Source organism: Rhamphochromis longiceps, linkage group LG9 (genome assembly GCF_057381845.1).
Source record: "Rhamphochromis longiceps isolate RC_006_pf linkage group LG9, R_longiceps_female_GT1.1, whole genome shotgun sequence".
Classification (NCBI taxonomy): Eukaryota; Metazoa; Chordata; class Actinopteri; order Cichliformes; family Cichlidae; genus Rhamphochromis; species Rhamphochromis longiceps.
In genome coordinates, this window is record NC_140565.1 from 26704965 (window position 1) to 27281680 (window position 576716).

A 576716-nucleotide genomic window follows, 5' to 3' on the forward strand; every position below is an offset into this window, starting at 1 on the left:
CTCCAATTTGCTGGTTGAGATCAATGAGCTCAATCAATTGTTTTTGCAGGATTTTCTCTCTGCCGACAGTCTGTTTGATGAACACATGCTGGAGCAGGTCTTGCACATTCGGTCTCAGCTCAAAGTCCTTAATCAGACATCTGTGAGGTGGGAGAACGAGCATGAGGCAGAAAGAGGAGTGCAGTGCATTTCTCAGATTCATATTCAAAGCAGCGGGTTATCTGTGTAAATATTTATTATTCACACAGGAAGGATAAACACTAGAAGCCACACTCACTTGCAGATGAAGTCATTAAACTCATCTGACCAGAGCTCCGGCTGGTGGAGAGTAGGCGGCGGGTTTCTGTTACGGGAAGAAATGGAAAAGATAAATGGAAAGATAAGATGAGATAGGATTTAAGCGGGCAGGGCGGAGAACAGAAGGCTGGGACGATTCGTCACTGAGGGCATCCAGGGGTGTTTCTCTGGTGGCAAAAAGTGGTAGCTTTCAGCCATCAGAGCAGTGCAGCTGGAAACTTGTGTATAGACTCAAACCTCTTAAATACTTTACCCTGAAAACATACACACATTGTTGTGGGGTTAAACTTAACAAGGCCTCACAGCAGAAAAACAACTCGGTTAATTGGATTCCCTGTTCGGCTTTAAGTACCTCTTTACGAGAGGGTTCCAGGTACTCGGCAGCGAAGTCACTGCTGCCTGTTAATGCATGGAGGCCTTTCGCACGTTGGCTCTGACAGCAAATAATTGGTTTAATGAGAGGACATTCGTCTCCTTTTTATCACACAACACAACCAATATAGACAGGAAATGCATCAGGCCTTTATTTTCAGGCTGTTCAGCTAATACTGTGATCATTAAAGTGTTTTTCTTATCCGAAAGACAAAGAGAGCCCTGCAGAGATAACTTGGGGTAGTTGCATTGGGTTACCTGAATAATAAAGCTGCTTTTTAAAGCACTATAAAGGCTGCAAGGACTTGGACTGTTTTAAATATAATTTCTTGTTTGTACCCCAGTTCGCTAAAGCAATTTGTTCAGTTTCGCCTGCCAAAAGTTCACTTAGTAAAGTATTGGAGGCAAGTTTAAATCCTCTCTGTTACACATAATGAAAATGAAAGCTTAGCTATTAACACCTGAGCACAATTATAATAGCACTTTAAATCTTTTATCCGCTCCAGAGACCGAAGCTTTGAGCACAGATTTGGCTTCCATACATATACTGTTGTCTTAGTCCTTCTCTGCAGTCCTCATTTTCTCTTCTTATTTAAATTCAAGGTTCAAGGTTCAAGGTGACGAATAAAGAACCTTGAACCTTGAAATATAAGGCAATGAGGAAACAACATAAAAGACTACTGGACTTGTTCCTCTGTATGTTTACTCTTTATCTTTTTGGATTCAGCTCCATATGTTGAAATATGATACAATGTATCCATTGCACACTCCTTTCAGTGTAGACCTATGTTTTTTCATAATCCATGATACATTGGCAAAATATAACAATCATGTTGAAAATAACGGTAATCCATCAGTACGTAATGAAAGTAATCTGGTCCGTAGGAGGACTTAAAGTTAGATAAATACAACCACATATGAAGAGCAACACATGACATATTACACTATTTACACAAAAGTGAAATCAAAATGCAGAAACATTGTGTGTGCTAAGTACAGCCTTCCATAGGAATAAATAGGAAACGTATCAGCCAGGTGCTGCTTATCAAATGCACTTAGTTAAATGATCATCAGCAAGTCTGATCTTCTCTATGAAAGCAGAAGATTTGTTAGTTTGCAGGTCTGGAGGATTCAGGTCTGTGTTAACACAATACCAAGGAGGAAAGAAACAAGTACTTCTGCGCATCAATTCAACACAGTTGCCAACCTTCCTAAATGGGAACAACCTTCCTAGAACAATGTTCTTGGACAGACAGGACCAATGTGGAGATGTTTCACAGCTCCACATTTGGCAAAACACAAACACAGCATAACTGTCAAGCACGGTGGTGGAGGGGTGATGGGCTGATTTGCACCTTGCAGCCGTTGAGTCAACCATGTATACCAACTGCTTTGTTTACCAAAGCAATCTAGAGTTAAAATTTGCGTCTTCTTAAGTGTGTTGGCTGCAGAGCTGAGCGAACATTCTCCATTTCTGGTTTGTGTTTGGTTTGCGAGAGTTTTTAGACAAGTAAGCGCCTTCCATACAAACCACAGGGAGCTGCAGGAACCGTAGTAAACACAAGGAGGTTTTTGATGCAGTGCCAGCTTTGCAATCCATTTCACTCAGCAACAGCCAGCAATCTTCAAGAAACAACTTGCCAACCAGCAGGTTTTATGCAATTTCCTTCACAACTGTTGGTTGCATCACATCCAATATGGCAGACAATTCTCAAGAAACGTCAATAGAGAAACGGCATGGGCTTGTATGGCATCACTGCATATAAAATACATTATAGTATTATATGTTTGCATGCATTGTGTCAAGCTCTTGTGTGCCTCAATTAGTAGGTAAAACTGTACTAATAAAAATAACCATACTAGTTATTGATAGAAAAATCAGGATTATAACAATCATAATAAAAATGAGGAATGGCTTCGGTGGTCTGCTGTTTGGGGGGTAGGGCAAATGTGTACTAAATAAGAGAGAGTGGATGAACTAATGCCCTCAGCGTGGCTTTTTCCAAGACTGCTTGACAAATGAAGCCAGAGTAGTGAGCGGAGGGAAGTGAGGAGTGTGAAGAGGGAGCCCGGAGCTCTGGCTGCAGCAGTCACATAGATTGTGAGAAAGCTGTGTGATGGCTCCGTTGGAGCACGACCCCCAGAGCAAACACACAGGACAGCCGTGACACAGCAGCAGTCTGTGTGTGTAGGCGTGTGCGTGTTTCAGGGCAGTGATGGACAAAGAGCTGTGCTGTGATGGTTAAATGCTCTCACACTGAAATCAGGTGAAGATAAACAATTAGAAAATCAGCTTCAGCTCACAGTAGAAACAAAGAGAAAGAGGGGCTGTGCCCGCAGCCTCCTCCCAGCAGGATCATTGGGATGAGTGCCAGGGAGGGAGTATGTAATGGATAAAGCCCTGCAAGCAGAAAAAAGCCATTTGAACTAAAAAGACTGTACTTAGTGTGGTGACAGTCTGTATAGAGGCACAAATCACTATGTTGGAAGTAGGAGAGGACTTTTCTTTATTGCAGTGCAAGCGCTATACATTATGCTATCTTTACAAGCCGAGGAGTCAGATAATGAAAACATGCCCAGTCTTGTGAGATGGTCCGTATCAGGGTAGTGAAGAAAATATCATCTTATTCTACTTCTGCCTGGGGTGAGCTGTATCTTAAGGCAAAGGCTATTTGCATGCATGGTTCCAGCTTTAAAAATGGAAGCAGAGTGGTTATAATCTTGTAGTTTCTGATTAAATTTTATCTTTATTTTCTTTCAGAATGTATTTGACGGTTTTCGTTTAGTTAGTTTAGTTTTTATGACTATTTTAGGTTCTAAAACCTACAGAATATAATATTCATAAACTCATATTGAGTACTATCTATGTATTTACTGATATAGACTGAAAGCTTAATACTGTTCATGCCTGTATTCGCATTTTCAATGAGCTGTGTTTTCTCAGCCCATAAACTGTAATTAAAAAGTCATAAAAAGTGTTTCAGAGGACAAAACAAGAAAAGAAAAGAAAAGATGCACAACAGGGTCAAATTAAAAGGGTAGTCATTATTTTATCACTCTGACAAAGTCAGTAACCAGCTCTATCAAATCCAGGGATGGCAAAACAGCATAATAATAGCTTTAATCTGTAATAGCACCTTTCAAGATATCAAAAATGTAAAAGCACATTACATAAACAAAATGCGAACACAGTACAAATAAAATTAAGTAAATTATTTATATGAGAACTTAATCATGTGCAGGAAAGCTGTCATTAGGCTTGAAGCAGAGTCCAGTTTGATAAAACATAAAATATGTCTTATTGAGAATCAATCTAATTTTTGAAGAGAGCACAACATGTTTTTGGTTTATTTGCAACCTTCAGCTTAGATTTGTCATAAGAACCAAATCATTTAAATTCATTCAGCACAGCAGAATATGATGCAATTATGGCAGGTTTACCTGGGTATTTTAAAAAGGGCTCTCATTGGGTGAAGGTCAGAGAGCGGTGGGTCTCCATCTCCTAGCTCTATAGCTGTGATGCCCAGGGACCAGACATCACAACGGGCGTCGTAGGTGGAGTCCAACTGCTGCTCACATGCTATTACCTGCAGGGATGATGAAATAAAGAACATATAACAGGTGGTCTAATGTCTGATTACAGATATCACGAGTAAAGCAATTAAATCAGGGTCTGCTTCCTTCTTTGAAAGTCAGTATTTAAGTTTTTTTTTATTTCTTCTTGTGCTTCTACACAAACAAATGTGAAAGAATATAAAATGTCATTAAAAAGTTGTGCACTAACAACAAAGGAACTAAACAAACTGCAGCAGCTCAGCCAAAACAACTTCGTCATTATCATTGGCTGTGAGCAGAACACGCACGCACGCACGCACGCACGCACGCACGCACGCACGCACGCACGCACGCACGCACACACACACACACACACAGAGTCCATCATCACTGTCCTGCGGGCAGTATGGCACTCAATCAGCAGTATGAATCATTCAAGATTCATATTGTTATTACCACACACTCACATATAATACACACATTTAACAGTAATCAGTAATTTGTTTTTCTAGTTCTGAACAGGCAGAGTCTAATGCATGCAAACCAGACAAATCATTACCAGATAACCAATAAGACACACACTCCACAAAACCCCAAGACTTTCATTATTCCGTCATGTTGCTGGCAAACACACTTAATGAAAACTAAAAGAAATCAATGTTAAATCTGTCCTCAAGGAGACTAATTTGCAAAGACATGACAAACTGACTTTTAAACAGCAAAATTATTTCCAACCAACACACAAATATAGACACATAATGCGGCCAAAATCACAACTCGACAGCGACAACCAAACACAATTATTCTGGAAAAGAAAGCTCATCTACATAACATGTGTATAACACAGTGCGGAAAAGATGCAGCTCACCTCCAAGTCAAACCTACATAAGCAAATCCTCTTTAGAAGTAGACTTTATATAAAGCCAGCGCTGTATATTGTCCCCAAAGTGTATATTTAGAAAGAAGAAACCTCCGCTCTGTCAAGTGCTTCTTGTCTACTCAGTCCACTCAGGTAAATGCCCTTTCTTAGACCTTTGTGAATAAATGTCTTAAACAAATAAGATTAAAATCCTTGAGCCTTAACGACACCACGTCATGCAGCACCCTGCATTTGCACGGCATGCAAACTTCATGTAAAAGCTATTTTGATTTAACAAGTGAACATGCAAGTTGATCTGGGGTGATCATGTATGCTGAGTATAAGTTTACCCATCTCATCCCCACGAATTCCGCTAATGACTCATCTAATCTTGATCAGTGTTGAGGTTAAGCGTGCAAATGGGTGGTTAACAGATTACTCTACTTGTTGAGGGTTTCCAAAAGTGTTTGCTTCAAGTTCAATGAAAAATAAATGAATGGTGTCTGACTGAGAGGCTAAAAGTGCATCTCCTAACATTCAGGTTATCTCTGTTTTCTGCTATGCCGTTGCTCCACTAGGGGTTGCCGAGCCTTTTTCATGATGAATCAATTCACTGCACAGTCCAAACGTCATCTGAAGTTTGTTTTCCAACATTACGCTGTTGGAAAACAGCGTAATGTTGGTTTTGCTCTGCAGTGTGTTTTGTTTGTTGTCCCTGTTTCATTCTAAGATCCATTTAAATGTCTTACTCCTTAAAAACCTACTGGGGTGGCTGGCAGTTGCTCAGTAAAATTGGTTGCTATATTTGGTAAACTGAGACCTCCTTGTGATTGCTTTGGTCGTTAGCAGATTGTCGTGGTTGCCTGTGGTTTGCATGCTAAGTTCTGACTTGTCTGCAAACACTTGCCAACTATTTGCTGAGCAGTAGTGAAACAGCAAAGACTGCAGCACAAACTGAAAATGGAGACAGTTTTGCACATTATGAAATGTGTTAAATCGTACTGATCCATTAAAGGAACTAAGCTTGAATTTCATGACAGCAGTGGATTGTTTCAGGAGCCGATTCCCCGTATGGTGAAGTCTTGACAGGAATGTCATTCTCACTGAAGCCTTTGGAAGTATGATGGGGTGTTTTGCATCTATAAAAGACTTATGGACAGCCTGGCTGCTTGTTAATAATGCAGAGACACACTGTGTTCCCTTATCTGGAGAGCCAATTCGGAGGGGGAGTATGAAAGTCAAAATATACAGGATACAAGACCAAATATGCTGGAACATGTGTGTTCACCTGCTCTCCTTGATATTAAGGGATGTTTAGAGCCTGACAAGTATAGGAATTTCAGGACCAATAATATTCCAGTATGTCAGCTGATTCCTACTGTTATTTTAGACACATGATTTTCTGACTGCGTGTTAGTAGTATCTCTAGTTATTTATTATTTATTACTCAGATCAGCAGGTTGTTGCTTTTCTGGTGCTCCAACCATGGTGCCATCAGGGAAGTTCCAAAGTGGCCTCTGTTGAATAAACTGTGCAGCATCAACATTCATAACATGGTAATGAGCACCTCTTCTTCGCTTTTAAAAATTTCATTAAGTTATGAATTATCTAAAAAGAATTACAATATTTTCTCAGTCAACTTAAAAGAAAAAATTAGATTATTTATTCTGAATTTTGACTTTTTACATTATTGAAAAACATTATTTTTTTATTCCATGCAAGTGACAACACTTGAGGCAGTTTAATGGACTTCACACTGATCCCTCTGGAGGCACAGAAGGTGTTTTTTTCAAATACGCAGTAGCACATCCTCAAGACCTGTAAACAGACTTTGATGTGCAAACTCTCACCTACCACCACTGAACTTCTAACTTGCAATATAAAGGAAGCACAGCTTCCAACGCTGTCAATAAACATTGACAGTAGTGGCCACAGATAACAGCATACAAAAACTGCAAAAACCCTAATGCATTACTGAAGCAAGAAAAACACTATCATATAGAAACAGCCTTTCAGTCAGTGTCAGAGAGTCGTTAAGAACCCCGAGCTGAGAGCCCAGCTCACAGCACAAAGTCACATTAACCTGCTATAAAAAGAATAAGGTTCAAACACATACGACTGGTATAAAACGCTCAATTTTTGTTGCAGCCACTTCTCTACACAAGCTATACATACTGTCAGTGCACTCAGCCATGATTATACAAGAGATGAACGATGGAGGCTGCCCATTTCACTTTTTCCATGCACATTGTATTTGACAGTGTTATCTCTTTGATGATTATTAACTGTGGTCCACTGGGATCTGCTCCAGGCTAATGTAGCAGAAAGAGACGAGGCTGCGGGAGCATTTATAGGCCACTTTTACCGTACCTCGGGAGCCATCCAGAAGGGGGTTCCCACTGAGGTGTTCCTCCTCAGACGGGTATTTGTCAGCTGGGCTGAAACGCCTGCAGGGTAGAAAACAAGACTCAGTGGAGACAATTCAAAATATCTCAATAACATGTTTTTATTTCTACAAAGATCACACTGGCAGGTAAAAGTGATGCTCTGTGAAAAGGGAAACAGTGCACAGTAAACAGCAGGACATGGCTCAAATGATAGAGAGCCCAACGGCTCTTGAAGCGTGCACTGATAGAGCTGTCGCTATAGTGACGAAGGAAATAAACAATACACACGCATAAACATCTGCAGTGCTTTTTTTCTTTATCCAAATGATAGACTGCCATGAATTACAAATTCTTATTTGACTGCAAGCGATTTTGGCATTTCAAGAACAACATTTGAATACAATTCAACTGTGAGCACGATCTGGTGGCCGGAGACGTGTCACCTCCTCCCAGAACAAGACGCATCTGAGTGATTTATTGTCTGATGCTAGAGAGGCCCGAGTCACATTACAGCAGTCAAGTCAGAGGCAGATACGTTCAGCAGAAATGGGACTGCAGAGAGAAAAAGAGGACACGTGTGTCATTACGTGTGTGTGTGCTGTGTTAATGTGCCTGACAAGGAACATGCTGACCCACAATCGTGACTTCGGTCCAGTCCAGACAAATCAGTGTTACGCTACACTGTGATGTATCCCAGGGCGGGCTCTGCTGAAGCAGCCGGCCAGATCAAGAGCAGCGACCGGGACAAAAGCAAAGCCTCGAGACAAAAGCGGCAACCCACAAACAAAAGGTGATGTAGTGATGCACGACATGCTGCTGCAGAACCGCGTCTCTGTCTTCTACTTCATAGTTTTACATGAAGAATATGAGGCGCACAGATTCTGCAAAATGTGTTTTAGCAGCCAGACGTGCAACATAAAAGCTTTTAAGAAATGAAAGGGCAATTTGAGGAAATGTACCAACAAAACATCCAGATGGTGAACTGCATAAAAATCTGTTTAAAACATCAAAAGTGTGCAGACAGGCACAATCTCTAAGTAACAGAACAAAGCCATTTACACCACATGAATGTATTTCCAACCATGTCAGCAAATTTAGACATGGTGATGATTCTGCGCATCCATTTAAATGCTGTCACTGTTGGAGCTTGGGGGTTAAATCCAGGGGTGGAGAGAAATGCCGGGATGAGCAGTGTAAAGGAAAATGGTTCTGTGGCAAACATCAAAAGGGATTATAATCATGTGCAGGGCGGGGAGGTGTAGGCATAAGGCGAACATACACACAGGGACAGTCACATCGTGTCGTAAAACCACAAACACACTAACATCACACCACATTAGTGAGGACAAACTCAGAGTTTTACAGGGATTCATCCTTATACACAAACTTGTATGTGTTTGTTATGATATATAAGGCGTGTGAGGAATATCAGCGCGTGAAAGTACAGGTACACAAAGAGCCCCCTATTAAAGCTCTCTCAACCCCTCTGTTTCCACTACATTAGCCCGGAGTGCAGCCTGGTGGGCCACACACTTAATAATCATCACAGAGATAATGCCGTCAATTAGAATATTCATGAGAGACCGATGAACGAGCAGCTCTCCTCATTCTTCTGCTGCTCTTTTTTGGGTCCGTCTTTTTTTTGCTGTTCTGTTTCTCCGCCGGTGATGAGTCACTGCGGGGGCTTTATCTCTTCAGCTGCTCAGTGTAGCATGTGCCCCTCCACACGAAAAACCATTAATCCCAGCGTGACGCAGTACCCGTGGAAGCTCGAGTCGGACCCCCCCCCAACCCCGCCATTTTCGTCACTCTGCGAGTTTGTTTCTCCTCCTTCGTGACGTCACAGACCTCATTCAAATCTCAGCTGTCAGCAGCGTACAAGCTGGCAAGCGGGACGTCACAAAAGAAGTTGGAGCTACTTTTATAAATGAGATTCAACCCAGGTGCCTGCATACTCTTCGAATCCAGCCTGTTGTCATTGCACTAAAACATTTCACAGTGACCTTGCAGCTTGTTGTAATTGAAATGGAAACTAATCAAATAATCCTGTTTTTAATTATCCGAAGAACAGAAGAAATAAATGAAAATGCTTTTTTAAGGTCTTTTTGCAAAAACTGCCTGACCTCAGTTCATGTTGGTAAGAATGGGAGACAAAGATGGCGATGCACCTGCTCCAATACTCTACGTTACTTGAAATGGCATGAGCATGCAAAACAGGAAATAATTCCAAAAGCAATTATTTCTGCATGGCCATGAACAGAAACTGTTGCGCTTTTTCATGACAGTCAGCATGAATTCCTGACTATTTTCACAGGAAGTCTGTTTTGTGTTTGCAGCACGTACGATTGAAATCAAGAAACCAGAGTATTTTTTATGTATTTTAACCCAAGCCACAAAGATTTTTCTCATCTTGACCACATAGTGTTTAATGCTCAACGCTATGAAAGTAATAAAATATTAAAAAAATAATACAAAGAATGTGTGATGTTTATGATGTTAACTTAAACCTCTAGTGTGTTCAGCAAAATGAGTCACTCCACCAGCAACCCCTCCACTCTCGAAATATACACATTCTTTTCCTTTTCAAAAGTGAAAAATATTCTTTTTGAGTACATGGGCATGAATCAATACATATGGCATCATATTGGACCAGACAAATGAAAACATCCTGTTCAAAAGCACAAATCAGTAGATTACAGGCTGTACTGGAGTATGTATGGAGTATATATATGTATAAAGTGCAAAACTGTGATGAGGCCAGAAGAAACTAACCACAGCACACACAACGTGTTACCAAGAACGTGTCAAGTCAACAAAGGTTAGCAATGAAAAGCCTAACCCAGAGTGAAGATCAAGCAGCGACAAAGCAAGAAGTGTGATTTACAGGAGAGCTTGTAGTGGAGGAGCTTGTAGCAGATGTGTGAACCAGTAAACAAAGACTTTTCACCACAAACCACATTCACCGTTCACACACACATTCATGTGGCTCTTGATTCTGGGACTTTAAGCCCTTACTTACTACCACACACACAATTCAGCATGTAGATTAGAGGACCAGGAGACTGACAGCTGTCTTTAAAATTGATAGACAAAATTAGGAATACAGTGGTGTCCCTAGTTACAACTTTAAAAGTAAATGGACCTTTTAATTTAGACTAATCTAGTGGACTAAAATTAACAACATTTGTTTTTGTGGTCTTATTTATTTTCCATACAAATCCTATGAATCTCTGTGCTGGCAGCACTCAAACCTAACAATTCCTGTAATGCATACAGCTTGTTTTACTTGAATGTGCTGCCTATGATGTGAACACTTCATAGAATAATAAGAGAAAACTTGAAAGCAGACAGTTTTTTTAATCTGGCAAAAATATAAAAACTTAAAAACTATAAAAATGAATTATTATTTATGGTGCAAGGGGGGCAAAGTTTAATTATTGGGTAAACCCTGCTATTTACAGTGACTCTGACTTCCAACTAAGCTTTTCATTTTTTAGTTTTGTGGTTTTGAATACATATGTTAAAAGGGAGTTTTTGCTTGCCACTGTCACCAAGTGCTTGCTCAAACAGGATCGTCTGATTGTTGCCGTTTTCTCTGTATTATTGTAGGATCTTTACCTTACAATATGAAGCAGCTTGAGGTGCACAAAAATAAAACTGAATTGAATTGAAAGTTACAGGACAAATGACCGATTTGATCTGCTAGGGAATTAAAATAGATAAGACCTCAACCAGTGGGAACCATCCAGTAGATGTCGAGAGATTTCTGTCAGGAAAATCTGTGGCTCTTCTTCCTTTAAACCCACACTTCAATATAAACTTTATTTCCTCTTATAATACAGCTTCTTCTAACATCTTCCCTAAACTGATCCACATGCATTACTTCTAACCAGCAACCACAAATATGGTGCGAACAGATAACAGTCATGCACAGCGGCAAATATTTATTCATAGAAGATAAGCTGATCAGCGGTGCCACTGCTTTCTTATACCTTAAAGTGAATGCAGCAACAATTTACTGATGATAATGTGTCCCAACATTAAACATAATTACTTCCTGTGAGAGTTACATGAGCTTAGCACTAAACACGGTGAATTGAAACTGGCTCTCTGGTCTAACCAACAATGTTTGTATGTAATAAATTATTTTCAGAGATACGATATCCTTCCTATCTTGGACATTCATTACAGGCTGAGCCAGAGAAACATCAAACACTTGATAAGATGTTCTTATTGTAAATAAGCAAGAGATGATATATCGCAGAAATAATGGCTGGATGCTGTTGGAGATGCCAGGATTGCAATAACCTGATTAATAGCTTCAGACAATTTGTGTGATATCGTCTGTGAGTGTTTATAGCATTTTAATTTAAATCAGAGTGAGGCAAAAGTTGCATAGACAGATACCATCTAGAACTGATTCTTTGCTAAGTTGTCTTTCATGTGTAGACACAACACTGGTTCATCGCTTGAGTTAGGTGCTTTTTTATGCTTGAATGGTTCATAGGTCGGGCTTAAGTGGCTTAACACACAAAACAAAAACAAAAAAAATCCTCTGAAAATGGTCAAAGAAAATCTTTGAAAGACCTTCAGAGAGAGATGGGAGAACTATTTGTCAAGTACAGAATTAGAAGAAGGCCTTACTCCTTGGAAGCAAAATATAAAGACATGAGGGGTGACTCAAGACTTTTGCACAAGACTGAAACATTTTGTTTCACTTTAAAACTGAAACCAATAACAGGTTACTTTTTCTAGTCTATGAATACTCCAGCATTTCACAGTGTTGAAGATGTGACAGCTGATTTTCAGTGTACAGCAGCAAAAACTAAGAAAGCAACATGTGTGGTCTCGGCCAAACCACCAGATCATACAGAATAATTTGAGAAATTACAAACTCATGGAGGATTGTTTGGTTCTTCTTTCAGCATAAATACTTTTAAATGAATCACACTAAACACAATTAATAAATTATGTAGAAAGAGGTATTTAATGTTTGTTTTTTTAGCTAAATAAAGCAGTTTTCAGATGCAATAATAAGAGCCACTAGTACTGATGCCATAGTTTTGACCGATTACGAGGGATGTTTTTCTGCCATTCCGTTCAGAATATGTTGTATTTGTAACTGTTTTTAGTTTTTAAAGCAAATATGTTCTGTATGCACAAATAAAACACACAGCACACAGCTGTTAAAAAAATCCAAGAATACCAGATCCTAGGATTCATCTCTTATCACCAGAAGCATTATCACATTTCTGTTTAATTATATGAATACTTATGTGATGCTTCCGGGTGCAGAGTTTGGACATCTCGATCTACTTCATCAGTAAACATCAAACAAACAAACAGGTGCTGAGAATCTCCATGACAGCAGCGCGAGGAGGAAGAAGCTGCTCTGGCTCAGTATTAGCTACTTCCCATTCAAGTATCAAGTGATTCCATTAATACCTCCCCACCCTCTAGTTCTTCTTGTGTAAAAGCAGTGCACTTTGTGCTTCATTGTTAGGAGAGGGCTTTTAAGAGAAGCCCACAATTAGCAGGAGTAAATGCAAACCTACGCACAAATGGAGAGGGGGATTTTATTTGTAATGAAAACAGGCAGCTGGGGGTTTTTGGGGGAGGGTGAGTCATCTCCGGAAAACCATCAGAATCAATTTGCCTATCCCGATCCTTGAGCCCAGGAACTACAGCGAGCCTCATTTGGTTAAGAAATTGCAGTGGGAGCAGCAGCAATGTTTGCAGCTGTTTGTGGCACAGTGGAAAAGTATAACCATCCACCACGTTGTTGGATTGTGTAAATGTAGTCCAGCCTCTCAGGGAAACTAATTGTTGTCACAGTTTATTTGTAAGACAGCTGAAGGTAATTGATTTCGTTAAATAGAGCTATAACATGTTCTTTGCTGATTAGAGGACAGGGATGCCAAAAATTTTTAAAAAGGCAAAAAGAGGCACATACCAAAGTCCACGAGCTTGATCCCTCCCTGCGTCGTCAATAGGATGTTGTTGCCTTTGACGTCACGGTGGATGGTCTTGTTGATGTGCAGGTGTTGGAGGCCCTGCGAAACAAAGAGGTTAACAGCTTCTTTTATCCTGATGAGCACCTGCCTGTAAAATCACCCCGTTTACTCTGGGGTACATCATAGTCACCCCCCTCCAATGCTTACCATGAGGGACTCGTGCAAGATGTAGGCAATAATGGATTCATCCATTCGGTCTCCTCTCTTCAGCATGCCCTTGGCCAGATCTGTCACAGAGCCACCATTGCAGAGCTGCAGTGGGGGGTGGGGGTGGTCCACAAAGGAAAGAGGACAATGAGCAAAAACTCACCATGAGTCAGCACACACTCTGCTTATACAATGTGTCAAACTCTGGGAAAGATATGCCGAATTTTCATGTGGAAACAGCACGGGGTGAAGCGTTTTGATCATAAGATTTCACAGCGAGAAAACAGGGGGATGATGCTGGAAGTAATTCTATCAATCTTTAGAGGCTTATCTTTCTCAGGCAGCTTAGCGGGAGAGAATGTACATTTTGTATGCAGGGTTTAATCTATGCGGTGATGACTAAGCGGGCTCAAATAAAGCAAATAATCGTATGCATTCAGACAAAGCCAAGATTTATATTAGAAATTATACACCGTTTATGGGACATTCCTCACTGCGGCAGAACACCTCCTCCCCCGAAAAATAGACTTTTGTGTTTGTAGGTGTTTCCTTGCAGCATACAGCATCTTGATATGGACTTCACCGTCAATAGCAATCCCTCCCGGAAAATTACAGAAAATTACCCAGTAGGTTGCCTTGGCAACAACAATAACCCTTAATTTGGGTCTTTCTTTGGGAGATGCCAGAAGTGCATAAAAAATAAAAAGCTCTAAGATGTCAATCAGCGACGCTGGGGGTTGGAAGTGGACTGAAATGGCGTCTCTTTGCATACGAACCCTGTTTGTAAACACAGACGCTGTTACTCTCTATGGTAAAAGATATCATCTACACATGCATCATTCAACTTTTTATGAGCAATTTTCCATCTTCACTCTTAACTGCATGCATAAAAAACATCCTTGACATTTTCTGGTAGACAGGAAATTTCCATTATAGCTTTTTGTAGTGATCTCTTGCTCTTTTATAACTACACTGATTTCCCTAACTTGTAATTTAAAAGCAAATCAGCCTATAAAATCAGCCTGTTTAAAATGTGTAACACGTGCGAGAAAATGTTAAGACTACCATTCACAATTAATACAACAAAAATAGTTTTTAACACACATTTCAAATGGTAGGTTACTGCAAGTGGAAGCACACAATGAGGCTTACAGTGTAATATTTATTTTCTCAGGGAAAGGGATGTTTACCCACTGTGTTGTGTAATTTGGGGTAAAGAAATAGCTCCTTATTAGATGGAAAATAATGATGCTACCTTGCAGTGTCATTACCTGCAGTCCTAAGAAAAAAGGTACAGCATAGCTCAACAATAGCACCACAACAAAAAGAGTAAAGTAAACATCTAAGGGCCCAAATAGCCAAACAATGAGTGATCTCTTTATAATTCAACCTACAGGGCTTTAAAAAAATGTTGTGCTGACAACAGCAAGCTACAAAGTCATTCCTTTATTTAAAGATCTCAGTGAATACTAACTAAATGTAGTTAATTCGTGGGTCACAAGTACCTAGCATTGCAATTACTGATTTTATTGATTTATTTAGTCTATAAACTAACTGGAAGACAAAGATCTCATCTTCAAAATGCTTTTTAAAAATCCATCCAACAGTCTAAAACATAATAAATATAGATGAGACGCTATTGGTATTCACATAAAATTGATATAAGCAGCAAATCATGGCATTTGGGAAGCTGGAAGTAATAAAAATTGGTCCATTTTCCAAAGCAGTAATTTTCTAGAGCTTGGTACAGAACTGAAGATGTAGAAAAAGCTACTGATTTGCTGGCTGATCAACGTTCCTCTTGCTTACGGCTACAAACTGTAGTTGGTGGCCAAAAGAGTGAGATCACAAGGAGTAGGTAATTTGTAGAGCTGCTTTAAAGGATCGAGTTGGAATCTGACTATGGCAGCTCCTTGGTGAGGTGTTTTGGGCTGGAGATGGTGACTCGTGCGAGGGAGGTCTGGACATTCCTGCTTAGACTGCTGCCCCTGTGACCCAGACCAGATAAGCAGCAGATAATAGACTGATGGGTGGCATTTTAGCATTAACAGCTTTTTAAAATTGAGCTAGTTATTATCTTGTCCCAGAAAGTTCAATTTGTTCATCTGCAGGGGAAAAGTTTATCTAAGACTGAAATATGAGCAATGAAATGTTTCTCCTAGAGAGAGCACTGCGTCCAGATGAAAAGAAGCAACTTTCTGCAATTATTATTATCTTATACTGTACTGTAATCTTGCATTATACCTCAACAAGACAACGGTAAAAGGCCCCGGTGGTACCGGCGGAACAAGAGCCACTAAAGTCAAAGTTACTTCTTTGTGTATCTTGCATTTCCATATCTCTTTGAAACACTTTGTCTTTCTTTCCTTGTGCATTTCAGGAATTATATATCACTGCAAATACATTTTATTTCTCATTAGTAGTTTTGTGTCATGTTCATTTGACTTTGTATGTTAACCTCAAATTGAAATGCTGGCCCAAGGTTGGAATGGTAACTATAATCTGTAATCCTTCTACGACACTGAAGGTGAAGCAATTCTTTGACCTTGACGGTGCACTGGCATAAGTTTTCAATGATGTGCCTGTTGTCTGTTTTCTATCTGCCTATCAATCTGCCTATTCATCAGGAGCCCGGAGGACTGTTGCAGGATGGATGGCATGTATCTCAGCTGCCACATAGGAAGCTTAATCACGTCTCCTCTCGGCTATCAGACGTGCAGACAAACTGCAGTTAAGCAGAGAATACCGCAGAGGTTTTCACAGACAGCACAGCACTCTGACAATGAGCGGGGCCTGACGTCAGTCCACATCATTGCTGCCATATCACCTGTCATCATTAAATTACACGAGGCAGACAAAGGAATCCATATTAATGAGAGGTCCGATGTCCCGGATTTAGGTGAGCTAAACGTTAGTGCTCTTACCTTAGCCACAGCGGCCACATCAACAAGTGATCCTGGACATGAACATTAATTATTAGAGATGTGGTGAAGACCTAAATCTCTGCAGAAAGGAAACGACATTGGGAATGTCATAGATGATTGAATTTAATTGTTTAACTGCTTAAATCACATTTACTAACCGTTCTATGAGCTTTAGCACAGATATTCAAACACCTCAAGATTACGGTTTCTTTTCAGAGGCAGAAATTTTAACACTGACAGGAAAACTTAGCCTTTAATGTCAATCATGGATCTTAATTTTAATCTATGACCTCTTTGGTGCTCGTTGATTCCGGTTTCATTTTGTAATCCCATGTTGTCATGCAAACTGGTCAGCTTTACTTTACTTTTGCACTTGCTGAGCATTATCTCTCATGCATGAACTGGGCTGCTTTGAACCATGGCTTTTGCCATCTTCCAGTTAATCTTTGACGTTGTTTAAGCTTTCAGCCTAGAGCCCAGTGTTCATGCCCAATTAGAGGCTATGTTTTCACACTCTTATTAGTTTTCACTTGCTTTTTATCTTTACTCTTATTCAGTCATTATGTTTAGGCATCACAAATAATTGGCAAGGTTTAAAGTACCACAAAATCCTTGGTACGGTTAATGCAACAAAAACTGTTTGTTGAACTCTTGTTGTACTCACTTTTCAAGCACTTTTTTCTTGTGTTATAAATGAAGTACATCCCTTTCCTTTAGCATTTCCACTCCCTAAAAGTTCAGTACAAGATGATTGAAAGAGAGCCTTTTGTCAATCAGGAAGTAAAAAGAAGGAAGTAAAACTCTCACGCTTCAGCAGCTAAATCTGGTTAGCTATGAGACCAGTTAGTAACCCAGTGTACTGTATTCCCAGGACACCGTTTCTACATTTGCAAAACCCCAGCAGCTTTGAAAAAAACCCATAGTATTTGACACACCGAGATCAGGAATGGGTTACTTGGTCAGTTTTTGTGGATGGCTTCTCATCTGCTCCTTTGCCTTATTGAGAAAAACCATGTTGACATGTTGCTCACTATTGAAGAATGTACCAGCAATGGGCTTCAAAATTATTTTTCTTTCTGACACTCATAAAAATCATGAGTCGTTTTTACAGTTAGAGACGATTCAATGGAGTTTGATCTTTCCTTGTTACACATTTCACAGATTTGGAAGAGGAACGCACTGCATGAAAAGATTTGTTAAGATTTGCGCTCTGTCTTGCTCATCATGTCAAAGAATAAACAAAGGAACACACTGAATATTGAGTGGTCTAGTCTCCATTACAAATGAGGTCAGGTGCTTGTTTAGTCATGTAAATGCAAGTTTTGCATCAAAGACGAGCAAAGAAGTAGATAAAAGAAAGGTAAAGATGAAACAAACTAAACACAGGTGCTCGCTTTAGCCATCTTTCATTAACAGTGTGATTGCATAAAAGTTTAAATTTACATTGTATTTTTTTAATTACCTCATTTATGGATGGATATACCGAGTTGCAAAAGGCTCGAAGAAACATGTTCCCTGTGTGTGTGTGTGTGTTTGTACTTGTTTAAATATCTTTGTGAGGACCAAGAACTGTCATTATACTTGTGGGGACCACCAATAAATATGAGGACCAAATGCCAGTCCTTGTGAATTTGAAGGCATGTTTTGAGGCTCAAAATGTTGTTTTGAGTTTAGGGTTACAATTAGGTTATAGTTCAGTTTAAGGTTAAGCATTCATTTCTGGGGGGTTAGTGTTCATGTTAGTGAAATCGAGGCATTGTATCTATTCAATGTCCTCATTAAGATCTGAAAACAAACGTGTGTGCGGCATGCTGGACCATCTCCAGAGAAGAGCACTCCCATTGTTACCGTGGCCTTATCGTTTACACTGAGCATAATAGCCGAGGTGTCCACTTTCTGGCACCGTTTATCGAAAGGTCTGATAGAGGGAAACTATTTCAAAACATCATTGTCAATTAACGAGTGCAAAGGTCAAGAGGATGAGCTTGGAGAGAGAAAATGGGTTGAAAAATCCAGGACAAATTGTTGACTTTGACAGGGTGTCCAAGTAGAATGAAGCGAGGAAAGCAAAAAAGGGACAAGCAAAAAATTTTTCATGTGTTTTCAAGCACTGATTCAGTGACTAGGGAATTTGTGAACTGATTAAGGCTCACATCCTAACACATGTCCTAAAATGTGTAGGTTAGATTAGTTGGTGATTGTAAACTAACCATAGGTGTAGAGTTCAGAGTGTGTGATTTTCTGTCGCTCTGGGATAGACTAGCGACATGCCCAGGATGAGCCCTGATTAAGTTTCTCCTGAACCTTCGAGTCAAGTCCTCGTGCGATCCAGTTTTTGTGTTTTGTGCCACGCTGAAAGGGAAAGCTGTATAGGCTTACTAATGAGAAGCTTCGAGAGATTTATCTCTCTTTTCCACTTATCATTTATCTTTCCCCAGACAACAATGCTAATTATTGTTTTCTTCATGTGCAGACTCTTTATGCAATTTTGGTCCTGACAAAGAATCTTCATAAGCCAATTTCTCCTACCACTGCTGCTTGCTTTTGCTGTTCATTTCCTCCGTGATAGAAAATGATGGTGTAAAGGTTTGCGCTTCAATAGATTGAGTTATCTTTTTCTGCTTCTTCTCTGAGCTGCTCACTTTAGCGGCCGGGGTTTAATTTAATTAATCTGCACACATAGATGAATGACGAATGACATTTTTTTAGCAATCCCAATTTTTTTTTAAAAAGCACATCCCCAGAGTGATGCAATTTTGATTTAAAACTCCAACATTTTTTATTTTAGCTCGATAGAAGATGGTGAACATTTAAAACAAATGACCTTTTAAAGTCTCACAAATGACATGCACATCTAAATTAGCTCCTTATTTCCAGTCAGAGAATAAAAGTCGCTCTAGCGTCACTTTCTTTGAAGTATTTTCAAGCTCTCTGGTAGCAATATTAGGCCTTTATACATGAAAGCATGCTCATCTCTGCCCACATCTGCTGTGATAAAGGAGAACACTACAGAGGCAAAGCCAAAAGCTCGTAGACCCCAATGAAGGGCTAACAAAGTAGCGGATGCAATTTGTATGAATTCTGCTCATAATGAGCGGTCTGCTGTCAATGCAGGGCAGAGAAAGGCTCCTCTCAGCAGAGCTAAAGGATGGAAAATTACAGTTTAGAAAGGAGGGCTAGTAACCATGGTGAATGACCACCTCACTCCCTGCTTTCCTGTCTTTTTTACTGCTAAAACCCCATGTGCATCTACTTCAGAGCACAAAAACACACACGCACAACACAGCCACTTATTAAACTGTCAGGCAGTGATTTCAGCCTCAGGATTAGCCACCAGATTTGGACTGCTGGTTGCAGATTTGCAAGGGAAATTTTGAGTGGATATGTAACCATGGGGAATAAACAAAGATCACAGCAGATTTATAGTTTTACTCATAGGAATTAAGCCCTGGTAGATAATTTCACTGAACACTCACATGAAACTATCTTAAAAAAACAATAGCACTTTCTTTGTTTTCCTTCAAAAGGATGGTGCTGTCAGCATCTTGATATCTGAGAGAAGTAAATGCAGGGTCCTCTGCAAAGGTCAGGAGAAAGGAGATTGATGAAAGGGGAAGGAAACTCAAGATGGAGAGGTGAAAACTATCTATTGGGCTAGCATAACAGTGCTGCTGTTGATGTGAAGCCCACTGAGCTTGGATTACAGAAATATGGACACTTTGTTCTAGCACTGCTGTACCTGACAAAGGAAAAATGTTCAGTGTGAAACAATAATCTCCTAACAGTGGAAAAAAAGGTAGCGTAATAGAAGAACAGGATGAGTATCTTAAATGGAAATCCTGTCGGTCTTCATTTAGCTTTTGTATTTTTTTTTTTTTTTTTAGCCTTAAGACTTTGTTTGGATGTTTAGGAAGGGAAACTGGTTGTAGATGGCCTGGGGAAATGGGGCTTTTGGTTAAAGGTTAGCATAATTTTTTGTTGGGTAAACAGTGGTACTAAGAGGTTCATTTATCTATGCCACAAGCTTGTACGTGGTTTTGTTTCAAGCTAAGTATCAACATCAACTCTTTCAGCACATTTAGATCTAAACCTTTTAAAAAATCTTTTCACAGAAATGACCCAGGGGAGCTTTTGTTTGTTAGGCAAATGTATAAAATACCACAGCATGGAGCCACTGAGATATCCAACATCAGTAAAAAAAAATATAAGCATGAAAAAGAGATTGAAAATCATTCTTTATATTCAACATCAGGCTCGATTTAAATAATGCTTTCTTAACTTCGTAAAAAGTAAAAGGTAACAAATAAACAGATACACCAATAATATCACTAACTAGGACTAGAAATTATTAGTAAGATGATAAGCAACAACAGCACAAAAATACATAAAGATTTTAAAATTGCATTTATGTTATTTACTAAATTTATCTACACTGGTCTCATATCATCTCATGTGAAGTGTGAATGTCACAGGCTGCTGCATACTGCTGTTATTTAGAGCCTAGCTGGCCTATTTTGTCCTACTCTCAGTCTGAGTGCACCTCCTTTTACTCCTCCTCACACAAAAACACTTAAATAATATTAATGGAGTTGGTGACAACATGTTCTTGTCATAGTTAAGTCTGAGAGTGACGTCAATATAGCTGTTCAGTCATCTCAGCTAATTTAATCACAGCATGCTGTTGAAATAAAATCCCGAGTTGCTGCTAATACACAGTGTAGTGAATACTGAATACTGAAGTGAATCGATTGGCCTGTTGTCACCAATATCCAGTCTAGTATCCAATCCAAATGTGAAATAGGTACGCCTAGGGATGGGTATCGTTTAGGTTTTATCCAATACCAGTCCCAAACCGATACTTTTGAAACGGTGCCGGTGCTTAAACGGTGCTCGAACCGGTGCTCGAACCGGTGCTTAAAGAATGAAGAACACAAACTTTGTCCAAAAACCTCTCATGTTTAGCTGTTTTTTTTTGTAAAAAGATAACAATGTTAGCCTTTTCTGCAGCTATAGGGGATTTATGATATCACTCTTGGCTGGAAGCAGTGCTTAAACAATGGAAAAAAACCCACAAACTTTGTCCAAAAACTTCTCATGTTTAACTGTTTTCCACTTTTTCTTTGGTCATTTTAGCCTTTTTGGCCAGGGTGAAGGGAGCATCTGCCATCAAACAAGAAGACAGCCGCATGTAACTACAACGGTGTTTGCTAGTTCACCTTACATGCATTAATTTAATAACGTGGTTAGCCTACTCAACGTAAATTACACACGAACAACGAAAAGAAGTCCAGAAGTCCAGACGCTTTTCTTTGCAAGCTCCTTTGACTACGATGACCTGGATGACTGAGAACCTTCACAGACATACACGAACAACATTAAGCTACTCACGCAGAGAAGAACGGCTGCTGCTGCCATCATGATCATCATCATTTCTGCTACACTGGCAGGGCTAGGGGCCAGGACTCTCCTCTTCGGGTTTTTGGGGGATGTTGCTAACTCCGGGACCGATAACAGGCACCACACCCGCAGTAGATGTGCTCCATGTGAGGTCTCGCAGCAAGCTATCAAATACAGCGCATTTCTCGGCTTTTAAAAAACCGCTATGCGTCGCCAGGTGTTTCATCAGAGTCGAGGTGTTACCTCCTTTGCACAGTATCACCTTAAAGCACTTGTTGCAGGCTGCTGAGTTTGCATCTTTTGCTGTGAAGTACAGCCAGACTTTTGACTTAATCACCGGAGGACTACTTCAGCCAGCTCTGAAGGCTTCTCCTCGCCTATCCGCAAGTCTCCTCCCAGTGACATAAATTGTCAAAGTCATACAGAAAACAGTGGTTTACCAATGGCAGCAAGAAATGCTCTCTGGGGCTCATGCATGTGTATTTAAGGGATATTTCAGAAAAAAAGTGATTAATTAACCAGCAGACCAACATTTCCATCCCTTGAGACAAATTACATTATAGTCCATTCGCCAGAAACACCACACACACACACACACACACACACACACACACACACACACACACACACACACACACACAAAGAAACACATCAACCACCCTTTTGGACGATGGCTGTTTCATTTCTTATCAAACCTCCTTGAGATTGCTGACAGTGTTTTCCAGACATCTCCAGGTTTGTACTGCTCTCTATCAAAGCAGGAACACAAATTACATGGTCCGACTGCCAAAAGGCAAAGAAAACCAATATCTGACACAGTGTTCGACCCCACAAACACTTTCTCTCCTCTGAGGTTGACCTCCATTACATGTTTGTCTGGAGCTTGACATTTCTAAAGGGCTACAGCAGAAAATGAAAAAAGGAGAAAGATGGAGAACGGGGGGAGCTGACAGGAAGGATTTTTGAGGAGTACTGAAAGCAGCAGCAGTAGCAAGGTCTCCTTGAACCTTCATGAAAATATCACGGCTACATGTGGCTTTTCTCGTGCATCAGCAGGTGCAAACAAGGAAAGGCTAATTCAAAAAAGGCAATTTCAGTGTGTTGTATCTTCAGTTCTACAACAGAAATCAACTACAACAAGGAACATTTCAACCTGTGCTCCAACTTTATACAGAGGGTGTATAAACTAATACATGAAGACAGCTCCTGTTAACAGAAATCCCTGCTGTGCTGCTCTCAGCAGGGCGCTCACAACACGCAATCTAACCTCCCCCCCTCCTGGTACTAACTGGCCTGCGACCAAATCCCCCAGGTGCTCTATAAGTAAACTCCTAGACTGCCCATTGTGGCTAAAACTGTTACATAATCCCTGACCGCTGTACATACCTGGCAAGACTTCCTGTTTGTAGTATAATAAGGCTTTTGCACCTACAGTATATGCTCTCTAAGATCCAAGTCAAATCTGCCTGTGACAAAAACACAGCCAATGTTGTGCTCTTACCTCTAGTACGAGCCACAGCTGATCCCCACATTTGATGTCCTTCTTGTAATACATCCCGTAAAACTTGACCACATTGGCATGGTCAGAAAGAGCTTTGAGGATGTTGTATTCAGCTTCAATTTCCTCATCGATATCCTGAAACACAAGAGCAAACATCAGCTAAGTGTGTACGACACACACATTTTAACACCTACAATCTCATCTTTAGCTATTTTTTTTACCAGCCATATTTTATCTTTGAATGTTTAATGCCAAATAACAGAGTAATAGAGGTAATACTAATTACTACCTGGACTACTGTCTAGGCATGAGTTAAATAATATTAATACCATTTTCATACTGGTAGAAAAATTTGAAATTATGAACTGGAGAGGGTTACTTCACATAAGATAAAAGCTATTACTTTTTTAATAATCCCAATGTTGGGGAATTTTTTTGTTACAGAAGCTAAAAATAAGACCAAACACACCCAATTAATAGCCTGAATAATTTTAGCTTAATAAAATAAAATACAATCTTACTTTAAAGTAAAAAGTAATTTGTAAAAAGAACAAAAATTGTATATTAAAATAATTTTATGTTTAAATACAAATATTAAGAAATGACAAGAAATACATAAGAGTAAAATATCTAAAATTCAAAAAGCAAAAACCGAATTCAAATGAATTTAGTACAATAAATATATCAAATATCAGCTGACATGTAAGTGGCTCAGTAACAGTCACGCTCATTAATAACTAGTGTATGAAAGTGTTACATAATGTATACTTTTATCACTGTTTTTTACTTCAAAAACAACAAGCCATGTTGTTTTTGAAGTGATCTATAAATAAAGTTGGATTGGATTGGCTGATTGACAAGTTGTTACATTTACAAAGTTATTTATTGCTTGTTACAGTGTTTATGCTAAGCAGAGCTAACCATCCACTGGATCCTGCTTCTCGGTCCTCTTAGTTTAACTCTAACCAAGAAAATAACAATATAAAGATCAGCTGAATGGATACTTTGTTATTATTGCTTACATTTTTTCTTTCATTTATTTACCTTCTAGACTTTGTGGAGAAAACTGTAATTTATTTGCTTTCTCTCTCAACTTTTTCTATTCCTACACCAGTAGTGATGAGGAGGATACTCTCAACTATCTTCATTCAAGAGAACAGTGACAGAGTTGTGGTGATATCACAGATACACAGCCAATGCAATGTCCATAAACCAGACTTTGAGAATGATTCATTTCTTTGTCCTGTGATTTCTAAGACATGTATCTGCAGCTCCTCATTTAACTGCTTTGCAACCTTTTTAAATATCAAGAACGTCATCGGTTGCCTGATTTGATCAAAGAAAAACAGAGCGACCGACCTTCGGACACTATGCAAAGTCTCCACCATTTATTCTGCAATTTAATGTGGGCGAAAGGACATATCCAGGACATGTTAAATACAGCAGTCATCGTATACTCTTCTTCTGAATGTTGCACGGTTATTAAAGCCTAAAGACCGGGAACTTTTAGCATATAATGCAAATCGTGCTGGTGGACATTTAATCTTGTACAGTATTTAGTACTATATCACAAGTGATAAACAGTAGCAGTACTACAATAAATAGTACTGAGCAGAATCCTATTGTAGTTGGTGGCATCGGAAGTCTGACACCCCTCGTACAGAGTCCTGAAACCAGATTTTTGATTTCAAACATATGGTTTGGGGGTCAAAATGGGCACAGCAAAGACTCTAATTCCAATGGATGGTTTTGGAAAATGTGAAGGAGGGCATAATTTTTTAGACTTCCTGCGTTCATACTAAACCAAAGTAATTACATTTTTTTTCATGTTTTGTCTGTAAAAAACAAAAACAAAAAAAGTTTTATAACTACAACAAAGACAGGGCAACAAACTACTTAACACTTTGTTGAAATTGCACCTTTGATATATGAAGATTTCTTAGGGACTAAATGTGCAGTTAAACTTTTTTTTACACTGACAGAAATGGGAATTTCAAAGATCCAGGCCACTTAAGATCAAAGTGGCTATATGTGGCCCACAATGTAAAATGACTTTGCTTTATACATTTAATGTAGCTTAAGGTAGAAAGCAAAAGTACAGAAAATTACTGGACTACAAATCGCTTTTCATCAAAAAAAGTAAAAAGAAAAAGATAAAGCTTGAAACTAAACATAACATACAGTATTTAAAAAAATCTGTACTGCATCTTCTATATGTGAACGAAATGAGTGCAGTGATTAAGATTATGGTAATGATGCGCTTTGCGTTTCTTAATAATTAGAAACAAATCCCCTCCCAAATTAATGAGACTTGAAGAGTGTGTTTAATAGAAGAACCCTGCTGCTCATTAAATGCCTCTAAATAAACCATGCACTATAACGTAGACTCAAAATAGACAACACAATCGATGAAGAACGGTAACAAACAGACTACTCAAATATGGTAATGCTCAGAAATGTAACACATCTGAAGTAATCTTCTGTAAATGGTAAATCTAGTAATTATAAAAAATGTTGACTCTATAGGACAGATCAGTCCCACAATGTCAAGTTTAACATCATGTTTCCCTGCAGCATGACAAAGTCTTCTTCTCATTAGGCCGTTTCTTTTTTTTCTTCTCCTTCTTCACACACTTCTGCTGTAATGCCAAATTTGTGTTTTGGCTCTGTGCTAAAGCACCCCACAAGCAACGCAAGTCCAAAATGATCAGAGTGCTAAACTGATATCATCAGAGGCAATTTGCTGAGATAATTTGCTGATGGTTGTAGATGGGAAGAATAGTTACAAGAATCTCGCTTGAGGTGTTTCCAACCTGCTTGGCTTTATTCTCTTCACAGGCTGAGAACAAAGCAGAGCAGAGTGATGTTTATCTTACCGAGGGCAGAGCTAATAAGTCAGACTACACTGACGATTTGATTTTTTGTGCTTGCAAAGCCAGAGGTTTTTCACATCATAAAGGTTTTTCTTTCTTTGTGAGATGGTGGGGCCTTTACTGTTTACTTCTCAGTAAGTTTTCTACCCAGCTATTTAGATTTCCTTTTAAATACCAGCTGGTATACATAGCCTATGGGCACGCTTCAGATGAAATGTAAAGAAAAATCATAACTTTTAACCTTGGAAGATCATGTGCACTCCCTGTTCCAGATATAAATCTCTAAAAAAAAAAAGGTAAAAGGTAAAAAATAATGAAACATATAAAATACACATTTTCAGTTTAAAAAGATGAAATTTGATCACATTTAAGGTGTCATACAACAGGGAAAACTACACTAACAATCAACTAAAACTAAAGTAAAGATGCAGGAAAGTAAAAACACCCAGAAATCGATGATGTAAATTAAACACTTGCCATGTCACAAGACATAAACGTGTACTTCTTGTGCCATCACTAAAAGCAAAACAATATGTATAGATATATATACCAATCAGGCATTAACATGACATTATGCTTAAAATTGTGTTGGTCCCCCTTTTGCTGTAGTTGGGGCCTCACTTGTTTAACCAGCACAATCCACAGATGGTCGATTGTTGGCATCTTGTTGGCGCTTTTGGTGGCAAACAAGCCTCAGCATGGGCACGGTGACTGGTCTATAGCCCCATAAGCAACAAACTATAATGCACTGTGTATTCTGACACCTTTCTATCACAACCAGCATTGCATTTTTACCGATTTGAGCTACTCTCATCTGCTCATCTGTTGGATCAGACCCAATGGTCAGCCTTTGCTCCCTGTGTACATCAATGAGCTTTGACTGTCCATGACACTGTTGCTGGTTCATCTGTAGCTGGTCAGTGAGTCATCAGAGCTTTGGTAATTTTTACACACTGTGCACTTGGCACTGATCAGTTTCGCTCTATAAGTTCTTGGTCTGACATTTTGTGGCTGAATCACTGTGTTTTCTAAATGTCAAATGTGAAATATGTGGAATATTTAGGAGGGAAAAATTTCACAAATGCACCTGTTGCAATGGCGACATCCGTTGCAGTGCCATACTGAAATTCAGTGAACTCTATAGAATGACCTATTCTAAGCGCTGGATTCCCTGAAAACACCTGAATTCAAAGATTAAGTGATATGATCCAGTACTTACAGAAACAAATTACAAAAACATATTACAATTCCAGATTGTAGCCGTTACTTTCTTTGTTTCAGTCATAAAAAATATTGAAGAAGTCTTAAAGCTCTTTCACAATGTACTTACTATGTAACAAACTCAACTTACATGGATCGGATCCAGTATCTTCACAGCTGCTTTACTTCCATCTATTTTATTAAGCACCTTATAGACTTTTCCATAGGTCCCTTTACCAATTGTCTCGATGATTTCCCAGGTGTCGGTCGGATCTGGAAAGTTGTCAAAGACAATCGATTTCCCTGATCGTGGAAACATCTTTAGGAGATATCTCCTGCAGAATGGGAAAAACACATGTACATGTGGGTCAGTGATAGAGAAGGGGCAGGCGGTAAGTTGGGGGGGGGGACATTGTGCTGTGTGTGACCTATATTATACACCAGTTAGTGCAGCTATACTGTTATTAATCCATGTCTGAACTGAGTAAACACATTAGTAAAGAGCTCAGATGAAGGGGATTTAAAGCTATTGTGCAAGTACATAATGTACAGTAGATCTTTTCCTTCAGATTCTAAATTCAACACCTGAAGCTTAATCAGATGAGTGTTCAAAGTTCACGGTTTGTTTGGGAATTAAACTGGAAGTGTTTTACTTGAGGATAATCCGGGGATGCAATATAGATGGGGGGTTAAATTGGGTCTTTAGGGGATTTAACGCCCATCTATATCTGCAGTAAATATTACATCTAGAGGAAATAACTTTGATTTTCAGCAGATTGATGCTTTATAACATAACAATGCATAAAAATAAAGGCAACAACTGTGCTTGCCTTCATTAAGACTCTTCAGTGTCCTGTTACAGATAAATGGGATGTCTTAGCTTTAAGTCACAGCTTTTCTGTAAACACTCAGAGGGGTGTGCTTCCTGCTTTCAGGTCCAATAAGACACATTCCCAATTTTTAAGGCTGATATCATTCAGCACCAAATTGATCAAGATATTCAGCAAGATACATCCAAAATGGCAAGGTGATAATATGTACATATATTTTAAAAAGCAAACAGCTATTAGTAAATAAACCCATATGTTGTCTTTGCATGGAAATATGCAGAAGAAAGTTCAGGTTCTGCAGATCAATCAGATAATTACATGAAATGCAATTACAGCCAAATCTCAAGAGAGTCTTTCGTGTATCCTTCAAAGGTGTCTGTCTGTCATCACAGATTTGTTCCCATAACTCAAAGAACCACATCCACAAAGCTAAAGCAAAGACAAAAGCACAACTCTCTAAATCAAACTTACATTATTCTCCGAAATCAATGCAGCACATTTTTTGGGGGAAAACAAAGCAATTAATCCATTTCTGTGCAAAAGGTTAGCAGTGGCAGGCCAGCCTGGCCCGGCAGTGAGTACCACAAACAGAGGAGGAGCTAACGAAAGCTAATCTCACTAGCAATTCCCCTGCTGCAGGGCTGCCATTGGAAACTAGCTCTGAGAGATTGGAGATACAGTGGGATTAGCAGGAATTAGTCTCTGTTGCAGCATGAGCCTTTCCCCATATAGATGCCCATTCACACACAAAAGAAAACTAGCTCGAGTGGAAGTGCACAGTGATGCAAAAAGCCTTCTTCTTCTTTTTATTATCATTTTTCACTTTATTTTGCGGTGAGAGAAGACTGCCACCCAGGGTGCCATCTTATACTCAGCTCCTGCAGTTATTTTATCTGAACTAGTTAAGATGATTTAAATTGTACAGATTCCTGCACACAGCAAGATAAAACTGGCAGACAGGCACATTATTTTGCAGAGATATCATCAGCCATTGCCCATGCAGAGCAATTAGACTCCTATACATGTATCCTTGTGTAGGTAATTGCACTTGTAATGTACATTGCCCAAGTAATCCACAGACATCCTCAATAATACATCATTGCCTGTGTGTGTCAACATGCTGCGACACATGAGAGGGGAGGGCGAAACCTAAGGACTCACAGTGGACACCTCCAACAGGATCACAAGCTGCAAGGAAGTAACCCTTTAGAGGAGGCAGTGTGCGTGAGTTTGTGACTGCATGCATGTGGTTATTTAAGCTTGTGTGCCCCAGAGTACTGGCTGCCTGTCACTTTTCATTAGCTGTTAAAGGTTGTGGCATTAACCATAGTCTGTGTGCACAAATAATGAAATGCAGATGTGTAACTGAGCATGTATTTACTGCTTTGCTATTATTTGATAGAAATAATACAGTTTTGTTGCTGTTGTTTTGTGTCTTGTTTATGTGAAAATTAAATATAAATGTGTGGGGTTTTTTTAAGTCAAGTGAAGGCACACTCCTTGATCTGAGTGGCGTCTGATCAGGACGTCTGGCCACTTGAGGCTACTCTGTAACCCTGATGAATAGGTTAACGTTTCAGCTTAACCTTGGCACATGAAGTTTGCCCGTCTACAAGCTGAGATAATCTGCCTCACTGGGCTCATCAAAGTCAAAAAACGCAGCGCTCCCACTCAGACAACATGAGCTTGGTAAAAGAATTCTGTGAAGCAAGTGGCTACGACTGGAAAGACACAGAAAAAGATCCTCATAATATCAAGTCAAATAAGCCCATGTGAATAGACGAAACTTGAAAGCATAGCCACAGAATTTATTAGAAATAATATAAAAGTACAAACAATAAGGCATGTCAAATCTTGCAAACAGTTCATCGACAGCTGTAGCAGCTTAACTTCTCCACATAGTAAACATAAGTTACACTTTACAATCTTTACAGACTTAAATGTTGCCAAATTATTACAAGTGAACTAACTTTACTGACCTTTGATGGCTTGCAGTGAAAAGGCACAAAGCGAACAGAGACACATGGATGGTAAGGATAAAGCATAGATTGCACTTTCACATATGCACGCGTACACACACATGGTATCCATACAGCCTGCACTGGGCTACTACTGAGCCACTCCCAAAGTTTGCAAATAAGAAATCCAAATGAAGCAGCCTTGACGTGTTTATGTTTGCAGTCAAAGCTGAAAACATGTTTAGGTAAGTCAAGAAGCTGGATCAGCCAGTATAAAAAGTTAGTATCATACTTACTCTTTCCTAAGTGCATTAACATGCTTGGGTATCAGTTGTGGATGGCAGCAGCAGCAGCAACAGACCAGAGCAGGATGTTGTTCCTGTGTGCCCCAGCCACCTCTGCTATGTATTATACATCAAGAATAAGGAACACTCGCAAAGTTATTATCCCCAAGTAATTGGTTTTAGTAATTATCTTAGGCATGAGGACATCCAGTAGCCAGCAGCCGATCAATTGATAGTGTCATAAATTAACCTGCAGAAGACAAGCTAACAACGGGCGAGTATACGGACGACAACAAGGAGCGAGTCAGGTGAAACAGGCCATGGCTGCTCTGGTGCTCCTCTCAGCATCATTCAGCAGTGTCCCATTACACGGGTGCTGCTGGGCAAAGAGTCCCAGCAGTGCCAGCAGAGCTCGGCTGAGAGTTCAGTTCAAAGGGCTCGAGTGATGTTATCTGAAACCTGCTTCACATAAAGTTTATTTAATGCAGTCATTTTATATCAGTAAATCCAACTCTTTCTCGTTTTTGACGCGTAGAATGAAGTCAGAGAGTCAAATATTGTAAGGATGAACAAAACCTGAGAAAGAGATTATATTTATTTTCACTGCATGTGAGCGCCCTGTTTGCACAGACTGTAAAAAAAAAAGACTAACGTGACATCATCTATTGATTAGCCCTATTATGAAAAACTGACCTTGATGTTTTCAGCGTTGCCGTCTTCGTGTTTTGAAAGCGAGGTGTGAGAAACCAAGGCACCACACCTCATTAGATATTCTGGATGATCTTCCTTCTTGACTCTAATAATGACCATAATTTACCAAATGAACGTAATGGTTTATTTAATATGACATTGAAATAGTGACTGAGTCTGTAAAGCCATCAGGGAAGCGTTTTCAGAGGTCTCGGAATGAGGGAAAGACTGACTCAGCTGAGCTGGGGCTAGTAGTTGCTACAAAATCTGTGCCATGACCAGTATGAATCATTGATACAAGGCAGTACAGAGCCATGCTTTCATGTACTTTGACCCAAATTTTAACCCTACAGTCTATATGTGGCAGCAGAAATCAAGACCCATCAGAGCAGGGAAGATTTTTCCAGTCTTCAGTTGTCTAATTCTGGCAAGCCCCTGTGATTGCAGCCTCAGTTTTCTGTTGTCAGGTGACAGGAGTGGCTGTTCTGCTGCTTCAAGATTTCATGTGCTGTTTGTTCAGAGATGCACTTTGGTAAACGTTAGTTATTCGAGTTACCCTTGGCACTTTTCCTCTGATGTCTGGCATCAACAAACCATTTTAACCCAAAGAACTGCCAGTCCATTAACGAGCAGCTGAACAAAAATACCTAATATAGTGGCCATGACTTTTAGAACTATATGACAGTCTTCTTAGAAAGTTGCATCCATTACACACTAATAGCCTCTTAAGATGTAAAGCTGCAGACATGATGGCTGAAGAAACTCTCATCACTCTTTAGCTTAAGAGTGACTCTTTAAAAGCTTCACAACACAGGGAAAAGCCAGTAAAAAACAAATCTATAACGACCTGTTTGTCTTCTTAATTTTGACAAAACCGGTCTCTATCAGTGCTCATGATGTGTGAAGCGAGCTATCATTTGCCTTTCAGTCATCTCGTTTGTTTACATTAATAGTACATTTGATTTGTCAGTGCACCAAACACTTAAAAACAATTAACAGTCCAGAGGAGAGAAGTGAGACTTCATGCAGCATAGTTTCCTTTGTAAATTATTGATTCTGCCAAAACTGTCAGAAAGTAATTGTTGTAGCAGTGAAGCTGATAATTTATCAAACACACTAACAGATGGCACAGCGATTATTTTCTCCTGAACACGCAGAGGCATGTCTTCATCGTGTCGTGCAGTCGAGTCAGGAAGGATATTACACGTGTTTGGCTGATTGATCATAACCAATTCACCACTTTAATTGGAAGATTCTGGGTACTGTACAGCTGATTTGACACAGTCAGTCAAAGATCACACAGACTTGCATTAGCAATCACTTGTATACAGACAAACGCTTTCAGTATGACAGTTTCTTACAATAAAAGTCTGGATTTTCTTCTGTTTAACATGACACATGCTCTGTGTAGCTCCACATATGCTTCGATTCTTTCATTTCTGAAATGAATAAGGCTTTATGCTCTCCACAGATACTGTAATTCATAAACCATCAGGCAAGCTGTGACCATTAGGGTCACTGTTATTTCCGTTCAGTAAAGGAAAACAACCCACTCTGCAAGATGACATGTAATAGGCAGTTAACTGATTTAGGTAACCTCACGCTTAAGCTGAAATATTCATGCAGCTTCTCAGGTATTATCTCACAGGAACACATGCATAAAGGCTCTTTAATGTTGTACTTTTGTCTTTTCTCTTTGCACAGGCAGTTACTTTATTGTTTGCATTTATTGACTCTTTTTTTAGGGAGTAAATTTGTGACTTGGGGAACTGTAAGCAATTACTCCTAGATAAACAGCATTATGAATAATGGAGGCATTTCCCTGATAACTAACACACACACAAAGGCTGAAATTATACTCTGATTATAGAAAAGTCCGGAGAAAGTTTGGTAGGATGGACTGGAAAAGACATAACAAGGAAACGGCAATTTCCAAGGAGAAAGAAAAATAAGACACCGTCCAAAAAACTAATTTCAAATGGCTCCAGTCTCATTTGAAAACCCCCCCCAAAAAAACAACAGTAGGTCCAGTGCTTTGACCATGTCACAAAGCCTCATCAATCATTTGGCTTTGCGGCGCCTGCTTTTTGGCCAATAATAAATCTGGCGAGCAGTGATGTCTCTGTCTATTACCGGCACTTTATGAATCCTAGTTCTGTCTTCAGCACCAGTACCCCCCACCGATGACCCACACTGTCCGGCCTTGGGAGGAGGGGGAAAGTGGGGGTGGGGTGGCTGAATAATCAACGTGCTGACTTAAAGTGTGGGTCCTTCAAGCACAACCTCCGGGCTTGGGCAACTGCAGTGCACCAACCTCATTTCCTGCTCTGCTGCTTCACAAATGGCTCCTGGAAGCTGAACCAAAACCAAGGATGGAGATGCACTGATGGCAATAATAGCCTCGTGATTAGAGCGGGCAAAGGTCCAGTACAGTGTGCAGACTCTCCCTGTGCTCCAGTCCTCACTATTTCACCAGTTTAGCACCAGAAACATACAAAGGAAAACAACTCAGGGATGATTTTCATTTACTGCTTGTCCTTGTGATTTTTATACAACTTGGTCATTTTGCCCATTTCCTCTGATATTAGCTAATTGACAGCACTGTTTTATGTTCACCAGGTACAAGGTAAAATATTTCAGCAACTATTATCTGTATTGTCATGAAGCTAAAGCACAAACTGTCACAAAATACCAACATTTACTGTCACAATCATCTGACTTTGATTAGTTCCCACAGCAATCAAAAACTATTCACTTACCAAAACGCAGAGCGCAGGATGTTTTGTGGATATGACATTTTCACTCATGGTTACTGGGCAATGGATCAAAAAATGGCAATGCTCTGACTATTAAGTTGATATTTTTGAATGTGTTGCTAAAAAATGCAACAACTCTTCTTCTGCTTTGTCTTCTGCTTCGTGGAGGCAAAGCTGCCTTCTTCACCAGTAAAATGAGCACATTACTATTAACACTGGTCTAACAAACCTGTTTATCTCACACTCTACCTTCATGTGTGAACAAGACATAAACTCCTCTGGCAATCCAAAAGGATACTGGCCTTAGAATTGGAGATTTGACTCTCAACCTGGCTGCTTCACTTTCAGATGTAAACACCTTGGCGAAGATTACCATCTGATTCGTCACTGTGTGCCAAAAGCACACACTGAAGTGCCGTTTTGAGATTCCTAAAGTTGACATCCTAGCGGCACCTTGAGATCCTGCATGCAGGGATAGAAACAGAGTCCACCACACACTGAAAATATAATGGACCAACACAGCTCTCACTTTGGTTACATAATAACCTAATGGCTGGAAGTACCACACCATTACCTTGCACTCACATATGAGCACATACAGGTTTCCCTGGGACACAAGGTTATAGGACTTCTTCAAGGGAATGAGAAACAGTCTGGACTTATTTAGCCTTAGGTTGCTTCTATAGAGGGCTTCACAGTGTGTTTCTCATTCACCCATTCACAATCTTACAAACGAATAAAACTCTGTAGTGTCAGTGGCTTAATGATGACCCCCCTCCCATGAAGCCTAACGAGCATTGGTCCTCTTGAATCTAAGGCTTGACATTTGAGAAAACAAACATACAGAGAACTGAAAACTAGAAGTATGAGATTGTTCTTTGATTTAAACAATTTTTTCCCACATTGAAACATTCACATCACTCTTACAAAATTATATGTCCAACACACACACAAGTAGGTTGTGTAACAACTTACTCCAAAGTACACCGGTTTAACAAAAATCCCTCCTTGCCAAATACCACATATGAAATATTGGACGAGAACCCACGTGCCCACAGTGAAATGTGTTACGTGTTACATAAGCGGTTAATAGGCTTAATTTCCTGACAGGTAACCTACATACTGCTCTGCTGCACTCTGAGTCGCTAGTCTCTACACCGTGAAGCATCATCCTTTCGCACTGATGCTGCGCTGACGAGATAGCTCGACACACGTAAGATGGCTGCATGATGGCTGAATAATCCTTTCTGCATACAGTATGGAACTGTGCATCCGTCTAGTTTGATCCGACACTGATTTTTTTCAGTCAGTTTAGGTCCTGCATGTTTTGTAAAAGCAGAAATATTACCTTAATTTTCCAACAAAAAGAAAAAAAAATCTCTGGAACACAGTTTAAGAAACAGAGAGTCTTACCTGAAATGAAAGAGGCTGCTTTCAGACATGTCTTCAGTCCTTTACAGGCAGATCATTTGTGAAATGTGTTGGGATTCAGAGTAGTGCAAGGGTTGAGAACAATTATGTTGTTGAAAATGAAGTGCCACTTGCAAGCAAGTCATTCAGCTTTGTCTGCTCTAGCCCACTCATTAAACTCTGGAATATTACAGATATCACTGCATTGTGATTTATTCATTTATTTTGGTGTTATGCAGAAATAATGAATATTGTGCAGTATATGAAAGCATAGTAGTGATTGGATAATCACAATAAACACTTAAAAGTTTGGTTAGAGCAAGTTTTCTTTAACATTACACAACTTTAGTGACTTTGACGTCACATTACAAAGAAAACTGAAGCATAAATGTTCATAAAGATTGGGCTCAATTTCTCCCTTTTATGCCTTTTCTAGAGCATGCTGCTTTAAAAGCAGCCATAAACATTTGTGTGGCCTCAAACCTCTGCTCATGATATGTTGGCCTGAAGGACAAGCAAGAATTCATTAGGTTTGATTGACTGATTGATAAAGATATTGATAAGTCCCATCTGACACTTTGTATGTGGAATGTAGGAATCGATACCGCTCTCATGATATTGGTAGCCATGAGTGTTGCACCACCATCGTGTCTTAGTGTTTTATTGCTTTATCCTTCAAGCTTCTATTCCGAAGCCACAGAAATGTAAATGTTTATGTAAATATCTTGAATTTCCTGTCTATTCGTTGACCTACATAAGCCCAATGTCTCCGTCCACCTATTTTGTGCACTGCTGCTAAAGTAATTAGTAGAAACAGTGTCACAGTGTCCCATTCTCCCTTCATTCGCTGTACTAATCACATGGACATACTTGAAAATGCTGAGTGGAATAATGGTAGGACACAATCAAGGGAAATCAGAGATCACTTCAAGGAGATTTAAGGAGTGACGCTCTGATTGTTGATGCCGCTGTCATGCAGATCAGTGGATGGCTGGCTGGGTCTGCAGCACCCGAGTCGACTCAGTCTGTGAAGACTGATTGAATAAGGCTACTGATGAGGCTATTGTGACCGTGGGTACGTGGTGTGAATGCATGACAGGCTCATGGCTGGCGTCAATGACTGGCCGCCATTGTGGCAAACCACTGGGCTGTGACTTACCCAGCTGTGGTGCACACATATCATGAAGCACTGAAATGAGTATTGGGATTGTGCAGTTGATAGAAAGATCATTAGGCAATCATTACTACAATATACATGCATGCTGCTCAATTTGGTCAGCCTTTGTTCAGCTGACCTGACAACCTTGCTCATTATAACATTAATGTGCATAGTCTGGGACACTTTTACTGCTGGGAGTCACATGAAATTAGACAATCTCTAATTGCAAATTGGTTTCTTTTGCTATCATGCAGGCAAGCACACCATGAAAACTGGGGAACTGCAGCACAACCTCAACATATATAGCTAATCTAAGTATCTCATGAGCTTCGTGAATGGATTTATTGAAGGCTGTAGGATGTGAATTGGATGAATGACAGTCTATTTATAGCTGCCTTTGATATTCAGACATTTAATTTTCATTTTGATCTCCTTAATCGGACACAGTATTTCTTTGAGACATTAGCACCCTTTGCAACTCTACAAATGCTAATTCGAGCTATTCACAGAAAGCTAATAATTATGTTGAATTATTAGTTTTCTATAAATATGCATAAGACTTTTACCACAGTGTGTATACTGGAAGGGTTTGATAGATATCAAATACTTGGTTCGGTGCTTTGAGTCAAATGCTAAACTTCAGCATGCTAACATGGTAATTTATCTAATTTATGCTAAGTCATGTTGTTTACCATCTTAGCCTTCTGTCACACATGCTTAGAGACTGTTCTAAAACCCACTGGTGCCTACTTATGCTAGGGAAAATGGTCATTCTCCAACCAGTTAATGGTTAGTTTCTGGCAGTTGAGGCTCTTCGTGTTGTACCAAAAACATGCTTGCGATTGCCTTGGTTGCTAGCAGACTTCTCTGGTCAGTGCTAGATTGCATGAAAGATGCCAGCTTGTGTGCAAACACTGGCCAACTACTTACTAATTAGTAATGAAACTGTGACACAAAAAGAGGCCATTGCATCTTTTAAAATGTGTAGATTTCAGCAGTAAGACACATCATTGACCTTGAAGGTGATTGGTCACTGTTTCGAAGATGTGTTGGCTAGTGTTTAAACGCTAGTCTGGATCTTTCAAACAAACTTACAGGCAATTATGGCAATCTGTTAGCAACCATAATAACCAAAATGTTTTGGTACAGTGCTTTGTGACTGATTTCACTAAACAAAAGCATAAACTTTGTGTGTGGACCTTTAAAGTTTGTAGTTGAGTCATTTATGATATATGGAAATACATTTATGCCTCTTTGACAATACAAGTGTTAAATATATTATTTTCAACTTCTAATGACTAAATTTAAGAATATCTCTAATAAATAAAACTAAGGGTATATGTATGGAAACACAGCCATTAAAAAGTATTCCTATATTGAATATAATGTGGTCATAAATTACTTCAATTCTCCCCTTTTTGTTTCACCATGGTTTTCAAGGTGAAACAAAAAGGGGAGAATATATTAAAGGGTTAAAGGCTGACTTCATGATAGCACTAAATAAATAAAAAAATCAAATAAATATAAATCAAGTCAAATAAACCAATAAGTTAAATGCAAGAAAAACACTGCCATCCCCAGAGGCATGGTTAAAAAGTTTGTGGCCCAGGAATCTCAGTAAGTGCATTAAATAAAGTACACACTGTGAACAATAAACAGCTTTTGACCACGCTGTTTGCCCACTCCACTGTCATCCCACATTAGAAAAACCAGAAGGGGTTCATGACCCTGTGCTGAACAGTCCCAGCCATGACTCACCATCAAAACAGAGTTTGTCCTGTTCACCGGTAGAGAGGAGTTGCATAACTTGGCAATGCAAATGCCCCGCTTTGCGCTTCAGTATTCATATCTATCTATCAACAATTCTGTCTGTGATTTTGGGAGTTTTTGTTATAGCATCCCTTTAAGCCGTGGTAAAAGTTGACTTGACTTATATAAAGGATGACATCCAGAGAAAAAAAGTTCTGATTTTACTTATAGCTACACTCCCATATTACCTGTTACAAATGCCTAACATTAAAAGGCTTAAAAATATACCCATATGGCCTGGTTCTCCATCCAACTGCATATTGGAGCTTCATTAGAAGCTATGAAATTCAAGTATTTTAGTACTGAGATCTGGTGACTGTGCCTGAGGCCATTTTAGTGACATGTTCAGGAAACCACTTTGACATTACCGGGCTTTTCACATGAAGTGCTGTCCTGCTCATCAGAAGATGGCTACACTTTGGACATAAAGGGATGGACATGGTCAGCAAATGCTGCCATCTTTACTAGACTTGTATAGTCCCAAACAAATATGGGTACATATACAAGTCTTCTCAAGATATGATCTCACACATATGAAAAAAACTATAACAGCAACTGATAGCAAGAATGCCAGTTGTCCTTAAAACCTTTCATTATCTGCAGATATATTTATTTATTTATTATCCTGTGAATCTATAAAGGCACGTATAAGGGAACATGCAATGTGTGAAAACAGACAGACTGGAAAACCCATCACTGTGAAATTAACATGTGTTATCAGAACAAAGGTCAAGTTGAAGGAAAGATCTGCTGCTGCTAATTTGATAAAAATCCCTCCTCCATGAAAAATTGCAAACACTCATCCTATGAGAGAAATACCAGAGATGCTGTATGTTACACATCATCACGTCTTTCTTTCATTGCCTTTTCTGACTGGCTTTCTACTGTCATCATGAAAGACACTCGCATTTGCCTCGCGGCTAAACCTCACATCTGTCTGTGTTTCCAGATAATACGACAGCTCTGATCAGCGGTTAATGGCCAGCGGCATTTTAGTCATTTCACTCCTCCGCTTTCTTCGTTTTCTTTTAAAATAATCTACGCATTTTTTTCCTTATCATTAAACCCCAAAAGACCCAGAGGACCTGCAAATGAATCACTCATGCTGAAATACATCTGGGGACAAACAGCCACCGCTGAGATGATGCTGATTCGTGTGGCGTTTGGATGAAATCCAAGCTCGTCTCTGAAACATATTGTGATGCATTCACTGTCTAAGTTGTTTGTCTGCATGTACCCAGTCCCCTTCAAATGATTTTTTTTCTCTTTTTTGGCCCAAAGATGTCTGCTTTGCCCTGCGTCACTGCACGAATAACCAACAGGATTTAAGGGTGGGGTTGGGGTTCCTTCAAGCTGTCATTTTGCGTGTTCTTCTACGTCACAAGCATCACCTCTTAACACCAGTTTCTATGGAGAAGAGGGTAAAAAATAGTCTTTTCTGGGGTTTTTTCTTTTTACTTTTGTGGGAGAATGCAGATTAACAAAATGTCCACTGTTTGTGCAACTGCTATCACAAAAATGTGCACAGTTGGTCAGATATTAAAAGAACCTACAGCATATAACCATTCATCATTTTTTTCACCCCTCTATCTGTCTGAGGACACCTAAGGGGTACAAACTAAAAAAAAAAACATGGAGTTGCTCTGACCCTGAAAATAGAGGTCACACAAGCTTTATATATTCCATTCAGTACAAAGAGGCAGAGCCATGGGGGCCTGCCACACAGGAACAGTTCATTTTAAATGTCCTGCAAACACCGACATATATCATGGATGTTCCGCATATGTTGTGACTGAATACTGCCATCCTGTTTCTTCAGGAAATAAACGAGCTTGAGGCAACATCATGACTATGTCAGCGTGATGTCCTCGCAGTACCATCCCTTCAGCACCCACTGGCTACATCGAAGGGGCTGTCTTTGCCCAAAATGCATTCAGAAAGGGGAAGATGAGGTTTTGCTTTATAAGGCCAAGCCTGCTGGATACCCTCAGAATACATTATGCCCCCCTCTGCGCTTTTAAGCTTGCGAGACTATTATCCAGCAGCTCCCAGTAAGTTCTTATCAGTGGCAGCCAGATGGAGAGCGCACCAGCAATACCTCAAGACTTGTTGATCGAGCAGTGCTGCCAGAAAGGCCGTCATTGTGGAGCGGTTCTGTGGTTTGAGATTAGCATCTTGGCTTTGTTTCCCCCTCTACATTTTATAATTGCTAAGAGAGGTCTCGTTAATGATTGTTCATTGGTTGGATTGATTTGTCAGCATGGACAGCTTGAAGGAGAAGAAAACTCTGGCGTTGCATTTTTTATGGTGTCCTTTTTAAAGCATTGGTCCACGTTGTCTTGTCCACACCTCCACATATTTGGCTTAATAATGGGATGTCACACATGTCCTAATAGCCTATCAAATGTAATCTAATCAACTGCAGTATGAGAAGATGTTCACCGAAGGGCTGTCTGCATGATAGGTTTGGCCACACAGACACCAGTACACACTGTCCTCTAGTGCTTCTTACCACTAGTGGCAACTCATCCACGAGATGTCCTGCAGTAAAGAAAGATTAGACATAAAAGCAGGCAGAGCAGAAATATGCCGAGTTAAAATCTGGAGATAAAAATATGATTGCATGTTGACATAAACTGATGCTGACTGCTCCACCGGCAAAACCATGTCACTGCAGAGAAAAGCACAAGAATAGGCATCCACCAGTGCGCAGTCTCTGGTCTCTACCGAAGGGGTAAATACCCACAATGCACTACTTGATGCTTTTGTACTGAGTCCGCGTCACAATGGTGCTCTGACCCACTTTTTCAGCAGCCGGCAAGTTATTTTAGGATTTCATTAGCGGGAACATCAAGGGCAAATGAAAGGTGAAGAATCTCGTACCCGCAGTCAAATGAACTATCATGTTCTTTTTTCAATGGAATTGGTTTGAGCGTCTGTCCTGTTTTTATTGTGCAGCCTGGCTGGCAAAAGAATTGCAACCACATTTCAACCAGGTTTAAATGCAGGACCAAGTAACTTTGATGACAAGCGACGAGTTGTCAGTTATGGTTACATGTCCTCAGGGAGAACGTGTCACCCCTCCTCCTCAAAAGCACCAGACACCACCTGGAGACAAACTGAGTAAATAAACACATTATAAATAAAATCGTAAACTTAAATAACAGATTGTAGTCTGTTTTTTTCTATCAAGAAAAATAGTTCTGATCTAAAAAGGCATAACGATTTTCTTTTCTTTTTTACTCTTTTAGGAAATTTGCTGTCATGTTGAATCTTTTCAACTGCTCAACTCCTCATTAATGCAAATATCTAACTAGCCAATCATGCGGCAGCATCTTGGTGCATAGAGGCATGCAGACATGGTCGAGACAGTCTCCTGACATTTAAACCAAGCAACAAAATGAGGAAGAAAGTGCTTCGAGGTGAGAAGAAGGCAACAGTAACCACACATTACAACTGAGGTATGCAGAAGAGCCTCTCTTCTGGTTTCATAACAGATGAAACATTGAAGCAGATGGGCTACAGTTACAGAAGACCACACTAAGTGTCACTCCTGTCCATTTCTGCTGCACAAGCAACATAAAAGCACAGATCCTTCTCGTCTTATCGGTTGGGTCATGGGGTTGGTGATGTGATTGGTACAATTTCGGCTCCTTAGTACCAACTCAAAGCATAGTTTCAGGGTTTTCTAGAACATGGCAATGAGTTCACTGTACTCAAACAATCCAAGCGAAGAACCAAATTGTAAGAATGGCACCTCATGTTCTTACAACAGAGTGGATTATAAAAACATAACAGGGTCTCAATGGCAAAGGTTAAAAGTGATGCAAACACAGAAAACTAGTCTTTACATGCAAGACCCATGAACTGGGTGTTATGCACACGCTGTTACTCATTTTCATTAGATTATCATAGCACATCATTTAAAATCTGTTGAGACCTTCAAACAATAGGCCCGGCACAATACGTTACTCAACATCTCACAATAATCTCAGTAATTATGATACTGATATTAAACTCGCTGTTTTCAAACCCTATTTTCACCAGTCTGAGTGCTTTAGCTCCATTACAAGCCTCGTAATCCTTTATATAACATGTCTGAGGCATTTATTATGCAGCAGGTCTGAAACACCCCACCATTACAACAACAAAACATAACCCCGGCCCATTTGAACTCGCCAGTTCAAACACATTTTACTTGCACCATTAAGACTGTGATTGGTGGTTATTACAAGCTACTCTCTGTCAGAACGTCCAGATGCTCTTTTTGTCAAGGTCAGGATTATTGGAGGTGGACAGGGGAGGAGGCGGGGGTTTAAATTTGTACCCATCAGGCACTTGGAGCCTCCGCAGTGACGTGGCACCTGCAACCAGAAAAAGGCACAAAATGGAGTCCCAGCTGGCCTCACATGAGTGTGAGTCAAAGAGCCGGGGGAGGAATGGAGAATGCTTCAGGCTCGATTAGTCCCACATCGTATTTCCATCTTCTGCTCTGAGCTCTGTCACCCCGAGTCATTAGCACCAAATTCACAGTTGCCATTCTACAGCATTAGCTGCTGCACGATGTGGCCTGTTTTTTTTGGGGGGGGGGGGGGGGGTTTGAAACGTGCTGATCAACCTTGGAGGCAAAAAAGATATAGTCATCTACCTCAACAACATCGTGCACCTTACTCGCTCTCTGCAGAAAAGCTGCCTTTACACCTCATCTCAGTGATGAGAGAGAGCAGAAGTGACATTGGCATGCCTCAGGAGGTGGGAAGAGAAGAGTGCTGGCAGGAGATACACCCACCCTTTTCCACCTTATGCGTCTGAGCAGACCAGCATGCACCTGTCCCTTCTGGCTGTACACAGCCTGAGAGAAACTTCAGGTCGCTTGCGATTGCCTCCACTGCCATGAAATATCCCTATGCTGTCCAACCTTTGAATCGGGATAAAAAGACATAAAGAAAAGGATAAAAAGAGATGGAAGGAGCAACACATAATTGGAAATGACTGAATCTGTGCATAACAGAAGAGGGAGTATGCTGGGAGGGAGGAGGGATGTGAACGATAAGCAGATAGCGGGCGTGAGAATGGGAGTGACAGTGACAGAGTCCAATGCAAAGATAAACAGCCTGGGTGCAGCCCCTGTAATGGCTTTGCACAAGTAATTTGTCACTCCATGTGAAAAGCAAACAGCAGGAAAGGCAATGGCAACACTTTGCACTGACACTTAAGATTGGCCAAGGATGTCTCACCCATCTGTGTACAAAACTGGCTCGGCCTATTCCTCAAGAGCGAGAAAACACCTTGAAAACGTCCAGCCGCATTTCAGTTGACGAGATTATGTCAGGTTCATTATTTTAACTGGGTTTAAATAATTGTTGCTCCCTGGCTGAAGAAATACAGATTTAATAGGAGTCATAGCTTCTTGGTACAAACGTCTTTAGACATGAACAGAAACATAACTTAAGTGAAATCTGTAGTGTTTTAATTCCTTCTTTAAAGGCAGCTTTTATATCACTTGCAGTATATGAAACTCTACATAATGAAACATATTTTTTACATCTTTAAAAGGCTTGAAAATGGAAATTGACCAGCCACCATTTTGAAGTAAATGACAAGCGACATAAGCTGTAAACATAATTTAGCATGTGAGCACTGCCATCTTGTGGCCGTTTCCAATACTACATGCATAAGGAAAAAATATTTGCATCAATAAAAAGCAGGTGCCGACATTTTTCATTATAAATGAGAATATTAAAAACATTCCTGAGCCATTGAGGCATCAGCATAAAGAAATAGGGAACAAAACAATGCTGTGCAAGTCATTCAAATCCAGCAGTTCATTTTGAAACAAACAAACAAAGAACAGAATTTTGTGAAGGCATTGTGCACCATCTCAATATATTATCACACCAACCATTAACCTATTAAAATGCTCTCTGCAGGACCACCCAGCTGCGGCAGGTGAGAATGCAACAACCTTGACCTTTTCCCTGAGATGGGCAGAAGCTCGCCGTTGGCTTTCATCTGGTCTATTTTCCTGGACAGGTCGGCGTCGCTGTCAATGACCAAAGTGCACCTTTGGGCGTAGCTCACCAGAGTCTCTTCCCCTTGGCGAAAATTGCCAACCAAGGAGACCATGTCTTTACCCGCCAGGTGGAGCTCGGCAATTGATGCCGTGTTGGCGATGGTGTTCCGGTCAATTCCGAGATGGCGGAACGCTTCGCTCATGCTTTTCTTCTTGATGAAAGCGGACAGGACTTGTTTGTAGCGGTGAATGACGTACTGGACTCCGGTGGCTTGTGGAAATAGATGACAGGTTATGAAATATATGAGTTGCTGTTGCTTTTTATTAGTTTTAGTAACAATCTCAACTCTCACTGGACACACATACAAATAATTCATGCATATAGTTTCAGCCTTCCAATTTTAATTGAAAGATTTTATTTTGAAAACAGGGAAATCGTCTAACTCACTGTAACATTTGTTTATTTATTCCTATAATTTTTAGCATTGCTTTTAGGATTCACTAAGCCTTCAGCTGCTAATATCCACAAACAAATCTTAATTCTGTTACTGATGCACTGATACCACCTTTGGGTACTTAACTATCCTTTGTAATAGTATATGACGTTGAAAATGTCACCTGCATCAGTTTGAGTGAAGAATTAATTTTCTGTTAATGTCCTTTTTAGTAAGTCATACACCTACAGTAAGACTGCAGCTGATAGGTGGGAAAACACATCAAACTTGTGTTTTTTAACAGCAGCTAATTATCTGCAGTGTTGTCTTTATGAAAGTGTGGTTATTATGCAGAACCTGCTGACTGCTTTTCATTTGCCTGCTCAACCAACCAGTTACTGCTGCCTTAAAATGGTGATGCTGGAACAAGGCTTAGGCCTGATTCAGACCTAAGTGAATCTTTCTAGAGTCTACAATGTTGCCTATTTAAGTGCCGATGACTGTGCTGGCATTTATGCTTGTGTGCTATATTACGTGTTAATTACCAAGTGATCATTTCACTGTGTTTTATATGTGGCGACAGATGACAGAAACATGTAAAATACTAGGACTTTTTTCCCCTCCTGGGTCCCTGCGCTTTGTCGTGGTCCGTTTTTTGGGGGGGGAGCAAATACATCTATCCCTCAAGTTTTTGCCACTTCTTTGTACATTCCCTCACATTCTGATAGCTTCAGCAGCCTCCCTCCAGGAACCTGCTGACATTTACGAGTCCTTATATTGATGCTATGATTATTAATCCTTAGTTTCAGACAATGATTGTTATTCTGCCACTGAGAAATTCAAAAACTGTGCACAAAAAAAAAAAAAGAGCTGGAAATGCATAAAAGCAATCGATGGTACAGGACGGGCCAATCACAGAAGTCACCGACTGCATCAACCTGATGTGTTGTTACATTTCAAGGGCGGTGCAATTCAGGTTAAGTTGTGAGTTACGGCGTATGGTCTTACAGCAGTTTGTAGTTATGACGTAGCTACAAGTAGATTTCCCACTGAAGCATAAATCCCCAGTTACAAGAATACATATAGCTCATGAGTGAAGCATAGGACCAATGAGTACTGATTATACTGATGCATCGCTAAATTCTAGTCAAACTCAACACAAGACTGAATTATTACCCCTTTTCCTGCTGTAGTCCCTCCCTTTCTTTGATCTTTTCTTATCCTTATGGTGTTTCTTGCGTCTGTGTTCACTAGATGCTGCAGACACTTCCGATGAGTCGGATGCCTCAGAGCCGCTGTCGCTGCTGGTGGAGGAACTAGAAGAAGCTCTTTCTCTCTTTCGAGATTTATTTTCTGAATGCTGCACTCTGCTCAGCTTGGGAGCTGAAAAAAGACAAAAAAAAGCGTATAAGAGACAGTATGATAAATAACTTTGTGTGCACGATAATATTATACAGTATATGCTGTATACCTTAGTAGCGTTATAGTAACATCAAAGTTGACCTGGGCAGTTCAACCTACCAAAACATACTATCGATCTAACAGCTAGCTGGCTAGCTGTTAGATCGATAGCCAATTGATGCCAATTGTTACTAGCATCATTCACAGCTAGTAACAATTGGCGCAAAGCAACATTGGAGCAACCGGTGGTTCAGGGGGCTGGGAAGCTCATCTTGTAACCGGAAGGTTACCGGTTCGATCTGCCGATCTGTCTTGGTCGTTGTATCCTTGGGCAAGACACTTCACCTACCGCCTACTGGTGTTGGCCAGAGGGGCCGATGGCGCGATATGGCAGCCTCGCTTCTGTCAGTCTGCCCCAGGGTAGCTGTGGCTACAACTGTAGCTGCCTCCACCAGTGTGTGAATGTGAGAGTGAACGAATACTGGAACTGTAAAGCGCTTTAAGGGTCTCGAAAAGCACTATATAAATGCAATCCATTATTATTATAACATTATTCAGCATAATATAGCAATACAGGATCAACTTAAATAAAATCATTTATTTAATTAAAAACAACAGTTTATTTAAGATGCTTTATACAGTAAAGATACTTCAGTATTATAGAGAAAACCTCAAGAATCATCTGATCCTCATACGAGCAGCAGGTGATGATGGCTAATGATGGAACCACAGGGGAACAGCTAAGAGGCAGTGGGGCAAAATATCTGCATCTTTTATGTTTTTTAAATGTAGTTCTTCAAGTAAAATAACTATAGACCATATAGAGGCAAGTGAAAGTTTTAGACTAGTTCTCATAAAAAAAGGCCTGTAGTACAGTAAAGAAACAGTATACTTCACTTCAGTTACTGACTTTCAGTCACAGGACTGGGGGCAGCAAACGCTGGCATGGAGCGGTTACTTGTGAGGTTTTCAATCTGGCTTCTCAGGAACTTGCGGTCTTGCATCAAATCCTCCACCTGCCTCTCGAGAGCAGCGATGCGTTCTTGTTTGCTCTCCAGCATGCACTGCAGCTTGGTGATGGTCAGCAGCACCCTCGGGGGAAGACCCTCTACTTGGGAAGCAGCTAGAAAAGACAAGACAGCCACACAAAAGAGGATTACAAGCACACAAGTTAAACTTCTATCATTTTTCTATCAGTTTTTGTCTGTAGAAAGGATGGTGTACTTTTCAGGCAGTCGTTTCAGTATTTGTTCAGGATGAGAAGATAAAATCAAACAAATTATTATCTATTTTCTTAACTATCAACATGTTTACATCACTGCTAAGCCAGAGGCTGATGCTGGCTCAGCTTAAAGGACCATAACCATAAAAAGTAAACTACATGAAGCAGCAAATACTGTCAGAGCTTCCCATACCAGACATGGCACTGCTGGGTGTGTTGTCCTGAACAGCATCTGCTGATGCTCCCGTTTGAAAATTCTCCCACTTAATGATACGAAGGTCGTCTTGCTCCTGCTTTAGCCAGGCAGGAGAGCTGAGGCGCTCTTTGGTCCTCACGGAGCTGGAGTCGATTTCTACACAGGGCGAATAACATGACGGCTCCTGATGCCAAACAGATGACATCTCTTCAAACCTGGAAAAGGACAAGAAGGGGGTATCATAAGCCAAAAAGGTCAAAGGCTAAAGGACAGAATGATGTAAGAGTTCCTATATGGATGACACCCCAGAGAGAACAGGTTTTTCACCAATCAGAAGATTGGCGGTATAAATGACACCTCACCTGTACAAGTGCCCATTGGGAAGACAATGAATCTCAAAAATCACTCCTGATGCATTTATCAGTGAGTGTGATAGATTAAGTGCTTAAGCCTCAGTCACACAGTCCTTTAGACCAGGTAGCATCCCCCTGGCAACCACCAGTGATAAGGGAAAGGTAAGGTAGCACTTTAATTTGGTTTTTTTAAGGCAAACATTCGCAGTGTAAAGTTTGTGTTGCACGTTTTAGGGTTGCATTATCCCATGGTGAGTCGTTGCTGAGTATCTTCATTTTCCATGCAAACTATGGGTAATTTGCTAGTGACCAAAGAAAGGAGGTTTTTGGTGCAGCAGCCTCTTTTGACCAATTTCATGTAGCAACAGCCAGAAACCTCCAGCAACCACACACCAAGCAATAGGGGAACACTAGCCTGTAGGCCTGCTGAGGCCTTTAGTACTGGTGATGACTCCAGTACTAAACCTAAAACAACTTTTACTGTGTCACAGAAATTTCAGTCTTACATTAATGCAGGAGCATAGGGGTAATGCAATATCTGGAGAAACATTGATTAAAACAACAAAGCAACTGAGGAGTTTTTTCAAAGTTGCAACAGTACTGCTCAGGAGAAGACTGAAGTGCTTCTAGGGAACCAGAATCAAGTTACAAAGGCGTTTTGATGTCACTGTAAAAAGGGCTTCAACTTCTGGAAAAAACAATGTAATGTCAGGGACTCATGTGTAGCCACAGAAGGTGCCTCGTCACATGCACTTCTTTACAAAATGTCGACACATTTTAAATAATATTTACTGGTTTTGAGAGTACTATTCAGCAAATGTAGTACTTCCTGTGCTGTTCAACGGGGCCATGCTCAAATGTTAACTAGTCATTACTACAGAAAGAAACCAGGATTCTTTGATTACCAACAATCTTGAGTTTGACTCTGCAAAATCATCTGCAAATTTCTGTTCATGGAGATTTACAGGATGCCACTGGCAGTGATTTTTCTCAGGACTGCAGCTGTATTTTTTTGGTTTAATTAATGGATATGTGGACTTCCTTATGTTACTCATGTTAAATGTGACCACAGTTTAAAATGAAGAGGTTGGCCTATGTGCAAGTAATCCCTGTGAGCCAAGGTTCAGCCTCAGGTTCCAGACAGCTCTCGACACTCAGGTTTTCATTGTTGGTTTTACATGATGTCAGCAAGAGATGATACAAAGTGAGAACAATTCTGTACATTCGGTAAAAAGTTAAGACAGTGAAGCATCATGAGGTTTTTGGACTGCCTGATGCATAACACAGTTTTAAGAATGGATCATTTAGTATTTCTTTATTGTTCAGAAAAAACAAGCAAATGTGATTTATAACCATGAATAAAGTCAGCCACCCTCTGTTCCAGCACAAAGCTACAGGTTCAAACCAAAGGATTACTCACATGTGGTGGCTTGCATTGTTACAATGTTTACCATCAACAGCTCTCTGCAAGTAAACCTGCACCAAAGCTGTATCCATGGCAACTTGATATGATCTTGTAATTAAGCGATGTGTATCTTGTAATTAAGAGATGAAGATCTTGCAATTATGAGATATTTTTAAAAGATGCAGATCTTCTAATTATGAGATGGTACGTTAAAATTACGAGCTACAGAAGTCATAATTACGAGATAACATCACCAGTTCGTGCAACGTGCTACTGAGCAAATGAAGGCTTGATGTAAAACTGAAACATGACTCAAAGCGCTTTAGTACCTGAACAATGCTCACGCAGTATGACGGCCCTCTACGGCCTCATTTAATGCATGGCTGGCTGCATCAAGAGCTGTCACTCAAAATTAACATAACAAAGGCGATATTACTATCACGCTGTAGGTCATGCACAGCAGGCTTTAGTCCATACGTAGGTCTGAGGCATATAGTTTTAGCTGCAGTCAGGTTTACTCTGAGAAGAAAATAGATTTTATCTTCTAGATTCACTTGTAAAGAAAAGAACATTTTCCAAATTGTATATAAGGATGCACCCAGTTTTAGAAGTGTTGATGACTGAATTTGTCATCTGGATGAAGGACTGAAACAACTATTATTTATTAATTAGCAATGCTTAAAATAGCTTGAAACAAACTAATAAGCAAATATGACTTTTGTATATTAAATAATGAAAGAAAATCTGTTTATGCATTATGTTCATTAAAGAAAAGATGAACAGGATATTTTATTCTTCAATTATGATCTCTGTCATTCATAATTCTAATTTACTCACTCATAATTACAAGGAAAGGTCATCAGATGCTTGATTAGAAGTTTAATTATTATTATTTAATTTACCTCTATTTTAACATAACATTATACAGGATACCTGAAGAAGTTAGCAGGGTTTTTTCCATGTAGAATGACTCATGTGGCCTCTCATGGAAAACAGCCACATAATAGTTTCTGTTTCCCATCATCGTCATCATAACAGATCCAGAGGTTGACAGTGAGTCTAAAACATAGAGGTGCAAAGTTTTCCTCTGTGAGCTGACTGTTACCAAACATGGGAATGGTCACACACGGACTTTGTATAGTGAGAGTCATAGTTTAACATACTAACCTGAACGTATATGGCCACAATTATTGGATAAAGACTATTAAACAAAGATAGATAGAGATGTGGCAGATTTTTCAAGAAAAACAAACGTGTTTGCATACACTGCATAAAAAGCAAACAAAGAAACAACACAATAAAGTGTATAAGAAGAAGAAGTCACCACAACCAGTATGGATCTACATATTTGAGCTGGCCGAATATCTTAACTTCTACACTATTGAATCATTCACTACCAGAAACCAACAACAGTTTCTAAAGGGTAAAATTAATTTTGAGTAGAACTGACTTCAGCTTTTTGGTTCAACCCAAATAATCCCTGTTTGTCATGTGGCCCCTTGGGAAAATTACTGCCCACCCCTGGTGTAACATCACAAAAACATCTATGCTAGTGTGGGCCACAGTCCTCTGGTGGGATATGAGGGTACTGCAGGTAGGCCACATATCTATTTTCTTCTACATATCCAGTACATGTCATGTCAGTAGGTGTCATGGAGAACTGGGACCTATCCCAGCTGTAATAGTGCGAGAGGCAGGCTTCACCCTAGACAGGCAGTTGATCCACTGCAGGGGCCACAGTCATTTACAATAAATAAACTTTTTATTTGGTTTTCTGAAATTCAATCAAATCAAATCAAATTTTTATGAAATGTTTCTACTGTTCTTCTAAAGAACTTTTGATGAAGGTTTTCTAATTTTATTTACTGGGTGGCCGAAGATGTTCACATTTCAAACTATGTTCAGACATCGATGTTCAGACACCTTTCATGGATCAGTGAAGGGTGCTTGCTACTTTTTCTGCTCCTGAATGAAACACTAAACAGCACTATGAGATCTTCAATCCAAATTATGAGATAATCTCTTCTGTGCTAAAACACTGAAACAAAAACACTTAGTTAAAAGCACATGTATCATTAGTTATTGTTTTAATCAGTAGTTACTATGAATATCCACAGTGTGTCTTTTGTCCTGTGTCCCTCCTGTTAACCCCCATTGGTTGCAGTAGATGTCTGCCCCTCCCTGAGCCCTGCCAGAGGTTTCTTCCTGTTAAAAGGCAGTTTTTCTTTCCCCCTGTAACCAAGTGCTTGCCCACAGGGGGACTTTGACTGTTGTGGTTTAATTTAACCCTAATATTGTGGCATTTACCTTAAAGTGGCTTGAGGCAACTGTTTTTGTGATTTGGTACTATATCAATCAAATTGAACTGAATAGGTATAAACTGCAAAACGTTTATATGACGTTTATCACGTCTGAAACACAGTAATAATGTATGAGGAATAGCGAGGAATAGCAACTTCTGAGTATCTATACATCAGAATAATGCACTAAGTGCATTAATGGAACCACTAAGGTATTTTTATCCTCTATAACTGACGTCACATTGATCAGAAATTGAGTGCAGTTAAATAAGTAAGTGACCCGAGTGTTAGCTTTTCATGACATCAGTGGGTTTGTGGGCCTTTGGTAAATGATTGATGATTAATGATTGAAAAAGATAAAAAACTAAACTAAAAATAATCTGTCTGCTTTACTGCTGCAGTGAGCATTGCTTTTACCTTTGTGCAAAGGCCTCGTCATTTATTAATCAAGAACCATGAGTTCATAACATATCACACATTACTACACTCAATAGGAGATCATGAACAAAGCACAAGTTAAGCATTGATTGATTATGTCCTAATTTCTGCTTCACTACAGTGTTATGCTGTTTTTCTAATTTTTTATCACTCATTAGCATGAAATGTACTTTGTTAGTCAGGAGAGGTTTCTGAATCAGACACACCTTTGCTGGGAAGATGTGGAAAGGAAACTCCAGGTGGAAAATATTTCTGAGTAATGCAACAACGCTCCATCTAAAGTGATGTATGTTTTAAGCTAAATTCTAGTGTTTACTGTCACAAACTTCTGGTAGCAGTTTCAAATGCGGCTCAGCCTCCTCACATGCATAAAACAAACAGCTGCTTCTGCAGGTAAAGAAAGCTTTGTTTACCATTTCTACTGTGGCACTTACAGTGGGATCAAATATCAGAGGCTGCCTGCAACACATGAAGACGCACACCCTGTATTTACAAGACTTTGAAGGGTGAGCTTGGCTCTGTGTTGAAACGATAAAAACTCTTAAAGGTAGGAGGAAGAGTGGGTGACAAGCTATAAAAGAGATGTAAGTAACATGACTTGTGAGTTTAGACACTTTTCTCTTTACATAATGAATTTTATGCCACCAAATGAACTCAAAATTGGTTTCTATCAATCAAACTTTTTGTCTGAAAGTAGCAAAGTGTAGCATGTACAATTATGCACTGAAAACCAAAATGATCTAATGTCTTTTTAATCTCTCTAATGGTTTAAGATGGTAGTGAGACTTGCTATGATGTATGGTTTGGAAACAGTGGCACACAAAAAAAAAAGAGCTGGAGGTGACGTAGCTGAAGATTTTCAAGGCTAACATTTTTACTGGGAATAACCAGAATGGACACGTCTAAAAATGAGCGCTGCAGAAGGACGGCTCTGCTGAATGTTTTGGAGACACAGTTGGAGAGGCAAGGCTGAGATGGTTTGGACATGTGCTGAGGAGAGATAGTGGATATATTGGACAAACAATGTTGAATAATAAACTGTTTGGTAGAGGGATGAGAGGAAGACTACAGAGAAGATTCATGGATGTAGTGAAGGAGGACATACAGGTGGTTGGTGTGACAGAGGAGGATGCTAGGGATAGAGTGCCATGGAGGCAGATGGAGTTGAACTTAAAAAAATGTAGATACATACAATTTTCTGTTAGAAATATGAAGCTTTATTTGCTGGAAGTTGGGCCAAAACTGAAGCAGAATTTCTCATCATATCTTAAACCAGTGAGGCCAAAACATTTCCCATAATGCAACTGAGCAGCACCTTTCAATTTCAGTTGTAGCACATTAATTCTGTTTAAACACTGTATAAAAGTCAACCAAAAAAGAAAAAACAAAACAAAATAATGAAATCACAACACACTGACTAAATGCTAAGCAAAAATAGTTCATCATACGTCTCCATAAATTCCTGCACCAGCAGACGCCAATCGTGAGAGACTGGACAAATGTCAGTGGTTAACGTTTGTAAGAAAAATCCCTTTTAATGAATGCAATATATGTATATATTATTTTAATCGTCGAAGGCTGGGCCAAAAAATGAAGCAGCTATGTCAAACCTCCATTGCCCAGAATGCAACCAAACTGTATGTTTTGTATTAAAACATCTTGAAGCATGCTCAATCATCCAGGTAAGTAAATCTCCAAAAGTTGATTCTGTTCATCTGAGACTGAAGAAGTCACTGGATGAGTGACGAAACGTTTCTCCCACTGAAAACGCTACGTCCAGATGAACAGAATCAATATTTGAAGATGCATTTTTTGTAGTTGTAATCAAAGTCCTCATTGTATAATTTCTCTCTTGCAACTTTTGTGGAAATACTAAAGTTTTGTGATGTTTGTGGCAATTTCTTCTAACCTCTTGGCCAGATCTCTCTGGAAAGAGATTCAGTCTCATCTCAATGAGACTTTAGTATATGTAAAATTAGCACAAAATTAACACAGAATCACAACATCATGATAAAAAACTAATGACACATCTGCATTAACTCCTGCATTAACTCACGATGATTCAGAATACTGGCCTTGTATTTACTAGGTATCTGATCTATACCAGTTATCGATCGATAATTTGCAGTATTGCACAGTATTAGTGTAAGATGTAATGGCTGCAGCCACAAGATAAGTGGTGCATTTAGGTGCTCAATTCCTTAATGCAGTATATCAAAATGACAGTAGTTTATCTGCTTGTGTAAACTGGAGGAAGTGGACATCACTGCTTAACTTGGTGTTTCCATGGAGATGTTGACTAACTCTTTAACAAGCTGAAGCACCAAAACACAAGTAAGTGAGTAAGTGCTGCAGTGATTAATCTGAGTCCAAAAAACACATTAATATCCGTGAGGTGATCCTAAGCTACTAAGAGAAAAACATGGGGCTCAATGCAGAAGGAAGACCAATGTTATTTTTTTTAACCTCTATGTTAATTACAGAAGCATAAATGTGTTCGGCAACAGTTTTAAATAAGGATATTTAGCATGACAGAAGTTACAAACCTTATAAAACACACAAAGGTGCAACGTTTAGAAGACTACACAGGGCTAAACATGTCTCCTTGCAGTGGGTTTAATTAGCTCCTACCAAGATGGATGCTAATGACTGTAATTACCAGCAAAAAAAGGGGAAAGGGGAGCAAGCAACAAAGCCGGTGAAACACGCGGGACAACGTACCTTTAAGAGAGTCCAGTGGATAAAAGTGGAGGTGATAATGTCGTCCTGTTTGTCCTGCTGTCAGCTGAAAATTCACCTGGAGTAAATCACTTGGTTGGAGGGAAATATAAACAGAGACGGGTGAGAAAATGAGGGAGTACTGTAACGTGCGTGTCTGGCAGAGGGGCGGGGCCATGGAGCTGCCTTCAGGTGCTCCACAGAAAGTCAAGCTTCTCGTAACTGTAACTTTGATTTCAAAACTGTGGCGCTGTCGTTTCAGAGGTATAGCCAATGTAACTGGTTGCAAAGTTCTTGAAGTAACAGCAAATCATTAGTAGAGCTCCATGATTATAAAAAGCAATTTCTGGATGTAACAGTTGGAGTGCGAATGTTCTATATATCCAATATGTACCTTTTGCTGATGAGTTGTACACCGGATGCCCTGACTTGTGTCACCAGCTGGAAACAAACCAGACCTTTTACTTACCAAGCAAATGTGTGTTTTCTCGCCGGCTGGATTACAATGTATTAAATGCATTGTTGGACGTTGTTAATAATTAAATAACAATGGTGTTATATTACTGGAACAAAGATTGAAATGGTGACTGAATCAAATTTCTTACTAGCAGATCATAAGCTCTCTTGAAAATATAAGATATGGTGAATCAAATCTCTAAAAGCATTTTCTTTTTTGAATCTTGCTTTATCTCAGTTATTGTTCTGAGCTATGGGATAAAGCATATGACCTTAATTTGAAAACCTTAAAAAAATTATAGAAAGAACAACTAGGATAATAGCCGAGATGGGTTCAGGAGATCCCACCAACAAATTGTTTCTGAGTTTGTAAAACTTTAAGATGTGATTGACTTGTGATCAAAATTTGATTAATCATGTTCAAAGCAGTGGCCATTTGAGGCTAGCTCCAAAAGCATATTGATTGTGATATCCAGAGCTAAAAAGTCGAACTTTAAATAATTAAAAATAATCTTTGGATAGTTTCTCCCTTTCAAAAGGTCTTCACATAGTTCTTGCAAAGCTTTGATGTGTGTCTGGGCTCATTATTCATCTCCATGATGATGCAACAATGACACAACAATCATGGCTGCATTCACTGTTGCAAATGTTGTCTGTTGCAAATGCCAATCACCCATGATCTTCTTTCCCCCAGAAATGACTGCAAATGTGTTTCTAAATCTTTAAACTTTCTAATAATACTATGGAAAATAGTTTTTAAACTCTTTCACACCATCACCAGAGTAGGTACTTTAAGTTCAGAACTAGAATAGGAAATAATATTTATTCATGTTTGACATTATTTCTTGTGCGTCTTTGCTGATTTTATGAAGGCCAAGTTAGGATAACCACATGTTTTAAGAGTTATTTTTTGTTTTGTTTTTCAAATGTGTATTTCTTTTCTTTTCCTTTTTCCACAGAGAGAATTTTCTCTGGCTAGTGTTGTATGGTTCTGATCACCCCAAATTTATGTTCCAGTGTGAGTCAAAGAGTAGGTACTTGTCTGTGTCTGGGGTTTCTGGTAAATTTCATTACTGAGGCTTCCATCTTCCTCAGTGCACACAACAATAGTAACCTATTTTCTTTGGTTTTTATTTGTTTTTATCCACAGAGTTAATGTGTTTGTTAAGTTACAACAAATATTCTTACAATCTCAAAGATATTTTGAGGTTAATAAAAGAAAGCTCAACACTTACCTCCCAACTTGGTTAACTGTGTCCTTTACATGTGAACATTTCCCATTTTGATTTCCTAAATTAAATTACATTTACGTGCTGTTACCATATTTCCCACTGTCCTTGAAAGCAGCAAAGGGGTGGTGACAAACTTGAAGGTGGGGTCTCCTTTCACGGAACATAAAATGATAGTAAGCCTTTTCCCATTCAGTGTAACATGTTCAGTGTTCATGTTCCAGGCCATTTGGATTACTGAGGTATGAATAAAGTCAGACATGATGACATTAAAGGAAACTTTATTAGCAGTAAGACTAAAATTCTTTGGCTATATAGAAGCTAATAAGCAGGCTGATGCTGTGACTATCTCATGTGCTGTAAGTCATTTGAGTATCTTTTTGCAATATGTTTATAATAGTGGTCACTCATAAGAATAAATCTCAGCTGCCATTAACGGACACACAAGTGACACAGACATCAGATTCTCCACATGTTAAAAATCAACCTGAACATCACGATCAGATTTCTTTTCACACACCCTCTGGTCTATTCTAAGCAGTATGCTAAATAATGCTCCGTATTAAACACTCTTCTTTGTTAGTCATAAAATATATTAAAAAAAAATACATGTATAACAAGGAGAGGTGTATTTGGATTTGTCAATTCCTTTTTTTTTGCAACTAAATATATATCAATATATAATTTATTTCAATGAGAAACTGATAAAATATATAACCGCTGCTGTGAGAACAGTTCAGATTCAAGTCCACTGCATTGCATAGCCTTCATAATGCCAGCTAATACTCCTTCAACTCGAAATTTCACATTTCTTCATTTAAAAGCACAAAGCCATGCTGACTGATTGCATTAGTTATAACAGGCACAGTTTGGGGCACGGAGGGTGAAAAAGGTCAAAGAAGTATTTGATCTAAAGAAGCATAATACTTACATGAAAGTCTTAATAGATTAGTGAATGCAAGAGAATCAGGTAGCAAAGTAAATACAGGTCTTATGTTTTTAACGTCATTATCTTATCAAGTCTTAAGCCACCTGATCACACCACGCTCGATCTAATTGATTCAGTGTGACTACAGCTGGCTCCTGTTTGTGTTGTAGAAATCTTGGTGCTTTATACTGGCCACTATATAAATGCTGGTTAATTAAAGATTAAAAATTGACTAAGAAATGGGCAGTAATTGTGAGACACAGCTTCACTCACTGATAAGTTCTAAGTAAGAGAATCAAGGTCAGCGTCTGTGAAGGAGGTAAAATAGAGAGCCAACCACATTAACAGTAAGTCAGTTTGGACAAGACACGAGCCAAGTTAATTATTTAATCGCCCCACTACCCTCCTGCTCCGGTCACAATATCATACAGAGAGACCGAGTAAAGTTAGTTTGTTAACCAGACAACCCGCGTCCTTCCTGCCTGCCTCTCTGGCTTTCAGTGGCAGATAGCGAGAAGGAGGCGCTTAAAGTCACCGCTGCACTCGTCCCTCAGGGCGTCCTTAAGGGACACATCATACTTCTCCAGGTACATGTCCTTGATGGTCTCCAAATCATACTGTTGAAAAAAAGAGAACCACAAAATTAAATTAGCCTTTATGTCGAGCCTGCCAGAAGTCAACTCATGGGAATTTACCAAATATAATATGATGGAAATAATCAGTTTCAACTTGACCCTCTAACAAATGTGGAGAAGACAAACTCATGTTTAAAGTTTCACTCACACAGGCCTAGAGACAGGCCAGCGATTCCCTAGAAACCTCTGGTCACTAGGGAAAAATGTGTATTCCCCAACTGGTTGATTAGCAGTCACTATAAGTTACTGGGTGAAAGTGGTCGCAAAGACGGTGTGGCATCGACAACCTGGAGTTACTGGGAGTACTGCCCAGTATCACCAGATAACATCTGGGAGTTAATTCTGAAGTGGTGCTTCTATGCAAATTGCTGATAACTGTGGTGACCAAAGCAATCACATAGAAGTTTTAGTTGCAGCAACATATACCTGTTTTTGCAACCAGTTTTTACAAAGCTAGAGCCACCAGTCTTCTGCAACCACTTGCCAACCACTTTGGGAATACACATTTTTCTCTAGCAACCAGTGGTTACCATGAGGTTACTGACTTTAAATCTCTGTGAGTAGGGCTTATACATCAGTTTCACAGTGACTGTCAGAAACCTAAAGCAACTACTCATAATTTATCTAGAATACAAATTTTTCCATAGTGACAAAAGGTTGCCAGGCAGTTGCCAACTGGTCTCTAACCTACGTGACTGGGGCCTAAATCATTTACATTTTCTGGAGTAGATTTCTGATCCACATTCTGCACTTGTTTGAATTCTTTTTGATTAGCATTTAAAAATGTCTTGTATACTATACGTTTGTATCTTAACATAAACCAGGGGACAGGATTTACCAGAGTTTGCCTGAAGATGGCAGTGAACAGTCTTATAAGTGACTTTAAAGTGTAAGAACATGCATACTGTAAAAAAAGATGTAATAATCAGTGAGCTGTTTAGTAATCGCAGCATGTTGTGAATGTTTTTAATCATCTTTTATCGTGTATTTTAGCTTGACAGTCTTTGGCCCCTTCTTATAAACAAGGTCATGCATCATTAGCGGAATTACCTCGGAGCGACACACAATAATGCGAATCAGGGTGTCCTCATCAGTGCCTGCTCCTTTCATCGCTTTGTTCACACGTCTCGCAAAGTAAAGCTGGGGATTCTTGGCAACTCTTACTGTGAGGAGGAGGAAAGGGTTTCATTAAATTCCACAGCAGATTATGAACCATATGTTCCTGCAGCAACAATTTATTATTCTTCAATATGCTTATTAAACACGAAACTTTTATTTGCATAGCACAATAGGAGTTTACCCAACGTACTTTCCTGTCATCTAGTATACAAAAAACTAGCAGTTTGCCATGTGATTTTGATGCTACCACTGCTTCTCTAATCTTCTAATCAAATTAAATCAAATCTAGAATCATAGATTTTAATATGGACAGCTTTCTAATTCATACTAACCGAGAGCAGTGTAGCATTTTTTCAGTGTCCCTCCAGTCTCGTTCTCAATGGCATCGAGGATTTCTGTTCCAGAGAGCTGTTGAGATAGTATAACTAGCTGAGTTAAGCACTGTAAATGTCTTACAGAGTAACCTTTCACTTTCCATATACAAATATTTCTTATGTAGTGATTTAGGTGTCAGGAAACAGTGATGTGATATGTGCAAGCAGATATGCAATATCACTGCAGCAGTGGGCACAAATACCAACCTGCTCATATATCTTAAAGGTGGCCTGGAGCTGCAGGTAATTTCTGGTGGCCAGGATGTAGGTGAAAGTGGATTCGTCTGTCCCAAAACGGCTTTCACCAGCCTGCATCAGTTCAGCGAATATTAATGTTTTTCAGGGTCAATAAATCTGCCACGATGCCATTATGAATAATTTAAAAATGAAACTGTACCTCAAACAGGGCAATAGCATCTTGTTCAGCCAAATTCTCATCCACCTCATAACTCTCATCTCTGTTGCCCTGGAAGAAGACAATTAAGAGGACTTTGGTCCTTACTGAGGTCTATTTATCTGACTCACGCAACTTTATCTGGGCTCCGTTTTACTCGTGAGAGGCTGTCTGGATGTTGGCCAGTGTGTGTGTGTGTGTTCACATGGCATGGTTTGGCGAAGGGAGAGTGAGCTCGATTTCAGTCCAGGGACAGATGGGAGGAATTTAGTTACACGAGTAGAGTAGAAACTCAGGGCCACTTACCTGCAAAAGAGCTGTGAGAAGGTTTCTAACATCCCCGCTCGTATCTCCCTCGATATCGGCTTCAAGATCACGCTCGTGCACTGCAAGAGTGACACCGAGAAAAGTCACAAAGCATGAGGACCACCAGATATTCTTTTACCATACGATACAAGTGTGTTGGTGTTTTCTGGATAGTATTTTATGTTAGTATATTCCTAGATTTCATCCACCATTTTAGCCATTTCCTGCAACCATTCACCTATTCTCATTTCCTTGCTGTGCATAAAAGTGTACAGCAACAATCAGAAAACTAGTTAATAGTCTAAAGTGAAGTAGTGCAGTTAGCTGCTTAGTTAGCTTCACAAGTAATATTGGAAGCAGAGCACATGACTCAAGTAAATATTTTCACATACTTGGTCATAGTCCTGGTTAAATGGGGCAGCACTCTAAACTATTAGGATTGGGCACTGGAATGATGGCATCTTTCTAACAAGCTATTATTTATTCTTTATAGCTGAGGTGACCAACAGACCAATTACTAGACAAATCTAGTGGTCTTTCTAGATTTGTCTGACCATTTCTATTTTACTCTGTGCAACATTTGTCACAGTTATATTAACCTGCACAGCCTTTTTCCTTTGTGTTTACACTCAATGTATGGAAACAGGAAGAGAACTTATTTAAAGATTTTGCAACCAGCCTTTTTATTTTTGAATACAAACCTTCTTTTACTTGAAGTGAGAAAATAAGATTTTATTATTATTTTATTATAATTAATAAATTAATAATAAAAATTGTTGAACTACTGTTGAATTGCTGTTTGTGTTTTATTTATCTCTTATGCTATTCGTTATTGGCCCGTAAAGCATCAATAAAACATTTGATAACTATAACATGGTGCTTGACTACTATATGGAAGCTTGCTATTACATTTAATAATTTTCTCATTATACGTTTATTAGCAGTGTGCCCTGCATATGCTATTGTGCTAGCTTTATGCTGTCCCAAGTAAAACAACAATACCTAGCAAAGTCAGCAAAGTCATCGCTCAGGTCTATAAAATGTAAGCTTTAGCTATCAGTGTGCTAACATAGCATATTAGCTAGTTCACCCGAAGAATAAGGACAAAGCATGCTAATAATCTGTTCAGCTAACCAGCATATCCACAGGCTGATTAAAAGCCATCAAACACATCAACCAAAGAATCTTCTAGTCATTCTAAATCCTAATAAAACAAACTCTTAAATAATCATACGCACTCTGTAGAAAATTACAACGACAAACTTGAATGATGATGTAATTCCTTCCATGCATAATTATAAAAAGAAAACTAAACAGAGGTTACTCTGTTCAAAACTCATAAGATTTCAGTGCCTATAACCACAGAGGATATAGCCAGCTATAGTGGTAAGTATAATCAACTCTCAGCGCCAGCACAATAATGAAAGGGAAGTGGAAACAGGATGGGCCTTGACTAAACAAAATGTGACATAGCACTAGAGACAAAAATAATAAGCTACTGTATGAGGTGTAGGTTGATGACTCACACTTAGTAATTTCATCAAACGGAGAAGAGATTTAAAAACTGCTAAGTTGCTTATTGTACTAACCCTGAAAGTAGCATTCCTTGAACATGGCAATGTCCTGTTAAAAAAAAAAAGTAGGAAGTTAGACATTTCCTCTGAAATTGAATTGCAATATGATTGTCAATATAAATATATATTTTGCTAGTTACAGCATTTGTAGCGGTGCAGAGGAGCTCCACCAAGACATCTTCATCAGTGCCCGGACCTTTCATTGCCTTCCTGAGCTCCTTCACAGCATAGATAACCGGCGGATCCAGCATGGCAAGGACAGCCTTCTCAAAGTTCCCTGACAGCTCTTTCTTCAACACATCCAGCAATTCCTATCCCAGACAGACATGCTGATTTTAGCAGAAACATAAAAAAAATGTTTCTTACACATTTGAAATGAGAAACATGTCAAATGGCACTCACGTCATCATATTTTTCAAAATAGGCCTGTTTAATTTCCTGACGCTGAGCTGAACTCCGGTTTGCCAGGATGTCAATAATAGCCTGCTCATCAGTTCCTGAAAAGAAGTCACAACAGATCAGATGCAGAGAAATCAGATGCATCCTTTCAAAGTTTAAAGAGACTAGTTTAATTAAATAATGTACCGTTTTCATCATATTCACAACCTACCTAACCCCTTGCAGGCTTTGCGAATGGCCTTGATGTCAGCAACAACATCAAAATCTTCATAGGGAAAAACTGTGGGCTGAGAAAACAAAAATAATAATGTTACATGCAGTAACTGTTATGGACACACACTGATTACAGCTAATCACTGTTTATGCAAGGATTTCTGATCGCAAGCAAGAGCAGCTGGCAGCTGGGGGAAGGGATGGTGCTCCTCGTTGAGGAATTCAGCAACTGAACTCTTTAAACAAACTTGGTGGAGGCCACATGAATGAAAGCAGTCAGTGAAGTGCAATCGAGGGACCAAAAGCAAGCTGAGAGGGGTTTCACAGAGAGAGAGAGAGAGAGAGAGAGAGAGAGAGAGAGAGAGAGAGAGAGAGAGAGAGAGAGAACAGTCTCCCATAGCAAAGATACATTAGACTACATATATGGGCATGAATATTATGGTATTTTCATATATACAGGTTCATACAACACCCCTAAAATAACATATGCGATATTTTAGGGGTGAGGGGAAACATTGATACAGCCGAGTATCTTAATATTTTGTATGGCGATAGGAACGCCAAATATCGATATGTTATTAAACAAATTCAAATACTGGACACACTTCGCTCGACAGGACAGCAACCTTCCTGCATCTACAAAAAACCTCTGCCTGATGGGAGGCAACCTTTCTGCAGTCACAATCTGCCTGGGACAGACGTAGAAAGATTGTCGTAGGCCTGTATTACTCTCTAATCTAAAATTGCAGACAATGCCAACATGTTGCCATCAGTCTGAATGAGTCTTTGTCAATAAGCCCAACTCAAGGGTCTGATCTCAGCTGGCTCCCAGCCATACTTGCCCACCTTGAGACCTCAGAATTAGGGAGACATTCAAAAGGGGGGGGGGGGGGGGGGGGGGGGGGGGGGGATACATATACATATATTTACAAAAAAAACCTTTAATTTTGCAGTGTTTATTTATCGGATAAAATAAGTTAAATGTCACCGTTATTATTGTCCGGCGGAACTGGCCTTCGCGGTCTAAGTGGGCCGGGTACTCCGAAAGCCAGGTAGACTGGAAGTGAGCAACTGTGAAATTGGAGGGTCTAACCTTCTTCTGTTTGACGTTTATTCAGCTGTGTGGAAACCCTCCCGAGGGATTAATAAAGTTTTATTTAATCTAATCTAATCTAATAACTTTAAACTCAGCCAAACCGATTTACTCACGAAAAAATAAGACACTGAAAAAAGCCAAACAATAACATGTTTACGTTATCTAAGTGACTTATATGTCATGTTTAATGTGCCGGGAGATTGCTGTTCTCGTCAGCTCAGATATTTGAAGTTTACACAGCTACATTCTCGCCTGAAAATATGTTAAAAGTTTATTTTGCGACCCAGAAAAAGTAATAAGAGTAATATAAAAACTAAGTAGCTGCAGTAGTAGTAGCCATTGTTGGAAACTGGAATTGACTGGGCCAGTGTGGGATATGGTTTTTCAATTTTGTTGTCCGGGTGGAAAATCGAGAGAAATTCGGGAGAATGATGGCTCCGGGAGATTTTTGGGAGGGGCATTGAAATTCAGGATTCTCCCGGAAAAATCTGGAGGGTTGGCATGTATGCTCCCAGCTGGTTTTATTCTGGTTATATTTCTATAGAACACAAAGGTTTCTGAGCACAAAGGTAACAAATGTGAATTTCTGTCTGTGTAGACAACATCAGATATGGGATTTTTGATGATTTATGACATTTCATTGGTGTATTGTCAAAAAAATTTAATAACTGGCTTGACACCCTTTAATTGCAGACTGATCGCAGACTGACTCCATCCTATGGCAGCATTTGTGGCAGGTTTTACTGATAGGGGCTGGCATGTTTTTGGGGGTTTTTTTTGTCCATTTCTAAGCAAAAAAAAATAACTTAAGTGAGATAACTGTATACTGGATAAAACAGATACTGACAAAGTTTAACTTTGAGGACCCCTTCCTGTGCCCCCTTCCCTTGTTTAGTTTCAGCTGATCTCCTGACTGATCCTCATTTCAAATTTAACACCACGGGTGCTCAAGCTTTCAGCTGTGCCGCACCTTGTTTCTGAACCCATTATCGCTGCACTTTTGTCAGCTTGAGTCTTTGACAGAGTTCAAATCTCAGCTCAAAACTCATCTGTTTTCATTTTCACATCAGTGATAATCCATCCTGATTTTTGTGTTGTAAGGTGACCTTGAGTGTTTTGAAAGGCACAAACAAAAATATTAATTATTATTAATAATAATAATAATTTGCAATTAAATCACATTATAATTGCAATGAGTTTTACAATACTCAGCAAATCTTAAAATGTGAAGTCAAGATCTTCAAAATCAACTGAAATTTCCAGCCCCATAAATGGACGAGCCAAATAGCTTCTGGGAAATTTTTTTTTATGGTCAGACGAGACAAAGACTGACTTATTTTGGTTACAATGACAAGAGGAGTAAAGATGAGACTTTCAAACCTTAGACCACTGTACCAGCTGTCATGCATGGTGGTGGTAGCATCATGCGCTGGGGCTGTTTTGCTGCCAGTGGTGCTGCTACATTGCACAAAGTGGATGGAATAATAAAGGTGGAGAGTTTTGAATTCTTCAGCTTCACCTCAAATCAACTTTTAACAAAATATCAGGCGGAGTCTATGGATGTATTAGAGCCTGTATACTTACATATAAAATAAATAAATATGAAATAAATCTCCTTTGCAAGTATCCTTATAACTGGACCTTATTCTACCTATTCTTCTTTCTGCATTTTAATCAGTCCAGTTATTTTTCTTTTCCCAGTTAAAATATATCAATAGCATTTTTAAAGGAACTTTGCCAAAAACTTCTCACAGAAATTTTCTTTCTGCCTTAAAATGTTTGACATATTATAGGTTCACAAGTTATTCACAACAATGTGCCAAGCCATATTACCTATAGCAGTATATAAGGAAGCATCTGAAAGACATCTCCTGGACTATTCTGCTCTGCCCTTCTATAATATTAAATATGACTAATATTGAAAAGTCCCTGATTTCCAGATGAGATTTTAAAGTCGAGGTCTTTTGCAGTGGATAGAATATGTTTTCACTGAGATAAGCCTTTGTGGATTCAGAAAATATATTGTACTTGTTTTTTTGTTAGTTTTTTTTTTTACATTTCAGGCTGGAAAATGCAGCCAGGAAGTGGTTAGTATGGTTAGTACGTTTCCAGTGGTCGAGTGTTGACAAAAACAATTCATCTCACGCTCTTCTCTCTACATCCAGCGCTGAATCATTAAAAGTATAGCTGTAGTATTTGCTCACTCAAATAAAAAGAGTAGTGTCAACCATTTGTACTGATTAATAACATGGTGATAGGACAGGATCCACAGCCTCCCGTGAAATCCTTTCATTGCGCACAGTCGAACTCATTAAAGAAAAAAAGAACTAGTGTAACGGGACCGTGATGAAATTCCGCAAAGGAGGGGCCCTTTCCTTTGCGTAAACCCCGATACGGCGTCTCCCAGACGGTGTCATTTGCAGCGTTTACACCGCTTGAACCTTAAAGAAACAGCGCTAACTGAGAATCTATATTCACAGCTCTTTATCTCGTCAGTGTAGTCGCAATAATAGAGGTTCCGTATGATGAAATGGGTTGTGCGTAAAGCCTTAAAAGTGGAGGGCGGCTCGCATTATACGGACTAAAATGATGCAAATAAAACATGTTTTAAACTCCTACAAAGACATAATCCAGCCGTCATTCCTGGCGGTGGTCGAACCGAAAGTATGGCTCATACAGACTTAAACCAGCGAAGCCAAGAGATTTTTTTTTAAAAATCTAGCCTTTAATCAGTGTTTTTCTCAGAGAGATTAGGAGGAGAATGACGCCTACTTGACAGTTGCCCATTTTCGTGGAGATGATCCGTCAGCAGCGGCTGATCTCTTGTTGAACTGGCAGCCTTTGGGTGGGTTTGGGGGATATTTGACCTCTTCTGACCAAACTGCGACTCAGCTGCACATACTGGAATGTGACGTCACCGCGTAGCACAGCGTGGCCCGGTTACGTGCGCAGTTAACGTCCACAGCCCTTCCCCCGGTTTCTGTCTGACTTAATCATGCTTACTGTAAAGATCCACTCCAGAAATGTTGCGTTATATAAGAACATATTAGTAATTCTTCCGATTAAATAGTTTAATTAGCCAATATACAAATATTTTTAATAGTCGGTATGAAGATATGGTGCACAAACGAGGATTTTATTACACAGCAACCAGGAGCGTGTACTGAAGAGAGGCATAGGGCACCAACCCCCCCCCCAATATTGATTATATGGTCATTATTTATAGTGAAGTTACTCTTCCTGCTCACTTCATGATTAGCTCCTGATCATTTACCATTATCAAAAATATTTAAAAAAATTAGTATGAATATACTTTTTTCTCTTAATGCCCCTTCAAGTTGGGGACAGTGTGCATCTTAAACACATTTATAGTACTTGGTCATATACAAATGCATAACAAACACCAATTAGGAGTGTCATTAAATCAGAAGTTAACTTTACAATTATAATGGTCTAACGTAGCCCAGAAGTCAAAGCCATCCCACCAAAGTCGAGTTAATTAATAACTCAAATCAGGAAAATGCATTGTTTTTTTTTTTCCCTTTTCCTCTTCCTATGTGATACCAGAATTACAACAAAAATAATGAAAATCTGTGTGGATCACAAAGAAGAAATATTGTTTAGTTATATAAAAACAACATCGCATTTGAACATTTTGTACTTTTTGCAGATCCACTGTCCTATATGCATACCATACATTGATATGAATGGATACATTAGATGAGAACATTTTGAGAATCCATGTTGTCCCATATAGGAGGCAGCGAGGTGATTTAGATAATATATGGATTCCCTGTGGCCCTCCTGTACAATAATACAGACCCCCCCAGAAAAGATCGTCATGGATCAGTCCACTCCCTTTACAAGACTTTGTAGTAGATATAATAAATCATTGGGTAATGATTATTAGATCGCCATCAGTAACTCAGATACTAACCACACCTGGTGTGACTGCTTCTGATCAGTACAAATTAGTCAGACTTAATAAGGCATTCTACCAGATCCCAAAGGTGCTCAATTAGATTGAGATCTGGTGACTGTGGATGTCACTTAAGTGCAGTGAACTCATTGTCATGTTCAAGAAACCAGGTGGAGATGATCTTTGTTTTGTGACATGGTTCATTATCCTACTGGAAGCAGCCATCAAAAGATGGGTGGTCATAAAGGGATGGACACAGTCATCAACAACACTCAGGAGTCAGGTGGGGTGTAGTGTTTAAAGATTCTTAATTGATACTACGGGGCCCATAGTGTTGCAAGAAAACACCCCCACATCACCCATAGCCTGAGCTGTTGATACAAGGCAGGATGGATCCATGCTGCGTACACCAAATTCTGACCCTTCTGAACAATGCAGCAAAGATCAAGACTCATTAGACCAGGCGATGTTTTTCAAATCTTCTGCTGTCTAATTCTCTTGTCTGTATGAATCATTTCCTTTGTTTCCTGTTCTTGGCTGGCCAGAACCAACCCAGAATGATTTAGGTGTGATTTAACCATTTTTAATGTCTTTGACCAAAATGAATCTCATTTAATTGAATCATTCAGAAATATTTTCCTACATATATTTTAATGTTATTTTTAACTTGTTCACACATCGTGTTTTTCCCACAAAGAAGTAAAGAGACACGAAATTAAACACTTTATTCATTTATTATAGTTATTGTACCCCTTTTCTTTAATTTAACAAGCGTTTATATAATTAATAAACCAGAGTCAGAAAGATGATCTGTTAAATCGTTAAAGAATTTAGTTTCTTACAGTATAATTACCAACCTTACCAGCCTGTGCTCCAACAGTGAGTATTTTACTGTCCCTTAAAACTGTCACTGCATCATAATTACTCACCCACTGAATGATAGCGCTGCCGCTGCCCTCCATAATACACGGTTAAATGCCTGATATCGTCACACTTACAAAGCCATATAATCAGAGGGAATGAGTCACCTCTCTTTGATATATCATTAAATGCTGATTTCCTGAAACATCAATCAGGGAAAGTTAAACTTATTTCGGCTGATTACTCACACAGTTTAATGTGAGACACTATAATAAGCAAATTAGCAACACATTCTAAAAAATGTGAGTCATTTTCAGCGACAACAATCACTAGCCAGATTAAGTTTCATCAGTAGTGATTCTCACTGGCCTGTGTAGGATGTCGTAATGACACACATTGTAAGCTCACATGAATTTGCTGAAACCAATTAAATAACAGTTGTCCACACTGTAATTTCTCATTCATAAAAGTTTCTGCAGCTTCGGTTCTCACTTTTGCAGCTCACTTAGTAAACAAGGTCTTGTGCAATTATGCTTGTGCTGATGCAATTCAAAATTCCTCCTAACATCAGAGCTGTAGACCTGGACTAAACTTAGATTAAATATAAATAAATAAGACATATACTCACAGGATGGTTGGTGAAGTTAGGAGGGCTGAGAGAGTCCCACACAGAGTGGTCCTGCTCAACCTGACCTGTCCCTCTGATGTACACATTTCTAATGCTGGCATGTGCTCAGTGAATACCTCAGGCAGCAGAAACCCAAGAAGAGGAGCAAGAGGAAGAACCATCATGGAAGGACAGGCCCTTGCACGGTATGTACCACCAGCAAATAGAGGAAGTGGCTGACATCCAGAAATCCTACCAGTGGCTGGACAAAGCTGGACTGAAAGACAGCACAGAGGCACTAATCATGGCAGCACAGGAACAAGCTTGGAGCACAAGATCCATAGAGGCTGGAGTCTATCACACCAGGCAAGACCCCAGGTGCAGGCTGTGTAAAGATGCCCCTGAGACAATCCAGCACATAACAGCAGGGTGCAAAATACTAGCTGGCAGAGCATACATGGAACGCCATAACCAAGTGGTCGGCATAGTATACACAAACATCTGTACCTGGAGCGCACGTTGTGGTGACCCCCAAGCTAGGTGAGTGGCTCCAGCAGATCCCAGGAACAACATCCGAGATCTCTGTCCAGAAGAGTGCAGTCCTAGGAACAGTTAAGATACTGCGCAGGAGCCTCAAGCTCCCAGGCCTCGGGTGGAGGACCCGATCTTGAAGAACAGACCGCCTGCAGGGATGAGAGGGGATTTTTTTAATGCTGTCTTGTCTGGGAATACCTTGGAATCCCCCAGAAGGAACTGTAAAATGTGGCTGGGGAGAACAACATCTGGAATACTCTGCTTAGTCTGCTGCCTCCACGACCTGACTGTGTTTCAAGCTTCACTACTGGCAATTTTTCCTTGGTGAAAAGCCAAAGTATCTTTAATGGATGCCAACTTTTTTTTTTTTACTGAAGGAGAAACCCTGGAGTGTTTAAATCTGCTCCAAAGCATTAAGCAATCTACTGCTACAGAATCACTGCCTCAGTTTAAACATGAAGGGAAGCCACAGCAGCCTCATTCATGGTATAGATCCCAAATAAATGAGATGTAAACTGTTTGTGGGCCAAAATGGTAATAGGTTGCTATGGTTACTTTCAGGCATCATAATGATTGTCTTTTGACTTTCTAAATTGATTGAAGTGGGGTTTTTTTGAATACTCTAAAATACTCTATTTCACTGAAAAACAATGACAACAATGTCAAATTGACCCCTTTACTAACTGACCTTTACTTGTCCCATGTAAACACAAACTGATCTATAAATACAGTCTGATTATTTATGGCAAATATTTTTAGTAATACTCATCTGGCTGTTTGCTTTTCTTATGCTTTCAAAGAATTAAGAGATCTTAAGTTCAGATATTGAGACCAAAAGTTTTGCAATAACTTTAAACCTCTTTGAGGATTTGAAACACAATTTGTTGACTCACCAGTTAAGATGAACAAGTTCAATATGCTCAATATGCATTGACTTTTTTCTGCCAGGACAAGGTGTGATTGCGGTATGCAATGAGGAGCGCAACACTGTTGCAGGCACCTGTTTATTTGGCAGCAGCTGCAAACTGAAAGCTTGCTTTTGTTTTTGTAAATTGTTCAAAATGTCTCTGTTTGTGTTGTCTTAATTTATTGTTTTCCTTGCGAGAGTTCGCTGCTGAAACAGTCCAAATTTCTGAAGGACTACAAAACTTAGACGTGTCTGGGGGAGGGTGGAAGGGTCCTGGGCTTTATTTCACAGGCGGAGGAAAGGGATCCTGCTGAAGCCTCTAACACAGATCTGGGGGAGGAAACAAAGGCGACATTCAAGAGGATCCAGGCTGTAATGTCATGCTGGCACAGCACCCAGACTCCCGTTATGACCTCAAACACATCTTGTTTGGAGTCTGAGCAGCTCCGACTGTTAATAATCACAGACAGAGGGCTGCGTTTCATCTGCTCTGACACTAAAGACCTGCCTGGAAAAGGAGGCCAAAATATTTGTGTTTAAAAAAAGAAAACTACAGGAGAAAAATAGTCTTAGCACATCTTCATGGATTTGTTTGTTTCAATATTTTAACAAATTCATCAATTCAAGATTTTACTTCAGTTTTGGCTTCTTATCTGAGCAGATATTTTTCAGCCCTCTTTGAATTCTTTTAGTTCAGAGTGATCATGAGGCTTTCTGAGCACACTAGGCTTTTGTTTGCACAGAACAATGCTAATAAACAGTGCATTGTTTACCTGCTCTTGTGGTAAAATTCTAGCATTGTAGTGGCTTGTGGTCATTCTTGCTGTACCCAGGTGGTAGTTTGGGGCACCACACAAAGTGCTGCGTGGTCTCATTGTGTGGCAAATAAGAGCTGTGAAAACTTTGCATGCAATCTCGCTCAAATAGTTTAACTATTTGGCTGTTGAGGTTGTTGTTGTTGTTTTTACCAAAAAGAAGTATGAGGATGCATTAAAAGTATAAGTGATGCAATAAAGTACAAATGTTCTTCTTGGACTGAAGTAACTAACTTTTTAATCATCAGTGAGGTTTCAGCTTTTCACCATTTCTTTGTGTTGTCTCCTCTTCTCTACCTGCTTATTGATGTCTTTCTAGTACCAATTTTTGCTCTGCTATGGACACATTTAAAATAAGTATCTAGAGAAATGTTATGAAGATGATGTAGATGAGATGAAGTTTAACCTCTCTGCTGATACTGGATGCCTTAAAGTTCATTGTGGACTCTTTGGTGCTACTGGTGTCCTGCAGAAGATCTGACAGCGACACCTTTCCCTGGAAGAAACTCGTTGCTCTGCATAAACCTGTCGTGACATTCCTTAAAGTGGATCAACACCACCACCTAGTGGTCACAGTACTAAGCAGAGGTGGGACCAAGTCATTGTTTTGCAAGTCTCAAGTAAGTCTTAAGTCTTTATCCTCAAGTCTCAAGTCAAGTCTCAAGTAATGTCAGGCAAGTCAGAGTCGAGTCTCAAGTCACTGGTGTAAAAGTCCGAGTCAAGTCACAAGTCTGAAACTTTGAATTTCAAGTCCTTTCGAGTCTTTAAAAAAAACAAAACGAAAAAATAATGTTGCAGTTATGCTAAATGTAAATATTAGACCATGTAATTTTAAAATCTGTGTTTTTCTCAACACATGACAAAATAGTGAACTTAGAAAATATACACAAATTGTGAAATTGCACCTCTTTAAAATGCAGCTCAATTAAACCTAGCTCCAAGAATAATTTTCACCGACAGTTCTGAGATAAGCTGCATGTTATTCTTGGATGCGCTTGTAGGACCAGCTTTAAAATCGCATGACAAAAATATCATACACATTAAAAAAAACTGTATCACCAACGTAGCCTGGACAACATTTGCTAGTTAGATGAAGTCAGCTATCTCATCTTAGCATATTTATATGCATATTTATAATCATACGGTTCTTGGAGTGAGTGCATACACTCATGAAGTTTAGTAACTTCAGGTCACTGCAACAAGCCCAGGTACAGTTTACCGACGGATGGGTACAGGACCTTGAAATGCACCGTGTAGAACGAAAGACCATCGTACGTATCATAAGTTTACCAGTCTCACAAATCGTCGTCATAAATACACATTCCTTAACCGTTTATTAATAGGACCTTTGAGCTCAACGGTAATTAATTAGTAGTGGAAATAATTTCTGGTACCCATCACAGAAATGTAGCAGTGACAATAATATTGTATGCTGTAATCGTACTGGGCAATTAGTGATACAAAAAACCTGTTTTATCCTGTGAATAAAAGTATATGTTTTTGTCAATGTACCATAATAACAGAAGCGAAACGCAATATTGTGTCAGGACAATTCACTATTTATGCACAATAAACAAAGGAGCATAGCGCGACCATTTCTGTTCAGCGCCAGACTTGCTTGTAACCTATATCACCAATTATGTTATGAAAATGACATATTAACTACTAAAAAACACTGACCTTCGTGTAAATGCTTGGAGCAGACTAACCTGTGAGCTGGAGTGTTCTGGGACGTTATATTTGATCTTTGAATGGCTGCAATCCAGGCCATCCGTCGCGTCTTTGTTACTTCGGAAACATGGCTAGAACAATTTCTCTTCAACGACGTAATCCGATAACAACCGATCTCTTTACCCGTCGGCTTCCCGTGGCTGTCATGCGACCGGCTATTGCAGTTAATAATACAACAGCTTCTTGACATTTTTGTGTTTCTTTTTATCGCTGTATAACTGATTTTAATTGAAAGCCTGCGTGCGCTAGTACCGCTTGCCACGAGTTCCCAGAATCCTTTGCGGTTCTACCCGTGAATGACGTCACATTTTCAATCTCTATATAATATGCATGTTAAATTTTATATTTGGGGTAAAATATCAAGTCTTTTCAAGTAAACCGGTTCAAGTCCAATTCAAGTCCCAAGTCATTGGTGTAAAAGTCCAAGTCAAGTCACAAGTCTTAGAACATTTTTTCAAGTCAAGTCTAAAGTCATAAAATTAATGACTCGAGTCTGACTCGAGTCCAAGTCATGTGACTCGAGTCCACACCTCTGGTACTAAGTACAGTTGAAATGTGATTTCCGACTTTTCTCCTTAGTGCTTTCCCTCAGTTTTCAGATGTAATGTGTAGAAAGAGCATTTTTCTTTTTTGATTTGTTTTCAATGCAAATGTTTTAGGACACTGGGCCAAAGTGCCAAAGAGAAAATGTCTAGTGTCAGCAAAAACTACTCGTATATGACGTTAAAATGATTAAATTCCACAAGGTATTACATGCAGAAATATTCCATCGAATTGTCAAAATCTGTAAAGCCCACTGACTCTGCCAGCAGTCCTGTGAAAAACTAAGCCCTTCCTTACAACTTCCATAGGAATTAAGAGGGTAAGTAGCAGCCAGGTGCTGCTAACTATATGCACGTGATTAACTGATCATCAGCAAGTGCAAGCACTTCTTTAAAAGCAAAGGTTTTGGCAGTTTCCTGGTCTGGAGCAGTCAGGTGTGTGTTAACACAATGCCACAATCTTACCAGCAGTTGATGACCCTGCAAATTCACTCCAAAGTCTGACCTAAGAGCTACATTTCTACAGGCCTCAGTTAGCACGTTCAATGTTTAAGTTGATGACAATACAATTAGAAAAAGTTGGACCTGGGCTACAAGTAGTACCAAAGTATTCCAGAGTTAAATGTGACATCATTTATCTGATAGCTAAAAGGTCGGCTGAAATTGGATCAGGTAACAAGGTGAAGGTCCCAAGCACAGAAGCAAAAAAAGACACGCAGCAAGGCATTGCAATGTCCCCGTCAAAGTCCAGACCTCAACCTTATTGAAATGCTGCCACAGGAACTCACATGAATGTCCACAATCTCAACGAACTGAAGCAATGTCATATAGAAGAGTGAGCTAAAATTCAACAATAACAAAGCAACAGACTGATAATGTCAGACAAAAACTATTAATTCAATTCATTTGTGCTCCTTTAAGCAGTTCTTTAAGTTACTGATGCATGAACTATCCCAAATAACTGCCATTTCCATTTCAGTCTGCACCAGATTTAGGGGGGTTTAGTTATTTATTGTTTTGAAACTGAATCTGTATATTCTGTATTTGTTCCGTTGGGAACAGCGCTCCGGTTCTGAGGCTGGGAAAAAGTCATTATTGTTGGTCTTCATATAACATTTGTTGTAAATAAAATTGATGTGAAATAGTACTATGTTTATCCTTTACAGGAACTAAAAATATGCCCCTAATCTGACACATAAGCTGTGAAACTTATTGCAAGTGCTGCTTGAAATGAAGCAGTTCCTTTAGATGTTGTTTCTCAAAGTTACAGTTCCTTCCAGGGTGAGTAATGGCAACAGGGCTGGGGGATAAAAGAGATAGGGTTGAAGCAGTTTATGTTATAGGCTGTGATCTGAACGTGAAGGTGTTTGCAAGCATCTACTCTTGTGAATGCATGACAACTAGAGCTGAAAGAATTTGCTGTCAGCTTTCACAAAAAATCTCTTATGTGTATATAGACAACTTGTTTTAGCTTCTTTTTCTTTACTTTTCTCATGCTAATGGGCATAAATATAAGGAAATATAAGATGCAAACATGCCACATTCATTCACAGTTTCCAGACTTGTCAAATAAAACTTTACAATAAACAAAACAAACAACAGAAACAACTATAAATAGTAACTTGATAAATACAAGAACAACGAGTCTGCTCCTTTATTGCCACTGCTAAGCTATGCCAATATTTAGTATCTTTACTGGTAGCACAGTTTGTCCAAATGTAGGGAACCCATAAGACACTGGTGGCACTGGTATCAATCTCCCTGTCAGTTTTGTGTTTAATTAATTTAAACGTAGTTTGTCAAGTCCATGTAAAAGCTCTAAAACCACATGGCTGCACTTTAAATGATCATAACCCAAAATATTGTGTTTCTCATTATAAAATGAGAATGACTTGCTACTCAAAAAATTTAAAATAGTTCTCTTTGAAGGTGATCCTACTGAATTGGTGTTTCTTCTGTTAATGACCAGGCAGTGAAAAACAAATAACTATCCATCCACCCGCTTATCCTTTTCAGGACTGCGGGGGGCGCTGGAGCCTATCCCAGCTGTCATAGGGCGAGAGGCGGGGTACACCCTGGACAAGTTGCCCGCCTGTCGCAGGGCTAACACATAGAGACACAGACAACCATTCGTACTCACATTCACTCCCGACATTTTGGTTTAAATTATTGTCATTTTGTATAACAGTGTTTGGGTGGCACTGGGATGTTCTGCCCTGGCTCCACCCATGCATAGGTCAATTACCCAGGCTTGTCCTCTCACACCTGTGCTTCCGGGATGTTTTCCATCAAGGAAGCACATTTAGGAGCTAGTGTGGCAATAGATCTCTGCCTGACCATACTATCCTCATGCGAGTAATTTTCTTGCCTTCTGTCTGCATGTTATCCTTGAGTAACCTATGTCTTTGTTCTCTAGCTTCGACCTGCACTCCAGTCTGAAAAGACCTGTTTGGCTTGGGAGGCCCGCACCTCAGAACATTAACGAAGCAGTGTGGGATCATACTGACAGAGAACAAAACAAAAGGTGCCAACATCCATAAAAGAGCTTTGAATGTGCTTCAAGAAGTCTGGAGAACTATTACTTAATACTGCTTAAAGAAATACCAAGAAAGCTTTCCTAAGAGAGTTCAGACTATGTTGAAGAACAAAGGAGATCATACCAATATTGACTTGTTAGGTTGTTAGAAGAAACTCTGTTTTTACCTTATATACTGTATTTCTATGAGTTTTCAAATACTTCACTAAATTGTTGCACCTATTTCTAGAAGAAATCTATAAAAAAGAAGAGTAGCTTAAGACAATGTTACTGCACATTACAGCACAAAGGAGATCATTAATACAAAGTACAAATAAAAGGGGCCCAAATAAGGAGCCTTGGAGGATTCCTGCAGAACATTTAAGGTAAGGAGGCTTGAGATTGCTAGTACATATACATTGCTTCCTATGGGCCAAATCTGATTTACATCACATTCTTCATGAAAATTGAAAAGTATTGTTGCATCACTCGAAATCACTTCTCTTCACATTTAAACCAAACAGGTAGTTAATGATGAGGGACAGTTGTTGGCGGTTTAATGGGAAAATATTGACCGTAAGACAATACCACTCAAAACCTCGTAAAGGCCCATTTCAGCTGGTTTACTTCAAATGTGAATCAATTGGTGGAAACGCACTCAATGGCACAAACCAGCAAGAAACTTTGCCAGTATACTCATACTGACCCCAATTGCTCATACTTTTCTTTTTATGACCTGAACAGTGTTTACAATTTACACAAATGAATACTAAAAAGCAATAATATTGAGATATTTGGTGTTTGGCACTGATCATTTCCTTCTGTTTTTGTCTATGACCTTTACCAGTGAGTAAATACAACATTACACCTGAACTGTGGACTGCCAGTTACACATCATATCACATGTCTCTTTCTCCATTCTTGTTAAAGTCACGATATCTGAACTTTTATCGGTTTTAAATGCACAATCTGAATCTAAATTCCTCTACCCTGAAGCACACATCATTTCGTGCTCCAACTTCTGCAAGGGACTCGATTTTACTCCCAGATAATAAATCAATAAACCTGTTTTGTAACCCAGACTGTCTCCTCCGCTGACGGGGGAAAAAGCCTTTTGTGAGAGCTGGAGTTATCCATTTAGCTCCCACTGTAGCAAAGCCCACTCAAAATAAGTTGTACTATCAGGCTGACTCACATCGCCTTTCAGGCCGTGACTGCAAATGTGCTCTTTGTCTCCTCGTGCAGAATTCCCCTAGGCTTCCCGTGAGTGGAGGTGTGCAGTGTGGAGTGGCTGTATTGTCATGGAGGCAGTGATTAAGTAGTCTCAGCCTGATTATGTAACTAATTCAGTACTACAGTAGTGTGGATTAAATCCCCTGACTGCTCTCATTTAGTCTGAAACATCTTTTGATTAAACACAGAGGAAATACAGCAGAAATAATAATTAAATGCTTCTGACTTTATTTTCTTTTCCTTGTTTTATTCATTGTTGATCCACAGCTGTAGCAGCAGCTATGTTAACTCTGTTTTTGTTGTTATGTGGGTCTTACAGAGCTTTAGAGCATCACAAGACCTGCCTTTATATGTGCAACAATGGCTACTGAACATTTTGTATTTCTACAGTCATATGGACTGTGGCTACAAGAGCCTCCACACCATTGGTAAGACTTTATGTAACTTTATCCAAAAGTAGCTGAAGAGATTGAGGTAAGCAGCAGTTTGTGGTATACATAGAGAAAAGCAATCACATAGCAATCACACAGCTTTTGAAAACCATGTTTTTAACTCCAACACATCTTGTGCCTCATAATCACACACAATTTTAATACCTTAAATCACGTCTCAAACTCAAGCCTTGAGGGCCAAATTTTTCCCTTTTCAGATTTCAGCCTGGCCTTTAGGTTCTCAATTAATTTTTGCCCATCCTGCTGTGGCTGTGGTTGAATTAAGGGAGGGAGTCCTCTCCACTGCAGCTGCAAGCTAACAAGCTAGCTAACATGAAATGGATCCAAAAAGAAAAGGTGATGGTTAAAGCCTCGATTATACTTTCCACATATGCAAGGTCGACTAAGGTCCGTGCAGATGTCCTCATACCTGCCTGGTTTTTCTGACCACGTGGACTTGCTTGCAGACAACTTACATTGCATGTCATTGGTACAATAACTAACGAGCTACGCGTGTGTCCTAGGTGACAGACTTCCAGGTGCCTTTAAAGAAATATAACAGGACCGGCGAGATGTCTGTGTCCATGTCATCAATGCAATATATCAAGGTCTAACGCCAGATTTCTTCAAGACAGAGCTTTAAACAAGGCCTAAGTATCTGCTTGCAATAATGTTTTGTGAAGATAATTATTTTAAAAGAGCTGGGAATTGAATCAATGTGTAGGGAAAGGAAGCTTTAGAAAGTGGCTAAACTATAAAAAGGTATGAAGTTACCACTGAATGTCCTGTTTGGAGTCGAATTTCAAAGTGATGAAGGCAAATTTCATCATAGGAGAGGAAATGATATGATGAGAGAGGGGGAACAGAAAAACTACCAAGCTCACTTGCAGTTTTTATGAATTTATTTGAGTGATTGTGAATTCTACATTATTTATGTAAAAAGGGCCCTCTAAAATGGGTCTGCTGCTCATGGTGACACATGAAGATACTGCAATCCTGAACATGTCTTTTATCCCATCAATAGTAGGAAATAAAAAATAGCGCAGTGGTTGTCAGGTACACCTGTTAATGGAAAATCAGCCTTGATGAGCAAATCATAAGGAGGTCAAAAGATATCAAAGAATGGTAAACTCACTGGCTCTTCTAAGCTCCTGGAGCACTCAAAGCACTTCATTCATACAAGCACCTTTTTTTTCTCTATGTTCAAGTGCTGTTTTCTATCCAACATCCACACTCCGATGAACAGAGGTGAGTATCTTGCCCAAGGACACTTTGGCATGTAGACTGAAGCAGGCAGGGGTCAAATCACCAACCATCTGATTAGTAGATGCCCTGCTCTACCTCCTGAGCCACAGCCAGGAATCATTTTAGGCTCATGTGATGATCCGAGTTGTGATAAAAGGTTTGACATTTTCAGATTTCCAAGTTTACTACGGCAGTCTTAAGTTAAAGGATCGCTGGTGACAGCTGTAATTGTGACAAATTTAGGTGCAAGGTTAATTTGGTGTCCAGGACTCTGTGTTCCCTGCTAATCAATGGAGGAGTCTTAATCACGTAAATTTGCCTGTGTAGTCAAAGAAAGGTTTAGTGGGAAGCATCTGCTGATGGAGAAGTCGCCTCAGGCACCATAGCATTCTGGTTCACAACTGGTTGAGGTCAAGGATATTCACACCAAACGGTGGTCTTATCTCACTACCTCAGGGTTCACATAATAGGTCAAATATCACACTTGTTTTGGTGATTTCTGACAGTGGTGCCAGCAGCTGTAATCCTGCATTCACTGTGCTTACTTTTAAGAGTTTGTAACTATTGGCCTGCATTCTTTACTCGTTCTTTAAAGTGTTTGATATTCATTTTGGCTAGCGTTAATCTTGTTAAAATGACATTAACGCCATAACCGCATTAACGTGGCAAATCTCCGTTAGCGAGTTAGCACGGCGTCAGCGTTAGCGCGGTTAGCTCTATCTAACGGAGATTTGGTGCGTTAATGCAGTTATGGCGTTAATGTCATTTTAACGAGATTAACGCTGACAGCGCTAGTTATGATACAAATACATTTGAAGGCTGATGATTGAGGTTGACGTCACTTTATCACGTAACCTATGTGGTGCCTAATTATATTTCATTTTGTTTTTTGGGGGGTTTATTTAGTGTCTTAGCAACATTTTACAAAAAATACTATGAATTGCACTTTTTAAAATGATGATTTAATTTACTGAAGAAAAAAAAAATCTATCCGGCCCTGTGTGAAAAAATATTTTATGATGGCGTTGCACCAGCAAAGTAAAAGCAACTTTTGAAAAGGAAAAATAAGGGGAATAAATCTCTTTGTCTTGACCACTGTGGGCGGTGGTGGTAAAGCTACGTTTTGTTATATGTGCGTTTTTCTTTGTCTTACTATAGCCAATCATTGCAGAATGGCGCACATAGTCACATATTTCCTGCACGCATGAGTAAGAGTGAGTGACTAACAGTGTGTGAATGAGCTCACATTGGTCCCTGAGAGAGGCCGCCTCGTTCCCATCAATCAGTTGCCTGCATTCTACCTGGAGGCAGAAAACAGTGAAGACAAAGCACACTTACCTTCTGGAAATTGCTGTAATTGAGTGATTAAGACTGATGACGTCAAATGAAAGCCTGAATGAGCGCTCATTCACAAACAAACGGTATGTGGGTGACTCACCAGCATCCTGGCCTTGGGCTTTGTGCATGGCATCTGCATTCGTGCGGTAGCAGCTCCTGGTGAAAGACAGCGCCATGATTTAGAGTCAAACAGGCAGCGTTTGCACCTTTTCTACAATCAGAACAGAATATTGGATGAGTGGACCCGTGTTTGTCCTTTCCACACCAAGGGCATGTTTCTGTTGCCTACACTTGTGCATAAACCATGCCGGCGTTGTGATCGCTGCCATCATCGTACTCATAATCACTGTGGGGATGAGCCGTGTAATAATAAAAAACAATTTTACTGAGATGATTATCACGTAGATCTTTAACTCCATTACTGTACATCACTTACATCCAGGGTTCACTGTCATACAAACACAGGAAGAAGACTTATGTTTTTATCCCTGCTGTCCACTCACCCCTCTGCCTGCTGGACTCTGTTTAACGTGCAGATTTCCCCTGCCCTTTATAAATCAGATCACAACATCGCATCAACTTACAACTTAATATGATCACTACTCTGGAATCAGATAACAGTATACTTAAGGGACAAAGGCAAATGTAATTTTATTAATATTTTATAATTCCTGCTAACAGAGATTTTTTTCCATAGAATTCAATAATTTCTTTTAAAAAAATGCCACAAAATCTTTTGTTTCTCTGCCAGATTTAAGAAGTTAAAGCTTAACATACTGCAATGTACTATAAATGGTTAAGATACATATTAACTCTATATGATGGAAAATTTCTTTGTTACAGCAATGAAAAATGTATTTAAACATAACCCATTACAAACTATGTTAAATAAGAAGAATAGTATATAGTTAATAAAATAAACCCATAACAATATGAGTGCTTTTAGTGGAGATAGCATCTGAATTTCAGGAGCAGGACCGCTCCTCCTTCACGCCCCCTCCGGCCTCAGGCTATAAAAACCCTCCTTCTCCAATACCTGCTGTTCTCATTTTCATGCCCCACCCTGCCCACCCTTTTTCTTTCCACTCTTCTCCTGTCCTCTCCTCTCTTCCTTTCCTCTCTTCCTTTCTCGTTAGTACATGGGGGGCCCTTCAAGGCCTTCCCCAAACCGCAGCACTTTTCACACTCCTCATCACTCATCGTTACCAAAGATGTGGTCCCTGCTAGTGAAATCAGATTTTTTGATAACTTTATTTGACAAATCAAGATGTTTGTGTGGACATATACTTTAACAATAGTTAGCTAGCTAACTAAAATTATTATCACACATTTATGCAAAGGTAGGACTTATCTTTTTTTTTTTTTAATAAAAGTTAACTTTTTTCCTTGAGTATTTTTTTTTTTTTTTTTTACCCTGTTCATAAAGTCCATTCATTTGTCTGTGTTCCCTGTTCAGCTATGGTTTCTTACTTCCTATTTTATTTTGCTACTTACCTGTCTATACTAATGATTGTCACTGTACTGCAGGGGTGTCAAACTCCAGGCCTCGAGGGCCGGTGTCCTGCAGGTTTGAGAGCTCACCCTGGGTCACCACACCTGAATCAAATGATTAGTTCATTACCAGGCCTCTGGAGAACTTCAAGACATGTTGAATAGGTGATTTAGCCATTTAAATCAGCTGTGATGGATCAACAACACATCTAAAACCTGCAGGACACCGGCCCTCGAGGCCTGGAGTTCGACACCTGTGTTGTACTGCCTGTATTGGCTTGTGCTGTGTTTGATTTGACTTCCCCTTCTCACATAATCTGATTAAAAGCTCAAACTAATCATGTGATCAGTTTAATCTGTACTCAGGTGTTTCTACTTTCCTCATTACCTTGTCTGTCTTTTCAAGCGTCTGGTACCCCAGGTGCTGACAATCACGCATCTGGCCTGATTGATGCTTGATTAACAGCACCTGTGAGCATGGCCTTTGCTACAGCAGTTGTTGTGTGCTCCTGGCATGCCACATTTGACTTATGTGGTTTGGGGACTTAGCACAGGGCAACTTCAAGCTGGTGTGCTGCAAATTCAAGTTGCAGCATTTTTTGGACCTATACTGGAGTCCTAGTATATAGAAGTAGTACAGTATAGATATTTATTTGTGCCTTTGAAGCTCAGGAACAGTTCAAACTGTTCTATGAATTTTGTTTCATAGAACATGGACGTCAGTTCACCTAAATATATATATTTTTTATTGTTCTGCCTTGAGACTGCCACATTTGGGCCTTTCTGGTACAAGTATAACAGTCCATACCTTTCCTATACCAGTAAGACAGCGGTTAATGAGGTTTGTTTGCCAAAGAGCTTTACGGGTTAAGATTATACCGGCAACGTGATTTGTGGCCAAACTGGCCACTCATGAACCAAAATACCTGGCTTCAGAGAAGAGTGCCCGGTTGTTTCAGGTGAAATTAAATACATCCAATCAACAAACAGAGTGAAAAGTGGGCAATGAATAACACACACATGAGCACACACACACGTAGGCCTACAGGACTCCAGCATAAAAATACAAACACTGTGTTCGCAGCTGGAGTGTGTCTGTCCAAATAACAGGAGCAAGAAGGGGAATTTCTCAGAGAAACAGCCTCCTCAGGGCTGAAGGCCTTCCCTAATTGGGAGAGAGGTGTCATCGACCCCCAGCAGTTAATCATGGCACTGTGAGGAGAGAACTGCAGACAAGGAGGACTCATCGTTTCTCCCCCCCCTGCAAGACATCGTGAGTGCTTGCACAGTGTGCTGGGGAAACTCTCAGCTCCTTGTTACGTCTGCCAGGACGATAGCTTACACAGGTTCAAATAATTGTCTCGAGTATGTGGGATAATTACTGTAAAGCTATTTTCTGCTGGGCCATGTCTCTCTACTATCACTCAACTTGGATAAGCAGATATAATTTGGCTGATAAATGTCTAATAAACTCTAGATGTTGGGGAGGACTCCAGAGATTGACAGCATCTTGGGTTTCAGTAATAATAGCATTGATTGGCAATGTTTCTATTTATACTGTATATCATCCTGAACCAAAGCCATTATGTTACATTAGTCATCCGATTTCAGAGATGAGCCAGAACTGGTCTCATCCTGTCAGCTGGGGGAGATAAATCTCCTATTAGCCCTCTGGGTTTATGATAATTTTGTACAATCAATCATAGTGTATGAATAGGTGTCAAATAGAGACTCATCTAACTGGAATAATAAAAGGCTGTATTCATACAGAGTGTCTATTTGTTTTCCCCTGAAATGTGTGCTTATGAGTTGTTCGCTTATACTTTTTTAAAAATTTTTTAAATCAGGGCAGCAAATCTTTCATTGGTTATTAGTGTGTAAAATTAGTACCTGGCCTTATAAGTGTTCTTGGAGTGCGACTGGACGTTTTAGACTCCTCTCTCCTGTCATTTTTTTCTCTCTTAGACTGGTGACTGGTAGCAACGTGTCACAACAAAAGAGGAAAATGTGACACGTAATTTGTGCTTTGCTAGCATGGTCGCAGTAGAGGTAATGAGATGAGAAAGGGTTTTAACTGATTGTGGTGAGATGGGGCAATTTGGAAGCTATTCTGACGAGTGAACAGATATACTGAGCTGGGACTTTCTGCTCTCAGGATTATCTGCAACTGAATTCATCTAGAAAGCAATCGTTCTCTGCTAGGGTGAATTGAGATGCTCAGCCAGCCATAAAACACACAAATAAAGATACAAACTTTGCTTAATTCACTGTAAATATGTCCAGCATGAGGTGATCTGGAGCTACACAGCTTTATGAAATTGATCACTTATTGCAAAATACTGTATAACTTGTTTTTATGGTGTAATTATAGAGTCATTATTCTTGGCATGCATGACAGACTACATGCCTGCTACCAGTCAGTCAGTGCTTAATGGCTTTATATTCAGAAAAAGGTGGCAGGCACTGTAAAAACAAAAACAAACAAACAAACAGTGTTTGCAGCAATTAAAATCCACTCCCTGTATATAAAAGATGTAAACATTTATGGGCCTGAGAGAGATAATCCCATACAGCTTATGACAAAATTTAATCCGAAGTGATTGATGGCCCTAATCACGACCTTTTGACCTCCCCCCCCTCCCCCCCGGAAGTGTGTAATGAGCGTGACGAATCGCATCCGGAGAAGGGGGGTGGGAAACCCCCCGCGTGTCGAATTGCATCCTGAGAAGGGAGGGGGGAAACCTCCGGAAGAGCGCCATCTGTTGTTGGGAAAAAAAGTTTTTAGTGGGAGGGACTGCAGCGGGGGAGGAGAATAAAAAGCAGAGAGGAGGAGTCCGTCACAATTTCTAAGTCACAGACACACAAGATGGAATCTTTCATTCTGCAGCCCAGCAGCGTTCCTGTGTCCGATGAGATCTGCTCTCCCAAAGAAGAAGGCTTTGAATATGACATATTCAAATACAGCATATTTACTATGGAAGGCCTCGATCCGGACCTTATGACCCTACCGGAAATACTCCGGAAGTGTCTAGTTATTTTCAGACCTGATGCGTCATGTTCCCTAAGCACAGCGGTGATGCAGCAGATGATTCTGTGATGTATAGAGAGACAGAGCGGATGTAATTTTACTTTCTTAAGCTGCACCAGCGTTTGTAATGGAAATAAAGAGTGACTTCCTGTAGAGATTTCAATAGTATTTTATTTTCCTATAATACAGACGCTGTAAAAAACCTTTAAGATACACCATAGCTTGTGATGAAAAGAAGAACTTTCTATCCGCTTGTAACCTACAGGCTGTCTATGTGTAAAAAACGAATAACTATCCCTTACTGAATACTACTTTTCCTTTTGAGAGACTGAAAAACAAACCATAATTGCAGCGACAGGCGATCTTGTTTCACACACACACACACACACACACACACACACACACACACACACACACACACACACACACACACACACACACACACACACACACACCGCGGGTCAAGGAGGAGTTTTTTTCTTCAATACTTTAACAATAAGTTTTCTCAATAGATAGAAAATGATGACGCTGAGGAGTCAACATCCGATATTATCATTGCTTGTAACCCGGTAAATAATTTCGTACATCTCCCCATAAAACAAGTCTTAGTGGAAAAAAGCTCATATTCGAATAAGTTTATTAAAGCACCCCCCTCTGTGGGGAAAGAGTCAACCATGAGGCGAGTTTTGTCAACAGCAAGAACAAGGTCAGACAACTGTTGCCCATTTGGTAAAACAAATACCCATCTCAAAGTCATATTTTACCGTTGCAGAATGTGGAAAACAGACGGCGTTCGCAAGAAGGCAATCAAAAAAAAAACCAACCCTCTCTAACTATTGGTATTGTCAAGAGAAAGATGCGAAAACCAGATGCTTCGCTAGACTAGGATAAAATGAGAGAAGAAACGGGAGGGGAGTCGATATCTGCTCAGCCCCTACTGTGACAGTTCTACCAATCGCGAGGAAGAATCCGTGAATATTATGTCAGCATTCCGTTCAAACAACGCCGCCGATCACACACACACACACACACACACACACACACACACACACACACACACACACACACACACACACACACACACACACACACCGCGGGTCAAGGAGGAGTGAGACGGCAGGATAGTTTTTTTCTTCATTACTTTTACAATGGGATTTCTCAATAGATAGAAAATGATGACGCTGAGGAGTCAACATCCGATATTATCATTGCTTGTAACCCGGTAAATAATTTCGTACATCTCCCCATAAAACAAGTCTTAGTGGAAAAAAGCTCATATTCGAATAAGTTTATTCCCCTCTGTGGGAAAGAGTTTTTTTCTCAGAGTCAACCATGAGGCGAGTTTTGTCAACAGCAAGAACAACTGTTGCCCATAAAGTAAAACAAATATCCGCCTCTAAGTCGTATTTTACCGTTGCAGAATGTGGAAAACAGACAGCCCTCACAGGAGGCACCATAGTTAAAATATTTAAATTTCAACTAAATTTGTAGTAATGATCGGATTTCCTCACTTATCTACACCACACTCCTTGTCCTTGATTTCTTATCGTTTCTTATCGTTCCTCTGTCCCTTAATAGAAACCACATATATAGAAACTATCCTCCCTTTCAGTTGTCTTTTGCACTTCCATATCGCAAAGCAGTTACTGTAGGTTATTTTCTGCTTATGCATTAATGTAATTAATTAACTTATTTATCCTTAAGTAAGGTAATGACTTGAGTTCTAATGCTTTTTGTCTCTTGCGTTAGCTGTCAATGTGGGATTTTTTTCCCCTTTTGTCCAGTTAAAGCTGCCTTTCATTCTTCAACACAGCTTAAACTCTAATAGGTAAGCTTTCTTGTAATTTCTTAGTTCTGCAGGCTTCTTGAAAGACATCCGAGACTCTTCTTTGGATGCTGGCTGCCTTTTGTTTTGTTTTCTGTCAAGATGATCCCACACTGCTTCGATTATCTTGAGGTTCGAACCCTGGAGAGATCAATCCATGACTGATGCGTTGTTTCATCCAGGCATACTTTGACTACATTGGCAGTATGTTTGCGATCATTGTCGTACTGAAAAATGAAGTTGAAGCCAATCAGACACTACGTGGTATTACATGGTCGATCAAAATCTGGTGGAACTTTTCTACATTCATAATTTGATTAATTTGGATAAGAGCTCCAACAACACTGGCTGAAATCCAGCCTCAAAGCACGGTAGAGTATCCACGCTGTGTTAAAGACGGCTATAGACATTCACTGTTGTATCTCTCTTCGGACCTCTTCCATGCATATTTCAAATTTGGATTCATTACTCCATAAGACATATTACAGCTGATTTCTTTTTCCAGTCAATTTCTTGTGTAATTTGGCACACCTCAGCCTTATTTTTCTCTGTTCTCCTTCCTTAAGAATGGCTTATTAACAGCCACCCTTCCAACTCAGATAACTTTTGATGAGGTTTCATGAAATGTTTACAGCACTTGAGTTACTCGCCACGGCCATCCTAAATGCTAAAAACACTAAACTTTAATTCTAAATTACGTAATTAACGTTAACCAGAAAAAACAAGCCAAAGTCGAAATGTTGCTGAGCTGACCTGTGGTATGCTATGTCTTCTAAAGCACGTATAATGTAAACAGAACTGGTCTTTGCACAGAAGCCTGTGGAGCTTCATAATTAACCTCAGTGTGTGAAGAGGACTCTCCATTTAATAATAGCTGTAATAAAATGTTATGGCCGACGGTGTTAAACGCTGCACTTGGGTCTAGCAGGGAAGATTTCAACTTTTCAATATGAATGAAGGCTGAAAACTGATTAGATTAATGTCTGATGATCTTTTCTGTGCTTCTTCAAGTTTGTAACACCAAACATATTAAAGGATGATGTAAGGCTCACAGGAAGAGTTTAATTAGACACACATTTACTATTTTCTTTATACTCTTTCTTTCTTGACATGTTTAATATGATTACTATCAGAGGAGAAAATGAACCTTGTGTAGTCTAAAAACTTTTTTATTTAATCAAACTGTAATGTTGTTGAACTCTGACGGACGTGTCTTTTAATCTTGTCAACAAATCCTTAATCATCTAAATCTGCCATTTATCATCTTGTAAAATGTTCCCTCTGCTTCTGTTGCACATCTCCCCCCGGACACTCTCTGCTTCACCAGCCCTGTGCAGGTGGTCCAACCCCTGCCTGCCTCCTTAAACTGGGGTGTTTAAATCTCTTTACCTCTGTTGTGAACTTCACACAAAGTTTGTGGTAACAAAATCAAACTGACGAGGATCTCGTTTGAAAAACACACACACTCACGAGACAAAATAAAAACAGACTGCTCAAAGCAAAAGCAGAGCCCTCACAGCTGGTAGTACAAACACAGTGACAACATGCGTATTAGATACCCTCAGTGCCAAAAGCATAAATATGAAAAAATGTGATCACCAAGAATATCCTAAAAATGGCATTGAGGTGGGTGTTACAGTAAAGAAAAAAAAAAAGTAGCCAAATTTTCATCGGAAAATGTTGAATTTTAGTAAAAACAATGCTCTGTAGTTTGATACTGTCGTTACAGACAAAGCAGATGTTTAAAGCCTTTGGACGCACATTTGAAATGCACTCATTCTCCTTATCAGCTGGAAACATTAAAGCCGTAAAATGACTTTTTCAAACGGATAAAAACTATTGAACAGCAGCAATGTTGAGCCTGTTCCAAAATTTGAATGTACATGTGTTGAAGGTGCGGGTCTTGTTGAATTATTAAACATACTTTCTTTAATTTTTCGAGCCACAAAAACAACAACTTTTAATTTTCTTCTGCTTGAGTCTCGGCCTCGGGTAGCTCTACTTATCATTGCTCAGTCAGTCGTCTGTTTGTGCTACTTTTTTTCAAGGAGCAGTGGATTATTGGTAAGGGTGACTTTATGTGTTTAGCTACTTAAGTGGAAGTACTGTGGAAAGTTTTACCTTACATACATAGATCTACCAGTACAGCTTCTGAGGTAACTGTTTACAAAATGTTATAATCTATTCAAAGGTTCTTTGCAATTTTACATTGATAAACATTATCCTTAACACATTTGGCCCACATAAAGTACTATGGCCATCACACTGTCATTTAGAATTGTTTAAATAACTCGTGTCTTAAGTCCTTCCATCAAACAGAAAATTAAAAAAAAAAAAAAAACATGGTTCACTTTTATATCACAAAATGTTAGAAATATAAGCCGTTCATAACAACCTGAAAGGTTGGGAGTTTAAAATGCAAACCGATGGAAGCAGAAGTAGAAGACTATAATGTCTCAGAGCACACGGTGTCTATTAATGTGTAGACATGTATAAATAAGAGCTTAATAAAGATGCTTAATTTCTTAAGAAATAAACAGGTGGAGTGATCTTTATCAAAAGTGGATGTTGCATCTGTGGCTAAACCACTGTACCCAAAAAAACTTTAAAAATCTACTGTGTGTGAGGCTGTGTAAGTAAAGCTTGCCCTTCACACCTGCGTGTAATAAACCATTTGTTGGGGGTTGTGGATTTGGCACCTCAGCATTGTGAAAGTGGGGAAACATGTTTCTGGCTGTGCATAAGATTCCTCCTTACAACTTAGAATCTCAGTTCTAAATGAAATTCAGATGTTTTTTTAAGTATGGCTAATGTATTAATTGACTTCTAAGGCACACACACACACACACACACACACACACACACACACACACACACACACACACACACACACACACACACACACACACACACACACACACAAGAACAACACAGAGAAGAAGAAGAGGGGGTCGTTTTACTACACATCATAAAAACGCAATCATTCATCTTCCAACTGTATCTTTCTGTTCTGGCTTTAGAGTCATAGGTTGTTTACTGAGCCGTACTTTGGGAGTCATACTGTTGTGATACTGAGGAGAAAAGGGTAAGGTTTGATAGACTAAACCCTTACACACATAACTTGAAAAACCTAAAGAGTGTGTGAGACTGCTAGCTGTGTTGTTCAGCATTAAACTCATCTACAAATGTGTTAGTAAAGAGCGACTTGTACTTCTGTCCCATTAAGCAACGGTTTAACAAATTTCACTGCAAACTATAAAAGGAATCTGGATTTAAATAGAACATAGTAGTGATGGATTAAGTGCAGGAAACACTAGTATAAGGTGTCTATTGAACAAATCTCCTTCAGCGTTCAAAATGACCAAAGTGAGGCCTACAGGCGTTTCTCTCAGTTGGTTGTGTTCAGGGAAAAAGCAGCTAAATACACTGAGATTGCTCCCCATTGTTAGTGAGTTAACTCTGGATATCTGTAGGTTTTGTCAAACTTGGAGTGAACAAAAGCAGAAAAACAGTAAAAGATGCAGACAGTGAAAGTCTGGTTTATTTCATGAACACAATGAAACATTTTACAGTCCACAGAGCAAAGTAGCATACATGATAAATAGATACACATAACATGAGAAGTAAAACTCGTCGTCTTACCACATGTTATATTCTGTAAACTTAAAATAACCACAGAAATTAGAGTTTAGTGTTTTAAAGTCATTATTAAAAACATGAGTCAACATTACTGAAGTGACGCTTTAACGATGCGTCTTATCACCGTGTTTATGATGATAAAACATGTCCTCTCGTTAGTAGATGTCAGCGCTGTCACTTGTCATGAAAATGTCCAGAGCCAGGGTTCCTCTTTAATCACCATTGATCATTAATAGGGTCACAAAAGATTTGTCACATTATCCCCATAAACAAAATTGCTTTTATAGAAATCATTGTGATACAAATATTTAGATTCTTGATTCACAATGTGCACGAACTCAAAATCTTTAGAGGTTCATATTTATAAAGTATCGCAAATAATACATTTATACCATTGTATGAGCTACACTTCTTGTAAAAACTGATTGAAAAAAGCTCCTGTCGTGACCTTCCTTCTGTGAGGACACACACACACACACACACACAGAGAGAGAGAGAGAGAGGGGGAAGATCATTAGGATTGGAGGCGTTTTTGGATTTTCACTTATTGTTGGCTTTACAGTCACATAAAATTCATTCCAATTTTTTTGCCTTTGCTTCAATTAAGGTGTTTCTTTAAATCTACAGCAGCTTCCTTTTCAAAAAGTTTACTGACATAGTAAGGAAGTAGCTAGGGAACTCAGTAAGTATGAGCAACAACAGCTTAGGGACTGTTTCTACAATAAAGAGGAATTCATCATCATCTGCAGTTCATCAAAAAAAAAAAAAGTGCCATTAAAAACAATTCAGCAGATCCTCAAAGTATGGATACAATCTGTTTTCAGCTGTAGAGGTACGCTTCATGTACTTATCAACATGCAGTTTAGAGGCTTGCATTAGAGTGCTTTGGTACTTGGGCCTCTTTTATTTAGCACGGTTATACCATTGTGTATTTAGCTATATAAATATGCTCAAGAGTCTATTGTATGTTTGTCATGCAATTAAAAATTCAAAAATATAATTTTTAAATCAGTAACTTTGCAAATTTAGCGCGGACCCTCACCCCTCCCTCCGGCTCCCACGGCCCCGCTGTCACCGTAAGACTCATACTCTTCCCCCACGTATGCTGCTATTTCCCCGCGCCCCAATAATTCTTGTCCTTTTTCTGTTGCAGCCTCCCACAGTCCCGTTTTCGGCGTTCCTGCGCGACTCATCTCCCGGTCCCTTGGTTTCTCGAGTTTCACGCGTGTTTTCCTTCTACCCTCCCGGGACACCTTCAGTTAAAATAAAGTTTATTTTCTCGTACTCCTGTGTGTGTGTTGGCTCTGCTTCTGGGTCCAGCTTGTGCGCTGAACTTTGGTTCATGACACTAATAGTTTTAAATAGAGCACCACAAACAACAGGTATTCCTTTAGAAATAAACTTTTCTTGTGTTACTTCTAAAAACTACAGATTCTTAACTCTGCAACAGTTAGACAGAGTTGGTTACAGTTAGGCCCTCAACAGTCAGCAAAACAAGTCATAAAACAATAAAAGAGGCTGCCTTATCAAGAGCATCCCAGCACTGTAGTTCCATTACAATCAGTTTCCTTTATTTTATCTTATCATGTCAGAGGCCAACTGAAACCAAGTCCACCTATATAAAAACACCCCATCAGACACACAGTAGTTTCCTCAGCACTTCACAACTGCCGCAAGGTATAGCGTTTTAACTTTTTTTTTCCGGATCCCAGACACAGCGGTGTGAGGTAGTTAGCACACAGTTTGGACGTGTAGAAAACATTGCTTGTTTGGAACACATCAGCAGAGAGGTAGAGTTCATAGCTGTTCATAAGAGTTTAATTTAATCAAACCTCATTTTACGGATCTAAGTGGCTCCTCATTCCGAAAATTCAGATATTTAAATAAAATGGTGAATTGGCTAGTGATGAGGAGCCACTTAGATCCGTAAAATGAGGTTTGATTAAATTAAACTCTTATGAACAGCTATGAACTCTACCTCTCTGCTGATGTGTTCCAAACAAGCAATGTTTTCTACACGTCCAAACTGTGTGCTAACTACCTCACACCGCTGTGTCTGGGATCCGGAAAAAAAAAGTTAAAACGCTATACCTTGCGGCAGTTGTGAAGTGCTGAGGAAACTACTGTGTGTCTGATGGGGTGTTTTTATATAGGTGGACTTGGTTTCAGTTGGCCTCTGACATGATAAGATAAAATAAAGGAAACTGATTGTAATGGAACTACAGTGCTGGGATGCTCTTGATAAGGCAGCCTCTTTTATTGTTTTATGACTTGTTTTGCTGACTGTTGAGGGCCTAACTGTAACCAACTCTGTCTAACTGTTGCAGAGTTAAGAATCTGTAGTTTTTAGAAGTAACACAAGAAAAGTTTATTTCTAAAGGAATACCTGTTGTTTGTGGTGCTCTATTTAAAACTATTAGTGTCATGAACCAAAGTTCAGCGCACAAGCTGGACCCAGAAGCAGAGCCAACACACACACAGGAGTACGAGAAAATAAACTTTATTTTAACTGAAGGTGTCCCGGGAGGGTAGAAGGAAAACACGCGTGAAACTCGAGAAACCAAGGGACCGGGAGATGAGTCGCGCAGGAACGCCGAAAACGGGACTGTGGGAGGCTGCAACAGAAAAAGGACAAGAATTATTGGGGCGCGGGGAAATAGCAGCATACGTGGGGGAAGAGTATGAGTCTTACGGTGACAGCGGGGCCGTGGGAGCCGGAGGGAGGGGTGAGGGTCCGCGCTAAATTTGCAAAGTTACTGATTTAAAAATTATATTTTTGAATTTTTAATTGCATGACAAACATACAATAGACTCTTGAGCATATTTATATAGCTAAATACACAATGGTATAACCGTGCTAAATAAAAGAGGCCCAAGTACCAAAGCACTCTAATGCAAGCCTCTAAACTGCATGTTGATAAGTACATGAAGCGTACCTCTACAGCTGAAAACAGATTGTATCCATACTTTGAGGATCTGCTGAATTGTTTTTAATGGCACTTTTTTTTTTTTTGATGAACTGCAGATGATGATGAATTCCTCTTTATTGTAGAAACAGTCCCTAAGCTGTTGTTGCTCATACTTACTGAGTTCCCTAGCTACTTCCTTACTATGTCAGTAAACTTTTTGAAAAGGAAGCTGCTGTAGATTTAAAGAAACACCTTAATTGAAGCAAAGGCAAAAAAATTGGAATGAATTTTATGTGACTGTAAAGCCAACAATAAGTGAAAATCCAAAAACGCCTCCAATCCTAATGATCTTCCCCCTCTCTCTCTCTCTCTCTGTGTGTGTGTGTGTGTGTGTGTCCTCACAGAAGGAAGGTCACGACAGGAGCTTTTTTCAATCAGTTTTTACAAGAAGTGTAGCTCATACAATGGTATAAATGTATTATTTGCGATACTTTATAAATATGAACCTCTAAAGATTTTGAGTTCGTGCACATTGTGAATCAAGAATCTAAATATTTGTATCACAATGATTTCTATAAAAGCATTTTGTTTATGGGGATAATGTGACAAATCTTTTGTGACCCTATTAATGATCAATGGTGATTAAAGAGGAACCCTGGCTCTGGACATTTTCATGACAAGTGACAGCGCTGACATCTACTAACGAGAGGACATGTTTTATCATCATAAACACGGTGATAAGACGCATCGTTAAAGCGTCACTTCAGTAATGTTGACTCATGTTTTTAATAATGACTTTAAAACACTAAACTCTAATTTCTGTGGTTATTTTAAGTTTACAGAATATAACATGTGGTAAGACGACGAGTTTTACTTCTCATGTTATGTGTATCTATTTATCATGTATGCTACTTTGCTCTGTGGACTGTAAAATGTTTCATTGTGTTCATGAAATAAACCAGACTTTCACTGTCTGCATCTTTTACTGTTTTTCTGCTTTTGTTCACTCCAAGTTTGACAAAACCTACAGATATCCAGAGTTAACTCACTAACAATGGGGAGCAATCTCAGTGTATTTAGCTGCTTTTTCCCTGAACACAACCAACCGAGAGAAACGCCTGTAGGCCTCACTTTGGTCATTTTGAACGCTGAAGGAGATTTGTTCAATAGACACCTTATACTAGTGTTTCCTGCACTTAATCCATCACTACTATGTTCTATTTAAATCCAGATTCCTTTTATAGTTTGCAGTGAAATTTGTTAAACCGTTGCTTAATGGGACAGAAGTACAAGTCGCTCTTTACTAACACATTTGTAGATGAGTTTAATGCTGAACAACACAGCTAGCAGTCTCACACACTCTTTAGGTTTTTCAAGTTATGTGTGTAAGGGTTTAGTCTATCAAACCTTACCCTTTTCTCCTCAGTATCACAACAGTATGACTCCCAAAGTACGGCTCAGTAAACAACCTATGACTCTAAAGCCAGAACAGAAAGATACAGTTGGAAGATGAATGATTGCGTTTTTATGATGTGTAGTAAAACGACCCCCTCTTCTTCTTCTCTGTGTTGTTCGTGTGTGTGTGTGTGTGTGTGTGTGTGTGTGTGTGTGTGTGTGTGTGTGTGTGTGTGTGTGTGCCTTAGAAGTCAATTAATACATTAGCCATACTTAAAAAAACATCTGAATTTCATTTAGAACTGAGATTCTAAGTTGTAAGGAGGAATCTTATGCACAGCCAGAAACATGTTTCCCCACTTTCACAATGCTGAGGTGCCAAATCCACAACCCCCAACAAATGGTTTATTACACGCAGGTGTGAAGGGCAAGCTTTACTTACACAGCCTCACACACAGTAGATTTTTAAAGTTTTTTTGGGTACAGTGGTTTAGCCACAGATGCAACATCCACTTTTGATAAAGATCACTCCACCTGTTTATTTCTTAAGAAATTAAGCATCTTTATTAAGCTCTTATTTATACATGTCTACACATTAATAGACACCGTGTGCTCTGAGACATTATAGTCTTCTACTTCTGCTTCCATCGGTTTGCATTTTAAACTCCCAACCTTTCAGGTTGTTATGAACGGCTTATATTTCTAACATTTTGTGATATAAAAGTGAACCATGTTTTTTTTTTTTTTTTAATTTTCTGTTTGATGGAAGGACTTAAGACACGAGTTATTTAAACAATTCTAAATGACAGTGTGATGGCCATAGTACTTTATGTGGGCCAAATGTGTTAAGGATAATGTTTATCAATGTAAAATTGCAAAGAACCTTTGAATAGATTATAACATTTTGTAAACAGTTACCTCAGAAGCTGTACTGGTAGATCTATGTATGTAAGGTAAAACTTTCCACAGTACTTCCACTTAAGTAGCTAAACACATAAAGTCACCCTTACCAATAATCCACTGCTCCTTGAAAAAAAGTAGCACAAACAGACGACTGACTGAGCAATGATAAGTAGAGCTACCCGAGGCCGAGACTCAAGCAGAAGAAAATTAAAAGTTGTTGTTTTTGTGGCTCGAAAAATTAAAGAAAGTATGTTTAATAATTCAACAAGACCCGCACCTTCAACACATGTACATTCAAATTTTGGAACAGGCTCAACATTGCTGCTGTTCAATAGTTTTTATCCGTTTGAAAAAGTCATTTTACGGCTTTAATGTTTCCAGCTGATAAGGAGAATGAGTGCATTTCAAATGTGCGTCCAAAGGCTTTAAACATCTGCTTTGTCTGTAACGACAGTATCAAACTACAGAGCATTGTTTTTACTAAAATTCAACATTTTCTGATGAAAATTTGGCTACTTTTTTTTTTTCTTTACTGTAACACCCACCTCAATGCCATTTTTAGGATATTCTTGGTGATCACATTTTTTCATATTTATGCTTTTGGCACTGAGGGTATCTAATACGCATGTTGTCACTGTGTTTGTACTACCAGCTGTGAGGGCTCTGCTTTTGCTTTGAGCAGTCTGTTTTTATTTTGTCTCGTGAGTGTGTGTGTTTTTCAAACGAGATCCTCGTCAGTTTGATTTTGTTACCACAAACTTTGTGTGAAGTTCACAACAGAGGTAAAGAGATTTAAACACCCCAGTTTAAGGAGGCAGGCAGGGGTTGGACCACCTGCACAGGGCTGGTGAAGCAGAGAGTGTCCGGGGGGAGATGTGCAACAGAAGCAGAGGGAACATTTTACAAGATGATAAATGGCAGATTTAGATGATTAAGGATTTGTTGACAAGATTAAAAGACACGTCCGTCAGAGTTCAACAACATTACAGTTTGATTAAATAAAAAAGTTTTTAGACTACACAAGGTTCATTTTCTCCTCTGATAGTAATCATATTAAACATGTCAAGAAAGAAAGAGTATAAAGAAAATAGTAAATGTGTGTCTAATTAAACTCTTCCTGTGAGCCTTACATCATCCTTTAATATGTTTGGTGTTACAAACTTGAAGAAGCACAGAAAAGATCATCAGACATTAATCTAATCAGTTTTCAGCCTTCATTCATATTGAAAAGTTGAAATCTTCCCTGCTAGACCCAAGTGCAGCGTTTAACACCGTCGGCCATAACATTTTATTACAGCTATTATTAAATGGAGAGTCCTCTTCACACACTGAGGTTAATTATGAAGCTCCACAGGCTTCTGTGCAAAGACCAGTTCTGTTTACATTATACGTGCTTTAGAAGACATAGCATACCACAGGTCAGCTCAGCAACATTTCGACTTTGGCTTGTTTTTTCTGGTTAACGTTAATTACGTAATTTAGAATTAAAGTTTAGTGTTTTTAGCATTTAGGATGGCCGTGGCGAGTAACTCAAGTGCTGTAAACATTTCATGAAACCTCATCAAAAGTTATCTGAGTTGGAAGGGTGGCTGTTAATAAGCCATTCTTAAGGAAGGAGAACAGAGAAAAATAAGGCTGAGGTGTGCCAAATTACACAAGAAATTGACTGGAAAAAGAAATCAGCTGTAATATGTCTTATGGAGTAATGAATCCAAATTTGAAATATGCATGGAAGAGGTCCGAAGAGAGATACAACAGTGAATGTCTATAGCCGTCTTTAACACAGCGTGGATACTCTACCGTGCTTTGAGGCTGGATTTCAGCCAGTGTTGTTGGAGCTCTTATCCAAATTAATCAAATTATGAATGTAGAAAAGTTCCACCAGATTTTGATCGACCATGTAATACCACGTAGTGTCTGATTGGCTTCAACTTCATTTTTCAGTACGACAATGATCGCAAACATACTGCCAATGTAGTCAAAGTATGCCTGGATGAAACAACGCATCAGTCATGGATTGATCTCTCCAGGGTTCGAACCTCAAGATAATCGAAGCAGTGTGGGATCATCTTGACAGAAAACAAAACAAAAGGCAGCCAGCATCCAAAGAAGAGTCTCGGATGTCTTTCAAGAAGCCTGCAGAACTAAGAAATTACAAGAAAGCTTACCTATTAGAGTTTAAGCTGTGTTGAAGAATGAAAGGCAGCTTTAACTGGACAAAAGGGGAAAAAAATCCCACATTGACAGCTAACTCAAGAGACAAAAAGCATTAGAACTCAAGTCATTACCTTACTTAAGGATAAATAAGTTAATTAATTACATTAATGCATAAGCAGAAAATAACCTACAGTAACTGCTTTGCGATATGGAAGTGCAAAAGACAACTGAAAGGGAGGATAGTTTCTATATATGTGGTTTCTATTAAGGGACAGAGGAACGATAAGAAACGATAAGAAATCAAGGACAAGGAGTGTGGTGTAGATAAGTGAGGAAATCCGATCATTACTACAAATTTAGTTGAAATTTAAATATTTTAACTATGGTGCCTCCTGTGAGGGCTGTCTGTTTTCCACATTCTGCAACGGTAAAATACGACTTAGAGGCGGATATTTGTTTTACTTTATGGGCAACAGTTGTTCTTGCTGTTGACAAAACTCGCCTCATGGTTGACTCTGAGAAAAAAACTCTTTCCCACAGAGGGGAATAAACTTATTCGAATATGAGCTTTTTTCCACTAAGACTTGTTTTATGGGGAGATGTACGAAATTATTTACCGGGTTACAAGCAATGATAATATCGGATGTTGACTCCTCAGCGTCATCATTTTCTATCTATTGAGAAATCCCATTGTAAAAGTAATGAAGAAAAAAACTATTCTGCCGTCTCACTCCTCCTTGACCCGCGGTGTGTGTGTGTGTGTGTGTGTGTGTGTGTGTGTGTGTGTGTGTGTGTGTGTGTGTGTGTGTGTGTGTGTGTGTGTGTGTGTGTGTGTGTGATCGGCGGCGTTGTTTGAACGGAATGCTGACATAATATTCACGGATTCTTCCTCGCGATTGGTAGAACTGTCACAGTAGGGGCTGAGCAGATATCGACTCCCCTCCCGTTTCTTCTCTCATTTTATCCTAGTCTAGCGAAGCATCTGTTTTTCGCATCTTTCTCTTGACAATACCAATAGTTAGAGAGGGTTGTTTTTTTTTTTGATTGCCTTCTTGCGAACGCCGTCTGTTTTCCACATTCTGCAACGGTAAAATATGACTTTGAGATGGGTATTTGTTTTACCAAATGGGCAACAGTTGTCTGACCTTGTTCTTGCTGTTGACAAAACTCGCCTCATGGTTGACTCTTTCCCCACAGAGGGGGGTGCTTTAATAAACTTATTCGAATATGAGCTTTTTTCCACTAAGACTTGTTTTATGGGGAGATGTACGAAATTATTTACCGGGTTACAAGCAATGATAATATCGGATGTTGACTCCTCAGCGTCATCATTTTCTATCTATTGAGAAAACTTATTGTTAAAGTATTGAAGAAAAAAACTCCTCCTTGACCCGCGGTGTGTGTGTGTGTGTGTGTGTGTGTGTGTGTGTGTGTGTGTGTGTGAAACAAGATCGCCTGTCGCTGCAATTATGGTTTGTTTTTCAGTCTCTCAAAAGGAAAAGTAGTATTCAGTAAGGGATAGTTATTCGTTTTTTACACATAGACAGCCTGTAGGTTACAAGCGGATAGAAAGTTCTTCTTTTCATCACAAGCTATGGTGTATCTTAAAGGTTTTTTACAGCGTCTGTATTATAGGAAAATAAAATACTATTGAAATCTCTACAGGAAGTCACTCTTTATTTCCATTACAAACGCCGGTGCAGCTTAAGAAAGTAAAATTACATCCGCTCTGTCTCTCTATACATCACAGAATCATCTGCTGCATCACCGCTGTGCTTAGGGAACATGACGCATCAGGTCTGAAAATGACTAGACACTTCCGGAGTATTTCCGGTAGGGTCATAAGGTCCGGATCGAGGCCTTCCATAGTAAATATGCTGTATTTGAATATGTCATATTCAAAGCCTTCTTCTTTGGGAGAGCAGATCTCATCGGACACAGGAACGCTGCTGGGCTGCAGAATGAAAGATTCCATCTTGTGTGTCTGTGACTTAGAAATTGTGACGGACTCCTCCTCTCTGCTTTTTATTCTCCTCCCCCGCTGCAGTCCCTCCCACTAAAAACTTTTTTTCCCAACAACAGATGGCGCTCTTCCGGAGGTTTCCCCCCTTCTCAGGATGCAATTCGACACGCGGGGGGTTTCCCACCCCCCTTCTCCGGATGCGATTCGTCACGCTCATTACACACTTCCGGGGGGGAGGGGGGGAGGTCAAAAGGTCGTGATTAGGGCCATCAATCACTTCGGATTAAATTTTGTCATAAACTGTATGGGATTATCTCTCTGGCCTGAAAGGTGAAGCGAATGTGAAAGTTAGACCTGCATTCCTTCTAGTGGCCAGCAGAGGTGTGTCTCATCTGGTTGCATATGAAAGTGTGATTGCTTTGATGACTACTGGAAAAGATCCATTTCCTCACTTGATTTATAAACTCAGGTTTTATGCCTGTCATATTTTATGCCTCTCTAATATTATTTTATGTTTATTTTGTAAATGAGGGTCATTATTGGAAAATAATAGATGATAAATCAGAGTTTACTGTAGGAAAGGAGTAGACAATTCATTTTTCCAAGGTATCCCATTAAAAAACTGGTAGGTTTAAAATTAACTTGAACAGTCCCAGTTTTTCCATGTGGCCCTTTGGGGAAATCAATCCCCCAAACCCCTGCTTTGGGTCATGGCTAACTCGTGATTGATCATTTGCTATTGCATGGCAGTGTGGTGTCTTTTTATTTTAATTTCTCTGTTCTAATATCAGATATTTACTCTGTCACAATCTGCACTGGCACATTTTCAGCCCTAACAACCTACATGTAGGGAGTATTATGATGTAGTAGATTGCCTGTCAGTAGCAATCCCAGGCCAGCCTCTGTAATTTGTATCTACAATGGCAATTTTTAGTCTGGTTTGCCTCCGCTGACTGCCTACCTGTTGCCTATCATGCCTACTGAATGAATAAAGTCTGCTTTTATCCTTCACCTCCCCGTCTGCTGAGCCCACTTAGTAAAGAATTATTTTGCAAAGTGTCCAACCCACAGTCTGACATCCCTCCTCCACCTCCTTGTTGGTATTTGTGTGGTTGGTTTGATTCTCTGGCTCAGGAGAGAACAAGCAGATTAGAAGATATCACGAGCTGCTCAGACCTCTGGCTTCTGTATTTTCTAACCTTTCCATGTCTCTCTTCTGCCTTTCAGGCACCTATAAGTTGATTTCAGGTGACGTGCGTCCGCTCAGCCACTCACTGTATTCATTATTGACCTTAATGACTGATCTAACCCCTTAACATTCACCCTTCTTTTTATCCAAAAAGACTAAAAGCTTGGCGGCTTTTTGTTTGTTGGACTCTCACAGTAAAAATAATGTGCATCGGTGATTCAAAAAGTAACTTGTGTGGTCCTCAACACAGAAAATCTATAAAACTACAGAAATGGGCTCTAGTTAGCTGTGGTTGTGGTATCTTTAAAAATGTTTGCACCATTTAAATGTTATAGTCTTGTGTACCAAAATCATTGGATTTTAAATCTGCTGATACTTTTCAAAACATAGCCACAGAATTTTCAATTACTGTAAATTTAAGGGTCACTTTGAATAAATTTTAGGTTCAATTTATCATTTTAGTTCAGTACTGATTAATATGTGACTCCTTTATTTGTCATTTACTTCAGGTTGGTGAATCCTATAAAAAAAAAAAAAACCAAAGGACAACTTTGTGTCCACAGACGAATGGGGAAACACACAGAGAAACACAGGAACACGAACACTGGTACAAATACTGAGGGAAGACCGCATTTTTCATACATAATAATATAGAGGTTTTGGTAGATTTAGTTTGACACTATTAAAAACACATGGCCTTTTTGGCTCAGTATAAATGCAAACACGGAGTATTTCTCCATAAGTTTAACACATCATGCCAGGAATGAAACATGACAGAACTTAACTGATGAAGGAAATGAAAGAATCTGGTTACAGGACACAGTGTTACCCTCAAATCCAAAGCCTAAGAATTGTGTCACTGGTTTTATAATCATAAGCTATTTCGATGAGTGTAAAATAAAGCATTTTCAGAGGTACTGCCAACCTGCTCAGACATAATCTTTAAGAAAAGGTTTTACAAAAAAAAAAAAAAAAAAGCTCTGTGTGCCAAATAAATGAACAATAAAAGAAAAATCAAACCTTAAGAGTGCATCAGGGATCTGCGAGAGTTAAAAGGTCCTTTTCGGGTACATGTTTTGGGATGTATGCAGATGACATCAGTCCTCCAGAGATGTGTCATCATGTGTAAAGAGCTGATCTGTGAGCGTAATAGAGCAGAGTTACATTAGCTTCAAGGTTTTAATGCTCTTTGTTTCCACTTGTTTGCCTCAGCAGCAGTCACATCAGGGCATTTTTTTAAAATAACTGAATGACCCATTCATTACATACACAAGTAATTCAATCGTGATTGTGCACCTGAATGCTGAATTGTCTGTTAAAGCGTCGATTATTTCCCAGTCCTCCTCCCTCTGGGTGTGGAGGTGGTAGTAGTGGTGTTGGCGGCAGCAGCAGAGGAGCGTAACAGGAACGCTCTGTGAGTCATGAGTGCTTACATGAACCAGGGCCTCCTCCAGTGATGAAACCACCATTGAAGCTTGTAACGCTGTGTGGGAGTCCAGACCAGAGGACAGAGGCTTGTGGGTGTGTACTACTGGCTGGGGTCTCCAGCTTATCAAACATCCAGCTGACTGCTGAAATAAATCAGACTCCACGTTAAATAAAACAAAACCAAAGTGTCAGAAAATCCAAAAAGCTCAGAGGTACATTTACCCACTGAAACTCAATAACAAGATTCAAATCCTATCTCAATTCAAAGGTCACTGACCACTCTTGTTAAGGACATTAATGGGGGGCTTTTTTTCTCACTGTTGGTCCCACATTTGTATTCTTGGAGTTTATAGAGAAGCAATGCAAGATTTATGGCTGTAAATAATCTTTATTTATCTTATACTGGGTCTTGTTGCCGCCCTTAGTTCCTCTCCCTTAAGCCATCTTTATCCTAATTGGGTGCTCCACACAAACAGACGGTTTAAACAGCATGTGCTCACAGGATATCATCATACATACATGTCCAACAGTAAAAAATGATTTAGAGCTGTATGAAGTATTATGGAGCGGTATTTCACTCATCTGCCTTCACACAGATGAACTCGAGTATCCTAATTTAGCCCTTAATCCACAGGGTTTAATTTCATGTTGGCCCACACTCAGAAGCTATAACAGCCTCAACTCTTCTAGGAAGGCTTTTTTACAAGATTTAGAAGTGTGCTCATAGGAATTTTTAACCATTTTTCCAGAAGTGCACTTGTGAGGTCAGACACTGATGTTGGATGAGGAGGCCTGGCTCGCAATTCCCACCCTGATTCATTCCAAAGGTGTTCTGTTGGGTTGAGGTCAGGTCTTTGTGCAGGCCAGTCAAGTTCTTCTAGACCCAACTCACAAATCCATTTCCATGTCCTGCTTTATGTACTGATCCACTCTACTCATCCCCAAACTGTTCCCACAAAGTTGGGAAACATGAAATTATCTAAGATTTCTTGGTATGCTGAAGCATTAACAGTTCCTTTCACTTGAACTGAGGAGCCAAGCCCAACGCCTGAACCCACACCATAATCCGGCACCACAGTACCACGCTGGAATTCACTGGGCCCCTGAGACCAACCCATTCTGCCACAAATAATTGTAGAAGCAGTCTGCATGCCTAGACTCTTGTTTGTTTGTTTTTTAAACCTGTGGCAATGGAAGTGATTGGAACACCTGGATTTGATGATTTGGATAGGTGAGTCAATACTTTTGGCAATACAGTGTATGTTGTCCTGATTATTTGAAACAGAACAGTATATACATGACAGAAAATACCATATGATAATAGGTCCACTTGGGGTTACCACAATGGAGCACCTTTCTCCATTTCACCCTATACCTAGTATCCTCCTCTGTCACACCAACCCTCCTAATGTCCTCCTTCACTACATCCACAAATCTTCTTCTTTTCCTTCTTTCTGGCACTTCCATATTCAACATCCTTCATCCAATAGATCCACTATCCTTCCTTGCACAAACCACCTCAAGCTTGCCTCTTTAACTTTGTCACAAAACTGCCCAACCTGAGCTGTCCCTCTGATCTACTCATTCCCAATTCTGTCCACTGTGGTCATAAATGCTTTAAAATTTTGTTAGGACAGGGAGAACACAGGAGGGTCTTGCCCACGTTCAGGCGCAGGCACCCCTTGTTGAGCCAACCACTCAGACTTTGTGCATTTAAATGACAAAATATATCCTTTATCCTTCACATCTGAATATTGTCTCATTTCTGAAAGCAGTTTGTCTGGGCAGCAGTGAGACAAAGTCATTAATTTACCAGTGAAAAATAAATGGTGAAGTCAAACTCTCCTCTTAAATTGTGTCTGTACTACATGAAGTTCAGTGTCGTTTCAAACTTTTTAATAGGTAACAGTTTGTGTGATTTTATACAGGAATAATGATCACAAAGTCAAGCTCCAAGTCTGGTTTGAGCTTAGACAGGTTTAAAGTCGACAAACTCTTAACTGGACTTACATTGTCACAAACTGAAAGCAGGGACTCAAGCGCGGAGCAGGTTGATGTATCAGAACACGATTTATTTACACACCAGTGCAATACTATATACAGTGACGGGAAAAGTCCAGGGTTCCAGGGGATTAGGGGAAGGCTCTCTCTTTTCTCTCTCACGCTCGCTCACGTCCTCACATCCGACTCACACATGTCCGTACCGCGGGGAGGTCACAGGTCCGGGAAGATAAACTGGAATAGGGAAGGGAGAAATCACTCACAAATCACGAAGGTAGGGCGTAAAGGTATAAGACCAAAAGAAAGACTAACGTCAGTAGCTCAATCATCCAGCGATGAGAGGATCTGTGACCCAGCCTCAAATAGTAGATCGGTAATCAGCTGATCGCCAACAGCTGTGTGAGCCAAGGGTGGGAGCCAGCTGTGAGCTCCGCTCAGGCAGAGAGGTAGGGGAGAGAGAGAAAAAGCGAAAACACAAGTGTAGCCTTGTGAGGCCGGCTGGGCAGGCACAGGGACCATGACATACATTTTTTTAGATTTCAGAATATATAAAAGTTTTAAATTAACCTCCTAGGACCTGGTGTCCACATATGTGGACATCACATTTTGGGTTATTTAGACCAAAATACTCAATTTTGCTCAATTTTGCCTGATATCCATTTACGAGGACATTATACTATCAAAATATTAAACGAATATCCTCATATGTGCCTCTTATTTTTCATAAAATCAAAAATAAGGTAAAAAAAAATATCTGGTAATTCTTTGTTTTTACATTTATCGGGCCCCAATATGCCCAAATATCAAAGAGAAATGAAAAATGCATGCCGTGGAAGAGTTTGGGTCTTAGGAGGTTAATCCAAAATGACGTCCTTCTGTGGTCATGAGCTACAGTAGAGAAAAACCAGATGCTTGCAGCTGTAATTATGTTGTACACATTTTGTGTTTCCACACGCATCTCCCACATTGCTCTCCCCCCACGCATGCACCCCCCTCTTTGTGAGTCATGAGTGCACCACAAGACACGATATGTCCTCAGTGTCTTTCCCCCTCCCACTACCCACCACCCCCACCCTCCCTCCGACCCTCCCTCAGCTGTTCCTGCGTCTGAAAGATGGATGAGTCAGCAGCAGAGTATACTTTGGCTTGTGCCAAGCCATCATCTTCCGCTCATCTCCCGTCTCGCCTCCTCTCAGCCGCCGTCCATCTCTACACGCATGCCCCTGCCACGAAAGGCTGTGATTCATGTGCTGTTCACTGTCTATACATAACAGACAACTTAGCAAAGAACCAGTTTTAAGTTATGTTTTCAGATGCTTTGTTAAAGAAATTATAAAAAAAATAATACATTATAATCTTCTTGTGACAAGCTGCTAGTAACAGAGTCTATGAAAAATGCCAAAGGTAACAGTTTGGCAGGCATTAAATAGTATTGTTGCAATGACATCAGCAATGTGATTCCCAAAGAACTATTAGCTTTAAAACTCGTGTCCTTAAAATATTTGAGGAAACTGAAAATAAGTGGCAACAGGTCCTATAGAGGGACAAATCCAAATGTGAGAATTGAATTGGTTCATGCTGTTCTGAGGCACTGTGCAGGGCAACTAGGAAGTGTGTTCCGGACTCTATTTCAACACTCAATTGACAGTCACACCGTCCCCCAGCTGTGGAAACACTCGACAGTCATCCCCATCTCCAAAAGAAACAACCCAAAGTCTCTGAATGATCTTCGTCCTGTGGCCCTCACCTCCCTGGTGATGAAGGCCATGGAGAAGATCATAAAACAGCACATTGTAAGAACAACTGACCCCCTGATGGACCCATTCCAGTTTGCTTACCGTGCACGCAGAGGTGTCGATGATGCAAAAATCTTCATCTTGGACCCCATCCACAAACATCTGGAGCTCCCTGACTCCTCCGACAGACTTCTGTTTGCTGATTTCTCATCAGCGTTCAACACTCTGCAGCCTCATATCCTGGCCACTAAGCTTTCCACCCAATTTCACCGGAATGATCAGCTAATACTGTGGATATTGGACTTTTTGACCAACAGGACTCAGAAAGTTCGGGTGAACAACTCTCTTTCTGGTCTCCGTTCCATCTCCACTGGCTCCCCCCAGGGCTGTGGGCTCTCCCCCCTGCTTTTCATCCTCTCCACTGATGACTGCAGATCCACACAGCCCAACTGTCAGCTGGTTCAATATGCTCACAACACAGTTCTCCTGTCACTGCTGTCAGGCCCCTCACAACACCATGGGCCCGCTCTGCAGGAGTTTGTAGAGTGGTGTGACAGCTCCAAACTTGAACTGAACGTGAGCAAAACCAAAGAGATGGTGGTGACCTTCTCCAGTAGGCAGAGGGATCTGGCTGCTTCAGTCACCACCACCATCCACGGGAAGCCAGTGGAGGTAGTTGAGGAGTACAAATACCTGGGAACCATCTTTCACAACCTCCTGAAATTCTCTGCCAACACAGAGGAGATTCTCAGGAGGTGCCACCAATGGCTATACCTCCTTAGGAAACTCAACTCCTTTGGAGTCAGCACACCCATCAAGACGACTTTTTACTATGCCTTCCTGGAAAGCATCATGACCTTCTCCATCACCTGCTGGCTCCACTCCCTCAGCGTTCAGAACAGGAACAGACTGCAGCACACTGCATCAGTGTGCTCTAAAATCATTGGCCTGCCTGTCAGAGCCCAAAGACAGGTAGCCAAAATCATCAATGACCATTTCAATGGCTCCCCTCTGGGCGACTCCTCCGCTGCATTTCCTGCAGGACTGAGAGGAGGAGAGCCACCTTTGTCCCCAAAGCCACTCTGCTTTTTAACTCCAGCCGATAAGACCATCTCCCACACCAGAAACATAAACTACTCTACACTCTTTTTATACTACCGACACTTTATTCACTTTTAGTCACTGTTATATGTTAATTGCCCCTTGGGGATAAATAAAGTATTTCTGATTCTGATTCAGGAAGAAGTCAGGAGAGAGGGTAATGAGGGAAATGGAAACACCTAGGGAGACACAGCTGACACAAATGAACATGACGCCACCCGGGAAGTAAAACAAAACACCTTGAATGCAAGAGTTTCAAAATAAAACAGGAAACATGGAGAGACGTAGACATGATAACACAAGCTTGACAACATGAAACACAAAGACAAGAAATACATGACAGACTAACACAGGCAACAGGAAAAGACTCACAAACACAGAGACATAGGTGCAACATAACCTAGACTAAAACTCAACTAAACTCTAACTAATAATAACACAAGAACCTGTTATCACAACTTAATATAATTCCAATGAAACACGAGGAATCAAAAATACAAAATAAACTCAAAATGCTGGGTCACACACTCAGCCCCTGACAATAGCTTTCTACTGTTGCTAACAATAAGAATAAACAAACAGGAAAGAAAGAAAATATGAGTACCTGAAACCACGATGAAAAAAATATAATAACACTGTAGGTAAAAGTGTTAAAAAAAGAATCTAGGTACAGAAAAGCTCATTATCTCAACATGTGCATTCAATATTTTTTATGTTATCCTCGGATGACTCAAACTGCTTTCTAACCATAATTAATATTAAATGGAGCATCAAGTTCCATTTATCCAGTATCAGCACATCACAGGTTATTTATCATAATTAGTTCTTTTCTGCTCTAATGTTTCTCAATTTTAGTTCCCTGTAGCAGCCTGTATTGATCTTGTATTTATTAGAAAGGCTCTGCAAATGCTCTTTAAAGAGCAGTCAATGCTTAGCCTTTTGCACTGATATCTGACTGCATCTCGTCTTATGGGATGTTCAAAACTGTTGTAGTCTAGAGTCAGCCCTCATTTCTTCCATATTTTGCTTCCATACAGCCAGAGTTCTCCATCCTTTGTGAACATAAAAGTTTCTATGCACATTGGCTTTCTCTCACTTTTAGTCCAGTGCTTGCAACGGATCATTTCAGAGGATTTTTGTTTTGTTTACTAAGCCACTTAACCTTGACCTATGAATCATTCAAGCATAATAAATGCACCGAACTAAAGAGATGAACCTGTGTCGTGTCTACACATAACAGTCAACTTAGCAAATAACTTTTAATGGTATCTTAAGGCACTTTGTTACCAGCAGCCTGTCACAAAGACACATGATTTAGTCCCATTTCTTCAGTCGAATCTATGAAAAATGCCTAAGATAACACAACTGGAAAGGCAGTATTTTTGCACGAGGTGATAAAGAGTTACTAGCTGAAAACCTTGTGCATTTTTGCATGGTGCACAGCATATCCCTAAAAACTGTAAAATAAATAAATAAATAAGTAAATTGGACAGTTTAGTTTAGGACAAAAGAAGAAGTGGGAGGCCTAAAAAATATCTACAGCAGACCTGAAAGTATCAGAAAGTCATGTCCTTAAGAAATCCACTAAAGACCTCAAAGGGCCTGATTGTTGCATCTGGCCTTTCAGCTGATCCATCTGCTGTTTACTGAAGACTCATCAGAAATAGTCTCAGTAGTAGGTTGGCCCAAGAGTTAAGAAGCCATTCTTAAGGAAGAAAAGCTCGAGATATATAAAATTACAAAAGAACTGGACTGAAAATATTATGTTGTTATGGATCTTATTGTGAGATTTTCGGTTCAGATCATTGTCAGTGTGCACAAAGGAAGTCAGGAGAGACGTATCATCGGTAACCATGAGTGTGTACATCCTATAAAACATGGTGGAGACTCTGTCCTGGTTTGGGGCTGTATTTTAATAAGTGGTGTTGGGGGATTTTGTCAAAACTGAATTTTAAACACACCAAAGCACTGCCAAATTTTTTGATTCCCCATGTAATATCATCTGGAAAGCATTTAACTGCAATGGCTTCATTTTCCTGCAAGACAATGATCCCAAACACACTGCCATTGCAGTAAAAGCAGACCTTGGTGGACAAAACAGACAATAGAACACTATTAGTCATTGACTGACCTCCCCAGAGGCCAGACCTCAAAATTAAAGCAGTATAGGATCATCTTGACAGAGAACAGAACAGAAGGCAGAGGACATCCAAGAACCATTCCTGAAGACTCATTACAATTGTACATAATCTGTTTAGCCTTATATACTGTATTTGCATGTGCATGTGCATATACACACTTGATATTTCATTGAATGCTATGATTTTATGTTGCTTTAAACTAGTGCTGTCAAAATTATCGCGTTAATTGTTAAGATCAACGCGAAATGTTTAATGCATTAAAAAAATTTAACGCTGATTTTGTTTTTTTATTAATTTCCTGTAATCTAAGACCTTTAAATTCATGAGCACCTCTGGAGGAGGGGGCAACAGTGTGCTATGCTGGCGTTTGGCCTGACAGAAATGATTAGAAGAAGAAGAAGAAGTGACACCATGCTACTATCTAGCTAACACTAGCTAACACACGCAAGCATGGACGAGGGCGGACTTTTGGGTGGAAAGTTTCTCTTTAAGAAGTTGCCTGATGGCTTGTTGGACAAAACGAGAGTAAGATGCACAATTTGCAACGCTGAATTCAAGTACCACAGAAGCAGTTCATCACTGGCGTATCACCTGAGAGCAAAACACCCAACTGAATCCACCTCTACGGGACCTCGCCAGTCTACGCTTCAGGAGTATGGTGCTTGTGGACGAATAACAAAAAATGTGAGAGAAAAGGTAACCAATTCCTTGGTTGTTTGGATAGCTAAAAACTGCCGACCAGTTAGCATAGTAGAAGATGATGGACTGAGAGAAGTCATTCGTGCTGCATCAGGAGATGAGTGTTACAATCTGCCCTCGAGAGGAACCATTGTGTCGAGACTGCACACTTTGTATGGGGACCAGAGGGCTCAGCAGTCCAGCAAGCTTGTGCAAGTAAGGAATGTCGCTCTCACCGGAGACCACTGGACTTCGGTGAACAACGATAATTACTTAAAATATAAAGAATAAAAAAATGTAATTGGAGCCAGGCTATTAATAAAGTAATTGAGATTAATCGCAATTAATAACAGAAAATTGTGAGATTAGTTAGTTAATTTTTTTTAATCTATTGACAGCACTACTTTAAACAGTATTAACAGAGCAGGTTTTCCCTTTGGCTTGGGTATGAAATAATTTCACCTTGGCGGATAATTATCTCAGAATAGGAAAATAACAGCACTCAGTTTTTCTTCAGGGGTCTGGAGTCAGCATTTGATATAATCTTCTGTGTCCTGCTTCGTGTAGAGAATGTCCATTGATCTTCATCCAAAAAGACCACAATGAGCCATAAAAGCATTTCAGGGCAGTCGCCAAGAAGCACATACTCTAAAGTGGTTATGATGCACAAGGTCGTTAAATGCTGGACTTTCTCCAACTGTATGTCTGCACAAAGAATAAGCAAATCAATCTGAGACAGGCATGATTATAAGCAGAAATGCATCACGGGACTGTCTTCCTGTAGGATCTGAAGCATTGTAGTGGAAACAGAGGAGAACGCACAGTTAATTTTCATATAAATATTTATTGCAGAGGAGGTATCTTTTATGTACATGCTATCACAATATAACACAATATAAATCTACCAAATATTCCCATATATTGATGCTATAAGCTTGTCATAGAGCAATAGTTATAACAAGCACAATACAGTGGGTTAGAGACAGTATCACTCACTATACAACTTGTAACAGTCCATAAAAGATCAATTTTTTCTTTTCTTTATTTATTTTTTTGTTCTATCAAGGGCAGTGAAACATCGGTCCTACTAATTTCTTGAATTCATGCAGAAGCCACAAGAGCAAGATTTACGACGTTACAGCGTTGAGTAGTAGTAGTAGTAGCGATAGTAGTAGTTGTATTTGCCTTTGTGTGACTTTGTTTGGTCACAAGAAATAGAAGTCAGGTTTAAATGAAAGCAGCTAACCAACAAAAATGCACCATGGTAGAGACGACCCAATTGGAGGACAAAGAAGCTACGGGACACGGCGTGGTACAAGAACAATGGTCTTGGATTTTCACACCCGAGTAAATGGCTGAGGTTCAAATACTCACAGACTCATTGATGAATTCCAGAGAGACGGACAGTAACAAACACTTGGTTATGTATCACACTGTTTAATACGCATACAGCTATGGACTGGCAGAACTGAGAATTCCTGCAGCAAGCACGCTATTGTAAATTAAAAAAGTAGACTCAAAGTTACATAAAACAGTGACTTCATTTAGTGCTGGGATGTTGCACTGTCATTTTTTGGGATTTAGTTTTAAAATCAACATAAATGACACCATAAAAATTCCTTCTGTTGTTAAAAATGCTAACATATTGCTTGTTTTTGGTTCTTTTTCTTTTTGGGATTAAATTCAACCAAAATCATGGAGCCTCTATTCGCTCCATTTCACTTTGAAATATGAAAACAAACACATCTTTCCATTTTGAAATAACTTTCCTACAGTGACAGTAAAAGAGGCAGCAGGTTATTCTTCTCCCGAGTTCAGTGAAAATGGCAGTGACTCCAAAGTTAGGTTTAAATAAAGAAGGGGCTTTTCAAATGTCGCTGTACTCATGCAATAAAATCCTGACTCAGATGATAGATGACGCTTAACATCTGGTTCATAAAGATCACAAGGATCCATCAAAGGATTGCAATCAATCAGTGCTCTCTGACACCTCCCACAGGCTGGAGGTGGAGGTAATTCTCAGAAAATGATATCAGTTGCTGGATTGTTTTCATTTGAGTTGTGCCAAAGAAATTTAGTAATTCAAGAAAACTCACCGATGGGTACTGGCCTGAATCATAGTCATTACCAACCCCTAATGGGTTCTGAGGAAATTGACATGCACACAGACAATTACAATCAGTAATTCTCACAAGATACCACAATGCACTGTGGATGCTTTACTGACACACAACTGCAAATATAAATGCGGGTATTTTTTTCACTTTGATAGTTTATGGTGACTATTTAGACATTTTGATACAAAACACGGCACATCTCAAAACCTTTAAAAGATTTAGTCAGATTATTATTTGATAACTACCATGCTAAGTTTAATTATGAACTTATTAGGTTGATAAACAAATGGGGGTTCAGTCTGATTTGTATTTAAGTTGAAATGACGCCTAATATGGAGATGCAAAGAAAAACTGCAGCAGTGCTTAACCTTTAAATATAAAAGGTCACACTATTGTCAGTATTTCACATCATTCAATGACAGTTCCTTTATCCAGTTAATAAAAACTTGGATTTTATTTTGGAAGTTATGGCCACTGTTTCTATCATTTAGATAGGATCATACTTGATGAACCTTCATTCATCCCTGTCTGTGTCCAGAGTTTCCTACATTGCAGATTTCAGACTTGATGCTTAATCTGCACTAGACCATAAACTTTGAAACACTATATAAGTAAATAAAAGATGGATGTGAACAACATGACATCACTGATGAAGAGTTGAGTTTGGCATTTCGGCTGCTGTTGGGATTTCTTCTATTTTTTGGAGCCAGAAAGAACCACATGTGGAAGTGAGGATGAAGGTATAAGTCATCAACTTACCTTAACTAACCCAACCTGGTACTAGCGAGCAAAGTCCTGGAAATATTCTTCAGAGACTTTGGTTCATAGTGGCATGATCACACAGTTGCTGTAGATCCATAATGTGAATCTCACCACTGGAAGGTGCGCTATTGGATTAAGGTTTGGTGGAGGCCATTTGAGTACAGTGAACTTAACGTAATGTTCAAGAAACCATTTGAGATGATTTGAGGTTTGCGTTAGCCTACGGGGAGCAGCTATCGGACAATGGGTACGCTGTGATCATAAAAGGATCAGCAACAATACTGGGGTAGGCTGTGGCATTTAAACGGTGATGAATTTGTATTAGAGGCCTACATCCCCCAAGCTATTACAACACCACCAGCATCACCCTGAACCACTGATACAGAGTTGAACCATGCTTTTGTGTTGTTAACTCCAGCTTCTAACTCTACCATGCAAATGTTGGAGCAAAAATTGAGGCTTCTTAGACCAGAGGGAATATTTTTCCAGTCTTCTATTGTCCAGTTCTGGTGAGTCAATGTGAAATAGGCTCAGTTTCTTGTTCTTAGCTGACAGAAATAGCATCTAGGACAGGCTTCTCCAGCTATAGGTCATCGGCTTCAAGGTTAAGAGATGCTCTTCTGCATACGTTGCTTGTAACAAGTGGTTATAAGTATTTTTCTTTCTTTCCTATCAATTCCAAGTAGTTTGGCCATTCTCCTCCGACTTCTCACATCAAAAATGTCATTTTTGCCCAGAGAACTGCCATTCACCGGATATTTTTCTCTGTTTTTGGACCATTCTCTGTAAACTCTAGAGTGGGAATGTGAGAAAATATAAACAAATCAGCAGTTTCTGAAATATTCATCCCAGCTCATCTGACAACCACAATCATACTACGTTCAGTCACTTAAATCACAGATTTTTCCCATTCTAAACTTCCCTATTAGCAGGTCTTTTTGACCATGACCATGTGACTGACTAAGTCAAGATTTGCGCTAATGAACAGTGAACAGTTGAGTGTAAACAAAAACATACCAGCACTCACACTCATTACAACTGTTGTACAGACCTCTTGCATAGACTCTTAGTACATTGAAATGCATCATAATCTATAATATTTGTCAGATCACTCGCACACTGTAAAGTTGGGCATTTTCAATATTCTCAAGGAATTGACTGACTTAAACATAGTGGGCTCAAGTGCAGTGTAGCACACAAGTGTAGCTAACAAAGTCATCTATCGCTGCAAGATCCAGAAAAAGTAGCTATGTCTATGAAAAACGAGGTCCCAGAGGCACAGCAGCATTTCAGGCAGCTCATTTCTTTAACTAAAGGTTACTTTCTGTTGCTACAGCATGGATCTCCACATTTTCGATATTTATGCTAACTGCCCTTGCTGACATGACCCAAAAGCGATTAGTGTCTCCTTCATTTTCAAACAGGGTGTCTTTTGCTTTTAGGCCATTACATTAGACTATAATCTACAGATGCATAGCATGTTAATTTGTTTAATTTTGATGGATGATTATCCAGACTAAGTAATAACTTCCAGACAGTTTTAGCTAAGCCAGAAGTCTCCTTAAAAACCTGTGGGACTATCTGGCAAATTTTAGTGGCCACAACTACTAGACAGAACCCAAGTTTTAATTACCCAGAATGCTTCTGTTATTGTGTAAGAGAAGTTGCTTTCCTTTTTTTTACGTTGAGGCAGTAGGATGGTAAACACAAAGGCAAGAACAGATCTTCTGCAAATTTTTCTGCATCTCATTTGTCCTTTAAATATTGCATCCTCAGGCACACACTTACTCACATTTGGTGCAAGACGAAGATCCAAGCTGGATTCATACACAAAGCTGGTGCAAATAACTTTTCCTTCACTACTTTTGACATATGTGAACATATCTGACACATTCATGTTAACGCTGCTCTCAAATATCACCCTTTAGCTTTTGAAACTATAAAACAGGGTCTCAAAAAAGTGAACTGAAAACAACATTATAGATTTGCCAACACATTAACTGTTTTAGTAGACAAACCGGTAGGCTTCATCTACTCTAGATACCTGGCTGTGCATGCTGTTTATATAATTCACCATCACAAAATGCTGAAGAAGAAGACACTCGCTTCTCTTCAGACTGATACAAGACAATGCTAGTTAGATAGGCACATACAGTACATCTCCGCAGACTTGGAAGCATTTTAATCTGCTGAGAACTACAATTAAATAGATCTAAACAAAAAACAAACAAACAAAACATGTCTGAGTTTGGTCAGTGTGTTATATCGTGTGTGATATCATGCCATGTGGTTGAAAATAAGAAGACAAAATGTACAAGTTGGACATAACCTGTCCTCAGTTCTTAATTTGTAAAATTGGCTAAAGTGCTATAGACTGATTTCTTTCCTACGCCAAGGACAAAAACTAATAAATTAACTTTAGAGCTTCAAGACCTGCATCCCTCTTTGCAACTGTTCACTTGTTCTTTGGCTTTCACTTTCCCTGTTATGCAATTCAACCTTAATTTTATACTTTCTTGTTTATACACATCAATATTTGTCTCTACAGTCTCGTCCAAGAACTAATCATAGCAAAAAAAAAGTAAGAACAGCTGACATGGTGAACATGGATGTTTAACATTGCTTATGAAGTGAAAAGACTGAATTAAAAGTTGCATAATTAGTCTACAATTTCTCTTCAGGAGTGCCCTGTAATAATCTGGAATGCTCATCATGACTTTTTTTTTTGTAGATTTCACTTTTTTCCAAAATAGATAAAACAGGAACAAAACCTTGGAAAGGAAGGCAACTTGTGGATCAACTTTGCTTCCAAGTCACCGTACTAATAGTAAAAGGTGATATTTAACGATTTCAAAGTGGAAAAAAAGTATACATCAATAATTATAATATATCAGTGGTCCATTAAGGTTGAGTGTCATGCTTTCTTGCTCGACGTACTATCCTCAAAGTCCCAGGGACAAACATCTGCCTTTTTAGCAGCACCTACAGGCCCCCCTTTAGGAGTTGGTTTGCTCTGTTTCACTGCAGAAGAACTTTTGTCTGTATCCGTTTTTTCCTCAAAATCCCACGGACAGACTTCCGCCTGCTTTTCTTTGGCTGCTCCAACATTAGCGCTTTTCCTTTTTTCTACCAGCAGCATTTCCTGGTGACTCTCTACATCCCACGGGCAGACCTCGGCCATTTTTTGCTGGCCGACATGTTTCTCTGAAGATTTACTCTTGTCCTTCACCTTTGTTCTGCTTTTCTCATCATCAGTGTCTTTTGATTTTTCTTGGTCAACTGTTCTTGTGAAAGGGGGCCCTTTCTTTTTAGAAGGGGACTCCTTGGTTTTGGGTGCTTGTGAGGGGCTGGGTATCCTCTCTGAATTTGGAGCAGCTGCACTGTTGTCGAATTCCCATGGACAGACGTCGACTTTTGATATTAGTGGCTGGAGTGATCCTTTAGGTGGATCTCTCACATCCATTGGAGAGGTTCCCTTTTTCTGCTTTGTCACGTCTGGTGAGTGAGCTGACTCTGTTGGTTTTTTCAGCTCTTCGAAGTCCCAGGGACAAACATCTGCCCGATGTGTTCTGGAGCTTTCAACTGAAGAGGGAGGCTGCTGGGCTTTAGACTGAGACATCGATTGCTTCGATGGTTCCGCTTGACTGGCTTGAATCTCACCTCTGTCTTCCCATGGGCACACCTCTGCTCGAATAGCCGATGACCTCTGAATCTCCTTTGGGTGCCTGCCACTGGATGGAGAATGATCAGAACCTTTCTGCTTCTGAGACTTGGCTCCTTTCGTGCTACCTCCATGAACAGTTGTGGTTTCCTTTGGTGCAATAGATACATGCTTTTGAACCTTATTTTCAGATGGAGTTGGGAGATCTTCCACCTCCCAGGGGCATACTTCTGAGAGATCATAGAGGTCTTTTCCCTTAATGGGGTCGGAGCAGATTGTCGGTTGGCTGCCACTAACTGGCTGTTTCATGATTATGCCTTTTGTGGTGCTTTGTTTGTACTCGACTGACTGGCTGATAATCATCTTGGGTTGGCATTCATTTTCTGGCTCTACATTTGCCTTTGTGTCTTTGCTCTTTGGCTGACTCTTCTTATTGCTTTCCTCTGTACCCTGGGTCTTTCCAGTCAAGCCCAAAGTCTTCTCTTTGGCACTAGCAATGACACTGAGGGACTTCTGCAGCATGGAGGCTCTAGGATGAATTGGTTTCTTGTCTGCAGAGAGATTATGGGCGCTTGCTGACTTGCATACCAAGGGAACTGATTCTGTAGATTCACTGGGGGCGTTTATGTTCTCACTGGATGTCTTCTTGACCAGCTTCTTGCCCATAAGTGTATCCAGGAGGGACCCTTCAGCTGTGTTCTCATCAATCTTATCATTTACAGTGCTGCTGGAGTCCTCATTCTGGTCCCGGACGTGATCATAGCTACTGTGTGACTTCTTCAGGGAGAACACCTTGTTCTTCAGTGTCTCTTCCTTCGCTGGTTTTGCTGGGTGAGTCGTATCCAAGGGGGTTTTCTTCAGCATGGAGATGCTGTTACGATTGCTGCCATGCTCTCCCGCCTCCTTCTCTTCACGGCTGCACTGGCGATGCACAGACTCGGGAATCTCTGTGATGCGCCTCATCAGCGAGCGACCTAACCCTTTCTTAGAGCTTCGCTTTTTCTGGAGATGAGGGTTGTTTGCTAGCATCTTCTTCCTTTTGTAAATCTCCAACTGGGAGTACAGTTTCTTCAGCTCTTCCTACACATCAATGATAAGACAGATACAAAGTTATAAGTCTTTTTTTAAAGACATTAACCTGGCTAAATAAAGAAAACAAACAAACAAAGGTCGCGCTCAAACACTGCTACAGAAAAGCACACAATCTGCTGCACAGAAAGCATGCAGTACTACCTAATGACACATGACTACAAACAGTTTTTAAATAATGCATTACAGAGTATCACATGCTGAAAAAAAGCAAAGACGGGACAGTTTAGGACAGCATCAAATAAGAAAACGGAGTGTCTTTTAGTGTTAGGTCTGAAACAGCCTCTAAGCTCAGATCCTGAATCAGTTGGATTTCAATCTGCATTTCCCTCCGTGACAGTGAATGCTCTCAAACACCGGATGTCACCATAAAACCCCCTCTTCTACATTATAGGCTTAAGGTACCCAAATATTTTGGTAGAGAGACTTCTTCAGCTCTAACAGACAAACGGATATCTCTGCTCACGTTGGCACGTTTTTCCCAAAGGCTGTCGCAAGACCTTATGCCACAGCCATTAATAGAATTGAGATGGCCCATTTCGTCTGGTGTCTGCAATAAAAAACTGCCATGGCTCAGTATTTTTGGAGGATTCAAAAGGTGCACAATGGAAATGTAAAAGTTGGTGGAAACACCCCTCACCCTGATGTCCTCAGGGTCCAGGCTGTGCTCGCTCCATGCTGACGTTATGCTGCTGTTGAGGTACGATCCAGAGCGACCCATGTCCAACTCGTCCTCATAGGCCTCAGACGCGATATCATCTCTCATGTGGGTGCCAGCAAACAGGAACTGATGGAGGGCGGTAAAATTGGTCAACACTGATTGTTTCCATTACATTTCTTAAGCAAGGAAAAGCAAACAATGCAGAAATCACAATATACATATATAGCTTACTTACTTAACCTAACATTATTTAAGAAGATGGAAACAGTTCTTTAGTGCATTACTATGTATTTACGTGTCTATATAGCAAATATAAAACATTATATTTTACTGATGAAAATAAAGACCACCATGAAAGATAATTAATAAAATAAAAAGTAAGAATAAAAACAACAATAATAACAATATCTTAAATTGGAAATGCCTAAATCCTGGACAGCATCGAATACCAAAGGAGCTAAATTACAAGTAAAGCAGCATGTAAGCACAGGCTACATATGAAAGGTGAAGCCAATGGAGAAGTGCTTTAAATCTGGGCCAGTGGGGGCAAGTTGAATGGCCAAGTTAAGGCAATTTACTCATATACAGTAGAACATTTAAATGAAACTTAAGTGCTGCACAGATTCTTCTTCTTCTTTCCTTCCCTTAGGGGTGTCCACAGGGAATTGTGGACCCTATTTCTAGTGTCCTCCTCTATCACATCACCCCTCTGCATTTCCTGACTGCCAGATCCATGTTCACCATCCAATAATCCACTATTTCTCCTCTGCACAAACCTCTAACTTTGTCTCCAAACTGCTCAACTTGAGCTGTCTGTCTGATGTAGTCATTTCTAATTATGTCCCAATGAAAGTCTCAACATCTCCAGCTCTGCCTCCTGTTTTTGTCAGTGCCAATGTCAATGCCATGAAACATACATCATAGCATTCTCACTACTGTTTTGTAAACCTTCCCTGTCACTCTTGCTGCTGCTATCCCTCAGACATAAATCACCCCCAACACTTTTTGGAGCTTAAACTTGAATTAATAAGAACTTTAAGGCTAACTGACCTAGGGAGCATGACATCTAAAACTGGAAATAAGCCCAACAGATACTCAGAGTGCTTACTGCTGATTTGTTCTATGAGTACACACTATTTTAGGCCCCAGTCACATAAGTCAAGAGACCAGTCAGCGACTCCATAGCAACCTTTGGAAAAATGCATATACCCCAGCTGGTTGCCGAGTGGTTGCTGCACCAAAAACCTTGCGATTTCATTGGTCGCTAGCAGTTTGCCAAAATTGACCACAGTTTGCATGCAAGACACTGACTCATCTATGGCAATCTGTTAGCGACCAAAGCAATCACAAGCAGGTTTTTATTACAACACAAAGTAAAAAGTAAAATAACCTCCAGTAACTACTCACTACCTGGTTGGTGAATATACTTTTTCACCCTAGCGACTTTTTTAGGGCAACCTCATAGACTAAATCTATACAAGTTGCTACACTGTGAGCATGGAGGGGTGCTTGTGATTCAGAGCTTCTGAAACTGAGGTCTCACAGTGATGGTTCACAAACTACAATTATTATTGTAGGGTCTTTACTTTGCAATATAAAGCGTCATGAGGCGACTGTTGTTGGGATTTGACGTTATATAAATAAACTTAAATTCAATTAGATACTACACCCATCTTTTCCATACATTTGTGAATGTATTGCATACATTGAAATGGTTACCTTAGGAATGAGTAGAAGACCCAGGGTGACAGTGACAGTTAGGTGAGTGTGGGTGAAGAACAGGAGCAGCATCCAGTCTGGATGCAGCTCAGGAGCGAGAGTGAACCTGTAAAAATAAAGACAGACATCCAGATGTGAAGCTGATGTTAGTCAATTTCATTGACTGCCGATAGGATTTCAGTTTCTTATATTCTGATATCTATAAAGCTGTTCAGCATCACTATTCAACCTGCTAAATCTCATCACATAAACCAGGAAAGTATTTGGACACAAAGACACGTCTTTATTATAGTTCATCAACTTTAAAGTGTTCATTCACTAACTGAAGTGAAACCTGCATCAAAGCTCTTGGATACAGATGGATGTGGGAGAGAAAGCTACCACCAGTGCAGCAGATTTAGCAGCAGTGTCTGTCTAGTCGTCAAATGCACTCCTGCAGTGTTCTACTTGGGTGATCCTCGTGCCAGCAAGGACACAATATTTTCCTCATCCGCTCAATTGGATTCACAATAAAAAGGAGTGACCTTCATCTGGTCAAAAGATTCAGTCTATGTGTACATCAGACGGGAACACACTAGGCTAGCTGTGCTGCAGCAGTTGGAGGAAAATAAGATAATTACCATCTGAAACAACAGTGGTGAGAGGAGTAGCTCCAGCCTGTTATTTAGAACGAACTAACAGGCTTTCAGCACAGTGAGACCTCGTGTGCACTAAGGATATGAAGGCATGTCTTGTTAGATGCTAATTCCACCACTGGAGAGCCTCTAACAAGCAAATGTCATGTAGCAGGCTCATTACGCTGCTGAGGTTGGCAAATGGCTAATTAACAAACAGTTACTGTGGTAATAGCTGTGAGGCATGAATGAAGGCAAATGTCCAGCATATGAAATGTCTCGAAGCTTTGAAGTCTTCTCTCCTTCGTGTTTTGTGATGAGTTTGTGTGCAGATGAGGATTTAATAACTCTGGCATGCTGTTTCCTCTCAGCCAGCAGCATTTCACTGAGCGATCTCCACCACTCCTACGACTCCAGCGGTTTCATTCCAGCATCCCATTTACCTGGACCTGGCTTATACCTGAAGATGACCACAGCCAACACGGAAGCCTGAGCTTTAACTGGTCACTATGGGATCAAATAGCAGGTTCTTCATGCAACATAAATGGATGGCGGTTGCCTTTAACTAGCCCCGGTGCACACTGGAGCCCCAGGTGGCAACCAGACGGAATTAACCCACCACACCAGGCAGTTCTCCAGTTTATTAAGGACCTCATCTGGCCATTTTCTGCAGAGGAAAGCCTCACAACAATGCTCGAGAGGCTCGTTAAAAGAACTGGCCAAGCAATCACAAGAGCCAGATGTTCAAAAAGACATCAGAACACTTAAAAACTCGCATTTCTTCCAGTAAACTATCGATCATGCACAATTTATTGGTAATGAACGATAATAAAGCTACCAATAGTTCAAGTAATTGATGCTGTCTTAGAAAAAAAAAATCACCCTGACATGGTTCATTAGTGAATAATGTGATGTAGCTGAGCTCTCAATTAGGGCGGCTCGAGCTAGGAGCGGCTGTGGCAGTGTCAGCTGAAACATCTCATTTATTAAAACTGCACATTGCAGCTACTTGACGTGTAGACTGGAGGGAGAGGGCTGATTTCACTATGATCAAAATTAACTACGAGCTGAACAGAACAGTTGAGCTAGCGTACACGGAAATCAGGCGATCTACTGGAGGATATAAACATCAAAATGACAACCTGAAGACAGACTATGATATTAAATATGGAGCCAGTACGTACTGGGAATTTTGCAAATTTAAGTGACAACATTTGCATGCTGAACACAATGTATCTATTAGTAACTATGCTTAGAGCGCTATGTGGGTGGATTCGAGCCTTACTGTTATTCCAGTGTTAAGGTTCTGATTTTTGTGTTTGTTAAACTTGGACTTTGCTTTTGTTTCCTTTATTATTCCATTTACGTGTGCACACAGAAAGGTCCTGAGCTGGATTTGAACCCAACACCTTTTAGCTGTGAGGCAAAAGTGACACAGACTGCCATCCAAATAAAACAGACAAAACAAACAAAAAAACCCACTTCTTTATCTTAAATATCTTAAATAAAAGTGTCTCTTTTTCTTTTAACTGATCCTGTCAGTTATGTTACTGTCAGTTATCATCAGTGTTAGTCATAAAATAAAAGTTGGAGCGTATTTCAAGACAGAGGATTATTACCCAAAGAATCTCTAAATTCAGTATTGTATGGGGTATAACAGAATATAATTTGTGATGCTCAAAGTGTTTTGGTAAAAATTCTAGACAAATTTATTACATAAATAAATAGAAAATCAGTTTAAAAAGTTTTCAGTTTGGATATAGCATTATAACAGATGATGTAAGCTGTAGGCTTCTTACAGTATAGCACAGGTGGGGGAGTTTACTGCAAAAAACTGTCTGTGATGAGTCAGAAAACACAGCCTGACTGTGCAAACAGCACAGGTGTACCTGCGTATCTGCTGATACTTAAATGTCCACCTTTAACAAGTCTCACTGGACCCCAGAGTAGAGCCTTCCCAGTTTCATTTCAAGACAAGCTTATGCTTCTTCCTGCTCCTTTTTGAACATGAACGTTATTTGGAGTTGTGGTTGCTCGTTTTCCTTTTGTTTTGCTTTGTTCATTTGTCTCTTTTAATTCTATTTTGTTGTACTTTTTCAACATGTTCAAAATAAAGATTCAATCAATCAATCAAGACACCTCACAGATTTTTCTATCACACCACTGTATTCTTGGTTTGCATTTTGGGTTATTTTTGTTAAATAAATTGATTTTGCTCGGTTTCAGCCCTCTTCTCTTCAACTCTCTGTAGCTTTAAATTATTTGAGCTGCTGCTGCCCATTTCCAGAAGAGGGCAGTACCTTTCCTGCCATTACCACAAACAACCTGAACCAAAAATGCAGCAGAATAATTAAATTCTGTGCCGTAACCTCAAAGTGTCTGAGAAGAGCTGCTGGTTTATACCAGGTCTGTACATATGTACCAAGAATCTGAACAGACTGACTACTTTACACAAAGCAAAAATGTTCTTATGCAGTACTGATAACATATAAGAAATTTCTAGCTGATTAAACAACCTTTCCCTCACTAGTCTGCACCACAAATACCAGCTGGTTGAGTAAATAATTACTATTTTACTCATGTGCAATAGTTAACTGTTCTCAGATGCTACACAGCAGTATGTGATTTAGAAAATGAACAGTTGTATGCAGGCTGTGAGAGAACAAGCTAGTGTATAATCACTGGAGTAATGTGCCATGAAGTACAGCACAGGCGCGTGGATGCTAACCTGCAAAGAAAGGAACACTTGGCAAACTAATCTGACATCATGAGTATGATGATTTGCAGTACAAAGTGCCGCACTGTTGAGTGACATTTAAAATATGATTTGATTATTAAAGAATGTAATTAACAGTTTCAAGTGGTTTCTAAATATAAGCACTGTTTACACAGCCAATTTTTATCCTCATCCATTAGATTAGGCTACATGTTTAATGTCTTTCGTACTATTGCTGGTCTGCTGGCTACCAAATGCAAAGCAAACTTTCCCCCTGAGCTAAGGGTGGTCCACACACGGAGCGATGTGGTGATTAGAGAACATAAAATGCCAAAGATGTTCAGCAACTTCAAGCGATAATAGGAGAAGTGAGTGGGCATGAGCAAATGCAGCAAATACCAACAATGGCGACCCCCACATATGTTGATCGACATATGAGGGGGTGGCAAATAAATTAGAAGGTTACCTAGGCAACTGAGGGCTGAATTGTCCAAAAGCAACCAACCATTGAATGACCAACAGGATGAGGAGGCATGTAACTGATAGCTGGAAAATTTGCCATTTTGCACACCTTCAAGGCTTCATCTATTTTTCCCGTCTCTGCATAAAAGTGAGCTGTGGAGCTCCGTTTCTAATTGTCATCATGGGTTTTTGCTTTGCAACATGATGCAAATTTGAGTTGAAAATTTTTAACCTGCGCAAATGCGGCTTCGCCTCTGTTTGCATTGCCCAGTGTGAATTTGCATCAAATCACCTCATGGGATTGAAAACATGTTCGCAGTTTGAAGGTTTTCAGACTTTCTGATTTCTGTCATGTCATTTCCTTAAGATTCATTCTAGCTTACTCGATGTGCTATAACCAAGAGACTATGTTGGCAGTTCACTGACCTTATAAACAAACTATTTATCTCATATAACTTTTACTAATTTTCTGGTACGATGCAATAATACGATAGAATATATCTGCATTTTTTTTTAAATTCAACAAAAAAAACCTCATGGTGCCAAATCACTAGGAGGAGGAGCTCTTACCTGATGATGTAGAATATAGCTGACAGCACAAGCTCATTATGAACAGCGATGGCCATGTAGCGAGGCTCGTGGAAGGCCGACGGCACAGTCCTCACGGCGTAACACAGATAGACCGCCCACAGCAGGAAGAGGAACTCGGCTGGGAAGCGAAAAAACAAAAAACAAGCTGTAAACACAGCGAATGCTCTGGCCAAGAAATCATTTCAATGCGGCACACGCTCCTTACATGGGCACCAACCAACCAGCCACTTCACACTCCAGCGCACACATGGAGCTGCCACAGATGGTTGTAAAACACACGTATACAGGAAAGTGGCCTGCTCGACAGACTCATTTGCAACAGCTGTGGTTGTATTCTCAGGGCATTAAATGAGTCCCCGTGCACCTCCGCGGCAGCCTCACATAAGGTTTCCAAGGTATCCAGCTCCGCAACTGTAAACACGCCAGGTTGCTGCCTGTGAGGGCAAGTGAATCATGTTTCCTTACAATAGGAACAACAATCACTGCAAAGTGACTCATTACTGTAAACGCCTCCCTGTCTGTTGGACTTCTTTTTTTAAATAATTAGATCTCAAACTTTTATTTTTGTAAGTAAAACTATTTACTCGAGACAACAATAGAAATAAATTTGTTTTCTCCGTTCCTTGAAATAAAATAGCGAGTGAGAGCAACGAGGGAAATCTAACTCTTTTTTAATGGTCTATTCAGAGCATTTGTAAATTATTTATCAGTAGTTCCAGCATATTAATCCTTCAAAATGGGCAGATTTGTTCATTTTTTTGTACTTGATTTTTTTTTTTTTACAGCGTTAAACAAAAAATGTTTCTGGTACGTTACCAACTAAAAGACTTCACTCACAAGTTTAGCTACCTCAAAGCCTTTTCTTTCTTTTTTTTAACCATATATTCTGTTATAGAATATAACTTCTATAGAATAACTTTCTTTTTTTGTAATCTATCATGAACCTCCATACAGTTTAGAGTGGGCTTTGTGAAACCAATTATACAGAGGATTTGCAGACAAAGAACTGCTAACCCAATGACATTAACTCATCCCTGTGTATGAACACTTCTAGTGAAACTGGGACCATTTTCCTTCAAAATAAAAGCTGCACCTTTTAAACTTCTACTTTGATGGGGAGCCTTCTCCATTTCCAGTTTGCGTTGCACTTTTGCTAACTACAATCACTTGGGTAGTAGTTAGCAAGTATTTGCAGCCAAGCTGTTCGTCGCAAATTACAGGTGACCAAGGCAACCTACTAGCAACCAAAGCAATCATAATGAGCTTCTTAGTGCAGCATATCATATTCAATATGTTGAATAACGTGCACGCATGATATCACATGAAGAAAAAGAAATCTCTCTAGGTTGTATGGTGCAATATTTTTAAAAAATACTTACTACTCACTACTCATGTACTAATTTCTATAGTGTTTCTGTGTTCTATGATATTTAACCTTGCCATGGGTGTCACAAGAAACTAACTCACACCAGCATGTGATTTACAAGAGAGGCTGTGTGAGGGATGAGGAAGAGGAGTGTGCAAAAGAAGTGTGTTCTCTTACCATGACTGCTGATAACTGCTTTTTTACTGTTTTCATGTTTATAAAGTTAGACTGCACAAGATTAATACAAGAATCTCAGTGTGCCTGTACTGTCCTCTACCTCTGCACATGCGAGCACATGATAACAACTACTGAAAGTGCAGTTTTGCTGCATGCTTGGGTCTTAACAATTCGTCTTTATTCGATAGGAGTTCATTTTTTATGGGATTGTTTCTGCGCAGAAACACAGCAGAGCAGAAAATACTACAATTATATCTCTTGCTGCGAGCAAATGCAGGTGTGGATTTCTAAATCTGAAAGATTTATTGCATCTCTGTGGGTGTAAATTATAAGCTGCATTCAGGTGGCATCAGAGTTGCCCCGCACTTCCATATTGCCAACCTATTTTTACCTCCTAATAAACAGAATGAAAATGTGTCCTCAGTATACAGTAGCGCAGCATGGCGGCCCGGCTGGGGGTCCATCTGTTTTCCCAGAACTCTAAAACGACCACAGCGCTCTCTCATGAAGCCTGAGTCAGCAGACATACACCAGCATGCAGACTTGCTCAAAGTGAGATGCTGCTCTCAAAGCATCTTTGATTTCTCATCTGTCTTCATCTGCTGCTGGTTGCCCTTCCCCTCCTGTGTACAACACAGGAAAGCATCCAAAAGCGTAGCACCAGTAGAGAGGATTAATGTCTTCTTTTGGGAAACATTTCCAAATGTACATGGAAGGGAGTTGTCTTAATCATCCAGCTTCACCCCATCACTCATTCTTCCCTCATCTCACTTTCAACTCCCATCGCTATCATGCCTAACAAATCACTTCTTAATTTCACGTGTCCATCAAGTAACCCACGTTTCCTCACCACACTTACCCACATGCAGAGTGCAGCACACTTAAATCTACTCACAGCGCCTTGCAGAGGCAGAGGGCAGTAACGGTACTTACCAACAGCCATCATATAGTCCCAGCGATCCAGGAGGCACATGCTGAACTGCAGCCCATTGGGCGTGTAGCCCACCTCGATGAGAGCCAACTTCCTGTCCGGGTTCTGACAGACAGCAGATGTCCAAGCTACCAGGAACCAGCAGACGATGAGCAGAATGATGCCCAGCAGACGTAGCACTCGCCAGCTGGTCATATAGGGGATCCTCTGGGCTGTACGGGACAGGAACACCTTCAGCACCCTGTGGAGGGAGAAGCTCACATTGAGACTGTTTCACAAAGTTTCATGTAAGCCTGTCGTCATTTCAAGTAAACAGAGTATCCATGAGAGGGAAATACCTCTACACTCAGTGTGCCTTGAGTGTATTTATCTTTTTATTTCCCATATCTGCTAGAATTTGAAACCTTCTACATGCAAAAGCTTTAAGCAAAAAATACATCACAGCTGCTTTACACACTGGTTTATTAGTCTATGGCAATATTAGTATCGGAAAAATATTGCTTCCACAATATGACATAAATACTTAACAGAAAACTAGTATTTCAATTTTCATAGACTCTTATTAAGCTTTATCCCAAAGTCAAGAGTGCTGCGGCCCACTTAAAAACCAGAAAATCCCAAGGGGCCCACTCATTCTTAAATCTTCACTTTAATCAAAATGCAAGAGAAAGTGATGTATTTCCTTGAAAAGTTTCATTCCAAAAAACATAAACAACGCAGGCTGTTAAGGCTATAAATTGTTGATGCTACTTGGGTGTATGCAAAGTGTTTAGGTCAGTGTGTGACCCATCTTCCTCCTTGGACACGAACTTCACTCACCTGTGCCAATAGCAGTCACTGAACTGAAACTCTCTGCTGTGCTATTGCAGCCTTTCAAAGGATTTTTATTGTGTGCTGCTGTGTCCAAACAAACATGCTGAAAACGCCGACGTCAACTCTGTGATCAAAAGTGGGCCTGGCAAAAAATTAACCGTGATGGTGGATGCTGATGTAAAATATTAGTCTAGTCATGCTGTCTCTTGCGAAATGAGAAGTATACGTCATATTACTTTTTTTATATGGATGAATTTACCTTTATTAGCACCATTTCCTGTGAACTGGCTCCAACATGCTCAGAATCGATGATTTTCTCGACCATATTAGTTCATGAAATTTAACCAAAACAGTTTATCTGCCTTAAACTTACTAAACATAACAAAAAGAGCTGAGTAGGGTTGAGCGATAGGACGAATATATCAACTATCGACGATAGGCTAAGGCCATTGGTGATCGTTTTTACAAGGTCGATTTATTTATTTATTTGCCCATGAGTAAGTTTGCTAATAATGATGGAGCTAATAGAAGCAGTCAACAGAAAAAAAAATAATAGCACTGTTTTAACAGCACCCTTTTTCATCTGCGAGCAAATGCACGCTCCTAAATTCTGTGCCCAAATGCGTGTTGATGGAGCTGCAGAAGTTGGTGATAGCCTTGCATACTCAGCCGCATGGTGGACACGTACACGCTTATGCAAGTTAGTCGTGTTTGAGTACTTTGTTCACACTATACGTCTGCACAAGCGGCACACCGCTTTGGTTACATCCTTAGGTTTACCTCTTTCATCCCAAATTGGCAACTTTATACTTTTTTTAGTGCTGTCAGCATAATCACGACTAACGCGATTAACAATTAACCCATCTGGAGCACAGACGGAGTCAAAGTCCCTGAAATGTCTCTGTCAACGCATTTCAGGCAGTTTGTCCAAAGTTTGTTCATTCTGCACTCCAGATGGTTTAAGCGCGTTAAAATTTTTAATCGTGATGACCACATTAACACTGACATCCCTAATTCTTTGGGGAAATTAGTTCATCCATGTTTGGCCTTCTGTGTTGTAAACAGCAAATCAGTCCGTGCATGATTACATTGCTCCGCCCATCAAAAAGTCTGCGCATACGCGAATATATCGTCGATCGACGATTATTGGACTGACGACTGTCGGTTGGAAATTTTTTACATATCACCCAACCCTAGAGCTGAGTGATCAGAAAAGAAAAAAACAAAGCAAACTTATTGTTTGTCACCTCACTAAATGGGTGAAATTTTACACTATTTATTAAAAAATGCTAATATGTTGCAAACTTATTTAAGGGCTTTGGTTTAAAAGAAAGTGTGCCTTGAGGTATGATTAAATGACATGTCAAGACTTTTTCCTGACTTCCTGCAAAGCAGCGCAGCAGAAAAAAACTGCTAGCCATCACATTTGCAGCACTTATTCCACCTGCCAAATCCACAGACTGTGGAACATGAGTTAAACTCTGCTCAAACACATCACCGGCATAGCTATTCTTAGGCTCTGCCCTTCACGCACATTGATGAAGTGTCCACTGCTCTCTCCACTAATGAGCCCCCCATCAAAAATTGATCTGTGCAATATGTTAACTTGCACCTCTAAGGGTGAACTGGGCCCCGGCTCGTGTTAGCCACATCCTCTTAATCAGTATCTCCATTAGCGCATTTTGACAGATTCACCTGACAAAAAAAGGCCCACAAATGAAGAATTTCATCACTGTCACTTTAAATACAGTGGACCACCCTGTCTCATTAACAGCTATTCACAGCTGGAGAACTCCCCCCCAACACCACTCCACTGCATCCTCTGGCGATGCTTTCTGTCCCTGAGTTCTGTTTTTGTCTTTTTCTCAGCAACTGTCATTCAGGACTTTGTTAAATATGGAGCTCATTTGGGGCCAATGCGCTCCGTGTTTTCTTAATTACTTTACCACTTAATGAGGCAGTATAGCCTGGTGATGAAGTAGCTGAAAAACACGCTGCCTTGACACATCACAGGACTCTTTATCAAAGGATTAAGAGGTCAGGTGTAATATAATCTGATAAGTGCTTCCAGGGATGGATAACAGTGTCGAACTGTGGGTGAAGTACCTGTACAACTTAAGAGTCAGCATCCCGTAGACGGTAGCGAAACCCAGCAGTCGAACCCAACGCAGAAGGATGCAACGGAAAACACTGGGCTGAAAGTAGAGAATCCCAACCTGGAAGAGGACAGAAGAAGCATTAAACAACAAAGGTCGTGAAAAGAAACTGAAAAATAAATAAATAAATAAATAAAAGAGCCACCCAACTGTGAGTGTTTTTTCTATCTAAATGATAATGGGCCCTCTTTCCCTGGGAAATTACATTTAAATTCGTGGGAAGCTGCTGCCTCATTGTGCTCTCAGTGGATGTCTCTATAAACAGTAAAGTAATCTTATTTAAATGTTGGTTTTCTCCAACTGTTCTCCTTTGGTGTCGCACAAGTGAATGAGTGGGTTTATGCAGTTTAGTTTACTGTACATCCTATCGCACATTAAGTCCCTCTATAATCAGTTACTTGCTTTGTTTCACCACAGAATCTACTCAGGAAGCTATTTTGCTTGTGTTCTCTAAACCTTTTCTACTTCCTCTGCCACCTTTCATCCATCAAAGGGAATTTAAAATACAGCAAAAGTGACCATCAGTGTGTATCGCCGATGCTGCAGATGAACTCAGTGTGTTTTGGGGCTGTGAACTTTTTTTTTTTTATAGTGGTTTTTGTCAGCAGATGGTGTTTCCAGGGATGTCATGAATGTGTTGACATAAAAGATCAAATGCTGCTTGAATTCTAGGACCTTTTTGCTCATGTCGGCCAAAAAAAAAAAAGAGCACCAAATTTTTATTTTTTCTCATATGCTACAAAGAGCAGCTCCATCTGCTGATGAAGATCATGTGCTATGATCAAAAGGTCTGGGCATCAGTTGAGCGCATACACTTGGACTTACTTCTAGGACTCTCAAGGATCAAAAGTTTTGACCGTACTAAAATTACTATGGCTAAACAGCTGCTGAGCTTGCTTCTCAATAATGAAAAAGTAACATTTGTTGAGCACTTTTCCAGTCTGATTGAGCACTAAAAAGTACCTAACAGATACAATATGTACAACAGCTGCAGAAACAACAAAAGGTTTGCTCCACTAAAAGGTATAAGATAGCTTTCTTAGAACAATACTTTAAAAAGCTTGTTGGTGTACGGCAAAACTATGTGCCAATGATCAGGTTCCCTTGATGGAAAAATAACTAAATAAATAAAAACTTCAGAAGGTTTATGGTCCAGGTATGTTGATATACAACCTATTCAAGAAGGGGCAGTGTCAAACAGAACAATAAGTGGACACGACCACCAAAAATGAAATCCAGAGGAAATGATGTGCTCACAGTTGCTATGAGACAGTAAAGCATAGTAACTAACTAAACGAATATATAACAAAGATATAAAATATAACAAAATAACTACAAATAGCTGAAATTATAAATATTCTAGTATTATTAAATATGCACGCAGTGTTACTGTATATGCATATCGTAAAATTAAATATGCATACTTGACTTACCATATTGTCAGCACCCTGTGAAGCCCAGTAAGTAAAGGAGCTTAAGCTCACGGTTACATCCAGTAACTACTATTTTATTATTATTTTCACTGTATATTTTTCCCTTTGACACATTTTAAGGGTATGACCACTCATTTGTAATTATCTTACAAGCTTTATTAACAACCATAACAAGAACAATGTTGACACTGCATATCAAGGCTGAAAATTCCCTCCACATTGTACATGGATTGACCCCAACCATAACCTTTTGAGAAATGTCACTAAAAGATTAAAAAAAATCAAACCAAACCAAACACATAACACAAAGGAACCAAGCTAATAAATTAATAATGCTAATAATTTAATAACTCAATAGAAGATTACTTAAAACACTGATTATATTTGAATCTTGTGATTTGCCAGACATCGTTTTATGAGCAAGATAAAGCAGTGTGTGTGTGTGTTATATGTGCATTCAGCGCTCTATCTCATTTATAAATAATTATTTCAGCTTGGCCAACCTTTGGTAAAAGTTTGAGCTAAACTTTGACCAGGCTGGAATTGGTTGTCACTACTTTTTAGTGTAATTTTTAATTTTCAAGTGAAAAACAAAATGAGGGCCGGTATGAATATCACAGTGTTGTTGGTGATTTGATGAATTTAATGTCTAGCTCTTCCAGTCTGGCAGAATGAAACTCATCCAGGAATAGTCTCCCAATCTTTAGGGATTTAAATCCGCATTCCTCTCTTTAGTGCATTGTTTGAACTCCAACAACAGTGACTCAGCTCAGATAATCTTTGAAAGAAACCTTCTGTTAACAGGATAACATCATAATGAGTGACTGACGCTTACCGCTTCGCTCCTAAAATGCCTCACACACATCGTCAGGGTTCAGCCAGTGCTTTGATATTGTTGCGAGCATACAAGTAAACAACCCTTACACTACAATGATTGCATAATAGAGCAATTAGGAATGAAAAACAACTGACATGTTCTGCACATAGTGTCTCAGATATAACACTCAATGAATAAATGTCTAAGAAAGAAACAGGTAGAGAAATTTCTAATAATTAGCATTATTTTCTCCAATAATTATAACTATAGTACAATTAATAGTAGTACTACTGATGCTGCCACTATTACGGGAGGTGAAACCATTTTGGTAGAGTCATTTTCATGAGAAATTTACCTTTTATACATCAAAGAGAAAATCCATGAACTGAATTAGTCATAACAGTAAAGTGCAGTGAAAGCTTGCCCTTGAGACACAGAGCGCATCCTCCTATGTTACATCTTCACGAGTAGATTCTTCTACAAGGACCTGAGCATGCTAAACAGTGCCCATCCATGCTGGTAAAAAAACGCTGATGGTCTTCCAAAGACATAAAAAGAGCCAGAACAAACAGAGAGAAAAAAGAAACAAACATCTGAGGCGACGTAATTATCTGTCCGTTGCAGATGTGCAGAGATTTCCCCTGCGGGATTGTTAATGTTAATCGGATTAGCTGAGGCATTAATACGTTCCCTCAGGCAGCGGCGAAGACGCAGGCATGTGGATATTTTTGCTCACTAGGTTCGAGTCAGTTAAGGGACACAGAGGACCCCACGGGAGGAACGGTGGCCCACATCTTCATCTGCTCACAGAGTCTGGAAGACCAACTGGAGAAACTTCTGATTCAAACAAAGCATGAACAGTTTGACTCGATTTTGCAAAAGGAACGTTGTGCTGAGGAAATAAAGACTTAAAGAGTGCTGAGCTGTTCATTTTCAATACATACAAGGTGCTTAATACTATATCTACTGTCAATATGTTTTTTAAAAGCCTTTTTTTTTAACAGGTGGGATTAACATAAATATCTAAACGATGTGTGACTGCTCCTCAATGCGTTACCTTTTTCACAAAATAAAGAGCAGAGGAACAGGAGCTGATAAAAAGATAGCCAGGCTGCCGCCGAGCAACTTGCTGACGCACGTTTGGCTCCACGGGGACAGGAGAGGGCACAGGAACAGGAGTAAAAATGCACAATGGGAAAACACAGCTCAGGACTCCCTTTTAGATAAACTACCAAATAGCATCTGAATCTCCATCACGTGCCAGTTTTAAGACTGGTGTTGTTTGTGATGAGACGGAAACGGGGAGGTGTTATCCGCCACATTCTTCCCTTGAGGGCTGGCTTTAAATGATCTGAATAAGCTGTCATAAAAAAACTTTTTTTACACATTTAGCAGTCTGAGCTTCTCTTTTAATGGTGCGATCTCACCTCTGGTTATTTTAATGGCTCACAACAAGAAACAAAAAGTGATGGATATGTACAAACATTTAAGACATCCTTTTCATCCTTCTCTCCTGCAGTCGTGAATTGGATAATGGATGGATGGTGTGTCGTGTTCATCTTACTACAGTTCGAATGACAGATGATGAAGACATTAAAAGGTAATACCAAATCATTTTGATGATCGCTGCTGATACAAACATGGTGGAGAGGTCTAGTTCAATGACTTCAATGACTTCTGGCTTCATCGTACTTCCTTTGACTAACTTTCAAAGTGGTCACACCCATTACTAAAGTATCTTTTTGGATGATTTATCCAATTAAAAATAAGAAAACAAACAAAAAAACTACTGGTAGTGGTTGATGCTGTTTAATGCTGTCTAGCTCAACATTTTGAGGACTTCCTTTTGGAGCCACCCTCATGTGGCCATTTAAGGAACTGCACTTTTTGATGCTTCTCACTTGGCTTCATTTTTCAGCCTCAGAGGTGGTCACTTGTCCACACGTGTCTTCAAAAATTCTCAGACCAAAAGGCAAAAATAAGTCGCTATTGTCAGACATTACCATGACCCTCAGGTTTCATGATGATCTGCAGAAATTACACAATCAATTTATGCTGGCACAGTACTTCCCATCAGTAAGGTTTCTGGGAAGTTACTGGCCCCGATCCTCAGACAGGTTTCTCTTAATGTTAGTGGGTATAAAGAGTAAGATCAGTTTCTGCCCTCCTTCTCTTTTGAAACCTTCCATTAATAATCGATGTTAAGTGCTGGGAATACTGGATTCAGCGTTGTGGGGAGGGGAAGGAAAAGGATCAAATGTTATTGGTGAATATGTGTGTGTGTGTATGGTGTATATGCATGCAAGTGAGGTACAGTATACCTATCTAATGGACATCAATATCAAGGAGACAATTATGAACTAATATCAAGCTTCTATCTCAGCCCCATTTGCCTTGTCGTTTGCTTACAACATAGCAAAGGCTTCAGCTGAGCTGAGCAGTCCACTTTCCAGTTTTACTTTTTTCATTTCTTGAATCTCATCCTATTGCTATTTGAGATTTTAAAAAGTGCTAGTTCTTCTGTCAGTTTGCATGCAACAGATTTTGCAACTAGTAGTGAAGACATTTAGATAACGTAGTTTTTGTTTTGCTTTGCTTTCAGGCAGGTAGGTGAATATGTCCCAGCTGGATAAACGCCTAGATCAAGGGTCAGCAACCTTTCACACCCAAAGAGCCATTTGGACCCGGTTTCCACGCAAACGAAAACACTGGGAGCCGCAAATACTTTTTGACATCTAAAATGAAGATAACACTGTATATATTGTTTTTTACCTTTATGCTTTTTGTGAACAACTAAGGTGTGTTGCTTATGAAATCCATGAAGTGCTACAAAGAAAGTTACATTTTATTTATGTAATTAACACATTTTGAACTCTTAAAGAAATATAACCAAAGGAAAGACACCCAGCTGAACTAAAATGATCCATGTAGCAAACAAAAACTGTTGTGAGCCGCCACCCTTATATTGCCTTTGGGCTTTTGGAGCCTTGACCTGACTTTTAAAAAATAATTGGAAAAAAGCACTATGCTGCTAAAAGATGAAAAATAGATATTTGCAAAATTCTGCCTAAATATGTATTTTACCTGGTTAATGTGTGTGGTGGGGCGTGGTCTACAGAGCCGCTGCAGGGGAGGCGGACGCACCTGAGCGGCACCCGCAATCACGCCTCGCCGCCTTAACGTCTGTGCTATCTATGCTGTTGTTGGTGTGTGTCGGGCTGTGAGCTGCAAAGCTACAGCCGGCTGTATGCGTACAGCAACTGTGTGTGAAAAGGGGTCAATAAAGAGATTCTGAAAAGCGTGTTCATGGAAACATCGTCGGGTCTGCCGTGATATGTTTACAATGGGACTTCTGCTCCTGAACCTCTGTGCACAGCGTCTGCAAATCGGGGCTTTTATCTTTACGCAGGACTGTAAGCTGTCATCTGTGAGGCGTGAGCGGTGTTTGTTTTTAACATAGTTCACGGTGGAGAATAGCTGCTGACATAATGTGGATCCGAAGGTCCATAATTGGCCTACCTGGGGTTGAAAGTCTCGATAAATGCACGGCGGGTACACCGGCTTCCGCAAGTGTGATGCTTATTTTGAGCGATGAAAAAATAATAGAATATATTTGTATTTTTATATTTCAATATCACAATAATCTTCCAATTTAGAACTACAAGTTAAAAAAGAGAACTAACATAAATAAAATACACTTCAGCTAAATACTTCTAATTTATTTTCCCAAACCACACGGAGCCGCACTATAAGGACTAAAGAGCCGCATGCCACAGGTTGCCGACCCCTGGCCTAGATGATGAAGTTTTATCTGCTGGCCTGGTCTCCAGGCTCTGCAGACACCTGACTTATCACAACCTGGTTCTGCACCTGCTCTCTAAAACAAAGTCTTATCATGTGGAAGCTACAACACAACACAAAGTGTTATACAGACATATACCTGAGATGAGCTTTCATATGCAAATATAAATATTTGAAGTTGTAAAAATGCACAACTGAATATTTTTAAGAGTTCTGGAATCTTCTATGTCACTGAATTTTGACTTAAATTACAAAAATCTAAAATAATTTGCTGCTACCTTTTTTAAACAACAAATATTCTTGTTATGTGTTATTATCCTGTTAACCAATTAATAATAACTAGGAGCAGTTGGATATTATGGGACATACACATATGCTTGCTTACTAGTTTGGTCACATAAGTAGTATGTAAAAAAAAACAATAACAAAAAAACAAAAAAAACAAAAACAATGGTAGTGTCAACAGCTAATGCACTGAGCTGCTGCCACTGGAATGGCTGATTGAATAGTTGAATTACTGAGCAGTTCAACAGGTTTACTTTTCTGTGCATTTTGTACCAGTGGGTCAAGCATCTCTTTGACATTTTCCTTTTCAGATGAGCCACAGTACTAGCTACATATCCAGCATTGCACTAAGTGAGGATGTACAACTATTAACAAAATAATCAACTTCTGTCGGAGTAAAGTTTAAGTAGCTGATTCCCACTCTGCTGGTACATGACATGAAAGAAAACAACCATGGAGGAATCGCTTCCATAGTTCAGTTATAGCATTTCCAGAAACAAAGGCATCTACTGTATTGAAATTTATTTGCTAGTGTTTTGTAATATAAAACATTGTAAATCTGAATGTTATTAAAATACTCAGACAAAAGAGAGTTTTTAGGGATTAATGTTAAATGTTAAGTTTCTATGCTATATGTCAGGACAAGTTATTGCAATTTTATTGCAGTGTTGAGGCTGTCATATTCTTCATAAAGATGAGTGTTAATATTACCCAGAATAATTACTTAATCTAAACTGAACAAGTAAATCAGATTTTAAAAAAAAAAGTCTGAGAAGTTGAAAAGTCTTACCTACACGGTATTTTTGAAAACACAGCTTTTTCTATCCGTTTGGGCCTTTTGTCCACACGTAAACGGCGTTTTGGATTACTGAAAATGGAGATTTTTAAAAACTCCTGCCAGGGTGGAGATTTTCGAAAAACTCAGTTTATGCGTTTACACGTGGACGAGGAAAACTGAGATTTAGTCACGCAACGTCAAAGCTGTGCGCCTTTTTTGACGCTGTCCTTCGTCACGTTATTGTTTACCTGAGATGAATTTCTACAATGGCGGATATAGACAAAATACTGTTGCTGATAATCTTAGAGATCTTAGAGATATTTTTTCAGAAATGGGATTTGGGATTTTTTTTTAAACGAAAAGGGAAAAAATCTCAGTTTTCCAAAATACCTGTGTATGTTTGGACGTAGCCTTAGTAAGGGCAAGGCAGATGATTCACAACAACTACTAAAACAGTTTTTTGAGTTTTTCACTTACGGTGGACGAGGTTATGGGTCTGCTTTTGAAATAAATTGGAAGAGAGCAACCTTATGGTCAATGCACTGTGTTTATTTGGATTACCTTTTGGTGCAGTTGAGGATATCTATATTTTATTCTTTCTTTTCCACTTAAATGTTGATGGTATGACATTTAGCACATTTCTCCTAAAAGCCAATTTAGAAAATTATAATGATTAAATAGAAAAATGATAAGAACTGACAATAGAAACAGGCATGGGACGAAATATATCGTTAGCTTCATAGCATAAGTGCCTAAGTCATTTTTTGGTCAAATTGAGATTTTTGCCTAACTTTACTCCCCTACCACTGCTGCATCATCCTGTCCGTCTGCCTATGTCATTGGCCAAAAATGACTTAGGCAATTATGCTATCAAGCTAACGATATGATATATTATTATATATTATATCTATGTTGAACTAAGAAGATCTATGTTGAACAGTAAGGAGCAACGGGAGACTGAAAGTGCAGACAAACATGACACAAGCAAGATTCACTCACTCACCCACTTAGTGATTCAATCAACACTCAGTCACTTAATTTGCGGTTATCTCTCATTCCTAATCATCTCTCATTTCAGCACCCACCAGCTGGCTTCCACACTGAGATTCACTGGGTTGGTTACCCACCAGAAAGTGTCGCTGTTGATAGGACTGTGACGCAAGCCGGCCAGCTGTGGTGTGAGCATCAGCTTTCCAGGGAGCTATTGTGATGTTGGCTACTTTAACATTCTTTGAAGTTTTGTTATGTGTCACCGTTTAAAAGCTGCAGATAGTCTGTGTGATATTTGTTCTTCAATAAAATCCAAAGAATTTAACAAAGGATTTGAACTCACGTGTGAGGTTAACTTTTGCAAAAGGGGCTATAATTTGGGGTTAAACGGGAAGAATGTCTTGTTATTTTGAGTAGAAAAAACGCAATAGGAGAAAATGAATCTGCAGGTTAGAAACTACTTGAGAAGTCTTGTTAAAATGAGACAAAAACAACATTATTATGTAATATGTCATTACTACCATTTGTACAGGTTACTGTACAATAGGTTTTGTGGTACTCGGGTTTTGCTTTTGGATATTTAGACCTTAATGTGACCTTAACTGAAGAAGTCAGTTTTATCCTGTAAATGTAAACAGAACCTGTCATAGCAAACTTTTAACACAAACTTTAGCACTTTTCATTCCCCGAAGGCTTCATGTAAGAATGGCTGTACACCCACAACAAAAATATGACACCCAAACTAGATGCGCCACAGAGTGTAACAAAAATCATTTAGTGCTAGGACGCTTTGGATAATTAGCTCTCGCTGCAGGGCAAAAAAGAGATATTCAGCAAATAACACTTAAAAAAGGGAGTGGGTGGATTCTTTTATCAGACTAATGCAGTTAGAAGAAGCACTCCGAGAAGCAGCAGTGTGTAATTAAGTTGTTATGTGCAGACAATAAAAATGCAAATGCATAGGTGCAGGGTGTTTGGTGCAAAAGGTGAAAGCTTTAGGGATAGATCCACCTTCTTGTGAAGGTCAGGATGCCACAGGATATTGATCGCAGGGGACGACAGACCTCTCCCTTTGTGCCATTAAATCAGTATACTGCTTTCACTAAAGAGCAGAGAGCAAAAATTAACTGTGGTCTGTTTTCTTATGTTTTTAAAATCCTCTGTCTTCACAAAATAATGGCTGCTTAAATGCAGAGACAAAATTATTAGTGAGCTGAGTTCTTATGAAGCATTTAGAGGAAGTTTTCAGGTTATAGGGCAATGAGCTAAAAGACACTAAGGTGCTCTGTACCTCACAGTAACTCACACAGTCAACCAACTAAATGATCACCATTTTTCCTGAATGAATGTCTTTTGTCCTTTCTTCCTCCCTTCACCCCCAACTGCTCACGGCAGATGGCCGCCCCTCCTTGAGCCTGGTTCTGCCAGTGGTTTCTTCCTGTTTAAAGGAAGTTTTTCCTTCCCACTGTCGCTAAAGCGCTTGCTCATAAGGGGCCATCTGATTGTTGGCGTTTTCTCTGTAGTATTGTAGAGAGGTGCTTTATATTACATTACAATATAAAGCACCTTGAGGCAACTGAAGCTGCCCAAAAAAGTGATATAACTCAAAATTTTGAGTTAGTATCTCATTAGTTATAACTGTAAGTCAAAATTTCAACATACTAACCTGACATTTTCACTTACAGATGGAAAAAACTATTAAATTCCAGTAGTGGAAAAAAGCTTCCATATGTGCTGGGCTCAGACCGCACAATATTCTGTCTGTTACTGTTATGGTCTGTGGCACTCGTGGGCTTTGTTGAGGGTTGTTTCACGTTTAAGTGCTCCTAGTTTGTGTTTCATATTCTTAAACTCTAGATTTCTAATTGTTATTATTAAGCTGAGTGGGTCCTTACTTCAGTTCTAGTTTAGTATTTATGGAGTGTGCTATTTAAATTTAGTTTTTGTTGTGTTTTCCTGTTAATTCCTGTTTGTCATTTAACCTGTGATAGACTGGTGACCTCTTTATGGTGCTCCACAGTCTGCATACGAACCTGAATTGGATGAGCATTTAAGAAAAAGGATGAATGGATAGACATTTTGCCCGAGTGAGACCTGTGAGGACTACGACTAAAGCAGATATATAACTTGTCGTTCTCCATAGTTATTACATTAAATAAAATTCAGATATTTGTATTAGAGCTATGGCTCCATTCCCAGACCTCCTGTCTCTCCAGGAAATACCTCAGCACAAACTTGAGCAGATATCAATCACAACAGACGCCATCGGATGCAGAATGAAATATGCGCTGGGAACATGGTATGTTGCAAACCAGCTTGCAGAGCACAGCAACTTTGCATAGCTGAAGCAGGTTAATTAAAACACTATACATGACTGTGTGTAAAGGTATCAAGAGATAAGAGCCAACCCATCAGCTGATGTTAATCTCACATGAAGATTAACCTCCTAAAACCCAAACTCTTCCACGGCATGCATTTTTAATTTCTCTTTGATAAATGGGCCGATTGGGACCTGATGAATGTAATTTTTGTTTCCACATATGAGGATATTTGTTTAAAATTTCGATAGAACAGTAGCAGTATAATGTCCTCGTAAGTGGATATCAGGCCCTTGTAGAGTAACATTGAGTATTTTGGTCTAAATAACCCAAAATGTGATGTGGACGCCAGGTCCTAAGAGGTTAATGTTAGTTTTTGAGCAGTTTTACTGTAGTCACAGCAGTGTTTGCTGAATCATTGTTAGATAGCTTCATACTGTAAAGGTCTTACTATTTATTAACAGATTTTAAAAAATAGCCTGCAACAAACTTTGCGTAATACAAAATTACAGTTTGAATTATTTTCAGGGTTGCCAGCGATGACGGGTATAAGAGCAACATCATCCTAATGGAGCACTTACCGAAATGAAAGTGCAGAAATACAACATCATATATTAGTCATCTGTCAATTATGGAGTATAAACACATCACAATTTAGGTTCAAAAACGACTAACACCAAGCGCTAAAAAGATTAGCCAGTTCCAGTCAAAAGAACAGACAGTGCCGAATTTCAGCCTTTTGTTATCACAGTTTCTTTGGAAACTGCTACCAGCTAAAAGGGAGAAAAATGACTTTCAGCCATTTAGTGTGTCTGTCTCCATCTGAGTAGAGAATGGGATTGTGCAGCCTCGGGAATCATTCTGTCACAACAAAGCTCTCACGCTACTTTTAATGTTTTGACATGAAATGGTGACAGCCATGCGGTCCGCCCATGCCCCACTTTGTCCGGTCATCATCTCCTGCTCATTCCCCGACCCTTCTATTTCTAATCTACGAAACACCTTCAGTATGAGAGAGTGGGAGGGAGCTGCGGTGGGAGGTGGAAGCAGAAGAGAGGTGGAGTGTTGTAATAGCAATGGATCCATTTTTATATGAAAGCTGACACTGCCACATGGGAAGGGCAGCTTTCTGGAGGGAGGTAATGGTTTCTTCTCCTCCCGCCGCTCCCTGAGGTGGGCTGAGTGTAAATTACATCCAGCTCAGCCTCTGCTCAGTCAAGACTGGAGCTGACTTGCACCCACCTCCCACATTCCCTTCCCTTCTCATCACCAGTTACAACCTCAGAGAGAGATATTCCCATCTTGCTAGGACACAATGAGACATATCAGAGGAAATAGCCTGCCTGCATGTCATACAACTCTCTTTTTTTCCCCTCTCTCTCATAGTTCTTGTCTCTCTGCTCAAGCAAGTAGGAGCACTTGAGCTACAGCAACGCATCCTCAGCTTAGTCTCTGTATGCTCTGGGAGACTCTGGATTTTTCAGAAGGAGGAAAGGAAGTAGAGTATGAAGGGAAGGCTGCACATGCACAAAACAACTCTCCAGATCCACTCAAGTCAGATTGAAAGTGTCAGAGCAGCTTGGATGGCAGGCAGAGCAGAGAAAGGCAGACTAACGGGTGGCAGACTGTGTTTCATGGCCTGTCAGGTCAGGATCCATTATCCTCTGGCCATACTGTTTCTCATTAGCCCCCTGATGCGCTGTGAAGGCATGGCTTCGTCCTGCCATGCATGGCAAAACCCCTAAGTTGGAATGAGGCAGCACCTTGGCCCTCCTTGGCACAAAGACAATGCCGAGATTGGACAGGTGGAAAGACAGGGATGGGGAAAAGGGAGTAATACCCAAAAGACCAGTGGTGGAAAACATGGGGACTCTATAGATTCTCTACTTTGCCCCCAACCAAACGACTGAGCAGAAGGTAGAGGACTATAATCTCTTCTATTATGGTTAAACACATTTTTCTTTTTCTTTTTTCTTTTAATATTTATTTAGTCAAGAAGTGAAACTCTTGAGACACTCTTTTACAACTGGATTGTGAAAAGCGTTTGGAACTTTCACAGTGAGGATTTGGCAGATTTTTTTTAAGTAACACCCCAGTCACATAGGTCAGGAGACCAGTCAGCAACCACAAGTTGTTGAAAAAAAAAGTGTTTTCCCTACAACGGCTTGACAAGTTGTTGTTGACTGTCACTAGATGAAATTGGTTGCAAGAAGGTATACAGTGCTACACCAAAAACCCTTCTTGGATTTGATTGGTTCTCTAGCAGATCGCTAAAGTTGTCTATAGTTTGCATTCGAGATGCCAACTTGTCTGCAAATACTAACTGAGTAGTATTGAAACTGAAAAGTGCAGAAGTGCAGTGCAAACACTAAACAAAGACCCTTTGTCTTTGCTAAAGTAAATGTTGCACCTTTTGAAATATGTTGGTTGCAGAGATAAGGCACAACTTTCATTCTGAAGATATACATTCTCAACCAGCATGGCAGTTTCACTCCTGCTAGTTAGTGAAACTTGTAGTTTTAGTTTGGTAGTGTTTGCAGATAAGTCATCCCCTTCCTGTTCCAACATGACTGTCAGTGCACAAAGCCAGGTCCATAAAGACCTATATGAGCGACTTTGGTGTGGAACAACTCGTCTGGCCTGCACCTGAAGAACACTTTTGGGATGAACTAGAATGGAGACTGCGAGGCAGGCCTTCTCGTCAAACATCAGTCTCTGGCCTCACAAATATACTTTTAGGATAAGTCCAAAATTGCCATAAACCCACTCGTAAACCTTGTGGAAAGCCTTCCTGGAAGAGTTGAAGCTGTTATAGCTGCAAAGATGGGCTGACATCATATTAACTCCTATAGATTAAGAATTGGATGTACTTATGGACTTTTGGCAATATAAATAAATATGAAATACTGGTGGGCAGTAAAATTAAAGTAAAGTGGTAAACACAGAATAGAAAACAACAGAAACTCATCAGCTGCCTGGTTATTTAGAAGGGAAAAAAAGAGGAAAATCTAATTAAGACATGATCTCTGGGAAGTGAACTGACCAAAATCAAAAATAGTAAATTTGATATTATCGCTTTATTACCACTTTTACATATGTGTTAACATTTATGAATGCATGAGCAGCAGCGCAGGGGGTGTGGGAGGAAGAGAGCAACAACGAGGGCTGTCTCTGGGGCAGACTGCAGTGGAGTGCACACAAGAAGGGCTGGGAAGCCTCATATGATGCATTTACATGGATGTTACTGGTTATCTGCAGTGCTTTGTTATTTTTTTCCACCAATGGGTGACTTGGGTTTCCTTGCATTGAGTGGGTAAAGGAATCAAGGATGTGATTTCTGCAGGGGAAACCTTATTTTTGGCAAAGGTGATTTCTAATGTGTGTGCATATGCATGTGCATTTTTTCCATAACTGACTACAGAGATGTGGAAGAATTAAAGGAAGTAGATTTAATTCAACCCAAGTAAATAACCTGAATTTGATCATGAAGATATGTTTGTTTCTTTGAATCAGTAGTAGCTATTATATGAGCTTTAGTGTCCCTTGGCCTTAATTTTTCACATCTATAGAGCTCAGTAGGGATTGCCCACTTTTTCAGCATCCCCAGTCCTAAAAGTAAATTTCCCATGAATTCGATCATAGGAAAATAACGGGCCAAAAATAATGTCTAAAATCTCCAAAACTGTTAATTTGACGTCCTTTAAGTTATTAGGTAATTAAACATACTACAAACATAAGCCAGGAAAAGAGTAGGCAAGTACTGAATATTTGACATCACAAGTACTGAGGTGCATTGCTAAGAGCAACAGAAGCTAGAAGGTAGATAGAAAATAACAACAAGTGAAAGAACATCAACACGGATTAAAGTGACACACAGAAAACATGAGTAAATGGAGCACAAGTGAGGCAAATGTGGAAGAGTCTCTCTCTTCTGGAAGCTGTAGAAAACTAAAATAAGTAAAGTCATGTTCAGTAAAGCAGCTTTCTGTATTTCCATGTCTATCTCCCTTACAAGTCAAGTTTCCTATCTGAATGTGTTCCTGGCTCCACCTGAAAGGAAAACGCGCCGATCCAAACAGTCACTTTGCTCCAATCGAAGCCTCACCAACAGCGTCAATAAGAAGCCACAAAGACGCAAACTGGCAAGCTCATCCAAGGATCACATTGTGATTCACAAATGCGTGTCCATCTCTCCATCTCCGCAGCCAGACAGAAATAGTCAGTTTTGGCACTGCCATAGTTTTGCCTCTTTCCCTCTGCACTGTCTGTCCCTCCCTCCTCCCCTTTCATCTCAAAGCAGGAGGGAGTGGGGGGGAAAACTGAAGTTATTGCATGTGACACACCCAGGAGAGAAAAAAGGGGGGGAAAATCGCATTACTTCACAAAGCTGAATGCCACAGGAGCAGAAAGAGATGTAGCTCTCCTGCTGCTTAATAACAGTGGAAATATTTAAAATAGGAGCAGCGGCAGCAACGGTGGAATATTTCTGAATCTATATTTAGATTGGGAGTGATGTGCCTCGCCCTCGCAGCCATGGCTCATGTGGGATTCACAGGGGAGACATGGAAATGCATCAGGGTGGAGATCAATCTAGCATGCTGCAGAGTAAAATGCAGAAAGATGTCTTTCCCCTTGCACGAACACACACACACAATCGGGCCAATATATCATATATTATCAAAACAAGTTCTGTCGTGTTCAGGCTGATGGCGGACGATCAAACTGAATCCTCCTGCATTTATTCCACAAGAACATTTCAAAGTATTGTAATCTCTAAATGAGGTAGGATTTACAGAGTGAGCTACAAAGTCAAATTCCTTTGTACAGCCTCTTTACAAGCCATCTATTTTTAGCTTCCGCTGCCATCACTACTCCAGCTGGATGCAAGAATATCATCTGCTATTCATTCATTCACTAACCAATAACCTGACTCCCGGGCTTGCTTTCACTCGCAGATTTCAAACATTATTACTTTCCAGGATCTTGTCACAGCAAATTGCATTGATTATTCGGCTCTACATCAGTTGGCTTTAATTACATTTACTTTGCATTGCTTCGCTAAGCATATATCTCCACGTGATTGCGACTAAATTACAATTAGCCAATGCCCCGTGCTCCTGGGAGAAAGACATAATGGTGGTTTCATGTAAATCAATGGCATGTGGGTGTTCATCTGCAAAAAATAATGAGGTACTGCAGAAGCTGGCTGAACAGTGTCACTGATAAACCTGAATTGATTTTCACTGGTATAGATTGCATAACACTGTTAGACATAATTTTTTTGGTAAGTAAAATAAAGAAAGAGCCTTAATCTGTCGCACAGCTTACAGCTTCAGTGGATATTTTACATGGGTGGAATTACATTTATTCTTATTTAGCACTATTCAAAACTTATACCACAAGTGACAATCCAATATGTTTCTTATTTTCTACTTCAATTTCTCCCTGAATTATAAGAAATCCATTTCCAAAGCCCATTAACACACTGAAGAAGCTTTAAATCTTAAAATAGGATCATTATGTTTATTTATATCCCTTAGTTGCTGTCACATTGATACCCTTTTACAGTCTAAGTTGTTCATTTTAAAAATGGACACCATTTCAAACAATCAGGTCAAGAGAATTCCAGTGAGCCAAAAACGTCTAAAATCAACGTGCTTAAAATATGCAACGGGGGTTAGAGACCATCTCAATCTGACTCTGAGTCCTAAAACTAAAAACCCCTCCAATCAAAAACCAATAAAAGCCACAATTTCAACACAGTGTTTATGTCTGTGTTTGTGGGTGACACATATTTCTTAAATAAATCATACAAAATATACTTTGTAACAGAATCAGTTGTCTCTCCACTGAGCTTCTAATTACTTGGAAATACTCAAATGTTTGAAAAAAGCAAAACCATACCAGGTACACACACTGAAAATCAAAAAATCAGACAATGTCCAAAAAAGCCCTTTAAAGGCCTCTGGAAAGCCTGAAAAATTACTGCTCTAGACTACTTTAAAAATGAAGAAAAAAAAAGTGACTCCTTGGAAACAAAACATAAAGAAGAGAAGACTTTTGGACAGTACTGTAGGTATGGGCGAATCAGTATTGACACCAGCATTGGTAATCCAATTGGACTGAGGGGACCAACATTGTTATTTCAGCTTAGACATATCTGAAGTGAACATCTGAAGCCTCAGTAAACTACCAGCATAAAACAGTTTTCAGCCAGCTGCACGTTCTGGAGTGTCAGACCAGATCATGGAATACCAGCAGCTGCAGTCCGAGACTGTGGAGTTAGATCCTGCCACAGTAGAAAACTGATGAGTTCACCAGTGCTAAAATACAAGTGTGGGGATTGCCCAATTGTATATTGATCCCATCAGTGTCTCAAATGGAAGTAAATCTATATCTAATAATAACATAATAATAATATATATTTAAATACTTGCTGTCTAGTAATATATTTAGGAAGCCGGCCCAAATAAATGTTAAATATGTATATACTAAATTTTACTTATTTAGTTGTTTTTTTCCGTCAGTGATACAGCTAAACAATTTAATTCATATTCATGAATATGACCATGTATCTGTTCGGTTTGTATCTGTGAATTTTTATGTTATATTCATTCACTGATGCAGGTATATATTATAATATATAAATGAACATATTTCAGCTGTTTACTTATCATTCTTTTGATTGGGCGCACAGTGCAGTGTTTTGTTTTTTTTTTTACTTTATCAAAATCAGTGAGGTCGCATGAGGAAAAATATCAAGCCACCCTTGCTCTAAATGGTCAGTTTTGTTTTATTTTATTCCTATATCGCTCTGGGATTAGCTCATTTCCTTATATGGGCATTTCTGAGACGTGAAGGCGTGGCTTAGTTTTGTTTGGAGAAGCCAGGCGAGGGGCTGCCAATTAGAAGATACTTTCAGGAGGTGAGGATTAAAGAGACAGGAGCCTGGTTTTGTTCAGACAGAGAATGAACTGCAGGACTGTATATACTAAAGATACAACAAATTTTAATGTTAATTGTTAACTGTTAATTATGCAATGACGCTGCAGCAGATTCCAAGATTAGAAATATGGAGGTGGAGAAGAACACAGTAGGTCTTCTTTGAAAGTATCTACTCAATTATTTGATTCCTTGTGTCTTTAAAGCAAAGCGATTAAATGTATGTGTGAAGCAAAGAAAAAAGAAAGAAAGAATTGATCTCTAGATTGATGGATTAATAGATCAATGAATCGGTTAAAGGGAGAGTGCAGCAGGGGTTGGGTGTGGCTGACGTAGCAGAAGCTCAAGTACTAAATAATGAATTTAAAAATAAAAATAAATCTTGAATTCAAGACACTATTAATGATAAGTTTAGTTCAGAACTAAAGAAACTGGATCAAATGATGGTAGTTTGTGTTAAGAATAAATATAAATAATAAAGTCTTAAAAAGGTTACAGTAAAAATAAATTCTGTGTGCTGGTTTTAAATTAACACAATGCGTATGAAGCAGCGTGAGTGGCTGGTCAACAGATGGTAGTGTTGACAGGCTGCTGGGTTCATTGGCCAGCTCTGTGTACAGTTAGCAGGGGGTCACCAACAAGCCCTGGGATGTTAGTCTCTGCCAGTCCCATTTTATCACATACACACTTCGGCTGTGAAATCCCTGCTTATCACAGCTCCATTCAGCTGCCACCAAAAAAGCACCTGAACAGTATGATTTATGAACTGGGGTTTGCACTGTCTGACAAGGCAAACAATCCCACTTTGTGCCGCTGCTGCAGATATGAAACTTTGTTCTCAGATATGTGATTTTGCTTTAGATGAATGAGCGACGGTGTGAAGTGAAGGTCGAGCTGAATGCCAGCCTTCAGTCAAGGAGAACATTTTTATTTTCAGCTCAAAGGAGCATGGCATGTAGATTATCAGCTAACACTTCAAAAAATGATTGCATGAAGAGATCCAAGGCTGCACGGCGACACATGCACAAGCTCACAAGAGTCTCAGGCTTACTGGAAAGTAGAGAAGCAGAGCCCCGCACAGGATGGCCTCCAGCAGGACAAGACCTGATGCTCTGATACTCTGTGGAAACACAAACACACAACAATTATTAAACTTCTGATTTATCGACCATTTAATATATAAGAAATCTGAGCACAAAATAGGAATAATATGTTTAGCCAACTGGTATCAAAGACATTCACAAGCTCAAGTTGTTCATCTTTTACTAGTACAGGGTGGTGGGACTAGTGGTGTTGTTGTAGCCCCAGGGAGATCAGTCAACACATCAAGCTATGATTATTTAACTTGAAATCTGTATAAAGCAGAGATGCAGAGAACCACAACAGCAGCCAAGTCCTGATTCTTTCAGTACCTGTGCCAAATACTCTCAGTCTGGTGACGAGAAAATATAGCAATAGCAAAATCAACTTGTAGCAGTGGACAGAGCAATATTAAACCATTAAACCAACCATTAAAGGATAAGGCAGCTCAGGAGAGACTGTGCTGGTGGAAAATTGTCGTTGGCCGATCCTCCAGGAAGGACCAAAGCCTTAACTAACTATTACTGAGGTTTTATTGGGGCCTTTTCACTGAAGAAAAATCCACCAAACAACCACATTTCAAAGCCATGCAATGGCCATAACACCAAAACAGTGATGTCAAAGAGACTCAAATGCTACATAAAGAGCAATTGTAGTGATGGGTGGTTTGTCACTATGACCAACTTCAATTACATTACAAACAGATTGCAGAAGAAAGTTTTTCAGTTTTTAATATAAAAACATAAATGGACAGCTTTAATTGTGATGTGTGTGTACCGTAAACAGAAATAAACCAAATAACATGTACAGAACTGCCCACTTTTTAAAAGATATAACAGAAACAGGGTATCATTTAGGCGATTCTGTAAGCCAAAAAGTTTTTATTCACATTAAAAATGTATCACACAGCATGTCAAAATACTCAAGGCTGATTTAAAGAGGATGGAGGTTTGTTCCTTGTTACTTGAAAGAGGAGAAGAGCAAAGCAAAAGCTCCTCCCTTAAGCACTTTTTATAGAAGCATCCACCATTTGCAGGCGCTTTGTGTGCACCTCTTGTGTAAGATATTTAGCAACATATCGTCCTCTAATTGACAAGGCGCTTGAGGGGGGCTTTCAGAGAGCAGAGGACAGCTGTGCCACCCATTTAAAGATACATGCAAAAGAAAGCAAAAGGGCTCTCTTGGTGCACCAGATAAACTTATTTAATTAAATTGCATGAATGTAATTGAAAAGTCTGCAAAGAACTTTGAAACAAAATCTTAAACTTAGTTTAATGACATTAATTGGAATTATATAAGTAGCCTTTAAATTATGACAAAGCCCTGGAGTACCTGAAACATCCATCTGCTTTAATAATGGGGATGATCCTTTGATGAACTCTAGCCGTTGTAATGGCAGAGTCCTCGGGTGTGGAAGACAGAGCAGCTAGAAGTTCCTTTGTCAGGAATGTGGAGCATCTTCAGGCTAAACCTCAGATGTTTGATGCTCAATTCAAAGCTAGTAATTAAGACACTTAACTGACAGAAACAACGGGAGCAATGGGAGGCTGAAAAGTTCAGAGATTTAATTAGGTAGATGTTAAACTAAAGAAAAAATGTTTGAAATATTAACCATACAAAATCAAGTTTTGTGTCTTGACATGAATATATATTTATTTTTTTGTTCCAAAACACGAGACATTGTACGGTGTATTCAGGTAACACTGAACAGTGGGAGCAGTCGCAGTTTTCCCCATATGGTATCTCACTTTTTCTTATCCTGGAAAAGTACACAATACACACCCCGTCTCCTTCTGCTTTTTGTGGGAGTTTTTTCTTCCCACTGTCGCAGAAGGGTTACTTGATTGGGTTGTCTGGCTGTTGAGGTTTTCTCTCTAACATTGTAGGGTCTCACACCTGAGTTGGCTCCTGTAGTGAAATGAAACTGAATCTCCTGTTTGTCTGCTACGGTTTGCAGATCCCAGCAAGTGTAGCATCCTGAGTGTGTGTTGAGGTAGTTCTGTGTTTTGAGTCGCAAAGCTTTTGAATATTAGTATTAATATATAAAACACTCTGTTTCTAATGCATGTTTCATTTTCCGGCATATTAGAGCAGTGATGCTCAGACACCATCAACAAATTGAGTTGCTAGACTGATGAGGAATCTGTGTCATCAAAGTGCTGCTTAGTAAATGACTAAAATATAGTCTTGCTGATAACTAACAAATGTAACTCAATGCCCTCCACAGCATTCTGACGCTAGTCTAATTCTGGTACTTGAAAACTCCAGGACTGATTCCTGGAGGATCGATCTCTGTCTCTCTTCCACAGCATGTCTTTTATCCTGTCGTCCTTCTCTCACCCCAACTGGTCGCGGCAGTTGGCCGACCCTCGCTGATCCTGGTTCTGCCGGTGGTTTCTTCCTGTTACAAGGGAGTTTTTCCTCCCCACTGTCGCCAAAGTGCTTGCCCATAGGGAGTCATATGATTGTTGAGTTTTCTCTGTATGCATTATTGTAGGGTCTACCTTACAACATGAAGCGCCTTGAGGCGACTGTTGTTGTGATTTGGCGCTGGATAAATAAAATTGAATTGAATTGAGTTGAAAAGCCAAATCCCACTTTTAAAAAAATAGTTACGTAGATCCAAGAAACAAAAGAATCACCAAAGAGATGCTACGAATTAGACTGAATTTGTAATTCGTGTAAGTAGTATGTACTACTTCATGTACGGAAAGTATAGACTTAGAGAGGGTTAGAGTCAGAGGTTACGGTTACATCACAATAACATGAAAAAATGAATGAGCTCTTTTGATCAACCACAAAATTTGTATAGGTATCCTCACCCAGGCAAAAAAAAAAGGACAACCGTTGTATTTGAACCCAAACCACAATCTTTTTCTAAACTTAACAGAATAGTTTTTTAAGCCTTTAAGTCCATTTAAAATCTCAAACCTGACTAAGTCTCTAAATTCCTCCACTACCAGCACATCCAGCCTGTTTTCTTTTTTTTTCACTTTTTAGATAGAAATTGAGATCTAGAAAGGCGATACAGTAGATACAATGAGATGAAACTAGGAGGAGGATGATCCACTGTGGCGACCCCTAAAGGGAGCAGCTGAAAGTAGGTATGGGGCTTGTCAAATGAAAAAGCTCATTCAGGCAAAGAAAAACCAGACAAACACAAAAACAAAAATAAACGTGACTAATTCGCAAACTCATGCCATGCTCGAATAAGAAACGAGTAAAATACAGTATTCTCCACGTTTGCTGATCATTCACTTTCTGTGACTGATTATAGGACCCCACCGTACCACAGGCAGCACTCTTGCATGAGCTAAATCTCAATCTTTACTTTGCATCACATCTTACATTCATACTCTTCTTTTTAAAGGTGCATGGTCTCAAGGTCATGTAAATAATGTAAAACTTAGTGAAGTTACTAAATTAAGCAGGGGATTTCAACCAGGTGTCATCATTCAAATATACATATAAACCACGCATCATAAGTAAAAGATTAAACAGATTGAATGGTGAGTGGTCTGATGTATGAATCAAAGTAAATGTGCTTTTGTGTTTGCAAACTTTGGTCGTGATCCAAGGTGGTGATTTTGACTTGATCTGAAGTGTTCGATTCATTTGAAATCATTTCAAAGCTTTATTGTGACCACCCACATTTGGAACTACTGTTTATTAGTTCGAGCGGGCTTTGATGACCATATGGCCTATAAAACATCAAACATGTTGATGTGATGTTGCAATTGTGAATTAAATTAGTGTAGATCTCTCTTATCCACTGTTGAGTCACAAAACTTTAGCTCTTCATGGCATTAATGACTACATTCTTGGTTTAAAACACATAAATATGATTATATTAAAGAAGAAGATGCCCTTTAATACCAATTCAAGATGACGTATCTGGAAAATCATTGTTTTATTATAACACCTACCTTATTCCTACGAAAGTGGTATATAAGGACCATGCTAATGAAGACGATCAGCATGCAGAGGCACTGGAAAGAGACCACAGCCATGCGAAGAGCGCCATCCTCTTGTACCACACAGGGGGTGTCATCTTTACAGTAGGCACAACCCTGCTGGCAAGGCAGGCAGTCACTGGAAGATCCCTCCTCTGTGTTGGGACTGCTATCTGCAGGTTTTCCCTTCCTCCCCATTCCTGTCAAAGAAAACATTGAAAAGAAGAAGTCCCAAAATCTTAAATACTCAAAGAAACAAACACTAAATAAAAACTCTCACAGGCTGATTTCATATTTTTTGTGTGTTCCAGGACAATTATAGCTACATTTTTAATAATAATAAAAAATAAATAAACGGCCCGAAATACTGACACAATAACCCCGCCAACAATTTTCTGCAACTGAAGTTCATTTAGGCTAAAGTAGCACATAAATTAGTGCATTTAATAAAAATTAAAAATACTAAAAAATATCTGAATTCAAGAGCACAATGCGCTGAATAAATACATTTCTGAAATATTAAATGCAATTCCAACAGCTAAAAGTCACGGATAAATATTTAATGGATAAAATGACAAATAAGTTTAGCTTATTCAGTTGGCTAACAATAGAAATGAATTATGAAATATAATGAAGTAAACGTTGTACTCTTAGTTTATAAAGCAAAACAAAAGAAAGATCAACAGTTGAAAAATGCTAGAATTAATGGTGGGACTGATAAGTTGTTAACTTAAAATAAATGAGCTAGATGATAAACTGTCGTGTGAAAAAGAAAGTACGCACTCAAGTTTTAAGTTTTTACGTATCAGGACATAAAAAGAGATCATCTGGTCCTTAAGAGGTTCAAAAACTGGTTAAATATAACCTCAGATAAACAACAGGGCAACATATTACACAATGTTACAGAATATTTAACAAAAAAATGAATGTGTGAAAAAACTATGTACACCCTTCCTCCATCCATAGGAATCAAGAGGGTAAATAGCATTTCTGCTAATCAGATGCAGATCATCGTAAACAAGTCTGAGCAGCTCTATAAAAGTAAAGAAGGCCATCATTGTACACTAAGAAAGATTATTCACAAGTGAAAAACATTCAAGACAGTTGCCATCTCTTACCAGGAGTGGACATTCAAGAAAATTCACCCCTAGATCAGACTGTGCAATGCTCAGAGAAACTCCAAAAACCCAAGAACTACAAAGCTTTGTCCAAATTTGTTCATGCAACATGACAATGATGAGCAAATCCACAACAGAACAGCTGGAAAAGAAATCAAGGTAATGCCATGGCCTTAAGAGAGCTGTGCATAAACAAATGCCTTTAATAGAAATTATTTAATAGAAAACACATAACAAATAGAATACCCATACGCTATAAAATAAATCAGAATATAAAAAAGTACATTTATTAATATGGTAACACAATCTGACAGAGTTAGTTAGCTAGAAACAGAACTAGAAAATCAGTTTGCCAGTTGGTTGAAATTTTTTGCTAAAGTTGAATGAATGAATTTGAAACAATAATCAATAGTGTAGTTAAAATATTGGTTGAATGGTTTGATCGCTTTGTTATAGGTAAATATAAAGATAAAAGACTGTAACATCTACTTTCACTGAATTAGGTTTTACACAACTACCCTTGACCTGTAAATCTTTTTGATTTGTATATGTGTTTTTTTTTTTTTGTTTTTTTACTCAATAATTTGACATTCGACATCATATTTTGAAGAAGATAGGAACAGATGGTACAGCAACTGTCATTTAAATTTTCCTTGTTATTGAATTTTCCTCCAGATCTGTCCAGATGAAGTGCGTCAGTGGCAGAGTGAATCCCGACTGTATATATACTCTTCTTCGTCTCTGACCTTACAAGAAGCCATCGACACTGTGTCAACAAAAGGGAGATGGATCTCTGTGTGTGAACATGGAAAGTCAACACTGCTCAACCCTGTTCAGTCACAGGCATATCATACAAGGCTGATGACTTCAGCTCCCTAATAAAAACACACACAAAGACTTTTTTTTAAAAACTTTTTTGGTTTATCCTACCAGGACCAGAGAAGCTGTGAAATGTTTTTGAATGAAGCGTAGTATAAACTAACTATAACCACTTCAAAAGTAGCTGTTTTTTATTTGCTCAAATACATTGGTCACATTGGGAAGTAGCAAAAACTTACGCAAACTTAAGAAAAAAACTCTCTCTCAGGGTAAAGTAAGGTAAAAAAAACAAAAAACTAAACAAACCCAGGGGGACAACAAGGAGGAAGTGGACTTGTTATTGGCTTGTATAGAAATCCCCTGAGAGATGCCCATGTGGTTGGATAGATAACACATTTTGGACTTATAGAGCTTTTATAGAGGCTTTATTGGAAGCAGGCATTGTCTCAGAGATTTGCAGGGATTTTGCCTTTAAAAAGAAACTGGCCTATTTTTCAAAGCTATGACTCGGCACATCATTGATCCCTTCAAAAGGAGTACTTATCTCGGTAGCATTGAGTCATTTCCTTTAGCTCATTCTCAGTGGTTTGTTGCTGCTACGTTTGAGTGACAGTCAAAGGAAACGCAGCTACAGTAACCTCTCTCCCATATTTATATGCAAGATACACAATGTAAGATCACTGTGAGAGAAAGGGAAGAGAGTTGCACAGGCTTCCTCTGCAGGAGTGTCAGTGATGTCCCTTTGTGGATTAACAGGCTTGTTATTGGCCCCATGGTGGGCCAAACTGCAGCACAACGCCTCGCTAACAGGCTTGCTTTTCCTCTCTATTGCTGGGTTAACAAAGATGCACACACACTGAGCTTTCATGCAGATTTGAACACTTGCACATGCAAGTTTGTGTGCCTTCGCAGCACAGCAAACAACACAAATTGGCTAAATCAGACAGAACATATATTTAGCTCTCTGTGCACGAAGTGTGACGTTTTAGAGTAAAAAATGGATGCAATAAGATGGTGGAAAAATCTGAGTGAAGGAAGGTAAGGGGGAGGGAAATGGATGAGAATGGGGGTAAAATTGAAACAGACGCACGAGAACACGCTGTATGAGGTTTGAGTGGGATGAGGCAGGAGGGAAAGTGGATTGAAATGAAAGTATGGCACAGAAAGTGATGGAGGGCAGGTGAAAACCACTGGGGTTCTGTGTCTGCAAAAGCCTTTTTTAATTAACTCACAGCAGACAGAATAAACTGGAGAAAGTCGCTACCATTAAAAAGATATTTCCCTTCTCGAACCAGATTAGCCTCCCCAGGTACTGGGGCTACTTCAATTTTCAGACAGGGCGGATACGGTTATCGCAAATAGCTGACGGTCTTCGTCATAAAGTGCAGCTTTTAGCAGAGTCAGAATTAATAAAATGAACTTATTGTTAATTCATCTGCTCTATTTTAGTGAGAGAAAAAAGGATGATTATGTGGAAACATTTTAAAATTTCCAAACATTTGCTGCCCAACTGCTTGAAAAATCTGATGCTAAATAATAATTTTTACTTTTGTGTCTCCTGTGCTTTTTACTTCCTGTTCCGCTAATTACCCGCTCTCACCTGCCTCTCATTGTGCAATCAGTCCTGTGTGTCTACATATAATCCTCCCTTCACCTTCATCAAGACGTCAGTTTTCCCCCCATGTTTTACTGGTTCTTAGTGTCTGGATACGCCCTGTTTAGTCCAGTGACTGCAGTGGACATTGTTTTTTTCAGATTTTTGCCAATTAAGGCACTTCTTTTTCATTGTTATTCCACCAAACTCTACATTCTGCACTCAGCTCTTCTCTTCACCTCAGTCCAGGACAAAGGTTTTAACTGTGGACGTTGCAAATCAAAAAGTACGATAAACACAACTTACCAATCCTTCAGTTTACTCACATTTGTCAGATCTTTCAGCCACGTTTCATGGACTGCTGTGGCGTTTAGTCAGTAAGAAAATTTCCAGACAATTTCCAGAAAATATTAAATGCCATCAAACATTTTGATATGCACAGAAGTAACTAATATATTTAACAAAGGTGAATTAAAGCCAGGGTATAATTGGGCACATACTGGCTATAATGTACGCACTTCCACCTGTGATTTCCCTGCTTTAAGTCGTAGGGTTGTTCATTGTTAGCATGTTTAGCAACACTTAAACGCAGCCACATGAATAAAGTCTGCATACAAAGGAACAATCATCTTACAGTGACTGATTTGCCATTACTTACTTGTAAAACCATTGACAGCTACTCTGTTGGGATGATAGAAACCTTTCCTGCAGTGGCACTTGTACTTGTCCAAGACAAATCCGTGACCACGGATCGGCAAACACTGAGAAGAGAAGACCAGAGACAAAAATGAGTGCAGTTTAAGCTAGAATAAGTTTTACAATCAACAGCGTTTAATCGCGACATCTTGTAATGCAGACACAGACGTGAAAACTATTAAAATATGTCAATACCAAAGCAAAAAGTAAAGCCCGCAAACCACATTCAGCAAACAGACTGAGATCAAGTGCCTTGCGGGAGGGACACGGGTCTAATTATTTAAGTTGTGAGATTCCTCTTTCTGTCTAACTGTGCCTCCTCGTCTCTCCATATTAAATTAGTAAAGCCTCTTCCATTTGATTGAACGTGTGATAGGAAGTAGACTGAGAAGAGCAGAGAAAAACACGAGGGGCGTCAGGGGGCACCCTTGGCAGACTTTGTGTGCTGTTTGCCAAATTACAAGACATAATTAATAGCTAAATTAAGAACAGACTTATTTGCCTGATTAGAGAATCGCCATTAATTCTATTTCTTGTGGGAATGAGATTTCATCATCTCCCCAGTACAAACACATTTTCCCCTCTCATTCTTGCTCTCCTTCAAAAACTCCTTTACTGTTTTTTTTATTTTTTTCTCCACACAACGTGAACATGTTTTTCTAAACCAAGACGATAATGACTTATGAATCCAAAGAAACGACAAGAGGCCCAGAATAGCAACGGTACTTTAGCTGACACTTGACACGCTATGAAGTGTTTGTGACCTGACTGAGAGATCTAGAGGAAAGGCCGGTGGCAACGTCAAAATGAAGCACCAGTCACTGTGATGCTCTTCACAGCGGACTGGACTCGGCATGTCTTGAGAGGCTGCTATTTCTGACTGTCTCTCAAGGTCCTTGGTGAGGGCTGAATGCATTTTTCAGTCCGAGAGTGTGCGCTCCTCAGTCGAAGCCTTGAGAGGCCAGCCAGGACTCAAAAGCCCAAGGTAATTACCAGGTTACTATTCAGTGGACAACTTCCTCAAGTAAATTCCACTGAAGAGGCCAAAGTATATGAAGTGACTCTTCACTAATCTGTCGAAGACGACTTGTCGTTTTAGTGGTGAGACCCTAGAAAGACCCTCAATCTGACACCCGTGAATCTGATTTTCCTCACCACTGTACTCAAACACTATATAATACCCACACGGCTCGTAACGAAGTAGATGCTTATTTCAAGACATACCCTCTATGTCACGTATCTGTCAAGTATTGGCGGAGAGACAACCCAAATGCAGGTAAAAATCATTAGAGAGCATGTCTTTATCAGCTAGAAAAACACACGGTCCGAAAGAGAAAACAAAACAGAATCACTGGGTGCTGTCTAGTATTTATAAAATGTCCTCCCACTTCCTTTACCCAAATCCATTTACCTGGAAAATGTCAAGAAATGTATAAAGTTATATGCACATAGCATTATATTTTAGTATATTATAGTATATTTATATTTTAGAATCCTTAACAACATGGCGACAAATCTCATCTGTGTTGCAGCATCAACAGAAAATGCACACCCTGCGTGATCTCACTTTGTTGTTTGAGCCAGGCCATATAAACAAGAACCACCAGTGAAAAACGTCAATTTATCCCAACAGCTGGAATTTTAAAGGAAAAGGAAGACGTGCTTGGATGAGGAAATCAATTAAAGGCAATCCCAAAGACTAAAAATACAATGACAACCTGAATCTTCAAAGATGACAACAATCTGTTTTGATAAGAAGCAGAGTTATTCACAGGAGCCTAATGTTCATAGTTCAGCTGTGGGCTTAACATAGCGACTTGTTGAAGGTTTATTATGGCTGCCAAACAGTTAGGAACCTTTCTGGGCACATTTGACTGTTTGAAACAAAAATGAAACATAAGCAAAAGCAGACAATCAGAAAGGAGGGAAAAGAACAAAAGCAGGAAATAAAAGAGCTGAGGAACCAAACCTTCAAAGTAAAACAGGAAGTAACCAAAAGATAACTAATTAACCACAAGGCATCACGACAGATAAAGGGGAACGCAGAAAGTAGAAAATAACACTAGAGACAACCGAACACTAACAGAACTGCTGACATTTTGTTATATATTTTATGCTATTAGTGTCACATGCTTTGAATATATTCCCCCATCATGCTTTTTTAAGCGCTCTTCCACCAGTCATGTTCATGGGGAATAAAAATGCCCAGAGTTTTTCTTTAAAATAAGTTTTACAGTAGCTTCTGTTAATTTTTGTTTATGCACAGACTGTGTATTGAAGGGTGTAGCCACAGTGATATGATTCACTGGTTTGTGAAGCTCCATCTGGAAGCCTTAAACTAAGTATTAAACACTCTGTTTTGAAAACAGACATATGAAGCTAGAGCTGACTGTCAAACTACAGTTTGACACTGCATGCTCATACCGTAGCAACTTCTCATTCAGAAAGTAGCCATGCCCGAAAGCATTCCCTGCTGCTGTCATCTGGTTCTCTCTGAAGAGCAACGTTAGTTACCCAATAAACATCATGTTATATTTAGTAAGATTTGAAACTAGTGACCACAAAGAAAATAGACCAAATGTTCATTAGCAAAGTGTTTAGTGTGGCTATAGAAAACGTGACCATCAGTCTTTATGTAGCCAGAGGAGTTGCCCCCAGCTGGTCAGCTACAATAGAGGTGCGACTCCTTAGCCATCCTTTATTTACAGTCTGTGGGTTTGTTGTTATACTGTTGACTAAAGGATATTTTAAACCTCACTAGAAATAAATTATTTTATAGTGAAAGGCAGGTATATTTTGTAAAATTTAGTTACAGTGAAGATCACACAGAATTATCACCCAACCTGCACAGCATTTTAGCATCTTTAGCTCAGTGTGGTTGTTTAGTGAGAAGTTCTAGAGGTCCATCTGTGCAGCTCCAAAGAGTGTATGAACAGAGTTAGTGACTTGTTGTGTTTCACGTAAAGAGTGCTGCAGGAGCTTATGAATCAGTTTTGGAGTTAAGTACATCAGGTCTGACTCAGAGAAGTGACTCCAAATAGTAAATGGTAAATGAGTAATTATCTTAATATGCCACTCCATTATCTTACAAACTTGTTAACTTGTAATAACATATGCAAACAAGAGCACAGATACTCTAGAGAACAATGAGGGAGAAGAATATAGTTCATTATTATAAAAGTCTTACAGATGCAGAATTTGATTACTTTCTTTTGTAAAACTGCATTTTACTGATACCTTGTTTTGTACTTAATAAAATCGAGGCTTATGCAGCTTATGGACCTGATTTTTCTTTGCTTATTATTGGCTTGAAATGACAGCCAGAGGTAACTGCAAACTGCCAAGTCACTCAAAACCAGAGACTCAGATTGGACATTGATGAGTAAAATGAATGAGCGCATAAATAAGGTGCTTAGGAAGCTGTTTGGATTTCACTGGATAGTTTTAGCTCCGCACTGTCTAGAGACCAAAAAAATCACAGAATTGAATCTGTAAAGCAGATGATTCGCCATATTGGCAAGTTGTCCATCTTTCATCTGAATCCACCTGCTCTTGCTTTAAATGAGGACTGTGGAACAACAAAAAGTCTGGTAACTGATTTCCCCACTGATTCTCCAAAAGTCACTACCTCAGGACAGGTTCATCGTGCTACAGCTACTGCCTGCCACTGTTAATATTCCCACCTGATGGAGACACTAGGAGAAACTGTCAGAGACAGGTGTGTGTGTGTGTGTGTGTGTGTGTGTGTGTGTGTGTGTGTGTGTGTGTGTGTGTGTGTGTGTGTGTGTGTGTGTGTGTGTGTGTGTGTGTGTGCCAGCATGCATATTTTTAGTGTGTGTGACAGGGGGAGCCAGGAATAGCCCTGGCAGTACATCCCATTCCTGCCTGCTGTGGTGACTGATGCAGGGGCTCAGATGTGGAGTTTGTTGAAGGGAGAAGCAGTCCACCTCTGAGCTACCTGCCATCAATCACATGTGATCTCAGGCAGAAGACTGGTACATTTCAAAGGACTGTAAAATGCAAAGCCACAAGAAATCTTTCATCTTAAAAAAACAAGATAATGTTCTTAGAAAATTAGTCATAAAACAGTAATTGTATCTTTTACATTGTTTTATGAACCATATTGACAATAGGTACAACTGTTCCTCTGCTCGTTAATCCAAATATCTAATCAGCCAATAGCACGGCAGCAAGTCAGTGCAATTAGGCATGTAGACATAGTTAGGATGTCTTACTGAATGTCAAACTGAGCATCAGGATGCAGCAGAAAGGTAATTTAAATGACTTTTAAACAGCATTTCAGAAACTGCTTATTTGCCGGGATTTTCCAACACAACCAACTTCAGGGTTTAAAGAGAAAATATCCAGTGAGCAGCAGGTCTCTGAGCTAAAATGTGTTATCAGTCAAGGTCAGAGTAGAATAGCTAGACTTCATCAAGCTGAAATAACCACTCGTTGCAAACCAAGGTTTGCAGAAGAGCATCTCTGAATACATAACCCATTTAAAGCTGAAGCAGATGGACCACAAGCAGCAGAAGACCACACTGGGTGTCACTCTCTGCACAACCTAAGCCCAAAACTGGACTCTCTGATGAGCTGATGACCATGCCACACATGTCACACTGTACTCAAATGGCCTTCACGGTCACCAGATCTGAATCCAGTAGAGGATTTTTGGGATGTGGTGGAACAGGAGATTCGCATTATCACGTGCAGCCAAAAAATCTGCAGCTACTGTGTGAAGCTTTGATCTCAATATTGACCTAAATCTCTGAGGAATGTTTCCAGCACCTTGTTGAATCTATCCAATGAAGAATCAAGACTGGAGGGGTTCAATCTGGTACCAGCAAAGCAGCTGTGCAGCAAGATGCAGTAAACACTTTAGGTTTGCAAATAATGATGAATATTGTAAAATATTAACATGGGGCTATAATTCTTTCCCTTATATACACTGTTACAATGGTGGACGCTCACATAGAGTAAAGTCATCCTTATGAGTAAAACTGAAAATGAGTGAAAATGAACACATCTTTCAAAATGTTTTATGGAGATGTGCACAATTCTAAGTTACCAAGAATATGACTTTTAGCAAGAAACAATTACCTGAGCCTATCACTGACAGAATATTGTCTAAGATCAACGCAGTATATTTGAAATTTAAGTCTTGGAACAATTAGTCAAATTGAAGATCATCTAGTTAAAATACCAAGCATTATGTACATGCATCTCATCAAATGTGTTTGAAATGTTTTCGAGTTTCAAGGGTTTTTTTGTGATGTAGAACGTTTTATGATGTAACTGACTAAACAACTGATTGCTGGAGGAAAGTATTTGCAGATAAATCAATAAAAGGAGGCTTTCAAATATAAATATATCACTGCCATTGTCTATTCTGCATTCTGTTATGTAGGCTAAATCTTCTCTGCTTATAAAACAACACAGTGTTATGGTATTTCAAAGGAAGCACACACAGGCAGTGACCTACTTCTATATGCATGACATCTTCTATTAATTATGGTCCAGGCAGGGAAGCTGCAGGAACCCTATTGCAATTGTTCTGATTTTTCTTCTGTTGCTTCTTCTCATTTTAATTTATATTTCCCTGCTAAACGCAGAGCTTCAGACCAGGAAGCACGAAATATAAAGACAGTATTGCAAATTCCAGCCATGTAAATAATCAAATTTCTATTTCTGAAATTATCCCAGAATAAGATGTAAGTAAATAGATTTATTCTTTACGACAGTCGCGTGTATAAGAGACATGCAGCGCTTGTATTGTAGTGAGTGCCTCAGACACTCCAGGTTTATTCATCAGCGTTGCTCATTGTTGTTTACCTCCCAGCTGTGGCAGCTGTCAGTCACGCACACTCTGACACGCTAATTGTCATGGTGACTTGGTGCCTTTGTGTTAGAGTGCACTGTGCTCTCAGACCAACATGGCCTGCCTTCAACAGGTACGTACACACAACTGGCGGCATGCTTCACATCCACACTCAGACTCCCTATCTCTGCGCTGCCTCTAACAGACCACATTTTAATCATTAATGTCTGATTTTTTTGTGATAATTTTAATTCAAATTTGACCTGAAAAAGCACCAAACAGAAATCCATTTAAGCTCAGCTCAAGCTTTATTTAACTTGAATAATATACCTTGGAATATTACTCTTGACTTGGACACAGAGAATTTGTGGTTTGTTTCTTATTAAGGACTATTTTCAATAGTTTGGATAAACAGCATCGCTTCTGATTTCTTATGTGGCTTTATGTGGGATGATGTTTTAGACAAAAGAACGCCTCCAGCAGTTTCTGTCCTTTCCTGTTTCAGCACGACAATAATGCTCTCATGCAATAAATAAATAAATAAATAAGATTTTGTGTCAGAACCTCTGTCCTGATACGTCCTTATCAACCGACACCCAGCCTCTCTAATGCTTTTGTGACTCATGGGATCAAATTCCTGCAGCCAGGATCCAAAAATGTGGAGGAGAGCCCAAAACCGGAGGAACCAGAAAAGCAGAGGTTTACGCACTGGTGGATGTTTCCGTGGTAACTTAGTGTATTAAAATCAATAGAATCTAAGCGTCTGCTCTGTGGTAGGGGTCTTTTGTCAAAGATAGTTACAGTTTATTTCTAAAATTTATCTTTTTGCCGCCATGTTTCAGATTCATAGCAGTGCACAGCTGCACCTGAATCCATGTTGATCTTTTTTTAATGACCCTGAAAGGCCTCACATTGTATCTCACCTTTGACCTGTGCATTAACAGTGAATAGAGAGCATTATTGAACTCGAGACTAATTCATTTGGGCAAAGCAGGGTCAGATAACAACACCACTTCAATTGTATTCATTTCAGATCAGGCCACTTCAGGTTTTAAAATGGTTTTTACAAGTAAGTTATTATCATTATTGTGGCTATTACTGTCAGTGGATTTATAACATTAGAACCATCATTTTCCATACCCATGGCCTCTATTTGGCATAAACAAATCCTTATGGTCCAAAACCTTTTTAAATTATTGGCACAAAAAAAGAAATCATACAGTATCGTTTGTTGATACTAGATTTTTCTTTGGTAACACAATTTTTCTGACTTATTTACATTTCTGCAATACCAAAATCAATCAACATAATTTTATTTCAGGGTTTTGAGTTGCTCTAGGATGTTTGGACGTGTGTTGATGATTAGTTGTTTAGTCTGTTTGGTTTCTCTCTTTTTGTTGCTCAAAGTAATCTTGTATTTTGACCACCAGTCAGTGTTCACAGAGTCTGAATAATTGTAAGATCATAGAGTGGTGGTCCTGAGACCAGGAGGATGTCAAGAATCTGCAGATCCATCTCTTGCATTTAAGGTTATACTAAAAGAAGCTTTAAGCTTTTACTCTTCTACTGTTCGTTTTTTGTTTTATCTTTGGGTTACTTTGAGTTTGTTATCATGTCTGTGTTTAGTTCTCTGAGTATCCCCCCTTGAATACTCATTGATGCTACAGCATCTCCCTGTTGAAGTTATGGTAAATGACAAATGGACTGGTTCTTATATAGCGCTTTTCTACTCATCTGAGCACTCAAAGCGCTTTACACAATTTGTGCATTCACCCATTCACACCCATTCGCACAAGCACATTTTTCTAAGTGCTTTATAGCTAACATTCATACACATTCATACAATTTGGGGTTAGTATCTTGCCCAAGGATATTTGGCATGCAGACTAGAGGAAGCCAGGAATCGAACCACCAACCTTCCGATGATCGGAAGGCTGGTGAGCTACAGCCACCACTTATGGTTGTTATTCATTTCCTGCTTTATTCTGTTAAGTAGTTCACTCTTTTATCTTGTTTTTGGCTTTACTTCCTGTTAGTTGATTGTCTTTATTATATTCAGCTGTGCCTTGTTCACCACTTCCCTAATCAGCCCTCTGTGTATATACAGTCCAGTCTTCTGTGTGGTGTTTGTTAAGTTCTCTGCTTTGTCTTCATGTTTTCATTGTTCCTTGTATTCTTTGAACTGTGGTTAGCTGACACTTTTCATTATCGCTTAATAATGACGTTTGGTTGATTTTTATTCTGTAAAGTTGCATTTTTAACACTGTCACACAGTGTGGACTTCATTGACGGTGACAAACGTTAGAGCACTTACATCGTCTGCACATCCAAATCTTGACAAATCCATTGTAAACTTGTTTTTTTTTTACTATTTAGTAGGTACCAAATAAGAAGAGGATAGGTCTGAGAAGAGATAGGGTTAGCTGTAACTATTAAGTAACTAGAGTAATTATAACAGTATAATATTGTGTACACTTTCAACATCTATTTTGTCCAGGCAAAGTCTTCCTCCCTCACCTCTGTACGGCATAAAGCATGAAAGTAAAAAAAGCAAAAAACAAATCTAAAATCAAGTTTATCTTCTCTAATTGATGCAGAGGCCAGGAGTCTTCTACCTGAATGGGAAACCAGAACTACCTTAATTTTGTTAGCTAATTAGAGCCTGCCAAGGACTCTTCCTCATTTTGAAATAGCCCACGCTCTTCCAGTCCAGCATAGCACCTAATCAAGCACTAATTAGCCTCTGTAGATATTTGTAATGATCCTGCAGTTCAGCAAAAACCCAGAGGAAAATTTTTTTATCCAATCATTGCACACTGAACTATAGAATGCACAGAAAGCAGGTTAGGCGGAGAAGGACGAGGAGGAGGGCAATTTATCCTGTTTGCATGTGTGTGCAGAGCAGGCAGTAAATTATCAGCTCGAGATGTGTATGCAGGCACGAGGGAAATTAGACGATGCATGTTTGTTTTTATTTTGAAGGAAGTTGTACGCGGTGTGCTGAACACTCAGGCATCCTGTTGCATTTCTCACCCTTCAGTGAGAGCTCTGAAAAAAAATGCATGCAAGTGACTTCCCATCCAGTCTCTTGTGTGGGTCGCTTCCCACTTGCTCTTTAAACCTTCTGTTTGCATGGGGCAGCTAGTTAGAAGAAAGTTGGCTTGAAGGGGTCTAAGGAGGTTGGACTTCTTTGAGTTTCGTGAAGACATTTCTCATCTGAGAAGCTTCTTCAGTTCTAAAGGTTTGAAAAAAAGTCATGGGTTATTTTTGGCTTATGTGATGAAGCACATAATCAATAGTGGGTCAACAACCCTTTTAAGGGACAGCCCTAAGTAGGGTTTAATACCTGGGACTCGCCACCATTTGGCTTTAGAGCTGAAACTCTTGGATGAGAGGAGAAACCTTGTCATGAAACTTAAAGAAGTCCAGTCGCTTTCTTTCCAAGCTCCTTAGATTACCATAACCTGGATGACTGAGAACCTGCACAAACATTTTGGCATCAAGAGAGGAGAAAGCTATATGAGATGGCTTGTTTTCAAGCAGCAGATGAAGTGAAGAGCAGCAACGTGGCCCATTTTAAGATAAATAAGGATTATTTTGATCGCTAAAGATCATGCAAAGTTACTTATAGAGCTAGAAATGAGCATAAACAGTCCACTTTAATGATGAGAAGATAAATTAAATTAGAGTAGCAAGAATATAGTTCACAGATTTTGTAGCTGTCTATTTTTTGTGAGAGAGAATAACACAGAGGTCAAAAGAAGAGAGTGTCTGACGTCAATTTTTATTTTTGCTTCGGGCTAGTATTGTACTTTTTTCTTCTTCTTCTTCTTTTTTAGCTTTTAGGGCAAAGATGGGGCAATGCATCTTGGCACTGGTTATGGCTATGAAATTTAAGGCTTGTGCAGACTCACCAGCAAACACAGAGGCAGTGACACTGCAGACTGCTGGATGACTGTGGCTCCCTGCTCAGAGGGACAGCTAGACAGGCAGCCAGGCCTTTAAACGAGGTCAACTAGCAGGAGTTTAACCGGAGCGGAGCTGCACTGACAGCAAGGCCTCGCTTTGGGTACAGTCCAAAGACCAAAGCCTAAACACCAGCAAGATAAACAGTCTGGCCTACGGGGAGCTTAACACTGCCATCAGAATGAGACGAGTAAACACATAGAGCTTCTTAGTGCACACAACAGACACTGCATGGATATTGCTTTCATAATCACATTTGCAGCTTATGTATGTGTCAAAACAAACTAGCCAGGCAAATTTATCCACACTGTACAATGCAAGTGATTCTTGCAACTTGCAGCAGACCGTCCACCACACGAACACACACATAAGCACTGAAAAAAGAACTGTAAGCATCGTCAGTGGGCACAGGGACAGAGGTCATGAATGCCTGGGATGTCTGCTGCTTTTGTTCATTGATATATTTCAGAGGCTGTTCTGTACCTGCCTTAGCTTGTTAGCTGAGCATCTCTAGTTCATCAGGCCTTCATTTGAACTATTATAATTGAGTGAAATGTAATTTTTCTGTGTTGTGATTTTTCCGATATTCTCTTAATACAAGGCTGACAGGCAGCAACTGAAGGAATGTGAATAAAAGCAGTGAGAATCCTCAGGCACCCTTTGGCAGACCTAGATGAGGAATTACATTTCATCGATATATTAGGATCTTTCAGGAGTAAAAGACGTGGGTGAAAAGAAGCCTGCTGCCAAGTCATTGTCACTGCTACTACCTTATCTTTTTGCCCGTGCACCCTCACTGTTCTTTTCCCAATTTTTTTGTTTGTAGCCACACAGCTGCACTCATTTTACATCCAATCTCATGGGTCCCTAGACAAATGTTTTACCTTTACTTTCAACCCATCTCTTATCCTCTCTGGGCCGACTGTTTGCTTTCTGCGTCAGCTGACGCCGTGCTGCTACGGCTGGGTAGAGCGGATGCAAGACTTTGCCCGGGGGCAAATGTATTCAACCCTTCAAAGTGTTTCCACGTAAATTCAGAGTTCCAGGATTATTCACATAGCCAATTAGTGCGACAGCATTTAAAGAGGCCTGCACTGCTGGGGGCAGGGAGCCACAGTTAACACCAGAAGTATCTTGTGATCTCTCCTCACTGTGCATTATGGCCAACAGCTCTCTACCTTGATGTTGTCATCTTGAACACCACTGAAGCGAAAACACTGTGGCCCACAGAGCATCTTATTTGTGTCCAGTGGGGAGATTAATTTTGTTCATCAGCGGTTTTATTTATCCTGAGTTAACAGGATATCAGAAAAACAAACAGAATCCTCAATATTGAGGATATGGGTTATTTTTAATGTTGCATGCTTTTCCAAACTGAATACTGAAAACAGAAACTTCACCATTTAAAATTTGCAGTTTAAAAAAAAAAGAGGAAAAACTACATATGGGGAAAAACTTTACTTTCCCTCCACATATATGTGGGGAAAAAAGTAGATTTTCCCCCCATAAACGATATTATTTCTTAAAATAAACTGTATATGTATGTAAACAGACAGTAGAAATTACAGTATTACTATATAAATATTGTAAAAATAGAGAATCGCTACATACACACTATAGAAATGACATTATTGCTCTCTGTGTAGATTCTCAGTCAACTAAATCATGGTCATTCAAGGAATGTGAATGTTAACGTTAGATATAATACTGTATGCTTTTTATTGTGTTGTCCTCTAAAACAAATAAAAAAAACTTGAATAAATTACAATATAGTCACTAAAATTTTTACAGTAAAGAAATTGCAGCCTTGCTTCAAGTATTTTAATGTAAAAATGTGTGTTTTTCAATATATAGTGTAATATATATTTTTTAAAAAGTGCTTCCAGAAGGAGCTTTGTAAATATCTGAGGAATTATGAATCATTTGAGTGAGTCTGTTTGTTCTGAGACCCAGTACTCATGTTTGTGACTATATTAGTTATGTTAGATCCTTCTGTTAAAGTTTATGTAGCAAAGGAATTCTTTTTACAGAATATGGGTGCTAACCTTATGCCCACCCTCCAACAGTCTTTTGCTTGGCCTATACCCTTCAACTTTGCCAGTATGGGTGATCCTACCTGGTATAACTCTAAGGATCACTGATGCAAGCTCCTTGACCAAAACAAGGTGGTGACCTAACAGGGGTTAGGAGGAAGGGCCTTCAACATCTTGGAGGCACATGATACTGTGTAGTGAAAGAGTTCTTGGAAACCAAAGGAGAAAACATCCACGCAAATACTTCTTGAGGTGAATAGTTAGGAAGAACAGTTGAGCAGTTATCCAATTCAGGGTCCCAGGTTAGAGCCTACCCCAACAAACCCAAACATGCATGTCTTTGGTTTGTGGTAGGGAGACGGAGTACTTGGAGAAAACCTATAGACACACAAGCACAGGGAGAATAAGGAAATCACAGAAACTGAAAAGTCCTATAACTGAACAGTTATATCAGTGGCTTGTTTCTACCCCCTGAAAAGCAGCATATACATGTTCCTAAAACAGTCTGGATTCGGTGGCACACCAACCCCTAAACGTCAGGCAGGAGTTTGAGTCATAGTTTTAGGTTTTGCTGTTTGGGTATTTGGGAGAAAATTGTAATTTGGCTTGAAATGCCCTTTATACAACATTAAGCATGTATTTAAAATCTAAAGTCTATGTTACCCATTTTGACAACAGTGCACAATTTACATTGCACTTTTTCAATGTGACAATAGGTCAGTACAATTTCAAATACAGCTATCAGTCTCATGAAACTACTTTTCCAGCACAAAACTATGTAACACTCCATCTGCAGAGCTGCAGATGGATCTAAATCGCTGTTCATCCTTAAGAAACTCCTTAATCTTTCTTTTAACAGTGGAAAGAGAGTTGAATTATCTTTTACCTTTTAAAGTTCTTCCTCCTTACAATGATGCATACCTCACCAGCACAAAAGGATTTCCAGACTTCCTTTCTATCTTATCAACTCTGAAGCATAATCACAGCTTTTGCTGAGATCACTGTAGATAATTATCAATTACCCTGTAAATCGCGTCCAACATACTCTTTCAACAGCAACAACAAGAAAGGAATGTAATTAATTAAAACTTGCTCCTCTTCACCGAGAATGCACAGGTTGAAAGGACCATGGCCCGGTGTGACACCATTCCTGACATGTGCGTCTTGAGGGAATCTCTGCCCCACAACGATGCCGAGTCTCTAACACCAGGGGAATTCCCAAGGTGCTAAAACAACTGCTTTTTTTTTTTTAATCTTACAATACACGGGAGGCCTGCAGATGAAGAGGGAAGCGTTTTTGCTGAATGAGTGCAGAGGGAACACTTGGATGGGAAAGCTGTCAGAGAAACAAGCAGATAAATGTTGCTCAGCTAATGTGGATCACGTTCCCACAGGGGACTCTGGGATTTTCCTGAGTGTACGCCATGTCGAGTGAAATATGAAGATCCAGTGGAGAAAAAAAGGACATGTTTGGATGTAACTCAAAAGTAGGCCATGTAAAGCGCCTTTACTGACCACAAAAATACACCAATTCTTTGCACAGCATTAAATATCCATGTCTTTATATATTTTTGGAGTGTCAAAAAAATGGATAAATGGAATATTTGGATATATTACCAGTTATGACCAGCAATAATGTACTTAACCCGCCAAAAAACACTTAAAGTACATGTTTTTTTCTGTGCTCCCAAGCCCCTTGTCAGGCTTAAATGAGCAACAAAACTATTAAATTACACAAATTGAATATAAACTAAGATTTAATTGCATGTTTAATTGCTCTCAGTGTTGGGCTGAACAGGCATTTTAGCAGGAGAAAAGTAGCAACACTAGTTTTTCAATTACGGTGAATTTTAGGGAGAAAAAAATGGCAATTTTGCATATTCGAATGATTGCAAGCACAAAAGACAAGTCATTATGGGACAGAATGAGGTCTAAAACATTTGCATGCAAATACAACTCAAATCAATCTTATTTGTGACACACTGACTAATGAATGTCAGTGTTTTAAAATGAGCCCCATCAGTTTAACCCGTCATATGTCATTTTTAAACGTTAAATGAATAGATGAGCCAAATTAAGGGACTGTATCTCATGTTTTCAAGTAAACTCTCCCAGTAGATTTGCATGTTCTTTTGCATCCACTGCCATGCAAATAAAGGGCACGTTATCATAGCTGCCAGTACAATATGCAGCCTTTTTCTTGCCTGATCTTGGTAAGTTATAGTCCGGCTGCAAGGAAAGATTGCTAGCCAATGAGATGTAAATCAGGGAAACAATGCGTGACATGGATGGCTTGTGTTGTACTGTTGGGGCCAATCAGCTGTTTTCCTTTCAAGCTTGTTGGGACTGCAGGATGTGTTTGCATTAATCGTAATGTTAGGATAGAAATCTGTTCATGCTGAAGAGAACAAATATAGTATGCTTGTAAAACCACTGCAGGGCCAAAAACCTTCCGAGTCTAATGGCCCATTTATGCTCGCCACATCAGTCGCTTCACACGCAAACAGTGATGTCGCCACAGTTATGTACCATTTTTACCAGCACTAGCTGCACTATTCTCGTAAATGATAGGTTTCACCGCCTAAACAAAAACTCCACATCAGCGTTGGTATTACTAAAAAACAGAACCAGAAGCAAGTACAAGGTTTGTTTTTTTTTTTTTAGAAAGCTTAGTCTTTGAAACTCTTGCAACATCTTCCTCTGTATAATCTATGAATCATCTTTGATTGTGTACTGAGATCATTAAAATCGCAGGAAAAACCAACACTGTCTTAAACGTGTGTCATCAATACACACGAGGTTGCAAAAAAAGTGCAACTTGTGCCAGCGATGTGATCCGGCACTATTTGCAAGAATGATGAGCACAAATGGGACAATTGTTCTCCCTCCAAAGTCTTGACAACAAGGACACAGAAAATTATCATTCAAACGGACAAAACTCAAAAACTACTTTTAAACTTTCCTATTAAGGTTAAGGTTAGGGTGATGACTCAGGGTGTTTTCATCCCTGCTCTGTTTAGTCCATCTGAATCAGACTCTGGTCTGTTTTCCTCTTCCTTGGAACCAGACACAAGCCTCCTCCTCAAAAAACTCCAGTACAGTTTGTTTATGGTGAGAATGTGATTGGGCATCGATCCAAACCAACTATCAGTTGCAAGTGGGAACCACTGGTGTATTGTAGCCATGACGTTAAATATTTATTTTGGGCTATACTAGGAAAAAAATGTTGTGGAAGAAACCAATTAAATCTGGTCTTTGCATGGTTAATTATTCATTGTTGGACTAAAACATGTTGGTTAGTTTTTAATTTATATTGTGGTAAGTTTGGGAGATTGAGAGAGACAACGCGGTCATAGTGGATGAGCCCCCAGGAAATAAATGGAAGCCACTGTAATGTCCTAATGTGAGGACAACATATGTGTAGGACAGGGGGAGGGACAGAAGGTGAGATAAGACGGAGCAGCAGTTGTTTAACACTGATGCCGTTATTAATTCAGCAGTGCTGGGTGCACGGCGGAGGAATCAGCATGTGATTGAGATGATAACAGGCTGGGCCAGGACAACCTTGTGATCCAAGGTCAAGATGAAACAGTGATTCAACAGACAGAGCACAAATAACCATTTCAGCTTTTCAACAGCAGACAGAGCACCACAGTGAGGCAAAAATAAACCGCACATGCTGCTGAGTGCATAAAACGCCATGAAACGTCACCCTGAAACGTCACCCTGAAACGTCACCGAGGCAGCGGTTTGGTTTTCTGAGTGCTTTCATGGATGTGCTATGTATGTTTTGAACAGGATGGTTGATGCAGCGCGTCCAAATGGAAAGCTTTTTTATTTATTTATTTATTTGATATAATAAAAAGTTTTGTTGAAAATCCTGTTCCATTTAAATTTCTTGTCAAAACAAGCACATACAGCAACTTGAATTTCTACTTCAGTGTCTGGAGTGAGATATCTTTAACAAAAAAAGTTAAGATAGGAAAAAGCAGAGTTAGCCTTTTAAAATTTAGTTTAGTTTATTTCCTTTTTTCTCATATAAAAAAAATAAATGTAATTAAGTAATATATACTTCACAGCTTTAATTTTAAATTAAAAATAATGAAACTCAGATACAAAAATATTATAATACACCAATATAAAGTTTGAGTTGCTGTCATTACCTTTGCCAAGGAGGTTATGTTTTTGGTAGTGTTTGCATGTCATGCTCAAGAACTAAATAAATTCTGGTAAAACCTTGTAGTGGTGTAGAGCAGAGTCATGGTAACAATCCAATACAATTTGGCTTACATCCACCGCAGTCTTCAAGATGAACTTGGTGACTTATTGCTTGAAAATTGACAAAAACCCTTGTAGACTGGATGACCCTTGAAAGTATGGTGTGTATTGTTAACATATAGAAAATACCATATAAAGATTTTCAATATCATGTCACATTTGACCTCTGACCTCTCCTTCAAGGTTGATAGATTGATCTGAAAGTCAGAGTGCTATATAGAACTATTTATAATGTTAATAATAATGTTTAAATACATTTTACAAAACAATAAAATAAATACTTCATTATAAAAGTAAATCAGGTGTGCTGAAATCTGTTTCAACAAAGCAAATAACAAAACTCTGCATTTTATATTTTAGTCGAAACAAGTGCAAATTTAACCTCCTAAGACCAGAACTCTTTGATGGCTATTTGGGCTGATTGGGACCTGATGAATGTAAAAACAAAGAATAACCAGATTTTTTTTTTTTTACCTAATGTTTGTTTCTGAGAAAAATGAGAGCCACATATGAGGACATGCATTTTAAATTTTGTTAGAACAGTGGCAGTATAATGTCCTCGTAAATGGATATCAGGCCCTCGTAGAGCAAAATTAGGTATTTGGTCTAGACATCCCAAAACGTGATGTCCACAAATGTGGATGCCAGGTCCTAGGAGGTTAAAATGCATTTAAAAAGAACAACAACAACAAACAAATATGTACAAAATGCAATACTATTCCTTTAAAATGAAATACTGCCCAGAGACTGAAAGGCCTTGGTGGAGGTTTATGCCCTTGGAGTGCTTTTTGTGGAGTTTTTGTGTGTGTTTGTATTTTAGGTTTTTCTTCTTTCTTTTTTTTACTATTTCCAGTTAATAAAACTGAGTGAGAGGTTACTCATCTTACTCAGCATCCCTCAAAAAGAAACGGCACAGAACAGAGTCAGGGTTTCTTGTTACGGCGGGTGGCGTAATCATTCAGGTAATGTGTCACTGGCTTTCACAGGCTACGATCCCCCTGGGCCCCACCACTTGTTCCCAGCAATAAGCTAATTGATTGAAACATTCATCATCATCCACAGCCACATTCTCTTATGAAAGCTGACCCCAGGGCAGCAAAGTCCTAGACTTTTGGAGAACATTGAAACGCACTAATGGAAGTGCCATTAGTGAGAGATGAGAGGAGGAGAGACGAGAACCCCAACAAGAGTGTGTACACTTTTTCCACAGGAAATGAAGGTAAGATTGGGGTTGATCATCCGTGGGCTTCGCGCTCGTCTCTGTTCATTCGTGTAGTTTCATCGTGATTGGTTTAAGTCAGACCTGCATCTCTAATCAAAGGAACTGCAGTGTTTGCTCCTAGCTAAATAAATGCAGTCTATAATAAATTGATTGCTATACTACTTTTTGACAGCAGTACAGTGACAAGCCTGCTCCTGCAAACTGATGGTGATGTATGTGTAATGCCTAGCATATAATCTTCTGCATAGAAAACCCTGAGCTCATTGGCAATATAGGGAAACATCACTTGTGCTATTTTCCTGCACCAGTAAATGCATCATTGCACGTGATTAAAATATCACCGATCAATGATAAATAAATACAAAGATGTATTTTTATGATAAATAAAATGAAATATTAAAATATTAATACTTCATTATTTCGAATACTGTTTCCTTTCCTCTTTTATGTCTATATTTCGCATTATGGTTTTAAGTGCTTGAGTACTGATATTTCCTGAGGCAATGTGTGTATAGTAATGTACTGTACGGTGCAAAAGCCATCCATCCTTCTTTAGTTGGCACTATTACAAAATGCCCAAGATAGCATAGCTTGAAAAGGCATAGTGCAGCATATTTGCACCAATGAGGTGATTTCCAAAAGGCTATTAGCACTGAACCTGGTATAGTTCAGCATGGTGTGCAATGTGTCTTTAAAAATTTTGAGGAAATTGGCCAAAAGAGATGACAAAATAAGAAGTGGCAGGCTTAAAAAAAAATTCTGTCTACAGCAGAAGAACGGTATCTGAAAGTCATGACTTAACCCTTTAAGACCTACCATAGAACCAAGTCCGCCAGAGCTTATATTATATTTTTGGTAAATGGCCTGTATTTATATAGCGCTTTACTAGTCCCTAAGGACCCCAAAGCGCTTTACATATCCAGTCATCCACCCATTCACGCACACATTCACACACTGGTGATGGCAAGCTACATTGTAGCCACAGCCACCCTGGGGCGCACTGACAGAGGCGAGGCTGCCGGACACTGGCGCCACCGGGCCCTCTGACCACCACCAGTAGGCAACGGGTGAAGTGTCTTGCCCAAGGACACAACGACCGAGACTGTCCAAGCCGGGGCTCGAACCGGCAACCTTCCGATTACAAGGCGAACTCCCAACTCTTGAGCCACGATCGCCACGAACGATTTACATGCTGTAGTGCCATTTTTGGGACCATTTCAAGTTGCTATACATCAATACAACCGTTATAGCCCAAACTTAAATAATATGTATGCATTAAGTGCATAATAACTACATAAATTGCAAAAAAGTGCAATAAACTACAAACAAATTGAAAATTGTTTTTGTGGGGGTTTTTTTACATATATTTCTAGTTAGAGAAATTTAAGAGGTTTATCCCTCAAAACTGTAAATACAAAAAAGTTGCACAAAATAGTTTCCCACCACAGGAAATTCATTTTGATTGTCTTCATAGTTTTATTTTGAGATACACCAATTTTTATATACTGCAGGAAAAACGAAGAAAAAATATTATAATGCAAATTTACAAAAAAACAGCATGTGCATCAAAATAAACTATTTCCAGCAGTGCAATTTTAGTCCTAAGCATCCCTGAAACTATTCAGGAAAGCATAAAGTCAAACATGACTTTAAAAAACACCAGCATAGGCTTATAAGGCCCCGAAGGTAAACTACATTTTCTGCGAAAATGACGTCACTCCCGGTTTCGGGCAAGTAATGGCAGACATAGTTCGCTCTGACGTCTGTTCCAACGTAGGAAGTGTTATGAACAGCTGATCGGATCGGCAAAGCGTGTTTCTGGAATATAACCGAATAAGAAACCGTGACCTAGGGCAAGCTGATGGCATAACATGTAAGTACAACTCCTCTGGTTTCATATGCAAAAAAATTATTGTGCTAGCTTACGTGGTTGCAGTTCTATAGGGATTTAAAAATAGTTACGCAAAACGGAGCGTGCCCACTCCGACCGGTTTTAAAGGGTTAACAGACCTGACAAAGGACCTGAGAGATGCATCTGACCTTTTTAGTTGATCCATTTAACCTAAATGAGATTATCCTAATGGAAGAGTAGCTGTCAAGAAGCCATTCTTATGGAAGGGAAACGGGAATAATGGTCGAACCCAAAACTGGATTGAAAATCAGCAGCAAGGGGTCTTTTTCTAGGAAAATACAGAGAAGGTGTGACTTCAGCCTTTTTCACAATCTCTATGTAGGAATCCTGTGTATTAACAGGTTGAGCAGGTTGCTATTTTGTGAGTCTTTCATATCACTCAGTTGCTTCCCCAGAGATTATGTCATACACAGTTCAACTTCAGCTTGCACAGCAGCTGGTGACATCTTGATATTCATTTGTCAAATAATATTTTTTCCAACAAAATGGTATTGTTTAATGATTTCACACACAGTTTAGAAATCTGTAAGAAATGGTGAAATGAAAATGAAGTTGTCCCGTTGGGCAGGCCAGTGCGTTTGTGGCATGGACCCAAAAGCAGACACGGAAGAGACAAAAACTAAGGTGTAACAAAACGTGAGCTGTTTATTTGGCCAAAAAACGTGAATACAAATCAATGCAGAGCAAACCGGGACGAAAACTAAAACTAAAACCTAGACTGGGAAAAACCAAACTATGACAACTATGACAATAAGACATGATCATGATTCTGAGCAGGTAAATATGAGAAACTATGAGACAAACATGAACATAACCTAAACAGAATCATGAGATTCCTGAAGACATGACATGAAGAAACGAAAACAGACACACCAACACTGAACAGAGGAAGACAGAGGACTTAAATACACAGAAGGGCAATGAGGGAAGTGGAAACACCTGGGGAGACACAGCTGACACAAATGAGCAAGATGCCACGGGGGAAGCAAAACTAAACACACTGAACATGTAAACACAATACTTTCAAAATAAAACAGGAAGCATGGAGACACATGAACTGGGATGCAAGTTGCAAGCCTGACACAAGAGACAGAGAGAGGGAAAGGGACACAGAGGAGAGAGACACAGGGGGAACCTATATAGACAAGGAGATAACACATGACAAACAGAAAAAGACTCATAAACAAGGAGACATAGGTGAAACACAAACAAGACTAAACACAACAAAACTAATAATAACAATACAAGAACTTAACATATTTCAAATATAACATAAGAAATCAAAAATACAAACTAAAGAATCAAAGACAAATATTGACAGATTTTAAGACAGCATTGCCCTCAAATAACCACAGGCTTTGGATGCTGTTGGGGTTGTTGTATTTTTCCTGTCAATAATCTGAGCTTCATTGTGCTTTGCCTTAGTGTGCGCGCCTGTTGGATCAGTCATCCATGTCATCTGCCTCCATCTGAGTTTGGGCTGCCTGTACGCTCGGCTGGACAAACAGCAGCTTGAGAGGAAAGAGAGGCCTGGAAATCCGGCAGGGCGGCTGGAAGCGACTGCATTTTATCAAATTCAGTTGCTGGAATGGTGCCACTTAAGCAGCTCCTAAGATGCAAATGAAAAACAGCGGATGCGCGACGCATGGAAGTTGTAGTTGTTATGCAAATAATGATGGCGAGATGCATGCATAAAGGACACTAAGTAGTAGTGACGGGTTTGCTGTAAATGCTGCTATAAAGAGCATCTGAGGGTGGAAAAGAAATGTGAATGCTGCACATAAATAAACAACCCCAACACCATCATAACAAAGTGCTTTGTTTCCAATAAAACAAAGAAAGTACGCCTTACATGGATCTTAAAATGGTCCCAAAGAAACCCATTACACATCAAATTGCTGCACATAAAGAGGGAATACCTATACAGCTTAAAAAACAGTCAATAAAACTAAATGAATGCCTATTTGCAAATACAGGGGAACCCTTTTAGTGTTTTTTACAGCATTACCACACAAAAAATCCTAAAACACTTGATTACACTTCAGTCATGCTTTCTATGCCTCCTCTATCAGCCCCAAATTGCCTGTTCATGCACTTTAAGACCAGAAAGAGGCTCTAACAGACACAAAGATTTTGCTTTTTAGTTTCTTGCAAAACATATGAATTACAACCCCTGCATTCCACATCAAAGACTAATAATGTGGTGGCTGCAGCTGCTCTTGCTCTTGGTCAGCGTACGTCCACATATACAGTTGCTCTCCCTGTCCACATAGTTTATCTAGCAGGCATGACAATAATGAGCACCTCCGCACGATAAAGCTGTCAAGCAACACAGGACACATCCTGTAGTGTGCCACAACCACAACAGCTTTCATCATTCGGCTCTGAGCAAGCACGCTCCTGACATGCTCCCGCGGTGTGAGCACACATTATTCCGCAAACCCGGCTAAAATCCATGCCATTAACCAAGCATTTCTCTCCTCGCAGTCACCCGACACAGAGGCACTATGTCAAATGTCTCTGCCATTGACTGTCCACAGAGAGGTGCAAGTGCTCAGACAAAGAGAGTGATTAATTATTCAAAGAGGCTCACTGCAATCCATTACATCACATGCATTATGAAGCAGCCTGATCTACGGCACCTCTTCAAAATCTATCAGTCTTAAGGATGAGGCTGAAACGCACAGGACACTACCTGCTAGGTAGACAGCAGGACAGGTAAATAAAGGGCTGCAATTAACAGCAGGAATAAAAATGTAATGACCTGCACATAACATGGCATTATTAATTATTTAATTAGTGAAACTTTAAATCTTTACTTTTGCACTTTTATTTTCATACTTTTCTCATTTTAAACTGGTCATCCACTAGGTTATTGAACCATTTTTACCAGCAATAACCTAAGTTTAAATAGGTAATCAATGTTCTGTTGCATGACCCACTTTCAGCTGTTGGACGGATGGTCTCATATTTAACTCCAGAATAAGTGCCCAGTTCACATGTCTGCAAAACCAGCCCATCCCTCCACCACCACGCTTGACTAGCATAAGATGTTTGGTTTTCTCTAAACACGACGTTGTGCTTTTATAAACGTGCTCACACTGATGCAGAGCTAATCAAGCTAACTTGAAGAACGTGGTGAAATTAGAAACTAAAGATCAAAAAGTTGTCCAAAACAAGCCAAGTAATATGACTATCTGACCCAAAACCTAACTTCAGTGTTTAATGATAATAGTTTTCAAAATGGTGAATGTGAATGTCTGACATTCTCTTAAAAATAACAGTACTGAGAATTTTATCATCTTTTCCAAGTAGGCCTTGAGACAAGACGTTTTTCATTTTAAAAATGACCAGAGCTACTCTGCCAATGCTGAACATGAGTATAACCCTCCGTCTCAATTCCAGGCACCTATACTTAGAGTTAAATATATTTTTTGACCCTGGACGGAAACCCTCAAGATTTGAACCAATAGGGTCTGTGTACTTTATCAGTTGGCTAATGACTACAAAATGACTTGGCTCATCTCTGTCTACCTAGTTTCACGCAAAGCTGTGCATTCAGTGTCAGACAAACACATCATATTTCATGACAACGCAACCTTGACAGAGGTAATAGCTGAGACGAGCTGCAGCTGCCTTTGACAAAGCTTCATGTGTGACAAAAACATAAATCTTCCCTGCAGCCTTGGCACGCTGTGGGATATATTCGCATAGATAAACATCAAGTGATGCTTTGTATCCACTGTACACTTCAGTTTAGTGGTTATATTGTTAGCAGTATCATTTAAGGTGAATCGGATCCCCACATTTGTCACAAGACATACAGATTTACTGGTTTTCCATTTGGAGCCTTGTGTAGATGTGACACAGTAGGTGTGGATTACAGTTCAGTTTAACTGAGCAAATCAATCTAGCCCCTATGCTTGGCACACTCACCTCCATAGTGGTCAGGTTGCATCGATGGGTTCCAGCAAACCAGCCATCAGTGGAGCACTGGTCGATATCAACATCCTGTAGATTAATGTCCACTCGAACCACTCCCCTGCAAGATGGAAGGACATTAAAAGAGATCTATTAGGGTCATTTCTACCTCCATGTTTTTATTCTTGGACTCAACTAGAGCTTTACATGATTTTCTAACATTTCGCGATTTGATTGTTATGGTGAACAGCTGTGGAATTGAAGCACTTTGAAATTGTATCATTCTTTCTTAAGCATATTGTATATCAGAAAAGTTGAGTGTGGAGGTTTGAATGCAAAACAAGGCCATTAGTTCAGGCAGAAAAAGTTCACGACATAAATGTGAAAACCAACACACATGAAAAAAGATCAAGTGCAAAAAAGGAAGCACAACAGACGCTTCCCTGTGACGACGGGACTATTTATACACACAGGTTTGATTGGACAGTAGAACACACGTGGTATAACTAACAAAGGACATGACAGAAAACTCAATCTTCAAATAAATCAGAAAGTAACAGAAAGAAAACAAAGAATCACTGAGGGAACTACTAAAAGAAACAATGAAATGAACCAAAACACAGGATGTAAAACTGAAACTTGGCATTACAAAAAAACACAAGAAACAACAGGAAGCAAATACTCAAAAATGGACACAAAAAATAAAGCTTGTAATCTGCTAGAATAAAGAAATCAAAACAAGAACCGAAACATTCAACAAACACAAAAATCAAAACTTGAAACATTTGGAACAACAATAAAACCTCAAGTCTAAACTCAATTATATTTGCAAGGAAATCAAAACCCGAAAACAACAAAAAGACCACGGAGTAAACAAAGTGTAGTAAAGCCAACTAAAACCCGCTGTTGAAGAAAGTCATTTACCCTTTTGTTGATTTATTGATTGAGTGATTGATTGATTTGTGTCAGACGGGATTTTTTTGGATGGTTTTCTAAATAGAAGCTTTTCAAATTAAAAGAGTTGAACTGAGGAAGGTAGATAAAGCAAGTACATTATGAGCTGTATGTTATTGTCTGATCTACAAATTTCACTTAAAAGTACAGTAAAGTTACACCAGCGGTCCCCGACCTTTTTAGCGCCACGGACCAGTTTATGTTTGACAATATTTTCATGGACCGGCTTTTAAGGTGTTGCGGATAGATGCAACAAAATAAAACCAGTACCGGTACCAAAAAAAAGGAAGATTTATTCATAACACATGGGAAAAGACCCAGGGAAACTGAGTTAACGATAAGGATTCTAAAGAATAACGCTAAAAAACGATAAAAACCCTGAAAACCATAAATTTCACACGCGAGGATTAACTCTCGCGGCCACTGAGCCGGTACCGGTCCGTGGCCCGTGGGTTGGGGACCGCTGAGTTACACTACCTTAAAATCCTCAACATGTAATTGCACAAACCTGTACTTGGAATCTTAACTGAAATTTTAATAGGTTCTAACATGTTATAAAGCAAAAACAGACATTTGTCTGCCTCATGTCTCATCTCTTCTTCCTAAGAAAGAAATCAGTCTGACAGAGATGCAATTAGCCGTGCACTACATCACAACGAGACACTCTGCAAGAGGCTGGACTCTTTGTTCCGTTTCGACCAGCTGAGCCAGGCAGGACCTTCTAATGGAGCTGTTGAGGATTTAGACTTACTTAGCTTTCTGAAGCTCTGTGAAGAGAAGGTCACTGTATGTGATTTTGAAGGTCAGCCCCTTTGATTCTGACAAATCTTTTCACTGGTGTGGCATATGTCCCTTTCACAAGTGCAGCTCACAGGACAAGCCAACAGACAGTTACATAATGCTGTATACTATATGCGTAACTATACAAGGAAAAAAAACTAAACAAGCTTGACAAAATACTTCAAATCCACAAGAAACTCTAAACTGTCTCTCAGCGACCTCAGCCCACTTACAGGCTTTCTCTCTTGGTAGACTTAAAAATGGAGCACAGCCCAAGGCAAGTGTTGTTAGAAAATCTATACCGACTTTAAACTTTATGGAAGACATGCTCTGGAGAGTTATAGCTCAGTAGGACGAGTGTCATGACACCAAGATAATGTGCACATATGAAAAAAGGTATTTCTCTGATCCAGCATTCAGAGCCTTCAAGTTTCTCACACACAACATTTTACATAAATGCCAGCCGACACAAGAGGAAAAAAACCCGAGTGTTGCCGTGTAGCTTTCGAACAAAATCACCAAATATACACTTTGTTATTTGATCAGGATGAATATAAACACAAACCCTGCTCTGAAGTGAGCGGGCGAATCAGCGCTGTTATCTATTTAATCAGGCAAAACCTGCAGCTGCTTCCCTGCAAATAAATCAGCGGCCGACTTTGCACTGACCTTTAACTCCTTTGATGCCCGTTTGAACACTGACATTCACACTGGGTTTATTTTGTTATAGGATTAACAGGAAACTTTGGTCTCCCAGTTTCCAGGATTTGTGTTTTGCGTTTAAAGGAAAATTAGATTTTAACCCTCCTGCCATCCTTTAAAAAACTCACACCCATCACCCTAGGGACCATTCTCAGCCACACCATAAAAAGACCATATATCCATATTTTATTCCACTTTAAATTAGCCAACCTTGTAAAACTACTTCTCCCTGAAATATTCATGTAAAGTTTTAATTATATTTTCGTTGTTTTAACCCTTCAAATCCCAGTGTTATTACATGAGCACCCTGTGTTATAAGCCCCAAAAACCAAAAAACGAAACTAAATATTTCCACAAAAAACCAGTTGAAGTAATATGTGATTGTCATTATAAGTAGGCCTTTAGATGGACCAAAGATTGGCACCAACATACATTTTGACCTGCCATTATTTTTTTTGCATTTTTTTTGCAATTTAAAAATTAAAACTTCAAGGCCCTGAGTCTTCATTGACATCCAAGAAAAGAAGAAAAAATAAAATCATATGATGATAATTTGGGGTTGAAAAATAGCATTTATAATGGAAGTCAATGGGCAGAAAATGGTCCCCAGGGTGATGGGTGTGGGGATTTCTGCTGCTCAGCCATTTTAGGCTGATTTAAGGAATTCACACTGGAATATTAACATTGACAGGTAAAAACTATCCTGTGGCAAGTTTGGTTATATTCCACTGAACACAGTGGAAATGGCAGCCATTTAACACATAGCAGTGGCACAAAAAGGTCCCAAGAAGGCAGGAGGGTTAAACTATTGACCCTGACCCTGAACTAGTATGGATATACATCATATACCACCGCATTAATCACCTAAGTCTAAGTTCTCATTGTCATCGAAATACTAACCCTAACCCGTAATCTGACCTTAGGCAATTAAAATATGTAATTTGTATCTTTTTTATACTGACACAACATCATATACAACATTTTTTTTTCCAAAAAAGTCTGTTTTGCCTTTCTCCTGAAACGATGGGATGGTTTGATCAATTGCTCGAATGATGTAGAAAAGTGCTACAAAAGTGTCAAAGTGGTTTCTTTGTCATGGTCCTGCGGCCATGACTCAGTGACTTTGTGTTTGTGTTCTTTATTGTTATTACTTTCATTATTATTCGTGGCTGTTTTGGGATGGTTTGTGTTTTGGGATTTTAGATACTGGGTTCTGGGTTTGTGCTCCCTCTATTGGTCCCTGGTGTTAGTGTTCCCCTGTCTCGTCAGGTTAATCAAGTCCAGCTGTGTCCCCCACCTGTGTGTGATTTCCCAGTGTCTCTCTGTGTACTTATAGTGTGTGTTTTCCTCTGTTCCTCGTCGCGTCGTCTGTGTTCATACTCTGTGAAATCCCCTGCGTGCTCTCCCTGCTGTTCTCCCTTCATGTTCAGGTTTGCTACTCCTTGGTGTAGTTTCTCCCAGTTTAGTTCATCCTTAGTTCTGTTTTGCCATCTCCACTTTATGTTTGGTATTGTTAATAAATCGCCCTCACGTCTAAATAAGTACTGCATTTGAGTCCTCCTTTCCACTCCTCACACGGCCACTGACCCGAACCGTGACAGTACGACGCGACCACAAGATGGACCCAGCAGCGCTTAATCCGTCTAAGGAGCTACGGGAGAATCTCATCGATGCCACACAGGAGCTCATCGACCTGTGGCTGGAAAACCCGGGTGGCAAGTCCCAGCGCGCTATAGAGAGGCGGCTACAGCGTCTTGTGACCGGTCTCCCATGGCTTCTAGGCTCGCTTTGTCCGTGGGAGCGGGAGTTTCTCCTTTTGGATCTTGGACTTCACCCCCCGTCTGCATTCACTTTCGAACAGCCCGATACGGTGAGTGAGCGGGACGCTTTGGCTTCCCCAGATTCCGGGACTTTGTTTTCTGGGGCTATTCAGAGCGGGATGGGAGACAGTATGGGTTGCTTACCTACCTTCGTGGTAACAGATCCTTCCCAAGTGGGCGTCTACAAACCCTCTGCAAAACTGACGGACTGTGTCTCTGCCGCTCCTTCTGAGCCAGGACTTTATCGCCATTCTCCGGCTCAGTTCTGTGTCCAGCCACAAGCTTCCCAGTCTGTAGCTCAACCGTTAGCCTCGCTAAGGGCACAATTACCTGTTCTGCCGCCGCTCCGGTTAGCCACTCAGCCATCACCACCGCTAGCATCGCTACAACCCATAGTTCAGTTAATGGCTGTCACAATTTTCACACTGTTTTTCCACCGCTGTTTCTGAGCAGGGAGAAGAAATGTTTCACAACGGACCTGTTCCTCAAAAGCTGGCAACATTAGTGACCGTTACTCGCTCCGGGGCTTCCCCAGAGGCTGGGTTACAGCCCTCAGCTTACTCTGGACCCCTGGAGGCCGAGATGCCAGCTGTGAACTGCACCGGGCTGTCACTGCCTGAGCAGGGTCAGTGCTCTGCGCAGCTGCGGCCCTCCTTATGTGTGCCAGAGGCCCATGTGCCTACTGGTTTTGTTTCATGTGTGCCAGAGGCCCATGTGCCTACTGGTCTTGTTTCATGTGTGCCAGAGGCCCCTGTGCCTACTGGTTTTGTTTCACGTGTGCCAGAGGCCCGCGAGCCTGCTGGTTTTGTTTTTTGTGTGCCAGGGGCCCCGGTGCCCACTGGTTCTGTGGCTGTTTTCGCTGGGGGGCCCGAGGAGCCCGTCCAGCCTCCTGTTTCGCCGGCTGGGGGGCCCGAGGAGCCCGTCCGGCCTCCTGTGTCACCGGCTGGGGGGCCCGAGGAGCCCGTCCAGCCTCATGCCACGTCGGCTGGGGGGCCCGAGGAGCCCGTCCAGCCTCATGCCACGTCGGCTGGGGGGCCCGAGGAGCCCGTCCAGCCTCATGCCACGTCGGTTGGGGGGCCCGAGGAGCCTCACACGGCCACTGACCCGAACCGTGACATTCTTAATGCAAGCCTCATTTGTCTATTAATACACATTCATGCTCAAGTCTCTTTTTTATGCCAAACCACTTTTAGTATTTAGTATATTGCCTAAACAGGGTCCCGTTATACCGGCGGGCCATTATTATAACATTATACTACGGGCTTTGTACACTAAAGGTGACATCATCACACCATGAACTCCAGCTTTACTTTACCTACAGCAAAACGTCAGAGGTTACAAAAATTGAGTGGTGCACAATCAGCCAAAACTTGGCTCATTTGCAAGATCAAGAACATCCACATTAGAGGAGCCAATGTTCAACCACTAACTTTCTGATTAGTAAATGCCTCAATCTTCCTCCTGAGCCACAGTCAAGCCCAGAGTTCATCAGAGAATTAAGACAACTTCCATCCATCCATCCATCTTCATCCGCTTTATCCGAGGCCGGGTCGCGGGGGCAGCAGCCTAAGCAAAGAGGCCCAGACCTCCCTCTCCCCAGCCACCTCCTCCAGCTTATCCGGGGGAACACCAAGGCGTTCCCAGGCCAGCCGAGAGATATAATCTCTCCAGCGTGTCCTGGGTCTGCCCCGGGGCCTCCTCCCGGTGGGACATGCCTGGAACACCTCACCCAGGAGGCGCCCAGAGGGCATCCTTGTCAGATGGCCGAACCACCTCAGCTGGCTCCTTTCGATGTGGAGCAGCAGCGGCTCTACTCTGCGCCCCTCCCGGATGGCCGAACTTCTCACCCTATCTCTAAGGGAGAGGCCAGCCACCCTTCGGAGGAAGCTGATTTCTGCCGCTTGTATCCGCGATCTCGTTCTTTCGGTCACTACCCACAGCTCGTGGCCATAGGTGAGGGTAGGGACGTAGATTGACCGGTAAATTGAGAGCTTCGCTTTTACACTCGGCTCCCTCTGCACCACGACGGACCAGTGCAGCGTCTGCATTCCTGCAGCTGCAGCCCCAATCCGTCTGTCGATCTCCGGCTCCCTTCTCCCATCACTCGCGAACAAGACCCCGAGATACTTGAACTCCTCCACTTGGGGCAGGAACTCATCCCCGACCGGAGTGGGCACTCCACCCTTTTCCGGCTGAGAACCATGGCCTCAGATTTGGAGGTGCTGATCCTCATTCCCGCTGCTTCACACTCGGCTGCGAACCGTTCCAGTGCGAGCTGGAGGCCATCACCCGATGAAGCCAACAGAACCACATCATCCGCAAAAATCAGAGATGAGATTCTGAGGCCACCAAAGCGAAAGCCCTCCGCCACTTGGCTGCGCCTAGAAATCCTGTCCATAAAAATTATGAACAGAACCGGAGACAAAGGGCAGCCCTGGCGGAGCCCATCACCCACCAGGAATGGGAACGAGTCCGACTTATTGCCAGCAATGCGAACCAAGCTCTTACAGCGGTTGTATAGGGATCGAATGGCCCGTAGCAATGGGCCAGACACCCCATACTCCCGCAACACCTCCCACAGGACACCCCGAGGGACACGGTCGAATGCCTTCTCCAAGTCCACAAAACACATGTAGACTGGTTGGGCAAACTCCCATGCACCCTCAAGTATCCTCGAGAGGATAAAGAGGTGGTCCAGTGTTCCGCGACCAGGACAAAAACCGCATTGTTCCTCCTGTATCCGAGGTTCAACTAGTGGACGAACTCTCCTTTCCAGCACCCTGGCATAGACTTTCCCAGGGAGGCTGAGGAGTGTGATCCCCCTGTAGTTGGAACACACCCTCCGGTCCCCCTTCTTAAAGATGGGGACCACCACCCCGGTCTGCCAGTCCACAGGTACTGCCCCTGATCTCCACGCAACATTGCAGAGGCGTGTCAACCAGGACAGCCCTACAACGTCCAGAGCCTTCAGGAACTCGGGGCGGACCTCATCAACACCAGGGGCTCTGCCACCAAGGAGTTGTTTAACTGCCTCAGTGACCTCGCTCCCGGAAATTGGCGGGTCATTCCCCTCATCCCCAGACTCTGCTTCCTCCTCGGAAGACGTGTCAATGGGATTAAGGAGGTCCTCGAAGTATTCCTTCCACCGCCTGACAATTTTCTCAGTCGACGTCAGCAGCGCTCCGCCAGCACTATACACAGTGCAGGTAGAGCACCGCTTTCCCCTCCTGAGACGCCTGACGGTTTGCCAGAATCTCTTCGAGGCAGTCCGAAAGTCTTTTTCCATGGCCTCTCCGAACTCCTCCCACACCCGAGTTTTTGCTTCAGCCACTGCCCGAGCTGCATTCCGCTTGGCCTGTCGATACCTGTCGGCTGCCTCCGGAGTCCCACAGGCTAACCAAGCCCGATAGGACTCCTTCTTCAGCCTGGTGGCTCCCTTCACCTCTGGTGTCCACCATTTGGTTCGGGGATTACCACCACAGCAGGCGCCAACCACCTTGCGGCCGCAGCTCAATGCAGCAGCTTCGGCAATGGAGACGCTGAACATGGTCCATTCGGACTCAATGTCCCCAGTCTCCCTCGGAATGCTGTTGAAGCTCTGCCGGAGGTGTGCGTTGAAGATCTCGCGGACTGGGGCCTCTGCTAGACGTTCCCAGCACACCCTCACTACGCGTTTAGGTGCACCAGGTCTGTCCAGCGTCCTCCCCCGCCACCTGATCCAACTCACCACCAGGTGGTGATCAGTTGACAGCTCAGCCCCTCTCTTTACCCGAGTGTCCAGAACATATGGTCGCAGGTCTGGTGATGCGATTACAAAATCGATCATCGACCTATGGCCTAGAGCGTCCTGGTGCCACGTGCACTTATGGACACTCTTATGTTCGAACAGGGTGTTCGTTATGGCCAAACTGTGATTAGCACAGAAGTCCAATAACAAAGCACCGCTCGGGTTCAGATCAGGGAGGCCGTTCCTCCCAATCACGCCCCTCCGGGTCTCGCTGTCGTTACCCACGTGAGCATTGAAGTCTCCCAGCAGGACAACAGAGGGACAATTAAGACAACTTGCCTAATAGAAATCCCCCTAATTCTGCCAAAATAACTATGACACCATCAATGAAATCACCAACAACACTTCTGAATTTCTTCTGTAGTATCAGGCACCTAACCTTCACAGTAGATGTTTTTAAGCCCTGAAAGTTGTATGGTGTGGTGGTCTGAGAAGTTAACCTCTTCAAATCTTTGTCATGGTCCTCTAACCATTCCTGAAGAATATTTGAAGTGCGGCAGTACGCCTCTTCCATCAGGAAAATGCACGCAGTCTGCGTCAATGCTTAAGGAGTTAATATTAGTCAGTAAAATCTACATAAACGTTGGGAACCAAGCTTAGCCAGATGAATTGTGACAACCGTAGTTTCCGCCATTGCGTCTTTGTTTTGATATATATTGTGCATGCATAAAAACACATAACAACAAATTATATCTGATTTCATATAAACACTGATTTATTTATCATTTGCTGTAGAGTGCACATGTAGTTCATTTTTGTATCTTTAACATTTTAAAATGTCATTATCTTATTTTACAAGCTTATTTCTGATGTGTATCAGCGCAACACCAATGCTGTGTCTGGTTCCACTTGGTAAATGGACTGGTTCTTATATAGGGGTTTTCTACTCTACAAACCTTATCCAATCCTATCCATATTCACCCATTCATACAAGCACTGTTTTCTACGGTGTTGTTTTTTCTTCTTCTATCTAACATGCAGACTGGAGCAGCTCGGGGTCGAGCCACAAACCTTTCAGTTAGTGTATGACCTGCTCTACCTCCTAAGCTATAATCACTTTATAGCAAAGATACCCCACAAGACCTTTTGGGTATGCTCTAAACCTCAGCTGTCTACACGTCAGAATTTGGCTTTAAATTTTAACTGGCAGGAGCTATGCTAGCAAAGCTATTCACCTCATCTATTTTAGTGTTGTGGCTGATTGGTGATTCATGACTGAGATCTGTTTCAGGGTGTAGATGATGAAAGTTTCAGCTGATCATTGGCTATTAAGGCTTTAATTAGTGCCCAATGATTTGTTAATGCATTTCGCCCCTGGTGCCACTTTGTTAAAGTGTCATGGTCTGGAGAACACTGTTATCTGCAGCCTGTTTTTAAATGAACAACCCTCTTCACATCTTATTCAACTTGTTTTTGTAATTTAACGTTAATAATAAGGCATTTTGACTGATGACAAACCTGTATGTAAAAGAGTTGTTGATTAGATATTTGGTACGATTCTGTGGTTTCCATCATATCATACAGTAGAGTTGCACCAACCACTAATGATCAGAATCAGAATACTTGAATAATCCTTAAGGAAAATATGTGGGTTACAGTTGCTCCAACACAGTAAGAGTAACAGACTAAACTAATTAAATAATACGATATATTATAAAGGTTACAGATCTCTATGTAGTTTAGATTGATGACTAATGTAAAATTAGTTATGGCTTCATACATTAGCAACCTAGTCCTAGATGGCAGTTAGCATACTCTGTGCTCACATGAGCTGGAACTCATACAAACACCTTGTCCCATACTGCTCAGTTTTGAGACCAGGCAAAAGTGTGGTTTCCATAGTAACACCTTGGTTGAACCATGTCTTGCTGTAACTAAACAATACACAAAACAGCAGGTGGCAGAAGATGCCGTCAATGTTGACATATCACTTTTTGGGGAGAATAAAAGACAGAGTTCATGGTTTATGTAATTTAACAAAAAGACAAAAAACTAATGACAGAAAGCAATAAAAAAAAACTGCACCTGTGACAAACTGAAAGTGGGAGAAGCAGCAGGTACCAAAGGAAAGGCAAAATTTACTGATCCATAAGCGTTAAAAAAAACTGTGGATATTTCTGAATGTCATAGCAGAAGAAAAGACAGGCAGAACTAGCAGCTTTATCACAGGACTGTAACCGGCTTACAGTCTTATTATTTCCATCTGTGTGTTTAAACTGTCCACCTGTTCACCATATAGTGCCCTATATCATGCCCACACCATTTTATAGTGGTGCTCAAAATCTCATCTGTAAACTTCCACTGTAGTGCACTACAAAATCATCACACGTACCACGCAGGTTCTATTATGCTTTTGTGTGCAGATGCAGTTCTTATCATTTTTATTTAAATGCTGTGGGGAGATAAGTTTCAATTGCACTGTGCAATCATTCAGACATAGCAATCCTGAGTTATCCCTGGCCCCAAGTATGATGCAGATGTTCTGCTATTGTTTTGGTGACAGATATCTGGAGCAAATGTATCATCAGCTGTCTGCACTTGTTCCCTAGTTAGTCCAAACGCCATATGAGTGAAAAACTGGACAATTCAAACAGAGCCAGGCAATTCTTAATTTTTGGTTGGCTGACTTTGAGTGGATAGAAACCCAGTATGTACAACATTAGCTACCCTTCAGTTCCCCCTTTCTCATGTTAAATCTCTTCCTCATGTATGACCTTTGCTTGTTTCTGGACTTTTGTAAGTCCCTGGCTGGAAATAGTCGCTTCACTGACTTCTTCACTGTGAGAGCGCTGCCCGTTTTGGATGAAAGATTCCCATTGTGTCCCAGTTTCCTGCATCTGAGTCCTCGAACACAAGAGTTCTTCAGCACACACACACACACACACACACACACACACACACACACACACACACACACACACACTTATTTGAAACAATACAACATGAAATGAAAAAAAAAATCAAAGAAATATCAAAAATAAACAGGAGGGAATATTACTACACATTAATAAAACCATCCTTAGAACATGGTATCTAATATTGTATCACAACAACCAAATCTTTTTTAGCCTAATATTGAGAAATGAACTTACTATGCTAAATAAGAAATTAACTATCCCTCCCTCCATTTTCTTCCACTAAACAGATTCAGGGTACTCGGGGACAGAAGGTCACCCCACCTGTCATAAAGTAAGACAGGTGCATATCCTTGTAGTTAGTGGGGTAAGCTAAACTAAGTCAAACTAAAGTCCATCATGTAGATAAATCAAATTTATTTAGGGAATTATCTATTTGTTATCTATTTATTTGGCCACGTAAACTGTCATTGGTAAACATGACAAGTGATAATGCCAAGGCCATCTTCGAGCCTTGATGGTTTCATTTAATGCCAGGATTCCAAACAAATCAAATTACCGCAACTGACACACAGTATGAAACATTGTGGAGGCTCAGCAGGCCTACAGCAGTCTTTGTCCATCTGGTAATCCATGCCCTACATGCCCCCCTGGAAACACTTTGCTAGACCCTCATGAACTGGAAAAATAAAAATAATCTTAATTCTAACCAATATAGAAATTATCTATTAGATTACATTAGTCTTGACACAGCCTCTGCCACCACATTAGATCAATTGCTCTGGGCCCCTTTTATCAGCTCCATCACCTAGTGGGGGTGGGGGGTCATAGTTTGGTCCCGCCTTCACTGTTGTGATTGGTGAGGGGGTAGGGACAGGCTTAGGGCGTCGGGGGGTTCCCCGGAGGCATCTTCCTTGGGGGGCTCAACCCGGGGTAGCGGTCACGTCCGGTTGAGGGCTCTGTTGGCTCTCAGGTGACTGTTTCCTCGCGGCTGCGTGCAGCGGGGCTAGGGGAGGGTCTGTGCTGACGGACGTGGGTTACTGACCTGGCAACCTGGCTGCCCCTGGGTGGGTCCGGGATGGGCGTGAGGTTTTGGGGGCGCTCCGTCTCTGGGCTGGGGCCCGGGCCGGGCCTCGGGGGCTCGGGTCCTGGTTGGTGTGTTGCCGGGGTTGTGGGCGGGTGGGTGCATGGGGGCCCGGCCCTGGAGCAGGGTGCCGCCGGTGCATCGAGCCGCCTGGGGGGCTCTTCAACTGGTGGGGGGGATGGTCACATCTTGCAGGAGCTTTCTTCTCTCAGGAACTCTCTGCAGGAGGGGGAGATACAGGAGAGGTGGAGGAAGATCTCAGCCTGGGCGTTTACCGTCTTATGTAGTCTGGAAGATGTGTGGTTGGTGGGGTGGGTGCAGTTTTCTCTGTGGTGGGGTTGGGTGGACTGTCCAGGGCTCTGTGGAGCCGGGGGGCATTACTGCACTGGGCCCCGGTCTGATGGGCCTGGGCCCCCCTTCCCTGGCGGGTCGCGGAGGGTGGGAGTGCCTACTGGGGTCAGCGGGGGAGCTGGCCCCAGGGAGGGGTTACCTGCCCCTCCCTTCCTTCCCTCCCCATCTCCAGCTGCCTCCCTCTTCCCGCTCCTCCACAACCACCCACACATGCAGGGCCTTGGAATGGGGGTATGTCACCAGGGTGCAGAGGAGGCTACCCCCCCCCCCCCCCCCCTGTCCCCTTCTGGCTGCCTCTGCCTCAATTTTATCCCACAACTTAGACATTCACATTATTCACACTCTCATTACACATACATATAGGATCTTGGGGGTGGGCACAATCACGGAGTCCAAATCACCATCAGGGTGTATACCTCACCCCTGACGTCGTTGCCCACCTCTCAATTTTAAATACACTTAGTCATTGAGGGTTAGCAGGAGGGACTATGCGCTTACCTGCTGCTCCTTGGCAGGTAGCTCCATGCCCTCCTGGGTTTTAATTGCACCTTAGAACACATATGCATCAACACTACAATGAGCGGGTGGAGGGAGGTTTGGAGTCTTCTCCCACCCCCATTCTCTGCGGCCTGCTGGAGCGGGAGGGCTAGTAGGAGGAGTTGGCCGTCCGACTGCGGTCTGGGGTGTGGGGCCTCCCTGCTGCTGCGGAGTCGGGGTGGTCTGCCTCTCCCCACCGCAGGGAAAAGGGTAACACCACCTGGGTCTGGGTGCAATTCCCCCCTCCAGGGGCAAGGGTACCTAGACCCGGTTTGTAGAGTACGCTTGGGGAGTGTGATTGTGTGTACAGCGTCTCTTTATGTCTGTCTCCACGTTGGTTGAGTGTGGAGTGAGTGCATATGAGAGCATGAGGGTGGGAATGGATGTTTGTGTCTGTGTGTGCCTGTATGTCTGTGTCTATATGTCAGGTTGGGTATCAGACGCCACCTCTCTGGGGACACCTCAGGCCCTCCAAGGTTTGGAGGCCTATCTCCACCCACCACCACTTCCCCTGCCGGTGGCGGACTCCCTCAGGTGTCGGTGTGTTGGTGGTTCTTTGTGTCTGGGGGTGGGCGTCCGGGTGCACACCGGCTCACTCCTTGGCGGCCGCCTGTCGGGGCCTGGGGCCTGGGGCTCGCTCGGGCCCCTTTGGAGGTGGGGTGCCCCCGGCCTCTCGGCCTAGGGCTCGGTCACTCAGGCGCAGCTGGGGGCCGGCGGAGCTCACGGGCGCGTCACTGCAACTCCCCCTGACTTCTGCTCCGCGGCTGCTGGGCGAGCCCTCATCTGGGACTCTCCTCAGCTCTTACTGGGACAGTGGCGCGGCTGCCCCTCTGTTGGTCTTCCATGGTCTCTTGTGTTCTGGGGGCCTCTGGATGTCTGGAGTTTTGATCTCCTCCATACCCGCTTCACACCCTGGAGGACGGGGCTGTGGCCCCCCCCACACTCCCTAGCAGATCATTACATGGAGAAACCTTTGGAATGCAAGCATGCTGATCCACACAGGTATGCACACATGGGTATTCACAGACGCGGACTAAAGCTTTCTTGGCTGCTGCCTCAAAGCACACTGTGCGCTGTCTATCTTGCGTGCTGCACAATATCGTTTATTACTTAGTAAATACTGATATCTATGACTAGCTAGTTTATTGTGATGGTGCTTTGTTTTCTCTATTATTATGTTGCTCTTTGTTGTTTGCTGTCTCCTCTGTTTGTTTTTGTTTGTTTGTTTTTTTTTTTTTTTTTTTCTCCATACAGGTGACCCAGGAGTTTTTTTTTTTCTCTCTCTTCCCCCCCCTTCTCACCGTCTCTTCTCCCCTTTGGTTTTCTTTCTTTCTCTCCCCCTCTCTCTCTCATTCATTCCCCCTGTCCTATTTATTAAAAAAAAAAAAAAAAAAAAAAAATGACAAAGGATGAACTGAAGCTCTGCCATCACGTAATGTCGCATACTGCTGTTTCTGATGTCATTTAAAAAAAAAAAAAAAAAAAAAGCATAGTAAGTAAAAGCTCCAGGGTCAAAACAAGCAGCTAAAACTTGGGGATGTGTTGCACTGGTGTTTCCCTGTGCATGAATAGACTAGTTGTTTGTCCCAAAAAAACAAAATAAAAAAATATATTCATGTTATCAAAATAGCAATAAAAAATAATAATGTACACGCATACACAAATACTGCTGCTCTGGCATGTTCTCCAGGTGTATAAGAGGCGGTTTACTATTCCCGGTTCCCAGTGGACACCAGGTGAGTGCAATGCTCTCTTTGCCTGTACCTCTGTTATTAATAACTGCTGCTCTGGTCCTGCCTTGGGGCAAACTGACCTCGCTGCTTTCTCCTGCACTGCTGGTTGTTTCGTGTGAGAAATTACATGCAATTCTCTGTTATATAATAAGGATTGGAAATGTCGCACTGAAACACAGCAGACGCACAAGAATACGCCGATTTGTTAGTGATGGAGGAGTCATGAAACCGTTAGTTTCAGTGGCAACTGAAGTAATAACATTTGCTTAGGTTTTGCATTTGAAAAGTGAGTCTGCACAAAGAGGAAAATAGTCTGCAGTCGGCTTCTCTTTTTTTCCCCTTCTGCTCCCAACTCCCCAGGCAACCTTTAGCTTCCCAGTCAAAGAGGACATATGGTGTATAAAATGGCTTTTGGGGGGAAAAAAGAAAGAAGAAAATGTTGGAAACGGTGGTGTTGACTGGGTATGTGCCGCACAAAGACTGGGTCGTAATTGAGAGCAGCAGCGAGGAGCATGTGGCAGAGCCATCATGGTGGCCATCAAGGCCCTCGGGCATAAAGACAGGATTATCACAGAGAGCAAGAGATAGAGGTGCCCAAGGAAACAGAGTGCTTTCTCCTTTCATCCTCCATTCTTTGTGGGTCTAAAGGCCAGGCCAGCAAAGAGAGGAGCATCCCACCAGCAGGAGTCTTTCTGACTGACTCTTTCTGAGCTAATGTTAGCTGCACAAACATTAAGAAGCTGACTGTAGATATATCTGCATAATAGCTTATATTCACAAAAGGATATTCATCAAAAGATGCTTGCTTTGAAGGCCTGCTTGTGTCCTCTTTGTTACAAGTCAGTCTTAGATGTATTCATCAGTGAACACTGAATTTCATACGCTTTGAGCTATAGGTCTCAAAGCAGAAAATAGACTCTGAAACTGATTAGCCTGTTTAGTCACAGGACAGGATGCTGCAATATATAACAACTTTAGCTAGTTTAGGGCCTTACACAGACCTAAAACAAACCTACTTTAAAAAAATGTTTAGTTATGTTAAAACAATGGGAAATTGATAGACTACCAAATGTGAAATGTTACTTATACTTAACAGCTGTCTGGTGTAAGTGTTCATTGCATATAAGCACTGCGATACCTAAAATCACAGGTGTCGAACTCCAGGCCTCGAGGGCCGGTGTCCTGCAGGTTTTAGATGTAACCTTGATACAACACAGCTGATTTAAATGACTAAATTACCTCCTCAACATGTCTTGAAGTTCTCAAGAGTCCTGGTAATGAACTAATCATTTGATTCAGGTGTGCTGACCCAGGGTGAGATCCAAAAACTGCAGGACACCCGCCCTCGAGGCCTGGAGTTCGACACCCCTGCTTAAGTCTTCAGTTTACAGTTACAGCTAATTTCTCAGTTTCCAACATCCTCTTATTTTTTCACTCCTATTCTTTCAAATACTAAAATTTCTTTGTTTGAACATTTTTAACTGCTAGCTAACATTTTTTAACTAAGTGTGTAAAGAACAGTGTTGGGACTAACGCGTTATTAAGTAACGCGTTACAGTAACTACGTTATTATTGTGGTAACGAGCACGGTAACTAGTTATTATGCCAAAATCAGGAACGCGTTAGTCGTTACTGGGATTTAGATAGGGTCGTTACTCGTTACTTCGTGTGGTGGCTATCGCGGAGCTTCCACAGATTCAGTAACATTAGCAAGTGGTGGAGGCCAGCAGGTGGATGAAGGAAAAGGGACGCAGAAGGAAAAGAGACCCGAGGCGGCCACCGGTCCAAGTGTGAACTGAACTTCAGGTAAGAAGTTATGACCTGCAGTCTCTCTGGGTCAGATATGAACCAAGTTTAGGTGGAGTTTATTTTCGTTATTCTGACTTTTTCCGTACTGCGTGCTAGCTAGCATGACGGAGTTTCTATACAGCTGGGTGGTGCTATGAAGTTAATGATGTTGAACTTTATTTTGTTCATAAGTTATTAGAGTTGCCAACCGTCCCGCCTGGTATTCAGAGAAAATATTACGTGTTTCTTATTGAGGTGAAAAGGAACAGTTTGTCCCGTAAATCAGCTACAATGAAAAAGACACAAAGCTGGAGTTTTCCTGTGTCTTTGCTGCACAGCTGCCTCTTCTTCTTTCATTCTCTCCCTCCCTCTCCCGTTTCTACTTCAATCATGAAACTGATCAATGATCAGCTGATCGGCTCTCTTGTTTGTTTATCGCTCACTTTGCGCCAGAAAGAGGAAACCAGCGGATGTCACGCTAAACAACAGCAGCACTTTTAAGCTTGATCAGCTGTTGTTAGAATTTATTTAATATTAATTTCTAGTATCAGCTGATGTTTGCTGGAGCCACAGCTGTAAAGCTGCTGGTCATGATATGGTTTGGTTATCTGGTGAGAGGGAAACATGAAGATGAAACCAGGAGATGTCCTTACTGGATCATCAGAGCTGAACAGGTGATGGAGAAACAGGTTTACCTTTTAGGTGACATGAATGAGTTGAAGGGAAGTTATGAACTGTTTCTGAGAGACAAATAACCCCAGGATCCTTTTTTAGGTAGCTGACAGCTGGTAACTGTGCAGGGGCGGGTCTAGCAAAGTGTTTCCAGGGGGGCATGTAGGGCATTAACAGGGAATGGGGGGCACAAAGAAATACTTTTCTTTCTTATTCTTATTTAAAATGTCTAGCTTTTAAAAAATAATTATCTGAATCTTACAACAAACAATTGATAGATTGATGCATATATACCATCAAAACAGTGTACATCACTGTCACAACAGTGTTTATTTTCATTCAAAGGCTTTATGATTTTTCCTATAATGGTGGGCCAGTCTCTAGTCAAAATGCCCGGGCCAATTTTCTGTCCCAGTCCAGCCCTGTATGCAGCTCATCTGCAGTCTGGTGTTGCCTACATCTTCCTATTCAGAAGGCAGAATTTCTGAGTTCTGAGTACAATCGAAAGCACCACGACTGCAGTTTTTGTGTTGGATGTAAAAGGCGCACATGACTCTGTGACGTAGGCTAGAATCATGGCAGCAGTCAATGACGGTCCAGGCGTGGAATTTCTCTCGTGGAAATATGAACATTATCTTTTCCTTTCTATTGGTAGGTGGCACAGTGCACTTGTGGCAAGTAAGCAAGCTAGAAGACTGGCAAAGTTATGAAAGAAACACATTAACAAGAGAATTCTGAGTAAAACCAAAGTTACTTTCCCTAGTAACTAGTTACTTTGAAAGTAACGAGTAACTTGAAGTAACTGAGTTACTTTTGAGAGAAGTAACTAGTAATGTAACTAAGTTACTTTTTTAAAGTAACTTACCCAACACTGGTAAAGAATAAAAAAAACATATTTAATATATTTAAGTCTCTTCTTTTCATTGTGCAGGGTTAAAATTTCAAATGTTTACTACAAGCTCCTCCACAATCAGAAGCTGAGCAATTACATTTGGCACATGGGTATGATGTCATCACGTTGCCTATCAACCACTTACTAAAATGCTAAAATGACCCATTAAGCTGTGTACACACTAGAAACGATTTCCTTATCACACGCTGCTTTGAAGTTGATGGTGCCATTCCAGGCTGTGGTTGCCTATGTGATCCTCTCACATTTGTTCTACCAAGTAATATGTCAATGAACATTATTGTTCTCTCGCACTGGCATTTGCTTCAGTTACTCACCTTAAAGTTGTGAAAAGTTTATCTTAGGTACTGCCCACTTCTCATCATCAGCAGTTATTTGCCCGTAGTGAGTTGAAGTTGCAGAACGTTATTCACTTTCTATTCACGTTCTAGAAGATCTCATTTACGCTCTTCGCTGCCTAATGCCTCTGTAGAGAGGCTTATCCATGATTTGATAGCTTAGCACAGCTAACTGTTGCCAAAAAATTCAAGGTCAAACTCAAGACACAAGAATTGGGGTTCCAATATCTACCCTTCTCATGGTAAATACAAGCCAATTGGAAGGTACCATAAATTCATAAAGCACCTTGTTTCAGATGTGTAGACACTATCCCTTCACTATTTAGATCACTAGCTAAGAAGCTAAGAGCTTCTTAGCTAAGAAGCTAGTGATCAATAGTTTAAAAGTTTACTGATTGTTTTAAAACTGCTTTATAGACAGTTATCTGGACAGTTATTGTACAGTTGCAAGGTTTATTGATAAAGCACTGGTAATGGTTAATAAATACTGTACATCACATCTATACGCATTGTCGGATGCTTGTTATGACATTATGAACAATGCTGGGCATCCTCTGCACATGGCCATTAACAACCAGAAGAGTCTGTTCAGTGACAGGTCGCTTCTCCCCAAGACAAGAACTAACAGACTTAAAAACTCCTTTGTCCCACACACCATCAAACTGTTTAACTCCTCTCTGGAGGGGAGAGGGAGGGGAAACAGGAGGACAAAGGAGGGGGGAACAACTAAACTGTAGTGCCTCTTCACCTCACTGTACAATACCTTGTGCAATACTTTTTGTAAATAGTCAATGGTGCAATAGACCTCAATACTTGAAATGTGCAATTCACTTGTATTTTTATTTTTATTACTATTTATTATATTTATCCCCTTCGTATATTTTATTTATATTTGTCTCTGTATTTATATATGTGTGTGTATGTGTGTGTGTGTGTGTATATATATATATATAATATTCTGTAACTCTGAACTTCTGTCGGTGCTGTGCTTTTTGGAAATCGAATTTCCCAGAGGAACCCACCCGAGGGATTAATAAAGTTCTATCTTATCTTATCTTATGAAGCTGAAACTGGTTCTTGTAAATTAAGTGATATTTAACCTCCCAGTTCCCTAGCAAAAAAAATAAAAAAAATCAGTGTTTGATTATTCTGTGGAGGTTAAAGTCCAATGACTTAATCAGTGGGCATGCTGTACACTGCCTTCTGCATGCTCTATCCACGTGGCACCCTCACCTAATGTAGGTAAATATTTTGAGTATTTTTACAAAACACATCTTGAGCAGACCTGTGCTACATGTAACAAAGTGCAACTTTGAACGATGGAAGTATTCACATACTGTCTGGAACTGAAGCAAAACATTCCCTTAAACCAAAGTTAATGCAAAAGAGATGAAAACACAAAAGCTTAAAAGTCATCCTTTAGCAGTGTAGCCAAAGGAGTTGCAAGCCTGCATGAACTTGCATGCACATATCTCCTACTCCGGGTCTCGACAAGAACACGGTGCTGTCCTTTTAGGAGGGCACAATTTGTGCATTATGCCGTGGAACCATCACAATGCAGGAACCCGTGCAGCTTTCTCAAGGAAAAATGTCCCTTACGTGATGGAAATGCATTAAGCTAACAGGACACGTAGAAAATGTGAGTCGAGCCGCCGGGCACGATGCTGCTTGTCTACCATTATTTCAGTGCAACCTGGGTTATTTTATTGAGTCCTGTCTCTGGTCATCAAAAAAGACACAGCGCCTGCGGGGAAGTGGCTGTGACAGAAAGTGAATAAAGACTGCTTCTTCTTCAGAGTGCTGGCACTTTCTCTTATAGTCGGTACGCTCGTGTCATTAAAGGAAAAGTTCACCCCAAAATCCAATTTCTGTGTATTTTTTTCTCCCTCTGGCTTGTAGCGCTGTTTATCCATCTAGATTGTTTTGGTGTGAGTTCCCAGTTTTGGAAATATATTTGCTGTAGAGATGTCTACCTTCTCTTGAATATAATGGAAGTAAATGACTCTTGCCTTGTGGTGCTCAAAGCAACAACAACAAAATACAGCTGCAGCGTCTCTTTCCATAAATCACGACCGGATACTTTATAAATATATTGCAGGCTGAATATAGGAACTATTTTTTCTAGTGTCCACATTCACCTTTTTTTAACTAACCAAGTCATAATTTTTGGAAAGAGACATTGCTGCTGAGTTTTTCTAAATGTATTGTTGGTTAATCGACTACCACCAATGCCATGTAATTCTCCTATATCTCCATAACTGTGCAAATCACACCAAAGCAATCTAGATTCATAACCAATGCAGGAATAGTTTGATGAATTTTGCAGTGGACTGCCCCTTTAAAACCCTTCTTCCAATGAACAAACCAAAGTAAGACGGAGGTATGTTAGCGATTATGAATAAATGATGATAAATGATCATAAAGCATTTGAGCTACAGAACAGATTTACTGAATGAACTACTCAGTTCTGGGTACCTTTCTTTTCTATGTAAAAATATGTACCAAATTGTACAAACATGAACATTTTCCTGACAGACAAGATGAAACTGGAGCGATTCTTCCATGGCAATATTGGAGAGATACACCAAAGGACCAGCTGCAGCACTTCTGTGTATTACATATCACCTATCCTAAAGCTGAATTTCCTTCTATTTGTCGTCTTCGCTGAGGGTTATGTTGTCATTGTAATTGTCATGTTTATTATAAGTTATCTTCTGTAATATCTTCCTGTATTTTTGTCAATTTATGGAATCTAACAACAGTCCAAATCTTTATAAATTCTCCAAACGCAGCACAGCACTCAGTCCTTACTCTGTTAGACCAGGTCATTAAAGATAACCTTACATAGTTATTAGCAAAAAACAAATCCTACCAAACAGCACTCTTTAATACCTGAGTAGCTCGATTTTCCTTAATGTTGACATTTACTGGCTGAAGGCTTTGACAGGCCACCTTACTGAGCAGCGGAGTCCCACTGACGTCAGCAGTAAGAGAAGCAGCGCCTCGGGGATATTTAACCCCTGCTTCCTCCAGGTCGCACTCAATGGAAAATCTACAAGGTCGGACTCGTTTTTGCTCATCAGGTTTAAAAGCTTCCTTCTGTGTGTACAGTTTAGTTTTCTCCTTGCTGGTATGCTTAGCTGAAAATCTAATTTACCTCTTGGATGCACTTTTTTTTTTACTCCTACCACCTTTCATCTCAGTTTAGCATCAAACATTATTGCATTTAGCCTCGGGAATTGTGGGATTTTCTTCCTATTTGTTTCTGGATGGAGTCCATGGAAGCAGATGCTGCTGGCTCCTCCTGGAGCTCCAGGCCTCCCACTCTGTTACATGCTGGGTATCACAAAGCACTCGGGCTGTCCAGACAGAGCTGCATTAATAGTAAAATGAGAGGCAAAGCAAAAACGTAGAGGATCCTGCACATAGTTAGAACTTATTTGGCCTTTTTGAGAGATAAGCTGAAAATGCATACTTTTCACCATTTAGTTTTGCTTTTAAGCTTCATTTAATCTTGCTTATTCCTGCTGCTGCCGGTGAAACTGCCTGAGCTCCAGCCTCAAAGCAATTAAGGTCTGTGTTGTGAAAGGTGAGCTTGAAGTAATGCGCCTGCCTCACTTTCCTTCCCTTACTTTCTTTTGTTTGTTCTAACACTTTTTTCTTTATTTGTGCCTCTGCTGTCATGAGTTTCTATCTGAAGTTAGAGTGATCTGCCAATTAGGACTACAAAGTGTCATCCTGAAGAATGTCTGAACCTCCACCAATGGCATTCACACGCTCACACACACAGATACACACTGCACACTTGGAAACAGCCAATCCTCTCTGTGCGGGCTAAGCTGTCTCCCCTGTGCCTTGAGCGCAGCTGAAGAGACAGACTGGAAAGGAAAGAGACGAAGTGCGAGAGGTGCGATTTCTTGCATCTTCGCAGAAACAACAGGTCGATCTATCGCAAACGAACGTCCGCACACGTCTGCTTCGACAAGTCACATAAGTTGTTTAGCACCTGCACGTTCAACAAGCAAAAGGGGCGACGTGGGGGGGGGGGGGGGTAGTCTCGGTTTGTGTTAATTTCCATATGCCAGAGCCACGAAAAAGTCCAAACGAGTCACCTTGCTGCTTGCAACATCATCACCCTAAAGAGGAAGTGACTGAGGCTGGAAATAAAGACAGCCCGTGCAGGGTTGTTGTTCTACATCTTTCATTATTAATTCATTGTTGTATTGATTGTGTATTCATCTGGAGGGGAAGCGGAGGAGAACTGATGTCTGAGGCAGCTATATTAGCCAGCACTTCCCTTCCTCTCCTGTTTCTTATCTGGCAGGCTGCTGAGGCGCTGGGAGGATGCAGGGTGAGCCGCCTGCTACTCTGATACAAGCGTCAGAGGAAAGATACAAACCTGGAAAAAGGGCACGACAATGTGGAAAAAAAGAAGAGCTTGACCAGAGATGGGCAGTAACGCGTTCATCTCGCGTTACTTGTAACCCGATTGCTTTTTTGAGTAACGAGTAAAGTAAGGGATTACTATTGCAAAGAGGGTAATTAGATTACTGTTACTTTCCCGTAAGCACGCTGCGTTACTGCGTTACTAAAACCGTGATTTTCTTGCGAGAGTGTCTCATGATAATGACGTAAGCGAGTGTGACATCGTGGCAACAGCTGTGTGCAGATCAACAATGGATAATATATGGAGTGCGGGAGAGAGTATGAGCGTGCAGCGTTTAAAGCGTGGAAGTACTGACCTTACTTTGAGTTTGATTCTGTAAAAAGTGACAAAAACATTGGCGTCCGTTGTTCACTGCGTGGGAAGAAAACCCCTAAACTTCCGAGCAAGCACCGAGTAATGTGAAATTCACAGAGAAACTCGCAGATTCTTCAACTGACCAGGGTAAACCTCCGCCTACCCCACTCCTGCTGTACAGGTGAAAATAGAGCAAAAGGACCGCTAGTCTTTGATTTTATTTATTTTCTTCTGTGTTTTACTTGCATTTATTTGAAAGACTGAGTGTAAACACAAAAAAATATTTTATTTTTTGTGCTGGAATGTGCAGAAAATAGGTTTAAATGTTAAACTAATTTCTTCCAGTCAGTGAATGTTGCATATAATTAAATTTTTGCTTGATGCATAAAGTTAAAAGATTAAAACTAATAAAACAAGTTTTAAAAAAAGACTTTTCCATTTGATTACATTTTGTATGATGGATTATGCAGAAAAAGTAGAATTGGGCTGAAAGATCTATTTATCACCTATTCATGTTGTAAATCGTGTTTTTAAAAAGTAACTAAGTAACTAAGTAATTAATTACTTTTGAAAATAAGTAATCAGTAAAGTAACGGGATTACTTTTTGGGGAAGTAATCAGTAATTAGTTGCTGATTACTTTTTTCAAGTAACTTGACCAACACTGAGCTTGACTGTGCAAAATATGTATTTCAAAGCCAAGTGGTACACATGAACCAAGCTGACTGTCAAGTTTTTCAAGACCATGCCAGTGATTAATGAGAACAGCATGTCCTTTCTTAACAATTTTAATTTCTTTCTAACATTTGGGTCAACAGGAGAGAGAGAAGGAAACCAGACAGAAAGGGTAGTGAGAGGTTCAAAAGTTCTACTGCAATATTTCTCCTAGGACTATTCATCTCATCTCCATGTGTCCTGTTATATTTCAGGTTGAATCAGCACACATTTGATGCAATCTTTGAGATCCTCTCATGGCAAAAAGATGAGATTTGGTGAGTATTGACTTCATTAGTAATGGGGTAGTTCAACACTTTTACACAGTGTATACAAAGCCACTGCAAGAAGCCAATGAACCGGACTAATCATAAAGGTTGAAACCACTAGCCTGGGTCTGCAAAATTCATCTGAACCTCACTGAATGCAGCTGAAAGTACACAATTGATTAAAACTGCTTATGTGGCTTGATTTAATATGGCTTGGTATCAATCAGAAAAGCAACATGCATTTTTGAGAGAAGACTATTCTCATGTCTGTGAAGGTTCTCAGTCATCCAGGTCATCGTAGTCAAAGGAGCTTGCAAAGAAAAGCGTCTGGACTTCTTTAAGTTACTTGAAGACGTTTCACCTCTCATCCGAGAAGCTTCTCGGATGAGAGGTGAATATTCTCACATATTTATGTTCAGAGCAGGAGAGGAGAGATGAAAGAACAACAGATCTTATGCAAATGTTAAGGACTAATACTATTCCTCCCACTTCATCCTGCTTGGTAGCTCAGATCGCAACCTGATTTACCTAACCCTCTACTGTGTCCCTCTAGTCAAGAAGCAGCCTCTGACCCCACGGATGGTGAGTATATGGTCATAGGATGCTTTTGTGGCCCTGCCAGGCCGCTCTGAGGGGAATGGTTGGCCAGTCCTCTGTGAGTCGTAGTGAGAGGACATTGATGGGAGCGTAAAATTGATCAGTCTACATAAATTTCTGCACCGACTCCATAATTCCAAAGGAACAACAACAAATCATGTGTAACAAAGGACATCAAAGCACTCCTTAAAAAGAAAACGAGGACCTTCAGAGCTGGCAGTATGGAGGAGAGAGAAGCTTAAAGTATCCTAAAGAAATCCATCAAGAAGGCATGGACAACTACAGGAGAAAACTGGAGTGGAAAATCCAGCAGACCAACATGAGGGCAGTCTGGAGTGGCATGAAGTCCATCATTGGTTTAAGACCAACAAACAGCGCTGCAGTTGAAAACTGTGGAATTAACCAATAGACTAAATCCGTTCTTTAATAGCACAAACCTATGTGCTTTAACTTTGGAATATTTAAAGCTCCTTAGTTTTTCTTATTTTTACTCTTTTTTTTTAGGGAGACTTTACTTTTTAATTGAATATTTATATTTAACTTATATTAATGTCTGAAACAAGTCTGATACCTCAGTGGAAAATAAGGACACAAAAACTAAAAAGCAGCCTAAGGAGGCCACTTTTGGACTGCAACTGACTGTAGCAATGGGGTTTTGTAAAAAATAAATAAATAACAATAATAATTAAAATAATAAAAAGAAATACGATATACTGTTCACTTTCAGTCTCTTTAGCATTAAGTGGTTCTTCGCTGTTTTGCTAGCTGCACTGAAATGGGAAAATCCAGCTACTGGCCATAATTTTAGGGTTTTTAGAGCATTTTCTAAATGAGGACTGTGTGGGGGAGAGCCTGTTTGAGTCTGGTGCACCAGACAGACAAGCTGAAGTCCGACACTCTGATTTTTAATCATCAGTTAGGGTGTAGTTAACAAATGGCGTGTAAATTAGCCTTTATACATGTAGTGTTTCATGTCTACTTTAAGAGTATGAGGAGATATTTAGAAGATTTTAATGCTCCAAGAACCAAGAAAAGCACTAAAATGTAAAAATTCTGATTGGTAAAACACTTAACTGTAAATTATGGTATAGATTGTACTCTCCTGTTTCTTTACTGTTCTTTACAGACAGCTTTTCAGGGATTTCACACAATACAAATACCTATACATCGCCTGCAGTGGGTTATGGAGAAGGCTTCAGCTGAACTGGTTTAATAAAAATGTCTGTAACTCAGATCCTTTGGGGACAAAAAATCTCCAAACAAAAAGTCTGGTTTCACTAATAAACTAGAGTTGGTGTGTCAGACAGGTTTGACTTCAGGTTGCTTTAGTGGGAGTCTGAGCTTTGCTGTGAAGCTGCTCTGAGAGGATTTAGTGTGGGATAACACCAGGTAGCTGATAGCCTATTACAGTATAATCACTGAAGGTTTTTGCTCATTTGCAATCCGTGCCAGCCTGTGAGCAACTAGAGTGTATCAATGAAAGATTCATTGAAGGCAGTACAAACACAACTAGTGATCTGGATTAAATATTCATTGAGGAGATGTTAGTCGGGATCCTATGGAGCTTTAACACTTGACTCTTTCAGTGCATGTCACTATTGCTGGAATAAAACATGGCTCATTATAGCATCGAGCTGCAGCCGAGGAGGTTTTATGGTTTGGAGAAATTCAACCAAATATCCTCATCTGCTGCTGCTGCTGAGCTTGTTTTTCTTACGGAACTCATTGCAGATTTAACAGCCTCCTCTCTTGAAGAAGGTAAAAGAAAGGGCACAAGGCATTTCCTGAGTGCATCCCCTGTGAGTTTGAAAAATGAATTAGGGCCTGCAGCCAGAGGTTTCCACCGCTGTTACATCCAGTAACACCCTGGGTTATTTTTAGCATCCCGCCGTCTTGTCAGACTGGAGGAGAGAAGAAACCCCCCCCCCCCCCCCCCCCACCCTCATGTAACAAGAGGAGGCTAGTGGGAAGCTGTAAGGCAGGTATGATCACCTTATAAAGCTTTATCCAGGTTTGGAGATGTAGTGGAGGGTAAGCTCACCTGAGCACACCTTTAGGTTGACAAAAAAAGTCATTGTTACATAAATATATTGTTCTGCTGAAAAAGTGAAGGCGCTGCACATTTGTGTTAGGCTTTGGAAATGTGGTTATATATATATATATATATATATATATATATATATATATATATATATATATATATATATATATGAATTATAGATAGATAGATAGATAGATAGATAGATAGATAGATAGATAGATAGATAGATAGATAGATAGATAGATAGATATGAATCACTTTTAGACTTTGTGTTGCATATATATTGTGTTCCTCCACATCATAGCGCAGGTTTGGACCCTCTGTGCTTACCTGAATTCAGGAGCCAGGTTGGATTTCAGGCCATAGAAGGCAGCAGATAAGGTCAAAAGCCAACGGGGAACAAAATTCCCATTCTCACACTCCAAGTAGGGCGCAGACCATCTGACGTGCGTCTTGTCCGGAATAAAACTCTCTCCTCTTTTCACTGAATTGTCCACCGATCTGAAATCTTGGCTCAGCGCTCTTTTATGGAAATTGGGGTTCTTCCTGTCTTTTATTTCGTGGTACCACTCTGTCTCTGCCGTGCGGTTGTGCAGATGTCGGTGGGCCATGCTGGAGAGGTCTTGGAGTACTATTTCACCGCCGGCCCTGGTGGCTTGAAGAAGCACCGAGGGCCCCGGGAAGGATGAATCCCCGCTAAAAGTAACAACCGCCCGGTGAATCTTGGCGTCTCCCTCCAGTATACTCCTGACTAACGCTTGGTACCACTCAATGTCTCGCCGGAGGTTGTGCTCCCTGGACCTGTTGGCTTGCAGGATCATGTTGAGGAAGTTTGTGGCGTGCAGCACCGTATCCAGCACGCTGCTCATGGAGTAATGCGGGGTAGCGTGTGACCTTCCCCGCAGAGAGGTGAGCTCGTACTTTCGCGAGCAGTTGGCATGCTTTAAGGTGGTCGAGTCCCCGGTGTGTAAAAAAGCCGTGACGACCCTGGGTAGAAGCTCGTCTGTCTTCTGCGGCAGCTCCGCCGTCTCCCCGGCAGCGTGATGAGGCGCACGGAGATGCGCCAGCTGCCAGCGGTGCGTCTGAGCGCCGTGAATCGCCTCCCGTGCCCCGTTATCCTCCCCGTGCCCTGACCATTCCGCGTATTTATGGTTTGATCCGATCACAAATCCAACTTGCAGCAGCAGCGACAGCCGGAAAACAGCCATCTCCCTCAAGAGAGCGACCACAGATGTTTGGGGGATTGCTGCTCGGAATTAACAGTGTCGTCGGGCGAGTGTGCTGTAGAAAAAACACAGAGAACCTATCAAATTGCCCCGCTAAACCATCGCTTCACCACTTGTAGGATATTCTTCTGAGCTCCACGCCTCTGTTCTTGAAATCACAAAAAGAGGGAAACCCGCCAGGAACCCCTTCCCTCGTCAAATGCCTTCTCCTTCCTCACAGATGCCTCATACAGCTTGTTGATGTTGAGTATCCGCTTGCAGCTGTTTCCCCCCACCTCTCTCTCTCCCTCTCTTTCACACACTGTAGACAAGACTGTGTTGGCTTTGCTGTGCCGCGGACGTTCTCCTTCTGCGTGTAGGCTACACAGACTGAATCAAAACGAGGAGGAGGGAGGGGTAAGGGGCGGTTATTATTATATTTATATGCTTTTTTTAGGAGGCACCGAGTCGAGGAGCTTCTCACTTGGATGGCAAACGCACTCCGCCCTCTTCCGACCACAGCAAGCATTAAGCAGGCCTATAAAAGCCACGAAGAAGCAACATCAGGATCCGTGCGCTTTCAAAGCCCGTCGTCTTCGTCGTCTCATAGGGGCTCCAGGAGCGCCATTGATCCGCGTGTGGCCGCTTCTTCTGTCAATCTCGGAGCGGTGTTTGGTGGAGCGGTGAAGGAGCTGTCCGGCGCTGAAACCGATGAAGCACTGAAGGAGCTGTCCGACGCTGAAACAGACAAAGTCACCCTCAGCCGATTTATCACAATCAAGCACTTAATTTTAGATCAATTTTCGGAGACTAAGATTTTTTTTCTATCATCAGTGAGGGGAAAGCTTTATTAAATACGATTTGATTCATGATTGTAAACTTTTGGAGCAAGGTGCAGACTGGATTCATCTTTTCTTTCTAAATTTCTGCTATCTTCAAATCTGAAAGCTGAAATGCTTCTGACTAAGAATTTATCTGCGTTTCTCTGATTTTCACCTGCTTCCACAACAATTCACCTGACCTTCACATTTAAAAATATGCTGGTGTATTGTTGGATAGATGAATAAGTGCACCACCAAATCTGAAGTCATTTGGATGAGAGGTTCTCATGTTTTGGCTAAAGGTTTTTCTACAATAGAAATTAAAGCCAAGCCTCCAATCTCAGTTTAACCACAACAACAACGTGCTGCTCACTTAAACCTTGTGATGATGCCTGTGTTGGCTTAAGACTTTCTTTTTTGAGTTGTTTTCATCTAATATATGATTGTGTGTTTTCTGATTGGTTTCATTGTTGTTTATATGCCTGCAGTAATCTTTCCAAGGAGCCCTCTGTGTATAAATAGTCCTGTCTTCCCTTCAGTATGGGGCACAACATGCATCCGTCATGCTCAGCTGTTAGGTTTCCAACTGTGTGATCTTCAGTTTTTGGATTTACTTTGTTTCTGAACTTTGTTTATGGTCTAAAAAAAATCCATGCCCTCTTTATCACGCCTTTTGGTCCAAAACTGCACTGTTGTGCAGGGAAGTAAGAGCAGGTAGAAAAGTTCTGACTTTTCCAACATTTTGTCACTCTTTTGTTCTAAGATTCCAACTGGTTCCTCTAAAATACAGCTGGTATGTTTGGGTTTAATTTACATAAAAAGCCAGTCTGTGTCACTCATTGTTAATATTTAGACAGGCACGCACAGACACACACAAACACACACACACAGTGAATCTATCCTTACCGCACTTTTAAAGCAATAATTTTGTGTTTACCTACATTTGATGAGTTTAGGAGATACGACTGAATTGTAGGTACAAAAACTGACCACAAGATAACTGTGTTTAACTTTTGGGGGGCAATAAAATGTCCCCAAGCTCTAAAAACTCTATATTTGGACAATTTCCTTTGTGTGTTCCTCAGTCTGTTCCTCTCAGTCTTTTCCTGACCTAAAATGTAAAACAAACAAAAAAAAATGTAAAAACAGAAAGAAATTAGAAAAAATACACATTTTGGTTATGTAAGTTGAATGAAAAGCATTTAATATTTTCTGCAGTATTTCTGTCTTTATTTCTGTGACACAGTGGTGCAGAAGGTAACAGCAAAAAGATTCTGGAGTTGAACTTTCATGAGATCTTCAGTCTCCCTGCGAACCTAACATGCATGTCCAAAGCCTTGCATGGTATGCATACTCAAGACATCACTGAATGCACACATTAATAAGGCATGTAGACACACCTATCATTCACATTGGCATGCAGTAAAATCAAATGTGAGATCAGAAAACCTTTGAAGCTTTGGTTAAAATTAAAGAAGTGCTATGCAAATACCCGTTCACATTTGAATAAATAACAAATATATGTAATATATAAATTAATGTGTCCCCCTGCCTCTAATTTTACCCACTTTTTAAGAGCTTTGATTAACATTATGGTACAAAATTTTCACCAGAGGTTCAAGTGCAAATAAGCATCATACAGTAGTAGTGCTTTAGCATGTAACAGCCCAGTTACATCTCAAAATATATAATTAGGTGCTGTATTTTATGAGAGAATAAGTTATCTTTTTTTGCAACATATTGTTTTTTTTCTATAAATTCTAATAAAAACTAGTGTTAGACATGTAAAAGTGCACTAACAGATGTGGGATTTTACTACACAGGAAAAAGAGGAACATGATGAGTTTTTTTATGTTATCTCCAATCCCTCTTCTTATCAGTTGATGCTCTCACATACACCCACACTCTCTCCAGCTCTGCCTTCATCCTGGGTGTAGGGCCATCTCATGTCATGCTGTGCAGTCCAGAGGCATCTCGCCTAGGAAGCAGGGCGAGGGAAGACAGGCATGACGGAGGGTGACAGAGCTGTGCAGCAGCCATGAAAGATGCAGAAAGTTAAAACCAGAAGACTTTTCTTTTTTGGGGAGGGGGGGTTAAGTTCTACTTAGAGTAAAGCTGAATCCAAGGCTCCTTACTTCTCTTCCTTTGTTAAACTCTCCATATCTGCAAGTAAAGAGCCGACAACAAGACACCGGCAGCTACCGTTGCAGCACCGCTGTACACAAAACACTTGCTCCTAAGCAATCTGATTAGCATTCACTCTTTACCCTAGAGTGGAAAAAGCAGTAAGAACCTCTTTATTCAGTTTATCTGTCCCAATTCAGTGTGTTGTTTTATTCTTTGGAAAGTCTTCAAATAAGAATACTCACAATTTACATTCTAATATTTAAAGTTTATATGCACACTAAATGTTAACCTATCTGCAGCAACAAGCATGAAGCATATCTATAATTAAGTTATTTCCTTTCTGTTTGGTCTCCAGCGGTTTATAGTTCTGTGCAAAATGCTACAAATGAATGCAACTGAAACAATAGAAAAATTCTAAACATCAGTCATGATCACAAGGATGGTGGTGGTAGCTTTGGTGGACATAACGCTTCCTTTTGAGGTGTGAGCCATCTGTATGGGTTCTTGCTTTTAATGCGCTGCCAGTTGGAGGCCATTATGATGAATATGCCACCAACACCACTTCCTGAAACTGAGAAATTGTAGTGCAGCTTAATTATGGACAGTTTGGAATAATGTGACATTTGAATGGCATGTAAATGAAGTAAAGGGTGGGGGGGGGCAATTGTGGCAGCTTTGCAATTTTTTTTGAGTCCCGATTGCTTCTGAAATCTATTTAATGGTAATTCAGGGCACTATTCAAAGCCACATACTGGCAGCGGTGGCTCAGGAGTTAGAGTCATCCACTAATCAGCTCCTCCAGTCTGCATGGTGAAGTTTCCTGAAGCAAGAAACTAAACCCCAGATTGTCCGTGATGTATCTATCGATGTGTGAGTGTGATAAATAAAGGCCTGTATGAATGAGTGGGTGAAAGGGGCTTGTAGTATAAAGCCCTTTGAGTGGTTAATAAGAGGGAAAAAGCACAATATAAATGCCACTCTTTATTGTCTAACCAGGCAGCGATAAAAAGAGTAGAAAAATAGACATTCACGTTAGTAATTCATAAACATTCATTTAACTTTTGCAGCGATTTATCCAGATAAAAGTCATCTTATCTCTCTGATTATCTTAATGCAAATAATGGCATTAAGATAACTATCAGGATTTCCTTAACTGGTAGGTTTTAGACAACATCACACGCTCGCCTGCCTTAATTCGTCATGGCATATATTCAAGGTGCTGGAAACATTCCTTGGAGACTTTGGTCCATACTGACATGATATCATAATACAGTTTGATTTGCTGGCTGCATTTGATCCATCGTGCAACTCTTCTATTCCTTTACATCCCAAATAAGTGTCTTTGTGGGTTACTTTTGCCTTCCTCAATTTTAAACAAACCATAAACAATGCAAAGTTTTTGTCTCAAGATTTTTTTTAAATTACATCTTCTCACTAAATGCAGCAAACGTATTTTTAAAAAAAACCATAAAACTAGTTTGGTTTATCAATTAGTAAAATTACAAAAATAAAATAGTCTCTATATTGACGTTTCTAACGTAAAATAACAGAAACATTTTATTTACTTTTACACAGAAAAAATATAAACATAATATGCTAAGATGCTTTCTTTATTTAAAAGATATAACTACTGAAAACTAGCTTTATGCTGTACAAACATATCAAAAATGTGATGAAATTAGTGTAAAATAACACAAAGAATGACAGAGGAAAAAGGAATTTTACTGTAATTTAACATTGATTTGTTTATTCATTAACAGACATGTTGTGAAATTACAGAGGTTATCACCACAAAACTGGTGGAGAAATTGTATCAATGTTTTTTTATGAGTGTATAAAATCTGCAAGTATTGTGTCAAAAGCTATCATTACGCTAATTTCACAGTTGATGTATTTCATATTACCAAAATTGGTAAAAGTTTAGTAAAGTAATAACAATAGAAACTATTGAACCAACTCTTCCCTCTCATGATATTAAGAGGAGAGCAGACTTGCTAGCAATGCTAATGGCTGAGGTGATGTTAGCCGTTTTAGCTTTTCAGCTACCTGTACAAAATAATTAGCATTAAGCAGTATGCCTCTTTGGATTTAGACAGATTTATCTATTTACCTATTTAAGTGTCCCCTGTTCCCACATTTGTTATTCTTTCTCTCGGCAGATTCATTATGACTTGTTGGTGTCAAGGGCTAGTGAAAAGGTGAGTTTGCACCATATGCGTTTTAGGGATGTTCAGAAATTACACTTATATTTACGTGAAAACCCTGAAAGATTATATATATATATATATATATATATATATATATATATATATATATATATATATATATATATATATATATAATGAAATTTGAAAATATAGAATGAAACACTTGAGTATATAGAATGAATGAACCTCATGTTTAGAGTTGAGGTTTTTCTGAATTTTCTGCCTTTACAAAATGGCATCAGCTGAACTATTTCAGTATTTTGAAGATTTTGAGTCTATATTGCGTCAACTTGAAGATCACATTTTCATTTCTAGCTCCCAGAATATTTTTTAAGGATTTTTTTGTTAAATTTTTTTTTCTTTTTTTTTACGGTGCACATTGTGAGATTTTGTTTTAATAGTTCAAGACCTTATTATGCAGGGGGGTGGCTCTGGCTCAGGTAGAGCAGTTTGTGTACTAATTGGAAGGTTGGTGGTTCAGTCGCTGCTGCCCCAGATACTGAACCTCGAGCTGTACCCAGTGCATACACAGGAGTGTGAATGTGTGTGAATGTTAGACAGAAGGCACTTGGACACAGAATAACATGCTTGCGTGAATGGGTGTGTGAATGGATGAATGCGGTATGTTGTATTAAGCGCTTTAAGCGCTCAAGTAGACATAAAAGTGCGAAGAAAAGCATTATATTAGAACCAGTCTGTTCACCATTTATCATGCACCCAACAGTAGTGAGATGCATACTGTTTCCTGGAATGTGCATGCATGGGACACTGTAACAGCATAAGGATCCCACAATGCAATGCAGACAAAACATATAATGCACTGAAAAATATTCACTGTAGCTGAGATCCAGTGTCAATAAGACTTTAGTTTAAGTGTTCATACTTGATTTTATTGTTTACATTTGTCAATAAATCAGTGGAGCATCTCAAACAAGATCAAACAAGGTTGTTTTAGCCACTGGCAATGTGTCTAAAACAAGAATAAATAAACTGGGAGGGGCACTGTCTCAGATTTTGGAGTTCTAATTTAGACAATACAACACATTCATAAATGAATATCTTACATCATAAAGTCTAAATTATTTTCACTTGTAAGGTTGTTATTTAAATAAATCTAACTTATACTGAAATCACTTACTTTCAAAGCAGCTGTTCTAATTTCATCTAAAATTGAATCTGACTAAAAGTCCTTACTGTAGCCACTTTTGGTTATAGTTTGGTGACTTTCACAGTGTTCTCTTTGCTCTCTTCCTTTTCTGACCTGCGTGTGAATATTGTCAGGATTACTGGGATGAAAACAAGGCCGTGAACCATCCCGATAAACATGACAAGAAAAAAAATCTTAAAAAATGTTCTAAAGGTGTTAAACTTTGATACAGACAACACTGACACCCCGAAAATGGTGGACAAGCCACCTTGGAGGACGGGGAACCCCAGATGTGTGAGAGCATCCACAGCCTTTGCGTTAGGATCCGTCTTTTTGCTGGAGACGAAGGCGTAAGACACGTGAGCGGAGAAATCGACAGTGAAGCCAATGCAGACGGTGAAAATGATCATGGATATGGAATCCAGGCTGATGTCCCAGAGCGCCATGAAGCCGGTCACGCCTACAGTCACTGAACCAATCGAACAAGTCACCAGAAATGAGCAGATAGGCTTAGGAATGAGCAGGAGAGAGACGATGAACATCACAGCTGCGATCACACCAACATTTTTGATCATGCTGCTCACTACAACATCATACTGGTCAAAGAAGATGAATTTCTGGTTATAGACTAATAAAGAAGCTGCTCTGCAATCAGCTGAGGTGGACCGAAGTGCTTTAAGTGCATAAAGTTCCATGCTGCCACTGTCAATATCAACCATCTGTACGAAAACTCGGGAGGCGTGGATGACATCTCCGGTGATGTTCACATCTTGCTGGTAGAAAGGGAATAATTCAAAAAAATGAGGGAGATTTTTGAGGAAGGCATCTTTATCATTAAGGGTTAAATTATTTGCCTGCCCATACAACAAATAAGAGTCCAGCCAGGATGAAAAAATGCCTTTATCTACAATGCGGAGCCCTTTAAAGTCCTCCACGCATGCCTGGAGTTCGTGCCGCTTGGTTTCATCCCAGTATGGAAAAGGCTCACTGATAATAACCATCACAGATGGGCCATAATCATAGAAATAATGCCGATCCTTCCTGTTGAATGTGTTAACAAGGGAGTCATCAGCTGCCAGGTCGTGAAGCTCAAACCCCTGCTGTACATGGAGGCATCCATAAATGCTTACAGCTAAATATGCCACAAAGAAGAAGATCACCATTCCCTTGACCCAGGGTTTGATCAAAAATGGGCCGTAGTAATCCTTAAAGAAATAGCTGACTGGTTGCATCTTCTCTGCTCCAGTGCTCTTATCAAAGTCACCTCCCACGCAGCAGATGCTGTATAGCTCAGAGCGATTTTTAGGTCTGTCTGATGGGATTCGCTTGCAGGTCAGCCAGTGCCTGTTGCTGCCTTCCCGCCGCCCATTTAAAGCCAAGAAGGCTCCAAAGAAGGTGATGGTGTAGATGTAACAGAATATGATTGAGGTGCTGGTGTACAAGCAGAAGGCCTGCATGGATGGGAAGTAAGACTTGACACCTATGAAGAACTTGAGAACATCGGTCACAGCGGTGATGGTGATGGGCATGATGGCTTCTTTGTAAGTGTGAGCCATCCTCTTTGGGACCGGGTCATTCACATGTGTGTGCCGCCAGTCAGACACCATTATGAACATGTTGTTCAGACCAATTCCTGGAAAAAAAGTGATAACAGTTCATGATAGTTTTACGGTACTCACATGACTCACATGCTTATAAATGAATAAAGTCACCACCTTATAAAACACCACTGAAACTTTTTTTATGTTGTCACCTTTATTACTTTTATTACACTTTTAATTACTTGGCTGGTTTTGCACCTCCAGCTAAAAGCTAAAACTAAAGTGTGGAAGGAAAGAAGCCAAGAGTGAATTTTTCTCACCAAGTAAAAGGAAAACGGCGTTTGCGACGGTGATAACAAACGGCACTCCGATGTAAAGCAGCAGGCCAAAGCCAGACAGAACTGCCAGCACAGCGGAGAGGATACCGAAGACAGCCACCCACACCTTGTTCCTCACATTGTCCAGCCTGCCAAGGAGGAATAAATTGTATTTAAATCCATACAGATGATAAAGATAACAGTGAACTGAGGGCAAGGTCCAGTTTTTCTGGGCAGCCTGTAAAGGATCATTGTTGGATGTTTTATAACAAAACAACTTCCTAAATATGACCTTTTATTGTGGATGTTCTTACAATTTGTAAAGTGAAGCTTGTAAAAAAAGCCTGTTGTTCATAGTTAATACAGAGGTGGCAACACCTGACACAATCTGAGCCATAAACCTGATAAACAATAGCTATCACACGCTCTGAAAATGTCCCGTCATAAAAAGAGAAACAGAAGGTAAATATACTGACCTGATTGTTAATTATTATCTTTCCCTGTTACTCAAGTTATATGTTATATTCCCTGTTGTTAATTATTACCTGGTTAAATATCCAGGAAAAAAAGATACGTGCCGCCTTAAAAATCTGTGGAATAAGATTATAAAAAATCTACATTTAAGCTAAATATAGAAATGTAGTTTTTTTTAAGAAAAATATGGAAGATTTCATAAATGTTTTTTAAATTGTATCTTCAGAAAGTAATCATTTGGTAAACATGGGCAGTTGTATGTTAACCTAACATGTAAGACCATGTTCTAATAATATTTTTATGTAAATTGAAAAGTAAGTAAGAATTTTACTGATTAAGTGCACAGCGTGTTGTTGATTAATTGAAGTTGTTAGTGATAATAAGTCAAGAAACTTTTAAAGACTCTACAATAATACAGAGAAAATCCCTTTGAGAAGCCACTTGGTGACAGTGGGAAGAAAAAACTCCCTTTTAACAGGAAGAAACCTCTGACAGAACCAGGTTGAGGGAGGGGAGGCCATCTGCTGTTACCAGATGGGGAAGAACTGCGGAAGCGAGTCAGAGTAATATTACCAATGATTAAATGCAGTGTTGTGTATAAACACAGAGTGATTGAGTAAAGATTAAATATTTGGATGCATCATGGGAGCCTAGAACTAGCAGTGTGACTAAAGGAGGATTCAGGGACACCTGATCAAGTCCTGCCTATACTGTACGTGTTGTCAAAAAGATAAATTATAACCTAATCTTAAAAGTGGGGAGGGTGTCAGTCTCAGAAAATAGAGGACATTTCATGTGACATGAACTGTTTTTAAAAGCACTGTTCACCATACGTTCTTATGTCTTCAAACAGTTTGAAGATAGAGGCATCAGCTGCTTTAAATATGAAAAATGGAAACAATGTTTGGCTCTGATAAAGGTAAAAAAAAAAATGCCTCCGATGTGTAACTCTGAAGCTCTAAAGCTCGGTAATTGAGATTGTGTTTCTTCAGTTGGATTATAAATCAAAGTGCAATAAAAACTTTTCCAAGTACAAAAGATTTAAGTGAGACATTATTGCTCTTTACCTCAAGACAAAACTAGGCCAGCAGCTTCTCTCTTTGACTAAGCTTCTGGCTGTAGCTTGATTTTCAACAACTAAGCATGTGAGTCTTATCAGTGTTTAATAGGAGGGGTGATAATTTGCACATGTTTTACAGCAACAGGAGCTGGGCACCTTGTAGTAATTGAATCAGTCATTAACTCCTCTATAGGAGGAGTTATTCTAGAGTCAAACGTGAGGCCATCTAACAGCTAAAACTGAAACTAGATCATGAGACATCCAGATCCAGGCCTCAACCTGACTGAAATGGTGGGACTTTAAGAGAGCTGTGCATAGATTTCAATGAGCTGAAGCAACGCTGTAAAACAATTGCTCACATTACTTCAGATTATTAAGGCTAAAGGTGGTTTTACAAGCTTCTGAATCATGGGGGTGTAGTTAGGTTTCCACACATTGCTTCAGATTCAACTTCAGCTTTTTGTTTGTTAAATTAATAAAGACACTGTTATACATTGATATAGATCCTGGTTATTCTTCACCTCAGGCTGTATTTCCATAACTGTTAAGTACCAGATTAGTTTTATTGTCCTTAGAATTTAAAGAAGGTCTATTTCTTTTTACTAGAACTGTAACTATGAATTCAAACTTCTTAATCTACATGAAAATAGCTCAAAACAAAAAAAAAAAGTTAATTGTACTGCACTACATGTAACCTGACCTGGGTCAGACAAGCGCTCTGCATCCTGGATTTTGCCACTTACTGCGTGACGGTTGCTGATCACTTCTTACCTCAGGCAGGATATCACAGAGACGGTGACAGCACAGGCATAAGCGATGAGGAATAGGGGGAAGCCATCTGTGGTGTGGCTGTCAATCTCATCCTGCTTGGATTTCGAGGTGTAGTAAGACACCTACAAAAGAGCACAGCAGAAGGAAGTCAGCTTGAGCGTTTAAGTCACAAAAAATGATTGCACATGGAAGTCCTGGCAGCTGTTACATCAGTGTTACTCAACAGTTTGGATTTAAAAGGGCAGTTCACCCATAAAAGTCAAATATTTAGATTTTTCCTCTGGCCTGTAATGCTTGCCTGTTCCTCCACTTAGACTTTTCTACAGTTTACTTCCAAAAACTAGGAAATTCAATCCAAACAGTCTATCTTCTCATGAATATAATGCACTATGTGATAGCAGTACAGTACTTTTACAAGAAACCCTGCAGAAATGTTTTTTGTTCTTCAAATCATACAATGTTAGTTCAACAAGGAAATCTTCAGACCTTGTAATGAGCATGTTTAATGTTGGAACACATCTGCCAACTAAAAGAAATGTGTGCATAGTTCACATTACAACCATTTTCAGGTTATAAATGACTTTATTATTCAGGAATACTTTCTTAATGGCTCAGTTTGTGATTATTCCATTTTTGTAGTTTCCTTTCATCATGAGATCAAGAGCTTGGTCCGCATAGCCGACAATAAGTCAGACTCGTTTCCAGTGCATGATGGACTCTGCCAGGGCTGCCCTTTGTCACTGATTCTGTTAGTAAATTTTATGGACAGAATTTCTAGGCCTATCCAAGTGGTGGGAGGCTTTCACTTGGGTGGTCTGAGAATCTCATCTCTGCTTTTCGCAGATGATGTGGTTCTGTTGGCTTTATCGGGTGATGGCCTTCAGATCACACTGGAATGGTTCGTGGCCAAGTGTGAAACGGTGGGAATGACAATAAACACCTCCAAATCTGAGGCGATAGTCCTCAGGTGGCGTGCCCACTCCGGGTCAAGGATGAGATCCTGCCCCAAGTGGAGGAGTTTAAATATCTCAGGGTCTTGTTCATGAGTGACAGGAGAAGGAAGCGGGAGATTGACAGATGGATTGGTGCTCCGGCTGCAGTGACGCTGTACCGGTCCGTCGTGGTGAAGAAAGAGAACCCAAAGTAAAAGCAATGCTCTCAATTTACCAATCAATCTACGTCCCTACCCTCACCTATTGTCACGAGCTGTGGGTAGTGCCCGAAAGAACGAGATCGCAGATACAAGCGGCAGAAAAGAGCTTCCTCTAAGAGAGGACTCCACTTGGCCCACTGAAGATTTAAAAAGTTATTTTCCAAAAAAATACAGGGGGAAGACATGAACTAGTTTGTGCATAAAGTGAGAGAATGTCAGTGTCAAACAACATAAAAGTAAAGTAGTTATTCCTAAATCATATTTTGTTTAACTAAATAAAATGAGGCTTAAAACTAGAATTACATTACAATAAGCTGTTAAACCATCACTGATAATGGCATTATGAATTAAAAACACTGTAACGTGACATTTTGTGGGGGTGTTTTTGCATGACTTTGGTATTTTTATGGAGTTTTTCCATGCTGTTGGTAAAGAGAACAAACAACATAAAAAAGGACAATAAAAAAAGAAACAACCACTCAGTGTGGCTGGTAGTTTTCCACTGCTGATGGCACGTACTTGACCTTCATCCAAATTGTCTTTAACTCAAGTAGAACATTAAACTGCACAATGCTTCCAATGCTTCTTTTTTGTCAAAAAGCTTTTGGTGGCACATTCCAATGAAGAAAATCTTTCTGTAGTCGGTCTGTGGTCAAATGTATCTTTCTGTGATCATTTTATGTTGCTTTAGTTTTGTGATTGAGGTCATTGTTTTTGCCCCAATTTTTGCAACCATGTGACTGGAAGAGTTTGGGCTAGAAGCACAAGTCTGCACAAAACTTTTTTATTTTTCAAAATTTATGAAAGATTTATTAAAAAAATAATAATACTCATTACCAAACACAAAAAGCATCATTTGATGGCATTGTTAAAAGTATTTGTGGCTTTTGCAAAGCATTTCATCAGTCATGTGAAAAATAGTTCATCGTAAATGCACATCGAATAAATACACCCAAGAATCTCTGTTTGCATTTAAGCATTCAGAGAGGTTATGTTACTTGCTTCAACTTTAAAGTTTAAAAAAGAAAATGAATAATAAAAACATGAGTAATGATGTGATACTCACATAAATGTGTTCGCTGTCTGTGTTGTCTGATAGGAGCTTTTTAAATTCTCTCAGCCATAATTTTGAGGCTTCAGCTGTGCTTTCCCGATCATCTAAGTAGTAGAAAAGTTTGACAGCTTCAGCATTTCTGACTGAGTCGCTATCATCTGTAATAACACCACCCAGCACTGCACCTAGAAAGAGTGGAGTAGCTTTGTGCATGTGGACTGGATAGGTGATGCTGGTCTGATTGGTTAGACTGTAGCTGAGGATTTCCAGGATGAGGTTTGAAACACACTCTCCGTTGGCTCTGGCACACAGTTCATTGAAGCCCAGTCTTCCATTGTCCACAGTGATATCAAGGATCTTATTGTTAAGTGAGATGATGTCCTCTAAAACAAGTGTGTCCAGTAGATTACGGCTGTTCCTGGCCATAGCAATGAGGGATGCAAAGCTGCCCTTGTCATACTGTCTGTCTTCAGAAAACATGGAGTAATTGTAGGGAAAGTTTTCTTTCACAAAGGCTCTGGTTGCCTTTGAGGGTCCTTTAGTTGGCGTAAACTGGCGCTCAAGACTATTGTCCTGTCTTCCCTCGAGAAAAATGAAACCCCCGCTGAGTGCTGCTGAGAGTAACACAGGAACAATGAAAAAATATAATGGATAGGATCCTACTTTTGATCCAAGATTTTCAAAAAGCCGTGACAGAGGCTTTGTCAGGCAGTCAGTGCGTCTAGAATCCATCCTTAGTGTTGCAGGGCAGTGACACGGATCTGTTGTGACTGCACACTTATAAAGGGTGTCAAGATAAGCTTAATCCTAATACTTATTGCTTCTGGGAAGAGCTACCCTTATTCCAGGAAAAACAAGATGACATGCAAATTATTCAGTGTTCAGTTTTTATTCTGTGACAGTAAAACGATAAGGCAAGCCTTTAGAATGATAAAAGGAAACAAGCTAATTAGTGAACCTAGACAAGGATTACCAAATGCTGACCTTGCTCTGACTTAATGAAAATAACCAGGGCGGTGAAAAATCCGATTTTATGACATTATGTTGCAACTATACCTGTAAAACTGTGTTATAACTATGTGACTTTATAACTAAATTACTTTGTAGTTGTGTCATGTCACTAAAATTACTTAAGAAGACTCAATGCTGAAGACAAACAAGCTCATAAAAAAATTTGATTACTTCTTAAATTAGTTAGTCATATCAAAGTATCCCTTTCTGTGAAGACTCTTTTGACATTTTGAAATTTAAAATGAGTGGTCAAAGCATTTCTGTCACCAAGCTGTAGCATGTAGCTCCTCTCCTCCTCTCCCTTAGCTTCCCTGCTTAGCCTCTTATGTCCTTGTCTAGTCTCGTGTTTTTTGTATTACTTATCCCTGGAACATTCTCTCACAGTCCGTTCTCTAAAACCTAAAAGAGGAATTATGGATTTGATCAACTGGTCCCTAAATGCAATTGACACCCCTTTCTCAACGAGAAGTTTGGCCTTGGGTGAGCCTGAGTGCTGAAGATATCTACCTATTCGGAACCATGGTAACAGGGTTCTGGCGAATCAGAGCTGGCTTGGCCCTGACTTATCGAAGAATTAAGAAAGCGAAACCGGCTGTTCAAACCCCCACAAGGCTGCCCGCTGGGATTGAAACGATGGGAAGAGGTGAATAAAGCCTTGATTGATTTCACTGATTGATTGATTAAAGTCAACTCCCTGTGAACTACTTGAACCTTCCATTGCTGCTGCTATGATGCAACCTAAATCTCCTGTTATGACCATTTGTACCCACTGACCTTAGGGAACATCGACTTCTATGTCAAACTGTCCAGATGCTGGAAATCCCCAGAATTACCACAAACACTCTGGTTTGTGGTACTCTGGTCTATAGTACACTTCTACAATACATTTTGTATCTCAAAATGTACTATAGGTGTATGAAGGCTTGCAATTAGCTGTGAAATTAACATAAATTCACACTTTTCTCACACAGTACCTTTGTCATGTACTTACATTTGTTGCTCCCAACCCAAACACATCTGGCCAGTGACCAGACTAAACATTATCACGTGGTTTGTAGTGACACATTTTGGTTCACATGGAGTTTTTGTGACCACAGAGACTCGTCCTCTGACAATTTTTAATTGATTGTAATTCATTATAATATATTTATAATTCAACTGCACGTGCACCCCAGGCAGTGTCCTTAAAGTCAACATCATAGAACTATGACAGGAATGACTATTCGGTCATTGGATTTCCAGCTAACCACACCTGATTGTAACCTAAGCTTCACACTAAATTTACTGTACTGCAGTGTTGTGGATTTTGTTATGTATTTGCCTACAGAGAGTGATTCTCAACCAATGCAAACATGCTTCCATGCAGTCCAAATGCACCTCACTCGACGTGGATGGCACTGGGCATCAGTCAACAGGAAACAGTTAAGGAATTGACAATGAAGTTCATCAGGAATGGGAAAATTTAAACAATTGATGATCAAAAATGTTCTGCGAACAACGTGCAGGCAGTGTTCCAGTCAGTTTCCTTCCAGCTCTTTGTGTCTTCTAACCTTGCTCTTTTCCATGATGGACCAACAACAGCACTTAAATTCAATAGTTGCACCATAAACGGTGTTATAGATGCTGCCTTCATCTGACAACAGATGTTCAGCAGGTAGACAGGCAGTTCCTAGCTGGGCACAAAATGCCGTGGACTGCCAACGTGCTACCACCACTGAACTATAATTTCCCCCATAATGTTTCAAGGGACAACTGAAGGTCAGTTATAAAAATGTGTTTGGAATTTAGCAACACACACAAGGTGTGAAAATCCAGGAGGATTAGTTTTACACTTCCAAGCTTGTCTCCATTGATATCATTTAACCCCTGTCATTCAGCTGTCAGTCAGAGCCCTGCCTTCGAGCCACAGCTCATATCTCATCTTGCAGAGGTCCTTCATGGGGTCATCAATTTCTCATTCTCTTGGTGATTCTAGCAGACAGTTGGCAGAAGACTGCTGGAGACATCAGTTAAATCAAATCTTTTCTTCAACTTGCCTTTTGTCTTTAAGGCTATTAAAGACTGTAAACAATAGACACAAACACTGGTGTTTGTTCTTTAGCTCTCAGTTTGCATCAGCATGCAAATGAGTTGTTCCACTCCAAAAGCTACCATCTTCAGATGGATGAGTAAAAGTTGACACTTTCATTAGCTTTTCTCTCCCTCCTGTGTTAGTGAATGTGTTGCAGAAAACCAGGAAAACCTGGCTTCATTTGATGTTGACAAGCAATGGTTCTACTCTGAGCTCCTCACCCTACCTCTAAGGGAGAGCACAGGCACCCTTCAAAGAAAAAACATTTCTAAACCAGTCATGACGACCTTTGTAATATCATAATCGTATCATTAACGAAAATCAAATGACGAAGATGAAAACCCAAACCTCCTAAACCCATACAATGTTTATATTAAACTTTATTATTAATGGCTTTCCACCCAAACACTCTCACCAAAGCACGCAACCAGCTGCCAAGAATTTAACTCAGATCTTTGCAATGGTGGGCGAGTGTTTTTACCTTTGCTTCAGTACCAATATTTAGTGCCAGAATTATATGCCAATGCTTTCCTTTTTTTTAATGTGCCAAGATGGACAAGGATTAACTGTTCCCCCTGTGGGTTTTATTCTTGGCAGAGTGGAGAAGACTCTGAAATAGCATTTATTCAAAGCATCAAGGGACAGTAAAATGACACTGAACCAATGCTAATGACTTTCTGTGGGGATGTTTGAAGCTGCAGTTCATTTATACAACAAATGAGTGTAAAATTTGAAAAGACAGGGGAAACATTCTATATTTTTACACACATTAAACTCAACCATGGAAAGGCTTGCAGTTTTAATTTGACTGTGCCACATTGCCAGCCACTTCATTAGAATTGCTATTGTAAATATCATATCAGCCAATTACATGGCCTCAAGAGAACTTGCTAAATTTCAAACCAAGCATCAGAATGAGGAAGAAGGATCTCTAAACTGGCTTTGAACCTGGCATGGTAGCTGAATCCAGATGGGCTGGTCTGAATATTTTAGGAACTGCTGATCTACTGGAATTTTTACACGCAATGCTTTCTATGGTTTACAGGGAATGGTCATAAAAAGAGAAAACACTCAGTGGGTGGTAAAAATACCTTGTTGATGCAGTAGGTCAGGAGAGAGTGACCAGATAGCTTACAGCTGACAGTAAGGCAACAGTAACTGAAATAAACACTTGTTACAGCAAAGGTATGCAGAAGAGCATCTCTGAATGCACAACATGTTGATCCTTGATGCAGAAGACCACACAGAGTATCACTTCTGTCACCTAAGAACAGGAAACTGAGCCTACAATTTGCACCATCTTACTTGAATTAAATTAAATTCAATTAAATTAGCTGAATATTATTGCTGACCATGTCCATCCTTTTATGGCCACAGTGTACACATCTTCTGATCACTGTGTCACAAAGTTTAAATCATCTCAGACTGGTTCCTTAAACATAAGAATGAGTTCACTCTACTCAGATGACCTCAACAGTCATCAGATAGCAATCCAACAGAGCACCTTTGGGATGTCTGGGAAAGGAAGATTTTAATCGTAGATGTGGAGCCGACAAATTAGCAGCGACTGTGTGATACTGATCACGTCAAAAGGGAACAAATGTCTGAGGAAGGTTTTTAACACCTCATTGAGTCTGTGCCATTAAGAATTCAGGCAGCTCTGAAGGCAAAAGGACAACACCACTGCTGATCGGTCTGGCCTGGCCCTGCTGAGATCCTCCTTGAAGTGTTTTGTTTTTTGTTTTTTTTAGTAGCTCCAGTGCTTCACCAATCGTATTCTATCATTTTTAGTTGTGTTTAGTTTAGTATGTATTCTTTTTTTTTGGCGGGGAAAAATCCCAGTTCCCAAACCGACTACAGCTGACTGCAGTCGTGCAACACTTCTTCATAAACACCACAGGTTAATAAATTACCTGGCAGTGCTGTTGTTTTATAGGTTATATAAAGAATCTTTATAAAAGCAAGCAGCTAGAAGCAGAAGCACAATCTCAACATGGTCCACTGGATTTTCTTTCTAAACTCCTGCGATGCATTCATTTCTTCTTCTCTTTTCTATTTCCCTTCACTGTTAAAGAGGAGTTTCCATTATGCCAGTGGTTCACATTAAAGAGATGGGAACAGGCTGCTACCTGCAATTCTCCTTGCTCACCCAGCCGTGGGTCACTAGGTGCTGAGCGACAGCTGGCTGTCTCGTTCCCTCCACCACTCACACACACTAACAGTCACACACCTGCACACCACACTCATGTGGTTCCAGACTCCTTCCCACCCATTCTTTACATTCACCTGCCAAGCAGCTTTATAAGGCCAATGTTCAGAGCGATACAAACCGCAGACACATAGGTGACGCACAGAATCAGTGCAGTGTGTTCTGTAATATATTCATGCATAGAAAAGCGATCAGTCATCCTGTAAGTGTGGAAGAACAAACACACACACACACACACACACACAATGTAAGCAACGACAAAGTGATTGTTAAGAAACAATACTGACTCGGTTAGACTTTTCTGATTGAAAAACAGTGGGATCAAGTTAGGAACACCAATGCAAGACTAAAGGTTCTAATAATGAATTACGACATTCCCTTAAGTAACAAAAGAATAAATAAAAATGAAGGTTTTATTGATGTATGATGTTTGATACAAATTTGAATGGGGAATACAGTCAGGGGCTTTAAATTTGTGTGTTTTGCCCCTTTTTTATACACTCTCAAAGTATGAGTGTAGGAAGTACAAGACAGTCATAAACATGACTGTGCTAAAAAAATACAAACAATAGCAACTACAGTTAATGGATAATGAAAAGGCAATCAAATGAGCTGATAAACCATAGCTCTAGAAGACCTAATAGGTACTACACACTGTGACTGTGATATTAAAGTGTTAACCAGATTGCCAGTTACTATTACAGAAAATACTTCTTCTCACTTCCTGCAAAGAGAGATAGTGATCCAGATCAGAGGGCATGCTAGCAAAGTGCTTTGTCAAATCCGGCCTGACTTTCCATCTATTTTAACAACTGCAGCCATAAGCAATCCTGCAGATCTATGAAACGTATCTTCCCCCTTCCTCTTGCCACAGCTGCTGAGGCAGCACCTGGATTTAAATGACTAGACTCATTTCTGAACGCCTGATGGTGACAGCTGAGGATGGAGAAATTACCCACAGACCTGTTTCTATTCTTTCTCATGTGAGAGGCATCTGGGAAGAATAACTGTAAATTGTTTCATTCCTTTATAACCACCACCTTAACAAGTTCACGTGCTGCATTCTTATCATCAAAATCCACGACGATACCATACAGTAAAAAAGTCTTTGACCACTTGTAGTTTGGTGATATTTTGTTAAGGAAATAGGAAACTTTAGTGGCCTTCATGAATAGTTCACAAGGACATTCACAGCTCTTCATGCCTTTTGTTTCTGTTCTCAGTCAAGATGATTGGGCCCTGAGGACACCAGTTAATGATCGATGGCGCTCCATTGTTCTTTCTTCTGTCCAGGTATGTTTTTACTGCACTGGCAGTGTGTTTGGGACCATTGTCATGCTGATAAATTAAGCCGTTGATAATTAGACACTATTCAGATCCATGGTGGATCAAAATCTGAGAAAATTTGACAAATCAGTTTTGACAAGATCGCCACCTTTGACTGAAATGCTAACTCCAAACCATGACAGAGCCACCATCATGTTTTACAGATGCCTGTAGACATTCTGAAAAGGGTCATGTTCAAGGACTGGACTGAAAATGGGTGAAAAAGCAGTCAATTACCAAAGATCTTAGAAAGCCCTTCAGAAAGGTTGGAGGACTATTGCTCAAGACCACTTTTGAAACAACTGCAAAAAAGTCTAGCTCCTTGGAATTAACAAATTTAAGAATCAAGTGATGGATTAAGACTTTTACACGGTGCTCTATATGTCAGAAGTCTGGTTTTTATGACAAAAAAAGCATTTTCTAGCTTATCGAGCAACTATTAAACTCCTCCAGGTTTACATGGTCAATACTGGAAAAAACGCAAATTACTAAGAAAAGATGAGGCGAATAAAACATCACTTTATAATTAAAAAATGATTTAACAGTCAGATTTTATTACTGCAGAAATGTGTGATTAAAGTAACAATATTGATTTTTACACCATATTTTACTGGTATTTGACCTTCCCCCTGCATCTACATCCATATACTGTTGATGAACGCAGCAGTAGCCAAGGGGTAGACATCCCCATCTAGTGAGCTTGGAATCCAGACTTTCATGAGAACAAATGTTGCATAATCAATAAATGAGTAATAAAGCTGTTTAAAGCTCTATTAGAGTATAATTTGTGTAAAATATGTTCATTTTTCTCAATCCTGGGGGCTCAGACAGATTTACCTTTTTAATTTGTCTTTAAATGCATTTTCACGAGGTTGCTCGCTCATTTGTTTCCCTTTATTGACATGTTAATCAAGATTTTAGGTTTTTTCTTTTGTAATGTGCAGGGGTGCACATAAGTGGTGCACATTTGCTGTCAAAATAAAAGACGTGCACCAGATAAGAAGTTGCAACGCGCGTTTGCGTACATATAAAAGGCACTGTTTTTGTCCGCTAGAGAGGGATTTTCACAGCACATTCTGCACCACATCTCTGTGCGTTCATCATTTGTTTGAAGCCAGCTCACCTGGAGGAGATCTCCTCCATACCCGCTTCACACCCTGGAGGACGGGGCTGTGGCCCCCCCACACTCCCTAGCAGATCATTACATGGAGAAACCTTTGGAATGCAAGCATGCTGATCCACACAGGTATGCACACATGGGTATTCACAGACGCGGACTAAAGCTTTCTTGGCTGCTGCCTCAAAGCACACTGTGCGCTGTCTATCTTGCGTGCTGCACAATATCGTTTATTATTTAGTAAATATTGATATCTATGACTAGCTAGTTTATTGTGATGGTGCTTTGTTTTCTCTATTATTATGTTGCTCTTTGTTGTTTGCTGTCTCCTCTGTTTGTTTTTTTTGTTTGTTTGTTTTTTTTTTTTCTCCATACAGGTGACCCAGGAGTTCTTTTTTTTTTTTTTCTCTCTCTTCCCCCCCCCTTCTCACCGTCTCTTCTCCCCTTTGGTTTTCTTTCTTTCTCTCCCCCTCTTTCTCTCATTCATTCCCCCTGTCCTATTTATTAAAAAAAAAAAAAAAAAAAAAAAAATGACAAAGGATGAACTGAAGCTCTGCCATCACGTAATGTCGCATACTGCTGTTTCTGATGTCATTTAAAAAAATAAAATAAAATAAAATAAAATAAATCTATATTTATACCGTTTTAAAAAAAAAAAAAAAAAAAAAAAAAGAAGCCAGCTCACCTTCTGCAACCACTTTTCCGAGTATACGCGCTTCTTTTGCGGTTCGGACTCCTGATATTTCTTTGGAGGTGGAGGAACACCAAAGTAACTGGTTAAAGGAGCTTCTTCAACATTTTTAAGAGTTCGAAACACATGTCTGTCCTCCTCCAGAAAATCTTATGTACACAAATGCGCGTTGCAACTTCTTATCTTGTGCGCGTTTTTTATTTTGACAGCGAATGCGAACCTGCGGACCACTTATGTGCACCCCTGGTAATGTGTTCTGTTTGCAGTAAAAATCAAGTGGATGAAACAAAGAGGACAAAGAAAAAGAGTACTTTTGTAATTTCTGGCTAATTACTTGAAGCTGGACATCAACAAAAGCTGGGATCATTTTACATAACTTTTAAGAAGGAGTCCTGTATCATGCTCTCCACCTGGTCTACCAGCACACTGTACTCTGCTTCACAAATGCTGTGTTTCCTCTTGGCACTTTCTTTCAGGCATTTTATCATCTCTCTGTGCATTTCTGGTCTGGATGCAATAAGTTCCAGCTTCTTGAGCTGCTCAGCGGGATCCTCTGGAATATTTGGGATTTGTAAAGCTTTGAACACAGCGGGAGCAAATTTCCCATAGTGAGCCGTGGAACAAAACACTACGGGACACGAGCCATCCTGCAGCCTATCAGCGACGAATTTAGCCACAGCCGTGTGTGTGTCCATGACGTAGCCCGTCTGTGTGTGAACTCTCTGGATGGCGGCCAAGCAGTCATCCTCAGAGCACCAGCCAGACAGCACTTCCTGCTGAATCGTGCCAAGAAGAGGCTCGGGAACCTGAAAGTGCTGCTGTCTGTCTAAGCGTGTGAACAGGTCCTTGACAAGATGGCTGTTTCCGTCGGAGACGTGGTAGATAAACCTCTCGAGGTTGGAGGACTTCAGGATATCTATAGCGGGGGAGTGGGAGAGCATCAGAGACCGTCCCCGAAGATCGTACTGGCCTGTCTTGATAAAGTCAGTGATGACACGGTTGTGGTTGGATGCACAGATAACTTTTCTTATCGGGATGCCCATTTGTTTGGCGTACACAGCTGACATGGCATTGCCAAAGTTGCCAGTAGGGATGCAAACATCAACGGGATCGCCGAATTTGATGACACCATCCCTGCACAGATCCAGATAGGCTGATGAATGATAGACCACCTGAAAGAGGAGAAAATGTTAGTAAAACTTTGCTTAGTGTTGCCAAAATAATACTGCCCTTGTGACTGACTAAAAATCACAGACTTTTAGCAAGTAAGTGAATTCCTGAAGAACAGCAAAACACCTGGATCAAACTTTTGGTGTTTTCACAACAACAGAATGGGAAACACAATAAAATTTCACTTTACAATAACGTTGTATTCCTGTTTCTGCATTTTAAAGAAAGACTGCATACTGGGGTCATAGTTTGAAGTTTAGTTCCACTTCCTTGCAGCACAAACCAGAAATGGACACCACTCACCTTCAAAATCAGTTTTTTAAAACACGTTGGCTGCAGCTCTGAAACAACCATTTTTGGTAACCATGGAAGTCTGCTGGCAACCAAAGCAATCACAATGTTGGCTACGAAAAAGCTTATTAAGATGTAATGTTATAATTAAATGCTTATATTTATAAAAATCAATGTCTTCTTGCAGCGACACTCGGTGATCAGCAACCTACCTGTGGCAACAGGCGTGCCCAGTTGATGGAGTTGCCGGTGCTGAGGACTGTGCCGTACTCTACAGCGAGATGCCCTGTCAGCCCCGCCTCCCCAAACATCCTCTTGATATTTCTCTGGCAGAAGTCAAAGTCTGACAGGACGCTGACACCCCTGGCATTGCCCTCCCTGTAGCTCATCATCTGGAGCTTCTGAATCTCACTCACTCCTCCCTCCGGGAAGAACACCAGGACACCGGTGCGGTGTCTGTCAGTGCCGCTCAGCCTGCTGAAGCCACTGAGCACTGCACTGCCAGTGTCTCCAGATGTGGCTACCAGGATGAGGTAGTTGCACATGGGTGGGAGGCAGTAGGCAAAGAGCTGAGGCATCAGCTGCAAAGCGAGGTCCTTGAAGGAGGCGGTGGGGCCGTGAAAAAGCTCCTGAATGTACTGATTGTGGGCGAGGTGTTTTACAGGTGCGACAGCCTTGCTGCCAAAGTTTGACCCATACGCCTTGAATATCATTGTTCTGAGATCCAAAGCAGAGATGTCCAGAGGGTGGATGCACTTTTCAAGTAAAACTAACGCTCGCTCTGGGTACGACATCTCAACTAACCTCTGCCATTCGCGTGTGCCTATCTTTGGGAAGCCATTTTTGGGAACATAAAGTCCTCCATCTGGAGCCAGACCCTCCACAACCACATCACTAAAGTATATTTTCTGCTTGGACAATCCTGCGCTATCACATCGGGTTGAAATGAATGTTTCTTCATCACTTTTCTGGTATCTCTCCACAGCTTTCAGCACCTTCTCTGCTACCTCCTCCACTGTGTCTCCTGTTCCACACAGCACCCTCACATCCAGCCATTTCTCATAAAACTGTTTCCTGTAAAGCAAAATGTCCCTCATGGATACCCCTTCCTCCTGGCCCACTATCCTGTTCACCTTCATGCTGGTGAGTCTCTGTAAGATGTCCTCACTGTCCACATCCAGGTAGAAGACCAGCCCGCTCTGTTTGACATGCTGCATTGCTTCAGCATGAAGAGGATTAGAGCCCGTCAGGGAAACAACACACCCAGAGGCAGAGAAGTTACACAAAGCTCGACCTTCTTCCTCCAAGAAACACCTTCCGCCAACTGCTGCCAACTTAGCGGCAACAGGCATCTTCCATGCCGTCTCCAAGACATCATCATCAACATCTATGACAGGGAGTCCCAGTTTGTGGGCCACTATCTTCCCCACCGTAGTTTTTCCTGCTCCCGGAGGACCCATGAGCAGGATGTTCTTGTCTCCCAGGCAGGTGGATCTGGCGGAAAGCCATGATTTTTGTGTAGACAGTGAACTCAGGCACCATTTGGCAGCTCTTATTGGAAGCTGGCTTGTATTCAGTAAACCCATTCCGCAATCAAATGACAACTGCCCTTACCCCTGTGAAAAAGAACATATTTCAGTTTTCTTTCTTTCTTTTTTTTAGAACAATGGTATTCTAAGATTATAGTACACCTAAATTTACAAGTCAGCATGTTAGCTTTTTGACAGACCTTGAAAAGTATTATATAATCTTGTCACACACCCGAACATCTTAAAGATAAGAAGACACCGTTCTAAAATCATTATCTCTTCCATTTAGACAATAACTCTTATTGCTTTTACATTGGCCCTAAAAAGCCATACCAAAGGTGTAAATGTAAACAGAAATTTTTCTGATTACATAAGATGGGTAATAATAGACCTACCAAGCATATATGCAGTTACATTGCAAGTACATTTAAGTGCATTGACAGGCACACCTCCCCCTTTTTAGTCACATGCACTGATGTCCAAATGTGGTGAAAACTGTCCCACTTTAGGCACAGCATTTCTATGCCTTCTCCCTCATTGTACACAGCGAGAGGCTCTAATTTACAATGGCAGCTGTTGTGATATTTTGATACCATGGTAGCATTTACAGGATATTGTTTTATTGTGATATTATACAGAAAAGAGTTACTCAATAAGGCCCATTTAATAGTTGTTTTTCTCTTTCTCTGTGACCCAAGAATTAATGTGTAAGACTCACAGGCTGGTACCCCAAGGTCGAAAATACCACAGAGACGAGACCACTTCCTTACTCCCATCCTCCCTTTTTCTTTATCTCTTAGAAAAAGGCTCGTTAAAGGCCAGGTGGTTTGTTTCAGAATTCATTAATGAAAGAACTCTGTATTCTATGTCTAGGAGTGTATTTTGCTGGGATGATCATAAATTGTAGCTGAACTGATAAACTACACACAGGATACTTCTTTGCTCACAAGGCAGGAAGACGTTTCCTTATTTGGTCTGTACCGGTTTGAACTGAGAACTTGCTGACACACGAACCTTTTTTTCCTCTATATAAGCTGTTATGTACTAAATAAACCTTTGAGTCGATTTGGGAAGATAACCTGAAGCAGTCTGTGTTTCCTTGTTCTCCCAAGCTGCTCCCGACGTCGTAACTAACCCAGCTGAATGGCATACCTGAGTGTTACTTTAAATAATTAGGAATCTTAGAAGGAAAGGACAGAACTCTGCTTATCGCTCGTGCCTTGGAGGGAAAACCGGGATGGACATTTTTTTCCTTCAGCAGCGAGATGATTATCAGGCAGAAGAAAAGATAATATCTGCTGAAGATATCAGTATCTGATTACTGGGAGGTGGGGTTAACAAAATATCAGATAACATCATAAAAACAAACCTCCGCTTTGATTTTATACAAGTTGGTAAGCTTGTATAAAACAAGATAAAGTGCATCTGTCCTTCAGATGCCTGATGTGAGTTTTAACCTTCACACGCAAACATGTGCTTTACCCCATATGCAGTCTGCGGGGGACAAACTAGAAAACTCGAATTCATTGCAAGAACTTTTTTTTCATAATTCGTACAGTTCAATAGTGTTCAACAGCAGCATAAAAAGTATTTATTTGTTTTTTTAACGTAGGTCAGTTTGTTTCATTTAAATGGACCGTTAAGGTATAATTACAGATATCAGTAGCATGCTTAGATTTCTGCTTTCGAAGTTTAGAGAGTTAGCCGAGGAATTTAAAGACAGCTGCAGTTGTAATTACCAAGCTTATAAGCTTTGATAAAATATCGTAAAAGGCTGGGATAACTTCTCGGCTTATTCAGGACACTCGCAGATGACCGTAAATGAAATTGAATGAGCAATACACTTACGCAAATAACGACTTTCCATAAGCTCCACCTGTTAATAAATGACTTTGTAAATTACGTAATTCTGTGATCTTGTTAGTTTACACAAGGAAATGAACTCTTTGCTGCAACAGTCTCCACAACAGTCGCCATAAATAACTATGGTGAGCCTAGAGGGACAAAATTATATTTATCACTGGAAGCAAAAAAAGAAAAGAAAAAATGCTTAACTACATATAAATTCAGCGACGTTTTAAACTGTAACCAAACAGCTTGGAAGTTGTAGCAAACATCTAGAAAAATCCACAAAACAAAGAGAAAATCTGAAGGCAAAGCTGAACTCTTTACTGCTTTCAAGTCTGCCTCGAAAATCCCCCCTCTAAACGCCGAACAAACTTCACGCGAAAATAGCATATAGCCCTAGTAATCTTAAAGCAAGAGGAGAAGAATATTTTATGCAATTTAATGGATAACGTGAAACATTTTACATTTGCAACTTTCAAAAATAACAAGATATAACCCTAAATGAGACACTTTCCGACCGCTCATGAACGCAACATCTGCTGTTCTTGTTTCCTAGCAACTAGCCGGTGTCAAACAAATTTGGACAATTTAAGGCCATTAGCCTTCAAAAGAAGCTACAGCACTCTTTCGTTAATCGCCTCTTTATTCATGATGTCTGAAGATGTCCATCCTCCAGAAAGTGCCTTCAATCTCCTTCCAGTGGAAGACAAAAAGAAGGAAAAAGCGCCCAGGTAAATTGCTTCAACTTAGCTCAAAGTACGCAGTTAGCTTTAAAGTGTTATTTGGGGTAAACAAAACAAAATCACGACATCAGTTTGACATTAAAGTTTTACAAAGTCTTTTGGGTTTTTGTTTGTTTGTTTGCTTGTTTTGTTTTCCAGAAATAACTAATAAACTTGGCGTAAGTAGTAAATTGTAGTTTTACAGAGAATTTTTTATTAAAATAAAGAGAAAAGAAAAACATTCCTATAGCTTTGTTTTTATTTGCGTTTTTAAATGTTTGCTTTTAGTTTTATGGAGATTGTTTTTAGAGTATGTTTGCTCATTTTTATTGAAACGTTTTGGTGTCTGTTAAAGGTTTCTTTTTTCCTTTTACGTATGTAAAGAGTTAATTAGAGAGATTTTATACTTGTTTGATGTTTTAGTAAAGACTCTGGATTCATGATTCCTTGTAAACTTTTACTGTGTGTAACTGAGGAGACATTACATGCAAGTAGCTTGGTGGGAACCCAGTCCTGTTAGACATTTTTCCTGCGTGCATGCGCAGTGAACTGTTCGCTTCGAACAGGTATGGTAAACCCCCACTAGTCAGATGTTCTACACTACTGTAAATTTAGATTAGGTCGTAAAACAGATACGCAGCTTTTGGACGGTATTTTAAAAATAGTATAGGGGGGGAAATCCAGTATTGTGTAATAATGTAGTTGATTTAATGTTCTTTCAGTTTGTTATGTAAATTAAAATGAAAAACTAAAAAAACTCATCACTACCTATTTTGTTGACGAGTTTGACTTAAAAATAACAGCAGAAAAGACTAAAAATAGTGATTTATAATATTACATTTTGTGAGTACAGTATATCAATTCAGTTTTCTTTTATTTTAAAGCATAGTTTTCATTTGTTTTTAATTAAAATAATAATAATTTTGTTTTTAAGTTTTTGTAGTGATTGCTTCAACTAATGTGTTGCTTTTTCTTTTTTTAAGGTATGTATCAAAATTCAGGCCTGCAGTTATGTTGGAGAGAAAACTGGTGAAGGAGCCGATAAGGACGATGGGACCTGCCAGAGTGGAGTTGCCATCTCCAGAGAATTTCCTCAAGAAGCATTCGAAAGAGCCCAAACTGCCTGAACGTGAGTTCATCTGTCACACCGTTTTATTAGCGTGTGGGTTTGCCTTGAGATGGTGAATATGAGCTTCTTGGCATTGCATCTTTCAGAGACACAGAGCTCCAAAGATGTTCATAAAACCTGCTCTTTCACTGAGAGGAAACCTCCAGTCCCCAGAAGGAATGACAAACCACTGATGGGAATTCACACCAAGAGGGACTTTTTAAAGGAAACACCTGAACTGGTGCCAATGAAACCACAGCCTGCATGCGTAGACACCAGCAAGGGGCACAAACAGGTGCTGGAAAACTCAGGGCTTGTCCCAAAGTTCATCACACGAAAGGTATTTTCCTACAGTTGCTGCTTGCAGTCTTTTAAATATCAACATAAGGCATGCTAGAATAATATCATGTTTATATTTGCTCATAAAACACACCCTGCATGAAGGACTTTGGTAGAGTACCAGCGTACCTCCAGCAGCGCAGCGAAGCAGAGAGGAGGGCTCGAGAGGAGTATGAAAACTTTGTAAAAGCAGAGCGGGAGCAGAGGGCCATGAAACACATGACAGAGGAGGAGAGACAAGCCATCCTGAAGGTAAATAAATGCAGGGGAACCATGCTGGATCTTACAATTTAGTGGATTTAACTTGAGTTATACAGGGTTTTGAACTTCAGTTATTCACATGCATTAACACAGTGAAGCTGTAGGATGACAGTTAGATTGTTCTCAGTTAAAGTAAATGTTGAGGGTTCTTTGTCAGAGTACAGTTTTTCATTTAAACTTGATTTTTCTATATAAGGACTTGCAGTAGGAAGTCAGAAGACTAGCGGGACCATCGATATTTAACTTTAGATCCTTGATTTCTCAATGTGGGCATCATTATTTTGTGTTTAAGCTTTGCCTCGTGTGAGTAGGTGATATGGTATCCAGTGATTCATATGGCACAGAACAATGTTAATGTTTAGCCATTAACACGACACAGTGTCTGTCCCTGTGCGGGGTATGAGGCACAAAAACTGAGATCTCTGAGATCATTCCAGCAACATTTTCTGAGTTTAATTATAAAAATGTTCACAACTAAACTTGTATAAAGTGCATGTAACATCAAATTAATTAGAACTCTCATACTCGTGTATACTGTTTTTTAGTTCAAGAGATTTCTCCTCCTTAACTGCTGCACATGCAAAAATAAACAACAATACACCAAAGCCAAATCTGGCTGCAAAATATCAGTTTTCCTTCCTTACTCAGCAGGATTTCTTAGATAATTACCCTCTGTAACATCTCTGACTGATGCCTGTTTACTCAGAAAAGCCTTGAATACAGATAGTCTGTCTTGTGACATTGATGCGTTTCCTTCCCCAAATCTTCTGTCCAGCGCCTGAAGGAGACCTGGGATAAGCTACATCACGAGTACCAGGCCCTTCCCCTCATCATCGACACTATGTCACAGAGGGCCACCAAGGACTGCCTCGAAAGGCAAATGAAGCAGCTGGAGGACGACATCGACTTATTCGAGAGGTTCAAAATCATCTACATACCTAACGATGATTAAACTCAGCAGAGATGAGATGCAGTGTAGTGAATGTTGTTATTTGCCCCATTCATGAGGAAAATAAACTGGTTGATTTACTGTATATTTTTTGCAGTGTCAGTTCATTTTTTTACAAAGCTAATACAAAATACAAGATTTTTTTTCAGACAAACAACACTCACATGAATTTATGACTTGGGCCACTTCCATGTGTAGTCCAAAAACATAAATTTGTTGTGCTGTGTCATAACATGAGAGAAAGTTTTGGCTGATGATGACGAACCCTGCTATTTAGTTTCTGTGAGATTTTAACAGAGGAAGAAAAGCTCAAAACATAAATCAGGTTACAAGCTCAACACCGACTTCCTTTAACCCTCTTGCTCTTTTAAAGCTATCAGGGGAAAGTAGATTACAAGGTTGTTGTTGTTTTCCAGCATGATCTCAGTTTAAACTGAGTTTTGAGGATGAGTTCTGGCAGAAGATCAACCCTTAAGATACTGAAACTATGACTGTTCCCTCCTGCGCTCATGTCCCTTCCAACGTTTGGCCTTTTGAGTTTGAAGGTTGTTTCATGACTAAAGCCCAAATGATGCAGGATTTTTAAGAGCAATACTAAATTCACTATTTTGGGCATTTAAAATTCTGATATATCAGCCAATACATTTTTTTCTGTCAGTCACATGTAAGATAAACATCTTTTTCTGGCATTTGTTGTGTAGCTGCCAAGAGGGAACTTGCAGAGTGTCCTCTTTGGGGAAAACAATGCAATGTCAACACTCATATCATGGTTGAACGGTGTTTCTCTGATGTTGTCATTACTTTATAAATTTTCACTTGTCGCCCAGTATAAATAGCTAATATCCAAAACCATCAGACTCTATTCACAACTTTTCTTTCACGTTATTTCCATTACTCACAGTTCCAGTTAAATTAGGACAGTCGACAGTTGCAACGTGACACTTTAATACAAGTTAAATGTAAGTCAAAGTGGCACATGAATTTGCAAAATAAATGGAAAAACATTTTACAATAAATCTAAATGTTTGCTTTTGTCTGTCATGTTTTTGAGCCCGATGTGACGTCAAAAAACTTGGCAAGTCATGTACTAAAATTTTCCTCAGACTTTCTGATTTGTTTGACACTTGTGCAGGACTGTGCTGTTAACTGAAGTTTTTATTTCAGTTGGGCAGCACAGCAGTGGAGTGGCTAGAACAGTTTTTTCATAGCAAGGAGGTCTCGAGTTTAAATCTATCAGTCACTTGGTGCCTTTCTGTGTGGGTTTTCTTTGGTTCTCCAGCTTCCTCCCACAGTCCAATGACATGCTTGTTAAATGAAATTTGGCCTTCATTTGAATGGTGATCTGTCTCTTGCTGTTAGCCTTTTGATGGATTGGCAAGCTGTTCAAGGTGCACCCCAAATTTAACTTTATAACAGCAGGTCCAGCCTTTTCACAACACTAAATTGGATAAGGAGTTAAGAAAACGAATGGATTTTGGCTTTCAATAAGTATCAGAACAACGTGATCTCAGCCCCTTAGTTCTCATTTACAAGTGTCCTCCATGAAATCCCAAATTCACTCCCCCACAAGGCTGTGGCTGTGTTTACTTCAGGTCACATTTCTCATTTTGTTTTTTCTGATGAATTACCCACTATTTCCCCAAAGTAATCACATTACATTGTTGTGATCTCAATATCGACCAAAGTAATTGCAATTACAATTTTTACTGTCACTGAGCAGCCCTTCATTCAAGTGGATTTTCAAGTCTAGCTCTTCTTTTCTCCTTCTGTGAATACATAAATCCAGAGCTAAAATTTAAGCATTTATTAAATGACAAATAATTTCTTATTGTGTTCCTTAAAAAGTATAATCCCTCAGAAAACTGAATAAAATTTACTGCTTACGTACTGAACCAATCATTTGTTGTTAGATTTCTTTCCCCCTTCCCCCGTCTGCAGTGGCCTGCGATGCGGCCACGAGCCAGCACAGCATCACATGAAGCTGATTATCCATGTAAATCTCCACAACCAAAACAACGCTTTCCTTTTGCACAAATGACTCAAGCGTGATCGCACAGCCCATGAGGCTGGCTGGGACTCGTCTGGATGCCTCGCCTTCCTATTTTCCCTCTCTGCTTTGTGAGTGGGCGCTGAAAAGAAGGCAACAGTAACAGTAAGTGATGATTTGTTAACAACAGATTAGAGATGTTGCTCTGGATGTTAGTGAAGGTCGTATTTGAAGAAATGTTTCTCTACGTGTTACCACTTTTGTCTTGTTCAGAAGGAAGTAAGCTGTTTTTGTGTTTTCACTTAAGGTCACTTTCACGTGGATTCACCTATAAGTTGTGCCACAATGTCAGCACTGCTACAGATGGACAATGCAGAGATAAAAAAAAGAATTGTGGTATGTTTAACACCACGTTTAAACATCTATAGTGCTAAAGTATTGTTTGGTAGTTACTTTTACGGCTATTAGAGGCTATTATTCCCGTTTTTGCTACTTAATATCTTTTGTGGTTTTGTAATAAACAAAGCAGTAAAGACGACTGTCTGCTTTCAATTTTAGTTGTTTTTTTTTAATTCAGAGATTTAAAAAAATATATAACTTCCAAATTTTTTTGTTTATCAAGACACACAAGTCAACTAAATGAAACTAAAATGAAAAAGCAAAGCAATTTTATAGTAACGTAACTTAAATAAATATAAATAATTGATTAAAACAAACATCATCACACTATAATGATTGTAGCATATGTATGTATGTATGTATTGTTGTATCTTCCCAGCATATGTTTATACTGCCAATAATCGGTCCTGACAATAATTTGCCTGTCCTAGATAAAAGATGATTGGCCAGGCTACAGTCTGGACCTGTTCACCTATCCTGAGCACTACCATGATGACATCGAGAGTATTTACATTCCACATGGGGTAATCATGAATAGGTAAGAAAGGCCTACAACATCACAATGATGTCATAAAATTTTTTAAAATCACACGCTGCGTGAATATATGTTAAAATGTCACATTTTTACAGCTTATTGACAACAAAAGATTTCAGCCACTTCTGCTCCAATCGTATGGTAAATGGCCTGTATTTGTATAGCACTTTTCTAGTCCCCAAGGACCCCAAAGCACTTTACACAACCAGTCATCCACCCATTCACTCACTGGTGATGGCAAGCTACATTGTAGCCACAGCCACCCTGGGGCGCACTGACAGAGGCGAGGCTGCCGGACCCTGGCGCCACCCAGCCCTCTGACCACCACCAGTAGGCAACGGGTGTAGTGTCTTGCTCAAGGACACAACGACCGAGACTGTTCAACCCGGGGCTCGAACCTTGGCGAACTCCCAACTCTTGAGCCACAATCGCCCCTAATGAGGCATACGAGTAAAGAAAATAAAATACACTATTTCAGAATGTAGCGTTCAACATCACAGGTCAAAGGAGGACAATCTTTGTTTGAGCTTATTATTTTCCCAATACAACATTATGTTGCTTTACAATGACACGAAAACATTATATGCTATCCTAGATTTCTATATTAACAATGCTGACAGCATAAAACATCAAACTAAAAGGCATGAAACATCAAAGGGCTGTTGCCCTTAGGAGGGGGCTGCGATCTCTGAGTGTTCTCATTTGTAGTATGATTTGATTTGCTCTTGCAGGACCGAACGCCTGGCCCACTACATCATGGATGACTTTCGGGATGACAACATAATGGTCCTGTGTGTTCTGAAGGGAGGCTACAAATTCTGTGCAGATCTGGTGGAGTTCATCAAGATTCTCGGCCGGAACTCCAACAAGTACCTGGAGACCCGAGTAGAGTTCATCCGTCTGAAGAGCTACCTGGTGGGTAGTGCAGCAATCTATGAAAAAACTTTCATAAATTGCCTCAAAGGGCATTTTGCCCAGCATCTCCACCCTATGGTGTGACAGGTACGCTGTTAGATTTTTACATTTAATTAATGCTTTAAGTTAGGAATGTTTCACGTAGCTTTGAGCTCTCCATCAAGTCTCAGAACTGGACCTCTTAATTTTAATTGAGGTGTAGGTGCCTATTGGAGTAACTATCTGCCAAATCACATGGCAAAAAGTCTGTAAATGAGTAAAGGTGTAGTAGTTTAGCCATATGCTGCTATCACAAATTACAAGACATCTCTGTCTGTGCAATGAACCCATAAAGTTTATGGATGCACCTTGTTAACCAAGCTTGCCACTGTGGGCTGATAACTTGGAACTCCATCATTTCATCCAGATGTGATCACTTCTGGCTGAAAAACAACATGGCAGTAGGTAAACTGAGGATTTACAAACTAATGAACACATGGCAAATGTCAAAACATTACAACATATTACATGCTTTAATCACATCGTCCCATTTTTTTCCTTCTTATACACTCCAGCTCAAATATTAGTGAAATATTCTTGGTTCTAGCTTTCCACCTGGGAGGACTTCCTTTGCAGTTTTATATCAGTCAATTGACTGAATATGTTGTGTAAACAGACGAAGCAAGCAATGTGAGGATTCCAATCTCCTATCAGGAAGTGGAACATGCATTTTTACTGTGCTTTTTTGTTATTTTAACCTTAAATAAATAAAAGTAAAACAAAATCTTAAATGATAATGACCACAATTTTTGCGGAAGCCCTGCTTTCAACGCAGACTTTAGCCAGAGCCACCAGATGTCACTGTTGTTCATGTTTAATGTGAAACATTCACACAGGGCAACTCAAGGACGACTCATTGTGGAGTGACTGCATAGCTCAGGTCATGAAAATAGCAGTCTGCTAATTGGTGCAGCTGTTGCTGCCAAGAAAAACTGCTCATGTCATGATGGAGTCCAACACCTGGAATGCATAAACTGTGGAACGACGCAGCAGTGGTAACAATTATATCAACTGTCGGCAAAGTCACTTGTTTTATTGTGGTGTGTTTTGGCAAGCAGCACATCTGAAAGGATGTGATTTGTTTTTCTCTACATGTGGTCACATTTTTTTAGTCCCTTATGAGCACGGGGGAGGATTCACTGGCTTTCGTGGAGGTTAAAGCAGCGAGGACAGCCTAGTGATGCTGTGATGTTCCACGATATTAAGAAAATAAGGTTTTTATTTTTCTTAGGGCAAGGTTGAATGAGTTATTTAAATAATACCAAAATAAGTTCAACTTACTAGAGCTTTATTTAACTCTGTGAAGGCTACAGAAAATTAAGACAAAAGTACAAAACTGGCAGAAATCAACCTTAAATCTGAAAAGATATGATGACAAGTTAAGAGACCATACAAAAGTATAATCTTATATTAAAGTTCATCTGATTCCTGATCATTGTATTTTGATGTCAACAACATGGCTTGGGGTAGCGGTTGCTGTTACTGCACTGTAGGACTGTGTGTTTGAGTGATAATGTCATTAGTCAATCTCGCAGATCATGATGGAGACATGTGACCTGCCCCAGGCCAGGATTTTGTCCACGTCACTGCTGCTCTTATCCGAGTGATGCATCTATAGCAGCCCAAGTCTAACTTCAAAGCTTTCATTCTTAAAAGCTTTAAATACCATGCTTCCTCAGAGTTCATATCTTTGTTTATGTTCAGGACATTTTATCTCAAAGACTTTGTGAAATATGTCTCCCTATGTGCAGTTATGTACCACACAGTGGTAACTATATACATATATATATATATATATATATATATATATATATATATATATATCCCTGTATCACTATATCTTCTTTTCTGATGTTCCCATGGTGGCCTGTCTGATGAAGTAAAAACACCTTCATGTTTAAATCCAAGTTCAGCCAGTTCGAGTTCAACCGATCTTGGATTACAATTAAAATTTTTGAAACCACCCATAGCGTTCCTATTATATTAGCAAGAACGGTATTTTTTTAGTGTTCTTACGCCCCTGTTTTTGCAGGTGCGTCATATAATAGTGATACATTTCATTAAGCTTACTGATCAAGCATTCATTATTTTCTATCCTAACAATTTTGTTTGTAGCATTAGCTAGCAGTTAGCTGTTGATTCATACCATTAGCTAGCAGTTAGCTGTTGATTCATACCATTAGTTAACATATAGCTGCTAGTCTATTTAGAAAAAAAGCTTTTTATTCATAGTTTTAAGAAATTACTGCATTTCAAATATCTGTGTGAATGTTTAGATAATTTTTTATCTAGTGTTAGCTGTTAGCTAATAATTATAACTGTTAGCAAAATATTTAGTGAGATTTTACAATCATTTAATCACTTTAATATACCATATAATTTTATCATTAATGTGTATTTCTTTTCAATGGATATTCTCTACTGCTTATCCATTACTTTTACTAAATTATTATATTTTCTGACCCTTTTTCAAGCCTGTCAGGATCTGTTTGCTTTTTTAACACAGTGGTTCCCAAATAGTGTGCCTTAGATTTTGTGTCAACTAAGCATTTGTGTTGTCACTGTACAAAAAGTAACAAATGTAATTTAGATGTGCTATATTAGAACACATGAAATTCCCTGATTAGAGGCCCTGGTTATTGAAGTCAAATAATCACTATCATGTGTGGAGAAAACCCCGCAAAAGAAACTGTCAAAAGACACTACTGCAAAAGCTACGCTTCACCTGGACTGGGGTTGACAGCCTTCTGCCCAAGTGTATCATTTGCTGAAAGGAGTTATTAAGATACACTCATTCACGCATTCAGACACCAAAAAAGTATCCGATAACAAGATTGATGCAAGTTATATACAAGTGGAGTTTATTGCAGATGTAAGGATCTGTATTCCTGCAAGTTCCTTCATCTGACAATAGCAGCAAATGAAGAACTGCTGATATTCCAGATGACTTAGAGGCCATTTTCTCCAATTATGAGAATGGGTGTGCCTTGAAATTTTGGTGTGGCTTGAGCAAAAACAAATTTTGAAAACCAATGCAGTTAATTGAGGTTGCTGCAAATATCCCTGACTGTAAATCACAGTTAAAGGCAATTTATTGTAATTAACAGGAACCATGGAGTAACAAAAAGGGCAAAAATTACAATTGCTGGGTTGCAAAATAAAAATTAACTGCCCTCTTTTCATCTTCTCACCAGAATGACCAATCAACAGAGGACCTGCACATCATAGGATGCCGAGATCTGTCTTTTCTGCGTGGAAAGGTGTGTGTTTGTAATTAAGCAAAGTCAGGATAATGACATGGGATAAGGATATTTTTACATGCTGTTTTAAAAGAAACTACCCTAGCCTCAAGAGGGAGCTGTCAGTTAATCTGTCTTTAGGTAGAATTTTTTCCCAAGTGATCAAAGTCACACAGTTACATTTGTTAGACTTAGTCTTAGACAAGACCACACCGTTATGCTCTGACTTTTGAGGCTTGCTCACCATATCGTCCTACAGTCTCCAGGCTGGCCATGAATCAGAGATTTCAGGCAAATGAAGAAGGCAGATTTATTGACTGTTTGTCCCTGCTAATCCCTGGCAGGGAGGACTGAGGAGCCTGTAAGGACAGTCTGTGGCATTGTGAGGAATTACCCTGGAGTAAAAAAAAACCACTGATGTTGAATTCTTTAAAGTTAGCTGTCAAAATGTGCTTTAGCTACAATATATTTTCACTTCGGTTAAGAAGGTCAGAGGGAATAAAAACAGAAAATCTGACAGGCACCTTACACAGAAAGCATGAATCATTTGGGGAAAAAAAATGTTGGTGCTCTTGTCATAATTCTTCCTCTGGACGGAAATGTTACACACAAGCCTCCCACAAGTCTCATACATTATCAACAAAACTAATCATCAGTCATCATCATTTCCTCGGCGAAATATTTCTGAGGCTCAGTTCCAATTCGAGTATGAGTTTCTTTGTGATGATGCCAGCATAATGTCAGCTCAGTGATGTAAATGTTATGTTGATCTGTGAGGTGACATGAACACAGAGCTGTGCCTGAGATGACCATATTAATGATACTACTACTACTTTGATTCGCATCACAGGGGGCATCTGCACAAAGTTTGGTGCACAGGATGACCCACAGCCAATTAAGTTTCTGAATTTTCCTCTGGCGCCATCGCCGGGTCACTATTTCAGTGATAAATTAACACTTATTCCTTCTAATGGTAATTAAAAGGTGTTACAATATTTAAAGAATAAACTAAGAAAGGTAAAATTGCAGTGGGTCTAAATCAGGAAAATATAGCTCTCCTCCTTCAGGTTAAATCGGGGATGTCAAACTAATTTTTTTATCGTGAGTCACATACAGCTCAGTTTGATCTTAAGTGGATCGGACAAGTGAAATACCTCTTTCTGTCACACATTTAATCCCTGAGATATCTTAATATAAGAAATGGCACAATTTCAACAGCATATCTCAGTTTTTCAAAACAAAAAAATATAAAAATACCTTAAAAGTTCAAAAGTGTATGCCCTCTTTCACATTTTCTAAAGCCATCCAGTGGGCAAAATTGGAGTCTTTGCACGGCCAGTCCTGGTCCACGGGCCGTATGTTTGACACAACTGGGATGGATTTTCAAAAGCCTGAAAACAGAGACTTGAGGAGGTGCAGACAACTAGTTCCCTCTTAGATCACTTGAATCACAAAACGTTAAAAGTTGGATGACCTGAAAGCCTTGTTTGTTCCAACTGGCCATGTACTGAATGCATGCCTCACTGAAATAAAAGCAAAAATCTCAATTAGCAGGTTTCTGACATGTTTTGTCCCCCCCAGAAAAAAAGAAAAACGTTGTAATGTTTACCAGCTTTAACTTGGTAAACATTACAAGTGATTCCCAAGGTTCCCAAAAATGTAATTACAAAAACAAGTCAAAACATCTCATTTACAGATCCTAGGAGAATCATAAAATCCTAGCCAATGATGCCATACACAGTGAAATAATTGCCAGTGCATATTTGTTGCCCAACTGGCTCCATAGTTTGCAGCAGGCAGTAAGACAGGTATGTTGTGCTGTAGTTCTTGTGTTCTTTACTTGTTCCTATTAAGCATTATGCAAGAGTGTTCAGGTGTAGACTGGGAACACTGGCCAGGCGCCCGCATTCTCTGCGATCACTCTCCCCAAAACCATAGATACTCTCCACCGCTCTCACAAAGAGTCCCATACACCCAGCCAAGGAAACAAGAATTCATTTGAAAGTGTGCAGCAGTGAAAGTGTGCAGCTCCGAAGTGACTTTTGCTCACTGTAGACACAGATGTTCATTACTGAGGAGAAGAGAATGAGTCGTCTGTGTTTTTGTTCAGGCGCTAAAAATACTGCCAACATCGCTGCTATAGATACCATCTCTAAGAAATTCAAAGACACAACACCGCCTTTATTTTTGCTTTGCTTGAACAGTATTAAAATTCAAAGGTGACCGTTCTCTAATCTTTTTCTCTCCTTGTTTTTCACATGTTACCAAGAGTGTGCTCATTGTTGAGGTGAGTGTGTGTGTATGTTTTTCTATTTTTGTCGGATAAATCCCTTCAATTAGAACCATTTCTGCCCCCTTTGAGACATCATTTACTTTTGAAAAGTCATTGTTGTTGTTGTTGTTGTTGTTGTTTATGTCAACGTAGGGGGAAAAAACTCATTCTGTTCCTCTTTGGGATCATGTTCCAGTTGTGAAGGTTTCTGGACTAGATTCAGACACACATAAGAACATGAAAAAAAAGCATGCTCTGATAGCTTCAGATGCAAAACAACGAACAGCTGCTCAAGCTCAATGTAATCTTTCTCAGTTATACGATGTCTTAGCTCTTAAATGAATGTAACAGAAAAGTTTTAAGTAACTGGAAATCCTCTCTCAGATGCCACTCATGTATTCATTAATCGCTCATCAATGCATTTACCTATTTCAGTTGATCAATATCTGTGCAAAAGTCTTGAGCTACCCCTCATTCCTTTTTATATTTCTGGGAAAATGGGAAATAGGTGCAGAAATTTATTGAGATTTGTCTAAGCATAAATAAAAATACAGTATATAACACAAAAACAGTCTTTGTACAGTTCTAACAAGCTTGAAAGTCAATATTTGTTTTTTGCTTTTTTCATTCTTCAACACAGTCTGAACTTTCTTGAGCAAGCTTTCTTTTCATTTCTTTAAGTAGTCTTCAGGAATATTTCTCCAGGCTTCAGGAAGCTATTCAAAGACCCCACACTGCTTCTATAATATTGCTAGTGTTCCCCATTCGACCGTGACCATTTCTGACGAGGTTTTAACAAACGCATGGATCAACAGAAGGGTCACATGGATCTCTAAGGTCTTGTGTCAAGTCTTTGCTGGATTTTCTTCCTAATTCTTAATGACATGACTTTCAGATTCTGTCCATCTGCTATATGTAGCTTTATGAGACCTGCTTCTTCTTCTTTTGTCCACTTATCAGGTTGGTGTCCTCCTAAGAGTTCTTTGGGAAACACCTCAATTGCATTATCTTTGGCATTTTTCATAGTGAAAAGTGTTTTTGTGACAGGCTGCTCATAAATTGTCTCAGAATTCCTCTGATGGACGTGTGCAAGGACTGAACACATGAAAACCAGCCAATGTCCAAAGGCAAAGTTTAAAAGACCTTCATAAAGCCTGAAAAACTTTAAAGTACAAAAAAATCTGCCTCCTCCTGGCAAGCAAAATATAAAGAAATCAGTTGTGGCTCAAGACTTTTGCATAGTACTGTATCTTGATCTTTTTTTTACTCTCATATATCCCACGTTCTTTCCTCCAAATCTCTTCCTCTCTTCCTTTGCTCTTCCCTCCCCTCAGGCCATAGTTGACACAGGAAAGACCATGAAGGCCCTTCTGAAGCATGTGGAGACCTTTGAACCCAAGATGGTCAAGGTCGCAGGGTGAGCCAGTCTGTGTTTTCCCCTGTAAAGGAAATGTCAAGCGTGTGACAAGCACAAGAAGATATCACTTGTCCACAGTCACTGCTATCTCGTGTCTGTGGGCTGTTCCTATGCATTCCCGAGATCACAGAAACATGATAAACATCTCTCACACATGGTTCATGTTGAAAGTTTATTTCCTCTGGATTGTGAAAACACTCCAAAAATGTACATTTTTAAAAATATTCAAGTCTTTGTCTTATCACCATGGTTTTTGGACCAATAAATGTCTTGAAATTAAACTGAAAAAGTCAACTTTTTGATATTGCATACATCATTTAACATTTGAGGGTAATTAACGTTATTATTTTGTATTTCAGGCTGCTTGTGAAGAGGCTCCCTAACATGGCTGAAAGTCTGACAGACTGTAACTATGCTCTTTGTTTTAACCTTCGTAGCACCCACACCGTACCCTACTTGCCAGTCTTTTTCATTTATTCTTATTCTTTCACTTTTTTCAAAGTTGAGATAATTTAGCAAATTGTTCGTTATTAGGGAAGTGTCCTGACCTGATAGTCCTCCCATAATTAATCCCAAAATACAAAAGAAGTGTGTGTTCAAGGTGCCTTGCCACATGACACAAGTAAGTGACCTCCTGGAGTTCAGGAAGTCAGTTTTTGAACAAATTAAACAAACAAGATATAGCTTTAGGTTACAAATATTAACTACTGGCTGCAGTCATGGGAAAAAGAAAGTATACTCTTGTTGAACTCTAAAGCCTTGCATATCAGGACATAATCAAAATGATCTAGTCTTTAGCAGGTTCTGAAATGACCTAAATACAACCTCATATGAACAATCATACATGATCTACGCCACGTCTTTATGTGTAATAGAAAAACTAAGCCAAAATGCAGGAACAGTAGGTTAAAACTAAGTACACTCCATGATTTTTTAGCTTGTAAAACAATCTTTAGCAAGTCATCATTTTATGTGGGATTTTATCAGTCTTTCACTTTGTTGTGGAGGAATTTGAACCCACTCTTCTTTACAATGTTGCTAATGTTGTTCATTAGGATTTGCAGTAATTCGCTTATGCACAGATCTTTACTACATGCCTCATTCACATGCATATTCATATAAGCACTTTTTCCTATACCTAAGCGCTGTGTCTAACATTCTCACACACACACTAACACACTAAAATAGAAGCACTGGAAACACAAAAAGCATCAAAGACAGTCCTTTTATGTCCAAATCAAATGAAAAAACAATTTTTTGAACCAAGCTTTGAACTGTGAACTGGCCTCCTGTGGCTAGTGGAGGTGTTGCAGATTTTCTCACATCATCTTTAGCTTAACTTTTCAGCTCTAGATACTGGTATTTAAAAATAAAAGTTTACAGCAGCTTACAGCAGGGTACTCAGAAGTATTAGCACAAATTTAAAAGTCTGCTACATTAAAAAAGTCACATACCTAGTTTTCTCTTTTCATTTAAATTTTCTTTCTTTGAGTTTAAGCTCTGGGTGTTAGATTTTCCTCCTAACATGTGTCACTTGTTTCTCTTGTTCGCTTAATCAGATGTGATGATTCAGGTGAGACTGCTTCATCAACACCTATCAGTCATCTTTAATTTGAGCTGAAATTTATTTGTTACACCTCATAATTAGTTCAAATAAAGGCATCAAAATGTGTATTTCTAGCTGTTATGTGCGATATCACAGCCACTCACTCCTGGTTTAGTCAAAAGACTAACATGGAATTTTTGTTTAATGTTAAACAAATCAGGATACTTAACATTCGTGTCTGTGTTTGCATTGTCAGATGTTGGATTTGAAATTCCCAACCGGTTTGTTGTTGGCTATGCCCTTGACTACAATGAATACTTCCGTGACCTGAATGTAAGTCTGACACTCCAAAGAGCTGAGAGAAAGGGATGAAAGAGACAGGAGGGGAGAGTAAACATAGTAAATCAAAGACGACATTTCTTTTGCCTGAAACCTAAACTCACCCAACAGGTATGCTCCCCGCCACGAGGAGATTTTACATGTAGGCAAAGTAGCTCAGAGCAGGTGGTTTCTGTCTGTGTTCACAAGGAGGTCTGTGTCACCCAGGACAGGAGTCACTGAATGATATGGATGATAGATTTTTTTACATGTAAGATAAAAATGAATGAAGTATTGTGTCTATTTTTTCCAGTTCCTGATAAACCATAAATGGTGAGTTTACTGGGTTGTATGAAGATGTAACCAACAGACTTGATGTACTAACCCCCCAAAATGATCTCAAACAGCGCTCATTAGCCAACTTGTGAGGTACATTAGTTCAACTGCTTGTTAAAACAAATATCTAATTCGCCAATCACATGGCAGCAACTTAGTGCGTTTAGCCATGAAGCCATGGTCAAGACAACCCGTTCAAACCAAATGGGGAGGAAAGTGTTCTTAGGTGACTTCGAACATGAACATTTTTTCTTGGCACACTTTGGCCCACAGCTCTTTTCTGACACAGTGTACCCACCTTGTGATGACTCCTTTCAGCAGGATAAAATCACCATAATATAGAGTTTAAATCACATCAAACTTGTTTCTTGAACATGACAGTGACCTCACTGTACTCAAGTAGCCTCCACAGTCACCAGATCTCAATCCAAGTTTTGGATTTGGTGGAACGCAATGGCGTCCACATAGAAGTGCAGCTGTCTAGTTCTGCAGCAACTGTGTAATGCTATCATGCCAGTACGGCCCCAAATCTCTGAGGAATGTTTCCAGGAACTTGTTGAATCTGTGTCATGAAGAATCAAGGCACTTCTAAAGACAAAAGAGGTCCAACCCAGTACTAGCAAGAGGTACCAAATACAGTGTACAGTGAGCGTACGTTGTTGTTGAGTCAAGATTCAAACTGTAGCACAAATATTAATCTGAAAAATTGTTCTAAAGTGCTTTAAGTTGAACAAAAAACACAGATTTATCCACTGCTTCTAAATGTTAGGATTAAGAAGACTGCTGTTTTATTTTAAGCTATGTAAAAGTTCCTCTGGAGAATAGAGTGGACTGCACAGCACCAATGGCAGCAGTTATTACCAATGAACTAATATCACAGTGCTTCACTTTACGCAGGGGTTCTAGGCAAGGATAGCTTCTCTGCCCTCCTTTGTTTTCCATTATCATTTATCCTGCTTCAACCTGCTAATTCAAGCATAAAATAAACTGAGCGCTATACCTGCAAAGCCTTCCTCTTCAATATCCAAATCCACACACTATTCACACTTTACAAATATCATCTATCTTTTGCACATTGTTAAATGCACATTTTTAATAGTCACCAAACTACAACCCAGTCTTAAAAACAGCAGAAGATAACCCTTAATGTTGAATTAGTCTATACCTATGATAAACTACTTATTTCCAAGCCCCCATCCACTTGGTTCAAATTCCTAGAAACTCCAACCTCCAAATGGCATTACACCACTAAGAGCAGGACACATGGTTACTTACTGTAAGCGCAATGTGCTTAACACAGAAGGTAAAAAATATTAAACCCTGTGTAGGTAACAATGCGTTAAGGTAGTGAAATAAGCTAAATAAATAAGCACTGGTCAGAACTCAAATAATAATGTACATGCATTTTATTTTTGTTCCATGTTTTAATTTGAGAAGGATTACCTCTTCCTGTGCTTTTATATCATTATTCTTTCTGCTGAAGCTCAGCACATGACCCACAATTTATAATTACTCTGTATTTTCCTTGCTTTCTTTAAATTACTACACAAGCATTTGCGCAATCCTTTTCTATCGGTTTATTTCTGTTTACTTTTAGTGGAAATATAGTAAAACATATGGATTATTTAGATTAGTTTTTTTCTTTAGGCTGTTGTTCCTCTGTAAATATTCTCACTTTCTTTTTGATATGAATTCAGTTTAATTCAAGTCTTTCTGAAAGCGATAAGTTCAAATCTATATGGACCCTGCTGTTTTTATCTGTGAAACGTGACCTCGAATTTACCTCTTACTCATGTGAAACACTAAGCTTGACTCCCATAGTCACGTACAGTATGTGCAGCATGCACTGTTTGTACTGTATGGTTGTGTGTGTGGCTCTTGTCCATGTTTGAGGGGGGTGGTATTCGTTATGAAAGTTTGAAGGCGTGTGACCTGTGGAATGTAGAGGTTAGGCTCTGATAATCAGACAGAGTTAAAGCTTACCCTCTTATCTGTCCTCATCCCACAGAAGAAATATGAGTTGAATCCCCAGGACACCCGAAGCTAGATTAATGAATGAGTCATATCTTTGGAGATCACTTTCTTCTCTTTTCAAATTTGCTGGTTTTTATGGTTTCATGCTGCAAATGGAATTTAAAGTTTGTAAAAATGATCGCAAAGCTAATTGTTTTGTTTTTTTATCACCCCTTGTCATTTCAGCATATCTGTGTCCTCAGCAGAACAGGAAAGATGAAGTACAAGATATGAGAAGACATGAAGCCATTAGTTATACTCAGTTTTACAGCAGCACATATTTCTCTCCCGTTGCTGTAACAATTTGGGAGGGGGGGTTGGTCTTCATTACAATTCAGTGCTGGATGGACACTGTGAAATGTTTTTATGTGTGAATTAAAAGGCATTTAATTCAGTTATTGCCTCATTCTTTATTTGCATGTTGATGAGATTCACACTGCAACAAAGAAAGTGTTAAATAAAAGAAAGACAAGCCGCCCACCAGGACAGGACGCTGGTGACAGATGGAGAGAGCTTATGGACGTTGGCATCCTCGTACCCGGATGACGCCCACAGCATACAGTGGGTACTGCATCTCCACACCACACTGTATCTGCTTGTTTCTGTCAGTGGGGGTTTTTTTTCCTGTGTAAGTTTGACCTTCTCTATATAGGATGATGTATGTGTAGCGTTTGACAGTAGATGTTTTTACTTTCACTTGCTAAAAGTTGCAATACCTTTGAGCGTAAGGCAAAGATGCACAAGCCTGACTAATTAGGAAAAATAATTTCTTGGCCCATGGGAGTCCACGTGGCCTTGACAAAAGTGCCGTGAAAGCTGGAAACTACAAAATTGTAATTTCAGTGTTACGTTACTTGAGTGACTTTTAAAACAAAAATTCTTTAGCTAAAAGAAAAATGAATTTTTGTTTTCTTAATCTATAAATAAATATGTGTATTTGTATTCAAGTCATATCTGACATTTACATTACTCTCAAGCCAAAACACATTAGCGGGAAACTGTATGTGGCCAACACCAATGAGAAATTTTACCTAACCACATAAAGATTACAGTACCATAACATGTGGAATATTTGTGCTAAAATACTAAAACCATTCAATTCATTTTGATTTGTATAGCGCCTTATCACAACCAAAGTCACCTCAAGGTGCTTGATATTGTAAGGTAAAGGTCTTACAATGATAGAGAGAAAACCCCAACAATTATTGATGACCCCCTATGAGCAAACGCTTGGCAACAGTGGGAAGAAAAAAATACCTTTTAACAGGAAGAAACCTCCAACAGAAGCAGGCTCAGAGAGGCTTTGCCATCTCCCTTGACCGGTTGGGCATGAGAGAAGGCAAACAGGACCTAAAATGAATTATAACTAATGAATAACTACAATAATAAATGAGGAGTGGTGTATAAACTCATACTAAGTCAAAGAGAAACACACAGTGCATCATGGGAAGCCACACTCTCATTTTAAATAAAGTAAATTTTAATTTAAAAAAAAAAATATATATATATATATATATATATACAGGAAATGCCCTTAGCTTTAGTGTTTAGTAGCTTGGTCAAAAAAAAAAAAACTAAACTAAAAGGAGCATACACACTCAGGAAACGAACTGAGACAAACCTGAATTGAAAGCAAAAGTTCAAAACTAAAGAATAACAAGTCATAAAAAATAGTCCTCAGCCAGTCATAGTTGAAGTGCAAAGCAGCCTTGCTTTCATAAAGGAATTTAACCAAATTATAAACATTTGGCAACCAGATGAGTCGAGTCCCTTACTGAAAAGAGACTCAAATTGTTGTGTTGGGAATCCACCTGCATTTAAAAACGAGACAACAATTATTTGCAAACTTTTGCCACTCTGTCTGAGAATGATTGCAGTCAGTCTGAGTCATACCATAATCAATGGAGACACTTTGTCTCTCACCAGGCGAACTCTGTAATCACCTTCTGATTGAAACTGGTTGCCCAGAAGTTGAACGACCAACAAGCTCAACATCTGGGCAACGCGAGTACTTGTAATCGATGTCTGACGTCTGACATCAAAAATAAAATCGGGTAACCATCAATTTTTCCTACTCATGAGGCCTTTTACTTTAGTGTGATTGAGACGCAAAGAATCACTGCATATTTATATTATGTATGTATGTTTACTGTCTGAGCTCCTGATTTCCGGAAAAAAGGCTTGCTCTACACTTGCCACATTAAAATATCTGCAGTCTAGAGGAACCTTCTCTACAAACAAACACACACACACACTCATAGTGAGGTTTAAGTCTAAAGGAGTCAATTGTGCGTATCGACAGACAGACCAGAGCACGCTTCACTGCATAGCAAGCACTCGGGGAGTGTTATCATGTGGCTAAGCGCTCTTGATTCTCAATCACCTGAAACTGCAAACAGCCGTCACATCACATAACAGGAATGCATGTATACACGGAGGTATCCTTCGAAAGATCTAAAAAGATTTCTTGAAATCGCATCTCAGCTAAAAGAAGATGAAATAATTAGTGTGTTTATGTTTACTCTTAGTCGGTGTCTTCATCACTTAATGCCGATAACTTGTGACTGCGTTCGCTGTTTCATGTAGAGGCCACCAAGATGTGAAGTGATTCTTGGCTTGAAAGAATATATTAAAAGGAAATTCATTTTTTTCTCATCGTCTCTCTGTAGTAATTCAAAAATCAAATGTGTGTTTTTCTCACATTTTAAAAACATGTTTCCAAGCCAAAGGTAATGATGCGTCTCCAGCTACAAGGCCTCTCCGCATTAAATGACCTGTTAAATGAGTTGCTATTTGGATAATATGAATGAGTGCAAACAAAGGAGTTCTGGGAGGTTTGGAGCACTCAGCTCCTGCATTAGAAAACACTCTCAGGTTTCACAGCACCTTAGCTATTATATTTAGGGGAACCCTGGATTTAGTCAGATTTCAGCTCTTGTTTGTGAATCTTGCAGAGGTGTGAGATAAGAAATAGGAAAAACTTACAAATAAATCACACAGCTGTCTGGTTTTGAGCTCTGTGCAGTCTGAGCTACAAATACCCCCATTGTACTGCTGTGTATCCTTATCATAAGACATCAGCACTTGGAGGTAGTTGTTAACTTATCCCAGCGCTAATGCCCTCCTGCGCTGCCCTGGGAACTCGCAGGCCATTGTCCTTCACCTCCATGCAGAGTTTGGTGAAAGGAGGAAGGGACAAAAAGCCTTGTAGGGTTCACATGCTGCAGCTTTGTAGCGCTTCGTCGAGGGAACAGAGGTTGGGGATGACCGCAGAAAGTAGGCTACAGGTAAACTGCGATCAGTACAAAAGGAACAAAATGGGAATTGTGCATTTGAATGGCCACACATCCCTGCATCTGACATATAAAGCCTGTAGTTAGAAACAGCCAGCTGGATAGATTTACATCTCACCAGCACAGCAGATGAGGCATATTTTTTTCCTGATGGCAATTATTTGGCTCTTCTACCATTAGAGGAGAGGTTGACATTTCATGTCTGTTAAATACACAGCCAGCAGTCTGTTAGACTAGCTCTGCATAGGGAATGGAAGAACACAAACATATGCTAATTTTGATGACAAATAAATAAGATACCAGAATTTAACTCACGAAAACCAGAGTACAAGCTTCTCTGTACCATTTTTAGCACATTTAAACACACAAAAAAGCATTTTATATAATAATAATAATAATAATATGTAGCCAATAATGCACAGCAGTAAGCATTATGTACATTTAAGCAGCTAAGTCATAAAAAAAACCCTGTACAGTTGTGATCACACACCTAACATGTTTCTTATTGTGGATGGTGTGTCTTGTGTTTTGGCAGACTTAGCTGGGTAGGGTATCTCTGCTAAAGCGTAATTTGTGGTCCTGTACCCCACAACCAATTTGTTGTTTATGAAATCAGACAGCAAGGAGAGGGGTTTCCACCCACCATTTCCACCCACTACCCAACATATGCTCACATGTAGTCCTCCAAAAACCCAAGTGCACATTGCCAAGTAGGCCAGAATAGGGAAGCGAGCGACACCAGACACATAACTTGACCCTCAAGAGTGTTTTTTCCACATTCGCTGTACACTGCCTCCATCAACAACAAAGCTCTCCTCGGGTAGATGGGCTGTACCTGGACTGCCAGCAGATTGCAAACACACAACCTCCCTAATGAGCAATAGATCCACTTTAGATAGCTACCCTGTGGACCTGGATAAGTGGCAGAACACGGATGAGCAGAAAATTGTAATTACGGCTAAAATTACAGGCTTTAAAGGTGTTTATTTCTGCTGTTAAGTTGGGTATTTTAACACAGGAGTCAATGGAGCCCGACTCACTTTTGAAACCAACGTCAAGTGGCCATTAGATGAATTGCAGTTTTTGGCTCTGCCACACTGTCTTCATTTTATCACACATCAGCTTTGGCTTAACAAAAAAACAAAAAAGAACAGAAATTTTGTGAAATACAATCATTGCACAACCTTTTGTTTCTGAGAGCTTGATTAGAAAAATATGTTTGAAACTTTAAATTTCACTAATTAACACAAAAACCTTGTTATTTCTTTATGCTTGCAGATTCAGCTTTAAAATAAATTATTATGTACTGGACTTTTTACTCTACCCATTTATTATATATATGCATAATATTAATTAACAGAATTTGGATCTTAATAAAATACTGCTTCACTTTTACTGACGTGTCTCAGTACACAAATAGAAAGAACATCCTCTCCGCTTCTGTATTCCACTCAGTGACTGGCTGTCCAGTGTGCTTGATAGATTGACTGCCGCTGACTTTCGTCCAGTCATCAAACTGTGTGCCAGATCCACTTACACAACCTGGAGTAGGGAGTGATCCTCATCCTCTTAAACTCTCAAACTCTGCTACAGCTTAAAAAAATCCTTAATGAAGTTATATATGCCATGTCTGATGAATGTAAACCTTGCCCAAAGATTGTTTATGCCTCATGGGTTGTTGAGAACCTATTTTACATACACTCAGCATGCTGTGCTGGAAAGGCGTTTCCACCTGTCCTAATCCTAACGCTGCTGGGCTTTGAACTTGGGCTTCATGTGATGTACTAATCCAGCCAAGCATTTTGCTGCCACGAGAGAGCTGGTAATCTCTTCTCTGCTGAATGTCTGAGTCAGTCTGACTCTGCAGCGTTTGGCACGATGGAATCAGCAGTGAAAGTATTTTAAACAAAGTTTGAAACCCTGGAAAAATGCAGGGGAGATTTATCTGCTTCAGTGAGATATGAAAGAGGTTTCACCCACTCGAATACAGCAGCCTGCAGACTTTCTACAAGCTCTCAATGAGCTTTGTTCATTGATCTAAAATCCTCTGTCCTCACCATTCATAAAAACAGAACTGCGTGCACTCAATGTGTTGTGCACGTCAGAGTCTGCAGTGTTGAAGTAACTGAAGTGGAGGGAAAGCCCCACGTAAACAGAAACCAGTAAAACGTTTTATTTTTTATTTTATAGTTTTCTGGAGAATTTTTATGCACACGTGTGATTCATAGAGAAGCAGATTGTGGGTTGTTTGTGTGGGAAAATACTCCACCTCCAACTGAGTTTTGTCTCTGATGCAGAATAACACTTGATGTCAACTGCATTGAATAATGTGGCACGGGTTCAGTAAACAAATTAAATGAATATGAACCTCATGTTTACCATCACATAATGCAAGAGTCTCACTTGAATCATTTTAAAGTTCCCCATTGTCTGAATGAGGGTGCACCGGCTCTTTAGACAATAGAGATGCTCTCTGAAACCGGGGAAACCTCACCACAGTATGGGTGAAAAGAGTCCTATTGTCCTATCTTCTATTGTGCTGCTGGAGTAGCCTGCAAACAGAACACTGTCAGTCTTTGTCTTTGTCCGGATCAGCTGGGCATCCCTGTTTTTTCATGCTCTGCGGAGCCCCATGTGGCTGCCATGCCCTACATGTCACCGTAATAAAGTTAAGGACACTGCTGTTACAGTTGATAATGGAAAGGCAAATATGTTAGAAGCTCGGCATATGTGTAGCCCTCAAGCCTTTTTCCCCCCTCAGTATTTACAATGATGTTCTTGTGATTTCATTTGCTGTCTTTAAAAGGCTTAAATGGCTTATTGACACAGTAAGTGCTGATTAGCAAATGACTAGCTGTTTATTCTGTGAGTGTATAGTTGTCCCTGTCATTGTCACGAATGCCGATCATTAGTCATCAGTATTGGAAGATGATTTAAAAAGGGGTGGGAGGGTAAGGAGTTCAGTACTTCGGTAATTTTCAGATAAGCAGATTGACAATACGTATAAAGCACTAAAGCAAAAATAAAGTGCTAAAGTACTTAAGATTAGGAAACCACTTGAGAAGCCCCTCTTTTATTTATTGATTCATTCATTTATTTAAATTTTCCATTACTGAATTTAAAAAGACAATCTCAGTCATGTAAAAACATGAAGCTGTATTTGAATATAAAAGTGGTAACATAGTAACAAGCCTGTTCAAACAAAGAGTAAAGCTTCTGTTCTCAAATTTATTTTGAGTTTAAATGAAAAAGTGTTATCAGAAAAACTACATCAGAAGATTTATAAGGAGTATGTATAGTACTTTGAAATTATTTTTCAGTGTGTACAACATGTTATGCTTTAATAAAGATTAACTGGAAATTTAATTAGAAAAAAAATATATGGGTAAAAAATATATTTTGTTCATAGACTGGGGTAAGAAATACCGTACACACCGGAATACAAACTTAGTGTAACATAAAACACTATAGTAACAATGTAGCAAATAATAGTTTTCATCCAGTAACCAGAATGAACCAGCTTCTACCTTTTACTGAAATTGTTATGTAACAATGCTTTCCATTGGCCCGCTTTAAAATTCCAAATTTAAACTGATCACCTGATTGGGTTTCCACCAGCGGGAAGGCAAGGCCGAGGGGCGGAGCTTTGTGCTGGTCCGGAGATTCGTCAATCTATGTACAGATTGTCGCGCCGCCAACCGGGACCACATAGGAGTACACGTTACTTTTTTGTCTCTATTTGGAGAAATTTAACATCGAAGTGAAACACGCAAATGAGTGGAAATGAATGAGGTTTAATTTTCGTCGGGTCTCCCTGACGGAGAAATGTACACTGAAGGGCGTTTTCCGTATTTTTTCCAGTGTGTTTTTCCTAACAGGTAGTGAGCCTGAGCGCTCAGTCAGTGCAGCTCTGTAAGGAGACTGAATATCCCGCTTTGTAATCTCTTGACAGCCTTTTTAACCCATCTTTGGCTCGACGGAGGCTTGTCTACTCTCAACAGAAATATGGACTGTGTGTTTTTTTTGGATATTTTTGGGCGTTATTTTCTGAATTTGTAATAGGTATGGGTTTCTTCTTTTTCTCTTTTTTTCAATGTTCGCATTTATGGCAACAACCTGTCGTCCGCCTGGTTAGTATTTGGCAACAGGGAACCGTATTCATAGCCACAGGGGACGATTTTGTTGTTTAAAGTAGCCGAAAAATAACAAAAATGTTGCTTTTTCTGCAGCCTTTGTGTCATGTGTGAGAGAGAGTGAGCAGCGTATAGTATTATACACGGTGGCTGATGTATTGCCTTTACACCGCAGTGGCATACGTGGGGCTTGATGTGCACTTTCCTCCCCATGGAGTCACGAATAACGCTTTAATTTAACGCGCATATATTTGTGCAGATTATTATTTCAGGTGTGTCTTTAATTAAAAGCATTCGTTTAAAGAAAACAAACCCACTCCCCCTATGCACCTGCCACCGCTCACTTTTAGCTCTCCCTCAATTGAACTAGAGCTAGATTTTAGACAGGTGCTGACTGATTTCCCACTTTGGTATCTGTGTGCTACGATATCACTGTCATATTTCTAATTCTGTAAGAATTTAAGGCGGTATAAAGTCTATTAGAGACTTGTTGTTTTCTATCAATAATGATGCAAGGATGTGGCGTTCAGTGGCTGTAGTAATTTTCTAAAGGCTTGCAAAAGTCTGCAAAAGCTTGACTTAGTTTAACTTTTTTTTTTAAATTATTTGTGCGTAGGTTTGAGCCATTGATGGACATGAAGAAGGAAGACGGTGTGGATTAGGATCTTCCCCTACCCATTTTTTCTTTTCTTTTTTCTTTCTTTCTTTCTATCTTTCTTTCTTTGGTTTAATCCCCCCTCCTCTCGTCCTAAATGTGGGCTCTAAAGGACTTCTTCCCCCTCTGCGGCTTGGAATGAAATGATGGCAGCACGTTGGAGTGATTCACCCCAGGACAATGAGGAGCGTAAACACAGAGCCATAACTCCATGTGGCAAGGTAGGACTAGCTGCAGGATGGTGGCAGTTGAACATATAACTGTTTATTGAGTGCATCAAAGTTCATTAAGGGCATTTTTTTTCCCCTTCCATATGGACCATCTGTTTTTGACACAATGTGAGTTCTGTGCTGTTGTGCAAGGTGCTTGCATGTGGACTCACTTGTCAGAACTCATCACCTAAAACCTCCAAAGTACCTAACATCATCAGCGCTGTCATATAGAGGTATCATCACTTGCACAAAACCTGGGGCAAAATTTCAGAAGAGGGCAAACAAGGGAGTGCTGTGCGCTACGCTCACACATCTTTCAGTGTTCGGGTTGACAGGGTTCATCTTTTTTTCTTCACTCTTGCAACTGTTTAAGTGCACAAAGAGAGTTTTATACTTGCGGCACTAATCTTACTGGGTCCTTTGTGTGTCTGCATGCCAAACTCTGATAAATGGCACATTGTGGAGCTCATCCTTTTCCTCTTGTGTGCCAGAGCTTCAGCGGTTACATCATCATAATCATCATCTCGGACCAGCTAGGCTTGAAGCATGTCATAACAGCATTGGACTGGTGGCATGTTTTGGATTAATCCATCATCAGAAAATGGCAACAGTGCTCTCTCTCTCTCTCTGTTTGTGTGTGTGTGTGTGACTCTAATCCTCTTACTGTGTCAGTACTAGCTGTGGATGGAGGACATACATTTTTGGGAATGGAGTAACTCAGCATCCTAGCAGAGCTGGACTGTTTTTGCAGTGGTTGATGGGGTTAAAAAGGAGGTGCCTGCTAATGCTTTTGGTTTAAAGTGAATCTTAATGAGGCCATCAGGCTGGATTGTCAGCAAACATAGTTTATATGTTGTCTGTAAAAACAAACTGCCATGAGGCAAAACCTTTTCCTTGTGTCTCAGCGGTGAAGTTTTCCACTTGCCTGTTTCTGCAATCTAATAAATGCTTGCCACAACATCACTTAACTCTCCCACACTGCGGAAAACTCCAATCACCATATCCCAGCAAGCTCCCAGCTTCCTTTTTCACTGGAAGTCCGATACTTAGAGCTTTTAATCAGCTGAGAACCACAGCTGATACTCGTAACATGCTCAGGGACAGCCCACTGAATCTGCAGGTTGATACAATTGAAATCTGACTCTCCATCACACCTCTGCTTCGCTGCTGAAGCCGTGACTCACCCATGACTCACCCATGAGTCAGTGCCTGTGTTTAACCTGAATATTTGCAGCCCGGGGCCTGACATATGAGCGAGGCAGGTGTTTTTATCCACCTGATGCCTGCCGCAGACAAACGCCCAATTTTAAAGCTTGGCTGCTTATGAACTGCTGTCTCCTCCCAGGGGTCTAGTGAGAGTGCTCCCGCTCTTCCTTCTCCAGCTTCCCACCCCCACCTCCATCATCTTGGCTTGTTAATGAGGGAGAATTCAGGGGGTGGGTTCTCTAAACCTGCCCCCACCAAACCCCATCCTGCTACTGCCAAAGCAATGGCAGCAACTCTGTGATAATTTAGACACAGCTGCCCGGGTCATTAGGAGAAAAACACCCCACACTGTCTATCCGTCTTATTTGTGTTCTTTTCTTTAGTCGACCTACTGTCACGTTCAGGCTAGCAGGGCAGCTATAAGGCAGCTGAGGCCCTGAGTTGTTTACATCTCAAAGTTCCAGTAAAAATATATTGAAAAGCAAAAGACTACACTATCTGTGAATGTTGTTTTTTTTTACTATGAAGTCAGAGTGTGTGTCCTAAATAACCTTTTGTTTCAAGAACAAAACACATCAAACCAAAAAGAATATAAGCAGGTTAGCTCTTGGTTGCAGCTCATGTGTGCATGCATTATTAAATAATACCATATTAGGTGCTTCTGTTATAATAATAATAATAATAATAATGGATTGGATTTATATTGCGCTTTTCAAGGCACCCAAAGCGCTTTACAATGCCACTATGTCCTGTGGACAGACAAATGAAGCAGTTCTCCACCTGCTGTGGGTTCTGGTTAGACCCTCCAGTTTGTGGTGGATCTCTAGAGCAGAACAGGGACTACTGTTCAAAGACCATCTGTATCCATCTGTAGAGGGTGAGCCTCACAGTCAGCACATGAGCGTCTCTGGGCATTGACTTACTTTTGCTCCCAACCTCAATCGTCCACCATAACAAGTTTTTGGCACTACTGTGCTGACTTTTATTCGGACTCAGAGGTTGCTGTCTGGTTATCAACAACCGAACTTTCAAACTAAGAACGAAGGGGTTGTGCTCTAGACGATTAGTCATGGATGGCCTTGGTTTTCTGGGACACATGAGGCAAAAACGGGAAGAAAGGCTAAAATGGCTTTTTTTGGTCCACACGATGACTACTACTGGGAAAAACCTTTCTCTCTCCAAAGCCCTTAAATTTCAGTTTCATTGTTACTTTCGGTGAAGAAAGAATTTGGGTTTCCAAACTAAAGGAGAATGAGAAATTGTTTGTAAAGGATTGGAAACATGTATGAAACTCTCCAGCTCTCCATTGATTGCATCCCTTGTTGAGGAGGAGGAGACCAGTGATGGTGCTCTAAGCAGCGGTGATGCTCTCTTTCTTGGACTAAATATAGCCCTTACTAATTCTGTAAACCCCTGCGCTTTTTTTCTTCTTCCTCACCCGTCCACATGCTTGTCTTTCACCCGTCCTCTATTCCCGCGTGTTTTCTACGATGCTATATTTAACCCGTGGAAAGACGAATGCTGAGAGGGGAAAAATGGAGTCACTGTACTGGAATCGCTGCCTTTTTTCTCCCGAATGCAGTTAAAAGCAGCAAACACGTGAATGTTGGTCAGCACAAGTATCATTTTAGGGTTCAGGGAATGCGACACTGGTCAGTTTCTGTGGAAATTACAGAAAGAGTCAGGTTTTTTTTTTCCAAACAGATACCCAGCTGGACACGTCTTCAGTGTCACCTCCCAACCCTAATATGATTTCATGAAAATGAAATATCTAGCTATGGAGTGCAAAGTCTCCAAAGGATCTAACCGTGTTTGGGCCATGATGTTTTATCAGTCAAAGCAGTGACAAAGGGATGTCGATTTGCATACATCTGAAAAACAAATGTGTCTCGTTGCAGTAGATCAGGCCGCTTTTATGTTCTGCAAACAAGGCATTGACTTGGACATGACCTGGCTTCTGATTTAGCACACACGTGCACACACACACACACACACACACACACACACACACACACACACACACACACACACACACACACACACACACACAGAAGGTGTAATGGGAATAACCAGGAGTACGGTCTTTGAAGGGTTTTCCCATTTGAGAACGCCACTTCTCCCTCGCTCTGGTGATCAAACTGAAAGTGGAGTGCATGTGTGTATATTTTGGCATCTCTTATCGGAATCAAGCTTCCCAGCTATTTTTTTTTTCCTGGAAAAGACAAAAAAGGAAATCTGCATGCATGCTGCACTCAAATCAAGGTCACCCGGGATATGTGTGCATATGTGTGTTGGACCGCACCCGTATCTTTTCCTCTTGTGGAGGGGGTGACATTAACGCTCGGTAAGGCTTCTCCGCTCGGCCACACAGGCCGCAGTCACGCTGGACGCTATTTTTCCATTAGTTAGAAGCACAGACAGATGATTGATGGATGTGTAGGGGGGAAACAAATGGGTGGGAGCAGGAAGCGGGAAGATGAGAGTTTATCCAGTGGAAAAAAAAAATACCCCCCTTTCCTCATCTTTTGTTTATTTATTTATTTTTTTTTTTGTTGTTGTTGCCAATTGGCTCAGTGTCGCAGCCTCTTCTGCCTGGATGCCCCCGCCCCTACGTAAGATTAAGGGAGGGCAGGGGGTAGGGGGTGGTAGGAGTTTGGGTGGTGGTGGTAGTGGGGGGGTTGCACATGTAGGCAGACAGGCAGAACAGAACCAGTCTAATGCTCAGTGAGCATGATACACTATCCATTACACATGCCCAAGGCACCTCCATCAACACTTGCCCCCTATCTGGCTCTCTTTGGCTCCGAGGCATGACATACACTGCTCAGATGTGTGCTCAGTTGATCTGCATAGCACATTTCTTAAGGCGGTATTCACACTCCTCCTCCTTCATCCTGTCATATTCTACACCCTGCATGCTTCATGAACCACAGATTATGTAATGCACTGCGCTGTGGCTGCTGGTAGATAATGAATATGTGGAACACATACATTGAAAAAGAGCAAACATTTCATATGACCTTTTCTTACATTTATTATTTATTTTGGAAGTGAAGCATATACTGTATAGCTGTTATTCATTAGCAGTGTCTGCGTAGGTTCTCAGTCATCCAGGTCATGGTAATCTAATGAGCTTAAAGTTTCTTGAAGATGTTTCACCTCTCATCTGAGAAACTTCTTCAGTTCAGCGCATTAGCAGTGTTTGTTTTTGAAAGGACCTTATGTAACAGGCTGTTATCAGAATACATATCGTAACCTGTGGTGTTAGTCTGGGTTCTGAGGTCTTGGCAGGAAACCACATTATTTCCTGTTAGCATCAGCAGTGGAAGTGAACAAGGGCACTCTGATGAAGGAATGATTTCATGAATGGATGGCAGCAAAGCCACTGGAAGCTGTTGGAGGTTTATTTAATATGGCCTTTAAAGTGTACAACACCAAACTGAACACAGCTTCTTGATCACAGTCTGGCAGTTGTTCACAGAAAAATAAGTGGAACTGGTGAGGTCAGCGTGAGTATATTTAATGTTGCACATACTGGAGCGCTCTCGGTCTGCTATAATGCTAACTGAGTGACACAAGACAAATAGGTGAGCTGTGCAAGTGCTGCTCTGCATGCACATGGTGGGTGAGAGGAGAGACATGGAAGCATGTCAACTGAACAGGCAAATAAGTATGAAGTCATAATATTTGCCTGTTGTTTTCTATGTTTGTTTAAAGTTTCTTTATAGTTCTTTCGAGTTATTGTTGCAGGTGTTCAGGCCTGCCAGACTGTCGGGATGCATGCTGCTGGTAGGAACTCTTGACCACAGTTACTAAATGACAAGCTAACAGTTAATGCTAGAAAACCTCTGCGATTTAATACTCTAATTTACAGTTGGGGAATATGGGATGTTTTTTGTTTGTTGAAGCCTTAAATATAATTTTAATCAGAGCTAGGCCACACGGGAACCCTTTAGACCATGGGTCTTTGGTGGAAAAAAGTGGTCCCAGTGGGTTGTGGCATCCCCAGGAGAAGGAGCTGGGAATGACCTTTTGGCTGCTGGGGATGCCTTAGTCATGACTGATGAAAAGGTGGAGCACGAGCTGGGCTGGCGGATTGGTGTAATGTCATCAATAATAAAAGCATTGTACCAGACAGTTTTAGTCAAGAGAGGATTGAGCGGAACGTGTCTTTTTCGATTTTACCAGAGCAGAGAGTCTATGTTCCAGTCGTCACTTATGTTTGTGAGAGCTGAGTGATGACCGAAAGCATAAAGTTGCAAATACAAAGGTCGGAAGTTTGGCTAGCCTCTGCCTTAGAGACAGGGTGGGGAGGTCAGATAGAAGTCTCAGAGCGGAGCCCCTGCTCCTTCATGTTGAAAGGAGATAGTAAGGTGGTTAAGGCATCTGGTTTGGATGCCTCCTGGGCACCTCCTTTTGGAAGTTTTCCAGGCACGCCCAACTGGGAGGAGACCCTGGGGTAGACCCAGAACCTACTGAAGAGATTTTATTTATATATATATATATATATATATATATATATATATATATATATATATATATATATATATATATATATATATATATATATATATATATATATATATATATATATATATATATATATATATATATAATCATTTGACCTGAGAACGCCTCAAGTTCCCCTGGTGGAACTGGAAAGTGTTGCTGATTGATCAGCTATTTGTTTTGACAAAAATGTAATAATAATCAATGAAACCATTTTGCACATTATACAAACAAACAATAGCAAATGTGTTTCTAAATTAGTCTTAAAACGTTAGGTTGAAAGAACAAGCAGTCTGAAGTCATTACACAGGGTAAAATCGGCTGCATTTAGGCAGTGCTTTTCTAGACTTATTAATGTCTCACAGCACAAGTCATAATCAGATTATTCTGGTCACCATTGACGTCATGTTTATTTAACACAATAACTCAATAACTTTTGAAAGAGCTTAACAAAACAAATTGATTTGCAGCTGTTTTTTCTTGTTTGGCTTCTTGAAACTAAGGTTACCAAATGGCTTAATTTGTCGTAGCCTTCTTGTTCAATAACGACTTTCTTACTGTCATCTTGGTCCAAGCAGAACTAAACCTGAGCTAGCATGCTGCCGTCTGAGGTTTGAGTTTGAACACATAAAGTACAGTTTTTAAATATCACTCACATACACAAATTAATGATACATAGCGCAATGATTTTTTGGGGTGGGACCGTGGGAGGGTTTAGTTTCTTGACTAAAGGCACTTCCACGTACTTTCCTCTTAGCAGATCGCCTGCTCCACCTTCTTTGGATTTCTTTACCTGCATTTTCTGTTTAGCAGTTATAAAAATTAGCTATCTGGATGGATTTGGACTGAATAAAAATGCTAATTTTGATGTGTATTAACTCTTCTCCACTGATGTTAATAACCCACCTCATCCATCTGCTGTCTCAATAAGCCTCGTGTCCTTTTGTGACTTTCATGGCATTCTCTTCCTGATGGCCTCATCTATTTTCCGTCAGTGAACTGAGGTAACGTGGATATCTGTGGAACACACATGCGCTGTGTGTTGTTTTGAATGCGAGGTCGTGTGGCACTGCCTGCGTGAGAGCGCCACGAGATCCATAACTCACAATTGATTGGATTATATTGGCTTCATCGTGGGGGGAGGGCACATGCTTTTGCTCTTTACCGGACTATTCCTGGCGTGTGACGGGGGGAGTTTTGGAGCCACATGGTGCTGCATTATGTCACAGCGGTTTACTGTCTAGATGTTATTTAGACAGTTGTGTGTCAGTAATTCAGCATTTTATGCTTTAAATTATTCCAGCATGAGATAATTTGGACTAACGTGAGGTCTTTAATTTCCAGAAATCTAAAACAAATTCTGCTATTATAAGGAAAACTGAACTGATGCAAAGTCCTCTCTCACAAACTGCTTTCAGAATATTTTTCAGAAACATTTTGATGCCTTTTAAGAGGTAATTTCACTTTTTTGAAACATCGCCAAGGAATGACGCACTTTATTAGAATTGCCTGGCCTAGATTTAGATATTGTGGGAACAGTGAGTCCTCGTTGAAGATATTGGTCGAAGATTTGCTTGTATTAATCCCCCTGACTTCTTAAGCATTTTGTTGTGTTTTGTTTTAAATGTAAGATGTCAAAACATCGGCTTTGACGTCCTTAATCTCGCCAGGAAGTCTGCAGACAGCTGGACGGTTTGACTGACATCATGTTTTGACTTATTCTATGTGATATTTTGGCTTGTCTTGCTGAGCATCTTGACAGAAGCCCCCTCCACCCATGTGGTTATTTTTTTTAAGCTAACCAGACATATTTGGTGCCTCCACTCTGGAGGTAAAGTTAGCTGTAAGTTTAAAGAAGCAATTTCACAGTAAAATCAAATATGCATGTTTTAATTCCAGTCTGCAGACTTCACACCAAACATCTACATTTACATCTTGTCACTCCCATGAATGTCAGCCTCTCCTCACAGCTATATGCCATCGACTGCCTATAAAAGATAGAGATAGCCACTGTGACTTCATCCTTATTTACATATTATCTTTTTGTTCTGAAAGTGACCATATTATGGTGAGAGGGTGAGGTACTAAGTTAACTACTAGAGTCACTGCAACTGGTTAAAAATGTACATTTATAAATAGTACGGGTGCAGTGTATAGACACAGATATAGGTCATTAATGGTAAGTAACAGACTAAGAAATTCACGGGAACTGAAGCAAAATTTTTTTGACTCAATAAGCTGTAATGTTTGTCACATAATTACAATAAAAACAGTGTACTGAGACCTAGGACACTGTGTTTGCACACACTGGCCACACTTTATAAATGCTTAAAGCTGGGCTTAAAATCCACATGGATTATTATAAGTAAATTCACATGTTGCATAGTTGTTATCCATATAGATCTAAACAGTTTTTCATACTAGGCTATAATAAGCATGCTTTGGTGTAACGTTGAGCATTTTAACATGTGAGACCATAGTGACTGAAGCAAGCCTCAAGTGGCCAGGTGAGGAACTGCAGTTTCAGGTACTTATTGTGTCTGCACTTTGTTACAGGTTGATTTTGTAGTTTGATAGAATGAAAATAGTTCCTATATGAAATTGCTCACCACAAACTCCCACAGTGGACACCCCTTTAATTAAGTTTAGTAGACATCTCTATAGATGATATCCCTAAAAAAGGGAAACTCATATCAGAGCAATCTAGGTGGGTAAATAGCACTATAGCCCAGAGGAAAAAGCAGAGAAGAGCCAGTGAGTGTTCATCTCCCGAGCTGGTGAGCACTGAGTTTTGGGTAGCCATGTCTGGTCTCCGGTCGAGTGTGGGGACTTGGCTGACCTTTTGGGCCAGACTGTGTTTGTAGCCTCCTGACCTGACACAGTCTCATGTCTGCATGATTACTTAAGCTGTCTCACTCTTCTTTTAAAAATATGAAAGGAGTACTGCTGCTGCTGTTGGTGCCAGTTCACTGTTGTCCCCTTGTGTGTGCAGATGTCACTCAAAAGTTGAACGTTTTCAGATGAGGGCACGATAATTTTATGGATTACATATTCTGAATTTTGCACACGTTTAATTATAATTCCTGCTTAGGCTTTGCAATCTTTAGAGAAGGAGAAAAACAGAAGCTTTTATTAAAAATGTATGAATATTTTAAATCCCACCTCAGGCTGCTTTGTAGTTATGGCGTTTCTCATTTGAAGTGGATTTAATGCATCTCCCTGATGAAGCAGGCTGTCACAGTCACAAGCATCTGGACGTCATAGAGCATCAAAGGAGTGGAAGAAACATAAGTAGTCCCAGGCAGCTGTTTACTGGCATCCAGTAGTTTGCAGATTCTGTCTTCTCACATGTTAAAATGATTCACTGCATACTTTTTCTTTCTTTTAAAAGCTTTATTTCTTTGATATCCCACAGCGAGAGGAAGTCTTAAACTGGACGCTCATTTACTTAAGAGTGCAAGGTGGGACTTTGCTCTGTGAGGGTGGGGGCTGCGGCACTCCTCCAGCCTTTTGTCAGGGAGTCTGAAGAGTTTTTTGCAGAGTAATGAAATAAATAACTCAGGCTGCACAGCGTCCCGCATTGCCGGCAAAGTGCAGCATCACTCAGGTTTTCAGATTGAGGCAGAGCGCCTGCATAGCGCCTCCCTACTATACCTTCTTGCAGAATATCTTGTGCCCCGTTTAGGTATTACAAGCATTTAATTGAGCTTCAGTATGAGACTGCAGAGGAAGATATGGATCAAGTCAAAGACAGAGACTTTTAAGGAGGCAGAGGAAGAGAGGAGGGTAGTCATTTGGTTGTCCTGCATTGTGGCCTGATGCATGTAGATTAAGAGTGATCCTGTGCCGCTCTCAATCTCAAGCTGCCTGTGCCTGGTACCACTGCAGAGACGAGCACCGGGAGGCACAGCCAGCCTGGAAGAGAGACAGAGAACATCAAAAAGAGCCTAGCAAAACGCAGAGGCGCATAGCAAGGAGAGGCGCATCCTTCTGCGTTGTCTTTTAGGCGTCGCCGCCGCCGGTCAGCATGCTGTTAACTCTTTTCTCCTACTCCTCTCTCTTTTTTCTTTCTTTTAAATGCAAAGATAATCCCCCGAGTTTCTGTGCAGCCTGAATCATTAACATATTGTTCATTAAGCGTGTCTGGGGCGATGGCCACAGCTGACAGGGTACCTGCTGGGCTTGCAGATGGGCACGTGGACGTACCCTTCTGCTGATGCTTCTCTCTCGGCTCCTCGCACTCGCCTCTCCGGGGTGGAGAAGAAGTAGCGACGGTGCCAGCAGGGTGCCGCTGGGCACAGCGGGGTATGGTACACACAGCTGAGGGGCAGGTGTCTGGGCGGCTCATGTTTCTTCAGTGATAATGGCTCATCTTAAAGTTCTCGACTGTATGATTAACAACAACTGGAGGTTGATCTGTGATCTGTACTGCGCCTGGAGCAATCAGGTCAGTCTTCTCTTTTCTTTTTTCTTTGGTATTATAACAATATTTAGAGCCATCTTGCTGTAAGGCTGTTTTTAGCTATCAGACTAACATAGTTCCCTTACGCGAGTCATTCCCATTGCAGCAGTCATGCAGCAGCATTATTTTGACCTGTAGATATCAGTCACCTCTCCTTACTCTTCTTTACGAACTAGCCTTCCTCCCTAGCCCCTGTTTCTCTCTGGAGTTCTCCAGCAAAGGCATCCCTGACATTTCGGGTATTAATAGCCAGCATTCATTCAGAAGTGCAGTGTGGAATTAGAGACTGTGGAGTGCTTGGCATGCTGACCTCTGAGTGTCCCTGTTCTTGCAGACAGAGTGCCTCGTGTAGCCTCAGGTGGCTCGACGCTAAACTTGGTTTTATAAAATCAGTCTTACGAAGTGATTTAATAAGAAGTATTCTCTGTCCAGCACAACTTATTGGAAGGACTGTGGAGGAGAAACTAGATTGAATACGATAAGAGCGATAAGAGAAATACTGACCCAGTTGGGAGCAGTGGTACATCTTTTGCATCAATTACTATGAGGATGGTTGTTTTCTTGCATTGGTTTGCATTTTTTTTTTAAATTAAATTTTTGTTGATTCTATAAATTCAGGTGGAAAGATAATGCTGGACATATTTTAAAGCAAAGGTGTTGGGATAATGTGAATATCACTGTTATATAGCTATTGGAGAAAGCAAAATAACCTTAAAATTATAGAAAAAGACTGAAAAAAATGCTGAACAACTTTTTTAAAAATTTAGCTTGAAGCAGCAAATGAAACAGGCATTTTCCAAATTTTTGGCAACGTTATCATGCAGACTGAGCTTACAAGCTATCTGAGAGCACATGCCAGGTGTTTAGCTGCGTCTGTGTGCTGCTAGCTCTATCGGCAGTTACCGTTGGGCGGTGGCCGGCTTCAACATATCGCCCAACATTGATTCGGGCTCATTTGTAAATGCAAAAAATACTCTTGATTGGTGTTCAAAAGTGAAGAATAAACTTATCGGGTTAGCTTAGAATCAAAGCCTGGCTGCTGAAATCTAGAGGAAGTTGTACTTTTACTCTTTAATGGGGGTGGGATGTCTAGTAAAGGGTGAAGTCGTCCTATGTTGAGAGAATGATGTAAGCGCCAGGACATCCAAGTATATGAATATGGATGTCTCGTCCATACAATGCTGTTTTCTGTGTTATCTAATTTGGATCCATCTGTCTTTACATGCAGAGAAGTCAACTTGGCACCATAACAAACCCTTCATATCTCTGACATGCCTCTTAGGCTTTTTCACTGGATACCCACACAGACAGCTCATTGTTTCATGCATTTTTCCCCTCTCCCTTTTTTCATTTTGCCATGGAATGCCTGATGTGAGGACTAAAGAAGTCTTGCCGTGTTGAGCAATGTGGCAGCTCTGCTCTCTGGCTTGCCCCTTCCCCTAATTTAATTTTAGCTGCGCTGAAAATTGTTTGCGTCCCAAGCCGAACTGATAGGCCTCTGTTTCCAGAGAGCCGCTGCTGTCCAGGGCGCTGAAAACAGCCTTTGTGTGCCAGTAGCACAGCACCGAGGCTCCATAAAATATTTACAGGCTCACACCTGGTGTGAAACTACGAGAGAGAGGCCAGGGAATCAACAACACTGCCACCAAATAACTGTGAGGCCCCGGCACTATTAATATTCAAGTTAAACAAATAATCAAAGACTATCTCAAAGTTATTATTTGGTTGGGGGATTGCTTTATTCTTAACAGGTTTGAATTAAACACTTATACATCAGATAACACTTGAAATTAATGTCATGTTGTTTAAACATTGTGTTTTATCAGTCGCATGTCTAAATAAAGAAGTAAAAGAAAGTTTTTCAGGCACCAGATGGGGTTAAGTTAAAGCTGTTGGATCTACTCCTAATTTTGGAAACTCCTTCAACCTCCCCTCTATACTGCATTGGATACGGGAGCGACATCTGTAACCCCCTGAAACCAACAGTTGACCAGCTGTGTGACAGTGAGAGTAGCTGGTAATATAGCCTACTTTTGGTTCTTTTTGTTTCCATATATTACTTATTACTGGAGTGTTATGTATATGAAAACCTCCTGAGAGGCCATTACTTGGACCTTTGTACAAGTGCTGTAACCTTTGTGATGGACATTTAGAAATAGAATTTCTCCAGCAGAACTATGGTTGTTTGCCGTTTTATTCTACGAATGCCAATTTTTTTCACCAAACAATGCACCTTAACTCCAACTAGGACTAGGCCAATTAATCACATTTTATTTTCACATTACAATTGGCTTCCTGGGGTCCAACTATCATGGAAACAAGATTGATTACTCTCCTTCGTGAAGCCCGCCCTGTTGAGATTCACTTGAGCCAAGATGAAGGAAAGAGAGTGTTTGGTTATCAGAGCTGTTAGAAGATTAAAAAGTTGTATCAGTGTTTTTGAAGATGAACATAATCACTGCTGCTGTAGACCTTCTGTGGCTCGCAAGATGCAAGATTCACAGTAAAAAACACATCCTGGTTTTGGCCAAACTCCCATTTGTATCCTGGGAGTGTCCCACTGTCCATCTGTCCACAGTTCACATGCATTGCTACTCCTCCTACAGTATTGGGAAGGATTTGGTCAAACTTGCATGCAACAATCATCCGATGGGTCCTCATCCAGATTGGACTCTAGGTCAAGGTCATATATGTTGTTTTGAGATTATGGTTTTTTTTATACTACTAGAAAAAATCTGATGCCCAACAAATATGTTTCATGCAGCACTGTAATAAAATCATTTCCAGATTTTTTTAAGCAGGGTTTAATTTTTCAGTCATCTTTGCATGCATAATTATACCCCAAAGGCCAATTAGGCAACAGAAAGAAACCCTTCATTATAATTTTCTTTTGTTCTGAGCAGCCTCACCTCCAATAGTTAAATCAAAGATTTACTGTAGCTTGTGTTATGCTAATAGTGGCTAACAGACTGGTAGATTATTAGCATCATGCAGATGTGTTGATGTTGATAAAAAAACAAAACAAAAAAAACTTCATCAAACAGCATAGTGTTATTTTTTTTTTTTAGGTTTTTTCAGTTTCACTATTTTAAAAACTTGTTATGAGTAAAAACTGTTACTCTTGTCTTTAGGTTTAAGTCTCTTTTAATATGCATACAAACTAAAGCAACTACCAGTCGTAGGTAGCATCAGTTCCACCTTGGCTGGTTGGATGTTTCACCTCACTTTGGTCTGAGGAGTACTTCTGACATGGCACTAGGGGGTTAAACATGAGAGTGTATGTGTCATGGGGGCACACTGTCACGACCTTACGCTGTCAAAAGACCTCAAAGAGCAACTAGAATTAATAATTCATCGATGAGGAAAGCAATTATACAGGGCCTTGCTTGCATTGGGGGTGGGGGGACCCTGGGGACTCTAATTGGCCCACCTGCTCTCTTTTCTCTAAGGGGTTGGTGAGGTGACTGGATGTAAGGGCGCTGTGTATATCCGCACTGTCTTTGTTTGGATGCCTCTGGCTCTGAGCTGTACACGTGGGGGGATGGCTTTTTTTGTTGGTGTGTTGGAAGCCATCTCTGACATCCCCATATTGATGGACCACACCCAAAACCAGAGGAAGGGCTTTCCAAGCGCTCCATGAAGCTTTATTAGTATTTTTATTGGTATTTTAGTAGTATTAGTAAAATGATTTTCCTAAACAGCAGATCCTTGTGTATATTAATAATAAGTTAAATGCGATGGTTTATTTCAAGGTGTTGGGTAGGTTAATGCACTTTGACTACTTCTTGGGGCTGAGGTTTTAATTAATTAATGGCAGCAGGAAGCTGCAGATTAGTTAATAGCTCTAAACATAATTAAACTGGCATACACTTGAGTAGAAAACCTTTTTTTTGGCTTCGTGTGGTCTTGCAGTAAACCCCTTTTCAGCGTCTGATGTGTGTCGGCCCACTGTCGGCTGGTCTTTCTCTCTGTCCGTCTGTCCCTTTCTCTCCTTTCTCCTTCCATCTCCATTTCTCCTTTGTGGAGAGGAATTCCAGGCTGTTGGCCCGCACAATTGCCCGGCCATTAGCATATGAAAGCAGCCGAGGGGCAGTGAGATGAGGCGGGAAAAAGGGAGGGAAGGGGAGTCATAAAACTTTCAAATCAGTTCCGAGCAGACTTCAGAACTTTAATCAGCCCCATGCTAGCACATGTGCCTCTGTGGCATGCATTTTCCTCGGGGAAATCTTTATGTTTGTTAATGAAGAAGCGCATAGTTGTCTGTTCATTTGGTTTGATGCTTGAGGTTTTACTCTCGAATTATGTTGAACTATTATGCTTGACAATTTGAGCATGTCAGTAAAAAAAAAAAAAAGAGAGAGAAACTTGTTTATCTGTTCAACTACGTTTTTTCAGCCTGAAATGTCCGAACACTCATGATGATATAGTCTGATCATGTGCTTGTCTCAGGCATAAAATCAGTCATTCATAAGGATTTGATTCCTTGAACTTAGATCATAAGGTGGAGGATACATCTAATCACTTGTTTTCTGAGACTTTCTAGCATTCTGTCATCAACACTAGAAGAAGAAAATAATGTGAAAATATTGACATTTTCAGTATTTGATGATTTTTATATAATTTCTGTTTTTTGGAAGTGATAGGTTTGATTGACAGAGAATCCATAAATCACTGGTGTGTGTCGGTCACCCTCTCCATGAAACCCTTGTTCCTCAGTGGCTCATTTAGCTAAGATGGATTGATGAATAACTTGAGATTTTTTTTTCCCTCTTAGTAAGTAATTTAAAGAATTAAAACCTCCATCATGGGGTATCTAGGGTTTCCAGCACCTGGGCTGCATTCAGTCTCAAGAAAAAAAAAATAGGAAAACATTTTATTAAATTAAACAGCACTTAAGTTATGCAAACAAGGCACTACTGGGAGCAAATCCCCTTTACTTCTAGGTTAATATCTGTGGGTTTATATATATATGTGCGTGTATATACGTCGCTGCCGATTGGGTAACACTTCTGACACTCCCACGAAAGAAGAAAAAAACAAATCCTCAAATCCTGCTGCACAGCATTGCAACACATTTGAAGGAAACATGTTGTTCAACCAAAGGTTTTTGGTTTGAATGTGCCCTTCTGTGGTGGACTGACTGTACTTGGTATTCATAATAACACTAAAAGAGAGGACGGGAGGGTTGTTGACATTACTGCTACACATAATTTTGTAAGAGTGGATTTTCATACTCATCCCCAGCAGAGAACATTTTTCATGGCTCTAACTGACTTAATGTTTATGAAAGGAGCTAGAAAAGGAAAAGATTCTGGTAGTAGGCTGTAGCAGCACTCAGGCAGAACTGTACAACAGAAAAATGCTTTGTTTTTGTCTTATTAAACTGATATAAATGTCAATTCAATTAATTTCAATTTTATTTTTTTATAGCACAATATCACAGCAACAGTCACCTCAAGGCGCTTTATACTAGCTAACTGTAAGTTAAAGACAGTACAAAAGTAGAGAGAAAACCCCAGCAATCAGATGACCACCTATGAGCAAGTACTTGGAGACAGTGAGAAGGAAAAACTCCCTTTTATAGGAAGAAACATCCAGCATATCCCGGCTCATGGAGGGGCAATCATCTTGTGGATGGAAGATAGGATAAAAGACACTGTGGAAGACAACATCGTGTATTAAAGTGATGTGTTTAGCCTAGTGCAGTCCACATGCCACCATAGGAGTCTCTGCTGGGGTTTCAATAGTCCGCTGAGCTCATTGAGCTGTGAAAGATGTTGACTTGAAGTGGTAAAACATGTTGCTTTTTCTGTTTGATAAAGGTGAGCAAGCTGAAACTGACAGTTTTGTGCTTTGAAAAGGTTAGGGCTAAAAGGGTAATATTTCAAACTATTGCTTATATAAATAATTAATCAACAGTAAGTGCTGCTCAACAAGTGGTAGTGGACACTTCCAGTAAAAAAATTGATTTTCACTGAAAACTATTCAGCTATTCTTCGAAGATTACCTCCAACACCAAACTGCTCACTTATAGTTTTGGACCACATTGGGCGTACTGAGGCATGAAACCATTAGGCAATGCCTCCCACTGAGACAGGTTAATGTTTACATACTAGAAATATAAGCCACTTTTGGCTGTTTCCTTATTCACAAGGGGTTGCCATAGCAGGTAGCTCTGGGTGTGTGATTTAGGAGAGGATGCCCTTCCTGAAACAACCCCAAAGGGATACGTGTCTCCTCCCAGAACTGAAGCGAGGATCTTTTGCTTGTTAGGCAAATGTGTAAACCACTATACTATGGAGCCACTTGGTTAATGTTTACATGCAAAGGGCACTGCTTGTAACAAAACCCTGTGTGTGAAGATAGTTTATCTATGGGTGCATGAACCTTGGAGATGACAGTAGAAGCATTTTAACAGGGTTTTGTTACAAGCAGTGCTCGCTGGAGGCACACAATTGTGCTCATTTGAGCACAAAACACAGCTAAACAGCCTAGCAACATCAAATCATTCCTAAAGTAACAGAATATCATGAATCGACTTATACTTTTTTTGTTCTCGCACAAAATTAGGTCACGTCTGATACCTAGAAAGGAAACATTTGCATCCTTTGGTGTTACTCCTGCTGCATCAAACTGCCGCAAATTTGGTTTTGAGTCCTCAGCAGCTGTAGTGAAAAGCGGCGTGAACAGAATGCTGATTCACCCCTTACTGCCACAATAACCCCCTCACTCACTCCCCCTCCGCACGCAACCACACAGACGCATAATCCTGCCGACATATGTACTTAGTGCTGCCGTAAAAACAAACAGGGATGCTGTTTCTACGGGTCTCTGTGGAGCTGAAAAAAATCAGCAAAACCAGCAAACGCCTCATCCTTGAAAGCGTAGACCCCTTTCTTCTTTTGAGTTTAATCAAGAGCAACAGTCTCCTAGAGGCAGAGTGCAGGATGCGAATAGGACGTGTCTGGATGCTACTAAGACTCCTTGGCTTGGGTGAAAAACCTGCTTGGACAAGATGCAGCTCTCTCTGGTGCAATGCAGACAGGGCTGGGAGGAGCGTCGCCAGTGGGTGGAGCTGTGTGAGCATGCATGTATGTGCGATCGTGTGATTGTGAGAAGGTGTTGTTTTGTTTACACACTGCACACTGGCCTTTTTGACCGCCCCTCAGGATCTGTTGAGGTGATGTTATTAATATCACCCATATGATGGAGAAGAAATGCTGATTATACTGATTTTTATTTGTGTGGGTTTGTTTTCTGTAAATGCACACTGTATATTTAAACTCAGGCAGCCCACTAAGAGCAGTTACGTCATACAAGACGGGCAGAGGAGGAGTGATAATCCATCTGACAGAGAATCTATAGATCACTGGTGTGTGTCGGTCACCCTCTCCATGAAACCCTTGTTCCTCAGTGGCTGATTTAGCTGAGATGGATAAATGAATAAGTTGAGATGATTTTTTTCCCCTCTCAGTATGTAATTTAAAGCATCAAAACCCCAACCACGTCCTCCTTCTCTCCTCTTCCATAAAATGGTGAGCCCAGCATATTTTTGTGTTTTCCTCACACAACCCTGAGGCATCGCAGTAAACGAAGCGCTAATTGGCTGCCGGTCCAAAGCCAGAGCACGTGATTGGCAGGCAGCACAAACAGTGCAGGCTTTACAGTGATAATGATGCCCTCTGTCCCCTATCACTCAGCCTGTGAGCACAGCTTTGTTCTCATGCTGATGAGATGATACTGCATTAGCATTCAGAGCACTTCCACACCTATGGTCCTTTGATAGCATGTCAGAGATTGGCTGATCCCTGATTTATTAATCAGCAGTGATGAATTGCAACCAAAACCAATTTGACAGTGTCATAGGGGAGGTCACAAGAGGAAGATGGGGCTAAATTTGCTATTTTTTGGCAGTCTGAAATCTATTTCACTGCCATTGTTTGTCTTCATCGCGCAAACGACATCCATCTGTTTCTCGCTCTGTGTTTTCTTTTCTTTTCTTTTTTTTTTTTAAAAGAGGCCTGTGCATGCCAGAGAGGGTGGCTCACTGGTTGACTATGTGTTTACTGTGGTGATGGAGAATGCAGTGGACACTCCCGCTCTGTAATATGGGGCCCACAGATGATTGGAAAACCATCCGATGCGAGCAGACAAAAGGAATGGAAGTGCAAAGGGAAAGAGACACAAAATTAGAGACTGAGATCTAAAGTTGCTGTCAGGAGCAGCGAGAAGGGGCAACAATACAGGACCAGAGATGGAGTGAAAGAGATGAGGAGCACGAGGCTTTATCATTTCCAGCTGGGCCCGGGTGTGGCCATCATGGCCCGGAGACCTGCTGCGTTTACTTCTGCTCCTTCACAGTCCCTGATCCATCTGCCAAATGGCTTCTCTGTGTGTTGTTTTGTTGCTGCAGATGATCCTGCATGTGTTTGACCTAATAGTGATTTAATTCCGCTGTTGTGTGACATTATTTCTCATTGAAATTGTTCAATTTTAGGGATTTACGTGCAGACTGTAAACGTGCAGCAGCAGTGTTTGGCTGCAGTCGGTGCAGGTTCCTTGACAGAGTGATTTGTTGAAATGCACGGAAACCCAGGAACTCCAGATATGTGTCTGCAGCCTGTAAATCAAACTAGATGCTGCTGCGACATGTTTTATTATTTGTTCAGGGTCAGCTGAGGTAAAAACTGACAAGGCTGCAACTTAGTCAGCACTTCCTGTCCTGTCAGGTTACTGTGTATTCTCATTGTCATCACTGTTGTCTTGTCTTTCATGACAGGTTGAAAGACTATTATATGTACATGAATACTGTACATTGTATACGAGGTAGGGTTTTCCCACCCATACAGTTTACTTAGCCAGGCTTTTGAGGTATATTAATGGCTGCCTAAATAGATTTTGCAAGTCACTTTGTTGTGATTTGGCCCTATATAAATAAAATTGAATCGAAATTGAATTGAATTGAAAAAAATGTAAGCATCTCAGTGTCTTGTTCAGAAGTGAAGGGAAACTGACAAGTGGATTGGTGCAGTGTAAGTTGTGTGCCTTTTTGTTGGGGTGGGGAGAGAGCTGAGTGCAAAAGGCAAACTGTTAATTTACTGGTTAATCTGCGTTGCTATCCTCACCTGTGGCTACGAGCTCTGGTAGTCACTAGAAGGATGAGTTTGTGGGTAGAAGATGCAGAAATAAGCTTTCTTTTAAGCACAGTGTAAGTCTCCCTCAGAGTTAGGTTGAAGAGACTCAGAATACAGCTGCTACTCCTCGACATCAACATGAGCCAGTTTAGGTGGTTCAGGCATCTGATTAGGATGCGTCCTGGAAAACCCTGGACCTGAGTGAGGCATTTTATGTCTCTGTTGGCTTGGGAATGCCTCTATGTCTCCTCTGAGGAGGTGGAGGCGGCCATGGAGAGGGAGACCTGGGCTTTTCTGCTTAGACTGCTCCCCCCTGTAACCTGGACCAGGTAAGTGGTAGAAAATGGATAGATGGGTAAATTTTAGCATTTTAAATAAATTTTCCATTTGGTCCAAAAGAGTGACCCACATTTCAGTTGCTCCTAAATGTTAACCAGGTAGCACCTGCTAGCAGCCTGACCTGGTTGCTGTTTTACTGGGTTCCTTGATGTTGGTAGTAACAGTCATTTTCTTAGAGTATCTTGATCCTGGTTGCATGAACTCCTACTCCAGTGTCATGGAGTGCAGCTGGTGAGAGCGATCCTCAGTTTGCTCTGGAGTCTCTTTAACCATAGCATGCAAAAATCAAATAGGATTTTGCATTTCACATCACATTTTTCTTTTCCTTTTTTGTTGTTTATGTTATACATTAAGCAGACCCCTCTTGTTTACGCTGGCATGCTTTTGCTTCTCACTCAGCAGCCAGACCCTGAACTTCAACAGGTAACAAACTGATGAACAATCAGGCTGCAGCCTCCATTTCCACCTATTCATGTTTCTAAAGTCGAATCATTGTGGCGATTGCTTTAAAGTCTCTCTGTGCTGGTTTTCATTTTTGCTTTTTGCTGTTGTCTTTGGGTTCTTACCAAAGTACCAGGACAAAGATCATATGCATGTCCTCATTAGCATAGGGATTTATGTTGATTTGTGGAACTGTAGCCTAGATGTTTATATTGTTAAATGGTAATTGTGAGACGATGCTTTTTGTGTCATTTTATGGAGAAACATGAAAGTAACATAACTTTTGCATTACTTTTAAGAAAATCGTTCTGTGTAATGTGCATAATACATTATTTAATGTAATGACCACAACACTGATCACAACAAACAGGGAAAATAACTCCAACTTGCCCAAACCATTATTTTTTAATGGTTTATTATTATTAGTAGTATTATTATTTTTTACCACAGAGTCAGCTGATTAATTAAACATTTTCCAATTTTATTTATATAGCATGAAATCACAATACCAGTTTCCTCTAGGTGCTTTATATTGGAAGGTAAAGACCGTACAATAATATAAAGAAAAGAGAGAAAACCCCCTATGATGACCCCCTATGATAAAGCGCTTTGGCAACAGTGGGAAGGAAAAACTCCCTTTTAACAGGAAGAATAGCTCTGTTTTATGTTGTTATGATATATGCTTTATTCAGTATTTAATATTTAATTTAAAAATGCATGACTGGGCTTCAGCCTGCTACCATAAATGAAATTTTAATCTATGTGAAACACTGATGAGGAATGTTTTCATTAGAGTGAAACATGCTTTGGTTTTCTGTTTTCCAGTTTCCAGAAAAGTAAAGAAACACCTGCAGCTTCATTGTTTCATTATTCACTGATAATTGTGTGGAGACACTGTGTACAGATAGGATGGAAAAAAATCCAAACAGTTACGGGAAGAAAACAGGCAGCCAGATGGACGGTAAAAAAAACCCATTAGCGAAAAACCTGGCTTGAATTGACTTATATTAGGCAAACTAAATTAGAAAGCATGGATTCAATTAAATATCATAATGGCAGACTTAAAACAGTTGCTTTTGTGATCACTTTGATGGATGGCCTGTGACAGAGGGCTGTGGGGTGGTCAGTTTTGGTGCTCTGTGCAGGATTCACTTTTAGTGAGATAATGAAAGTGTCGCTGACAAGTCGTACAGCCACAGCGGTTATGAAAACACCGCTTTTAAACCAAAGTATTCGTCTCTCACCGCACAATCCTCCTCTGGCAGCCTTTTGGTGCAGATCTCGGTCGTGTGGTTTTTCCTCCTCTCTCATCGCTTCATTATTCAATTAAGCCGTAAAACACATGTTAAGCTTGACATTAACCGCATGGAGGAGCCCCTATTGGGACGAGAGCAGTAAAGCTCAACCGTGGGCTCTTATATCATGCTCTAGCGGCTGCCATGAGACTCTCGGCCTGGTTTCCATTTCGACTAGGGTGATGCTGCTCAACGGGTGCTGCTAGTAAATGCTCGTGGCTTGAAGGGTGTAGAAAGCCAGGTTGGCAGGTCTGGGGTGGATGAGGAGCAGATGGTTAGGTAGAAAAAGTGAAGGCAGAGGCAGGAAAAACACTTCAGTCTATGTGGAAGGAGACTTTTAGTTGCTGTTGATGGAGGTCAATGGGCATAATCCTAAACACTGGATGTGCAGGAGCCATTATGTGTAGGCTAACAGGGTCAAGGAACAGTAAGGCACAGAGCTGTGATTCTGGTGCAGAGATGCTCCCATTCAGCCAGCCAATCAGTCCCAGAGGGGCATCCATCCATCAGCTGAGCTCAGGGCCCCTTCGTCTCAGATTTGATTGATTGCTGTTGACTGGCACTAATGGACGCAAGGCTGCTCACAGATGTGTGATTCAGAATCAGAATCAGAATACTTTATTGATCCCTGGGGGAAATTATTTTTTGTTACAGTGCTCCATTTTAAACCAACATTAAGACAAGACAGACAATACGCTAACTAAGAATAGTACAATATATACATATATATACATACATACATACATAAGTCACTTATAAATAAATATTTGGAAAAGAAACATGTGTAGTTGTAGCAGCAAACAGTGTGTTAAGTGGATGCGTTGTACAGGGAGATGGCCACAGGCAGGAATGATTTCCTGTGTCGTTCAGTGGTGCTTTTCGGTAATCTCAGTCTCTCACTGAACGAGCTCCTGTGACTGACCAACATGTCATGGAGTGGGTGGGAGGTGTTATCCAACATTGTCTTTATCTTGGACAGCATCCGCCTCTCCGACACCACCTTGAGGGAGTCCAGCTCCATCCCCACAACATTGCTGGCCTTACGGATCAGTTTATTAAGTCTGTTGGCATCTGCGACCCTCAGCCTGCTCCCCCAGCATGCAACAGCATAGAGGATTCAAATGCTCTAATGGATGCATAGACACACAGAGAGCACATTGAATATCCCATACACATTTTTATGAATTTACACACCTCTTAGACACACTTACTCTGGGCCTTTTCTACAGTCTCCACATTCCACTGGCCGTATCTCACTGAAGGCCCCAACTGCTTTTAATCAGCCAGGTCACGAGGCACTCCAGATGGGCCTCAGCGTTGGGTGGGACTGCCGCGGACGTGGTGGAGAAGCAGGAGGAGGGGGGGGGGTTTCAGCTCGTAATAGTCAACATACTTCAGCCCCCTCTCCTCTCTCCTCAACATCCCCTCCCGTCCTGTATTGCGTCACCCTCCTCAGAGACCTGTGTTGGACAGCACGCACTACACTGGCCCTACGGTCTTCAGCTCATGTATTTCTAAGGCTCACACTTTTCCAGCGGTTTAAAAGCAAACATTTTCCATCATCAGACTGCATGTTCCGAGTGTTTTGAAAGGAGCACTGTGTGCCTTTGGAGAACATCATCACAGGATTTGCTTTTATAGCCTCAGCAATGATGTAGGTGTACATTGAAATGTAGTTGCTGAGTTCAATGAGTGCAGAATATCTTGATTTTGAAGACAGAGTATGTGCAGAATGTGGCTTGAGTCTCTTTAGTCCAGGAATCCGTGTAGAAATGTGGTCTTGTGGATGCTTCGCGTCCTTCTTTTGCTCAATATGAAATAAAGTTCTGTCTGTCTGTCTCTTTTTTTCTTTGCACAGTCGAGGAGCGTATCAGGTCACATTTCACTGCGTGTTATACCTGTATAACCATGCACGTGACAAATAAAGAATCTTGAGTCTTCAATTGAATGAATATCAAAGGAAGAAGTTGGCTAAGGAAATTTTGTGAAGCAAAGTGCAGATCAGTAGCCAAAAAGTGGCTGAATGAACGATTCTACTGGCAGGTGTAATATTCACTTTCCGCCTAGCAGACGAGCCATAACGACATACAGCAAGCACGCAAACACAGTGAGTAATTTTATCCATTCAGTTGGTTAACTACCACAAAAGCTGGTCTTTGTCTGCGTATCATTATGCGGTCCAGGGCTTTGATTCGCTCTGAGTTCAGTTGTGCTTTGGCACTGTTTATGACTGTTACCTGGATACTGTAGTACTAATCTCCCATTTCCTCTCTCCCTTGATGTTGAGGTGTCACATTACGGGGACTGTTGTTGTCTCATTCTCAGCTCAGGCCTGTTGGGCTGATACTCGTGCAGGCCTATCGGGCTGAAGACGTGCACTCTGGCTGAAGGTCACAACACATCCGCGCTACAGGAAACGTCTGGGATGGTCACACACACAGGTTGTTCCTCAAAGCTCACCCCAAGCAGAGCAGTTCATAACCTCATACAGAGAATGTGGGTTCAATTTACAAAATGTGGTGTGACACTGAGCTCAGTAGCAGTGATTGTTACCCTTCACTTTATGTAATTTTTGCCAACTTACTAGGGCTGAACGATATATCGCATTTGCGATAATATCGCGACATGATCAAGTGCAATTTTCTAACCGCAAAGGCTGCGATTATACTGCGATTATAAGGCTGTCCAAATTACTACCATATCCCAGAATTCATAGCGCGGCCCAGCCAAACTCCAGTTTCCAGCAATGGCGGCCGCTACTAAGTTTTAAAATTACTCATACTAATCTTTCTGGGTCACAAAATAAACTTTTAACATATTTTCAGGCGAGAAAGTAGTTGTGTAAACATCAAATATCTGCTCGGTTTATCAAGATATCCCATATTTGCAAAAGTGCTTCGACGTTTTCAGAGGCGTCTGCTACCCACCAGCTCGACAGCTAGCCGGGAGCTCGAGGATTACTGATGCGGCCGAGAACGGCACAACTCCCGGCACATCATTTTCAGATCACCGCGGAGTTTCGCTGCTCGGGTTAAACGTAATATATAAGTCACTTAGACAACCTAAAAATGTTATTGTTGGGCTTTTTTCAGTGTTTTGTTTGTTCGTGAGTAAATCGGTTTGGCTGAGATTAAAGTTATTAGATTAGATAAAATAAAACTTTATTAATCCCCCGGGTGGGTTCCTCCTTGGTTTTCACACAGCTGACTAAACGTCAAACAGAAAACTTATTAAACAGAAGTATGAGACAGTCGAGAATTTACACCAGTGTCTGGTTATATTTTAGATAGCAAGAAGCAGACGGCCGAGTTTATTAAACTCCACCGAGACAGCGGTGACGCTAATCAGAACTAGCCTTCTGATTAGCTAATCAGAAGGCTAGACCGTCCAATTTCACGCCTTTAAACTTTAAAGGCGTGTTTGTGTGTGTTTATACAATTGCTATTATGTTTGCACTTTATGTGTAATGTTACTGACTGCAGAGATCAGTAAGATGTGTGTATTTTTTATTTATTAGTTTTATTTATTTAATATTATTTTTTAATTGAATGACTGTCTAGTAGTTCACAGATGTCGAAAAACTGAGTGTGGTAAAGCCACTGATTTTTTTTTATGTATATTTCTGCAATCTGCACATTGTACTGACTTTCATTTTAATGTTTACACCAGGGTTCCTTGTCAGCACTTTATGCTCAGATGTTTGTAAGCTAAAAATAAACTATTGTGTATGTTCAAATATACTGTTGTGATTGAAGAAGTTAAATAAAAATGTCAGTCATCAATTCATGCATCACCTCATGTCATCATAACAGAGGTCTGTCTTCCAGGAAAGAACAGTTTAAAATTAATGTAATATAGTATTGGCCATACTATATGATGTATTGCTTGTCTTTGTTTAATAATACAGAAGACAAAGACCTTAAAAAATAATCGCATATCGCATCGCAATCGCAATATTGGGGCAAAAAATCGCAATTCGATTATTTTCCATAATCGTTCAGCCCTACAACTTACCAACTTTGTCACTGATATTTCCCAATTTTCACACGCCTTCAGTGGTTTAAAAAATGTCTGAGGGATTAGGATTAGTCTTTGTTATGTTTTTTGAGGGACAGAGCATGCAATGTTTTTATTTTCCTGGCCTAAAATAGACCTTTTTATGTAGTCGGGTCACTATACAAATATGCGTGAATCGTCCATGTGTGATTAAAGCAGTCATTCAACATTTTATTTTAAGCTTGAGTAAAGGTGATGTTTTGATCATTAGCTATTGTCTGCAAACGAGGCTTTGGGAGTTAAAAGTGGTATTTTCCCGGCAAGTGACAAAGCCGTGTGGCTATTGTATAATTAGGGCAGATGCAAACAGGGAAGTCCATTTACGCAGAAATGCAGAATGTTAAAAAAAACCCAAAACATCCCACTTCCAACCATGAACATAATTGTTTTCTTACCTTATTTAAACATAATAATTATGATGGTGCAAAAGAACATCTAACCTTGTGTCATAAAGTAATGCAGTACTTGTTCACTCTCTGGCCCCTTGATTGGAGAATGGCTGCTTCAGCTTTTGCTTCCAGTTTATTGCAGTAAAGTCCTGAGGCAGCAACGCAGGGCTATAAAGTGTCTCCTGCCACTATTCCTGATGTGATTGTTGGAACATTCCTGTCAATGGGATTGACTGGGCGAGGTTTACTCTGTTTAGCAGCTGATCTTGGCTCTCCTAAATGGATTAGGAGTTGTTGTGCGTACAGAGTAGATGTTAGGTATTCTTTGACGGCTGATACTGTTACTTAAAGTTATCTGTGGCTGTATTGCTGCCAGTCTTGTCTCACTCTTACCTGCTTGATTGGTCCATGCCAATTTAGATGTCCAAGGTGCTAAATTAATGAGGTCTGGATTTAGCTGAACCCCTGCTGCTTTGCCTTTTTTTTGTCTTTGCACTTCTTCCTTGAGAGCTATTTAATTGTAGCTTTTTGCTTTTACAGCAATCCACAGCCCTCTTAGTATCACTACGTGGCAGTTTCCTACTATAAACAGGTTAAGGGTACCATTGCTACGTTTTGAACTACTTTCTCTGCTTTTCCCTCTTTTTTTTCCTCCAAAGATTAACCTTAGATTTTTTTTCTCATGTCAGTTTAGATGGATTAAGCTTCCAGTAAGCTTTTTTGCATTTGCATTAATGTAAAAAATAACCTCCAGACAGGAGACTACCACAACAATGACCTGTTTAAATTGTTGTTTAAGTATCAAAACACTGTAGGTTTGTGAAATAAACAAAGACTGTCTGAAGCCTTCCCACCTCGCTTGACTCGGTGCCTTTGTCTCTTGGCGTCTCCACTAAGACTAAGTGTCTTGTGTGCTGCTCTCCTATAACCCTTGACCTTTAGCCTTAACCTTGAAACCTTACACCATTTTACATGCCAGTGAAAGCTCAGTGTGTTTGTGTATGTCAGTGTTTTCGGCACTGTTTTCTCTTTAGTTTTAATATGTGTGAAAGCTGCACAAAAGTCCTCTCTGTCTCCTGTAGAAATCACCCGCCAGCAGATTAGAAACAGATTTAATACTTAATCACTTAACCACCATCACTGACTTCTTCTTGTACATACAAACACACCCATACACACCCATACACACAAACCCTCTCCCTCCTCCCATGGTGGTGGCACAAGCAAGTGGCAGTCAGAGTGGTTTGCTTGTGAAGCCATCTGGCCTTCAATCTGGACATGCAGTAGCACCAACAGCCCTTTCTCTTTCCCTTTTACAGTAGCACATAAGCTCACACATGTGCCTTATCCCAGTATAAACAATAGATGCTGCTGAGTCACAGTTTTTGACACCTTTTATTCATGTGGACATGCAATTGTTTGTATTGTTGGGCCCCTCTTTTATATTCTTGAGTTTTGTTTTCCTTCCACTAATTCTGCTAGCCTGCTAGTCCTTTTTTCCAGGAATGGTTTTTGCACATTTGTATATATTTGTAAACATTATTTATGCATGCTATGTTTGGTTGAATATTTTATGGTTGCTGCAAGCCGAGTTTTCTTTGAGGGGAGATCGTTAATAAGCACAAAGGAGACTCTCCCTGAACTGGTTGTAAATGCTAAGAATGTTGACACAAGAAGAACGCAGCTGAAATAATGATGCTCACAAATAAATTAACCAAAATGGCAGTTTTAAAATAACTAGGCAGCAGTGTTCGCTATTATAAGCTTTAGTTGAAAGCTAAAAAATGCAGCAGAGTAACAAGCAGTGATTTATTTTAATTCATGTTTAGATTGTATATTAATGCTTAGGTCGTGTGGACAGCCCCAAGTGGGGAGTAAGGAAATTTGTGACAGTGAGACAGAAAATTTCAATTTAAAGTTCTACGACTGTGCATGGCAGCTGGCACATATGTTAACAATTACTGTCGATCCACACTTTCTTCCTCAGTTAGCAGTCACACTTCAGATCCTTTAGATAATCTGAGTATGAGCCAACAGATGAGGACTCGGAGCACAACTGTCAGAGCAGCCGGATGTTTTCCTCTAAAGTTTAGTAAAGTGAGTATAAAACTGACATCTCATTTTATGCCAAAAGAAAACTGCAACAAGCTTAACAGGCTACAAACCACAATTTGCTAAGAGAACATCCTGAAACCTTTTGTGATCCAGGCTCCTCTACGTGGCCATGTTGAAGGGATTTTACAAAGCTTCTTCAGGACCTTGAGTTGTTTGATCAGTGTGATTTGTCCAAATTGTTATAGAAAATGTGCAGCGTTGTTCCTTTATTTCATAAACGGCTACATTCATTATTTTAGCAGAGAAGGAGTCACGGTTAGAAGATAAGCCTTGTATCAAAGTGCACGTAGAAATGAGATAATGTACCAAAAACTGACTTATTCAGTTCAGTTGAATAAGTTTAAATAATTCCAAATTCAATTAAAAGTAGTGCTGTCAGCGTTAATCTCATTAAAATTATGTTAACGCCATAACTGCATTAACGTGGCAAATCTCTGTTAGCGAGTTAACGTGGATCGCCCCGTGCGTGGGGCTGCAACGAGCCAACCGCGCTAAAGCGTTGACGCCATTAAAAGTAAAATTAGAATTGCATCATGCTTGATATTCATTTTGCTACCAAAACAAAATTAGTATCACATATGCTTAAATTTTAAATCCCCAACATAGTGGCATTAGACAGTTTATTTGAAATGTTAACATTGACTGAAATCGTAGGATGGTTGCCAAGTAGTCTACATAATGTTATTAAAAAGGTCGTTGCATGAGCATAACCTTTTATTTGCAAACATTTTATCTTGTGCACGAATAGTATAAAACATTTTCATCTGGGTCAGAAAAAAAAAAGTGTCTTTAACCTGCATTTCACATGGAGGCCACCAGATGGCGATAGCTGTGGTTGCAAAAATTGTTCCGGGTCCTTTAGAAGTCTGCGGGAAAACGACTTTCTGTCTTTACCTCCGTAAACACTTTCATGATAAGCCCACTCACTCATTTTAGGTAAATTTGAATTAAAATGGTGATGGGGATTACAGAAGTTCTTATCTTAAGGCTTCAAAATGGGACTTCAGTAAGAAATAGATGACATCAAAGTAGCCACCTCCGTGTTTTCTACTGTCTGTGAGCCAATGCTAGTTGTTCTTAAGCAAAATGGTAACATGGAGAAGGATGTAAAGTACTTCCACACCAAATTTTTACTGCACTAGTCACCAACTTTCCATTTTGCTGGCAATCTTCTGCTTCTTCTTCTTCAGCAGGTAAGACTTAACACTTGTAGGTGTCTGCTGCCTTTATCGGTTCCGGAAGAATTGTATCCTACGTATGTACACTGCTTACAGTACCTGCAGTGCTTCAGAAAACCAAGTACTGGCATGTTTTCTGAGTTTATTAGAAAGATCTCTTATTGTTTCCTAGTGTCATTCCTATTCTGATCCTCTACATCCTTGACATTAAAATAACCCAATTTTTGTTGAAACTATGATATTAATTTTGATATAAAGAACAAACTAACAAAAAAACCCTTCCAAGTTCTTGGGGGATTTGCCCACATAACTCATTATTATAGACTCTGGACATGTTTGATGCGCAAGGCATTACAGATTAAAAGTGTTTAAACATGTCTAAGAAAAGCTATTGTTTAAGTGGTTCCTGTAAAAGGTTACTCATCAGTCAGAGTGGTCTCATTTACTCCAGATTTAAAAAGTACAGTCACACAAACATACGTGGTGCTGATTTGTCGACTGTGTGGCTTCAGAGCTTTTGTCCTTCTGGACAAACATGGGAGGAAAACATTCCAGTGAATAATGGCTTGAGCTGCTCCGTGCTGTAGGGAGGGAGGTGGAAAGCTAAATAGTCTTTTCTTCAGCTCAGCTGGCCTAGGTCCTTATTACATAACTGGGTTTTGTTGGATAGACTCACAGAGAGCAGAATAGAACAGGTCTAAGAAAAGCAGGGACCTGTGTAGCTGCAGAGAGCCTGTGATGTCAGCTGAATACATGGATGCTGTTTGTGTAAATACTCTGCATTAAAAGAATGCTTTGATTCAGTATTTGTGTGATGGTCCTTCTTTGAATGAAACGAGGCAGCCTTTAGACTCGAACGGATGCTAGATGTTGGTCAATAATTCAAATGCGCTTGTTAAAACCCAGACGGACATCAAACAGCATCAGTCAGGGAACTGTTCTCCTCCAGGTGACGTCAGCGCTCAGCTGAAAGACAACATTCTTGTCTCCACAGCTAATACAGGACATTACTGTTCGGCCACACCTGCCCCGCCCCGTACAAATCCAATGTCTGTCTCTCTTTCTGCAGCAGGTCACACGAACCCTCATGAACTCCACCCTGAGCGGCAGTGCTGGCTGACGTTAGCAACAGCTATGCACGGTCCAGACCATTTTTCAGTTGAGTCCATCATCTCTTGGGGCTCTTAGTTTATCTGCAATCCCTTATTTCACCCTGAATTCATGGCCTTATCTCACTGATGTCTCCTGGCCCTCCTTTTTCTTCCGAAGACACTAACTTGGAACATCCAGTTTCTGAACTGTTCCCTCTGTTTTTCACTGCCGCTTCCGTCACATCCTCATTCCGATCTTTTCTGGAACGACACAGCGAGAAGTAAGTCCTGACTTCCACCTGTGATTAAAGTCATGGCAAAATCAGACAAAATCACATTTGATCTTTCAAAACACTGGCATAAATCCCTAGGAGATACAAAACTACTACATCCATTCATCCATCCGCCCACTTCCTTCCACTTATCTGACAGACTGGCCTAAAAGAGTGCAGTAAAAAACAAAAGAACCAGACAGATGTTATGACTTAATGCTGCTCATTCACTTCCAGTTGTTCAGCTCATATCACTCCATTTATATTTCCAAATGACACTAGGTTAATTCAGTCTGTTCTCTCCTGCTTTCTCCCTCCTAGCAGGAGGCAGTTTATCCAGCCTGTCAAATTCATAGACTTCACAACTGCTGGCATGCAATGCTCTTTGGGTTCACACAACCTGTGACCAACACATCAAACATAAACCATTGCCATGTGGCTGTTCCTAATTTGCAACAACATATGTGGTAATGCAAATACAAAGTGATCAATTAACCCCAGCAGCGCTTTGTCTAACAATGTTTCTGGTCCTGATGCAGCTTTACGTCTTGTGCCATTAAGGAGACAAAAAGCTGCTGGTGCTGCTGCTTTTTCCCACAGTCGATTATTCATTTTCACCATCAAATACTGAATTTGTTTTAATATTTGATTATATAATTGAATCTGGAATATTTGTTGCTTTAATGTTGATCCATCATAAATCAGACCCGGATCATATGCCATCCAGCGAGCTGAGAAGTAATACCCGAACCCAATCAGCTATTAATACATATATGTTTTCTCATAAAGCTGAAATTAGACAGTTTAATTCTGTCCCAGAGATCCTGTTTGTTTGTTTTTTTGTTTTATTTTTACATATTACATCACATCTTCATAATGGCACAGGCTCATGTGCTGTGTCGGACTGTTACTATGCAACAACTGTGGTTTTGCAGAGCGGTCATTTTGATTGAATGCAACATGATGTCACTGAGTGACTTGCTGGGCATGCATGTCAACGTTTAAACTGATGAAGCTTCTGCGGCTAAACTCGGCGGTCTGATGAAGTGCAGCAAAGGGCGTCGGGAGAAGAGGGGGAGTTTAGAGGACACGCCCGTTGGCAGAAAAATGAGGGATGAAAGGAAGTGGATGAAGGAGGAGGGGAGATCTGCAGTACTGTATGTTCTCCAAGTCAGGCCATGTGTATGCAGGGAAAGCACCATGGTGTTTTCCAAGGACCATCATTCCTTTCTCACACACTCTGGGCTTCCACACTCAGAGTGCTCATTTTCTTTAACTCTTCCTCTCTGTTTCTCTCATATTCTGTCTCACTATTCTCCATCACACAGTCCCTCGCTTCCTGGGTCTTAATAGTGGTGTAATTTACAGCTCTTGGTCAGACCAGCACTGTGTGTGTGTGTTTTAAAGGGCGTGTCCCACAGCCCTCATCAGTGTTGGCTCGAGTGCAGAGTGCCTCTTGTCATAACCAGTACCAGATCTGTCACATACCAGATCTGTTACAGTCCACTAAATGCAGAAATGCATTACAGATTATCTTTTATATGTTGGCGTTAGCATTAGCCAAATACCCATAAATGTTTTGTTACCAGGACTCATCTATTAGTGAAAAGAAGGCCCTCAGCTGTTATTTTCATTATTATGTAATGAATTCAATGTTAAATTACTAAAATTACAGGGCATCAGGGCTGGGTATTAATATTATTTAAATCTCAAGTGTGATTTTGGTTTCCAGTGATTATGAAAACACGATAATTGAGATAAAATGAACTAATTTCTGTTATAAAGTTCTCATTTTGCCTGGTGTTATAATTCAAGCACACACCTTTACTTTACAGAGGTATGCTTTCACCCCACCCTAACAGCCCGAACTCACCGTCTCAGCTGAAGCCAAAATTATGGAAATTCAACCTTTAGTCAATGTGGTCTGTCTAGCGCCATGTAGGTGAACCTATGGAAAGCTGTCTTAGTCTCCAATCACCAATGGTTTCTGCTGTCAGTTGGCTGACAGTTTTGGCTCTTCATTGCTCTACTGGTTGCTGCTACCTGAGAGTCATTTTGCACCCATCTGAACCTGCAGACTTCCTGCAATGGAGCCTCGGGCTATACAGTCCTCGCAGCAGGAACAGTGAGGCATTTTATTTTATAAAATTGGAATTAATGACTAATTTTCACATTTTACAAACCCATCCAGTGGGCTGGATCAAACCTTTAGCAGGCCACTTTGACGATCCTCCTTTAGCAAGTGAATTGAAATTGTATTTGTAACTACATGTTAAACATGTCATAGTTGGTTACATTTCAAAGAAAACATGAAAAATTCATATTAGGAAGCCAAAAGCCTGAAAAGTAGTGATACAATCCTGAAAGCAGGCTCACTCCTGTTCTGCAGAGCTGTGTGTCAGTCCTCTCTAAAGTAGATGACTCTCAGCAGTAATAATTGCAATCAAGAGAATATTTACTGCTGCTTTCAGCAATGTGCTGCACGTGACAGAAGTAAACATGAGACATTGCCAGACAAGCTGAAAGTGTTCATATCAAGATGAATATTTCATATTCTGTTATGTAGTAAAGGGTATTTTTAGAGCTTGATAGCATCTCTCCAGTAGCTTATGAATTTTGAATGGCAGCTTTGAATATTTCACCAGTCGCCTAGAATAGCCGGGGCTGGATGCAAGATATGACAGGCTGGGTATTTACTGAGTGGTGCAGTGACAGGTGATCGCGCGCTTCATTCTGCCTTGTCTTTTTATTAATGGTTGTCTTCTCCAATCATTCACTAATCGTCTTCCTGTAGCAGTTAAGTGTTGTTTTGATGGCATCACATGATATGATTTGCTCTAAATTAAATAACAGATGAGTTGTAGATTAAATGTAAAGCATGTGATTAGAGCTGAAAAGAATATCAAATTTATCAATTAGCCAATCAACAAGAAAAACTATTTGGCAACTTTTCAGTTACCAGTATTTGTTGTAGTGATTTTAACAAATAAAAAAGTAAAATATTCTCTGGCTCTAGTGTCTTTGGATGTGAGGATTTGATGTTACTTGATGTTACTTAGTAAGGATGGTCTGAATTAGGTATGCACCAATCAGTTCCAATCAATTCTGGGCTCATATGAATAGTGATTAAAATGGTAATTTGGTTGGTTAGTGCTGCACATTATTTTTTTTACATTGCTTAATCTCTCAAATTGTGCCACGATAACAAAACAAATCTTCAACGTGCATCCATTCTGAAGTATTTCAGCTCTTCATTGTGCCATAAAATTGATAATATTAGCTAAATACATTCACACTTTGTTAGGCATACCTTTCTAATTCCAGCTTGGATCCTCGTTTGCCTCTTGAATTGCCTCAGTTCTTCTTTGTATAAGTTCAACATGGTGCTGGAAGGATTCCTGAGAGATTTTGGTTTGTACATATGATAGCTTCAAACAGTTGCTGAAGATTTGTCAGCTCCACATTCATGATGCCAATCTCCTGGTCCACCATATCCCAAAGGTGCTCTTTTTTCACACCATTGTGAAAATGATGATTTTGTGGGAAAATCCAGGTAGTTCAGCAGTTTCTGAAATACTCAGACCAGCCTGTCTGACACCAACAAACCAATGCCATTTGACAGTTAACATTTGAATTGTTATACCTAATAAAGTAGCCAGTGACTATAGGTTGATAGTCATTATTTCATTTCCTATAGTAATGACAAACACACATGTGAAACAGGGTTTTGAAATCCCAATAATCCCTCATTTAATTATTAAAGTAGTTTTAAAAAGGTGCTAAGTCGGACATTCTGCTCCCATTCTCACAGGCCGTCATCAGCCCCTGTTAATCCTACATGGTTTATGTGTCATTATACGCCGCTTGAACTCCTGCTGCACCAGTTAAACCACAGTGACAGCCTGCACTACATTATCTTTGCTTTAATGAATCAACATTTTATTAAATGAAGTTTCTTTATGCTGAGCCAAGTGTGTCTGCCTGGCTGGGCGCTGTTCTCCATGTGTTGTCACCCATTACACCATCATTATGCATCCATCAGGCATGCGTCTGGAATGAGTGGACCCTCCACTCCTATCCTCCCTCCAGCAGTGTAGCCTCAAACCTCAGCTATTGGAATTCCAAGATCAGCTTACACCGTTGCTATATGCTCTCTTTATGAAGCGCACGGTGGCAAATAGGAGTAATACAACTTCTCAAAGGAGCCTTTCAGACAGCTCCAAAGCCAGAGTTTACATTCAGGGTGGACAGCTTAGCCTATGTACCATATTCCCACATTTCTGACTCAGGTGTTTGTCCGCACGTGCCAGTGACTGATTGATGATGTCTGCGCTCAGTTTCCACATGTGGTGGTTTATGGCATTCTGGATGAATAGTGGTATCTTATGTACAGTGAATCCTGTTTCATTTTCATCGGGTTTTTTTGGTTTCTGAAGCCTAAACAGACCCTATAGAACCACATTTAATCACAAATCCTGTGTATGATGTGTTAAATCTGACCCAGTCACATCAAACTGCTCCCACAGTTAATCCCTGGTAGCATCTGCTACTGCTGTAGAGTCATTCACACCATTGCCATGCTACATGGTTAAAAATATATTGCTTCAATGAGATTTCTTCATGTCAGGTTCATCAGTACTGGTTGCAGTTGTACTGGAAATGGAACAAAGCAGATATGTGTGAAGTGGTGCATTATTCTGCATTATCCATCCATAATCTATATCCTCTTTGCCCTCCAGTGGGTCACGGGGGGTTAGTAGAAATCCCAGGTGACATTGGAAGAGAGTTTAAAGTCACCAATAATTTTGTGTAGGTATTTATTTATTTATTTTAAGGAATTTTGAGAATCACGTGGTTTGAGGACCATCTGTCCCAAAATCAGTGACAGAACGGTCGTTGTTAAGGAATAACAGGACAAACTGGGTTGACTGTGAATAAACATCCAGTCTTCTCACAATTCACTTTTTAGTTCTTTAGAAGCAAATGTCAGCTGCATGTTATGGATTTTTTGCAAGCAATTTGAACAGCTGCAACTTGCGAATGTTTAGCGACTCTGCATGATTATTTATCACTGCAAACAAATTCTGCACATTCATCTGCAACTGGAAGCTTTTTGCTTTCTGTCTGAAGTCCTCGAGTAGTATGAGTTCTGTTCAACACTTGGATTTGAGTAGATTTTCTTTGCACAAATGAAAACTTATGATGGTTTAGCTCTTTATTAGCCCATTAATAGTTTTTGGCTACACAGGAAGTCTTGAAAAATTGACCAGTGTCCACAGAGGCTAGCCAACGGGTCCCATGTTGCTTGAAACAGCTGATCTGTCTGATCATTTTAACGCTTTTTTGTTATTATCCCAACTCGTTAAGATCATCACCTTGGTGCTCAACTCGTATTCTGTAAATCTGGATAGTCCTAGACTGAAAAAAGCAATAGTATAGTGTCAAGAGTTGAGAAACCCACTCTTTTATTCTTTGCAGGTAGTCAGCCTTAAAATCTTTATGATAATGCAACACAAAAACAGGGTTGTCAGAATCTGTAGATTGTTACTTTCTGGGATCTTATTATTGCGGTGTTGTGTATGACTTTCAGCTGGAGCTAAGAGGCTCAGAAGAGAGCTTGAGGCACACATTGTCTGTTTCAGCTGTGTCTAATTGGTAGATATGTGTGTCCTTCTGCATTTTGTGTGAAGCTTGTAGTGATTACTGTGTGCCTGTCTGATAAATTATTAAGTTATAACCAGTCAACCTTCTCGTTCCAGTCCCTTTAACTGGTGAGCTCCACAAACCCAGTGGAAAACACCCAGTGGTCTACCCATCTGCTTGTCTTTATTGCTTTATAGCTTTTAATGCAACCAAGTGACATGACTGAAACACATATCCTGATTGCCCTGATTTTCCTAAAAAATAAAAAGTATATAGCTTGATTGTGTCTTACACGCTTGAGGTTACATAATCATTTACAAACATGGAATTCAGAAGAGCCAAAAATAGGGACATAAGTCTGAGATGTCTGAGAGTTAAGCAGGGCCATGTCAGACCTGCTTTGTTTGCATAGTAGCGGCGGCGGGTAAGATGATGCATGTTGACCCAGTGAGGTGGACTTCAAACAAAGGTTTATCGCACATCTCTGTCAGTCCGACAGGAGCATTGCTGTGTCTTCATTAACGCTCTGAGATGATCTGGGCCTCTTTGTCATCTCACCTCTTCTGAACCATATGGTTTCTCCCTGAGGGAAACTGCCTGAGTGAGAAGGAGAGATGTAATAATTAAACATCGGCAGCGATTTTTCTTTTTCATTCGAGAGGTGTGGGTCGGGCTGTCATCAGAAACATATTTGCTGCTTTTCTTTCTGTGTGAGAGCAGCTGCTGAGGAGTGAATGTGCAGACTACTGAATGCTTGATTGGCAGAAGCATTTGTCTGAAGGTGCCTGGGGACAATTGTCCAGATCAGGCAGGGCTCCTTCACAGGGGAGCTTGCTAATACACCAAGCTTATGCAAACCCCCCCACCCACACCCCTGCCACCCTCCTCCTCCTCCTCCTGGACCCAGGCTTTTGTCTTCAACTGTTAGTTTTTCCGTGAGTGTCCAACACATACTTCTCACTGCAGCCGACCTGAAGGAAATCCCCTGTTTTTTTTTTTCTTTCCTGGAAGTTTGAGGCTGTCATGCAATTTCTTCTCTGCTCCACACAGATGGTCTCCATAGCAAACTGTGGATTTTGATAATTGTTTTTGCCAGTGGAAGAGAAGCAATGCACTGGTTCATAAATATGTCGTGGGCATGACTCACAGGGACTTGGACTGGTAGATTTTGAGATGTTGCATCATGGCTTATGTTTGAGTTGGATGCTTTTTAACATGAAAAGAAAGAAAGCTTGTGCTAACATCCTCCTCATGACCAAAGCATGCAGGAGAAAAGTCCGCTGTTGTGTTGGTAGAGGATTTTTTAGCTTGAGGCTTTTGACTTTTGAAAATCGATTGCAAATGTATCAGCTTTTTAGCAGTCATGGACATGAATTGCCAGGTATTTATCATGTCAGTAAGCTCAAATTCACACGTAATGTTTTTTGATAGGAAGTAGGTAGAAGTGAGGCGTTACCATGGCAAACAAGGAAACAAAGATTAACAAGATGCATCTATTGATGTATGTGAACACAAACTTAAGCAATAAAAAGACGCTTATTTATGTTTTTGTGCAAGCTTCTCCTATTGTATGTTCTTATTTAACTCACTAAAGTATTTCTGATTTTTACTGCTTTAAAGACACTGTTTATACTATTTCTAACTGCAACAGCTTCCCTGACTTTCTTGCTTTGTCTTTATTTACTATCCCTTCCCTCCAGGAGAAAGAGGCTGGTTGTGCATGTACACCCAAACTCTGTCCTCCCTGGCAGATAGAGTGCACTAAAATTATATTATAACCCCTTATAAACAATCATGGCCTCATACACTCAGATTTGGGTACTTAACTGAGCTTAAAACAAGCTCAGTCTGCTTGGATATCTGCCTGATCAGCTCAGCAGCCTGTTACTTCCCCACAGTAGTAACTTGCAGGGTTCATACCCCTTCTGTACCCCTCTGAGAGCATTATGAAGAAGGGCTTTATGGGTGTGCAACAGTGTGGGTGCAGTCTGTCCCCTGTCCCTCATTAGCCAGTCCTTTGTTACAGTAAGCCATACCGCGCGGATCCCAGATGCAGCATGTCCAGATTAGATCTTACACCTGCCAGGAGTCTTGAAAAGCTACCCCTGAATCGAGCCTAATCCTCCTGCAAGACTTTCTCTTTTTTTCTGGCTCTCTGCACCACACACAGACACAAAAACACACACATTCACAGCCACAGATACATAATGGGTAACACGCACACATACACACACTAATTGGAGACTTCAAAATTACTTATTGTAGTTTTTGGAGCCTGGTCGGTGCCTTGTGTCTTTAATCCCCATCCAGAGATCCTGTCAGCTGCGCACAGACCACAGGCCTTTTCTCCTTTGTTATACAAATAAGAGCTGCAGATAATCATCTAATAAATCCGAGACTCCAAGATTTGAGTGGATTAAAATGAAGCAGCAATTCGTTTCCATTGTGTTGTGTCCCTTAGAAATATAAACATCTGATATGAGTTTAACAACTGACGAAACACAACTTTGGCTGTTAGATTTTGAGGATATTTCTGTTGTAAGAGCTAGCTTATTCCTTTACAAGTAAAAGAACAGGACGAGCTCCAGCTTGTTTTAGGCTATCCAAATCCAGAAATCCAAACTGGACTTGATCTGGTCTGGTCTAGTGTATAAGCATGTCACTAATGTGATTTCATCTTAAAGACTCATAAGTGGTCTTTAAAAATCCCACACTAGTCCCTAAAACGCTTGGTTGTTTCTTCATCTATGCCTTTATTTCACCACAGCTGCAGTCTTTAAGTTGTCTTTGGCCTTACAAGTGATGTTGTGTGACACCACAAGGCCATTTGTAGAATTATCAGCAGGGGAGACTCCAGTACCTAATTTTCACCAGTATGGTGCCACTGCCAATGGTGAGCCAGTTTTTGTCCTTTTAGAACACCGCAGCATTTCAGGAATGTGTAGAGCTGAGCATTATGTAGCAGAGACTGGGCTTAACGCCGCTCACAGTTGTCAAAATAACAGCAAAGCTCTTGCTTTAGTCGTAACATCTTGTGCCAGTCTTCTCAGCAACACAACACCAGCACTAGATCCAGTTTTGGTGCTTTTTGAGAACCAGCCCAAGATGGCATTAGATGATTAGATTAGATGGTACTCTGCAAACATGCAAAGCTATAGACGACTACAGCTGTCAAAATCTGTCAAAATACAATCCAGAGTGAACTCTGACACTAACATGTCACAAGTGTGCCACAACAATGCAGAGTTATTATTTATTTATTTATTTTTAGAGGATATGACTGTGGAAAGATCTTTGAACCAAACATTTCAAACTCTATAGAAGTCATAGCAGTTTTCATGGGTGGATAACCAAAATGGACAAAATATACTTACTCATTAGTTTCATGGTACCAATTTTAGGACTAGCCTTTTGTTTTGTTTCAGAACGGGTTTTAGATTAAGCAACAACACCAGACTGGTTAAAAATATGACCAGAACTAGTCTTTTTTTCTGTGTAATGGATGGATGCATGGAGTTCATGAATGGGCAACAACTCTGCAAGTCCAAACTGCAGTGTGTTGGGTTTAGGCAACAACAAGGGCAGTGACCAGCAACAATCAGTAAACCCTCTGTCTGATGGTCAGTTTTTCACAGTGCCACCCTCCACACCCACTGATAGAATTTCACAACCATCCGTGACTGGCCTCAGGTTGTTTCTCTCAGCTGGTCCAGGCTCGAGTTGTTGTTACTGCTTTTCTTGGGTTGACAGCATTGGACAATTTACACATTTGTGTTGTCTCATAAATTTCTTCAAAGTATTTTCGTGGTTGGTGTTAAAGAGCTGTTTTATTATGTGTTTGAACATGGGCAGCGCCCCATTAACCTGTTGCAGCTCTTCTCTGTTTAATAAACTGAATACTTTTGGTTTTTTGGCTGTCTGAAAGACACGATAAGGTTGACAGTTTTTCAGATTTCATGACATTTTATGAAGTTTATTTAGTGTTTTTTATTTAAAGTTAATGACATTTATTTTATTTCACTTTCTTTATAAACTAACAAAAACATAGGCTGTGTGCTACACAAAAGCCTGAGAAAGACTTGAGTCTTTAAGGCCTTGTAGCATTAATGGTTTTTTTTTTTTTTGTAGTATTAGACTGCAAAGGTTTGAGCTTAGTGTATTTTATACAGTTAAGTTACAACTACACAAACATGGAAAACACTGAATTAGTTTTTTTTTTCTGAATAGATTTTTTCTTTGGTTGGCCGCCCGATGAATGTTGCCATGAAATGTCTCTGTAGACACAGTCCTTGCAGCAATTATGGTAATTCACTAATATGCCCTGAATTATCCCAGAAGCTGTGAATATTTCAGCCTACAATCCAATTTCCCCTAATAATAATAAAAAAAAAACCCAAAGCCAAATCCACAACTCAGTACTTTTTAAAGTTTTTACTACTCCTGTGTCAAACTTTTATATCCATATAAAAAGTTGTACCTATTATGGTCTTCCTTATTTTCTGTCAAATATTTGATTATAATGCTGCACGCTCATATTGAAGATAACCAAAATTTCAAATGCTGAGTTAGGTGTATGTGCAAATAATCCCTGTGAGACAGTAAACACTCATTTTGAGGAGGCCGTTTATTATACTCTTGGCTCTGCATGAAGACAATAAAGGCAGATATTCTCTGTGGTCGAGTCAGTCACACAGCTCTGGGCGTGACCTTAGAAACCCCACCCACCTACCGTTAAGACGTTTTGTTTGCAAGTGGGAGACAGTCAAACAAAAGTTTGATAAAAGGGAGAGGAACTAAAACAGCTTGCACTGAGGTTCACGGTAAGTATTTATAACTGTAACTATAAATCATGTAAAGCTACTTGAACTGAGTTCAATAAAAACATTTAGCTAGAAATTTGCATATCAGATCCCTTTTAAGTCCAATGTGAAGAAAATGATGATTTTTAACATCAAAGAAAGTCAAAGGAAATGATAAACAAACAGTTTTCATAGCTCAAGACGCAAAAAAGTGCTAGAAAGATGAAGTTGATTTTATTTCAGCTTTATTTGATAGACACAGTTTAGAAAGGATAGAAAGGTGAGGGCAGAGATGCGGTAAAGGGCCGTAGGTCTGATTCGAACCTGGGCTGGCCACTCTCAGTCGTATGGCATGTGGTTGCCTACTCCACGCAATGAGCTAAACCAGCACCAAGACAATTAATCAATTAATTAATTTTTGGACCATCCATGTAGAAATTGTTTGCAAAAAACAAACTAACATCCAAAACAAAAAGAAAACAAAAAAAAGCAAAGCAAGTGCTGATCAAAATGAACAGGATGGGAAAGAAAGCATGTAAAAGGACACTGTTGTAATTATTAAGATGTATGAAAGTTGCCATGTATACTTAATAATATCCTTAAACATGACATCCTATTTTTACACTCACATTCACCGATTTCAACTCAACTGCTAAACTCTGCAAAAGTTGAAAAAAATAAAGTAACTTCCTGAGGCTGGAAAAGAGAATCTGTTACCATAACTGCACAAAAACACACAAAGAGAACAATTATGTAGTTATTTAGACAGCTAAAATGGATTATTTCAGTGGAGGAATGCAGGGGCTGCACCAAAGCCTAGTAAAGGAGAGATAAGAATTATTCTTTTAACTGTGAATCATGCACGGCTGTAACACATGACCCCTTTAGGTCCAGTTTGTGGCAAATCATCACCTTCTGTGTGTGGTAACATTAAAAGACATCAGGAGAAATGAGACGGACAGCCAGCGTCAAGCCTCAAATCAGCACTAGTTGCTGTTCCTCTTGATCACGGACACACACAAACCATGAAATCACACTGAGAACACCCGTTTCCAGTGGATGGCATTGTTGTGGTCAGGTATATTGCCGGGGTAACGGCATAATATTTCTGTGTGGCGTGTCTGGTTCTTTCTGTTTGCTTGGCACCAAGCGTAATTCCCAGCCAACACAAATTCATTTTTCTTATCATGTGTTTTAGATTTACAGGAATTCCGATACATATGATGTGGTTTGAAACCCTATAACATCCTTAAATGCATTAATAGAGGTAAGAAGTCTTGTTTGCCTTGAGACACAAGCGGTACCTCATGACTTACCCCCCATGTGTGTAACACACTGTATGCATCTTGTACATAACCATTCTTGTGAGACTTAATCCTTGTTTTGGCTTCCTCAAGTCAAGTGTCTCAGCTGCCTGTGTTTGGCGACTTCTATTTCTGCCGTCTTTTCCATACAGCATACCACATGCTATATCGAGCCGAGTGAATGTGGTAACAAGATGCTCATAACCAAACGCGGAGAAGGAACATTCCACGACTGGGTTCCTGATGTTGTTTTCATGGTCGCTGCTGTCTCGGATGGCAAATATTCCTCAGAATCAAAATAGGCCTGTATTTACATTTTCTCTCTCATTCTAAACGACTTTACACACCACGCCGGCTGTTCACTGATATGCATTAGCTGTTGCTAGAAGTGAACTGCTAATTTGTCCAGTCATAATGCCTCACTCTGGAGACACGCCGGGCTATTAAAGATGGCACCACTTTGTGTAAAGCGCACCCATTGAACATCGGAATCCTGAAGTTGCTGTTAAAGCGGCACAAATGCTCCAGAGAGTGCTTGGATGAAAAATGTGATTAAATATTAAGTTGATGTTTGGGCCGTGCTCTCTTCCGGAGAGATTTACTAAAAGGTATGAGAGCTGAGGTCATCCCAGACATCTCACTGCTCCTAAAATAAAAGGCAGTTGCTGAGCCTCTGTGGAGCTTGAGAGGTGGAAGGATTTGAGAGGTGTTCCCTTGGGGACGTATGAAGGCGTTGGCTGTAGGGTTGCAGAGTTTGAGGGTCTAATTGAGAACAAATTGTTCTGGGCAAAGAGGCGGGGTATCGCTGTCATGCTCAAGGTTATTTGGGGGTTTTATGGAACGCAACTAATGTTGAAAAGCTCAAATGCAGTTAGTGGTTCTTGTACCAGTTGTGTCCCCTCGTGTCTGCAGACAGAGTTTAAAATACCAGAGTGTGCATGCAGAAGACGTCACAGGTGAAGGTAGATAACCTTCTGTGACATGTAAGACCTCAAATTGTGTTTTTGTGGGATTTGTTTTGTCTGCACGCCTTTATTTATTGTGCTAAAGGTGCCTCACAGATGTTCTCAATGACTTGCTACTTCCAAGACGTCACGTGAAGTAATAATGGATTACGAGACTACCCGACAGTCCCTGGTTGAATTCCAGTCTAATCTGAGTGCATCTAATTCCCCTGCTGTCTTTCCCCACACTTTTCAGGAGGAAGCAGCTACAATGCTAACGCTGTAAAGTGATCTAAGAATCCCACAAACCTCTTGCTGCCCATTTCCTGGAATGAGTTGAAAGCTATATAATAACAGATGGGAAAGAGATCCATGCTTTTTGTTCAGTATATAAATTAATTCTAAAGTTCATCTGATTATTTCAGCAGTCGGAGAAGTCAGATAAAAGGGAATTTTAGAAATGACACTTGCTCACTCTGTTTCCTCAGGTTCTGTTTCTTTATTCATGGAATAGTAGCAACAGAAACACCACATTAAAAAGGTTTTCTAAAGACACCTGTTATACTTTCACACATCACCTCCTATTATTTCCTGTTGTAACAGTGGATGCTCTTATTAAAGATGGTCAGCACTTGTACTAGTAAACACTGAGCCTAAGGCTTAGGCTTAAGACTGCAGTAAACACTGTGGTTCAGACAGGTTTTTTTCTTAGTCTTGGCTGTGTATGAACAATCCCTGAAAATCTTAAACTCTATTAACTTTATTCCGGCATCTGTCTTTTGGCTTTGGACAACAGCTGCTAACTCAGCCAGATTGTAGGCAAAATGTGGCCAGAAGCCTAACAGGGACATGCTGCAGATTAACGTTCGCTTTGTAGCTCTGCTTAACTGTATGGTTTCTGTTAAATAAGCAAATAAATAAAGGGGAAATATGCAGCAGTCACCGTGTGTTTGTGCAACTTCTGGTATTCTCTCCGACCACCGTGTGTGCCACCCAGGCATCAGCTCTTTGTAGTTGCCAGATGAGCTGCAGGCATGTAAAGGTGGGTGGATTATTATTAGTACATTTTTGTGGGTTATAGATTTCTCTGGACTATATATATTTCCTTATCTGCCTTAGGCCCACTTGCCTCCTTCCAAAGATGAAGTTGTTCATTTTTCCTGTCAGATAACTTGAAAAACTTTCAGAAACTTTAAATTTGAGAACATTTTTTCTTTCCTTTGACTTGTGTGCGCCTTTTGTTTTCTCCTTTTATTTGTTCTTATGATTTATTGATTGCCCTCGGCACGTGTTGGTGCATGCGCGAGTTGGCAAGCGCACAACTAAAAGTTTTAAGGGGGTTTGCTGTGGGAGAGAAGAGTGAGAGAGAGAGAGATGAAGGGGACTGGAAAGGAGGAGAATTCACTTCAGGCTGCCTGAAAGTGTGTGTGTGTCTGTGTGTGTGTGCATACTTCAAGGAGAGTTTTGTGTGGTAAGTGGGTGGGTGCGTCAGTTAGTCGGCCTGGGCTCTCTGCAGTGCGCTCAGCCGCTGTGCTCTCCTCTCGGCTGACTGGAAACATCATGTATCTCTTGGACGCTTATAGGAACAGCCTTGTTTCCCCAGACTGAGACCAGAACAGACCGAGGAAGAGAGCAAAATGAGCTTTGCCAGAAACTTGAAGTAGAATATCCAGAAGAAAAGACACACAAACAGGGGCATTTTTTGAAGGCAGTTTTCATCTATTCGGTCTTGGCTATGCCATGCTGGCCCAGAGGAACGGGCTCCCTCCAGGCTGTAAGCCAGCTCACCTGAAGGATCACCCTGATCTACGGGATGTGGATGTGAAATCCCAGGGTTGTTGTTCTCTCTCTCCTTCCCCATCTTCCGGAGGATGCCCTTGGGCTCGACTAGCGGGTGTGGATGGCTGCTTGTCAGAGCCATACTGTCTTTGGTTCCAGCTTTTGGCCAGAGCCTACTGGGGCGAAGTGGAACTGGGGCTCACCAGTCCCAACCGCAACGTGTCCTGGGCTCGGCTTCGAGAAGCCTCCAGGAAGAACTGCGTCCGATCTCGGGTAAGGAGTGGGTGTACATGTGCATGAGAGCATCCTGGAGAGCATCTTGGCAATTTGAGATTGTGAAGAGTGGAGCTGTGCTCGAGTTTTGAGGCGCTGGGGGATAACCAAACTCCCTAAAAAATGTGTTTAAGGCATATCTGGCAGAGGCATATAGGTTTACATAGGAAGCATCTGAGCGGGGAGGAGAGGTTAGGGGCAGCTACACTTTGTTGTACTGTCTGAGGAATTTTGTGTGCGTCATCCTGCTCCCCAACAGCAGGGTAGTCCTGTTTCACTGACCGATATCTCTGGTAATGTGAGTGTGTCTCTGTGTGTTTGGGTTAGGTTTCGTTTATTGTTATTGGTCCCTAGGGTAGATTCAGAATGACATTGTCAGGGGACAATATTGTTTTTGGTTCCATCTGCACCTCATATTTTCACGATTATTTTCTTAAATATAACCATGACAGCAGCCATTCTTTATTTTCTGTGGAGTGGGCTAAACCTTAGTGAAATGAAGTCAACCGTTGCGCTGCCAAATTAGGGAATTAAAGGCATATTTTCCTATGATAGAGTGAATAAGGATTACTAATGTTAGAGCCTGTGGGGAGAGAGGTTTGGAAAGAAAACGAAGACAGTATGAAAGCTGCAGAGTGTGACTCACACACTTTTTTTAAGAAAAGGAAAGAAAACTGAGTCCACAAGTAATGCCATTTAGATTTGGTCAAACTGCATATACATAAAGAAGCGGGAACAGGTTTGGAAATGTACTTTGATGTCTGTGTTGCCATATGGTACCAGAGCCTGCAGCAAGCCCTCAGCGTGCACATAATGGTGAGTGTTTTGATGAACAGATTGCATGCATAATTGATTAGTATTTATCAGGTAATTGTGAGCTTGTTTAGAAAAGATTTATAGCATTATACATTTCAAATATCTAGACAGTAATAGTTTCCCTTCTATCCTGCTTCTCTTTTTTCTATAATTCAGTAGTAAGAAAAATAAAGCTTTGCCATAGGCATTTAAGCCTAATAGCTCAACTATTGCATAATGCGAATTTAAATTTTAAACACGAAATCAAAACAAACAGCTGAGTTGCACTGCGTCAGCTCTTTTCCCTCTTCTCCTCTGGTTACATTATGGACTGTGGCTTACATCCAGCTCCACACCACTGGATATTGGTGGTGATTTCACCAGTCATACCATTAAGCCCACACCCATCCCACTCTCTGGAGGTTTCTACATGTGCTGCTCCCAGGCAGACAGGCAGGAGAGAGGAAAGAGGAACCAGAGAAACAATGTCTTTGTTTTGGATCCATACCTAAGCCGTATTTTGGTAGGAGAAGAGCCTGTGGAGAGATCTGGGTTGAGGCTGAAACTCTTGGCAGGCTCCCGCATCCTGGAACGACTATGGTAGTGTTAGCAGTAACCGCTAACGCACGCCCTGTGGTGCAGTGGTTCAGCTCCATCGTTACTTTGGTGATGGATGTGACAGGAGTCTCGCTGCTCAGACAGCACCAGGAAAGATCGCTTATGCCGTCATACTGAGTCGCTGTGATTGAGACGATAAAATATTTCCTATTGCTTGAACAAGGTGCAATGTTAGTACTGTTGTAAAGGTTACAAAAATAGTTTGAAAATTTACTTTGGACTAAGCAAAAGATCATTACTTGTGATTTAATGCTTCGTAGTTGATTTTAACACACCAAGCATTGGAAGAGAAGCTCATTTGTACTCTTTTACTCAAAAGTGCGGCTATTTCCTCCTCCATCAGTACTTTATTAATGGTATTGTGGGAAAATTTGAAAGATGAAAGGCTGATCGCTCATGGTGTTCAGCTCTTTCCCTGTGTCCTGTCTCATCATGAGAAGACAGAGCAACAGAGTTGCACCCACTCCGGGTGTCTGCATCTCTTTCAGTGGAAGGATGAGGAGAATGATGGACCTCCATCTCCTTTGTTTTTTTTTTTGATGGAGGCAGTCTTCAATCAGTCTAACACCTAAATCCAGTCTGCGGCTCGTATTAGATGAGAAATAAATTACTTCACCCCTCCAGTATGTTGTGGTACTTTCTGCCACCAAATCTTCTTCAGTCCTCAATGGTTATTTTGCTATGTGGGCATGTAAATAAAGTTTTTCTACAGCTGTGCATCCAAGAATTCTTACAAAAACTCTTGCATCAGACGAAATGATTTTATATCAGATAGACTTCTCTTGTAGATTAGAAATAACATTAGAAGTTCCAGCAATGTTGCAGCATGAACAGATGGCAGTAAGATAATTAAGCCTTATTTCCTTCCTGTAATGTGGCTATTCATTATGAACACAGTATCGATTCAGCCAAACACCGTGTGATATACTTAGTCGCTACTTTGGTTTCAATTGAGTCGAAATTGGAAAACAAGTAAATACTACTCAAATTTACCCAGTAATATTCTCAGTGCTCCAAAAACTTAGTTTCACTTAATAGTCCAAAAGTTTAGGAATGGTTAAGGAATCGCAACAGATTACTAATTATTGAGTAATTAACTAATAATAACAATGATACTAACTAATAATGCACTATTAAAGCTAATAATGTTTAATAGTTTTTAGGACTTTGCTGTATGTTATGTTCATCTATATACATGCATATCTCCTTTTTTCCCACATAATGCTCTTGAAAAATGTATTGGCTCACAAACCGATCACATTTCATCAACATGCAACCCTAGATCTATAAGCCCAGATATGAACAACCACACAGCCTTTCTGCACATACAGTTTTAATTTTCATCTTCAGAAAATGAGCATGGTGTGCAGTCAGTGACGCACTGTGTTATCATCTCGGCTACACTTTCTTTTTCCCCCCCCTTATACAACGATTAAAGTGAGAGTTTTGCAGCTCATGTGCCACATGTGTTGTGTTACGTAGGCATAACTGTAATGTTACGCAACATGAGAGCTGCCAGCATTTAAAAAGGTTGTTTTGGGGGGTTTTTTATCTTGTGCTAGTCACAGTTGGTATGTAGAAGATAAGTCTGTCATCACGCAAGTATGTCAAATAGCCCTGCAAAGCCCCGAATGTGCAATAACTGAAGCCATATGTACTGTATGGCTGTGTGGAGGTTGAGGAAGCAGAAAAAGGCTTAAATGACAGTCCTGATTATTTTGACAGATACTGTGATCTCTGACATTAACCACAACCCAAGAACAAAATCTTTTTACTGTTTTTAGTCAGAATTTCAACTGTTTTAAACAAAAACATGTGCCCGAAATGAGGTCTTAATCAACAGCTTTCACAGAGTTTGATGAATTTCTCACCATTTTGGCAGATCGTATTGATAATTTTATATTTGAGACATTTTGAGCTGGAGTGCAAAATGTCAGGGAAGTCAAAGTTTAGAAAAGTCCATAAAACAAAACCAAAATAATCCCCTTACGAGCTTCAGGTGCTTTGGTGGAAGTAATCATAAAAATATGTAGCTGTTTGACTTCCCACAGATGTTATATTACAGATTTACTGAATGTTAATCATCCACTGCGATGGTGTTAATCTTCCAAAGTGTTTGTGATGAGAGGAACAAAGAAAGATATTCAACAGCTCTTTTTTCAGGTGGCAGTTATTTATGAAGTATTACTTAACATGAAAACACACTGAACTAACAGTGAACCCTCTTGTTGACTCTATCTTCCTGTTTCTGAAACCACAAAATGACCCGGTGTTATTCAGCTGGAACAACCTGCTCCTCTGTGATACCTGTGAAGAATCGCCAACAAGGGATTTCTCGTGTTTTTACATCAAGTTGATGAATAAGATCTGTGCATAGCCATGGGCAGTTTTTTTTAAAAAGTAAAAACACACTTCTCTTTGTTTGACCAAAAACCACTTTGCTTTACACAATTATCAGGGGTGTTGTTAGCGGAGTGAGTGCTCTTTTATGTGGCTCTTAGTTTGTTCTGACTCTGAAATAGCAGATTTCATATCTGATAATGCAGAACAACATCTGCAGCAGGGATTTCCACTCATTTTTAGGGGTGAGGTTATGATCAATTATGCAATTTTTTTTGTTTAGTTTTCATGTTAAAAACAAATTCTCAGTCAAGCTATACTTACAATCTTAGACATTTAACGGGAACCTATTATCCTAATTCGTGCCTGTTTTTATTTTTGCACTCTACTAGTCTAGTTTTCTATTAGTGGTGCATCCCCTCAGCTCATTAACTGTTTGAAATAAGCTGTTTTAGTTCCTCTTCCTTTAAGCCACCTTTGTAGTGATTGGCTGGAATAAGTAAACAGCTCATTAACGACCTCGGAAAAAAGCGAAACCAGTGGTGCTGACGTCAGCTACCGAGCAAATTCCTATTTTAAGAAGAAAGTGAAACCATATCATTAACCTAACACTAGAAAATTAGTTTGTAAAACGTCAAGCTAATGTTTTAAAGACCTCCTTTCTAGTATTTATGTCCGGCTTCCACCTGCACTTTCTGTTCTGAAGATAAACACTCAAGTTCCTGTTTGTTTTTCCTCTTTTCAGGCCAAGCAGAAGGATGGGCGGGATCAGAGCGAGGCGTCAGCCGCCGCTTCTCCCGGAGTGGACGACGAGCCTTTTTCCTGGCCGGGGCCCAAGACGCTTCGCCTGCGCCGGACATCCCAGGGCTTCGGCTTCACACTGCGACACTTTATCGTCTACCCGCCTGAGTCTGCCGTCCACAACTCACTAAAGGTCAATGAATATCTCTGACCTCTCTGGTGACATTAATATATTAAAAAAAAAACTCCCAATACAACCAACCGAAGAAGGATCTCACTTAATTTAAAATAAAGATGCCTCCCTAAAAGGTTATTGGTTGATCAAACTTGGGGATCTGATATCAGGCCTTTGGTATTTTTGAGGCATGTTAAACTTGGTTTCATATATAAACATTCAGGAGATCTTTTAGACTTTGTTTTAGCTTCTGTTATACTGCATCCACATTTTATTGGACAATATTGATATTAAAGACATTTTTAAAGTTTTATACTTGGAGGAACTTCAACTTCAGTGTTTTCATCCTTTTATTAGTCTTTTTTTATCTTTCTTTTACGTTAAATAGCTTTATGGTAGCCACACTGATTAGTGATCATCAAATTTGCGTGAGACTAGAAAAATACATAATCCCAGTTCTTTTAACTGCCAAGAAAAAGCAGCTGGGTTTGTTTTAACACAGTCATATATGCAAATGATAGCACATTCTCTTTAAATTCAAAAGTTTTACATATTAGTAGATAAGAAAAAAATATGCGATTCCCAGCAAATCTTAAATTTATGGTATTACAACATCAGAAGAACAACACTACAGGATGTATCACACCCTGCCAAGCCAAAATGCAGTTTTATGTGGAAGGTGCAATAAGTAGCTGCCAGGAGTATTCAGGTGTGTAAACACAGTGCTGAGAGAGAAAGACATCTTAAAAACTAATTTTAAAGAATAAACCTTTGCTGCTCACCAACCTGGGAAGGCTTATGAGGCCATTTCCATACAATTTGAAGTCCATCATTCTATAGAGAGAAACCTACAGATGTAGGATAGAAATTCAACATTTAATACAGTTAGCAAATTTTCCCAAGATTGGACGTCCCGACATATTCACCCCAATGCTCAGAGAAACTACAAAAAACCCTAAAGCTGCATGTCAGACTCTGTAGGGCTCACTTTGGACAGCACACTGAACAAGTATGGATTGTTTGGAAGTGGCCAGAAGAAAACCTCTTCTCTCTAAAGAGAACATGGCACAGCTTAGGTTTGCAAATTTGCTTCTGAGGAGACCACAAGACCTCTTGAACAATGTGGAGACAGAGCTCCGCGTTTGGGGAAAACCAACGACAACATATTAACACAAATGCCCCATACCAACTGTCAAGCACAGAGGTGGAGAGGTGATGATTTAAGCTTGTTTTGCAGCCACAGGACCTGGATACTATTAAAAACTCCATGAAGCCCAACTCAGGTCATATTAAAAGATTCTCCCAAGTCTTTTTTTAACTGGCACAGATAAAAAATGTCATATTTTCCCTCCAAAACGTCTGCTCTGGCCTTCTCCAAAATATAGATTAAGGGTTAAAGTTAGAGGTGCCAAATACGATGACTTAAACCTCAGAGGGCTAATCTTGTTCTTTTTTAAAAAATAATCAAATTAATAAAAATGTAACATTTTTGTTATTCTCCTGAAAGTTGTTGATTATTTTCTTTATCCAAGCCATAAAAGTGTTCAAACTGTGTTAAGAGGAAAAGATTTATTGGATTTATAAATGTAACGACAGTGTCTAAAATAAAAATGTGAAAAACAGTGTCCAGAAATGGCATGCTAAAAATAAAGCACATATCTTTCATACAAACTTTTGCCACTTTTAAAGTGTGGTCAAAAGTCAAAGAGCTGCTTGGAATTAGTTTGCAGTTCGGCATCTGCTTTTGTAAGAGCGTTATGGAAAACTGGAAGCTCCGCCATCACAGACACCAACCTCACTGTGTTTTAGTTAAACTCTAATGTTAATATTCCTGTGTAGTGTTAGTTATGTTCAACAGCAGGGGTTTTAGCCATGCCTCACTTCTTTGATCCCACCTAGGAACTCTGCCAGCCATCCTCTAGATAACATCAGGACCAATCTGCCCTTTGGTATTAATCCAGTCGTTGCAGTGCTTCCGGCTCTGAATGGGCACAGACTAACATGGGGTAAAGGGCTCTGGCTGCACACATAGGTCTCCTTTAATGGGAAAATGTGCCGATGTTTTGAGTCAGTTCACTCAAAGCTTATCATAGCATGCCTCTTATTAGTTTTTGTAAGTGATAATTCTGGATAAGTTGCGTTTACTTTCCTCTGAAGTCTATTTTGACAACCTCTTGTTTTTGCACAGAAGGATTTCCTACAAAGTCAGCATAGCATGTTCTGTTTATAGCTTTTGGCTTCGGTTCTGCATGTTGAAAGAGAAACTGTGGCACGACAGTTAGGATTTTCAGACTTTTATGAAACCAGAGAGATAGACAGATTCTCCCAGAGGTCTTCTTGGGTATCACAGTGTTGTTTCGGGCACTTTCAAGTCCAGTCTGGGTCTACTTGTTTTTTCTGTGATCTTGCTGTAACATTTTCAATATGGAGCTGGCATTAGAAAGAAAACTCGAGGCACTAATGTCGTCTCCCACACTTGGCAATTAGCACTTTTCTCTCTGTTCTTTTAGTTATGTTGGTGTAAAGAATTACAAGCTGTTTCGCAAGATTTCTCTTCCTTTTAGCTCAGTGAAAAAGCATTCAGAATGAAACATTACATTTGACCACAACGAGCTCTTCTATTACATAACCTTAGCCGACAAGAGGACAGTTAAAAAGGAGCTCATGCCTGTACATCCATCACTTCTTCTCATTGTAATTACTTTTAGAGTCTTGGATTCGAGTTCTTGACTAATCGCAATGTGAGGATATTGGAGTTAGTTTGAAGAGGGTCAGGCCGTCTTAAGCAAAGCCTTGGGAGAGCAGGGTGACTTAGAGGGTACATGCAGAACATGTGTGTCACAGAGCGGAGGTGGATTAAAGCAGAAGTGTGTGGGCTCTGAAGGAAATAACAGTTTTATGTGTTAAATAAGTGGAAAAACACAAGCATGGCTATGAAATGTGTTTCCTTTAGTCTAAACTGTTTAAGAGATTGTTGTTGTAATCTTCACTTTCATTGGCAATCACTGTAGTCCCTCACCTAAAACTTCAGAAAAGGAAATGCTTCGACCGTGCACACAGCGTAAGACGTACCTGCACGCTTACTTTGGTTTCTCAGCTCTTGAGTCTATCATAGTAAGATTTGCCAGCGTTTTTGTGCTTCACAAGTAGTTCATTTTTGTTACTTTCATTTTTGGAAACGTTTGTGAGTAAACATGGGGTGTGGTGATACGTTGAAGTTTTCCGAGCACCTGCTATAAGTCCAACAACCACAGTTTGATGCTACACTTGCGTTCCCCACAACCCACATGATGTCTGTGTACACATTTCCATTTTAGCATCACAGAACAAAAACAAAAAGGCACCATCGTATGGTGGTATTCAGCTCTGTGCTTCATTACACAAAACTGTATTTATAAGCTGAATTCTCACGAAAGCATATTAGCATATTAGATATAGGCTAATATTTAGCATAGGATGGGTATTGATGATTGACATGAGAAATGATCTGCATTTGTGTTTACAGAGTCTTTCTTGGCTTCTCCGAATGAAATGCAGTGGAGATATATGCCAATATAAAAGAATATTAAGAAATAATCAACAGAGGAAAATGCTGATGCTTATTTTCTCTTTTTTCTTTCCTCTACCAGGATGAAGAAAATGGCAGCAGAGGTAAGTCAGAGAGTATATTATCAAATTCTGCATGCATTAGATGTGCACTGTGAGCTGGACCTCAGGTGTTGCATGAGGGAGATGCACACAAACCATTTCCTTGCAGCTCTCCATCACAAGCCCCCTTGAATGATTATCTAATTAGGATTGACAGTCCATTACTCTAATGTGTTCTTGCTTTGCGTGGATAGAATTAATGCATTTTCAAGTCTTTGTTAGAGCATCACATTAACACTAGGAGTTGAATCTCATTGAGTGCCTTATAAAAGCACAGTTTTCACCCAGGAGTGGTTGTAAAACATTTAGAAAAACAACACGTTAAAGGCGAAGGTGTCTTTCCTGCACGCTGTGTGGCAGTAGGGTGGCTTTGTGCTGCACTTTTGCATTTCAAGCCCTCACTCTTTAGAGGGGCAGTCAGAGCTGCATGTGCCGTTGGCTTGGCAAGGCCTCAGCATTCCTTGGAGCATCCGGCTTGTCATTCCAGTCCCTCAGTATGCTGCTCACGTCTGCAGCCCAGCATGAATGCAGGAGGGTCGCTCTGCTGCTCTTCATCAAAAGCCTTCCTAAGCAGGCCTTGTCTGTATATAGAAACACAATGCTTGTTTACATGGACTCCTATTGTTACACACAGACAGGACAGCTACAGCGCACTCTTAAAGAAATAATCCAAAGCATTTTTATTGCTGCACATATCTGTGTTTTTCTAAGATATCAGTTTATTTAGTCTTCTGTATTTACTCATCTAAGATTTCCTTTTAAAAACAAAGTTGTGTATTTTTAAACTGAAGTAAACATGGAAATTTGAGAAGATAACCACAATTAGATGTTTGTTTAGCTTGCAGTGACCCTAAAGCCTTGCCAGACGTGTTTCAGTAAACCATTAAGGCATGAGCGGAAAGAGAAAGTGAAAAATCCAGGGTTAGGCTTTTTATAAATATGACTCTTAAATGCCTCTCAGTGGGAAATTGTGAGATTCCTGCAAGCGACCTTCATCATCTCTCTTTGCTCGTGGTGTCACATTCCTCATGCTACCCCCTCCCTACCCAGTTTAACCACTACATGCTTATCCATCCTCATTTAAAGCAGGCCTCCAAGTATTTAACACGCACGTGGGGTCTTCGCTTTGGCAAAAGGAAACCCCTTAGGGAGTAAGTGTCTGCACATTCTTTGCATGGCAGTATTATAGTTTATGAACTTTAATTTCTTTGTGTGAATTTAGCTCAAGTGCATTAGAGCAATTCCTGTTAAAACTCACTAGATGAAGAATAATGATTCTGGTCTTGAGAGCCTCTCTCCTGCTGAGCAGGAAGCCTCTTAGCTCCTCATACTAAATTCCTTTTTGTGTCTCAGAGGGCAGTGTTGATGATGCTGAAGGGTCCTAGATGTATGATATCAGGGACATCAGGGACCTCCCTGTGAGGCCTCTACAATAAGCACATAATGACTTGTAAAATATTGATGTTGTGGGTTCTTAGACTGTAGTTACATACTTAAAGGCAATTTCTTATTATTATTATTATTATTACTATTATTACCAGTTGTAGGAATAGTAGTAGAAATTGCCTATTATGTGTTTCTATCCGAGGTCTGACATTGATTTGATGAACAGCAATCATTGTAATGCACCAATCTGAAAGTGTTTTTTGAAGCTGCCGCATGCTTGTGTTTGTTTGTGGATTTGATTTCTTGTTGACGTGTTTAAACACTTCTCGCTATCGTGACAGACAGAGCAGCCTTTGATGGTCCTGTTTTAGAGCCAGTAAGAAGCTGAATAAGATGAAAGAAGCAAAGGTAAAACGCTTTTAAGCTGACTGAGAAATTGCTTCTCGACATGGAGCTAGATATTTGAATGATAAAAGCTGACTGTGTTCAAATGGTGGAGGAGACCGGCAGTTAATTATAGGGTTGGTTATGTGTGTCACCAGATACTCTATGTTGAGGCAAGACGCTGAACACTATACTGGTGTGGACAACAGGACTCAAATTTATTGTAACGACTTCCTCTCAAATGCAGAGTTGTTGGGACTGTTTGTATCAGAAGCTTGTTTAAATTTTACATGTGGGTGGAAAAAAAAAGTCATTTAGCAAAAACTAGGCTTTAAAAATTATGTTAAATTCTAACTTTAGTTAGTTTCGTAATAAGCTGTAATGTTGAACGTCTACACTAGTCTAGTTTTTTTGCTAATAACAGTCTCCCCATCAGGATGTCTGTGGAGTCTCAAAATGTAAGGTCTTATTAGTCTACAATTGAATATTACTGTTTGGATAAAAAAATATTTAAAATGCCACAGACTTTGCTATGACGCTAAATACTGTACTGATAAATTTGATTTCTTGCATTTCTCAGTCTTTGTAAAGAACTGGTCTGGTAAACCATCTCCAATTGAGTTTTATAATGAACAGTTAGCCCCCAGTTAGTCTCTTGTCCCACAGATGTACTCCATCTGCAACTAAATGTCCTTTTACGTCCCAGTCACATAGGCCTAGAAACTGGTTAATGCAGTGGTTCCCAACCTTTTGGAGCCACGGCACATATTTCACATTAGAAAAATTACCAAACAAAAATGTCACAAAAAGCATATTGATAATTTTACCCACGCACCAGACAGCGGTACCTTTTTGAGCTTTTTTCTGACCACTACTCATGCTAGGGCCTTCATCTGGGTGGGAATTTTCTCCAGGGCCCAGGCCAGATTGACTACTTTTTCATTTCAAATATTTATCTGTTGCTATTATGCGCTGTGTCATCTCATAAAAGCATGACTATTATGTAATTTCTTCTTCCTCTTCTTCTGTGTTACTGGCAGTTGACAACCCATTTAATTAGAGCAGGTAGTTGTACTGCCCTCTAGTGGAAGGCAATATAATTGTTTTGCCCGTTACTCTCGCCAATCGCTTAGAATACGAATCAGGTGGAACCAGATACTCTTCCATGGCACACTTGATCATTTCTCGCAGCACTCACAGCAATGTTTTCAACAGGGTCCAGGAAGCATCCAGATTATACATTTTTCCCTAGCGACCAGGTTGTCACCAACCAGTCTGTAGGCTTGTGGGATTAAAACTGCTCTTATAAAAATAACAAACGATCTTCTTATGGCAGCTGATTCTGGTCTCCTCTCCATCCTTATTCTCCTTGAGTGCAGCCTTTGACACCATATCTCATCCCATTCTTCTTAGCAGATTAGCTTCTCTTGGTCTCTCTCATACTCCATTAGCCTGGTTTAAATCATACCTGTCTGACCGCACTCAGTTCATTCAATTAAAACCCTTCACTTCTCAGCCTTCTCCTTTATCTACTGGGGTGCCCCAGGGATCTGTCCTCGGGCCCCTCCTTTTCATGATTTACCTTCTTCCACTCGGACACATTTTTTGTAAATATAACATTCAGTTCCACTGCTATGCCGATGACACCCAGCTTTACCTCTCTACCAAACCCGATTCTACTCTTCCTCCACCCTCCCTCACCCTCTGCTTAGCTGAACTCAATTCCTGGTTCTCCTCCAACTTCCTTAAACTCAACAGCAATAAATCAGAACTTCTCCTGGTCGGCACTAAACGATTGCTATCCAGAATTAACGATTTCTCTCTCACTATCAATAATTCGTTGGTCCCTATCTCTCCCTCTGTGAAAAGCTTGGGTGCAGTGTTGGTCAAGTTACTTGAAAAAAGTAATCAGTAACTAATTACTGATTACTTCCCCAAAAAAGTAATCCTGTTACTTTACTGATTACTTATTTTCAAAAGTAATTAATTACTTAGTTACTTAGTTACTTTTTAAAAACACGATTTACAACCTGAATAGGTGATAAAGCGATAGATCTTTCAGCCCAATTCTACTTTTTCTGCACAATCCATCATACAAAATGTAATCAAATGGAAAAGTATCTTTTTTTAAAAACTTGTTTTATCAGTTTTAATCTTTTAACTTTATGCATCAAGCAAAAATGTAATTATATGCAACATTCTCTGACTTGAATAAATTAGTTTAACATTTAAACCTATTTTCTGCACATTCCAGCACATAAAATAAAATATTTTTTGTGTTTACATTCAGTCTTTCAAATAGATGCAAGTAAAACACAGCAGAAAATAAATAAAGTCAAAGACTCAGCGGTCCTTTTGCTCTATTTTCACCTGTAAAGCAGGACTGGGGTAGGCGGAGGTTTACCCTGGTGCAGGTGTGCTGCGGTCAGTTGAAGAATCCGCGAGTTTCTCTGTGAATTTCCCATTACGTGGTAGCGCACTCGGTGCTTGTTTAGGGGTTTTTTTTCCCTGTAAAAAGAAGTTTTCTTCCCACGCACAATGGACACTAATGTTTTTGTCACTTTTTATGGAAAAACATGCTTCTAAACATTCGGCTTTGGAATTATTACTCACTGATGTGTTCAAATTGTGGATGTTGCTATGTGACAACCACTGATCACTATCATAGCAAACGACATACGCTCAAAAACACTCATAGCATCATCGAAAAACCATGTGAAACCCAGACAGATAATCCGTCCCATGTGCTTGGTTGTTTTAATGTTTCGAGAAAAAAAAAAAAAAGATAGAATGAAAAAAAGTTGCATTCAGCTCGAGTCAGGTCTGCGAGGTTCACTGCGGCCTCCCCATCGCGCTGCACTGGAGTTTATTTGCTTGATTCCGGGCCAGGGCGTGTGATGAGTCTATTGGTGTTTAGTGGAGGAGGGAGGGGGGGAGCTGACCGCATGTCGACTAGCTGGGTGTTGCCGCTGGAAACACTTCAAACTTCTAGAAAGCAGAAACATACGCTGATGTAGATTTAGAGATACGTAAACCCTGACGTACAGAGACATAAAAACAACATGGATATTCCTTACTGTGCCTGTCTCAAATGTGGATGTGTTTATTTCCCTTCACAGCGGTTGTGTACATACCAAGCGGCTGTTATCCCAAATCGTCCTCTCTATCTCACTTCCTCTCTTCTTCCCTCCCTCTTCTGCCTGTCTCTCCCTTTCCTGTATGTCTTTTCTCTTCAGTTGTGTGTTTTAGCGAGCTGTTGAAGGGTGAAATCTGAATGAGGCGTAGTGTGCAATGCTTATGAAACTACGCAGCGAGAGAAGCAACACAAAAATTTCTCCATCTGTTCAAATATTTGTTTTTCATTCAATGTGAAACTCTTTTCTCTGCAGCTTTATTTTCTCTGCAGCTTTATTTTAAAAGTCAAATTTCAGATTGTTCCCATAAATTCTGCAGAGGGAATGTAATGCAGCACAAGCAAACAGAATTCCCCTGTATTCTCCAGTGGGCTTTTTGATGCCCCACCTTTTTTAACAAAGCTACATCCAAAGTTTAATCTTTTCTCCCCCTTTTTGCTTCTCATACTGCCTTTCTTTTGATTGCTCTTTCCCTTTCTCCCCCTCTGTCTTTCCCTTTCTTTCTCTGTTTTCTCAATTCCCATAGTGACTTCTTTCCTCTGCAACTCTAGTTTCTTACAAATAGTTTTCCTGTCATGTCCTTCTTTCACCCCATTGAGCTCTCAATCAGTGTTTTTCTGCACCGACTCCACAGGCATGTATGAGTAATGGTAAATCTAACATATTATCGGTATTATTTAGCTCATACACCCACTCAAACTGAAAATGTGACATTAATTATCAGGATGATTCTTAATTGTCGAACATGAATGGTTGCCTGTCTGTGTGTGTTAGCCCTGTGACAGGCTGGTGAGCTGTCCAGGGTGTACCTCACCTCTTGCACCGGGGTAGGGCTCCAGCCCCTCACAACCCTGAACTGGATAACCAGAAGAGATTGGATCGATGGTTGAACATATTAGATATTTTGAGTATAAAAGCTGGGAAATCTAATAGGAAAAAAGGTTCTAAAAACAAGATTTTCTTGTAATTTGCCTTTTTGTCTCAAGAATTTGTTTTTACCTTTCAGAAATGTTTCTATTTTTTTAATACAAATTTAAATGTAAGTCTTTATTCTTAAAAATGTTGTTTGTTGGCCAGCCACAAATTTATTTTTTATCCATCATAATATGTTATTGAAGACTCCCATGGAGAGCCTCTGTAAACTGAAATGCAAAGCTTTGTAATTGTATCTAGCTAGTTCACAGTGCTAATGCAATAACCATTAGTCTGCCTGTGTGGACTTATGCTGTTTGGTTGTTTTCTTAGCTGTGAAAATACATGTACTGAAGTATCACCCCACCCCCAACGCCAACTCCCCCAACTGATTTATCAGGTCCAGGTCCAATATAAACAGCCTGGTTTCACTTGTGATGATAGAGCAATGCAGACCCACCAGTGCTCAATTATAAATGCAAACAACGAACATCACTTACTGCATTATGTCAGCTCTGCAACGATTCAACATACTACTGTAAATAGATCTTTGCTGTGACTGTCTAGCTTTCTGTTGCAACAGAGAACACACAGAGCAATTGGTCTACAGGCTAATCACTTCTACCTGGCAAACATCACTTTTCCTGAAACAACAATTGTCGGTTGCAGATATAGTGAGTGAGGGAAGTTATAAATGTTCTTGTTTGACTGGTTCTAAAGTCAGTATTTTGTAAAAACAACTCTTAAATATGCACTTGATGGCTGCTTAAGCCTATTTAGGACTTCTGGGTGAAGCTATGTAAAGCCTGCTACATTGCGTACGCACGTGGCTAAGGTCCTTGCTTGTGGGAGACCCTTAGCTTTGCGCGCGGTATGTCGAGCATTCCTCTGCAACTTTGCCATTGCAACTTAAGTTGCCAATGAGGTTTGGCTCATCAGGTTGATCTTCTCTCTTTCAGTCAGCTTGAAAAGTGGCAGCAGAAGGAGAGCTAGCCGGAAATGCACCAGTGCAACTAGACTGGCCAATCACAGTTGTTGTAGGCTGAAGTGACATGAGATTATGCTACATTCACAATAGGTTATGGCATAAGTTGTGATGTAGGAAAGATTAGATTTAATGCAAAAATATAAATCCCCCCATTACTTACATCGTTGTGCGTAAAAAGTGATGCAAACATTAAACAACCCAGGCAAAATCATCTGACCAGATGGCTCTGAGTCAAATGAAAAAAAAAATCCACAGAAAAGGGAAATACAAAAACAAAACAAACCCCCTTAAAAACATCAGTACATTGGTTGCCTCACAAACAGAATTAAATAAGATACTTTAAAAGCTGAATTTTACAAACTACTAACTATTTCACACTGGTAACTACAGCCAAACTCACCTCAAGAGGTAATAAAGTATATGAAAATGTCACATTTCAACCCACATGACAAGTAAATCAGTAGTTTTGATGTCACGGTGCTCCATGAGTAACACCTGCCCTTTGTACAAAATGTGCACGGTGTGATCAGTTTGCTTGGCATGTGTTTGAAAGGAGCACGACACTGAGCAGGAATTTCAAAGCTGAAGCTGTTTTGAAATTCATTCTAAGTGGATGAATTTCAAAACAGCTTCAGTTATTATAAAGCTGTGATGGTAAGATAAAATTAACTACACCTAAATGGACAAAAAGTATTATTAAACTGAATGACTCAAGCATAGATTACACCGTAATCCACCTACAAAATTGCACGTTCATGTAAAAAGAACAATTAACAGCCAACGCGAATAGCACATTTCTTGGGCTTTGCCACTCCTTCGATATTTGATTTGGTATTTTGGTTACGAAAAGGCAACGAAAGCAATAATTCACAGTACAGACCCATGAATGCAGCTTCAACATGTGTGAAGTAATTAGAAGCTCGACAGGCCTGGTTACTGTTGTTGAGTTGCAAGTGGAAAATCAGTGTTAAGGGGACAGGTTTAGCTCATTTTCCAAGAGACCCGAGACAACATTTTAGACTAAAATTACCCCATGTGCCTCCAGATGTTTGTCACTTGTTCCCTCACTTGAACTTGAACTCCCCTGGTGGATAGTTTGGCTTGTTTCACAGAAAGAAAACAAAATACTGATTTTTTTCTTTTTGCTGTGCATGTCAGTGTAATGTCAATACATATCCGCTTTCCCCTCAGTGGATTGTGGTATGTGTGATTCTTAGAAAAAAAGTGATGGAAAGTACTCCACCACCTTCCTGCCCTGGTGAGAAAAAACACCAGACATGTTTGTGTGTAAATCTGATGTGATGAGTGGACATATGCACACAGTACTGTTAGGCATGTGTTTCTACCTCGGCGTGTGTCCCAGGTTAGGAATGCTGGAGTCCTGGAAGTAACTTATATTCTAATGATCCCGGAACTGCAGGAATCCAGCCCTGCTGGGTGTTACACATACATATTAGGTTACATTTCTTACTACATATTGTGTTGATGATATCATTACTTGGATTGTGAATAATAGTAGCATTGTATGTGGTGGCCAAATTTACCAGGAATTTGTATTTGAGGTATTTTAGAATCTGTTTGATGAAAACATGGTACTTCAGGGCGCATAAATGCTGTTTTTCTTGCTCAACCAATAGCATGTGGTCAGTCTTCATTATTCATATGTTGAAGAGGTGCAGTTTCTTTATTACAAATTAGATTTCCAGTGAAATGAACAGAAGAGAATGTTATTACTTTTATATAGTAAATACAGTAGGTCCCTTTTGAGATGTCTACATTTTAGGTTTTGATTAATATTTATGTGAAAACTTTCCGTTTTAGATTTACAGAGAGAAACTCCCTTCGCCAACTAGTGTCTTGGCAAAATTGCATAAAAGTTCAGGCGTATGGATACAAGTATAAATACTTGCAACAGCGTCAGACACTTGCATTTACATGGATTAAAGGCAGAAGTAGAAATTGATCTTGAGACATCATCATTGATGACAACAACTCTAACTCTGTGTAACTGGAATTAGAAGCTGACCAATCACAGCTTGTTTGCTCCTGACAAGCCACAACTTCAGTCAACATTCGAAACCTTAACAGTTTTCACCACTGGCCTCAAAAATACAGCAACACTCTGGCCTGTGTAGAGGTGCCACAAACACAGCTGACTCACTCCTGAGTTAACTCGAATGGTGATGACAGGGGTTTCAAGATGTATTGACATGCCCTGCTCCAGCGTGTGTTTATGTTACTGTCAGAAAGCTGTGTGGCTGTTAACAAAAACCAGTGTTTAGTGAAATAAGACTGGCCCGTCTGATGTCGGCAGCTACAAGTCGCCGCATCATTGTTGATGCAGTTTGTAAGGATGTGGGTTTGTTCAGTGTTTCAGAGAGGTCGGGGCTCGGGTACACAGGTGTTTCAGCAGAGTTTAGGCTTTCACAGTAGAGTTGTCTTTGGACTGGCTTGTGTGAACTGTGTACGTTGTTTCTTTATGGAAACTGAAGAAGGAAGGGCAGAATTACAGTATTTATTTTCATGATCTTCTGCCTTGAAGCAATTCAGTTTCTTTGAGCGCATGTTTGGCCTTAAAACAAGCTCTGCTTTTCGAGGAAGTTAGAGTTTATGGATTTATGTGCAGTGTACTTGTGCTTTGACCTTCCTGCACTATGGGGGGACTGCCTTGTGTCAGGGTCAGGCACCTCCCATTTTGATATTTCCCCAATGGAGCGGACCTGTCATAGATAACCATCTAAACTCCAGCACAGACCTTCTTATTAGTATTTGAAATGCTTACAAATGCACGAGTGACACAAGTGGTAGAGAACAGCGAGATGGACAGAGAGGCATTACGCCAGGGTTAATCCAGGGAGTGGGCAGCGGGCCCAGCCCTCTGTAGAATAACATTATCTAACCCAAAACAACGGGGGGGCGGGGAGCTGGCCCACGCAACCAGGCCCAGCTGTGCAGCCAGGGACCTGAGCCAGACACAAGCTTGTTGAAGTCAGGAAGTAGTGCTGAAGCCTTTGACTGTAAAATTCTAGATTGGAACATAAATACAAAGGAAGAAATACAGATAAATACTGCTGCATATGTGCAAGCCGTAATACAGACGTAATGAATACAAAGCATCTAGCTGGAGCTAATTTGCAGCATCCATTAAGCATTTAAATCTAGGTTCAAAAAGTCAAGTGAATTACCTGATAAAACTGATTCAAACTGAAAACAACAGAAAAAACATGAACGCATGTCTATGCACGTATGTCTGGTTTCCTCTTCTCTCTGACTTTGTTTCAGTTATGGAGGAAATGAACAAAAATGCATGGTATTTGGTATTTGGAGACTATTTGAACAGTGCCAAAAGGCCTTGATAAGAAGCTGTCTCGGGTTTGAATGGATTAAGATGTGTCAACATTGCGTTTCAGTTGTACTTTTGGTTCCACAAATGTAAATCTGAAAGAATTGCTTCTCTAAACAAGTCAAAATAATAATATGTTAGTAATGGATTAGTCATTTAAGGACCTTTTTTCAAGCAAATGAGCTCATCCCATTCGATGTTTTCCCTTGCCTTTACATGGATAAACAGAATACCTGAAGTCATTTTTAAAGGCATTTCGTCTAATGGCTGCTTGAGGCTGGCTCCACCACGGAGTCAACTGTAAAATTCTCATTTTTAAAGATAAAATAAACATGTTTATTGCCTGTTATAGATCTTTTGTCTATAAGTAGTATTTTTCTTTTTAGCAGGTCAACCATTTCAGTTATATAGTATCTTAAAGCGTGGCTGCTTTAGGATTCAGACTGATTTGATATCTCACTCAATTATAGTTTAATCCAACCACCTATGTAGGATTATATCTAGGATTATAGAAATTAATAGGTGATGATATGGCTTCTAATCCCATCTTTTATATACAGTCTGTGGTTTATATACTCTATATGTACTGGGCCACACATATTAAATGTTTTCAGTCCATTTGGTGCATAAAATGAAAGCAGTCTGCCTTTACAAACCTTTGTGAACCAGTGGGTAATGTTGCATCAAGTATGTTAGTGATTGTTTTTCCCTCTTAGATATTTCACAATCAGCTGTTAGTGGTATTATTGCAATCTGGAAGTATTAAGAAACCACAGCAACTCAGCTATGAAGTGCCAGGCCAGGTAAAGTTAAAGAGCGAGGTCACCAAGTGCAAAGGCCTAGTGTGTAAAAACTGCCAATGCTCTGCTGACTCAGTAACTCCTCTGACATTACCGGCAGCACAAAACTGAACGCCAGGAGCTTCTTGGCATGGGTGTCCATAGTAGAACAGATCATGGGTAGGTGGTAGAGTGTAGGTGGCTCAGTACCTTTGACATTATAGTGTATATACCTATGCTGGCACCTTACAGGTTGCACATGCTTTCTTTGCCACAGTTTGCTTTAGTCATATGCCTTTTTACTGTGATGTAAAAGGGTGACGCAAGCTGGTTCATAAGTGTTATTTGTGAAAGATTTTCCCGCCAAAAATCACTGCGGTTATTCAGCTGTCCATCTGTGTTTCAGATGAGCTGAAATCATTTTGAGGCGGACTGATGTATTTCATTAATCCACATAATAGTTTCTGCTTTAAGACAGTTGGGAGCATTAAATCTATCCAAAGCTTTCCATATTTAATCCCGTTCATCTAGCTGCAGCGCATGGAAACTTCCACAATCCAATTTCTGCTGCAGAGCTGGAGCCTGCTGAGTTTGGCTAATAGCAGAGGGGGAACCTGCTTAGTACACACACTGAGAGGGGGGAGGGAGGGGAGAGTATTTGTTGACATCTGTAGCTACGGCATGGGTCAGTCACGTCCTTAAATGTGCCTGTAACATCACGCCCTAATGCATCAGTGCAGCTTTCATCGCTTGTTTTGGAGTGCTGAAGAGCCACAATGTCAGCATGCAAAGGTTTTGGTAACTGTTTAGTCACCGGGTAATTCAATGACATCATATCAGCATGAAGAGTGAAAAGCTGCTCTTAACAGTTTTACGCTATACCTGGGTGATGAGTCATTTTACAGCCTCTGCTGCCTTCTGCTGGATCAGAAACAACCGTGCAGCTGCTCTCAGTCAAACTCTGAAGTGCATTTAATGTTGACATCAGAGTAATAAACTGACTTTTGTATACCTAAAGCTTGCATATGAAATCTGTGACATTATAGCTTCCTGAACTAACATGGTTGAGATAATGGTATTGTCATTGTGAGGATTAAATAAACCAGAACATACAAGGGACAACATTTATCAGCAGATGCTGTTCCTTTTAGTAAATATTATAAACCTCCAGTATAATGGATGTTAATTTCCTGCAGTAACACATTCAGCCACAGGAGGGAGGCAGTGGTATAAACATTGAACATGCTGGCTTGCAGGGAAAGAGGACGACTAAGGTGACACACTTGCATTACAACGGGCTCTTCTGGAAACATTTCTGTGGTTCCTCCCAGCAGGAATTCGACATTAAATGCATGCAGTCTGGATGTAGTCATGATTTTAGGAAAAAAGGGACACAGTGTTACAAGTTGGATCCCAGACCAACATGTGTAAACTCAGTGAATGTTTCCTCATCTTTGAAGTTTTTCTTTAGCAACATCTGCTCCGGTCCAGCTGTTCAGAGCTCTAAAACACACCGACTGTCAGAGTAACCTCTGGCTAGTAAATGCATGTGTGAACTCAAAGCAGGGCACGGTCGTCAGCGTTCCCTGAGGGAAGAACAGTGGGGATGCTCTGATGTTGCACTTCTGCAAAGCCCGTGGGCTCTCAAAGGCAGCCGATGTTAACTGAGATTGTGGCTTAATGGGCTCAGTTAAAGACAGTTATTATCTTCATTACACACAAGGATAACTGCTGGCTATACCTTTAGATAGATGCTGTCTGAATATGTTTGAAATATGATAGTATTGATCCTTAATCAGCTACGTTTTCTCCACTAGCCTGCCTCACTGTACGTCACATGGCATGCTGTGGTAGCTTTCCCTCTGCCATATGAAAGTGACCTCCTTTGTGGCTTGTTCGCGTGCAGCCATGTCAGCATCCTGTGACCTCCCCTCGCTGTCCTTAGCCAGTGAAAGGATGTGAACTGATGCACAGTGTTTGGATGTTATGATGATGACATTTTGAGATGTGAAATAATATATTTTTCTGTGTAGCTCTGCTAAAGAAGTCGGTGTGTTAAGTTTGAAAATGCAACACTGATCAGAACTGAAAATAAGGCGTCATTCAGTGTTAGCTAATGTAATAAAATTAACCTGTTTGGCTATTTTCTGAGCAGATATCAAACATTTTAGCTATTTAATCCTAGCTTGTAATATGTTTTTCATTGTTTTAATTTAATTCAATGCATTTCCTTTTGTTTTTTGAATTACTGATAAGAAAAACAACAAAAGATCTGACCTTGGACTTTAAGGACAATTGAAACCCTCTGTGACAGTGCATATGACAATGAAAGGTTTTTCTCATTCACCAAACAGCTGACTAACTGTTAGCTGCAGCATGTTTAGTAAGATAGTGAAAAACACCCAAAATACAACATCTGGTGACAGCAGGCAACTTGATTATATATTAACAGCACTTATTTTGTTGCATTTCGACTTTTAAAGTAAAGAAAGAGCAAAATAAATCTCTGCTGCTTTAAACTGACTGAAAACCCAGGTGTTTCCTTTGGACAAGAGGAAAAATGAAAATGGCTGAAAATTTTTCCAAATATTTAGTTCTGATGGAAGTGATTTTTTATCACTACTGAACCTTCCAACTTTATTCATTGGATTCTTTTTCTATTTTTGTAAGCTGTTTTTCCTGAGTAAAGTTATCTTTACTAAGTAGGTATTCTCACAAATAACAGGAGAATGCACAGACTATCCTTTGCCCTAACTATACTCAATATGAACATATTGGGGTATACATCTTAAACTTTTGAATTTTCAGTCCCATAGCAGCGAGCACCCAGTCATGTAGTCTGCCTTTACAAACATTCATGAAAGAATGGGTTTCTCCAAAGAGCTCATTGAATTTGAGCGTGGTGCTGTAACAGGATGCCACCATTGCAACAAGTCAGTTCTTGAAATGTATTCTGCGCTAGCTTTTCATTCATCAACTGTAAGTGGTATTATTGCAAAGGGGAAGTGTTTAGGAACCACAGCAACTCAGCCATGAAGTGGCAGACCGCATAAAGTTGCAGAGCGGGAATTGCAGAGTGTTAAAAGTGTGTAAAAGCTGCTAAATAAATTGAACTGTAGCGCTCCAAACCTCCTCTGGCATTGACATCAGCACAAAAACGGTTCGCCAGAACCTTTGTAGTATCAGTTTCCCAAGCTTAGCAGCTCCCAGTACAGGTGGCCCAGTATATTTATCCATAAAGTGTATGTGTAGCAGTCATACTCATGTACACAATCACCTTCAAAAAATAACTCTTTGAGACAGGAAAAAAAACTCTGCAAGTCATCATCTATCAACAGTCTAAAATTTATAGACTCTCCTTTTTCTATACTTTCCTTGGACTTCGTGTTTTTGCTACAAACTGTGTGCATTTACATCATTTCAGGGCTTCAAAGGGGAAATATGCAATAATCAGCATCATCAGCAGAATATTGAAGCTGTTAAATTCTCCCAATGCAATTTGGCCTAGTTATGACTCCACTGCTGCTGCTTTTCCTAACTGTGTGACCAATCGCCATTCTGCATGTGTGCTCACTCTCTCTCTCACTCTCTGGTTGCCAGGGAGACAGAGGAATCGTCTGGAGCCAATGGACACGATTTTCGTCAAGCAAGTGAAGGAGGGAGGTCCCGCCCACGGAGCTGGACTCTGTACAGGTACACACAAAAACACACACACACACACACACACACACACACACACACACACACACACACACACACACACACACACACACACAGTCACACACACACACACACACAGTCACATTAACACACACACACAGTGTAATAACCGGCAGATCTGATTAACTCTGCCTGTCTCATATCTGACCTCAAAGTGCTTTTCTATGCCAAGATTTCTTCACGTCTGTACTGTAGGTAACTCACTTCCTTGTAAACTGCCAGGCAAAACAGATATGAGGTTACAAAATAACAGATGGCTCCTTCGTGGGGGGTTGAGCAAAGTGTAATATGCACGCTGTTATTCTGACCTCTCCTTAAATTTGTCTTTGTACATCTCCCACTTTTTTTCTTGTCTTATCAAAACAGGAATCAGTTCTAATTTTAATCAGCGAACATAAAAATATCCCCTTTTTGGTGAAAGCATGGATCAGCTCCTGCTCTTTACAGTTTCCCTGGAATTTAGGTGATGGCTTACTGCTGCCAGAATTACTGCCAGGTTAGCACGTTGTTTTACAGGAAATGTAAAGCGGTCCAGACAAGCCGTCTAAAGCTGCCTGCCTTTATCTGTTCGCTCTCCTCCTGGGACAAGCAAGTGGTATTTTCCCACAATTATTTAGTTTCACTCCTAAACTCACCTCCCCTCTCTTCCTGTATGATGGCCATCTTCAGAAAACTTGGAGATAGGTCCTAACATGGGGTTTTTACATACATAAACATGCGCTGGTATTACGATTCTCCTTTGATCTGAACACAAATGTGTGTTTGTGCTGGAAGGAGTCACTCCATCGTGGTTTCTTCAGTCAATAATCACGTTGACTGTGATTTCAGATCATTTTTCAGAGCACAAACACGTGCTGCTCTTTCATCTATTCTTTTTCTTTTCTGCCCAGGGGATCGGATAGTGAAGGTGAATGGAGAGAGCATCATTGGGAAGACATACTCTCAAGTCATAGCCTTGATCCAGAACAGGTAAGATTGCACGTTTCAGTTAATGATTCATTTTGAGGGAAAACAAAAAGCCTGAATGACTCACAAGATCTAATCCTTTCATAAATGTTTGTGGCTTATTGATGGGAAAGGAGTTAGAGATGTTGGGAAACATGTTCCTTTTTAGCAGAGAGTTTCCTTCTCAGAGAAAGCCCACATGCTTTCACATCCACGTGTTACATTTAGCTGTGAAAAGATGTACAGAGACGTGACAAAAGAATACTAGCATAAATCAAAGTCTGACTCTTTTATCCTCTTTGGTGCACTTTGATTGGGGCACTGTGTTGTGGACCAAAAAACAGTCTTTTTCATGATCTCCATTTATGATGAAAACGTGATCTGACCCCAGTCTGGCCCACCTAGTCTAAGTGAAATGTTTCCTGTTGTCATGCACCGAGGTGCGTGTGCACAAAAGGATCCAGAAGCAGACTCAAGTGTTAGCAGGAAAGGACACTTTACTGTAAATAACAAAAGGCGGCCCGGGAAAACCAGAGGAGCAAATAAGGAACTAAAAAACCCGGGGAAACAAATGACACGGGGAAGCCGGAATCGGGACCGTGGGAGGCTGCAACAGAAAGGGGAGAAGATTACTAGTGAGCCGGGAAGCTGGGGAGCACAACAAGACAAGGTTAGAGTAGCGGGCTTACACTCGGAGTGGGACCGTGGGGCTCGGGAGGGAAGTGGGAAGGTCCGTGAAAAGGGAATTCGTGGAGTTAGTGACGAGGCCAGATGAAGCACCAGGTGATCCAATCGAGCAGGAGGACAGGCAGGTGGCAGACACTGGATGCCGGATCGAAATCTTAAACACAAGAAGGCAGGTTTAACGCAGTTCCAATAAAACATTAGCGCAACGCTTTCGCGGGAGTCTAGTTACCACAGAGAGGTGATTAACGGACTGGCGTGGAGCATCCGTCAGCGCAGGGTTACGTAGTCCTCCAGGTAATCGCCCCGAGTATGCTGAGTATGATAACCTTGGCAACTGGCCATAAATTTAAAGAGCTCGCTTAGACAAGCAACAAGGTACGCTTCCATATTGATTGATTTTTGTTTCTCCCGTCTCCGACACATGTGGCCAATAAGCGGACTCAACATTCTCACGTAGTTTTTATTGTTAGTGTTATTAAAAGAAACCAAAAAATGGGAAACATCTAGAGTTTTACAAATTTATCAGCTGATTCAGACCAAAGTAAACAAACTACAGTTGGGAAAATGCCAGTTTCTGTTACTCTGTGGCAACACCGTTATGATTTTGGAGAGTGCTGCCTCATGCAGAATATGAGGCCCTGCATTTGTGTTTGCTTGCATGACTTTTTGGTTGCACTTAGAGAGAGAAAGACTGTAATATGCAGATGCTTTGGAGAAACACTTGCATGCAGTCCTCCCAAGAATGGTGAATGTTTGAAATGGAACAGGAAAGAGAATGATAGCAGGCTTCACCAGGGAGAGGAAGAAATGTGGAAAAAACAATCTAAATAGCAGCACATGTTGTTTTTAACATTCGGTTTCACGTCATTCTTAATAGACCAATCCCAGTGCCCAGCTTAACAGCCTCACACACTTTGAGACACTTTCCAGCTAAGCCCATGAGTGCTTCCCGGCAGATGCTTTGACGTTTACGCACACTTTCTGTTAGTCAAAGGGACTTTCAGTGTGGTGCTTTGAAAAAACAAAAAAGGACAATGTTGTACAAACAAGCTCGGGAGGTGAACCAGAAAAAAGAAGAACGGGAATGTGAAACATAAGGCCCGTGGCCCAGAAAAGACTCCAATCCAGACATTTTATTTGAATTAACATAAACTTAAGATCAAAGTGGGGTGTATTTGGCTCATAAAGTGAAATGAGTTGAACATCCCTGCTTCAGAAATAACAACACAAATAAGAGTAGCCCTCATATTTTTGACTCTTCCTTCTGGTGACAGTGCACAGCTACAGCAGACCTGAGTCATCCACGCATCAGCACATGCAGACTAGAGATGGCACGATACCACTTTTTTATGTCCGATACCGATACCGATATCATAAATTTGGATATCTGCCGATACCGATATGAATCCGATATAATGTTTTTTAATCAACAAAACTGTTTTTTTTTTTAAATATCTTGCTGCATTTTGTATAAGTTCATACTCAAGTTTAAAACAACAACTACACTAAAGCTATTCTGTTATACCTATATGCAAAAAAAAAATATTTCATAGTTCAGCAATACTGATCAATCTAATAAACTTAAACCTACACCATCCTCCCTATTCTGGTATTTTAAAGAGTACTTAGCGTAAATATTAAGCAACCTAACTAATAGGGTTCCAACTCCCAGCAACAACAAAAATAAATAAATAAAAAATAGGGAACCACCCCTCACGCTCCACCTCATGATGCTTAATCAACGTAATCAACCTTAATTTGATGCAGTGTGAAAAAAAATGCACAGAAATCAATTATTTTTCAAGAAATATTAAATAGATTCAACATCTTTCTTCAACAAAATTGCAGACTGCACAGATGGTACCTTCCCAAAGGAAAAAGTACTATAGCTTACTAGGGTATATATATTAGACTTAATAGTCACTATATACAGTAATGGACTTCTATTCATTTTACATCAAATTAAAACTTTGGGTGTAAGATTCGGATAATTATTTATTAAAAGCTAGACATTTTAAATGAGAATAAGAAAGAAAAGTATGTCTTTGTGCCCCCTTTTCCCTGTTCATGCCCTATCGGCCCCCCTGGCTAAACTTTGCTAGATCCGCCCCTGCACAGTTACCAGCCGTCAGCTACGTAGAAAAAGATCCTCGAGTAGAAAGTAATATTAAATACATTCTAACAACAGCTGATCAAGCTTAAACGTGCTGCTGTTGTTCAGCCGCTGGTTTCCTCTTTCTGGTGCAAAGTGGGCCAAAAACAAACCAGAGAGACGGACTCGCGACAGAAAAGCCGATCAGCTGATCGTTAAGCAGTTTCATGATTGAAGTAGCAGCAGGAGAGGCAGTCGCTCCATATATCGTTTGTTAAGCTTAACGCAGGAATGCTTTACAAACATTCAGAGATGGACTTACACACTTGCTTTACTTCTCTCGGGGATAACTTTGTCGGAGATGAAATGCCGGGTTGCTAGCGAAGCTCCACATGCTATCCAGACCACCGACAGGTCCCGCATGCCACAGCCGCTCTATCACCTGATGCATACTGCTCCGACATGCTAACGTTCTGAGGTGAGTTACGGCGTGTTGCAAGTTTTGTGAGGTGCTTTCATGATATTTAATGGATCGGATTAAATTTTTTATTTTTCTCCGATATCCGATCCAGTAATTTAGGTCAGTATCGGACCGATACGTAATATCGGATCGGTCCATCTCTAATGCAGACATGGCGAGACCTTAATCTGATGAGTCCAACATCTCCCAGAGATGTTCAGTTGGGTTGAGATCTCATTTAACATTTGCTTTGAAACTTTAGTCATTCAGCCCTTTAATATATGTCCTGCTGGTGTGGCCTGGCCCAGGTTCTCATTCTAGAAGATACCAATCACATTACAATCCAAAGTTTGCCATTGAAATGCCCCCAATGGCATAACAAAGACACCCAACCCTGTCACTGCAGTGGTTAAGAGTCAAGTTTTTTTTTCCTTTAATATGTCACCTGGCCATTTCTTACGAGAAATGTTCACACGTCCTTGAGGTCTATGTTATAACTGTTTCTCTCTCTGTCTTTCTCTCTCTGTCTTTCTCTCTCTCTTATGTTTATCATCCATCAGTGATGCCTTGCTGGAACTCTGTGTGATGCCAAAGGATGAGGACATTTTGCAGCTGGTAAGCATTTGTTTATCTGTAAATACCACAAGTGCACAAACATCTAAAGAGATAATCCCCAGTTGTAAAACTGGAGAGCAGCTTTTAAGACTCTAGGATTAGGTTATGAATGGCTATAATTAATTTTCACTTATGTTGACATTAAAATGTCTGTCTCTTCATTCCATCCATCGTGCAGTATGTGTGCAGGCATACTAAAACTTAACCTGTTAATCTTTTGAAATTACATTAAATAATCACCTTTGTTCTGCTGAAGAAAAATGCTCTGGATGTGTCAAACAAACCAGACTCAATGAGATACTTTACAGTATTTTACTTTGTTCGCTGTCACTGTTTTGCTTGTGATTGTGTCAAACAGTCGGGTATATACAGTAACGTATAGTCAGCTAACCTGTGTAGCAATATACAAAAGCATTACCTTGGTTGCACCTGGTTTCCCGGCTCAATGAACAAATATGACTCAGTAAGGAATTTTTTTATCCAACAATAGTCACATTCATCATCCCTTTCAAAATGCTGGCTACAGACAAGATCATTCTTGAAGTTTGCTTTTAGATTCATTTTCTGTGGCTCTCCACTGTGCAGCTGGAGCCAGAGAAAACTTTACTTGTCAGATTTTTCTTGCAGCAGCTCCACAGATGCTTGCCATGTAGCCAAACAGTTGCTTTAAATTGTCAGTTTGGTGTCCAGACTCCAAAGCAGACAACTTGTGTTACTGGCTGCAAATTATGCTGTTTTGCCTAACCCTCTGAGGTCTGTGACTCTAAAGTGGGATCTAAGCTTCTGAGTTAAATCTATGCCGGAGGTACGCTGTGACCACAAACCCTTCTGAAACCCGACGCCGTGACTCTTAGAAACTAACTGCGCTGCGTCAGTGCAGCCTGTAAAGACTGTGATTGGCCTGTTCAGTACCATCATCGGTTTATCTTCATTTTTCACCTTGACTGGAATACAATGGATCCATTCAAATAGAGAAACTCCAGAACCAACTAGTGTGTTGGTGGCACAATGCTGGCAACAGCACTGGCCACTTGCATAGGTTACTTGGTGGCCTCTACATGGATTCAGCATAGATGCAAATCATGCATAACCCAGGCAAACAGAATACACAAGTTTTGTTTTCATTAAAATATTCTGCTAGTCTTTGCAATCAATAAACAACTAAAATAATCATTCTGACTGGCACACGTCAAAAACTATTCACATTTTTATCTAAAAGAGTCTGTTTTACCTTTCTCCAAATGAAAGGGTTAGGGTTGTGTTAGGGTTTACCAAGTATGATGACCTCAGATGTCATATGGCGCCACAGTACAGTATTAATGACAATTACACCATAATTTATTATTTTATTTACGTTTTTAAATAAAACAAATATTTACATCAATTTGAGCATCAGGAGAAAACATCTTATGATGAGAAAAATGTGTGGCTAGCTAGTCAAGACTAGCAGGGATTTACAGGCTGCAGTTTGTAGTCACATGATTAATCCACTGTGGAGGAACTCTAGTAATCATTCCAGTGTTGAGTCAATGTTTAACCACCCACTCTATGCAATGTTTCTTAAGGGTTGTTCTTATACTTAAAGCTTGTATTGATTGTCCCATGTGGGTGGGCTAGTTTTCAAAAAGCCAGGAGTAAAACCAGCAAATAGGAACGCCGCCTAGCCGGGTTTCGTGCCGCAGCTCCGCGAGTTTATACCGATCAGCCTGAGGAGCTCAGTGACGCAAACAACCAGCATACGGCATCAGTCAGGGTCCAGAGCACCTCAGACGATAACATTGCAAAGCCGTGTCAAACCAGTCGCCACACGTTTCTCACCTCTGCTTGGGAAAATCACCGTTGAAGCAGAGAGCTGAGTCAGATCCCACCGTGTTGCTAAATTCCTCACATAGCTTGTTAGTTTGGCCTCAGCTCACCAAAAAGCCACAGAAAGTTGCTTTTGGCCTTTTGGAATGAATCAGAGCTCACAAGGGATTCAAAGGAAGCAATTAGCTGTTTCTCCTCATGGAGGAAAACAACAATCAGAGTTAATTTCACCATTTTAATGTACAGTTCACAACAATCTGACCTATTTAAAATCTAGAATGAGCCCCCACATAAAAGTGAAATGTGAATAAACAAGCTCATAGTTCTCATTCCATATTTAATATTTGATCTTGTGCATTAGATTCTATCCCATAAAACGGAAATATATGAAATTTCTGGTATTCATGTGGAGCTCATATTGACAAGATTGAGAAGACTCGATCTAATATTGTTTCCATAAGATAAAAGGAGCTTGAAGCGGCAACACAAGTACCAGTAAATATGTTTTGGGAGATACTGAGTCCTAACCGGAGGGAGTGCAGCTGCAGTCAGCTGACTCCCCTCAGTGCTCTGTTTACAAGGCGGAAGCTGGTGCAGATCAGGCAAGTAAGGGTGCTCACCCAAAAGAGCAAAAAAAAAAAAAAAAAAATCTGACAGTGCAGCATCTGACAGATCAGAGGGAAGACGAGGAAAGAGGCAAGTGTGGAGAGAGTGTAACACACAAGGGCGACGAAATGCTCCAGGAGCCGGCGAGGAAGGGCAAGGGAGGGGCGTTACCACAGTGAGCAGGTGAGAGTGACAGAGCAAAGGGAAGAAATGCAGAGTATGTAGAAGGAGAAAAAGCCAGCAGAATATATTTGCCAGTGTGTTCTGACAGCGACTGTGCTGTGTGGTGGAGGCGGAGGAAGGTGAGGGGACGAAATAATGGGGACAAACAACGAGGCTCAGGAAGGTATTCAGGTCTAAGACGAACACCAAATGGGCAGCTGCGCTCTTTTCAATTCTTATTTTTCCACTTTGACTGACCGTGATGCCTCTGTTCAGCCTTCCTACAGCGAGATGTATTTTTAGCTTTTGCCGAAGTCTATCGTTGGTACCTCTTTATCTCTTTATTCTTACCTGTTTACTCTCTTTATTTCCTTTTTTCTCTCTCTGCTTCCATTTATCTAACCTGTGGACTGCAGTTTTCCAGGGATATCACTGCTTTGGTAAGAAGGGAAATCATACTAATCTTCTCATCTTCCACTTTCCTTCACCTCTTATGAAAGATCTCCCCTTGTCTTGAGATTGTGTTTGCAGTGGTAGGACAGGTAGAGCAGGGTGTTTTTCTCTTACCCTGATAAGTAGGTTAAGGGAAAGACGGGAAAGATGTGTTTAAAGGATAAACAAATGCCCTGAAATCGTCTGTCAACAGACCTTCTAAATTTCCCTCTGTGCTTTCCACGGTGAGGAAATTGACTTCTCTTGGATTGAACGTAGTTTCAGAGGGAGGCACCCGGCAGCTGAGGTAGTGCTGTTACTGTTAATGCAGCTGTAATCTGACACCTCAGGTAGAGTGCAATCGATTAAAGTCCAACGCCACAACTCTCTCCCTTTCATTTTCTCAAGAACGTCTGTGCTGAAAGGATGTGGAAATACAGTCTGTTCAGTATGCAGCCAGGAGTTTTTTCCTGACGCCATCTGTGGCAAAACAAAGTGTTTTTCTTTAACTTTTTATCACGGAAAGTACCTCGGTGGCTTCAGTGACTGTAGAATTGTGAAGCCATGCTGACAGAAGTAACGTTAGCTGCCAACGGCAGACAGAGGAGACCCCCGTTCACCCTCTCCTCATGCCTCAGGGCACACTCTTCGGTACCAAAGGTGGGTAAGCCCCTGCCAGATTAATCCTCACTCAGACTCTGAGGGTTTATTCTGGATTTTCCAGCTTTCTTTCTCTACTTATTGCCCTCTCTGGCAGCCTCCTTTTCCCACTTGTTTCTTTTTTTACAGAGGAGTTTAGGCTGCAACATTTGTTTGCCGTCTCCTAGAAAAAGAATTGAGAAACTTTGAGCAGAGCTGTGTTTGATTTGAAGAAATGGCGTGCTATTCATTTAGTGGTATAGACGGGATCAATCCAGTTGTCCCATCTGTCACGTCCAGTTTGCTGTGGGTATGCAGCAGTGTTTGACTTTCTGATAATCTTGTCAGCTCATACAAAGACTCCTGTCAATAAATGACACTTGTGGATTACGAGCCCTTCTCCAGTTTTGTAACTTGAGCTACAATGTTTTTGTACTGCAGATGTAGTATTTCTATAGGAACATGCTATTGTGGCTGAAATGGCAGTGGAGGTGTAATATGAGATGTGGTTGTAAATGCATCTTTAGCAATACTGCTTGAGAAATGAGATGACAGGGCAAAAATGGATATCCCACTCTTTGTATTCTTGGATATTTTTGGAAATGCGTCTGCACCAGTTATATTTGTGTCAAGTGTTGTTGTGTCAACTCTACAGCACTTCCCACTCCATGCTTGTCCTTTAAGAGAGTTTAAAATATCTGTTCTCTGGTTAGGTTGATCTCTGTGGATGTGATGGGATTGGTTTAGCTCTTAAACCTCTCTGCAACCAAAGTGATATAATTTCTTATAATCTCTTGCAGGCGTATTCCCAGGATGCATACCTCAAAGGAAATGAGGCATACAGCGGAAATGCCCAGAATATCCCTGAGCCCCCTCCCATATGTTACCCACGGATAGAAGTCAAGGCTGCAGGCATGGCTCAGTCATCAGAGCCTGTCACTGTCACTGAGACTCCCAGAGGGCCAGTTCAAGGACCAGGGAGGCGAGGGGGCGCCACAGAGAAGAGCTATCGGGTGGAAATTCCTGTTCCTCCTTCTCCTCCCCAGCAGACGTCAAAGTCTCAGACAGTGGTGTGTGTCTGTAATGACAATGTGAGGACAGTGCCCCCTGATCAGATCGAGAGGGGGTCTCGGGTGGCCCGGGCTGGACCCAGCCACAGGACTGAGGAAAACCGGTATGGTCCTACAACAGATTCTGGCTCGGCCCGACCAAGACCCCTTATTCCCTCAGTCCCTGGGAGCGCTCAGTTACAGTACCCCTCCTCACGCACCACAGAAATGCCAGTCTACCCCCCTTCCTCAACTTCTAGACCTGGAATCTATCCTGACACCTTATCTCCACCTGGACGGGCCTCGCAGGACACGTTCTCCACTGCCATCTCACCCAGCGCCAACCACTACTCACCCTCTCCCACAGCTCCCTCCACCTCCCCTCACCAGAACATTGACTGGAAAAACTACACCACCTATAAGGACTATATTGATGCCAAAAGACTGCACAGTTATGGCTGCCGCACCATCCAGGAACGCTTGGACACCTTGCGTGCAGCTTCCAGTTCTAGTTCTGTCTACACCCAGCAACGAACAACATCTCCTCCCGTTGCCAGTCAGAGAGGGGCACTGGAATCCCAGGTTAGACGCAGGAGTGCATCCAGTGACCGTGGGGTGGATACAGGTAGTCAAGGTGCTGCAGTGACAGCTCCTTTACGCAGCGCCTCCCAGGAGAGGCTAGGAGGCGGGGCAGAGAGGACGATAACAACTAGGAACTGGCCTCGTAGCGCTTCACAGGATGCTCTGCCTTTCTCAACCCCAACAGGAGTCACCAAACCTCGTGCTCGGTCTTGTGATTACCTGGGTCAGCATCCCGGAGAGCTAGGTGGGCGTCTCTCTGGAGACAGGTTGGGAGTGGAGGACAGGCTTCAGCTGGGTCAGGGAGAGGAAGCCAGGGCTAGCAGGCAGGGATCTGAGTTGAGGGCTTTACCTCATCTAAACAGGAGTCTCACTGGACAAGAGGAAGAAGGACAGGGATTTTCCAACTCGCCTCTAGCAGCTCCTGTGTTTACTAAAGGTACAACAGATTCTGCACTACCATCGAGGACAGATGGCATCATAATGAGGCCGTCACGTCTGCCTGTCAAAAATGCCATTTCAGACACCTCACCTGCTATACCTTCCACTAAACCCATGGACCCTCTAAAAGACCAAAGAGCTAACATCATGGGCAACCATATGGGCTACTCCTCCCCTCTGCACCTGCAGCTCAGGTCCAGGGCTGACAGTCTGAAAATAGAGAGCAGGTCAGAGGCGGGGCTAGCAGCCAGATCCTCCTCTTGCTCTGGTCCTTCGTCTAAACTGCCCACGCAGAGACAACTACAAAGTGCTGGCAGTGCTTCTACCAGTAATGGAGCTGTCACCCAAAAGCCAAAGGTCAAAGAAACCTCTAGTTCCACTAATTCTCTTGTATGGACTAACGGCAGTCTTGCAGAAGGTGTTGAAGGACCTGATGCTACCGTTGTGGTCCTCAGAAGGGACAAAAACTCTGGAACTGCTCATGTTCGCCCTCCGTCCTATGTAATAGCTGTTAACGACAACCAGAGAGGAGTGACTCATAAGTCACCACACTTAGTGAAAGCAGGCTCTGCAGATGCAGCGATGTGCTGGACGTCTAGTGACAGCTACAGGGAGATGCATCTGAGAAGGCTGGGAGACACACGGCAAAAGTCCGGATCCAACAACTTGGATGACTCTCTGGATTCAATCCCCTTCATAGGTAAGACCTCCTTATCTTTATATGTTCTTTCTATAGCAACAAATTTGACACAAGAACAGTCTGTTTTGTTAAAGTACTGCTGGAATTCATTTTAAGCTTCAACTATCAGAAAGCTGCCATCAAATCATCAGGCACAATCTTGCTTTCATGTCTACTTATTAGGTAAAACTGTATTTCCCCATTCAGAACTTGGAAGCAGAAAATTCAGACTGCAGTTAATTTGAGGATGGTTGTTGGCACCTGTTGGCACTACGCATAGAGTTTAGCATAGTATTAGTATAGACAGATCAAATGATCTTAGTGTGAGTTCACATCAGCTAATGATTTGGCTGATTTTACATAGGGTGAGCTATATAAGCTATATAAGCTGCTTTACCGCTGCTGTTCATCTGCAAGCCGCTTTGCTGCCCACCTCTTCAATTTATGCTGTGTCTAACTTAAATAATGTCTGTGGTCATTGATGCCTGCTCCTTTTTATACGAGGACCTTGCTGCTACTCTCCCGTCTTAGGTTTTCAACATATGAATGCATCAAGGAAAGATGGAAAGGTGAAAGACTAGAGCCATGCCACCAAATATAAATAACTGCGGATGCGAAGAACTGTCTTCTTTTGACTTAAGTGACTAAAATTAATTGTCATAAATGATCAAGTTCATTTTTAAATAAAAAGAGGTTTTACATAAAATAAATACTGACATGCTTCAGTGTTGAAATAATATATGTGTAAATACTGAGTCTAGATAAAAGGCTTTGTATCGAAAAGTTGAATGCTACTGTTAGCCATGCATGACAATGGGCATTAATCTTGCAGGACAGGCAGAACTTCACAGTAAAAATACAATCAGTAGTTTAACACACTCTTATAGATCAATAGATGAAGACATATGACATATTTAATTCTCTGTAGGTGAAATGATCATGCAGTAATGGGCTGTTGAGTTCACACTCTGGTTTGCTCATAGCTATATTTCAGGGGTTCCTTGGGTTTTTATAAAATCTTTTTAAAAATCTATAATACCCAGTGATACCTTCTCATGCATGTTTTGGTTATGTTTGTAATTTATTAAATGTTAAAAAAAGAGTAATTAATTCATAATTAATTCACATGTAATTTCCATATTTAGCAGTTAGAAACCCAAGTTTAAAGTGATATCAAATGAAAAGTGAGAAACATATTTTCCTTCCACATGACACTCCCATCTCAAAATCCACAGTTTAAGGTGGTGAGAGTGATATTCTCCACTGTTGGTTGCCTGAGGACAAAAATGCAGACACGCCTTCAGTATCTTCCTGTTTAAAGGAAATAAAAATCACCATAACCAAAAACCATGGAAGCCAAATAATTATAATAAAAAATTAGTCTGAACTTCCTGTTTCTGTAGCATTTCATCAGAAAAATGCATTAAAAATCAACTTTAAGCTTGTCCGTTGTTGCCCCACTTTTGCTGCTACAATGAAATACATTGTGTCTAAATGTCATCATGGCTATACTATTGCATAATCAGGTGGGGGAATTCCCTGCAAGGTTTGCTCAGTGTGAATAAGAATGAATCCAGTTAACCTGTGTTTTGGTGGTAAACTGCCTTTTAAAGGACACTGTTCAGTGTAGAAATTTAAATTTTTAAAAAGTTTTGCTGCTGTTAAGCAATGTTTGTGTTCAGCATTTTGAACTTGGGACAACGTGACACGGTACTGCCAGTAAGCATGACATATTCAGACAATCCTTCGGCATCCGAAAGGGCAGCACAGAAAAAGTACACAGGGTGCACACTATGCACACGTACGCACTCACAGAGCTGCTTTCCAAGTCAATAAACGCACACACACTCCCTGAAACATCTCATATTTCCACCAGTGTTGCACAGAGAAAGAAACCTAAGCGTATCGTCCTAATGGACTATGACATAGCGGAGAAATGAGAGCATTCCTGCAGCAATCTGCTTCAATTACATTTCATTGTAAGCTTCCAAACAATAAGTGGAACAACTGCTGTACATTATCTGCCTGCCAAAAGTTTATTTTATTTCATGTATTTCTTTTGCAGGGAACAGAATGTAACATACACTACTAGAAAAACATGCGATATGTCACGTCTGCTCATGTTTCTGATGATTCTTTTTTTTCTGTTTTTCCTCATGAACTGAAGCTGAGAGCTGCATTTACACGTTGAGGTGTTTATAGAATGACATTATTGAGTAATGTTTGAAGCATCTTCTGTCTTTCCAAATCTCGTACAACTCTAGAGGCTGACAAGCTTGAACTCGACCTTGCATCCTCAGTTGTGTCTTCATTGATGACTCATTACCATCCAATGAGAGCAGCTCTTGTGTCTGTCTGGTGTCCTAGAACCTGCAGGGATTAATCACATCCTCTTCCAGCAGCACTTCACAGAGGCAGCCCTCACATCTCATGGTCTCGTTCACAGCATTTCGATCAAGATTAGATGGAGATCTTGGTGCTATAGCAGTAATGTGCCTTAAATCAGAACAATCTGGGGTTGTTTTTTTTATCATGTTATGAGACGGCAGTGTGATATTGCTTATACTCTCATGGCAGTCTGCTGTATATTAAGCAACAGCATGGAGTTAGTTTAGCTGAGAATAGAGGATGGAAAGAGGTTTAGCGTGGTTTTTACCCAAAGATAACAAAATCAACCAACAAGTAACTTTGAAGCTCATTAATTTACTATTTACGTGTTATTTACTTGATGTGAAGCATCTGGAGCCTGCATGCTGGACTCTTTCTTCTTGCATTGATTTTCCCAGAGTCCCTCATGGATGAGTGCCAAAACATAAAAAATCCACATGTAATAACTTTGGACAAGATCTAGGTTAGTTGGATCCCCTCTGTTTAAATCTACAGAAACTGATGGCAGTGTGTAAATTCATTCTATCTTGCTATGAAAGTTGGAGGGTAGTTTGTTTATTTATCCCATTTCCTCTCACTTTAAATTACTCCAAGCAACAGCAGACTTGTCCCAGACTCCAGTGTATTTACTTGTTAGATCCACTTTGTGTTTGTGAATTCTGTACTTTGAAGTCCAAGCATTTATTTTTGAAAATCAGAACTACAACATATTTCCAAGATTCAGAGGAAGAAATGAGCCTCATTTAAAATACTAGCTTTATTGCTGACAAGTCAAAAAGTTGAGCTCAGTTTGCAGTCCTGTTACTTGATAACAACAGTGCTACCTACCATGGGAAGGTAGGGACCCCCCAGAAAAGAGCAATACTGCCTAATGTTTGGAGACCACAGCATGTGCAATGAACATGGCATCTTGTTGACTTTGAGCTAGTTGCTTGGAAGTCAGCTGTTGTCTTCAAAGCAACTTTGGTGCATCAACAATGGCAATTAAACGGCAATAAGGTGGAGTCAGTCAGCTGTCAGTCAATTTGGGGTCAAGTTGGCATTAACGTGCAATCTATTTGTGATAATTAGTGATTAGCTGTGAGAAATTGGTGAAAATCCAAAATTTTGTGCATGCAGAGAAATTTACATTAAACAGAAATGTATGTTGCTGTAAATTGATTGCTGTGTTGGCAATCTGTCTGCATCAATAAATTAGCTATTAGTAAGCCTGTGACAGTCTGTCTATGAGTGATTGCAGTCGGTCCAAGCTGTGCTGCAATTATTTGGAGACAGGTTGCCTCCCATCAGGCAACCTGTCCAATTGCTTTGCAGTCATTAGTGGTGACCCAATCGCTTGCCATCGGTGTGTGACAGCAGAAAAATTCGATGCAGTTACCAGGCAACCACCGATTTTTCCTAGTCACAAGGCGGTAGAGGCTTATTTGTACTTCAGTTGTGATTGAAGCATAATATGAATTACTGCAGACTGAAATACAGTAACAGGCTTTTTCACTACAGTGGTTCTGACTGAATTGGAGTCACCATTTGCTTTTATGTAGTGTGCCTATATTCTAACGATTTTGGTAAATATATTGGAACAGATCTGGAAGGTTAATGAGTTTATGCTGTTATTTTCCACACGGAACACAAATAAAACCATATGAAAGTCATATCTGTAGAGATGTTTTATGAGAACTTTATTGTACCCACAGAAACGACGTACACTTGTATTTACTATATTGACCAGAAACAAAAAGACACCAAACATGTTGTCTAGATGTGGATAGGTGCATGTTCTCCTGCTTAAAGCCAAATCAGTCTTGATGTATGAAAGTGAAATAAATAAATTGTAATTGTACGTGTTAAAACTCGCTGGCTGCCACCATCTTCCCAGAAACAGAGTTAGAGGTATATAAACAAGTGATTAAAGCAAATGGGCATCTGGCTTGCTTGCAGAAATGAGGTTTGCAGTGTCATGGGAGATGTCTTTGCGGTTTGAGGAAAGAGAGGTTTCACAGCAGGAATCTGTACCCTACAATGAGCACATGTTTCACGTTAAATGGCACCACTGAAAGTAAACAGTTTGCAAGGAAATTGTGTCTTTTAGATCTTTTCGCTGTTGTTCTTTTTAGCTATTTGTCTTTTGTAGTCAGGGCACTTTTCAAGTTAAATAACAGCGACAGTTACGTTTCTGGAGATGAATTTGTAAGAATTTGAAAAAGGTATTCTTTCCTTCAGGTGTGCCACAATGACCTGACAAGTTTGAAGTCTCTGGTTGAACCATTTACTTGTGCTCTGCACTATTATAAAGAGAGCTTTCAGTAACAATATCCGCGGTGTGGTCTCGCCCTACTTTCTTCATCACCATATTCGCTGATAAGATTCATTTCTGCAACTACTTGTTCGCTGTACCAGTCTCCTAATTTGTTTTTAGGGTTTGCCGCTTTGCAGATATTGCATATCACTCATTATGACACAGTCTCGCCTGTGATGATATAATGCAAGCTGACTGTACTGCATCTGTGTATTTAAAGGAAAGGGGTTGTAGCAGCTTATCTGGACTGAAGTGCTTATCAGCTGACTGACTGACTGAGTCTCTGTCTGCATCATGTAGTCTTCTCTCCGTACGTCTTATCGCTGCTTTTTATTGCGGTTTGCTGCAATGTTTATTCAAGTTGAGACAGCAGACATGACGTAGACCTTGGTTAATGTTGCTCTAATTTGCAGTATTATGGCTCCTATTGAGTTAAGTTGAATACATTTCAAAGATGTGGTATGATTAGCATCTCCAGCAGATTAACTGTGTTAGGAAAATACATATTTGGATCATGATTATGCCATGGTTGGAATTGTTGGTTTGTCACAGCTCTCTTCCCTTTAAGTGACAGCGTCAGCTTATCTGTACACTTTATGGCCGTGTACCATTAATGGTATTCACTTTCCTGTGGTTGTGCAACCTCTGTCATACACTGGAAGAGCCTCATGTTTTTGAGTTGAACAGTTTGAAACTGAATTGTGAACTTTTGAGGACTTAATGTAATCATTGATTTGTTGTCAGGTCTTCCTGAATCATCACCATGTCTGTCTTCTCTGAGCCTCGGGCTCAGGCTGCTTCATAACAATAAGTGGCCTGTGTCTGTACTCATAGATGTGCCTGCCATTTGTGACAAGCCTGATTGAGTCACAGTAGTTTATTAACTTCATGATGATTTTTGTCTTTGATGTTTTTTCTTATGCTGTATAAATTATTGACTTTTATTCATATTAGTTTCACAAATGTTCTTCTTTACTTCTTACCCTAATATAATAGTGATTTTAAAAAATCTTTTAAAATCTTATTATAAACTTAGTGAAAATCTATGATGAAGTTCCTAATTTAAATACAACTTTCACTGAATCTTTGCATAATTTATAAGAGATGGACTTCAGTGAAAAACTAGAATTACTAATGACTTCTTTGCAAGTTTGACTCTATGCAAAACTGGCCAGTGACCGTTTTGCATGCAGGTTCTGACCATCTGCTCTACCAGGTGAGCTACCAGGCTGCCTACAATACAAGCCCCATGCACAGGGCGCTAGTAGGAATCTGGTTACGACTGCTACGATACGTTTGCACATTTACTTTGGTTACATGCACACAGTTTTTCACGTTGTTTAAAGCCAATCCTAATTACAGTTCTGGATCAGGTGTTGTGCTACCTGTATAAAAGCCTCCTGTCAGCAGCACTCTTTGAGCTTACATTTTAAGAATTAAATGTGTAAAACTACAGAAATCTGTAACTTAATTATTTTGGTGTAGCATGAATTTAAATGGGGGAGATCTTTATTAGTAGAAAAAGCTGTGAAACTTAGAAATGCAATTAAAAGTCCAACATTTATGCTCGCATTTTACGTTTTCCAAAGCCAGCCTGGTCCTTATGTTAGACACTCTGTAGCCAAGCAACCAACCCGAGGGATCCACCCAGTGAAATAGTCAAATATATGAAAAGTTGAATATTTGGGTAAAAACCTAGTTAACATGTTGTAATTTTACTACAGTTTGTTTAAGAAATGTTTTAAAACCAGCCTGAGTGTTCATGTGATCCTTTTTTAAGTATGTTTAAGCTTTTAGCGGATATATTCAGACTATTATACTTCATGTTCAGGGGAGTGTTTTATGATTTTCTTGCCTTGCTGAACTCAGTTTCCTCTTTTCTGTCCTCAGATGAACCGTCCAGTCCGAGCATCGACCTGGAGAGTGCGCACATCCCCGCCTCAGCCGTGATATCTGGAACTCCCATCATCACCACCATCCCAGCCAGCCCCCCTTCTCCGTCCCCTCTCATTCGCCGCCAGCTGTCACATGACCAAGGTGTGTTTTCCATATCAAAGGGTTAGTCAGCTGCTGAATTTGGCGCAGAAAGGGACAGTTTCAAATAATTATGTGACCCTCTTTTAATAGATTCTCTCCGTCTCACAATTATTGAGTCAGATTCTGGTTCTAAAACTGAGCGCTCCAAGTCGTACGATGAAGGCCTCGATAACTACCGGGAAGAAGGCAAAGGGTAAGATGCTCTCACAACAGTGCATGTAAAAACTTGTGAAAACAGCCACTATCAGTCTTGTATTTAAAAAAACAGGACAAACAAAGGCAGGTTTTAGTAGATTATTTACAGTTTAGTAGTAAAAACATGGCGCTGCACAAAAAGCGAAACATACCTCTGGGTTTAACTCCGATGCGGGTCCATCAGCTGTGTGCAGAGTTTTAACAATTTACTGATCACTTGTTAGGTCACATTTCTGGAAAGCTTATTGGCAGTGGATGGATTTATGGGTACCTTACTCCTGTGACTGATCAATTTTGCTTTTACACTCTCAAGAAAGAGAGGGTGTTGTCTTTCCTAAGCAGTAAAGTCAGAGGTTGTTTTGGTTCTGTTTTACTCCAAAACCAAAGAGAACGAGCACATTTTGTTTGAACCAATCCCACTGAAGCAGGTTTTATTATTTGATGTAGTTTTAAACGCTTATTCTCACACACATCTCATACTTTCTGCTGCCCTCACATTTTTTTCCATTTCTGTCTAGGCGGTCCTTGATACCTGGTCTGAAAAGTCTTATGAAGGTAAGTTTTTTTTTTTTTATGAGCTCACTGTCGGCTCTTTGTTTTATCAGCGTTTCCTGCTCAGATATTTATGCAACCTTTGTTTCACACCCACATTATAAACGTCTCTCACCGTAATGTGAATATATTGTGGAAACTGGGAGAGCCGTGGGAGTTGCGTCATGCTGCTTTTGTAAATGATTCATTTAAAAGGAGTTTTTAATTTACTGTATATCACTGGTGCACTTTCGCCTCGTCTTGCACTTGAAAACCTTTCGGGCTTTCATGCGTTTGCATTGGTTTCGTCTCCGTTTCAGGCTGTGGACAGGTCATCGGATGATTCAGGGTCAAGGAGAGATTCCTCATCAGACGTCTTCTGTGACGCCACCAAGGAGGGATTGCTGCATTTTAAGCAGCTTCATACAGAAAAGGCCAAGGTGTGCACCGTCTCTGTTTAAAACCCACACAGTGCCACAGAAATCATGCCTCACACACTTTTATATCCATTGACCTGCTCGAAATTTGGGTTATTAACCATAACAGCTCCTTCTTGATGATATCTTATCTATATTTCCTCTGCTGTTTGTTTTACTTGCTTGAGCAGTTTAGATTTTCTTGTCTCATATTGTCCACAACACCGTGATTATAAAGCAATAGTAGTGCTTTTAAGATTGGTTGAATTCCTGCTGTTTTGCTTTGTAAACTATTCTCTTCTTCATGACGTGTTTTATGTAGCGTGTCGGAGGCGGCATGCGGCCGTGGAAACAGATGTACGCCGTGTTGAGAGGAAACTACCTCTGCCTATACAAAGACAAAAAGGAGGGCCAAGCACACGCCAACTGCCAAGCAGTGGATGAGCCGCTGCCGATCAGCATCAAGTCCTGCCTGATTGACATCTCCTACAGCGACACGAAGCGGAAGAACGTCCTGAGGCTGACCACGTCGGACTGCGAGTACCTGTTCCAGGCTGAGGACCGGGAAGACATGCTGGCCTGGATCAGAGTCATACAGGAGAACAGCAACCTGGATGACGAGGTGCGAGTCTTGGGTTCAAACTGTTGGGACAGTCATTATACAAAAAGCAGTCACAAGACCCAAACTTTCATAAGCAGGCAAATTAAGTTAAAGTTAAGTTGTTTGAGTCCAAGTGCTGTGACTCTGCTCGTCTCCTCGGGAGAAAAAAAAAACACTGAAAGAATTTGAAAAATTTTGTTTTCAGATGTGATAAAGTCATAAAAACAGATACCAATATTATCATGTTCGTCACGGGTTGAATAAGCGGTTTGGCATTTTTAATTTTACGATTTTTACTGATATATTTGGCAGCTTGCAGCTCAGTAGTTCTCACTAAGAGTGTCCTCGGGGGCTTTCATGCGCATTAGCTTTCATCTCCTTTGATTGAGCAAAGCTTTTAAAGCATGTAACCTTCTTGCAAGGCAAGTTTAGACATTTTCCTCAACCCATAGCTGTGTGATTAGCATCTGTTTATTTGTTGAAACTTTATGAAGTACAGTGCATGGGTTACAGGCTGACATATGCGAGTACACTGGGGTTTAAAAAGCAGATAAACGGGAATTTGATTCCTGTAAAAGACGGACAAAATTCATAATGTTTAGCACAGAAAACAGCTTCCAGATTCAGCGAGAACATGTGTTGTACAGCTCTAATCTAAACAAAGATTTACAACTTTCTTCTTAAACAGATGAGCTGTTGGAATATTTTTACTCAAGTTATCGAATTAAAATATTAATGGAAAATATCAAATTAGCGATCCATAAGCCACCCTCTTCTCTCACATACAGTGCTGCTCTAATTTTCCGCTCAGTTATTGATATTTTCTAATAATTAGGGGCTTTCTAAAAGCCACTGAGGCAGCGACGATCTTTGCTACATAAATGCAGAATTTCTGCATGGCGTTTCATCAAAACTCCCCACACCAGTTAGTTTTTCTTCAAATTTGTATTTACTTGTTTCCTCAATTGTGCTCTTTCCGCGTTCTTTCGATTGTAAACATTCATGTGATTCTTGGTACTGTCGGCTGCTCCCTTATTTCCCAGGGGGTCGCCTCAGTGGATAGAGCCGCATATTTGATTTGGCACAGATTTTATTCTGGTTGCTCTTCGTGACGCAATCCTCCCATTTATCCGAGCTTGGGATCAGGACTAGGAGTACGCTAGCTTGTGACTCCATGGTGTTTATTATGGTGCTTATTCTAGTTCTAATTATTTGTTTTAAATATGCGGGATTTCAAAATAAATGCGCCAGTTAAGGATGACACAGTTACATTTCAGTTGCACAGGGACAATAAAATAGCTGAATTTGTGTGTTCATCTGCAGAGTTCTGTCAGCAGGACTCGTTGTGTTCATTTCTTTTTCTGGACTTCTGGGTAACATTTATGTGACTAAAACTGAATAAACTGAATCTCTTTGAGTTTTGGTTGGATGAAACTTTTTGGAATGTTTTGTGACATTTTGGAGATGAAATGAAGAACAAAGTAGGTGCATCTTCCCGTATTTGAAATATAAACTCTTTTGAGGACCTAACCAGCCAAATGTTTTGTTCTAACAGTCCTCCCTGTGACACCTGAGAGCTGCAGGTTATATAACGATCTGTCATAGTCTGTAAGGCCGGGCTGAAGGGCACAATTGCACCAGATTCCCGTAAACATTTGTTATCACGTCTCATATCACGCCCTGTCGTTTTTTCCGTCTTCCCTTTTTTTAGAATGCCGACTTTACTAGCCACGACCTCATCAGCAGGAAGATCAAAGAGTACAACACCTTGATGAGGTAAGGGTGACATGAAAGCAGGTGAGCGGGGAAGGGAGGTGTCTCATAGCTCATGGGAAAGCTCTGAAAGTTTCGTGTCCATGTCTCATGCAGCCCGACTGGCAGCAAGACGGAGCCGTCTCCCAGAACTTCACGCCAGTCGCTAAGGCAGACGCTGCTGGGAGGGAAAGGAGAGACCAAAGCAACAAGCCCACACTCACCCAAAGCTGAGCAGGAGAGGAAGAACATGCACAAAGGTATGAAAAGGAAGAACATTTTATATCTGATAAATAATAAAATTAATTACTAATGCTTCCTTCATTTGTTATGTAAAAGTAGTATATAAACATTTACTGGGGTGGCTGTGGCTCAGGAGGCAGAGCAGGTCATCTACAAATCAGAAGGCTGGCAGTTTGATCACTGGTTTTCATTTTGAGTACACGGTGCCTCTGCTTTATGCAGCCTTTACATATTTAGATCAGGCAGCGTGACTATATGGTTAATACAATGCTCTGTAGTTAAACTCTTACAGGCTGTTTTTAAAGGGGTACAAATGGTTAAAGGAAATGAATCATAAATGCTCACAGAGCAAACTGCACAGTGCGTTGAAGGTGTTTTGATGATGACGATGGAGGGTATCACTTCTGGAAGTAATAACTCATTGTTTTACAGTTAATGTTACTTTAATGCAAGTAAGTACACGTTCAATGAGCTGTGCCTCAAGTACAACACCCGTAGAGCTTGATTCGTGCCTGTTAAAGGTAATAAACTTGAAGATTGTTGCACCTTGTGCCAGAAACTGCTCAGCTTAGCAGTACAAAACGTATTAGAGTGGCAAGAAGACTGCAAGAAAACAGTCAGTATAGTTCTGTATTCATATCTGGAGCATCACAATAATCCTGACAGTCGAATCCATTCTGTGCTTAATAAATCCTGTATTTGACAGCATTTGGATCCAGATAAGAATAAAAGCAGAAGTGCTCAGGATTTACACACAGTAGCTAAACATCAATCATATAAAAGGAGTTATTGGATTTTACTACATATCCTTAACTTATCTTTCTCAGACATGTTGTAATTAGAAGCTACTATTCACAGTATCCTGTGTGTTGTCCTGTGTGTGCAGATGACACCAGCCCTCCCAAGGATAAAGGGACATGGCGAAAGGGCATCCCAGGACTGATGAGGAAACCTTTCGAGAAGAAGCCATCTCCTGGAGTCACGTTTGGAGTGAGACTGGACGACTGTCCTCCTGCACAGACCAACAAGGTTCGGGCTGGTTTTATTCAGTGCACAAACCCAATGTTCTGCTCTGGAATGGGCCTTTTAAAACACGGTCCTCATTCCTCTGTGTTCCAGTTTGTGCCTCTGATTGTGGAGGTTTGCTGTAAGCTGGTGGAAGAGAGGGGGCTGGAGTACACGGGCATTTACAGAGTTCCTGGAAACAACGCTGCGATCTCCAACATGCAGGAGGAGCTCAATAACAAGGGCATGAATGATATCGACATCCAAGACGATGTGAGTGTCCTTTCATTGATCTGCTGCTGCTTTAATTAAACTCTCCTTGAAGTGCGTTTCCCTAATGGCCTGAAGTATTTTTAAAAGCTGCAGACTGACAGGTCTCTTTTCTACATCTTTGTACTCTGGCCAGTGATGGGTAAATCTTTAAAATGTAATATCTATTTATTGCAGAAGCTGGGTAAGCTTGTATTTCTGGATCACAAACATTATGCAGCAGCAGTGGAAGCTGTAGAAAACCATCATACTTGTTTTCCCAAATGAGCCTTTTGCTAAATTAATTGTGTTTTTGTACAGAAATGGAGGGACCTCAATGTGATCAGTAGTTTACTCAAGTCCTTCTTTCGGAAACTCCCCGAGCCCCTGTTCACCAATGGTAAGTTGATTCTTCTTGCCATCTAGTGGTTAAAAAGGAGAACTGTCATCTGTAAAAGTACTTTTACTTCTTCTTTTTTCGTCCTGCAGAGAGGTACTCAGATTTTATAGAGGCCAACAGGATAGAGGACCCAGTGGAGAGACTCAAAGTGCTGAAGAGACTGGTGAGTAGAAGTCGTTTTGTAACATTTAACCTCATTAAAATTACACAAAATGCAAGAAACTAAGATGTCAGACATTCAATTTGTGTTTTGTGTAATTTCTCTTTTCCTTACAGCTTCACGAGTTACCGGCTCATCATTACGAGACCCTCAAGTTCCTCTCAGCTCACCTGAAAACTGTGGCTGACAACTCTGAGAAAAATAAGGTATTTGTTGTTGTTGTCATTGTTGCTTTTGTTGTTTACATATTTTTGTTCTTGTCTGTAGTGTAATTTATAGTCTTATTATACAATTATGTAGACCCCTCTGTTCTGAGTTACTCAGTTTGGAGACAAACAAAAAAAAGAAAAAAACAACTTTTTTAAAAAAAAATGTCAGATGGAACCGAGGAACCTGGCCATCGTGTTCGGCCCAACTCTGGTGCGCACCACCGAGGACAACATGACCCATATGGTGACGCACATGCCCGACCAGTACAAGATAGTGGAGACCCTCATTCAAAATGTGAGTTTCAGTGTTGGGTCACTGATTCAAACATGCACACAAATTTTTATTTTCTCACGTTTATTTCGTGTCTTGCAGTACGATTGGTTCTTCACTGAAGATGGAAATGGAGAGCCAGTGGTGGGTACAGACGTTACTACAATAACATTGTTTTCTTCTCTAAATACTAAAACAAAAAAGGCAGTTTTGGTGAAGGGAGTTGGCAAAAAAAATGTAGATGGCAAAGAGAAAAAACACTGAATCAGTTCGAAAGCATTGATCAGTTTTTACTCAGTGAAAACAAAAACATTGCGGTTCAAAAACATGATTGGTGTTACTACCCAGCTCTGTTAGGAAGGAGGGAAGTAACATAAAACCAGATGGACGTGGCTCAGCCACGGTATTTATTGCTTAGAGGTTTTCCAAAGGCGAAGAAAAGAGGCAGACTGCAAGGGAAAGGAGGGTTTGTGGGTGCTGCTAAATCAAATAGAAAAGCAAAAAGTGGTAGGACAAAATTTTAGTGTTTTTTTTTTTTCTTCCACCACCAACAAATTGCTGGTGCCATTCTGTGGCTACTGGATGTGATTTTCAGTTGCATCCTGCAGAATCTGCCCACCATGATTTTCCTAAAAGAAACACTTTCATCTTTGTAATGCTTCGTTCTCCTATTGGTTGAAATGTGGAACCTCATCAGTGTGAAAGAAGTAACAGTACAACTGCAGCAATGCTTCCTACCCCAACTAAAACACTCTAGTAGCAACACCACTGTCCCTTGTGGTGTTTCTGAGTATTTCCCATGTGCTGTGTGCTACATGTGAGAAAGGACAGCTTTAGACTCCTGATGTTGTTCAGAGTACATGTTTGAAAATTGGTTTCAACTAACTTATGCAGCACCCAAGAAGTTAAGTATGTGTTCTTTCAAAGGATAGTTCACAGTTACAACAGCAAAGTTAATGGAAGAATGAGGTGCCCAACACCGAGCTGCATTCACTGAACATTGCTATGAAGTTGACCTGCTTTTTGATTGGACGTTGAATGAAGAAAATTAACAAACCAGCAAAAAACTGTTTTACCTTTTATGATGAAAGATACCCAAATCAAATCATTAACTTCTCCTTCCTCCTTTCAGACTGTGTCCCAGGAGGAGAGTGCAGTGGAGTCTCAGCCCCTCCCCAACATCGATCACCTGCTCACCAACATCGGCCGTACGGGCACATCGCAGGGTGAAGTATCAGGTAACACGCTGCATTTTGGCAGGCCAACTCTGTGGTGGGTTAACCTTTCTCTACCCTTTCACCGCTGAGCACTGTGGTCAAAGCTGGGAGGGACCGGTTGTGTTTAAGATTAGAAACAAATGTTGATGATGCTGCTTCTTCCCCAGGCCAAGCTTCCCCTTTTGCTCCTTTGGCTGTTGCCATTAGGAAGAATGGCTAACACTGAGTCCAAACAATGAATTCTCATTCTGGGACGTTACATAATGCCCTTTTGTCAGGTGTCTTTTGGCCCTGCTTTTGCAGTTCTGTAAACTTATTAGGTGTTAGGAATTAGGACATCGGTAAGGGTGGCAGTGTCAGAAATTACAAGCTTAACAGCACGATTATTGTGGTTGATGCCACTGTGGTTCGCATCCTGTTTTGAGCTTAGAAGACTTTTTATTACCTCAAACTGGGCTTTTGGGGGCCACATATTACATAACAAAAGTCTGAATTTTCATCTTAATTCTGACCATTTCAAGAACTTAACTTCTGTAAATGAAACCCCACGTAGCTCACCTGGTAAAAAAACATCTTTATTCCAATTTATTCCAAGTTTTGTGCACAGGGAAAAATCATGGATTGTCTTAATATTTATTCCTTGGTTAAGTTTACACCTCTTTAAAGATCCATTCGTTGATTCTATAACCCGGCGTGTTATGCACGCTACTGCGAAAGGACACCTTCTGCTGAGACACGCCAGCAGCTTTGACAAAACGGCATTATCTGACAGCCCCGATATGAGAACAGGCCGGTCCAAATCCCTGTGTGGGATTCAGTGGGCAATTTATTTGCATCCCCAAAAGGATGCAAAAAATTGCCTCCCTCCTTCATTTGCTTTAAAATCTATTCCTCCTTTTCGGTATATGCTAGCCTTTTAAGCAGTTCTTTTTAAACAACCTTCTGCCCTTTTTGGTACCCCCATTTCCCCCTCTTTTTCCTGCCTACTGTTGCACTAATACGGCATGTTCTTTGGCACGTCAGAACTAGATGTTTTTACAGTAAAAGGCGACCTCTGATTCCTCTGTCTCTAGTGAGGCTCTGTCGGGTGTCCTAACGGCTTTCCCAGCATTCACACATACTGATCTTGACACAGGCCAAGTGGGAGGAGTCTATCACACCATGATGTCACTGATGGACTCTATAATGTCTGTGATGGACAGCTGGAACTGTAGGAAGAAGGAGGATTGTTGCCCGCAGTGTAGCTGCCTAGTCTGCAGGAACCCGCAGCTCTATTAAGAAATGCCAAAGAGAGAGAAGAAAACAAAACAAACAAACAAACAAAAAAGTTAATCAAAGAAAGCTTGATGAAAAGGGGAAGCGAAGCGGCAACACGGTACTGTACGGTGTCCGGTTTTCTATCAGAGTATACCTAACACAGGCCGGTGCTACTGTCTGAAAGGCTCTCCGCTGTCTCTCCTCACTGTCTCGCAAGCTTGCCAACAGGAGAGATAGCATGGTACGGTTTCTACGTCACTGGTCAGTGTGCACCTGCATATTGTGCCTCCATCTGTATTGTAAGGGGTGTATAGGGGGGCTTGGCTATGTCACACAAACACAAATTTTAGCTAAGGGATGCTATGAGTGACAGATTGCAGAGCAGGTGAGGACTGATTATAGGTTTTCCTTGCTGACACACTCATTCTCATGTAGTGTCCTCTCTTCTCATATAGCTAGCCCCTCTGTGACCCCCCCGTCACCTTCATTTCTTTTTTTCTTTATTTGGTTTCTTCCATAGATGTTTTTTGTCATCACTGTGTCAATGTGTCTGAGACCTCATATCATCTCACATTGCTTCATTGGCAAATTTGGTATCAACCTGTTTTGACAGAAATGGATCGGTGACATTGATCTCCAGTTAGAAGCTTAAACCATATTTGTTATTTTAATACTGAAGTTTAATTTTAGGCTTTTTTTAAAATAAGGTTGACAGTTACAAAAAAACATGGCTAGGAAAGGGGCTGTCACATCATTAGATTGTCATTGTACAAATATTTGTGCTAAAAAGCTTCATGACAACATTATTGCAATATCTGGAAAATCAGAAAAAGAATATTCAGATCATTCAAATTATTTGCAACTTTGTTTATTATGTGTTTATCTCCTTTCTGGCAAACGAATCTTAGTCAGAAAAAAGAAGCTATGACGACGTGTCTCCAAAATCTCTATATACTGTGGTTTTATCATAGACTGTATGTAAATGATGGAAGCACCCGCTTCTGTTGACTTTTAAGGTTCTGTGTAAAACATGAACTGGGAATTTAGACTTTCACCTTAAACTTGACATGACGAGAGGTTTGGATCTCACTGAGGAACTGAAAATACTGCCCATTCATAAAATAGTGACCAGTCAGTCAAAATGAAGCCAGACTCTATTGTCCATTTTACGCTACATGAAATCATAATTTACTGTATGAACATCAGCTGAACACTGACTTTTTAAAGAAGCAATTTCAGTCTGTGCTTGCTATTTTAAAAGTACAGGTAATAGAAGCCTTTTTGGTGGCTCTTGCATTTTTTATATACAGTCTATGGGTTGTAGCTAGCTAGCAGTTACTGTGTCATCAGGAGGCAATCAACATTAATGCTCAGAAAGGATTTTTTATTTTGGAGTTTTATTTTGGAGGTGGCCTCTTCCTAGTGTGTATTGCTTACTTGATGCAGAAAAAGTCTGTCTTTTTCCTTCGAGTTTTCGTCCTTTTAAAAAATGATTTCATCCACGTTCGATTTCTACTTTGTTTGTACCAGTTTTATAGGGTTTCTAGTTAGTTAGCTGATATTCTAGCATGTGAATGATATGAACTGGGTCATCTACAGTAACAAATTACATGCTTTTTGGACAGTTTCACCTCTTCATGGCTTTGAAAATGATAGTAAACTCAAGTGTTTCTTAACCTAAAGAAACTTTTTAAAACCTAGTTGGATGATCTGAAAAGTAGCACAAACCACAGAGATTAAGACACGTGAGAGGTTGACACTTGCAGTGACAATTACAACAGAAGCATTTGTTCATAATTCTTACAGTGCAGCCCAAGAAATTGTTGAAAGTATCAGGAGAAATCCTCATGTGTGGCCACTACCAATTTTTTTTTCTATCAGAAAATGCTACCACAGGACCACGGTTTCATTCCTGGATAACAAATCGATCACCATCCTCATGTTGCATGGCACGTCATCTGCCCCGCTGCTGTTCGTTGCAAAAGTTGCACTCAGAATCACCAAGATGAGCTTTGATGGAAATAGCCGTCAGCATCTTCTGTGGGTTTTCTGACACCCTCTGGTCTACACTTAATTAGGAAACAATGTCATGTCACATGTCATGTCACATGTCACACATACAGACGTGGACCTGAGTGTAACGCTGAGCTCATCTGTCCCCGTGTGCAGCATGGCCTGTTGTCCGCTTGTGTTTGCTCTCACCTCTCATCGGTCTCGTGTTTTTCATCATGCTTCTTCTCATCAACATGGTTCTTTCTCCTCCTTTGTTTCCTGTCACACTCATTTCCACACGTTTAACCCCCTCTGTGTGCTCACCTGTGTTGTTAAATCATCTAACGTGTCTCTCTTTTTCTCTTTTACCTACAGATTCCCCAACTAGTGACTCGGCTAAATCAAAGGTGAGTGTGTGTCTCCAGTGTCTGATGGTGTGAGATGAGAGGAGGTAGGAAGAGAACAGATGATATAAACTTACTGCTGAAGGCATTTTCACCTAATTTAATTTATAGCAGCATCTTGTTTACTTGTTCTGATTTTCTGCCTTATTCCTGAACAGTGAAAAAGACTAATTTGTGGTACTCACAACACTACTAGAATACATATAAGAAGTTAAACAGCAACATCTGCAATGTTCTCATTAAGAGACAGATGTGATGCTGGACTTTGTTTTATGGTTCAAAGACAGCCTGTCAAAAAATAAGGAACGTTAAAAAGATAATTTGGTGTTAAATACCAGAGGATCAGAAAGAAAGATTGTAAACACAAAACTTAAACAAATGACTGACCACAAAATTTGTTTGGCGTTTGAAAACATGCACGATTGCTGTCACAGGGTGCAGGGATTTTGTACTTCAAAACACCCACAGACCTCACTGTGAACAGTTTTCACTCATCTGTTGCTACACACTGGGCCTCATTCACAAAAATTAAAAGATCACGTGGTCCCTGTCCTCCACCTGCTTCTTTCATTTTCTTCTAGTTGTGGTTCAAAGGGCTCCACATCTGTTATTGCAGCCCAGCTCTCTCAGTTTACCCGAGGAGGAGGTGTGCCGCTTCCGGCTTTCATTCACCAAAGTCTTCCTTTTTTGCATTTTGCAAGTGTTCCGTTTTACAGCAACTTCATTGATTTCTCAGTAGTTTCTGGGAAAATCTTTGTCCTGGTGAATAACAAAAAAGTTCACTATGAATCTGATGGTAATTCAGAATATTTGTCTGGACATACAAGTGATTGAGGCCCATTGTGTATTCTCAGTGCTGTGACCACACATTATTTGACCCTCACATCCACAGTGAAAACGAAACAATTTCCATGGTTAGATGGTCAGCGAGTTGGAGCCATAAAGGCTGCTGTGCATCAAGTCTTTCATGAAGTCCTTCTCGGGGACACCCTGGATTAAAAACTTGTGGCTGAGGAACTTGGGAGTGTTCAACAGCTTGTTAGGATGTAGGAGGGAAAAAAAGGCAGATGCTTTCCATCATTGCACTGCTGTTCTCTTCAGCTTCAGCCGCGCTTCAGTTCATGCTGTGCTGCTGCTTCTGCTTCTGCTTTAAAGCCAGCATGAATCAGTACTGTGCTCCCTGTTTATGATGCTGCTAATGTCCCTCTTTCTGTCTACTTGTTTGTCTGGTGCTTCATGGGAACAGGTGGAGTACAGACTTGAGGAAAGGGGTTGGGGTTAAAAGTTTCTGTGTCGTCTTTTGTGTTTCTTAGATTCAGCAGTGCTCATTTTGTTCTTCTTGTGCTCTCTCTTTCTGTTCCCCTCTCCTCTGTGCAGGGTTCCTCAGGGAAGGATCAGTGCAGCAGAGACCTCCTGGTCTCCTCCATCTTTGCTGTAGCCAGCCGCAAAAGAAAGAAGTCAAGGGAGAAGCCGCAGCCTAGCAGCTCAGACGATGATCTGGATTCTGTATTCCTCAAGAAGGAAATCCTTGGCCAGAAGCCAAACCAGCAGACCGAGGCACAGGGCGAGACTCGTCCCAGCCCTAACACCAAACCCAGCACGAAGCAGCAAGCACGGACAGAAGAGAGGAAGGAGAACGGGAGGACAGTGGAGCTCACACCTAAAGCTAAGAGAGAGCACCGAAACTCTTTATTCCTGAGGGAGAAGATTACCCCCAGACGCTCCTCGCCTTCACCTTTACCTTCCCCAAAGATTTCCAACTCTCCCAACATCAGCTACCAAACAGCTCCTCAGGGAAAATCCTCATTGTCAGACCCTCCGTCCCAGCTTGATGAAAACACCTCAGACCTTGGGACCATGAGCTCTGGAGCATCAGTGCCACGATCCAGACCGAAAAAGTGGATTGCGGGAGTGTCCCCTGACCTGCCAGCAGGAGCCGCTCTGGGAGCAGGTGCGGGGGCGTCCGCTGGCGCAGAGGTGAGCTCTATCACCTCTGACTACTCCACCACCTCCTCTATCACGTTCCTGACTGGAGCGGAATCAAGCGTGCTGAGTCCAGAGCTGCAGGGTGGCGAGGAGGCAGATGATGAGCGCAGTGAGCTCATCAGCGAGGGACGACCGATGGAGACAGACAGCGAGAGCGACTTTCCAGTTTTTGCTCCAGGCGGCGGCAGCAGCCAGTCCACACCCTGCCCAGCGCAAAGTCAAGAAAAGGCAGAGGCCAAAGGGGGCAGTGCTATCGAAGGGGGCACCTCACCAAAACTGGAAGCACGGCGGCTCTTCCCAACACACCGCATGATCGAGTGCGATACCCTCTCAAGAAGGTGGTCCCTGAAACAGAAAACAGACAGTGAATCATCAGTCGAAGGGGCTGCTGGCAGCGGGGAGCGAAGCGAGGGCAGGGCGGAGTCTTCCAGCCGGTTGTCTCGAGTCCTGGAGGTGATGAAAAAGGGCCGATCCACGAGCAGCCTCAGCTCTTCTTCGCGCAGTGAGTCAGAGCGATCCGAACCAGCCTGGCACCTTAAGATCACAGAGAGGCTCAAGTTTAGGCTACGAACGTCCGCTGATGACATGTTTACTCAGAAGAACCGATCTCCCGACGGTCGCAGTAAGAAAAAGAACATCCGACGGAGGCACACCATGGGCGGGCAGAGAGACTTCGCAGAGCTGGCAATCATCAACGACTGGCGGGAGCAGGGTGGGGTGGACCAGGCGGCTGAACTCTCAGCTCTAGACCCCCTGAGGCCTAGATGCTCCTCTCAGGACTTATCCATTCGAGACTGGATTGCGAGGGAGCAAAGCAGAGGCTCCGAGCCAAGCGTCGAGGTTGCGCCCAAAGCGGTGCCTGAGGATGATCACGCAGAAGTGCATGAAGAAAGACCTCCCGAAAGACCTCCACCTCCACCGCCTTCGGATTCCCCTGGGGCTCAGCCTCCAGCCGGGGAGCACATTAACGGCAGAGGGCTGCAAAGCAAAAACAAAGGCTCCTTAGGGGACGACGCTCACCCACACAAACTCTCTGGAGCGCAAGTTGTCCGCTCACGGTTCTACCAGTATCTGTGAAATGGAAAACAAAAAACAAAACCGGGATGAATGTGTACGTGTATGAATGTGGGTATTTTAGCTGAGGTTACTGCACAATATTTTTTCTACAAAGTATACTTTATGTATCTACTGTACATACTTATTATGATTGTTACTGGAATTCGACTGAAGAGATGTCTAACACAGACTTTTCTCCTGTAAGATCGAACCCAACGAGTGCAAGAATCTGACTTTAATAGGACACGATGACAAATATAAGGGTCAACTCGAGTATTACTGAGGAAAGCAGGTGCAAGAGTTTTTTTTAATAAGGAATCATGACTCAGTTCTTCCTCTTTGGAGCGGTATGAAGAATGTATTACACTTTTTGGACTAACATGAGTTGCTTGTGACAATAATGTCTTTTTCAAAACGGCATGTCTGTGTTTTTCTCGGCTGTACTTGAAGTACGTGGAAGTAACTGAGGGCTGCTTTCTGAGCTGAGTGCTGTGGGAAGTTTATTTTTTTCTTTTTATGTTTCTTGTCGTTTTATTTTGTATTTTCACAGCACACTCACAACAGCCAGATATTAGCTTGAGGAACTGGGGGATTATTATAGTTTTATGAAATAAAAGACTGAGAAAACAGTAATAAAAGCTGATACTACAGTATGTAATGCTTGGTACAGTAGTTTTGTGAAGGTATAGTCCAAAAAGTGAGTTTTTACATACGAAAAAAAAGTGCCTCTTTTATTTGTTTTGTTTTTAAACTGTTTTTATGGATGGTTGGAAACACAAGGAGGGTTGTTTTTTTTCTTTTAACCTCACAGGCATTCCAGATTTTATCCTGTTTTTAGTTAAACTCACAGCAGCATCGGAGCAACATCGGATTTTTATCGCGGTAATGTTTCATTATAGTTTTATTTCAGTTTTCCACCCCCCCCCCCCACCCCCCCGGGTTTTGCAGTAAAAATTGAACGGGTGCTTTAAAAAGCTGGGAGAAAAAAAATAAAAAATATGTTTGAAACTGCATGAGACAATGTTTGCTGAAGAGTGAACATCTCGCCCGTGTTTACAGAAAAACATGGGCGCAACACCACGTCCTCCCCTCAACAAACACTGGAAATAAATAACCTTTATTTAGACCCTCGTCTCTTTGGCGTCATTGTTGTTATTCTCAGAAAACATCTGGGAAGAATAATAGACCAGATTTTTTTTTTGTCCAAACAAATATATTTATTACAATAAATCGCATATGTTTTTATCAAAGCATTGTGTTGCTCTTCAGATTTGTATGCTTGCATCACGTTGAAATATTACAACAGCCTGATTTAAATCACAACAATCATGACAGCTGTTGTAATGCAACACCAGCTTCAAAGCTCAGGAATATACAATGATCTCTTGGCTTACTTTCCTGCTTTAAACAGATGGGGTGAAACTGACAGGGATCGTAGACAAATGTTTCTTAATTTTGATGCCTTCAAGATATAAAATTCTGCCTCATTCCAAGAAGTTTAAATAGAAATCTGAGATCAGGTCATGTGCTGCAAACAATATGAAGCATAAATAGTTGCAGAAATAAACAAATTACAAATAACTGACACAAAAAACTTACTGCTCTTGTAATTTACAGCCAAAGTTTGTAGATTTTCCTGTTTTATAACAAAAGTCATAATTAGGGTGGCAAACCAGAGGCTCGGGGTCCAGAAGCAGCCCACAGAAAGAAAGGCTTTGGAAAACGGGAAGGAGGGTTTTACAACTTTTCCTACTGATGAAGACCTCATCATTGGCCACTCATACTAAACAAAAGTAATTTAGTAAAGAGAAAAGTTCCTGTTTTTCCACCAACTTTTTCCTGTAGTTTTATAAATTGATTCAAAATATTAAATGTCAAAGAGCCATGCTGACAGATTGCTTTCATTAACTACAGTAACTTTTCTTAAAAATGCAGAAAACCTGAGACGTATGCTGAAATTCAGTTAAATAATTAGCAACATGAATTATCATATTAAAGATTGTATCTTTTAAAAATAGGAATGTATATTTTTATATTTTTATTCTCAACTCTTTTATATGACCTAATCCTACAGAATAAAACAGAATGAAATTGTAGGATAAGTTGCACAGTAAACCAAAAGGATCTGATGAATTTTAATTTTTTTGATTTTTCTATTTTTCTATACGTAACGTAAAGGCGAGCCCGTGTTTTTCCGTAGAGCTGGAGACATTCACTTTATGCAAGCCTCCACCTGACCTGACGCCTGTGCACCGCTCAGGTAAGACAGAGTTATTTACTTTAATAAACGAAACGAAAAGAGCACCTATCTGAAAGTGGAAGATGGCATGCGTTTATTTGGCAAGGTTTTTTTTTTTTGGTTTTGTTTTGTTTTATTTATTCAATTTTTAGATAACAAAACAAAAGATTATTTTCTACGGTTTGATCTTCTTTTCTTCTCGTTGGTTTAACCGTCCGTTGTCTTAGATGAGAGTTTATTGTGATTTTTCTTTAATAATATTATGGAATCCCGTCTTTGGATATATTTCAAATATTTGCATTCTTGTTACATAGCACTGAGAAGAAGCAGCACCTGAGTCCCACAGGAATTTGTTACGTGACACCAGAAGAACAGGTGTAACAGGTGCGACAAACAACCTGTTTGCTGTCCGAAACTAAAACACCGAGCAGCAGAGATTTTCTCAAGTAAAATAAAGTAAAACAATGCAAACAATTACAAAAAAGCAAGTATTGTGTATACATGGTGTCTACCATTGAAAGTTAAATTCTTTTTACAAAACAATCATGTTTAAAACATTTACTTAACTTTGAAAGCTTTTAAACTACTAAAAACAGCCATGCTGTTTTGTGTTAAAACAATACCCTGAACCTGACATTGGCTGGACTCTCACTAATACTACTTTCTGTTTTTAAACCACATTAAGTCAGGGTAACATTCAACCCTGACTCTTACATGACACATTCCTGCTTTATTTAAGCAAACCCAGTTCTTGTAAAAATCAAGCACACATACTAGTAGAATACTGCCTCCATGTGGTTGAAATTTTCATTACACTTGAGAGATTATTAGGCTCTTTGGCCTGGATTGAGTGGAGTGAAGCTGCCACTCCTCCACATTGGGAAGAAGTCAGCTCAGGGGAATATTGAGAAGTTCAATATGTAGCCCACTAAATTCTGTTAAATAAATAAATAAATAAATAAACCTCAATCATACACTGTGAAAAATTGCTGAACCCTTTTGTGGTGATCTTCATGATGGTGTAATTTACAGCCCACAGCACATTTAAACAGACAAACATTTTTACATTCCAGATCTAAAAAACAACAACAACACAGTTTCAAAATAAATGAAAGCTGAAAAGTGTGTTATGTCGTGTTAGCTAATTATTGTGGAAAGTAAAATCACAGTGATTTCGACAACATGGGTTCAGAATTTTCAAACTGATTCATCCCGTAAATCACAAGACACTGTGCTCACCTGCATAAGCTCCCTTTGTAGGATAAAATTATTGGTAGTAGATGTCAGCCATTTAAGCCAAAACCAATTACCAATAAGAATAATTATCATAAGAATATGCTTTAAAACATGTCAGCTAGTGCAGCTGTTTACATCATGAGAGTTTTCAATAATAGATGTAGATTGTACCACCTGTTAGCTAGCTGTGTACACAAAGGTTTTATAATCTAGGGTCAATAGTTTTGGTCAAGTGTTCACATATATCTCTTCGTCTGTTGCTTTATATCTTATAAACCTGGGGCCCGGCTGTTTGCAGTGTTATTCAATCAGTACTCTTGTGAACATACAGTGCTGTGAAAAAAGTATCTGGCCCCTTTCTGATTTCTTAACTTTGCACATTTGTCACACTTAAATGTTTCACAGAAAGTAAAGTTTATTATTAACTAAAGATAACTTGATTAAATACAAAATGCATTATCCAGACATGATTACTGCCAGAGCAGTTGAATCAAGAAATTACTTGAATAGAATCAGTTAAAAGATCTCGAAAAGCAACACGTCATGGCTCGATCTAGAGCAACTCAACGGAAGATGAGAAACAAAGTCATTGACATGCCATCATCAGTCTGCAAAGGGTTACAATGCCACATTGAGACCATTATCCACAAATGAGGAAAACTTGGAACACTGGTGAATCTTCCCAGGTTAAATTAGTCCAAGATCACTGACTCACCCAGGAGCTCACAAAAGAACCCAGGACAACATCTAAAGAACTCCAGGCCTCACTTGCCTCAGATAAGGTCAATGTTGCTGATACAGTTACAAAAAAAAAGTCTGGACAAAAATAGCATCCATGAGAGACTTCCAAGGCAAAAATTACTGCTGAACAAAAAAGAACACATTTACCCCCCCCCCCCAAAAAAACCCATCATGATTCCCAAAACTTTTAGGAAAATATTCTGTCCACTGACAAGACAAAAAAATGAACTTTTTGGAAGTCTTGTGCCTTGTTATGTCAGATCTAAAACTAACAAAGCTTTTTATAAAAAGAAGATCATACTAACATTCTAACCCAATTCTGCTCTCTAGCAGAAAATCCCGAAGGATAATGTCTGACCATCAGTTTGTGCCCTGACGCTCAAAAACACTTGGGTTATACTTAAGACAATGATCTGAAACAAACCAGCAAGTCCACCTCTGAATGGCTCAAAAATATAAAGAAATAAATAAATGAAGGTTTTGGAATGGGCTACTTAAAATCTGACTGAGATGCTTTGGCATGACCCTAAACAGGGCTGTTTGCGCTCAAAACTCTCCAGCGTGGCTGAATATAAAAAATTCTGCAAAGAAGAGTGGGCCAAAATCCTTCCAAAGTGTATGAGAGACTCATTGCCAGTTATCACAAACACTTGATATGCAGTTCTTGCTGCCAAGGGTGACACAATCCGTTCTTAGGTTAGTGTTAGAGAGTTATCTCTGGGATGCTGGTGTGATAACTCCCTGAGGACAAGGACTCCGATCAGAGAGTGGGGCCCAGAGAGTGCTTTCCAGATATACTTTAATGAACATTAACTGATTCAACAGCAGGCCAGTAGTACAGCAATTGGCATACTCAGTGAGAGTATGTGAGTGGTTCTAAATAACAAGAAAACAGGGAGAAAATTACTTTTTAACATAGAGCCAGATAGATCTGAACATTTTTTTCCCCTTAATAAATTAATTTACCATTTAAAAAATGGATTTCGGTATTTCCTGCAAATACTGCACTGTACAGCCTGCTGTATTAAACTGCCAGTGGACAAAATGGATGAGCTGTAGGTGCAACTCTTGTGTAACATACCTTATCATATCCTAAAGGAACCATGTCTGCTGTCTACCTTCTCCTCCTGCTGGTCCCCACAATCTCGGCTCAGACTTTTCGCTTTGGTGCCTGCCCTACTCCGAAGGTGCAGTCTAACTTCAGCCTTCAGCTGGTGAGCACAAACAGTATTCTGTATACATACATACAAAGTAAGCAAAGAGCTGTACAGAAATGATTGTTCATCTTTATTTACAGTACCTGGATAAGTGGTATGAGATTGAGAAGCTGCCTGCTTCTTTTGCCAGAGGACAGTGCATTGAAGCGAATTATTCCGTAAGGAAAGATGGGACCATCCGAGTCTTGAACTCTCAGGTTTTGTAAGTAGTAAGCAACTTGTGGTTTGCTAAAGGAAAACACCACTTTAATTGTAACAGGTGATAACATAGCAATTGATTTTCATTATGTTTTTGCACGGACGACCAGTCCAGCCACTACACTTCTCCAGCCCGAACGACATTCCGATGTCATTGCTGTATATCCTGGTGGTGTGGATCAGTGAATCGATGTTTTATTATTGCACCTGTGTATTTGCTGTATCAATATGTACATCACTGAAAAAACAAACAAAGACAAAAAAACCTTTCACCAAACAAACCTCAATATTGGCAACAATGACGGGTATTTTTTTCTCCCCTGCAAGGTGCAGTTCAGGGTGTGGATTTAACGTGTACACTAGGCACCTTTCTTCTTATGTATTGTACGAGGAGAATGAAAACAAACCTGAGTGACACGATTAACATCTTGACCCTGAACTGTTGACTGAAGGCTCGGTGGCGGCACACCTCATGTGGCGTTTGCTGTAATGACACAGGGTGCTTGCTCGTGCTGAACAGAAGTTTGCACAAAGGAAAGAGATTTTGTCTAATTTGCTGTAATTGATTGTGGTAACAAGTAATTTGCTTGATAAACTCATACAGTATCTGTGTGTCTCAGGGGTGGTAAAAGGGAGTTTTTAGAAGGGACAGCTGTGGTTCCAGACCGACAAGAACCAGCTAAGCTTGGAGTTTCCTTCTCATATTGTAAGTATTTTGTTATCATCCCATTTAAATCATAAAGTACTCTATCATCATTAAAGGGCAAAAAAAGTACATAACTTATGGCATTTTTATTGGACCGCATTAAAAATGACCATAAAATCATTCTCTGTAGCGTTGGTAGAGATAGATTGTGGTTCTTTAGTGTAGTAGCTTAAATATTCACCTTGCAAGCAAAAGATTTGTGGTTTAATTCTAGGAGGGTTTGGGGGTGTGTCAGGATGAACAACTGGTGTAAAAACCTGCCAAATGAGACATGTGGAACCAGCTGCTGTGGGAGCCCTTTGTGAATAAGGGAACAGCTGGAAGTAGTTTCAGTGCCAGTGACCTCTCAGAAACAATTTGGTGCCCCTTATTTAGGGCTTTGAGAATGCCAGCAACCAAGAGATGGCAATGTCACGCCAAAAACTGAATATTAAAGATGGAAGGAGTAATCAAATGTAGTGGTATACCATTTCACAACTTCAGGTTTAGCTGGCAAATTCATGTTTAAAAAAAAAAACAAAAACAAAAAACTAAGAAACTCAGTCACCTTTTGGATCGGATGATAGCGCAGATCTGCAATTTGTAGCCAAGGTGCTAAGTGTCATCCATAACACTTCACACTAGGACACACACCACTTTAGTGCAAGCTGGAGATCATTAGTCAACAAGTCAGCAGGATAACAAATTCAAATTGGAGACATGATCCTGAGATGACCAAAGGTGTCACTGTATGCTCTGTTTGACATCTAAATGCAGCAAAGGGGCAATGTGGACCAAGATCTCACTGCAGCTGTATGGATCATTAGACCTCATATATAGTGGCTTTGTCATTTTACTTTTTATGGCTTTGTATTTGGAGTAATGTATATCATGTTGCATCAATTCTGCTTTACAAATCTAAATCATTTGCAAACTCACCCATATAAAAGTTTGCTATTGTCTGTATTTTATCTTTCTGTGGCTGTGCTTTCTGTTACCAGTTACACCCTATGGCCCATACTGGGTGCTGGAGACAAACTACACCAACTACACCATTGTGTACTCCTGCACAGACATTCTGCGCATATTCCACGTTTACTACGCCTGGATTCTCGCACGGTCACCCTCCCTGCCTCCAGAGACGGTGCATTACGCCAAGCAGTTGCTGACTGATAAAGGAATCGATATTTCCAAGATGACGCCCACATATCAGAGCTGTGGAAATATTTAGGAACTGACAGAGAGGTTCATTCATTAAAGGGTTTTTCTGTTTGTAGAACTAATTATTTATCCTACCAGCCATGAAATCATAGTACATCTGTTACATTGTTGTTTCTTTTTATTTCATCATTGTTTTCATCATTTTAATTTTGTCATTTGATTACAAAGTGAATGGATTAAAGTAATATTTTGAGATAAAATTCATTTGATAATTAAAACATTTATATAGTACATATTCTTGCAAAGAATTAAATACTAAATCTGTAAAAAAGTGATTGGTTTGCATAGTAATTAGTCAACGAAAATAGCAACATCCTTTTTATATTCTATCTATAGTGCATCTTTTATTATTTACAACAATGAGCAAATCAAGCTGTTCTTGGTGATGGAGGGAAAAAGAAACTGTGGATCTGTTCTACTTAAATTAGAGCTGTTTTTTTTCCCCATTTGAACTGGAAATAATCTATTGAACATGCAGTCCTGTCTCACAGTGATGCAATAAATGATTCTATGTGCAACTTTAAATACTGATGAAATTAATCAGAATTCACTGATGAGTGGGTGACAACATCAACACTGTGCAGTGACAAAGAAGGTGAGAAACTAAGTGTACTCCTACTGTGACTTTCTGTACTCTTACAGGGTCTTCTCAGGAGTTGACATTGCAGCAAATTCACTCCAAAGCCAGACTGTGCATTGCTCAGAGAAACTGCAAAAAACCCAAGAGCTAATCGTCAAATTCTACAGGCCTCATTTAGCGTTACGGTCCTGGGTCGGTGACCTGGTGTTTTGAGTCTTGTACTTTTGTTTTCTTAGGATGGTTGTGTTTTGAGTTTTTGGTTTCCTGTCCTGTTTCTGTGCCCCTTCCTGTGTTCCACACGTCTGTTTTATTTTGAATGCTCTGCCCTATCTGCAGTGTGTCTAGTTTTGGTTTTCCTCATCTCGTTTTTTGTCTGATTACCGGTAGTCCCAGCTGTGTTTCCACCTGTTTCCTATCTCCTCGTTTTCCATCCTGTGTATTTTAGTTCTCAGTCTTTACCCGCTGTGCTGTGTGTTTTGTCGGCCAGCCTGTCTGTTTAGTTTTCAGTTTAGTTATGGTATTCAGCAATAAAGTCTCTGAGAGTCGGCACTTTGGGCCCTATCTTGCCTGCACACAGCCCTCATATGTTAAATGTTAATGTTCATGACAGGAAAAAAAAGATACTGAACTAATAGGACTTTTTGGGAATGGGTGCTAGGAGAAAGCCTCTTCTCTTTAAAAACAACATGGCAGCATGGCTTAGGCTTGCAAAGTTGGATCTGAACAAAGCTCAAGACTCCTGAACAATGTCGTTTGGACACACAAGACCGTAATGAAGATGTTTGGTCCTAAACCCACAGGTCCACATTTTTTATTTATTTTTTTTAATATTTTTATTGAGAGACAAGTTCAATTCAATTTCAATTCAATTTTATTTATATAGCGCCAAATCACAACAAAAGTTGCCTCAAGGCGCTTCATAGATACAGAGAAAAACCCAACAATCATATGACCCCCTATGAGCAAGCACTTTGGCGACAGTGGGAAGGAAAAACTCCCTTTTAACAGGAAGGAACCTCCGGCAGAACCAGGCTCAGGGAGGGGTGGCCATCTGCTGCGACCGGTTGGGGTGAGAGAAGGAAGACAGGATAAAAGACATGCTGTGGAAGAGAGACAGAGGTTAATAACAGATATGATTCAATGCAGAGAGGTCTATTAATTAATAGACAAGTGTACATTAGTTTACAATGACAATACAATCTGTTCCCCTCACATATTTGTTAGTTTTTCTTATATGAACAGATACAATAATACACACACATACGCTTAAATAAAATTGAAAAAACAAACAAACAAACAAAACCTAAGAAGAAACCCAAAACAAACACACAGCTCCACATTTGGAGAAAACCAAATACAAGATATCAGCACAAACACCCTATACAAACTGCAAAGCAAACTGGTGATGGAGGGATGATGATTTGAGTGGGCTCAAACTCTGCACAAGCAACTGATAAAATCAAATGGAAAATAATTACTCAAGGCATCACTGCCAAAGATACAAGTGACTGAATCGCAAGATGAAGTTTTCACATGACTCAGTGACTCATGGGCAGTGTTGGTCAAGTTACTTGAAAAAAGTAATCAGTAGCTAATTACTTATTACTTCCCCCAAAAAGTAATCCCGTTACTTTACTGATTACTTATTTTCAAAAGTAATTAATTACTTAGTTACTTTTTAAAAACACGATTTACATCCTGAATAGGTGATAAAGCGATAGATCTTTCCGCCCAATTCTACTTTTTCTACATAATCCATCATACAAAATGTAATCAAGTGGAAAAGTCTCTTTTTAAAACTTGTTTTATTGGTTTAATCTTTTAACTTTATGCATTAATGTAAATGTAACTTAGACCCCCGGAGAGCAGTCATTTTGGTTTTCTACCTTAGACCCCCGCGGAGTCATCATTTTGCGTTTCTACCTTTAAAAGCCGGAGAGCAGTCAGTCAAATGCTGGAGTCATTCATATGTATATTAGGTCGTTACCTAGGAATTCTGGAGGGAGGGGAGTGGGGGTTTGAGTGATTGGGGGGGGGGAGCTGCTAAAAGCTGTGAACTTCCTTTTGTGTTTCATCTTGATGCATTCTCAATCATCCAGGGAAATAAATCTCCAAAAGTCACCAACTTGGAGTGTTTCAGTTTGCCATCTTGGGGAGAAATCAACACACATGGGTGTATGTCCTTTGTTGCTGACATTTATTGATAAAAACAGTACAAAAAACCAACCATTTGTACACATATTTACAAATAATTCAACATTGTCAGCAATCACTCACAATCCTGGCACTGCCACGGTATCTGTCGTCTGCATTTACCACATGTGTACCTGTAGCAGTGAACACATCGCACAGTGGCCTGATTATTTTTGCATCTGTGTTTGACCTGACACGTGGCCCTTTTTCCAGGGCTCGGTGTGGAGGGTTCTGCCCGAAGCAACTGATCTTTTCTTGCCTTCTTCGCAGCTACATGAGAGTGAGCCAACTCTGTTGCAAGCGCCACCAGGAAGTCCACCCGTCTTTCCTTCGTCCCGGTGCATGCTTGATACAGCACATGTGCATTCAGTGCTGCCATGTCAATCATGTTATAAAACACGGCGACTGGCCAGCGCCGTGTTCCTTTGCGGACAGTGTACTCCCGAACCATCTGGTCCATCACATCCACGCCACACTTTGTTTTGTTGTAAAGGGTGACAGTGTTTGGCTTTCTTTTGGTGGTGTTATCAGTCTGAACCACGCTGTGCATGCTGCTAAGAATATAGACTGTCTTCTTCCGTTTGGCCGCATACGCCGTCAGCGTGGCAGCAGAGGTTGAAAACACCTAAGAAATAAGATAAATTGTTATTTTCATAGCCCTTTTACACACAATGAAACACATAAACATAGAACCACAAAAGACCTGCAACATACCTGAGTGGTGAATTCATTGCGATCTGTCTGTCTAGTGGATTGAGGAATTTCCCTGCGAATCTTGTTGACTGTGCCGAGGATGGTGGTTTTCCGTCCAAGAAGTTTTTGCGCAAGTGAAAGCGATGTGAAAAAATTGTCCGTGGTAACATTTCTGCCCTTGTCTAGGAATGGTTCCATCAGCCTCATTACTACATTTTCAGAAAGTCTCTCCCCGGTGGGACGACTGGGGTCCTTGCCAAGATATGGGAAGACATTGCAAATGTACTTGGATTTTAGGTCGCAAGCCACCCAAAACTTGATCCCAAACTTGTCCGGCTTACTTGCAATATACTGCAGGAAACAGCAACGAGTCTTTGATGGGAAAAGCTGTTCATCAATGGTGATATGCAGACCAGGGTTGTAGCACGTGATGCAGTTGGTGACAAATGATCCCCACACACTGGAAATTGCAGCGAACTTGTCAGTCTTTGCTCGATCACAGCGGGTGGACTTGTCATCAAAGCGTAGGTGTTGCATGATGTTTTGGAAGCGGTTTCGTGCCATAGTTCCAATTATCTGTGGGTTTCCCAGGTTTGCTGACCAGCAGTCATTTACCGATGGAAGCCTGCAAACCCCCCGCAAGATCACAATTGCAATAAATGCCATTAGTTCAGGGAGGTCCATGAACCAATGAACATCCTCCGTTTCCCGTGCATGTTGAATAGTCCATTCTTGAATGCTACGAAGCATGTCAAGAGTGACGAAGCACAGGAAGCTCTGAAGGCGAGTCGAGATACTTCTCCTGGCCTTAGCCGTTGGCTCTCCATCTGCAGCGTACGCTTCTATTGGGGTGAAAGGGAGACAGGTCCCCACATGTTCTTCACGCCACACTGTGCCATCTTTCGCTGTCTCAGTCCCCAAACAAGGTCTCTTTTTCGGTGGAGAAGCAGTCTCCTCATCTGCAGTGTGAACAAATTCAAATTGTGAGCAAAATGGGAAAATGGGAAAATCACAAATGCATGCATAGATACTAATTATAATTCCAGTATCTCCTCCTCTGTATCAGAATAATGTCTGAAATATCTTACTTACTAACTACATCCACTTACTTGTTTGAAATGAAAAAGGAAATAACATGAAATGAAACTAACCGGAAGACTGATCAGACAGCTCTGAGTCCGAATCCGGCTGAACTGCTAGGTCTTCTCCATCCGAGTCACAAGGGTCGACCTCCGTCAGGATCATTTCCAAGGCTTGCTGAGTGGTGAGTCTTCTCTGCATTTTCTTTCCTTGGAGAGGAGACGATTCTTCAGGGCGATGAATTTTCTTTCCTTGGAGAGGAGAGGATTCTTCAGGGTGATGAATTTTCTTTCCTTGGAGAGGAGACGATTCTTCAGGGCGATGAATTTTCTTTCCTTGGAGAGGAGAGGATTCTTCAGGGTGATGAATTGAAAAAGAAAGAAATGAAAGAAAATTCATCGCCCTGAAGAATCGTCTCCTCTCCAAGGAAAGAAAATTCATCGCCCTGAAGAATCGTCTCCTCTCCAAGGAAAGAAAATTCATCGCCCTGAAGAATCGTCTCCTCTCCAAGGAAAGAAAATGCAGAGAAGACTCACCACTCAGCAAGCCTTGGAAATGATCCTGACGGAGGTCGACCCTTGTGACTCGGATGGAGAAGACCTAGCAGTTCAGCCGGATTCGGACTCAGAGCTGTCTGATCAGTCTTCCGGTTAGTTTCATTTCATGTTATTTCCTTTTTCATTTCAAACAAGTAAGTGGATGTAGTTAGTAAGTAAGATATTTCAGACATTATTCTGATACAGAGGAGGAGATACTGGAATTATAATTAGTATCTATGCATGCATTTGTGATTTTCCCATTTTCCCATTTTGCTCACAATTTGAATTTGTTCACACTGCAGATGAGGAGACTGCTTCTCCACCGAAAAAGAGACCTTGTTTGGGGACTGAGACAGCGAAAGATGGCACAGTGTGGCGTGAAGAACATGTGGGGACCTGTCTCCCTTTCACCCCAATAGAAGCGTACGCTGCAGATGGAGAGCCAACGGCTAAGGCCAGGAGAAGTATCTCGACTCGCCTTCAGAGCTTCCTGTGCTTCGTCACTCTTGACATGCTTCGTAGCATTCAAGAATGGACTATTCAACATGCACGGGAAACGGAGGATGTTCATTGGTTCATGGACCTCCCTGAACTAATGGCATTTATTGCAATTGTGATCTTGCGGGGGGTTTGCAGGCTTCCATCGGTAAATGACTGCTGGTCAGCAAACCTGGGAAACCCACAGATAATTGGAACTATGGCACGAAACCGCTTCCAAAACATCATGCAACACCTACGCTTTGATGACAAGTCCACCCGCTGTGATCGAGCAAAGACTGACAAGTTCGCTGCAATTTCCAGTGTGTGGGGATCATTTGTCACCAACTGCATCACGTGCTACAACCCTGGTCTGCATATCACCATTGATGAACAGCTTTTCCCATCAAAGACTCGTTGCTGTTTCCTGCAGTATATTGCAAGTAAGCCGGACAAGTTTGGGATCAAGTTTTGGGTGGCTTGCGACCTAAAATCCAAGTACATTTGCAATGTCTTCCCATATCTTGGCAAGGACCCCAGTCGTCCCACCGGGGAGAGACTTTCTGAAAATGTAGTAATGAGGCTGATGGAACCATTCCTAGACAAGGGCAGAAATGTTACCACGGACAATTTTTTCACATCGCTTTCACTTGCGCAAAAACTTCTTGGATGGAAAACCACCATCCTCGGCACAGTCAACAAGATTCGCAGGGAAATTCCTCAATCCACTAGACAGACAGATCGCAATGAATTCACCACTCAGGTATGTTGCAGGTCTTTTGTGGTTCTATGTTTATGTGTTTCATTGTGTGTAAAAGGGCTATGAAAATAACAATTTATCTTATTTCTTAGGTGTTTTCAACCTCTGCTGCCACGCTGACGGCGTATGCGGCCAAACGGAAGAAGACAGTCTATATTCTTAGCAGCATGCACAGCGTGGTTCAGACTGATAACACCACCAAAAGAAAGCCAAACACTGTCACCCTTTACAACAAAACAAAGTGTGGCGTGGATGTGATGGACCAGATGGTTCGGGAGTACACTGTCTGCAAAGGAACACGGCGCTGGCCAGTCGCCGTGTTTTATAACATGATTGACATGGCAGCACTGAATGCACATGTGCTGTATCAAGCATGCACCGGGACGAAGGAAAGACGGGTGGACTTCCTGGTGGCGCTTGCAACAGAGTTGGCTCACTCTCATGTAGCTGCGAAGAAGGCAAGAAAAGATCAGTTGCTTCGGGCAGAACCCTCCACACCGAGCCCTGGAAAAAGGGCCACGTGTCAGGTCAAACACAGATGCAAAAAAAAAAATCAGGCCACTGTGCGATGTGTTCACTGCTACAGGTACACATGTGGTAAATGCAGACGACAGATACCGTGGCAGTGCCAGGATTGTGAGTGATTGCTGACAATGTTGAATTATTTGTAAATATGTGTACAAATGGTTGGTTTTTTGTACTGTTTTTATCAATAAATGTCAGCAACAAAGGACATACACCCATGTGTGTTGATTTCTCCCCAAGATGGCAAACTGAAACACTCCAAGTTGGTGACTTTTGGAGATTTATTTCCCTGGATGATTGAGAATGCATCAAGATGAAACACAAAAGGAAGTTCACAGCTTTTAGCAGCTCCCCCCCCCCCCCCCCCCCCCCCCCCCCCCTCAATCACTCACCCCCACTCCCCTCCCTCCAGAATTCCTAGGTAACGACCTAATATACATATGAATGACTCCAGCATTTGACTGCTCTCGGGTTTTATAGGTAGAAAGGTAGAAGCCACTTCCACCATTTGACTGCTCTCGGGTTTTATAGGTAGAAAGGTAGAAGCCTGGGGATGCTAGTGTTAATGTAATGTAATTATATGCAACATTCTCTGACTGGAAGAAATTTGTTTAACATTTAAACCTATTTTCTGCACATTCCAGCTCATAAAATAAAATATTTTGTGTGTTTACACTCAGTCTTTCAAATAGATGCAAGTAAAACACAGCAGAAAATAAATAAAATCAAAGACTAGCGGTCCTGTTGCTCTATTTTCACCTGGAAAGCAGGAGTGGGGTAGGCGGAGGTTTGCCCTGGTGCAGGTGTGCCGCAGCGGTCAGTGGAAGAATCCGCGAGTTTCTCTGTGAATTTCACATTACGTCGTTGCGCACTCGGTGCTTGTTTAGGGGTTTTTTTTTTCGCTGTAAAAGGAAGTTTTCTTCCCACGCACAACGGATGCTAATATTTTTGTCACTTTTTATGGAATCAAACTCAAAGTAAGGTCAGTACTTCCACGCTTTAAATGCTGCACGCTCATACTGTCTCTTGCACTTGATATATGATCCATTGTTGATCTGCACACAGCTGTTGTCACGAACATCACACTCGCTTACGTCATTGTCATGAGACATTCCTGCAAAAAAATGCTGGCATGTGATCCGTGCATCACAGTTAGTGATGTAATGTGAATTCTCTCTTGTATTTTTCCATAGACTGTTTATGAAAGGTTTGACCAAAGAGCTCACTCACTCAGCTCAGACCTCTATTAGATATCCGAGTGCCTTTATTGTAATCTCGGGCGACTTCAACCATGTATCACTGGACAATACACTACCAACATTCAGACAATATGTGGACTGTCCAACCAGGGGAGAAAAAATTCTCCCCTGGTTCTCAGCTCCTCCTCCCTCCCCCCACTTGGTAGGTCAGATCATAACCTGATTCATCTCACCCCTGCTATGTGCCAATTGTGAGGAGGGAACCTGTGACCACGAGGAGCGTTAGGAGATGGTCAGAGGAGGCCTTAGCGGAACTACAGGGCTGTTTCGAGGTGACCAACTGGGAAACACTCTGTGAGCCTCACGCTGAGGACATCAGTGGGCTTACTGAGTGTATTACAGACTACATAACTTTCTGCACCGACTCCATTGTTCCAGCTCAGACTGTTCATTGTTACCCAAATAACAAGCCGTGGGTGACTAAGGACATCAAAGCCCCCCTCAACAACAACAAGAGGGCTTTCAGAGGGGCCAATAAAGAGGAGGTGTCATGGTCCTGAGTCTGAGGACTCGGTGTTTTGTGTTTCTTTATATTATTCTTTGTTCTCGGTTATTCTGTTTTGTCTTTTGTTTAGGTTTGCTATGTGTTAGTGTTTTTGTCCATGCCTGCCTGTGTTCTCTCTGTCTGCCCATGGTGTTATTGTGTCTGCTCATGAGTCTGCCTGTCAAGTTCAGTGTCCTGTCTGGTTCTCTGTGTCTGTTAGTTTCCTGTTTTATTCTGAAAGTTCATGTCTCATGTCAGTGTGTTCAGTTTTACCTCTCCCCTGTCTCGTTAGCCTAATTGCTCCCAGCTGTGTCTCCCTCCTGTGGCCCATTCCCTGATTACTCCCCGTGTATTTAAGCCCTGTGTTTTCCTGTGCTCTCTGTTGTGTCGTCTGTTTAACGCCATGTCCGTCTGCATTACTCTGTGTAACCCGGTGTTCATTCTGCGTCTCTCCGCCATCTTTCTTTGTGCATTTTGTTCCTCCTCCTGTGCGTGTTTGGTTCAAGTTTAGTTCTTTAGTTTTCCCCAGTTTAGGTTTGTTTGCTCTCAGCTCTGCTCTTCCTGTTTTTGTCACTGTATCACCTCTGTGAATAAACACTCACTCGCACCCCAGCCAGTGCCTGCATTTTGGATCCTTTTCTCAATTCACCACACGACTGCTGCCCAGCTGTGACAGGAGGTGAGGAAGACCACCACCATGGTCACCATGAAGACCATCACTGGATTCAGGCCAACCAACAGCAGGGGAGCTGAGGGAGGTGAGAAAAGAGCTAACGAGTTGAATCTGTTTTTCAATAGATTCGACACCACAGTGTCTGCTCCCACCCCCACAACCTCACCTAGGGTTGCCAACTCCCTGAAAAATAAATAAGGGACACCTCGTGGCCAGGGCCGGGCAACCCAGTTGTCTTCACCCTTCCCAGTGTGGTGAATTTTCTAGCTCTTTTTTTTTGTGTGTGAAATTATTATTTTTTAACCATTTGACTTGAAGTTGATTTAAGTAGATGCATATTCTATTCTTTGTGATATGAACACATATCAAACAAGTGATCATTTAGCCATTTATTTTTAGCTCAAAATGACAACATTAACACAATAAAACGGGTCTTTCTTAAACAGAAGCCTGTCATGCTTAACTTTTGAGAATATAAGTAAATCTTTCTTTAAAAGAACTCTGTCCTGCTTAACTTAAAATAATAGAAAGAAAAACATTCTTGTAACAGTGCACATTTAGTACATTTAGTACAATTGGCTTCAGTTGAGGTATTACACCACCACAGCCGCTCACACTGCTCACGCGCAAACACGTAAACGTCGGTGAAAAAGATGGAGCAGCACGGCTGTGCAGCGTGTGATCTGGACACAAGCGATGGAGGCACAACTTGTAGAACTTTGGAAAGCTCATCCGAGCCTTTTCTATGTGGCATCACAAAATTATCACGACCACAACAACCGTGAAAATAGTTGGATTTACATTGCTGCTCAATCACAGCTGCATGATCAATGTTTTTCATTAGCAGTTTAGCAAAGTTGATGGTGGTGGTGTGTTTGTGTGAGTGAAAGACAGAGAGAGCGAGCGACAGATTTTCTGTTATAACCTTAATTTTATGGACGCACAGGGTGAGCTCTCAGGTCGCATCAGAGCATCGGGCGGTATAGTGTGAGACCTGCATCATGACCTACCAACTTCTAACCCCTGCGAGTAAATCGTGCAGTTTGAGCAGGAGCTGTATTGTGCGACTAAAAAAAATCGCACAGTGTATGTCCAGCTTTAGGTGTACTGTCGTCCGAGACTTGCACTGCAGTGTCGGCGTTTGTTTCCCTGTTGGCCATGCTTCTTGTTGTGGTCATCTGTTGTGTACTTTTGTTTCGAAATACAGGACGATTCCGTTTTTTAAGGGACGGTTGGCAACCCTAACCTCACCTGTAGTCAGCCTGGAATCCAGAGCCACACCGCTGTGCCAGCCTCTCTCTTCACATGGCACTGTTGCCTCCTGTGAGATTCCTGACACCCCTCCCCCACCCATCACCTTCACTCAATACCAGGTTGAGATGCAAATGAGGAGACTCAACTCAGGCAAGTCTGCTGGACCAGACGGAGTGAGTCCCCTCGTCCTCAAGACCTGTGCCCCCCAGCTGTGTGGAGTCTTTCATAAACTGTGTAGGAGCCATATGAGTTGTTCCTTTCTGACTAAGTGGGTTGGTTTAAATGGACTCACTGTATTGGTGCACGGGTGTGGGGAGACCACATAAACGAGGCGGCTAGCTAGGAAGGAGGTCGGTCGGTTTGCAGAGTGAAGGAGGAAGTCCGTGGGGATCAAGGACGCATCTGTCCACTAAGTTAACTGGCGTGTTTTGTGATTCGTCTTTTGGTGGTTTGGTGTGTGAGTGAGGTAAGTAGGAGAGTCGGCCGAAGGCCTGTACAGGTCTGGTAACGGTCTCCTGCAGACTTCTTCTCATAGACCAGGGTTGGCACCGATGGAGAGCGGGAGGAGTGAGTGGAATAGTATGGATGGTAGTGAAGAGGAAGAGATTGTCCAGGGTGATGAGAATGAGTGGGGAAAAAGTGGGAAAGGGGGGGAAGAGGCGCAGAGCTGGTGAAAGGAAGAGGAAAAAGAGAACTGAGGGTAGTAAGGAAGGGACTGACAGTGAAGGTAATGAAGAAGGAACGACTCAGAGTATGAATGTCATTGTCAGGTTTGAGGCAGAGGGTGTGAAGAAAATAGATCCACTTAAGCTGACAAGAGCACTTAAGGCACAAGTTGGGGAAATCAAGTATGCTAAGATACTCAGGGATGGCAATTTACTGGTGGGTTGTAACATGGAAGTGCAGGTGGAAAGATCTAGGAAACTTGTGGGGGTGTGCAAAGCCAAAGTGAAGAATACTGCAAGAGTAGGGGAAAGGAGCACTAGTGGAAATAAAGGAGTTATTGTGGGTGTGCCGTTGAATGTAAATATGAAAGAACTGATGGAGAATTTAACACTGAGAAATGGGGAAGTTAAAGGAGCAAGGAGAATGACGAGCGGTCCTGAGAAAGTAGAAACAGAAACTGTGGTGGTGGAATTTGACACGAAAGAGGTGCCAAAAGAGGTCTTCTTTGGATTAATAAGGTTCAGTGTGCGGGAGTTTGTGCCTAAACCAATGAGGTGTTTCAATTGCCAAGAATTTGGACATGTTTCCAAAGTGTGTAGAGGGAAGAGGAGATGTGCTCGATGTTCTGGTGATCATGAATGTGGGAAGTGTGGTGTGGGAGTAAAACCTAAATGCTGTACTTGTGGAGAGGAGCACAGTGTTGCTTTTTGGGGATGTGAAGTGTTGAGGCAGCAGACAGTCATTCAAAAAAACCAGGGTACTGCAGAGAGTGTCATATGCAGAGGCATTGGGAAACACGGGATGGAGGAGAAACACGTAATGGTGAAGGTTATGGCAATAGTTGAAAGGAAAATAGAAGAAGAGAGGAAGAAGATGGTGACATTTATTGCGGGGGTAATAAATGCAACTTCAGATGTGAAGTCCAAGACAGAGGATCCAGATTATTGTGAAGGCGGTGTTGCAACTTTCATCCGTAAATAAAGCCGTAAATAAAGCCGGCTGAGTTGGTTGTGTCCCTGTGACGCGCCTCCAATAATCCATAATGAGTCGTACTTGTACTTTGCGCATTTATTTTAAGAACAAAACACAAACAAACATTTGCGCTTTCAATCAATTTACAAATAGCGCATGGATTAACTGGTGTGCCAAAAAATGACGGTCAACAGAAAAGTTTGCCCACAAACCACTCACCCAACACACCTGCTGCGAACACCGACATCAGGTAAATAGACTGTGACCACACCCACATACCATCACCTGAGACGCAGGTAAAGCTATACACCTGTGCCACCAAAACAAAAAGGAAAAACATAAACATTGACTTTGGCTCTTACAGGCGGCATGTCATAGTTTAGACATGAAGAATATCAGGTGGGAGGATATAAGAGGTGAACTACTTAGTCAGGCAAGTCAAGAGGGATAATGTGGTGGTTAGTTCTTATAACCATATTACTCTTACAGTGGAATGCCAGGAGTTTCTTGTCAAATGGTCAAGATTTTAAGCAGTTTATTTACGCACAGGCGGAAAAACTTGACCTAATTTGTATTCAGGAAACATACTTGAAGCCTTTTTTGGATTTTAGAGTGTATTGGTTTGTTGCTGTTAGATGTGATAGGGAAGAAGGGTCTGGTGGTGGGTGTCTTACGTTGATTAAGGAAGGTATTCCGTACAAGATAGGAGACCGGGAAGGGGTTTTGGAGTATGTAGTGATACAGGTTTGGATGGGAGGGAAGGTGATTATGGTTGTAAATTTTTATAATCCTTGTAAAAAGTTAGCGTTAAATAAGCTGGAGGAATTGGACATGAAAGGAAATATTATATGGTGTGGGGATTTTAATGCACACCATTTGTTATGGGGGAGTGACAAAACTGACTACAATGGGGAGTGTTAGAGGAATTTCTGGACAGTAAAAATCTTGTCTGTTTGAATGATGGGAGGAAGACACGAATTGATGTTAGCTCTGGTAAGGAATCTGTTTTAGACTTGACTTTTGCTTCTAGTTCTTTGGCGCCATTATGTGAATGGCGAGTAAACAATAAGTCGTTTGGTAGTGATCATTATCTGGTTGTGAGTAAGATAAGGTTTGGTCTCATACAGGTACCTGAAATGTTAGGGGGGGGGAAGTGGGTGTTTGGGAAGGTGAATTGGGGGAAGTTTAGTAGGGTTTGTGAGAGGAAGCTTTTACAAGTTCAAAGTCATTTGAGTGTCGAAATTATGACTCGTAAAATCAGTCAATGTATTTTAAGTGCTGCTGGGGAGGCTATTCCAAAGACAACAGGGAAAGCTAGAAGGAGAGACGTCCCATGGTGGAATGATGAATATCAGTTAGTAGTTGGAGAACGAAATGGAGCCTTTAAGTTGGTCAAACGGTCTCATAATTTTCAACACTTAATTGATTACAAAAGAGCACAAGCAAGAGTCAGAAGTACAATAAGAAGAACTAAGAGAACTTACTGGAGAGGCTTCTGTAGTACGCTTGGTAGTAATACTCAATTGGGGGAAGTGTGGGGGATGATCAGGAAAATGGGGGGTGACAGAAGAGGCTGGAGTTATCAATTCTTGAAAAGAATAGTCGAGTAGCTGTTACTGATGGGGAAAAAGCTGATTTGTTGGCAAGTACTTTTGTTGATGTACATAGTGGGAGAAATTTATCAGAGGAAAGTAAACGAGGACGTGAGAGAACTAAAGAAAGATATCTTGACGCTTTAGGGAGGAAGGACAGTACTGCGGATGTAATGGGTTGTCCCTTCTCTATTGGGGAACTGAAAAGAGCTTTGGGCAGAACTAGGAACAGTGCTCCAGGGAAGAATGAGATCAAGTGTCCACTTCCTGCTGTGACAAAACAAATTTCCCACGTGTGGGACTAATAAAGGTTATCTTATCTTATGTTATGCTGAAACATCTAATTCAATTCAATTTTATTTATATAGCGCCAAATCACAACAAAAGTCGCCTCAAGGCGCTTCATAGATACAGAGAAAAACCCAACAATCATATGACCCCCTATGAGCAAGCACTTTGGTGACAGTGGGAAGGAAAAACTCCCTTTTAACAGGAAGAAACCTAAATCTAAGTGATGCAGCATTAAATATATTGCTAATATTCTTTAATAAGGTATGGACAGTAGGGCGTCTCCCACGTCATGGAAAGAAGCGCTAATTGTACCAATAAAGAAACCAGGGAAAGACAATAGCAATCCTGGAAACTATAGGCCCATTGCTCTGACTTCCAATATGTGTAAACTAATGGAAAGGATGGTGAATGTGAGATTGGTTCACTTTTTGGAGTCAAGAAATGTCTTAGCACCCTGTCAGAGTGATTTTCGTAGAGGAAGAGGGCCGATGGATCCTGTCTTATGTCTGGAAGATGATATCAGGAAAGCGCAAGTTAATAAAGAGGTGGTGGTTGCTGTCTTTGATGTAGTGAGGGGGAAGAATGTTGACCATCTCGTCTGGAAACTTCAAGAGGGGATAGGTAAAGTGGAAAAGTGGGGTGTAGACTGGGGTTTTAAATTTTCTGTTGAGAAAACTAAAGTAATGTTTTTCACAAATAAGAGAATTGGGGGTAATGAATTGTTGTACTTGTATGGGAAAGAGTTAGAAAGGGTGGATTGTTTTGGTTTTTGGGTGTGGTTTTTGACAAGAGATTGACTTGGAAACATCACGTAGAGCACGTTGTGGGGAATAGTAAAAAGGTTCTTAATATTTTGAGGTGTTTAGCGGGACTGTCATGGGGTGCTAATTTTGCTGCACTTAAGAGTATTTATCTCGCGTTGATTCGATCAAGATTGGATTATGGGTGTGTGGTATATGGATCAGCGGCTAAGACTTCCTTGAAGAAGCTGGATGTAATTCAAGCTCGAGCACTGAGACTCTGCTTAGGGGCAGTTAAAACAACGCCAATATGTGCTCTACAAGTGGAATCAGGAGAAATGCCGCTGTGTATTAGAAGGCAACAGCTGTTGGTTAATTATTGGATAAATTTGAAAGGTCATGCCGAAACCCATCCTGTTAAGAAAGCGTTAGGGGCTTGTTGGGAAAGAGGGAAGGTTTTTAAAAATAGTTTTGGGTGGGTTGGAGATGATGGTGCAAGAACTTTTAAAGTGTCTGACAAAGTCTTTAATCAGACAGTGTTGTGGCCTTTACGTCCCATATGGACACTGAAGTGTCTTGTCGTGGACAGCTCTTTAACGGACACTGGAAAGCGGAAAGTGACCACAGATATTTGTCAAAAATTCTATAACAGATTGGACAGCAAATACAGTGACTTTTTACAGGTGTATACAGATGGGTCAAAAGATCCTAAGACAGAAGCAACTGGTGTAGCAGTGGTAATTCCGGTGTTGAATATCAAGATTGCGAAAAGAACATCACCCCGTCTGGGTGTATATGCAGTTGAATTGTTTGCCATACTGCTGGCTCTAGAATGGGTGGAGGACAGCAGGGTCTCAAAAGTACTGATATGCAGTGATTCATTTTCCACATTATTAAGTATTGAACAGGGTTACACAACTACCCATCAGCAAATTCTGTATGACATTCTTTTTGCTCATCATAGACTGTCTGACCAAGATAAACATGTAGTAATAATGTGGACTCCGGCTCATGTGGGTATCTTGGGTAATGAAAGCGCAGATAGGTTGGCAAAAGCAGCTGTTAAGAGTCGACATAGATGTACAGTTACCATTGTCAAAATCTGAAGGGAAAAGTGTAGTTTGGGCAGAAAGTTTGATGATAGTTTGCTGTTGCCTTTGTCCACGCAGCTTTTAGATTAAGCCTTTGGCTACACAAAATAGATTTCTGTCAGGAGTCATATTCCCCTGTTAGGTTTTAGCAGTACAGCTGCACAAGGCGTTGTACTGATTTGCTTTCTAGTTATTGTGCATCAGGCGGCTGAAGCCATTGGCTTGGGAGTACCGCCGCAGTTTGTGTTTAAGACAGTTTGTCTTCCTCACAGCTGACGGTATGGAGGTACATAAATACCCACCGCTAGTATGTACGGAAGACTAGGTTGAGTGAGTTAGGTTTAATAGGCAGAGGGGGATATTTCTCCTGTTAATTGTGTGTGTCCAAGGTTTATTGAAGGGAATGTCATCAAGTTGATGTGTTGGAATGAGGCTGTGTGGCATAGGTGCAGTTCAGCGTTTGGATTTTGTAATGTTGTGAAAAAAATGGAGACACACCAATTAATACAATGTGGTGATGTGGATGGAAAAAAAGATAGCCGAAACCGACTGCTAAGGCTTTGGAGAATCAGATTGAAAGACTTCAAACAGAACATCCCACTAAGATTAATAAAATTAAAAAGGTCATAAAGGTTATTAAAGAATTAAAGCAATCTGAAGATAATGTTTCCACTGTTCAGGCTCAGAGAATTTGTCTGTGTTGCTTAATGAGGCAACTCGTCTGCATGAAACCTTGCTTCCTTTGCTTCCTCAATAAGAGCAAGAAAAACAAACTGCTTGGTTTAGAAGTGTGCGAGCACATAATACTGAGTTTATGGAAGAGATAAAGAAATGGCTTCATGATGCAAAGGGAAACCTGCAGAGTAGAAATCAGGTGTCTGAGCTTGATTTGCCACATTTAAATCCACCTGGTGTTGAGTCTTCTGATGTATTACCTGCTGGAAATGGTTCTGGTGTTTCTAGGCATGCCGGGAATGTTGGTAAAGGTGCTGCGATAGATGATGTTAATCAAAGTGATAGCATCTCTAATGTTGCAAGCAGAAGTTGTAGGAAAAGTAAATCATCACTCAGTGGCTCAATGGTTTCATCTGCCTTGTCAGCACTCATAATGGCAGAAGCTGACATGGCTGCCCTTCTTGTTCGACAGAGGTTGTTGAAAGAAAAGCATGCTTTGGAAGAACAAATACAGCTTAAGAAAAGAAAGGAGCTGCTTGACTTAGAAACTGAAATAGCAGCCTCAGCAGCAAAGGTGAATGTTTTAAAAGCTTCTGAAATGTCCCGAGTCTCAAGTGCTGTTAATGGTAAATCTGATGGAATGAATTCGTATTTAGAACGAGAGCAGGGGCGTTTAGGCATTTTAAATCCTAATGCTCCGACGTTCAATACTGTGTTACCAGAGCGACCATATCAGGGTGTTGATGAAAGTGATCATCAAGCACATGTATTGGATGTGAGGCCCAAGGTTAAGAATATTTCTCAGCCTAAGGTCGTTTTGTTGGAACAGTCAGAGGCGAAGTTATATCAAGTATTTCCAGGTGCAGTTTCAACTACTCAGATGATGTCGCAGTCTCACGCACAATCAAAACCTCTTACACATACAATGCAAGTTGGTGGGGGTCATGATCATCTAGTCAGTTTTGAAGAAACAAAATGAAATTACAAGTTTATTGGCTGAGCAGCAGTCTCTGTTTTTGCTACCAAGGCGTGACATTCAGTTATTTGATGGTGATCCTTTGCAATATCAAACATTTATGAGAGCTTTTGAGCACATGGTGGAGAGTCAAGCTCACAGTGCTAAGGATTGTTTATATGTTCTCGAGCAATATACTAGAGGCCATCCAAGAGAAATGGTCAGAAGCTGTCAGTATATCCCTGCTGAGTATGGATATGCTAAAGCTAAATCTTTGCTCCAGGAGAACTTTGGCAATTCGCTGAAAATTGCTGCTGCCTACATTGAAAGGGTCAGTAAATGGCCACCTATAAAATCTGATGATGTGAAGGCTTTGCAGGAATATGGGTTTTTATTAAGGCAATGTTGTAATGCAATGGGAGACGTTGAGTCCTTGCATGAGTTGGATGTCTCTGCTAATATGCAAGCAGGTATACAAAAAGTTACCTTATAAGCTCAGGGATAAGTGGAGGAATGTTGTCTGCGATCTGCAGGAGAGGTTTCAACGTAAAGTGGTTTTTTGCGATGTTGAGTTTGTTGAAAGGCAAGTTAAGATCACAAGTGACCCATTGTTTGGAGATATACAGGATCCTCTGACAGCCATCAGAAAAGAGGCTAGGAATGGTAAGTCTCAGTTTTACCCTAAGGCTAAGCGGAGTAGTTTTGCTACTACTGTGGCCAAGGTGGAAGATTGAGCCAGTATTGAGGCGAGAGAGTGGTTCAGTTGTGACCAAGGTTTGCTTGTTTTGTGGAGCAGGGCATATGTTGGATTTGTGTCCTTCATTTGAAAGAAAGTTGCACTGTGAAAGATTATCTTTTTTGAAAGAGAATGGTGTGTGTTTTGGTTGTCTGCGCATTGGGCACAGAAGCAAGGACTGTAGGAAACGTCTCTTGTGTAAAGTCTGTAAACAGAAACACCCCACACTCTTACATATCCACTCCAAGCAGAGGGAAAGTGTTTCAGTGCAAACTATAGGAGGGTGAGAACCACCAGATGAAGGTCCTTCATGTGCTGTGCAAAGCAGTGGTGTTACTGGGGCCGGTGAGCAAAATAGTGCTCTGTCCATAATACCAGTTAGAGTGAAGGCCAAGAAAGGTAATCAGTCACTGATAACCTATGCTTTCCTAGATCCTGGGAGCTCAGCTTCATTTTGTACTGAAGGGCTCATGAATAGGCTGAATCTTTCAGGAAGGAAAACTGGCATTCTTTTGCGGACAATGGGTCAGGAGAAAATGGTCAGTAGTTATGTTGTTTCAGATTTGGAAGTAGCTGGTTTGGATTTAGATCACTACTGTGACTTGCCTGACTTATTTACTCAGAAAAGCATGCCTGTTCATCAATGTAATATTCCCCGACAGGAAAATCTCGATAGATGGCCACATTTGCGCCATATTAAGATACTGGAGATAAATTCCGGGGTAGACCTGTTGATCGGGACTAATGTGCCCAAGGCTTTAGAGCCATGGGATGTTGTTAGAAGTCAGGATGGAGGTCCCTGTGCAGTAAAAACTATGCTGGGTTGGACGGTGAATGGTCCTCTCAGAGAGGATTGTAAGACGGACATTTTTGATGTGAGTGTCAATAGGATTTCCGTGGCAAGATTGGATGAGCTGTGGGAACGTCAAATGAAGGCTGATTTTCCAGAATGTATTCAGGATGAGCAGTTTGCTTTGTCTAGAGAAGATCAGCAGTTTATGAAGTCAGTGATGGATTCTGTTAAGTTGGTTGATGGTCATTACACCATTGGTTTACCTTTTAGGTGCAATCAGGTAAAAATGGATGATTCCTGGTTGTCAGGGCCAAAGTTTCTTGCTCAACCAGAAATTAATTGGCCAGTGAACCTTGATTTTTGGAAAGATCTCTTCAAATGATCCAGAGATTAAAATGGCCGTTTTAGTTAATGCTGTTGATGCAAATGAATACAAAGATGGTGCGATGAAGTTAATTATTTTTCTTCGTGGACTCGTCTGAAAAAGATGGTTGCATGGATTCTTAGATTCAAAGATTTGCTGCAGGAACTTAGTAAAAAGAGGAAATGGCTGAAAGAGAGCTTTGCGTCTAGCGTGACTAAAGAAAATCTTGAGGAAAATCTTAAAAGAGAGTTGCAAACTGTCAAGGACCATGCTGCTAAAGGATTTCTCTCGGTAAAAGAACTTAACAAGGCAGAGAATGCAGTTCTTTGTTTTTGTCAAAGGAGGAGATATTCAGATGAGATCAGTAGGTTGCAGAGGGGTGAAAAGGTGAAGAAGAGTAGTGAGCTCTATAGGCTTAATCCTAAACTTGAGAATGGTGTGTTGAGAGTGGGAGGTAGGCTTAGTAGAGCAGCTACCAATTCAGTTTTTCTTTCCTTCTAACCTGAAATTCCGATTTAAATATTTTGAGCTTTGTTATTTACATAATGCTGAACATAAGGAGAACCTTGAAAGGTTTCGTGTGAAACCAGAAGAACAGGTGTAGCATTGTGTGATTTTTCTGCAAAGATTGAAAGCCCACACAGAGAGATGAAGAGATTCCTAACATTGCACATTACCTTCAAGTCATTACTTAAACGACTACAGGCATAAAAACATTATTCAGCAACTCGCATCATAAAATAAGTCTGAGAATAATGTGGGGTGTTTTGTAACCCTTACACTATACACAAGCAACAAGGGTTTGTCATTTCTCTTAAAAAAAAAAAAAAAAAAAAAAAAAAAGTGATTCCCCTTATTTCATGTCAGAATCGAGGATGTTGTGTTTTGTCTGAAAACTTGTTGAGTGACATTTTTTTTTTGTTTCATTGGTGTGCCACAAGGGTTGCCTAATCAGTACTGACGTGCACATGAGCCCCACCTTGTTAATAACAAAGTGGACACAAACGATGAGCTTTAGGCACACCAGTGCAGCATAACGTCTAGTAATCTTCCCCGATCTCCTGAAGGAAGCATGTCTCCTGTCTACTTTCTCCTCCTGCTGGTCCCTGTGATCTCGGCTCAGACTTTTCACTGGGGTCCCTGCCCTACTCCAAAGGTGCAATCTGACTTCATCCTTGAACCGGTGAGCACAAATAGCATAATATTTTTGGTTTACTGTCTATGTATACTCGGTATATAAAGAGTTTGAACTAATGGCTTGTCTTTGTTTACAGTACCTGGGAGAGTGGTACGAGATTGAGAAGCTGCCTGCTTACTTTGCAATAGGAGAGTGCATCCGGGCAAACTATTCTATGAGGGAAGATGGGACTGTGCGAGTACTGACCTCTCAGGTGTTAAAAGTACGGTAAGTGATGAAGGATTGGGCCATATGCTGATTCAGCAGGGCAAAATTTATCTTTAACTTATTCTGTCTGTCTGCCGGTGTGGCAGATTAGATCAGGAGACTCGTACCACTGTGTTGTCTGTGTGGTAGACTTAAAATTCTGGGAAATAATTAGTCTTTTAATATATAATGTTGTGCACATGTTTGTATGTCTCAGGAATGGCGGTAGGTGGGTTGTAGAGGGGACAGCCAAAGTCATGGAACCAAAAGAACCAGCCAAGCTTGGAGTCCAGTTCACATCTTGTAAGTACCCATCTTATCAACTTCTTTTATAACAGTGTTTTTCTTTATCTGTTTTTGCTTTTCTTTTTTTCGCTTGCCTTTTATTCTCATAAGGATGATCAGGCTCTTAAAAGTTGTATGGCATGTCTGTATTGGCTTAATTTTTCTTTTGGAAATTGTTGCTTGGTTTAGGCTATAACAAGCTTACTTTTGCACTTTTTAGGACAAGGTGTTGAATAAATAATCTAACACTGCTCGTATGTTAGCATGCTAACAGTAGTATTTACGTTAAAAAACCGTGACACCAAACACGTGATCACTATTCTTACTGTAGCCTAATGAATGCCCAAATCATCATCATGTAGATTATACTGCCACTTATATAAGTAAAAATTTGACATGAAATCTTTCTGAAAATGTTGTCATGTAATCAAAGTATTATAGTCTATGTTGCCCAAAGAGAGGAGCAAATATGGCTACATAGAAATGTACAATATATATTGAAGAAATCTCTCTTTACAGCCTGTCAACTTTAAATGGAAAATTGTATTGTTTTGTTCATTTTTGTCTGAGTATCTTTGATTTTTTTTTTTTTTTTTTTTTTTTGGTTTCCAGTTCTTCCCTACTCTCCATACTGGGTTGTGTCGACTGACTACACCACCTATTCTGTAGTGTACTCCTGCACAGACATCTTTAAGAGATTCCATTTCAACTACGCCTGGATTTTCTCACGGTCGCCCACCTTGCCCTGCGTAATTGTGGCTTATGCTAAAAAGCTGCTGAATGAAGAAGGAATCAACACTTCCAAGATGACCTACACAGATCATAACTGTGAATTGTGTAACTGAGTTCTAATACAGATGTTCATTAGAGTTTTCCTTCCTGAATATTTTATATAAACTACTCAGTTTACCTGTATTACTCTGTGGCCTTTTAATCCTTTGAATTCTTTAGGGCCAGAGAATTTTGTCACAATTTTAGTACATTTTTCACTTAAATGATAAGTTACATCTAAAATATTCATTTGGTACTATATCAGCATGTTAAGGTATTCATTTAAGATATTATTTGATTAACAGAACAATGTTTATTTACTTACAATAATCAGTGAAACAAGCTACTTTTGGTAATTAAAAAACTATAAAGCTTCTGTATAAATTAAAGTTACATCCATTATTCAATTGTTTCATCTCTTTTCATTCTTCTGCTGAACATTTTTATAACTGATCGTTGTAATTGGTTGCTAGGGGTTCACTGACCGGTCTCTAGGCCGACAAAGACAAAAAAAAACAACAAACTAAGAAAAAGCAAAAAATGCAAAAACAAAAGCCTGACGAATACTATCTGATTATTTGGAGGTGAAAAGCCAACAAGGTTAGATGGTATTTAATGTGGAAGATGACAGAAGTGTTAGACAAACTTATAGTCACTAATATTTAGAACACTCATTTGTTCCAAAGTTTGCAAATTTAAAATAATCAATTAAAATGTAGGTTTTCACTGAATGTCTCTGGTTCATAGAAGAAAAATGTATGCTTGTTAGATAAGGAATGTATTTGTTTCATGTTGTTATGCATGTAGGACTGTGAGAAATAACAATTCAAAACTATAATGTGGAGCAAACTGAAAGGTTGTCATTGACTGACAGTGCAAGTTCTCTACCAGCAATAACACCAATGCATAACCAAAACATGCTGGCATTTACTGTTATGTTAAAGGTGTTAGAATCACAATATTATAAATATCACACCGTGTGTGTGTGTGTGCGTATTTTTTTCGCAATGCTCGTACTTTGTGATTACTCACCTGATCCACTGACTTTATCTTCTGATCATGTGAAGAGTTAGCAGTGGGAGACTTTGTACACAGTCTGTAGGCTGCTCACCCAATCAGAAAATGGGCATAGTAGAGCCTTATCTAGAGCCAGTCAACAGCCAGTCATCCTCGTGTTTTTCAAGATATTTATATGAATCTAATCAAACCAGATAATGATTAAGAAGCAGAAACACATGGGATCTGGATAAATTAAATATTTTATTGCTTGTCATAGTTAGTGTTTTCATAATTTGGGCACGTCAGCTGCTATGTAGGAGCTCATACACTCGGTGCCTACCAGCGTCAGACCACCATATGACATCGGTGAACAGTTTAGGCAAGAAAACTTTAATAGCGTCAAAGGGAAATACACCAAACTGCAATCTTAAAAGTTTGATGTTATTTATTTAAATATGTTATAAAACACGTACAAGTACTTTCGGAATATCAACAGGTGTTTCATGTAATTGAATGATTCCTAATTGTTCTTTTTTTAGTTTTTTCTTTTTTTTAAAAATTGTTACACAGTATAGAATAGTGATTGTGAATCCACAAGATCTGGTGTGGCAACATGTGGTATGCAAAACACCCAAAAGGAAACAGACCTGAACAAAGGAAAGATTTCTGACATTTTTACTGGAATCTAAGTTCACGAAAACAAGACCCACATAACTACAATGTGTCATAACTATTACATCTTAATAGGGAACAAGTGAAGCAAAAATGTTGCAAATCAACATTCATAACTTTGTAATATAACTTCTGGTCCCTGTGATCTCAGCTCAGACACATTAATGGAGTCCCTTTCCTACTACTTCACAGTTGAATTAATAGTACTCTATTTGTGTTTCTCAGGAGTGATGATACGTGGTCCATAAAAGGTATAGCCAAAGTTGTGGATCCCAGCAAAACTTGAGTCAACTTCTCACCTTGTATGTAGTTTTCTTATCACCCCTCTTTACAGCTGTAAATATACTGCTTTTGGCACCTTTTCATTTCTTCTTGCTAATTGTCCTTTTTTTGGTCATTATTACTCTTTTTGTTTTTCTTCTTCGTTTCCTGAGGATAATTAGGCTCTTAAGATCATTACAAACTGATGAAAAGACAAAACAACGAAAACGATATTTTGCCTCACTTATAGGACCTTTGTTTACCTTGTAACCATTCAATAAGCTTTTCTGAACTCTTGATTGAAGGCACACACAACAATAACAACATCAGTTAACATGTAATGCAGTAGTTTGTAATGTTTGTAATGTCACTGATATTAAGGGGCTCTGTCACAACCAGTGTTGGGAAGGTTACTTTTAAAATGTATTCCATTACAGAATACAGAATGCATGCCCCAAAATGTATTCTGTAACGTATTCCGTTACGTTACTCAATGACAGTAACGTATTCTGAATACTTTGGATTACTTAATATATTATCATGCTTTTTACAACTACGTGAATGTACTATTGCTGTGTGATTTATTACTATTACTGAAGGTCCGCGACTCCGAACTGTAGTAAAGGGACCTCTGACTAATACGGCGGGGTCCCTGTCGGCTTGTAGCCGAAAAATAGCTTTACTTTGTTGTGTGGGTCAACTTTTCTTGTGAGAGACAGAGAGAGGCGTTGAAAGGCTGCTCCAACGGAACTTAGTTTTTGGAGGAAAACACGAACACTGTGTACAGTCGAGTCCTAATAGCTTACAACTGGGCTCGTCAGGCACTCTTCTTGGCTGCAGTGGTTATTATTATATTTACATGCTTCCAGCTCCCGTTTTTCCTCGATGACAACTCGTACCTTTCCACTCCCCTTTTTCTCGCTCCTCGCGCTCACAGACCCATAACGTGTATGGCAGTCCATTCTCCCTGCAACACGGACTACACTGCCCATGATGCTACATTCTTTAGAGATATGCTTGTAGCATTCTGCCTGTTAGCTTAGCACAACAACAACGAAAAGGCGCTCTCTCACCCAGGAAACACAGTCTCAGAGAGAGAGAGAGAGCGTCGCCCTGTAACCATGGCAACCGTAACGCTGCCGCCTGGAACAACAGAACGTAGCTGTCAAAGAAAACCCAAACAGTCCTGACAGTCCTGATCTAGAGATCAACAAAAGTCACACCCTTTGGCTGCACCTAGAAATTCTTTTTATGAAAAGTTTTAAACAGAATCAGTGAGAGAGGGCGGCCTTAGCAGAGTTCATTGCCCTGGGGTAACATGTCTTGTTGTTACCTATGAACTAGTTCTGTTGTTTAGGGCTGAACAGCCCAGTTAGTAGACATTTGAGGTTGTGCTGAAAAGAATTACACAAAGAATTACACCGTTTCTACTGTTGAACTGTAAAAACTGTGCCATGAACAAAACTTGTGGTTGTACAGTGACTGAATTTCCAATAACAAGGGGCCCGATAACCCAAACTTCCAAAACACGTTTCACAAAAACAAAAATTCTTTCTTTTAGTAGATTTCCATGCACCCTTGAGCATCCTCAAGAGGCTCAAGAGCTGGTTTAGTGTTCTGCAATCAAGACGAATCAGAATTTTTAAGGAATATGAGGAGAATTGGCCACAGAGATGGGCACATTTTAGTATATTAGCGTATAAGTACACTGTAAACCCCAACAGTCCACCTGACTTATAAAGTTTGTGGATACAACAATTGAAATGCGTCACAAAGTTGAAACAACTTAAAACTTTTCTGTTCTCTTAACGATTCAAACAGTTATAATTGTACATGGCTTAGAAGTTAAGAGTAAATACTGCTTTTTTAATTATGATTTTTGAGTAAATTTTTTTTTTCGAGCTCCGCATTTGTACGTCATGACGTCATGACGTTTTCTCTCTAACCTGAACGACGTTGACAGAAAATTCTGTTCAATATGGCTGCCCTTCTCGAGCGACCGGAGAGCACATTTGGAGAAACTTGTAAGTAAAACGGAACCTTCGTTATGGTTATTTTTTCCGTAAAAAAGCAAGTATATTAATATGTTGCAGGCATTAACTTGTTTTTGAATGCGCTGTTGTGTTAAACAGCACAGACCCAGGTAGGGAATTGTTGTTCGCTGTTGTTCGCGCTCTTTTTCAAACCGATGATATCGTCAGTTTTACAGTTTTAACCGATTAAAACACAGTTTTAATAAGAATTGCACATAAAGAAAGTGTCTTAGTGATATTTTAACGACCCGTTGCCAACGCAAGAACGTTGGGGTTTTTACAACAGCAGCCTCATTGTTCGGCCGAGTTTTTTTCTTCTTCTCATTAGCATCATTCAAAAGTGACTTAGCTAGCAGTGGCAACTTCTATCTTAAACAATTAAAAGTAATACCCAGATTGAAATATAGCAAGGTGTTGTATATTTAGTGTGCTGATAAGGTTTTCAGTATTTTTATTTTTTTTATTCCAAGGCTGAAGACCGAAGAAAAAAACTTCGGACTGCAAGTAATTTCAGGTGGAGACAGTAAACACAGGTGAGTTGAAAGATCTATTGAAGAGTCCTTTCTTCATGGCCATTAAAACATTTGTAGGTTAAAAGACCTGTTTTGTTTTTTTTTTTGTTTTTTTTTTAAATCATGCCCCTGCTTTGTCACACTGAATCATGTTGAAAAGATATATTTTCATGGCTCCCCCCATTACCATTACCTTGTACTTTTTTTCAACCAGTCTATTTTATTTTGTGACATTAACATCTTTAATGTACCCCGCCAGTATAATTATTAATAGCTGTGTTATTATTTATAATGCATCTTTTTATCATGTGCAGATCTACCAAGGGTCGGTGGCACAGTTCAACTTTTGTGGTAAGTTATAACACTTCATATTTAGTCACATAAGTAAGTTGTTTCTTCAGTTGTTGAGTTCTTATAAAATAATTTTGTATAATTGTACAAAATTACTGAGGATACATCGAATGTGTAAATCCCAATCAACAATTTTACTGTGATATTCGCTCATGTTTAGAGAGTCTCCATTATATTGATTACTGAGTTTCCATTTTTTTGTAGGGCCAAATTTGTATTAAAATTTTATATTTTCATGTGATGTGAAAATACTCAATCATTTTTAATTTTTAAAAGAAACCATTCATTAAGTACCTTAAAGTGCAGATTTCAGTAGTTGCTGAAATGCATATAAAATGTCCCCCAAAAAACGTCTAGATACGTTGATTGGGGTATTTCAAAATTAAAAATGTTTAGAAACCCAAATTTTGACTGAAAGTTTCATAATCTGGATGTGTGATGTAACTGAAGGGAGTTGTATGTTATGCCCTGTTGGCAGTAGGTGGTGTTTGTGAGCGTATATAATTAAGATTCGGGTATGTTTAAAGCTGACCTTTACAGTTAACTCCTGGCTAAAAAGATGTCCAAAGCTGTGATGTCATATCTGGACACCATGGTCATTTTAGTCTTGGCTGAACATTCACTGTGTTCTGCAATGGTTGTGTACGAAATTATAGGAAATTTTGTAAACCAGAAACACGCAAACCGTGTTGACATTTGGAGTAGCAAGTTCTGTCTACCCAACTGCCGTCGTAGAGCACGGACTGAAAGTTTTGCTTTCACTACAACTACAATGGCGTGCAGTCATTATGTGTTGGTTTCAACACTATCTAGTTGAGCTCCAACTAGTGTGACTAAACATTTGTAAAAGTCCCCGGATGATGACAACAAAGCACAACCAAGATGCTACCAAGTGCTTGGAATTCATAACAAAACAGTGGGAAAATAATGGCGTTTTGTGGCAGGTTATGCTTTATGTAAAAGCTGCAGTGTCTAGTGCCCCAACAACTTTCATTATATGGATATAGGCTGGTCAGGAATTGATCTAAATATCTCTCAAAGGACTCAAAATAGCACCTAAGTTGTGTGAGTGAGTAAACAAACATTTTGCATTCCATAAGGCTCACGTTGCAAAAAACGGTAGATCTCCTTGAATGTTTGTCAAGAAACTGGCAATTATATAAATATAGAAATAGAATTATTTGCATGGTAAAGTAATAGATCATCTAAGCAGGTGTGATTTGCACTTTAAAATTGTTCTTGAAAGGGGAAACACTAAGGATGTGCCCTCTAGTTACAAGTAGTTGAAATTAAAAACTGAGCTCATTTTTTTTCTACATTTATCTTTAGATTGAGAATGTTGGACAACGTTTGGCCTTTTACAGTCACCATGCAGTGATTGAAAGTTTGAGCATTAATTGTAATTACTTTGAAATTGTGTAATCTGTTTTTTCCTTTAAGAACTGTAATACTGATGTTCACTGAAGTTTTTCAAATAAGCCAATGGATTGGAAGTGCAAATTGTGTGCAGTCACCTCAGACACCCGGGCACAGTTATTTAAGCATTACCATTTGAACCACAGCATTTATTCTAAGGTTAGTCCCTTGCCTTGTCTCTATGAGTCTTGCATTTGTACATTCAAATCATTTAATGCATTGAAAATCCATTTGTCACGGATTCACAATGAGCCATCGAAAACTGGTGCAAGTCAAGGTGCACAAGAAGCTCTTGTGTTTTTTACATGTCCCTTGTGCAAATTAAAGCAGCCTTTCTCAGAGACTGCATTATTCAGTCATTTACGAAAACACCTAAAAAACCATGAGAATGTTGCTTGCCCTTATAAAAACTGTAGTTACCTCACAAATGTGTATTCATCCTTTAATACACACAAAAGTAAAGCACACACAGGTAGTCTGGACATTTGCGATGACCTTGTGTCAACAGAAAACAGCAGCCCAGTGGAAAGCACTGGTGAGCTTGCCCTTGAGGATGTTAATGAGGAGCATTTGGAAGCATTGGCTTTTCCTGAAGTGGACAGTGTTTGTGATACCAGGCAATTAAGAGCCCAGCTACACAAGAATTTGTCTTCACTGTTCCTGAAGATGGAAAGTATCCTTCATGTTTCTGAAATGGCTTCTCAGGAAATAGTTGATACTCTGACACAAATATTTTCTTTGTCAAAGCCCCTCATTAAAGTAACTCTGCACGATGTTTTACAAAGGCATCAGATTACTCCTTCCGATACTATCCTTAATGATTTGCTTAATGCTGTAAATGATGCAAATATTTTTGCTTGTGCCACAGCAAAAGGGGAGGACCTTTGTTCAAATAAACGTAGAAAAAGGTTTATAGAAAAAAACTACCCTGTGGTAATGCCTGTTCAGTATTTCTTAGAGCCTGGTTGTACAGCAATTCATGTCCCTATACTTGAGATGATCCAAAAAATGTTCCAACATACAGACATTCTGAACAGAATTATGGAAACAAATATCTCACATCAGGGTCTTTACACAAGCCATAAAGATGGGTCGTATTTCCAAGAAAACGAGTTACTATCTTCATCAGAGCTTTCACTGCCACTGATACTGTACATTGATGACCTTGAAATTGCTAATCCATTGGGCACTTCAAGGAAAATACACAAACTGTGTGCAGTATACTGGGTGTTTGCTGATTTGCCAAGTAAATACCGTTCAGGTCTACATGTCATTCAGCTAGCAGCACTATGTAAGGTACCTGATCTCCAAAGGTGTGGCTATCAAAGAGCATTTGGTCCTTTGCTACAAGATCTAAAAACTCTTGAGCAAGATGGTGTATTTATTGAGTGCCTTGGTAAATCTGTTCAAGGGACTGTCTTGTGCGTTGTATCTGACAATCTGGCAGCCCACTCATTGGCTGGGTTTAGCCAGTCTTTCAGAACAGGATTTATTTGCAGGTTCTGCAATGCAACACGAGACCTAATTCAGTCTCATGATGTTGGAGATGGCAAGTTTAGCCTCAGAACAAAAGCCAGTTATGATCATAATATGCAGGAAGTCCTACATGGGGATGGTCATAGTCAGGAAGGTGTGCAACGGAAATGCATCCTGACTGAAAGTTTGCAGTATTTTCATACAACTACAGGCTTCCCGCCTGATGTCCTGCATGACCTTTTTGAAGGCATTGTACCTGTGGAGTTGGCCATGTGTATTCAGGAGATGATTCGGCGGAAATATTTTACTCTTGAGCATTTGAATAGGAAAATCTTGTCTTTTCCTTACCAGCATTCAGACAAAATTGACAAACCAAAGCCCATCCCAAAGAACTTCTCTACAAAGAGAACCATTGGTGGCAATGGCCATGAGAATAGCACACTGCTGAGACTACTGCCATTCATGATTGGTAATGTAGTTCCTGAGGAAGATGCTTCTTGGACAGTGTTAATGGATTTGAAAGAGGTTGTTGAGCTAATGCTGTGCCCAAGATTTGATGAAGAGACCATACAGTATTTGCAGTCAAAGATAGATGAACATAGAAAAGTGCTGCAGGACATTTTTCCTGAATTCAGACTGCTTCCAAAACATCATTATGTAGAGCACTACCCAGCTCTTATACGTGCTTTTGGACCACTTGTCCATTTATGGACAATGAGGTTTGAGGGTAAGCATCGGTTTTTCAAGCGGGTAATACATGACACACAAAACTTTAAGAATGTGTTGCAAACATTAGCAACACGGCACCAACACATGGTGGCCTACCACCTCAGTGCACCAACATTTTTTCAGCCACATCAGCAGTCGTCACATGTCACTTCTGTCACGGTTTCAGATCTTCCTGAAGTTGCACAAGAATACATAAAGAATAAAACCGACAGCAGAATAATTTACAGCACATCAAAGTTCATTGTTGATGGTACAACTTACAGTCCTGGAATGTTTTTGTCTGTGGGGGAGGATGGGGGACTGCCACAGTTTAGCAAGATCGAAAAAATTCTCCTTGTTAACAATGATGTTGCATTTCTTTGCAAAGATCACAAGTCAAACTACATTGAACATGTAAGGTCATATGGACTCTACCCAAGTTGTATAGCTATCCACTCTATGTCTGAGTTTAATGACAACTTGCCCCTTTCTGCATACTATGTGGAAGGAAAACTACTTTTGACACCAAAACGTTTTATACTTCTACACTGAAAGTGTATTTGCATTATGTAATTTGCATATGTTGTACATATATTCATTTTTGTGATATACATGGGTAATAGACTGTTTTGTCAGATAAATGTAAAAAATGTACTAGTGTTTTGTTTTGTTTTGTTTTTTACTTGTTTATGAAATCAAAGTAAATCCAAACTTAATTACCAAGTTCTAATTGGATATATAAACTTCAGATGAAAAGCACAAGATACCTTTCATTATCATTGCAGTTTCACAATGCAGAAGCTGTGTGTGAGGTAAAATAAAGAAAATACCATTAAGCAGCAGGCTGTAAAAGAAGTAGTTTGTAAGTAGAAGTTCTGTGTAATATTACGAGTATCTCACTGATTTAGTATGTACTATTGCATAACAATGTGTCTTTGCAAAGATTTATCCCGCAGTTTGGCTTGGTTTTTTAAAATGACTGCAGTGTAAATTCATATGTATTCTGTGCTTCTTTTTTTTTTTTTCAACTTAACAGAATTTATACATGGTGAGACAATGTTGATTATATGGTAAAAACTTAAAACTAAAAGAGGGTTACTGTTTACCATGACTAAATGGAATGATGGCCTGTGACTTTGTAACATCTGAAATTCTTACCTATATTTTAGACTGTTGGATGATCGGCCATAGAATTCAAGACTGCACTCAAAGTAAACAGCAGTAATTGTAAGTTTTTTTTGCCATGCTAAGTGTTTATTTTGTCATGAAATGTACAGTGTACTTTTGAAATTTTTGAAAGCTGTAATGATGGCTGAGTATATAATTATCACTGACCATAATAAGGTTAATGGTATGATGTACAGTGTTTTTATATATGAGATGATTCGTTTTTTAAAAATCATCTCCATTCCTTGTTTTATTCATAGGATGATGGCAGTATCCCAAAAGTTCCTGCTGAGAGTTCACCTCACCACAGATGTTGTTGTGAAGGTTTCTCTAACTAAGCGGCCTGAGTCGGTGGAAGAACTAATCACCATACTCCGTGAGAAGCTCAACCCAAGGCTGGACTTTGAGTTTACCTTACAATACGAAGACCCCGACTTTGATGGGCAACTTACCTGCCTACTGGATATTCAAGAGTTGCCGGAGAAGGGCACACTAAAAGTAGTGAGATCTGAAAGTGATGTCAGTTCTTGTGCAAGTTCTGATACAGACATCCTTCCTCATGTGCCTTTAGCTCAGCGTCTGAAGTGTTGGCCTGACACTTTCCCAGTACCTACCTTTTCTTACGAAGTTGAACATCTCCTTGAGGAGGGAAATAGAGCCTTTGAGATGTCTGGAAAACATCTGAAGTTGACTCGAGCCCAAAAGCACAACATCTTGGAGACCATGGCTTCAGCGATGCACACCTTCAAAGCCTATCCGAGTGATGGAGATGTCGGTTTGGCAGCAGAAGCTCTTGTTACCACTCATCCATGTCTTAAAGAGCCTGGAAGTAGGAATGGAAGTTATGGTTGGAAGACCAGTTTAAAATTCAAGATGGGAAATTATCGCACCAAGCTAGCCAGATCTGGATGTGTGGAGGTGTCTGTCAACGCTGGCAGGAGGAGTGTTAACAACCCTGAAGGAGAGCATCCCCACTCAAACATAAAAAGAGCCAGAAGAGCTGAGGTGAACTACCTCCCAAACTTTCCAAGAGGAGAAGATCAGGTCAGTTTGGAGGATATGAGAGTCCAGATAAAAAATGAGGTTGAGAAGACTGAGCCCAACAAAGTAATGATTGAAAAACTGATGCAGACTACCTTTGCACTTCGTCGCCATGAAATAGTTCAAGACAACCCAATGGTAAAGAACTTCTTAGAGAAATGGCCTGCTCTGCGATTTGACTCTCAGGTATCTGTGCTTTGATTTTTTTTTTTCTTCTTCAGTTTAACATGAAACAATGCAAGTTAGCAGATCTCTTCAGATTCAGATAATAAATAAATAACACATAAATAAATAATAGATAACAAACAAAAATATATGTCAGCTTTGTGATACACTTGTGCTTGTGGTTCGGGTCCAATTTAAAAAAAAAAAAAAAAGAAAAAAAAACTTCATAGGACATCTATAAAACAAGGTTAGACAGAAGTTGGGCAATTCCTCTTTAATGATAAGATGTAAATTTGGTCAGTAATTTGGCTTCATGTTGGATGTTTTTGTCCTGTTTTATTTTAGATTTGTGCGGAGTTCCACCGAGTCACAAACATCAACCTGCGGAACCTGACAGACACACACCACGACTTATGGCTCTATACAGACAGAAGGCTGCACGGACTGGCAAGATATCAGAGGCTCTGCGAACCATCCTGAATCATTATGATCTTCAGGTGAATATTGATAATGATAAAATTAACACAAATTAAAAGTTTCACCGATAAAAACTCAATTTTTCCTTGCTTTGAACATTTGTGTTTTATACAGATTACAGCTCTGATCTGGTATGTTACTTTAAAATACTGTGTAGGATTTTTGTCAAATGAGTAAGATACAGACTCTTTGTCATAAGAGACAGAAAGGTTGTGTCTTAAAAGAAATGTCTCCAAAATTATGTAGAGTCACATGCCATGCAGTTTCATAAACATGTATTCTCCCCAAAGAATGACACCTGAAAACTTTGTGTTCAATGAACTTTTCTTTTCCCTTTTTAGGAGGCGCCTGATATCAGCGTGAAACGCACTGCAGTGCTTCGTGCCCTTCCTGTATACCTGCGGGAGGAGGACCCAGAATTCTTCAAGACATGTAATGTAAGTGTATTTTTGCATCACTTAAATTCTGCCAGTGAGATAAAACACCATGGATTTTTTTAAATCCAATTTAATACCCACCCTTTAGGGTGGAGTGCCCACTCCGGGTCGGGGATGAGTTCCTGCCCCAAGTGGAGGAGTTCAAGTATCTCGGGGTCTTGTTTGCGAGTGATGGGAGAAGGGAGCCGGAGATCGACAGACGGATTGGGGCTGCAGCTGCAGTAATGCGGACGCTGCACCGGTCCGTCGTGGTGAAGAGGGAGCTGAGTGTAAAAGCGAAGCTCTCAATTTACCGGTCGATCTACGTCCCTACCCTCACCTATGGCCACGAGCTGTGGGTAGTGACCGAAAGAACGAGATCGCGGATACAAGCGGCAGAAATGAGCTTCCTCCGAAGGGTGGCTGGCCTCTCCCTTAGAGATAGGGTGAGAAGTTCGGCCATCCGGGAGGGGCTCAGAGTAGAGCAGCTGCTGCTCCACATCGAAAGGAGCCAGCTGAGGTGGTTCGGGCATCTGTTAAGTATGCCCCCTGGGCGCCTCCTGGGTGAGGTGTTCCAGGCATGTCCCACCGGGAGGAGGCCCCGGGGCAGACCCAGGACACGCTGGAGAGATTATATCTCTCGGCTGGCCTGGGAACGCCTTGGTATTCCCCCGGATAAGCTGGAGGAGGTGGCTGGGGAGAGGGAGGTCTGGGCCTCTTTGCTTAGGCTGCTGCCCCCACGACCCGGCCTCGGATAAAGCGGATGAAGATGGATGGATGGAATTTAATACTAGCAGCTACCAAATTGTACAAGCAAAATACCCTCTCTTTAGAAAACCCTCATACACACACACAGGGTCAGGAGCAGGGCACAGGCGTATCACAGCACTTCGGCTACGCTGCAGGTGGCCCCAAAAATAAGGCTGAAGTCAAGATTTAGTTTCTTTTTGAGATAAAGTCATAAAATAAAAAATGACTTCTTTTTTTTTTTTTTTTTTTTTAGAAAAAAAACAAACATACTAATTATGTAATGCAAGAAGCTAATGCGTTAATGTACATTTTTCAAAAAAAGTAGAGTACCCTAATCCGTTACAAAGTAACCCACTACACTGCTGAATTTTTTGCTAGATTACAGGTCTTGCTTGTCACATTCTCTCAAACCAACCTTACTTATTGATACTGTCTATTCCAGGCGGACACATTGGATGAGTCGACCCTCATTGACACTCCAGTTGCCCTTCTCACAGTGGTTACCGACGGCGCTTCCCAGACCAGTTCTGTCCATTTTACTTCCTCAAGCATGGCCGTTGTGGTGGAAGGCGACTTGGTGATGCGTGATATTCCCAGATTTGCAGATGCATTTGCCTTATTGTTTGGCTTGATCTATGCTCTGCATTTGGACTACCCCAGGAAGCTCGTTCACACATTTACCTTTGTCCAAAAATTCTTCATGGGGCTTGATGACGGCAAACCTCTGAAACCCTGCCTACATGCTCTTAAAAATGATTTGTTGCTGAAAGAGTAGTTCTAGAAGGAATATAAGGCAATGTTTGTTAGGACATGCACTCTGTTACTGAGCACTTTGTTTTAAGCACTTTATTTAAAGCACTTTAAGTTTACTACAGACTTTAGGTGGATTTAAATCCATCAGTTTACCTAATTTTGCTTTGGTTATTTGGAAGATGATCATCTTTATTTGTACCCATTTTATAAAATTGTTTTTCATTTCTTTTTCAAACAAAAGTGATTAGTATTTGACTTTTTATTTTGAATTTATGTATTTTGAGTAAGATGCAATTAGGACTGATGTTGTCCTTTGTGATTTTATAAAAAGATACATGTTCTACATTGAATTTATAATGCTCACTTTATGGTGCCAATGTCCATGTTATTGGTTATATAAAAATACTAAGTGATGTTTTTACATTTCCATAAAAAATGTTAAATAAACAAAATGTAAAGTAAATGAATTTCTCTAATTTTTTTTACTAGTCTACACTCAAACATTTAAAAATAAATATCTTTTAATTAATAATCATATAATTTGAGTTTAGTTTGTAATATAATTGCATTGTGTTCGATCAAAATAGTAAACTACAAAAAACACAAAAATATTAAAATTAAAGTATATAGTTTTTAAGTAAAGCTCAATTAATAAAATAAAAATATAATTTAAAATTTTTAAGTTAACAATAAATACAAATTTTGAGTACCCCATACTTATAAAAGATGAGTTTGTGTACTTAAAACTTTTGAGATAATCAGTTTCCACAAATGTTTTAAGTTCAGTCAACTGATTCGGGTTTACAGTGTATATGTTCATGACATTGTCCCTGCCTTTTTTTACACCTTAAATGAAATATGAGAAACTAATGATAGTGAAAGATGTCACCACAGTTTTCACTTATTTGATCAATATTTCAATAAAGATTAAGATACTTAAATTTTGGGAAGGAGCTGATAAACTATAAAATATATTGTTGTAAAACATCACCATATACTTTGAGTTCCATCAGCATCTAAAAATAAATCATCCTGACAGTGTTACTGTGCAGTGATGTAAATATGGAAAATTTCCAAGTTCCTTTTGGAAATTCTTTTAGACATTGTCGTTGTGTTAAAAGATATTGACAAAGGGAGAGCTGTTAAGGTGATAAATGATTGCTAGCAGGCTCTATTTGACTAGGTAAAGCTCTAATGTATTTACTACCTTACCATAAGTCAATCACTGGTATCCTGCTCTCTCATTTGTAGGCGACTAAATTGCTGATCTGAGGAAAGTTGCCTTGCCTCTGCTCACTTTGTGTTGTAAATAATATTTCCGTCTGTAATCACTACCGAATGTCACTGATTTCGACTCACTGGGAATCGTTTCCTTTGTGGATGAAGCTTTAGTTGTTTAGTCAATATAAAGATGAAGCAACCGACATTAGAAAAGTCTTCAGTTAAGACATGAACTATTTTCTGAACATGAAAATGTCTGCTGTAATAATTTATTTCATATTGTAATCTTATCTCCTGCTAAAAAAGGCTCAGGTGATGCAAGTTCTCTTATTCTAAGGTGAGGACAATATCTTAGGAAATTTTTCTAATAATTAAAAAAACCCGATAGAAAGGTTTTGTTTGTGTTCAGTTTATCATTTTTCTTTAAAAAAAACAAAAAGGCGATCAATTTATTCTGCAGTAGATATTGCCTTTTTAATCCTCAGTTTTATTTTGTAAAGCTGGCTCATGATCAATCAAATTTGTACAGCATGCTTCTCTTGATTGATCAGTGTGTGTGATATCCAGTAAGTAAATATTGACTGTGTACCTAAACACAGATGTAAAAAAAAAGTGGGTATACTGAAGCTATAATAAGCTCTAGGTGCAGCTCTTACACAACATAACTTTTGTAATCGAACAAAGAAAGCATGCTGTGATCTCAGTTCAACTTTGAAGGTGCAGCCCGGATCAAAACCTGTATGAACACAAATTAAAAAAACAAATTAAACAAAGCTGTTGTAAAGGCTCACCTTTCAGCATATTCACTTCACCAGATGCACCTTGTTTTTTTTCCTCGCCTTTGATTGGGTGTGGTGCTTGGCCTTAATTGCACTCACCTGTCACTCGTTATAGAAGGACTGCACTCACCTACCCCTCACTCTTTTCTCACTCCCACATGGGGCGGCAGCTGAGGTTCATGTATTGTTTCGAGTTACTTAAATCATACTTTGTCCTTTTTAGAGATAGCAGTCCGTGTGTGTCTTTCCTTCCTTTACCCATTATTCAATAAAACGACAAAACCTGTAAATGATTGACTGCTTATTCTCATTCTAATCGGATGAGCCCATGATGATGACTACTTAAACCCTGAACCTTCCTTCCTCCAAAACATGGTCCTCCGAGCCGGAGTAGCGTTAGCGTCATGTAGATTTGAGACGTTCCGGTCGTGAAAGGCGACCTCCTGCCCACCTGCAGCAGTATGACGTTCAGTATCCTGGAAGTAGAAGTGCTAGATGTGATACAGAGAGTCAAACAGAATGCCAGCATAGTGACACAGACACACATGGGCTACAGGATCCTGACGGGGAGTCAGGAAGTCTACCAGAGACATCCCCTGCTCCTTTACCCACCAATCAAGATGAGGTGATGAGGGAACTCCTGATGACAATGAGGGAGATTAGGCAAATCATGATTCAGTTATCTCCTCCCCATTCTCGCAGTTCCTCCAGATCTTCAATTCACACTGTCTCATCTGATGAAAGCAAATCCTCTGTATGCGGTTTATAAGCCATTCCCCAAACACATCAGCAACATGAGCAGTTCCCAGTGATTGATCCAGCAACATGTCAATCACACTCTCAGCCCCCACAGGTTAGCCGTCACTCTGGTGCAGTTCTGGCTGCTAGCCCTCCTGTCCCTAATTCAACAATATTAGATGCTGCAGTTCCTTCAAGTGGTTTGCCTAGACCAGTTTTTCCTACACCAGATGAGACTCCTTTTAATTTACTGGTCACACCACTGCAAGGTCCGCACCAGATTTCCTGTGTTCAACCTGCTGTTCATCTAGATGAAGACCCCGCTCAACCTCTTGTTTGAATTCCAGAACCAAGGCAGCACCCTCCTGTAAAGCAGCAACCAGCTACATCTGATGGTTTGCATGCACAAAAACCTTCGGTACCCATTACTGCTAGTTCTAGTCACCCTGTTAGCACTAGAACACATGTGTATAAGCTTGAGGGTCCGTCTTTCCCAGACCTTACCAGAGAAGATGAAATCCAGTATAGGCTGTTACGAATGGCCCTTACTAACCTGCTTGGCCCTCATGAGACGGAGCACTTTAAATATCATGTCCTTCTCGATCATCTGAAAGTAGACCAAGCTAAACGGTTAGCTATTTCCTTTTCCTATGCTCCTGACCCATACACTCAAGCCATCAAAGCTCTTGATGAGCGTTATGGGCAACCAAGACAGCTAGCATTGAAAGAGCTACGGAATATACTGGAGCTTCCTCCTATCAGAGCAGGTGATGGTCGGACTCTGGATAACTTTGCTCTTCGTGTGCAAGCTTTAGTTGGTTTACTTAGCACTATGGGTGATCATGGACAGACAGAACTAAATTGTGGCTCCCATGTCGATCGCCTACTTGAAAAGTTGCCCGCAGAGCATTCCAGTCGCCTCAAACGGCACATTTACAGGGAACAAGGAGATATGATGTATGACTTACCTTTGTTCTCATCCTGGTTGCAAATGGAATGCAAGTGTCAACCAAGAAAGGACAGTCCTGTTTCATCCTTTAACCAGCCACGACCTGCCCATAAGTACACCTCTCCACTCACAACAATGTTACATGGTTCAAATGCATCCGATCCTGTACACTATTAGATTATTCTGTTATTATATGTTACCTTATATATGTAATCAAAGTAGTTGAATTAGAATACTGCTGTAGATCACATTATACCCTTTAATATAGAGTGTGTGAGCTGTATGTAGTTTAGTTCTCATTATACTTTTGAGTTAACAGAACATATTCACATATTAGTTCATTAGATAAATGTGCATCACTCTGTATCCTTGATCTGCTGGGAATGTGTTACACTGTTTTCTTGACATGCTTAATTGTTGAATCATGAAGAGAAGGTTGTAAGCAGGAGACTCTGTGTCTAAAGACAGGGGAGATAGATAGACCACATTCCACACCCCCACCTTACAGAAAGCAGAGAAACAACTGCCGAGGTCATAACTTAGGCGCTGTAACAGAGAAAAAATGTGATGTTTTGGCTTTTACGACTAGCTGGGGGCCACTAGAGACTATAAAAAGCTGAGCAACCCGTCACCATTTTGAGACATGTGCCTGACCCTCTGGTAGCATCTCTCCCGTCCGGACGTTGTAATGCTCTGACTGTTGAATTGTATGGAAATAAATGATTGTTGATTGAGCATTTATACACCGAGTATTGTCCCTCCTTCAGCCCAAAGATTCAAAGAATTGGGAGATTTCAACAACTTGGTGCCGTGACCCGGATCTTTGGTGTGCTGAGGAGGTGCAGATTTGACCTTTGGTGAGATCGTGAGGCGAGGTGAACAGAGGACCGGTCCAAAAATAAAAAGGTAAGCACAGCCTGTTGTATTATAAATACCAAATGTGCATATTGGGCTTTCCAAATTAATCTGTTCACTGAGTCACATGTATTTTCACAGTAAATTTGTCGGTGTCTGGTTTTTGGCGCAAGATACTAACAACATAAGTTGAGGCTGAATTCCAGTGTGTTAAATAAACTGCTTCTACCGAGATACTAATAACATACTACGTTGGACTAGTTGCAGTAAACTGCTTCTACCGAGATACTAATAACATACTACGTTGGACTAGTTGCAGCCACTTTAACTTCCACATTTAATTTTGTCTAATACTGGCTTCTGTAGCAATAATACATTAGAATTTATTCTGAAGACGCGGCTATTAGTCCAGTACACTGAAGTCGAGGTTTGTTTATTTTGTTTATGGTGTCAGTGACGTCCTGGCTTTTGCCGGCTATGAAATAGAAGTTGATTTAAGGAAAAGCAGATGCTGGCTTCACGGTGCAGTTGAACGCTGGCAACGCGAGAGCGAAACACGTCCGTAGGTTTGGTTTATGATACGGCGTGTTCCGGTGGTGCGGCCGTGAAGTGCAGTAGTGGTTGGTGCTAGTTTTAGTACATTGGATAGAGGTTTTGACGGTGGTTTGTGGCGTCAGTCGAGTTTTAAGGGCTGCGGTCATAATACAAAGTAAAATTTTAAGTACATAGCAACACCTGGTTTATGATGTCAGGTATAACTTCGGGGATGCAAGCATCACTTTTATGATGCGACTTTGCCCCGTTGTGGCGGTCATAAGCGCAGAGAAAGGGGTATTTTGGTCTATGGTGCAGTGTGCTTTAAGAAGATCTAACAGTTGAGCTCAGAAGTTTCTGTGTAATCTTCCACTGATGAGGAACGCTCTCTGTGTGTCTCACTGATGGTGTAACGCGCTGTGTGTGTAAGGCGCGCTCTGGCTGTGTGTGAGGCGCGCTCTGGCTGTGTGTGAGGCGCGCGCTGAGTGTGTTTCTGTGTGTGAAGTCTGAACACAGTGACAGTGACGGTTGATGTGTTTGATTAGGAGGACACTAGAGCAAAGACACATTTTAGGATCAAAGGTTGATGCCTAGTGTACCTGTGGAACATTTTGCCTATGGAGTGGCGACCCTCCTGTTCGTGGACGCGCGGCCAGGACCGGCGGCGTCCGGGTGCCGAGGTGGTGACTTGGGGAGGTGAGGGCCCCCGCATAGCTACGGAAATAACACTGGAACGGCCGTGTAATCACGGGTTCACATTTATTCCGGACTAGAACAAGACACATTTTGCGAACAAAGGTTGAGTCTAGATTAGTAAAGAAATATAAAAAGGTTGAATTCCTTGTTTCAGTGGTTGAAATTGTTGTGTGCCTGTCCCCTGACGAGTGTGAAATTAAAATAAAGAGGGAATTTGGAGCCACATAGAGATAGACGGGCATAATTGGGTGTATTACTCTGTGGTGTAATAAAAATAAAAAGGAGAGATAGTAAGAGGTGTGCAGTGGAGAATTATGGAGGAGTACAGAGAGGAATGTGTTGGGAGACTGGCGTACAGTTTATGCTGTCAAGGTAGGCGGGTTGCCTGCTTATCTGTTTAACATGTGATGAAAATGAAATTAAATAAATCTCTTAGTGTGTTAATACAGGAAGCTGCGGACCTGGACCAACTGCCCCCACAAGCACAGCGGCCGAAGCAAAATTATAGGTAATGGGAACCACACCCAGCACGAATCAGCAGCTGTGAAAAAGACAGCAGCGAGGAGAGAATTAGAGGAGAAATTAAGAGAAGTTTTAACACATAAAATTGGGGCCAACGGACTTGTGGAGGTTGGGAAGGCGTCCGGAGCATCACAACAAAAAGGTGAAACAAAAACACACAAGCAGAGAAATCTGAGAGAAAGGCTCCTTTTAAGGTAACGCCTAGTTTGAGAAAAGATAAAATTAACCTGCTTTTATACAAATGCACATACACGCAATGAAGAAACAGCTTACACTCATGAACACGTGAAGATTTTCCAGCAAGGTTAAAGAAAAATTAACATACTTAAATGATGAAGTCTATACATTACTGACAAAGAAACCCTCTGGGTTGCAGGACAACAATTTAACTAAAAAAAAAAAAAAAGGAACACTGGTCTAACCAACCAGGCAAGACGCAACAAATTTAGTGGTAAAAAGATTCAAATTGTGACATGTTTTCTGTTGATTGATTAATAAAAGTGATTACTGAATGAAAGAAAGTTCCTTTTTTGGGCTTTTAAACATGATCTTAAGAATTTTAACATATACCGGTGTTGTCCTGTCAACTTGGTGGGTTAGGAGTTGATTATATCGGGAGACAAAAAAAAAAAAAAAAAAGGGGGAGAGAAGGCTGACACAGGGCCTGGCCCCATTGTCTCCCCTCGGAATAACACAGCCAACACAACATCATTTTCCTGTTCATTTGTTTTTGTTTTTTGTTTGTTTTTGTTTTGTTTTGTTTTTGTTTTTTCTATACATATTTAATTACAGGCTGCTTTGCCGGCCCTGAAAGCCGAGGCTGACTGGACTCCTGCTCTCCCCCATACGTGACACTGACCAAATGCTGCAACAGCTGGACCCACAACAACGACCTGAGAATGTCAACAGACCTGCAGGAATGTGATCTCATGCAGCCGAGACGGAGAGCACTAAACCTAAGGCCCGTTTCACTACACGGGGGAAAATTCCCAGACTGCGTCAGCTGACAGAGCTGTGACGAGACGCCCGCCAAGCCCGAATGAAAAGTAAGGCCGAGCGAAAGAATGCTGACCTTGATAACTCTGCATTTACACTGTGCAGGACAGTGATGGACCAACACGGATGATCGGGTGGCGAAAAAGGGCGTGACCGAGACAAGAGGAGTAACTGAGGTCAGAAGGCACCTCAGAATGGACAAAAACACAGAAGAAGATGCAGGTTTCACCTGCGGTGAACATCGACACTGGAGAAAGGACTGCCCCAATTGGGGTCAGAACCAGGACGGACTGAATTTTGAGCAGCAGCAGCAGCAATGGTCGCAAACGAACTGAAAAGGAGGGGGGCAGGACCCCAGGGCATGCTTCAGGCCGTGGTTTACCCAGAACACCAGAACAGGAAAGTGATGAACACAAACACCCACACAAACACACACATCTACATGCACTGACTCAGAATGAAGAGAAACACACACACACACACACACACACACACACACACACACACACACACACACACGTCTCCAAACACACAGATTCAGAATGAAGTGAAATACACACATGAACACGTGCACTCGTTGAGTGAGTGAGAAATGACACACACACACATACACACACACACACATTGGAATGCTGATTCACTGAGAAGTGATCCACATACACACACACACACACACACACACACACGCTGATGCAATGAAGAATGCTTTGCTTATGCTGATATGCAAAATGCTGCACACAAACATCCCAATGCATAATTTTTATGAGGAGCCATTGATTACCATTAAATACTTAGAATGTGTTATATGTCACCCAGAGGGCATTTATGTAGATTTTAGGAATAAGGTCTAAAAAAAGTTTGGTTATGAAAACAATGTCTGTGCGTGATGTCTGTTTATGGCTCAAGGCCTTGACTGAATTCTTTGCTGTGCTTCACACAGCCCTGATGAGGAACAGTGGCACAGAGTGAAAATGATGAATTAATAGTGTAAGTTTAGGTTGGAGTACGGCATTTTCTGTGATTGAGTTTTAATTCAAGGAGGAACAAAAGGTGTTACGGCACCTGAGGTTCTCATTCCCACACAATATTGTCCCGGCAGGAAGCAAAATTTTCCTGTGAATTTCGGGTTGATTGTTTGGTTTTGTTTAGCGCTAGCTTGATTTTATCAGTGAGCTTTGGCTTGTGTTCTTTCTCGTAAGCGAGAGAGGATAGTTTTATGCTTGGACATGTCTGCAACGGGCCCTAGTTTATGTTATTGTTATTAGTGTTTTGTTGGTTATGTCTGTTTTCGTTTTGTTACAGTGCACTGAGATAAGAAAATCTGAGAGGTGTGATCCACCGGTGGTGATATGTTGATATTTTGTGAGTTTATGATTTAACAATCAGCTCTTTAAACCAGGCCTGAAAGATTGAAATTTAAAGCGCTATGAAATATTCTTACAAAAACAGTTGCAAAGTGTGCTTCTCCATGATTGTAATTGGCTTGGGAGAAATTCACTTATAGGGAACACTGAGAAGTTCTGAGTCTAAAAGGATTGCACCGAGTCAATCCGGCCCAAAAAACAACAAGGAATTGTTTTCCTTTAAAATGATGACGTCATCTTGCTGGTGATGGATGCTCGAATAGGTTGCGCGTGAGACTCCATTATCAGCAACATCTGGTATGAATGTGTGTGGAGGTATGCATGTGAATGGACTGTGATGGACTGACGACTAAAAGCTTTGACTGACTTGATACTGAGACAATGACTGCACCCACTTTAGGATTAGTAAATGCCAATAAACAATTCACCCAGCCGACAAGAGAAGGGTGGATGCTTCGCTTTGTTTTGTTTTGTTTTTTCAGGAGCAGGAGGATAAGAGAGACTGGAGGAGGAGACTCTAGCTTCACATAAGTATGAACTGCAGACTTAACACTGTGGTTGCTGATTTTGAGTTACTGATGTTTGCATTAAGAAAACTGTGCTATATTAGCTGTGTTTTGATTAAGGTATCATGTTATATTATTGGGAATGCCAAATGCTACAGTGGAGATAACTATTGATATCACTCATGACTGGAATATGTTACTATTAACCACAGCAGGCCACTGTAAAAAAGTCAATTAAATTTTATAGAGGAAAATCGCCAAAATTTAACAATACCTATGAATGGCTTGCCACATTCAGAATAGAGATATGCAATAATAAACATTGGTCCACATGATTTAGGTTCTCACTTGAAATAGTAAGTTATTAAATGTAGAATATAATCGACAGGGACATTTGATAGGATGTGGTACTGAAAAAGAACAAGAGCAAAGTAAATAAAGAAAATATTGTGTTTAGTTTGGATAAATTCAAATTAAAATGTACCATTACACTCAGAGGATCAATATGAAATAAAACATATGCAAAATTTGTAGGAAGTACATGACTGATAACTGTTCTGTCCTGAGCGTTTGTTTCTAGAGCACCCACTTGACCACACCAACAGTTTCTCGCCACCGAGGAGGGGTACTTGCAAAAAGAATAAAATAAAAATCTGAGTTTAACAAAACATTTTAAATGTAAATATCAAGCTTACCTTTCTTTTTCCATGAAATGTGCTTGTGGGCACGCCAGCCATTTTGAAAAGGTGGGCAAAACAATTGGCAAGGCCACACCCCCACACATGTGATATAATTTTAAAGGTACTGTTGCCCTCTCTAAGAAACATCAGGAATTAGAGGAGTGGCAAGTAGAGTATGCGAGCTACAAGCAAAAACTAAAATGTGTACTACAGTGTGCAAAAATGAAATACTGGGTCATCAGGGGGTCATGAGGGACATTTATAAAACTAAAAGTCCCACTAACCTTAAAGTGCACTTGAAAAGCCCACACAAGAAGGTTAACCTAGCTTACCTAGAAGACCTCATCAGGGGGAGCACACTCCCCCTCCTTGAAGAGCTCACCCACTCAACCCGCATCCCCAGAAAACAGCTAACCCCAGATAAGGCAGCGTGATGTATCCCGAGACAACAGGACTGGGACATCTAAATAAAGGTGTGAAACAATCGCCTTCAAAAGGTTATCAATTCACTTGAACCAAAATTAGGACCACTCGGTGCGGCAAGAGTTAATAGTTATTAGTCTCAACACCCAAGGATAACCAGAAGAGCATGACTGATATGATGGAACTGGGATTTTGTTACACTTAATTTTTGCAAAACACAAATAAACTAAATTGAAACTAAGGATTTTCAGAAAATAAAAACTACACTAAACTAGCAAAGAATTGGTAAAAACTAATTACAACTGGTAAAAATTGAAAATCTGGAGTCGAAACTAAATAAAAATAACAACTAATGGAAATGGCGAAAAGTTTAAAACCCTGGTGCAGAGATTGGCAAATCTGACCAGGAAACGTTATAAAATGGATTGTCAGGATAGTCAGCTTTAAAGCCACTTTTGACAGTCCATACTAGGATGGCATTGGACATCTTCGGGGCGGAAGAGGGTTGGTGTGACCAAGGTGTGGTTTGGCTTGTTGTATGTACATTTCAAAATGTTACAGCTCTGGATGGACCAGTTACCAGGGCATGGAAGGATGACAGACTTTATTACATGAGGAGAAGGGACATTTTCGGGATCGAAGATCCTCAGGGATGACAAGGCTGGAGCAACGGTACTCGAGAGAAGAATTTCTGATACTTTCTGAGATATGATGTCACCAACCTTCTCTTTTAAGTGTCTAGCTCTGGTGAATTGACACATGGGAGTGTGTCAAAAAAGGGGGAAGTGGAAGTTGAGTTTGAACATCAAACAATGGTGATATGAAAATTTCTATGAGTTTATTTTTGTGTTTAATAAATTAGCTATGTAGTTAACTTAAGCTTATAATGTGTTAGACTTAGAAAGGGTTCACTAATTTTTGATTTCTTTTACACACACATAGATTATGATTAGAATAAGTCCTGAACATAATATTTTAAACCAAATTTGAATCATTAGAAGAACAATGGATAACAATATTAGATTATCAAGGCTAGGGAGAGAGGTGTTTTGGTTTTCTGTCTCTTGCAGAGAAAGGAACAGACATCAGACGGGGACCCGGAGATGTGAGGACCCTTCACAGCAGAGACAGATGTAGGGACTGCCGAGACAGCAACTGGGGTCAAGTGTCATGACGTTTGGGCTCCTGGAGAAGATGGATCCCACAAACACAGCAATAACCATGAAGGGGTTGGCGAAAACCAGGAACACCAGACCAACGAGGTTCAAGAGGCTCTTGGCAAAAAGGGGGACACGCCGGTGACCCCAAAATACACAGATCTTTGTTTGAAATCGGGGCAGAATAATCCCCAGAACTGTGCAATGACTAAAGGGTGGTCTAACCCCGGAGGTCGAAGAAAGAAGCTGAGAATCACCCAACTGGAAGACACTGGTAGCTGCAGCAATAAAAATAAAGGTTAAAAGCTCCTTAGACAGAGGTTCTAGTCTAAGTACATTTGAAAGGTATAAGGGGGCATTAAAATGGGAGTGGAAAACTGGAGCACCAAAATAAAGCTGTGGGAGAATTGGGGAGTGATGGGAGAGTCATCTGTAACTGCTGTTATGGTTGTAAATCTAACTTTGCTTGCATCTGAACTGCGTGAACACAGAGGTCATCCCACATATGGTCCACCCGTTAAAGGGGGACAGAGGGCCTCAGGATCAAGAAAACTTGGACCTTGCGACCCTGGAGTGCATGTTGTAAGTGATCTCTTTCAGAGATCAAAAGGGGGAATTATTAGATTATTCTGTTATTATATGTTACCTTATATATGTAATCAAAGTAGTTGAATTAGAATACTGCTGTAGATCACATTATACCCTTTAATATAGAGTGTGTGAGCTGTATGTAGTTTAGTTCTCATTATACTTTTGAGTTAACAGAACATATTCACATATTAGTTCATTAGATAAATGTGCATCACTCTGTATCCTTGATCTGCTGGGAATGTGTTACACTGTTTTCTTGACATGCTTAATTGTTGAATCATGAAGAGAAGGTTGTAAGCAGGAGACTCTGTGTCTAAAGACAGGGGAGATAGATAGACCACATTCCACACCCCCACCTTACAGAAAGCAGAGAAACAACTGCCGAGGTCATAACTTAGGCGCTGTAACAGAGAAAAAATGTGATGTTTTGGCTTTTACGACTAGCTGGGGGCCACTAGAGACTATAAAAAGCTGAGCAACCCGTCACCATTTTGAGACATGTGCCTGACCCTCTGGTAGCATCTCTCCCGTCCGGACGTTGTAATGCTCTGACTGTTGAATTGTATGGAAATAAATGATTGTTGATTGAGCATTTATACACCGAGTATTGTCCCTCCTTCAGCCCAAAGATTCAAAGAATTGGGAGATTTCAACAACACGCAGCACAACCCATCATAATGACTAAGGCAAGATGTGCATATTGCTGCTCACCTGAACACCACATTAGCAAGTGCCCTGAGTTCATTAACAAGACAAAGGAGGAGAAAATAAACTGGATAAAGAGAAACAAACAGTGTTGGCGTTGTGCTAGAACTCATCAGGCTGCGAAGTGTGATCTGAGGAAAGCATGTGCCACCTGCATGGAAAGACATTTACAGATCCTATGTGAGAGGAATCAGACCTAGAACTGACTAGAAATTATCACTCAGAACTGTCCATCAAGAACTTGAAACTATTCAAGGTTCTTCTTTAAGTTTCCAGATTTCTCCCATCGCACATCCAGAGAAAACTTACACAATAATGCCTTCGCTACAAGTCACTTAACACTTTCAGACCACACCTACCCCGTATCATCTCTCCAACGGAGATACAAGCATCTCCAAGGTATTCCATTACCCTTTATTAACAAAACAGTTCCACTACTGCTCTGATCATACCCACCTTATTACGCCTATTGCAACAGTTAGACATGGACCATTTGGATCTCCTGCAGCAGTCAAAACCCGCTTAGGATGGACACTCCAAGGTCCAATCACAGACTTCCAACACCAGAGCAGTTCCACGCATGCCCAATGTTTGTTCACATCTTCCAGTTCAGGTTCAGGAGAACCGTTCCAGCACATCCTTGTGTCCGCTGATGACTCTGAATTCATTCAGCCACCTCATACTCTACCATCAGCAGCACCTACGTCGTCACCGGCAGTGCCAATATCACCAGTTCCACCGCCTGTGGCTGCCATTCCGCCAGTGGTCAGGGCGCTGCCTGCTCCTGCATCACCTGGTCCTGCCTCTGCCAATCCCCGTACATTGCCCCCAGCACCTGCAAAACTGCCTGAAGGTCTGCAGTTCTGGGCCTGATGCTGCATCCCACGCGGTTGGCATTTAGACCTGCTTTGCTGCCACCGCTGGCTACATGGTCGGCCCCCTGAACTGTCTGGCCTGCATTGTCGACCTCTAGGTCGACCCCCTGAACCTATATTAGACCTGTAGCATGTCTGATTCCTCTGTCCCCGCTTTGTGAAAAAGAGCATCTCTAATCCTTTGAACATATTTCTCAGTAGAAATATGGGGGCGGCTGTTGTAAAGGCTCACCTTTCAGCATATTCACTTCACCACCAGATGCACCTTGTTTCTTTTCCTCACCTTTGATTGGGTGTGGTGCTTGGCCTTAATTGCACTCACCTGTCACTCGTTATATAAGGACTGCACTCACCTACCCCTCACTCTTTCCTCACTCCCACATGAGGTGGCAGCTGAGGTGAGTATCTCTTTGAGTCTCCTGAGTTCATGTATCATTTCGAGTTACTTAAATCATACTTTATGTCCTTTTTAGAGATAGCAGTCCATGTGTGTCTTTCCTTCATTTACCCATTATTCAATAAAACGACAAAACCTGTAAATGATTGATAGGGATGGGTATCGAAACCCGGTTCTTGTTGAGAACCGGTTCCCACTGTTTCAATTCCTTGGAATTGTTTGCCATTTTTGCAAACGATTCCCTTATCGATTCCAGTCGCCCCGAATGACGTCACCACGTTGAGGAGCGTCATTTACCTGGCAGGAAACATGGTACCTAAGCGGCTCAAACGCTCAAAAGTTTGGTTATACTTTACGAGAACGGATGACAACAGGGCAACTTGCAAAGTAGATATTTCATTTAAGGGAGGAAACACTACGGATATGCAAAAAACACACGATGACCTTAAATGAATGTCGTGTTTTTAATTCTGCTCCGGACTCATGAATCTCAACCCAGCAGCAGCGGTAACGTTTGCACGTCCTCTCCCGTTAATGCGGCAGGTAAATAACCAACAACAGTGCATATTATGTTAGCGCCATCTGCCTTATTACAAAACCTGACATTACTGTGCATTTAGGTGACCATGATGAGAGAGACAGACAGAGTCTGGCTGGCTCAGATGCTGGCAGTTCTCGCTGCAGTCTACCGGTAGCGTCTCCTTTCAGGCCAGGATAGACGAATGTCACGAGCAGTGACTAAGTTTGTGGTAAAAGGCTTGAACCCATTTGCCACAGCAGATGCCCCCGATTTTTGGTAAGTGAATGTGTTTAATTGTAGGCAGGGACATTACTGGATCTTCTTGTGTAATTGCTGCTGAATAATTTATGTTACACTTTGTTATTGTTACAGAAGAATATTTATTTTATTATTTTACATTTACAATTTTTTTTTCCCTGGGGACCCTGTGACACCCCATTGAAGAGCCGTAGGCTCTGGATCTCTTAAGATCTCACTGTTGGGTTTGTAAGGCCATGTTACTCCTAAATTTCTATCTTGTTCAAAGAGAAGATATAAAACAAAGTTCTAAGCTAATCGAACTTAGTGTTCTCCTTTTTTAAAAAAAAAGAATCGATAAAGAATCGAATCGTTAAACAGAATCGAAAATGGAATCAGAATCGTGAAAATCTTATCAATACCCATCCCTAATGATTGACTGCTTATTCTCATTCTAATCGGATGAGCCCATGATGATGACTACTTAAACCCTGAACCTTCCTTCCTCCAAAACAAAAGCTTTAAAAAAACCCCTCATAAATGAATTGTCGTTGTGTATAGTACCTGGGTAGGTTTGATGAGTGTGAAAAGGTGAATAGGTGGACGAAAGAGGGCTAAGGTTATGGACCACACAAGAACCAGGGAAACTTGGAGTCAGCTTCTCATATTGCAAACATTTTTTTAATCATCCCCATATGTTTGTCATCTTTTTCAACATACTTTTCATGTTATTGTTCTCCTTGGTTGCTATTTTGTTAAGCATAATTATGCACTTGAAATGATCATAAACTACCTACTACAGACACTTATGCCTGTAGAATAACAATAACATCATGTGATTAATGACACAGCAGCATCAGTTTGATGACATTCTGTCTGTCGCTGTCAAAATGCATTTTGGTCTTTTAGATTTTTAGCCTTAATACAGTTTAAATTAGATGAGACACATAAAAGTTCATAAAGCTATAATGAGGAGGAAACTGACTAAAGAGATTTTCTCTTTAGTCAGTTGATAATCTCTCCCACTGGAATAGCGTCTTTATTTTTTCTTTTCAGTTTTCTTTTTTTTTTTTCTAGTTCTTTCCTACTATCCATACTTGTCTACTGACTACAGCAGCAGTAGTAATACGATGGCACTATTCCAATATGGTGGCCAACCAAACCCGTTTGACAACCTGTTTGACCGGTCTCAGCTTGCAGTGATGGAAGCATTTTATTTTAAAAACGGCACAAAATGTCAATTTCTTCTGAATGGGCAATTTCAGCCTTTTCACAAGCGTTTCGTTTAATCATACCACTAGTTTTAGTTTAACTAGTTTTTTACGCATCTACTGGGGTTTCTTTCACGGGTTGATGCGACCATTTTATTTAAAAATCGGGATTTCGGGATGTTGAACTAGATGGAGACAGAGCCAGCTAGTTTTGTTTTGTTTTTTTTAACACAAAATGTTTTTTGTTTTGTTTTTGTTTTTTAAAATAAATGTTGATGTTGTAGCGATTTGGCACATTATAAGTAAAATTGAAGCACACAATCCCGTCGCACAACATCAACATTTATTTATATACAAAATAAAAATGCTTTTTTCTTTTTTACAGAAAAGAATTGTAACTTCACAATTCAACACCATTTACGTGGGTTCATAGGGTAAGTCCTCATCTTTAACCCATAGTGATTTGGGTAATTTCTCAGGGCCTTGGAAGGGTGGCCATATCAGGATACATGTTTGAAAAAGGATACATGCTTTTAAAAACGTGGTAAAATGCAGGTTACATGTTTTAAAAAAGAAAAATCTGGATGCATGTTTGAAAAAATAAGCAGGGTAGCTGTTTGAAAGATACGGTACAATACGTTTTTTGTTTTTTGGAAAGAATCAGTGTTTCAGAGAAAACATTAGCAGCCTCCTTTGTAACACTCTGTGATCAACCGTAGCTGCCCGATTTTCACCTCGTCCAACCCCACCAGATTGTGGTATGCCTCGGCGATGGCGTCAAAGACTTTCCTTACCGATGTCAGTTCGTGCAAGAGAGTCTCCTCACCCCTCGTTTCATTCCTTCCATTCAACGTCTGCTGATTGCCCACAACATCAAAATGGACGACGTCAAAGTCCGCACGATGGCGTGACAACTTGTGTATTAGACACCCTCACTCCAAAAGCATATATCTATATAATTGGAATCTCCAAGAACATCATCCTAAAACGGCATTCGGGGGGTTGTTACAGTAAAATAATTTTTTTTTAAAAGCAGTAAAATTTTCATCTGAAAATGTTGAATTTTAGTAAAAACAATGCTTTGTAGCTTGATACTGTCATTACAGACAAAGTGGACGTTTAAAAGTCTTTTGTATTAAGCGTTTGAAATGCAATATGTCTCCTTATCAGCTGGAAATATTAAAGCCAGAACTTACAACACAATACTTTTTACTTAATGTACAGGGTTTCCAAAATAAGTTTTATTTCAAGTAAACAAACAAATACATTTGATTCAGCTAAAACAGATCATCACATTTATTCTTGTAAAGGGTTTTCTAAAAAGTTGAATTTTATGTAAAGCGTTTCCTAGCCTGTTAGCCGCGTTGCCCTGTATTGAACTTACAGGGAGTGCAGAATTATTAGGCAAGTTGTATTTTTGAGGAATAATTTTATTATTGAACAACAACCATGTTCTCAATGAACCCAAAAAACTCATTAATATCAAAGCTGAATGTTTTTGGAAGTAGTTTTTAGTTTGTTTTTAGTTTTAGCTATTTTAGGGGGATATCTGTGTGTGCAGGTGACTATTACTGTGCATAATTATTAGGCAACTTAACAAAAAACAAATATATACCCATTTCAATTATTTATTTTTACCAGTGAAACCAATATAACATCTCCACATTCACAAATATACATTTCTGACATTCAAAAACAAAACAAAAACAAATCAGCGACCAATATAGCCACCTTTCTTTGCAAGGACACTCAAAAGCCTGCCATCCATGGATTCTGTCAGTGTTTTGATCTGTTCACCATCAACATTGCGTGCAGCAGCAACCACAGCCTCCCAGACACTGTTCAGAGAGGTGTACTGTTTTCTCTCCTTGTAAATCTCACATTTGATGATGGACCACAGGTTCTCAATGGGGTTCAGATCAGGTGAACAAGGAGGCCATGTCATTAGTTTTTCTTCTTTTATACCCTTTCTTGCCAGCCACGCTGTGGAGTACTTGGACGCGTGTGATGGAGCATTGTCCTGCATGGAAATCATGTTTTTCTTGAAGGATGCAGACTTCTTCCTGTACCACTGCTTGAAGAAGGTGTCTTCCAGAAACTGGCAGTAGGACTGGGAGTTGAGCTTGACTCCATCCTCAACCCGAAAAGGCCCCACAAGCTCATCTTTGATGATACCAGCCCAAACCAGTACTCCACCTCCACCTTGCTGGCGTCTAAGTCGGACTGGAGCTCTCTGCCCTTTACCAATCCAGCCACGGGCCCATCCATCTGGCCCATCAAGACTCACTCTCATTTCATCAGTCCATAAAACCTTAGAAAAATCAGTCTTGAGATATTTCTTGGCCCAGTCTTGACGTTTCAGCTTGTGTGTCTTGTTCAGTGGTGGTCGTGGCATCTTGACAGCTGCACGCTTGACTTTTCTCAGTTCATGGGCAGTTATTTTGCGCCTTGGTTTTTCCACACGCTTCTTGCGACCCTGTTGACTATTTTGAATGAAACGCTTGATTGTTCGATGATCACGCTTCAGAAGCTTTGCAATTTTGAGACTGCTGCATCCCTCTGCAAGATATCTCACTATTTTTGACTTTTCTGAGCCTGTCAAGTCCTTCTTTTGACCCATTTTGCCAGCGGAAAGGAAGTTGCCTAATAATTATGCACACCTGATATAGGGTGTTGATGTCATTAGACCACACCCCTTCTCATTACAGAGATGCACATCATCTAATATGCTTAATTGGTAGTGGGCTTTTGAGCCTATACAGCTTAGAGTAAGACAACATGCATGAAGAGGATGATGTGGACAAAATACTCATTTGCCTAATAACTCTGCACTCCCTGTATTTACAGTGTGTCAGTAAAGGCCGACATTCACTTCTGGCCTCTGTGTTGAATGAGCCCATGTTGGGTTTGTGAATTTGACCCCTTAAGGTTTTGAAGTTGGGGATACATGCTCCTGGTGAGCATAAGATGTCTGATAACAGCTTGACATCTCAGTTATAAATGGAATTCAAAATGGTTTTGGAAGTATGACTAATGTATAATCTGACCTCTAAGGTACGCACAACAAGCCCTAGAAGACTATGGGGGACAGTTTACTTCGTGCTATAAAAACACAAACCTTAATCTTTGATCTTCCAACATTATCTTTCTGTTCTGGTTTTAGAGTCTCTGTTTATTGAGTTGTGCTTTTGGAATCACCCTGTAGTGAGAAAAGGGTACGCTGGGAGAGAATATGGCATTATACAAGCAGAGTGTTTTGACTGTATCACTAGATCTAAGAAATACACCTGTTATTGGTTATTAAAAAGCGTTAGCTGTGGTGCAGGTTTAATTTATCATTTTTGCATGAACTGTTCAAGAATTACAGACATCTTTATATATTGATAGTGCAGGCATTTTTTACTTAAGTAGAAGTATAGCTGCTAACGTCAGAAATACTCAAGTAAAAGTCTGATAATGTATGGGCTCTGAAATGTGCTCAAAGTAAGAAAGTCAAAGTAGTAACTGAATATTGTGCTATAATAAAATCTATTATTATTATTATATTAGTAGGTGAGACTACAAACTTAGTCTGGTGGTTGCGCCTGATAGAAAAACAAAACAAAACAAACAAAAAACCAATAAACTAACCCCTTGTTTAGAGGTGATTGTCAGTTTGCTGGGTTTAGAGACACAGAGTGAGAGAGATCATGTTCTACATTACTTTAAAAGTGATTTTCAGAGCTGTTGATGTATGAAACAGTGTCCATAGAGACATGGATCAACTCTGTTTATGGCATTGAGTGTTAAATTGTTTCAATAAAGCCTGCAAAATTCTTGCATTCATACTGGGGAGCAAAGAAAAGTTAGACATTGGTTGTACTATTGAAAATCAGTTTCACAAAAACCATGTAAACAGACATGAAGAAGAATGTGTTTGTAAAACTAGCGGTAAAGTATGGGAACTATAAGACAGACTGTTTCTGCTATCAAAACAGTTTGTGTTGTTAATCCTGAATGATTCTTGGTCACAACATTTTATTCCACACACATTTGGAAAATCGCATAGTTTGACAATAAATATCCCAGTAAAGACGCTTCATTTCTTAAGAAATATGCAGAGGGAGTGGCCATGAAAACAATGTCACATTGTTTTCATGGCCACACCCTCACCCCAGGTGCAGAGGCCTATTTCTGTTCAGGAATGTTGTGAATACTTTGAGATTTATATTAATTGCAATTCCTACCTCTACATTTATTTTTTTGAAATATATAATTAGCACAGCGTGGCCGTGCAATTTTTTTTAGTTTTTATTCCTATCAATGATATTTTCACTTGTTACCTCTGAATTATTGAATCAGACCTAGATGACATGAAATTTTCAGCAAAATTATAATTCAAATACTCCTTTAATTATTGATTATTCTCATTAATTTTCAATCATTTTATATATTTTTCCATAGTATTACATTTGAATTTAACAGATCATTCTCTCACATAACAGACAAATATTTGTGAAATTATGATACATTTCTGAATGTATTTTTACAATCTAAATATGCATATGTACAAAAAATATGTTTAAAAAACAAGTAAATTGTGTTTTACTATATTTACAGTGATGTTATGTTATTTTACCTTTGACATGTAAAATCACAGTCTACTTATGTAAATTGAAGATATTCTAGAAAGACAGTACAAAACTGTAAAATATACAGTAAGATACTTTGACATTACTATTTTTTTGGAACAGTGTACACTTCTTGTAAATAAAACAAAACAAAACAAAAAAGCTGATTGGAAATGCATAAAAAAAACCCACCCTGCCTTGACTTTCGTTCTGCGAGCACGCACGCTCTCTCTCTCTCTCTCACACACACACACACACACACACACACACACACACACACACACACACACACACACACACACACACACACACACACACACACACACACACACAAAGAGATCATTAATACAAAGGATTGCAGCAGCTTTTTGGATTTTCACTCTTTGATGGATTTAATATGAACAGCCACATAAAATTCATTCCAATTTTTTGCCTTTGCTTCAATTAAGATGTGCCTTTAAATCTGTGATACCTGCCTTGTTCAAAAAGTTTACTGACATAGTAAAGAAGTAGCTAGGGAACTCAGTGAGCAGCAATACCTTAGGGACACTTTCTCAAATAAAGAGGATTTCATCATCTGCAGTTTGTGGGGGAAAAAAAAGTGCCACATTATAAAACAAATCAATTGATCCACAAATTATGGATGCAGACTCTTTTCAGCTATAGGTGTAAAGGTATACTTCATGCACTTAGCATTGGTGCACGCTTCATATAGGACCGGGTGCTTCCAAAAACAATAGATGAGATGTCGATGGGGGGCGATACACCTGCAGGGCACCTTGCTGTGCAAGTTTAAAACAATGAGGGTGGGGCAGGCTGTTGCTGAGCTCCGGTGTAACTGGCCAAGATAGGCCTAAGGGTCCGCTGTTGCTGGCTACTTCAGAAAATAGGCGAGACCCTGCTCGACTGGTACATCTGCGGGGCTTTTACCTTCTTGTAGAATTACAAAAAGAGCCAATACCGGCCACTAAAAACAACTAGCTGGCTCTGTCTCCATCTAGTTCAACATCCCGAAATCCCGATTTTTAAATAAAATGATCGCATCAACCCGTGAAAGAAACCCCAGTAGATGCGTAAAAAAACTAGTTAAACTAAAACTAGTGGTTTGATTAAACGGAACGCTTGTGAACAGGCTGAAATTGCCCATTCAGAAGAAATTGCCATTTTGTGCCGTTTTTAAAATAAAATGCTTCCATCACTGCAAGCTGAGACATTGTCAGAATCACAAAATGAGTGTGATTAAAACACTATTACCAACACTTTTGACTAGATGTAAATAAGAAGCATTCCTGCATGTTAATGCACACTGTGAACCAAAACGGCTTCCACCACTCCACGCTAAAACAAAGAATTGCTTTTAAGAACACATATGTCTGCATAACTAAATGTTGAGACACGCCAAAGCAATAAAAGTAGTTGAATTAAAAACCCATGGTTTGATTAAATTAAAACCCAGTTAAAAACACATGAACTCATATTACCTCTCTGAGCCCTGTGTGTTTCCACACATGAACTCGCATACCCCCAGCACACCTGAACGCGCATGCGCACACGCACGAAACCGATCAAACAGGTTGTCAAACGGGTTTGGTTGGCCGCTATATTGGACTAGTGCCATCATATTACTACTAGCAGCCATACTGTAAAGAATGTATTCCTGCAAAAGTGACTTTGACATATTCCATTTCTACTACCCAGGGATTTTTGTACAATTGCCCTAACAGCCAACAGAGATGGTCGATCATGCCAAACAATTCATGACTGACGAAGGAATTGACATTTCCAAGATGACACACAAATCAGAACTGCAGAAATAGGAAATAACTGATATAAGTAATTTTATCTTTTCAGATTTCAGATCTGTACCTGTTTTACTTTGTTGCTGTCTTTTAATGTTTTATGATATCCTGAGAATTTAATAGTGTTTCCACTTAAATTACCAAATTGCATCTTCATCATATCCTCCTTAGAACCAGCCTGCTCATTTACGTCCTTTGTATTGGACATTTGCTTTTGGTCTATTTCTTTTGAGTTATCTGAGCTACCATACTAAGTCCTAATGTACTAAATAGTGGACATCCTGGGCTTTCCATTGATATCTATGTTTTGTAGTTTAACTCAGGGTTAGCTTCTTACTGTCTCTGGATATTATAGATTGAACATGACATTGGTTTCATTGCCTAATAGTGTATTTATTATTATTGACAACAACTACAATAAGTCAAATGAGTTGTTCTTGAGATTGAAAAATTTTATTAAGGTTCAGTATAGATTAAAATTTCTTGCACATTAAACAGCAGCTTGGTTTATTTTTATGTTAACTATTATTAACCTTGCGAGTGACAGTGAACTATGATTTATGTAAAGAAGAGAAATGTCAGCTTCAAATAGTTAAAGCTGACAGTTTATCTATCATGTAATTTACCTAAAAAAAAGGTACATTTTTCAATAATAGCAAAAAACACATTGCATAATGACAAAGCAAATCTGAGATAAAGTGAGCATTAACATATGAGGCCTGAATGGAAAAAATGTAATCAATAATATTTAACCCTTATCCCAGTGACATTTCACAACAAAAGAATATTCTTATGACTAGCGATAAGGAGCTGGTGAGTGCTGTTTGACGTGTTGTGGAGGCCAACCTCTGTTGTTCTGTGAACTGTATATAAAATGTTTGTTTAAAAACACAATTTACAACCTGAAGAGGTGATAAAGCGATAGATCTTTCAGCCCAATTCTACTTTTTCTACATAATCCATCATACAAAATGTAATCAAATGGAAAAGTCTCTTTTTTTTTTTACTTGTTTTATCAGTTTTAATCTTTTAACTTTATGCATCAAGCAAAAATTTAATTATATGCAACATTCTCTAACTTGAATAAATTAGTTTAACATTTAAACCTATTTTCTGCACATTCCAGCACATAAAATAAAATATTTTTTGTGTTTACACTCACTCTTTCAAATAGATGCAAGTAAAACACAGCAGAAAATAAATAAAGTCAAAGACTCAGCGGTCTTGTTGCTCTATTTTCACCTGTAAAGCAGGACTGCGGTAGGCGGAGGTTTACCCTGGTGCAGGTGTGCCGCGGTCAGTTGAAGAATCCGCGAGTTTCCCATTATGTCGTTGCGGTTTTTTTCGCTGTAAAAAGAAGTTTTCTTCCCACGCACGATGGACGCTAATGTTTTTGTCACTTTTTATGGAATCAAACTCAAAGTAAGGTCAGTACTTCCACGCTTTAAACGCTGCACGCTCATACTCTCTCCCACAATCGATATGTGATCCATTGTTGATCTGCACACAGCTGTTGTCACTAACGGCGCTGTTATGATATTTTGATACCATGGTAGCATTTACAGGATATTGTTTTATAGTTGATATCATACATGAAACTGTTACTCAATAAGGCCCATTTACTAGTTGTTTTTCTCTTTCTCTGTGACCCAAGAATTAATGTGTAAGACTCACAGGCTGGTACCCCAAGGTCGAAAACACCACAGAGACGAGACCACTTCCTTACTCCCATCCTCCCTTCCTTATCTCTTAGAAAAAGGCTCGTTAAAGGCCAGGTGGTTTGTTTCAGAATTCACTAATGAAAGAACTCTGTATTCTGTGTATTTTGCTGGGATGATCATAAATTGTAGCTGAACTGATAAACTACACACAGGATACTTCTTTGCTCACAAGGCAGGAAGACGTTTCCTTATTTGGTCTGTACTGGTTTGAACTGAGAACTTGCTGACACACGAACCTTTTTTTCTCTATATAAGCTGTTATGTACTAAATAAACCTTTGAGTCGATTTGGGAAGACAACCTGAAGCAGTCTGTGTTTCCTTGTTCTCCCAAGCTGCTCCCGACGTCGTAACTAACCCAGCTGAATGGCATACCTGAGTGTTACTTTAAATAATTAGGAATCTTAGAAGGAAAGGACAGAACTCTGCTTATCGCTCGTGCCTTGGAGGGAAAACCGGGATGGACATTTTTTTCCTTCAGGCGCACTCGCTTACGTCACTGTCGTGAGACATTCTCGCAAAAAATCACGGTTTTAGTAACGCAGTAACGCAGCGTTCCTACGGGAAAGTAACGGTAATCTAATTACCGTTTTTGCAATAGTAATCCCTTACTTTACCCGTTACTTGAAAAGTAATCAGATTACAGTAACGCGTTACAAGTAACGCGTTACCGGTGATGGGCAGTAACGATGGGCAGTAACGCGTTACTGCCCATCTCTGGTAGTCATTTTCACACAATCTTTATTCATCTTTTACTCATCTTCATTTATCTTCATTTAAGCATGCACTTCTAGAAGGGAAGACGAGGCTGGTGTCCCTCTCCAAAATCTTCACCCCTTTGTTAGTTACAGCCAGCTTTATAGAAGCGACCCCATCATAAAACCCCCTACGGTGTGCTGCAAACTCTGTCTGTGTCTATGTGCAGGAGCACATGAATGCCTACATGTGCGCGTTCCCACGTGTATATGTGAGTGCTCGTGTGTGACTGTGTACGCATACCTGTGTGTATGTGTGAGTGCACATGAGTGAGTGTGCGTGTGGATGTGTGTGCGTGACAGTTAAAACACTGTGGGTGTAGGTAACTCCCTAGAGGTCATAAAACCCCTCTCCCTTCCAGACCACAGTTATCCAGTTACAAATGTTGAGACCCCCACCCTAAAACATCCTCTGGGGAATTTCCACTCAGTGGGGGAGGTCTCCTACACTCTACTCCTAAGTTCACGACACAGTCAGCCTTTATTACTTTAAGGGCAGAGTCTCTACAATAGTTCTACATTCTATGTTAACACATTTCTAAACTCTAAAATCAGCTAAACATTCTACATTTAGCATAAAGGAGAATAACGCAGGGAAAAGCTAGTATACTTCCGCCTGCAGATATCAAAAAATCCTTTTAACTATAACAACAAAGAAAAAAAGTCTAGTTTCTTGCAGTAGCATTAATGTTGTTGAAGCAATTGGCCGCTGGTAATAGATGGCTATATATATATATATATATATATATATATATATATATATATATATATATATATATATATATTAGTTTTAACTGTTACAACACTCCTTTTAACATTTTATTTCTGTTTCTGATCTTTATTCCCAGTTCTTCCTTACACCCCATACTGGGTTCTGTCAACCGACTACACCAACTATAGCATTGCGTACTCCTGCAAAGATGTCTTTGGGATCTTCTACTTTGATTTCGCCTGGATTCTTGCGCGGTCACCTTCTTTGCCTCCACAGATGGTGGATCAGGCCAAGCGGATGCTGATCAGCGGGGGGATCGACATTTCCAATATGACTCCCACAGATCAGAGCTGTAGCGTTTAGCAAGAACTGGCAGAGATGTTCAGTTATTGTAGAGTGTGTTTTTCTCTCTGAGGGTTTTTTCCTTGATTACCTACGCCTGTAACTTTTTACATGAGCCTTTGTTTTTAAAAAGTACATTATTTTTGGGTTTTAATATGTTTTGCAGTTAAACGATCATCTCATCGAGCAAAAGTTATTTCCATCATGATTCATCTTCATGTCACAGTTCTTCAAATCAAAGTGCTGTCATACAGACATGAACACAGAAATGGTTTGAACTCTGTGTGAGCCGCCTGATAGTTGGAAACTATTCAGTAAAAGCTGTCCTATTTTTAAAGGTTTTGGATTTAATCAACTAAAGAGTGTTTGCATATCCTTGATTGCATGTAATAATCCATGAAACATGCTGTACTTGGTGTAGGAAAAACTTTGCTAAGATTCTGCTGGCATTAAAGATGAACCGATTAAACACTGGCTTGGCTTACATTCATTATAACTGTCATTAAATGAAGAAAATGCTATACGATCCTGACCCACAGTGAAATAATTGAGGGGCATTTTATTTTTAATAAAGAAAAAAGTATTTGCAATTTCATTGTAATAAAGTGGAAGAAATATCACACATAAATCATCTTTGTTCCTAGCCTCAAATCACAATAAAGCGGTACAACTGAAGAGCCAGCAGTACTGATTTTCAGCTAGTTATTTTATCTGTAAACCATTTAAAGGTGATGAAGAATAATATCATTTATATAATTTCCCTCATTCCAAGGTGGCATCTTCAGGTGTATGACAAACAATTCAAATGAAAATGATAAAGAAATAAATCAGCTTAATTCGGGGATGAACCCAGCATTAACACAGCGGTTCCTGAATGAATAACGACATTCATCCTTTCTCACAGTGACAGCACTTTCACCATACAGGAATGTGCGCATGATTACAATTAGTTAAACAGATGTCCTTATGCTGTCCGAGTGACGTAATGCGAAGGCTGACCTGTGTTTGTCTGGAGAGCTCAGACAGTGACCGAGAGCTCAGCCTCTAACTTCCACCTGACATCTGTACAGAGCTCAGGTAAGAACGCTTTAATAACTTTAATAAAATGGAAATACAACAAACATCTTGAGCATAAAGATTTATGTTTTAATACCCATAGTGTATCTTTTTACTGAAATTCTAAGTATATTATTAATGCAGCTCTTGCATTATTGCTACTGAAAATATACACTCCTGCAATAGCTCTCGTCTAATGTAACTTCTACCCTAATCTCCTGAAGGAACAATGTCTGGTGTGTGCTTTCTCCTTCTGATGCTCCCTCTGCTATCAGCTCAGACTTATCACTGGGGTCCCTGTCCTACTCCGAAGGTGCAGCCCAACTTTAACCTTCAGCAGGTGAGTACAAACTAAGGCATACACTCCTATAATGGCTTTCCTTCTCCGCCTTTCAGTGAAATCCATTAAAAAAAATTTACATATAAAGACCTCCTAAATGTAAAGGCTCCTAAATATATATATATATATATATATATATATATAGCTGAGCTACTGGGACCTTATAACTACAGTCGTCCTCTCTGATCATCTGATTGGGCTCTTTTACACCCTCTCACACACCCTCTTCTTTTAAATCTAGAGGCTATTGCAATTCTAAACATTGGGTCAGCCTTAGCCTTCTGAAAATTAATTTCTATAGGTTAGCATTTCTTCAAATTTATTCCCAATATTTTTGGCTTTTGTTCTTCTAATATGTATTTATGTGAGTGCGTATGCAAGAATGAGTGTAAGACCACATGTCTGACCGTGTTTTTTGTGTGCTTGAATATGTACACCTATCTTCAATGTGTGATTTTATGCAAACTGTGAAGCATTTTATAACTGTGTTTTATTTAATGATATACAAATGAAATAATTATAATTATTAAACAAAGAGTTGCACAGATCTAATGACTTGCCTATGGTTGTTACAGTACCTGGGTAAATGGTATGAGATTGAGAAGCTGCCTGCTCCCTTTGCAAGAGGAAAGTGCATTGAGATAAACTACTCCATTAGGAGAGATGGGACCATCCAGCTGCTGACCTCGCAGATCTAGTAAGTACTATAGCAAAGGATTCTTATTGTTGGTTCGCTTGACACCACATTTCTCTGCAACTTCCATTTTTCTTTTAGCATATACTCTTTTGAAGGAATATTGATACCACTGAAAAGATATCACTCTCATTTGTATGGTTGATATGATGCTGGAGACAAAAATAATTCTACTGTTTCTGGCATAAAAACTGTTGTCTGTGTAAAGAATCAGAAAGAATGCTTTGTTTCAAAACTCATTGTACCAAAAATCATGTTCTTCTCTATGTATGAAATATGTCTGTATATAGTCCCAGATTCAAGAAAGTAAACAGCGTAAAAGTGCTTTAAATCTAAATCCTTTGTTATGGTCAGTAATGGGCAACTCCTCTTATTTGAAAAAAGATTCTTGTTTGAATTAACGTTGCACAGGACTTTTGCCGTTTTAGTTTGCCATGTTGCCACAGTGACAAACTTCTCCCAACTTTGATGCAAGTAATGAAAAAGACAACCAATAGGAGCACAGTATATTGGCGACTCACAGATGACAGAATACAATATAAATTTGAGGATTACTTTCAGAGATTACATCCAGAGCCTGGAATGACAAACAGTTAACCATCGGCTTTAAGTGACAAGTGATGAATAGGTAAGCCAACCCTGAAAAGGAATGCTATTTACATCAATGCACAAGTGAGTGTTAAACATAGGCAAAAGGCATGTGAAACATCAAACAAGTAAAACAAAGGTGATAAGGTCTAAGAGTCAAACATTCCAGGGGATAGGCAACTGCCATCTGGTTATAGGTATTATGACCAGGATGTTAAAAGCAAAAGATTCCACGAATAGTGAGTCTGTCTCAGTTTCTAGCGTGGTTAGGAAGATACATCTATGTTCAAATCAAAGGGCTTACAGCAGTAGCTCAAAGCACACCTTGGTCCAAGCCATGATGATGGGTGATTTGATTTTTTTGTGAGTTTTTTTAGACTCCTTCAGGGTGTGTATTGTATGATGAGCAAAAAGTAATAAAGCTGACACTGACCATGGACAACTGACCTAAAGCTGATTGCCGGCACACCCGAGGTGGAGTTTACCTACATGAGGGATTCTGTCTTTCTGTCTGCCACGCCTCCAGCAGCAGATTTTATAATTAGTTGAATTAATAGTTAGTCTGTTTGAAATCTTTGTTGACATATTTTTTCATTTCAGTAAAGATAAGAAGAGGCATGCAGAAGGGACAGGTGTAGTTTCAGACCCACGAGAACCGGCCAAACTGGGAGTCAGTTTCTCATATTGTAAGTACTTATTATCCTTATTTTATCAACTATTTGATGAAACGTTGCAGTATTCCTGCTTTACTGAGATCAAATTGTACGAAGTCTGGTGGTCCTTTGAAATTACATCTTGACATTTGTATTTTTTCACTCAAACACCTTCTGTTGGCTATAATTTGGAGCTGTCCAGTACTTTAGTTGATGACAATATAGTGTGAGATTGTGAGTATACTGACATGCTGATACAAGCATTTGCCTTAAAGCACTGTGATACTGTACAGTTTTAATGTCATGGCTGTAGCCGGTCTTATTTATTGAACCTGTTGTATCATCATGATGTTTTAATTTTGTAATTACCTTGACTAATTTATCAGTGGGCTGATTTTATCAACTCATATTACATATTTGCTGATCTATCAGTATTAGCATTTTAGCCAATAAAAGAAACACCCTTGGGACTTGCTATGAATGTTGATGTTGCTTGTTTCTTCCACCATGCTATGTCCCTGTTTGAAACAAACTCGAAAGCCACAAATAAATCAACCAGCAGATCAGAGCAGAGGCAAAGCATAAATAGTTCAATAAAAAAAAACTACACAAAATCTGTTTGTTTCATTTGTCGGAGAAAAAGAAAACCAAAAGCAGATTTTTAAGTCACTAAAAATCATATATTTGTCAGGCTCCATAATATTACACATTTAAGTTGGATCAGTTTTATTCAGAAAATCAATATAGAGATTCTCCTTTGGAAAAATGTTTGTTTTTTATACATTTTTTTTCTCTTTGTTCTCAGTCACTCCATATGTGCCATACTGGGTTCTGACTACTGACTACACCAGCTTGTCTGTCGTGTACTCCTGCACAGACATCCTTCGCATATTTCATTTCAACTACAGCTGGATTCTTGCCCGGTCGCCCTATCTGCCTCCAGAGACTGTGCATTACGCCAAACAGCTGCTAATTGATGAAGGAATCGACATTTTCAGGATGACACACACAGATCAGAACTGCAAGGATAAATAATAACCAATAGACACGTTCAGTTATTCCTCTCTTATGAACTCATCCCACTTCAATATATCTGTTTTTAATTGTTGCTGCCTTTTGAAAAGACATGTAAATTCTAAATAAAATGATCACTAAGTTAAAATTGTACAAAGGAGTTAGGTAACCCATTATCTATTAATTATTCCAAGAAAAAAATTATTATATATATATATATATATATATATATATATATATATATATATATATATATATATATATATATATATACACATATATATATATATACACACACACACACACACACACACACACACACACACACACACACAACTCAAATATACAGGGAGTGCAGAATTATTAGGCAAGTTGTATTTTTGAGGAATAATTTTATTATTGAACAACAACCATGTTCTCAATGAACCCAAAAAACTCATTAATATCAAAGCTGAATGTTTTTGGAAGTAGTTTTTAGTTTGTTTTTAGTTTTAGCTATTTTAGGGGGATATCTGTGTGTGCAGGTGACTATTACTGTGCATAATTATTAGGCAACTTAACAAAAAACAAATATATACCCATTTCAATTATTTATTTTTACCAGTGACACCAATATAACATCTCCACATTCACAAATATACATTTCTGACATTCAAAAACAAAACAAAAACAAATCAGTGACCAATATAGCCACCTTTCTTTGCAAGGACACTCAAAAGCCTGCCATCCATGGATTCTGTCAGTGTTTTGATCTGTTCACCATCAACATTGCGTGCAGCAGCAACCACAGCCTCCCAGACACTGTTCAGAGAGGTGTACTGTTTTCCCTCCTTGTAAATCTCACATTTGATGATGGACCACAGGTTCTCAATGGGGTTCAGATCAGGTGAACAAGGAGGCCATGTCATTAGTTTTTCTTCTTTTATACCCTTTCTTGCCAGCCACGCTGTGGAGTACTTGGACGCGTGTGATGGAGCATTGTCCTGCATGGAAATCATGTTTTTCTTGAAGGATGCAGACTTCTTCCTGTACCACTGCTTGAAGAAGGTGTCTTCCAGAAACTGGCAGTAGGACTGGGAGTTGAGCTTGACTCCATCCTCAACCCGAAAAGGCCCCACAAGCTCATCTTTGATGATACCAGCCCAAACCAGTACTCCACCTCCACCTTGCTGGCGTCTGAGTCGGACTGGAGCTCTCTGCCCTTTACCAATCCAGCCACGGGCCCATCCATCTGGCCCATCAAGACTCACTCTCATTTCATCAGTCCATAAAACCTTAGAAAAATCAGTCTTGAGATATTTCTTGGCCCAGTCTTGACGTTTCAGCTTGTGTGTCTTGTTCAGTGGTGGTCGTCTTTCAGCCTTTCTTACCTTGGCCATGTCTCTGAGTATTGCACACCTTGTGCTTTTGGGCACTCCAGTGATGTTGCAGCTCTGAAATATGGCCAAACTGGTGGCAAGTGGCATCTTGGCAGCTGCACGCTTGACTTTTCTCAGTTCATGGGCAGTTATTTGGCGCCTTGGTTTTTCCACACGCTTCTTGCGACCCTGTTGACTATTTTGAATGAAACGCTTGATTGTTCGATGATCACGCTTCAGAAGCTTTGCAATTTTGAGACTGCTGCATCCCTCTGCAAGATATCTCACTATTTTTGACTTTTCTGAGCCTGTCAAGTCCTTCTTTTGACCCATTTTGCCAGCGGAAAGGAAGTTGCCTAATAATTATGCACACCTGATATAGGGTGTTGATGTCATTAGACCACACCCCTTCTCATTACAGAGATGCACATCATCTAATATGCTTAATTGGTAGTGGGCTTTTGAGCCTATACAGCTTAGAGTAAGACAACATGCATGAAGAGGATGATGTGGACAAAATACTCATTTGCCTAATAACTCTGCACTCCCTGTATTTACAGTGTGTCAGTAAAGGCCGACATTCACTTCTGGCCTCTGTGTTGAATGAGCCCATGTTGGGTTTGTGAATTTGACCCCTTAAGGTTTTGAAGTTGGGGATACATGCTCCTGGTGAGCATAAGATGTCTGATAACAGCTTGACATCTCAGTTATAAATGGAATTCAAAATGGTTTTGGAAGTATGACTAATGTATAATCTGACCTCTAAGGTACGCACAACAAGCCCTAGAAGACTATGGGGGACAGTTTACTTCGTGCTATAAAAACACAAACCTTAATCTTTGATCTTCCAACATTATCTTTCTGTTCTGGTTTTAGAGTCTCTGTTTATTGAGTTGTGCTTTTGGAATCACCCTGTAGTGAGAAAAGGGTACGCTGGGAGAGAATATGGCATTATACAAGCAGAGTGTTTTGACTGTATCACTAGATCTAAGAAATACACCTGTTATTGGTTATTAAAAAGCGTTAGCTGTGGTGCAGGTTTAATTTATCATTTTTGCATGAACTGTTCAAGAATTACAGACATCTTTATATATTGATAGTGCAGGCATTTTTTACTTAAGTAGAAGTATAGCTGCTAACGTCAGAAATACTCAAGTAAAAGTCTGATAATGTATGGGCTCTGAAATGTGCTCAAAGTAAGAAAGTCAAAGTAGTAACTGAATATTGTGCTATAATAAAATCTATTATTATTATTATATTAGTAGGTGAGACTACAAACTTAGTCTGGTGGTTGCGCCTGATAGAAAAACAAAACAAAACAAACAAAAAACCAATAAACTAACCCCTTGTTTAGAGGTGATTGTCAGTTTGCTGGGTTTAGAGACACAGAGTGAGAGAGATCATGTTCTACATTACTTTAAAAGTGATTTTCAGAGCTGTTGATGTATGAAACAGTGTCCATAGAGACATGGATCAACTCTGTTTATGGCATTGAGTGTTAAATTGTTTCAATAAAGCCTGCAAAATTCTTGCATTCATACTGGGGAGCAAAGAAAAGTTAGACATTGGTTGTACTATTGAAAATCAGTTTCACAAAAACCATGTAAACAGACATGAAGAAGAATGTGTTTGTAAAACTAGCGGTAAAGTATGGGAACTATAAGACAGACTGTTTCTGCTATCAAAACAGTTTGTGTTGTTAATCCTGAATGATTCTTGGTCACAACATTTTATTCCACACACATTTGGAAAATCGCATAGTTTGACAATAAATATCCCAGTAAAGACGCTTCATTTCTTAAGAAATATGCAGAGGGAGTGGCCATGAAAACAATGTCACATTGTTTTCATGGCCACACCCTCACCCCAGGTGCAGAGGCCTATTTCTGTTCAGGAATGTTGTGAATACTTTGAGATTTATATTAATTGCAATTCCTACCTCTACATTTATTTTTTTGAAATATATAATTAGCACAGCGTGGCCGTGCAATTTTTTTTAGTTTTTATTCCTATCAATGATATTTTCACTTGTTACCTCTGAATTATTGAATCAGACCTAGATGACATGAAATTTTCAGCAAAATTATAATTCAAATACTCCTTTAATTATTGATTATTCTCATTAATTTTCAATCATTTTATATATTTTTCCATAGTATTACATTTGAATTTAACAGATCATTCTCTCACATAACAGACAAATATTTGTGAAATTATGATACATTTCTGAATGTATTTTTACAATCTAAATATGCATATGTACAAAAAATATGTTTAAAAAACAAGTAAATTGTGTTTTACTATATTTACAGTGATGTTATGTTATTTTACCTTTGACATGTAAAATCACAGTCTACTTATGTAAATTGAAGATATTCTAGAAAGACAGTACAAAACTGTAAAATATACAGTAAGATACTTTGACATTACTATTTTTTTGGAACAGTGTACACTTCTTGTAAATAAAACAAAACAAAACAAAAAAGCTGATTGGAAATGCATAAAAAAAACCCACCCTGCCTTGACTTTCGTTCTGCGAGCACGCACGCTCTCTCTCTCTCTCTCACACACACACACACACACACACACACACACACACACACACACACACACACACACACACACACACACACACACACACACACACACAAAGAGATCATTAATACAAAGGATTGCAGCAGCTTTTTGGATTTTCACTCTTTGATGGATTTAATATGAACAGCCACATAAAATTCATTCCAATTTTTTGCCTTTGCTTCAATTAAGATGTGCCTTTAAATCTGTGATACCTGCCTTGTTCAAAAAGTTTACTGACATAGTAAAGAAGTAGCTAGGGAACTCAGTGAGCAGCAATACCTTAGGGACACTTTCTCAAATAAAGAGGATTTCATCATCTGCAGTTTGTGGGGGAAAAAAAAGTGCCACATTATAAAACAAATCAATTGATCCACAAATTATGGATGCAGACTCTTTTCAGCTATAGGTGTAAAGGTATACTTCATGCACTTAGCATTGGTGCACGCTTCATATAGGACCGGGTGCTTCCAAAAACAATAGATGAGATGTCGATGGGGGGCGATACACCTGCAGGGCACCTTGCTGTGCAAGTTTAAAACAATGAGGGTGGGGCAGGCTGTTGCTGAGCTCCGGTGTAACTGGCCAAGATAGGCCTAAGGGTCCGCTGTTGCTGGCTACTTCAGAAAATAGGCGAGACCCTGCTCGACTGGTACATCTGCGGGGCTTTTACCTTCTTGTAGAATTACAAAAAGAGCCAATACCGGCCACTAAAAACAACTAGCTGGCTCTGTCTCCATCTAGTTCAACATCCCGAAATCCCGATTTTTAAATAAAATGATCGCATCAACCCGTGAAAGAAACCCCAGTAGATGCGTAAAAAAACTAGTTAAACTAAAACTAGTGGTTTGATTAAACGGAACGCTTGTGAACAGGCTGAAATTGCCCATTCAGAAGAAATTGCCATTTTGTGCCGTTTTTAAAATAAAATGCTTCCATCACTGCAAGCTGAGACATTGTCAGAATCACAAAATGAGTGTGATTAAAACACTATTACCAACACTTTTGACTAGATGTAAATAAGAAGCATTCCTGCATGTTAATGCACACTGTGAACCAAAACGGCTTCCACCACTCCACGCTAAAACAAAGAATTGCTTTTAAGAACACATATGTCTGCATAACTAAATGTTGAGACACGCCAAAGCAATAAAAGTAGTTGAATTAAAAACCCATGGTTTGATTAAATTAAAACCCAGTTAAAAACACATGAACTCATATTACCTCTCTGAGCCCTGTGTGTTTCCACACATGAACTCGCATACCCCCAGCACACCTGAACGCGCATGCGCACACGCACGAAACCGATCAAACAGGTTGTCAAACGGGTTTGGTTGGCCGCTATATTGGACTAGTGCCATCATATTACTACTAGCAGCCATACTGTAAAGAATGTATTCCTGCAAAAGTGACTTTGACATATTCCATTTCTACTACCCAGGGATTTTTGTACAATTGCCCTAACAGCCAACAGAGATGGTCGATCATGCCAAACAATTCATGACTGACGAAGGAATTGACATTTCCAAGATGACACACAAATCAGAACTGCAGAAATAGGAAATAACTGATATAAGTAATTTTATCTTTTCAGATTTCAGATCTGTACCTGTTTTACTTTGTTGCTGTCTTTTAATGTTTTATGATATCCTGAGAATTTAATAGTGTTTCCACTTAAATTACCAAATTGCATCTTCATCATATCCTCCTTAGAACCAGCCTGCTCATTTACGTCCTTTGTATTGGACATTTGCTTTTGGTCTATTTCTTTTGAGTTATCTGAGCTACCATACTAAGTCCTAATGTACTAAATAGTGGACATCCTGGGCTTTCCATTGATATCTATGTTTTGTAGTTTAACTCAGGGTTAGCTTCTTACTGTCTCTGGATATTATAGATTGAACATGACATTGGTTTCATTGCCTAATAGTGTATTTATTATTATTGACAACAACTACAATAAGTCAAATGAGTTGTTCTTGAGATTGAAAAATTTTATTAAGGTTCAGTATAGATTAAAATTTCTTGCACATTAAACAGCAGCTTGGTTTATTTTTATGTTAACTATTATTAACCTTGCGAGTGACAGTGAACTATGATTTATGTAAAGAAGAGAAATGTCAGCTTCAAATAGTTAAAGCTGACAGTTTATCTATCATGTAATTTACCTAAAAAAAAGGTACATTTTTCAATAATAGCAAAAAACACATTGCATAATGACAAAGCAAATCTGAGATAAAGTGAGCATTAACATATGAGGCCTGAATGGAAAAAATGTAATCAATAATATTTAACCCTTATCCCAGTGACATTTCACAACAAAAGAATATTCTTATGACTAGCGATAAGGAGCTGGTGAGTGCTGTTTGACGTGTTGTGGAGGCCAACCTCTGTTGTTCTGTGAACTGTATATAAAATGTTTGTTTAAAAACACAATTTACAACCTGAAGAGGTGATAAAGCGATAGATCTTTCAGCCCAATTCTACTTTTTCTACATAATCCATCATACAAAATGTAATCAAATGGAAAAGTCTCTTTTTTTTTTTACTTGTTTTATCAGTTTTAATCTTTTAACTTTATGCATCAAGCAAAAATTTAATTATATGCAACATTCTCTAACTTGAATAAATTAGTTTAACATTTAAACCTATTTTCTGCACATTCCAGCACATAAAATAAAATATTTTTTGTGTTTACACTCACTCTTTCAAATAGATGCAAGTAAAACACAGCAGAAAATAAATAAAGTCAAAGACTCAGCGGTCTTGTTGCTCTATTTTCACCTGTAAAGCAGGACTGCGGTAGGCGGAGGTTTACCCTGGTGCAGGTGTGCCGCGGTCAGTTGAAGAATCCGCGAGTTTCCCATTATGTCGTTGCGGTTTTTTTCGCTGTAAAAAGAAGTTTTCTTCCCACGCACGATGGACGCTAATGTTTTTGTCACTTTTTATGGAATCAAACTCAAAGTAAGGTCAGTACTTCCACGCTTTAAACGCTGCACGCTCATACTCTCTCCCACAATCGATATGTGATCCATTGTTGATCTGCACACAGCTGTTGTCACTAACGGCGCTGTTATGATATTTTGATACCATGGTAGCATTTACAGGATATTGTTTTATAGTTGATATCATACATGAAACTGTTACTCAATAAGGCCCATTTACTAGTTGTTTTTCTCTTTCTCTGTGACCCAAGAATTAATGTGTAAGACTCACAGGCTGGTACCCCAAGGTCGAAAACACCACAGAGACGAGACCACTTCCTTACTCCCATCCTCCCTTCCTTATCTCTTAGAAAAAGGCTCGTTAAAGGCCAGGTGGTTTGTTTCAGAATTCACTAATGAAAGAACTCTGTATTCTGTGTATTTTGCTGGGATGATCATAAATTGTAGCTGAACTGATAAACTACACACAGGATACTTCTTTGCTCACAAGGCAGGAAGACGTTTCCTTATTTGGTCTGTACTGGTTTGAACTGAGAACTTGCTGACACACGAACCTTTTTTTCTCTATATAAGCTGTTATGTACTAAATAAACCTTTGAGTCGATTTGGGAAGACAACCTGAAGCAGTCTGTGTTTCCTTGTTCTCCCAAGCTGCTCCCGACGTCGTAACTAACCCAGCTGAATGGCATACCTGAGTGTTACTTTAAATAATTAGGAATCTTAGAAGGAAAGGACAGAACTCTGCTTATCGCTCGTGCCTTGGAGGGAAAACCGGGATGGACATTTTTTTCCTTCAGGCGCACTCGCTTACGTCACTGTCGTGAGACATTCTCGCAAAAAATCACGGTTTTAGTAACGCAGTAACGCAGCGTTCCTACGGGAAAGTAACGGTAATCTAATTACCGTTTTTGCAATAGTAATCCCTTACTTTACCCGTTACTTGAAAAGTAATCAGATTACAGTAACGCGTTACAAGTAACGCGTTACCGGTGATGGGCAGTAACGATGGGCAGTAACGCGTTACTGCCCATCTCTGGTAGTCATTTTCACACAATCTTTATTCATCTTTTACTCATCTTCATTTATCTTCATTTAAGCATGCACTTCTAGAAGGGAAGACGAGGCTGGTGTCCCTCTCCAAAATCTTCACCCCTTTGTTAGTTACAGCCAGCTTTATAGAAGCGACCCCATCATAAAACCCCCTACGGTGTGCTGCAAACTCTGTCTGTGTCTATGTGCAGGAGCACATGAATGCCTACATGTGCGCGTTCCCACGTGTATATGTGAGTGCTCGTGTGTGACTGTGTACGCATACCTGTGTGTATGTGTGAGTGCACATGAGTGAGTGTGCGTGTGGATGTGTGTGCGTGACAGTTAAAACACTGTGGGTGTAGGTAACTCCCTAGAGGTCATAAAACCCCTCTCCCTTCCAGACCACAGTTATCCAGTTACAAATGTTGAGACCCCCACCCTAAAACATCCTCTGGGGAATTTCCACTCAGTGGGGGAGGTCTCCTACACTCTACTCCTAAGTTCACGACACAGTCAGCCTTTATTACTTTAAGGGCAGAGTCTCTACAATAGTTCTACATTCTATGTTAACACATTTCTAAACTCTAAAATCAGCTAAACATTCTACATTTAGCATAAAGGAGAATAACGCAGGGAAAAGCTAGTATACTTCCGCCTGCAGATATCAAAAAATCCTTTTAACTATAACAACAAAGAAAAAAAGTCTAGTTTCTTGCAGTAGCATTAATGTTGTTGAAGCAATTGGCCGCTGGTAATAGATGGCTATATATATATATATATATATATATATATATATATATATATATATATATATATATATATATATATATATATATATATATATATTAGTTTTAACTGTTACAACACTCCTTTTAACATTTTATTTCTGTTTCTGATCTTTATTCCCAGTTCTTCCTTACACCCCATACTGGGTTCTGTCAACCGACTACACCAACTATAGCATTGCGTACTCCTGCAAAGATGTCTTTGGGATCTTCTACTTTGATTTCGCCTGGATTCTTGCGCGGTCACCTTCTTTGCCTCCACAGATGGTGGATCAGGCCAAGCGGATGCTGATCAGCGGGGGGATCGACATTTCCAATATGACTCCCACAGATCAGAGCTGTAGCGTTTAGCAAGAACTGGCAGAGATGTTCAGTTATTGTAGAGTGTGTTTTTCTCTCTGAGGGTTTTTTCCTTGATTACCTACGCCTGTAACTTTTTACATGAGCCTTTGTTTTTAAAAAGTACATTATTTTTGGGTTTTAATATGTTTTGCAGTTAAACGATCATCTCATCGAGCAAAAGTTATTTCCATCATGATTCATCTTCATGTCACAGTTCTTCAAATCAAAGTGCTGTCATACAGACATGAACACAGAAATGGTTTGAACTCTGTGTGAGCCGCCTGATAGTTGGAAACTATTCAGTAAAAGCTGTCCTATTTTTAAAGGTTTTGGATTTAATCAACTAAAGAGTGTTTGCATATCCTTGATTGCATGTAATAATCCATGAAACATGCTGTACTTGGTGTAGGAAAAACTTTGCTAAGATTCTGCTGGCATTAAAGATGAACCGATTAAACACTGGCTTGGCTTACATTCATTATAACTGTCATTAAATGAAGAAAATGCTATACGATCCTGACCCACAGTGAAATAATTGAGGGGCATTTTATTTTTAATAAAGAAAAAAGTATTTGCAATTTCATTGTAATAAAGTGGAAGAAATATCACACATAAATCATCTTTGTTCCTAGCCTCAAATCACAATAAAGCGGTACAACTGAAGAGCCAGCAGTACTGATTTTCAGCTAGTTATTTTATCTGTAAACCATTTAAAGGTGATGAAGAATAATATCATTTATATAATTTCCCTCATTCCAAGGTGGCATCTTCAGGTGTATGACAAACAATTCAAATGAAAATGATAAAGAAATAAATCAGCTTAATTCGGGGATGAACCCAGCATTAACACAGCGGTTCCTGAATGAATAACGACATTCATCCTTTCTCACAGTGACAGCACTTTCACCATACAGGAATGTGCGCATGATTACAATTAGTTAAACAGATGTCCTTATGCTGTCCGAGTGACGTAATGCGAAGGCTGACCTGTGTTTGTCTGGAGAGCTCAGACAGTGACCGAGAGCTCAGCCTCTAACTTCCACCTGACATCTGTACAGAGCTCAGGTAAGAACGCTTTAATAACTTTAATAAAATGGAAATACAACAAACATCTTGAGCATAAAGATTTATGTTTTAATACCCATAGTGTATCTTTTTACTGAAATTCTAAGTATATTATTAATGCAGCTCTTGCATTATTGCTACTGAAAATATACACTCCTGCAATAGCTCTCGTCTAATGTAACTTCTACCCTAATCTCCTGAAGGAACAATGTCTGGTGTGTGCTTTCTCCTTCTGATGCTCCCTCTGCTATCAGCTCAGACTTATCACTGGGGTCCCTGTCCTACTCCGAAGGTGCAGCCCAACTTTAACCTTCAGCAGGTGAGTACAAACTAAGGCATACACTCCTATAATGGCTTTCCTTCTCCGCCTTTCAGTGAAATCCATTAAAAAAAATTTACATATAAAGACCTCCTAAATGTAAAGGCTCCTAAATATATATATATATATATATATATATATATAGCTGAGCTACTGGGACCTTATAACTACAGTCGTCCTCTCTGATCATCTGATTGGGCTCTTTTACACCCTCTCACACACCCTCTTCTTTTAAATCTAGAGGCTATTGCAATTCTAAACATTGGGTCAGCCTTAGCCTTCTGAAAATTAATTTCTATAGGTTAGCATTTCTTCAAATTTATTCCCAATATTTTTGGCTTTTGTTCTTCTAATATGTATTTATGTGAGTGCGTATGCAAGAATGAGTGTAAGACCACATGTCTGACCGTGTTTTTTGTGTGCTTGAATATGTACACCTATCTTCAATGTGTGATTTTATGCAAACTGTGAAGCATTTTATAACTGTGTTTTATTTAATGATATACAAATGAAATAATTATAATTATTAAACAAAGAGTTGCACAGATCTAATGACTTGCCTATGGTTGTTACAGTACCTGGGTAAATGGTATGAGATTGAGAAGCTGCCTGCTCCCTTTGCAAGAGGAAAGTGCATTGAGATAAACTACTCCATTAGGAGAGATGGGACCATCCAGCTGCTGACCTCGCAGATCTAGTAAGTACTATAGCAAAGGATTCTTATTGTTGGTTCGCTTGACACCACATTTCTCTGCAACTTCCATTTTTCTTTTAGCATATACTCTTTTGAAGGAATATTGATACCACTGAAAAGATATCACTCTCATTTGTATGGTTGATATGATGCTGGAGACAAAAATAATTCTACTGTTTCTGGCATAAAAACTGTTGTCTGTGTAAAGAATCAGAAAGAATGCTTTGTTTCAAAACTCATTGTACCAAAAATCATGTTCTTCTCTATGTATGAAATATGTCTGTATATAGTCCCAGATTCAAGAAAGTAAACAGCGTAAAAGTGCTTTAAATCTAAATCCTTTGTTATGGTCAGTAATGGGCAACTCCTCTTATTTGAAAAAAGATTCTTGTTTGAATTAACGTTGCACAGGACTTTTGCCGTTTTAGTTTGCCATGTTGCCACAGTGACAAACTTCTCCCAACTTTGATGCAAGTAATGAAAAAGACAACCAATAGGAGCACAGTATATTGGCGACTCACAGATGACAGAATACAATATAAATTTGAGGATTACTTTCAGAGATTACATCCAGAGCCTGGAATGACAAACAGTTAACCATCGGCTTTAAGTGACAAGTGATGAATAGGTAAGCCAACCCTGAAAAGGAATGCTATTTACATCAATGCACAAGTGAGTGTTAAACATAGGCAAAAGGCATGTGAAACATCAAACAAGTAAAACAAAGGTGATAAGGTCTAAGAGTCAAACATTCCAGGGGATAGGCAACTGCCATCTGGTTATAGGTATTATGACCAGGATGTTAAAAGCAAAAGATTCCACGAATAGTGAGTCTGTCTCAGTTTCTAGCGTGGTTAGGAAGATACATCTATGTTCAAATCAAAGGGCTTACAGCAGTAGCTCAAAGCACACCTTGGTCCAAGCCATGATGATGGGTGATTTGATTTTTTTGTGAGTTTTTTTAGACTCCTTCAGGGTGTGTATTGTATGATGAGCAAAAAGTAATAAAGCTGACACTGACCATGGACAACTGACCTAAAGCTGATTGCCGGCACACCCGAGGTGGAGTTTACCTACATGAGGGATTCTGTCTTTCTGTCTGCCACGCCTCCAGCAGCAGATTTTATAATTAGTTGAATTAATAGTTAGTCTGTTTGAAATCTTTGTTGACATATTTTTTCATTTCAGTAAAGATAAGAAGAGGCATGCAGAAGGGACAGGTGTAGTTTCAGACCCACGAGAACCGGCCAAACTGGGAGTCAGTTTCTCATATTGGTAAAACAAAGACAAGAACATGAAAAAGTGCCTAAAAGGCAAATAACTACAACACTGAGGAAAAAAAGATAGAGGAGATGATAGAAAGATGATATCATGATGTACATTACTCTCTGAACTTCATGTTTGCATATTGACACTAGAGTGGATCATTTTCCTTGGTGATGAAAAAAAGGTTCTGTGTATATTACAGGTACTCTTTACAACCATCATTAATATATTGAACATTCTATTCTGATTCACTCTGATTGGGGAAATGCAGTATTTTCAATAAATTTTTAGATTTTAAGGGTTACCGCTGACATGATTTATATAAAGGGGGGAAGTATCACTTTTATATAGTCGACAGATTATTCTTGCAGCACAGTGATGCAGGGGTTTCTTTGTGGCATGAAAACATCACAAAGATGTTGCTTTAAAGACATTATAAATGAATGTGCATGTGAATGCCTGCCTGTTTCTCTGTGTCAGTCCTGGGATTGAGTGGCAACCAGAACTAGCCAACTCTGAACTGGCAGCTGAGACATGGACTGAGAATTGTGTCTGGATTAGTGAAGAAGGCACCAGACGCGTAGCTTGTGGGGCTGTGAGGATGCCATTTAATTTTAATGGTGACAATTTTATTTGTCAGGTTTAAGAATGTGGATCCAGCAAATATTTGGCTTCATCCTTAAAAATGTGACTAAAGTAAAATAAAAAAAATGTTTGCAGATTACCAGTTCATTGACTATTTATACAGGGAACTAAATATTTATTATGGGGAACCAAATGTTACTGCTCTACTAAAAGAGTCAGGAGAGATTTACACTTGTGGCCATTCATGCTGCCTTTTCTCTTTCCCAGTTTTTGTTTGGGTGTTTTAATCAGAATTTACACCTCAGTTTACATTACAGTTGCTGCAGTAGGTTTTGTTGGGGTAAAATGTTTATCTGTTTATCAAAAAATGCTTGTCTGTTTATTTCTATAAACAAAGAATAATCCTTTAAAAATAATAAAAGCCATTCAGCTCAGCTCTACTTTATCAGAAGTAAAACTGTTTTACAGCATTAACTATTAGACTCGATCAGTAGCAGTGGTGGTCCAGAAGGACCAACTTGCTATTGTGTTCAATTTTTTACTTTCCTCCCAAATTAAACAGCTATAAATGAGCCTGAAATTCAAAACAAATCAAACTACTTCTTCTTTTTCTTTTTTTAGTAGGTGCGATGTGTACACAGCTGAGAGAAATATTTGTGAAAATATGAGGACAGCTCCCCTCTGAGTATACAGGGTACAGTATAATCTGGGCAAGACCTGGCGGGGTTATGTGCTTGCATGTGTGTGTTTGCTTAAGTGTGTTTTTGGAGGTCGGCTGCCTCTTCCTTCACTGAGCCCCTCACACCACAGACCTCAGTGAACCAGCAGAAGATCAGCAGCATCTCATTGCACGGCTTCACAGACTATTCACAGGTAAACAGCTGCAGAGTTTGATTCTGGTTTCAGAAGATTTCTAGTATATATATCAAGATATTCACTTTATTTAATGTTTAAGAGATTTCACTTTTGCAACATAGATAAAAAAAACAAACAAACTACAGCATTGGTGGGCATTTTCTTCATTTAGGAGGGCGACATGAAGCTGCTGGTGTTGCTCGGTATTGTCTTCTGCCTCTTTGCCTGTCATCTCAGTGGTGAGTTTTTCTTTTTTTAATCCACAGAAAATATGTTCCCTTGAATTCAAGAGTTGGTGTGTTGTAGCTAAAGTTGAGTTTATTCATGCAGTGCAAACATTAATAAGTTTTAACACTAAGTTTGATATATGTACATGTAGAAATGTCGGTGAAAATAGCTGGAAATCATGTGATGTAACAGTGCTGCTGGAGAGGATTTGTTTTGTGTACAAAGAGGACTCTGACTGAGTCTCCATGATGAATTCCTTCTGGTTTAGTCTGTTTGTGCGTGTGTGTGCGAATAGTTAACAATAATATTTGAGGAGGCAGCAGGTATTTGTAGTCCCCTAGGAAAAAGCTCTCTTTTCCAGACCTGAATCCCATCTTTGTGCTCAAGGAATGCCTGAAATGTTAACTTTTCCCCCCCTTCTCCCTCTCTCCCTTCCCCCCTTCCTTCTCCATCTCCTCATTGCAGAGGCCAGGATCATCCCAGAAGGAGGTAACTTTTCAAACTTCTTTTAGACGTCTTCAGACATATAAAAAAGCTCAATGAACTTTGCATACATGAGTAGCCAAATGTGGCCGGTGAATCAAACCCTGCATTCTCTTTGAAATATATGTCCTATCATTATTATTATTATTATTATATCTGCATCAAAAGTTTTCTATAACTTTTCACAACTCTTCTGTAGATAACATTACAAGTACATGGCATATAATGTTTACAAATAGGAAAATGAACTGCTACATTTTTTTTATTTCAAATAAATATTGGGAAGCATTGTCATCCATAAATTAGTCAATGTCTTTTGGTCAAATGAGTCATGTGGACTCAACACCAGGCTCATCATGAGGGTTATTTGAAGACATTCAGTTTTTTTCCACAGCCTTTTATAGCACTGAGCTCGACTCAAAGCAACTATGTCAACAGGGAGCATTCGCACAAAGGAAAGCCATTCATATATATTTGAATTTCCTCCCCACACACTGTTGTTGGAATACAAGAATACAAAGGAGAAAGGGCGCGTCAGCTATGCTTGTCCTTAAATACTGACTCACATGACAGATGCTAAGTCATTATTTTCTCACATGTAGGCTCCAACAGCGGTGAGTGACCTCTGAGACTCTTGTGACCCTACCAAGGAAAAGAATTTCTCCACAGTGATATAAGCCTTGCTTATAAATGGGTGGATGGGGTGGTAACAGTCTTCAAATGGAATCTTAAAGCAACTTTAATAAACTAGAACACTTTTAATGCTAAAAAAAAATCAGGATGCATAGATCAGGTACTTATTTAGAGAGAAATACTAGAGACAAATCATATTAGTTAATAATTTGGTCTTTTTAGCCTTTAAAAGGAGCGTTGATATGACATGCACATTTTTTTGTTTATAATAATCTCTTCAACTCATGACTTGTAGGAATTTATTCTACAAACTAACATTCAATTTTCATTTTAAACAGGCTTCTACCTGGACACCTGAATTAACGTTTGCATTTAGCAGCAAGAGCAAATATATGATTTTAAATGCAATAAAGATGTTTCTAATGAGCTATAATGTTGGTTGTATCTCTCTGAGAGTGGTAAACACCAGTTCTCCCTTCCCACTATCACCTGTTATTTTTGCTCAGAGGGGGTCATCTGATTGTTGGGGGTTTTGCTCTATTGTTGCAGGGTTTTTTGTTGTTGTTTTTTTTACTTTAAAATATGAGGCAACTATTGTTGTTATGATTTGCCAGTGTTTAGCTGTCAAAATAAAGCTTTTACACTTAGGATTACCTAATACAATACCATTGTTCTGTGATTGAGTTGGGACAGCAACAAAACCCTTTGCTGATCTAAATACCTGGTGGAAATGAAAGCATTGTAAGAACCACATTTTCCATAGAATATGTTAAATAAGTCAACAAAGGCAATGCCTGTGCAGCGTTGTGGTTCACTTTGTTCTCTGTGAAAAATAAATAGCCATTGCCTCTCTTTTCACTTTCATATGTGGGAAACGGTGCCTGTGATATATCAGGAGTTAAAAACACCTGGTGCTTTTCTGAATGTGTGAATATGAACTACTACCAAAAACTATATTTACTACAAAATATCATCAGTAAATCCCTAACATGATACTTTATGGTCTGTAACAGCATCTGTTTGAGACTGTATGTACCCTGTCCTTTCTGACATGCCATGTGTCTTTCAGTGCCTTATGATGAACCACCAGCTGTTCCCTACTGGCCGTACACCACCTCTGACTTCTGGAACTACATTGAGTACTTCAGATCCATCGGTGCCTACAACTACATCAATGAGATGGCCCGGGCCTTCTTCGCCCACCAGCCCATAGGAGACACTCTAGGATATGAGACCAATGCAGGACATGAACACTAAGAGAGGAGCTAGACCCAAAAGAGAGAAAAAGTAACAAGAGCATGACATGAAAAAAAAATGTTATCATGAGGGTTTATTAAAGGGAAATAAGGAAATTATTATAAATATGAAACAAAAGGGGGATGTGAAAAGGAACACAGATTTTTTTTAGTAGCTTAGTCACATATATACAATAGAATTAGACATAAATAGCCCTCTTATTGTCATATAAAGTGCCACAAATAAATAAACAAACCATTCTTCAAATATGTAATGGAGTCTGAGATTTCTTTTAGTCTTTAGAGATCTAGTATTTTCTCTATACTATTGCTATTATTATTATTATTATTATTATTATTATTATTATTATCTATTTATTTGTTATTATTGTTGTTGCCATTTTTGCTTTAACAAGAGGCTTACAAAAAGACTCAAAATTTGCGATCACTATTTATAGTATATTTTGCAGGCTGTCAAAACAGGACTTAAATGGAGCAAACCGCACTTACCGTTTTAACTTTAAAGACTTGAACTTTAATTTGATCTATTAATTTATTAGAAATGATTTAACGTGCTTTGCGCGTGGTCATATTGAGGAATATTATAATCACCCATATTTTTCTGAGGGCGGACCGAAAGCGGCTAGTCAGCAGCGAAAACCGGGCATGAAATAGTGTTGCACACGGTTGTTCTGTTTACCACCACTTAAGCCTCGATAACTGCTAACGCAAACGCACCGTTTGACCTAATTGCGGCGGAACTGCTTTTAGAATAACATGAAGCCTGCAGTGGATGAAATGTTTCCTGAAGGAGCTGGTCCCTATGTGGACCTGGACGAGGTAGGTTCTCAGATTTAGAGCTTTAAATTAACCGGCGTCTAGATGTGCTAACGCTAACTAGCTCCATATGTTTAAAATGACATGAAACGGAAGCGATGAATATAATCGCCTAGCTTGTTTGTTTTTTGTTTTTGTTTTGGGGTTGTTGTTGTTGTTTTTTTTTTACATTTAACTGCGTTAATACGTTACATTTTGGGTTATTCAGTATTCTTGATAGAAACACCTCAGCTCATCCCGTTAAATGCGTGCATGTCTATGCTGTTGCCTCAGCAAGAAGTCTGATTTTGAGTTCACCATCTTTCTGTGTGGAGTTTTAATGTTAACCCCGTGTTTGCGTGGGCTTTCCCGGGTACTCCGGCTTCCCCCACCGTCCACAGACATATAGTTAATGGGGTTAGGTTAACTGATGATTCTAAATTGCCCATTAGTGTCAGTAGGAAGTTATCTTTTTCTATGTGTTAGCCCTGCTATTGACTGTCAGCCTGCCCATGGTGTACCCCGTCTCTCACCCTACGATTGCTGGGATAGGCTCCAGCTTTCATAGGTTTTTTTTTTTTTTAATGGAGAGTTTCTCTCTTGTTATTCCAACTTCCTCCCACATCCTAAAGACATGTGTGTTAGGTTAACTGGAGATTTTAAACTAACGTAAGAGTGAGACTGTCTGGTGATCTGTGCTGGGTATAAACCGCCTCTTGCCCTCTGACAGCTGAGACTTCAGTCCTAAAATGTTGTTGTTGTTGTTGTTTTTAATTAGTTTTAATTGCTATAACAAGGGTATTTTACAACTTTGGCATAGATAAGATTTGTCTTATCTCACTTTATATTGGGCCTGTTATCTTTAGTTTTAAATATAATTGTGTTTATTTTTTTGTTGTGTAACATTAAATCTTTGTGCTGGATATTAGTTAAAAGCTCTAAGTAAGCTCTGGCTAAATTGTTAATGTTAATTGCTTTTGTTTTCACTTGGAAGAAAAAAATCCCATCCATTTGCAACATTCAAATTTTCAGGTTATTATCTCAGAATTTCAACTTAATAACTGAAGTTTCAAGTTATTTTCTCAATTTTGAGTTTATTTCTCAGAAGTTTGAGTTGGTAAGTTGAAATTCTAAGACCTGAACTTTTAACCTGTGGATTTTGGAGGAAATTTCCATAGCATACACTGCTGTGATGCAGTAAGTGTAGCAGTTTGTGTACATGTAGATCTTTCTCATGTGGTATGACTGGTTGCACTGTTGTGTGTTTGCAGGCAGGAGGCAGCAGCGGTCTGCTCATGGACCTGGCAGCTAATGAAAAAGCTGTGCACTCCGATTTCTTTAATGGTAAGGGACAGGTTTCTGCATCTCTTCCCAAATTATTAAATTTGATGAGGATTAAATTTACTTCACTGATTCAATTTAATGAGGTTAGGGCTTACAGAGTCGAGCTGGAATTAAACATAAATCTTGTTTTCATATGGCACGGCTAAGCTACGATTCCTTAATTTGTCTCATGAGGCAAACAAATGTGATTAAAACACATGGTATAACATTCCAAAAATAAGCAACGGCATGCTCCTTTCTCTATTTATTGATCACATCTAATAGAAAAACGTGTGATGTTAACAAGTAAAAACCCATTTAAGAGTCCCCAGTTTGTAAATTTGCCTAGTTTAAGCAAGATTGTGTTTGCATGCAGAGAGGAAGGTTCTTTAATGTTCAAGGCAATAACAGAAAACTGGTAAACATCTAGATTTCTAATAGGACAAGCAGACATTTTGCCTTTCCAAAACCTTCATTTAAAGTTTAAAATACATTAAAAGTGTAACTTAAGGTGTAAATATGAACAACTCAAACAAACATAAAAAGTCAGCAAATAAACTTTCAAAGACGTGAAATAAACCCTATATGTTCCAGTATATTATTTCAGTAATTTGAAAGGCTGTGGCTGAGAAAGCCTTAAACCTGTTACCCATTTTCTTCCTTTAACCACGTTATCTTCTCACATTAACCCTCAGCAATCCCATTGTTCCCCTGTAAACACCAGTTTATGTGCAAACACAGACGCAGAAGACACACTATAAAACACCGAGCAAATCTGTTTTGTGCTGGCTGCCGGTGGAACAATTTTTGGCTCAGCAGCACATGACCTAGATAGAAAAGAGCTGATTGTTAAAAAGAGAGCGTGAGGGAAATGAGAGAGAAAGAGGATGGTAAAATGAGTTTATAGCTGCTGTCAGACCGAAACTCAGCGGGACACCTCGCCAGTCAGCTGCACACACACATCGGCACTCATCACCTGGGTCGTTAACACTGCTAGAACTGGTTCCCCTCTACCTAATAAGCTCTGTACTTAAGAGTATTGTAAAACTATAGATATCATCATATTTTAAAGCTCTTTTTTTAAAGTTGTTAGTTTTTTCCTGTAATTAAAGAAGGGGTTGTGCTGACTTGAAGAAGGCAAAGGTCCCCAGATCACATTTAAACGTGACAGGGTGAGTGCAGTTATGTTACGTCTTATGCATACGTAATAGAGGCCTTAGTCGTTGTATTTTGAAGCCCATTGCAGCATTAACACCTTTAAGCTCCGCTATAACTTGCTGTTCACACTTTGACATAAAAGTTTGGTTTGGAGCCAGAACCTCTTTTCAGGTAGTTGTAGTTGACTCTTTTGCCTCTTTTTCACTATAACCTACTTTGTTTGGCTTGACTTGATTTGACTCTAGTCAGTTTCGGATGTTTTCCATTAAATTTGGGTACCATCTCAGTGTGGGTGAAGTCATTATAGCAATGTAGCTCAAAAGTCCTGTGATGTAATTTGTACGTGACACAAACACAACAACAACAACAACAACAACAGAGGATATCAAGTTAATGTTATCTCTGGTGCTAAACTGACTGTAAGTCTCTGCACCTCGTCACTGGGCCATGGTGTTGCTCTGTGTGTAACCGTTCCTTGTTGCCAGGGATATTGAATTTAATTTTTGTGAATGAGTCACTGACATGACTGAATCAGTGATATCACTCCCTGGCTAATCAGTAGCATGCAGTTTGTTGACGTCACATTTTTGGTTTAGCTCAGTCTGCTTGGAATCCCTGCCTACTGGGTATTAAAAAGTACCTGGTACTAGGACTGGGCCATATCATACCGTTCATGGTAATACCGGTATAATGTTGGGCAACAATAATATGGGTAAAACGCGCATGCACAGTGCCTTTGTTTTCATACGCACATTGCAGAAAAAGCAAGGCGGCAACGGAGAATGAGAAGGGCGAAAGCGGATCGTTGAATGAAACGGATGAACCAGAATTGATTTGTAAAAATGCTGCAACTTCAGTGATGTGGAACTGGTTTAGCTTTTGTCCGTCAGATACACAACAAAACACTATTTTTGGTAGAGCATGCTAGCGGGCCGTCGTTATTACCGTGTTTTTTGAAAATACAGCACACTTAAAATCAATCCTTTGATTTTTCTGAAAATCAACAGTGCCCCTTATAATCCTGTGTGCCTTATGTATGAACTCTGGTTGTGTTTACTGACCTCGAAATGATTTTATGTCGTACACGGCGCTCGAAAATCTGTCAAATGTTTTAGTATGACTTTGCTGGAGTTGTAAAGTATTTTGTTTAGTGTCAATTATACCGTCAGTTATATTGTTATCGCAAATTTTCAAATGTATATCGTGATAAATATTTTTGGTCCTATTGCCCTGCTCTACCTGGTACCAGGTATTGTCCCCAATATGGAAAACCCTAATATCCGAGTCAAATCGAGCCAAGTCACATCATGCTAATTAAAAATGAGGCCATTGTTCTGGAGATTTCACTTTACTCTTATGGTCAGTGAATACTGGCTCTATCTGTTTATAGAAGCTGGATGACCATGCAGAACTGCTGGTTTATTTCAGAGACAGGGCTCTGTAAGTGTGGTATAAGGTCAATGCAACAGTGTGAAACATGAGATTTTTTTTTTTCTTTTGAAGACAGATTGTGAAAGTGAGGTGTGTCAAGGAAGCTTTGGCTTTTATGCCATATTTTTACACCACTGAAAGTCATTACAGGTAGCCGAGGGCAAACTGTCCCTCATTACTGAAGACTGAAGAATGTTCACTTCGTCAAACAGTTTCTCAAGCCTGCTGTTGCGAATCATAGCCACCCTTTGGATATTTTGACAAATTAAATTTAGTCTGCAAACCTTCTTACATATGACCGGCATAAGTGGTTGCACAGTTGTATCGGTATTTTCTGTCTCACTATGTTGGTGCAGATTTCTTAAAAACTTGGAAGGTCAGAGTGCAGTTTAGACTAGAGATAACACGATACCACTTTTTTTATGTCCGATGCCGATATCATAAATTTGGATATCTGCCAATACCGATATGAATCTGATATAGTGTATGTTTTATTCAACAAAACTGTTTTTTTAATATCTTGCTGCATTTTGTATAAGTTCATACTCAAGAAAAAAAAAACACTAAAGCTATTCTGTTAAACCTGTATGCAAAAAAAATACGCTGCACCCAAAATATTTCATAGTTCATCAATACTGAGCTAATAAACTTGAACCCTACACCATCCTCCCTATTCTGGTATTTTAAAGAGTACTTAGAAGAAATATTAAACAACCTAACTAATAGGGTTGCCAACTCAAAGCAAAACAAAAATAGGGAACCACCCTCTGCCTCGTGATGCTTAAATTAAAGTTGATTGCATTGATTAATGCACGTGTAAAATAAATAAATAAATATGCACAGAAACAAATTATTTTTCTACAATAATTAAATAGTACACAGTACAAGTACATTTTACATCAGATTAAAGCTTTGGGTGTAAGATTCAGACAATTATTTATTAAAAGCTAGACATTTTAAATGAGAATAAGAAAGAAAAGTATGTCTTTGTGCCCCCCTTCCCTGTTAATGCCCCACCTGGCCCCCTGGCAAAACTTTGCTAGATCCGCCCCTGCACAGTTACCAGCCGTCAGATTCGTAGAAAAGGATTCTGGTGTAGAAAGTAATATTAAATAAGTTCTAACAACAGCTTATCAAGCTTAAACGTGCTGCTGTTGTTTAGCCGCTGGCTTTCTCTCTCTAGTGCAAAGTGGGCCAAAAACAAAGAAGAGAGACGGGAGTCGCAACAGAAAAGCCGATCAGCTGATCATTGATCAGTTTCATGATTGAAGTAGCAGCAGGAGAGGGAGGGAGGGAGAGAGAAGAGGCAGTCGCTCCATATATCGGTTGTTAAACTTAACGTGGGAATGCTTTACAAACATTCAGAGATGAACTTACACATTTGCTTTACTTCTCGCGGGAATAACTTTCTCAGAGATGAAATGCCGGTTTGGTAGCGAGGCTCCAAATGCTCAACCAGACCGCCGACAGGTGTCGCATGCCACAGCCGCTCTATCAAGTAACGCATACTGGTCCGACGTGCTAAGGTGATGAGCTGAGTTATGTGTGATATTTAATGGATCGGATTACATTTTTTATTTCTCTCCGATATCCGATCCAGTAATTTAGGTCAGTATCGGACCGATACGTAATATCGGATCGGTCCATCCCTAGTTTACACCAAACAAAACCTCACAGCTTTGCATCCAAGAGCAGTTAGTATGCGGCAGTATGAGCACTGAGAGAGACGGATAATGGTCATAATTGTCATAACTGAAAATTCATCACTTAAGGAAGAAATGCTTGATTCATGCTTATGTAAGCAGGTTCAAATTTGTGCATTTGCATCTTAATGTATGTGTAAAATAGTGTCACATCTAAGGCAGTTTTAGGAAAGTTCCCCCTTGATTAGAGGGAATGTAACTGATATTGATAGACAGTCCCCCATTCACTTGATAAGTTTCTGGTGACTTTCTCCTTCTGGCCAGTAGTAGTGGCACATGGCAACACTAGAGCGAACATACTGCCTCGTTTTGTTCCCTAAATATCTTGTTAAAATTCCAGTTATTGACCCTGGATGAGAAATCACTTGTGTGCTATTTTAACCTTTTAATATCGAGCTGTCAGAGCCAGTTAGATCCTCTGGTGATGAGTAATTTTCACACCAGTCAGACTGTTAAGTTTGCTAACTGGCCTGTTAGAGTTTTGTCAAAGTGGGGGAAAAGTCTCAGAAGAACCTCATAATGTCTTCTAATGAAGTCATCTGTAGTGGTTTAGACACCATGCGTTCTCCAGATGTGAAAATACTGGCTTTTTAGTAGTATTGTTATTTATTTTTAACCTCTAGGGTTGCAACTAACAAATTTTGTCATTAACTTGTTTTTTTTGGTTTTTTCCATTATGTCATTAATTAATAAAACAATCCATTGGCCAATTATTTGTTCCTCTTCCTTCTGGGGTTCCAAGTATATTTAAGTGGTTTCCATCTACCCAACACTCATGTCCCAAGATAATAAAATAGAAATCACGAAAAATTAAATGTTTCCACCTGTGATGCTCAGACCAGTCATATAACTTTATTACCTCGTTGTGTGAACAGATATGTAAATAGGAGTTTTCCTTGTCTTTTTAAGGCCACAGTTACACAGACCTAGAGAGCAGTCAGTGAAATCGACTCTTTTCAGAAGACATAAATTTTGCTTTGAACTCAGACTTTTTGCTCACACTCACAGATCAATTACTGCTTAGTGGGTAATTGGCAAGTGTTTGCAGATATGTCAGCATCTTCTGTGGAACTGCTCATCAACTTGTTGGTGAATACCTATTTTTTTTTTCTTAACAACCAGTGTTTGCCAGGCAGTCACCAACCAGTGTGTAGGTCTGCGTCACTGGGGTATAAGATAATTATTTATTTACGTATGTGTTGTGTTGGTGGTGCATTAAAAAAAAAATTCTTAAGTATCTACAGAGCAGCATGAATTGTGATCAATATATAAAGTAGATTTAAACTCTGTAATTCTTTCCTTGTCTTTGTTCTCCTGTTTCTTTTTGCAGATTTTGAGGATCTGTTTGATGACGATGACCTGCAGTGATGACACCTGTTTGAGCTGCTGAACATGTACATAAAAGGAATGAAGAAATTGCCCCATTCTCTCTACAAGTCTCTTATTTGTACAGTTTCCCTCGTGTAAATCACTCAGCCGAATATTGAAATAAAACCTTTTTGTTTTTACAAAAAAAGTGGTGGTGAACCAGGTGTCTGAATTCTGAGAATCTCTTACATTCCTGCTGAAGAGAAAATTGTGAGTATGGTTTTGGTGTCGTCTTGTTTGAATCTGCTCCTGCCTGGATTGTAGGCTTGTTTCTCCTGAGAACCACCTGTTAGCAGACGTAATTACATATGTGTTAACGTGATCACTCAATGATCAGCCGGAGCATGATGGGACAGGAATAGGGCTGGAAAAATGTGGAAATGCTAAAAAAAACCAAAAACTCCAGAACAAATAAACATGAAAGAAATAAAAAGCCAGTGTGCAATAATTAAGGTATGACTATGCAGGAACAGCAAAGTACTGTAAACAGAGAAAATGGAAAAAAGATGTTTCTCCTCGTCCACCCTCTTTTTAATGGCCGACTATACTAAAACCAACTTCTTCCAAGTACTTTGGTGACAATTTGTGAATTTTCCAGCATGATTGAGCAACATGTCTCAAGACAAAGCAATAACTTAATTGCACAAGATCAGAGTTTGGATTCATGGCCAGGAAAACTCCAAATCTTAATGAAACTGAAAATCTGTAGTGAGGCTTTAAAAACAGGTGGATGGAAAGATTTACATTCTGTACAGGATAAAGAAAATAATGAAGTTTGTATGTTATATTTTACAAGTAGCATGCTGTCAAGAGTATTTACCTAATGCTTCATAAAAAGTTTAATTTTACTTTACTAAAGGCAGATTTTGTATTTAGTATAGGCCTCGGATTATGGAAAGTTCCAAACTACAGCAGGTCATCAAGTGGAAAACTTGCTATGGGAAACATTTTACAATTTAACGCCAGATTAAAACCAATCAGGTCAAACACTAAGGTTACTAAAAGAAAGCTCTTCTGCATAGCAGATAAATGAGATATACAGTAAATGCATGTGTAAGATTTAGTGTTTTATTGTAAAAGGACAATTACACAGGTGATACTGTCAATAAAATAACATTTGTAATGAGTAGTTACATTACCAGTTGAAGCGCAGTGGTATTTTTGACACATACAGTCACGTGGGCTCTATGTAGGCCTGCGAAAAACTAGCTTGATCCTTACAGCTTTAAAAGTTAAGAGGGTACTAAGCATCCAAGTGCTGCTAATCAAATGCACTTTATAAATCACTTATCCCTTTACCACATCTTTAAATCAGAAATTTTGCATTCAGGTGTGTGTCAGTGTCACAATCTTCCCAGGAGTACACATTCCAGCAGACAATGCAATGCTCAGAGAAACCCAAGAGCTCCATCTCAGACTACGCAGGCCTCAGTTAGAATTTTAAATGTTAAACTTCATGACAGTGCAGTAAGATAAAGACTGAACAAGTATTGTTTATGGCAGCACAGCTTAGGTTTGCAAAAATTCAGTGGAACAAACCTTAAAGTCTGGAACAATGCCGTTTGCACAGGCAAAACTACATTGGAGATGTTATGCAATACCTCATACGAGCTGTTAAGCACTTTGGTTGGCTAATGATTTGGGTTTGTTTTGCAGGCAAAGGACCTGGACAACTTAAACCCATTAGGCTGATGGTGAAATTCTCTGTATATCAAAGAGTTCTAGAGTCAGAAGTAAGGCCACAAGTCTGACAACTAACATTTGGCCCAATTTAGGCCATGCAATGGGGCAATGATCCAAGCACAGAAGCAAATCTCCATCAGAATGTTTGGAAAAAAGAAAAAGTGTTGCAATGGTCCAGTCAAACTCCAGATCTCAAACCAAAATGAAGCAACGCTGTAAAGAAGAGCAGGCCTCTTCCTTTTGCTCTACAAGGACTTGCAGTTTTCTCTAATGGTGACCAAACTAAAACACCTCAAGCTATTCAAAATCCTCCAACTGTAGTTCAGTCTTTAGCTATTTCACAATCAGTCATTTAAGCACCGTGTTCAAAATCTTATACTTCCATAAATGTTAAACATATTCTCTCTCTGGAATAAGACAATGTTTAAAACTGATTTTCTCTTAAAAGTCATATTTGTTTTAAATTAAATTACATTACATTTAGTGTCAAAAATATTTTCAGTAAAAGAACCAAAAACAATAAAAAAAACCCTGCAGCTATTCTGAACATAAACCTGATAACATTACTGAATGGCCTAAATGAATTATAGGCTTATATAGTCAGATGTGGTGATATTGCATCATATATCTCAGATACATCGTTTTTCTACTAAAATCATTGTGTGTGTGTGTGTGTGTTTGTGTACCTGTGTGTGTCTTACTTGGCTGGCATGCCTGAACACAGTTAAACTCAGGAGGAAACTGTAGATTATCAAATTCCTCATGTGTGGACCAGCTGTGCTTGCATGTTGTGTGTGTTCAGACAGAAGCTGTGGTTTGGCCCTCATTGAGGTCTCTGAGAAGTGCTTATGTGGCACCTCAACGCCCCTTTATTTTACAGCCCTGTGTCTTTCCTCTGCCTCCTCTGTGGTCTTTATTTTACTTTACATGAGTTATTGTTGCATCTCTGAAACAGATGTGATTTCTTACATTTAATATAATTAAACAATCAACCGTGAAGTATCTTAAATTAACAACTTGAGGTTTCTTCTTTTCACCCAATACTCCACGTCTTCATCTTTACTCAGAGCTCTCCCACCGTCTCTGCTTTTCTGTCTTTAATTACAGTGCCTCCAATTGGCTGAAAGTTTCAGCCAATCAGGCATCTTCTTGGGGTGGCCCTTGACCCCCCTCAGGTAATCATGCTGAGCCTTTTTTAGTGCGTGTCAGAGATGATGGGCTCACTTTAAAACGTTGCTGGATCCTTTTGTCAGATCAGTCTGTAAGAAGAGCTGCAGGGCAGGCAAGGAGTCCCTAACACACACACAAACACCTCCCACGTACACACCTGGTGGACTGAGCTTCATCCGAGTCCACTTTGGATCCTCTGAAAGGAAACTCTGAAGTCAAACAACCGCAGGTAAGTGACCAAACAGTGCAGTCTGTGTTTACTTTTGGTAGAATCAGGTATTGTCCGAGGCTTAAAATTCTGCTGAAATTCTGCTGAAAAACACCTGGTTCTGTTTTACTATGACAAACCAGTAGGTTGAACCCAGCCAGGAGCCGTTGTGGCAACATGTTTGTTTCAAAAGTTCAATTCCAAGCCACAGGCAGAGGTCACTTCTCCAACTGTTGAGGCTTTTGATAGAGCTTTAAAAGTTTTGTAAAGCTATTTTTGAGCTTTAAAATGCATCTTTGTGAGAAAAATAGTGACTCGTGGCTAAAATATTACTACTATGGCTGGTTGGACCATATTTTTGGAGCCAGTGATCAAAGTATATGTGAAAAAAAGGATTTTGCATCATGTGAAGTGTCAAACAGGTACAGGCACAGAAAGGATCAAAGTGACAGTGGTTTTCAAGATTGTGTTTTTGTTGAGGTCCAGTCATGGCTGAAAGAAGACGGACCAGTTTCTCCGGTGTGTTGATCACCATTGTGCTGGCTGTGATGCTGCTGCCTGGTGAGTACCCAGCAGACATGGGACATTACAGACGGCGTCAGATAACAAGGCCAGATTGTCAGCTATACATTATATTATAGCGAATTATGGAAATGATGACAGGTAGCTAAATTATAATGTTGATTAGTAATCTCACAGTGTAAATATATTCATATTCTATAATACTGCAGATTGAAATCTCTATTGGAAGAAACAATCACAATAACACAATCAGAAGATGCACAATTAGGAGCCCAATAAATTAAAGAATTATTAAAAAATATTTGCAAGACAGCAAAGCTCCAAGATCTCCAAGAGTTTGGAGGTTAGTCTGCTTTATGGGTGCATTCCAAGCTCGGTGACAGTGTTAGGATCTCAAATGAAAATGTGTTAGTGGTGAAAAGATGGAGCTTTTTCTTTTATTTATATTATATACATTGCTTGGGTTTTTGGTAGGTCTGCAACAAATATTTTCTTAATCAAACTTGAGGGTTTTGTTTCTAAGTGCCTCCAACAAAGTCTGAGATAATGTCATCAGATATCTTAGATGCAACCCCAAACCTAAAGATAATCACTTTGAAATTGTATTAAAGGCACAAAAGCACTAAAACCTCACACTCCAAAACCAGCAACCCATCGTATCTTTCATCAGAACAAAATTTATTAATATCTTACACTCTTATCTAATACTTCAGTGTATACAAAGCTATAACTAATTAAAAATCTGTCTAAACTCATCTTATTCAAACAGGCTTCAGCAACTTTCAACTACTTTTCTAGCTCCACTTTAAAGCAAAGTTACCTGTAAAACACGGTGCCTCTATGACACGTGGATACTCTGAAAGATAAGCACACTCCCCAAAAGTCTTCAGTGCTGAGATGCTGCCATTTAAAGTGAAAAAACATCCCTGAAAGACTGCAGTTTCCGGTGAATGCTCACTTCTCGCACTGCAAGTCTGTTCTTAAATACAGTCCTTGAGCAAATAAGAGTCCATTCATGTCCCGACTGATGGGTAGAACAAAAGAACAATGATGACATAAAAGCATGTTTCCAGTTTTACGAGTTGAAAAACTGAATGATTGAAGAGTAAATCGTGAGGTGAAGGGTAGACATTATTTCTTAATGTTAGCAGGGACACAGCAGTGATGAGTGACTTTCTTTCTTTGTCTGTTTTTAAAAAAATTAAATATTCATGAATCAGAGCTTTTACCTTTTGCATTTAGGTTGACATGCAGTTATTTTAAACCATTAAAAAACACACAGCTGGCTATAGATCAGTGTGATACTAATAAAGCTATTCAGAGCCAGAGGATCTAGCTTTTAGACTTACAACATTTTTGATTTTGTGGATCAGTTTAGCAGCTTATTTTTCCAACTTTCCTTTGATTGTTCGAGCCTCCTTAAAATGCATTTGCCTTGAGCTATTGCTTCATTTCAAGGTTCAGTTTGTTAAAGCTAAAGTTTAGTTGCAGTACATCTGATGAGTTCATGAGAACTGGGTTTCACATATATCATCACGCGGCTCTATAACATGCCTGTGATGCTCATATATCACCGGCGATGTTGCAACATGGAGACAGTTTGTTCCCCTACCACCTGTTTCCAGTTCTCTCTCTTCTTGATTGACATGCTTTCTTTTAAAATTGGTTTTCAAAGTTACGCTCCCTGATGGATAAAGGGGAAAAAATACAGTAACGAGGAAGAGGAGGAGTTACTTTGATCAGTAAAAAAATTATTACCTGTCAGCATCACCTCCTCTATGCCCTCTTAAAGTGCTGCTGTTTCCAGATGTGCCTGCCATTTTTTACAGGCTTGTTAAAAGAAAGAAAGAGAGAAATAGAGTGGATATACTGAGGCAGCATCATTCAGCCCACCCTCCTCCTCCTCCTCCTCCTCCTCCTCCTCCTCCTCCTCCTAAACATCACCATGGGTCACCTTCCCACCTTCTCCTTTAACTTTAGGATCCATACCTTTAGTTTAACCTCACAGGTGACAGTGCATATCCATTCTTCCAATCCCAACATTAAAAAAGAAGAAAAGAAGAAGAAAAATCAAGAGATTAATGTTTTTTTCCACTTAAAACACACGGCACGTAACCCTAATTTATCCCCTGTGGATCTTTTTAAGGCTGTCATCTGTTCCTCTCTTCTTCTTCCTCCTTCTCCTCTTCCTCCCCTTCTGTGAGGGACTAACACCTTCTCCCTGCGGAGATGAAAGGAACCCGGAGCAGAGCTGAATCTGAATTTGCTGTTCCTTCGACTTCAAACTGTGCACACGTGTGCATGTATGTGCATACAGATACACACGGCCCTTTGAAAGCACAGCGTGGGGCTTCGTGTTACAAGCACCCCTATAAAAATCTACAAAGAACTGCAGTAACCAGTGCTTCAGGCAGTGCCAATTACCCCAGCCCTATTTAATGAAAACTATCAGCCCGTAAGCATTTGAGGTTTAATGTCATGTTATCGCTTGGATATTACAGACAAATTAGATTAGAAAGAATCAGCAATTTTGACTTCAGCAACATCTGTTTTTGCTTTTCTCTGTTTGCAGCATTCTTGTCTGCTGGACCAATTGTGCAAAAGCCCAGAGGAGATGGTAAGTATGTGGTTTTTACCTTTAAAGATACTTCAACATGTGTGTTTGTTTCTAAAGAGTGCACGGTGACCGAGTTTTTGAAAAGTTTGTCCATGGAAGAGGTTTGTGATTGGAAAGTAAACACGGATTTATGACTTCCACCTCACCTGGCTTCTGTGTAGCTTCAACTCTTGACCCTGTGATTGAGAGCTAATGTGAGATGGAAGCAGTTTTCTAGCGAATACAAAAAAAAGGGGTTTGAGTCCTTGAATGTTTTGTTGGAAACTTTAAAAGTCACTAGAAAGTCCTTGAATATGATGTCAGCGTGGAAGCCTTTGGATCAGCCGTGTCTTCGTTTTTTCCCCTCATCTCCTGCCCTCAGCGGGGGAAAGCATCCAGGAGAAGGCGGCTGCTGCAGCAGCACACAGGAGGCTGATCCGCAACCGCAGGAACATCAGCTGGTACAAACAGCACTCTGACTTCTGGGCATGGTACAAGTACTTTACTGACAACGGCAACCAGGAGGCAGTGAGTGAACGCTTTGTTTTCGACATTAACGGTGTCATGAAATGAAAGTTTCCATGTAACACTTCAGCTGTTCAATATGAAACAAAACTCTTTAGTATTGACAAGTTGTTAATGAGATGATTGGTTCTCTTATATTTAAAGCTGCTCTAATTAATGCTTTTATATTAACCCTTTAAAGCCTGAACCATGAAATAATTAAAATGGATTTTTAATATATTAATGTACATGCCAACTTATTTGTATTGTATTTGCCAAATCTGGCATTTATTTTGCAATGTATTGCTTAAAAATGTGTTGTGCAGTTTATTTAGGTTTTTTGTGGGGGAAATAATCATGTTGATGATGTAGAAGTTGCCATAACTCACAAAAACTGTATGTATCAAATGTGAGGTATTATAGGTATTACTTGAGTCTTTTGCAGTGACCAAACCATAAATTAAATCTGATCTCTACTGTTTTAGCACCTTTTAGCACAGTTTTTGGTTCCTTTCAGCTTCACTGCTTTGATTTATTGTTGCTGCCCTTGTTTTTTAGACATGACAAGGGGGCAAGGAAGGACTCGGAATTTGGATTCAGGAAAAATGAGTGGAGTCACTAAGAAGTCGCAAATATTATTATCATCCTAAACCTGAATATATCACTAACAACTCTCACATATAAAGTTAATGAGCCAGTAAAATCAGGAGTAGTTTGAAAAGTTGCGTGAATTTCTGCTGGGAAAAGTTGACAGAGTGAGTTTTATCAAACAGGAATTAAAGCACACACAACCATATGTCCTTTCAAAGGACTCTGCAGCAGGCACCAGATCTACAGAGGCCTGTCCAGCTTCTTTCACCAGAAGGTTCAGTTCACCTAAACAGCTAAACTAAAGATTCACACCTGCTACAAAACACAATAAAACCAAAGAAACAAACAAAAATTACATTTCTCTTACATGTCAACATTATAATCAATAAAACAGGGTTACCAACAAAAAGCTAGCGTTCTGCTAATGCATGCTGATTGGTCAGTTACTTCCTTGATAGCACCAGTTTTCAAAAACAGAGGCTAGGAGGACAATCGTGTTTATGAATAGGAAGAAGCCGGTTATTACTGCTGTTTTACAGTCTCATACTCTTATATTAAAAAAGCATAATTAAAATTGCCAGAGTACAAATGTTGACCACACAGAGTTTATCATTTCGGCCAGAGATAGTTTCTTTCTGAGCGCCTCCCTGTAAAACTGGATGTTCAGAGAGTGGTGGTTCTCTGAGAAGCCTTTTACTTTTATTGATGTTACATGTCATCCGATCAGTGAAAAAACAATAAACCCTTACTCCCTTCAGATTCAGGAGATGGATCGCATCTTCCTCGCCTACCTCCAGAACAAGAACCGTGCTGAGGGACGTCGCTCCTACAAGGCCTACTTGAGACACCTGGGAGATGTTTATAAATCCTGCTCCGATACTGAAGACCCCAACTGCGTGGCTTCCTACACCAGCAGGGCCAGTCCTAAAGCGGAACCCCCCAAACCTGCCCCAGTAAAAACCTGTGACCCCACCAAGGACCCCTACTGCATGTACATGGCTTTAGTCCAGGGAAAGAGCCCTTACAAGCCATTGGTGCTCCCGGCTGCCACCCCTGCTCCTCAGTACGTCCACTCTCCTGCTCCAGCCAAGGACCCTCAGTCAGGGTACTACTACTACTCGCCGTCCACGATGCCTTTCCTGACCATGGTATGCTATAGTATTTTTTGTGCATAGTATACATGTATATTTACTGTATTTTAATTAATTAATTATTCATTGCACGTTTTGTATCATGGCATACAAAATATCACAATTTTTCAAACTGTTTACAACTGAAAAACTGATTATTGTTTAAATTTAAGGTAATTTAGAGAGTTTTTAGAGTTCTTTATTTAGAATTTAGAGTTCTTGTTGAAACTTATGTTATTATTAGTTAATAGAACCTTAGACTGCTGGGCAGTGGTGCATCTGAAAGCTCCCATGGGTAAGATTTGCAAACCTATATCTATAATTGTTGCCCAAGATGGATGCATTCAGCAGGAGCAATAATTTAATTGCTTACAAATGTTTTCGATGAGAAAAAATTTGCACCCATCTCATAATATGGATCCTTGTTTCTCGTGCTTCAGGAGCAGAAGGTAGAGTTGCTGCGGATCTGTGGCTCTGATGATGTGGAGTGTCTGCAGTACCATCTGAAAGCTGCTTATGGGTATTCTGGTGGGTCCCGTCCATCATATGCCCACCTTGGCTGTGACCCCAAGAAAGATCCTGCCTGCAAAATGTTACAGAAAGCTCCTGCTGGTCTCTACATGAATGCCTATTCTGCCTCCAGTACGGTACGTCTTATTCGTCATACTAATTTCCTTCAACAGCTTTCTGCATTACTGTATTTTAATTTTACTCTATCCCTCCAGGCTCCCCAAGCTGCACCAGGATCCTGCAATCCTCTTTTTGAAGACGGTTGCAACCCTCTTACCGCCACCAGATTTTCCACTTCTCCAGAATCATACAAAAGTAACGAGAGAGATCAGGCCGCTGCCATCCGTGCTGCCCCTCCTGCTGAGCAGTATGACCCCTATTCCATGTATAGGGATTCTTATTCTAATGTTAACAGAGTCACTGATCCTTATGCTATGTATCGCCAGGCCAGTGCCCCAACTTCTCCTCCAGCTACTGATCTCTTTGCTGTACTGCGCCAATACATGGCCCAAGCTCACACTAATGACCCATATGCTCCACGTATGGGGGCTGCTTCTGAGTCAAACTCCAACGATCCTTACTCTACTATGCGTGATGCAGCAGGCGCTATGCACCTGCACACCCCTCCCTCCCCCAGGCAGCAGCACCCTTATTCCTATCCCAGTTATGAGGAACCTGCCCAGGAGGAACGCCACCCTCTGGGTCCCCCAGGCAAAACCAAGGAGGGCTACGACTGTTTCATTGGCTATGACCATGAATGCTATCCCGTGAAGCCCAGCGCACCTCGCTCTGGAGTTCAACGTCGCATCCCTTACCCTGCTGAGGCCTATGAGCCCCACCTGAATTCTGACGGCACCCGCAACGGCGTCCTGGAGCCTGTAAACCCACACTGTGACCCCGAGTATGACCGTGACTGCCGCCTGCGTCGCTATGAGACCGAGCAGCCTCAAAGCCAGCCTGAACGTCATGCTGCAGAGGACCACAGCCAGACGGCAGCCGAGAGAGAGCAGGTTAATCAGGACCAGTATGAAGCAGAGCCCTACCAGAGCGGCCAGGAGGAATCTCACACACCCTACCAGCCTCTCTCACAAGGCATGCCCAGCCTCCAGGACATACTGAGGCGCTATGGAGACCAGTATCCCGGGCAGGAGGATCACAGAGCTTATGCAGACAACTACCACAAGAAGTAAACAGGCTAACACACACAAAAGCATGCAGATGGACATGAATGCACAGTCCCAATGCGTTCCTGTAGTTCAGCCCTTGAACGCCTCATGCCCCGAGAAACCAGTTCTATCTGGACCAGAGGTGGGACACAGGTGAATTTGATGGACCCAGAGAGCAAGTACATGCATGTACATCCCAAACACAGCTTCTTGCTTTGGGAGCCTGCTAAAAACTTTCCTGGAACGCCTTCTTATAACTTTAGTTGCTTCAGGCCTGATGCTTTGATTTATTGCTTTTTACTTTCTACCTTAAACTCTCCTCTGTGCTTTCAAGTGTGTAATGACCTCGCAGCTCTCAGCTTTGCTTCTGTATCTGTGCATTATTTTTAAAATGAAATATTGTTTATTGCTTTTTGACACAGATGGATTGTCATTTTTTTCATTTTAATTGTTCTAATAAAAAATACAGAAATATGTTTGTTGGCTTTGATTTTTTTTTTTTTTTGCATTTTACTGCACCATGACATACTGACTAGCTACTATAATCTGGAACAAATGGATCCACTCAGAAAGAAAAAAACATAATATGGGTATTTGGGGGTTACATCTATGATATAAAAGCTGAAGTAGAGTTTTAAGATATATAAGCATCCACTGATTTTTGGTTTTTCATTTCTTTTGAATGAATGCAAAGGGGGAAAAAAAAAATCCCGACTTGTATTATATGTCCAAAATAAATAAAAGCAAACTTTAATTAGAATCAAGCATTTCTTGAAGTCTTCTGAACAGAAATATATATTCTGGTCCAGGGTTACCATTTGAATAAACACTGGACAGATTAGCAGGCTTTACTCAAATGACAATTTGCACTCACATACCGTGTACAAAACTTTAAATATACTTCACTTACACAGACTATAGGGTTTATCATTTAGTGTAAAATTATTATTATTTCTACTGATGCCCTGAAGTAAATGCAAAAAGTGTAAATTTCTTTTGTCAATTATTCCCTTTCTCTGTCTCATTAACACACAGGGGTGGCTGTAGCTCAGGAGGTAGCGCACGTCATCCACTAATTGGAAGGTTGGTGGTTTAGTCCCTGGCTGTCCCAGTCTGCATGCCAAAGTAAAGTATCGTTAGCGTGCAACCCTCAGGTTTTTTTCTGAATTGTTTATTGGACTGTGAATGTGAAGCAGAAAGAAGAAAAACAAATGCTTGAATGAGGACTGTTGTATAAAGCAGTTTGAATGCCTCAGTCAAGTAGAAAATACTACGAACGAGTGTTTACCATTAACATAAATTCATGCATCTCATTGCTTTTTGAGAAACACTCACATGGGATTTTAATAGTCTTCCTTTAAAAACCAAAAAACCTTTGTGAGTACTGTATATTACACGGTGTACACCAAATGTTCGGGGCCCAACGCCTGCTGTGAAGGAGAAAAAAAGAGTTCAGCTGTTCCACGAAACAGAATTTCTTTTAGGAATGTGCTTGTTAGTTTTCTCAAAAATGTGGTTTTGCTATTGCTGTGGTGGTGGGGTGTGGTTTTGGCTCAGCTGTGGGGAGTAGAGGTGGAACAGGAGATTCAGAGCTCAGTGCCAATCAGAGACTGAGTGGCACAGCTGTGGCACATTGTTTAATCAGTCTCTCCTATTTATGCAGCAGCATGCTAGAACCCCCGGTAAGCACTCATGGTGGCCGGTGTGGTAGAAACCATCAGATGACTGAGCGACCTGACACTGAGTGCGTGCGGCCGTGCCAGAGTGCCTGAGCATATGAACACTCACGCTGGAGTGTGAATTGTTGTTGTAAATGAAGGCACAAGGAGACAGAGCTGTACTACACTTCCAGCAGTGTTACAGTCATGCAGGAAAGAACTGCATGATTCACACTAAACAATCGCAACTGTCATTCAACTTGCTGTAGTTTCCAGTGCTGTGCGTGCAGTGTCAAAACAACTGTAATCACTTTCCTAAATTTACTTATTCGTATGTCCTAACCTAGATTATTTTTATGTTGGTCGAGTCAGTCACTACTTGCGCTTCCTCTAAGTGAGGACTGATGCTTTCTTCTTTTTTTTTGAATTTGAGGTTTCTTCTGCTCTACTCTTATCCAAACTGTGACTCCATTGTTTTCCATGCTGGATCTCTCAGTTAGCTCCAAAAGACACAGCAAGAGGAGGGTGAGAGGCCCGACTTTCATTGATCCAGGAGCCGTCAAACACATTAACGCCACATGCCTTCAGCAGATTGGAGTGAAGCTCTTGTAGGCCTCAAAGTTCAGCTGAAAACCATTCAGTTGCAAACAAAAGGACAAAGGGTATGCAGGATTTGTTTTGTTTTAATTAGGTAATAAAAATCAGGGGATACGGTGCAAGTTGTGATGAATATATGATGAGAATTTCTTTTATAAAAACAGAGATGAACTCCTTTGAGGCATCACATATTGGTGTTAATTAAAAGAGGGATGGTTGTAAAAGGGATCCAGCAGGGTAGCATTTATAGATTTGAAGAGGAGGAACATTGTCAAACAACATGCTCAAAAGCAAATATAGACCCAATTCACTGTAAAGGCTGGTTAAGTAATTTTCTAAGATTGGAATGAAGAATGAGGACCTAAATCTGGAAGCAACACATCATGGACTTGTAATATGTGTCGGATGATTCACTGTCAGGTATGAGTAGGAGAAAATGATGATACTTGCACTGATAAAGCTGGATCATCCTCTTTTTGGAATACTTATTTACTGTGGACACAGTTAAAAAAAATAAATTAAATGAAGTGGGACGTTTTAGTTGAAATGTGTATTTAGCCTGATGAATAAACCGAAAGAAAAGCAGTAGGAAGTAAAACAAGAAGCTGTCTTCTATCATCACAGTTACAAATATTGGCTCAGTTTTTTGAGTAACTGAAATAAAAATATTAAAAAAAAAAAAAAAACTGACAGGAGAGCTTCTAAAAATTTGAAAATCCACTCAAAAGTTTTAAAAATGTTTTATCTAACAAAACAGAGGTGCTGTGGGAAGAAAAACACAATTTGCATCACTACAAATTAATTACGTTCTTTTCAGAGTAAAATTTTGACTCTATTTTGTGAAATATAAAAGAGTAGAAAAAAAATCCTGTCACATTGGCACATCTTCAGTCTTCTCCTGCTGAGTGGATTCACAGCTGTGCAGCGAGTAAAATGCTTCACCTAAAATAACATGACCTTTTATGTCTTAACTAAAGACATCCGAGAAAAATAACTGGACCAGAAATCCAGGTACTGATAACAAATCAAAGCTTCTCTTCTACTAAATATACCCAACGTGAACAAGACAACAAATGAGTTAAGGAGCAAAGAATCTCTTTTCAAAGTATGTTCACAAGTTATTGCATTCAGAAGATTTTTTTTTTCAGAAAACTTGACCTCTAACCTTGAGGTCAAGGTCACTGAGATTTAAACTTTTTAGTAGATACACGGCATCAAGCTCCTACGTTGCTTCGTTCTCGAGTTATGCCATTCAGGTTTCTCAATTTTTGCTTTAGGTTTGATTAATAAAGGGTGGAAGACCACACCAACAAAGTCCCAGCAAAATATCTTAATATAATAACATAAATACAAGAGCTTCAGAAGATCATCCTCCTTGGCATTGCTCATTTACTGTGGAGGATTTTAAACATTAAGTGAGCTATTGCATGTTCAAAACAACCCTGTGTTCAAGGGATGGGCTTAGCACAGGGGTGGGCAACTCCAGGCCTCGAGGGCCGGTGTCCCTGCAGGTTTTAGATGTGTCCTTGAACCAACACAGCTGATTTAAATGGCTAAATTAGCTCCTGCAGTTCTCCAGAGGCCTGGTAATGAACTAATCATGTGATTCAGGTGTGTTGACCCAAGGTGAGATCTAAAACCTGCAGGACACCGGCCCTTGAGGCCTGGAATTGCCCACCCCTGGCTTAGCATCATGAGTGAACAGAGCAGAATTTAAGGATACATGAAAGTAAAGAGAGGAAGCAGCAGGAGGAGGAGAAGATGCATCATGTAGATAGTGAAACATGCAAAGCTACAACATGACTCAATGTCTCAGTGACCATCTTAGTAGACAAAAATCCTGTCCAATGCAACGCTGTACAGACTAAACCAGAGTCCTTTAATTATTCTGTCGTCATCAAGCTAATTCGTACTCCTCTTTGAACTATTTGTTAAATGTCTTCCAGTTAGAAATCATTCATTGCTCATTCAAAGCCAGCGTCGTAAATCTGCTCTAACTTTCTTCTGGAAGTGAGGTCATGTCTGTAACTGTTTATTCACAGGGCTGGTTATCGTCTCCGTGTCCTCTGCTTTATCTGATTTTTTTTCCACCCTAAGGATATTGTGCTTCTATGAAATTAACTATGTGATAATATCAAAATAGACACATGCACAGTTTATCTTGAAAATATTAGATGCAGCTTGGATGTTCTGAGAGGTCAACACTGAAAAAATAAACCTTTTTTCATATTTCTCTGTGGCTTCTATCACAACAACATTGATCTTTACTTACGGATTATTCCAAAGCAATTTAGATTTTTTGTGTCAGTGTCCAACGCACAAAAGTACTATTTTTCATGCAGGTGAAGAAATAAAAATGAGATGTGATATGAGTGATGTTGGGGTTGGCAGCATATAACAGACATGGACTGCTCTACTAATCCATGTAGGGCAATCAAATTATCCATCCATGCACCGATGTGTGAAGTCCAAGAAATCTTCTACGAGTGATTTTGCAATTTTATGAATAATTTATTAGCAATGATTTCAAATCTATTGATTTCTAATCTGGAACATAGCTAGCTCTGGAGCAAGTTAGGTTTGCAGCACAACTTACCATAGTTATGTACCCTAGTAAAAAAAGAACCACCTTCATAATACTCACCATCAAAGGTTGAACTTAAATGTATAAAACACTCTTCAAAACAAAGTTACAAAGTGTTGAATAGTAATGAAAGCAACAGCTATGAAAAGTTAAAGTTTAAATAACTACAATGAAATTGAAAAGAATTTTAAAAGAAAAAGAAAAACGAAGGAAAAACCAATACAGAGAGCTCTAAAAGAGGTTAGAGAGCTCTCTGAGATCCTCAGGCAGGGAATTCCAAAGTCATGGAACCCCAGTAGCAAAGGCTTGATCAACTTTTACTAGACAAACTTTAGTGCCCTCCACAAATCCATGCCAACAGATCTCACCTAACTTACTAAGCACTTAGTCCCTCCTACGCCGCCGGCATTGGACAGCTAACGATCTCCATCGATGCCGGTCAGCGGCGATTGCCTCGGCTTTGTCCCAGGCGATGTCGACGGTTTTCAGATCATCCATAAACGTTCGACACCATGTGAACTTTGGTCAGCCTTGCTTTCGCTGGCCAGTGCGCAGGAACCATGTAATGGCAATCTTGGCTGGGCGATAAGGGGGTAGACGTAGAATATGGCCCGCAAAGCGGAAGCGCCTTTCTCCAACAACGTCAGCTAAAGGGCAGGTGCCTTCCTCATTGTTCGTTATCCGGTCCCGGTAAGAAATTCTCACGATTCGCTGCAGGCCACATTGTTGAAGCAAGTTCAGGCGTTAAGTGATCACATTTGTTGAGCGCCAGGTTTCGCTAGCATACAGTGCAGTCGGAACTTCAATAGTCTGATCTTGATCCTAAGATTCAGGGAGGTCGGGTTACAAATAGGTTGGAGACGTCAGAGGACACCGGCCGCCTTCCCTACTCTGACGTTGACATCTCATATGGAGTCAGCATCTTGCTTATATAGAAATGGGCCAGACCGTGGAGGGCTTAAAAAACTGCAATGTAGTGCTAAAATCAGTCCTCAAACTAATACATAATCAGTGACGGGTCAGAAGGACTGGTGTGGTTAAACTTCTAGTTACCTTGATAACCCCAAATTCTGTTTTGTAATAGAGCCCTCTGATTGGCTGTCTACATGTGTGTGAGCGCCTGGTGTGCCATCTGAAAGCCACGGACATTCCTCTGTAATGGGTGAAATTACTTTCTGGATTTCAAAGTCAGGCTTTTCCCACATTACGGCACCAACAATGGTCCATAAACATCTGAGAGCACATAATGTAGTTTAAGAGTTGCTGCGGGCGCACACAGACCTGTCTCTGTGTGTGTGCTCATTTCAGCTCTTGTAACATTTCCTGTGTTTACTGTTTTGCTTCGTCTCTATGTTTGTGTCCATGTCCTCACCTCCACCTGGACTCCTGATTGCTCATTAGCCTTCACACCTGTCTTCCATTTACTCATCAGCAAAACATTGTAAAGGTGCTAATTCATTTCTGTTCTGCGCTTCAGCCAGTTAATTGTTACATAATCTGGCCAAAGTAGGCTCCACAAAAACAGGCTGCACCTTTAAAACTCAGTTTTTCTTTGGTTATTTTGCTCTGTTAAAAGATTTCCTATCATGCGCTCCAGGGCAGCTGTGGCTACAATGTAGCTTGCCATCACCAGTGTGTGAATGGGTGGATGACTGAATGTGTAAAGTGCTTTGGGGTCCTTAGGGACTAGTAAAGCACTATACAAATACAGGCCTTTTTTTTTTTTTTTTTTTTTTTTTTTACCATGCCATCTGCGTGGCAGCCAAAATAAGAGCTGGATGAATTCTGTAGGCATACGAGGGATTGGGTCACATTAGCAAAATAAAATAGTATTTTAAATTGTAGTTTAATCTTGAAAGTCTTAAATACAGTTAGGTCCTGCACTGGATCATATCTTCACAGAAGATAAAATATGAACAACAAATTAAAACTCATTTCACTTGATTTCCATTTTTCTTCTAAATTCCAGCCTTGGTTATGAAGTGAAATTCTTTACCAGCATGTTTCCATCTATGCAGCTTCAGGGTCGGCAACAGAGCACATGAACTGAACTGAATGGGGAACTAACTTTGACATTGGAGTATTCAGCTCAAGTCAATTTGCTATTCTACACCCACATAACATATTCAGAATTGCCACCATAGAAGAAGAAAGCCACACTTAGAAAAGTGCAAAAATACCTGTTTCAGATTTTAGGGTCAAAGCAGAAACAGTCAGTTGAGACGTTCTTTCCAGGTGCAGAAGTGGATTAATGAACTCACCACACACACAAGAACAGCTAACTGTGAGCGCACAATCTCCTCAACACATTTCCATTTGTTTTGAAATGTTTGAGTAGGGTAATGCTTCAAAACTAGCTGCACAAGATGACGTAGGATCTCTTTTTAGTTTCAAAGAAACATGAGGGGTGAACACTCAGTGTTGATCTGAGTCATGCTGTTTACCACGATTTCTGCAGAAGCACTAAACTACTCTGAACTGAATAATTAAACTGAGTTTGCACTGCAATAACTTATAGTCAAAATGGGTGTTTAATCAATTTGCATGAATTAGAGTCAAAGTGTATCAGTAGAATTCAGCTGAGAGGGCACAGTGACTTTATCGAGCAAGCCTGGACCCCGGAGGCTTGTCCATAATAACGATGCTGTGTAGCCTGCATGAAACAACATGCTAAGAATGCACTTTTTTTGTAGCTCATTTTAGGGTCATTGTAGTTTAAACATGATAGACATCAGAGTATTAAGCAATATATTAGAGGTACAGTCAGGTTTTTGCTACAGTTCACCTCAGTGCTCCACGTCTCCCCTTACATCTTTTCTGGACCTCATGACGTTTTCCATCAAATCCAAGGAAAAGTGATTATAAAAACACATAGGAGGTAATTTTTTCAACTATTCGACTCCAGCCACAGTCTCAAAAAGCCATCTCTAGCCAAGGAATCCTCCTGGGTCGGCACAACCAGCTGCTCCGGAGTCTGGTGGAGTATGCCCAGACGCTGTTTGACAACATGTCTTGGATCACTAACTACATGTGCCTATAACTCAATCGTAGTCTGAACCCCTGCCAATCCAGACTTATTCCTCCTCCTTCTCACCCAGCACGCAGCACCATGTAGATGCTAAACCTTCTTACCCAGAGATTCTTTGTGTTTAATTAACTTCATTACTACTTATTGAAAGAGGACTTTTCCACACAGACTGTGATACAATTCTCACACCTGTAAAGTGGGGAAGAGTCTCTCAAGAAATTTATTTTTATCAAAGATCTCACTAACAGAGATCCTGCTGAGGAAGCTGAGATTAACAAGGGACAATTTCTGCACAGTAAGTTCCTCCTCTCCTGCAGACAGGACGACAACACCGGAAGAGCTAACGAAGGAGTTCGCATGTTAAATATATCAGTAAATATTTCCTTGCAGTACTGTGTTTGTATCCTTCATCTGGGTTCAAAGGGTTGATGCAACAAAACAATACAATGAAGCAAATCATGGGGTAGATGGTGTGAGACAAACTCCAGCTGAATGGAGAAGTAAATAGTGACACAGTTCTCATTTGCATGCAACAGAAAAAGCATCCTCAGCCTCCTGATGCTGAGAGTTTCATATTCCCTGCACACAAACACAACTGCAACAAAAGCCCAATTTTCATCATTTATGAAATCAGAGCGGTGCAAACTTGTGTTTTGTAATCACGCTTGTCTGTTAGTCAGAGCACACACACACGCTGAAGCTGGGACTCTCTCTTGTTTCTAGGAGGCGACTCCACTGATGCTGTCAACAAGTCCAAACTGATTAGTTGTTAAAGACTAACAATAGATCGCACTGTCAAATCAATTACAGACTATCGTCAACACCCTCCATCCTGTCAACAGCTGTTAATGGGAAATTTACATTAGAATAGGACAGAAAGCCTTTACTGTCATTGTATTCAGGATACAAGATTAGTGGAACCACATACTGACATCACAATATTAAAACATTTATATTTAAAGCCCCATAAAAGCATGCAAAAAATGTTACTAACAGGGACCACAGCTTACGTATGAATAGACAAGGTTAACTGAACTAGCAAGGCAGACAGAATGCACAAAGATCTGAGACTGCAGTTTGGAAGGACGTCCATGAGGATTGGTGATGTTTCCCAGGTCAGACAAAGAAAGGAATCCAAAGAAAATAAGCAGGAACCTTCAGGATCTAAGTGTGTGCCGCTGATTGGATCCATATTTTATCTGGAGTGTAACGAGAAAAGCAATTCCAAGGACAAACATCCATGGACAGCGTTTGGAGCGATGCTTTAAATCTGAAATATTGGAGCTGTGATCAGATATTTCAGATATATCAGATATTTTTTTAAAAGCAAAAGTGATAAAAAAAAAAAAAAAAGTAATTTGTTTCATATTCTGAGATGTGGATATTGCCCTGGTCTTAATTGAAACTGCAAAAATGATACAGAAGAGGACAAGTCCACAACCTTGTTCTCCTTACCCTTGTTAAATTGGAATCAAAATTTTGAGTAAAATAAATAAAAGAAATGGGAATAATGTGTGAAAACATTACATTAAAATGTTAAAATGTTTAAGAAAATGAAAAGGCAGTGAGATAAACAGAGCCAACGTTGACAAGAGAAAAATTTATTTAATCAACCTTTAATTCGAACCTTCATTAAAAATAAAGAAGGTGACATGCTCTGAAATAAGATTAGGAGGGAGGGTAAAAAGGTCTTCCACCTGATGGACAGCTAGAAATGAGTAGATCTGTCAGCGTGCTGCATCACCTAAAAGAAAAAAAGAAAAAAGGTGTGATATCTCTCACCTTATGTACAGAGCTGGGAAGTAGTGCCAGGTAGAAAGAAACATTAGGGGGTCCAGCTTTCCAATTAGTGACCCAAAGCAAGAATGAGGGAGAAAAATAGGTGAAAGGTAGGTAAAAACAAAGAAAAGAGAGGAGAGAAGCAAGGTGATGACAAGGTGTGAAAAAAGAGGGAAACAGGTGTGTGGCTAAAAAGGCTGAATTCACAGTGCCTGGAAGTGCAAAAATATTCCAGCCCACGTTACTGATTACAATGCGGATGAGAGATGTTCCGTATTCCTGCACTGAACTGTCACCTTCCCGCTTTTCTTCCTCTTGGCTGTAGAAATATAACTGTCGTGCAGGAACATCCTCTGATGAGTCGGCCAAACATAGCAATGGAGGTCGATAAAGGTCATACATGACTCATTGCCCTTTAAAATCATGGTTGAACAAAGAAAGCTTCTAATGAGTCTTTTCTGATAACTTTTATTAATTATTGTACTTTGTTCAGCAGTACAATACTTTAAATTACAAGGTGACGAGTCGTGCCACATAAAGTATGTGCGTAATTAGACTGATTCTTTTAAGCAGCAGGGGTAGTTTTAATGAAATGTGCTTACAAAATAAATATTTTTTTGTTGGAGCTAATAAGAGGGTGTCGTGTTGTCTACCGTCTAATTGTTTGCTTCAAAAACATAATCACGCACTTGCAGCTTGAGCAGCAGGGCAACTCTGTTTTATTCCTAAAGACCAATGCTTTAAAGAAAATGGCGCAAAAACAACCCTATATTCACCTCAGGAAAGCAGAACATGAGATATATATATATATATATATATATATATATATATATATATATATATATATATATATATATATATATATAGAGAGAGAGAGAGAGAGAGAGAGATAGATAGATAGATAGATAGATAGATAGATAGATAGATAGATGTATGTGATATGGGAGTCATATTTGTGACTTTAATCCAAATACACACTCAACAGTCAATTCATTTTCTACTCCTTCCCTGCAGGGGTTAAAGTGGGCTGGAAAGGTCTGGAACGGCATTCTGACTCATTCAGTTAATGAGCAATTAACTCTGACACGCAGGTTAATGCATATTATACATGTGTATTTTTTTTTTTTTTTTAAGTGGCAGGACATTTCAAATGGAACTTTTCAAATATTTCAACAAATATCAGCAAACACACAAACGTTTCTGTGCAGTTTGTCACAAAGTGTGTCTGTGAGCTAAATGTACAGCTGCTGTGTTTTCCAGGGAGAGGGTAAAAAAAGTTACTGTGCACTGACAGATGAGGAAATTTTTAAGAAAGATGGAACGTGACAAGAACATGAGAAGTTGCTGAATTATTTTTAAATGAAATGTTGCGTTACTTAAACACGTTAACTTGGACTACTGCAGTGAAGTTTACATTGATGCCACTATGTTTGACTGGTGCAGAGCAGGCTGTGGTGCTCATGGTCAGTGATAGGTTACATCAAGGCTAAAATATATACTAAATATATACGGATGATTTTAAATTACATTTGCTCACTGAAATTTACCTCTTTACACTTGCTTTACAGTGATAAATAAAAAATAAAAATGTGCTTATATCTTGTTGATTAAATCCACAAAGATAGTTGAATATCAGGGCAGCAGCACGATCACAGCTTGTGCACAACAAAAACAAAAAGTCTATTTGTGCTGCCAAAAATGTTATGTGACCTATGTAGGAAAGAGCAGTGAGAATGAGCAGAACATCTTTCACATACAAAGTAGACAAATACATTTATTCATACTGGACTAAAATCCTATTTTAACCGGTTAAGCTTTTCTTTCACCGGTGGCCTGGGTTACATTTACATGAACATACAGACCCTCATCTCAAAGCTCAAGGTCAATCCCATACAGTATTATAGAAAGCAAGGGAGTCATACTGTATGTTTGCATCATCTCTGCACTTTACGACAAGATAAAGAGGTCAAAGCAAGACAGAGTCAGCGTTTTCCAGAGGCAGATTACACAGGCCCCTATAGCTGCAGGATTACACACGAGAAGGGGCCACAAGATTAATATTGAAGGGATTTAAAGGAAAACTGCCCTGTGTGTTATACAGTGTTTTCATTCATTCGTTGTCCTCAGGTTTTCAAGTTTTATGGCACTTTGAATTTGCTTCCGTCCTTGGTTAAGGTCATCAGAGAGCCTGGTTTTCCTGATTGCCAAAATTAAAGATAGTCAATGTCGGCAACCCCCCCCCAAAAAACAAAAAACAAAAACAAAAATCACTGTTTTCAAGGTGAGGAATGAACTTACTGTAAGCTGTTTAGACATTAATAAATGTTACACCATTAGCAGTTAATTTTGATTGTACTGTTTGTTTGCAGTGGAGGCACTGGATCACTTCTCTTTATAGTTCAGTCATTAAGGTTCCCCGTGTTCCCTAGGGAAACAGAAATGGTTCTAACAAGGACGAGGAAGAGAGACAGAAAGGGAAACGCAGTGTGGGGTTGTCTTATCATTGTGGAGCAGGGTCGCTCCGAGACTAAAAACCATGAACTAATTTCATACCAAATTTACATGAAAATTGATATTAATTAGTTGGCGATATTAGGCATGTTGGAAACAATTATTCGATCCACATACAAACATTATTATGGAAATGTAATTTTGCTTGTGTTCCCTGTGCGAGGCTGTAAGCTGGCACTTAAAGAAAAAAGCCTAGTTTTTCAAGGCCAAGTGTGTGTGTGTGTGTGTGTGTGTGTGTGTGTGTGTGTGTGTGTGTGTGTGTGTGTGTGTGTCGGGGATCCACTCAAAAGTTTCCCCCTTTTGCTTTGATTTGTTGGATTCTGCGTCGTGTGATGCTCCAGGGCCACGACCCTTAGAAGCGAGCAGCATGAAGCGGTCGCATGGCGACAACCGGCGACAGGTTGCCACGACAACAACTGTTGTGATAGATCTCCCAGCCTTCTATTGTCTCTTGGCAATGCTGCGGTGTTTGTCTTACTATCCTTCGCCATGAGCGCTCATTCATCATCCTGCAGCTCAAAGCGGGCACATCCCTTGCTAACAGTGGACCTGATTAATATTTAATCGCTTTTTAAAACATTGCCAGATGTGTGTGTGTTCTTTTTTCGTTCCCCCCCAAACTTGGCTCTCTCTGAACAAAAGTAACATTTGCTCCACTTCCCACTGCGTGTCACCTCTGACACATTTTAAGTAATGAAACACTCCGGAAATTAAATCTGAAGGGCCACAAAAGTGGGGCAGCTCAGCATGACAGTCCATTCTAATAAAATTTGTCTGAATATGTAAACGTGTGTGTCTCATTGCTGCCAGCCTGCCTCTTCCTGTGTACATCCTCCAAAGTTTCATGTTCGGCCATGAAGCACCACCATCTGGAGCGTTGATGCCTCAGGTTTGTGTGTGCGTGCACATCAGAAGTGGAGAGCAGCTGTTTGAAGCCACAGCAGATGGCTCCTCCTCCGCTCTCCTGAAGCTCATCACATCTAACCCTTTGAGAACATAGACCTTCACATCAGAGACAATAAGATCAGTGTTCATCTGTGCAGCATTTATATATTTACTGTGGGTTGTCTGAAAACAGCCTTGAGGCCTGCATTTAGTTACTGCTAATAACATGATTTGTTTTTACCTGCCTAATAAAACAGTTAACTACTTTCATCTTTATTGTATTTATCTATTACAGTATTTTTAGACTTTGTGGGATGTGGTGCAATGTTGGGAAAAATGGTACCCTTTAAACCCCTGAGTACAAAAAGTACATTTTGGTTTGGTGTAGACTGCAAAAGCAGTCATTTTCCCACATAAACATGCTGTTCATAACGCAAAAAAACATTGAATATTATTGATTTATTTTATTTGAAGAAAAAACAGAGTGAAAAAACGGGAAGCTACAGGGCTGTGTCAATACATGATTTAATATTTAACAAAAATATAGTGTGTTAGACTTTTTCTTAATGAAACTGAATCATAAAGTAGGTTTTTAAATGAGTGATGAACTTTATTTTGTTTTTCTCTAAGCTACTACGGTCAGATGCCCCCTTTAACCTCTTGATGTCTCCCATTATCTTCCCATCTCCTCACTCGCTTCATCATCATGCTCAAATCCATGTCCCTTTTGGTTTTCTTTCGATTCCTACGTTGCTGAAAGTTTATCAACAAATCTCAATTAGGATTGCCACTCCAGTGACATAATTCTAGGATTCCTTCACCTTCTCTCTGTAGTTCAAATTCTATTTCAAGATAAACTCACTCCTATCCACTTGAGCCGCTAACACATTACCCTCAGTTCTGGAAATCCCAGCATGCTTCTCTTTAAACCTTGGTTGTTTGTTATTGCATGAAGCCACATATCGGTCCCAGACTGGATTCTTATACCCACTTCCATCAAGTTGCAGCAGATGGCAAGAGGTTTCTTCCTGTTGAAAAGGAGTTTTTCCTTACTATTGTCACCAAGAGCCTGCTCAAGAACAGTTGTTTAATTGTTAGGGTTTTCTCTATATTATTGTAGGTCTATTATTGTAGCACCTTGAGGCAATTGCAAATGTAATACTGAATAACAGCAACCTCCAAAATCTTTGTAAATCTCAATCAGTGCTGCTTTCTGCTCTCTGGGGATCTAACTGGCCTTGGAGCTGTTGCCAGTCCTCACTTAAATTTTCCCCTAAACTGCAGTTTCAAGCTCAAACATCTGCCGTTCTCTTTCAATAAATACTTTCTAATCATAATTGAGGTAGTGTCCCTGCTAGTGAATTTAACAGCTACGCTTTTAAATATGTTATCACTTCAGACCTTCTATAAAAATGCACTTCATTGCTGCAACAATGAAATAAAATTAGCCAGACAAGGCTACATCTTAAATCAATTAACATTTTTTTTAAATCTTTCTTAATAAACTTCAACCTTGACTGAATTTATTTCCCTTCACTTAAAAAAATATATACAAATTCTTATCCCAAACTGGCTCTGAGAAACTGCTCCATGCATTCATGTCAAACAGGATACTGTGACACTCTTTTTTGCAGAATTGTGATTTCATCTTATTCAGAATGCAACAACCAGAGTCAATACATGGAAATGTTTGAACATATTACATTAGTATTGAAATCATTTGCTGCCAGTTCAACACAAAGTTACTTTAAAATCCTTCTATTAGTTTATAAAGAACTCAGTTGTTTGGCACCCCAGAACATCTATGACTTGCTCAGTGTCTATACCAAGACACTAAACCTCTCAGATCATCAGGTACAGCTCTTCTAACTGTTCCCAGAATTAGATCTGGTGGTCATCTTCTTTGGAACACGCCTCTGATCTGAGGTCAGTTCCATCTGTGTCTACATTCAAAAACAGTAAATGTTTTTATTCTTGCAGGTTTATGTTTTTATGTTCTTATCTGTTATAGTAAGCACATTACGTTTACGTGCAATATGCTATATACATGAAATATGGTATGTAAATAAAACTGGCATTGACATTTAAAAACTAACCACTGTAACTTAAAGTTACAGTGGTTAGTTTTTTACCACTAGATGTCCATAAATTGCAGAATCCAGTCAAATCATAATATTAGCTTTGATCGCTGCCATAATCATGTTTTAGTCAGCCAGGATAGATTTAAAACTGTACGTCATAAAGGTCGTGGCTGCTCGGTGGCTTTCTACTACTTTTTGAACTGGATCCAGATGCACCTGTGGAAGGCTTTCAGTTTACTGTTTATCTCAGCTGCTAATGCTGGGTGAGAAATATCTACCCCTATTTGCTCTGGAAGAGGCATGGCTTTGTGAAAGGAGTCTGATATGGGTCAATGAGTCAGAGAAGCTCACTTCTGACCAATGACAGCCATACTGAGGTGAGTTGTTGAGGATATGTAGAACTGCTAGTAGGCCTGCTGTGTTTGCCACTGTCAGCTGCTGTTTGCTGTTGTTAGTGAAACTGTCTTTGAATTCAACTTTGCTGGACTCACAAGCTTAGTGAATAAACTGTCATATGATGCAACACTTGAGCCTAACATTAGCTGACATAGTTCTTGTTGTTATTTAACAAGCTCTTGCTGGCTATCCAGATTTCTTTCAAATCATTAAGTGCACTTTGTTGCCCAATCAGACAAACATGAAGAAAACATTTAAAACAGATTTTTTGCTCTGTTTATGTCAGATTGCAATATTTTGAACATTTATCTAGGTGATGTTTTGTTTTGGTCTGAACCTCCGGTGCTCTATGTAATATTCAAAATCTGAATATCATATAAGGCAGCTGATAAATGCTGTCATCATCCTGCATGTCACATGCTGCCAGCAATAGAAACAACACTGTCCAGGAAACAAGTTAGACCTGGTTTTTGTCAGATATAGCTCTTGGCATACAATAAAGAAAGTTTAGCTTTTGTTGTATTAAATGACAGATTTAGATGACGACATGCTTCTTGGAAAACCTCAGTAGAGGCTGTCATTATCATTTACCTAGAAGTGGCACAGAACTAGTTCTTCCATCTCTCCAGCAGAAATCTCAGTTTCAGTTCAGGCCTTCTGAGATAACCCCATATTTTGTGAACGTGAAGCAATTAAAAATCTATTGAAATATTGTCTAAAAAACACATGTAAAAGTCACACTAGGTTGTACAGTGCAACATGGCACAGAATTGAATATATTCACATCAAGTGATTGTGGTTGAAAAACAAGTTGATGCAAGGAGTTTTTTGTTGAAGTTAAACTCTGAAACCAAAGGATGAGGCGATTTCACTTGAAGCACTGGTTCTGACTGAAGGCAGAATTTGTGTTTGCTATAAAAAAATTAAATATCTGCAGTGAACCATCTAAGATTAATGGCAGATAAGCTGGTAGAAGAGGTTTGCTGTTTCATCTCTCAGCCCTCCTGTCCACATGCTGAAGTGTCCTTGGAGAAGACACTGGACCCCAGGTTTGCACCAGTGGCAGGCTAGTGCCTTTGTAATAAGGGAGAGATAATCAACCAGCTTAACTCCCAACTACTCGCACTAACAAGGACGCATATGTCCGCTTTAAGACCGCTGACTTTGCCCTGGGAGATTGGAAAACAATCCTTCAGTGCAGCTATACAGACTGTGTTCCATAAAGCAGGATTTATGAGCTTTAACTTAAAATTAATGGGGAAAAAAATGATCCAGTGAAGGCCCAGCTGCCAGAAATTAATTATCAATGTGGCCACGTTTTGGAATGCACATAGCCTACACATGACAAATAACAAAGTGTAAATAAAAGGGTAAAATAAGATAAACCCTAAAAAACACATGAGGCATGTAAAGTTTCACAGAAACTCTCAAAAGTTACTTTAAAAGCTCTTTCCATAACCTGCATAAAAGTTGTCCCCCACGTACTGTTAAGTTACATGGTAGGATTTTGCACTACTTAAATATGACGGGCTAACTCTTCAACTCCAATCGGATTTGCATCTAAAGTTTCTAAAGGCATAAGCCTGGATTTCCCAGTGTCACACATTGTAGCCAACCTTCAAATAGTAGGAATGGAAAGTAAACTTGTGGGCTTCAGAAAGACAACACATTGCAACTGCCTTGCATATGTGTATGACACCCAAATCAAAAACCCAAGAAGTAGAGGCCTTCATCAAAAACATCAACTCAATGGACAGAAACATCACCATCACTGTGAGGTAGCTTGCTGGAAAGCAGAAAGACTGGCAATCTGAAAAAATACAATAAAATCAAACACAGAGAGAAGAGTGGTTGGCACAGGGGAGCGGGAATTAAAAGCCACCTGGGTGTTTGCATGAGAAGGAGAGTGAGTGTCTTCTGAAGTAGGACAGAAGCACATTCTCACACACTCAGGCTTGATCACAACCTCTTCAGCAACACTTTTCAAAATACAGGCTAGTGCCTTCGGGTTCAAGTACCACAGCGGTCTGACATTTTTTTTGTTTTCACTAGCTATTTAGTTTGATTTCAACATTGGGTTTATAGGGAAATAACCCATGATCTGTTGTAGTCTGAAGTGTTTGCTTATCCTTCCAGAAAGTGCACAGTAATGAGCCAAAACATTGTGGTTAATAACACAGGCATGCACTCGGTTACCTAACAGAAGCCTGTGGTATACTGGTGTGAACATGTTATTGGCCTCAAGTCCAGTTATCTGCAGACTGGAGCTGATGATGAGCTGAGCATGATTTATACTCCTTCTGAAGTCTCCACTTCAGATTGTTTCTTGTAGATGGATGAGCCAGTAAAGGCCGCCTTCTTCCTGAAAGAGAAGACACCATTTGGGATTTTAAGCCTGGGTTGGTAGCTAACAGCCCTGTAGCGGAGCCACCACTTCTATTCCTTCAGGAATACTGCTGCTTTGTGTTCCTTTTTGTGTTACTATGCTTTTTGCTATGTTTCTCTAAGAAGACAAAGAACAAGAGTTCTAAGAACTTAAAAAGAGAGTGGGGTCAGAAGAGCAGGTAACATGTAATAGACAGGCTGGTCCACTGTCCACAAATGCAGATGTGGGATTACTGCATGCAGAAGTTGCATAACCAGGAGGAGGAGATTTGAATGTTTTTTATTCACTACCGACTTCTTGCGTTAAAATGTATGAAGTGCTTTCCGGGGTGCTTAAATGCCAGATATGATTAAGCTAGTCAGCTAACATGTATATCTATGTAAATGTGTTAATAATACCTGTTTAAGCGATTTCCCATGATTATTTTCATGTTGGCTCAAAATAAATTATCTCTCCCTCCTGTTACTGCAACTTACTCCAACTTCTGCATGTGTGTCTGTCCTCTTCATATTTTGGAGAGGCAAAGCATGACACGGTGGACCGGCATGCCTATTACACATTTAGCCGTAATATTGGGTTGCATCACAATTATGGAGGTGAAGAATACTTAAATGACTTACAGTTTTCCCCCACAGGATCCATCACAGTCAAGCGGACCTTAGCTCGCCTCATCACCTCATTGTTTTCGTTTTTCCAAGCCGTTTATAGCATGCAAGCATTTAACTAACAATAAACTCATTATTATATGTAGTATTTCACATAAAATGAGAAATTGTGGCATTTTTTGTTGTCCTTAATAATGTGAAACTGTAAACGTGAAATGGAAATGTAACAGTGTGTGAATCATGTGACTTACAGGTCAGAGACAAAGGTTGGCCCTTTTTTTTCTACTTAAGCACTAAATGTGGCTAAATATGTCTTTCTTTTTGTATGAAAGTCACACAGTGTGGCAGTGTTACATCAACTTTCCCTCAAGGTGAACTGACAAGATGAAGAGTAGTGCAAAAGGTCACAGAGAGTTGGAACAGCTGCATTTAACCAGAGCCCACTGAGGTCAAGGATATCGGTGAGCATGTTTTTAGGGAGCTGAGGCTGAGCTGCAGCATTTGTCTTCATCGCCGTGATCAGCCGCAGGATGGAGAGAAAGAAAAAGGATGGAGATGATGAATGGTATTAAATGGCAAGATAACAAACAAGCATCACATGGCTGTGTGCTCATGTTGCATGTGTGCGTGCACCCAGGTGTAAATCAGACGACGTGCATGTGTGGGTGCATCTGTTTGAGAGTAATTTGCTGTGATGAATATCCTCATTACTCAACGTGTCCTTTGACATTTCCTTTGGCAACCCATTCACAGCTCCTAAGAAGAAAAGAAAAACACAGTGATTGAATGGATGTTTTTAAAATATTTAAAATATCACATAAAAAGCACGTGGCTATAAAGAAGAAAAGACCCCCCCCCCCACCCCCCTTAAAATAATAGCTCTTTAATTATGATGCAAAATAACCACAAATAAATGAAAACTTGCAGGCAGGATGGGATTACAGTTTAGTTTTATTATGTTTTCATGAATGCTTGACTTTTCATGTGAAGATCTCTTAGTTTTGGAAATTTTCATTTGCACTGTTCTTCTAGTGTCTGTGACTTTAGAGTGTACAGACATTTTTATTAATAAGACCTCAAATTGCACATTTGTTCTACACAAAAATGGAGTAATTAAAAAGGCTTAACACCTTAGAATTATGTGACGAAGACAAAGGACAAGTTACCAGAGGAAGGGAAGCAGGAATAATTATTGCGAGAGAGACAGATGCACAGACAGGAGGGTATAGGGTTGAAAAGGAGAGAAGCATGCTGAGTGCAAATTATCACACTGGGAGGTCAGAAATGTATGGTGAGCTTATGAACTGACAAGATAGTACAGAACGTGTCTAATAAACTGGGCTTGGGTGGGACATTTGTTTTGATCTATGTCCTCCTAGATGTCTTCATGATAACAGTTTTAGATCTTACAGCTGCAGGTGAAAGGGCTCACTTGTTCCCACTATTCACTACATCCATTCCCCAGATATCAGTGTGGAGTGCCGTCAGGTATCTTCAATTAATTAATTCAATTTTAACCTTTTTTTTTTTTTTTTTGGATGTTCTCCTTCTCAAGACCTGCCAACCTGACAGCTACCCTGGTGCCAACTTCTGCCACTTTCTGAGAAGGCTGGTGTAAGCTGTGAGAAATCACTCTGGGTTTAGAGGAGACTTGGAGGAAGTGGGGGAAGGGAGGGCAGGGGAGTCCTTGTCCTTCCCCTTGATTATTTTGAATCTGCCAAAGGAGTTTACTTCATTCTCGGTACAGGTGAGAAGGATCTTACTTTCGACCTTACTTTCGTTGAGCTTCGACCTTCGTAGGACCCCCATTTATACCACAGATAGATTAAAATCTTGGAATATATGGGGGTCAGTGAATTAAAAAAAAACATGATTTATTGTCCTATCCAACTGGGAGCCAGACTGGGAAGCCTAAAGTAACCCTGTTAAAAGTTTATTTAAAGCAGACATCTGTGCATACAAGGACTTTAAACTGGATGAAGAAAGGCCTGAGCCTTAATTGATGCTGAGAAGCAGATAATTAAGGAAAAACATGGGTATTGTCATTAAATTGGTCAATAAAAGGCCACAAAAGAGTTCTCATGGATAAACAACAGTATAGGCTGTAAGCAAATAGACAGCTAGAAAATAAACAATACTTTAAGCAGATCCCCAACACAAATCATCATCTAGTCCAAGGAAATTAGAAGACAATACACTTTCCATATCATGCTAAGTCCATACTGTACCTGTAAAGCAGAGGAACCTCTTAAGGACTAAGGACCTGCTTAGTCTGTTGTATCTGCTGCCCAAGATCCATAAAGCAAGCGCTTTATGGATCTTGGGCAGGTAAAGGTAACGTCTCACCTGACCAACCAAGCTATGTGAAGGACACCAGGACTCCAAGAAGGATATCACTTCTTGGAGATTATCCACCTGGCAGCCATGCCCCTAAGAAAACCCTCCTCTTGACAAGTGATGCTAATACTCAAATGGCCTGTTTTCAGACAATGTCCCAATGTCAAAAGACTGGATTAAGGAATCTGAAAAAAGCCATGAGGGGAGAAATGTTCACAATCATATGCGAGCATATATATGAGCGAGTTGGAGAGGGGTACACTGGCTTTGTGCTCTCAACACCAATCTTTTACTTTAGGTTCTGGGATAATATGTGCTCAAGGCTATGAGCGACTTTGAGGCTTTGCATACATACCCAGTGTGTATGCAAAGGCACTTTACTAGGCACTGTGGTGTAGTTTGAGCAGATTCAGGGAAGAAACCAAAACAGGATGTTGACAAAGGTCTGCTTCAAGTAGTATATGCATGCACTCTTGCATAGGTCCACCTAATATTCTTCACACACATTTGGGGGTATAGTGAAGTTTCAAATGATCCACTTCCACAGAATAAGAGTAATTTACATTGGGTGGCAGGAACCCTGTTTCAGAAATTCAGAGTCTCAAACGGAGGGGATTTCTGTTCAAGAAACAAATTTGCAGGGAAATTCTGACATTCTTCTCTTACACCTCTGACACAAACCCTCAGACACATGTCCTGTCTTCAAAGAATGGAGAAACTGTAGTTCATGTCCTTCAGAGGCCCCAGATATACAAGAAAACTATTTTTGCCCTTCTTGAGTACTTTCAACACTATATTGTTCCGGAGAGAACTTGAAAGAATTGGCTAAAATTATGGTTTTTGAAATGAAAAAAATTAAAAAATGGTTTGATGTAAATGAGTTATCACTGAATTTGGAAAAAACAAAGTTTATGATATTCGGAAACCGTGTAAAGGAGAAAGAGAGAGTATTATCTATAGAGGGAGTATTAATTGAAAGAGTGACAGAATTCCGTATTCTGGGTGTAATAGTGGATGACAAGTTAACATGGAAATCACATATTGAACATGTTAAAAAAAAGTTGGCTAAAAGTATTTATATCCTGGGTAATGTTAGATATATATTAGATTACAAGACAATGAGAATATTATATTTTTCATTGTTTCTACCCTATCTGAGCTATTGTATTGAAGTATGGGGAATACATACGTGACTAATATGAAACCATTATATTTATTACAGAAGAGAGCGCTTCGAATTATGCATAATGTTAAATATAGAGAACACACTAATAATTTGTTTATAAAATCGAAATTGTTAAAACTAGAAGACATAGTGAAATTACAGATTTTAACTATTATGTTTAGGGCGAAAAATAAAACACTACCTCTTAAGTTACAAAGTTTATTTGTATTGTGTTCAGAAAACGGGGACGGCAGAAGGAAGTTTTATTTTAAGCACCGGTTTGCTCGAACCACACAAAGGCAAATGTGTCCAACACTCATAGGCATAAGAAACTGGAATTCTCTCAGTGATCATCTTAAGTGTTGTATAAATGTTTCTCAATTTAAAATCTGCTATAAGAATAAAATGATAAACCAATATGAAGAAGTTGAAAAGAATAGAATTTAATTGTAGAAAAATGATCCTTTTAGTTTGATATTTAGTGGTATTGCTCATTGTTGAGTATATTGTTCTGTTTGCTTTGTTTTGTTATGTGCAGAAAATTGTCATAGTGTAATTTTGGTTGCCTACTTGTATTATCACAGATAGGGGGCAGGTTTCAATAAGAATTTATTCTTCTTCCTGCTCCTTTTCATGCATGGAAACAGTGTTACTTTAATTGAAAGGACGGTTGTGTATGGGAATGCATTACTGCTGTACCATGTGTGAAACAAAAAAATAAAATAAAATAAAAAAGATTCCCTTTCAATAAATCCTAGAGACAAGCTTTGAAAACATTCAGGTGGAGTTATATGCCTCGTAGATGTAAGGGGTCATGAGGGCATAAAAAAACATAGACCGATAGAAGGGTGGTGGGGGGTGGGTTTTGCACTCTTTTGCTTAACTATTGTCAGCAACATCCTGTCACCGCCTGGAGTGGTTGACTGGTGGTTGTAGATTCAGAAAGTAGGTACTTATGTTGAACATTTTTCATTTTCAGTGTGTAAGTCACAACAGATGTAAAGTTCCCCTCTTTACACAGTGTTTTGTAGAATACACTTTCCCCTTCCTGTTCTCCTCTTTATTTCTTCTCACTCTGCCGCTGTCTAGTTATGTACTATAATGGATAATCCTTAATATCCCAGGGGTGGCTGTAGCTCAGGATGTAGAGCAGGTTATCTACTAGTTGGAAGGTCGGTGGTTAGATCCCTTGCTGCTCCATGTCAAATAACCTTGAGCAAGATACTAACCCAAGTTGCTCTCCAGTGCATTCATCAGAGTGTGAATGCTAGATAGAAAGCACTCAAGCTTAGAAAACAGTCCTTGTATGAATGGGTGAATGAGGCATGTTGTAAAAAAGTGTTTTAAGTGCTCAGGTAGAAAAACATTATATAAGAACAAGTCCATAACCTCTCCATCATTGGTGGATAGTCACAGGAGCACATTTCAGGAAAAAATCTCCATTGATGCAACACAGGAAGTCATCCCAACTAGCAGTCATCTAACATCACAGCTCCTCCCTAGTTACTTATTTACTTTTGCCATATTGGCTCTTGAATGGCCTTAGTTTTTATAGAGTTGCGTATGGTTTTGATATTTTTCCTGTCTTCATATTTTCTATCTTCAGTATTTACTTTTCAGTTGTCTGCAACCAGTTTCCTTTTGGATTAATACAATATTCTGATTGTAACAGAACTGTGTCATTTCATAACTCACATTAAAGTTACCCAACATTCTCGGGATGCACACATTTAGAGGCCATTTTCATTTATGACTATAGCTTTGTAAAGAAAGCACAAGTAGCTAGATGTCATGTTTTTTGCACTTTGAAGGGCTAAAAAACACAAGGATGGGCTACTCTTATTTTTTGGGCCCAAGCTGAGGACACAGTCAGTGTTGATTGTAATATGTCAAATTAATTAATCGGCTCTCTCAGAAGTCCCAGGTGGCCTACATCTGAGTTAAGTTTATTTATTTATTTATTTGAATGACTCAAAAATTCAGATGAGTGGGTTAACAAGTCCAAAAAGGAGTTGTTTTCTAATAAGGTCCTGCTTGTCGCATTTAATGCATCCCATCTCCAGTTGAACTGATTTGGCCATCACATGTAAGTCACCGGTTAACTGAACAGAGCAGCTCTGATCACACTGCAGACACATCTGACATCAGGTCTTTAGGATGGTGTCCTTTGTCATTTATACATAATTATGCCAATGTGGATCCAAAATCACACTTCATGGTGTTGGGAAATATAGACTTCTGAAAATAAACCCCAGCAGTTTGTGAAAACAGAATGTCAGGATTTTGTTGTCAGTGAACATGAAATTGTAAACAACATTGTCAGGAGAATGTTTGTTTGTTTTTTTATTTATGGAGAGAAAGCAGGGAGCATGTTTTGCCAGTTGCCATGTTACCATGGTAACTGGCAAAACATGTTTTGTTTTTTGTTTTTTGTTTTTTAAAAAACATGTTTATAAATAAGTGGCAACATTGTATCCAACACATGGTATTTTTCTAAACCTAACAAAGTAGTTTTCAATGCCTAATGTTGGCAAATTCACACTGAGGAAAACACACACACACACACGTGAAAAGTTGTGTCCATCTACATGAAACAAGATCAAAGGTTGTGACTGTATCATGACCTGCCATGAGACAGGGTTGTTGACTTATTCCTCGTGCTCCATATTTGGTTTCTGTTTAAAAACAGGTGGCGTGATCAAATGCCAAGTTTTAATACCACAGATTTCTGGAAATACTATACAAACAAGAACTATTAAAGTGTATGTTGTACGGGTTTCATTAACTTGCCACTGCTAGTTTTGATTTGGGGATAAGAGGGGGCAAAAATAATCAATATTCCAAATTTTGGAAGAATACTGAAGTTTGAAATGCTCTAGGTCACTGCTGATTGGTCAGATGTAATAACGTCGCTGCTACTTTCAGGTGCTCTTACTGTAACAGCATCTTTACAGGTCTACCTAAAAAAATCAGTCAGACAACTACAGCTCATTCAGAACTCTGCTGCTCGAGTCCTCACTAAGACCAAAAAAGTGGACCACATCAGTCCAGCTCTGAGGTCTTTATCCGTCAGAGGATAGACTTTAAAGTTCTGATGCTGGTCTATAAAGCTCTGAATGGTTTAGGACCAAAATACATCAGTGACCTCCTGACCCAGTATGAACCTTCCAGATCCCTCAGGTCATCTGGATCCAGTCTTTTATCAGTTCCCAGAGTCAGAACCAGACACGGAGAAGCTGCATTCAACTTTTATGCTGAATGTTCTCAGCTGCATTTGAATAAAGCACCAAATCCACACTTTTAAGCTTAAATTTCAAAACTAACATTTTAACTACTGATTTTATCTATTGTTCTGATTTTATCTGCTTTGATTTTATATACTGTTTTGTTTGTTTGTTTGTTAATTAGTTTGTTTGTTTGCTTGTTTTAATCAATTTTAAATCATGCTTTTTATTTGTTTTTGTTTCTAAACTTGCCTTGCCTCCTTTGCAACGAATGGTCAGCACTGCAGGTCAGTGAGTTTTGCTCCAGATGTCCTTTCTGCAACAACTCCAAAGGTAATTTGTGTCTCTCCAACTGGAATCGAACCTTTCACTTGCCAACCAACAGTGTTCACCACTACACTTTTAGTCACATCTGCCAGACAAGTTTAGTATTCAGCTTGTGAGGACCCCCCCCCCCCCCCAAAGCAATATTAAACTGAACTGAAAAAATCCAAATGTAAATTTCTCATGAACCATTGGGTGACATTTATCAGTACCACTATTTAGAACTTAAAACTGCATTTCTTTGTTGAAATTAAATGTGTCCTCTTTGCAGAAAATCTCAGAGAATTCAAATATAATTGATACATTTTTAGTCCACCATAGTCAGACTGATGTGTATTAATTTCCTTTTTCCCCCCCAAATAATTTATTTGCCATAAATAGCCACATTTACCATTGCATTAATCAAAAACTAATATACACAGCCAGGAAAAATCAATTGTCTGCCTTGACGTATAAATCATCAAAATGTAACTGCAGCTCTGTTTGAGTGAGCTGCTGCTTTGTAATGGACTTTGCCTGATAAGAGATTTGTGTGCATTTTTGGTAGCCTTGGCTCAGGTGAAGTGACAGGACATCTCTCTATTGAGAGTTAATAGTACCGCTGCCCTGAAAGAGGCTCCTTTTGTCAGCTGAAGGTGAAAACTTTTTATGACATTTCTGGAATTTTTCTGCCAGCAAAATTTCTGTGGTGAGGAAAAAATGTTTGATTGAATTTTCAAAATTGTACACGAAACTACAGGTTAGCAGACTTTCTTTTAACATCTGGGTAAACTCGATCTACTGAGGAGGATCATGTGATAAGCTGAAAGCAGAGAAAAGGGTTTGCCAACTACAAAGCTTTGGTCTGTGAATAAAATATCAACAGCTCATTTCCAAGAACAACATGTAACGTTAAGATCTGTCCAATTTGGTTATAAAACAACTGTTTCCAAATCAGACCAAAATCCAAATAATAAGATGTAACATTATGTAATTACTTAGACCAATGTTTCAACTAAGCACCGCTTTCCAATTTACTTAGTAAAATCCACCAGTCTGCCACAATAAAGGAAGTGACTGCTATAATTCTAAAAGCAATCTTGACAGATGCTTATGACTTTATCGAACAGATGAGCTTGTCCCTCTCCCCACACCATCCCACAATTGATTGCCACTGGTGCACTTAAGTAGAACTACAGACAAAAGATTTAAAACTCTTCAAAATAGAGAAAGATGCATGCACAATCAGCATTGTATATGCTCTAGTTGGGCAAGGGTCAGACTGCTGCAGATGTTTAAGTTCCTAAATCAGAAAGAGGACAGGTAAAGCTAAAAAGGAAATTATCCAGAGTAAGAGCTGTAAAAAACAATCTGCAGAACATTCAATCTAAAGTTTCAATCTTTCAAACGTTACAAGGTATTTCACTCACCAAACTAACGTGAGCATTTATCCTGAAAGTGTAGTGAATATAAAATGAAATTATAAAGCCTCCGTCTCTCTTTATCAAGCTGCTAATGAGGATCCATGTAGTGATTTAGCTGAGACAGTAGAGATATTCACCCACTTTTTCAGTGAGATTGGATTTGCTTCTGTTGCAAACAAGAGAGATATGATGAGTGGAAGTTTCTGTTCAATCCAATTAAAACTGCGTCAGAGGAAGGACAGACTGAGGACGTCAAACCATCGTTTGTTAGTAATGAAAGTGTTTTTCTAAAAAAAAAAAAAAAAAAGGAAATTAGCTCATCTATCATTTCTGACTCTTTGTGTGTGTGTGTGTGTTTTGTGTTTAAACAGTTTTTGGCCACATTTGCCATAATCCCTGTGTTAACATTAATAGTCCAGAGAGTACTTTAGAGTGAAAGACCAGTTAATCTCATTTAAATCTGCTGATTATAAATACCAGCGTCACAGCTGTGCCTCTCTATCATTTGCATGCCACAGGGATTAGTGTAGGCTGAATGCCACTTCTGACCAAGCTACAGAATCAATCTACCAAACAAAAAAGGTTATTTCACTGTTCCTTTCAATGTGTCTTCTGGCTTCTGCAGAAAATGGTGAAGTCATGCCAGGTTTAGCATATTTGAAGATGTGGAGTCAAAATCTTGGACCTTACCCTTCAACTTGAATTTAATTTGGGGGGAAAAGGGGGATGAACTTTCAGGGAGCCAAATCAGGCTTGTAGGGCAGTAAGTAATGACGGTGTTTGTGTGGCCAAAAGTCACAATACACATGTAGTAGTGTAGCATGCTCCTGGTCACACGCTTGACCTGATATGGTGCTTGGGTTTGGATGCTATTGACTCACCCAAGGGAAATGGTTGTTAACTGACCCAGCTTTCATAAGTGAAGACTATGGGAGGGTTTCCAGCTATGAAAATTGGTTTGCTTTTCACTGTGTAGGAAGCAAACATCACTTATACTCCTGTATTTTCCCTTTTTTATTATCTCTGGTGGGTTTTCTCATAAAAACCAAAGAATCCCAACAAAATAACAGGGGTAAAACATTACAACATCGCTGCCTTAGCTGAGAGTGTTTGCTAGTGCTGCAAATTTCCTTCTAAAAAATTAAAAAGAAAAATACCTGGGATTCCCATGAGGGTATGGGGCTGTTTGGAGCTTTTTGTTTTTGTTTTGTTTGTTTGTTTGTTTGTTTTTGCCTCGTGCGATAATCCAACCCTGTATTCAGGCCAAACATTGTGTAAACCTCTGCCTGTCTTGAAGTGGCTGGGGTGCAAGCACACAGGGCTCCAGCAGACATCAAACAATCAAACCAAACCCACAGTCATGTGACAAGAGACTTAAACCTTTGTCCAGTTCTCCCACAGTTGAAACATGCAAGCTGTGACCTAAAGCATGAGATCATTCCCTCCTAAACATCACAACAAGCCACAGTACAGATATCAGGCTGCACTGTTTAGTATTCACGATAAAAACTTGCTAACAATTACATATTTCTACTGCTAGACTGCCACTTAGTAATAGATGGAACTCTTTTTTTTTCCTGTGTGGGAAGGAAGGTAGACTGATGTAAATCAACACAGCGTGCATGAAATATAATGAGCTGACAATAATAAGCAATAATAAAAGGGCATCCAGCTGTGAACTGTCTATTCAGAATAATGAAACAGAGGCTACCTCTGTCACCGGCACGACTGTCACTGAAACCATGTTGATGATTATCCCATCATATCCTGTGGTACTTCTTTTTTTTTTTTTTTTTTTTTTTTTTTTTTTTTTTTTTCTTTAAATGACATCAGAAACAGCAGTATGCGACATTACGTGATGGCAGAGCTTCAGTTCATCCTTTGTCTTTTTTTTTTTTTTTTTTTTTTTTTTAATAAATAGGACAGGGGGAATGAATGAGAGAGAGAGGGGGAGAGAAAGAAAGAAAACCAAAGGGGAGAAGAGACGGTGAGAAGGGGGGGGAAGAGAGAGAAAAAAAAAAAAACTCCTGGGTCACCTGTATGGAGAAAAAACAAACAAACAAACAAACAAACAAAAACAAACAGAGGAGACAGCAAACAACAAAGAGCAACATAATAATAGAGAAAACAAAGCACCATCACAATAAACTAGCTAGTCATAGATATCAGTATTTACTAAGTAATAAACGATATTGTGCAGCACGCAAGATAGACAGCGCACAGTATCCTGTGGTACTTCATCAACTGGTTACCTCAAGCAAAAAAGTGAGTCAAAGGTGGCTGACAAAATTATTTTCAGGCGAAATTGAACATGTGCTTCAAAAGCACAAAGACGTGTAACCAATCACGTAGAGATGAACTGACAGTTCATACAGAAGAAGCGAGATTTGTCTTTGTCACGTAAAGAATATGGAGATGAACGGCACTTTTTTATTTGCTTACTTCCCAGACACTGTGCTTTACATTTTCTGGCAACCACCTCTTTAGCTTTCCTGTATTTGGTTCTTTAAAAAAATAATAATAATTTAAAATATATATATATATCTTTCAGTGCATTTTGCTCAGAAATATAAACAAAGAGCTCTTTTTTTTTTAAAAAAATTATTAAGCGCTCAGTTTGACTTATTGCAATTGTCAAACATTTTCTGACTCACTAATTACTTAATTTGGCTCTTGTAATACAAAACATTATATAACCTACTGGTACTGTTATTTCAATTTGTAACATTCAGTGCCTGCAACTTCTCAGTATAATTTGATTAAAATACAAGCGCTGTGTTATGACACTCCATCACAACAGAGTAACTGTTTATGATCTAGTGTGATATAAAGGGCACTGCAGTTAGTTGGAGATGTCTGGATCTGATAATCTGCAACCATCTAATCTGTCTGATTATGTAATTGGTGTCTCTGCAAGTGATAAGGCCATGCTGCACAGTTTATGATTACATTCCAGACAGATAGATTCAACACAACCTTATATGTACATGCAGGAAGAAAACCTACTGTGAAATATTATATTCATGTTGAAAAAAGGCCAAAGCAACTTCATGTTTAAAAAAAAAATCTATTGAAAAAATTAATTCTACATGTTTTTCTGTAGTATTTATGCTGTTCCTTTTATAATATTTTAATAGAACTGGGTTGTCCTTGCAAATAAGCTTGAAATAACTTCAAGCAAGTGTGATTCTCAAATGCACACCAGAACCACTTCTTCAGGGGATTCAGTCATTTTGGTTTATAAGCCTTCATCCATTTCTAGCCTAGCACAGCATGGTGCTAATTCCAAAAGGAAGCATAGGTCTGTGCAGCAAAACATTTTTAATTGGCTAAACTATTTATGCAACATGGTGCAACATCATCACTCAAAAAACATCCTTAGATTACCTCACATGTGCAAGCGTGCATCCAGTGTAATATACTGAATAAGTTGCGATATTGAACACATAGTGTTCTATGTGTTAGTATTATAAATTGGTGACACTTGGACTTCCTGTAATACCATCTCACTGTACCTTCTATCTACCTGACACATCACTAGCATGTCAGAAAATGGGGCTCCCCTCTAACACAGCAGTAGCTGACACTCATGTACAAATAGTGACTTTGCTATACCTCTTGTACTAAACCTCTCTACTACCTCAAAGTTAGAAAATGATTTGCATTTCACTGAGATAAGTATTTGATCCCGAACCAAAACATGGCCTATAACACAGCAGTAAGATGCTTCTTGTAGTCTGTTACCAGTTGGTTACTCAGGATAGATTATGGCCCACTCCTCTTCACAGGAACTCTTTAAATCCTTTAGGTTTCTTGCCTGCTGTTTGTCAATGAAAAACTTCATCTCCCTCCATAGATTTTCTACAGGATTGAGGCCTAGAGATTGGCTACTACATGACCTTAATGTCTTCTTTAACCACTCCTTTTTTGCCTTGGCAGTATACTTTGGGGCCAGACCTGGGGTGATTGATGGTTATTTTATATTTCTTCAGTTTCCATATATTAAGGTCAACAGCTGTCTTCTTACCAACTTTCTTGCTGATGGTTGTGTAGCCCATTCCACCTTTGTGTAGGCTCACAATCTTATCCCTGATGTCCCTTGACAGCTCTTTGGTCTTACCCATGGTAGTGGGCGGTGTGGAGTGGAAGAAATAGATTTTGCAGACAGGTGTTATGTGAGCTGAGATCAGTAGTACAGGGAATTGACTGATTATAATCTGTGTACCGCATTTCTCTCCCACTGTAACATCTTTTTACCTTCTACCTTCTAATTTCACTCCTCAAAAATGGATCACAAACTTTTTGGACAAGCTATGCCATCACAGCAGACCATATTATTTTTTATTTTATTCAATTAAAATGCTTCAAATGATACCAGCAGTACAAATATAGTGGAAAGGTTCAGTTCAGTGACTTTAATTAGAGTAGGGGAGGGCTAGCAGATGATATATCCAAATGAATAAAAATTTCCAAAAGACTTCTAAATAGCCTTCAAGTCTGCTGGCTGTTTGATAATAAACATGATAAAGGTGTCACTTTTCATACTGGAGGAACTATTTCTTTACACTTTTTGGGGCCAACTTTAAGCGGCAGTTAAAACTGTTTTTTGGTACTTCTCCACTGATGAGGTAGTGACCTAGTGGTAACATGTATGAAACTAAAAATCCCTGATAAAAGTGTTTTCAGTGTTTTCAGTGTAATGTAACTGAAACTGTGTGGAGCCACACTTAATTCCTGCAGCATACCATCCTCCAAAAGATGAGATCAAGTAATCCACTATGAAACCTCTGCTACTGACTTGAGTGAGTGTGTTTGCAGCCGTCAGCTCATTACATATTCATGGCCGTCATTTTGTAATATTCCATTCGAATGCTCCAAATACTGTTTGCTTCTCAAAGAGGCCAAGACTGGTAATCTGTTTTTCTCTCTGTAATAATGCCTGTGTTAATAATTCATGGATTAATCACCACATGTGAATATGGAGAAAGTAAACTGACACAGTAACAGTGAGCTAAAGCTTCTCAGGAAAGAGACAAAAAAAACTTTCAATGAAGGAAAAATACTGAGACATCCCAATCTGTTTCGGACATTATTTCATTTATGTTGCATAAGCAAAGGAAAGTACATTAGGAGACAACACAAAACCACACTGCCACCAAACAGAGAGACGCAGCAGTTTTAGAAATATCAGCAACTCAAAACACTGAAATACCTTACATGTCCCATGTAACATGGTGGAAGGTCCCTTTAATGGCTTTTGTAACAGTCCCAGCTCTGGTGAAAGGAGACTTATATGCAGCAAAGTGTAAATAAAGATCTAATAAAAACCATCTCAGTACTAAATTGCATGAAATTACTCAAAAAATCCTTAATACTCTGTATCAAATCCTCTAATAGCCTACTGGTTTGGAAATTGGGTCAGGAAAAAATGCTTACCCTCCTTCTTCAACCAAATTGGAAAAAAAATCCTGCTACAGTATCTGCAAACATAGTTGACAAAACATCAAAAGCATCATCCAGGTAAGGAAATTCCAAAAAGTTGATTCTGCTTATCTGGACGTAGCGTTTTCATCTAAGTGACTTCTTCAGTCTCAGCTGACTGCAGGTTTCCGCAACCTTATAAACAGTGCATGTGCATTATGAATGAAACTAGCACAACTGACGAACAATGGGCCGTGATATCAGTTTCCTGATCACAAATGATCAACAACCACTGATCAAAGACCATTGATTAATGACAATTGACAAAGGGCCACGAGTAACAATTTACAGAGTTCAGGAATGGCTGCAATCACAGCATTGTAAGATGGGGAAAGATGTACCCTTAGGTCCCCTCCTCGATTCAGAGATGGCCTTTCCTTTTTCACATAAATGGCCTCCTCGACTCCCTGATCAAACCAGCGTTCCTCCCTGTCCAGGATGTGTACATCCTCGTCATTGAAAGAGTGTTCATGGCCTGTAGATAGGCTAAGGAGTCTTGGTCTGACGAGTTTGCTCTTCTGTGTTTTGCATTTCACTTATCCGCAGGTTGTCTGGTTTCCCCGATGTATAAATCATGGCACTCCTCCTGGCACTTGACAGCGTACACTATATTACTCTGTTTGTGTCGGGGAACAGGATCCTTGGAGTGGACCAATTTTTGGTGCAGCAGGTTTTGGGGTTTGAAAGCCATGGAGATGCTGTGTTTATAGGAAATGCATCTCAGCTGTTCTGATACTTCTGACACAACAGATCACTAAGGGCTTTTGCTTAAGCAGCAGTTGTCCTTATTCTCTCCTGGATTGACCTGGATTTCACAAATGTCCAACTAGGATAATCACATTTACTCAGGGCCTTCTTGATATGATGTTCTTCTGCTTCCCTGGCCGCTGTATCTGTGGGGCTGGCGTTGTAGTGTCCTGAGTATGCCCAGCATACTCCAGTGGATGATGAGAGTCATAGTAAAATGGACTGATTCTTATATAGCGTTTCTACTCTCCCAGAGTACTCAAAGCGCTGTATACAACATGCCACATTCACCCAATCACACCCATTCTCACAAGCACTGATTCTAAACCGAGTGCTTTTCTAACGACATTCACACACATTCACACTCCGATGGATGCATCGGAGGTAGTATCTTGCCCAAGGATACTTGGCATGCAGACTAGAGGAGCCAGAACCACCAACGTTCCGATCAGTAGGTGACCTGCTCCACCTCCTGAGCTACAGCCACCCCGGAACCTTAAATAATTAGTCAACCCCAAGGATCAGGTCCCCCAGCACAGAGTAATATAGTGTACGTTGTTAAGTGCCACAGGATTGCCATGATTTATACATCAGCGAACCTAAACAATCTCTGGCTAAGCAAATGGCACCACACGGTATAGCTAACTCGCCAGGCCGGCAGTGTATTCACACCTACAGACAAGTGGACACTCTTTCAGTGATGAGGATGTACACACCTGGACATTGAAGGCCATTTATGTGAAAAGGGAAAGACCATCTCTGAATCGAGGAGGGGGCCTAAGGATACATCTTTTCCCATCTTACAATGCTGTGATTGCAGACATTCCCCAACTCTCTGTGAATGGGTCAGTGGTTGCTGATCAATGGTCATGACACTTTGCATATTAATGATCAAGGAACTGACCTCACAGCCCATAATCCCTTTAGTGTGCTAGTCTCAGTTATTATGCAAATGTACTGTTTGTGAGGTTGGGGAAACCTGCAGTCAGCTGGGACTAAAGAAGTCACTTGGATGAGTGACAAAACGTTTGTCCCAATGTAAACACTACGTCCAGTTGAACAGAATGAACTTTTTGGGATTCCCCCTTTGCACAAACAAAACAAAATGAAAAAAAAAAACAGGGATAGTAATCATCACCAAACAATTCAGTGGTTCTGCAAAATGTTCCTGAATTGGTTCTGTTAGTTACATAAAAAAAACACACACATATCCATACAAGCAAAAAGCTTAGCTTTTTTAAGCACTCTGTGGTTTTTTTCATTTCTCTTTGTAATTGATTTACCGGCACATCTTCCTCTCCATTGGGACATCTGAATCATTAAAGTGCAGTCGTGCTTATTTCCATACCCATTACTGACATACTAGCAGTGGCCTAATAAACATGCTAATTCCACACACACACACACACACACACACACACACACACACACACACTTGGCCTTGAAAAACTAGGCTTTTTTCTTTAAGTGCCAGCTTACAGCCTCGCACAGGGAACACAAGCAAAATTACATTTCCATAATAATGTTTGTATGTGGATCGAATAATTGTTTCCAACATGCCTAATATCGCCAACTAATTATTATCAATTTTCATGTAAATTTGGTATGAAATTAGTTCATGGTTTTTAGTCTCGGAGCGACCCTGCTCCACAATGATAAGACAACCCCACACTGCGTTTCCCTTTCTGTCTCTCTTCCTCGTCCTTGTTAGAACCATTTCTGTTTCCCTAGGGAACACGGGGAACCTTAATGACTGAACTATAAAGAGAAGTGATCCAGTGCCTCCACTGCAAACAAACAGTACAATCAAAATTAACTGCTAATGGTGTAACATTTATTAATGTCTAAACAGCTTACAGTAAGTTCATTCCTCACCTTGAAAACAGTGATTTTTGTTTTTGTTTTTTGTTTTTTTGGGGGGGGGGGGGTTGCCGACATTGACTATCTTTAATTTTGGCAATCAGGAAAACCAGGCTCTCTGATGACCTTAACCAAGGACGGAAGCAAATTCAAAGTGCCATAAAACTTGAAAACCTGAGGACAACGAATGAATGAAAACACTGTATAACACACAGGGCAAAGTTTTCCTTTAAATCCCTTCAATATTAATCTTGTGGCCCCTTCTCGTGTGTAATCCTGCAGCTATAGGGGCCTGTGTAATCTGCCTCTGGAAAACGCTGACTCTGTCTTGCTTTGACCTCTTTATCTTGTCGTAAAGTGCAGAGATGATGCAAACATACAGTATGACTCCCTTGCTTTCTATAATACTGTATGGGATTGACCTTGAGCTTTGAGATGAGGGTCTGTACACACACACACACACACACACACACACACACACACACACACACACACACACACACACACACACACACAAATATACACATCTGAATACACGCAAATAAAGGGTTTAATTTCAAACGCAATTAATTACATAAAGACACATACTTGCAAACACATTACAATGTGCTATAAACCATTTAGTAAATCTGTATATACAGCTAGTAACTGCTAAATAATGGGGGTTCAAATCAAAGTGTTGTCGATGTATCCGTTCCAAATGCACTGTTGTTAAAACCAAGCATGAGTCCGTCCACAAAAACAACCATTATGTAAGCAGAGCCCCCATCTCATCGTGATTAAACATTTAGTAAAAGCGAATATCCACTTTTTCTAAAACAGCAGGCTTCTTGTTTTGTAATCTTCCTCTCCACATTGGCACTGCGTGGGTCATGTTCTGACCATACATCCCTGACCATTTCTGCAGAATTAGGTAGAATTATCCGTCTTCCAGTGTGAAAGAAATACATGGTCCTTAATGGTAAACTTTAGGCAGAGGTAAGTGAGCTTTAATGCAACATTTGTGCTCTTGTGTACAATGGATGTGATTATGTCGGGTACATCCTAATGGCAGAAGTGTGTGGTTTTAACACATAGCACTCTGTGTAGCCCTAATCTTCAAATCTGTCTTCTGATTTGTACACAGAGCCTCTATCCCTGTTTGCCGACCTCACACAGCAATGATAACCTGTTCTGGGATTAAAGCATCCCAGCTTGTATTTAAAACTCCCACTGCGGTCCCACTGCAATCGTTCTTTCCAGCTATTAAGAGGATTTGTTTCTTAATTGGAGACCTGTTCTCCCGCTCGTTTGCGCCTTCTTGTTTCTCTGAGCAGTCACCTCCTGTTGTCTCTGTTTTTATTCCCTATAGTGAGCCACCAGAATCAGTTTAGGTTTGAGGCTGACAGCAGTAGGAGTTTGGGAAACCACACAGTCTCTTTTTGTTGGAGATTGAGCCACGTGATTGGCTTCCTGCGAGGACTCATGAATGGAGTGGGGTGTGGGCAAGGCTGTGGATGGAGCGGCGGCAAACACCTGGGGTTCCTTCTCATGGCGGTTGGAGCGGAATGTCTTAGTCACCCGAGAAAACGTCTTTAAGGTGGAGCTCTGCTCAGGGATGGAGCAGCTGAAGAATGCTGTGAAACACCTGTAAAACTACACAAAAACACACAGACACACACAGGATTAGCCGCAGAGTGGTAATGAGTTTGTTAATGGCTGAAATCTGTAGATTTGGGTGTTTGGTTAGGAGGTAAAAGAGGTGAACGTGACTGCAGGTGACTTTTGACTTGATGAATATTAAGATCTCTGATCACCTTTTCACCTCACCAGATAAAGCTTGTAACCTCTTACCAGAAAGAAGGCCAACTTTTTCTAAGCACATTTTGCAATATGTGTAATAACATGATTGAAACTATATGTGTAATATATTGAATAAATGTTTTAATCAAATGCCACTACTCAAAGCTTAATAAAAAGGATATCGAAGAATAAACATGATATAAAAATGATATAATTCCCACAAGAGACATAACAAGACTTGTTTCAGTAGTTTGCAGTAAAATTTAGGAATAACTTAAGCTGCTTTAGACTGAATAGAACTGTGGTACATCTACACACTGCTTTGCAACCCACCTCAATGCCAATTCACCCTTTCATGACTAAATAATTCAGTGTCACCTCTGTCACTGATGCTTGCTTTTTTGTGTTGAATACAGATTACTGAAGTTCAGAATAACCATCTTATTTTGACTTCCAGGGGTAAAATCCTAATGCATGCTGTAATGACATAGTACTATGAGTAGAAACAGGTTTGGGCTCCAAGAAGTGACTGACAGCGTTCCGTTACGTTTGCGTGTGTTTTATGCTGCTGCACATCAGATGCTTTCCGCATGGTTTTGCATGGTGGATGGTGCTTTTCTGCAATCATAATTGACTTGACTCTGGACAAGATGTTGATGAGGAATTGAACCACATATCAGACCAAATGCCACTGATCTTCAGTCCAGTTTGTGTGTAATTTGGCATACTTAAGCCTTTTCTCACTGTTTCCCTTGCGTTTTTGACAGCCATCCTTCCACTGAGTCCATTTCTGATGAGGGTTGAGCAAACAACAGATGGATCGACTCAAAGGGCAGCTGTATCTCTCAGGCCCTGAGTCAGGTCTTTGCTGTATTTTTTCCCCTTTTTCTTAAGGACGTGCCTTTCAGATACTTTTATTTTGCTGTAAATAATGCTTTAGGATATCAGTACACACAGCACACCGTTCTGTGATATATCGTGTTTTCAGCTAAAGCTCTTTGGGAATCCCTTTGTTGGATCAAAAGTGCTGTTTCATGCCTGTCTGACGGTTACCTTTTGTAATTTTTAGACAGATCACTAATAACGATGTGATTGAAGATCCTGAACTGAAAATGAGTGAAAAATCAGACAACATCCAAAGAAAAACTAGGAAAAGAGATTCAAAAAGGATGGACAAGTTTTGCACAATACTGTAAATCCTGTACTTACTAGTAGTAGTAATAGTATTTAACTGAGGTTTGCACTGAGTATAAAAAGTGAAACAGACAGCACAGCAGAAAGACTGGAAAACAATGGAGAAAAAAAGTAATAGTAATCATTCAGCAATAACAGCAAACACTGAAAATACTGATAAGAATAGATGTTTCTCTCCAGTGTTCATAACTTTGGTATATTTCAGATATTTGTTAACAGAAGTGTATTAATGTAAGGAATAAGAGACAGCAACGAAATGACCAAGAGATCAGAACTAACTGGATGTTGCACAGACAGAAATACCATTTAATGATAATCATAGTGAAGTCATTGAAAAATAAGAGGAGGTTTGCAATTACACACTTTCAAGTTTTCTGTCTTCTGCATGTTTTGAGTCCGGCAGGCATCCCCTGGATAAACGTAGTGTACTTAGTATACTCCCCAGTTCCACATGTATACTTAAAGTCTACTACATTTCCCCAGGGTGCTGCAGATCAAACAAGCGTGCTGCATGAAACACGACACCTCGGCATGCAGTTTCCTCCAGCATGTTAGCACCCTTTGAAAATGTAGACACCCACTTATTGATATGACAAATGAGACCAGTTTGTAGTGCTTTTTAACTAAGACACTTGAGCAATTGGCTGATAATTCCTCATATGAGCCAATTAATTTCTGTTACCCTGAGGAAATTATGCAGCTTTCAAAATTAGCTGTGTGCTTTAAATCTGCTCGTCTCAAATCCCAGTGTGTTAATCAACTAGAGAGATGTGCCTGGGGGAGAAAAAAAAGAAAATGTTGGTTTGAAAGTAAAACCGCAGAGAAAAAAGAAAAGGAGAGAAGTGGGAAGGAGAAATTGGGGAGGAAGGAGGGCGAGCTGACGTCAGGTGGGATTACAGCTGAGATCAGACACAGACTGGGATCTTATGATGAACTGATGAGTGACCAAATCCTCACCTGCCACTCCAAACCTGTGGGAGTGATTAACACAAATGAACATGTGATACCACCTTGATGTGAAGTGTGGTCTTTAATGCAAGAGACTGGGGTTGGTGGGTGGGAGCGATGATGTGAGGGTTTCACAGTTGGTGGTGTGTTTTTCATCTTCGATGGGCGTCTGCAGCTATTCTTTGCAGTGCAGTGTTGAAAACAAAAGCCAGGCTCATTCAAGGGATTTACTTTATTTTTCAGACGTATGAAATAACACCTGGCAGTGTTAATAAACATGCTCAATATCATCATTTCTATTGTGCAGAAGTTCTGGTGGTATACAGCAAATAGGAGTTTGCAAAAGGTAAATAAATAGACAGTCGTTTTATTATTTCAAGACAAACTGGAAAATCTATTAAACCTCTAGAGTTTGTGCTGTGCTGGAAAGGTGTTCACAAGAATAGAGCCCACATTTATGATTCCAAGAGGAACTTATTTATTAACTTATTTCAGTCATGTATACTGTTAAAACCTCTGATGCTCGTATTAATGTGGCCAGAGTTTCAAATAATGAAGTAAAAATGCAAACAAACCCTATAACTCCAAAACTTTAAATACTCCAAACACTATGCTACTTTTTCCTGAAGAGATATGTGGCCCTCACAGCACACCAGAAAACATTAGTAAAAACTGGCATTAGTAATACTAATCCATACATTGAAACACTTAAAAGGGACGATTTTCTGCTGAATAAGTACTTTTAATTATTTATGTACAGTTGGCCAGTCATACATTTTATCTGTAGGTGTTTTTACATTGTTTTATTGCTCAGTGAATAGTTCTACAAAAGAAAAAGAAAATACCTCCAACACACGACATTGGCAGCTAATGTTAAACATTTTGCAGCTCACTATATAGGAAATACTATTTTACAATTCCTCAGCCAGGAAGCAACGCTAAAAGATGAAGACGTCCATACAGAGTGCAGCAAGATGCAGGCAGTGAGCACACAAAAAGAATAAAATGCATGTTGTACAAAATCATGAAAAGGTCCAATTTACCTTGGTATACTGTGGAGGAAGGTTTTTTTTTTTGTGTGATTGCCCTATTCACAAAATGTTGTTGTCTCCACTAAACTATGACATCATTGTGGATATTAAAAGCAATAAAAACGCTTGGAAAAAACAGACCTGCTTGTGTGGTAGCCTGCTTACATGCTGATGGTGGTTATATTGATTTCTTTATTTGATTTCTCTCAGCTTTGGTAACTCTGGTGAAATGGACTGCATCACAAAGAGAGACTGAAAACGTAGCTGTGTGGCCAGTCTTCTGGAAACAGACACAAGTGATCAGTGCTGCATGTGTCCAGTTGTTTCATATCTACATGATTTCACCTCTGCGCTGCGGTCGGCCCCCGTGAACTGTCTTTATGTGTAGTTTCTGTGTTCGTTCATCTCCTGTGTCTCCCCAATCAGTCGTGTCTCCTTGTCAAGTCCGCGTCTCCATGTCTGTCTCCTGTTTCCTGCTTTATTTTGATAGTCCCTGTCCTGTGTGTGTGGTGTATTCTGCTTTGCTTCCTTTGTCTCTTTATGTTTAATTAGTCCCAGCTGTGTTTCCCTCATCCTCGTTGCTCCCTGTGCTTTCCTTTGCTCTTTGTTGTGTCTCCTCCATATTCCTAGTTATCCTCACTCCTAGTTTAAAGTTCCTAGTTTCCCAGTGTCTTAGTTCCCTCGTGAACCTTGCAAATGGTTTCTGAAGTACAAACACAGATGGCCTATTAAAGTAAATTAAGTACATAATGTCAGATAAAAAATATGTAACAGCCTCCAGCCTGAATTTGTTAAAAAAAATCAAAGAGCTGTGTGCAAAGTTATATTCAGTTACATCATCGTTAGCTATAGAACAAAGGAAGCTCCCTGAAGATTGTTTCTAATGTAACTGAAATAAGACTTTAGTCCACTGTATTTTTGTCCATTATATGATAAGTTTAGAGTGTGGTAAGGTGGATAAATATTGAATTTTTGATGCGTTCGCCTGGAAAGACGATTATAAGAAGAGCGTGCCCATATGGAAAAGAAATAGTAAAACCTTATAAAAGACTTGCATAAGATGTGGCCTACTTCATATAGTGAATATAAGGCTTATATGATTTACTCATGAAAGTGGCCACTTTCTCATTACTTTCATATATTATTTTAGTAAAACATACAAGTTTCATTTATATAATTTTTCAGGGGATCTTATATCTGTTTTCACTCTTGTATGCTTTTCATATAAGTTTCACACAAGACAGATACAAACTTTATAAGATTTATATATATCTTTTCCATATGGGTGGGGCTGCTTTTGTTTTGGTGAGCCTACAACAGAAGACAGTAAAGCTCTTTGTTTGTAATGTAAGAAGTGGGTTTTTTTTCTTATTATAATTGTGGGCTGAGTACTTTTATGCGCTTGACACAATTAACTAACCACAGTGTGGCAACTCTAAATCAGCAATATTAAGATTTCTTCTTAACTGAAAGCACATGTGCTTTTAGCATCAAATCAAGCCAAAATCATGTCTGTTAAGTTTTAAAAAAGAAATTGGTTAAATATACCGCTGCTTTAATGTGTAATCAACTGAATATTGTAGCTAATAAAGATGAGGCTTTTTTGGAAATGTTTGATTTCAGGGCATGAGAAGTAACCACAATGTAACAGCCAATAAAAAGAATTTCAAACACATAATGAAACATCACGTTACACATGGAATGTCTTAAGAGAAATCCTCGAGGCAGGTTTGTCTGTCTTGTGACTGATAAATAGCTAGTGACCATCGCTTGTGACTAATAGATTTTATCTTGCTCTGAATTGGAGATTGCTATACATGCATTTATTTCGTCACGCTTGGATTATTGTAATTTGCTGTTTATGTGTCTAAGCAAAGGTTCTCTGGATCGTCTGCAGGTTGTGCAAAACGCTGCAGCTAGACTTTTGACAAAATCCTCCAAGTACTCACATGTGACACCGTTGTTATCTCAGTTACACTGGCTTCCTGTTAAATTTAGAGTCAATTTTAAGATCCTGGTCTTGACCTACAGAGCTGTGCACGGACTGGCACCTGCCTACATCTTTGATCTGCTACAGCCCTATGTCCCTAGCAGGTCTTTGAGGTCATCTGATCAGGGCTTACTTGCTTTAAAAAATACTAAGAGGAGGACTAGAGGTGATAGAGCTTTTGCCACTGTGGCCCCGAGACTGTGGAACTCTCTCCCCCAAACATTAAGAACTGCGGACTCAGTAGCTGTTTTAAAAAAAAACAACTCAAAACTCACCTTTTTAAAACTACTTTTGGTTAATTTTTTGCCTGTTTTATTTTCTCTTTTTATGACTTGTAATGTGCAGCACTTTGTGATTCTGTCTTGAAAGGTGCTATATAAATAAAAATGTATTTATTTATTTATTTAAGGTGGTGAAGGCTGAAATATTGAGAGCTTCAAAATCAAGATGGTTGCCAATGACGATAGCTTAATACATCACTCTACGGATATAACAGATCTTTATAAAAAAAAAAAACCTGATGATGATTCATTCAACATTCTCAGTAATCCTGTAAGGTCAAATTGTTCATGAGTCACGAGCCACTCAGTCCACAGTGTTTTGCAGCACAAAATATCTTGGTGGAGAATTCAGGGGAGAGTCCAAACATACACCACCCTCTCCAAAATAAACAAGCTACCAAGCAGCTGGTCTCTTTGGGATGGAACTGGCTTTGGGCTCCACATTTGTAGTTCAACTAGGGGCGTCAATTACATTAAAACATCATAATTCCTCATTTTATGGCATTTGGCACTGGAGTAAAAAGCATTTTTCTTACACATGATGAATTTGAATTATAAGGAAGAATAGAATATAAGTATTCAAGTCTAATTTCCTATACATTGTACTTACTTTCAATATTTAGTTGAAATATTGGAAAAAAAAAAACATACAGTGGGTAGGAAATATGCACTTGCTTAGATGAAATGTAACAGAAATATAAAAGATAGTGTTAAACAGCCAACATATAAAAAGTAAATAAGATGCTCATTACATTGTCTGTATAAACTGGGCTGGAAAAAGTAGCAGCTGAGGTCCGGGTCGTGAATCTGCACAGCGCTTAAAGTCTTCAACTCGCCTCAACACATTGCTGCCATAGTTATGGGCTGGGAGGAACTGAAGACTGAAAGCGCCACACAGTGCGGCCTCCCACATGGCCTCCCGAGAGCTTATCCGAAGTCTTGAAAGTTCAGTTAGTTGCTTAATCGTCACATACAAACCCTAAAAACTTTACCGTCGTAATATGTCAGCCATCAAAGACGGTTTAAATGTCTCACGAGCTCAAAAGTGACAACTTCAGCACCTGAACGACAGGCAGAGGCAGCAGATAAAAACAGACAGAGGCAGATAAAAGACTGTTTGCGTGAACGTATGAGAGAGAGGAAAAAAGGAAAAGGTCACCACGGCACTGTGTCGCTCCCTGATAGTAACATGCTAATCAAAATCAAAGCCACGCTACCTTTGCAAGATTAAAAAGAACTTCATCCTTTACTCCTCCTGCCCATCACCTTTCTCTTTCCCACCTTTCCTTCATCTTAATGTCTTGTATACTTTTCCAACTTCTACTATATTTCTGACATTTCTTCTTCACTGCCAGTCTAACAAATTTTCATTTCATTCCTTCTTTCTTGAAAAAAGTTTCTTCATTTTCCTCCCCTCTTTTAACATCCATCCTCCAGCCTTTACGTCCAGCTTCCTCATTACAGTTATTTCTCCTGTCCTCCCTTCCTCACCTTGGATTTTTTTCTGTTTTCCCCTTTTCCTGTGTCATTTTCCATTTCCTTCTGTAATTTTTTTTACCTGCCTTCTTTTACTCTTTCATCCTTAATCTAACCTTGCATATTATTTCCTTTTTCCCGGTCAAGTTTAGCTTTTTCCTCCACCCAATCAACACGTTTGAATACCTCATATTCCCCTCATTTTTTCTTATGATTCATCGAGATGTCACAAGGTATTAAAAAGAAATAATTTTGTTGAGCTCTGGAGGTCACCGCTCATGAAAATGTAACACGGGGCATCTGAATCCTGTCAAAAACCATCCTGCCGTGACAGATTAACACATTAAAAAAAAACGCCTTGCGTCACTATACAAAGTACCATCAGAAAACATCAAACGATAGCTGAATTTAAAAATGCATATATCACAGATGACAGGATATGACGGAAAGAAAATTTTGCAAGAATACAAATGGATGAGATACGTTACGTTGATTTTGATGTAATTTGGCTGTTTTTCTGAGCTTGTTTTTTGAGTAAAAAAGGAGAAAAATATGTTTTAAAATTTAAATTACTGTGAGAAACTACTGAGTGGTTGTTAGGACTGTCATCACTCCTCCTGCTCAGCACTTTATTAGAAGGTTCCACTCTTGGAAAGAAATTGGCAAGAACAGCGTGAATCCAAAGACACAACTGGCTTTGTGTCAGCAGTTTGCACTCTTCCTGGTGTTGCTGTGAAGGTGTGAGGAAAGTTTTCTTGGCAGAATTTGTGCCCTTTAACACCAGTGATTTGAATACCACAATGTGAATGTCACTGCTGATTATACACAGCATTATTATGCTGGCTTGCTGCAGCATAATAATGCACCATATTACAAAGGAAAAATCCATCCATCCATTCCGTTTATCCTTTTCAGGGTCGTGGGGGTCGCTGGAGCCTATCCCAGCTGTCATAGGGCGAGAGGCAGGGTACACCCTGGACAGGTCGCCAGTCTGTCGCAGGGCTAACACACAGGGACAGACAACCATTCGCACTCACATTCACTCCTGCATTCACACCTATGAGCAATTTGGATTAATCAATTAACCTATTCCCACTATGGAAAAATCCAGTTTGGCTAAAATAACAGGCTTCTCTAGTCACCCAGACAGTTCTCACTCCCAAGATGTATGCTGAGATTTTGTCAAAGCCACGGGCATAAAGATATATATAACATCAGGTGTTGTAAACGCTTGTATCCATTCTTCCTACTATATGCCATTTTTCTTGGGAAACAATCCAGGTAATAAAAATGATTAAAATGGGGAAATGAGTGCACCTGAAAGGTGGGAACAGCCAATGTTTCAGTTAAGTCTCTCTCCATTTGTTTGTACATCCATTTGTTTTGTTTTGTCATTCTCACACCCCACTGTATTTTGGTTTAAACAGAACTGAATAAATAAACTTTTTTTCTTTTTTTTGAGTTACAGGGAGGCTGGAGCCTATCCAGGCTGTCTGTCGCTGCCTCTTAAGTTCCAAAACAGAAAAATAGTCCACGAAAAGGCCGTGGGTGGCAACAGGTGGTTTGTTTCAGAACACACTTCTGACTTCTTTGAAAATATATGGCGTTTATTTCATGGTAAAATACAAAGAAAAAAATCAACCCAATAATGTCTTACAACTTAAACATAAACGAAAGTTAATTTGATTATATTTCAAAAAGTGGTCAACAAATCATTTTAAACCCTCGTCCCAACTGACATTTGTTAAACAAACAAAAAAAAAAACATTTCCACCACACCCCCTAGTGTGCTCTTAATCCCTTAATTAATGGGAGGGTCCAAAAGTTACCAAACTAACCACTTTTCCAAAACTTTCCCAAAAGTAAAATTAATTACAGACTGACAAAGCAAACTATGATATTCTTATTGTATTAAAGAAAAATCAAAAATGGATACAAATTATGTTTCATAAAAATTCAACAAAAATGGCCACAACACTGTCCTAGGGTAAGAGACCAGGCGCATACTTACAAGTCACTAGTGGCTGGGCTAATGCAGAGTGATGGACAGCCACTTACACCCACATGTACACGTACAGCCAAATTAGACCAGAGCCATACTGATATATCAGTCATATGTGTCAATATTTATACCAGCTGATGAATGAAACTTCAATAAGTAAAGCGGAGGGAGCAGAAACACCTTTCACGCATGTTTTGAGTTTTGACACTGCATAGTTTGTCCACTAAAGGACACTCTGCTCAGATGGGCTGGTTGTTGCAGGGCGTAAAAGACTAATTCATAACTTGCTCTGAGAATTATAAACAAGATTATTTTTAAGCTTCATTGTCATCAGTTTTGTGAGGATGAGTAAATAACTATACATAACAAATGTTTGGGAAATATGTTTTGTGTGTCTGAAAGCAAATAAATATAAAAAAAATACTCGATATTGTCTAGTATCAGTCTAAAAACTCCCACATTGGTCGGGCTCTAATTTAGAATCCCCATAAACCTAACAAGCATGTCGTAGTACTCTAGGAGAAGGCTGGAGCGCTTGGGGAAACTTCTACAGGAAACTCTACACAGAAAGACACCCCTCCCACCCCCCGACAAGTTCGCAGATCTGAACCAAGTGCTGAGGCAAGAGTACTGATCACCGCATCACTTATGTTTTTCCCTTACTCAGTAAGGCAGGAAGATGAGTCCCAGGTGGACTCTTGCTTTAGATGTCAAATGCCCAGCATCCACCTGACATGACCTCCTCAGGAGAGGTCGTCAGGAGAGAAGTCTGACTGGAATGGTACACCTGTCAATCTACAATTCAGGTGTCCTAAGATGAACTCAGAAAGGACACGAACCTCCCCTGAAGAACAAGAAGGGCAAAAACCTGCTTGCTCTTGATTTCCAGTATGAATATGAATGAATGAATATGAATGCAGTGGATAAATCTGCAGAAATTATGCGATGCAATCATGTCTACATGGGGCAGAAGCTCAAAGGAATCTTTCTAATGACTTGTAGAGGTAAAAAAGAAAAAAGAAAGTAGATTTTACCCAGTATCATTGTTTAGATGAACTTTTGACAACTGTGATAAGGTTTTAAGGTTTACTGACATAACAGGAGAAACCATAGAAACCATCGTTTTTTTCTCACTGTAATAAAAATAATTGCGTAAAGCCATCCTCTGTGTGCTGATCTGATTTGTTTGCAGTCATTAAATTAATCTGCTAATGACTGCTTTAAAGATTTATCTACAGTGAAATTGCTAAAAAGCACCTTGAAGTTTGATCTGCTGTCATTTAGGAACAGCAGTAACATCAACTAGATTTTCCATCGTCCGTAAATGTCACTGATGTGTATCACAACTGAACAGCGGGGCGAGGTGGGGGTGTTTTATGACTTTGACACCGTTAGAGTAATGTCAGCTCTGTCTTTGTCTGCGCTGCGTCTTCATGTGTGTTCTAGCTGAATATGTAAAGAAAGAGACAGCAAAGGGTGAGAGGACGTCTGCTTGCTTTCTCCACAAGTGTAAATCCTATATTTCTTTAGTCACTGGATTTTTGCATAGAAACCTTTTGATACTCTGACAATTGAATGTTCTCATTTTTTTTTCCAAGCAGCATATTAATGGACAGAGCATCAGTCCTTACTGTGTGCAAGCATACATCACTGTAAATCACTGCATTTCACCTGCTTTGGTACTAACGAAAGTGAAAACGGGTGCACTGGAGAGGCAACAAACAGGCGACTCCCAAAAAGTGATTTTTCTAAAGAACAGCACAACAGAGAGGCCTCCCAGTGGCGTCCGCTCTGTTCACAAATAAGAGCAAAAATGAGGTGTAAGAACATTTTGTCCAATTTAAATACAGCACTGTTTTGTTCTCTAACAGATCATTATGAGCCTTTGGTAGGGACAGTGGCTGATATTCAGATTATTAACAAGAAAATATTTAACTTTTATTGTTGCCTCTGGTTGAGAAGTTTATGGATTTAATTGGAGTCAGAGCTGATACAAATGGCTTCTGGCAACGCTCGGTTAAATCAGCAAATCCACTGAACAATCAGCTGCTATGTAATATTTTTGTTTAGCTAAAAAAAAAAATATCAAGGAGAGATAAAAAGATAATAGATTATTTTGCCTTGAAGATGGAGCAAGTGATGTTTTGCTCATATAAAGCCACAATTCTAAAGCCTGCATATGGCAGTTCAAAGATGAGTTTCTTTGAATGTCAGTGGAAGATGCAAACAAAGATGACGCTGCCTTGATGGTCGGCATGTAGAACGCAAAACTGAGAAAATGAATGTCCTTGAGAACTGTGCAACAAAAAAACCAAAATGACAATTGACTGCACTCCTAGAAAAGTTGCAAAGAAGCATTAACAGTGCAGTAAACCTTAAACAACCAGCAGTGAGCAACTGCAATATGAAGTTGAACCAGTCTTAATAACTACACCCAGTCAGCCATCAAGACAAGCTGAACTCTCTGTTTTAAGCATTCTTTAAGCTATCTCAATAAAAAACATCCACCCTCCAATTGTCATCCATATTTTATGAAAACCCATAAATTTACCAATAGCCTCAGAATAACAACGGTATGATCTTTGGAGAAGGTCAGAAGGATGTAGTGTCCTTTACATGCCTTTTATTATGTTTGCACTGTGTGTTTCTTTCTAAGATATCATTGATTTTTAAAGTTGTCCCTGTCAAACAAAGCACCTCTCTGTTCTTGTTCTCATGCCGCGTAGTGCTCATGCATTGAAAATGTCTGCAAATCCTCAGATTGTGGTAGTATATGTGCATTGTCAAGTGAATGCAAGTCAGCTGGTTGGAGTTTGAGGGTGCAGCTGTCTCTGGAACCGGCTGGCCATTAGTGATAATGTTTTCCCCTACTACTCACCAACGTTGCTTCTGGAATGACCTAAGGGAAGCTCCTCAGGGACATTGTGAGTGGAGTTAATTACATCATCAAGTATTATATCAGATTAAACTTGCAAACCATGTGACAGACTAGAAGAAGACTCAATCTCACTGTTTAAAAAGGTTCTTACTCAATTTATTACCCTCTAAATGTTAAATGTATACATCTCTTTTACTCTGTGTAAATGACATTAAGCCAGTGCTGTGAGAAAATTTTTTGCCCCTTTCTTGGTTTTGAAAACACCTAAATTTTATGGTTCCAGCTTTTAAATGTAATGTAATGTAAACAATCTCGTCTGCCTTTCAGTAATTTTGATAAATCTAGAAATTTGCGCTGTTGGTTGAACCAAGCAAACATTGAAAAGGTGTCATTTTGAGCTTAGAGTAGACTCAGTTAAACCATTTGTGCCATCAATCAGAGCTGTGAAATCACAATTTAGTTTAGATATAGCTTCCAGGTGTGAAAAGAGTCTCTGTAAAAGGGTCAAATGTTTAATTTTTCATTTTGTCACAGAAAAACTGCTTTCGGTTTGGTTTAATTATAGGTAGGAAGGAAGGGCCACACAACATCCATTTGGGTAGTTACCCGCGTTTATGTCTGCATAAATTAGGTACCATAAACTGTATGCTTATATCTCCAACACTAACTAATCCAAACAAGATGTAGACAACCTTAAATGAATTATGATGGATCTACAGTTATAAAAGAGATGCTGCCTTTTCTACTGTAAGCATGTTTTAGAATAAAACTGAAGAGATGTTGAGAGAGAGTGATGTTTGCAAAAAAGTCATTAAGACAAATAAAGAGCACTAACCCACCTGTTTGTTCATGAATATGTAGATAAAGGGATTGATGACAGTGGACAATTTGGCCAGCAGTGACGGCATGATGGTCGCCTCTGGGGTCAAAAGATCATGCGGGCCGAAGGTTGCAAGCAGAGCTGCCACACCATAGGGCAGCCAGCAGACCAGGTAGCATACCACCATTGTGACAACCATCACCAGCACCCGCTGTTCTCTGCGACGGGTCACCACTGAACTCACGCTGCGGACCTGACAAAGAGGAAAAGACACTTTACTGATCTACTGTCATGATGCCAAAAAAAAAAAAAACCAGACAAAAAAACAGTGGTGCTGCAATTTCAGCAGCTTGTAGACTTTTCTCCCCCAACAGTGGCATTAATCTCTGCTTTATTATTCCCTATGTCTGTGCCCCCCTGACCAGTTATAAAGCTGCCATACCTCCCCTCCAAAAGCACAACTCAGAGCTGACTTGTGTAAAAACACACCTTAAACCAGAATGCAAACATTAGTTTTCAAAAACCAAAACACCTGATGCACAATAACCTAAGACCATAAATGCAGACAGCAGCACGTCAAATAATTCAATCAATTGGCGGGACCCACAGAGGCCTAGAGCAGTAAAAGCAATATTCTTTTAGCAACAACAGAGACTAATCTGTATGATTTAATACGCTGGAAATCATAAATAAATAATTTCTATCATACATAAAAGATGCGATTTTACTCAGGTAAGAAAAGAAAAAGGAGAAAACATCATAAAAAGTTACTTTTGTCTTTTTTCCCCATTTAATTTTCATCAAACTGAATTTTCAAGGTGGGTTTACAAACTCACAAGAAAAGAAAGAAGACGTCCTCAGACAGAGTGCTTGGAGATCAGTAAGAATTTTATTTAATCTAATGAATAATTAAGTGTTCATATTCTTCTCAGTATCTAGATTTATACTTATTTTGTTGATGAAACCTTTAAAAAAAAAAACACAGGTATGGCTTTCTTGTGTTAGTGAGTTTATGACGTTATCAGTTAATGCCGGTGAACGCTTTAGTCACTGGGATTAAATCAGAACTGAAGCATTGTCTGTGCTGTTAAATGTTAAATGGACAAACATTAAATACTGGTCTCTTGTGGCATGTAATTAATTTAAACATGGACGTCATCCAACATGTCAACTACTTCCAGGTTTAAACATGCACTTGGCACGCACTGGTTTGTATTACAGACAACAAACATGCACTTGTGTTTAGGCACTTGTGCTTGTTTCCATTATGTGTCAACTGTTGAAATTTCAAGTAAAAAAATGAACATTTGGAGAACAAAATCACATCTTCCACATTACTCTCAGCAAACTGTAGCCTCTCAATCCATGTGACAGCTGCTGTGTCACCTTTACCCCCTGAAGCACATTTTTAAGGCAGAGTGTGCTAGAAAAACTAAGATATGTTTGGACATGTGACAGCATCAGGTCAGACATAGCGCACAAAGTGTCACACGATCAAGGACATGTTCCATCACATTGCTGGGTTGACGGTTGGAGTTTGCATACAAGCAGAATGTGTGAGCATCTCTAGCTTTTCTTTGGAAATGATGAATCTGAACTAAGTTATAGATGTTAAGTAGAATGATAAGTAAAACATGGGCGTCAAAGGCTCCTGTACACAGCAGTGGACAGAAGCTCAAGACTTTCCCTGATGAGTTTCTGCAGGAATCAAAATCTCATCAGTACTAAGCTGAACAAACATTTGCCATATTTCATGCCTGAGAGATTTAAAGCATGTCCTACAGACCTCATCTGGTTGAAAGAAGAGTACATCTGGATCTTCTCTGTAAATAAATATTGTCTAATGTTATGAATATAAATGATTTTTAGTTAGTTAGTTTGAACTAGTCTCAAAGTAAAAAGTGTTTGTACTGTGGCACAAAGGGCAAAATTGCAATTCAGCCCTTCTGGTCATTTGTCCCAGGCAAAAGCAATTCAACAAGCAGTCTATGCATCCGTAATTCCTGAATGGAAGGAAAGTCCAGACCTTACTGTCCAATATACTGAAGGAGCTGAAGGATGAATGAGATTAAATGTGTACAGTTGTATGCAGAGCAGAAGGTTCAGTCTGCATCCTGAATCTTAAGTCTGCAACTCTTCACAAGGAGGAGATGAAAAGTTCTTGCCAGCCCATAAAACTGCAACTCTAGGCAGCACAATGTTCTCATCATTTCCTAATCAAATAGATCAGTTTTTATGGACATCAACTTCATTTTTATAAAATCACCTAAGAGATGACAGCACGGGGATAGAAAAAAGTATTATTAAGCAAGCTTTGCGTAAACCAGAGGGACAGATGCAGAAAGGAGTGGAGTAGTCAGATTACCAGATAAATAAAACTGTCTAGAGGCAAAATGTACAGCTCTGTGAAAAAGCATTCTTCTTAGTTTTTATATTTCAGATAATTAAGCAAAATTTAATATTAGACAAAGATAACCTGGGTAAATCCAAAATAAAGTTTTAAAATGATGATTTCATTTATTAAGGGGGAAAAAAGCCATCCAAACCTACCTGGTGCTGTGTGGAAAAGTAATTGCCCCTTAACCCTAATGACTGGCTCTGCTACCCTTGGCAACAAGAACTGCAATCAAGGAATTTGAATTAACTGACAATGAGTTTTTTGACTAATGTACCCCAAAACTTTCATTTTGTTTTTTTGTCCTGCTGCCGAACCCAAGCACCATCGAGCCTCAGGACATAAACCAGACATTATCCAGCCCCAGACTATCACACTACCACCACCATGTTTGGTATGATTTTCTTTTTATGAAATGCTGTTAGTTAGATTTTTTTGGAAGGCTTAATTTCTGTAACAGATTAAACTTTTTCTCATCAGTCCACAGGATATTTTCTGTGAGTCTTTCTGTTCATCTTGGTTAACGGTGGCTTTCACCTTGGATCTCTTTCTTATTGTTGAATCATGAACTCTGACCTTAACCAAGGCAGCTAATGCCTGCAGTTCTGTAGATGTTATTCTGTTGCTCATTTAACTGCATTTTGCATTTACTCGGGTCACCATTGTCTAACATCAAACTTTGTTTGATGATGTGAAACATTTAAAAGCGAGAAATACTCAGTGCTATTGAATATTCTGACCTCACATTTAGTCCTATTTTGGTAATATAAATTATTACAAAAATTCCAACTTAAAGGGGTCAACTTCAAGGGGAGGTATTAGATTTAAATTATTTGCTCTAATTGCATTGGTGGATGCTTAAATTAAACATAGATTAAAGATGGTTTAAACAGGTTTAAGCAGAGATGGATAAACTCGCAAAAAATAAGGTCAGCCAAAAGCTTAGGCTTTGTGTTCTGACCTAAATGCTTTAATTTAATAGTTTAATTCTTAAAACATTAGCTCAATTTTTTGCTAAAGAATTGGAGACAAATAAATGAATTGAATTGAAATAGTGTGCAGACTTGTTCCCCCTTTTAGAAAGACAAAAATATATTAAATGGTGCAGCCACCATTTAAAGTGCATGACTATTAAATTTTATCAAAATTATTTCGCATCACATCAAACTTTGGCAACTGTTTAATACATCTCATAAGCTGAGGGTTACATTAAGAAAGCTCCTTTTAAAGTCCTAATGGTAGTTATACAGAATCTCCTCGAAAAGACAACCCACGGTGAAATTTCCTGTCTGTTTCACCAGTTCCAAAGTATTAAATTTAACCATATTAGTAAGACTGTTACACATAAAGCAAGCCAATGGTTTGAACTTCCTTTCATTTTCAGTCTAAGAGTGGTGAGGTTACTCGAGGCTGTCACTCTGTTTAAAGTCATCAAGGTTGCAAAGAAGGTCTAAAAGGTCAGGGACAAGGGCACAGAGTTCCACAGGAGGCAACAGTAATGTTGCTTTTTCCACTCACTGGGGAGAAAGCTGTCGCATCCCATGTCAATTACAGTTTTGCAGACTGAGTCTGAGTTGCTCACCTTAACAGTGAATGACTTGCAAAACAGCTCTACCTGCTCTATCTGCAAAGCTTCTGCTGAGGTGTTTTTCAATGCTGCTACCAAACCACTCCTATAACCTGCTATTACTGGAGGGATCTTCTCTTTTGGTCATTTGTTTACATTCAGTGCCAGTACGTACACTCTACTCTTTCATCGCTATGTTTGTCATTTTAGCTTATTTTAAAGCCTCCTTTCTACTTTCTTTTTCAGTCCTGACTGGTAATCATGGGTACCTACTACTCTTTTTCTTGTCTCTTCATTCTGAATAAGAGAAAAAACTGGAATCCAATAGCTTTATTTGCACTCAATAGCCAATTCTTGCCTTCTGCTGGAGGCCTCTCTATCGGTTGTGTTAAATGAAGAGAAACAAACATATCTTTCATTTCGTTTTCTCCTTTCTTTCTCAGCTACTCCCATCTCTCTCACTGACACAGCCACATAGACATCTCCAGCTAGTCTGTGGAGATGCATTTCATCGCCTTCCTCTCGTCAGTCATGTGTCACATTGTGCTTTTTGTTTTTGTTTGATTTGAGGTGCAATATAACTTTATTCTCATAGGATGTCAATCAAAATTTGATCCAAGATGATCGTCATGGGTTTTTTTTTCAAGCTAAAATAATTGTGCTTGCCTTTGCATGTTTGCAGACTGAGATTCGGAGTCATTTTTAGTAGTAGCACCTGTAGTATCAGTTTATAAACCTGTGCATCAGCAATCAACCAAAAGTAACCTAATAATAGAATAAAATCTATATAGGCAGAAAACAACAAGTACATTTAAAACAATATATTGATATATATCATTATGATAATTAATGCATAAAGATTTGATGACAAGTCTTTGTGGTACTTCACACACAAAAGCTCCGTCAGCTGAAAATTATACACCAGGTTCTTGCAGTACACGTATTCTTAAAGAAGCTTTAAGGCTAAGAAACAGAAACATTTTAATAAATATGTTTGAAATCTCTGACGGGCCCCATCAATAAAACAGATACTTTGCTGACTTTGTTTTTCTGCCAGTGAATGGGAGTAGTGCATTTCAGTAGATTCTCATTTTTTTTCAAGGTTTAACATATCAGCTGTCAGTGTTGTGTGCTGCAATAGAAAAGAGCGAAGTGTTTACAGAACCAGGATGCTGTGTTTGTTAAACCAAGAGCGGTTTAGTTATGAGATTGTTTTAGAATGGGGAACACTTTCTGATTAATTTCACTTAATTTAGCTACTTGGGGATTAAACTATTTTTATTACATATTATCAGGCACATTAAGACTATGAAGGGAGAATGATGGTTTTTGTTCTTTAATTAGTGGCAAAATTAACCAGCTTTAAACCGCATCTTTAGCCACTTTGTTAGCAGTTTGTCTTTAAAAAAAACACATTTATTCATATAATTATGTAGCTTAATCTGTGAAAAATGCCACAGATAATACAGTTTGACTGGCATTAAACGGTATTTCTGCACCAACAAGGTGATTCCCAAAGAACTATTGGTTATTGTCCACTTGACATCTCTCAACATGGTGTGGAGAGAGTTTAAAGAAGTCTGAAGAAATTGAGTGGAAGCTCTGTCATGGTTAGGGGCTGCATTTCAGCCAGTGGTACTGGCGATACTGGAAAATTGAAAGAATTATGAACATAGAAAAGGCCTGCCATGCAATACCAACTGGCAACAGAATTTGCCTCCCCAGATTTCAACATTATTAAAGCAGTGTTGGATCATCTTGACAGATAAGAGAATAAAAAGCAGGCAATATCCAAAAAAAGAGCTTTGAATGCATCACACCAGTTGCACCTTGCTGCTGTCTGTGAAGGTTGTATGACGTCACATCAGTCACACAGGTTAGAAACGCGCTGCTGTCACACCCGTCACACTGCCCGTCACACCTGTCACACCGTGCTGCCTGCGCGGTTTAACTGGCAGCTCGGTTTAACGGGTATTACAGTTTCATGGGTAGTGTGTTTTTATAGGCAGCGCGGTTTAACGGGCAGCGCGGTTTAACGGGTAGCGCGGTTTTACGGGTAGCGCGGTTTCACGGGCAGCATGATTTCACGGGTAGTGTGTTTTCATAGACAGCGCGGTTTCACGGGCAGCGCGGTTTCATGGGCAGCATGGTTTCACGGGTACCACACTGTCATGGGTAGCGCGGTTTGTCACACCTGTCAAACTGCGCTGTCTATGAAGGGGTATGTTGTTCGTGTGAACTGACCATGTGAGATCCTCTGCCAGATGTACAGCTAGGAAACGGAAGCTGTTCAATCTTTCCACAGCAGCGCTGTTGATGGTGATCGGGTATGTGCTTTACTACACCTCTAGAAGGTCATGGGTGACTGTGGCTCATGGGGTTGAGAAGCGCATCTGTAACTGGAAGGTCGCCGGTTCGATCCCCGGGCTCTCTGTCCTGGTCGTTGTGTCCTTGGGCAAGACACTTTACCCTACCGCCTACTGGTGCTGGCCAGAGGGGCCGATGGCGAGATATGGCAGCCTCGCTTCTGTCAGTCTGCCCCAGGGCAGCTGTGGCTACAACTGTAGCTGCCTCCACCAGTGAGTGAATATTCATTCGCTCACTGTAAAGTGCTTTGGGTGCCTTGAAAAGCGCTACATATAAATCCAATCCATTATTATCATTAGAAGTCCACTATCATCTCTTCTGTTTTTGTGACATTGAGGGTGAGATGGTTCTCTTAGCAATAAAGTTTAAAGGCACTGAGATCCTCCTTCACAATAAAATAAGAGATACTAGTGGCCGTGCAGTCGTAGGTGTAGAGTGAGGACAGGAGAGAGCTCAGTATACACCCCTCACGTAACAACGCGCTGCCATCTGCAAAGGCTGCGTAACATCATACCAGTGACATCGGATACACAGGTCACACCTCGCTGCGGTCATACCCGTCACACTGCGCTGCGTGACGTAACACTGTGCTGTCTATGAAGGTGTATGCTGTTTGTGTGAACTGACCATGTGAGAGCCTCTGCCAGATGTACAGCTAGGAAACGGAAGCTGTTCCCTCTTTACACAGCAGTGCCATTGATGGTGATTGGGGTATGTGCTCTTCTACACCTCCAGAAGTCCACTATCATTTCTTCTGGTTTTGTAATATTGAGGGTGAGTGGTAGTCTTATCACTGGAGTAAAAAGGCACTGACATCCTCCTTGTAAACTGTCACCCACCATTGTTGTGTCATCCGCAAACTTGAGAATGAAATTTTAGATTCCAGTGGCCGTGCAGGCGTAGGTGTAGAGTGAGGACAGGAGAGAGTTTAGTATACGCCCCTGACGTAACGCCGCGCTGCCCTCTTCTAAAGCTGCATGACTTCGCACCCGTCACACCGTGCTGCGGGACGTATACAAGTTCAGAATACACCTTTGACGTAACACCACTCTGCCGTCTGCGAAGGCAGAATGGTGTTACACCGCAACATAGCATTCACACCGGTCACCCAGTTCACACTGCGATGCCTCACACCAGTCACACCAGTTGCACCTTGCTGCTGTCTGCGAAGGTTGTTTGACGCCACATCAGTCACACAGATTAGAAACGCGCTGCTGTCACACCCATCACGCTGCCCGTCACACCTGTCACACCGTGCTGCCTGCGCGTTTTAACTGTCAGCTCGGTTTAACGGGTATCACAGTTTCACGGGTAGCGCGTTTTCACGGGTAGCGCGGTTTAATGGGTAGCGCGGTATCAACTACTCCCTGTCACATGACCCACGTCAGCTGATTTGAGGTCCCTCTTCTGATTGGCTCCTCCCACGTCGCGGCAACTCTGAAAACCGGCTGTGGAGGGATACTTCCAGGTTCGACTCCTGCTGTGGCTGTGAGCTTATGGCATTTAGAACGGTGTTGGAAAACAAAGCGTTTTCTCCCCTCAATTCATCTTTAAACTTTAAACTCAGCGGTAAGTGTCCTTAATATCTTTCAACCTTTGGTTGTCAGTAACCAGCCGATCGTTTTCGCGATTAAAAAATGACTTTGTGCGGCAGCGCTCCCACCGCAAGCAGAACTCCGGTTCAAAAACCGCTGTTTTTGAACACTTTTATTTACTTAAGCATGTTAATGGGCTTACTTTGAAACAAAGTGCGATTGAAAGATTATTGTTATGTGTTGCCTTGAATTCGGCTATGCTGTCTGTTAGACAGTTGTTTTTCTTTATTGTTGTTTTTGTATTGTTTGTAGCGAACGCTACTGGAATGTATAGATTAAGCTACGTAGCCAAGATGATTAATGATTTAACTGTTGTACATTGATTGATGATGATTTATGATTTGCATTGTTACCTAGACTTGCAGAAGAATATATTTGTTTACCGGTACACTGAATCGAACTTGATGTGCTAATGGACATTTTTCTGACCTACAGGTCAGGTTTTTTTTCCCCTTTGAATTGATCTTCTTCATATTGAAGTGGCGAGCCGGTAGGACCATTCTTTGTTTTCCCCTCTTTTCCCCCACTTAGCCGTCTTTGGATTACGGACATATTTCCCCCTTGTATGAAGCTGGACCCTAAGGAGGAATACCTTAAAAGTGAACTTTAAAAAGAAAAGGACCAAAAAAAAGGACTCTTAGCAAAAGGACTCTTGCACAGAAAAATCACAGCACTGATTTATTATTTAATTGTGGACATTTACGTTGTGTGTTGTGTTAATTATTTTGTTCCATTTCCCCTTTCCCCTATTTATTCAATATATTTTTGGTACAAGACATTGCAGTTTTTGGTCTCATCATTCACACCATCTGGGCTCCATAAAGAACTATTTCTTCTGCGCGTCAGTCAGTAAATTCATCCATTGACATAAACTAGTCCTTAAATAACTTAGCGTTACACGCGGCTTTACGGGTAGCGCGGTTTAACGGGTAGCGCGGTTTACCGGGTAGCGCGTTTTCACGGGTAGCGCCGTTTAATGGGTAGCGCCGTTTAATGGGTAGCGCCGTTTCATGGGTAGCGCGGTTTTACGGGTAGCGCGGTTTAATGGGTAGCGCGGTTTTACGGGTAGCGCGGTTTACCGGGTAGCGCGGTTTCACGGGCAGCGCGGTTTCACGGGCAGCGCGGTTTCACGGGCAGCGCGGTTTCACGGGCAGCGCGGTTTAACGGGCAGCGCGGTTTCACGGGTACCACACTGTCATGGGTAGCGCGGTTTGTCACACCTGTCAAACTGCGCTGTCTATGAAGGGGTATGTTGTTTGTGTGAACTGACCATGTGAGATTCTCAGCCAGATGTACAGCTAGGAAACGGAAGCTGTTCAATCTTTCCACAGCAGCGCTGTTGATGGTGATCGGGGTTATGCTTTACCACACCTCTAGAAGTCCACTATTATCTCTTCTGTTTTTGTGACATTGAGGGTGAGATGGTACACCCCTGATATAACACCACACTGCCGTCTGCTAAGGCTGAATGACTTAACACCGCGCCACCTTCTGTGAAGGCTGCGTGACTTCGCACCGGTCACACCGCACTGCCGTCACACCGGTCGCACCCTTCATACCACTCAGCCTGACGTAACAAGGTGCTGCTGTCTGCGAAGGTTGCATGACGTCACATCTGCCATATAGATTAGAAACACCCTGCCGTCACACCCGTCACACTGTCCGTCACACCCATCACACCGTGCTGCCTGTGGGGTTTGACTGGCAGCGCGGTTTAAGGGAGAACAGACGCTTTTTGAGTACAACAAATTTCTAGTGCTTGTGTTCACAATCTACATACAACATACAAATTTGACTCGTGCTTCGCTCGAGGCATGTTGGCGTATGACAGGAGGGGCAAACAGTTGCTACCTTCCTGTCTTAGTTCCCATTGCAAAGGTAACACCTTTTTCAAATAGGTGTTGGACAGTCACATCAGCCGGTGGGGTTTTCCTCACTCTTGGAAGTCTCATTGCTGCTCAGTTTGGGGCTTTCACTGTAGTATAAGCTCTCTCTTTCATGTGTAGCATAAACCCAGAGGTCTCAGGTAGATCTAGTGAAGTCTCCAAAGTTTGGATAACTTCCAAGCTGGGAAGCTTCCTATCGACATGACAAATAGAGTCTTTATTCTTAAAGATGACTGACAGTGGCCCTACTCCCTTTGATGCTGTATGATGTATGAGCACGTTTTCACGGGTAGCGCTGTTTCATGGGCAGCATGGTTTCGCGGGTAGCGCAGTGTCACGGGTAGCACAGTTTGTCACTCCCGTCAAACTGCGCTGTCTATGAAGGGGTATGTTGTTCGTGTGAACTGACCATGTGAGATCCTCCGCCAGATGTACAGCTAGGAAACGGAAGCTGTTCAATCTTTCCACAGCAGCGCTGTTGATGGTGATCGGGTATGTGCTTTACTACACCTCTAGAAGGTCATGGGTGACTGTGGCTCATGGGGTTGAGAAGCGCATCTGTAACTGGAAGGTCGCCGGTTCGATCCCCGGGCTCTCTGTCCTGGTCGTTGTGTCCTTGGGCAAGACACTTTACCCTACCGCCTACTGGTGCTGGCCAGAGGGGCCGATGGCGAGATATGGCAGCCTCGCTTCTGTCAGTCTGCCCCAGGGCAGCTGTGGCTACAACTGTAGCTGCCTCCACCAGTGAGTGAATATTCATTCGCTCACTGTAAAGTGCTTTGGGTGCCTTGAAAAGCGCTACATATAAATCCAATCCATTATTATCATTAGAAGTCCACTATCATCTCTTCTGTTTTTGTGACATTGAGGGTGAGATGGTTCTCTTAGCAATAAAGTTTAAAGGCACTGAGATCCTCCTTCACAATAAAATAAGAGATACTAGTGGCCGTGCAGTCGTAGGTGTAGAGTGAGGACAGGAGAGAGCTCAGTATACACCCCTCACGTAACAACGCGCTGCCATCTGCAAAGGCTGCGTAACATCATACCAGTGACATCGGATACACAGGTCACACCTCGCTGCGGTCATACCCGTCACATAATGCTAATGCTAATGCTAAATTGTTTTAAATTACGGGCTCCGAGGTTTCAATAAAACTGTAAAGGATTACAAATGTGGAGTAAAGCAAGCAAAACTCACATTGCTAGCAAAGATGCAGAAGCCTGAAGGAACTCTTCTCCCTCTTCAGTTTCAGTTTCTTCTGCTTGGTATGTGGCTTGAACAAACACACTCAAGAGATTCAATCGCAAAACTAAGGGGATGGCTTTATTTGTTTGTCCTGCAAGTGTGAAAAATACATGCTGTGTAAGCAAGGGATTATCTTAACCCCAGGTAACCTTACGCCTACGCCGCTGTGAGACGACAAACATCAGCACACATACAAGGCAGCAAAGCAAAGCTAAACGCATTCCCCAGCTGATGCCAATCTTCCTCACCGTGAGCATTTTCTCTTGTCTGTCTCCACGGGAAGCTGCATTTTGCTGCGGTTAATTAGAAAACTTGCCAGCGATCCTCACGCAACATTCGATTATAAAATCACCACATCACAACAAAGCTGAGAAAATGATTAGGATCCTTATCAGCTCATTAACCAGAGGGACTATCAGTTCAACTCTTGTTTTAAGATTCTGGCAACAAGTTTGTTTTAATAAATCACTTATCAACTTGGTAATTAGAATGATCGCCACCAGCCGTGAATGAAAGATTTCTAAGTCGCAGAACTAATACATGAAACAAAGAGCTATCTTCCTGCCTTAAGGGCTTACCGTAAATGTCGGGCTATAAGCCGCTACTTTTTGCACAAGCTTTGAACCCTGCGGCTTTTAGTCAGGTGCGGCTTTTCTATGGATTGTCCGTGATTTTTGTCATATCGTAAGACGATTTGTTTTGTTTGTTCCGCTGTTGTACGGCACTACGTTGCCTGGCGGAAGGATCGGGGTTCAAGAGTGGTATGTTAGTCACATGTCCGTCCGCCAGGCAACGTAGTGCCGTACGAAGTAGCGCGAAAAACAAACTTCAAAGTAGCGCTACGCATTCAGCGGGAGGCGTGGATGATGAGCGGCGATAAACTTGCAAGTTATGCCCAAAAAGCAAGTTATGCCCAACTCCACCGGTGGATTCTGACAGCGTGGAAAAGTGTGAAAACATCCACGATCACCAACGGATTTTGAAGGGCTGGACTGCTGCATGATGGAGAGGAGGACACCGCCACGGCCCTTCTGAGGGTGTTCGACTCTGACACTGACAATGAGGATTTCTTTGGTTTTGAAAGTGACAACGAAGGAGAGAAGAAGAGTGGATGACGAAGCCATCCTGAGCCTGTTTGTATCCGACACTGGAGAAGAGGACTTTGGTGGTTTTAGTGCGCAGGAAGAAGAGAAAGATGGTGGTGAATGACTGACTTTTCTTCTTGTTAAAGCCGTGTCACTGCACCTGAGCCTAAAAGGTAGTCCGAATCTATTTTTCTGGTGTGCTGTAGGTTACTGTTATGTACTACATGTGCAAATATGTACCCATAACTTGTTTTTCAAAATATTAATAAAAGGGGTGTGTCTCCAAACAGCCATCTCTTTCCTGACAATTCCCTTTGTGCATATTCTCTTACATATGATAAGTCAACATTGAAACACCTGCGGCTTTTAGTCAGGTGCGGCTAATGTATGTACAAAACAGGATTTTCCCCTGATTTTAGCTTGTGCGGCTAATATTTAGGTGCGCTTTGTAGTCCGGGAAATACGGTACTCTGTAGAAACATGGCTTAATTTAGTGGACAGAAAGAAACAATCTTTCTCAAACTTTCCTCAGTATCTTTCTGTGAAAACAAACTGCATATTGTTCTTTTATTGACCAGCAAAACCAGCAGATCTGATGTGGTTAAGCGAAATGAAAATGTCACTGACTGTTCAGTATAAAAGAAAATTCCCACTGATTGCATCCATTTAGCTTTTTATTACAGAGTGACAGGAAGGATTTATTAGCACACTTTCTCTACCACTGCAGTGATTGTTTGGCTGTATAATATAGCTGACATATTTATCAAGTTACCTAACAATTCTCAACCTACATGTGTCTCCAGTGAATAAAAGTCCAGTATTTACACTCCTCGTTTGCTCTGCACCAAGTCCTGAGACACCAACTTCTGGGTCATTTTAGGCGCTCTCCCTTAAAGCCAACATTTTTCTGATTGGATGCCGGTGGCCTAGCAGGTGACTTTGACTGAGATGATTGAATAAAGGATATCTGCTCTCAACGACAACATATAGAGCCAAGAATAAAAACTCCCTGAATGCTAGTGTCTGGATCACTCGTACATGTACACATGTACATATACTGACTTAATTATATAAAACTTTGGCTACTTATGCTTAATCTGAACCATGTTAGGAGTGCACATTTGTAGACCAATTCTGCTTTACAATAATGATCTGAGATCATGAATGAAGATGATCTGTTGTAATCTTACAAGAAATCCAACTCTACAGATGAGCCTTTAATGGCAGATGCAAATAGGAAAAATATGGAGTGCAAAAATGTAAAGAAAGTGGAAATCAAAGCACAAGGAAGCATCCCTGAAGAAATTAACAAAGAAACATTACCAGACGACTTGACAAGGACAGAGAGGAAACACGGGTCTTTATACACACAGAGACTAACTGGTAATGAGAAACAGGAAGGAGAGGGTCACAGATGAATATAATTAACAAACAGGTAAACACACTTCATAGTAAAACAGGAAGTAAACAAGGGAAACATGGTCACAAACAAGAAGTATGAGACAAGGAAACAAAAAGGACCAATGCATAAACACAGAGTGAGTCAGGCACAGATATAACAGGAATGCTGGGAAACCTACTTTGACCATATAATAATAATAAAAATAGATTAAAATGAAAAGACAAGAAAACAAAACCTCAGAATATATGTCAAATAGACACAATAATAAAATATTTTGCAATGTAAAATTCTGTCCAGAGACCAGTTGGCAACCTTCTGGCAACCACTGATCACAGGGGAAACGTGTATTTGGGGCTAGGTGAAGTTGGTTGTGGAGAGGTGTGTAGTGCTACACCACAAGCATCCTTGCAATTGCTTTGGCAGTGGATAAAGATGAAACCATGAAGTGCAACAGATACCAGAACTGGAGACAAACCAACATGTTTCAAAAAGCCCAACTTTTACTTTGAAGGGTAAAGTTTCCAGTTAGCATCACACTTTCCTCACGTGTTTTCAGTGCAGCAGCCTTTTTCCAGCTGATTTTACCTGGAAATAGTCAGCAGACATTCACCAACTTGCTGCTGAATCTACATTTTATATCTCTAGACCTGTGTGACTGAAGACTAAAGCTACGTCCACACATACCCGGGTATTTTTGAAAACGCAGATTTTTCTCTGCGTTTGCATCTTTCGTCCACACGTAAACGACGTTTTCGGTCACTGAAAATGGAGATTTCTAAAAACGCCTGCCAGGGCGGAGACTTTCAAAAACTCAGTTTTTGCATTTACGTGTGGACGAGAAAAATGGTGAAAACGCAGCGTCAAAGGTGTGCGCCACGTTATTGTTTCAGTGAAATGAATTTCTACAATACTGTTACTGTTAATTGTACTCTCTGCAGTGTTTAAATGCTTACATATACACACACAGTTACTGTCCCTCCACACATATGACTCGGTTCTGCTTCTATGCCCCATCTTTGTTTACTTTTTCCCACCGAGGCTTCTAGACTTCTGATTGGCCAACATTTCTGCACAGTTAGGAATATATCTCCACCTGTTGCTTTGGCATGTTCCTAGCAGCGTTTTTCTTCATTTCTGCGTTTACGTGTGGACGGGATTCTTTTTTAAAACGAAAATGAAAAATCTCAGTTTTCAAGAATACCCGTGTACGTGTGGACGTAGCCTAAGAACCATAGATGTAGAAAGTAAGCACCAGCACAACAACACAGAGAACATTAACTGAGACTCAGAAATCATCAGAAACAAGAATGAAGACAGAAGAAACCATCTGTCTATGACTATATCTTTTTTTGTTTGTTTGCTTGTTTGTTTAACACACTTGTTTAATATGAATAAAACCAGACACAGTTTTCTAAAAAATCTTAATCATTACCAAAAAAAAACTGTTTATGTAAGATGATCCAGGTTTGACTTGGTGTCGACCACAGGAAACTGTGAAGGGCATTAAAAAAACGAAGTGTATACAGTAACTGCCAAAACGACATTAAAAAAATATCGCAGCTGTCAATCTCAATAGTCATCTTCCTGCTCAGCTATACTCTCTGCTTGTTTTTTTTTTTTTTTTTTGGGGGGGGGTCCTTGTTCTCTACACCTACATCCATCAATGTACCTGCCATCACTGACAGGATGCAATATGCTAAGAGACTTCTCACTACAGCTGGCCCGTCTTCCTCTGCTTAATTAATTCAGATGGCGTCACTGATAAAGTAACCGAGTCTGCAGCATCACTTTCTTTATCTGTACCAACTGCTCCACTCCTTGTCTCCATATCTTAAGGAATTTAATCACAGTTTACGATAGAATGTGAATTTAAATGATGCTTTGAAATCTGATATGGTTAATGTAATAAGGTTTAATCCTCTTTGGACAACAAACATGCACATTTGCAACATATTTTTGGGACAATCCATCTGATGGGTTGAAATATCTCAGTATGGATAAAAGGAAGCCAACTGATGGTGACCTCCAGAGATTACCAGCCTCCACGTTAGCGATGCAGAAGAAGACTGACTTTGAAAAGTTACAATGTGACGTGTTTGCATTTAGTATGGGGTCATGCTTTTAATGTTAATACAACCAAAACAGTTGCATTATTGAGACTTCAGTGAAGGTGTGTAACTATTTTCTTCTTCGCTTACTCACAGGTAACACTGCAATACAGAGAATATTTGAACTAGTGATTATTGCATACAGTTACACTTAAATTGAGTCTCTGCTCCAAACAACTAGTAAAAAAAAGTTCCTTATGCTTGCAGGCATGGAAAAGACCCAGAGAAGCACGGTACATGAACCAGCAAATGGTGTGGCAAATTAAATTCTTGTGCAAACAACATCAACACAGACAACACCCACAGGGCTAATAGAAACGAACAGTTCCCACAGTTAATGTGAAGACATATGATGCACAGCCGAAGACTGAGGCAACCCTAATTCTTAGACTCACTGTGCATGTAGCTGTCACAGATTAACATGAAGGACATACATCACAACGAAGGCAATGACAAACAGGCATCCATGCAGAAAGAGAACAAGGAGAATTAAGGGAGCCATTGTTTGTGTATAAACAGACAAGCAGAATATTTACAGCAGTGATTTGGAAATAGTTTTATCAATTAATTTATATTATTTTTTCATCCATCCATTCGCTTATCCTTTTCAGGGTTGCGGGGGGCGCTGGAGCCTATCCCAGCTGTCATAGGGCGAGAGGCAGGGTACACCCTGGACAGATCGCCAGTCTGTCGCAGGGCCAACACACAAGGACAGACAACCATTCACACCTAGTGGCAATTTGTATTATCCAATTAACCTATCCCCACAAGCTGCATGTCTTTGGACGGTGGGAGGAAGCCGGAGTACCCGGAGAGAACCCACGCAAACACGGGGAGAATATGCAAACTCCACACAGAAAGACCCGTCCTGATGGTGGAATTGAACTCAGGACCTTCTTGCTGTGAGGCAACAGTGCTAACCACCGTGCCACCGTGCTGCTTTTTTCAAATGAATTTATTTCAACTATTTGACGGGTTAGGCTCAATCACTCAACATGATCTTCACTTAGTTTTATATTTGTGAAAGACATTTTCAGATGATTATTGTAAATATTTCCCATTTTTCCTTCAATCATCACAGATTATGACCCTAAACCCAACACTAATGCTATACAGAAGACACAAAAATGCCCATTCTGACATGCTTCAAAAGCTATATGTTTGGTACTTTTTGATGTTCTCTAAAGTTAGTGTTGGGGTTACCACTGACAGCTTAAACACATTTTGCCTTTTTAAGTTTGTTGCAAACTGATTTTGCATTACTCTGTTAAATCCTTCACCGATTTCTGGTTGAAGTGTAGAAGATTTTAGCCTAAACTCTGAACCTCAGAGATGGTTTTATTAATTTCATCAGCACATATAAACTACTAGGTACAAATCTTTATAGGTTATGAGATCCTAATAACAAATTTTGAGATCTGTGTTTATATCACAAACTAACACAAAGAAAACTATCTGTCCTTTTAGCAGTACAGCTGAATCAATGTGTCCTCTGCTGCCTGCAGTAAATAATGCAGGATTATCCATGATGGATTACAGTTTGTTCAGTGACCTTTCTTCCACAGCTGTAAAAATGTCCAATTTTCAGCCAGTCACAGAAACAGCCTTCCAAATACGCTTATTCAGCCTGGTGGTGTTAATCGCTCTGATGTCTGTGTAGGTTCTCAGTCATCCAGGAAAAAAGAAGGCAACTGGACTTCTTTAAGTTTGTGAATACATTTCACTTGGCATCCAAGAGGCTTCTCCAGAGTCCCAGGTATTAGACACCTGGAACTACTCACCAACTTAAAGAAGTCCTCCGGTCGCTTTCTTTTTTCAGATTTCAAGCTGCTAGCTAAAATGCTGCTCTCCCTGCAGACCACAGCTAAGTGCACTACTTCATTTTGCTGCACACATTGAAGGATCAGCTTCCTTAGAAAACAGAGCTCTTGCTCTTGCACTTTTATGCTACAGCCTACTGTTGAAATGGACAGCCAGGTACACGTACCCCTCTACCACATAAACATCCCATCCTAGGACAGACACAGACTGTAGCTGTCTTTTTCCTTCTGAAGTTGATCACCATTTCTCTGGTCTTATTCAGGTTCAGAAGCAGATTCCTCTCACACCACTCCACAAATCCACTAGTGTTTTGTACTCCTACTGCCCATTCAACCACTGTAAAATCAGATTATTTCTATATGTGGCATGGTGAGCAGGAATGGAGGAATGGAGACAGCACAACCCCCTGTGCAGCTCTGCGCAGTCTGACATGCTGCAGCTTGTTTGTCGGGTAGTCAATTTTTGCAGCATGTCATAAAGATGACACAACAGTAGGACAGTGGGAGCACTGTTTGTTCACAATAGGAGGGCCCTGTGTTCAAATTCACCAGCCAGCTGTGTGGACTTGTGCCTGCATGGGTTCTGCAGCCTCGTCTCACAGTCCAAAGACAGGCATGCTGGGTTAAATATCCCTAGATGTGAATGTGAATGGGCATCTATGTCTCTGTGTTTGCCCTGCAACAGTGGTGAGCTGTTCAGGGTGTACCTCACATTTTGCCCAGTTTGATTGCCCAGTGAGATTGCTATTAAACATGAAGGAGGAGGTGGGACCTCAATATCACATCTCCACCCCCATCTGCTTTACAGAATATCCTTACAAATGAGCAGGGAGCCCACTGGCTCCACTTCTGTTAAGTTTTATCCAAAGATTCTATGTTATGCACCCACCATCATATGGTCCATATGGTTTAGTAACTCATCTCTGACCTTGAGTATGTAACTCATCCCATCTCTCCACCTAAAGAACAACTTACTTTGGAGCTGCTTCTGTGTAAATTGTTAAAATCATAATATTATAATGTTTAACCTAATTAATGACCCTAATAGAACGACATATTACAGACAGGCACCATCAGCCTGAAAAGAAGAATGCATTTATATTCATGAATAAAAAGAAGTTAACATGTGTCACCATCAGAGATTGGCAGTAACGCGTTACAAGTAACGCGTTACTGTAATCCGATTACTTTTTTCAAGTAACGAGTAAAGTAAGGGATTACTATTCCAAAAACGGTAATTAGATTACCGTTACTTTCCCGTAGGAACGCTGCGTTACTGCGTTACTAAAACCGTGATTTTTTGCGAGAATGTCTCATGACAGTGACGTAAGCAAGTGCAACGTTCGTGACTACAGCTGTGTGCAGATCAACAACGGACAATATATCGAGTGCAGGAGAGAGTATGAGCATGCAGCATTTAAAGCGTGGAAGTACTGACCTTACTTTGAGTTTGATTCCATAAAAAGTGACAAAAAACATTAGTGTCCGTTGTGCGTGGGAAGAAAACTTCTTTTTACAGCGAAAAAAACCCCGTAACTTCCAAGCAAGCACCAAGTGCGCTACAACGTAATGGGAAATTCACAGAGAAACTCGCGGAGTCTTCCACTGACCGCTGCGGCACACCTGCACCAGGGTAAACCTCCGCCTACCCAACTCCTGCTTTACAGGTGAAAATAGAGCAAAAGGACCGCTAGTCTTTGACTTTATTTATTTTCTGCTGTGTTTTACTTGCATCTATTTGAAAGAGTGAGTGTAAACACACAAAAAAAATTATTTTATGTGCTGGAGTGTGCAGAAAATAGGTTTAAATATTAAACAAATTTCTTCCAGTCAGAGAATGTTGCATATAATTAAATTTTTGCTTGATGCATAAAGTTAAAAGATTAAAACGAATAAAATAAGTTTTAAAAAGGGACTTTTCCATTTGATTACATTTTGTATGATGGATTATGCAGAAAAAGTAGAATTGGGCTATATCACCTTTTCAGGTTGTAAATTGTGTTTTTAAAAAGTAACTAAGTAACTAAGTAATTAATTACTTTTAAAAATAAGTAATCAGTAAAGTAACAGGATTACGTTTTGGGGGAAGTAATCAGTAATTAGTTACTGATTACTTTTTTCAAGTAACTTGACCAACACTGGTCACCATATTACATGCAATGAAATAAAAGTAAAAGAAACATTGGCAAATCAGCGTTCCTTCTCTTGTACATTTTTCATAACATTCACATGTTTTTTGTTTGTTTTTTATTTGGGCTTTTCCATAAAGAGTTTTCGGCGCTACAGTTAGCCGGCGCTGAGCGTGAAAGCCTGTATCCTCGAGGTTTAATGAAGTGCCTCAGCAGTGTGTAATGGAGACAGTTGCCTATAATCTTGTCATTAACACCACGCTGCAGACTGAAGCTCTGTGCTGCTCTTCATTTTTCTTACCAAACTACCATTTTCAGCTTTCTAATGTGAAAATCAGTCAAAGTCAGGCTTTAAAATATTGAATGTTACTGTTACTAGTTATTGATATTCACTGACCAATCACAATATTTACCTGATTGTTGTTGTTTTTTTATTACATGAAGATCTTGAATGACCATTTGTCATCTGTTTCTGTGCTAAGTATAGTACGATTGTATGTGGCAGGTAATGGAGTATTTTGCTTTACAGTCCACTGATTCGTGCTCTTACGTTTTAAAGTTATATGGATTTTACATATGAGTAATAATGTCACACTGATGATGTAGCTAATGCTACTAGCTGGTAAAAACACTGTGAAAGGCAGACTTAATCTCATTATTGTTGGAATGATTGAGGCATTTTCTATCTTTGCATATCGTTAGCTTCATAGCATAAGTGCCTAAGTCATTGACTTAGTCAAATGACTTAGGCAATTATGCTATGAAGCTAACGATATATATCTTGCCCTTATGTCTGATTAAAATGATGTATTTTCATAAATACAGCAGTATGTGGTAAGCAAGATAATGCAGAAGTTATATTTAAGTTTAAATTAGCAGAAATTCCATTATTTTAAATAATGGAAATCCCTATGGCCCAGAAGCTTACTTTTCTCCACTCTTAGATCCTTATGGTGTCAAAAAGCCAAGAACTATTTAATATGGGCATAAGGCAGAATGCTAAAAAAGAATGAAGCTGGAAATAAGCAACAAAATCCTAGTTTAATCCATAGAGCAAAGCACTTTAAACCAGGAGAGGAGGGAAATAGAAAGATTACACCTGAAGGGAATAATAATACTCTAAATCCTAAAGTGTGAAATTTATCTTCAGCTTTTTCCTCCAAGTTATAGTCCTGTGGTTTGTGTTTGTATTATGTGAAGTTAAACTCATTTTGAAAATAAATAAATAAACTACATCAAAATAAATTATTAGAAAATGTTTAAACAACAAACCAGAAGCACTCTGAGAGCATAAACCTCCTCCAAAGTTCACTCTCTAGGTAGTATTTAATTTTAAGGAAAAATTATTAGAATTTGACCTCCTTCAAGGTCATAAATACAGAAGTCAAATGTGAGATGATATCTTAAATATCTATGCTGTACTTTCTATATGTTGACAATACACAACACACAAAATGCTTGAACTAGAGGAACTCCAAACCTCTGATTGGTAGTGTAAATAAAACCATTAATATTTAAAACAGAACTGAGCACACAACCTAGTTTCAGACATAACCGGAGCCGTTACAACAGTTCACCGGCTCAGCAGCAATATGAAGACACAATTTATGACTGTCATCCAGAATTCAGGTCATGATTTCCCATTTTTCTCTGTCTGCTCTTTCTTGCTTCGAGGTATCAATTATGCTCTGGCACATATGATGTGGCTTCAGAGGCTTTTAAAAGAAAACTCACAGCTGCAGTTTGACCCGAGCCTCCCCGACCGGCAGCGAAGGCGTAAAGTTAAAGACAAGAGAAGAAAACGATGTTGGCAGCTTTAATGGACGGTTGTTGAAAAGTCAAACCTGATCGGTGGTTCAAATTTCTCAGCTTTCAAGCTCAAGTCTTTGAAATGTTTGTACTCATGTTACCCGCTCTCTTGTCGGCTTTGCAGCCCCGGGCTATACAGTAAAGAGAGGCTTATGATACACTCGTGATTCGATTGAAGTCGTAGATAAGGGGCCGCTCTTGTGCTCTACATATAAATCACATAATGTATAGATGACCTTGTGGTGTCTCATCTCAAATCTGGGTCATTTCCACACAACTGTCTTGACAGTCACATCTCATGACAGAATTAGTGTTCTGTTTTTCCCGAAAGGCTCATTTTCTCACTTTGGAACAAACGCTCTCATAACATTTATATTGCAGATTCGCACCTGTCTGATGGCGTGCAGCAGCTTGCCGTAGGAGTAGAGGATGACGCCGAACGGCAGAACGAGGCAGAAGGTGAACAGGCAGATGATGTAGGAGATATTGTTTGGCGTACGTGTCCTCCAGTCAACCGAGCAGGTGGTGCCGGGACCCTCGGGACCATATCTGCTCCAGCCCAGCAGCGGAGGCACGGTCCAGGCCACGGAGTAAAGCCAGGAGAAGCAGATCCCTGCCAGGGTTGGGCGGAAGTCTCTACCGTCTGCAATAGTCTGCGCCATCATGGTGCAGTAGCGCTCGTAGGACAAAACAGCCAATGAGATGAGGGAAACAATACCTGAGGAGGGAGAAGTTCAGAACAAGTGGTCAGACCCAGATATCAAGCAAATTTTGGGCTTTTGGGAGTCAGTGAGCAGAGGAGAATGAAAAAGCTTTCCTCAGAACTGGAGCAACTGCGTTCTGTTTCCCTCAGAGTTATTGATTGATACATTTAGATACGAAGTCATGTCAATTTTCCGCTCGCTTTGATCATCTTAATAGCGTTTAACTTTGCATTGCTGGGGCACAAACAGAGGAGAATGAACTTCATTAGCTGGCATTTGCTTTGAAAGCTTTACAGTAACTGTGATGGCAAAGGCCTGCTAGATTAATTTCAATTTGTACATCTTGGAGCGCACTAAGGTTTGAGCTTTTTGTTCATCCACACGTGTTTACTTCAGGCATTATCATATGTCAACCGAATCAGAATGTTTTTGTCTCTTTGCTTATGTACTTCTTTCCACTACAGGGCCTTCAGCCTGCTCCACTCTGGGTGTAGTGGGAGGATCACACATACAACGCATTCACTGTTATTTGACTTTCTACATTCATTCATATTTATGAATTCCCATGCCTCGTAATCCCAGGTTTAACCCTCAAACAAGTCTTTGAAATGGTATGAAAGGTAAAGATAGGTGGCCATGTTTAAATTAAACTGATTGTTTCTGCCTTTGTTTTCCTGTGAGAAAATCTTGTTTCAATGACTGCTTCTTGATAAAGCGGCAACCTATAATCTATCCATTCTGCACAGCCATGTTTTGAGCAGGTGCAATCAGACATACCCCCGTTCAGTGAGTGCTTCTGTATCACTTTTAGCATTTGGCAATCATTTGTACCTACAAAAACACGGGTTACAAAGAATCCGAATAGCAGTATTCAACACATGCTCACATTTCTTTTGGTTAACTAGAGTTTGCATACTGTTTTTTTCCCTCTTTTTCAGTTCAATGTTTTGATTTTGTGCTACTGGCAGTAAGTAAAAAACTACTGAACACTGACTATTCGAACTGCAGGTAGTCATTTCCATTCAAGCTCAATCTGAAGATTGGTTTCATGATAACCAGAAAACACTAAAAAAACTAAAAGGACTTTTGAAGAACTTTTTCTTCACAGAGGAGAATGTCTTAGTTAATTGACAAACAACACTGGAAACACGCATTGCATCACAATTTAACGAAACCTCAAAAGATCTTTAAATGCTTCTTTTTTCTGACCAACACAATAAAATCAAATCATAGTCAATATATTCTTTGGTTAAGAAAAGAAAGCAAATTAGCCTAAACAACTGATAGATTATTTATTGACAGTTTTAATCATTGTCAACCGAGTAGCTCTAATTCATTTGGGAAACTTTCAGTTAACTGAAAATGGAGTTTATTCAACAGCAGAAGTTGTGTCGTGGACTGATACAAACCCTGAGTCATTGTATCCTCTAGTAGTTTAAAATATCATCACAACCTGTTCACACCAAAAAATGAAAAAAAGAAACACTACTTACAGAAACACTGATTTGCAGACAGCACAGCCATGTGCTGTCTTTCCTCTGTGTTAACTGCAGATTGATGAAAGAAAATTGTTGCTGAAGTGAGTTAAGTCTTAAATCAGAGCTAATCAACACATACAGGCGAAAGTACTGGTGCAGAGGCACTTTACCTCCATTATGCTGAGTCTGCTTGGGAAAGAGACTTTGATTACAGGCAATCAGAGTGCCTTAATGCATAATGAAGCCTTCTGATTGGCTGAAACCATGCCATGTTGGCGTGGACAGCACACCGGGGCTGGGCGCATGATGTGTTGAGAGGAATAGCAAAGGGTGAGTGTCTTGAAAATAATGGAAATGATTTGGTGCTGGCATGTCTTGTGAAAGATGTGTGTGTGCGTGTGTGTGTGTGTGTGTGTGTGTGTGTGTGTGTGTGTGTGTGTGTGTGTGTGTGTGCGTGTGTGCGTGTGTGTGTGTGTGTGTGTGTGTGTGTGTGTGTGTGTGTGTGTGTTTTCAGGTGGCTGAAGAGGGAGTGAGAGCTCTCACTTTTCATTACTGGCTAGATAAAGCATGGACACTTCAGATGTGTAGTTTTCCAGGTCAGACAGAAACTTCATTACACTCTGTACTAAGACAAAAACAAAAAAATATCAGTTTAAAGTTCTTGATAAAAGCCAACACACTAAAAAAAAATGAAAACAAATATTTTAATTGCCATATATTTAAAGTCGCCACTAGGGGTCTCCAAAGTCAGTTCTTTGGCCAGGTTGGCTTTGCATTTCTTTAATGTTTTTACCCTAAAAATGTATTTTTTCAGAGTGCAGCAGTAGTGTTTTATAAAAATGATCTAAACAGCTTGTGTGAGTTTGTGGTACTGTGTACCACGTTCAGGGAAGCAATCTGCTGATACATTGCAAAGAATGGTTAATGTTACACTTTGTCAGTCTGCCCCAGAGCAGCTGTAGCTACAACTGTAGTTTGCCTCCACCAGTGTGTGAATGTGAGAGTGAATGAATAGTGGAATTGTAAAGCGCTTTGAGGGCCCCGAAAAGTGCTATATAAATGCAATCCATTATTATTAATATTATTATTTGTGGATTTTGTGCTCACTCCTCATTTTAAAAGGATCGCCTCCAACAGTGTGCAGCTACTGATTGTGAACACAGCTGCAGCTGCTTCACCCAGCAGCTGATGTGGTGGCATCCACGGACACATCCAGCTGTTACTGTCTGAACCTGTGTGCTTCATTATGTTGCCGACATACAGTAGCTTCAACACAATAAACCATCTCTGCATACATACAGAGTCAGACTCATTAAAAAAAAATAATCAGAGCAAGAATCATAACTAATAAATCTTAGTCATGGTTAAAGTCATAATGACAGCCGTATCATCACAGCAGCAGTCTGTCTCTGTTTAGAGAGAACACTTCCCCCAATCCACTCATCCATTTTCCACCAGAGGAAGTCTCAGAAGACTTTTCCCACTCTGTCCCCACCATTCTAGCCTAGAGACAAACCCTCCATGGCATGTTCTGCATCTGCCCTGGGGTTTCATCCCAGTTGGAAAATTCCTACATAACTGACCTAGAAGCTCTTCCACTTTTCCTTCTCAAGGCAATGGCTGAGACTCCTACACACAAAATAAGAGAAAGGCACACCATAGAAAAGACACAAATTGGCGAACAAAGTGTTGGAAGCAGTGCAAAGAACCTGGTCTGAGTATAGAGTCTGTATGTGTGTGGCCTGAGTGATGAGGGGTGCTCACACCGTGGCTCAGATTGGTGAGGTGAGTAGGGAGGAGAGGGGGGTGGGGGATAGTGTTTGTTGGCACTCTGAATGGCTCAGGGGAAGAAGCTGTACAGATAAAGATTATTTTTGAATAACAATAAAATTGGACAAGGAAAAATAATAATAATTTTTTCTTTACCTCCCTCTGTGTTTTTTTTTTCTTAATGAAAAAGACTTCCATCCATCAGTTTTCTTAACTGCTTATCCAGTTCACAGTCGCAGGGAGAAAAGGCTTACATCCTTTAATACAACAGCCCCCAAAGGACAAAGTACAAACAAGGCTGATAGCAAAACATTTAAGAGTGAAATTCTGCAGTTCGGTAAACTCAACATCCACAAATTAAAACAACAACAACAACAACAACAAAAACCCAGCATCTCATTAGGCATAAGGTTGACTCCTGAGCCAGGCCTATTCTCATCTCTTTGAGTTCTTAGGTAATTTACAATTGACTCCAGTGTCCAACATCTCATTAAAAAATGTAATTAAATGAAATTAATAAATGAAGCTTGTAATATTCTTAAATGTACAGTTATGTGAACTCTAGCCCATATTTTCTTTCTGTATGACTTTTTTCACATTTCTCTTAAGGTCCCACCACAGCATTTCACTATGATTGAGGAGTAGACTTTGACTGTTTCATTGCAACACCTTCTTTTCTTTTTAAGTCATTCTGTTGTAGATTTGTTGCTGTGCTCAGGATCATTGTTCTGATGCATGGGCCAGGCTTTAGCTGTCAGGCAGATGGCCTCTAGAACACTTTGGCATACAGAGGACTTAATGGTCAACTCAGTGACTGCAAATTGCCCAGGTTCTATGGCTGCAAAGCGACCCCAACATCCCTCCACCACCACACTATATTTGTGCTGACATGCTGAGTTTGGCTTACTCCAAAAGTGAGGCTGTGCATGATGGACAAGCATCTCCACTTTGGGCTTGTCTTTCCAAAGGAGATACAGAAGATACAGAAATCTTTGTTTGGATGCAACTTTGAAAACCTAAGCTGTGCTTTCAACCTCTTCTAAGAGAGAAGAGGCTTTCTGCTGGCAACACTGTCCACGTGTCATTTGCCAAAGAAACAAGGGGGACAAGCTGAAAGAACCACTGACATCTATCCATCCAAAAGGGTCACCTGTTAAATCTAATACTTGCGCCACACTCATCTTATTGGTTACTTCCCTCCCCACCACCCCTAAAACACTTCTAAATACTCTCTGTAGTGTGATTTCTTTCATATTTTATATAATTATTCAATCTATTTGCACAGTAAAAGTATAGCATTGATCTTACTGTTGTTTTAGGAAGCAATATAAAAGCTCATGAAAAGGACAAGAAAACCAAATGAGTATTGTGGAAAGAAATTAATTGCATAATCTCCGGTAAATAATACACTCTGGTAAATATATAGTGGATTCTCTTCATATGAATGGTCTGCCACCTCAGCAACTGGGCAACTTCTAAAGGCAACAAATCTTCCATTCATTTCCTATATTGACTGCACAGTCTGCACTTGGAGCCTGGTTAGAATATCAACCCCTAAAAGTTGGCTTTGATTCAAACTTGGCCCACTCTGATTCTGCAACATGCATTTTAATGGGATTTTCACCTGAGGCCCGATTCTTCCCCATCCAACTCCATACTAGTGTGGAATAGATTTATGGTAAAATGAATGACCCCACGTTCCAAGCCTGAGTCAGCACAGGAGCTAATCATCTTTCATTGTCTTTTTTCTTCTCATTCTTTTCCTTTGTCTCACTCTCTCTTTCTCCTTCTTCATCTCACTCCTGCTGTCTCTTTCCATCCATCTTCCTCGTACACTCCAGCTGACATAATTTTTTTTCTTCATTTCTCTGCATTACCCATCACTGCCACCTCAGCACAACATGCAGCACTATGTTTACTGTATGCAATTCCTTCAGTATTATGTAAATACCTAACCTGGTTTCTCTGATCAGGTTAGGAGATTCTATGAGTCTGATTTCTGCCACCACATTTCTGAGAGCAAATGTCATGTCATCTGCAAACTTTAAACAGGGGACGTATTGTAAAATTGTAATATAAGCACTATTAGATTAAAAGAATAGGGAAAAGAAAAGAAGAGAAAAGTTTCCACAGATATAACAAATCCATTAGACCACTAAATGTTTTACCTCTGAAGTGGAGACTTTTCTATATGTGAGAGTAATCTAAAAACTCAGACTTCAAACTCAGTTTCAGACTGTTTTTTCTATTCTTGGCTCTGTGATGATATTAAGAGTGGATTTAGCTGGAAATGATTGTAACAGGTCCACTAAGTATGACTCAAGCTGGCAACTACAATATTAATTGCTAATGACTCCTGTAAGTTCAGCTTTTGTGGGTCGGGCTTATTCCAGTGCATTCGTGAAATCTTTGGTGTGCCGTTGCCTTGAGCACCTCCAGGTGGTCCTGAGCAGTTTTTGTGTTGTTGTAGTTTGTCCCACTGAACAGTTGGGGGCAGCCACTGCTGTCTACAGCCCAACTGATTCATCCGCATATTGATTTAGCTGATATTAGCTATTTGGCATCAGCATTTATAAACGCTAATAAGAGAAAATTGAAAAAGTAAATTAGAGAAACACCCTTCAACCCCTTCAATGATGTTGCATCATTTGTCCACCAGAGGGCAGTCTCTGTTGCATACACAAATAGCTTTCCCTCAAATTTGTGTATGTTTTGTGTCAAAGACAAAAAATTGAACATATATCTAAATATCTGATTTTGAAATCACCAAATATCTGTATCTGTCTTAAAGACTGTATAACATTGAGGCTCTCTCAATGAGTGATAAGTGGCAAAGTCACATCCATATGAATTCTAAAACCACAGGAGTTGTTATAACAAAGTGATCAATGTCATTCACTTCATCTGTCAAATATGTTTAATCTGCAACAGAAAAAATGTTCAGTGCCAAAGTTGACACAGACTGGTGGAATATAAGTGACATTAGCACTACTTCCACATTTCTTTCAGAAAATGATTCATTCCCCCAACACAGTTAATCTGATCTGAGTATAATTTCTTGAATAACATGCACACGTTTGTGCATTAAAGCAGGTTCACAAGAGCACAAACATCCAATAAACTTACAATTAAAGCCATAGAAAGTCTTTCCCATGTCTGTTACCCAATTATACACTTCCAATAGCTTGCCCATTAATCAGTGTTGGCTTGTTCACAGAGAAACAAAACAACAACAAAAGACAGAGAAAAAGAGAAAATGGTTGTCAGTGACTTCATGAGAATGACCTTATTCCAGCAAAAGTGACCTGATGAGGCTTGATGACAAGCCTGCTAACCATCACCACTGTAGCTCTGCTGTGCGTGCATCAGAGCAGACAATGTCTCATTAGCGAATTAAAAAACAGACAGAATTTCACCTCAGCTCACCCAGACAGGGGATGAAATTAGGTCTCAGCTCTGTTTTCACATCAGTCTCGACAAACTGAGTAGCTTATTTCTAGACCTATAAATTTTGCTGTATCCAGTTTAATACATATTTCTAGTAACACTCGGATAAATAAAGGTAGTTCTTATTTATTTCTTCAATTCAGTTATTTAGTTTTTTTTAGTTGGAGCTGCTTCTAATGCAGGCTGGTAAGATTTGTAGCAATTGAAGTGCACAACAGAACTCTGCCATCACTTTGTGCCACTGCATTTCAACAGTATGAAGCTTCTTACATGCAAACAAATTGCTGAAATTTGTTAAGCTGTTGCAAATATTTAATCCACTGAATACAAATAGATTTTCACCAGCAGAAACTCATTGAAAAGATTGATATGTAGTTGAAAAGTGAAAGGGAATGTATGGGCTCAAATTGTGGTCATAAATATTTTGTACTTGTAAATCAGGATTTGTATGTGTAAAAAGAATTTGTGTGTGTGTAAAAAAGATTTGTGTGTGGACTTAGCCAAAAAATACGTGCGAAACTCTGCAAGTTACAAGTACGAATTTTGACCCGACTTTTCTTCCTTTGATCTGATTGGCCAATGTCATGTCAATCACAAATTTAACTATCCAATCAGAGAACAGATGGGTTTGGCTATTGGAGGGGTGCTTTATGGTAGGGGTGCAACGATACACAAAATTCACGGTTCGGTTCGATACTTTGGTGTCACGGTTCGATATTTTTTCGATACAAAAAATGTTCATGCATTTTTAATTTGTCATTTATTAAAATTATAAATATATATTTTAACTCAAAAGTACAGTTTTTAAATTTAACCCTAACCCTTGTGCGTGTTTTTTATTTTGACAGCGAATGCGCACCTGCGGACCACTTATGTGCAGCCCTGGTTATTTAGCTCATCATATTGCAGCCACAGAAATTCTTTTGTCCATGAAACCATAAAGCTGCACTTTCTTTTTGCCTTATAGTCTGATTTGTCATAACTTCTCCGTTTTGTGGTAAGCTTTTCTTTGGCTGTCACTTCTTCACCCTGACCTGTCTTATTTGGCTCAGCAGAACTAAAATATATATACTGCTACTTTTACACACGACTCACATAAGCTCAGCGATTCTCTGCGCGATCAACCTCTCACATGTTTAAGCTTGCTGCGGGAGATTTCACTTGTCATGTTTGCATAGTAAGCTAACGATTAATAAGACGATGTCAGAGGAATTGGTGCACAAATTATCATCACTCACAGATCAGTGCTGTCGCTCTCTATACACAGTTCGCACGATTGCAAAGTGAAAGCAAAAAAACAAGCGCAAATTCAAACGCGACTTCAATATGTCACATATTGACAGTGGCTCACCGATGCCAATGACATAATTACCCAGCTACATTTCTGAAAGAATGCAAAAGCATTGACATATATTTTTCCTACAATAGCCCGACGGGCAGGGAAGAGATAGATTTTGGTAGCCCGACTGAAAAAATCGCTAGCTCCGGGACGTCGGGCTAGCGATATTGCAAGCCCTGTGTCTGATTGAGGAATCACTCATCTTTGGAAAAGAGAGTTTATTACAGAGAAATGGCTCTTTCCAAAATAAAAGCTATACTATCCGCTTCTTCTGGGCTATATTCTCAGCAGCATAAGGAGAATCATGTGCTAACAGCTGTCTAAATGACTCGGCTAAAGTTAGTAGCATGCTTGCTTTTTTTTGTCTGCTTCCACTTGTCTTTGCACTAGGATGATGTCGGCGTAAATGTGCAGTCATATTCGTCGTGTTCCCACTAGTGCTTTCAGGTTAATCTCGTTGAAATGACCTTAACGCCACAACACGGCAAATCTCCGTTAACGAGCTACCGCCGATAGCTCCGTGCATGGGGCTAGACGGCCAACACGTTAAGAGCTAACTGCACTAACACACTAGCTCCCACCCATGTAATTGAGCATTGCATGGCACATCCAACATACTGTTTTACTTTAGTCCATGACTCGCTTACCTTCAGGGTCATACGTCACATGAAAACCAAAATAATTCCAAACGCCAGAACTGAATGAGGGTGGGGGAGGTGCCCTGCCCTCTTCCTTCTGACAATGCTGTCTGTGTTGAGCGCTCAGTGGATCTGCGCTGGACAGTGCAGCCTAGGCGGAGTAGTCGAACGCAGATTCACTGAGCGCTCAACACAGACAGCATCGTCAGAAGGAAAATTGATAAAATAAATTACAAATGTTGTATTGTTCATACATATGCGTACCGAACCGAAAGCACTGTATCGAACGGTTCAATATCGATACGAATATCGTTGCACCCCTACTTTATGGAGCTTCAGGTCCTTGAAGGGAATAAATGCCCTTTTACATGCCAGCCCAGCGTTTTCCTTCATCACCACGAAGGAAAACAGTCTGTGGTGGTTTGGTGATTTTTGTGTCGCAGGTTTATGTGCTTAATACAGGGACTTCCACAGCCTTTTCAACAGCACTGCGAACCGCGGGGGAGGGGGGGGGGCAGTGTTTTGGAAATGACAGTCTTCACTAGTGGGGATAGTTACAAAGCTTTCTTCGTTATGAATTAGCATACATGTTTTTGTTGAACATTTGAAGAACTGGCAAAAAAAAAAAAAAAAAAAACTCTTATAGAGAACATAAAGTCAGAGATAGAAACGACAAGGAGCAGGTGCATCTAGTACAGGTAGAGCTGCTGCAAAAACCCACAGAGCTCAGCAGCCAGCGCCTTTGCTTTTAGTTAGCATTAGCAGCACATCCTGCATCCGATGTGAAAGGACCTTTATGCTGCGCACTGTGACTCACAGCCATGGTCCTGGGTCTGACTTTGTGTTAAACTAATCCTAAAGTAATAATGGTATTTCTAACCACTGATATACCACAACTTTACCCTTTCAACAGCTGCTGAAAGTTATGGGACCTCGCTTCTATCGGATATTTATATAGAGATCCTCCAGCTTCAAACTGTATTACCCTTCAAGGACCTGCAGTTCAAAAAAGCGCCCCTCCGACAGCCAAACCAATCTGTTCTCTGATTGGATAGTAAAATTTGTGATTGACATGACATTGACCAATCAGATGAAAGGAGGAAAAATAGGGTCAAAATTCGTTTTTGTAACTTACAGAGTTTCACACGTATTTATTTTGGCTAAGTCCACACACAAATTCTTTTTTTCACATATAAATCCTGATTTACAAGTACAAAACCGATTTACAAGTACAAAATATTTATGACCACAATTTGAGCCTATAGGAATGCTCTGATCTTTGCAAACTCCTCAAAAAACAGAAAGTTGGAACCCACTACTGCAACACCATGACATCACAGCATGCAGACAATAAGCTCTGATCTTCAAGTTGCAGGTATAAATAAATTCACAGTGCATATGGAGCTATGAGTCTGTGTACCCAAGTAGGTGCTCTGTAAATGTGATTACTATCAAATCATAACCAAATCAAATGTCATGTTAAAGCATCCACTAATCTTTTTTTTAGATAATAATAACAAATTTATGTATATAGATTTTTTTTAACATTATTACTTTATATTTGGGATAAAACCACACATTAAAGATTAAAGATAAGTATACATGTCCACACAGTCAAACATACAATCCTACATTCATTCTTGCATGCACACTTTCACACATACAAGAACAAGAGCTAAAAGTAAAGAGCAGAACGATTAAGAAAATGAGTCAAAATGAGTTTTCAGCAGATGTTTAAAATTAAATTAAGCCAGCCTGTTCCAAAGTGTAGGAGCTCCAACTTCAAAAGCGTGGTCACCTCTTAAAATAAAAGCATGAAACAGATGATCAGATGATTGGAGAGGCCAAATGTTGGAATAAAATCTCAGCAGGCCTGGTATACATGCCTGCCGTGTAGGTCTTTACATGTTATTAATGAAACTTTAAAATTCTGAATTTCCCAGGCTTGTTAGGAGCCTAGCTGCTGAGTTTGGGCCTGTTTGACACAGGCTAGTTGATCATTGAGGTTTGTTTTTTGTGATGTTTCTTAAATGAAGGCAACAAGACTGGATTAGATATGAGATTCAAAATGCAAATACTGATGAAACATGATACCAAGGCTCTTAGCAGATGATATGATATTGCTGGAGTGGGAGCCGGTGTAATGACTGACCTCCTTAGAAAAATTGTCAGGGTCGAACACAAGTACCTCAGTTTTGCCAGAAATAAGGTCTTTCCAAGCATCTGAAAAGATTACTTTTCTGTGAAATGCAGGCAGTGATGTTTGTTGGGTTATATCTAACTATTTATTCTAAAGAGACAACACAATTCAAGTTGAAGCTCCTCCTCGAGTTCCCTTTTATTCCACCAGAAAACAGTCTAGCTTGAGCTCTGACTCCTCTTCGAGATGAAAGAAACAAATCCCACAGCATTTTATAAATAAATACCACAAGCCTCACTCAGTATGATGTGAGGTTACCGTCTGTCCATACTGGGCTGCACATTTCCTTGTTTTTCCACTTGTCTGATCAATTCAAACCAAAAAGTCATCAATCACTCCCGACTCAATTCTTTGATGTCAGGGTGCCCATCTCTGAAACATCTCTGAAGCATCTCACTCAAGGGGTTTTTTTTTGTGTGTGTAATTTTTCAGACAACCCTTTGATCCCATTACGTACAGTTTTGATCCTCTTGGTTATTGCTTGTTTATTCCACAGTTGTTCCTGAACGTGCACCAGTGGAAAAAATTATAGTCCAAACTTAAGTGCTCAGTTTTCTGGTTATAGATATATAACCAGAAAACTGGTTATATATCTATAACCTATATAGGTTACCTGCTCTGATTACCTATATAGGTATAGGTTATAGATTATAGAAGACGATGCTTGTAGCATCCAGGGCTTTATTGAGCAGCTGCTGACCAGGCCAGTAACTGTGAAGTTGAGCTGGGTCAGTGGGGAAAAGATGAGAAAACACAGGCCAAATTGAAAGTGGTTTGAGGGGGGAGAAACTATGCTGCAGGTCAGGACTCCAAAGAGAAAACGGCAGATTTAAGAGTGACAGACTCCATAAAAAAGTAATTTAATTTAAGAGATTTGACAACTGACTTCACTAAACCGTCCTGACTCCAAAGAGAAAACAATACCACCGTAGAGCACCTTATATCACACTAGACTACTCATAAAATGGCTGAGTCAAGTGCAATATTGTACTGCACCTTCCTCCAAGTGCAGACTCAGAAGGTAAAACAATATATTTAGAGGTGACAGCAACATCCTGCTGCACCTTACACTGCTTGAATTCCAAACTTCTAAGTGAGAAGAAATTTAAGAGCAACAACATCTCAGTGCACCTCCCTGAAAGTCCAGGCTCCACCATGAAAACAGCTAAATAAAGAGCAACAGCAGCGTACTTAACTTTACAGCAAGTTCAGACTCCACAGATGAAACGGCAACAGCTTACTACATCTATGTTCAAGTCAAGGTGTAAAGAGAAAACTGCCAAAATCTTCCCAAACTTCACTCCAAACTCCACAGACAAACCACATAAATTAAGGGGAACAGCACATTCTTGCAAATTCAGACTTCACAAATGAAACATCACATTTAATAGCACTCAAACTTTGCTGTCAAGACTCCTTAGAGAAAACAACTGGTTTTATAGTGACATTTTTGTTCTCTCTCTTTACAGGTGAAGACAGGTCTGTATTCAAGTCTATGGGCAGGCTGATTGTTCACTTAAAACTTGAAAGTCCCTTTAGTGCAAAAGAAGAACATCTGCATTCAGGGGAGAGAAAAAAGTCTGGCACAGCAGGATCACCTCCCAATCATCCTGGTGTTCTTCCCTGGTTTTCATCGCTCCAGTGGGTAGAAAATCAGGATTCTTTGGTTTGTGAACATGGGGCTGACATCAATCAATCAATCCCAGACAGTAATTACAGTGATTGCCCCGAAACCGAAAGGTCACTGGTTTGATCCCAGCTCTGTCAACAGTCCTGTGCGCACAAATCTGAGACAAGACCTCTGAGGATCCAGATAAGAGCCTTACAAGAGCAGATTTATTGCGTAATGCGATCAGAAATGCTTTTTCCATGTTTTATGTTTATTTTAGCGTTCATCTTTTCAACGCCAATCATCTTCTCCCTGCAAAAAAATGAAAATAAAAAATCTAGCTACAGAGTCCTCTTCACCAGATCGCATTATTTATGTCCCTGTAAGGGAAGTTTGGAAGCACACCACCATCAGATGATGCCTTCATAACAAAACTCGAATTACCTTTAATTAATATTAATCGTTTTATGAAATTACCTGGAAAATTAAGCTGTTAATCATGCCGAATTTCTGTTGCCCATTGCTGCAGTCGAGGAATGCATTGCAAGCTGCCATTTAATTTTGCCTGTGAAACAGCTTTGGATAAAAATGATGATGACATGAGATTTTCACACAGGCTAAATTTGTTGGGAAAAGACGAAAATTGTATGAAATTATAAACAGACCCGGTCTGACAGGCAACAGAATACGATGCAATAAGTATTTCGATTTTTGTTGAGGGGAAATAAAAGGAAAGCGAAGATTAGACATTAAAAGAAATTAAAAGAAATACTTCTGTTGTTTTGGCCATTCATTCTCCAATGAAACATATTAATTAAAATAATTATAAAAATAATAAATTATTAATAATGATAATAATAAATATTCTTACCCAAACATGAGTTAACGAACCCATACCAAACGCACCCAGCGCGTCCGATCAACCACCGCCCCTGGGTGCTGGCTGCGAAGCTGAACGGAGTCCCCAGCACACTAACCAGCAGGTCGCTCGCGGAGATGCTCACCAGCATGAGATTCATGGGCGTGCGCAGAGCCCGGTACCGGCAGAACAGCGTGAGCACCAGGAAGTTACTGAGAAACCCGAAAGTGCCGATGAAGCCCAGGCACACCGCCACCACAAGGTGCCCAGTCGGGCTCAGGGACGGAGGGGGCAGGGAACCGGATACCTCCTCGTACGCGTCCGTCGCCTCAGTGCTGCGGGCTACTCCCTCGGGACAGTGCGCGCAGCTCAGGCTCAAGTTGGAAATTATCATACCGGGATGAGCCGCGAAGTTTGCACCAGTCGGAAGTTTGTACCTCGGGAGGGAACCATCCGGTCTCGGTGCTTTTCACTCATCTGGAGAGGCGAAGGCGTACGGATGTCTCCACAGTCTGCGCGCATGAAGGTAAGGCAAGGGGGTAATTTCTGTAAGTAATCTACTTTCTAGTCTGAGAGAGACACTTTGCGAATGAATGAGGAGAAGAGATGCTCTGTCCCGTTAGACCCGCCCCTCCACCGTGCGCTCCGGAGAGGTGCGCTCCTTTTCAGGCGCGGCCACTTAAGTGCGCCTGAGCTTTTATCACCCACAGCGCCCTTTAACGGGCTGGGAGACAAACACCTCAAACAAGAAGCGGTGGGTGGTGTTTGTATGTGTGGATGTGTAGTGGATGTGTGTAACAGGCTCGAGCCACGGTCACACCTGCACCATCAATCAACGCGTTACACAACAACATGTAGGGAAACAAACTTAAAAGCTGCGTGACGGGTGAAGGGATTCAGATTTGTCCTGATTTTTCTAACATATACGTGTAATTAAAAGGAATCACTCAGTTCTCATGTCAGGATTGAAACAGAAAATCCATAAGCTGTCTGACAAGAGATCAGTATGTTACAGCCTGAAGGGGGAAGGGCTCCATCCTCTTTTGAGCTCTCTGATCTGCTGGCTGATCACAGACTGATAACCGTGTTTGTATATTTATAATTTACATAGGGACCTATTGGTCACAGCTTGATTTCAAGGTCCAAAAGCTATGCTATGCTTTTGACAGCTAACTATCAAAAGCATTTTGATAGCACACTATCAAAAGCATGGGAATCAATGATACTGTCTCCAGCTCACAGCCTTCCTTTCTGTCAGTCAAGGGTTTCCTGTTGCTCTTGCTGTGCTTATTCTTAGATGCTGCGTCTGCTGTCTTTCCCTCTCCACTTTTGACAAACACACAAAGAGACATGGCATCATTTCAAAGGGAGTTCTTAGTAAGAGCGAACAGGAAAATGTGGCATATATGACTATTAGCAACTCGTGGTTAGAAAAATACACTAACAAGCACTTTGTTGCTATACTAATACTGGGTAGAACCTCCCTCTGCTCTCAGTCGGTCTCTGTGTCTTTGTGGATTCCCCAAAGATTTTGGGAATAAATCTTTGAGGTTCTGCTCCATGTTGACATGATTCCATCATATACTTTCTGCAGATTTTTCAGATGTCAATCTCCCATTCGTGCGCATCTCAAAGCTGTCTGCCAGATCCAGATCTGGATTGAAGGGAGGCTGCTGAAGTCTGAGGAACTTTCGTTTTTTTTTTTAGATATTCATCATCCTGCAGGAAGTAGCCATTAAAAGGTGGTAAGTGAGTTACTCAGGAGCTCAAAGTGTGCCAAGAAAGCTGAATTCACTGTTCTGGTCTCATTTATGTTTTTTCCTTTGGCTTTTACTTATTTTGCTTTTGTGGTTTGGTTTTTCCGCCCATTTTCCTGTGACTTATACTTTTCTCTGTGGCACCCCCTGTTTGTCTTTGAGTTTCTTTCAGTCTACCTCATCCTCATTAGTTTTATCTGTGTTCACATATCTGTGCATTTATCATCCCCCTCTTCTGCTTGTTTTTTTTCTTTCTTGGTCTTGTGTTTTATTAGTTCCCCCCTTCTGAGGTTTGTGTTTTCCAAGACTTTTTATGTAAGTTCAGTGAGCTTTGTATTAACCCATAAGAACACAGACCCATTTCTCCTCAAAGGTTGTGAGTGAAATGTAGACATGCCAATAGGGTCTGAAAATGGCTACCTGCCACAATGGGACAGCTTGTTTCATTTTCCCAGTACGGATGGTTTCTTGGCATTTGGCACAGACCCATGCACAGACAGAGGCCAGTCAACATGTTGCTGTGACTTTCAGAGATTGTACAAACGTGTCTGTTTCTTCAGTAACACAAAGATGTCTGCTGTTTTGACCTTTGTGAACACTCCAGGGGAGTATGGACATCATCTGAAGGTGTGAAACTCAATTCTTTGAATTTAAGCACGCAGGGGTCTCAGAAGAGGAATTTCTCCAAGAAAATAGTTTTCTGTATATTTTTTTCTTGGAATCTTAAGTTTTGCTGCCCAGGATACTTCATCACAATCGATAAACACTATCCATCAATTATCTCCCGCCTATCAAATTCAAGGTAGCAGGGTGGACTTGAGCAGGTCGCCAAACTATCGCAAGACTAACACAACAGTTCACACTCACCAATTTAAAATAGCTAACTAATCTAACTCGACACGCCTTTGGAACTTAAGTCAGGAGTTCGACTGTATCCGGTAAGGCTAGACCCCCATGCTAACTTTAGATATGAGGGAGAGAGAGAAAACTGAAGCCGTATAGACTCAGACGTCGCCTGGATTAATATGGTCCGTGTTAGGTGTTGAGGAACCAGGACACAGTGATGAGAAGTGGGCTCCTGGCACAAGTGGGCAAGAGATGAGAACAGGGCGCTGTTGGAATGCTACTATGCAAGTATCCCCAGCGGAAGGAGTTACATGAATAGGATACGGAGAAGGAGTACGGAAAAGGAATACGGGAAGCTTGAGAAGTACCAAGGGCTCAGAGAAGAGCTCCCTTTAAGGCTGGGAAATATCGTGATAATAGTTACCGACTAGTCTAGAAACTCATCATATCTCAAAAATAAACCTTTTTTTTTAATGAACCTTTTTGTTTAACTGACTCTGAGTTCCTGATCAGAGTTTGCCACTTGTGTACATGATCTCTGTCCAGAAGCTTTGTGATGATGGAACAACAGCCAGTGAAGGAATCAAGATCTACACATGTATTCTGTCTCTGTGTGTGTGTGTGTGTGTGTGTGTGTGTGTGTGTGTGTGTGTGTGTGTGTGTGTGTGTGTGTGTGTGTGTGGTTTGATTGTTGCTTTGGGTTCATAGTTGATCACCTGTGCACACTGAGACACAGCAATCTGTTTCTTTTGACCTCTGCGTGTTTGTACCTCTGATTCTAATAAGGTGAGTCCGAGGAGAGATTGGATTTGGCTGTATGCTACCAACCCAGTCAGAGGTTAGAAAAGGGTGCTTGTACTTTCTGTGCTGCTTTTTCCATTTGGAAAACAATTTTTTTACTTTTGACTGGGTGGGCAAGACGACAGGTCATTTGGCTGAGCCCACCCCTACCTGTAATTAGATACCAGAAAAGGATGTTTGATACTGATACTGGTATATTGGCATCACGTACCCCAGAATGACGAGAGTGGCATAAATAGACCAGAATAGGGGTGCACTACTCAAAGACACCTGGCTTCAATTAAGCCACTGAAGCAGAGGCAATTATGTGAACCCCCCCCCCACACACACACACACACGCAGAATCTCTCCAAAAGCAGTGCCCATTAACTATAAGGCAAGTCAGTGTAAAAATGATGCATCTCTACCTTTCTACTTGTCATGGACCGACTCATTAGACATAAAAAAATGACAGGAGAGGCGTGGATTTGCAAGTAAAGTAGATAACTTTATCTAAAAAAACACACACAATGAGTCAGTCTTATCAGTTGGGCCAAACCTAATCAACAAGCCAACCAACGATGGTGCAGGGAGAATGGACAGGTGCTCCAAGGTGCACTGATGCACTCCACCTGAAGGGACCTGCACAGAAACAAAGAGACAGGGCAGAATACACTGGGGCATCACACCTGGTGAGAACAACAATACTTATATTTGAAAAACACTTTATCTTAAGTGACAAATTTATTTATAGTTACAGGGTACGCCTCAGTTTCCATCTCATTTCACAAAAGCTGACATCATGTAGCGATACTAGAATTATTTGCACATCAAGATGGTAATCAGTATCAAGACTTTCATGCATTTACACAAGATACTAATAATGTTGTTTTTTCCTGGTAAGGACTGTCATAAAAAAGACTCTTCTACTTATTATGCAGGGAACGGGTGCTGTTGCTCCCCCGCTCTCTCATGTCTTTGTCTCTTTCACTCTTCCTTTGATTTCTAAGGTAACCTTGCCAACAGGTGCTCTTCAGTAGGAAAATGAATTATTAATTAGACAAAATTTGATAATTTAATGAAATTTGCTTCATATAAAAATCATCAAAACTTAAATACAGGACCTGTTCCCAGCACTTTTGGTGGTGCCCTTATTAAAAAATAATTTTATTTAAACTTTATGAATATAGTCAGGAACTTCTTTTCAAGTCTGAATTAATAATAATGGAATTTTTTAATGTGTGATTAAAAATATTACTTTATGCCTGAACTTGTTAGAAATATTTCCCACTTTAAGTTTAAATTTGAATCCAAAACTGCCCCCAAAGTGCTCTAAACCTTTAAAGAATTTTCAAATGATTTTCAAATTTGTACCGTTTATGAAATGCTTCAAGTGAAACAAATTTTTTTTAGAAACCATTTCATTTATGTGCAAAAGCCTGTTTCTTTGCATATGTGTGTATGTGTGTGAGAGATGAGGAAAATCTGCCAGCATGAGGTTTGCTGACATTCAAAGAAAATCATCAAAGCTTTAACTTGTGAGTCAGAATCAAAGGAAACCTGGTGTGGCAACCAAAACCTTTTTCACTTCTAAACCTGACGTTTTCACAAAGCTAAATCAGGGCGATTCACAAGTGAAGTGAATATCAGTCAAACACACATTTTAGGAAAACAAGACAGTTTTTGTCTGATGGTGTCTGGCTTGGTGAAGCAGAAATCAAACCAGTGCAGCCACTAGACGCCCACATTCTGTCACTCTGGTGTGACTCTATTTTAAACTGAGTGATGGCCTTTGTTAGCGAAGACACAGAAGAAAGCTGAAAATATTCAAGGGATGAAATAAAAGGGGGGAGATGCTTGCAAGCTATAGAAACACACAATACTCAAGTCAGTCTTGATCATAATTCAACAAGTGAATTAAATGATTCCCTGATTCACTGACACACTTATTAAAGAAATGCTTAGGTGCTAATTGAGTGGCTGGCTTTCAGTGATTAGAAAGACCAATGGCTTAGACATGTAAATATTGTACATTTAAGTAGTAAATAATCAAGATGAACTTAGATTACTCAGTATTGATGAGTGATCTGGACAAAAATATAGAAAAAAAACTTTCTTTTTGTCCTTTCTCTTTTCATCCAAGATTCTCTAAACGACAGCATTATGTGTCATGGATTAGTGTAGATGAAGATGAAAATTCAGATTAAAAGATGAGCCTTTATTGGTTAAAGCAAAAGTTTCAGAAACAAAAGGTGAAAAGAGAAACACTAAACAGGAATAAAGGGCAAACAGACTGAGGAGGCAACACAAAGTTTATCAGGAAAATCAACACTGACAACAAGGGAGGAACAGCGAGGACCTTATACCCAGCAAACATGGTTGAAACCGTGACGTTGTCTCCATGTTAGAGATCCATTCAAACAGATGATCAGATTAGTACAATAAGACATCAAAGATACATTTTTAAAAAATGGTTTTTTGGAATTCAGTGACATATGATTGATTGGTCACAAAGTGTGATGAACTGATAGCCACACAACTTCTGAAGATACACAGACTACCATTACGAAATCTCATTCATTCCCTACTCTTGGATATTTTAATCATAAAGTTTTTTCACTTACCCGGTGAGGCAGGGAGGCGAGCCCCAAGACGGCTCTCGCTTCTGGTGTCAAGCGCCCAGCACCCGCCGGGCGTGACCCGCTCCGGGGACAGTGGCTGGTGGGGAGTTTGAATGGGGGGGTACACCTGTCAAACTGTAACGCAGGTGTCCTAAGGCGAGCTCAGGGAGGACAGGAACCTCCCTTGGTGCAGCAGTGTGAATGCAGACGTGAAAGCGGGGCCTCATGATCCTTTTGACTTTGGGGGTTTTAAGCTGGAGGTTTCAGAAAAGTTATCACAGGGATAACTGGCTTGTGGCGGCCAAGCGTTCATAGCGACGTCACTTTTTGATCCTTCGATGTCGGCTCTTCCTATCATTGTGAAGCAGAATTCAAGCGTTGGATTGTTCACCCACTAATAGGGAGCGTGAGCTGGGTTTAGACTGTTAGACAGGTTCATTTTACCCTACTGATGAAGATGGGATGCAAGAAGCTCGTGGTTTAAATCAGATTAGCTTTTGAATCCTTGCTCACCTTTTGTGATGTTCTTACTCATTTTTCAATCAAGATCAATATTCTTATTTTTTATTGTAATGGTTAAAAAGAAAACAAGAAACAATTTTTGCATGCTTCTCTCCCTAAAAAGTTTAGCAATGACATCCAGACAACATTGAAGAATTCAAGTGATTCAAGAAAAACCTTTGAAGTATTTATGAACCAAAGACTAGGGCTACATCTGCAACTACACAGGTATTTTTTAAAAAGAGGATTTTCTGCTTTCATGTTGACAAAATATCTCAGTCCACATGAAATCCCACCATAAAAAGTCCTGTCAAAACCATTGCAAAAGCTCTAGATGTCAGTATAACAAGCAGTGGCCTGCAAGCAATAACATGGTACAAAATCTGACATCAAAAAATGAGATGAAGGCACTGCAAGACATAATCTTTGTTTTCCACATCTCAACACAGAAATAAACTAGTTTTTCAAAAGCTCCACTTCAGGGATGTAAAACACTTTTTATTTGTGCACAAAAGGCCAAAACACAGAAAAAAGCTACCTATATACGCATACACAAAATACCTGTACACAAGAACAACGTGTAGGTGTACAATAAAAGCTGTCATTCAATGATTATTTGATGCGGTAGTATTTGCCTGGTATGCACACACGAGTAATTATACAATACAAAATAGCCAGCAAACAGGAACCACATTCAGTTGCTGAACCCAGAATACACGACATGTCTATATGTTGGAAAAACTCTCGGAAATGTACAAAAACTCCCAAAAGAACTTTGACTAGTTTGGAAATTTGTAGTTTGTGGCCACTGGTGGCAACATGACACATTGTTTACACACTGAATTCATGGAGGTGATGAGATTTCATACTATTCCATTATTAACAGCTTGTAGTATTATGTTAACATCCTGTGCAAGGGTAGGAATATGAGCATTATACAAACAATACAGTCTAGTTTGGAAATTCTCCACGGCTGGTTTTACAAATCTTTTATGAGGACCGGAATACGTGTAGTGCTTCTGTTAGGCTTGGTTAGTACAGTGACCAAATAACTAAGGCTGCCCCCTCAGAGTTGTCTAGGTTCTCGCAGTCAACATACAAATGAGGCTCTCAACTATGAAAGCCTGCATATTTCACACTGCCGCTGCCTTTTATTACAGTTGTCTTGAAAAGACTAAGATTTTTAAATGATTGCTGGTTGGAGGCACCTGCCCTATTTCTTGGAAGAGAAGAGATTAAATTGCATACATAGAAACAAAATCTATGAGAAAACAATTTCAATACCAGAATATCAAAAAGCAGATGCAGAGTTGATGCATTCAGCAACGGCCCTGCATAAAACAGTGTTTTTGCACAAAAAACCTTCCAACAATATGCCAACGGGCATAATTCTGTGTGCATTGTGAATTGGAATTGAAAACAGCACATCCTATCGTTAGAATATTAAAATCACTTGTGACAGGTCACTGCATGATCAATATTTATGATTTATTGCTTTGTTAGTGTTGGAGTTCACTTATCTTGTGTGTTAGAAAGTAAGCAAACAGACAGAGCTAGTTGTTCCTTTTTTCAGGAAGTGTGACCAGGCGGTGTATTCCAACTTCACACCTATGAGCCTCCCTGAGAAGGTCAGTGCCAGGGTACTGGGGAGGAGAGTCCATCCATTAGTCTAACCTTCAATTTGAAAGAAAAATGTAGTTTTCATCCTGGTCATGTAACATTAGACCCACTTTTTATCCTCTCAAGGGTATTTGAAGGTTTGTGGGAGTTTACCCATTCGGTCTTCGTGTGTTTTGTGGACTTGACTACATACCTTGGAGTGTCCTATGGAGGTTGCTTTGGGAGTATGGAGTATCTGGCCCACCGTTGCAGGCTGAATGTGAGAGCTCGGTCTGCACTGCCAGCAATACGTCAGATGCATTCTGTAGGCAGGGCTGAAGAATGGAGTGTGTGTGGTTCAGTGTTTCAGGATCTTATCTCTTCTTTCTGATGAGAGCTTTCTGGTTCTGCTGCCTTTGTCGAATGCTGACACTCAGATGGTTTGTGGCAAAGTGACACCTCAAAATCTGAGGTGATTCCTTGTCAGTGAAGTGGAGTGTCCACCCTGGATAAGTGGTGAGGGAGATAGACAAATAGACAGGTACAATGTCACCTACTGTACAATGTAGACTTTGTACTGATCTGTTGAGCTGAATGTAAAAACAAAGCTGTATATATACTGGTCAATCTACATTCCTACCCTCATGTGTGGTCACAAACCCTCAGTAGTGAATTTAAAAAAATGAGAGAGAGAAATGAATTTCCTCTGAAGGGGGAGCGTAAAGCCAGCAGTCCGGTGACATGGTTCAGGCATCTGACTAGGATGCTAGGTAAGATGTTCCGAGCATGTTCCACTGGGAGGAGACCCAAGAGGGTGGTCTGGGTATCACTGCTAAAACTCCTGCCTTCAGTTCTGATCTAGTTCTAAAATCACGTATGGATCAAAAGCCACTGTGTTCCCCCCTGAAGAGCTGAAGGAGGTGGCCGGCGAGAGGAAAGATGTTTCTATCCCTGCAAGTAGGATGGATGGATGATTTCTCAGAATCATTGTAGAATATAAAACAAAAACACCTTCATAGTATGAACAAAATTCCAGTATGAAACAAAATACTACCAGATTCAGTTTTGTTGATTTCTTGTTCAAGGTCATATTCTCGAGCATGTCAGACATCTTGTATCTGGTTGTTATTTTTCGATCACTACCTGGAAGTCCTCTTTTAGCACGTCCACTGTACTCCCTGTAACATTTATTGGATGGCACAGCTTGAATTATCAAAGGGTTAGACTGCCTAACGCTAATTTCCCTAATGCATTAAAATTTCTGAAGATTTGCTTAAACTTTTGCACCATGGTAAAATGGTAAATGGTAATGGTAATGGTAAATGGCCTGTATTTGTATAACTTTTGCACCATTTATAATTTCTGTGAGATGATACAGAGAAAACCAGTGATTAAATATTCTCTTCTAGTGGCCTGAAATGCAGAAAAACAAAACATACAAATCATTTCATCTTACACTTTTTACATAATGTAACAATCAGGAAATGATTTGGTCACTTGGACAGTTTTGTAACACAGTATTGCCACAAAATGTATAAACGCAAATGCAAACAGATGGAAATGAAGTATAAACCACGACTGCAGCTGCTGGCATTTCTAGGTCATGAGGCAACACGACGGTGGCGTGAATTCATTAGATCTGATATTCTGAATCACTTATCAGATATTACCCTAACACATGCGGTGTAATACATTAAACTAGTTTTGATAGTTGAAGGTTATGAGATTGATTCAAAAACCTTGCAACTTTTGGACAAATGCTCTGCATTTACATGAATTGGTGGATTTGCCCAGACTATCAAAGGTTTTGACTCATGCATACATTGGGAGTTACAATAAATATAGCACTTTTTATTTAGCTATCTAAAGAGGTATTAATATATGCAGTCGGGTAATGTTTTGTTTAATTTTGGGAATGATTCAGGGCACAAAGTCCAGATTTCATAATAACTGTGAACATGAAGCTCACTGGTGTTAATTACTGCCTCATGTAAAAGTTAACAGTCAGAGCTTTTACATATATGCTAATTGGGCAGACAACTAAAAACCATCATGCACCACAATGAGAGTGTTGCAGTGGCTATTCAATAGTGTAAGTGGCCCATCTGTTTCTATAGCTACTGAGGAGAACAAGGTGAAGAGCCAGGGAAAAGGGCACAGGAGATGAGGAGCTGTTGTTTCCAAAACGAAAGTCAAAGAGGAACGAGGGAGCCGGGCTTTGCTTTCATTGTTGTCTCTCTGGTATATGTTGTGGTCCAGGATGGAAGAGCTACTTTACTGCACAGGGCTGAAAATGACCTGTTTAAAAAAGGTGTGTGTACATGTTTGAAAGAGCAGCCTATTCTCATTCCCAAGGTTTCAAATCCAGCCATTGTGACAAAGCTGCTGGCTGTCTTAGATATTTGCACAAGGTTTTCTTTGGCTATGGTGCTGTGATGCACAGAAAATGTTGACATGGGTCTCATATGCTTGTTCCGAAATATTTGTCACATTTATTTATAGTTACGTATTTGTATTCTCAACATACAGGCTAAATCTTGTAAAGCACATTTGAGTCCATATCATGATCATTTACTACTTTATGACAAAGCTGTTAGCATGCAGCATCCTGTGAGGAGTGCATCAAGGTACCGATACCAAAGGAAACTTTGAGCGTTTCTCTTTAGCAACAAACGCAACAAAATTTGATGCCCTGGGAGGAGAGTGCATTTAGAAGATACACGAACTATTACATGACAAAAGTCATGTAATAGTTAAACTCAAGTCATATTCATTCTATGATAAGGCACAACATGCCTTATCATGCACAACATGCAGATGCAATAGATGAATCAGACACTTTGACCTCTCACTAGTAACAAAGAGCCCAAGGTATTGATCCAACCTTCAAACTCCAATCTAAAACATCCCCGAGATGCACCATAACAGATCATCTGTGGAGAGTACAAACTGCCACCCTACACAATATTGCACCCACACAATATTAGGAAGCTGTATTGGTGCAAATTACTTCAAATGTAATATTTCTTTGATGCTTCTCTGCTTTAGGAGATGTATATGATCTGCATGGCAAACATTAATGACCTATAACAGGAAGAAACCCCCAAAATAGAAATTAAATTTGATGAGACCTCATTAAAGGCAGCTTTCAAAGTTGTACTGCAGATCAAACTTTAACCAGCCACTCCTCCTCTTCCAGTCTTCATGGCGTCTAATCGCCTCTGCCTCAGGCTAAAGATGTCACCTTAATCACAACGAGATGAGTGACAGGTGCTTGTGCAGGAAAGTGGAATTAACAGTATTTCCTCCCTGGAGGTGAAAAGGTTGCTTTGATCAACTTTTTTTTTAAGAGAGAAGAGAAGATTAATAACGGTCTTTTCTTTTTTAAACCTGAAAGAATTACGTGGTAATTTGAGATTGTGTTTTGTTGTCTTTGGCCTGTCGTAGTTAAACATGGAGTTAAATGTAGTTAAATGATTTGTGAATCAGTGCATTTTGCTTTTGTTTACATCCTTACATTGTTGCAGCTGTTTTGCAATTGGCTTGTTTGAATGTTTCATTTCTGTTCTGTTCTTCTTCTTTTTTTTACTAGTATGGTATACTAGAAGTGCACAACACAGAGGTTTTTTTTAGTAGTTTTTATACAGTTTCTTTCAAATAATGGTTTTAAGGGAAATAATGGAAGTACTGAGAGGATTTTATCTTAAATAAAAATTAGATTTGACATACTTCCTTTTACTAGTACTTACCGTGGAAAAAAAGCACAAAAATGTGGCGCGAGTGGTTTAACGTACTAAGCTGAGATTGTGTTCGGCAAACCATGTGAATGTCACAGTTCTTCAATAATGAAATTATAAAATAAAAAATGATTTCTGCATTCCAGTACAGTCCTCAGATTATGTGCATATTTCCCTGTAAACACAGTTGTGGTTGTTGTCATTTTTTTTTCCTTTAAAGGTCAACCAAGTTGCTTTACTTTTAAACTGCCAAGGTCCTGGCGGGTTGCGAGCATAATTTCGTGTCCTCTGGAAACCCTTAACCCTGTTAAGTGCTCCAGTCCAGTAGGTGGTGGTAATGCACCTTTAAGCTGGTTGGCCGACCCCCAATAAAAAGATCAGCTCAAACCTTCACACTTATCCAGATTGTTCCCTACTCTGCAGCAATAATCAAGTTTTCTAGTGTTTACTCTTAAAGGAGTCTGTTGGCACAGTCCTCCAAAATAACCTCACCTGTACTTTCCTGCACGCTTCTTACCTGCAGTCTGTTAATGAAAGACCAACAATTAAGCTAACCAGTCAGGATTACAAAATAATTCAAGCTACAATAATGATACTAACTTGGGCCCACTTTAACCTGTTCTCTACTATGGCAGAAATCCCCACGAAGTTCCTGTAAACAAGTCACTTACCTGTTCCCTCACCTGGTGGTCTGAAGAAATTTACTTGGTGATTTGCTCCCAAGTATTAATTCAGATAATACATTTTCATCTTTCTGCATTCACCTGATTTACTGAACTTGATATAAGTGAGAGAATAGCAGCATTCAGATGGATGTTTTAAAGTGGTAAAGGTCTTGTAATATAAGTAAAGATGTCTCCCTCTCTCTCAATTACTTGCTTCTCATGTAAAGATAAATCTTTGTTTCTTTCTGAATTGAGAAGAGTTTTTGTCCTTACAATTCATGGTTCATTTCCAGTGTTGGTCAAGTTACTTGAAAAAAGTAATCAGTAACTAATTACTGATTCCTCCCCCCAAAACGTCATCCCATTACTTTACTGATTACTTATTTTCAAAAGCTCTTTTTAAAACTTGTTTTTATCAGTTTTAATCTTTTAACTTTATGCATCAAGCAAAAATTTAATTATATGCAACATTCACTGACTGGAAGAAATTTGTTTAACATTTAAACCTATTTTCTGCACATTGCAGCACACAAAATAAAATATTTTTATGTGTTTACACTCATTCTTTCAAATAGATGCAAGTAAAACACAGCAGAAAATAAATAAAATCAAAGACTAGCCGTCCTGTTGCTCTATTTTCACCTGGAAAGCAGGAGTGGGGTAGGCGGAGGTTTACCCTGGTGCAGGTGTGCCGCAGCGGTCAGTTGAAGAATCCGCGAGTTTCTCTGTGAATTTCCCATTACGTGGTAGCGCACTCGGTGCTTGTTTGGAAGTTTAGGGGGGGGTTTTCGCTGTAAAAAGAAGTTTTCTTCCAACGCACAACGGACGCTAATGTTTTTGTCACTTTTTATGGAACACAATAGTGCCCTGCAGACTGTTCACAAAGCTGAGGGATCTGGGACTTAACAGCCGTCTGTGTGCATGGGTGTTGGACTTCCTCACTGGCAGAACTCAGGTGGTGAGGGTGGGCAGGTGCTTCTCCAACAGCATCACCATCAACACAGGAGCATCTCAGGGATGTGTCCTCTTGCCACTGCTCTACTCCCGCTACACTTCAGACTGTGTGGCCACCCATGGCTCCAACACCATTGTGAAGTTTGCTGACGGTGTTGGGTGCCATCTCCAACAACGATGAGGCGGCCTACATGGATGAAGTGAAGAATCTGGCATCGTGGTGCCAGGACAACCACCTCCAGCTGAACGTCAGCAAGACCAAGGAGCTGGTGGTGGACTTCAGAAGGGGTCAGCACAGAGACTACAAGCCCATTATCATCAATGGAGCTCCAGTGGAGAGGGTGCAGTCCTTCAAGTATCTTGGTGTCCACATCTCCTCAGACCTGACATGGGCTGCCCACATTCAGGTCCAGACCAAAAAGGCTAGGCAGCGCCTGTATCACCTACGACAACTGAGGAAGTTCAGGGTCTCTCCAAAGATCCTCAGGATTTTCTATACAGGTGCTGTGGAGAGCATCCTCACACAGAACATGACATCGTGGTTTGGGAACAGCTGTGTGAAGGACCAAAAAGCTCTCCAGAGAGTGATCCATACAGCAGAACGCTGCTGCAGGATTGCTCTCCCCCCACTTCAGGACACCTACACCAGGAGATGCCGGACTAGAGCAGCGCAGATACTGAAGGACCCGTCCCATCCTGGCAACAAACTGTTCCAACTTCTGCAATCTGGTAGAAGGTTCCGCATCATCCGGGCAAGGACAGAGAGACTCAAGAGGAGCTTCTATCCCCAAGCCATCCGTGCCCTAAACACACACACCCGCCCTCTCACATCATCTATAATTGACTGAGACAGGACTCTCTTCCAGACACTAAACCAAGGCACAATGTACATTTCAAATTCCTTTAATTTTAAATATGTTTATATTGTCTATTCTGTAAAATAGTCAGATGTCTATTCATATTAATGTACAGAATTCACCTGCTTGCTGCTACTACTGCACATTCACCCAGTGTATATACTATATGTGTATATATATATATATATATATATATATAATGTTCTTCCTCTACCCCCCCCCCCAATTTTTGCACATGTCGAGGAGCGTGTTAGGCTACATTTCACTGTGTGTTATACTTGTATAACTATGCATGTGACAAATAATAAAGAACCTTGAACCTTGAACCTTGGAATCAAACTCAAAGTAAGGTCAGTACTTCCACGCTTTAAACGCTGCACGCTCATACTCTCTCCCACAATCGATATGTGATCCATTGTTGATCTGCACACAGCTGTTATCACGAATGTCGCACTCGCTTACGTCACTGTCGTGAGACATTCTCGCAAAAAAAAACCACGGTTTTAGTAACGCAGTAACACAGCGTTGCTACGGGAAAGTAACGGTGATCTAATTACCGTTTTTGCAATAGTAATCCCTTACTTTACTCGTTACTCGTTAAAAAGTAATCGGAAGTAACGTGTTACTGCCCATCCCTGTTCATTTCATCCATCATGCTAAGAACCGAAAAGCCTTAATTAAATGCTCTCAAAAGACCATCAAGTCATCGCTTTGACTATTTTAAATAGATGCCATGTTTTAGAAGAAGCATGGTAACAAACCAACTATAACTAAGTCTCATCCTTGGGGTAAAAATGCTGTAGGTGTTGAGAGTGACCAAAGACATTTGTCATCCAGATCAAAAAGAAATTCTTCTGGTGTTCCATTTGGATGATTTTCTGCTGTGAGAGCAGTAAACTCATGACTGAACAGCACAGGAAAATAAGCGCTGGAGCATGCAAGCAGCTATAAATCCTTCGATCGCTTTTTCTTTGATTAATTCTCATAAAGAACTCAGGTGAAATTGACACAGGGAGATGAAAGGTTCCTTATACCCCCTCTTCTCTCTTTTCATTCTCCTCGGGTTATTTCCTTCTCTCTGCCAGGGGACGTGTTTGGCTGTGAGCAGCAGAGTTGGGAACAGCATCAGCATCCATTTATCCACATCATTACCCACATCTACCACTGCTGCCACAGACACACAGAGCTCAGTCTCTAATCTCCAGTCCACAAGATGACACTTTGACCTCTGGGAAGTGCTGCCATGCGATTACAGAAGAGCAGCAGAGGAGAGATGCAAAGACACGGTGAACAGTTTTTGTTAGGGTAACGTGCTGTAACTTTGTCAAAAAATGACTATACAGGAAGTCATTAGTACTAATAAATAGACTCACTGACCACTTTATTAAGTAAACTTGTTTAACTGCTTGTTAACATAAGTGTTGAATCAACCAATCACATTGCAAAAACTCAATGCATTTAGGTGTGTAGACACAGTCAAGATGATCTGTAGAAGTATAAACTGAGCTTCAGAAAAACATGGTGATTGTCATTCCTGTTGACTACAACCTCTTTAACATTTATGATATGTTGTTGTTGTTATTATTATTATTATTATTATTATTATTATTATTATTATTATTATTATTATTATTATTATACATTTGTGTTTATTTTGTTTTATTTTGTTGTAGCTTTAACTTGTTGTAAGTGTGAGGTCAATTTTAAAATCTCAGCAATTCGCTGTACAAGACTCATGTTAGTGACTGAGGCAGGTTTTTGGTGTAGCACATACATACTATGTGGCCATTTTCACCTAGCAACTACCAGCAACCTCCTGCGACCTTGTAAACTAGTCAGGAAAGTCATATTTGTCCCTTAAGACAGGTTGTTGTTAGATGATGGTCTCAAGGCTTAATTTTTAGTATAACTTCATTGTTGCGGAGGAATTTTGGTTCCTTAAACTGGTTCCTCAGAAGTTAAATGCATATCACCATCTTCATAAATCAGAGGAGAAAAATGTTGCTTTTCCTATAGATTTCAGTTCTAACAAATGTTGTGTTTGTAACCACAGGAGTCGCCCCTTACTGGCCATTAAAAAGAATGCAACTTCAAAGAACTTCTGCATGCCTCTGAAGTTGTCTGAAAAGTAATTGACTTTACTTCTCAGACCTGGAAGCTACAGCCATATTTTATATATAGTCAATGACCATGAATGGTTGCAATATTTTGCAAAATATATATAAAGCAAAAACCCGTATTAATATTTATAGGCACCAATGAGCAGTTCAGTTGTTTCTGGTTGCTTTAAGCTGCATGCTTTAATTTATTTTGATTACTAACGTTACTTCTAGTAATGATGTGAGTGACTAGCAAAACTGATTCAAATGTGGCTCGTGGCTTGATAATGCAAAGAAGAGCCTTGGCTTTATGGGCTTTAGAGATATTATTTATTTATTTTTTTGCATGTCCCGTTTGGATCTTTAGCCATCAGAATTGTTGTCTGAAGGCCAAGAAAGATGCCAAGTGGATTTACTTTACCAAGTGGATCATCATGGCCTTGCGCCATATTGGTCCGTTTGATTGACCTTTATTATAATTATGTATTTATTTTATTTTCGTTTTTTAAAGACGGGACAGACATGACTGGGGGATAGGACAGGGTGAAAGAAAGAGAGGGAAAGAAAGAAAAATAGAGGGGAGAAGAGATGGTGAGAAAGGGGGGAAGAAAAAAACGAAAAACAAACAAAACACCTGGATCACCTGTATGGAGATAAAAAAAAAAAACAGAAGAGAAAACAAACAACAAAGAGCAACATAGTAAAAACAACACCATCACAATAAACTAGCTAATAGTAGATAACAGTAGATACTTTTTTAATTTCACCTCTCGAGAATGAAAAAAGAAAACAAGCAATAGAATAAACAACATCACGATGATATATGGGAATATGACAGTAAATACTAAATATTAAACATTATTGTGCAGCACGTAAGATCGTCACCAGGACCCCTTCTGTCCACCACATCACTCCTGCCTTGCAGCAGCTTCATTGGGTCCCAGTCAAATATCGCATCAATTTCAAAATACTCTTGTACACATTTAAGGCTATTCATCATCGCTCTCCTCCATATCTCTCTGATCTGGTTAAGATCACCGCCCCATCTCGTTGTCTCAGATCTTCTTCTTCTCTTTCACTCTCCGTCCCTTCCCCCCGTCTTGTCACCATGGGGAGCAGGGCTTTGCTTTGCTCTGCTCCACGACTCTGGAATTCCCTGCCTCCTGATTTAAGAAATATCTCTTCCTTCTCTCTCTTTAAGTCCAAACTCAAAACCCACTTGTACAAAATAGCTTATCCCACATAACCTCTCCACTCTGCTATTTTATTTTTTTATGTCTTATGCTTTTATGAGTCTGTAAACTGCTTGGTTTAAGTTGCTTTTATTCTAATGTGTACAGTGACCTTGAGTGTTTTGAAAGGCGCTTTCAAAATAAAATGTATTATTATTACATCTTTACCCCAAGGCCCTGCATGTGTATACTCTCCTGTATATCCCCCTCCTGCAGAGTGAGTTCCTGAAGAGAGGAGAGCTCCTGCAAGATGTAACAACCTCCCCCACCAGTTGAAGACCGCCCCTAGGTGGCTCGATGCACCAGCGGCACCCTGCGCCAGGACTGGGCCCCCATACGCCCACAACCCCGGCAACACACCAACCAGGACCCAAGCCCCCGAGGCCCAGCCAGAGCCCCAGCCCAGAGACAGAACCTCACGCCCGTCCTGGACCCACCCAGGGGCAGCCAGGCTACCAGGTCAGTAACCCACATCCGTCAGTACATCCATCAGACCCTCCCCTAGCCCCGCTGCATGCAGCCACGAGGAAACGGTCACCTAAGAGCCAACAGAGCCCTTAATAGGCCATGACCGCAACCCTGGTTTGAGCCCTCCACGGAAGATGCTCCTGGGGAACCTTTAGAGATATTAATTAACAGACAGCTGCATTAAGCAGTGTGAGCTTCAGTCACACGGTGAATAGAACACGAGTGCCCTTCTTGTACTGATGGTTTGTGTTTCTTTTCAAATGTTCAAATAAAGGAGGGCACCCATCATTCAGTCACTGCTTTCTTTCTATACTTTTTATCTGAATAAAACCATATAGCCAGATCTGAAGTGGATTTGAAAAAATGAAAAAGCACTTAAACTTTTTACACAGAACTTTGAGTTCTTTGTCCCACATTCAATTAAAGTTTAGTAGAGGTTAACATAAGGGTTATTAATTTGAAAGGGCTTGGCACTTGCTCAGGCCTTGAAATTAATAATGAGCTTTCAAAACACTTTACCCTTCTATTCTTTATCTCACTCAGTCCTTTGAAGATCTGTCATTAATGAATGAGTGTCGCTTCTAATCCACTGTGGGCCACAAAAGGTGATTTATTCAGAGTATATTACCAGGTAAAAGTATTGATTGATCAAAACACAGTTCAGAGATGTAAAGAATGCTACTATCATATGGCTAACAAAGGTACCAAAACTATAAAGCTTGTGTAAAATCATAAAAATAAAATGTAATAAATAAGAAAATTCTGCAGAGGGTAGAGGTTTTTTTTCCACTGGGGAATGTATAAGTGTTTCTCTGCTTTAGTCCAAAAGTTATGCTAATCAAGCAAGCTGCATTGTAATATTTTCCTCCTACTCAGGCCGACCTTGTGGAAGGAGCAGGAATCAAAGCTGGACTCAAGGTTGAAGTTCGAATGATCAGGAGTTTGATATGGCACAATGTCAAAAGGTTCATTTTTTCCATTTGTGATTTCCCAGCATGGCCGAATACCAAACTCCAAACTCATTCAAACTCGGTTCTGCTCTGCTGCACTTTGACTACTCTACAGATCTGGTAAGATGCACGCATTTACATAATAATAGCACATTTAGATGGTGGATGAACAGCAGCTGCAAACCTTTACATTTTGATGCCGAGTCATTCTCCAGTGCATACTATGTATCCTTATTCTTGAGCACAATCGATTTTTTCCAGTTGATAAAGTGTTGTCTGACGTCCTCAGCTCCTTGCATACACTATAAATGCCTCCGCTAAATAACAAACACTCAGGTGTTGCACTTTAAGGTAATTGCCTTTGCACCTTGGAAGTCAATCAGCCACAAAACAATAAATGAGTATTTGGCACAAGAACTCAGTTGTGTAAAAAGTTACTTAACAATTCTGGTACATGCACTCTGAAACATGCAAATATCTACATAAGAATATAATACACGTGATAGCTTGTTGGTATATGCAACCTTAAAAGTTATCCTTTAGGAACAAAGCCAATTTTTCAACATTAAAATCCCCTGATTTTGAGTTTGATCCTTTTCTCTTCATTTTGCGACAACCACGGGAGTCTAGGAGTACCGACAAGCTGGAGAGAATTGAGGAGGCAACAAGATGCAAGGAACCTACAGAGCACAAATATCTCCATTATAATGCAATAATCCGGATAATACAGTTTTATCCGGTGCCTGCTGCATCTCCCTATTATAAACAAATTTTATACACAGTCCCAGGATTTTCAGAGGCTTGAAAGTAAATGGAAAATTGACTGACAATCAGTTTTATCGTCAGGTGAGGCCTGTTCTCTTATTAGTTTGATATTAAACCATACCTAATGTGTGAAGCTGATTCAAATGGTTGAATTTGTGTTTTATAGCTTTTTACTGTAATTTTCAATTAGGGGCTTAAAGGGATGTTAGCTCCAGAGAGAGGGGCCATTATTGGGCTAATAACAAAACCCGACAACTACGAATGGGAACTGATAAGGATTTAGCGATTCCGATTCCATTATCGATATTATTTATCGATTTGATTCATTATTGATTTTCACTGGATTCTCATTGCGTACACTGGGAGTCACCACCATCGCATGTCAAAGACATTACATTCTGCAAATTAATTGCATGCTGTGTGGTCAAATGATTGTGTGTAGGAGGTATTTTTCCTCTTTGTTGTGATCAGTGTTGGGGTCGTTACTACACAAAATTTACACAGAACACTTTTCTTAGAAGTATTGCAGTACATTATGTAATTATTCCTTTTGCATTTTTCTGCAAATTACATGAAATAAAATGTCTCATAATTAGCATTTAACACTATAAATCTGTAGGCTACAGTCCCACACACCAACACAAATCCCTATCCTAATGAGGACACACATACGATATTTCTCTTAGTTTTTAGGTAAGAACACAAAGCTGACAACACAAAGCAAAGATGAAAACCAGCACATAGACACTTCAAAGCTATCGCCAAACTGATTCTACTTCAGAAACAAGAACAGGTAGAAACAGAGGCAGCAGCCTGACTGCTCATCAGTTTGTTACCTGTTGAAGTTCAGAGTCTGGCTTGGCTGCTGGGCTGGAAGAGCATTTGCTCAGCTTTAACATTACTCTCGGTTCTCGACTAGCTTAGCGTTAGCAAAGAGCCAAAGTTGTAATAGCAGCATAATGCTGTTCTTTCTATTCTGGAAGCAGTTTCCACTTTACCATTCCACTCTTGTCCTTTATACAATGACAATATCTCCATATCAATGCTGTAGACTGCACCACTGTTTTCCCTCCTTCAGCACACAAACTTAAATCAGCTGATTGTACCGCAAGTGCAAATGGAACCGATAAGCGGGATCAATACCCAAGGAGACTAACAAGTCCAAGGAACTGGACTGGTAACCTTCTCAACTCCCATCCCTACTAACGAAAGCAAAAACTTTCTTAGTGACCAAATCAAAAATCTGGCACATTCTTAAAAAGGAATGAACTGGCCTGCTCACCAACACCAAAAGTCCTAAAAGATCACAGAATACACAAGTGCATACAAGTGCATGATGTAGATAATTATTTCATTGGTTTAAAAAAAAAATAAACAGCCTCATAACATCTAACCAAGTCAAGAGCGCTCTTGAAGAAGCAGGTGTCAAGGTGCAAACCACAGGTTATAACTCAAGAAAAAGAAGACCAGATTTGCCAGAAAACATCTAAAAGTGCTTAAACATGATGGAGCCAATGTTATAGCATGGCCATCTATAACTTCCAGTGGAACTAATGTTTATTGATGATGTGGTTGGTGCCAGAAGCAGGAGGGTGAATTGTGAAGTGGACAAGGCTGTACTCACAGCCCAGATTCAGACCAATGCTGCAAAAATGACCGGATATAGGTTCACACTGCAAATGGATAATGAGGCAAAGACTTTTTTTAATACATAGAAATTAGATATTTTTCAATGGCCAAGTCAGCCACCTGATCTCAGCCTAATAGAGCATGTCTTTCAGTTACTAAGGATAAAACTTAAGAGAGAGCCACAAATAAGCATTAACTATAAATACAAATGGCTGTAATTTGTAAAAAGTAAAAGCAACATTTTTGTAATACTGCATAAATTAACTTAAAGACAGCATTTCATTCACATCTTGATTGTCTGATTTCAAATGCATTGCAGTAGAAGCAAAACTGCTAAGGTTGTGTCTCCAACAAACCATGGAGCAAAGTATATCTAATACTCATTCATGATTTACAGCAGCTGTAAACTAATATTTGTCACTTCTTTTGAAAGTAAATCACAAGCAGATTGAATGATTTTCAGGCAGCCTTGTGATGTTCACTTTGAACGGCTTTGTACAGTTGAAAAAAATCCAGCAGCTAGTGCTTTAATTAGAGATTTCCCATTTGACCTATCTTGCGTGTTAGTCACTGAAGAATGATTATAATATAAGACGAACTAAGTCTCTGTGTTGTGTCAGTGTGTTTGAGCGGTGGGTGAATAGTATCAGCAGTCTTGTTCATCATTGACTGGGTCACTGGGATCCTCTTGTGGATATGCAAAGAGTGATGAGCATCAGATAAAGGCTTAACGGGATAAAGAATGTGTGAGACGTCCCAGAGGATGTTGAGCCAGCACACGGTTTCACTGCCCTTTTCCACCTGAAGGAAAGAACAAAACCTGGCAAAGAGCCTTAGCCAGATGCTCGAGTTGCCAATCAATAACACAAGACCCAGAGTTATTTCTCTTTATCCCTCTGCCATTCCAGTGTATTGAAGCAGGAAGCTTGTCAAGAGACAAAATCTATAAGTGAAAGGTCATTGGTTTGTTCTGCAAGACCTAAAGCTCTTCCATTAACAGCCGTGTCTCATGTGGCTGGTTTCATATGAATTTAACAGAATGTTTTCAGTCATATCATGGCTGTAATAAACATCTTTAAGTCACAGCGGTAGCAAACAGAAAACAAAGAGTTGTAGATGTTATTAAAACCAGCTCAGCAAGCTGGACTCAAACACAGAAGCAAATATTGAAAAAAGTGTGAGCGCAGGTAAGAAGCTTGCAGGTGCATTCTCCTTTTTAAATGCCAACATAACCCTGAGACTCATTGTTTTTTTTTCACTTAAAATTATGTTGATGATCAAGACTCTGGTACATTTTAAAAACATATCTAACTAGGCAGCCAGAGATTACTTATGTGGGAAATTAGTTAATTCCATTAATCAGCATTAAGCATGGCTAAACAGAGCACTGCCTATTTGTCCTATGGAGCAGTGTTCAGTATACAACTGAACTTAAAGAGCAAAACTAAAGGCATACGCAAGTCAAATTTGCTAAGTAGGCTTACCAAAATCTGAGGTTAAATCTTATTAAACTAATGCTAACAACTGGGTTAATCAGCTTACAAAGATTAGCTCTTTCCTCAGCTGAGAAGCTAGCTAACTGTCTTGAGTACTGGAGGAAGCCACAAAGTTTTGATGGTCTCCGAATAGTCTTTGAGACTCTCATGATCCTCCCACCAAGCCTTTCAGAATGGTGACAGTATTTTGGAGGAAAATTTATCAGCAGGCTGCACTTTTCTGTGTCTTTATCTAATAAACCAGCAAAGGTTTCCACTGCAGTGCACCTGAGAAAAACCGCCACGAAACCTGGGGTTGGACCTGAAGTTATCTTACATAAGCACTCAGAAGCAGCAGCATCTGCAGGAGAGCCGTGATACTCGGGAAGAAACTAGATTTTAGATACGCATAGAAAACAGGCTAAACATGAGAAGCAGGCACAGATAATTAAAGATGACGAGGATGAAGATAATTCCAGGATGATAAAAGACATATTCTAGGCCCGGGTGCAGTGAAAAGGGCCACTGTGCTCACTCAGCTGCATTCGAATTCACAAGTTATTGTGTTGTGTTCTGTTGTGTTTAGTTGTCCCATCGGCACTATGACTGAAAAACAATAAAGAGGTATCTTATCTCATCTTATCTTAATGATATGCTATCATATATCCTTACAACAGTAAGTAAAAGTTGGTAATGAAAAGGTTAACCATACACGCCACACGTTATTATATGGTTAATAGTAGCAATTGTAGCCACATGACTGATTTGGATCAGATGGGTCTCACTTTGGGAAGTACCCTCATGTCTCTTTGGAACTAGAAAGAGACCATTCATCAGCTTGTGAAGTAACTTTTAAAGCATGATCTCGCTCAGAAATTGCAAAACAAATGGAAATGTGCTGAGAATGTTCTGAACTGACAGTCAGTGACTGCGGCTGTCACAGTTCACAGTTCAGTTTCCTGCTTTGTACACCATGTGACCAAAGACAAATACACTTTTATAACTGTTTTTAAAGTGTGGGTATATTTCATCATGGGGTTTAAAGTAGATCGTTTAGGATTTTATAATTGTAATTTGTTGTGTAGCCTTTAAAGTTAGTATGGTTATAAGTGTGTGTGTGTGTGTGTGTGTGTGTGTGTGTGTGTGTGTGTGTGTGTGTGTGTGTGTGTGTGTGTGTGTGTGGTATAAATGTTATAAGAATAATAAAAACAAATAAATCAGACATAATATTGTTTTATTTTTTCAGTTTTAGACTGAAAATGAAAGAAAAAAAACTACCAATTTTAAGCAAACTGCAATTGAAGACTATCAATAAAATTCCCAAATTCTTCCCTCTACTCTAAATTAGAAGAAAAATGTGACTTTTAAATTATTTTTTCTTAATATATGTGGTCCTAATATTCCATCATATTTTCATTTGGTCAGTTCCAAAGTATGTTGAATGGCCAATCTGTCTCAGTTATTCTTGATTTTCATCTTAAGTGCTGTAAGTTGTTATATTTCCCTCAAGCAAAGTGTCCATGCTTGTAATCTAACAGAAAGCGTGAAGAAATGCTTCATAAATGTGTGAGAAAGCACTTAAACACTGGTAGCATTCAAAGTGGGCCATCTTGAAGCCTTCCTTCAAAGTCAAAGTGGTGAACAGGCAGCTTGTGCCCACCTTTAAGACTTTGGAATAGAATATTTATTGAAAAGCTTAAAGAAGACAAATTGGTCTAATTAGAAGCCCCAAAAAAGAAACACAG

The 576716-nt window shown here is 40.1% G+C and overlaps 17 protein-coding genes, 2 long non-coding RNA genes and 2 pseudogenes across 34 annotated transcripts in view; 13 read left to right on the forward strand and 8 right to left on the reverse strand.

Moving 5' to 3' along the window:
- Nucleotides 1–23521, reverse strand: part of myo3a (myosin IIIA) — a 63177-nt gene extending 39656 nt beyond the window's left edge. The window contains exons 1-7 of the mRNA XM_085419085.1: nucleotides 23454–23521; nucleotides 13632–13736; nucleotides 13424–13523; nucleotides 7454–7530; nucleotides 4111–4256; nucleotides 278–343; nucleotides 1–140 (exon numbers count right to left, since the gene is read on the reverse strand). The exon at nucleotides 1–140 is cut by the window's left edge and continues 16 nt beyond it. Coding sequence (XP_085275211.1) covers nucleotides 1–140; nucleotides 278–343; nucleotides 4111–4256; nucleotides 7454–7530; nucleotides 13424–13523; nucleotides 13632–13736; nucleotides 23454–23507 — 688 coding nt within the window. The 5' untranslated portion in view covers nucleotides 23508–23521. The remainder of the gene's footprint in view (nucleotides 141–277; nucleotides 344–4110; nucleotides 4257–7453; nucleotides 7531–13423; nucleotides 13524–13631; nucleotides 13737–23453) is intronic.
- Nucleotides 23522–43870: 20349 nt separating this feature from the next.
- Nucleotides 43871–55069, reverse strand: LOC146662450 (uncharacterized). Its single transcript, XM_085417827.1, has 5 exons — nucleotides 54906–55069; nucleotides 47686–47903; nucleotides 47181–47393; nucleotides 46046–46252; nucleotides 43871–44706 (listed from the first exon to the last, which is right to left on the reverse strand). Exons 2-5 carry the CDS (start codon nucleotides 47891–47893, stop codon nucleotides 44327–44329), a joined length of 1008 nt encoding a protein of 335 aa, XP_085273953.1. The 5' UTR covers nucleotides 47894–47903; nucleotides 54906–55069; the 3' UTR covers nucleotides 43871–44326.
- A 1782-nt stretch (nucleotides 55070–56851) lies between these two features.
- Nucleotides 56852–66554, reverse strand: anxa13 (annexin A13). The gene is made up of 11 exons (XM_085419086.1): nucleotides 66398–66554; nucleotides 62528–62603; nucleotides 62320–62414; nucleotides 62058–62228; nucleotides 61933–61966; nucleotides 60344–60423; nucleotides 60041–60109; nucleotides 59851–59952; nucleotides 59602–59677; nucleotides 59201–59313; nucleotides 56852–58132 (listed from the first exon to the last, which is right to left on the reverse strand). Exons 1-11 carry the CDS (start codon nucleotides 66410–66412, stop codon nucleotides 58013–58015), a joined length of 951 nt encoding a protein of 316 aa, XP_085275212.1. The 5' UTR covers nucleotides 66413–66554; the 3' UTR covers nucleotides 56852–58012.
- Nucleotides 66555–103420: 36866 nt separating this feature from the next.
- LOC146662452 (uncharacterized) lies at nucleotides 103421–106511 on the forward strand (annotated as a pseudogene).
- A 4361-nt stretch (nucleotides 106512–110872) lies between these two features.
- gpr158a (G protein-coupled receptor 158a) lies at nucleotides 110873–207726 on the reverse strand. Of its 2 annotated transcripts, XM_085419088.1 has the most exons (12): nucleotides 206502–207726; nucleotides 179515–179620; nucleotides 156309–156411; nucleotides 152093–152319; nucleotides 148138–148206; nucleotides 129673–129782; nucleotides 126756–126994; nucleotides 124259–124397; nucleotides 119897–120002; nucleotides 118157–118303; nucleotides 117983–118066; nucleotides 110873–117507 (listed from the first exon to the last, which is right to left on the reverse strand). In XM_085419088.1, exons 1-12 carry the CDS (start codon nucleotides 207377–207379, stop codon nucleotides 115681–115683), a joined length of 4035 nt encoding a protein of 1344 aa, XP_085275214.1. In that variant the 5' UTR covers nucleotides 207380–207726; the 3' UTR covers nucleotides 110873–115680. The 2 variants fall into 2 exon arrangements, with proteins under 2 accessions (XP_085275214.1, XP_085275213.1); XM_085419087.1 differs by lacking the exon at nucleotides 117983–118066.
- A 5139-nt stretch (nucleotides 207727–212865) lies between these two features.
- Nucleotides 212866–220780, reverse strand: LOC146662454 (patched domain-containing protein 3-like). Its single transcript, XM_085417828.1, has 4 exons — nucleotides 220061–220780; nucleotides 217842–217963; nucleotides 215540–215685; nucleotides 212866–215311 (listed from the first exon to the last, which is right to left on the reverse strand). The coding sequence occupies exons 1-4, from the start codon at nucleotides 220778–220780 to the stop codon at nucleotides 213741–213743; spliced, it is 2559 nt and encodes an 852-aa protein (XP_085273954.1). The 3' UTR covers nucleotides 212866–213740.
- Nucleotides 220781–228376: 7596 nt separating this feature from the next.
- On the reverse strand, nucleotides 228377–233705 carry thnsl1 (threonine synthase like 1). Its single transcript, XM_085419089.1, has 3 exons — nucleotides 233312–233705; nucleotides 230147–231550; nucleotides 228377–229645 (listed from the first exon to the last, which is right to left on the reverse strand). The coding sequence occupies exons 2-3, from the start codon at nucleotides 231518–231520 to the stop codon at nucleotides 228842–228844; spliced, it is 2178 nt and encodes a 725-aa protein (XP_085275215.1). The 5' UTR covers nucleotides 231521–231550; nucleotides 233312–233705; the 3' UTR covers nucleotides 228377–228841.
- A 132-nt stretch (nucleotides 233706–233837) lies between these two features.
- Nucleotides 233838–236833, forward strand: enkur (enkurin, TRPC channel interacting protein). Its single transcript, XM_085419090.1, has 5 exons — nucleotides 233838–234042; nucleotides 235017–235162; nucleotides 235249–235481; nucleotides 235586–235732; nucleotides 236517–236833. Exons 1-5 carry the CDS (start codon nucleotides 233960–233962, stop codon nucleotides 236691–236693), a joined length of 786 nt encoding a protein of 261 aa, XP_085275216.1. The 5' UTR covers nucleotides 233838–233959; the 3' UTR covers nucleotides 236694–236833.
- A 1877-nt stretch (nucleotides 236834–238710) lies between these two features.
- prtfdc1a (phosphoribosyl transferase domain containing 1a) lies at nucleotides 238711–252080 on the forward strand. Its single transcript, XM_085419091.1, has 10 exons — nucleotides 238711–238842; nucleotides 238985–239073; nucleotides 239508–239614; nucleotides 240343–240526; nucleotides 243760–243825; nucleotides 246074–246091; nucleotides 247411–247493; nucleotides 247853–247899; nucleotides 249296–249372; nucleotides 251893–252080. The coding sequence occupies exons 2-10, from the start codon at nucleotides 239023–239025 to the stop codon at nucleotides 251938–251940; spliced, it is 681 nt and encodes a 226-aa protein (XP_085275217.1). The 5' UTR covers nucleotides 238711–238842; nucleotides 238985–239022; the 3' UTR covers nucleotides 251941–252080.
- A 6604-nt stretch (nucleotides 252081–258684) lies between these two features.
- Nucleotides 258685–361174, forward strand: arhgap21a (Rho GTPase activating protein 21a). 7 transcript variants are annotated; one of them, XM_085419096.1, is made up of 26 exons: nucleotides 258685–259061; nucleotides 259749–260008; nucleotides 309727–309915; nucleotides 313527–313548; nucleotides 328072–328164; nucleotides 329082–329160; nucleotides 332936–332990; nucleotides 335981–336004; nucleotides 337436–339404; nucleotides 345958–346104; nucleotides 346195–346297; nucleotides 346818–346854; nucleotides 347151–347270; nucleotides 347569–347868; nucleotides 349559–349623; nucleotides 349717–349859; nucleotides 350729–350871; nucleotides 350962–351120; nucleotides 351418–351496; nucleotides 351586–351659; nucleotides 351773–351862; nucleotides 352035–352160; nucleotides 352239–352280; nucleotides 353269–353374; nucleotides 356978–357009; nucleotides 358384–361174. In XM_085419096.1, the coding sequence occupies exons 2-26, from the start codon at nucleotides 259931–259933 to the stop codon at nucleotides 360067–360069; spliced, it is 5961 nt and encodes a 1986-aa protein (XP_085275222.1). In that variant the 5' UTR covers nucleotides 258685–259061; nucleotides 259749–259930; the 3' UTR covers nucleotides 360070–361174. The 7 variants fall into 7 exon arrangements, with proteins under 7 accessions (XP_085275222.1, XP_085275219.1, XP_085275221.1 ...); XM_085419093.1 differs by lacking the exons at nucleotides 258685–259061; nucleotides 259749–260008 and adding an exon at nucleotides 304687–305228; XM_085419095.1 differs by lacking the exons at nucleotides 258685–259061; nucleotides 259749–260008 and adding an exon at nucleotides 304687–305228 and having other exon boundaries at nucleotides 346225–346297.
- Nucleotides 361175–362219: 1045 nt separating this feature from the next.
- On the forward strand, nucleotides 362220–368110 carry LOC146662459 (apolipoprotein D-like). 2 transcript variants are annotated; one of them, XM_085419101.1, is made up of 6 exons: nucleotides 362228–362308; nucleotides 362602–362671; nucleotides 365363–365478; nucleotides 365562–365683; nucleotides 366300–366385; nucleotides 367366–368110. In XM_085419101.1, the coding sequence occupies exons 3-6, from the start codon at nucleotides 365368–365370 to the stop codon at nucleotides 367593–367595; spliced, it is 549 nt and encodes a 182-aa protein (XP_085275227.1). In that variant the 5' UTR covers nucleotides 362228–362308; nucleotides 362602–362671; nucleotides 365363–365367; the 3' UTR covers nucleotides 367596–368110. The 2 variants fall into 2 exon arrangements, with proteins under 2 accessions (XP_085275226.1, XP_085275227.1); XM_085419100.1 differs by lacking the exon at nucleotides 362602–362671 and having other exon boundaries at nucleotides 362220–362308.
- A 19845-nt stretch (nucleotides 368111–387955) lies between these two features.
- On the forward strand, nucleotides 387956–429019 carry LOC146662460 (apolipoprotein D-like). 2 transcript variants are annotated; one of them, XM_085419109.1, is made up of 4 exons: nucleotides 387956–388160; nucleotides 388252–388382; nucleotides 388579–388664; nucleotides 428302–429019. In XM_085419109.1, exons 1-4 carry the CDS (start codon nucleotides 388050–388052, stop codon nucleotides 428526–428528), a joined length of 555 nt encoding a protein of 184 aa, XP_085275235.1. In that variant the 5' UTR covers nucleotides 387956–388049; the 3' UTR covers nucleotides 428529–429019. The 2 variants fall into 2 exon arrangements, with proteins under 2 accessions (XP_085275235.1, XP_085275234.1); XM_085419108.1 differs by lacking the exon at nucleotides 428302–429019 and adding an exon at nucleotides 389259–390349 and having other exon boundaries at nucleotides 387969–388160.
- LOC146662461 (uncharacterized) lies at nucleotides 393092–402986 on the forward strand (annotated as a pseudogene). Its single transcript, XR_014913361.1, has 8 exons — nucleotides 393092–393373; nucleotides 393853–393915; nucleotides 394209–394245; nucleotides 395575–395820; nucleotides 399273–400239; nucleotides 400564–400715; nucleotides 401037–401132; nucleotides 402304–402986. The product of XR_014913361.1 is annotated as an uncharacterized LOC146662461 (transcript).
- LOC146662462 (uncharacterized) lies at nucleotides 407839–414825 on the reverse strand. The gene is made up of 2 exons (XR_014913362.1): nucleotides 410414–414825; nucleotides 407839–410342 (listed from the first exon to the last, which is right to left on the reverse strand). It is a non-coding gene; the product is annotated as an uncharacterized LOC146662462 (long non-coding RNA).
- Nucleotides 429020–429170: 151 nt separating the features above from the next.
- On the forward strand, nucleotides 429171–442468 carry LOC146662463 (apolipoprotein D-like). 2 transcript variants are annotated; one of them, XM_085419111.1, is made up of 5 exons: nucleotides 429171–429584; nucleotides 429788–429903; nucleotides 430479–430600; nucleotides 431786–431871; nucleotides 441671–442468. In XM_085419111.1, the coding sequence occupies exons 2-5, from the start codon at nucleotides 429793–429795 to the stop codon at nucleotides 441895–441897; spliced, it is 546 nt and encodes a 181-aa protein (XP_085275237.1). In that variant the 5' UTR covers nucleotides 429171–429584; nucleotides 429788–429792; the 3' UTR covers nucleotides 441898–442468. The 2 variants fall into 2 exon arrangements, with proteins under 2 accessions (XP_085275237.1, XP_085275236.1); XM_085419110.1 differs by lacking the exon at nucleotides 441671–442468 and adding an exon at nucleotides 432644–432998 and having other exon boundaries at nucleotides 429431–429584.
- Nucleotides 442469–442832: 364 nt separating this feature from the next.
- Nucleotides 442833–445245, forward strand: LOC146662464 (apolipoprotein D-like). The gene is made up of 4 exons (XM_085417892.1): nucleotides 442833–442953; nucleotides 443157–443272; nucleotides 443848–443969; nucleotides 445155–445245. Exons 2-4 carry the CDS (start codon nucleotides 443162–443164, stop codon nucleotides 445243–445245), a joined length of 324 nt encoding a protein of 107 aa, XP_085274018.1. The 5' UTR covers nucleotides 442833–442953; nucleotides 443157–443161.
- Nucleotides 445246–446535: 1290 nt separating this feature from the next.
- Nucleotides 446536–449521, forward strand: otos (otospiralin). Its single transcript, XM_085419112.1, has 4 exons — nucleotides 446536–446690; nucleotides 446845–446911; nucleotides 447366–447389; nucleotides 449086–449521. The coding sequence occupies exons 2-4, from the start codon at nucleotides 446854–446856 to the stop codon at nucleotides 449271–449273; spliced, it is 270 nt and encodes an 89-aa protein (XP_085275238.1). The 5' UTR covers nucleotides 446536–446690; nucleotides 446845–446853; the 3' UTR covers nucleotides 449274–449521.
- A 394-nt stretch (nucleotides 449522–449915) lies between these two features.
- On the forward strand, nucleotides 449916–457199 carry cops9 (COP9 signalosome subunit 9). Its single transcript, XM_085419113.1, has 3 exons — nucleotides 449916–450091; nucleotides 451339–451411; nucleotides 457013–457199. The coding sequence occupies exons 1-3, from the start codon at nucleotides 450029–450031 to the stop codon at nucleotides 457048–457050; spliced, it is 174 nt and encodes a 57-aa protein (XP_085275239.1). The 5' UTR covers nucleotides 449916–450028; the 3' UTR covers nucleotides 457051–457199.
- and1 (actinodin1) lies at nucleotides 457123–467617 on the forward strand. 5 transcript variants are annotated; one of them, XM_085419103.1, is made up of 8 exons: nucleotides 457123–457260; nucleotides 459841–459908; nucleotides 459987–460132; nucleotides 460592–460672; nucleotides 463206–463250; nucleotides 463612–463757; nucleotides 465083–465472; nucleotides 465895–467617. In XM_085419103.1, exons 4-8 carry the CDS (start codon nucleotides 460600–460602, stop codon nucleotides 467152–467154), a joined length of 1914 nt encoding a protein of 637 aa, XP_085275229.1. In that variant the 5' UTR covers nucleotides 457123–457260; nucleotides 459841–459908; nucleotides 459987–460132; nucleotides 460592–460599; the 3' UTR covers nucleotides 467155–467617. The 5 variants fall into 5 exon arrangements, with proteins under 5 accessions (XP_085275229.1, XP_085275232.1, XP_085275228.1 ...); XM_085419106.1 differs by having other exon boundaries at nucleotides 459841–460132; nucleotides 465895–466101; nucleotides 466180–467615; XM_085419102.1 differs by having other exon boundaries at nucleotides 459841–460132.
- A 35134-nt stretch (nucleotides 467618–502751) lies between these two features.
- Nucleotides 502752–552689, reverse strand: tmtopsb (teleost multiple tissue opsin b). The gene is made up of 4 exons (XM_085419115.1): nucleotides 552049–552689; nucleotides 538382–538710; nucleotides 516603–516836; nucleotides 502752–503816 (listed from the first exon to the last, which is right to left on the reverse strand). Exons 1-4 carry the CDS (start codon nucleotides 552428–552430, stop codon nucleotides 503520–503522), a joined length of 1242 nt encoding a protein of 413 aa, XP_085275241.1. The 5' UTR covers nucleotides 552431–552689; the 3' UTR covers nucleotides 502752–503519.
- On the forward strand, nucleotides 524358–525283 carry LOC146662469 (uncharacterized). The gene is made up of 2 exons (XR_014913363.1): nucleotides 524358–524481; nucleotides 524943–525283. It is a non-coding gene; the product is annotated as an uncharacterized LOC146662469 (long non-coding RNA).
- Nucleotides 552690–576716: the final 24027 nt, after the last annotated feature.

Bases quoted from the DNA above. Each gene is read 5' to 3' on its own strand.
- cops9 (XM_085419113.1), top strand. From the start codon at position 450,029: ATGAAGCCTGCAGTGGATGAAATGTTTCCTGAAGGAGCTGGTCCCTAT. The intron at 450,092-451,338 runs GTAGGTTCTCAG...GTGTGTTTGCAG, and splicing joins CCTATGTGGACCTGGACGAG to GCAGGAGGCAGCAGCGGTCT. The intron at 451,412-457,012 runs GTAAGGGACAGG...TTCTTTTTGCAG, and splicing joins GCACTCCGATTTCTTTAATG to ATTTTGAGGATCTGTTTGAT.
- LOC146662463 (XM_085419110.1), top strand. From the start codon at position 429,793: ATGTCTGGTGTGTGCTTTCTCCTTCTGATGCTCCCTCTGCTATCAGCT. The intron at 429,904-430,478 runs GTGAGTACAAAC...TGGTTGTTACAG, and splicing joins CCAACTTTAACCTTCAGCAG to TACCTGGGTAAATGGTATGA. The intron at 430,601-431,785 runs GTAAGTACTATA...TTTTCATTTCAG, and splicing joins CTGCTGACCTCGCAGATCTA to TAAAGATAAGAAGAGGCATG.
- LOC146662450 (XM_085417827.1), bottom strand. From the start codon at position 47,893: ATGTCATCTGTTTGGCATCAGGAGCCGTCATGTTATTCGCCCTGTGTA. The intron at 47,394-47,685 runs GTATGGGAAGCT...TGTCTTTTCTAG, and splicing joins ACCCAGCAGTGCCATGTCTG to CTGCTTCCCAAGTAGAGGGT. The intron at 44,707-46,045 runs GTAATAATTCAG...TATTTCCACAAG, and splicing joins GGACTACAGCAGGAAAAGGG to CCACCGGAGTCCAGTACGTC.
- LOC146662454 (XM_085417828.1), bottom strand. From the start codon at position 220,780: ATGGATTCTAGACGCACTGACTGCCTGACAAAGCCTCTGTCACGGCTT. The intron at 215,686-217,841 runs GTAAGAAGTGAT...CCTCCTTGGCAG, and splicing joins TCTGTGATATCCTGCCTGAG to GCTGGACAATGTGAGGAACA. The intron at 215,312-215,539 runs GTGAGAAAAATT...CTTTTTTTCCAG, and splicing joins CGCCGTTTTCCTTTTACTTG to GAATTGGTCTGAACAACATG.
- anxa13 (XM_085419086.1), bottom strand. The intron at 62,415-62,527 runs GTAGGTTGTGAA...ACTTCTTTTCAG, and splicing joins CAAAGCCTGCAAGGGGTTAG to GAACTGATGAGCAGGCTATT. The intron at 59,678-59,850 runs GTTGGTATTTGT...CTATCTCAACAG, and splicing joins CCTTTAAGATATATGAGCAG to CTCTCTGGAACAGAAATCCT.
- thnsl1 (XM_085419089.1), bottom strand. From the start codon at position 231,520: ATGGGTTTACTGAATACAAGCCAGCTTCCAATAAGAGCTGCCAAATGG. The intron at 229,646-230,146 runs GTAGGTTGCTGA...CTCCTCTTTCAG, and splicing joins GGGCACGCCTGTTGCCACAG to GTGGTCTATCATTCATCAGC.
- arhgap21a (XM_085419093.1), top strand. From the start codon at position 304,917: ATGCTGGCCCAGAGGAACGGGCTCCCTCCAGGCTGTAAGCCAGCTCAC. The intron at 313,549-328,071 runs GTAAGTCAGAGA...TCTGGTTGCCAG, and splicing joins TGAAGAAAATGGCAGCAGAG to GGAGACAGAGGAATCGTCTG. The intron at 352,161-352,238 runs GTGAGTTTCAGT...CGTGTCTTGCAG, and splicing joins TGGAGACCCTCATTCAAAAT to TACGATTGGTTCTTCACTGA.
- LOC146662459 (XM_085419100.1), top strand. From the start codon at position 365,368: ATGTCTGCTGTCTACCTTCTCCTCCTGCTGGTCCCCACAATCTCGGCT. The intron at 365,479-365,561 runs GTGAGCACAAAC...CTTTATTTACAG, and splicing joins CTAACTTCAGCCTTCAGCTG to TACCTGGATAAGTGGTATGA. The intron at 366,386-367,365 runs GTAAGTATTTTG...TTCTGTTACCAG, and splicing joins TGGAGTTTCCTTCTCATATT to TTACACCCTATGGCCCATAC.
- LOC146662460 (XM_085419108.1), top strand. From the start codon at position 388,050: ATGTCTCCTGTCTACTTTCTCCTCCTGCTGGTCCCTGTGATCTCGGCT. The intron at 388,161-388,251 runs GTGAGCACAAAT...CTTTGTTTACAG, and splicing joins CTGACTTCATCCTTGAACCG to TACCTGGGAGAGTGGTACGA. The intron at 388,665-389,258 runs GTAAGTACCCAT...TTTGGTTTCCAG, and splicing joins TGGAGTCCAGTTCACATCTT to TTCTTCCCTACTCTCCATAC.
- tmtopsb (XM_085419115.1), bottom strand. From the start codon at position 552,430: ATGATAATTTCCAACTTGAGCCTGAGCTGCGCGCACTGTCCCGAGGGA. The intron at 516,837-538,381 runs GTGCGAATCTGC...CCTCTTTGTCAG, and splicing joins TGCTGCACGCCATCAGACAG to GTCCGCAGCGTGAGTTCAGT. The intron at 503,817-516,602 runs GTGGGTTAGTGC...GTTTTTGTGTAG, and splicing joins ACATATTCATGAACAAACAG to TTTTACAGGTGTTTCACAGC.
- and1 (XM_085419102.1), top strand. From the start codon at position 460,600: ATGGCTGAAAGAAGACGGACCAGTTTCTCCGGTGTGTTGATCACCATT. The intron at 463,251-463,611 runs GTAAGTATGTGG...TCCTGCCCTCAG, and splicing joins GCAAAAGCCCAGAGGAGATG to CGGGGGAAAGCATCCAGGAG. The intron at 463,758-465,082 runs GTGAGTGAACGC...TACTCCCTTCAG, and splicing joins ACAACGGCAACCAGGAGGCA to ATTCAGGAGATGGATCGCAT.
- LOC146662464 (XM_085417892.1), top strand. From the start codon at position 443,162: ATGTCTGGTGTGTGCTTTCTCCTTCTGATGCTCCCTCTGCTATCAGCT. The intron at 443,273-443,847 runs GTGAGTACAAAC...TGGTTGTTACAG, and splicing joins CCAACTTTAACCTTCAGCAG to TACCTGGGTAAATGGTATGA. The intron at 443,970-445,154 runs GTAAGTACTATA...TTTTCATTTCAG, and splicing joins CTGCTGACCTCGCAGATCTA to TAAAGATAAGAAGAGGCATG.
- gpr158a (XM_085419088.1), bottom strand. From the start codon at position 207,379: ATGGCTGTTTTCCGGCTGTCGCTGCTGCTGCAAGTTGGATTTGTGATC. The intron at 126,995-129,672 runs GTACTTCACCCA...CTCCCTCCACAG, and splicing joins CTGACTCTTAAGTTGTACAG to GGTGCTGAAGGTGTTCCTGT. The intron at 118,304-119,896 runs GTAACCATTTCA...GCCCTCCATCAG, and splicing joins GTCTTCTACTCATTCCTAAG to TTCCTGTTTGCTGGCACCCA.
- otos (XM_085419112.1), top strand. From the start codon at position 446,854: ATGAAGCTGCTGGTGTTGCTCGGTATTGTCTTCTGCCTCTTTGCCTGT. The intron at 446,912-447,365 runs GTGAGTTTTTCT...TCCTCATTGCAG, and splicing joins CTTTGCCTGTCATCTCAGTG to AGGCCAGGATCATCCCAGAA. The intron at 447,390-449,085 runs GTAACTTTTCAA...TGTGTCTTTCAG, and splicing joins CAGGATCATCCCAGAAGGAG to TGCCTTATGATGAACCACCA.
- enkur (XM_085419090.1), top strand. From the start codon at position 233,960: ATGATGTCTGAAGATGTCCATCCTCCAGAAAGTGCCTTCAATCTCCTT. The intron at 234,043-235,016 runs GTAAATTGCTTC...TCTTTTTTTAAG, and splicing joins AAGAAGGAAAAAGCGCCCAG to GTATGTATCAAAATTCAGGC. The intron at 235,163-235,248 runs GTGAGTTCATCT...TGCATCTTTCAG, and splicing joins AGAGCCCAAACTGCCTGAAC to AGACACAGAGCTCCAAAGAT.
- prtfdc1a (XM_085419091.1), top strand. From the start codon at position 239,023: ATGTCAGCACTGCTACAGATGGACAATGCAGAGATAAAAAAAAGAATT. The intron at 247,494-247,852 runs GTGAGCCAGTCT...TTTGTATTTCAG, and splicing joins AAGATGGTCAAGGTCGCAGG to GCTGCTTGTGAAGAGGCTCC. The intron at 247,900-249,295 runs GTAACTATGCTC...TTGCATTGTCAG, and splicing joins GGCTGAAAGTCTGACAGACT to ATGTTGGATTTGAAATTCCC.